The sequence below is a fragment of the Aotus nancymaae genome, unplaced genomic scaffold, assembly GCF_030222135.1.
Source record: "Aotus nancymaae isolate 86718 unplaced genomic scaffold, 86718_ANA_hifiasm-v0.15.2.pri h1tg000053l, whole genome shotgun sequence".
NCBI lineage: Eukaryota > Metazoa > Chordata > Mammalia > Primates > Aotidae > Aotus > Aotus nancymaae.
The window spans coordinates 5,563,846-6,140,561 of NW_026988467.1; the positions used below are offsets into that span (position 1 = coordinate 5,563,846).

The following is a 576,716-nucleotide window of genomic DNA, read 5'->3' on the forward strand; positions in this document are numbered from 1 at the left end:
TGCCTGAGAAGCTGCCCAGCTCTGATGAGAGCCTTGTTGTACCACCCTGAAATCTGTACTTCACAGACCTGTACCCACGATACACTGCAGCTTCCTAAGGAGCACAGTCCGGATGAGACCTGTGAAGATGGCGCCTGGATTCTGGCCTCTCCCAGCCACCCCAATGCCATCCTCTCACTCAGGACCTCAACTGACAGCCACCTGGACCTCCGTGGCCAGCCTGCAGGCCTCTCCCTGTGCCCTGGTCAGCCACGCTGTGGAGCAGGACCTTGCTGTTTGCCTCAAGTCCCGTCACCGCGTGGACACTCGAGTCCCGGCATGGCGACGTTTTCTCAGGTCCTGAGTGAGGCAGTGCCTGGCGCCTGCTGCTCCCCAAATCTTTATCACGTGGCGGACCCTACCTGGTTTGAGGGCAGTTTACCAACAGTGAGCTCTCTGGGCAGCTCTTGCCCCATGTCCCGAAAATCTAGAAACTCACAGCCCTATCCCAGACGACAAGGGGTGCAAACACATTTCCAGGGACAATCTGAGGCTTCAGGAAAATGCCCTTGACAGGTTCTGAAGCCATAGTGCAAATTCTAACAATGCCTGCACCTCTGTGGCCGTGTCCACACTCTGCAGGCCACCTGCTGCCCCTTAGGAAGGTCAGACCTCCTTAGGCCTGAGACATCCTCCACCTGGAAGGCAACTCTAGAGCTTGGGGGCGGGGCGGGGACGGAGGCACTGACAGGCTTTGGGAAGACTGACGGGGTCCAGACAAGTAGCCTCTAGGCTGGGGGCGGTTGCGACGTCTATTCCTAAGATGGGAGGGTGCCACATGCCCTTACACGCCGGCGACGCCCACAGATTATAGAGGCGTGGGATGAATGGTGAGGGGTGGGGAGGATGCCCTTAGTCCAAATGCCTGCTTAGGGCCCATCTGGCTGCTTGGGGAGCCTCCAAAGCAAGCAGGCACCCCCACCAGAGAAATCCTCTTCCCAGACAGAGCTAACAAGGATGTTTCTGGAAACCTCTCTGGGATGCAAACAGGGTCCCCAGTAGCAGGGAACAGCTGACTCTCCCTCTGCCTGTCCCCCACCTGGGGTAAGAGCCAGGATCCCCACCCACCCTCCAGAACGAGATAGTGCACGGGAGACACCCAGGGGTTGTAGTGTAGCTTGGTTTTATTTATGTCCACAAATATTTCAAAAAAATTACAAAATACTCAAATGGAGAGAACACAGAAGTCACAATTTCTGGGTGTCTACTCTGTTTACACTGTGTTATCTCATGGCAAACTACTCATATATACATTTAGCTTCAAGATATATAGAAACGTAGCAAATCCGAATGTGCACTCTGGCTCTGCCGCAGTGGAGTGAAGCTCAGCCTCGACGACACTCAACAATTGATACGGGGACACACAGAGGAGCCAACCAAACCCCAAACAAAGGGAGGGAAGTCCAGAGGAAGCCGAGTGGCCGGGCTTCAAAGACACAGGGCCTCCTAGAGAAACTGCAGCTGATCTGGTGAGGGTTTCGGGTCGAGGGTTTTTAAATGGAAGAATCTCAGTGCTTCACCTTGGGATACGGGGAGAAACGCAGAACTAACAAGAGAACGCCTTCGGACAGCTTTCAAGTACAGACCTCAAGTACTCCATTCTTTCTCTTCTTTGGAAAAACAGATGACAGAGGAGGAGACAAAGAAGGTTTAACTGAATGGTAGATGTGCTCCATCAAAAAGCAAGCAAGAAAACCCAAAAGGAGAGAAGGTGAGGGCATGGATGCAGAAGCCTGGGAGCCCAGCAGGAAGAGGCCCCAGTGGGAGCCTCCAACAAGCCTGTCGCAAGGCCCTGTCCCACCCCACAAGGAAATAAATGCCTCCAAGCCAATGTGGCCTGAAGTCCGATGACAAAAGGTCAATGTGAGCTTGCCTCCCCGCTAAGGAACTAAAGTTAAGGCAGAGATGGAATGAGAGAAAAATGAAAAGAAGAAAAATAAACTATAAACATTTTCAACAGATAAAACAATCCTTTCCCAACTGAAACCAAACATGGTTTCTAAGAGAAACTGGAAATGCCCTTATATGACTCCAGAACCTGAATTTGATCTAATACCTGCTGGTTTCTAGATCAAACTATCAACCTCTCTTCCTGCTTCCTCTGCGGCATGGGTCCTAGATGGACTTTGTGTCTGCTGACCTAGTGTGGTCTCTCTGTCCTACAATTCTTGGGATGGGACCAGCACAAACAATGGCAGAAGAGCCGTCAAATGTCTGATATGAGAGGATGGGAAAAGGCCACGTCCTGGCAGGAAGCAGGGCTGACAGAGGGCAGACACCCCAAAACACCCCACCGTTGGCCTCGGAGAAAGCACACTACGGCTGCGACCTGGAGAGGAGGGCAGGCTCTCTCCAGGACGGTTCTGCTCGGAGGGGCCTGGCCTTCTAAGCAGCTGTCCCCCAGGCGGAAGCCTGCTTTCTGACCTCACATTTGTGGAAGGGACTCCAGTTCCCCACTTCCAGGATGAAGAGTGGGACTCCAGTGGTTTGCCAGTGCGACGTGGGTCACCACGCAGACCTACTCCTGGGGGAAAATGCAGGCCACCCCCAACACCTGTCTAACTCCAGGGTCTCCCTCGCTCAAAAGCAGCCTTGGTCTGTGGCAAGAATGGGCCATCCTCACCACAAGATCCAGATGACAATGCGCATGAAAGGGCAGCCTTCCAACAGATCCCTTTGGCAGGCATATGTCCTGGGCTGCTCGTGTGCCAAGTTATTTGTATGGAATCATTTTCTTGAATTTCTTAGATTATGAAATTTTCAGAGTATTTAAAAAGGCATTCATCCAGAGCAATCAAGTATGTGTACATAGAAATCCAGAAGGAAATCTACAACGGACACAGGACCACGTGCTTTCCATCCCGTGGAAACAGAACAGTGACACGGGGAACAGAAAGCGAGCATTCACTGCCTGCACTCCCTGTGCAACTGGAAGAGGTCTGATGGACAGATGTCTGCACGGCCGGCAGAGCACAGCCTAGGAGCAGACAGACGTGAAACACAAGGGGCAAAACTTCGCCCCCGCCAGCCCTGGATGCTTACTGCTGTGACCAGGCCTCGGCCAAGCCTCTGCCCACGGGCAACGCCCCTTTGCTCCCTTTAATTAAAGGGATAATTATATATAACTTTTTATTAAAAAATCAACTCTGTATTCTGTCAATAGTTGGTAGGAATTCACAATTAGTGACATGGCTGGAAAAAATAGATCACAATAGTAGTTTATGGAAGAAAAAAAAGGCTGTTCTAAAATTATTTATTTACAGACGTAAAAAGCCATGCTGCAGAACTTTCTCAAATTATGAAGATTTCCTACAATGTATTAAAATAAAAGATTTTTTTAAAAATTATAGCTCTTGGATTCCAAATTCATATGCCGCCTATCTGCAAAGCTTGCGGGTTCTGGACACTCGTCACGGAGTGTGTCTGCGAGCGCACAGTGAAGGGTGGGAACTGGATTCTAGCACCTACGGAGAAATCAAGAATAAACTAAAGCAAACCCCAAGATTGCAGGGAAGCTTTCTGAATGTTCAGTCCAGGCCAGGACTCACTAAGTTTCTGGGGGACTGTCATGCAGGGAGATCCAAACCAGTCTCAGGAAATCCTCTCGACAAACGAACACTATTATGTGGGTACATTTTTAGTTGTGGTTTTTAAATATATAAAGAAATCTTTAGAAGATATGCTTTTTGCTTTTGCAGCTCCTATTGTATGTAAAAAGTCCTGTTTTTCCCCCAAGAACTGGGGTTTCCACAGCCAGCGTTAAGAAATAAATAACTTATAACTGCTTGTCACCTTCTTTCTTCAGTCGACTGGAAAGACAAAACAGGAAAGCGTGTTTAGTCTCTGGCCTGGGCAGGTGGGCGGCAGCCCCAAAGGCAACAGCCAGGCACTGCACCCCAGCCTGCAGCCTCCGGCGCAGCTGACCTACCCTCCCAACACCTCCCTTCCTCCTTTCTCCCAGTGCCGTGGTTTCACGGTGTCCCCTCTAGGGCCCAGCAGGCCTATGGGAAGAATCTGGCAGTGGGGACTATGGGAGAAATACCATGGGCACCTGTGGGGTTGGTGGGAGGCTGGGCTCAGACACCTCTTCACTCCCGCCTAGCACCCTGCCTTACCTGTAGTAATCTTCCTGACTTGGTAGGTGGCCACCATGCATGTGGGGGTGTCCGTGCAGCCACTGCTGCTCCATGGCCAGTCTCTGCAGCTCGGCCGACTGGGCGTGCATGGCCTGCAGCTGGTGGGCTGCTGACATGGGGGGTGGGATGGCTCCAGGCAGATCTCGGGGGTAGGGGGTGCCTGCCAGACACAAAACAACCTGTGCTACAGAAACAGCCAGAGGACTGGCCAGGACCGCAGTGGCTCCAGCACAGCGAGCAGCAGGGAGCACAGGAGAGATGGCCAGCATGGACACAGGAGCCAGTCCCTCCCAGACTCTGCAGACAGCGGGAGGGCAGAGCCTCCGGGGAGGTAGGTGATGCCCTTGGGTGCCTCTGCCTGGCTCCTCCTCTGCATGCTCCAGGCCTCAGCCCAAGTGCCTTGTGCCTTCAGAGGCCTGCCATGAGCCTCCTCTGCTCCTTTCACCGGCCCTGTAGTCCTAGCTCTTAGCAAGGCTGGTGCATTTACGATCCCCAACCCCAAGTAGTACCCAGAGGGCAGGAAGTTTGTTCCCCCAGGGACCCCTGGCATATAGAGGGCACAGACCCACCTGCTCAATACATGAATAAATGAATGAATAAATGATTGAAGATAGCAGACGAGACCCCAGCCCAACTTTCACACAGTCCCCCACCCCTCCCAGAGGGGAAGTCTTACCGAAAACTGGATGGCGAAGCATCTCGTGCTCGTGGGGGGGCTGTCCAAGCAGAGGGTTGGGGAGAGTGCCAGGGGGGTAGGGGAAGCGAGCCAGGTGAGGGCCGGCAGTCAGAGGGTCAACCAGCGGGTGGACAGGGCCCGCTGAACCTAAGAAAAGGACAAAATGCCAGATGGAGGCAGTGCATGGCTCTTCCATACTTATCCCAGCGGGTGACTTCCTCCTCGCCCTGGCTGGCTCCTGGTCACCAGGGATGGATGGCACCACCTGGCTGCAGGTGGCCCTGCCCTAAAGTGGCTGCCTCCACCTTCAGCGAGAGCTGCAGAGGCAGAGAGAAGTGACAAGCCCGTCGCTGACACAGGCACTTCCTCTCCCACTGCGAAGCACCCCTACCAGGCAACCCCAGGGTCCTTTTGTCAAGGACCTGGGATTGGCAGGGTCCCTCTCCCTGGCCACCTGGGCCTGCCCTCTGCCTGTCAGGTCACAGGAATACACCACCTTGCCCCAGTCGGTGCTGGGCTGGCACCCCTTGCCCAGGGCTGTCTCCCTGCCCTTCACTCGCAGAACCCAAAGGAGGCCAGCAGAGCAGGCGCTGAACGGGAACCTGGCCTGGCACTGCCCTCTCTTCTCTGCTGGCACCAAATCTTATGTCTCACCCTTCAGAATGCTGCCTTGAGCCGGCCCACTGCGCCCCTCCTGCCCCCATCTCCTATCCCCTGGCTCAAGCCGACACAGGCACTGGCAGGAATTTCCGGGTCCCTGGCAGGTTGGAGCTCTGCCTCCACCTCTGTGGCTGCTCTTGCACCGATTTCCCACAGCTCGCCCTTCACCTCCTCCGCATCTCTGCTACTCCTCATTGAGCCTCTCCTGACGGCCTTCCCAAAACTGCCACACTGCCCCTGCCCCCAGCTCTCCTGATCTCCTCTTCTGGATTTATTTTCTTCCAGAACATGCACTTCCCATCTTTCACAATCTGGCAGACATCTTTCAACTGTCTTTCCAAATTGGAATGTAAATGTGGACAGGGGTTTTGTCAGCACCTACAACTGTGCCTGGCACATCCCGGTTGTCCAGTTAACACTTGCTGAATGAACGAATGATGCATGAATGAACAAATGACACCCTGCCCTCATATACTGGCTCTACCGAGGCTTCTAAGGTCCACCCCAGGTGCCCACAGAGCTTCAGGTCTGAGGGCAGCAATGGTGAGTGCACTCCCATGTCAGGACCTGGTGCAGAGGCAGGAGAGGTGCCTGATGCTCCCAGCAAGGTGGCTGCCTGCCTTCCCTCTGGGCCCTGCCCTATCAGCATCCTCTTGCCCCACACTGGAGGGTGGCGGGTAATGAAGCCCTGCATGGAGGCTGCACCACGGGACCTGGACCCCGAGTTCCATGGGGCGGGTGCGCCTGCCTCCTCATAAGCACAGCAGCCGCCCTCCTGTGCTATCTCACCACTTGCAGAGGGAATAAGGATGCCAGCTGTGCCTGCCTCTGCCTCAGATCAGCTTCCCCACAGCTGGTCAGTGAGCGGCCTTAAGGAGCTCCTTCTCCCGGGGTGGACAGGACCAGGCAGCCTTCGCCAGGTGGGTCAGCTGGGAGAACTCAGCTAAAGCCTGCAGGAGCCCTGCCCAGCCTCGCTCCTCAAGGGAAGAGGAGGACTGTGCTTTGAATTCTTACTAAGTGACCCTTGAGTAGCCCAGCGCCTCACCTTATGCTCCTTGACTCCAAAGACCACATGACCCTGCTTTGCTGCCCTTCCCCTGCTCCGTGGCCCTAGGCCACTTCCCTCCATCCCAGGCACAGGGCCAAGAGCCCAGGCTTCACCTGTGCGCTGCAGCTGTCTGAAGCCCTGCAGTTCTGGAGAGCTGCGGGGTCGAGGAGTGACTGTGATACAGCAAACCGGGATTGTAGGTGGGTGCTGAACTATTCTAAGATCTGTCAGGAATGAGGGGTCTGTTCAGAAAAGAACATGCTCTGCACCTGGATGGTGACTGATCCGGCTCTGCGCCCTCCCGTGCCTCTGTCCCACCTGCCACGCTGGGGCACGCACCTTGGTGGAGGGGGTCCTGCTGGTGGAGGTGGAGGTGGGAGTGGATGTGCGAGTGCTGGTGATGATGCGGAGTCACGTTGAACATCTGCAGTCGGGCCAGGGGGTCGCTGGTCAGCGACGCCATGCGCTCTGCGTGGATGCGCTCAGCGGCCAGTCTGTCAGGGTAGCTCATCTCGGGCCGTAGCTGGGGGCCTGCCAGGGCCAGTCTCTCCCTCTCCAAGGGGTTCAGGCCCGGGTGGAAAGAAGCAAATGGGTGGGGCCCGGCGGTTGGGGGGATGGTGAGGGCGCTGTGCCGGGCGAAGTGCTCCATGGGGTTGGCGGCTGGGTGCAGGGGGTCCAGCTCTGGGGGCTTCACCTCGAAGCCCGGCTTCATCCTCTCCCTCAGCTCACGCTCCCGGATCTCCCGCTCCCGGATTTCCCGCTCCCGGAGCTCGCGCTCGCGGATGGTGGGGTCGACATTGTAGAGGCCAGGCATGTGGTAGGCCAGCAGGGGGTCCGTGGGGTTGAGGGGCATGTAGAAGGGGTGGTTGCGGTTGGTGGGCGACATGACGTGGGGCCTGGCGTACTCGCTCAGAGTCCGAAGCGCAGGCGTGTCGGGCCCAATGTACGGGGGCACAGCAGCAATGGTGGTTGGCGGTGGCTCGAAGGATGGCCGCATGTGGCCTGGACCACTGAGCTGGGGGTCACTGAGGCGGCCTTCGTGTGCTGAGCTGGACGCCTTCTGCCGAGGGAAAAGAAAGCGTGAGGGGTCTGCTGAGTGCCGGGGGTCTCCGTTGGGCCCACGCTGCAGAAGTGGGCCTGGCTCTGCTCTGAGCCTGCTCTGACAGGCCAACCTGGTCACTCCACGGAGCCCGGCCTCGACTTTGGGCTGACACCAGGATGCAGTCCAGGGCTCACCTGGGCCGGTAGCTCCCCTCAGGCTCAGGCAGGCGTTTCCCTGTGAGACAAAGCTCATGTGTGGGTGGTCTACGTGTGTGTCTGGGAGTGAAAGCCAGGGTGCACGTGTGAGTGAGCCCAACAGGCCAGGAGCCTTGCAGGGAGCTCTCATGCCACTTCCTCCCTGTGACAGTACAGAGCTGGCCACCATCACAGCACCCAGCCCATGAGGGGCCCACAAGACAGGGTGGCTAGAGAGGTCCCTCACGGCCTGGTTGCCGCCCAAGTGCTCGGGTCTTCTCCCAGGGGGCCCCTTGTGCTCCTTCCTGGCTCCTTCAAATTCCATAGAAGAGACAAACCCACAGGCTGCAGGGAAGGGCAGGCCCTTTCCTCGAAGGCCCACAGGCAGGATACCCAGTCACTGCTGTGAGTCAGCCCAGCAGCTCGGGGATGTGCAGCACCCGTCAGAGGCATGGAGAGAGGGTGTAAGTAGCACCCAACCCTCTAGCTGCCAGGAGGCCGAGCCAGGCAGCCAAGGGCAGAGCGCAGTGGCCCAGTGTGGCACCCAGGCCCAGGACCGACCAGCTCCCCTCACCCCTCACCAATCCCGGACTTACGGCCGCCCGCTCTGCCTCTCGCTCCCGCTCCCGCTCCCGCTCTCGCTCCTTCTCCTTTTCCTTCTCCCGCTCTCGCTCCTCTCGGGCTTTCTGCTCAGCCTCACGCTTGGCCTTCTCGATGGCCTCCTCCCTCTTCTTGGCCAGCTTGGACCCGGCCAGAGGCATGAAGTACAGGTCTGTCCGTGCACACGAGTTGTAGCCCCGGTCCAGGTGTTTGTAGAACCTGAGAAAAGCCAGAGATCTTGCTGGGAGCTCCTGCCAAGACCTACCCCGGGCCCTGCCTCCCACCAGAACTCGCTCCCACCAGCCCACCTGTGCCTGCCCTGCACCTAGAGCCCTAGGAAGCATACCTAGCAGACTGGCTGGCGTGGCTGGGGGTGTCCACCACAGTGGGCTCAGGGGATGGGCTCCTTGGAGGGGGAGGGGGGCTCTCGGGCTCCTCAGCATCGTCCAGAGCCTCCTCCTTGATCTGGACGGTGGGGAGTGGGCAGGATGATCCCCCCGCTATGCTGCCTCCTGAAGTCACCGCAACAGAGCAGGGTGGCTGAGCTGAGGTGCCGGGTCCCGCCGGTGGGGTGGAGGTGGAAGGACAGGTCGGAGGGGTGATGGGAGGAGGGCCCCCAGGGACAAAGGGGTGCTGAGCAAATGGGGGCTGGGGGGCCACCTGGTGGAGGCCTGTAGGGGGGTGGGAGGCAGGAGGTGGGGGTAGGCTCTGGCTCTGGGTCAGCCCGGGGGGCTGGGCAGGGGAGGAGGGCAATGGCTGGCTCTGAGGCATGAGCTGTAGGGGTGGGGGGTGGGCCGAGGGGGGGTGGTGTGTGGACAGGGAGCTCAGGGGCTTCAGGGCTGGAGGGGGTGGCAGGTTGGCGTTCATGGAGAAGGGCGAAGGCCCTGAGAGGTGGGGAGGGTGTTTGTGGGCCTGTGGCGCCGGCAGCTGGGGGATGGGAGTGGTGGGTGGTGGCTTGATGTGGGGCATGGCCAAGGGTGCTGGCGGTAGGGGCTGCTCCCGTGGTGGTTGTTGGGATTGCATCGCAGACTGAGAGGCTGGTAGCTGCAGGGAGGTGTGAGGGTGCGCTGCTGCCGGGGAGGTCCCCAGAGGGGGCTGGGCTTGGGAGGCCTGGGGAGGGAGGCCAAAGGGCTGAGGGGGGCCTGGGTGCTGTAGCAGGGGCCCAGCCTGCAGGCTGTGAGGGCCAGGTGGGCCCTGACCATGCAGAGGGGGCTGGGCGTGAGGAGTTGCGGAGGGCTGGCCCGTAGACCCAGTCAGAGGCTGCAGCGGGGTATGTGGTGAGGGCAGCCGTTGGGGGTGCAGGGCGGGGGCCTGTTGGATGTGGGTGTGGGGAGCAGGCGCTGTGGGAGCCTGTGGCTGGTTAGCGGCCTGGGAGGCCGTGGGGGAACCCTGTGGGGGCACTGCAGTGGCAGAGGGCATGGGCCCTGGCGTGGGCAGCTGGGGTGTCCCTGGAGGAGCTGTGGAGGGAGCTGGGGCAACCCCGGTGGGAGCCTGCAAGGCTGGGGGCTGGGCCTGCAGCATCTGCTGCTGGGCTGACGAGTCTGAGTCACTCTCATTGTCCTGGGGGCTGGGGATGCTCGGGGATGTGCTGCGATTGTCCTGGTCGATGTCTTTGGGGTCACTGCTGCCCTCATCGTTGACGCTGCGACTGTCTGAACTCTCTCCCTCACCTTCGGATGGCGAGTTGGGTCGGCTGATCTCCTGGAGTCAGAGAAGGGAAGGATGGAAGTCTCAGGAGGGCAGAGCCCTGTTTGCTCTGCACCGCCAGTGCCTGACACAATAAGGGTTTGCGCAGACGAACCACAGGTCCTGCCCGCACCCAGCCAGTGTCAAGGGCCACTCCAGCCCCGCCCTGGGAGACGGGGCACGGCCACCTGACTGGGAGAACCTGGGCTGGGGGCTTCTGAAGACTCATTAGCTTTAGTCAGCAGGCTCAGCGGCAAACCTCACCTGTGTTTTTGTCTTCTTGGAGCTGGTCCTGTCAGCCTCCTCCGTATCAGAGGCCACCTTCTCCCGCTGGCGTTTGGTGCTCTTAAGAGGGGAAGAGGCTTCCTCCTTCACCTTCTGCAGGGGGAAAGTCCACAAAGAGCAATCAAGCCAAGGGAGGCCATCCCATTAGCCTCAGCAGGGAAATGACAATGATCTGTAGACACTTTGCTCCCTCATTCTGAGTTCCATCTCCAGGAGCAAAAAGCTCCAGAAGAATCGACTGGGGCCAGGGAGAACACACATCTTGGGGTAGGAGTGAGTCAGTCCTCCACATCTGTGGGCTTTGCATCCTCAGATTCAAACAACCACGGATGAAAATGTAGTCAGGACTGTGATGGTTACGTCTATACTCAATGTGTACCCACTGTTTTCTTGTCAGTGTCTCCTACACAAGACAGAGGAACCACTGTTTACTGCAGTTACATAGTATTAGGCAGTAGGAGCAACCTAGGGATGATTCAGAATCTACAGAAGTATGTGACTGGTTATACGCAAACACTGTGTCAATGTATATAAGAGACTTGAGCCCCTGTAGACTTTGGTTTCCTGGGTGATGGGGGCTCTGGAACCAATCTCCAATGGATGCTGAGGGAGGAGACTGTACTTGGCTCTGGAGGGAGCCCTTCCAACCACTCCCCACACTGTCTACATCTTAGAACTCAGGAAGCTCGAGGCACAGGTGGCCCCCAGGGTTGGTGCTGGATCCCCCTTCTCTAGGCCCCCAGTCCCCACTCTGCAGCCCCTAGGCCAGGACGATGCTGGTGCCCAGAGAATCTCCATGAATGAACTTCATATCCATGTCTGAGGGAGCTGAACACAGACACCAGCGACCCAGTTTTAATGGGAGGGAAGGACAGAATAGCCCCCACTACTGCCCAGCACCAGACCTTGGCTGACTTCTTCACTGTCTCTGCTTTACTGTCATTGCTGGAGGTGCTGGCAGCGCTGGGGGAGTTCCGGCCGCTGGAGCGGACGTCTTCATTGATGGGTGAGGTGCGACCATCAGGACTGGCTGGCTGCTTCTTCCGACCACTTCGTAGTGTCGACATCTAACCACCCAAACCAAAGACTGGTGACACCGGATTCCTGGTCCCCATGTGGGCCCACCTGAGCCCAACCCACAGGCAGGAGCCTGAAGAGCACACCCCAGCAGCCTCTTAGCAAATCCTAGGCCTTGGCAAACACAGGCACCCTGCCTGCCCCTGGCTGCATGAAGGTCAGTGTGGAGCTCAGGGAAGAGGTGGGGAAATAGGTGGGCCAGAGAGCGGTTCTCAAACCTGAAGCACTCATCCTGAGGGACTGTCCTGAACAACGTGTGCTGGAATGAATGAACCATGTTTTCTGAGCAGCAGAAAGTCACCTGGGGCCATCTTTAAAGCACCCTACCCTTTCTGTTTATTCCTCATAATCGTCCTCTCTCACAACCAAACCAAATGAAATCCAACACTTGTGGATTTCATCTGACACGATAGGAGGTGACCCAGAGATGAAGCTATGAATAAAGTAGCTCAGCTCTCCAAGCCACCAAGTGCTTCGCCGTTTCTGCAAAGCCATGAGGGCTCAGAAGAGATCAGGAAATAACAGTTCTGGCTGGTTGACCTGCTCCCTTCTGAATGAGCAGTGGCCGGGCTGCCAGCAGCAGCAGCGACAGGACACAAGGAGCAGAGGAAGGTGGATGGTCCCATCACCTGTGAGAAGGGGTTACAGGGGAGGCTCCAGGGAAAGACTCTGTCAGTACCCTTAACCCCAAACCTGGAAAAAGCCTCTCCCAAAGTCCCTGGCACATTTCCAACCTAGGAAACAAAGTCTCTTTATAGGAGGAGCTATGCAGTGAGCAGAAAATGTACCAGAAGTTTCCAAAACAAGATCAAACATTTAAAAAACAAAAAAACACACCAAACTCCAAAGAGCCTACAAGTTTAAAATAGCAGAGATTTGCTAAAATGGAGGTGACCCTGGGCCGCAAGAAGCTCTAAGGGCCTTGGAGAGGCTGCACTGAGCCAGAAGCTAAGAGCTCACTATAAAATCCAGGGCAGGACACCACCCTAAGGGCCCCTTCAGAGAAGAGAACAGAGTGCTCTTCCTAGCCCCACAGGCAAGCCACCAGGGCTTTGTTTCTACCTAAAACAAGACTTTTGCTTTCTCCTCCTGATGGGCTCAAGCCCCCAAGCATCCCAGGAAAACGAAGAAGTTTCCAGGAGCCCCATGGACCCAGGGAACTCACCGAGCCCCGACTCCGCCGTGTCCTCATGCTATGCTTCCCACTGAGCCCATCGTCCTCTTCCTTGACAGGTTTGAACATAAATGGTGGCGGGTCCACGGGCTTCTCGATGGGCGGGAGCTCGCCGTATTTCTTGAAGTGGATGCGACAGTCGGTGCAGAGCAGGATGTTCTCCCGGCCTCCGTGGTGCCAATCTTTGGAGGCTGTGTGATGGAAGTGGCAGGGGCCAACCTTGGAAACCATCCCTCTCTGTGGGGATGTCTGGGCAGAGGGACCTTCCGTGGGCTCTACGCAAACCTGATGCCACCAGCACCATGCAGGCCTGGGCCCCAACATCCCAGGGCTAGTGCTGCCCTGCTCCCCCAAGGCCAGGAGAGCGTTTTGGAACATCTGCTGCCCACTCCATCTTGGGGTGCTCAGGAAAAGCTGGCAGCAAGCTTCTGGGAACCACAGCGTCAAACCCCGACCCCACTCAGTCTGTCCTGCCTATTAGTCAGTATTCCAAACAACTGCTAAGCAGGGGAATGAAGTGACCTAAACATTTCTAACGTTCTCCAATCCCAAAGCACAATGCAAGTGTCAAATCAAGTACTGCCCCTGGCAGGTTTCTAGCTGGATGCATGAAATGTTCAGAACATGAAAGTGCTTGTGCTCTGGGTCCCAAACCAGGGGTGTGACAGGTCACTTACTGGTGGTGAAGCAGTGGCGGCAGGCGTACCCCTTCAGCTCCTGCTCGCTGTCCTCACTGTCGAAGTCATCCTCACTGGCTGAACTCAGGTCCACTGGGTGTGGCAGGCACACAGGGCGGGTGGGGAAGACACCGTTATGCTCAGTCAAAGCAGGGGGCCCCCTGTGACCTCTGGCCTGCTGCAGGTTCTGGCCACCAGTCAGAGCAGCTGGCTGCACAGGCTGAGGTGGGACAGCGTCTGTAAAGGATCACTTCAAGCCCCTCAGGGCCAGTCGCCAGAACAGAGGGCCTGTACTGAAGGGCCTGCCCTGCCACTGATGTCCGTAACAGGTGCGTCTGAACTAGGACAAGTGCGTCCGTGCCGCCCTCCCTAATAGGCCCAGGCAATCCTGAGAAAGTCCGTCTTCACTGAGCATCCCCCACCAGTCCTACTAGGTGATTTCTGGCTGCCTGCATGAACAACACAGGCACCCCTCAGGTCCAGCATCCTGGGCCACGACAGAGCTATAAGGCACTTTTGCTACACCCCAGTTTTTTAGGGGTGAGGAGGTGTGGGCTCCAGTATCATTAGATTATACATCATACTGGAACCAAAAAGAGGATCTTGGTACAACAGGAGGAAAAAAAGAAAGTGTTCATCTGATCTTAATGCAACCAAAAGTACAATGAGAATTCAAACAGGAAATCAAGTACATCATCCATCAACTGGAAACCCTTCCCAGGCCAAGGCCAAAAACATCCCAGGCCAAGACTTATATATTCTGTAAAAACCTAAGATGATGTTGAGTTTATCAGAAATATTTAAATGTCCAAATAATTTTTAAACTCCCTTCTGAATCCGTGCTCTGCTCCCGCCGCCACCGTCAGTCTGCATTAGGTCAGGCCTCACACATGCACTGGAGCATGGGCGCACACCCCCTCCATGCTTCCCAGGGCCACCAGCTCTATGGGCCCAGAGTGGGACAGGCTGACTGTGAATAGTCTGTCCTCCACCCACGATGGTGCCAAAACCCCTACTCACAGAATTCACTGGACGGGGGTCTGGAGGGTGTGTTGACAGGTGTGGACGCAGTGCGAGTCTTAATCCTCCTGAACACGGCCTGCCTGCGGTGCCTACGATGGGCCCGGGAACTGGCGGCTTCGGGGGTCTTCTTCCAATAGTAATAGAAGGTGATCAGCTCCCCCTGCAAAAGAGAAGGGCTGGTTGTGGGAGGGCCTGGGCTTTTCCGTGCCCCACTGCACCCTCTCTGCTGGAGTAGAAAGTTGGGTGTGCAATAGTTGCACCAGAGATGAGAATAAAGACCAGTCGATCCTGGAGTGGGGAGAGGAACTGGGCTCAAGAAATAAACAGCCACTGAGCTGCCCGTTGACTGCATGAATGGGGTCTGCCTCCTCAGCCCAGCAGAGCCTGACTTCCAGACACCTAGAACAAGCCTTTGTTGGGTGTCCGCTACGTAAGACCCCACCACGTTGTGCATACGGAAGGTACACAACCCACAACAGACAAAAAGGAGAGAAGATTCCTGCCCACGGGGAGCTTCCATTCCAGCTGTATGTGTATACATGTGAGTCTGTGCATGTGTGTGTGAACACGATGCTTTCTTCACAGTATGCCAGTGAAATCACACAGGTGTGAGTAGGAAACGCCCGGCCAGTTAAACTCCCCCAGAAACAACCAACCGACCAAAGCAAACTGCTGAGGTGGCGAGGAGCCAGGGCCAAGCAGAAGGTCGAGAACTGAGACCGTGCGCTCAGGAAACTGCTCCGCAGCCTCCACCCGGCTCCATCTGAAGGCCCACATCTGACATGCCGACACAACGTCCAGAGGCAAGGACTGGGCTTGACAAAGAAAGACTACAAGAGGACAGACACACAGCAGTGCTGATGTCAAGATGAAATGGCGCACACCACAAGGTCAGGCTTCTTTTCATGGCCCAGCAGAAGGGGAAGCAAGGCATCTTTTTGGAAATACAGCAAATGTAAGCTTTTTAAAGAAAGGGCACTTTGGGCACCCCCAGCCCTCAGGGCGCTGCAGGCTGCTGTCTCACCCCGCACCCAAAAGACGATTTTTTAAAACAAACATCCCAAGATAAAGTCTCTTTACCTAGAATTAAAAAAAAAAAAAAAAATCACAGCAAATGAGAGAGCATAGATGACCCGGTTCCCCTCTAATTAAATCAACACTGTAGAACGTCTATTAGCTTGGCGACTAGATGCTGGGAGCTGTCTTGGAGGCGCCTGCACCCCCACTCTGCCTCATCAAACACTGTCTTGTGAATGTAGGAGCCAAAAAGAGAGAGGGCAACGTGGGGGATGGAAAGACTAGTGTTGGAAGGACTAAAATAGACAATCCAAACAAAGACACATAGCTGCCACATGACAATTCCACCCAATCAGACCAGGTTTCATCCAAAACACCCCCAGAGGCAATGGCCTCAGAACAGTGACAAGGGAAGTGGGTAGATTTTAGGTGGGGGAGTGGCTTCTGCAAAGCAGAGGATGCCTGTGCATTTGAGTACTTTACTGCCTACAAATGCATCTTCTGCCTGGGCATTTTTCTAAGAAGTGGGACCACAGCTGTGTCCCTAAAGGAGGGCTGGAATGCCTTGAAGGAGGGATGGCTGGCTGGCTTATAAAGCCTGTCACATGGATCTCCTGGAGCACTAGATGTGTCTCAACCCCCCAAGCACTTAATGCTTCACAAATGATTCCTAATTGCCAATACCTTAGCAGATGAAGCACAACCCCAAGCCAGCGGGGCCAGGGAGCCACCTCGGGACAAGCACACTCATGTCCCTACACGTATGTGCATGTGCCCACTCCTTAGTTCCATGAGATGGCAACTGAATGATAAGGGGAAAGGCAGATATTGCCACTGGAATTTGGACTGGCTTCTCTTTCCCACACTGGTCTAGGAATGTGGGCTCCAACTGTCCCAGTGGGGACAGCATCCTGGGCCCTAAGGTCATGATCTGCAAACCTCCTAGCTCTTTTCACTTCCGCTTTCAGGACTTGGAAATGCATTTATCTATACTGATCCTTGGGTGTTGGCTAGAGGGAACAGACTCGTAAATCCTGCTAGGGGTAATGACGCGATCACTGCTAACATAAACGCTGGCTTGTGTCTGGTTTTCCTCTGAGAAAATACGGAAGAGAAGTCAAGGCAGGGAGCAGTCACATCCAAATACTCTGTCCAAGTGTCATGCTTCATGAGCTCAAAAGAGTTACTGGTTCTGTGATAAGTCACAGACCAGTTCCAGAGCTTGAAAGAAGAGTGAGAAAAAACATAGTGGTTCCCTCTACTTCCTCCTTCAGTCCAAGTCATTTTAGGGGCTACTGAATGATAAAAGCTTGGGATGTAACAAGAAATGCAAAGCTATAGGAGACAAAAGGGAACAAAAATGAGAGCGCAAAATTGAGTGGGAAGGTGGTGCCTGGGCCTCTGCCAGGCCTCCTCATCTTACTTGAAGGCTGTCAGAAAGCAGCAACCTGACATTTCTAAACAGCATCTGTCTATAATGCAATATTGCTATACATAGTTACAATCAATTATTTCTATTTCTCAAATATATATGTTTTGAAATGGCTTTAAAAGACAGTAACCTACAGACCTCAGGTTGAGGGAAGAAGCTAGGCGAGGTGCAGCAGCTTACGCCTGTAATCCCAGTACTTAGGGAGGATGAGGCAGGAAGATCCCTTGAAGCCAGGAGTTCAAGACCAGTCTGGGCAACATAGTGAGACTTAGTTCCCCCACCTCAAAAAAAAAGAAAAAAAAATTAGCCAGGCATGGTTGGTGTGCACTGGCAGACTGAGCTACCTGGAAGGCCAAGGCAGGAGGACTACTTGAGGCCAGGAGCTCAAGACAAGCCTGAGCAACAATCTCTACAAAAAAGTTTAAAAAAAAAATTAGCCCAGCGTGGTGGTGCCTGTAGTACCAGCCACTCAGGAAGCTGAGGCAGGAGGATCACTTGAGCCCAGGAGACTGAGGCTGCAATGAGCTACAACTGTGCCACTGCACTCCAGCCTGGGCAACAGAGCAAGAGACCATCTCTTTAAAAATAAAATAAAACTTAAAAAGGAGAAGCCAGGGTTTAGAGAGGTAAGAAAGTGCTCCATGCCAGACAGAACAAAGGCTCAACTTTCAAACCTTTGCTCCTGACACCATTGTTCTCTGCTAACAAGTGAGAAAATCAAGACTCAAAAGAAAAAAATCTAACATTGAAATCAATACAAACTTTTTTTTGACACTTAGGTAACACTCTTTAAAGAAGAAGTAGTCCAGACCAGATTTCCTCATCTGAGTGCCAAGGATGAAAATGACCAGGCAAGGACTGTCCTCCACAGCAGTGAAGTCACAGGTGGTCAGAATGGTAAACTTATAATTCAGGAAGGTGACAGAGTGACCAGAACCATCATACACTGCTGGTGGAAATACAGAATGCTCAAACTATGATATCTACCAAACAACCCAGCAATACTTCTCCTAGTTATTTACCCAAAAGAAAAAAAAAAAAAACTCACACAAAAACTTTCACAGATACATTCACAGAAACTTTATTCTTAATAGTCCAAACTGGACACAACCTACATGCCCACGAGCAGGAGAATGGATAAACAAATAATGGTAACCCCATGCACCAGACTACGACTTGGCAATGAAAAGGCACAGACCACTGACACATGCAATGCCACGGGTGACTGTCAAAAACACCAAGCTGCGTGACAGGGGCATGCCGCATGACTCCTTTCTAGAAATCACAAAAAACAAATGAGTGGTTGCCCAGAGCCTGGAGGGTGGGGGAAAAGAAACAAAAAGAACTCAGGCAAACATTCTGGGGTGACGAAAATGCTCTGGAAGTTGAATGTGGTATCATTTACACAAATGTATATGGTGGTCAAAACTCACAAAAACTGTGTACTTAAAGTGGGTGCATTTTTGTGGTATTCATACCATAGATGGCAGGTATACCAATTTTACGTCAACAAAGTTGATTAAACAACAACAACAAATCCAGGCCAGGTTTTATTAGCTGCCTCTCAACCACTGTAATGTCTACCAAGGGATTAAATGCTGGAATGGAGCGAGTCTAGGAGGATTGGAAACAGCATACTGGTGACTGCATGGGTGGCAAGGTCTTGAGCACAAACAAAAGAACAAACATGTCAGGGAAAGCTTTGGTTCTACAAATAGGGAGTGAAGCAGCTAGAGGCCTCACCGGGAATGAAGTCAATTGAACTTTAATCAAACATGCATAGTGTGTGCTGCAGAGACCCGCGGCACATACATTCAGGGAACAAAAGCTGTTGCAGAAATCAATAGCTTACTGAAACATTAACACAGGCAATCATTAATCAAAAGGCAGCTCCACAAAGGCAGTCTTGCAAATTAGCTCCTGCTTTTGCTTGCAAGCAAACACAGAGGTGTAAATGTTGTCGACATGAATGGCCTATAATGATCATTTTGTTCCCGATGCTCTCACCCCATCTCACAACGAGGTCTCACAGTCAGCATATCTTACGTCTTGGTGCTGTAATTGCACACAGCATGAGGAACTCAACTGGTTTAGTGCCTGGGCAGAAATGGGAAAGGAAGGGGGCGAAGTCATCTCCAACTGACAGCGTTACTGGCTGCAGCTCTTGCCAAGAGAAGTGCTCAAATCCATTGGGCTATATTTAGTAGATTCTCTCTCTTTTCCTTTTTCTTTTGGCGGTGGGGGGGTGAATTTTTCCCATAGGTCATATGCAAAAAGCCATTGGCAATGATAGGAGCTTGGCTCCTAGACTTAAGAGTATGTTCCCAGCAGAGGTGTCTTTCCAGGCTATATACTAAGATGGAATTAGGAAAATAGCACCATTAGGTTCCTTTAACTTCCCATAAAAAGAAAAACAAGGGGAAGAAAAAAGAAAAACACACGAAGATCAGAGAGGGAAGAAGAAATAAGCTGCTTGGCACCAGCAACCTGGGTGAGGGGCCTGCGGGGCTCAGGCCACTTTCTCCTCCTCAGCCACCACTACTTCTGTCCCATCAGGGATAGGCTGCAAGTCTCTCAAGTTCACACACATACAACATAAGACGTGGAGCAGGTCTTGAAGAGCTCCCTCCACTGCCTGGGCAATATGGGTTGGAGCAACAGGGACCGGAGCTGCCCACCTCCTAGAGGCAGCCTGTACCCATTTCTATTAATACAAGTTCTGCTGTTACGGCCAGGTGCAGTTCTGCTTTACCTTGGGTAAGTGACAGGCAACCCAATCCAGGGGCAAAGTGGATGCCCCCATGTATGTGCGCGTGTGTACACAGACATGAGTGGGGTCTCCTTCTAGGCTTTCACACAGGTCAATTTACCTGCATGCATTTGGTAAACTAAAACCCTGCCTACCAATACAACTGCTATTTAATTTCCTGCAGGCAATGGAACACTAAGGGAAGAGACCCTGTAATCTGTCCTGCCCACTTAAAAAAAAAATTCTTTCTTTAAAGTAAGATAAGCTGTATGCCTCTCTCTCTCTCTCTCTCTCTCTCTCTCTCTCTCTCTCTCTCTCTCTCTCTCTCTCTCTCTCTAGGCCATGGGGAAGTGAAAGAGTAGAACAGATTGTTGAAGAGGAGGGCACTGGAAGCATTTTGGGTATAAAAGGCTCACTTGTAGCAAGCATGCTTGTCTCCAGTATGGGGCCCAGCTTCTCTTATGCCCGAGTGCAGCACGAATTCCTTAGACAGGACCCTCTGAGAGGCTGACGTAGAGGCAGAAGGTGAAATCGATGGTTTCTGCTGTCCCATATTAGAAGCACAGGGTACACCCAAGATGGAGTCTCACTATTTTTTGGTAAATAAATCATTATTACCACATCACCCAAGAAGTTTGGACATCCCCTGAGGAAGAGAGGGGAGTGCAACAGAAGATGAGGTCTGGGGATTCCCACACATGGCATCCAGGGTGTCTGCAGCCTGCCACCTACCATCAGGTCGTGTGTGTGTGTGTGTGTGTGTGTGTGTGTGTGTGTGTGTTTAATTAAGCCAAAGAAGGACTCGGTCCTTTGTAAATAACCATATACACACCACCTTTCAATTCAGTGCACAGTGAGCAGTGAGAATCCTAATTCTGCATTCTCACAACATGGTTTTATGACCAACAGCCAAGAAGGATGAGGACTGCTGGCCTTTGAGCTGTGTTAAGGAAGGCCCTGGAACACCAATGTCCTGCCTCCTTGTCCATGCATATGGATGGGAGACGCAGGCTGGCAGGCAGGCAACTACACCAGATCCCTGCAACGTCACATGTGCCCAGGCGCTAGCCTTGTGCCACTGGTGAGGGTCAGTTGCAGCTCCTTTCTTTTTCACCACCAAAGTTTCCATGGGGACCCTTTCTGGGCTACACATTGCCCACTAAAAAGGAGGGGGCAGTAGGAGAGTTGGGGGATGAGGAGGCAGGCCTGGAACTTTCTCATGGATAAAAGGATTGTAAACACGGTTTCTTTCTGAAGCTATTTTACAGGTCCTTGAAACCCCCCTGCCATTGTCAGCTGAGCAGACTGTAGTTATGTGATGGGACAGAAGCGACCAGGAGCAGGGCTGCTGAGTGCACATCTTTGTATGCAAGTGACCCCATCGCAGAGTTTTAAAAGTAAGCATTTAGAAGAAATCATTTTAATGCTTTAAGACTTTTTTATTAGCTGTTCCTATGGCTAAACAAACATTTTAACACAAATACAGAAGGAGCAGCTAAATAATCTCTCTACAGCGCCTTAACTCTCCACGCTAATGTGCAATTAGGATCAGAATGTTGTTCCCCTGCTAAAACTTTTGCTTGAAAAAACGCTCCATCCACAGTTATCATCTGGCTCCTTCTTCGGTGGTCCGTGTAAAGAGGATGAAGAACTCCACTCCTGACTTACTGGAGGAAGTGGAGAGATCTAAAACTTTTTTTAAGGTATGTTTTTTTCAGGGAGAAATCCTAGTAAGCAACAAATAATAAAAAACAAGGCCTCAAACTATGTAGGGTAGGGATGGAGAAAGAAACATGGTGTAGCTGGGCGTGGTGGCTCAGGTCTGTAATCCCAGCACTTTGGGAGGCTGTGGGCAGATCACCAGGTCAGGAGATCGAGGCCATCCTGGCCAACATGGTGAAACCCTGTCTCTACTAGAAAAAAAAAAAAATAATAAAAATTTTTTTAAAAAATTAAAGATTAGGAAAAAAAAAGAAAGAAAAGAAACATGGTGTAGAGCTGCTTTCTAAACCCTGGGCCCAGAGTGACCAGGCCATGAGGAAACGAGAGCCGGTTTGGCCCTGAGAGCCGGTCCCAGGGAAGTCTGCATGCAACCCTGTGCCCTGGAAGAGCTGCTCTAACTGGAGTGCTCCAACACTGCAGCTGAGCGCAGTCAGGAAAATTTCCTGGCATGGAATCCTATGCGAGTCATGCTTTCCTTTCACTCCCCAACGATTCAAGGACTGGATCTGACAACTGTTCAGAACATCTGAGGTGAGAAGCTGGGCACTGGGCAGAACCAGCAGCGATATTCAGGAGCAGCCACCTTTTACAGATCTTTTTCCAGCAGGCAACTGGTTGTGTTCCAGTAACGACTCTGGTAATTAAAGCACTGTACTCCTGGGCTCCTTCTTTTGTTAACCAACCGAATCCTCTAATCCCTAAAGGAGCCCGGCACTGTCAGCGGGCTCTGCTGCTAATCATTAAATATCACCTCTGTGGTCTCTGAGTGCAGCAGGGAGAATGATGATATGCTTGAAGGCACACGCAGAGAAGTGGCATTCTGGAATCTCAGCCTCCTACGTTCAAGAGGCCGAAGGACTCTGATCTAAACCACCACCCAAGAGGAAGCCCAAAGCAAGGAGGCCTCCTGCCTCCAGGGGAGGCAGTCCCTCGTGTCTCCTCCAGATCCTCTTCTAGGGAAAGGCAAAGAAAGGGAGGGAAGGTCTTGTGGGTTTAACTTGTTGTAACAGGCGAGGCCAGTCTAAGACACTCATGGAGATAGATGTTCCCTACCCAGGCATCTTTTTACAATTATTACCACTATATTTGTACAGTGCAAAGGAACTGGAATAGCTCAAGATTTTTGCCAACACTGAACACTGTAATGAGATTTCCTAAGCTCTGCGTTGTCTGGTTGATGAACTCAGCCACTTGCTGATCCCCACCCTGGCCCCACACCTCCACTCAGATGTCTGGACCTGAGGTCCTGCCACAGCTCTTCACTGGGCCGGCCCTCCCCCACTGCACACAGACTAGGTAAGTCTTCCCAAAGTCATACTCCTAACTTGCCACTTCCTCCCCTAACTATCAAAGGCTCATCAGGGCCTAAGGAACAAAGGCCCAGCTGCTTCCCTACTTCTTCTGAGCCTTTCTCTGTGTCTCCAGAAGACCTTTCCACCACATTTCCCCGCCTCACAGCCTTTGGCTTACGCCAAACACAATGGCCAGTTTTCTGTTCCTCAGCGCTCTCCTGCCTTCGGGGTGAGCCCACGAACCCCATATCAGCCCCATCTCCTCCATGTCCAGGCCCTAGTCCTCCTCATCCCTCAGGACTCAATTCACCACCTTTGCTGCCTTCTTCTCCATGAAGCCTTCCTTTCACCCACCCTGCCCACCACTGAGGGCATCACATCGCTCTCACTCCCACCTTTCCACTCCTGCCTCTGTGCTGGCACATACAGGCTCCCCTGTGCTGTAACCACACATGGGCCTACCCAGCTTCCCAAAGTACGTGCTCATCTCATCTGTGAGTACCCTATAGGTCTAGGACTTGAATTATTCAGTAAACATCTGATGAAATGATTATTTCCAGAGAATTAAAATTCACCTGAAATTAAAAGGATAAAGCTTTTGAGAAATGGATACGAAATTACCACTTTCTTATTTTGCCAAGTAAGGTCATTAGAAGTAACTGCCTCCTGATCTCATCATTATTTCATAAAAGAAATGACATTTTATGTTCAAAAAAGTAAACAAGAAAAGTTCTTTGATTACATTTACTGTTATGAAAAATGGGTACATTTATTTCTCATGGGCCAGTGAAATCGTGTGCCGATGTTTGGAAACAGCTGCTCTGAAGGTGAGTATCATGGACTGGCAGCAAAGCCACTGTCAGTGCTTCCTCACTCAGCAGCTTTATTTACAAACAAGCAAACCACCTTTTACTTGGCTATGAAATCTACAATGATGATAACAAAGCTAGCCATATCTTTGTATATCTTAACATATTTTATCTTCATCTTTATTTATATTTTATCTTCATAGACACCCAAATAGATACATATCTTCATTTGCCCTGCTTTACAAATGAGGCAACTGAGGCACATGAGATGAAGCCATGTGGCCAAGCTCTGTTTCAATGAAGTCTAATGCCCTTAACCATTAGACTCTGCTGTGCTGCTGCCCTAAAAGTTTGACAGTCATGGTTTAAAGAACTAAGAGGAAATAGCTATTTAGATTTTTTTAAGAAAGGGCTCAAATTTGGGTTATCTCTGATCTCTGGAGTCTCTGGAGTTCAATGCAATAGCATCTTAAACCTCATAACTGGACCTTCAACAGTTATGGCTGAAGAGCACGAAAGATCCCTGTGCATCCTGGTAACCACAGGATGCTAGCCTTCCCCCCCTCAGGGTAGATAGAGCCCCTACCCCAGCACCCATGGACTACAGAACTACACCTGCTTGAAGCAACTTCAGGGGTACCCAAATCAGAAACACATCTGGTAGCCATAAGTGAAGATTTAGAATTATGCACATATCTGCAGAAACGTTTCCTGCTTCCCATACCAAGAACAAACTCTATGACAATGTCAGACAGACACTGGGAGCTTACAAACATGAATACCCCCCTCACTACCTACTTATCATGCCTCACACCACCCACCAGCTTCTGCTATAGGAGAAGCCCTCTGGCCTACTTTTGGCTCTAGGTGACAAAGTCCCAGAAATGTGCCAATAAATGGCCTTCACCTGCCTCCTGGTCCAAAAGCAGTGATGCCTGAGTTTAGACAAGGCAGAGTCCCTAAAAAGATACAGGCTCTGTCCAAAAAAGATGTTTGCATACACCTACTATACAAAGCATCTTTCCAAACTGCTTCCAGCTAGAAGGATCTATTTAAATCAGTGGCTCTGAACTGTGCTCAAAACCATCAGGTGCCGGAGGGATCCCAGAGTGTGTCTTCTGAACCTCTACTACCTTGCTGCTACCCACTGCAAGCAGATCTATTACAAAAATTACATCTGTGGATCAAACAATAGATAACTATTGGTTCGCTTGTTTGTAAATAAAGCTCCTGAGTGAGGAAGGGCTGACAGTGGCTTCCTAACTTTGACTTTAATAAAAAATAATAGTAATTAAAATAAATTAAAAATAAATAACAGATTTGGAAACCACTCATTTGAAGGCAAAGATCCAGGCCATCGCAAAACAGTCTAAAGCCAGGCTGAACGGAAAGGCTCCCACCACATGTGGGGAATCACCTTGGCCTCTGGCCTGAAAGCCCTGGGCAGTTCTGACACAACTTCACTTAACATGGAACCCACACGCAAGGGCCCCCTTGGAGGTCTTTATTTCTGGTTTTACTGAACTGTTTGTTTAAATATAGGCTGTTAATATTTTAAATGTAATAATGCCAATACCAGAACAATCTCGTTTTCCCAGCAGAGGCTCCCAAACCCTAAGAATTCATCTGCTGACATCACTTGTCTTTCCCACAAGCTGAACACTTCATTATTTTCTGAATTCATTTTATTAGAGTTCAGAAACAGGGCAAGTGGGATTTCACTGCTGTTGGTTCTATCGCCACCTCACCTTTCTTAATGTTTTCTGGTTCCTGTAACAAAACCACCATTCTACCAGCAAAGGGGGAGAAGAAAGAAAAAACGAAAGCCATAAAACTGTTAAAACTACCATTCTGCCTCTCGTAAACATTTTTCTATTTATTGGCCTTTCATTATATGTGCAATCTTATTATCCCTGCACAGCATCAAAGTGACATCCGTCAGGGTCACCCTATAAAATATACATCGGCAATGTAACATTTAATGACGGGAGCGGGACGAACGATGAAGGATGAGAGAGCGAGGCCTGCCGCAGGACGTTTTAAAGGGATCATCAGTTATATCTGTGCATTTCCCGAGGTGATAACTGAATGACAGGGGCTGGAGGGAAATCCATTTTTGAGCTCAGAAAAGATAGTTAGGAGAAAAATGTTTTTGTATTGGAGGCATGTAATGACTGCCAGGAAATGAGAACAGCTACTCTAATAACATTGCTTCTTATATTTTATGGTTTTTATGGACGCACAGCAAATTATCATGTATAATCCATTTCTGCAAGTTGAATTTTAAAATTCCTCAATACAAAGAAAGGAAAAGAAAGGGTACTTAATTTTGTCACTGTATTACCTTTAATAAAACGAGAAGCAAAAATTATACTTCAAAGCACAAAAACACAATTACAGTACTGTATCCTCCTCCTTAACATGTGAAATGTCTCATCTCTTTCACCTCAATTTTGGGCTTAATCTAAGGCAAACATCTTAGAAAAATTCAGGCAAGTCTGCAGACCAAGCCCGTGCTTCTTTGTGGCCAGGGCCGTCGTTTCACAGAGCCGAGACTGCAGCTGTCTTTATGCAACTGTACTGGCTGAACGGGGACCTCCCTCAAATTCCTATGTTGAAGCTCTAACCCCCAGGGCTTCTCAATGGGACTCTATTTGCAGACAGGCTCTTCTAAGAGGTGACTATGTTAAAATGAGGTCGAGTGAGCCCCAATTCAGTATGACCAGTGTGCCCTTATAAGAAGAGATGAAGACATGGACACCTACAGAAGGACGACCACGGGAAGACACAGGGAGAAAATGGCATCGACAGGCAAGGAGTGAGGCCTCAGGAGAACCAACCCTGCTGAACTTTGGTCTTGGACTTCTAAGTTCCAGAACGGTAAGAAATTTAGTTCTGCTGCTGAAGTCACCCAGTCTACGGTATTCTGTCAAGGCAACCACAGTAGACTAAATACATAATTTTAAGGACAAGTCTTCATGGTGAGCCCAGAGGAAAGGAGAGGAACCAGCAGAGGAAGTGAGACCTGCTGAATGAACCTCCAAGCCCTGGGCTGTGGCGGGGCTCATGGAGCTGACTGCCAGCAGTGGAGATGCAGAGTCTGCTGGAGGAGGTGAACAAGTGCCAAAGGGTAGAGCAATGTAGGAAATGGTAAAATAATTTTCTAACTCGCATCTTATCCTAGCAGCTCTAAAAGGCATCTGCCACACGGTTCCCTCATGACGCCTGCGTTCTGACCCAAGAGAACCAGCCTAGCTCCACAACAGCTCTCAGGTTCTGGGGCTCTAAGAGAGCTGGCTCGCCTGAAGGGACCCATGGGAAGGAAGAGGACCACAAGATGGGAAGGAAAACGGCTGCCAGCAGAATGCAAAGGAAGAACGCTTCAGAGTCTGCAGGCCTGCTTCTGACCACTTTTCTTCTGGTCAGTTTCCACAGGAAAGAGCTCAGATCCATGGGACTGGGCCGGCCCCGCAGAGCCTCCCATGAAGCTGCAACCGGGGAAAGGAGGGTCATGTAGCCCACACTTCATGGACAGGCAAATGTGTGAGGCTCTCTGGCCACCACAGCTCTATGGTCCCACAAGTTTCCAAGAGAATGTTTTGGGTTCCTCACATCAACAGGCACATTGCAGGTGAGAAAACACACACAACAGAACCACCAGGGGTTGGGGTGTAATTTATGGAAACAGCCATGGATTTCTAGATCTATGACTGTGATATGGGTTCTGAGGAATCTCTCCTGGTCCACATCCAGGTCTCCTCCAAGGTTCTTTACAGAGGGCAGCTGGCTTTCCCTCAGGAGGCCCAGGAAGTATGGGACTGGCAGTGCTACCCCATGCAGGCTGCTATGCATGTGGGGCACATAAGGGCACACAGGGGTTGCTCTCTAGAGACTCTAGGAAGCTTATCCTTACACCCCCACAGGGAATTTGGAAAGATAATGGGACTAACTCCCCAGAGGAGAGCCAGGAGCTTCCTTTTCCATTAAACATACAACTTGAAAGCCAGACAGACCTAGATCTCTGGAACACGCTGTGTGGTAGGGAAGCCTCTAGGGCTGGCTGGATCACAATGCAACACGTATGCCACAAACTCACCACAGTACACCTTAGCCTGCATCAAATCCTGGCAGCCTGTACTGGAGACAAATCACCACTGTTGTCATGATGGGTGACCTCAGTTGCCCCATTCCAACGCGCCCCCTTCACGGCTGACATGGCATGTGGCAGGAAAAGGCATACCACTGCACTCCCAGGACATACCATTACCCCAACTGTCCCACCCATGCATGTTAATGCTGGGATTGGTTTGTGACACAAAGGTGCCCTTGGCCCTCTCTTGGGAAGTAATTTTTCCTTCATGCCCATGTGGCAAAAGGCCTCTCTTGGCATCAACATCTCTAACAGAGCTGCAGAGTAAGCCATGCTGACAATAAGCTCTGCGTCCTCACTGCTCAAGCCTAAATCCCAGACACAACTCCCAAAAGTCAACAAGTTTTCTATTCAGTCAAGAGGTTTTTTTTTTTTCTTTTGAGACAGAGTCTTGCTCTGTTGCCCAGGCTGGAATGCAGTGGCTTGATCTTGGCTCACTGCAACCTCTGCCTGCCTCCTAGCTGCAACTATAGGTGTGCGTCACTGCATCCAGCTAATTTTTGTATTTTTAGTAGAGACAAGGTTTCACCATTTTGGCGAGGCTGGTCTCAAACTACTGAACTCTGATCTGTCTGCCTCGGCCTTTCAAAGTGCTGGGATTACAGCCATGAGCCACTGTGCTTGGCCCATCAAGAGCTTTTTTAATAACTTGAGTTTCCAGCTGCAGAGTTGTGTTGAAAAGTTTCTGAAGCCTTCTGCAGCTGGTAGAAAGTCAAGAGATTTTTTTTAAAGCTTAAGTTTCCAGCTGCAGAAAGCTTCAGAAACTTTTCAACACAAATCAAAACCATCAGCAATGAAGGAGAACAGAAAGGTAGAGATTTCCCTGTAATGTGACTTCAGACTTGAGCCTGTGGCCCAGGAGCCCCTCTGCTGATGGAGGAACCAAAGTCAGGGCAGAGAGGGGCGTTCCAGAGCTGGACCTTGGGGTCGTGGTCCTGAAAGTGCTTGGCTTGGCGCTACTGTGACGTCTGCCAGGACTTTGGACCCTCCATACCCTACCACATTTGGCTTCTTGAGTCCTTCCCTGGGTAAAAAGGGATCAATGGTTTTTCCCACATATCCTGCTTCTGACACCAGGTCCTCCTTGGGTGCAGACGCCTGGAACGCCTTCTCCTGGTTGCTGCTGGCCCACCCCACCAGCCCCATCTGCTGTCATGAACACCACCTCATACATGCTCTTTCCTGACCCACAGGAAGCAAGTTTCTGATGCTCCTGTTTCCATGATTACCAACTCTCTCACTGAGTTGTGACCGTTTTGTGGCTCACACATCACTAAGTCCTGCAAGATATCAAGTTATGTCTATAATTTAATTCCTTTCCTCCAACTGGACTCTAAACTGCACGTGAACAGGGGATGTGACCACTCTAAACCTTGTAACCTAAGCAGTCATTAGCAGAGTGCCTGACACAAGATGGGTGCTCAGGAAATGCTGATTTGAACTGAATCTAACACAGACACACAGATATATGAGAATTATACTGGACCAGGAATAAGACAGAGAAGTCACTAACAGTCATAAAAGTGAAATAACTCAGTTTCAGTAATAAATTTGGAAATCTTTCAGTGAACCTTTTGAAAATCGAGCTAAACATATATAGATGGAAAATTAGTTACGAAAATCAAAATTCTTCAAGGTAATTATTATTTCCCTTACTTTATCTGTACATTAAAGTAAAAACACATATACACACATATACACACACACAAAGAGTCCCTTGATCCATTTAATTAGTTAAGGTTACTCTCAAAAATGAAAATGATTTCCCCAGCCCTGGGGACGCCCAAGTGTGAAATGACAACAAGAGTCTTATGGGTAGTACTCCTGCACATACACATATGCACTAATGTGCATTTGGAATTTACCAGAACACATGTTTTTTGTTTTACAAATCTGTGATGCACCACACAAGCCTTGGCTTGACACTGTTCCAGGGGCTAAGTCTTAACCTGAATTAACCAAGCTGCACTCTGGTCCTATGACACTCTGGCACTAAAATAATAACTTCCATTTTTCTGAGGCTGAGTATCTCATTTCACGCCGTGAGGATCCTCTGGACCTACCTTAAAAGCACTTAGGAAGGTGGTTATAGTCAAAATCTTCCTCTCAGGATTAGTAATAACACAGGAGAAAGTGAGCACCGAATTCCTCCAGTGTGCTAGAGCACACAGAGGCTTCCTGTAGGCAGACAGCAAGAAGCTCTGGGATTATGCTTGCAAGCTAGCCAACCTGCTAGGCTCTTAAGAAAACAGCACGGAACAGAACAAGGATAGCCTGCTGCGCTGTGGCCTGAAGCACCAGTAATGACAGATCTCTGTCCATGGCAGTGGTCAATGCTTCCACCAGCTTGTCTGCAGTGATCTCAGGTCCACCTTTGTGCTCACAAGTATCCCAATTTCTTCAGAACCAGGTGGCACTCACAGCTGACTCCACATGGATAAGGAAATTCCATTCTCAGCTTAGGCCTTGGCTTGGGTGTGTGTGTGTGCGTGTCTTGGGTGTGTATATACATGCATGTGCAATGAACAAGCATTAACTCTCCAGCCTTTTTCAACTGGAGTTCTTCCGTTATACCACAAGACTCAGAAAATGAAGTGACTACTCGTATTTTCTCAACTCTCCTATGAATGGAACATAACTAGTACCTTTCTAGATGCACAGGAAAGATGTTACTATGTTGCATACAACAGATGCTTGGCTTATGAGGCTTAACTCTCAGAACTCTGAATGAGAAAGGTTGCCACTGGCTATGCAGCATTGAGCAAATTCCCTAACCTCTGTTGGCAGGTTTCTTCCTTTTAAAAGTGGAGAAAAACAGCCGGATGCAGTAGCTTATGTCTGTAATCCCAGCACTCTGAGAGGCTGAGGTGGGCAGATCACCTGAGGTCAGGAGTTCGAGACCAACCTGACCAACATGGAGAAACCCCATCTCTACTAAAAATACAAAATTAGCCTGGCGTGGTGGTGCATGCCTGTAATCCCAGCTACTTGGGAGGCTGAGGCAGGAGAATTGCTTGAACCTGGGAGGCAGAGGATGCAGTGAGCCGAGATCGCGCCACTGCACTCCAGCCTGGGCAACAAGAGCAAAACTCCGACCGCCCCCACAAAAAAAAAAAAAAAAAAAAGGTAGAAAAACAACCACAGGAAGGTTAAGGAACCTCCTCGAGACTGTCCTTATCTAGAAACCCGGGCTGGTTTGCCACAAGCTCACTCCTTTACAGGGTTGTGGTGAGGATCAAAGTGCCAAAATGAACCTGGCACAAACGCTCAGTAAGTGACAGGGTTTTTAAAAAAATTATTTTCCATCTTGAAAAGGACCAGAAACTCAGAACTAAGTTCTGAGTTAAAGGACTATTCTAATTGACTGAAAAAAAGAAAAAAAAACCTTTCAAAGAATGGTTTCTACAATGAACTTCCTTCCTCTTACCATGTTTCTCCCAAAACTACAGCACCTTATGTAGTCAAAGAATAAGGGAATGTTAGAGATGGTGAATGACAGTGGCATCTGGCCCCAGTTCACAATCTGAAAGATAAGCACTGGTCAAGGAGAAGAGTATTCTGAGTGAAGATCCCAACCAAAACCAGCAGAACAATAAATGCCCAACAGGCCACTGATGCAACCTCAGAAGCCTGTCTCTGCCCAGCTCTAGCTTCTATTCTTACATAATCAGCAACAGAATGAGGACACACAAGATCATTAAACATTTCGGCAGGAATAAAACTAAACCAAGAGAATGCACCTGCCAATCTACGTCAGGCTACTAGGAGGTTTGTGAGCTGTCCTTGCACTTTAATGCAGAATCAGCTTTGATGCACAGATTGCAAAGGTCCAGCTTAAGGGACTTACAAAGTCCCATTATTTAATTTTATGATACCATCACTTCACTCTTAAACGTGTTGAAGAACATACACTTATGTTAAAATTTATGCCCAACTACAATGAATTCTATTGCTGAATTTATTCACTTATGATAATGTGGGGCTCACTAGAGTGTCACAAACCCCAGAATGAAAATCGGTGGCTTAGATTACAAACTCTATTAGTAGAAAGAAGGTCTAAAGACTCTTTTAGTCATTAAGCAAGAAAGAATCTGTGTTTCTGATGCTGAGAAGAGCATAGAGAACGGGCTGTACAATCAACCACATCGCCCCGAAGCCTACTTGGGTCCACTGCCTCCTCAGGGCAGGGCTCTGCCATTTATTCCATATCGTGGCTGTCCCTCTACCCCTCTAGGCTGTGTCATCAGGAACATGTAAGCTGGGATGCAAGGGAGGTCGTCTCTCCCTGAGTCACACACATCCTCTTCCTGCTGCCCTAGTTTTTTCTTTCGGGATGCAGTGTCAATTCTGCAATGTTTCCCCTCTACAGGGGTAAAGAGATGTGCTGATGTGCTCAGGAAATGAACATGCTTCTCTGGATGCAATGAGGTACTAAGGCACCTACATCCTAAAGGGGTAATAAGATCAGCAGGGATCCTCTCCTGGGAACTCAAGCAATCATTTAAACAGTGGTTCTCATACAGCAGCAAATAAAGAGGTAAATGTGAGCTGCTTAAGGCAACAGCAGAGATGAGTGGTTGTATGCTAACTCCAGATAGGAGAAAAACTGGACTGATGAACATCACTTAAAAATTCTTGTAACATATGATCTGGATCAAAAGGCTGTGATGCCACAACCAGATGCTTTGAAGGCATTTTCTCTGCTCCCTCTAGTTACCAACAACCAACAGTTCTGTACACTCTTACTCACCTGTTCCAGAAGGCTATGAATAAAGAGGTCAGGCTACTTGTTTTTCAGTCCCAGCTAAACTTTATCTGCCGCTGTGGGCAGGAATGAGAGTGGCATGTGACCAGCGTTCCTGGGTAGCAGAGGGCAACAGCTGGCCATCAATAAGCCAGTCATGGACACAGTTCTCAACTGATGCAACAACCACATGCACTTCAAGAACCATCTAAACTGGAACTCAGGGCAGCACCTGACAAGTCTCTTGTGCCCACACCTTCCTCCTGGCCCACCTAAAAGCAGCTCTGCAGGGTGATTTCTGCTAGCCACAGAGTCCTGTGTCCTCCATCTTCCTTCCCTGGAATTCCTAGCAAGACTGAGTTAAGCATGGCCTTGGGTCTATGCTGCTCTTCAGAGGAAAATGTATCTCTTGAATTACTCTAACTGTATTTTAGAATTTAACATGTTCACTGTCTAAAATCAAAATGGGTTTCACATATAAATGGGCAATTGAATTAATAATACCAATACTCATCACGGTATAAGAAATAACTTGACTACTAACTTCCACTGAGAGCCCCATGCTCCCTTCCTCAAGAGTTTCAGACTGCCCATTTGCCCTCTGCCCAGCTAGAGAATTCTGAACCCTCAAGAGGCTTTGGGGAAAGCACTCTGTGCTTTAAGCAGAAGTCACAACTGATCCAAGGGTGATGCTGGATGCAACTGCAAAAAACTGAATGGTAGCAGGGGCAAGCTGCCCTGCAGTTTAAAATCCTGCCTTACATTAATCCATAAAGAAAATACAGAATTCCCCAGATGTCAAAAGGACCCTAAAGAGTATCAGATAATGATCCAGCTCCTGGTGACCAAACAAAACAACCTCATACAACACAACCAACTGTGGCCTCGAAAGGCCTGACCAGCTACCTGGAGAGCTTATATTTCTTGAAGGGAAGCCTTCTACTTAAAAAAAAGAAAAGAAAAGAAAAATTCTGGTTCACAGCAGTCAAAAGAACCACAAAGGAGCAGTAGTTTCTAAGCTTCCAAGTAGGGGAAGACAAAAATTTTTATAAATTTCATGCATACTTATATCCCAACTGGTCAAAATATCAAGATATTTAAGAAAACTTGTAGGACTATGGTTAACTATTCTCTCTTCACAAATTTTTCTTTAGAATCAGAGAGAGAGAGAAAAAATTACCACTGATCCTATATAAATCGTTAAGAATAAAATAGAGCCAAGAGAACCTCTTAGGAAACCCTCTCATCCCAAGCCAAGAGATACTTCCCACATTTGGGCATTATTAATAATGAGAACATTTCTGAGGTTCTATCAGCTTGTGCAGCCCTGTCTCGTAAAGACATTAAAGCCATTAAAGCCACACAAATAAGGCTTCCCACTCACGGGCCTGAGCTCTGAAACCCAGCTGAGACAGAATCCCAAACAGCCAGAGAGCTTCCTTTCTGAAGGCGGTGAATTGAACATACATTATTTAAGATGAGTATCTAGAACTCTTACAAATCATAAAGAAAAAGACAATCCATTGAAAAATAAGCAAAAGACTTACACAGGCCCTTCATGAAGAAGAAAACACAAACAGCCAACAAACTCATTATAGGATGCTCAATGTGAGTAGTACCCAGGGAAATACAAATTCTTCAAATGCCCCAATTCTTTGTGTTGGATTTTCAAGTAACGTTTACCTCAAAGAGATAACACAGGAGACAAAGGTTTTGAAATCTACTATATATTCTCTCAAGGGAAAAGCTGCAACTTGGGGTGCAGGAAGTAGTGTGAGGAAAGGGGAGAGGATAAAAATATGACTTGAAAGGACTGCACAGTAGAAAAAAGACGAATAAAGGGAACATACACAAATAGATTCAACATTATTTCATTCAAAATCCCAGCTGGTTAGTGTGTGGAACAAGACAAGCTAATTTTAAAAATTGTTAAGAAGAACCAAATGCCACAAGAAGGAAAAGGTAGAGGACCTGCCAAATCAACTATCACCAATTGTCCTAAAGCTAGACAGTGAGGCACTGGGACAGACAGAGAGACCAACAGACACAACAGCTTAGAAACAGATTCACACTCTCACGGAAATTTCACTCTGACACAGCTGAACACAAATCAGTGGAGAGAAGTCTGGATTTCTCCAAAGATGACACTGGGACACCTGGTTACGTAGTACAAAAACAAGTAAAGCTGGTCTCCTTCTTTATGCCACACAACCACCAAACCCAGGGACTAGGAACTTAAATATGAAAAGCAAAATTATAACTTTTAGAAAACAGTAAGTATAGGAGACTGCCTAAATGACCAAGAGAGCTTTCTTACAAATATAAGCTCAAATCATAAAGACTGATACATTTAAGGAGAGAGGATAAAATTGTTAGAACAACATACCAATCTTAAACCAATCATAAAAAATATGAAAAGATAAGCCACAGACTAGAAGGTATTTGCAACATACATTATTTAAGACGGGTATGTAGAACTCTTACAAATCAAAAAGACAAAGACAATCCAATTGAAAAATAAGCAACAGACTTACATAGGCTCTTCATAAAAAGGAAATACAAATAGCCAATAAACTCATTATAGGATGCCCAATATGATTGGAAACCAGGGATATACAAGTTAAAATCACTCGGAAATTTCAAATTTATAATGTTGGCAAGCATTTTAAGGTATGCGAAGTACTGGAATTCTTATATATACAGCTGGAAAAAAAGCAAGAACAATCTGGCTCTACTTGGTAAAACAGCAGATATGCATATCTGTAACTCAGAAATTGTATTCTTAACTATACCCTAAAGAATTCATGTGCATCTGTACCACTTGATGTGTACAAGAACGTTTACAGCAGAACTGTATGCAATAGCAAAAAACTAGAACCAACTGAAATGTCCATCAACAGCAGAAAAGAGAAGGAAAAGATGTTATATTCATACAAGGTTGTGTAATACCACAGAATGTAGAGCTGCCTCTAGGGATATAGGTGAATGAAAACAGCAAGGTGCAGAAAGACATTCCTCCTCCATGACTCCATTCATAGGAAGCCCAAAGACATGCAAAATTAATACACTGTATAGCAATACACACATGAGGCAAGACCTAAGGAAAAGGAAGGAAAAGCAGACTATCCAGTCTAGTGGTTATCCCTGAGTGGAAAGGACAGGGCATTGCACTGGAGAGGGAACATCCATGCAATCTTAAGCTGCGTGGTGGCGGCAGTGAACCATGGACCTGTTTTCATACCATACACAAATGTTACACTCTTTCGTAACTCTTCAACATTAAAAAACATTTAAACCAGAAGACTGTCAAACATTCCAATTCTGCATTTTAAAAAAGGTTTCTCTTCTCTAGAGATAATTTGGAAATGATATGTAGGTACTTCCTTGTACCTGCCAGGTAGACAGCCAGGTAAGGGGCTTAATGACTTCTCTTCCACCTGACCTTGCATTTCCCCATTACCGACTGCCTAACCACTCTAAAGGTGCTGTGAGCTCCACAGCACACCTGCTGCAGGGATGCTCCCATTTGGGCTTCCTGCATCCATCTGTGTGTGTCAGCTCTTTGAACCTAAATAATCGTCCCTTCTCTTTCTTAGGATCACTGTTTTCCTGAGTGTTGTATTATTATCTTTAGGAAATTACAGTGCTTATGAAATGACACTTCTTAGAAAGACATATGTGAGCTGGGAAGGGGCACAGGAAATCTTCAAAATTATCTAAATCAGCCTAAAATAAACAGAGCTGTGTTTCTAGATAAGGCCAAAAATGACTATTCTATAGGTGTCAACAGTCTCCAAATATACTCTACAGGTAAGTAGCCTTGGGGGTATGAAGAGTATGTCTATGAACTCATGTCAACCCACTCTTATGTCTGTGTAAAACCTGAAAAACTAAATACATAAATGGAAGGCACTAAAACCTTCATCCCCAACACCCACTGGTGTGCCATGTCAATGCCTTGTTCTTTATTTACAGCAATTTCAGAAACCTGTGTGCCACCCCCTCTATTGACTTCTAGATTTCTGCTGTTGCGTGGCTCAGTGGATGCATCTACTTTAGGTGCAAGAAGCCCAGCAAGGCAGAGAGCATGAAAAGCCGAGGTTGCAGTGTCTCCTGTTTATAACAACACAAGAAGGTCTTAGGCAAGACCTTATCACGACCTCCACCACCACATATGCTAACAAAAAAAACCACAAGGAAGGGGGTGGAATTCTCTTTGGTAACCCATGCTTTTCCAGTCTATTTGAGCTTCAGGTTGGGAGGAGAAGTCGGGGAGCCACCATGGAAGGTTGCATGGAAGGAGCCTCACCGCTTCCCTCTCTAAATGAAGTCCCAACTGTGGTATGCGAATAAAACAATCTGTCAGCTAAGTGCAGGTTGTTTTGTATACATTAATAGTTTTCCATTTGTGAAGAGATATCAGGGCAGCAACGACGGCCCTGTCTCTTAGACGCAGCCACTTCTGCAAACAGTTCATCACCTCCAACTGCCAATGGCCAAAGAGTGTCTCCCCTAAGATCCTGTTCAATATCTCTGTCTGTGGGCCAAGATACAAAGCCAAACTTGACTGAATTTTTCTGGCAGGAATGAAAATCCATCATGGGTTAAGGACAAAAGTAGTTAGATGGTGAGGATGTAACATAAGGAGGTGGGCATGTACAGGAAAAAGGAAAACCAATACCAGACATCTAAAATCCAAGACCTACAAGAAGAGCCGCGTGCCACAAGCAACCACTCCACATCTGAACCCAGAGGCATCCTGTGACCCATCCACAGAAAAAAGAACGATGGCATAAAGTAGAGCAGAGACCCCACTCCAGACAGCTACAACCACGTACAGAGAGGCCCTTGGCACAACCCCTGGCCAGTCATCACCCCACCCAGGTAGGGAGGCTGCTCAAAGCTGGCATGCATGGTTCAGCGCCACACGTAGCTCTGGGAGCCAGCTGCTCTTTTTGATAGTTTTCCCCGGGGGAGGCTCTTCCCCTGCCACTATTCTGTCCCATAGTCCAAACTGTATCAGTAACTATAGGCAATATTTTGAACCCATCTCTCACTTTTTGTTCAGAACTTGGGGAAGGGAGAAGGGGCACTAATTTATCAGCCTCACTCAGAGACCCAAACAGTAGTGAAGACAGAGCCCCAGAAACCTAAGCTAAAATTCTCCCAACTAATTCCTTTCTATCTAGTAAATATTTTTAAAACTATTTTTTAATTGTATTTATCCAATTAAACGATGTACAATTTGAGTCCATTCTTCTGTAAAACAAACATACATCTCCAAATCAGCTATCCAAGAGGGAACGCCTGATCTTCACTTCTCCCTCCCGAACCTACCTCTCCACCTTAACAAGCAGCTCCTCCCCCTACACACTGGCTCCTGTGCCAGCTGGGGATCCTCCCTGACGCTGTCCTCTATGATTTGTCACTTCTGATTCAACACCAAATCCCACCGATCCTGTCTTCCAAAATACTATCTCAAAAATAAAAAAATTTTTACTTCTCTCTGCCTCAACTGCCACCATCCTCATCCAATCTCTGGGTCATCTTTCATGATCATGCTGACTCTTACCTTGGTGCTCAGTTTCTGCTTCCCTTGACCCACTACAACCCATTTTCCACACTATGTCTTAAAAATAACAAAATAAACAGGAAAACTGATGCTACTTCCCTGTTTGAGATTCCTTATTGGCTTGTTACATTCTCAGCACAAAAATCTAGTGAGGCATTCAATAGCATGGACTCTAAAAGCCAGACTGCCTAAGAGTAAATCTCAGCTATGGCATTTCCAAGTTTTACATACTTGGGTAAGTTACACAGCCTCCTATCTATGTGGTCAATGAGTCGATACATGTAAAGCACCAAGGACAGTGCCTGGCACCTGAAAGGCCCTCAGGACCTGCTATTACTGCCATGGAGCACACAAGGTCCCCATGACCTACCTCTCCCCATCACTGCTGCTTTTCCCCTTTCCAGTCTTTTTGCTCCATACGCTCCAGCTACACTTATTTTTTAGCTGCCCCTGAGTTCCAAGCTCATCCTTCTCCAGGGCCTCTGTATAGGCTGATCCCTTGGCCTGGGGGGCTCTTCTGATTTTGTCCTTCCCTCCTCATCCTTGGGGTCATAACTGAAATGAAATACTTTCAGATATTCCTTTCTTAAGTTAGGTGCCACTGTTACAATTTCTCATAATACTCAGTAGATTTCCATTATTGCACTTATGATAATTTATAATTATATATTTAATTATTCACTGAATCGGTCTTGTTCATAGAATTAAAATTCCAGAAACCAGGGACTTGTCTTTTGTTTATCGCTGCATTTCTCACATCTCGCACAATGTTCAGCATTCTACAGATCTTCGGTAAATACCTGTAAGATGAATGAGTATAAGGAAATCTAATAGCAACTTATCTCATGAAGAAATAACCTAAAATGCCATGTACATGCTCAAGAGGTTTCAGGTTAATGACTCATTCTTGAGACCAAAAACCTCACAGAGGGCATTTGTAAGAAACAGAAATAAAACGTATAATTGAAAAAATTTAAAAAGCAAAATCTAACAAAGTCATTAAAAAAAAAATCTTTTTATGCTCATATTTCTACCTAACCTGGAAAATGAATATAAAATATTAATATATAGAGATATAGAAATATATATACAAAAACAAGCTGAGACAAAACTTTTTCCTCTTCCCTGGGTCTCATTCTTCATTGCTAGCTTTGTAAAAATTCAGCAAAGATAAAACACTTGCCCTTCCCTATCAACCATAAACACCTGCTTTGAACACAGTCAACATGTCCCCCCACTGCTCCATCTAGGAGTTTTAATTATGGCCCCGAAGTAAGCATAAGTCACACTAGCAGTAGAGTCCACCTACAAGGGACGTGGAGGCCCTCAAGAGTTATGGTCAGCATCTGTCACGCCAGCACACCAGAGCAAACATCTGCTGCAAGGTTGTGCTGAAAACATTTCTATCAAGAGGGCCATCCCATCTGGAAAATTACCAGCTCTGGAGCGATGGCCCTCCAGAGGAAAAAGGAGGGCCATCCCTTTTTTTGTGAGGAAAGTTTCAGCTCTCTGTGAAACAGCCCTCTGACCAATGCAAGCGACACAGAGTGCTGCAGAGAATACGATGTGCCATCTCTGGGGGCATTTTCAAGGGTTTCTATCTCACAGAAAAATGGAAGGATTCTAAACTATGTAGAGATGGTAAAAAATATAGTTAGATACTATCCAATGAAGATGTGCAACAAAATCCTGTGATAAAGTTTATCCTGACGGTATGAGAAGAATGTGGTGGGCTTAGAGTAGTAAGGTGCTCAGATAAGTCTTCTGCAGGGATTCCTCCCTAAGTTCCCAAAGACTCAACCTACCAAGGAGGCTACTTTGCCAGACACTGTCCTACACTTTGGAGTACTTGATCTTACCTTTCCAGATGTTACTGTGAATTTTTTTAGTCTTGTGCACCATCAGTTCACCAAATGCTCTAGAAAGATCCTAATGTAACAGTTCTTATTTCCGTCTCCATCAAGGGGAACAGATGCCAAGTAAGATGCAGTATCCTATTTGGTGTGGTCTGTGTGACCAGGGGCCCAAAGCCAGGAGCCATAGCATCCACATCATCTGGGCTTTTCTGATTGGAACCATAGCGTGACAAAGAGCAGTGGCTTAGGGGACCCTCCTTTCTCTTGCTGACTCAGTCTAAACTGCTCTGGGTGAGCACTCCCCCTTTCCATGTCCCATTAATTCTACTCATAAAATGGGGCTGGTTTCCGGTCCTGACAGGTCAAGGTGCTTTAATAATAATACACAGTGTTCATAAAGCATACTGAGCACCTCCCAACAAATGGACCCAAGCGCAGGCAAGGTCCATTTCTGGTTATTTCTGTTATCAATATAATTTGAATAGCATAGGTAAGATGAAATAACAACCCTCAACTCTGATGCATCCAGAACTGGGCAACTACATAAAGCAGAGACAATTTACATGAATCAAGGTTTAAAGGAATCAAATCAACTATGGATTACTAGTATCCAGGTAAAAGTAAAAACCATATGAACTGGAGTTGAAAATAAAGCTAAGAAAATATATTAAAATGTAAAAATACCTTTTAAAACTTCCTTCATTTTTTGTTTATAATTTGAAGGGGAATTAGAAGCTTCAGATGATAAAGGCTCAAGGCCCAGGATTTCACCATGAAGCCTGGTCACCTCCAATCTCCACCTGGGGACTTAAAACACTGCAAAATCCTCTACACTACAACCCAGGAAAAATCCTTGATTTCTTCACTAAGGGGCCCTGAGGCCACAAAGACAAGATGAAGGATAGTGACTTATACTTTGGGAAAACCAAATTAGCTGCTATTTCTTGACATGCTATAATCCCAACTTTCAATTTCTAATTCAGGTGCTCTCTAACTGCATAGGTAGGACAGAGCTAAAATCCAACGTAAACTGACACAATTCATCTTACACATAACACTACACAGAGCTTTCCCCATTATTAAGAAGCCTCATCAAAATAAATCTCGATTGAAAGTGTGCTAAACATACTGTCCCCAATTCCAAATTAAACAATTTTGAGAAATATTTTTTGCTTTTCAGATTCTTAAAATATTTGAGGTTCGACAACTATATACAGGCAAGATAATTCTGACCATCAACTCTCAGTTAATCCTCACTGCTGTCCTGGGAAGCAGACAGTATTACCACCATTTTATAGATGAGAAAACTAAAGCACTGAGAGATCAAGTAATTCATCCAAGGACAGAGGGAGTGGAAAAATAATTCACACACATTTCCCTTTTCCAGTGATTTAACTTAAGATGGAAGAAGCTATTGCAGAGAGAACAAACTTATCAGTCATGGAATCCCACATCACTCAGTGCTGGAGAGGAGGAATGAGCAAGAACAAAGTGACAAACCACAAAGGCTGAGTCCCAACTCTCAGCCAGAGTCACCCAATTACTTCAGAAGATTATTATCCAAAGAAAATAAAAATGTTAACTTGCTCTGTAAACCAGAAAACTCATTACATACAAGTGCGTATATTGTATCTCTATGAAGCACTTACCACAGTTACACTTGGTTTTTGTTTGCATTTCTTAGCAGATGATAAATATTTTAAGGGTAGAGAAACTGTATTACTCATTTCTATAACCTCAGCTTCTATCTAAATGTCTTTCCCACAGAAACTCAAATGTCTGTTGAGTGACTGAGTAAATAAATGTAAATAAAATAAAAAACAAAACATATTTTAAGGGCCAAACAGCCCAAAAACATTCGGTGAGGGAAGTTTCTTACTAAACTTTCAGATAAGGTGTCTAGTATTTCCTGTAATAAGATATTGTACATTCCCTTCTTCTCCCCAGAGAATAAATCAAGTATTAGGAAACTAAAATAATAATACCAAAGAATGAGCAATTTCCAGGCCAGGCAGTGGCTCACACCTGTAATCCCAGCACTTTGGGAGGCCGAGGCAGGTGAATCACGAGGTCAGGAGTAAAAGACCAGCCTGGCCAATATGGCGAAAGACCATCTGTACTAAAAATGTAAAAATTTAGCGGGGCATGGTGGCGCATGCCTGTAGTCCCAGCTACTCAGGAGGTTGAGACAAGAGAATTGCTTGAACCTGGGAGGCAGAGGTTGCAGTGAGCTGAAATTGTGCCACTGTACTCTAGCCTGGGTGACAGAGCAAGACTCCGTCCCAAAAAAAAAAAAAAAAAAAAAAAGAAAAGAAAAGGAATGTGCAATTTCCTCTTTGGTTTTGTTTGCATGACTAGTTTAGGAATAAAAGGAACCTCTCCTGCTCAGCTGTGCAGGCATCTGGAGATATTTGAAGCTGGAGGTGGGAAGAAAAAAGGAGCTTGACCTAGAAGGGCAACTGCGAACAAGGTGCCTTGAGGAAGCAATGTCAAACTTGTGTGGATCTTTTTGTAAACAGGTTAATTTCCTAAATTCTTTTGTGGGAATGTAAGACATCTGTGCTTCTAAGCGGGGAGAGAAAACAGAAACAACAAAAGCCACCACCTGCAATGAAGGCGTGCAGTGGGCACAGGAGGAAGAACGAGAGGCTCCATGGCTGAGCTGTGATGCTTGCAGAGAATTAGCCAGTGAGAGTGCCCAAGGAACATGGGAGCACAAATCTGAGAAGGAACACTGGAACAAGGACCCATTCTATTATTATCATTCTGCTCTGTAAAGGCATAGGGGACACCACCCCTCTCTCTGTGCTTCAAGAACAGCCATTCTATTAACTACCCAACTTTAATGGATTCCAGAGAAAGACCTGTCCCCCAAGGAACATTAGCAAAAGCTTTCAAGCCAGTGCTAAGAGCCTTAACGACAAATGAGAAGGCACAGAACCAGGCAGAGATCTCGCTTGGCAATCTATGTTAATTCTTCTGTTCCTAGCATCAGGAAAGTGGAAAGGGGCTGCGTGCTATCACTTAGGGTCCATTCTGTGTGGCACAAACTTGAATCCCAGCTTCTCAAGCTGAATTCAATGTGGAGTCTGTTGTCCATGCCAAAATTCAAAAGCTGGTAAAGTTGAAGAATGTGACATGGACATAATGTGAAGTACATGAAAATTCACATAAAAAGTGCCTGTCCTCTTGGAACCAGTTGCCAGTTATCACAGAGCCAAGGGAAACCAGTCCCCTATTATCAAATCCTCTTACTCTTGACTAGAGTGATGGAATTTGGGAGGAACGCAGCAGACTTCTAAAGACTGCTCAGCTATAATCAGGATTTTCATCTCCTTTTCAGATGTGAATAACAACGAAAGCAGTCAGCAGTCTAATAAATCAAGCTTAAGTTTAACAGCATAAAGTATTGCCTGCTACTCCTCTCTGTAATTATATTTCCAAAGGTAAAGTCCAACTTGAATTAACTTGAAAAAAATTGTTATTGAGGTAAAATTCACACAACATAAAATTAATAAGTTTACAATTCAGAGGCAGTTGATATATCCACTATGTGCGCAGCCCTCACATCTAATTCCAAAACACTTTCATCATCCCCAAAGGAGACCCCTTCTCCCCATTAAGCAGTTCAAATGAACTTTTTTCACAGTGGCATTCTTCGTGGTATACCATGCTTTCTCCACAGTGTCAGTTTATTCACTTTCAACAGCATCTTTGCATTTTAAAGGTAAGGGAAAATCCAAAGGGCCATGGGAACTAACACTCACAAATGTGCTTTCCAGTCTACCACGTGGCTGTATACACAGCTGGTGAGACAGTTATCTTGGGCAAAATGTATGTCTTCCCTGGGAGGAGAAGCAGGAGCTGATTCTAATGGAATGTTTACTATGTGACAGATACTGAGTCAGAGACAGCACAGCAGCCAAGACTGGGTGCTCTGCAGCCAGCCACACTGCCCAAGTTCCAGTCCTGATTCAGTGTGAACTCCATGTCCTTCAGGCAAGTCACCATAACCTCTCTGCCTCCGTTCTCTTCACGTGTACTACGACGGCAACACCACCACTTGCCTCATGGAGATGCTACGAAGGTTAAGCGCTTAGAACGCATGTAGTGCTTAGTAAGAGCTCAATCGCTGCTGCCTTATTTGACGTTCACTACGACTCTGAGGGAGGTTTTACTTGTGCTTCCATTTCATTACTGAGGAACCTAAATTTTACAGCATCTAAGAGACTTACCTCAAACCCCTAGAGAATGAGTGGAATAGCTGGGATTTGAACCCAGTTTTGAGTTCTGCTGGCTTAGCCACCATTCTGTAAAATCTACCAGGGAACAAAACCTTTCTGATCACATTTGCCAAAACTCAAGCAAAATCACACACACACAGGAAAATGTAAAAAAAAAAAAAAAAAAAAAAACCAACAACACATGAAACTGTCACCAAAATGGTACTAACCCAACCGTGCTACAGTTTATTTCCTGCTGGCTCCTTAGTTCTCTAAGCCTTGAGGATCCATGCTCCTTAGACCATTATTACTTCCTCCCCCATAGGCAGTAAGTTCCTGGGTCTTCTGATCTTTCCTGTTCTTCCTGGGCACCATCCTCTGACTTCGGGCTCTCACCATTCTCATTCACAGAGACTAAGACCTTCTGCTATTTGTCCTTTCCGATTTCAGGCTTTTTGTTCTCTGACACACACTCATGCCAGAGTAATCTTCAAAAAGACTGACTGCAACTTTCAACTTTAGTTCAGTGATGCAAATATTTCGTGAGCATCTAGGTGCAAGGCACTGTGATGGAGATAATATGAGTAAGACAGTCCTTGCCCTTGGGAGCTCAATCCAAAAAGATATAATTATATAAGACAAAGCAGAGCCAGAGAAGGGCCCTAAGAGAGGCATGTGGTTCTATGGGGATGTTCAAAGGAGAGAGTTATATCCTCTTCAGATCAGAGAAAGATTAATGAAGGAAATGAAGTTTAAAAATGTAGAGCATTTCCACATGGAGTAACAGAAGGGCAGGCATTCTGGGCAGAAAACTGCAGGAAGAAATGGAAGACAGGAAGCCTGAGTGTTTGGCTACAGCCAGAAGTGCAGAAAGAAAAGCAGCCGGGAAGGGGCTTGGAAAAGCTGATTTGGACCATAATATAAAGGGTCTTGATGCCCAGGCAAGGGGGTTAGTACTGAGTGTGGCTTATGAATTTCCATAGCTTTGCTCTCCTGTGTGCTGTGCTCAGGGCTAGTTCTTACCCTCTCCCCATCACTCAAGGCCTAGTAAGTATGTCTTGACCACCCCAGTGTAAATAAGATCCCTTCTCTGAACAACGAGCATCTCTACAATTTATTTGGCAATTAATTATGTAGTGCTTCTAACATCTGTTATCAGTCTTAAATAATTTTTCCTTTTTCTTATTATTTATGATGCGTATTTATGTTTTGACTCCCCAGTGAAGTGTTCACTGAACTCTAGAGTCGGGGAGGAGTGTTCCCTAAATTTGGAAGATCACCAGAAAATACCCAGCTTAAAAATAGATTTCGTCAGGTGACGCTGATGACAGGTTGGGTATGCAATCCACTAACCCCATGGAATCTAGCATAGGGTCTTGCTATACTAGGAATCATTTGCTATTTTTACAGAGATCTGTGATTTTTACTTCATGTCTCAACAAGAAACAGGCACATCGATGAAGTCCGTTTCTCAACAAGCTTATTTCTACTTAGACCTGAGAAACTTTTTGAAAATATAATGGGTGTGAAGTAATATGTACATTTTAATTTGCATGTCCCTGTTTGTTAGTTAGGCTATACAACTTTCCAGACTTTTTTTCAGATTTTCTCAGATAAAACTGCCTGTTCTTATCTTTTACCCATTTTTCTGTTGCACTGGTTGTGTCTATTATAGATTTATACAAGTTCTTCATGCATTCTAGATACTAATCCTGTTACGGTATAAATATCTTTTCTCCGTCTGTCACTTTATTCTCACTTTATGGTTTCCTATAAAACACAGACATTTTAAGTCTTAATATAAATATATTATCATTTACTTTTTGAGTTGTACTTTTTGTACTATTTCTTATAAACCCTTCCTTGCTCAGTGAACATTAAAATGTTCCATTTTCTTATAGTTTTAAAGTCTTCTTTTTCCTGGCTTTAACTTATCTGAAAGTTATGATCTTATTTTATTTTGTTCCCATATGCCAGCTAAGCCAGTTGGTCCCAAATGATTTACTGAATAATTCACTAGTTCGCTGCAGATATCACATAGTTTTGCCTCCATTCCACTGATGTCTACTTTGCATCAATACCACCAGGCCTTAATTAATCTAACTTTACAAGTTTTATCTCATTTGGACAAAGCCTATCTTCCTTGTTCCTTACTCAACTTTCTTGCTATTCTTGGACCTTTATTCTACCACACCAATCAGTCTGCTGGTTCCACAAAAAAAAAAAAAAAAAAAAAAAAAAAAGTTACATTTTTGACTGAAACAATATTGAAATTATATAGTCATGAGAGAGTAAGGGTCTTATAACATTGGGTATTTTTTCCATTAACTTTGGCACATCACCTTTCCATTTATCTTTATCTTTTTTTAGGTCTTTTATTATTATGTCTTTTTTTTTTTAATTAAAGATTTGCATATAATTTGTTGTACTTCTTGCCAGGAATCTTATAGCTTCTGTAGCCACTGTGAACGGCATTTTCTCTTTTAAAAGACAGAGTCTCACTATGCCATTCAGGCTGGACTTCAACTCCTGGGCCCAAGCGATATTCCTGCCTCAGCCTCCAGATATTCCCATCCCGGCCTCCAGATAGTCCCGCCTCAGACCTCCAGCTGCAACTACAAGGTCATTCCACTGTGTCTGGCTCAGTATTTTTAATATACTACATTTTCTACTTTGTTTTTGGTGGCCCATAGGAACACTATCGATTTTTTAAACATCTTTTAACTGTAAAATTTTTCTATATTTTCATTTGTTCCACTAATTCTCTCCCTTTTTAACGTGGTTTTGTCTCTTCCTTTTCATTCCTGTGTCATATATATTTGTGTGTGTTATTTGTGTGTCTGTGTGTATACAGATATATTATAGTTTTTTTTTTTTTTAGAGACAAAGTCATGCTCTGTTACCCAGACTGGAGTGCGGAGGTATGATCACAGCTCACTATAACCTTGAACTCCTGGGGTCAAGCAATCCTCCCACCTCAGCCTCCCAAGTAGACTACAGGACCACACCACCATGGCCAGTTAGTATTTTTATTTTTTATAGAAATGGGCTCTTTCTATGTCCCCCAGGTTGGTCTTGAAATTCTGGCCTCAAGTGATCCTCCCTCTTTGGCCTCCCAAAGCACTGAGATTATAGGAGTGAGTCACCTCGCCTGGCCATATATATTTATATACTTTTATATAAATACACATATATAGGGTCTTTGTCCAATTGTGTTATATAGAAATCTGAGTAAAGAATCTAATAATATTAGTGATGACAGTAGACAATCTTATTTTGCTCTTTATTTTCAGTAAACAACTGACAGTTTCATCATTAAATATGATGCTTAGGGGCTAGGCATGTGGCTCAAGCCCGTAGTCCAAGATCTTTGGGAGGGTGAGGCAAGAGGATCACTTGAGTCTGGGAGTTCAAGACCACCCCGGGTAACATGGTGAAACACCATCTCTAAATTAAAAAAAAAAAAAATTATCCAGATGTGATAGTGTGCACCTGTAGTCCCAAATACTCAGGAGGCTGAAGTGGGAGGATCACTGGAGCCCAGGAAGTCGAGGCTGCAGTAAGCCATGATCGCACTGCTGCATTCCAGCCCTGGTGACAGTGAGACTCTGTCTCAAAAAAAAGTACATATATATATACACATATGCACACACACACGAGACACTTAGTATAATTTTTGAAAGTTACTCTTTTTCAGATTAAGGACATATCCTGTCATTCCTAATCTGCTATAAGTCATCATTACAAAGAACACTGCATTTCACTGACTGAACTTTATGCAACAATGGAAACAAATGCACTTCTTTCTCAGTGAATTGTATTACATGGCAACCTGCATTTCCAAAGACTGCCTAAACAGTATCTCCCACCTCACATACTCTTTAATGTGACCTTGTCACTCCCTAACAAAAGATGGGGTCTTCCATAGCCCAAGGTGGGAGAATCGCTTGAACCCGGGAGGCAGAGGTTGCAGTAAGCCAAGATCCTGCCACTGCACGCTAGTCTGGGCAACAGAGTGAGACCCTGTCTTAAAATAAATAAATAAATATGGGGTCTATAACCAAGTGCAATGGCTCACACCTATAATCCCAGCACCTTGAGAGGCTGAGATAGGAGGAACACTTGAGCCCAGAAATTCGAGGCCAGCCTGGGCAACACAATTTCTACAAAAAATAAAAATATTAGCCAGGCATGGCATCATGCACCTGTAGGCCCAGCTACTCGGGAGGCTGAGGTGGGAGCACTGCTTGAGCCTGGGAGGTCAAGGCTGCAGTGAGCTGTGATTGTGCCACTGCACTCTAGCCTAAATGACATCAAAACCCCATCTCAAAAAAAAAAAAAAAAAAAGCCTACTTGCCCTTCCCCTGAATGTGAACTGGACTTAGTGCCTGCTTTGTAAATAATACAAAACAGTAGCAATGATGCTGCGTAACTTCTAAGGCTAGGTCAGAAATGACCACAGAATGCAGTCAACCATCATGTTCTGAGAAGCCCAAGCCAAATGCAGTGGCCAAGTATAGGTATGCCAGGTGACTATCCCAGATGAGCCCAGCCTCAGACTCACCATCACAGCCAGGTGCAGACATGTGAGTAAAGAAGATCACAGCTGTTTATGTCACACCCAGCCATTTGTGTCTTTCCGGCTGAGGCACCAGAAATCATGGCACAAAGATAAGATACCCTTACTGCCCCACTCAAAATTCCCGAACCATGGAATCCATAAACAGAACAAAGAAGTTATTTTATACCTTTTTGGGATGGTATGTCATGCAACAGCTGGAACACAAGATTACAGTCTCTCATGGTAAACTATCTTTGCATTCCTGGGATAAATCCTACTTGGTCACCATGTAGTATTTTTTATACACTGCTGGGTTCACTTTGGTAATATTCCACTTAAGACGTTTTATGTTTCTCTTAGTGAAGTGAGAGATTGGCCTACAAAAAGTTTCCTTCTTAGAACGTATTTATATGGTTCTGAGATCAAAGTTAAATTTAGCCTTTTATAAAAAGTTGTGAGGCTTGCCTTCTTTTCCTAGTCTCTCAGAAATAGCTTAAAGAGTAATTTGTTGATACGGGACATTCACTTGTAAAACTGCCTGGGGCTGGTGATGGGAAACGGGTACTTAAACGAATGATCCAGTTTCTTTTTTTGAGATGGAGTCTCACTCTGTCCCCAGGCTGGAGTACAGTGGTGTGATCTCAGCTCAGTGCAACCTTTGCCTCCCAGGTTCAAGCAATTCTCCTGCCTCAGCCTCCCAAGTAGCTGAGACTACAGGTGCACATCACCATGCCTGGCTAATTTTTTTTAATTTTTAGTAGAGATGGGGTTTCACCATATTTGTTCACGAGGTCTTGAACTCTTGACCTCGTGAACCACCTGCCTCAGCCTTCCAAAGTGCTGGGATTATAGGTGTGAGCCACGCACCCAGGCAATGATCCAGTTTCTTTAATAATTATTAGTGCATTTGAAATATCTTTTCTTGAGTCAGTTTTGAGAATTTTGCTGTCTGTTTTGAAATTTCCTACTGTAGAATTTTTCACAGTAGCCTTACATATGTGTGGCTTTGTATATTTAAAACTCTCTCTGGCTACTTGCACTGGTTGTTTGTTTCTAATACTGTTAACTTGTTTTTGTTTTCAAGTTCAGTCTTGTTGTATCATATTCATTTTTTTTTTCCCCACCTCCCAGGCTCAAGTGATTCTCCTGCCTCAGCCTCCTGAGTATCTGGGATTATAGGCACCCACCACCACGCCCAGCGAATTTTTTATTTTTTAGTAGAGACAGGGTTTCACCATGTTGGTCAGGCTGGTCTTGAACGCCTAACCTCAAGTGATCCTCCCACTTTGGCCTCCTAAAGTGCTGGGATTACAGGCATCAGCCACCATGCCCAGCCTATATTGGTATTTTCATATAATCAGCTTTTGATTTAATGCAGATCATCTCATTTTTTCCTCTTATTTCATTAATATCTGCTATTACCTTTACTGTTTCCTTTTAAAAAAACTGCTTTCTTTTGTGGTTATTCTTTTTCTATTGTCCTTAATAAAATCTTAGTTTTTTTTTTTTTTTTTTTTTTGAGATGTAGTCTTGGCTCTGTCTCCCGGGCTGGAGTACAGTGGCGTGATCTCGGCTCACTGCAATCTACACCTCCTGGGTTCAAGTGATTCTCCTGCCTCAGCCTCTTGAGTAGCTGAGACTACAGATGCACGCCACCACACCCAGCTAATTCTTCTATTTTTCAGTAGAGATGGGGTTTCACCACATTGGTCAGGCTGTTCTTGAACTCCTGACCTCGTGATCCGCCCACCTTGGCCTCCCAAAGTGCTGGATTACAGGCATGAGCCTCTGCGCCGGCAAATCTTAGCTTTTTTTAAGAAAAATAGAGTTGGAGTCTCACTATGTTGCTCAAGCTGGTCTCAAACTCCTTGCCTCAAGTGATCCTCCTGCCTCAGCCTCCCAACGTGCTGAGATTACAGGTGTAAAATCTTAGCTTTTAATTTCAAATTGTCCTAGGTTTTTTAAAGCAGTATCCCACAGATTCGAATCTGAGATTACTAGTATTTAGCTCCCTCTCCCACAGTAACTGTTGACTAGATTGAACTGCTTCTTGATTAACAGGTGTGAAAGTGAGAAGGAAGAAGGGTCCTTGGGCAACCCAAAACCACAGTAAAAGCACCAGGGCCGACAATCCACACAGCTACTTACGAGGGTGGGCTAAACAGCAGCAGACTGTTGTCGACTGTGTCAGGGCCAGGGGAAGGCTGCTCTGGGTCAGGTGATATGGAGGATACAGAGCACAGTCCTGAAAGCTTGGCTCCTCACCCCACCCTCCTTGAGGATGGTAATCAGCCCTAGTCAGTCACCAAACTATTGCCAAAGCTGCAGAGAGAAGCCCTTGGTCCCTGTGCCATTCTTCTGCCTCTGGATAAACCAGTAACTATATGTTGGTTTTTTGGGTTTCCTTTTTTGGGGGATGGGGTGGGTGGGGGAGTGGGAGAGGTGTCTTTTGAAGTGTCAAAGTTTTCGAAGAAAAAGGAGACTGTAGGCTAAGTGAAAACACTGAAAGAATAGTAACTGATGGTCAAGGGGCGGGGGGCATGCCTCTGCTGGCAGCAGTGTGCTTGATATAATCTCTCAGGAGGACGCAAGGCACTGGGTACCAAATGCCCTAAAAATGCACACACTATTTTAAGTAAATATTTCTAGGTCTGAATCTTAAGGAAATAAATAACTGCCTCAAATGATAAGACAAAGTCACTCCTTAAGATTTTTTTTTTTTGCAGCAGTCACCCCTACTCCCCGCAAAATACCCCAGAAACTGAAAATAATTTAAATGTTCAAAACTGGAATTTGGTTAACAACATTATGATATCTTTTAAAAATGGAACCATCAAAAATGACTCCATAGATACATGCTTTAAGCAAAATATCAAATACAGATAAGTTTTAAATACTTATAAAATAAAAATAAAATAATAAATTAGGTTATAGAACAGAATGAGGCCATTTCTGGGGTTTAAAATATTTATTGATATGTGCCTAGAAACAGTCTGAAGAATATGGGCTGAAATGTTAATTAGTGGCTATCTCTTACTGATGGAATTATTGATTTTAATTTTCTACTGTATATTTTTCTGTGTTTTTAAGGGGGGGAGAAATTACTAAAAACACACCCCTTCCCTTTCCCCCTAACAACTATAAAGCCAAACTTAAGTGTACTATGATTTTTTACTGCAATAGTAGAATTATAAGTGAGTCAATCCAGCAGATTAATATTTTTTTTTTTATCAAGACAGGGTCTCACTCTGTTTCCCAGGCTGAAGTACAGTGGTGTGACCACAGCTCATTACAGCCTCGACCTCCTAGGTTCAAATGACTACAGGTGTATGGCACTACACCTGGCTAACTTTTTTATTTTTATTTTTTTGTAGAGACAGAGTCTCAACATGTTGCCCAGACTGGTCTTGAACTCCTGGGCTCAAGTGATCCTCCCTCCTCGGCCTCCAGAAGTGCTAGGATTATAGGCACGATGCTCTGTGACCAGCCAGATCAATATTTTAAAGAGAAGAAGGCAGCAATGCAACTTTTTCTTTAAGGTGCATTTTTTTGGAGTAAAGGGGCAACAGGTCTGCAACTTACTCTCAAATGGTTCAGGTGGGGGAAAAAAAACCACACACACCCAGGGGCCCACACTAACACACAAAAAAGGAGGGTTAAAGTAATGTGATAAGGTGTTAATACTTGCAGAATCTAAGTAAAGAATATATGGGAATGCTTTATATACTTTTTGCAAATTCTTTAAAGTTCAAAATTATTTTAAACTAAATGGTTTTTAAAACAATTATGCACAGAAGAATCCAAACTTTATGAAATTCAAGTGTTACACACAAAATAAATTTGTGTGTATCTGTGTATGTTTTTGTGAGAGGGAGAATAGTTGAGAATAATTAGAACAGGTTGAGAATTGAGAATTCTATTCCATTTAGTCCAGTTAGAGTATTAAAAAACCTAAGCAGTGGCAAGATGTGATGGATCACAACTGCAATCCCAGCACTTTAGGAAGCCAAGGCAGGTGGATCACAAGATCAGGTGATCAAGACCAGTCTGATCAACATGGTGAAAACCCCATCTCTACTAAAAATACAAAAAATAAATAAAATTAGCCGAGCATGGTGGCACGGGCCTGTAATCCCAGCTACTCAGGAGGCTAAGGCAGGAGAATTACCTGAACTGGCAAAGCAGTGGTTGCAATGAGCCAAGATTGTGCTGCTGCACTCCGGCCTGGGCAACAGAGTGAGACTCCATCAAAAAAAAAAAAAAAAAAAACCCTAAGAAGTACTACATACATATATAATTTTAGACCACATTTTCAGCCCAGGCAAGAGTCAAGAGTTCATATAAATTTGTGGAAGGAGTGAAAAGAACCCTGCCACAAATGTGCTGTGGAGCCCTGCCTCATCTCCGCAACAACACCCCAGGTTCAAAAATCTTCATTAAAGATCAAGAATAACTCTGGTTGGAACCGTTAAATAAGTGGAAAGTTAATGAATACAAAGGACGAAGTTCAGAAAGTGCTGTCTGCAGTGTTCAGGGTAGGCATTAGCATTAGGAAACCCTCTGTGGTACAGGCTCTCTCAGTGGCCAACTGTTTGGTGATCTGCACATTTTTAGCAAAGAACCTGGAAATGATACAGCTTTGCTGGTCATTACAGAACTCTCTTTTTGTGTGACAGAATTGTGATAGGATCCCAGGACCTAACCCAGAAGGAAGCAGAACCATGTTTCTGCCTAGAGAAGGGGAGGGAGCAGATTCCAGGACAATGATCAAACAGGTTTCCATCACAGTGCTCTTTGCTACCTTATGAGACAGTCCGCATCTCAACAGCTCTAGGATACAAAGGAAGCACATATATTTATATTTTATCACTATAAGTTGGCCAAGGAATCCCACTGTGAATACAGAATTTCTATGATAATAAAATCCCACTTTTTTTTTTCTATAAAAAGCATTTGTCCCAAATGCAAGCACTTATCACAGAGTTTCCTTGGGGGAAGCCTACCTCTAAGGCCCTAGTTCTTGGCTCATCCCCACTCCATGACCTGGACAAGACCTGTGAGGGTGCCAATTTTAGTATCACTGTGCCTCAGTTTCTCCACCTGGCATGTGCAGTGATACTGACAGCCCTCATAGACTTATGGGGATGATTGCTGAGCTGATGTCTATAAAATGTTCTTAATTGCAAGGGCAAAAGAGTAATAAATGCAAGGTCAAAGCAGCATTTAAAAACCTTTTTAAACTGCAACTACTTCTTTCTTTTGAAACAGAACCACAGGGAGGATCAAAGGGGTGTCACCGTTGACTGCTGCTCTCAAGGCCTCACCCTCTACCTGGGAGAAACCCCAGAGAGGTCTACCATGATTTTTACCTTGACTAACAAAATCTCAAGACAAGTTGTACAATGGTTTTCTGGAACATTCTGAGTAGAAGAAACGGGAAACCAACGCAGCTTGCATAGCTTGTTACCTTCTATGAAAGCTGGTGTTAAAAGCAGAAGGCAGCCTTAGGAGGAAGAAGTGCAAACACAGAGGGAAAACATTGTTTCCTGTTTCCCCTTGTCTCTCTCTCTGCCACAAACGCCTGGTACAGTGACTCTACTAGGTTGAAGCAGCTTGCACAGTAAAATGCTTAACCTTGGCTAAATTAACCTCCTCAGCCATTAAAAAAAGGGGGGAGGAGGGAGGGCTAGCAAAATCAAGCTTACGGGAAATAAACCTAATCAAAGCCAAGCAGTAACAAAGGGCACCAGAAACATTTCTACTGTATCACATCCCACAGGCTGGCCAAGAGCCTGGAATTTTCATTACAACTTTCAAAGAGAACGAGAGGAGGAGGAAAAAAAGATTTCACAAAAGCATTATCAAGGCCCCAACCCAGGATGCCCTGCTGTACAACCAAAATTTGTAAGAGGTCAGCCTTTCAGGGAGTCAAAAACTCAGCATGTGGAAACTGGCAGGCCTTTTATATAGTGGGAGGGGTTCTTAAAACGACTACTGTTTCGCACTGAAGTCTCCGAGTTTCACAGATCATTAAAGGTTTCTGAACCACAGAGAAAGGAGGGCAGAGTTAAGGAAATAAATCAAAAGTTCCTCTGGGATGCACAAATGCCTACTTGGAACAGGCTTTCAGCACGAATATCCTCCACATTAAACAACAGGGAGGACTTTTCAAAATAAAAGCAGAAAAGAGATTCATTTTGTTATAAGCAACGCAGGTTCCCTCTGGTGTAAAGGTTATGTGTGCTATAAAAAATGACTCCTGCCGTGAGTGCTGTAGGTAGGTGGCGGCTGGGCTTGGGGCAGGGGTAGCGGTCAAAGAAAACAAGAAGAAGTGAATAAAACGCCAGAGAATGCTGTGTTTGGGGGTACCCAAACAAGTCTAAATGTCCTCCAATGATTTGGGGGTAGGATGTGAGGTAGGAGAATGGTATCAGAAAGGAATTTCTTTTACATTTATTCCTGCCCAAGAACTGAAATCATTTTCCCACAGCCAGAAATAATTATCTTCTTTGTGTGTGCAACATACACAGTTGCAGACCTGGGTAAAACAGACCTTGCTGTTCTCAAGGCAGAGAGCCTCACGCTTCTTAAGGAAGCATCAGTTGTCTCAAAACCAGCAGAGGGAGTACAGCGTTTGAGAAGAGGAATAGCCAACCAGATTCCTAAGGGTTCATGTTTAGCTCTGACAATGGTTGTAAAGCTGAGCTATCTACCATACCTTCTGCCCTTGCTCTCCTTTATCCAGCAATAGTGAGCAGAATGAAAAGCTGTACTACCTACGCAGATTGAATTAGCTTGTTCTAACAACCACATGAGGCAGCAGAGAGAAAAGTAGAACTGTCCACACTTCTGTCAGGATGCAGTTACAGTGAACAGCACTGTTTAGGGTAGAGAAATAGAGCGGGGGGAAGGCTCAGTGAAAGGCGAAAGTCCAATTTGTGCTAAAATTTGGAAAACTGACAGAAAATACCAAAGCAATGATTTTGCCTTAAAATCCAGGGCTCCCAGGCTAGTCTGTGAACAGCTCATTTCCACAATTTTTGTTTATGAGGGGGCAGAAAGGAGAACTCTGTCATTCAAGCTTTGCTTTCAACAGCTAATATGAAGCAAAAGCAGCACACACGAAGGCATATGTCTGCTAAATGGTTGCTGTCTTAATCTTTAGGCGCGGTTTATCAAAACATGTAGGAATGGTTGAGAAATTAACTGGTGCTAAGATTATCAGCATGGACAAGTTCCTGGGGAGGGCCTGGGGTCATGATCATAGCTAATGGTCCCTCTCCCAGGAGCAAAGAGACTACTATTTCATGCATGATTGTGCTGTGCTTTGGCACTGGAAATCTTTGCTCAGGTCCATTCTAAGTGTTGAAATGGTGTAATTAATGGTTAGTCTGGGTATGCACTACTCAGTCAGGCAATGTTTTTCACTAAATCTGAACATTAATGCTTTTTCATTGTGGGAAATGAGAGCTGGGATAAAGACATGCTTACAGAACAAACAAACGTATATGTGACTTTATGGTAGTCTAGGAACTGTGCGGCAATGCACACACAGCAGGCGCTGAGTTAACACACATGTATGCCTGCCTGCCTGCCTGCTGGGTCAAGGAGGGCTGGACAGGGGAGGGGGGCTGCCCTGGCTGGGGGACATGGATGGGGCCATTGTTGCCATTTTCTCCTCTTTGAGGACATCAGGTTTTACAGAGGACCAAATAATAAAGGTCCACAAGACCTCACCCAGAATGGCTGTTGCAGGAAGCAGAGGCCTGAGCAGCCTGTAGCTAGAAGCCTGGGCAGGGGGTGTGCCAACTACACAGGCCCACGTGAGGAAGATGTTATGGCAATAATTTTCTAAGTCTCCAAGGGACAAGATCAGGACAACGTATGGAAAGTGAAGTGATGCAGATTTCGGCTTAACAAAATGAAGTGGCCCGAATAATGAAACGGTCCAACTACAGTGGTTGCATTTAAAGGGTTCGATGTCCCTATTCTGTAGGAACGCTGTAGAAGATTCAGACAGTGGGAAATACCTCAATAGACAAGAAAGATACTTCAAGGACTTTCTTCGGCAAGGCATTTCAAATAAGTTTTAACATTTAAAACACCCACCCTTCAAAGAGCTTCAAGCCCCAAGTGTACATCTTCCAGGATGCCCAAACTCCCCAAGCCCTCGTCCTTCCATAGCAGTTAATGTCCACACTACATCGTTGGGCACTTGGTCTCCCTCCAGCTCGAACTGTGGCAGCCAGCCAGACATCCCCAGGGAGTACAACCACAGCTCCCTATTTTCTCCCCATGCTCAATAAGCTTAGTAAATGATTGATGACTGACTGGTATTGGGAATAAACTAAGAACACTTTACATTCACACTATCTAGTTAAACATCTCAAATAACAGATTTCCAGAAAAATGTTGCAACAAATATAAGTATTTATAGAGATGCCCAGTAAGATATGTAGCATTTGGAGAAATAGTAATTAGAACATAGTGCTGCACAAAAAAAAATAGTACACTTTTGTTAGAGTCTAAGATATACTGGACAAATGGTTATTCCTATTTGTAAACATGGACATCTTAATAAAAATACAAAATGACTACATAAAGAAGCTTTAAATCCTTTAACTCATCTGGTGGCAATAAAATGAACAGAGGCATTTTTCTTCTGAGTCACCTGATAGATTTACTCAAAAGAAATAAGGGCTTCATGTTTTTGTTTAAGAGATGGGGTCTTGCTAGGTTGCCCAGGCTGGACGTAAGATATCCTCCTGCCTCAGCCTCCCAGGTAGCTGGGACTATAGATGGAGCATGCTACCATGCCCTTCGAGAACTTCAAGTTTTGATGACCAAATTCAGCCCAGAGGACAAACAAATGCCAATATTCTGGTGAATAGTACCAGATGAGCCAGCTTCCCACCCATCTCCCATAAGGTGGCAGACATAAAAGGAAAACTACCTTGGACCTTTCAGGCCAACCCATCTACCAGTTGATACTATAGAGTGAGCTTTGGACACACGACATGAAAACAAACAGCCAGCTGAGTCCCGCCTAAATTTCTCATCTAAAATTATTAAAACTATAATATTTACAGTTTTAAGCCAGTAAATTAAATATACTAAAAGGTTTTGGTTTTTTGAAATTCATTTAAAAGTTTAGGATTCTTTTTAGCCTCACATTATCCAAAAAGTGTAGTTTGCCCCCAGTTCACTGGCTCTGTGCTTTATTCTGTGAAACTAGCTATGTATACAGATTCATTGGGCCTATTTCATTTATAACTTAATTATTCTTCCTATTGTTCCACAAATTGCAGATTCTCTCCAAATGAAAACACTTCCCTCGACAACTTAAGGCCACAAACCTCTGACCTAATTCAACGTGTCTCATTAGCACATTTCCAAAACAGAGCATTTGTGGGAAGAACCAAGTTCCGATCTTAGAAGCCCTGTGCCTAAGTCAATAATCACCATGTCCCAAAGGTGCTGGACAGATGCTGCTCCAGCCCTGAAAATAATCAAACACACACAAGTTACTATTAATATTTCTTGCCAAACAACAATCACAAAAATCCACCTCCTGCACATGGGAACAAAGTGACAATGGCAGCAGCTGCAAACGCAGAAGCAAAGCATCACTGAAGAAAGTCTCCAGCTTAACTTTACTCCCAACACCCTCAGTGGTGGCTCACTCATACAGCAAAGACATGGGATAAAAAAATTCCACAGACTGTTTTCAAGATAATAAAGTGGCATATGATGATGACTCACTAACAGACTAAAAGGAAAAAAAATCCATCAACAGTCATAGGAAGCTACAAAGCTTCAGATATCTGGCAACACTAAAGCTCCTCCACCTCCCTTGGCTCTCCCCTCCAGTACACACATGTATGTGGGACATACAGAATGTGTGTGGTTCATGTGCACACCCTTTAGGGATTATTTTGAAGCCAAGCTGCAATTGGCTAATGGCTTTACTCCACTGCTTAAGACAGTATTTTATTCTTGACTGGCTTAATAAAACTGCTGAGAAAAATAAACAATGGATTTCAATCTTATAAATATCTAGAACACAGAACCGCTGTGCAAACAGTAGAGTTGATTTACCGTGCACAGTAGACAGAACAGGAAGGACCAGTGTGTCACAGTGAACCCCAAATCCTAGTCCCATTGTCCTGGGACAATAGAGTTCACAAGGGTTTTCTGTTTATTACACAAAGTATAAGGCCTGGGATATCCAGGTTTCAAGCTGGTCTTAAAAATGAGCATCAACGCAGATCAGTTGGAGGAGCTTTAGTGTTGCCAGAGCTCTGCAGCTTTGTAAGCTTCCTATGACTGTTGATGGATTTTTTTCCCTTAGTTTGTTAGACTTTGCTCACACTGAAGAGCAAAAGATGAGCATAATGTTTCTTTAAAAACAATTTGGAGTTTTCATGTCTTAGGACCGATAATTATCTACCTAGGGTTACAATGTATTTCTAACCCATTATTTATACGTGTGTGAACATACACACACACTTCATTTTAAGTAAGGCCTGTTACAGAACTCTAAGGGTACCACGAAGAGGTATTAAAACAACGTCCCTGCCCAAAAGGCTTTATATTCTATATAAATACATATATGCATTCATGCACACACGTGTATAGAATAAAAATGCACGGAAAAGAGTAATCAGAGTCAAGTCCGAGACTAAAATAAATCTTAATTTTCTGGGTTTTTTGTTTTTTTGAGACAGAGTCTTACTCTGTTGCCCAGGCTGGAGCGTAGCGGCATGATCTCGGCTCACTGCAGCCTCGATCTTCTGGGCTCAGGTGATCTTCCTGCCTCAGCCTCCCAAGTAGCTGGAACTACAGCATCACCATACCCAGCTAATTTTTTTTCTTTTTTTTGTAGAGATGGAGTTTCACCATGTTGCCTAGGCTAGACTTGAACTCCTTGGCTTAAGTGATCCTCCCAAAGTGCTGACAGCATGAGCCACTGTACCTGGAGGGCGGAACACTACACAACTCTGCTAAGAGAGATGAAATGGGACCTTTGCGTAACAGCAACAAGCCTGGGGAGGAGCAGAGGCAGCCCCAGTAAGACCTTTAGAAATGAGGGAACTTCAGTCAGGAGCGGTAGCTCACGCCTGTGATCCAAGCACTTTGAAAGGCCGAGGAGGGTGAATCACCTGAGGTTGCGAGTTCCAGACCAGCCTGACCAACATGGAGAAACCCTGTCTCTACCAAAAACACAAAATTAGCCAGGTGTGGTGGCGCATGCCTGTAATCCCAGCTACTCCTTGAATAAACTGGAGGCCGAGGCAGGAGAACTGCTTAAACCCGGGAGGCGGAGGTTGCAGGGAGCCGAGATCGCACCATTGCACTCCAGCCTGGGCAACAAGAGTGAAACTCCATCTCAAAAATAAAAATAAAGAAAAGAAATGAGAGAACTCAGGTACCTTTCAGAGAAGATCCCTGGCCCACCTGGCCCCTCACTAGGGGCCATGAAGCTAAGCACCCTTGTTCAACTCAGACATCCCATCCTAGACAGCACAGGCCTGGGGTTACCAAAAGCTTCCCCAAAATCCTAACTTTGTCACCTGGGATTGTTTAGACATTTCAATAGTCAAATCCTGGGGATTATGATGTCACAATAGAGAGGATTCAGAAGAGGGATTTAAGACACTTCAGCAGAACAAAGAATTATATTTCCAAAGTGGGGGAGGGGAGAGACAGAAACATGGGCTATTAATACTGAAACTTAATTGAAAAATTAAACATCTCAGAAAATTCAGCTTAATAGAATTCTAGTATTTCAAAGGAAGGTTTCTCCTGTTTGCTTTTCCTATTTACCTAACACAATTAATGGTTTTCAAATTACATATGACAGAAAAAAAAAATCTTACTAGGGGTGGGGGGATGCCTTTCCCATGTTGAGCAGCTGGCACTGAGACTGAGATTAATGCTATGCTTTTCAAAACAATACTATTAATTTTTACTCTATTTTCCTAAGCATTACTCAAGGGTATAGATTAAAAATGAACTAGTTTTATTCAAGGATTTTAATTTCAGATACATTTTGAAACAGTTTTAATGTCAGTTTTCTAACAGACTAGATAGATATATTTTTAAAATATCAGCCAACTAGTTTTCAAAGTCAGAATGGGCTCACAGGTCTTACAAGGCTAAAAAAAAAAAATCTATGATATAAAATATAAGCTCCAAGTGGATAAACCCATTGAATATAACCACAACTTGAAAGTCTTTCTAAAGATCAATTCAAATCTTCCATTTGTTTTACTAGCTAGGCTTAAAAGTCCAGGTAACAAAGACACAGCCAAATCATAAGAAATGCAGGTTAGCAAATACCAGCAGTAAAAAAATTACTGATCCTTGCAAGCAACATTTTGTTAATTCTAACACTTTAAAAGTCCCAGGCATACTTCATTTGAGTGCAGTTTCTGTAAGTAATACATTTCATATAATTTAAGCATTCTCATGCCATTCCCACTAATTTTCATATGTAGGAAAACGCCAAGGTCAGGCTGTTTACACTGAGAACAGCAACTATCCAAGGCCCTTGGTTTAAAAAGTCACCTAATTTTTTAACACCTCCTTTTCTTTCCAACATCAGCACCAAAAGTCTCTTACATGCAAATTACTTAATTGCTTCACTTACACAAGGGACTATCAGCCAGTCTCTTTTAGATTACCCTCACTAAAACTGGACCACTGCCCAGTCAAACATCCATACAGTTCGGACTATCAGAATTAATAGACTCAAGCCTCTGCTCCATATTAATGGGAACGAACTCTCAGCACAGGAATAGCTATAGGATCACAGTACTTGCTGCCAAAACGCAGTGCCTGTTTCTACTGGCAATCACTTTTGCCTCAAATGGAAAATTCCAACTGTTTATATCTATGTGAGCACAAATTATTAAGAAAAACAGTATGGCATATAAATGTCTCTCCTCTTACCCATCTTGCCAGCCCCTCAAATAACTTATATTTCTTTTTCATATATAAGGAATGCAAGTAAAAGGAAGCAATGCCTGAAAACACTGTGGTATTAAAATTTGAAGACTATGTAAACTTCATATTAATAAGAGTAGGCCATCCTTCCAAATAAAAAGGCTTATCAGAAACTGAAAGAGAGTCTGGCATAGTCTAACTCACATGCTATGACTGCATGCCACAAAGTAAAGAGAACAACAGTTTTTGTATAAAATAAGACAGGAGTTACAATCATGTTTCTAGGAAAAAAATGGGAGTGGGAATTGAGAAGAGAAACTATATTAAGAAATCCTGGCTGTGTGCAGTGGCTCACACCTGTAATCCCAGCACTTTGGAAGGCTGAGCTGGGTGTATCACTTGAGGTCAGGAGTTCAAGACCAGCCTGGCCAACAATGGCAAAACTCCATCTCCGCTAAAAATACAAAAATTAGCAGGGCATGGTGGTGTGCACCTGTGTTCCCAGCTACTCAGGAGACTGAGGTGGGAGAGTCACTTGAACCTGGGAGGGAGAGATGACAGGGAGCTGAGATCATGCCACTGTACTCCAGCCTGGGCGACAGAGCAAGACTCTATCTCAAAAGAAAATTCTATTATTGACAACGGAAATAAGCCCATATACTTTTCTATATGTTTGAAATAGTTTGTAATAATCAGAAAAACAAAATCAAGCCCTAACAGTGAAACACTTTATAACTTTAACAGAATAAAGACAGTATCATTTTAAGAAGGATGCACTATGTAGGCTCGGAATTCTGCAAGTCTGCATTACTGTAAGTATTGGGGCTTCCTAAGTTTACTGTACTTTGGAATCCTCTGGGGGGCCTGTTAAATGCAGATTCTGGCTCAAGAGACAAGGACGAGCCCTGAGGATCTTCAAATTTAACGGTGATGGTGAGAGTGCTGGCCGGAGGAGCACATGTGAGTGGTGAGGATAGACAACATTTGTAAAAGATGGACAAGGTTTAAAAACAGAGATCTTCTAATGTACTGGTATGTGGCCCTGACACAATTGTGCATTCTCAGTAGCATCAGCTGACTAAGGAAGTCCATACTTTGTTATGTAACATTAGATAAAGGATTAATGAGGCTAGGAAAATTGTTTATCTAAGGTTAGAATCTGAAGTTAAATAAAACTCCAGGCTGGAAGCTCATGTTGAATGTTAGAATCATTTTTAACCTCTTAATATTAACAGAATCTTGATTACTCAGTCTTAAAGTCCTTTCTCAATAGTATTTATTCTCTGCTGTGGAAATATGGTCTATGCAAACGACATTTTGCCTGAAGAAAAAAGTACAGTTAATAGCCAGCAGTTATGTACATATTTAATAGAATTCATTACCAGAAATGTGGCCAAGAAAGGTGGTTGATTTTCATGTTATTTCTAAAATTAAAAATTTAAATCTCTAATACCTTTCATCCCATTACTCAAAGTTAAAAACATCAAAACTGGCTGCGCTTTCACTGGGCCCTTGGTCCTATTCAAACAGTGACACATTTCCAGAAGAGAAAATCAAGATAAAAGGCAGGCTTCCATTCCCACTAACTTTCAACTTTCAACTCCCCATCTGTCTTCCTACAAGACTAAATTATGAGAAGAGCCTCCTCTTTGGCCCCATCCTATACATACTTCGGTAGCACAGCTCTCACTTCTCTTCTTAAAAGCCTTAAATCCCCACACTCACCCATACACATTCTTTGGAGGGACTTCAAGGTCCCTCAAAATCTACCCTCAAGCTATAATTTGGGCCTAAGTTCTACTGCACCTGCTTATACAACCTCCACTCCAACCACGCTCGTGTACTTGCTGGGCACATTTTACAATTTTCTGTCTCCGTGCCTTTAGTCATGGTATTTCCTGTGGCTGGAAAGTTGCTTTTCCTCTACCTTCCCAACCAGGGCCTTCAAAAATGAATCCTTTTTTCAAAGCCCAGTTGAAACACCACCCCTCCAATTAGACTCCTAGGAGCCTCTGTGCTCACTTTGTGGGGCCTGAACCTCCACCCGCCAGGGCCCTCAGCACATTCTACCAAGCATGGTAGGTATGTAAATGTCATGCTGGCTTCCTGTAGGGCAGGGATGGCACCTTGCTTCTCTTTATAGATACCGTACCCATTGTAGTGCTCAGTGGGTACCCAGAACTTTAAAAAGTTGAACTATATGCAATATTTAGTTCTGATAATGGGAAGTGAATGAAAATGAGTTTCTGCTGTAGTAAATATCAATGCACCACCAACTGGGATTACAAATGACATGAGCTTAATCTTTACTGGGCTAAGTACTCAAAAATAAAAGGAAAGAGATGAGAAAGATAGCCAAAGCATGTCCCCTTTCACCTTCCATCTCCCTCCAGAGGCTAACGCTTTGAGAGCACCTCTTGACTACCAAGCTGGGGCAGATCAAACTGTCTTCTCACCAATCTTAGTTGCATCGGAGACAAGCAATGCCAGGTCACTGAAGAAGTGCTCCTGGACTCTAATCCAGTGCTAGCTGAATTTGTTTAAATAATAGGAGACACAGCTATAAACAAAGGCCAGGATTCAAGGGACAATTATCCAGGTGCCAGACGCAAAAAGTCTTTGGTTCAAGTAACAGACATGTCCTCAGAGAAGAGATATGTTACCATCGCCTGAAAATTATCTCATGATTTAGAAGAAGACTGCGATGTATAGACAAATCAAATAAAAAATTATTTTTGGATCATCCATTACGATTCTCTACTAGGTCTCCTATTTTTTCAGGCATTACCTTAACATCAAAGGTCATGTAATCTATCTACCCAACAGTAAGTGCGAGGGCTCAAAGCTGAATCAAGAGGCCCAGTTCTCCACTGTCCTCCCAAAAGTTCAGAGATCAGATGCTCTGTGATTTGTACAAATATACTAACACATAAGACTCTGATGTGGTTTATGACAAACAGTCATAAGAGAGAGAAACAGTCATGAGAAGGAAGTACACAGCCAAGGTGAATCTGAAATGCTCCACCCATATTCCTGACTACATTTCACCTACTAATTATATACTTTATAAGCATATTGAGGGAAGGCAAATGGTTATAGAGAGAGAATGGGGAAAAGTATAATAAACTATAGGATATTTGCACAACCACAATACTAAAAGATCTGACATATAGTTATTCTCTTAGGTACCCTGAGGTTAACACGTAATACCCATTCAACTAAGCCTCTATAAACAGTTGGCTTTTCTGCAATCACAGCCACTATTCCCACTTCAGTGGGTAGCAGTGTTCAGAGAAAAGCCAGATTTAGCTCCTGTGTAATAAACACCAGAAACCAAAAGAGCTAGGAAAGCTGTTTATGTCTATGCCCACCAGGAACCCTTCTCTGCTGTAACCGCATGAATGAACTGGTAAGAATGGGAGTCAACAAAGCTTCAAGACAGAGGTTAACTAGGCGTTCCCCTCCACCTGCTCCTGGTTTTTTCAATTAAAGAGTTTTTGGCAAGACAGATTAATGAAAAACAGATAATTTCTTTTTATACAGGTTCAGTATATTCACAAGCAGAAAGTCATCCTGTACTCTTCACAGCATTTAGCTACCTTATGTGGTATTTAAGGTAGATAGGAAGAACAATCATTTTCAAGTATTTTTATGTACTCCTTACAGATATTAGCTTGTTTAAATTCTCAAAATAATCCAAGGGGTAGGAATTATCACCCTATTTTACAAACACAGAAATTAAAGGACAGATATATAATCTGCTTAAGGTCCCAGAGCAAGTAAGCAGCAGAGGAGGCAAGAATCATCACTTCGTTCTCAGGCACTGCGACAAGTAATCATGTACAGGCATTTTATAAAGACCATAGCACCTCCAAAATTCTCAAGCAAAGAAACACCATATTACAGAAAATAATTTTCCAGTGTTGTCAAGATTTGACCCAAGCTTTCCAAAGAACATCTCAAAGCAGACTGCACAGTTAAAAGAGATCATCAAGTACTACAGTTACCAGTGAGGCCAAGAATAGAACACAGGTCTGCTGACCCTCGCATCAAGCCCGATCAGGCATGTTATTTTGGATGCTGACACCCTTCTGATGTTTCAAGTCACTTGAGAATGGCAAAGAAATGAGTTAATAATTCTTGTAGACAGAAGAAAATGTAATCCAGGCATAGTAGCCCAGGAGTTTGAGACCAGTCTGGGCAACGCAGCTAGATCTTGTTCCATTAAAAAAAAAAAAAGAGAAAGAGAATGTGAAAAGTATCTAGATTAGAGGGCTCTGCTGTAAAAAGGGGCATGATCATAAGAATTCTACCCAGCAAGTTTTGAACCAATAACACTGGTACATGCAAATCTTATCTTCTGCAGTGAAAAGTAAAAAATGACCTCTGCCCTTCTCTCCCTGTGGGCTGTGAATGATTAGCTTGACTATGTTGATAACTAGAGAGAATAAGAAAATACAAGATGAGTGCCTCTCCCAGTTCATTATAATTCTTACAGATTTAACCTACTACCAAACTCCTCCACTGCAATGCAAAAGACCACAAGGACACTATGAATATTCAGCAAATGTCAGGAACAATAAATCCTCCATTGCTGCAAACAACTCTCATTCCTTCCGATGATGGTGACTGATGAAGAGTTCGAAAATAGGAAGACTGCTGGGTGCCAGAGAAGGGAGGAGAAGAGCTACAGGGTGGGAAACTGTGAAGGTGGAGGAGTGATGGGGAAAGGTCTCAGGAAAGAGGCTGCTGGAAAAAATAACCAGAGAACTAGCTCAAAAGGTTAGTGTACTGAGAATGTCTCTAAAGGAGAAAAAAGGCTGATTATTTACTGAATCACACATCATCAAGAAGGGACAATCAAGAGCAAAAAGAAAAACAGAGTAAAAGCGCCCACCTAGGTTAAAGGTTACTCACATCTGCTTCCACTACAGAGATAAAACGCTATATAAAATTACCCAGCATTTCCAAATGCCAGATGGCAGATTTTAGATGTAATGCTTAATCTTGCAATTATAAGTTTAATCATCAAGAAGGGACAATCAAGAGCAAAAAGAAAAACAGAGTAAAAGCGCCCACCTAGGTTAAAGGTTACTCACATCTGCTTCCACTACAGAGATAAAATGCTATATAAAATTACCCAGCATTTCCAAATGCCAGATGGCAGATTTTAGATGTAATGCTTAATCTTGCAATTATAAGTTTACTTTTTAAAACAGAAAGATGAAATAACTGTCAAGAGATTTCTGTATTAAATTCTTCATGGTTTGCAACTTTTAGCAGAACAGAGACAACTTGAGTTGAGAGGCTACAATCTGGACAATCACATATTCAGGGGAAATAGACTCACTGATCTCTTTTTTACTGAGCCAAACCAAACCTACTACACTCAGGCAAAGGCATTTTAATTTTTAATCATATCAAACTTCAAATCACTGAATTCCCCAAAAAACTTAAAATACGTATTTCAATATTCCATGTTAAATAACTATATAACCTGTTCTGGGAAGGTAAGAAATACGTTGATCATATAGATTGGCTTCATAATACATCTTAGTTTGATGTTTATAAACAGGTTTTCCTCTCTCTGTTTTTTACCATTCTCAATATGATCCATTCTAACATGTGAGATGCATAATAAATTTGTCATTGACTGATACAAATCATCCATTTATATATACAAGACTATACTTGAAATCACAAAACCTTTCTTCCCCATGAGTTATCACTGTTCTTGAGGTACTATACAGTAAAAGTGTCCAGAAAAACAGCTCATTTTTAAAAAGAATTAAGCAAGAGAAAATCAGTAACAGCACCCAATTTAAAAACTAAGCCAAAAAAAAAACCCCAAATTCCCCCCAGCCCCAACTTTTCTAGCAGATATTCTTCCACCCATCTCCCACCTCCACTCCCTAAAAAAGCAGCTCAATGTCTAGGCAGATTAAACTTGGATGACTCCTCCCAAAGTCCTGAAGAGCATTTCTGGTTACTGAGTCCTCCCTTGGCCCTCAGACAGTGGAGTGGCTGGTCCAACTCCATCCCATCTGCCCCATCCCTTGGCCTAGCCAGAGGGAAGACTCTCTCCCCACCTGCCTCAACACCACCGGAAGGAGACGAGGAAGGAGGCAACTATAGGGAAATGAGAATGAACCCCTTCCCAGCATTCTTTCCATATAATTTCACTCTGGATTTTCCTCAGCAAATCCTTCTATCTCACGTTTACGGGGAGTATTTGTCAGCTCTGCCCCCGCCCCACCAAGCTCTGTGAAATACAAGGTAATTTTTTGTAAATCTCCTTTTAAACAACGTATAAGATCCCCTTGTGTATCTGTTCAGTGGGAAGTGCAAACTTTTAGGGCTAGAATATTAAAGAGTTAAAAACTACTCTTCGAAACAGAGCAACATTTAAAAATGGAAAAAATCTCCACAGAACTCAAAGTACAATAAGTTACAAACCTCTGATTTGACGACTTCTGCCAATTACCAAACTCAAACTAGTGATAAACGCTATTTCCTATTTCAGCCACTGTGTTTAAAATTAGATGTTAACTCTCCAGCAATCCCTCCCCTACAACTAACCCTCTGTTCCCAAAGACCTTTCTGTTCTTAGAGTTACAACAGAAGTCTATGTTCTTCAGGCGGAGAAGCATTATTTGTCACTTTACTATCTAAAATCATGAACTCAAATTAAAAGTCAGGGAGTAAAACCGAGAGAATTCTGGAGGCCAGCCCGAGACTGAGCACAGCGCAGGGTTAAAGGAAACCATTTCATAAGATCAAATGTGGAGAAGCAGCAGGAGCAAAGAGGAAAAAATCAAGTTACATAAAGTCCAATTGTACTCACTGTTTCCTTATTGGGAAGCAGCTCCTTTCTAATTCTGAAGAAGTTCTTCCCGTACTGCCTGAGTCCCTTAACGAAGCGTTTCTGTGATAAAAAGAAACAAATGGGATGTAAAACCCAAAAACAAAACAGGATGTCAGCAAAGCAAAGATATCTACAATCAGCAGAATAACAACCACACAAAAAAACTCTCGGCTAGGGAATACTGACGAGGCTGGGAGAGAGAATGTCAGCAGCTCGGCTGAGACCCACTGGTCAGGGCAGGCCCAGACTACCTTCATCAGAACCCCAATCCCACCCACCAAGCTGGGCAGTGCGTGTAAGAGAAGGACGTCCAGCGTCTGAGACTAAGAAGCAATCTGTTCCCTCTGCCACCAGGCACATTCTGGTGCACGAAGGTAAAAATAAATATGCTCCATGTTTTAATAAAACACAACTGCTCTCCCACCTGAGAACCAAGCTTCCCGGAAGTGTCGAGCGGAAAGGGGGAATAGAATCAAACCTGGCGACTCTTCTCCCGAAGGGAACCCTAGGGGGTTAAAAGGCCGCTTTCCTTAATCCAAGGAATTCGCCAGGAGGCACCGGAAGGCACTGGTATCGCAGAAGCCCGCCGGGAACCCGAATCCCAGCCAGCCTGCCCCGCCATCCGTCACTAAAAGCCACTCCAAACCACCAGAGAATAACTAGCACCCCTTCTGCCCTCCCGACGCCCCTTGCTGCCCCCGCGCCTCCATTTTCGCAGCAGTCTCAGACTCATCCCCAACCCCAGCCTGGAGACTTTCACTTTGTCCCATGCCTCCTGATCACCCCTCCCCGCCCCGGTGGGGGCAGCTCCCGGCTCCGAGCCCCCACCTCGGGGCTCCCAGCCTGGTCCTGCGCGGCCGACTCCAGCAGCCACAGGTAAGCGCCCGGGGTCCGGGGCGGCGAGAGGCCGCCGCCTGTCACTGGGCTCCGGCTCCACAAAGCGCAGGGCGGAGGCGGCCGCGGGCGGCTCAGCGTGTGACCGCGGCGGGGCCGCGCGGCGCGGGGCGCGGGGGGCGCGGGGCTGGGGCCGCCGCTGACGGGGGAGGAGGCAGGAACGCTGCGCGCAGAGCCCAGTGCGGCCGCGGGCGGCTGCAAAAGGTGGCCTGGATCGCCGCCGCACTCCCGCCTGCCGGCCCGGGCCCCTCGCTCCAACCCCGGACCTGCCCCCAGGCCGACCCCCGCCCTGCGGCCGGAGCCTCCAGGGCCCCAGGTGCTGGAATTTGTGTCCTCCTTCCGGACAGGAGAACATCAAGGCGGCAAAGCACAGAAACTTCCTCCCTACCGCGGCGAGCACGGGGAGAGGGCGCCCATGGGGCTGGGGCCCTTCCCCGGCTGCTGGGTCTCCAGCCCACACTCCGGATGGACGAGGTTGGCAGCACCGCGGCCGCACGCCCTCCGCCCCCGCCCCGCCTCAGCGGCGAAACTAGGGGCTGGCCCCAATGCCCACCCCCCGCGGTCCCTTCCGGCCCGCGATTGTGGGCGGCTGCTCCCTCCCGGCCCAGGCATTAGCCTGCACTTCCTAGGGCGCCGCTTCACAACTAAATCACCACGGAAGCTTCCCAGCCAATAAATCACCTGCCCACCGGGCAGAGGGTCCCTCCCACTCCCTGTGTTTGAGACCCGCCAGGCAGATTCAGTGAAGGGCCATACTTGGCTTCCTATTCCAGTAGTGGAGGGTTTGCGTTTTTGAATTTCACCCTTGTTGAGATATGACTCATCATTGTCAATTTGCAATATAATTCATACAGTTTGAAGGAAAAATCTGTCAAGGCACACAAAAACAGCAAGCTCTCCTCTAGTGTGAGGAGGAGTGACCTTTGTTACTTGACAAAAGTAGCGTTTATATGATCAACAGGCATCCTGGGCTGTGTGCACACAGCATATCCACAGGAGAGAAGGCGCAGAAAGATGGCCCTGCCCTCAAGGAGCTGCAGTCTGCCCAGGAAGGCAGACAGGTAAATAAACCAATCCTAGGGCCTGCAAGGAAAACAGCAGAGGAACAAAGGGTGGTGGGTGGAGCCAGGAGGAGGAAGCAACTTACTCTGCTTGCTGATGTCTTAGAGGAAGTGACAAGGAAGAGCCTGAGCCTGCCAGGTGGGCTCCAGCAGGGCTTCCGCAGAAGTCAGCCAGGAAAGGCACAGAGAACATTCTGGGAACTGCAAGGAGGACAGGGTGTGCAGAATGGAGTGCCAGCAGCTAAGACGAAAGAGGCAGGCAAGGATCAGGTTGCAGAGAGCCCTTCAGGCTGCATGGAAGAGTTCCTAATTGTAGGCTGGCAGAGAGGCTGAAGCTTGAGCTTTCCATGAAAAGGCTGGATGAAGACTGTGCCAGTGGCAGCATGGCCTAAGCGTAGATCAGGGACAGACCAGTTAAAAAGGCTGGTGACACAGTCCAGGTGTGAGATGGGGACCTGAAATACTGGCAACTCCACCTCAGTCACCAGAATTCCTCCTTCTAATTCCATTCTTTAAGTATTCAGTTATCTATTTACTGAGTGCCTAGCACTGAGAGGGGCCTAGGAAGATACTAAAGGTTGCCAAGGACCTTTATTGAACTGTGGTTCATTTTTGCAGGTAAGATAAATATGCGTGAAGTCATTACAGAACATTCTGAGATGTTATCTGGCCAAGCATAAAGAAGTGAGGTGCAGCTCATCAGTGCAGCAAGGGACCCAAAAACGCGGCTAGACAGCAGTGGTCTGTAGTAGTCCAGAATCCCTTCGCCAAGGCAGTGACATCAGCCAAATCACGAGGGGTGGGCGGCTGTCACAGAGGTGGGAGGTGGCTTGGTGGGCCCTCCATGAAGGTCAGAGGCAGAGAATGGGAGGTGGGTTATGGGAGACAGAGTCTACACAGACTTGAGGCAGGCAATCTGGAGTGTGCCAGGCTGTGGAATGCCAGGACCATGCAGTCTGAATGTGGGCGTGATGCCGAGTGACACCTAACTGATCCAGTAGAATAGGCCTACACAATGAAGGCGGCATGTGAGAAAGGCTGACTCTGGAACATCAAGGCAATGTGGTAGAACTGGACAAACAAATTCAGATCCTGTTTCTTCCCTTTATTGTGATATAATCCTTGGAACATCATCCATTCAACATATAGTAGTTACTGAGCACCTACCATCCATATAGTAGTTACTGAGCACCTACTATATGCCAGGAACCCTGTATATATTAATTCAAAATCTTTACAACCTAAGAAGGAAATAAAATTATTATCCTCATTTCACAGACAAGGAAGCTGAGGCACAGACAGGTAACCAGATCAACTCCTCAGAGACAGAGCCAGAATTCAAACTAAGCCCCCTCAAATCCACATACTTGACTGCCACATTCTGTAAAACGCAGGCAGGTATCTACAGAGGTAACTCTTTTCTATTAACATTTTCTATGACTCTGTACTTTCCTCTTCTCAGGTCCAACATCAAATCATCCAAGTCCTCAGTATTCTTCCTAAGAAGGGTCTTTCAATGCCCTACTTTCCTGCCCATGCTAGTGGCAGTCCCAGGCCAGACCTTTATCTCTCTTTCCTAATAACTAGTCTATTAACCATCTGCCCCATCCGGCCATTTAGAAGCCTCTGCCAAGGAATTTTTCAAAACTATAGATTTCACCCCGAGTCCCACCTTTTCTGGCCCCAGCCCCTACCTAATAACAGCATGGTAGTCTCTGCAGGACAGTGTTTACAGTCCTTAGCCCTGAATTCAAGGCCCTCCAGGCCCTGCCCACCTTTCCAGCCAGACATCCAGTAATGCCAGCTGGCCCACACTGGGACCTCTGTCTCAACTCCAGAGTCTGGGTAAGGTATCTCCAGGTTTACCTCAAACCCAAGCTTCAAAATCTCTCCTACTCCCAAATGAAACCAGATGTCCAGTTACTCTCTCATTTGTTTTATTTATTTGTGTAAGGCCTGTTTACCCAGAAAGTCCATGAACTCTGAAAAGAATTACATCTTATACCTAGTGCCTCCATATACCACTAGGCAGTTAATGCTCAGCACATTTTCTGTCTTCTTTTAAAATTTTTATTTATTTATTTATTAAAAATGAGGTCTTGCTATATTGCCCAGGCTGGTCTCAAACTCCTGGCCTCAAGCCATCCTCCCGATTTGGCCTCCCAAAGTGTTGAGATTGCAGGTGTGAGTCACCACACCTGGACAAGGGAGACCAACCATGAGATAACGAGGGCAGGGTGGTCACAGTGGAAACGCACTGCTCAAAGCCAAAAGGTCCATTCTGAACTTTCCTAACAGAGCTGACTTCTTGACTCCGAGAGGCCAAACTCTCCTAGTTTTGTTCATACCACTTGGCCTAATTCTCTACTCAACCTATAAAAGCTGGCATCTCCCCAAAGCTTTGTCCTAGGGCTTTCTGCTCGCTACATCCTCTCCCCATATGATCTCCACTGTTCCCCTGGTTCTAAATATCCATCACAATTCTCACTGGTATTTCTAAAACTAAATCAATCCATGGTCCAAGTCCACTGGGAACACTCAACTTGAACGTCTCACAGGTATCTCAAACTAATTACTTCCAGAAATATGAATTTGACATCTGGTGGCGAACAGAGACCTACCACAGCTGTCAGTGTATATCAATACAATGCTATCAACAGCAAAGCACCCTCGGCCCCACTTTAAAAAAAGAGGAAGTAAAAGCTTCATGTGGCCTGTACTGTTACTTCTCTATGGAAAGCCACAACGCCTCAAAACCAGCAAAACATCTGCTTCTCAGAGACCAGCCTTTACCTTGTGGTTTACCAGAAATGTAGAGTAGCCTTGAAAATCGAAACAAAGGCAACCACTCACAGTAGTCAATGACTGGAAGGGGTCAACATGTGCAAGAGGCTTCTGGTGTGGTTGTCTCCTTTCCCTCTATAAATTCATCTCTCTTCAAATGAAGACCTTGAAGTTTTTAAGACTTTAACAATTAACACTTGACTTATAAATCAACAGACCCTATAAGCCTCTAAATGCAAGTTCATGGACACAGTCTGTTTCTTAACAGAAACAGAGCTGAAATTTGGCGTTTCCGGTGCTGAAACTCGAGGTCTCATTAATTATTTCTATGTCCATTAGTTTTTCTATCATTCCCAGTATATAGATATTAGAATAGCAGGATGCCAAGGGTAAAGGGGGAAGGAAATATAGAAGGCAAGTCTCTGGCTTGGCCACTGCTGCCAGGCCTGGGCAGCTCTGCTGTTCATGCTCCCTGGCTCAGCCCATCCACTTTCAGACGCATGAGTTGAGGGTCTTGGGATGTTGGCACTTGTTTCTCCGGTGTGTTCATGCCCAGCCAATCCTACTATGTGCTGCTCCTTGGGAACATAAAACAAGTCCTTTTCTGTTTCTGTATCCCCATAGCCAGGTGAGATCCAAATATAAATATATATTCATTTATGGCAAGGAGATTGTTGCTTTGTGTTACAACTTAGTTTATGATTTTATGCTCTAATTTTTAGATAAATTGCTATAGTTTTCCATTATTGAGCTGAAATTTCATATCACCATCAAAAGTTACCTACCTACAAGTCCCTAGTAGAGAAAATTTAACTTCTGGCTTAAAAAAAAGTAAGTTACCTAAACCCAGCATTACTAGCCTTGGGTTTTAATAGAAGCTGGAAAGCGCTATTTTGCATTTTTGGTACAGTGGAAAGAACACAGGGTTCGAACTTGGAAGCCATGTGATCTAGTCTTCTGCTCCACTGTTCCAAAAAGGAAATTCTGAAATGGCTGTTTAGACATAGCCACTTTAGAAACAGCTATATTAGAATAAAAGTAAGAATAACATAAAAATAAAAATAATCAGGTCAAAATACATTTAATTAATGTGTTCAAAAGTTCCTCGTGCTATTGCTTGAGCCCACCCCCTGTCATATTCCCCAAGCCTTGTGCCTCACTGGTCTGCCCAGATACTGATCCTCACCTCTCCACCCTTGGGGTGGCAGATGGGCCTGGTACAAGCAGGGTCACCATTAACCTACTGATGAGTACAAACAGCACTGTTTTACACAATCATGGCATGAAAAAGGTAGGCAAGCATCACCCTAGAACAATAAAAACAGCGAACACTGAGTGCCAGGCAGTGTCTTAAAGGCTCTAATGCACTGGCTCATTTAATCATCACAACAACCTTATGAGGCAGAGGCTACTACTATTCCCATCTTACAGGTGGGAAAAGTAACCATATGTGACTAAATCCTTGAACTAGGCTGGGAGGGTCAAAGGAGACCAGTAGAAACAATCGGAAAGCCTCAGGACTGTGGTGGGCCTAAGAATGGAGCCGAGGGTACAGACCAGGGATGTGAGGATGTGGCTGCTGCCTGTGATTGGATTCCAAGATACTGTTTCCCCAAAAAATCTATGTGTGGATAGAGAATACTGGGCAGAGAGTAAACCCTTCAGAGAGTGAGGTGTGTGAATGCCCCTCATCCACACGTGAAACTCCCAGCACATCTCATTCTGGCGCCATCCCAGGTGCTGGACCTGACCCCTGTCTGCAGTAGCAAGAGAGCAGGAGACAGGGACTAAGCTACAAAAATGGCTAAAAGATACCTCTGCATTAACCCCTGGCTGAGAGCTTTCAAAATTAACTCCCTCTGGTGAATTTTAACTAGTGTATCACAGTCAGAAACTCTCCATGACTTCTGAAAAGCGACGTCTACTCAGTCCTCTTACATAACTGTTTGGAAAACACTGTAGGTATTAAAATGATTCCCACTGTGAAAATGGCTCCTTCTGTTTTACCCTGTTTTCTGCACAAAATTTTATGTTAATAACTTCTTGGTTCACAGGGGATAGAAAAGCAGGCAGATTGGCAAGTAAGCAAACTATAGCTCCCCCAGGAGACACAGAGTTAATGAGGAAGAGGAACAGACCCACAGCTCCCTTGAAGACACAGAGTAGCAGAAGAAAAGGCATGTCCTAAATGTTAAATGGTAAGGAGGGGTAGGGTGAAAAAAGGGAACACGGATGCCAGGCAGAAGAAATAAAAGCCTTTCCAAACATTTGCATTACATGAGGCTGGCTCTCACTGAGAAAGCACTGGACGAGAACTATACTTCCTCCATATCATCCTGTTTCTTACAGATCCCTGTCACCCCATATCTACAACACATTTCCTTCTGCAGCTTTACTGTTGATACTGCTTTGAGATGTATCATTTTGTTTGATTCTACACATTTAACATTTTAATGAAAGGGTGACTTGAGTAAGGCACTACTTTTTCAATAAATAGTAACAGAACCAATTTGCCTGGGAGGAGACCTGCCAGCAAGCCGTGATGGGCATTTCCAAGATTTCCAGTGTATGCTGCTCCCGATTTCTGCCTCCACTTTAAAAACGCTTTGTACTTACTAGTGTTATTCCAGGAGAGCTAGTTAATAGTTTAATAAAACTAGTTAAGAGTTTAAAGGCAGCAAATAGGATAATTTAAAATAATCATCCCATTTTTATTGATGATTCTCAAATCTCTCTCTAGATCTGACATTTTACCCTAGCTCAGACTTGCACCTACACTTTCTATTCAGACTAACATCCTCCATGGTTTTAGGACATCACCATCCCAACGTGGACACTGACAGCCCGTCAGCCACATCTTCCCCAAAGCGGCAACTCATGAACCCAGAGAACTGACTGAGATATTTCAGTGTTTCTAAAGCCTTCAGGCTTTCGTGCAGAGTGGAAGTGGTAGCGGTAGTGGCCCAAGTACAATAATTGCCACAATACACTCTTCAAGGTAAGTGTCACTGGGCTCATTCTACAGATAAAGAAACTAAAGTTTAGGTAAATTAAATATCCTGGCCCATCCCACACCTAATCATCATCAGGGCCAGCATGCAAGTCCAGTTCTAACAGCAAAAGTCATGCCAATGGTAATAAGAGTGTGAGCTGCTAAGTACTTCTGTGTATTGTATTAACTCATGCCATCAAAGTCCATACATGCCACAGGGACACCCAGTGCTACACTGGGTAGGTTAAGATGCAGCCCTATTACCCTTATGTTACTACTGGGACAAGTAAAACTTCTTTCCACATATACCTTAAGATAGGGAATTGAATGGCCGGGTGCAGTGGCTCACACCTGTAATCCCAGCACTTTGGAAGGCCGAGGCGGGCAGAGCTCGAGGTCAAGAGATTGAGACCATCCTGGCCAACATGGTGAAACCCCATCTCTACTAAAAATACAAAAATCAGCTGGGCATGGTGATGCACGCCTGTAGTCCCAGCTACTTGGGAGGCTGAGGCAGGAGAATTGCCTGAACCCAGGAGAAGGAGGTTGCAGTGAGCCAAGATCACACCACTGTACTCCAGCCCATTGACAGAGCAAGACTCTGTCTCAAAAAATGAAAAAAAAGACAAGGGTCAGTCTCCAGTCCCCAGGGTACAGACCACTACCAGTCCATTGCCTGTTAGGAACTGGGCCGCAGAGCAGGAAGTGAGCTGCAGGCAAGTGAGAAAGCTTCGTCTGTATTTACAGCTGCTCCCCATGGCTCAAATTACCGCCTGAGCTCTACCTCCTGTCAGATCAGCAGCAGCATTAGATTCTCGTAGGAGCACGAATCCTATTGTGAACTACGCATGTGAGGGATCTGGGTTGCATGCTCCTTATGAGAATCTAACACTTAATGATCTGTCACTGTTTCCCATCACCCCCAGATGAGACTGTCCACTTGCAGGAAAACAAGCTCAGGGCTCCTACTGATTCTACATTATGGGGAGTTGTCTAACTGTTTCATTACATATTACAACGTAATAATAACAGAAATAAAGTGCACAATAAATGTAATGCACTTGAATGACCCTGAAACCACTCCTCCTCGAAGTCCATGGAAAAACTGTCTTCCACAAAACTGGTCCCTGGTACCAAAAAGGTTGGGGACTTCTGCTATGTACCACAGCAGTCTTATAAACACTGCATACTTAATTAACCTAAACATTTAAAATGTTTCCTTTCTTCAATAATAAATTAACCTTAGCTTACTGTAACTTTTTTACTTTATAAAGTTTAAAATGTTTCTCTTAACCTCATGGGCCTAGCACCTCAAATCTCCCCAGCCTTTCTCTCACCAGGGAGCCTCTCTTAGCTCCCTGTGGCCCTATTTCTGTCAGCTGCCGCAGAGTTCTCCTGGAAGAAATGCCTGGCTTGCTCTCTGTTCCTGTTCCCACTCCTTCCATTGGTCACCATGCCCTCTAGATTCATTCTTCATGGAGTTTCCTATTCGGCATGCTCCTCTGTTGTTGCAGGGGCACTGCCACTAGAGGGTCACGTCATGCCAGTGGCTGCACTGGTCTCCTCCCTGGCCTCAGTGTGTCTCCACACCCCACAACATTCCAGTTCTGGGCATTCTGTATATTAATGTATCGTTTTATTTGAAGACCTCCTAGCACGTCCAAACTATCGGTCTGCTAGTTAACAGCCTCCAGAATTGGGTTCCCAATCACCTACACCACCATGTAGCGAAGCTAATTACTGCCATACCCCATCCTGATTCCATTCTCTTGGTTTTTACCAATGCCTTTCTCTCTTACCCAATCTAGAATGTCCCTTCTTCACTTCTGCTTATTCAAAAGCATCAATTCAACTAACATTCATCGAGCACTAATTCTAGTGAAGACACTGCAAAGAGCACAGCACGAGGCACTGTGTGAAGCATGTTCCAGTCTAAATTCTATCCCTACATAGAGTCCACTTTGCTCTCTCTCCCATCTCAGAAAAACAACAATTCCTGTTTACAACTAGAATTAATAAGCACTTTTGCCATTAAAAAGTCTATAGATCTTCCACCATATTGCGGATTCCTTTCCAGCAACAGTTGAGTATTTCATGTCTTCTGTAACTTCAGAGTCCCTAGCAAACTGTAACTAAGCAATATAATGTTGGATGGCTGCATGGGATTGTTTTTGGTCCTAGAGTTCTCCCTAAAACATAATACATGTTTGGTGAGATGGAAACAAAATTTCAAATCAATGTTAGATTTATGTTTCTTTTTTCAAAGAGGAATGGAGAAGTAAATGAGATTTCGAAATAGGATTAACTGCTTGGACTCTCAGTGCAGAAAACACTCTTTTGTATCTACTCATCTCAGAGGAGTAAGGGGTGTGATACTTCTTAAGATACTTAAAAGGAAAGTTTACATATCCATATACACAAACTTAAACTATTGAAATAAAAGCGCATGTCAGAGATTATATACTATATGCTGGATATCCATGAGGAAAAATTTCCCACCAACAACCTGGCATGGTTCTGCCACTAAATAACTGCATCCTCTGTACTGGTGACTGGCCTATTCTCAGGACTACCGTGTCTCTGGGTGCAAGATGGGTGTCTAGGCCTCTACCATCTTCAAAGCCTCAACTTCTATGCCCCTTGTTCTCTTAACAATGGAGCAATAGTAAAGCAGGGTAGCCTCTGGCTCTTATATAGAGAAAGCAGGATGACTGAACTATTCCAAAAAGACATCCTGTTATGTGTGGTATGTTCTATGTTCTGTCAACTGTCTTAGATACCTGTAATATCTAATAACACCACATCCACTTGGCTCTCCCTCTCTGGATATGTGTCTTTGAAATAAATCCTAGTTTTAGCACACACAAAAAAGACCTGTTTCCAGACTAGTCCCAGAAGATTCTATGATAATTACAACAGGATCCCAAATCCAAGCCCCCTGAGTAACAGTCCATTCATTTCTAAAGAAAAGTCCTCTCTAGGATCAAATATGGGAGCTGTTTAGCAGACACAGAGGAATAATACCAAAGAGTTCTCTTTTCTGTTTCCTTTCTTTTCCTGTTCTTCCTAATCTTCCAAAGGCCAAAGAGAATGAGAAGAAGCACTCAGGAAGGCAGGTCGAATATAATCCTGCCTGGCTGTTCTCCCTTCCTCAGTTTGTATTATGATAATGGACAGCTTCTGGTTTAAATCATTGTTTTATTCCATCGCCCCACCACTAGCAGCCCCCAGTTAAGATTAGCTATAGAAACATAACACAAAGGGCGACTGAAGTGCCAGGTCTTTCAGTGTGTGAGGCCAGCAAGAGAGTCCAACAGCCCCTAAATATCCCAGCTAACTCTTCTGATGATATGCCCAGAAACGTCTACAAAAGCCGAGCAGCTGTCAACTCAACACTCCCTGCCACACCTGCACTAGCAGTGGAATCAGACAATGATAAAGCTAGAAGGAAGCTTTAGAGAACTATGCTGGTTGAAACCCTCATATTACAGATGAGGACTAAAAATCATTTAACTGAAATTAAACTAACCAAATCAAACCACGCACACCCAAAAAAATCTTTACATTTATGACAAACTGTATTTTCCAGCAGTGGCCACTCCAATACAGATTCCATCCCACATGCTCTTACAATGCGATAATGACACTCCTTCACTGACAGGTGGGTCTCTCTGTTCTCTCCTCCTGAGCCTGGGTAGACCTTTGTGACTCTCTTGACGAACAGACTGTGACAGAAGTGATACCACGTGACTTCTAAGACTACGTCATAAAAAGCAGTGCAGCTTCTGCTGGGCTCTCCTTCTCTGTACATGTGTCTTTGAAGCCCTGAGCCACCAGATTAAACAGTCTGGCTTGCCTGAAGTCACCACGCTGGAGAGACCGCCAGAGATGAAGAGAAGCTACAATCCCTGGCTATTCTAGTCCCCAGCCGCTTAAATCTTCCTAGCCCAGACTCATCAGTGAAGAAACCTTCAAGATAATTCCAGGGCCGGGCGCGATGGCTCACGCCTATAATCCCAGCACTTTGGGAGGCTGAGGCGGGTGGATCACGAGGTCAAGAGATCGAGACCATCCTGGTCAACAAGATGAAACCCCGTCTCCACTAAAAATATAAAAAGATTAGCTGGGCATGGTGGTGCGTGCCTGTAGTCCCAACTACTCGGGAGGCTGAGGCAGGAGAATTGCTTGAACCCAGGAGGCGGAGGTTGTGGTGAGCCAAGATCGTGCCATTGCACTCCAGCCTGGGTAACAAGAGCGAAACTCCGTCTCAAAAAAAAAAAAAAGATAATTCCAATACTACCTATCATTTGACTGCAACCGTATGAAAGCCAAGTGAGAACTGCACTGCAGAGCCACTCCTAAATTCTTGTCCCATAGAAACTGAAAGACAATAAATGATCATCACTGTTTTCAACTGGGCTAATTTTTATTATTAGGGTAATGTGTTATATAGCAATAGGAAACTAATACAAGATTCATTACTAAAACCACTAAAAATTTTAACCTTAGTCACTATTGATCTAAGAAAATAAATACGCAATCTTCCAATTACACGTCCCCAATTTGCATGCCTGTCACTCTCTATAGCCTTACTCTGCTTCATTTCAAGGCCTAGCTCTTATCATCACCATATGTGATATGATTATATGACATGAAATAGGCTACATTATTGAATATATGAGGAAAAGGCCTTTGTTTTGTTCACTATTATATCCCCAGCACCTAGAACAGCACTTGACAACACATAGCAAGTGCTTGACAACCATTGGTCCCTGAGTTCATGAACATATCTGGAGGTGATTGGGCTTAGTCTTCCTCCAAGGCTATCTGACCTCTCATCATCTGCTCTCCAGTTTGACTCAATGTCTCGATATATATTCACTGAGCTGTTATGTTTCTAACTCTCTAACTACTACTGACAAAACCACTAGATGTTCTTAGTTCAAACCCACTAGAGGAACCACGCCATCCCCTCCATGATGCCAGCTCAGCATCCAGGGTAGAGCCAGTGATTTCCTTTGTCAACACACTTGCATGCCAAAAACCCTTCCCAGGAGGTCTCAAATATCAAATAGAAGTTACTCCATTTTTCATTCAAAGACCATATGCCCAATGCGAAAATGACCTCATGTTGGTGGTTTAAACAGCAACTGTGCCCACTAGCACAGCCCACTGAGCTACCCTATACATCTCTGTCAGTGCCCCTCTGGGTCTAGATAATTACACTGAGTACATTGAAGTTCTTTCATTATTGCAGGCCCAACAAAAAGTACTGCCACTGGACGAATATCAGAAAGCATGCATCAATGCACTTTCAAGTCGAATGAGAGCTGGCTAGTTAAGCAGCAGCATTAACAGATGTAGAGATTCTGCCAGCCCAATGCCTCTTGCCAATTATGGCCACACAGCTACACCCAAATTAAAAATAACCCAACACAGCTAGGCACGGTGGCTCACGCCTGTAATCCCAGCACTTTGGGAGGCCAAGGTGGGTGGATCATGAGGTCAGGAGTTCGAGACCAGCCTGGCCAACACGGTGAAACCCTATCTCTATTAAAAATACAAAAATTAGCTGGGGGTGGTGGCACATGCCTGTAATTCCAGCTACTCAAAAGGCTGAGGCAGGAGAATCATTTGAACCCGGGAGGCGGAGGTTGCTGTGAGCTGAGATAGCACCACTGCACTCCAGGCTGGGCGACAGAATGGGACTCGGTCTCAAAAAAATAAAAATAAAAATAACTTGACACTGATAACAGCACCCAAATGGGCATGGAAGGCTCCTTCCCTCCCTACAATATCACCCTAGAGTCTCCATATAAATGCCCCTGTAAAGTGGCTCATAAGTAGGTCATTAAAAAGTTTACCTTTCCAGCCAGGCACGGTGGCTCACGCCTGTAATCCCAGCACTTTGGGAGGCCGAGGCAGGCAGATCATGAGGTCAAGAGATGGAGACCATCCTGACCAACACAGTGAAATCCCATCTCTACTAAAATGCAAAAATTAGCTGGGTGTGGTGGCACATGCCTGTAGTCCCAGCTACTGGAGAGGCTGAGGCAGGAGAATTGCTTGAACCCGGGAGGCGGAGGTTGCAGTGAGCCAAGGTCATGCCACTGCACTCCAGCCTGGGGGACAGAGCAAGACTCTGTCTCAAAAAATAAAAGTTTACCTTTCCTTGGCAAAGTAGATCTCAACACAGGAGGAAAGAGAAATAAGCTAAAAAAAGAAATGTGGATTGTCTAGAAGTTACAAGGGAACAAAAAAGTAGAAATCCTTAGTGAGAAAACCTTTTGCAAAAACTGTAATTAAGAGAATCTAGATCAGTGGTTGCCCAATAAAATATAAGCCAAAAATGTAAGTTTTACTTTTCTAGTAACCATATTTTAAAAAGAAACAGGTAAAATTAATTTAAATGTTTTTTAACTCGATAGATAAAAAATATGATCATTTCAACATGTAATTAATATAAAAGTTACTAATGAAATATTTTACATTATTTTTCTTCCTACTCAGTCTTTGAAATCAGTGGGTATTTTACACTGACTGCGCATCTATACTTGGGCCAGCACATTTCAGATGCTCGGTAGTCACAAGAGACCAGTGGTTACCATACTGGAAAGCACAGGTCTAGAATAATCTCAACTTCTTTTTTTGTAAAACACTGAACACCCATAGTTTTCTGTCAGGGAGGCAAAATAACTATACTGTTAGAATCGTTGGCAATGTTACCATATATTCCTGAAATAAAATCACATCGGCCTGTTATTTCAAATTACGTAAAACCTCTCTTCCAGAAGAACTCGACCAAATGCCAAAGTTGTTATGATCTGCCCCACTTCCCAAACAAGGGAAACTGAGACCCCGATGAGCACCAGGGCCTTCCGTCAGCTCCTGACAGAGGAGGGGGCTCCTGGATTTTGTTTCCCCTTCGTGACAACATGACATGGGACTGGGTTTCTAATTTGACTGTTCATTTAATGAATGATCTCAAAGAAGAAAGAAAAATCAATGATCCCTTTAGGAAATGTAGTCCAGGGTGGGGGTGGTCGGGGCGTGTCAATTACAAAAGCCAAACCTCAGTCATAATGCAGATCCCTGTCTAACAGGTGGTCATTGTTTTGTTTTGTTTTTTTCCCCTATTACAGGCACTCTGGTCTCCTGCCTACTCCATGAAGGATGGCTCTCACTTTCAAGAGAGTTCCCCAGGGGAGGGTCCCAAGATCAGGGGCTGCTAATGGGCCCCACCACAAGGCTACTCTGCTGGCTTTTGTTTGGAACAATAGAGCTCCCATAATACCTCACTCTTGCTGAAAATATTGGTAATATGGGAGCATGAACACAGCCCTGTGTAAATTACACACACAAACAGATTAGATCTGCATATATATAAGGAATATAAACATACTAATAGCTCATTTACATACACAGCTGGATGCACTGGCCTGCATGCAGAGGTGAGTTTGAGTTCCAAGGTATTTCTCTAAAATTTTACAAAAAGAAATGCTCAACTTACTGCTAACTCAGGCTGAGACTTCTGCTCCCCGACCCCCACACAGTATGTCCCCAGAAATAAGAGTCTTCTTCATCCTCATTTGTGATATTTGAGATGCTATGAAAGAGAAACCTCAAAAAGGGGTGTTAGATTTTATTATTATTTTTAAGAGACAGAGTCTTGCTCTGCCATCTAGGCTGCAGTGGTGTGATCATAGCTCACTGTAACATAGAACTCCTGGGCTCAAATGATCCTCCTGCCTTGGCCTCCCAATAGGTCAGACTATAGGTATGTGTCACCATGCCCAGCTAATTTTGAAAATATCTTTTTGTAGAGATAGGGTTCTCACTATGTTGCCCAGGCTGGTCTTGAACTCTTGATTTCAAGCAATCCTGCTGCCTCAGCCTCCCAAAGAGTTGGGATTATGGACATGAGCCACTATGTCCAGCCAGATCTCACTCCTATAGGAAAAATAAATCAATACAGGATAATTTTCAGTTGAAAAGATGTATATACATATGAAGATGGAGACCTACTAGAATATCGGTTACAACAGCATATAGTAAGGCAGAATCTTTGCATTTTCAAAATGTTTTCATAAACTTTATTTTTTAGAGCAATTTTAGGTTCACAGCAAAATGGAGCAAAGGTACAGGGATTTCCCATATAGATGGGTCTCTGAATTTTTTAGCTGATTTTGAAAAATAGGGAGAAAAGCAATCAGCATTTTGTGCTCACTACATTAAACCAGTAACACAGGTCAGGAGAGCTGGGTTCTGGTTCTATGCCTGATTCTATGAAGGTCTCACAGTTTACCTCTGGCAAGCCATGAACAGTCCCTGGGCCTGAGTTTTTCATGGGAAGATGGCATCCCAAGTACTCAAATTTAATGGCATCCCAAGCACTTGAATTTAGTGTTCCAAAGTATGAACTTTTAAAATGCTGAGTGTTCCAGTAAAATAGTTAAGGAAAAAAAAACTAATAATTCAACAAAGTAAAAATATTAACTTATACATATTTGGATAGATAATAACAAGATCATTACAGGTCCTAATTTTATTATCTAAAATGTTTGCAATAAAACTCTCCAACTGATACTCTCCTTCTCTCTCTTTTCTCCTTGATATGGTTTCTATAAACTCCTGGTTTAAAAAGAAAAAAGGGTCCATTTCTGAGGCTTTGGTTTACTATACTTACAGTTCCACCAATAAATCATCTCACAATCTGGGCTGGAGAAGCATCGGCCACGGTTTGATTGCTCCAGCCCCAGGTTGCCAGGCAACCCACACCAAGGGGGAAGTCTGAGAACCACTGACAGATAGCCAAGTGGCTGAAACAACAGACTTCTCTCTGTCAAAAATGTGTTTCAGAGAGCCACTTGCCCACCTCTGCTCTCTGCTAAACACTATATGATTGTAAAATCAAAATCAAAAGGCCACTGTAATAAAAACACACTTCCTGTTCAATTACTAATTGTTCAAAAGCTGTGAGGAGGCTCAGATCCTACAGTGTATGGCAACAGAAATGTGATACTGTAAATGAGATAAAGCCAGGAGCATGCAAGAAACCTGATCTAAATGCAGCTCTGTAGCTTCCAGTCAGGGGAGCTGGTGCGTGTAGAAAATCAACTGCCTAAGAAAGCACCAGGAAGAAAATAATGAATGTCAAGACGTTAAAGAAACAAACCAAACAATAACTACAAAGCCAGAGGTCAAGATTACTTAGTAATAAAACCAAGAACATTCTCCATTGTTTTGAAACACAATCCGGAGGCAATGAAAGTTTTTTCCCTCTTAGATGGAAAGGTGGAGCAAGGAAGGTCAATGACCCTTGGGAACCACACCCTCTGGCGGTTCCAGGTGGATTCCCTGATGCTTGACTATAAACGGGATTACAGGAGATAGCAGCAGCACCCTTAGGATAATGTGGGACAATAATGGGTCTGAGAGTCTAATGCAGCATTTAAAATACCTATGGTGCTGTCCCAAGCCAGTAACATTGTGCCAAGCGCCAACTCTATGCAGGGTCCTTCCATGAAACCACTGTATTGAAACTGTCGTCTGGGACTCAGGAATCTATCTGGAGTATGTGGAAGGGGCCAGCACTGAGTGCACAGTTCTTCATCTCTTTTGTGCCATGGACCCTTTGGCAGTCTAGAAAAGCCAACCCCTTCTAAAAATGGTTTATGGCTGGGTGCGGTGGCTCACACTTGTAATCCCAGCATTTGAGAAGGCCGAGGTAGGTGAATCATGAGGTCAGGAGTTTGACACCAACCTGATCAACATGGTGAAACCCTGCCTCTACTAAAAATACAAAAATTAGCCAGGTGTTGTGGTGCGTGCCTGTAATCCCAGCTACTCAGGAGGCTGAGGCAGGAGAATCGCTTGAACCCAGGAGGTGGAGGTTGCAGTGAGCCAAGATCGTGCCACTGCACTCCAGCCTGGGGGACAGAGTAAGACCCCCATCTCAAAAAAAAAAAAAAAAAAATGCCTGAAATAAAACGTTGGATTACAAAGGAAACCATTATTCAACTGAAATCCAGTTATTAAAACATTTTTTTTTTTTGAGCGGAGTTTCACTCTTTTTGCCCAGGCTAGAGTGCAATGGTACCATCTTGGCTCACGGCAACCTCCGCCTCCTGGGTTCAAATGATTCTCCTGCCTCAGCCTCCTGAGTAGCTGGGATTACAGGCGTGAGCCACCACACCCAGCTATTTTTGTATTTTTAGTAGAGATGGGGTTTCTCTATGTTGGTCAGGCTGGTCTCAAACTCCGGAACTCAGGTGATCCACCTGCCTCAGCCTCTGAAAGTGCTGGGATTACAAGTGTGAGCCACCGTGCCTGGCTTATTAAAACATTTAAAAAGGGCCAGGCACGGTGGCTGACGCCTGTAATCCCAGCACTTTGGGAGGCCAAGGTGGACAGGATCAAGAGACCATCCTGGCCAACATGGCAAAACCCTGTCTCTACTAGAAATACAAAAAATTACCTGGGCATGGTGGCACGTGCCGGTAATCCCGGCTACCTGGGAGGCTGAGCAGGGAGAATCACTTGTACCAGGGAGTCAGAGGTTGCAGTGATCCCAGATCACGCCACTGCACTCCAGCCTAGTGACAGAGCGAGATTCCATCAAAAAAAAAAAAGGCTGGGCGCAGTGGCTTATGCCTATAATCCCAGCACTTTGGGAGGCTGAGGCAGGCAGATCACCTGAAGTCAAGAGTTTGAGACCAACCCGGCCAACATAGTGAAACCTCATCTCTATTAAAAATAAAAAAAAAAGTAGCTGGGCGTGGTGGTGCGTGCCGGTAGTCCCAGCTACTCAGGGATGTTGAGGCAGAAGAACTGCTTGAACCCAGGAGGTGTTGGTTGCAGTGAGCCAAGATCGTGCCACTGCACTACAGCCTGGGTGACAGAGTCATCTCAGGAAAAAAAAAAAAATTAAAAAATATGCCAGAGTAATAAGTGCTTTATGAACACATTAAATAACAAGATCTAGCAGAGGGTTTTCTTTAGTTCTTGCAGGGTTTTTTTGGGTGGGATGGCAGGGACAGGGGGCTGCTTTATCATGTGACCTCAGTTGATGACCCCATGGAGGGCAAGGACAGCAAGTTTTTCATCATTCAATCACCAATGCAATGTGTAGCCTGGCTTCCTGCCCGAAGCTCCCAAACTAGCCCTCTCCACACCGCTAGCCCAGCTCCTACAGAGGCCTGGGTTATCTTGACTCTCCCAAAGCCCAGAATTGAGCCTGGCATATAAGATGTGCAGGACCACATCCGCAAAATGGGATGTATGGACACAAAAGACGTTTTTTCCTATGTTCTCTTTCCTACAGTTCATCAGCCTGAGAAGCCACACACTCCTGTGAGGGGATGCAGCCTCTCTTCTTCTACCTCCACCACTGCCCCTCTCTCACTTCACAAAGGCAGCCCCCAATCCTTCGCTGCTACCTGGAAGGCTACTCAGCAGCACTGCCCCAGGGGCACCAAACAAGGCAACAACTTAAAACACTGACACTCGTGCTGACATGGTGCCTAGCTCTGAAGTCAGGATAAGAAAGACTCCGTAAGTCAGAAACTTTCTGATTCTCTGCTTTCAACCAAACACAAGGAGGTCCTAGTGGAAGTGTCATCTGATAGATTAAGGAAAATCATGTCTGATGACAAATTCTACTTTTGGCATTATTATGGAAAGAGTTCAAATAACTGAGTGATACTGTAACAAAACTATCATTCCCGTCTACTTACTCATGTAAACAAGGTTTCTGGGCACTAATGTGTTTAAAAAACCCCATCTAACCTATTTCCAATAAATATTAAGCAAAGATTAAAATTATATCAACATTTACAATATTTTGTTGTTTTCATCAACTATGCCCTAGTAATAATTACTATAACTTGAAAAAACTTTTCTTCTAGCACTTAGAGCTTTATTATTCAAGGAAATAACAGTATGTTCACAGATTTCAATACACATAGTTTTTGTTGCAGGGAAGTACTAAAGGTCAATCTGACACTAGACTTTCAAGCATAAAATGCATCACCTTAGTATAAAGTCCTTGGAGAAGTAGAATGGAAACAAAAATTAAAGGGGGAAAGGATAAGATGTAATATTGAATTGCTTTTAAAAAGAAGCTGGCTGGGTGTGGTGGCTCACGCCTGTAATCCCAGCACTATGGGAGGCTGAGGCAGGTGGATTACCTGAGGTCAAGAGTTCAAGACCAGCCTGGCCAACATGGTGAAACCCCATCTCTACTAAAAATACAAAAATTAGCCAGGCATGGTGGCACACACCTGTAATCCCAGCTACTCGGGAGGCTGAGGCAGAAGAATCCCTTGAACCCAGGAGACTGAGGTTGCAGGGAGCCAAGACGGTGCCTCTGTAGTCCAGTTCAGGCAACAGAGCAAGACTCCGTCTCAAAAAAAAAAAAGGTTACTCATGTATTTTAAAAATAGATGCTACTTCTTGCTCCTTCTTTTGTCATGCGATATGCCTGCTCCCACTTCATCTTCTACCATAAGTAAAAGCTCTCTGAGGTCTCCCCAGAAGCTACACAGATGCCAGCACTGTGCTTGTAAAGCCTGTAGAACTGTGGGCCAATTAAACTTCTTTTCTTTATAAACTACCCAATCTCTGGTGTTTCTTTATAGCAATGCAAGAATGACCTAATATGGAAAACTGGTGCCAGGAGTGCGGTATTGCTGTAAAGATACCTGAAAATGTAGAAGCAGCTTTGCAATGGGGTAATGGGCAGATGTTAGAAGAGTTTGGAGGGCTCAGAAGAAGACAGGAAGATGAGGGAAAGTTTGGAACTTTCCTGCTGCAGGGATGGAGCCCACACACAGATACTCTACTAGGGCAGTGTAGAGGGGAAATGTGAGATTGGAGGGCCCACACAGAGTGCCTACTGGGGCACTGCCTAGTGGAGCTGTGGGAAAAGCTGCAGGCACTCAACTCCAATTTGCTGAACCCTGCAAAGCTACAGGGGTGGAACTGCCCAAGGCCTCGGGAGCCCACCCTTCATCAGTGCACCCAGGATACGGCAAATGGAGTCAAGGACTATTCTGGAGCTTTAAGATTTAATGATTGCCCTGCTGGCTTCAGGACTTGCATAGGGCTCAATGCCCCTTTCTTTTGGCTGATTTCTACCTTTTGGAATGGGAAAGTTTATCCAATGCCTATACCCACATTGTATCTTGGAAGTAAGTAACCTGTTTTTGAATTTACAGGCTCACAGGTGGAAGGGATTTGCCTTGTCCCAGATGAGCCTTAGCCTTTGAGGAATGAGGTAAGACTTTGGGGGACTACTGATAAGAGACAATTGTAATTTGTAATGTGAGAAGGACATGAGGTTTGCGGGAAGCCAGGAACGGAATTCTATAGTTTATTTGTCCCCTCCCAAATCTCATGTTGAAATGTAATCCCCAACATTGGAGACAGGGCCTGGTGGGAGGTGACTGGATCATGTGGGTGGATTTCTCGTGAATGGTTTAAGCACCATCCTCTGGGTGCTGTCCTTGCAACAATGAGTTCTTGCAAGATCTGGTTGTTTAAAAGTGTGTGGCAGCCCTACCCGCTTGCTCCTTCTTCCACCAAGTGATGTGGTGTTCCTGCTTTGCTTTCCACCGTAAGTAAAAGCTCCCTGAGGCCTCCCCAGAAGCTGCACAGATGTTGGCGTCAAGCTTGTACAGCCTATAGAACCGTGAGTCAGTTAAACCTCTTTATTTTTTTTTTTGAAAGATAATGGGTATAAATCACTATGGTATTTAAAATCCACTTTTAATATTTAAAAAAGTGATGTGACAATTTTATTTTTAAATGTCAATGTTTGTTATGTTAGAAGTTACATCCTTATGACAAAAAACGTGTCAATTTAAATTTGGGAGAGGGTATGTGGTTTAACACAAAATCCTTTTAGGGGCTTCACAGGGTTAGAAAAAACTTTTTTAACTTCACATCGACCTAAAGGAAGACCCAGAAATTCTTTGGGGTACCAAGCATGCTTCCACATCTCAGCTATGTTTAGTCTGGTTTTACTTAACAGAACCAAACTAGGATCACTGAAAATACTTTCTTGAACCAAGACAGGTTGCACCATGGAAGATTCTGTAGTATGTAACTGCTGTTCACTAAGGTACAGACTTCTCTTTACTTGAATTTCAAAGCTGCCTATGGCTCTGTTCAAGGACAGTAAAGAGCACAAACTCCTCAGCATGCCAATTAAAGTACTTAGCACCTTCCATTCTGTCACTTCAGCCTGGACTCACATGCCCACACCACACCCAAGCATCTGGACTCCTTTTCACTTATTAATTTTATTTTTTAGTCATCATCTACACATGTAGAGGGGCCAGCCTTGACAGCCAGTGGCTGAAGAGAATAATCTTCATGAGCAGGAAATTATAGAGGTGATCTCGGTTATGAACCAAGTGCAGGAGGAGAGAGAGACACAATCGTCTCCCATAATCACCCACCTGGGGCAGGAGCCCCACTTCTACACAGAGGTAAAATCTACCAAGCATGTGGATTCTGAGGTTTCAGTTCAGCTCCAGAGGAGGCTGTGCTGTGTTAACTGTGTGTGCAATGGACACAGAAGAGTGAGTGTGTGGCACCTGCCTGTGTCTGCCACCCCAGCTCCAGATCCAACTCGAGCCAGGCCCTGCCCGCTTCTCCAAACACGTCCTGCACTCTCTGTGTCTCCTCACAGGATAGTTCTGCTATCTGGGGAGCCGCTATTGGGTGGAATGATCTGACTCGGATTCCTGAGGAGTCAACTCACCACTACTGCAGCTCTCAACAAATTTCCTTTCTATCTCATGCCTAGGTCACGTCATCATCCTCTGTGCTTCCATCTTTCTGTGTGCCCCATGGAACTTCCCAATTCTACCTAGCACTACGTTCTGGGCATCCAAGTCCACCACTGCCATTAGAACATCACCACCTTGAGGTGGGGAGGTCCTGTCCAGGGCCATGTGGAGGCCTCTGCACATGACAGGTCTTTAATAAATGTTTCTTCGATGACATTTCCTATTACCAGTATCTGGGCCTTGCAGAGGCAGAAGGGGCCCAGATACTGATACTTAATTAATACTCTCATTTATTAGAGAGAGGACCAATGACTTTCCCAGGGCACAGCAACTGGTCCAAGGCACAGATTCAACCAGAAAGTGAGTATACCAATGCTTTTGTCTTCTCAGCATAAATATGCTAAAGAAAATAATTACTATTGGATGAGTTTTCCACAGATAGAAGAAGAGTTATCTGAAAGAAGCAGAAGTGAGGGAAGGGTATAAAAAGGAAAAAAAAAAAAAAAAAGGCCAGGCGCAGTGGCTCATGCCTGTAATCTCAGCACTTCTGGAGGCCAAGGTGGGTGGATCACTAGGTCAGGAGAATAGAAACAATCCTGGCTAACACAGTGAAACCCCGTCTCTACTAAAAATATAAAAAATTAGCCAGGCGTGGTGACATGCGCCTGTAGTCCCAGCTACTTGCAAGGCTGAGGCAGGAGAATCACCTGAACCTGGGAGGCGGAGGTTGCAGTGAGCTGAGATCATGCCACCACACTCCAGCCTGGGCAACAGAGCAAGGCTTCATCTAGGGGGGCGGGGTGGGGAAGGAGGAAGAACCAGAGTTTCTTGTTTTTTGAAAAAAATCACAAACTGAAGAATAACCGGACACGATGTCAGCATCACTCACACAGGAAACCTCACGCACGAAACCTCACACGGCAGCACTGCAGCTCTTTTGCTCAGTTAACCTGGGGACAGCCCTGAGTCACGAAATCAGCCTTTATGGCCTTCTTCTCAGGCTGGCAGAAGATCAGGCTGCTCTGACTCCAGGCCGGCTGGGATTGGTGGGGCCTCTCAACACAGTCAAGAATGGCTAATGGCAGACAGAAACATTTTGTGGCCTAATAAAGGATCAAAGAAATGTTCTTTACAAAGAGGAAATAAATTATCCACACATCAAGCTCCTTCATGTCTTTTGTTTGTTTGTCTTAGGCCCTTCGGCCTGTTTGGATAAAATATATTACACTGAGGAAGCATCAAAGAAAACAAAACAACAGTGACATTTAAAGGGAACTCCATCAGCTATACAGAGCCCCATTTTGGGTTCAGCTCCAACTTCTCCCTGTTCTCTCTCTCCTGGCCATGGGGAGTATTCATCCGAAGCTGACATAAGACTATCAACAAAGGTTTTAACAAGAACCAGACCCTTCTCTTCTAATCTTTTTCCCAATCCAAAGTGTCAAGAAAAAACTTGAAAGAATTCTGTTAGAATTTTAAAATATTCCATTATTGTGTCCCTCATGCTAGGTATAAAAAACGCATAGATTGCTCCGTCAAATACAACTACGTGATTTCACTTCCATAGTAGAGATCCCATCTTTCCTTTCAGCTAAATTTAATCTGTTCTAAACTCTCGAAAGTTATTGAGTCCTAAAGACATTTATTTAGCTGATTCTAATAATGCGCAGTTTACAGGCAATTGTGAGACATGACCACAAAGATTATTGGATGAGTCAAGTAATTTGAATTACTAGAAAAACATAATCACTCTTTTTTTTTTCCTAATTAATGAATTTATTTATTTATTTTTGAGATGGAGTCTCGCTCTGCCACCCAGGCCAGACTGCAGTGGCACGATCTCTGCTCACTGCAACCTCCGCCTCCCAGGTTCAAGCAATTCTCTGCCTCAGCCTCCCAAATAGCTGGGATTATAGGCGCCCACCACCACACCTGGCTAATTTTTGTATTTATTTTTAGTAGAGATAGGGTTTCACCATCTTGGCCAGGCTGGTCTTGAACTCCTAACCTCGTGATCCACCTGCCTCGGCCTCCCAAAGTGCTGGGATTACAGGTGTGAGCCACCACCCCGGGCCTAAAAAACATAGATCACTCTTGACTGACGTGAATGATCAGTGGTGTCACTTACCCAGAATTACTTAAGAGGGAACAGTAACATGGCATGAGAAGCTGCTTCTACCCCGAAGGAGGTACCTTTATAGTTTTACAACCTCTACCCTACTCAGTCTCTGTGCAGCAAAACTAATTTATCTTCCTCATGGCATCTACCTGAATTCATCTTATTTAAGTTAATTTGCTTATTTGTCTGTGGTCCCTAGCAGAATGCAAATCCCATAAGAACAGTACATCCATGGTTATTTCTATCCCCACAGTTGAGAAGGTGCCTTGTACACAGTCCATACTCATTGTTCATTGAGTGACTGAGGAACGAACAGCAGGAATATATTCTACAGCCAACACTCAAATCTGCGATTTTAGTTCTACATATTGTTCCATTCACAAACCTCTGTCTCCTTTCACCTTTCCTCCACCTTCAACTTCTCCATGTTAATGGACTTTGGCTCCATTTAGCAGTTAACGATTTAGTGACCCCACTGAGGAGCCAGGAGCTCCAAAAACAGGAGGCCACCAAGAAGCACAGCACCCAGCAGAGCTGCGTGTGGAGGCAATGCTCACTTCCCTCTCCATGGGGAAGTAAATGATAGGCACAGCACACACTTCCTTCCTTTCCAGCCCTTCCTGTATTCCCAGCCCAGTCCAGACTAGACGTCCTCTGGACCAGATGCTCACCCTAGGCGAATCCCAACTGATGCCTCATACGATGTCCCCTAGATACCTACTGTCCTCTCACATGCAGTTCTCCTAATGACCTCATACCCCAACCCCCAAGCCCTGCTGCAGCTTTCTCACATTCATATCCAGAGAGCATTCCTTTTAACCCCTCCAGTTACAGGGCCAGAAGTTCAGTTTTGTCAACAGTAGCAATGCTGTCTCACCATCTCATCAACCACGCCCATCCAGGTTCCCCCATCACAGTGTCGACCACTTGCCAAACCCATCTCCGCCTTATTCTGAGACCTGCAACGAAGTGTCTTCCTAGCTAGTTAAGTCTCTTCCTCCACCTATCTTTCAATAGCACTCTCAGGAATGTGGAAAACATAGATCACAGATCTAATATTCTGTGTCCACCATGCTTAGTGTTCATTATTCCAACCCAGTCATCTACCGATAGCCATGCCTAAGATGTGAAACTACAGATTTTCCCTATTTACTGCACAGCCTCCATGACCCCCACAACATCCCTCTTTTTGATTGTGTTCCTCAACTCCTCTCCCATCTCTGTACTGGTTTCTCATTTTCAATATGCAGCCTAGGACTTAACTATTCATTATCTCAACAATGCAGTCAATACTCATTGCCTCGGCTGGGCGTGATGGCTCATGCCTGTATTCCCAGCACTTTGGGAGGCTGAGGTGGGTGGATCACTTGGAGTCAGGAGTTCAAGACCAGCCTGGCCAAGATAGTGAAACCCTGTCTCTACTAAAACTACAAAAATTAGCTGGGTGTGGTGGTGCGCACCTGTAATCCCAGCTACTCGGGAGGCTGAGGCAGGAGAATCTCTTGAACCTGGGAGGCAGAGTTTGAAGTGAACTGAGCTCGCACCACTGCACTTCAGCCTGGGTGACAGAGCGAAACGCCATCTCAAAAAATAAACAAACAAACGAACAAAAAAAACCACTCATTGCCTCAACATCCTGACCTCCCACCAATTTTCTAGCCTAATCTTCCACCTCACTTTGGCTGCGTATTAGTGTCCCAACATCCTGGCTGTACCCCAGATGAATTAAATCGGACCCAAGTCTCTGCTCTGTGTGTCTAAAGTTCCTCATGTGAGTCTAGCGTGCACCTAACATTGTGAAGTGCTGCTGTAAACTGACAGCTCTCGACATCTCTCACTAGGAGCACAGTCCTGACCCAGTCCAGTGGTTCTCAGGGCCTAGAATATGGATGCCCATGGCCCACCCCAGGGATTCTGCTCTGATTAGCTGGGGTACAGACCAGCACCGGGACATTTTCAAGTTCTCCTGATGACTCTAATGTGCAGACAAGCTCACAAGAAGTTCTCAGCCCACCTCTACTCTTCCATGCTACTGCCAGATCAGTCTTCTAGGGTAGCTTCAGTCCCATCCTTCCCCACAATCGAAAATATATAATTTTCCCTCGTTTCCTGTTGAATTAAACATAAACTTATCAGTAAAAAGTGGGAGGCTCTGAATTAGTTACTTCACACCCTCCCCCACCCACAAGCTTCATCCAGACTGGGCAACTTGCTACTAACCAACCACTCAAATTCTTTTAGCCCTTGTTCTCCCATCAACCTCTGCCCAGTGAACTCCTATCCATCCTTCAAGGTCCTCTCAAGTCTCCTCTGCAGCACCCTTCCTGATCTCCCTGTCCAAGAGCAGGGTGCAGCTGCTTGCCTCTACAGTCCCTGTGAGCCCTAGCACACCATCTGCAGCAAAAGAGGCACTCAAAACAAGTTTCCAATTGTGTGGCTGCTGTCCCCGCTCTAGATTCTGTGGTGATTAAGTCCAACTCAAGTACTCACTCACACTCAACTACCAGAATCAGTCAAGGATACCACAGTGGGATGGCAAGTCGCTGGCCACACTGCCAAGTAATTACCAAGGTTGATGGTAGCTCCTGCAGAGATCTTAGCAGTGAAAGAACAAATGCAGTTTGTTTAAAGTCAGTGATATGTTCCATTTCTTTTGTACACAGGAATCAATAATGTTTTTTTTGTAAGTCTTGTTTCAAAAAAACTAAGTCAAAAAAAAGGTCACTTGAATAACAGAAGAAGAAACTAACAATGATGGGAACAGAATATTCAACTAGAGGAAGAATTATGAGAGCGAACAGTGGACAGAAAAGCCTAAAACTTCCAGCAGAGCCCTGCACACAGAGTAGGTATGGACATGCAGGGGAATTAAATTTAGTATAAGGTGAAAAATAAAGACCTTTCTTTTTCCATGTGTAATTTCTAAGGCAAATTTAAAGTTATTATCCAGAAACAGACAGAAATGTTTGCTCTTCACCTTCAAGAATCCACCACCCCTTCTGCGAAGACACTCAGGCTCAGTAGAGTGTACCCTTACACACGTCTGTCTTCATAATAATGGAATGCCCGAGTGACCACAATGATTTCAAACCAGTGGAGAGTACATGGTGTGATGCTCATGGACTCCTCCAAATGTGTCAGCAACCGGATCACGTATCTCAGAGTGTAGCCTAAAAGCAAGATAAATCTATGTGGATCACTTGAATGTTCTACAGAGATTTAAAAAGAGAGGGAGAGATAGGGGAAGGGAATGTGAGCTGATTATGAAGTCAGAGAATTTAATGAGGGAGACAAGCTACCAAGATCAGATTGCTCTGGGGTCATAAACTTGGAAAGTGACTACGAAGCTGACAAAGAAGTTGGGCTGTCTCAAAGGATGATCTGAAAATAATTTTCTACTTTTGTTATTGCTAAAGGACTGGAGAATTTCATTTCCATGGACTGGACTGAGTAGTAGGATCCCAAAAATCCAGAGTCCACCCTACTCTTTAAGCTGCTTGAGAATTTGGAACAGCTCTGCCTGATGAAATCAACACTCTCAACATGGGAGTGGTCACCACAGACCAGAGTTCCAGGTCTTCTCTAAGCAAAGCTCCTCTACCTCTTTATTAATATCAGATGGGCTTTTGCTCCAGATCAACCAGTTTCCCAAACCTTTGCTTATGATGACCTTTTTAGGCCAGGTGTGGCGGCTCACACCTGTATTCCCAGCGCTTTGGGAGGCCAAGGTGGGCAGATCACCTGAGGTCAGGAGTTCAAGACCAGCCTGGCCAAAATGGTGAAACCCTGTCTCTACTAAAAATACAAAAATTAGCCAGGTGTTGTGGCACACGCCTGTAGTCCCAGCCACTAGGGAGGATGAGGTGGAAGGATCACCTGAACTCAGGAGGCAGAGGTTGCAGTGAGCCAAGAGCATACCACTGCACTACAGCCTGGGTGACAGAGCAAGACCCTGCCTCAAAAATAAAAGAAAGAAAGAAAGAAAAAGAAAAAAACCTTTTAAAATTCATTTTCTAAAATTCTCTTTGAAAAATGGATAATCAAACTTACTTAGCTCTGTCACCCTAATTAATTAAAAGCCCTATCGGAAAAAAGAAAATGACTAATATTTAGGATAGACTATGTCTGTTTGGAAAGCAGTTTATTAGCAAATGTGTGACACCTCCACAGATTTTAATATTAAACAGTGGTTCCCAGAGAAGACTCCAAGCTGCTGTTGAGAGGAGGACAAGGGATGAAAGAGCACAGAGCATGGCTGCAGTGATGGGCCATCCTTCCTCCCACTCTGGTGTGGTCTATGGTACTCATTAGCCTGTGTCTCTGTAGCCTACCAGATTTGGTTTTACTGCTGCCAATGGCAAAGATTAGAAAACTAAAAGTATGATCAAAACTTACAAATCAGCTGCAAGGGAGATCCCAAGAACTTTCAGTAATAAAAGGACACACACTCTGTGTGTGTGTATGTGTGTGTGTACACACACATGCTTGTGTGCACGCGTGTTTTCAAATTTCTTAAATAGGAATGACTGTTAGCTTTAGATAAAGGATGTGGCCAATTTTTCACCTGGAAGTGAAAGGATAGGGCAGGCAGCACACCAAGATAGGCTCAATCCTGACTTCCTGTCAAACACAGTTGCCAGCACCTCAGAATTTTTCCCCTCCCCTTTCCTTCTCCTTTTCTTATTGTTTCATTGATACAAAGACTTAAGACTTGCCAGGTGTGGTGGCTCATGCCTGTAACGCCAGCACTTTGGGAGGCTGAGGCAGGCAGATCACCTATCACCTGAGGTCAGGTCAAGACCAGCCTGGGCAACAGAGCAAAACTCTGTCTCAAAACAAAACAAAACAAAAAACACCTAAGACTCAAGAAGGGGGTTGAGGAGACACTATTTCCTTGAGGCTACACAGGTGGCTGCCAATCTGAGGACTGATACCGGCATCTTTGACTCTCAGGCCAGTTTTCTCTCCACAAACCACCAGGCCTTCTTCCTGCTTTTGCCCACCAACCCACCCCAAAAATGAGTTTTCCATATAGTAAAGTGAAGAGTCTGGCTTATCTTCTTCAAGAGGTAACTGGGCCTTCCCCAGATTGCTCTGGTGCCAGGACTTCAGCAGCCCTCAGAGAGCAGAGCCAGGAGGGACACAGGGCAGTGGTGACAAAGCTGTTCAGGGCGCCTCTGGGCATTATCCTATTTTCAGAATAACAATCTTGCTGGTCTTCTTAGCAGCATCATTCCTTTTTTTAAAATTTTTTTTTATTTTTTAAGAGACAGGGTCTCGCTCTGTCACCCAGGCTGGAGTACAGTGGCAAGATCACGAGGGACCATGACTCCCGAACGAGAAACAGTGCTAGTTTGTATGGGAAGGTATGTTGAACAGCCAGATTGACCTGTGCTGCCCACTGAGCTCTTTCCTTCTCCCTCCATCACTCATTCTCCCACAGTAGAACATCTCAACCACACGTATCATCAGTACACATCAGGTGATGTTGGCAATGAATGAGTTTTTAAAACTGGAATTTAGAAAATAAAACCACAAACTGGAAGGAGTTGGTTGCTCCTTCCAAAGGAAGCTACTGAGACAAAAAGAACAGGGACAAATCCAGTTAATTAGTTCTTGTGGTGCTCAGGGCATGCAGTGGCCCTATACTGGTCAAAGGAGAAGCCTCCCTAGACTCTGGCAGCTCAGGAGCTCTGCCAAAGAGGTCACTCCACTGAAGTGATCTGAGGTTTTTCTGTTCCACCCACTCAAATGGTATTTTCTGATGATCAATCCTGCTCCACGTGCTGGGCCAGGTTCTGTGACTACAAAAAGAATTAAACTAAAACCCTGCCCTCAAGACTTCCTAGTTCAGTGTGGAGGCACCCAAATGAACTTGCCATCCCAACCTGGTGCGGCAGGGCCTACAAAACGCAGTAACGTACAGACCTTCATTAGTCACGGGCCACTCCTCATTCTAAAGTGCCTCGTGAACATCCTAACCTCTCATGAGAACGAGTGTTGGAGAAAGAAGATCAGAACACTACTAGGGAACACTAAGCTTGGCCCAGCATTCTAGTCAGTCAGTGCACGTAGCATCCATCTTCCAGACATTAAGAATAATCACCACAGGCCCAGAGCAAGCGAATGACGGCCAACAAACGAAGCTGGCCTGTTATGTCAAACAGCACTATCAGAGGGACTCTCCCCTGAGCTAAGTCTCAAAGCCAGGGGATTTGACTCAAGAAAGAAAGATTTTTGAGAAGACTCTCTTTTCATTCGATGTATCATTCAGGACATGATATCTACAGTTCCAAGTTTTCCACAGTCTTCACTTCCTGAATTAGAATTTGTTAGGACATGCTGATGACAAGAATGACTACTCCAAGATAGAGGTACAGCAGGTACACTTCTTTCCAGGTATTTTCTTGCTCCTACTCAGGAAAAACTAACTTCTCTCACGAATGCTGAATTTATAGTAAACATATGTAGTAAATACTGTCTAAACCAGTCAGAAAACAAAAACGCTTCAATCTTGACACAATGAGCTGCTGCAGAAGCCCGAGGAATGCATGACTCAGAGTCCTACATAACTGAAGCCATAAAAACACTGTTATGGGAGACATTCTGTTGGGAGAAAACAGAACAGCCCTCAAGACTTCCTCATGAGTCTGATAATGTAACTCAACTGTGAGGCACAAAATAGGAGCGAACGACTCTGGTCTAAGATCCTGGTGCTCTTCCGAATTCATCTTCTCCATCCACTCCTGGCAGCTTTGCTTTTTCCCAGGCATGCTCCCACCCCAGGGCCTTTGCACTCAGTTTCCTTGGCCCAGAATTCTCTTCCCCTGTATATATGCAAGGCTAGCTTCCTCACTTTTTCTAAGGTCTTTACTCAAAGGTGAACTCTCCGTAGCTACCTTAAGTAAAAGTTCAACCCCTCTACCCGTTATTTCATATCGCTTTCCTGTTTTTAATCTTTTCAGGACTAACACACTGTATATGTCACTTAGCAAGATTGTTTTAATCTAGCCTCCTTTCCCACTACAATCTCAGCTCCATGAAGGCAGAGATTTTTGTCTGTTTTGTTCACTCCAGTATCGTCTGGCAGAGTGTCAGTACTCTATCAGTATTTTCGCAATGAATGAATTTCAACTAGTGATCTAAACTCAGAACAGAATGAGAAACTTGGTAAGTAGGAAGGGATCATTCTATCTTCATGTTCACACAGAGTCAACAATCACAGGAAGCTGGCAGGCCAGCCTGCCCTCCGCCAAACTGACCTCAAATGCAAGGTACACAGAGACAGAGAGACAGACCCTGGGCCCTCACACTCAGGTGCTGAGGCCAATATCAGGCATTGTTTTTCTCCCCTTATAACCACCAAACACATTCTGCTTCCTGATAGCTCAGTACATTGCCTTATAAATGTGGAAAACACACTAGAATTCACCTATATAAAGATACTTGGGAAAAATGTTTTAAAGCAAGTGCAAAAACAACATCAAATCTAAGTGTCAGTTAGTTGCATACAGGGTGTAAGGAAAAGAATAACAACAAAATACTCCCAGGGAAGATACAAAACAGGCTGGCACTCTAGTGAAGGTGGCAACTGGGGGCTACCAAGGCCATTACTACTTCCACCTAAAGGAGACTTTATTTTTATTTATTTATTTATTTATTTATTTATTTATTTATTTGAGACAGAGTCTTGCTCTGTCGCCCAGGTTGCAGTGCAGTAGCACAATCTTAGCTCACTGCATCCTCAGTCTCTGGGTTCAAGCAATTCAACTGCCTCAGCCTCCCAAGTAGCTAGGATTACAGGTGCACGCCACCAAGTCTGGCTTATTTTTGTATTTTTAGTAGCGATGGTGTTTCGTTATGTTGCCCAGGCTGGTCTCGAGCTCCTGATCTCAGGTGATCTGCCTGCCTCAGCCTCCCAAAGTGCTGGGATTACAAGCAATGAGTCTCCATGCCCAACCTAAGGGAGACTTTAGGTTTAAGACAGAATTATGCCAGGAGCGAGGAGGCAGCTCTAAATGAATGACTTCCTCTCATGGAAGGGTTCTCATTTTTCACGTCCTGTTTCCTTCTCCCAACCCTCAATTCCAGTTAGCAGTAATATGTTTTACCTGTGAAAATGTAAGGCTCCAATGTCACTCTACACAGAATGTTCTAAGCACACACATTAAAATTGACTCCAATTCTGTTGCTAAGAAACTGCACAAGAAAAGGGTTTTCCATCCTCTTCATTTATAAAATAACCTCTATGTCTATGGGAGAACAAATGCAATCTCTCAAGTCCCCTTGTGTCTTGTTCTCATTTTTTAAATGAACAGAGAAAGACGATAGAGAGTGGCTGAAAGTGTATGCTATCTCCATTTTTTACATGCCCTTGAAAATGAGATGGAAACATGGCTTCAATAACCCACTGCTGTAGTATTTATTAATCTTTCAAGCTGAAGACTCCCCCTATTACTCCCCACCCCCCAGCAAAAATGAAAAATATACCATCAAAAGCACTCTTCAATTTAAAAAGATTATCCCAAGCAGCCAGAATAATTTAAGGTATGCTTGTATTCAATGTGGGGTTACTATTCTCTGTATAGCCCTAATGCTTAAATACAGACATGCGCGCGCGCGCGCGCACACACACACACACACACACACACACACACACACACACACACACACACACACACACAGCCCTGAAGAATAGCACAAGGTATGCTGGCTTTCATTTTTTTATCTAAAAGTAGAACTGGGGATGATGAACTTAAAAAAAAGTACTGGTTAAAGAAAATAAGAAAAGAAAATCTTGTTAAACACAAAGAGAAAAATGGGCATACGAACTTCTTTGACCACAGCGTAACGAGGAAGCCTAGAAAGTAGCAGAGCCATGTATGTGAATAGAAAGGTCACTGCTGAATTCGTACATTTATCCCAGAGGCAACTTCTACTGACAAGAACTACTGAAATAAATTTTTGAAACATCTCTTCCCTTCTAATAAAATGCTTGTCCTATTTCATTCACTAAGGGATTTTTAAAACACATTTCTCTTTATAGCTTATGAAACAGCAGAATCTTTCTGCAAACTAATTGACAGAACTGACTGCCTTACACCAACTTTTCTGTGCATATAATTGATTTTTAATTTGCTGTCTCATTTCCGAAAGGACTTGACGATAAACTCCACTCTATTCATACTATTGACTTCTTTAAGCAAGGGCTTGGTTCAAAGGCTGATGGGAATTAACCACAGGAAAAACAGTTCAATTTTATTAATAGTTGAAACTTTAGGCAAATCTCACTTGAATCTACATTTTTCTTTTTAATATTAAGGGCTAATTCTTACTATAGGTCACATTAAGAATACATAACATGGAGTAATATGTACATATGTGTACTATATCAACATTTCTATTTCTCTTATTTTTCCTACTCTCATAGACACAAATTTAGTACTTCATAAGAAACAGTACCAATGTCATTTAAAACTGGAAGAAGGGTGGTTAGTAGAGAGGAAAACCTACTGTGATTCAATTTAAAATGTACTAAGTACCTACTATGTGATGCAGTAGATACACAGCAAAGGTTCCAAATGAATTGTAAAAATTTCCAAGTTATAATTTACTTAGAAAGATAATTTCAATGTTCTGGCTCAACTCACATGTATGCAAACCTGTACACATACATAAGCTGACAATGACATAAAACCACGTACGTACATAAGCAAACACCAGAAGAAAGTAAAAAGCCAGCAAGTAAGACAATGAAGTCAGACACTGTGAGACGGTCTGTTAGTGGGGAGGTTTTAAATTCCCTTTAATGATTTTAGGATGTTGTTCTAACAATAGAAAAAATCTGCACAAAATCCTAAAAGAATAAGAAAGTGAAAAGGTTCATACTAGGTGACCTGCAAGTCACTCCTATCATCATTTTTTGAATGATTATATTAAATGGTCAACAACTCTGGAAATTTTACCATTCCTAAAGTAAATATAAACTAAGCCTTCCCCTATATTGTTGATGTAAAATTTTAAAAAACAAAATCATCAAGATTATTAGTATCTGGAACCCAGGTAACCATAACTACAAGCTCTGAGAACCTCTCTCCCTCTTTGTCATTGTCCTCCTTGCTGTTTTCACCTCCACAACCTCCTGCTGCTATTGGACCTTCACTGGAATTTTGCTGTGAATTCCATTTTCCTCAGCTGCCACGCAAACAGTAAATAAAATTCATTGTATTTTTGCCCCACTAAGCTGCTCTGTCTTCTGGCACATCCAGATGCCTGGCTTGAAAAGAGTGAACAATGAAAACAATGTTTTCTCAAGCAGACATTCCAAAAGGGCATAACAAAGGCATCTGAAGATGCTGCTGGGGAAAGACAACATACAAATAGCTGTGTGTATTCTGTGTAAGTAATTCCTTGACCAGCCGCACGGGTTCACTGGATTACAAATATTTAGAAAATTACTTTGCCATGTCATGCCAATTTTGAAAGAAGGATTTTCATTTATATTTATGATAGGCTGAGCTTAAAATTGAAGGAAGGTTTAGATGTTTTAAAATTTATGAACTTGTAAATAAATCCATGTACATGGCCAATTATGGTTTATCACCACCACAGATTAACTATCTCTGGATAAAAATTTCAGAGCTTATTTGTATCTAGGTTGTTCACCTCAATGTATTACATCAGAATTGATATAAAATATTTAATGGGTGGTGTATTTCAAGATAAAAGCTATAGTTACTCAAGATGAAATAAAAAACACCCTGTAGTAAAATGGTAAGCAACAGAACCTTCACTTTTTGCAACATCTGGATTGTTGCTAAAAGCTAATTCAACATGAAAATAATTTTAAAAACCAAAACACAGCTAAGTGGATAGCAAGCAGAGTGAGATGCACAGCTCAGTGGAACACCCAATCTTACAACCTTGCAAGTCAGACAAACTCCACAAGGAAAATGCAGGCCCTGAATTTTAAAAAGAATTCAATTAGCATCCCCACTATTTCCATAATCAACAGCTGAATGCTAATTAAGAGCACAGCATCAAGCAGCAATGGAATCCCAGTGCAATAAGCACCAACAAAACAGCAGCCAATGCTACCTTCAGCTCACACGCATAAATAAACAGAATTAATAACCACCCAAGCATGGAAGGGTGACTTAATCTGTTTCGATTAGGTGCAGTTCAGCCTAGGGCCTTTGTGTTCTATTTCAATGTGTTCATCATGTTTAATTAAAAACCTAATAATCTAGGGTTTTGTTTGTGTGGGTTTTTAAAAACGTTTTAATCTGTATTTCCTCCTTTTTATCTTCCTAAATTCTACCAATCTGGATGACTTCCTGAAAAGGAACCGTATTTTTAGCATAATATATGTGAAATTGGTTAACCATCAATGTAACTCTCAGAGGCAGAAGGCAGCCATTTACTTTGGCTCCATCCTTGCCCTTCCCTTGGTATTTAAAGCTTCAGAAACTGACCTAGCATTTCTTCCAAAATGCTTCTCTGATCGGACCAAGTTTACTTAGCCTGAAAGACACGACCCAGGCTAGCTACCAAGGTATTTCTCACATCCACTCAGCAAAAGCAGAATTCATTTGCAGTATCTGGTACAGAATTTGACAGAAATTGGCACATTTTTAATTCACTTCAAGATTTAAAGTATCTCAGTCCCAAAGCAACTTCAATTAGGAACACTGTCAGAGAAATAAACTGAGAGTTTGAGACGAAAGGCCTCCCATTGCGTGATTCTGAGGTCTAAGATCTTCAAAATTCATGATTATCTGAAAGACCTAGAAAGAAGAGGCTGGGTATTGGCGGGGGCGGGGGGTGGATAAGAAAGAGTTTAATGTGGGAGTTTTGCCCAAAAGTAAAATGTAAAACTTGTTTTTTTTTTTGGAGACAGTCTCACTTTATTGCCCAGGCAAGAGTGCAGTGCCATGATCACGGCTTACTGCAGCCTTGAACTCCTGGATTCAAGCGAATCTCCAACCTCAGCCTCTTGAGTAGCTGGGACTATGGGCACATAGTATGATGTTCAGCTATTTTATTATATTTTTAATTTTTTGTAGAAACAAGGTCTTGCTGTGTTGACCAGGCTCCAAAGGTAAAATTTTAAAGGTTGGTTTCTGAGGCATGTAAAAGTTTTTCTCTTTAATGTGCTGATTCATAATTATTAACTGTTACAAGTTTAAAATGCTGGATCAAAGACAATTATAGTGAAGGACGTTTTAAAAGGATTACCTTGAACAAAGAGTCATCAAGATTCTTCAAGCCCCTCATATGGAGAGAAATTACCTTCATCATTAAGTCCTCACCCTTAATATGTTTACAAACTAGGAGGACAATCAACTCAGAAATAAGACATAAGGGAACCAACAGCTGGGGATCAGAAGTCAGCACCAGAAGGCAGAGGATGAACTGCCAGTGAGTGATGTGCACAGGAGACACAGCGCGAAGAGGGAGCACTCGCCACGAGATGGGCCGGGAACCAAGCTGAGCCTGGAGGACAAGTAGAGTCTGCACTGACATAAGAGAGGTTAGTCTCTTCATGGAGCAGCAGGTCTGCCAGGCCCAGGAGGTCCAAGGGCCCAACCTCCCCACCGCACAGCAGGGAACTCATACCTTCAGGTGCTTATTTTACCAACCCTCTCACAGAGCAGCTGCTTCAAAGTCTTCATATAAATGCCAAGGGAAACACGTTCATCAAGACTTTTGTAGTTAGATCAGACACTAGGTAGTTAGAACAAATTAATATGCCAGGGGCAACGAAGTTTAATAATAACTAGCCAGCCATTGTGGCTTGCCTGTAGTCCCAGCTGCTCAGAGGCTGATGTGTGAGGATCACTTGAGCCCGAGAGTTTGAGTCCAGCCTGGGAAACAGAGCAAGATCCCCATCTCTTAAAAAAAATAGTAATGATAAGCCGGGTGCAGTGGCTCACACTTGTAATCCCAGCACTTTGAGAGGCTGAGGGAGTTTGAGACCAGCCTGACCAACATGGAGAAACCGAATCTCTACTAAAAATACAAAAATTGGCCAGGTGTGGTGGCACATGCCTGTAATCCCAGCTACTAGGGAGGCTGAGGCAGGAGAATCGCTTGAACTTGGGAGGCGGAGGTTGTGCTGAGCCACGATTGTGCCACTGCACTCCAGCCTGGGCAACAAGAGTGAAACTCCGTCTCAAAAAAAAAAAAAAAATTGTAATAATAAAAAAATAACTAAAATGTTCCAAGTATACAGAAAACTGGGAGAAAAAGCGGGGTAGGTAGGCCCATGGACTTATGTTAGCTGGGACACATTTGTTTTGCTTATTCCTGTGATTCCTGAGGTGAGAAAAGGTGGTAAATTCAACAGAAGAGGGCCACATGAACACAGCAGGTGTTTTTTCACAGCCAAAGCCAGGCAAGGATAAAGAGGGGACTGCCTTGTTGCCACATAAATCTCTTCAAAGATTGGAATTGGATCCATTCATCAGAAGCTTCCTTCAACCTCTCAATTATTCAGTCACTCTCTCTTCTTCACTGCTGAGGTTTTCAAAGTGAAGCTTCACTTCCTACACATAAGGCAACCATTTAATCCCGAGGCTCTGCAAGGGCTGGATGACTGCCAAGACATTTCTCAAAACAAGAAGCAAACATGATAAAAATGACCTCAAACGGATATGGATATATGCAGTTAGGGATCATTATTCCATACTCAAAGTATTCACCGCTTTGGAGTCATGTTTTGTTTTTCAAAATAAAGCCGGGCTCTTTCTGATGTGCAAGACTCCCCTCTCAGCTAATGGCTGCAAATCCCGTAGTAGCGACGGGGAGACAATCCACATCTGCCTGATACGAGCAGGCGCTGCAGGAAAAGGAAAGCAGCTTTCTCTTCAGCAGGAAGAGAGGACCTTGGCTGTGTATTTTTAAAATTCCAGAGGGAATGAAAGGTCACAAGAGAAATGAAAGAAGGGAGAGAGGAGAGTCACAGCTAGGGAGGGGCTGGGAGGCATGAGTAAGGAGTAGGGAGGGTGGGGGACACCAAGAAGAGGCAGAGAGGAGGCGAAGGAGAGAGGACGCCAAAGGGCCATGGAGACTGAAGAGAGAGGATGGGCAGGAGCTGAGGGAGGAACAGAAGCAGCAGCAGACATAGGGCTGCAGGCTGACAAGACCCTGAGACCACCTGGGCCAGGCCGAGAGGAGCGAAGGCAATCTCACAAAGTGTGGTTAAACCACCACATTCTATAGACTGTTCCATCCTTTTCATCTCCTTATGTGTTTCTTCCACACAGGCTTTTTGCAGAATTTTAAAACCTTGTCAATCAGATCTCTTATACACTCCTCAGATAAACAGGTTTATAGTAAAAAACCAGTATCAATATGACTTCCTAAAACTGATTTTAACGTCTAAACATTCAAAAATGTTTGAGATGTTTCTCTTTACTAATCATGTAAGATTTTAAAATTTTTTAATTTTAAAACAGCTACATTAACTCTGTAAGTCTGATAAAATTAAAGTCTTAAGGGATTATTCAACAAGCATTCCATTACCAACCCCTCAGGGCCATCTCAGTGTATCTCAGCTCCTTCTAGCTTTTCCCATTCCTCAGCCCTCGCCCACCCTCACCCACAGCCATTCTAGGAGCAAATTCTCTTTTCTCTACCTTCAAGGTGCAGCCTGGATCTCACTGCTTCTTATCATGACCACTGCTGCCACACCACCCAGCCACCAGTCCCAGCCTGATGTGCAGTAGCCCCTGGAGACCACCGGACTCAGGGGCCAGAGTGAGCCCTGCTGTCAGAGCGAGTCACTCCTCTGTTCAGAAGCTGCTCATGCAGGGCACATCACCATGCCCTGACGGTGGGTCAACAGGCCAGACCTGATCCACTCCCTCTGGGACACCCCTCCCACAAGCCCACCACCCGCCTCTCCTACCATGCCCCTCCTTGCTGTGCTGCAGAAACATTCCTGCCTATTTCTTGAACATGCCAGGCATGCTTTCACCTTAGGCCTCAGAATTCTCTGATATCCAAAAGGTTGTCCTCCTCACTTCACTAAGGTTTCATCTAAATGTTACTTTTAGGTGACTTTTCTGATCCTCCCTTATATAAGACGGTACCCCACCCAGCTGATTCTCGCTCATTACCCTACTCTGTATCTGCTTCACCAACCCCTGACACACACTCATTTATGAAGGTTTCCCCTCTTAAAACTTAAGACTCATAAGGAAGGACCTGGTGTTCTCCTTGATATAGCTCCTAGCACAACACCTGGTGCATAGCAGGCAGTCAGTAAATATTGCCGAATCAATGAAAGAGCGAGATCAGGAGCGTACATACAATTTCTAAACACTCTTTCTTAGCATATTTTAAAATACAGGAGAGGAACTTGCAATCAATATGTGTATTAGTGCCAGCCTTCATTTAAATTTCATTCAACCTAAAAGGCAAATGTCAAGCGGTAACATTCATACTGAAGACTGTATTTGCAAAAGCACAAGAAATCTTTTAAGTCTTTTACAGCAATGCCTTTTATAAGTCACAAGATGGAGATGTAGCTTCATTACAGCTGTCTGCTGGACGGGAATCCATGGGTTTGCAAGGCTGTACCTGTGGGCACACCTCTCTCCCCACTTCCTTCAATAGGCCACAGCAATAGAATCAATATGTAAAATCCATTATATTTATTTAATTAACTCTCTGCTTCCCGCTTGTAATCAATGTCTTTCAGGAGGTTGGGGATCCTACAAGCCCTATAAAAACAAGTCATCAAGCCAGGCACAGTGGAGCATGCCTACAGTCCTAGCTACTCAGAAAGCTGAGGCAAGAGGATTGAAGGAGCCCAGTTCAAAACCAGCCTGAGCAACACAGCGAGATCCCCCCGCTTCTCTAAAATAGTAACAATATAAAAAAAAGACAAGTCACCAATCCTACTTTAGGTTATGTGTCCACTGGTTTTAACATGCTGTGTCTTTAAATAGGGCGGTATCACAAGCTAGCTTGAACCAAAAACAAATTCAAATTAACCTTTTTTTGGAGTAACTGTCAATTTCTCCTTTCTTTCCATGAAACTTCGACAATCCTTCCTATCATCTGTGAAGCCTAATCTTACTAAAATCAAATCTTGCTGTACAATTACGAGGCTGAAGGGCCCCTTCCTCCTGCCCAGCGCTGTCATGGACAGCCATTCTGCATGACTGAAGCTTCTGCTTGAGCCCCTTTCCCTGAGTAGCAGGGAGGTCACAAACTGAGAAGCCGGCGCCCCGATGCCCCCGAGCACAAGGCAAATGCTGGTTCCCGCTCACCACTTCATCCTCAGTCCAGCACTTCTCGATGAGCTTGGGCACAGGCTTCTTCACCAGGCGCTGCAGGGCTTTGCCGGCATCATAACCGCTTTCGTGCAGCTAAAACAACAACAATTTTAGTTAGTTAACTGCACCAAATAACAGACAGGAAACAAATCAATGAAAGGCAAGCTCTGCATTGACTTTCTCTCACGGAAGAGTCAGGAAAGGGGCACTGAGACTCCATCATTTCAGTAGGCATGGGAATTTGTTCTCATCCAAGCCCACCCTATCCCAACCCCCATTCTGTCTACTCTGGGAGAAGGAGGCAGGCAAGGCAGATTTGGCAAAGATAGGAATAGGATCCTATATCCCTAAAAAGCAAACATTTAGTGAACGTTTGGCCCAGCCCAGTCTCAGGACATTCCATGCAATCATTATCTTACCTAATCCTATGGAGAAAGTATTCTCTCATTTAACCTTAAGTAGGAGCTATCATCACCCTATTTCACAGATGAGGAAACTGAGGCACAGAAAGATCAAGTAAAGGTGTTCATCACACTGAGCCAGCAGGTTCTGAAGCCAAGACTCCAACCCAGCCAGGAGGACCCTTTTTACTCGTCTCATTCTCTGCAAAGCAGCCTAAAGTCATACAATTATGTTCTTTCTTTTTAGCATCTCTTAAGTTTTTCGACTGTGCTAATTTTACTAAAAAACATTTAAAGTGCCTAAAATTTAAGAGCTTTTTAAAGAAAATAAGTCTGTAACAGTATGTTAGTTTTTCAGTGCATTTGAATAAAGATGCAGGTTTATCTATATATTCCCTTTAGGACCAGACTTGTCTCTTGTCAAAGCGAATCAACTTTTCTCATCCTGTATCTCTTTTACCTTATGCAGTGTCTGGCACCATGGACTCCTTCCTACCTTGCAAAGATGCCCATACACTCCTGCTATGGCTTCCATCCCACCATCTACTCTTAGTTTCTGAGTTCCAACTTGCAGATGATGTAGAGAAACAGCAGGTACAAAGATCCTCTGGCTCTATCTACCTCCCCACACTGTGGCTGTCACTCATTAGAAATCCACCTTTCCTTTACACATCTAGTCTTCTGACACAAAGACTGGTTTTGTCTAAGACTTGTATCTCCAGTGCTGAACACAGTCCGTAGTGTAAGGTAATACTCCAGAAACACCTACTAACTTCCTAAATGAAATATTAAATAAATAAATGCCGTCAATGACTGTCCCGAGGTAGACTCAATCCAAGTCTAAATCTCAGTTTATTTGAGCTCATTCATCAACACACTAGGCCCTGGGACATAGCAGTAAACAACACAGAAGTCCCTGTTCTCATGGAGTAGACATTCTGATCTTTTCACTCATGCTTCAATCTCTTATTTTAACAAAGAGCCAGCATTAGCTGAACATTTAGGACAAATAAAGCTGAACATTCAAGACATGAAAAGAACAAACCTTAATAAGTTATAGTCCTTATTTCCAGGAAACTTACAAACTGGTACGGATATAAAACACACAAAATGACAAGATCAAGTATGTTGTAAAAACCACTCTCGCTTAGGTTTAGGCAAAGACCTATGGAATCATAAGAGGAGAGAGTCACGTGTTTCTTCTTTTTAACAGAAGAATCATGAGGACGTGCAGCCTCCCTTCCTAGCAACTGCTGAAGCCCTTGGGCTGTCACACGGTAAGCTGGCAGTAAATATTTGTTGAATGAAATAAATATATAAAGGCGGAATTTAACTGCTAACAAAAGGAATATCACAAACATCCATTTTCAATGCTCACTCAGCAAAACAGAAAGTATTAAAAATGTGAAATTCCAGAGCATTCTCACAGTTTAGAGGACATCAATTTATTTTAAATCAAGACTGGGAAGTCCAGGCTATACATTAGCTGTAACAATAAATCAACCATCTTAAAACAAAACAAAAGACCCATAACCATGATCAATGCTATATCCCACTTTGGAGTGGTGGTGCAATGAACAAATATTAACTTATTTATTTTTATCGTTATTTACCATTAGACTCATATTTATCACTACTTACCATTAGACTCTTTTAAAAACAAAATGCTACTATGATTGCAAATGTTTAAAAACTATCCAATTTAGCCTGCTTTCAGAGGTATAAAAAGATCTGAAATAAAATCAGATTCTCATACTTTCCCTAATATCCAGAACAAGCAGACATTTGTCAAGCTTGAGCCTGGGAGGTTAAGGCTGTAGTAAGCCTTGATCACACCACTGCACTACAAGTCTGAGTGACATAGTGAGACTTTGTCTTTAAAAAAAAAAAAAAAAAAGTGGGAAAAGCTATGGACTTTGGAGACAAATTGCCTGGATTCCAACTCCAGCTCTACTACTTACTAGGTATGTAACCTTGAGAGTTACTTATCATTTTTGAGCCTTAATTTTCACATTTTTTTTTTTTTTTTGGAGACGGAGTTTCGCTCTTGTTACCCAGGCTGGAGTGCAATGGCGCAATCTCGGCTCACTGCAACCTCTGCCTCCTGGGTTCAGGCAATTCTCCTGCCTCAGCCTCCTGAGTAGCTGGGATTACAGGCACGCGCCACCATGCCCAGCTAATTTTTTGTATTTTTAGTAGAGACGGGGTTTCACCATGTTGACCGGGATAGTCTCGATCTCTTGACCTCGTGACCCATCCGCCTCGGCCTCCCAAAGTGCTGGGATTACAGGTGTGAGCCACCGCGCCCAGCAATTTTCACATCTTTAAAAATGGATATAATAATAACATCAACCTCTTAGGGATACGTGAGGATAATAGTAGAAAATATATGTTAGCTATATCTTTTAAAAAGAAAAAAAAAAATCAACCTCATCTCAATTTTGATCAACTTTCCAGATTACCGAGTAGTCTTCTTAGAGACAGAAAAAATTTTGTTAAGCTATAAACAAAAACCACCACTTATGTGCACATTAATACTTTAGGAAATTTGATTAAGGCCGGGCGCGGTGGCTCACGCCTGTAATCCCAGCACTTTGGGAAGCCAAGGTGGGTGGATTACCTGAGGTCAGGAGTTTGAAACCAGCCTGACCAACAAGGTGAAACTTCGTCTTAAAAAAAAAATTTTTTAATTAAAAAAAAAAAGCAATTTGATTAAAACTCTGGTATCATATATAGGAAAAATTTAAAATTTTAAAATCCAGTCTGGGCTCAGTGGTTCACGCCTGTAATCCCAACACTTTGGGAGACCAGGGCAGGTGGATCATTAAGTCAGGAGTTCAAGACCAGCCCAGCCAAGATGGTAAAACCCCATGTCTACTAAAAAATTACAAAAATTAGCCAGGTGTGGTGGCAGACGCCTGTAATCCCAGCTACTCGGGAGGCTGAGGCAGGAGAATCGCTTGAATCCAGGAGGCAAGGGCTGCAGTGAGCCAAGATCACGCCACTGCACTCCAGCCTGGGCGACAGAGTGAGACTCCATATCAAAATAATAATAATTTTTTAAAAATCTTATGTGCCTGGTACCAGGAAATTACTCATAAGAACATAAGGCCCATCCCAAAAGCAAACTGCTGAGTGGATGAAGTTCAATCAAATATCATTAATACCTGTGGCATTCTGGCCTTTTGGTGAACCAAGAAAAGCTTTAAACTACAGCAGGAAGAGATGCTTCCACTGAAGTGCTGAACATCTCATTGTGCTTGTTCCGTTTGTTAGAGAGCATGGCTGCAGCCAGCACAATGCCCCTCAGCTAAATTTCTAGTGATGAGCCTAACAGGGAAAGAGGCACTTTCCCTAAACAAGTCCTGTCATTCACACTTTTTTTTTTTTTTGTCATAAACAAAACTTTATTTCAGATGGCAGTTTCTCCTGGAGAAGCTATTCTAATGACATGGTAACTCAAGCTTCCTTCCCTACTGTGTCCTCTAAATAATGGGTGATTCTCTCCTTTTGTTTGACCTGTTTTTCTGGACCGTCTCTTAAAATATTCCTATTCCCTAAAAAACAGTCCCTATTCCTGACTTTCCCATGCTACCAGTTAGTACTGAGAGTCCTTACCCCTCCCCACCCCTACACAAAGACACATCTGAAAAGTAAAAAGTGTGGGATTATTTACCCAAAGTGATAAAAAAAAAAAATTTGTTTTTTTTTTTTTTTTTTTTTTTGGACATGGAGTCTCACTCTGTCACCCAGGCTGGAGTGCAGTGGTGCGATCTCGGCTGACTGCAACCTCCGCCTCCCAGGTTCAAGTGATTCTCCTGCCTCAGCCTCTTGAGTAGCTAGGATTACACCATCATGCCCAGCGACTTTTTTGTATTTTTAGTAGAGACGGGGTTTCACCAGGCCAGGCTGGTCTTGCACTGACCTCAGGTGATCTACCCACCTCAGCCTCCAAAGTGCTGGGATTACAGGCGTGAGTCATCAAGCCCGGCCCAAAAGTGATGAAATATTTCTTGAACGGATGAAGGAAGAATATTATTATGCTACCATCAGTATTTCACAGGGGCAAGTACACAACTTGGTCAAGTGGCTGTTCTGGTGTGCTTTCCTCCTTAGGGAACCTAAGGGACCCTTTTCTTCTTAGGAAATCAAAGGGACTCTTTCTAAAGGGGCACCATCTTCTTAATGTTACAGATACTGACTTCTACCTTATAGAAATGTTGTCTGAGAAAATTATGAGACAGAGTTTTATATCTTTTTTTCTTTTTTTGGAGATGGAGTCTTGCTCTGTCACTAGGCTAGAGTGCAGTGGTGCAATCTAAGCTCACTGCAACCTCCACCTCCTGGGTTCAAGCAATTCTCCTGCCTCCGCCTCCCGAGTAGCTGGGACTACAGGCATACCAACGTACCCGCTAATTTTTGTATTTTTAGTAGAGATGGGGTTTCACCATGCTGGCCACAATGGTCTCGATCTCTTGACCTCGTGATCCATCTGCCTCAGCCTCCCAAAGTGTTGGGATTACAACAGGTGTGAGCCACCGCGCTAGGTCTATCTTTTTAGTAAACATACACTTTTAACATACTATAAGTTGTTATGCCCTACACAGCTCCGTAATAGGGAAACTTACCTTTAGAACATTCGGGGAAAATTACTGGCAATCAGGACATCCTTCTTTCCTTCAACACATTTACTGAGTGCTCAACTATGCCAGGCACTCTCCTAGGTGCTGGAATATAGCAAATAGCCCTTTTTTTCTCTCCTTGAGACAGGGTCTTGGCTCTGTCTCCCATGCTGGAGTACAATAGCACAATCCTGGCTCACTGCAGCCTCAATCTCCTGGGCTCAAGCAGTCCTCCCACCTCAGCCTCGAAAATACTGGGACAGTTGTGCACCACCACGCCTAATTTTCATGTTTTTGGTAGAGATAGGGTTTTGCCACGCTGCCTGGGCTTGCCTCTTTTTTTTATTGAGAGTTTCACTCTGTTGCTTGAGCTAGAGTGCAATAGCACAGTCAGCCCACTTTTGCCCAAATTCCTAGGCTCAAGCAATCCTCCTGCCTCAGCTTCCCAAGTTGCTCAGCTTACAGGCATGTGCCACCAGGCCTGGCTAATTTTTAAAAATTTTTTTTTTTTTTTAGAGACAAAGACTCACTATGCTGCCTAGAGTGGTCTCAAACTCCTGGGTTCAAGTGATCTTCCTGCCTCGACCTCCTAAACTGCTAGGATTATAGGCATGAGGCACTGCACCTGCCCCAAATAGCCCTATTCTTAAAAGGAGTTTGCTTTCTGGATGATTATAAAGATTTTCTTTCTTTGGATGAGGATAATGTGCAAGAAATAATGTTCAAGAAAGAGTTAAACTGGGTGTTTCAACTATATTCCTTACATAAATTAGAACTGGTAAATCTACCAAAACACTGGCTATCTTAAATTTCTAAAGATTGTCATTAGAAACATTCCCCTCTAATACAACATCAAGTTCTGAAGGTTGCCATAATTTCACCTTGTGAAATACATTATGTAGATTTCAAATTTTAAACACCTGATCATGACCATGCAGCTAAGTCTATAGTCAGGAAATTAAATGCAAGTTTCCCAATACTGCTAAGGTAAGATGTCCTTTAATGTGAATAAGGTTTTCTACTATTTCCCTAAGAAGGCTGTTCAAATAAATTGCAATGAAGATGGGGAAAAAAGAAACACCTCTCAAACATCTTATAGCTTCACTTTGTATCCACAGAAAAGCAATTAACGCAAGATAATTAAACCTTTCTGTCCATTTTGCAACCAACCCATGGTGGTAAAATCTGGGATTAAATGCAATTTTAATGTAGAGTATAGAGAACTGTACATTTTGGAGCTACTGGGAAAAGATCAGTATAAAAAGCAGGGACCAAGATAAAGCATCTTGACTCACTCAGCTTCCAGTCTCTGAAAGCTAAGGAGGGTAGAAGCACTTAGATCTTAACCCCCACGAAACCACTACAGCAGGATGACATTTAGAAGAAAGCACTTTCAAATTCATCACTACAGGTGTGTGGCAGTGGTTTCTTTTTTCTTTTTTAAAATCCAATGATCAAGGAAACATTTACTTGTAAATCTTTCTGCCTCTTTTCCACATCACTAAACTGCATGACTGCACTTCTATGAAACCTAAACCACAAGTCAAGACCCAGGATTTATGATTAGGGAATCTGATAACAAAATATTGATTTCTTCATGAATCCACTAGCCTTTCAAGTCATTCCACCTCAGAACTATCCCTGTTTTGCTCTTTTCTAGCAATTCGGTCTTTGATCTCTGGGTGTGGTCCATGGAATCCTCGGAGACATGATTTTTCCTTCGTTTTTGGTTGTTCACTGTGAAAGAGCAAACTTGAGTGAATTCTTTCCCTATGTGGTGGCTGGCCCCCTTCTGCCACACCTTCTTCAGCAGAAGTCCTGGTGTCCTTGAGATCCAGTAGGACATTCCAGCCTCAGAGGCAGGCTGCTCACATCATATTCTCTTTGCTTCCACTCATTCAACAAAGAGTCATCAAGCAATTCTGCAAGCCAGTTATCGTGCTAACAACGGGGATACAGTGGTGTGCAAAAACAGGCATCCATGAACTATGCAAAGTGGACTTGGTAGGGGATTTTGGTGCTAAAAACAATAATAACTTCTGAATAACAAACACCTGATTTAGGTCCACTATAACAAAACTAACCACTACACTGATTCATTCAGAGCCAAAGACACTGTGCTATAGTAACTGGACACATCAAGCTAGTTGCATAAAAAGCTCTCAGTAACTCTAGGTACTACAATAAATTATCAACTAGCCAATGCCTTCTGCAGCCTAGTGAAAATAGGATGAGGCAAGTGACAGATTCTTACAGCCCTGTCCCGAACCAGCTGAGTTCAGGTTTTCATCTGTTAAGTGGGCTTAACACCACCAGCCTTCAGCTGTGTCACAGAACAATGGAAAGCGCTAAATGAGACAAAATGTGTCAAGACACTCTGAAATGTAAGATAGCTGTGAGCTGTACAGTGGTATCGTCATGGGGAGAAGTATTTTAGACAAACGACTCTTACCTAAGACTATTCAAACAAGAGGTTCAATAGAGCCAACAATGCGGGTAGGCACTACTCATCTGCAATTGTCTTACTACAGCCTCTGACCTCCTGATTAGCAGAAAGAAAGGATCATGCTACAAGAAAAACATTTCTGCATAATTGCCCAAGTTAAATCTGCTACGCTCACTCTGCCTGACAAATCATTCCATGCTTATTACTTTATATAATTTAATATATATAAGTGCTTTACTGGCAAGCTTCTTGAAAGAATAAATAACACTTAATGACTGCCTACAGTTTAATTAACTCATGATTGAACTTCTCATGGATTCCTATAAACATTAAATTATAGCCTTCCTCAAAGCTACCATGGATAAAAATCTTGTTTAAAGCTTAAACTCTCTTGCCTAAACAATTCCTAAATTCCAGCAAATCTGTACATTGGGCAGAGAGGTGAGAAAATCCACCTTAATGCATGGTTATAAAGTGTGTTATTTTATAGAGCAAGGATGAGGTCTTAAATAAGATTGAAAATGTGCACGTGTCCGAGCACCTCATTAATATTACAGCAGTCATTAAACATCTCTGGATCTCAGGCAGTCTTATTAGCATAAACTCTGCGTATTACTACAGGGTTTCAAGTTTCTATTCTGGCTTCTCATCTTAGCTACCATTTTCTGTCTGCGTGATGTTGCAAATAAATTTTCCTTTAGGCATGGCTCAGCTGTCAGGCACCTCTGTTCTATAATGAACCCATGAATTACATCTCCCTGCTCTGACATCTCTGGTCTCACACATCAAAATATTGTTCTTCAACCGTAATTTATAACTTAATTTAAATGTCCCTTTTCCCATGACCTTTTCAGATCAAATGGCATTGCATCAGGCAGTTTCTACTACGCTAAAGCATACTTTTCAAATATAGCCATTATAATAACTATATAAAAAGCCTACTTAAGTTAGACTGCATTCAAGCTAAATAATTAAATAATTCCAGTCCATTAAGAACAATATTAGATTTCAAAGTCTTTTGCTATGCAAAATATGCTGTTTATACATCACAAGAAACTGCCAAAATAACTGAGAAAGGAAAAAAGGGGGGATTTGGAATATATCTTAAAATTCTTCATGTAGTTTTAATTAATTACTTCAACTATTAAGGTAAGTGAGAAAGACCTTGCCGAAATATGTTCCAAACAAAATTTAAAAATTTTTTGACCGGGAGCCAGACGCAGTGGCTCATGCCTGTAATCCCAGCCCTTTGGGAGACCAAGGTGGGTGGATCACGAGGTCAGGAGTTTGAGACCAGCCTGGCCAGCATGGTGAAACCCCGTCTCTACTAAAAATACAAAAAATTAGCTGGGCATGGTGGCGCGTGCCTGTAATCCCAGCTACTCAGGAGGCTGAGGCAGGAGAATTGCCTGAACCCAGGAGGCGGAAGTTGCGGTGAGCCGAGATGGCGCCATTGCATTCCAGCCTGGGTAACAAGAGCGAAACTCCGTCTCAAAAAAAAATATTTCGGCCGGGCGCGGTGGCTCAAGCCTGTAATCCCAGCACTTTGGGAGGCCGAGGTGGGTGGATCACGAGGTCAAGAGATCGAGACCATCCTGGTCAACATGGTGAAACCCCGTCTCTACTAACACAAAAAATTAGCTGGGCATGGTGGCGCGTGCCTGTAATCCCAGCTACTCAGGAGGCTGAGGCAGGAGAATTGCCTGAACCCAGGAGGCGGAGGTTGCGGTGAGCCGAGATCGCGCCATTGCACTCCAGCCTGGGTAACGAGCGAAACTCCGTCTCAAAAAAAAAAAAAAAAAAAAAAAAAAATATTTCTTGGCAGGGCACGGTGGCTCACACTTGCAATCCCAGCACTTTGGGAGGCTGAAGCAGGCAGATCACTTGAGGTCAAGAGTTTGAGATCAGCCTGGCCAACATGGTGAAACCTGGTCTCTACTAAAAAATAAAACGAAAATTAGCCAGGCATGGTGGCACAGGGCTGTAATCCCAGCTACTCAGGAGGCTAAGGCAGGAGAATCCCTTGAAACTGGGAGGTGGAGGGTGCAGTGAGCCGAGATCACACCACTGCACTCCAGCCTGGGCAACAAAGTTAGACTCCATCTCAAAAAAGTAAAATTCTTATAACCGTAATTCACAGATGTCAATGCATTTTCATTCATACCTCCATCATCGATGACGAAGTGCCAAGTACAATATATGAAACAGGTAAACGTAAAAAAACTAGAAACTAAGAGTGTAATTTTTATTTTTATTTGGCCATTATCATTTCAAATAATGCTATTTAAGTACCAGAGAGGCTAAAATTTGTCCGACTGGTCTTACGAGAGCACAATTCAGAGATAATGGAAAAGACAAAGAATTTAACTGCAGAGAGTAGGGCTTGAGGGAAAAGTCCAGTTAATTTTCAGAAGGAAATACACAGTTATTGAACAAACCTTTCCTCCCTCTTTCCATCACTTTCTGAAACTACAATGTTCCAGGAATTATGCCAGCCCCTAGAGTCACATGGAAGAAAGGAGGGGCCGTAACGTTTGCTGAGCAGAGCACAGTGTGCTAAGAACTGTGTTAGGTCTTTATGATTTCATCATTCCACACGCCATTCTTCCATGGCAAGAGTACTAAAAATGAGAAAATGACATGGAGAGGGTTCAGTTTCTTTCTCTAGGCCACTTCCCTAGCAAGCAGCAGCACAAGGATTCTAACATAAATCCATGTTCTAGGAAGATGTCCCTACCCTGGAATGTCGCTACTGGGGCGGTTTAGGACAGGCAATCTGGTGGGAGCAATGGGCACAGGGACGTTTTCGGCTGCAATTGACAAAGCAAGCACACTGTCATTTCTTAACTCAGGGATAGAGGATGAGGGTGGGTGGAGGAAGGGAGGGAGCCAGCAGTTTGGAAAAGAGGAGACACACACATGTAAACAAACTAACAAAACAAAATCGCCATCCATGAAAATACTCAAGTGCTAATGAAAGCTGATGGGATGACATTTGCTCAGTATGGAAAATCTAAAATTCCTCTCAAGAGTAGCGTAAGGCCAGTGGCCTCGCCAGGAGTTCGGACATGCCCACCCCTCTCCGCGCCTAGAAACTACGTCACCACTCCACGCCCGGCACCAAGCCCTACACTCGGCACCTAGCTCCTCCACGTAACTCCCCCACGCCCACTTCTGCACTCAGCACTCAAATCTGCACTCAACACTAGGCTCTGCACTCAGTACCTAGCCCGCCGTTAAAAAAGAACCTGCCCAATAGCATTTTGCCCCATCCAGGTCCCACTCCCACTGGGCGGCCAGCTCACCGGAAATCCTGCCCACCTGCCAATAGCAGCTTGCCCCGTCCACGTCCTGCTTCCTCACAACCAATCAAAACGCCTCCACTCCCTATAAAACCCCGCGCCCAAGAGGAGTCAAGCTGACTTCTCCGGCCCCTTCTGTTGGACCGCAGAACCTTGCCCAGGAGCCAATTAAATTTCTTTATTCCAATAACTGGCCTCAGTTGCCTCATTTAAACCTTACAAGTAGGTTTTGAAAATCAACAACCAGTGTAATATGATTAACTTGCCTATGCTTTATGAACAGCAACAACCAAATAAAATACACTATTGCAGGAGAAATAAGCAGTATTATTATTGTAGTAAAAATCGGCAGTAATATATCTAGGTTAACATCTCTCTTTTAATTTCCTTAGGCTGCTACAGCATTGCCATATTTCTCATTTGCAATTAGTCCCCACATAATATTATGCCTGGAAATTAATGGGACACAGTCTCCTGGCTGTGGTGTTTCTGAAGGTCTTCTAGACCCCCAAGAAAGGAGCCTCAGCCAGCACAGATCTGCGGGTAAGCATCAAATGCTGCCCTTCAGTTGAGGAAGGTAAGTTATTTTGAAAACACAAACCAAACCAAACTCTGAAAGTCTTGGCCAATTTTGACCATCTGTCTATTTTGAGGCTCTATCTGACACTGTCTTCACACCAACACCAACACCAAGAAGGACCTCAGGAAGTCCTGGTACCAAAGGCACAAGTTTGGAAGTTCTGTAAAGCTAAAGCCTAAGCAGGATAGGGTTCCTGGCTTTTGCTTTTAATTAAAAAAAAAAAAAAAAAAAAAAAAAAAACTTAATTTTTTTTTTTTTTTTTTTTTTTTTGAGATTGAGTCTCACTCTGTCGCCAGGCTAGAGTGCAGTGACACGATCTCGACTCAATCTGACCTCATGATCTGCCTGCCTTGGCCTCCCAAAGTGCTGGGATTACAGGCGTGAACCACCAAGCTCGGTCTTTTTTTTTTTTTTCTTAATAGAGAGAGAGTCTTTGCTGTATTGTCCAGGCTGGTCTCAAACCATCCTCCCACCTTGGCCTCCCAAAGTGCTGGGATTATAGGTGTGAACCACAGCTCCTGGCCTGACTCTGGCTTTGATTCAAACATTAGCTCTGCCATGAGCTGTGTGATATTAGATGAATTAATGGCCCCATTAAACCTCAGTGTTCTCCACTGTAGAAAGGGAGAATAGAGTGCCTATCTTGGACGTCACCACTGACAGGAGGAAATGCTCCAGGGGACAGCTGACTGAGTAGGTATAGCCTAGTGTGCAGAAGAAACATAGAAAGAGGAGTGAAGGCCTATGACCTTGGGGCACAGAGCATCTCTCACTACCACGGGATGACCGAGGAAATGCACCTGTTACATCAGCAACACAGGCTTTGACTCCTCACCCCTGTGCTAAAGGAAAAGAACAAACTGTGGAGCCCAACAGGAATGCATCTTATTCTACAAAACAAGGCAGGATGAAAGATGAGACTGAGAAGGGAAGCAACAGAGATCTTGGTGATCTGTTGGGGCCTGGAGAAACCAGGAGCCTCTGGAGAGAATGAGCAGCCTACACTGGGCAGAGCGGGGCCTGCGTCCTTCGCTTCTTTTGCTGTCACAGAAGGGGCTGAGGTAGATCATTTTTGGAACTTCCCTATTTTCAACATTCCTTCACTTTATAAAGATTTTTTTAAAGGCAAAATATGATAGAACATTCTTCTAAAAAGGAATAAACAAATGGTAATAATGTTAACACATTAATTTAGAAAAATAAAAAAATAAACAATATAACCACTGAATTAAGCCACATTCCCCAGGCCAAAGACTTAATGAATGGCTCCTGCACAGACTTCACTTAAAATTTAGGGATTAGGGTTGTGCCTCTTAATTTTCAAGTCTCTGTGAAAGCTGAAGTTTATGCCACAGGTCTTAAAATGCAATTATGGATAATTAATCATTTACACAGTTAACATGTCTATAGCCTGACTTCCTCCTTTTTTATAAATGCAAGATCAGCCACAGAATAATAAAAAGAGAGGGTGTAGGGGGTGCAGGCTGCTCCTGGGGCAGGAAGACTCCACAGAACTCAGTAAATAATCTACTAAGAAGACGCAGCTTGAGGACCCACAGTGAGTGTAACTCTGGTCACAGGGAGAAAAGCTACTGGCACATTTGTGAACCTAGACTGTTTATGGTGCTTTTCTGAATAATTATTTGTCAGCTGAGAAAGACCTATGTCTAACCACAAGTGGAAATGGTTCAGGACCACAAGTGGAAATTAAAACATGTTTTCACTTACTCCTGGCATCCTCACAGCCTTGAAAACAGAAAAAGATATGTGACATGAAACTGGACAGAAGGCTGGAGGATGAATAAAAACCACAGGTCTAACCATCTCACGTAGGCACTAGTGAACCTACTCATACATGCTAAATTGACCTAGAAAGTGTATGTGAAAGGCTTGAACACAAAAACACAAAAGTCAAGACCAGTTACATCAGTATTAAGAAATATTTACAGTAACTGCTTTAAATCCTACTTAGTAGAATTGAGGCACAGAAATAATTGCCCCCAATTCAAGGGCTCAGCAGTCTGAATCTCAGTGCTTTGTGATGAGTGATTCTAAGGTGATACAAACAACAGTCCACTTCATCTTTTTGGCAATGATAATGAAGTTAAGTTATGGAACAACAAAGACCAAAGAGGCATACACTGATGCATCTACAGCTCCAGAGTGGGGAAAACATCCGAGCAACTGCATTTTCATCTGGAAACTTCAGCCAAGAACATAGCTTTAGTAACTAAGAAATAAGCAAAAAAGCCTCTGGGCAACCAAAGTAGTGTCCCCAAGCCAAGGCCTTAGACACTTAACTACCTCACAATGCTAGCTTTCCCAATCTAATAACAGGTCTCAAAAGAAAAAATCAGAAAGACTATATGATTTCAAAAGAGAAATGCAGACAGCCTGACTGTGGGAGACACAAAAATTTGGCAACTGTCACGCAAACCAAAGAGCTCAGATCCTAACCGTTGCACATTCTTTTGTGTAATGGACACCAGTAACGATCACTCAGAAGCATGGAGTAAAGGTACACTTGGCTTGAGAAGATATGAAAATGTATTCCTCCTCATTTCTAAACTGGAAGAAAAATAATAAAGAAGAAGAAAAGGAGGAGAAGAGTCAGTTTTCCTAGTAATGCTGGGATAACTAGTACTCCAAAGTGCTACCGTAGCTGGAATACACAGCCCAACAAATACTGGGTGTGGGGAGAAGGCAGGCCACCCAACAAATAGGGGAGCAGGATTGACAGGAGTGGGGCACTCCAGTGTCATTATCTACAAACCCCAGCAAGTCACTGGGTAAGGGGGAAACATCTAGCATTCTGGAGGAGAGGGCTGGCCAGGACAACTCAGGTTGTCAGTCTAGTGGGGCTGGGCTCTGGGCAGGGCTGTGGAACTGAAGCTAAAACAGAGAAACTTGAAAAAGCTACAGCTTCAAGGATCACCTGCATTTATCCCAGGCCAGCTCAAAGACCAACCTTAAAACAACACAACTTGCTCACAAGGGCCACTAATGAGCAATACCTTCCCTGCTCTATCAGGCCCAGGCCAGGACTAACGCAGGCTGGACCCAGAGCTTCGAAGGGCTAGGGTAGTAGTGGCTGAGGAAGAAACCCTGGGCAACCTGGGAGGTCAGAATATATCACTTAATATGGTTGTTATACATGACACTTTTGTTAACTAAATAAATATATTCTTTGCCCAAGAAAGCCAAATGTTCCTTATTTTATAAATCAAATGCCCTTATACGTCACAGAAATACATAGCCACTACTAGAAATATTTTTATAGATTCTCAATATCAGAAAGTCTACACTTTAAATAAGTCATAAAAGCTGGGCAAGGTGGCTCACAACTGCTGTAATCCCAGCACTTTCAGAGGCCAAGGCAAGAGGACTTCTTGAGGCCAAGAGTTTGAGACTAGGCTGGACAGCATAGTGAGACCCTGCCTCTACAAAAAATAATTTAAAAATAAATAAAAATAAGTAAGTCACAACAGATGGAAAAGGATAGGAAATAAAAATAATGAACTCTCTTTTAAAAATTCAAAATAAGAACTATATTTTAGTAATATTTTATATAATAGTCATTTTAACTGTGGTAGGCCAAAAAATGACCACCAGAAGATATACACATCAAATCCCTGGAAACTATGAATGTGATCTTATATGGAAAAAAGGTCTTTGCAGATGTGCTAAGGACCTTGAAATAAGGAGATGATTCTAGATTACTTAGGTGGGCCCTAACTCCAATGACGAGTACTTATAAAAGAGAGGTAGTAGAGAAAACCAGACACACAGAGAAGGCAGCAGTGTGAAGATGAGCAAAGAAAGATGGGGCCACAACCAAAATGTGCAAGCAGTCACCAGAAGCTGCAGGAGGTGAGGAGTGGGCTCTGCCCGGAGGGATACCCCACTGACAACTTGATTTCAGATTGAAGTAGAGATGAAAGAGGAGCTGTTAAGAACAATATTCTACATTATCATCAGAAAGAGTCAAAGTGGTCCATTTCACTGTTAGAAAAATATATGATAAAGAATGCTTTTGGAAAATATCAAGGAAACTATTAAAAATAGCATAAATAGGCCAGGCGCAGTGGCTCACACCTGTAATCCCAACACTTTGGGAGGCTGAGGTGGGCGGATCACAAGGTCAAGAGATTGAGACTATCCTGACCAACACGGTGAAACCCTGTCTCTACTAAAAATACCAAAAAAATTAGCCAGGTGTGGTGTCATGCGCCTGTGGTCCCAGCTACTACGGAGGCTGAGGTGGAAGAATCACTTGAACCCAGGAGGCGGAGGTTGCAGTGAGCCGAGATTGTGCCACTGTACTCCAGCCTGGGGACAGAGCAAGACTCCATCTCAAAAAAAAAGCATAAATATTCTCAAAACACTGAAAAAGAAAAATGAAATATCTATATAGATATAGCAAAAAACAGAATGACAGGAACATAGCCACCAAGTTTGGGTAATTTCTTAAAGCAGCCACAGTGAACAAATACACTAACCTTCAAAAGTTGGGCTAAAAAATTATTGAGAGAGCTATAAAAAAGCATTCTGGACTGAGTGCAGTGGCTCACGCCTGTAATCCCAACACTTTAGAAGGTGGGCGGATCATGAGGTCAGGAGATCAAGATCATCCTGGCTCACATGGTGAAACGCTGTCTCTAATAAAAATTTAAAAAATTAGCCAGGTATGGTGGTGCGAGCCGGTAGTCGCAGCTACTCAGGAGGCTGAGGCAGAATTGTCTGAACCCAGGAGGCGGAAGTTACAGTGAGCCAAGATCACGCCACTGTACTCCATCCTGGGTAACAGAGCAAAAAAAAAAAAAAAAAAAAAAAGCAAGCATTCTGAGATATATTTCCAAAATATAGGAAATGAATACTAGAACAAATATTTTAAGTATTTTATAGTATGCTGTACAACTTACACTAATACATGAGCCCTTCTAAAACTCATGGGTCTGATTTGTTCTAACAATGAGGTGTTTTAGATTCTTATCAAATACCCTCCCCATAAGGGCTGCAGAAACTCAAACCTGTTAATTACTGAATAAATAAATGAATACATGATTTTATTAAAATCTTTTTTTTCTTTCATTTTTTTTTTTTTTTTGAGATAGTGTCTCACTTTGTTGCCCAGGCTGGAGTGCAGTGACAGGATCTTGGCTCACTGCAACCTCCACCTCCCGGTTTCAAGCGATTCTCCTATCTCGGTCTCCCGGGTAGCTGGGATTACAGGCACGTGCCGCCACGTGTGGATAATTTTTGTATTTTTAGTAGTGGAGATTTCACCATGTTGGCCAGGCTGGTCTCAAACTCCTAACCTCGGATGATCTGCCTGCCTTGGCCTCCCAAAGTGCTGAGATTACAGGCATGAGCCACTGTACCCAGCCTAAGCCTCTTTTTAAATGTAAAAAGGCTAAAGCTTTTTATCAATTTGCTGAAGACTTATTGTGTTATAAATACTTAATATAGGCTCAAATATGTTAAAATTCTAACTGATTTTAGAATGGTAAGTGGATTTTTTCTGAATATCACATATATCCCCAAACATTTTACCACTCTTTAGCATGGAAAAAGAATCATTTGATAAAGAAGTTTCTAAAATGAGTAAATGAACTTTCTAACTTAAGCCAAACAAAAGTAAAAGCTGAATCACATTCCTCAGTCCCTGCTGAGAGCCTAGGAAACAGGAAGGAGGTTCAGGAAAAGCTGATTTCCGATTGGCCAAACAGCAAATCCTCCAAATTACAGATTAATCAGACATTTATTTATGTATTTATTTTTTCTTTTGGGACAGAGTCTCACTCTGTCACCAGGCTGGAATGCAGTTGTGCGATCTTGGCTTGCTGCAACCTCCACTTCCGGGGTTCAAGCGATTCTCCTGCCTCAGCCTCCCGAGTAGCTGGGACTACAGGCGTGTGCCACCACACCCAGCTTATTTTTGTATTTTCAGTAGAGACGGGGTTCCACTATGTTGGGCAGGATGGTCTTAATCTCTTGACCTCGCGAGTGACCTGCCTCAGCCTCCCAAAGTGCTGGAATTACAGGCGTGAGTCACCATGCTCAGCACGATTAACCAGACATTTCAAGAAGATGCTATAACGTACTGGCCTCAATTTAAACGAAGTTTTTTTTTTTGTTTTTTTTTTTTTGAGGCGGAGTTTCGCTCTTGTTACCCAGGCTGGAGTGCAATGGCGCGATCTCGGCTCACTGCAACCTCCGCCTCTTGGGCTCAGGCAATTCTCCTGCCTCGGCCTTCTGAGTAGCTGGGATTACAGGCACACATCACCATGCCCAGCTAATTTTTTTTTTTTGTACTTTTAGTAGAGACGGGGTTTCACCATGTTGACCAGGATGGTCTCGATCTCTTGACCTCGTGATCCACCTGCCTCGGCCTCCCAAAGTGCTGGGATTACAGGTGTGACCACCGCACCCGGCCTTAAACCAAGTTTTAATAGTTATGTATATAACTATAAGACAAGTGTCCTTATTAATTTATAGACAATAACCACACTTGCCTCATAGAATTGTTATGAAGATTAAATGAATTCATTCATAAAAGCATTTAAGCTTTTACCTAGCATATAAATATTCAAACAACAAATACATTTCAGTTTTATTGTTGTTATTATTAATAAAATCAGGCAGCTGACCAACAGTTGATACCTAAAAAAATGAAATTAATAGTCCTATGCCTGGTTCAAAGTTCAGTGGAAAAGCTCAGGGTGGGAAAGAAATGGCTTATCAAATGCAAACATGCAAGGAAAAATGAAACAAAACAAGACTAAAACACAGGCCTAAAAAGAGTGTGATGAGCACACATTCTTGTAAGTGAGACCGCACTGAGGAGATGAGCTTTTAGGATAACTGAGGGAGTATCTCCTGGTCACCTTATGTTGATCAGACCTGAGGAGTGTTGCTTCCTGCAGGTGCCACATTTTAAATGACAAAGCGGACCAGGAAGAGAAATAAAACGGTAACATATAAAAATGGCTAATATCACAACATGGATGACACCTGAAAACAGTACCCCCTCAGTAAAAGAAAGCAGTCACAAAAGACCACCTATTATATGATTTCATTTATATGCAATGTCCATAACAGGCAAATCTGTAGAGACAGACAGCAGATGAATGGTTGCCTAGGGCTGGGAAATGAAAATGGGGAGTGACTGCTAATAGGAACAAGGTTTCTTTTTGGGGTGACAAAAGATTTTCTAAAATTGGTTGTGGTGATAGTTGCAGAACTCTGTGAATATAAAGTCATAAAATTGTACACTCTAAATGAGTGAATGATATCCTAACAAAGCTGTTATATAAAAGAAAAGAAGAAAGGAATGGCTTAAGAGATGTTAGAGTGGTTAAGAGGCGAAGCCAGAACCACAGCTGTGGAGGGCTGCATTAGGACCAAGGCAAACGAAGAGAGCCTGCAGCAAACCTTTTCCATTACAGTGAGTAGGGAAGGCACCATTATCAGATGCTGTTCATGTAAGTGATCTTTTCTCTCTCCATCCCCCTCAAGAGAAACTGAGATAATGCTCTCTCTCATGTTTAGGGAAAAGGAGAAAGTGGAGTATAAAGTTTGACTTTAAGTAAAGCTACAGATTATCTAAAAAGAAACAAAGTACTAAATTTTAAAAGCCATTTTATTCAAATAAGACAAAGAATAAATCACGCAATTTGTGTTAGAATGTTGTTATATGGATCTTTAGAAGTGAATTTATTAATTTCTCAGCCCAAAGGAAGCCACATAGGTGAACACCTTAATGCTTAATTTTCAAAACAACAGCTCAAAATCTTTCTAATTGGTCAAAGTACAAAAACTAAAAGTTGAAAATTATATATTATTATGCTAATAGTCAGCTAAAAAGGTCTTGGTTATACCAGAAAACCTCAACTGTGTGATCTTCTGCATCTTTACTAATGCTATAATTAACAATACAACGTTCTGTTGACTTCAATATCCCGTTATCACATAAATAAAACACTAGCAACAGTGCCCCTGTCAAGACTGATTTATATGACACGCTGTTCCGAAATTTGTTGGATTTGCACAATAAGAGATCATATGGCAAATCAACTTTCCCATTAGTCTTTCCAACAACAAATCAAAAACCCTGAAAGACAAGAAAACTCACCATCTTACCTTAACCCAAGTCAGCAACATTAACCATTTAATGTTGACTCATCTGAATAGAAACATTTAAGTAAAGGGTATGGATATGGAATGAATTCAGAAGGCTCCTCTCACATGCTTAGGGAAAATTGTTATGAAAGGGCCTCCTTGGCAATGCCTTATCTGGAACTGAGAAATATTTCACATTCAAGTCATAAACACTGCAAAGCTAATCCAGGTCCAGATACTTTAGTGAAGGCTATTTAAAATGAACAAACAAAAATCTCTGACAAAAATTCTATGGGCTTAATTTTTTAGAATAAAAGAGAGATGATAATGATCCTTAGAATAGACTTATCTGCATATTCTGCTATGCCAACTTCCTAATATCAAATTCTGGATGATCAAGTGTGATATGAACTTGAACTTGATTTATCTATTCAATCATTCAACAACCATTTAGTATCTCTCTATCATGTATCAGGCATCAGATAGGGTTAGAAAACACAAATGATTAATACTCAATAGTTAACAAATAGTGATATTTGTAGACCAGAGACGAAAAACTATTAACCCACTGGGAGCCATGAATTCTTTGTTGAAGGAGATGTGGGTGTGCATAAATACATAAGCAAACAAATATGCACTCTCTCGAATACGTAAAGAGCTTAATCCAAATGCCTAGCAGCCACCCATATCTCAGAGAATAAAACTGTCCAGGCAGAGGTGAAATCTTTGTTGCATGATTATAAATTTTACTTACATAAAGTGAATATATATGCATGTTTAGCGTTGGTGAGAAAATGGCAATAAACTACTGAGAAAGAAAAGCCAAAATAATTTGAATTTTATTAGAAATCAGGAAACATACCTGAGCCCAAAGAAGGAAATCCAACATCAGTTTAGTAAAAATAAGTCAGCATGATATATTCTGGAACACCTTAGTCTCAATCGATAGGACTTTTCTGCAGTTTCTAAGTAGGACTATAAAGGCCTATTTTGTAAATGGCCAAATAAATGTAAGCACTCAAAGGTGGCTAAATTAGGGTAAGATAGGCCTAATCTACATGTTGTATAGCATGATGTTTACAAATTATATGTCAGCTACAAGTGTTCAGATGAGCCTAGCGCAAACAGTGTATGAGGAAACACACACAGAAATATTTCCAGACAAGATCTTTCCAGGGAAACGCTATTGCTTCTTCATATTTAACATAATAGTATATTTAATACATAAAAATACAAATAAAACTTATTTATTTTTTTTTTTTTTGAGACAGAGTCTTGCTCTGTTACCCAGGTTGGAATGCAATGGTACGATCTTGGCTCAACGCAAGCCTCTGCCTCCTGGGCTTAAGCTTCCTGAGTAGCTGGGATTACAGACACGTGCCAGTGCACCCGGCTAATTTTTGTAATTTTAGTAGAGATGAGGTTTTGCTATGTTGGCCAGACAGGTCTGGTACTCCTGACCTCAGGTGATCCACCCACCTTGGCCTCCCAACATGCTGGGATCACAGGTGTGAGCCACTGTGCCTGGCCAATAAAACAATTTTACATATATAGGTTAATACTTTAAGTTAACATTTAAAATATTAAAATACAGTAAAACATATCACTGCTACATACAAAAAGAAATATGCCCATTGTTATTAAGAAATCCCTCTTTTCCTAATGAGAAAGGCCAACATGTTTATTACATCTTCTTCCTCTACAGCAGTACAAAACTGTTTCTTACATATGAAGTGAAAAGATAAGAAATATACGTTAACATAAATGAACAAAGAACAACTGTCCTGAACGATCTGTCAGTTCACCATTGAACCAAAAGTAGTAAGTCATGTGCGCATGAAAATAAGATATTTATTTAACTTCCTCTGTGATTCTTCAATGAGGCCTCCACTACTAAGAATGTGGGCCGGGCGCGGTGGCTCACGCCTGTAATCCCAGCACTTTGGGAGGCCAAGGCAGGCAGATCACCTGAGGTCAGGAGTTCGAGACCAGCCCGACAAACATGGAGAAACCACGTCTCTACCAAAAATACAAAATAGCTGGGTGTGGTGGCATATGCCTGTAATCCCAGCTACACGGGAGGCTGAGGCAGGAGAAATGCTTGAACCCGGGACGCAGAGGTTGCAATGACCCGAGATCGTGCCAATGCACTCCAGCTTGGGCAACAAGAGTGAAACTCCATCTTAAAAAAAAAAAAAGAATGTGTACATATGGCTAAAGTTTTATATAACCTGCAAACCATCTGCATTAAATTAAAACAGACTAAACACTCCAAATGAAATGCAGAGCTTGCCAAACTGGATAAAAAGGCATGAAACAACTAAAGAACTAAAGTACACAAAAGATGTTACCTTAAATACAAAGAAGCTATAAAGAGATATATCATGCAGACCACAAGCATAAGAAAACTAAAGTAGCTGTATTAATATAAGACAAAAAAAGACTTCAAGACAAAGAATATTACTAGACACAAAGAAGGTTATAGCAAGAAGGTAAAAGGGTCTAAAGACAGAGAAAGACACAAATATTTTAAGTGGTCATGTGTCTAATAGCCAACTTCAAATATATGAAGCAAAAATTAAAAAGGAGAAACAACCAACTCTACAATCATTATGGAAGACTTTCATACGTCTCTCAGTAACAGACAGTACAACCAGTTGAAAAAAATTAGTATAAGATATGAATACGAACATCAATCACTTTAAAACTGACACTTACATAACAGTACACCCAGTAACTACAAAGCATAAATTGATTACAAGTACACATGAAACATAAAACAAGATGAGTCACATGCTGAGTCAAGAAACAAGTCTCAAAGATTTCAAAATACTGAAATGTTACTGACTATTCTCTGGCCACTATAGAATTAAATTAGAAATCAATAACATTCCAAAAAATAAAACTTAGAGAAGCCTCAAGTATCTGGAAATTAAGTAAATTAGTACTAAATAATTCATGGGTCAAAGAAATCATCAAAAAATTCAAAAAAAATTTTTGAACAGAATGATAATGAAGCATAACAAATCAAAATTTGTGGTAATGTCAGCTATTTAAGATCCCACTTTAGGGCCGGGTGTGGTGGCTCACGCCTGTAATCCAAGCACTTTGGAGGCCAAGGCGGGCAGATAACCTGAGGTTGGGAGTTCAAGACCAGCCTGACCAACATGGTGAAACCCCGTCTTTATTAAAAAAAAATAAAAGATCCCACTTTAGAAAGCTGGGAGGAAAATGATCAAATTAAACCCCAAATAGGCAGAAAAAAATTAACAAAGAACAGAAATCAATGAAATATAAAATAAATAGAAAAAATAATAATAAAACCAAACTCTAGCTCCTAAAAAGGTCAATAATGTTGAAAAGTCTTTATAATGATCAAGAGGAAACAAATTAACAGCCTGGGCAACATAGAGTCCATCTTAAAAAAAAAAAAAAAAAAAAAGAAAAGAAAAAAAACCCAAGCACTTTCTTTTTTTTTTTTTTTTTTTTTTTTTGAGACGGAGTTTCGCTCTTGTGACCCAGGCTGGAGTGCAATGGCACGATCTCGGCTCACCGCAACCTCCGCCTCCTGGGTTCAGGCAATTCTCCTGCCTCAGCCTCCTGAGTAGCTGGGATTACAGGCACACACCACCATGCCCAGCTAATTTTTTGTATTAGTAGAGACGGGGTTTCACCATGTTGACCAGGATGGTCTCGATCTCTCGACCTCGTGATCCACCCGCCTCGGCCTCCCAAAGTGCTGGGATTACAGGCTTGAGCCACCGAGCCCGGCCCCAAGCACTTTCTATGTAAAAAAAATTTAGATGGCTAAACTGTGAATTCTAGCAAACATTTGATTAAAAAACCTAACATCAATCCTTTATAAATGCCTTAAGAAAACAGAATAGGAGGAACTATTTTCCAACTAATATTTTGAGGGGAATATTATTCTGATATGAAAACCAAAGTTCTTATTACAAAACTCCTTATTACAAAGAAGGTAGTCTACAACTCAATATCCCTCACGAACACAAATGTAAAATTCCTTAACAAATTATTAGCAAACTGAATCCAATCGTACATAGTGACCAAGCAGGATTCATACTAGAAACAAATAATTCCTTCACATTTGAAATCAATGTAATTCACTATATTAACAAACTAAAGAATAACAATCATACAATAATCTAGTTAGATGCAAAAGGGAAAAAAAAAGGAAAGGAAAAAATTTAATGCCTATTCGTAATAAAAACCTCAATAACCTGGATATACAAGGAAACATTCTAACTTGATTGAAAAACAATAAAAGGCCGGGTGCAGTGGCTTATGCTTATAATCCCAGCACTCTGGGAAGCTGAGGAGGGAGGATCACTTGAGACCAGCCTGGGCAACATAGTGAGACCCTCATCTCTACAGAAAATTTTAAAATTAGCTGGGCATGATGATGTGCCCTGTAGTCTTAGCTACTCAGGAGCCTGAGGCGGGGGCATTACTTGAGTCTGGGAGGTCAAGGCTATAGTGATCCAAGATTGCTACACTGAACTCCAGTGCGGGCAATAGAGCAAGACCCTGTCTCAAAACAAATAAATACAACAAAAACAGCATTGTACTTAATAGTGAATGACTGAAAACTTTTCTAAGATTAGAAGGATAATGTCCACTCCCATCACCTCTATTCAGTATTGTAGCAGAGGTCTAAGGAAGTGCAATAAAGCACAAAAAAGAAATAAAACACATAGATCATAAAGGAAGAAGTAAAACTGTATTTGCACATGACATGTTCAGCAGGGCCAAAAAAATCCAACATACAAAAATTGATTATATCCTATCGATGACCATTTAGAAATTAAAATTATAGTTACAATAAAATCCTCAAACAGGAAATACTTACAAGTAAATTTAACAAAATATTGTAAGATCTGTATCCCCCAAAAATCTTACTGTAAGAAATAAAAGAAAGCTGGGCATGGTGGCATGCACTTGTAGTCCCAGCTACCCAGAAGGCTGAAGCAGGAGATCGCTTGAGCCAAGGAGTTCAAGTCCAGATTGAACAACACAGCAAGAAGCCTTAAAATTTAAAAAAAAAAAAAAAAAAAATTATAGAAAATGTCTTTAAAAATAGAGAAATGTTATATTTACAGATTAGAAGATTCAATATTGTTAGGATATCAATTTTTCCCAAATCGATCTTATAAACTCAATACAATCCCAATTAAAATTCCATCAGGCTTTTTATTTTTTTGAGATGGAGTTTCACTCTTGTCACCCAGGCTGGAGTGCAATGGCACCATCTCAGCTCACTGTAACACCCACCTCCTGGGTTCAAGTGATTCTCCTGCCTAACAACTGAGATTACAGGCACCCAACACCACGCCTGGGTAATTTCTGTATTTTTAGTAGAGACAAGATTTCACCACATTGGCTTGGCTGGTCTTCAACTCCTAACCTCAGGTGATCCGCCTGCCTCAGCCTCCCAAAGTGCTGCGATTACATTACAGGCTTGAGCCACCGTGCCCGGCCAGACTTTTTAAAAAAAATAGAAACTGGCAGGCTGATTCTAAAATATATATGGAAATGCAAATGACCTCAAATAGTCAAAACAATTTTTAAAATCACATCTAAAGGAGAAAGACATCCCTGAGGTCAAGATTTTCAATATAGCTACAGTATTCAAAACACAGAGGCCCTAATAACGATCAATGAGAGAGAATAGAATCCAGAAAAAGATTCAAACACAAACAAGCAGCTGATTTTCAGTTAACAGTGTCAAGGACGTCAAATGAGAAAAGTTTTTCCAACAAATATTGTTCCAACAACAGGTATCTATGTGGAAGAGAATCAATTTTCACTCCATAATTCACATCACGATTTAAAATGAATCAAAGACCTAAATGTAAGAAGTAAAGCTTATAGAAGAAAGCACAGAAACAATCTTTGTCATCTTGGCATAATCAGAGATAGTACCATAAAAGGAAAATAATGACTTATTAGACTTCAGCATAATTATATATTAAAGTCAACATTAAGGAAAAAGTCAGGCCAGGTGCAGTGGCTCATGTCTTAATCCTAGCATTCTGGGAAGCTGAGGTGGGAGGATCACTTGAGGTCAGGTGTTCTAGACCAGCCTGGGAAACATAGAGAGGCCCTGTCTCTAGAAGAAACAAACAAACAAAAACCCTAAAAAAAATTAGCCAGGTGTGGTAGCCTGTAGTCTCAGGTACTCAGGAGGTGGAAGCAGGAGGACTGTTGGAGCTTAGGAGTTTGAGGTTACAATGAACTATAATCACTCCACTGTGTACTTCAGCCTTGGTGACAGAGTGACACTCTGTGTCTTTTAAAAATAAAAATAAAAATAATTTTAAAAAAAGAATGAAAAAAAAAAAAGTCATGGTATGGGAAAGTAATTCCCAATACATATATCAAAGGACTTCTACCTGAAATATTTTGAAAAATCCTTATAACTAAATTATTTTTAAAAAAATTTTTTTAAGTGAACAAAAAATCTGAACAGATGCTTCACAAAAAAAAAATAAACAAATGAGGAATAAAACAAGAAAAGGTGCTCAACACTATTAAATCAGGAAATTCCAATAAAACATCAATGAGATTAAAATGGATAAAATTTTTAAAAACTGGCAATACCAAGTCTTGGTGAAGATGCTAAAGAGGTAAAATTATAACACATTACTGATAGGAATCTAAACTGGAACCACTTTAGAAACCTGTTTGACAGTTTCTGAGAGAGCTTCCTACATACAGACAATCCTGCCACTCCAGGTATTTACTGAGACAAGTGAAGATAAATGTCAACACAAAGACTCATACAAAAATGTTGAAAAAACCTTTATTTATAATGGCTAAAGCTTATAAACAACCAGAATGTTCCCAGCCAGGTGAAAGGATATGAAACAATTGTGAATATGCATATCCATACAATGGAATACTTATCAGTAAAAAAGGGATGAGCCATCCATACATGAAGCAACATAAATGGCTCTCAAAATCCTTATGCCGAAAGAAGTCATGCAATATGATTCCATTCCTGTAACGTTCTACGAAATGCTAACTACTCTAAAATGACTTTTTAAAAAGCCCACCCAAAACATAATACATCAATGGTTATCTGAGGCTGGAAGCAGAAAATGATTTTTGTTGAAAACGTTCTATATCTTGACTATCATATAGTTTCACAGGTTTGTATATCTGAAAAGACTTCACAGATTGGAAGCCCACATTAGAGTTCAACACATTGTAATGTGGCCATATAGCCTATTTAGTTTAATTTCCATACTGCCCTAGGAAGTATATACTAATTACTCACAGGTTTTTTCTAAACTGATAAATGCCTAACCTTGTTTTGAATCTATGCTATATGCTAAGAAAACAATAAATGCTTCCCACACAACAATGTATATATCTTTTTAACTTATTACTTAACACAGCTCAACTCTTCTATTATTCTAAGTAAGTAAAAAATCCCAGTAACTTCTCACACACGATATTTTCATTCACTTCACTTTTCATTAGGAAAGCGCTTGCAACTACAGTTCTCGGAGTTAGTACATTAGATGTATTGAACATCCAGTAGGAGTATTTAAATATAAGTACATTAAATAAATAGTTTCATTTTTCAAACTGCAATTGCTATAGAAAATTTTTGAGCTATCAGGTTTTTTTGTTTTGAGGCAGGATCCTGCTCTGTTGCCCAGGCTGGAGTGAAGTACAAAAATTAAAACAGCACACAACTTTTCAATTCATCACAAAATATGCGCACATAACCTAAGACACCTGAGCCATATTAGGCTAGTCTAGACAGGAAGAGTTTCAGTTTCATGAAAATAAAAAATTGTACAACAAAAAAATCTCTGGGAATGCTAACAAAACCTTCAGAAGGAGCTTACCACAAAGAACCATGGGAAAAAGTAGCCAAAATTATTTCTATACAGAAGTATGGGCTACAGAATTCTAAGAGAGCTTAGAATAAAAAGGGGAATAAATCATATAATTTTAGGAAAGTGCCAAAAATAGACATTTAATTAAATATAACAAAATCTTCATTATTCAAACTTCAACTGATAGCACAGTTATGAAAGCAGAATTTTTTTCACAAAGCTTTTATACAAAGAACAACAGGCCAGACATGGTGACGCATGCCTGTAATCCTAGCACTTTGGGAGTCTGAGACAGGAGGATCACTTGAGCCCAGTAGTTTGAAATCAGCCCTGGCAACATAGTGAGACTCTGTCGCTATAAAAAAAATAACACTTAAAAAAGGCCAAGTGCACTGGCATAGGCCTATAATCCCAGCACTTTGGGAGGCCAAGGCAGGAGGATCACTTGAGTCCAGGAGTTCGAGACCAGCCTGGGCAATATTCACTATACAAATTTTTTTTAAAAATTAGCCAAGGATGATGGTGCATGCCTATATTACCTGCTTGTAATCCCTACTACGGCTACTCAGGAAGCTGAAGTGAAAGGATAGTTTAACCCTGGGAGGTCTCAAGAAAAACAACAAACAACAGCAGAAAAAAGTTCCTATCAAAGACTTTCTTTGTACACACACTTTTAAAGTATTCTGAATCCACAGACATTCATATTTAACCTACCACAGCCTCTACTTGGCAGTAGTATCATCAGCCTCTGAGTTTCAGCTTGCTCATCTGTAAAATAAACTCAAAGGCCCCTTCTGGTTCAGTCAGATGCTCAGAAGAAAGATTCTGTATTTAAACAAACAAACAAAAAAAAACCCCACTAACTATCCTATCACATCAGTGAGAATGTACACAAACATACATTATTATGACAATGTGAAAAAACATTCTCTTATTTAGAGAATGGCATATCCCAAGCAAAACCACTCAAATGTTATATCATACTCAAGAAACCTAATTATACTAGGAATAAAAATCAACCATATCATGCAGATATCTACATGTTTCCTCAAAAGCAAGCTGTGTAGTAGAAACTGTGTAGTGAAAACATCCCTAAATCAGGAATGAGGATTACTTTCTTCTCTCTGTTAGGAGCTTTTGGGGTTGTCAGTATTTAAGTCATCTGGCCTAAAAGCCTTGGATTCTTAACTATCTAGAGACTGGGGCAGATGATCTTCAAAGTCTCTTCCAACTATAGTGACCTCTCAAGAAAAAAAAAAAGAACAAAGGGGTGCTTAAATGACATTCGGTTAATCATTAGAAGAGGTGCTCAGTCACATACTCAACAGCCTATATACACATACACAAACACGCAGACTATCAATATATGAGAAATTGATTCCATAAATATCATTACCTCTTCAGATTTAATCGTTTTACATTAGTTATGATAGAGAGGAATTATTTCATGTAACTTTAAAATACATCAGTGTTCCTATACAGCAAAATGAAGTCTAAAAATAAACAAAAAAAAGAGAATGAAAGACAACTGGTTTCAGTAATCATACTGTTTGCCACACTGTGTTGTTACTTGAGCTGCTGTGTATTTATTATGGGATTAAAGCAGATGAGTAATTATGACGGTGTGTCATGCAACCAATCAGTAACATTAGCCTTATTTATTTCACTTCACTTTTAATTTTTTAGAAATTATTCTTTTAAAACGTATTTTTATAGTCGTGTAAAATATTAACATGTTCCAAAGTATACTTTATAAAAAACAAGTTTATGTAAAAAAAAGTCTAGGTTCTTCCCATCCTTCCATGTACTTTGAAATAAATACACGGTCTTAGAAACAGTGAAGTACAAAAGCATGGCTTCCAGATTCCAGTCTTAAGGGTATGACCTTAAAATGTGACTTAATCTCTCTAAACTTACTTCCTTATATCTAAAAAGGTGATAATAATAGAACCCAGAGGAGGGTTGGGAGGATTAAGCAAGATCTTCTATGCACAGTACTTGGCTTTGTGAGGCCTCAGTAAGTATCAAGCTCTATTATTAGGATCTCATTTCAGAGTCATCACAAATCTGCAGCACAGACACAGATTAGGAAATGAACCTGGAGGTGCCATATCACTGGCCTGAGGCCACCATGGCACCCAACAGTCAGGACCACAACTCACTCTCGAGCCTGCAGGCGACTTCGTGCTCCACGCTCATCACACATTCCCTACAGCCAGTTCAGGGGAAAAAGAAGGTTTGTCTTCCCACCAGGGTGACTTCAAAAGACTTACTGTATTCAGTGCATTCAGAGTGGTGTCATCCCGAGAAGCTGCGACACAGCCATCTTCTGTAGAGCCTCCGTCACACATCCCTGCAAATGCCGCCATGCTCCTTCAGAAGAAAAGGTTTTTCCTTCATTAGTACATAGTAAAATCACGACACAGACTTACCTTCAATTTTCAGAGCACATTTCCAGCCCAGACCAAAATTCTATTACAACATGCATGATGAACCACTTCCCAGCCCTGCCTCCTCTCTTGTTTAAAAATAAATTTTATATATATATATATTTTTTCTTTTTTTGAGACGGAATCTTGCTCTGTCACCAGGCTGGAGTGCAGTGGCGCAATCTTGGCTCACTGCAACCTCTGCCTCCTTGGTTCAAGTGATTCTTCTGTCTCAGCCTCTCGAGTAGCTGGGACCACAGGCGCGTGCCACCACGCCCGGCTAATTTTTTTGTATTTTTAGTAGAGACAGGGTTTCACCATGTTGGCCAGGATGGTCTCGATCTCTTGACCTCGTGACCTACCTGCCTCGGCCTCCCAAAGTGCTGGGATTACAGGCGTGAGCCACTGCGCCTGGCATCATCGGTTTTTAATTGCAAAATCTCTGTCACGAGCCACCATGCCCAGCTAATTTTTTGTATTTTTAGTAGAGACGGGGTTTCACCATGTTGACCAGGATGGTCTCGATCTCTTGACCTCGTGATCCACCCGCCTCAGCCTCCCAAAGTGCTGGGATTACAGGCGTGAGCCACCGCGCCCGGCCAATAATATATATATATACATATTTTTGAGCTGAAGTCTCACTCTGTCGCCTAGGCTGGACTGCAGTGGTGCAGTCTTGGCTCACTGCAACCTCCATCTCCCGGGTTCAAGGGATTCTCCTTCCTTGGCCTCCTGAGTAGCTGAGATTAAGGCACTTTATACCATGCCCAGCTATTTTTTGTATTTTTAGTAGAGACAGGGTTTTGTCATGTTGGTCAGGCTGGTCTCAAATTTCTGACATCAGGTGATCTGCCTGCCTCAGCCTCCCAAAGTGCTGGGATTACAGGCATGAGCCACCATGCCCAGCCCAAAAATAAAATTTAATTTCCTCTCACTCATGCAGAAAGATAAATGCTACTCTTAGTTAGATCCATTTGTATTGTTTCTTCCCATGCTTTAACAGTAATAAGATTTTAGATTTGACAGCATGAAGAACCTAAATCTGTGAGCCACAGTATTTCACTAGATGACAATGTTCTGAAAGAAAAGTCTCCAGAAAACATGTGAAATTAAGTCATCTAAAATTTTACTTAATTCCTTTCATTCTGCATATCAACTACATTTAGGTGAATTAAAAATAAAAAAAATCGCAGGGCGCAGTGGCTCACACCTGTAATCCCAGCACTTTGGGAGGCCAAGGCGGGTGGATCACGAGGTCAAGAGATTGAGACCATCCTGGTCAACATGGTGAAACCCCGTCTCTACTAAAAATACAAAAATTAGCTGGGCATGGTGGCACGTTCCTGTAATTCCAGCTACTCAGGAGGCTGAGGCAGGAGAATTGCTTGAACCCAGGAGGCTGAGGTTGCAGTGAGCCGAGATCGCGCCATTGCACTCCAGCCTGGGTAACAAGAGCAAAACTCCGTCTAAAAAAAAAAATAAAATAAAATAAAAAAATAAAAAATAAATAAATAAATAAATAAAAATCACTGCTGGGTGTGATGGCTCATGCCTATAATCCCAGTACTTGGGGAGCCTGATACAGGAGGATTGTTCGAGGCCAGGAAAAATCAGCCCTGGCAACACAGGGAGATGCCATCTCCACAAAAATTTAAAAAACTATTATTAGCCAGGTGTGGTGGCACATGCCTGTAGTCCTAGCTATTGGGGAGGATGAGGTGGGAAGATCACTTGAGCCCACGAGGTTGAGGCTGTAGTGAGTCATGATTACATCACTGCACTCCAGCTTGAGATCCTGTCTTAAAAAAAAAATCGTGAAAAATCAGAGATAAAACCTCTTAGTCATTCACTCCACTTACACATTCTCATCTATACCGAATGTCACCATGCACAATGCCATTGACTAGAAAACAGCAGGTAACTGGGGCAACATAGCAAGACCCCATCTCTACCAAAAAAAATTAGAAACAGCCAGGCGTGGTGGCACATGTCTATAATCCTAGCTGCTCAGCGAGCTCAGGAGGTTAAGGCTGCAGTGAGCTATAACTATGTCACTGTACTCCAGCCTGGGTGACAGAGCAAGACCCTGTTTAAGAATATATATATATAAAAATAACAACCAAGAAAAAAAAACCCACAAGCCCAGCTACGGCTAAAATTCAGATGCCCTGATCCTTGCTTTAGTGATTTTGTTGTTGCTGTATCCTATCGATGCTGCCAAGACCCAGAATCACTGCACACAAAGAAAGTCTGCCTGCCTGCTCCATGACATGTGAGGAGCAAATTCACACTTCTCTTCTGCACCTGAAATATTTGTTTGTTCTATGCGAGTTCTACGGGGTGATCACAGGTAAATGTTCTCATATAGGCAAGCCACAAAAATGTCAAGTTTAGGTCAGACACTAATGAACAGCAACAAAGTAGACAGAGAACATGAAATCTGTGGTGGGTTTTTCTGTTTTTTAAATTTTACTTTAAGGTCCAGGATACAAGCGCAGAATGTGTAGGTTTGTTACACACGTATACATGTGCCATGGTAGTCTGCTGCACTTATCAACCTATCATCCAGGTTTTAAGCCACGCACGCATTAGCTATTTGTCCTGATACTCTCCCTCTCCTCACCCCTTACCCCTCTGTAGTGGGGTTTTAAGATGAGCTGAATAATTCAAGTACTCAATCGGACTGAGAGGTTTTGAACTGCATGTATGGCTTAAGCTGTTTTCCTCTTGAAAAGTTCCAAAATTTGATGTGGGGCAAACACTGGCAAGAAAAAAACTACTTCATCATGATAAACTATTTTTCTCCGGTAAGAAGAGCCAGGGCCCTGATTACAGAGGGTGTAACCGAACTTAAAGTCAGAGAATGTCCAATATAGAAATAAAATCCCAGGGGAGAGGGAACATTTACTGCCTATAATCAGTTCAGATGGCCTAATTCAGAAAGCAGGATGGGGTAGATTCCTATTACCTTGCTGCTCTCAAGTACATAAGGAGGTCACAGTCATTAACTCCAGGCATCCAGACCAGCTCCTCATGTTGGGTCACTGCATCACCATCTGGAGAAGGAAATGGTTGCAAATCTGGAAGTTTGGCCTGTAAGACAGAGACGGGTAAGTCACAATCGAGGAATGTATTAATTATAAAGAGCTATTACAATAGGCAGTCTTTAGGAACAGATACAATGTTTTACTGAGCCTCTTTCCTTGGACAACAGAAAAATAACAGCAAAACCACAAGTCATGGAAACTGACCTATTTCGCAGGTCAGGGTCATTTCACTATAGAAGATTTGACAATAAACTGGTTAATATCTGCTTAACAGTGTCAAAGTAAACCAGTGCCAGCTTGATACCAAGAGCAAAACAGAAGCATACACATATGCATAAAATAAATAAACAAATTTTAAAAAAAACAAAGAATGTCTTTAGATGATAACAGCTATTTGATAACGAAGGGAAACACACATACATTTCCAATATAACAAGCTAACAAAGAAGACATATGCAAATATTGAAACGTCACCTAAGAGTATTTGGAAAAAAATTAAGCAAGCTATCCTATTAGAATAGTGTTACTCTCAAGACAGTCAATAGCAATATAAGTCATGGTCAATACCAAAAAAAGATGAGGTATTAAAGTTAGCATTAAAAAATATAGTTGAGGCCAGGCACGGTGGAGCATGCCTGAGATCACGCCACTGCAAACTCCATCTCAAAGAAAATAAATAAATAAGTAAAATAAAAAATATAGTTGAGGCCGGGCATGGCGGCTTACACCTGTAATCCCAGCACTTTGGGAGGCCGAGGCAGGTGGATCGCCTGACGTCAGGAGTTCAAGACCAAACTGGCCAACATGGTAAAATCCTATCTCTACTAATAACACAAACGTTAGCTGGGCATGGTGGCAGGCACCTGTAATCCCAGCTACTTGGGTGGTTGACATAGGAGAATTGACTGAACCCGGGAGGTGGAGGTTGTAGTGAGCTAAGATCGCACCACCGCACTCTAGCCTGGGCAACAGAGAGAAACTCCATCTCAAAAAAAAAAAAAAAAAAAAAAAGGAGAAAAAATTGTATATATGTGTGTGTGTATATGTATGTGTATGTGTATATGTATGTGTACGTGTATACGTATATACATAGTTGAATTGACCTGTGGTGATAGAAATCAGGGTAGTGGTTGCTTCTTGAAAGGAGGAATTCTTGTGAAGGAGCAGGAAGGACCTTTCTAGGATGACAGAAATGTTCTGTGTCTTTATACGAATCATCAAGACAGACTGAAAAGCATACATAAAATATAAACAATTTGCTGTACGTAGAGCATAACTCAATAAAAAGAATTTTAAAACATATTTGAGCAACAGTACTCCTCACCAAGACTCTAAGTCATCAGATTTAAATACTTGTGGCATTTTCTCACCCACACTCTGCTGGACAGAGCCAAGAGCAAGCAGGTGCCATGACCACTATAACCAGCGGAGACCTGTGACAAATCAGACATTTGCAAGAGGCACATGTTCTCATCCTGTCAAATGATGAATGTGCATACACCAGTCTGATAAAGCTCCACGGTATACAAAGCCTAAGCAAAAAATTTAAATGAATGCAGCAGGTTGAAGATAAGTCAGCACCATCCAAGAGAAATAAAAACTACATAATTTAAAATATTCTAGTAGTCACGTTAAACAAAATACCATATCCCAATCTGGACTAGCCATCTTCCAAGTACTGAACAGCCATGTGTGGCAGTGGCTCCTGATCTGGATGTACAGGTATTATGTACTCAAGAGTGAAGTGAACCACGGTGAAATGGAGATAGAGCTGCCTCATCCAGGGAATGCTGCCACACAGGAATGGGAACCAGTGTCTGTTCATCCTCCAACTTTTTCCAAATTCCAGAAATCTTCACTTTTATGTAAAATTTGTGGTTTTAAGTGTTGGTTATTCAAGTTTTTGAGGCAACTGTACAATAAAACCTCACATCAGCAGGCCATGCGGCTCTCAGGCTAGCAGTCAGTACCAACACAGCCTTACAGGCTGTCTTCCATGCCTCTAAATGTGTATCAAGCTCACTTTCTCCAAGCAAGGATATTCTTCTTTGGTTAAGTATTGACTTCTATAACATCAAACCGAGTGCCACAATTAGTTCTGCTTAATACATAGTGAAAATAGTGGGATAAAATTAAAACACAATTGGCTGGATGTGGTGGTTCACACCTATAATCCCAGCACTTTGGGAGGCCAAGTCGGGCAGTTCACCTGAGGTCAGGAGTTCAAGACCAGCCTGACCAACATGGTGGAACTCCATCTCTACTAAAAATACAAAAATTAGCCAGGCATGGTGGCGCACACCTATAATCCCAGCTACTCGGAAGGCTGAAGCAGGAGAGTAGCTTGAACCTTGTAGGCGGAGATTCTGGTGAGCTGCGACTGCACCACTGCACTCCAGCCTGGGTGACAGAGTGAGACTCTGTCTCGGGAAAATAATAATAATAATGAAAACACAATAGATGTTGGTATTAAAAGTTCTTTGACACTAGTACTGAGCTCTGTTTCCCCAGCACCAAGTACAGTACTGGGTACAGCAGTTCTCTAATGTTTGTTAAATTAATTGAAAAGTACTATTATTGGGAGGAGAACCAATCTCCCCTATCCTCAAGAAAAATGGACTAGAAATATAATTAGATAGTTTACAGAAAAAGAAACACAAATGCCTCTTAATCATAGAGATTGGTGAGTCAACCTCATTGACAACAGAAATGTAAATTAATGGCACATATTCAATTACCCATCTACCATACTGACATAAATCCAAATGCTTGACCATACAGAAAGCCAGGAAAAAAATTAGCACTCATATTAGTTGCTAGTGTGAACACGAACTGATACAGTCTCCATGGAGAGGAATGTGGCAACACTCTCAAAATTATACATGCACTTGTCCTCTAAGTCAACCATCCTCCTTCTGGGGATACAGCCCAAAGATACACTGAAAAAAAACATAAAAATCTATATGCACAGGCTATTCACTGAAGCACTAAATGTAATGGCAAATGACTGGAATCAACTCATATGCCCATCAATAGGGACTAGATGAATAAACTGCTACATTCATACATGGAGTTCTATGAAATAGTATTATAAAAGGGAATGAGAAGGAGCTCTATATACTGCTATGAGGAGAACACAAGAATATATTGTTAGAAGAAAGAAAGGTGGCAAAAAGGATGTGTATTATGCTACTATTTATCTAAGAACGGGCAGAAGAAATGAAAATAAGAAGCTTAAATAATAACAATCTCATTAAAACTGTAAACCAAATGGAAAAAATGCAACTACTGAGCTGGTTCCACTCTGGGAACTGTTTCCAGTAACTCTAAGATATATTAATTTGCTTATAAAGCCCTGGCAGGATATACAACACAAAATGCAATACTAAACTGTTTTCAATAAGCATATTGTTTGTAGCAGTGTGATTATGGTTATTCTGGGCTATATACGCATTATGGAATTGAAGCAAATAATTTTGTTGATGTCATTAAAAATGGGATATGAGTCATGGGAAGAAGATAAAGATTAAGATATATGAAATAAGAACAGAATTAGTATAAAGGCCATATGAAAATCTGAATTTGAATTGGAAATATCAGTATGAATTTATAATGTATTTTATCTTTAAGAAAGAAGGCCAGGCACACCTATAGTCCCAGCTACTTGGGAGGCTGAGGCGGGAGGATCACCTGAGGTCGGGAGTTTGGGATCAACCTGACCAACACGGAGAAACCCCGTCTCTACCAAAAAGAAAAAATACAAAATTAACCAGGAGTGGTTGTGCATGCATGCCTGTAATCCCAGTTACTTGGGAGGCTGAGGCAGGAGAATCACTTGAACCCAGGAGGTAGAGGTTGCCGTGAGCCAAGATCGCGTCATTGCACTCCAGCCTGGGCAACAAAGGTGAAACTCTGTCTCAAAAAAAAAAAAGAAAAAGGAAAAGAGAAAGAAAAAAGTAAAGTAAGCAGGAAAAGAAAATGCCTATTTCCTATTCTGTCTACTGAAAAGGCCTAGAAATAGCAACCAACCCAGTGAGAAAAAATATCCCAGCACCCAGTATGTAAATACCACTTCCCACTACAACAAAAGTGGACTCTTCTGACACAAGTTTAATTCCAGATCTAGGGAAGACAATGTATAAGGTGAGGCATTAAAATCATGTCTTGCCAGAGAAAAGGGATTATGTGAAAAGGACAAAAACCACTGGGATAAAGTGAAAAGGACAAATACAGCACGAAGTAAAAATGATCTATTTTTACTGGCCCAAAATGGATCATTTAATCATCAATAAGAACTGATTAAAGTTTGATGATAGATTAAAAAATAATCTTAAATCCACTGGTAACCACTGAAAGATAATGGTGACGTTTCATTTATCTGTATGATGAACAAATGAAGGGATGGTAGAATTAGAATATCACCATCTTGAAATTCCTAATAATGGATCTAAGAAACAATCAGTGGCTGCTAATTACAATTAAAAAAGAGACATATGAGCCTCCTGTTAGAAGTACATGCCACCATCCAGGAAGCATTTTTCCAGAAGGCAGGGTACCAAACTAGACTGCAACTGAACCTCTGGATTTAACTACTAATTCTCAAGTCATGCAAAGGGCAAGGTAACAAACTTAATGCAATCAGCAAAATCTAGACTATAGAACACCCTACAGGATGAAATAGCTTCTTTACCACATACATTGGAGGTCTGGGGAAAGGACCTGTGAATTAAGAGAGATTTAAGAGATGTATCAACCAACTACAATGAATGGCTCTCATTTAGATTCTAATTTGAACTATGAAAATATAAAGAAAGAAAGATACAAACAGACAATTGGGGAAATCTGGGCATAGCAGATACTTGAATATTATGAAATTTTTATATGTTGTGATATAATGTATCCAAAGCCCTTATCTTTGGAACATCTACAAGGAAAATGATGTATTTGTGAGGCATTTAAAATAACAGCAGGAGGAGGTATGAGGGGGAATAAACGAAATAGGTTTGACTAGGATTTAATACTTGTGGAAGATGAGTAATGAAGAGAACGACTTTATCATATTATTCTTTCCCTGATTTTGTATATGTTAGTATTTTCCCTAATAAAAAGGTTTATTATTATTACTATTGAGACAGTCTGGTTCTGGCACCCAGGCTGAAGTGCAATGGTGTGTTCTTGGCTCAGTGCTGCCTCAACCGTCCAAGCCAAAGCAATCTTCCCACCTCAGTCTCCTGAGTGGCTGGGACTACAGACATATACCACCATGCCCATCTAATTTTTGTATTTTTTGTAGAGATGGGGTTTTGCCATGTTGCCCAAGCTGTCTCAAATTCCTGAGCTCAAGTGATCTGCCCGTCTTGGCCTCCTAAACTGCTGGGCTTATAGGCGGAAGCCAAAAGTCAAAAATTTTAAAAAGGTAAATGTTGCCAATTACTTTGTAAGAGTTCTATTATTTTTGGTGCTCCAAAATACTTCTTTTTGAAAATGAAGCACATTTAAAATCTGATGTAAAAACCAAACATCTGATTTTAAATGGTAGTATACAAAAATCCAATCACAGTAAATCTGTCCCTTTTCCAAGAATGTAAGCATCTTTTCCTTAGGAACTACATTTTCTTTTATGGTGGGTAGAAAAATCTATAAAATAAAAGTCTGGCACAAAGATCTCAAGACACCGGAAATATACAGTGAGACAGAAAAAAATGGGTAGTAAAATACAGTGCAAGAGAAAGCAGAGGATGGGAGATGAAACTGAGTGGTACTAGATGAGTACGAATTCCCAGATTGAAAATACAGCCCCGAGGTGGCAGTCAGGTACACCTGACGGAACACACCACCAACAAAAGACTCTACTTGAACAAGCAGATGCTGTCCTCCTGCAGCTTCTTTCTGTCTGTATCAGTTATAACCCCAGGTTTGAGATGAAAAGTATCTTCAATAAACTATATGACCCTGATAGTTTTTGTGTTCACTTCACTTAATTTCTTTCATGACAGAGTTAAAACAGGTTTGACTAGATTTGACACTTGTGGAAACTGAGTAATGAATAGAAGGACTTTATTGTATTATTATTTCCCTGCTTTTGTATATGTTAATATTTTCCCTAAAAAGGTTACTTTTATTTTTATTTTTACTTTTTTGAGACAGTCTAGTTCTGTTACCCAGGCTGGACACACAAGAACTGCTCAAAATCTAGACAGAAATAATGAATAACTAGACAGACGACTGAAATCTCTATGCACTTCCAAAGCTCACTGCTGCCTGCATCCTATGTCTTTAGACATGATGGCCTTAGCTGTGGACTCCCCAGCATTTATTCCAACTCAAGTACTAATCATGCTAAACCCTTTCCTCATGGTTTAGAAATAGACACATGACCCAATCCATGGCAACAACATTTGAGTCTACTGGGGACACGCCAGGGAAATTTTCCTTCCTCCTAAGGGGAAAGTGGGTCTACCAGGGACATGCTAGGGAAATTTTCCTTGCTCCTAGGGAAAAGAAGTCGAATTCCTTTCTTCCTCTCAACACTTGCTACATTTCATTTGTTCTAAGAGTCACTGTTATTTTACGTGCATTGAGAAAGGATGAAATGTAGCCAATAAATTATAACCACACCACAGAATGTATAAAGAAGCCCAACAGAGAGCAAATGTGAAGGAAAAAGGTGTATCTTAGAATCAGTCAGACTGAGCTAAGGATGACACCACCTCCATGGAGCCCAGCTGGGTACAAGAGAGTCTCAGAGAAGCACAGCAGAGCCCCGCTCCTGCCTGACCAGGATGTTGTGACATGGGAGACAGAAACAGAGCCAGAGTCCTGCCAGTGAAAGCATCCTGATACTGAGATCAAAACAGAATGAGCTGGGCCCAGTGGCACATGCCTTTAGTCCCACCTACTCAGAAGGCTGAGGCAGGTTGGATTGCTTCAGCCCAGGAGGAGGTCAAGGCTGCAGTGAGCCATGATTGTGCCTCTGTGCTCTAGCCTTGGAAACAGAGTGAGAGCCTGTGTTCAAAAAAAAACAACAACAAAACAGAGAGCTGCAGTAAATGCAATGAAATATGAAAAGGCAACAGTCATGACACAGCAACCCTCTGACTGAAAAGTATCCTAACCATCTTGACTATCTTGAAGGAAAAGAGGTTTTTGGGTTTTTGTTTTTTTTTTTTGCGGGAGGGAGATGGAGTCTCACTCTGTCGCCCAGGCTGGAATGCAGTGGTGCAATCTCGGCTCACCGCAACCTCTGCCCCCTGGGTTCAGGCGATTCTCCTGCCTCAGCCTGCCGAGTAGCTAGGATTACAGGCACACGCCAACACGCCTGGCTAATTTTTGTATGTTTAGTAGAGCCAGAGTTTCACCATCTTGGCCAGGCTCATCTCAAACTCCAGAGCTTCTGACCTCAGGTGATCCGTCTGCCTCGGCCTCCCAAAGTACTGAGATTACAGTTGTGAGCCACCACGCCCAGCTGGGAAAGAGGTTTTAAACATCCTTCTGTTTGTTTGTTTGAGTTGGAGTCTTGCTCTGTTGCCCAGGTTGAAGTACAGTGGCCACAATCTCAGCTCACTGCAACCTCTGCCTCCGGGATCAAATGATTTTCCTGTCTCAGCCTCCCAAGAAGCTGGCATTATAGGCGCCTGCCACCATACCCAGCTAATTTTTGTATTTTTAGTAGAAATGGGGTTTTGCTATGTTGGCCAGGCTGGTCTCGAACTCCTGACCTCAAGTGAGCTGCCTATCTCAACCTCTCAAAGTGCTGGGATTACAGGCATGAGCCACTGTGCCTGGCTTTAAAAATCTTTTTAATAAAAATATGTGATCAAATGTTCAGTGGATGAATGGATAAACAAACTGTCATATATACATACAATGGGTCATTCAGCCTTAAAAAGGATGGAAATTCTGTTAGAATGGCGATCATTAAAAGAATCGGAGACAACAGATGCTGGAGAGGATGTGGAGAAATAGGAACATTCTTACACAGTTGGTGGGAGTGTAAATTAGTTCAACCATTGTGGAAGACAGTGTGGCAATTTCTCAAGGATCTAGAAATAGAAATTCCATTTGACCCAGCAATCCCACTATTGGGTATATACCCAAAGAACTATAAATCGTTCTATTATAAAGACACACGCACATGTATGTTCACTGCAGCCCTGTGTACAATACCAAAGACCTGGAACCAACCCAAATGCCCATCAATGATAGACTGGACAAAGAAAATGTGGTACATATACACCATGGAATACTACGCAGCCATAAAAAACGATGAGTTTGTGTTCTTTGTAGGGACTTGGATGGATCTGGAAACCATCATTCTCAGCAAACTGACCCAAGAACAGAAAGCCAAGCACCGTGTGTTCTCACTCAAAAGGTGAGTGTTGAACAACGAGAACAGGTGGACTCAGGGAGAGAAGCATCACACACAGGGGAAAGTCAGAGGAGGTAGGGGAGAGATAATGGGGGGCGGGGAGGGAGGGGAGGGATAACATGGGGAGAAATGCCAGATATAGTATGCACCTAAAGTAAAATAAATAAATAATTAAAAAAAAAAAAGGACGGAAACTCTGACACATGCTATTAACATGGATGAACTGTAAGGACATTATGCTGAGTGAAATAAATCAGGCACAAAAAGACAAATACTGTTTGATTCCCCTCATATGAGGTGTTTTTATGAGGTGGGACAGTCAAAGAGGCAGGAAGTAGAATGGCGGCTGCCAGTGCTGCAGGAGAGGGGAGATGGAGTTACCGTTTAGGGGTACAGAGTTTCAGTTTTGTAAGGCAGAAAGAGTTCTGGGGTTGGATGATGGTGATGGCTACACGACAGTATTAATGTAATTAATACTACTAAACTGTGCACTTAAAAATGGGAGATGGTAAATTTTACTTCATGTATATATTTCATCACAATTTTTTTTTAATGTTATGTGGTGATTTGGGGGAAAAAAATCTCTTATTTATATAAAATTCCTTATAGCAGTAACAAACAGTTCTAAGATGCTGCAAAACAGAATAAAGTGCCAGAATAATAAGAAACAAAAATGTATTAAAGACGCTACGAAAATGAACCTTACCTGATGACTAGGACCAACACGAATCTCCCCCTGGGTACTGTTCAGCCTCCTGGAACAGAAATAGAGCGGATTAAGTTAGCACAATATAGTTTTGACATAAACATTCACTCATTTTTCAAAAACAGTAATTCACTTCAAATAAATGAGGAAAACTGGAGGAAGAATGAACGTCCCCACTACTTCTGATGTTCTCCTGTATACATACATCACCCACCACTACACACACACCTCTAAAACCTTTTTCCTTCTAAAATCCTAAGGACTACAGCTTCCTTTCATGAGAAACTTCCTATACCATCAGTCTTTTTTTTAAGACAGAATCTTGCTCTGTCGCCCAGGCTGGAGTGCAGCTGCACAATCTGGGCTCACTGCAACCTCCACCTCCTGGGTTCAAGTGATTCTCCTGACTCGGCCTCCCTGAGTAGCTGGGATTTCAGGTGCCTACCACCACACCCGGCTAACTTTTGTAATTTTAGTGGTAAATTTTAGTACATTTTGTAATTTTAATAATTTGGGATTTCGTCATTTTCAGGTCAGGCTGGTCTCGAACTCCTGATCTCAAGGGATTCGCCCACCTTGGCCTCCCAAAGTGCTGGGATTACAGCCGCGAACCACCGCGCTCCACCCCATACCATCATTCTCTCATGCCTCTGAGAGATGGACATTCCTGTAGTACAATTCCAGTCAGACATTTCCTCTTCTCAAGACATGTCAGGGTGCCCTACCATATGCCTTATAAAATACAATTGAGAAAACTTATCCTAGGACACATACTGGGTCATTCATTCATTCAACAAATATTTAAGTACCTATTATAAGCCAGGAATTGTCCTAGGTGTTGGGGATAAGGCAACAAACAGGGACAGGCAGGGTGACTCACACCTGTAATATCCTAGCACTTTGGGAGGCCAAGGAGGGAGGATCACTTGAGATAAGAAGTTTAAGACCAGTCTGGGCAACAGAGAGTAATACCATCTCTACAAAAACTTTAAAAATTAGATGGGCATGGTGGCACCTGCCTGTAGACCCAGTTACTCAGGAGGACTGCTTGAGTCTGGGAGGTCAAAGCTGCGGTAAGCCACGTTCGCACCACTGCACTCCGGCCTGGGCAACAGAGCACGACCCTGTCTATAAAAGAGGCAACAAACAAAACAGAAGATGAAGAAGAGGAAGAAATGTGGTGGTCCAGTCCTCAAGAGTCTTACAATCCTCCAGCTGGGGAGGCAGCATCCATATCAAAACACCAGAACAGGCCAATGCCCGTATTCATCAACCTAAGACACTTCAGAAGACACAGTACAAAAATGTAAAGGGGAGGTACCAAAATGAGGCAGGCTTCAAGAGCAGACACAGAAGGAGATAATAAGCCAACAGCAGGAAAAAAAGGGGACTTTCCAAGTAGAAATGAAAGCATGCAGAGGTGGCAGGCTGAAAGGGAGGGGCTGTGACAGGGAAATGCTTGCATGAGGGCTGACTTCATCATACAAGTCATCTTCATTAGGAGAATGGCATGTGGAAAAAAGAAGCTAAAAGATGGATTGTTGTAATAGATTTACAGGAAATGGAGGAAGCTGTATTAGGAGTTATGTAGAGGAATCAAATCAGCCACAAGTTATTTTAATCACAAGCACTTCTTGAAGAAAAACAAGCAGTCAGTGTTACTGCTATTTTCCCTCCAACTTGTCCCTTTCTATTTTCTAACTAGCTGTGAGCAAAACAAGCTGCCAAAAGTTCTCTCCTTTATGTCTAAATACTTTCCAAATGTTTTTTTCCCTACAAGTAGACTTAGCCAGAATGTATCATTTCAGAAACCCTCTGCCACAGCCCATTCAGTAACTTGTGCCTACAGCTCAACCTTCCTCAGGTTTTTCCAGAAGGTCTGTTACTCTAGAGTTCACAAGTGGTTGGATATCATTTCCACGTCACTGCTACACTGACTGTTAAGTCCTTGACAATTCCCCAACAAGCATTCTGTTCCGTTTTTATTTTATTTTGGAGATGCAGTCTTGCTATGTTGCCCAGTCTGGTTTCAAATCCCTGGGTTCAAGAGATCCCCTCCTCAGCCTCCCAAAGCACTGGAATTACAGACATGAGCCACCGCACTCACCCTCCAACCCTATTTTTATTTTAATAAGCCAATATTATCATTATATTTAGCTCAAAATCATGATAACGAAACAAACGCCCAAATACCCTGCTGACTAGAACTACTTATATCTCATGTATTTCCATAAAAATAGGTGTCAGATAGTTATTAATAAACTAGTGATAGAAATGAGACAAAAAATGTATTGGGCCATCTTAAGAGACTTGAAAAGTGTTTATATCAGGGAAGAGTACTGATAAGTAGGCTATAACATGAAAACCAAGGTAAAATAAAGAACCTTCTTAAAAGCTTATTTAGAAATCCCTCTTTACGACAAAAGTGTTGTTTTTGGTTTGGTTTGTCTTGAGACGGAGTCTCGCTCTGTCACCAGGCTAGAGTACACTGGCATGATCTTGGCTCACTACAACCTCCGACTCTCTGGTTTAAGTGATTCTCCTGCCTCAGCCTCCCGAATAGCTGGATTACAGGCATGCGCCACCATGCTTAGCTAATTTTTGTATTTTTAGTAGAGACGGGGTTTCACCATGTTGGCTAGGATGGTCTTGATCTCCTAACCTCATGATCTACCCACCTCAGCCTCCCAAAGTGCTGGGATTACAGGCGTGAGCGACTGTGCCTGGCCTACAACAAAAGTATTTTAAAATTGTATGCAACTTTTAAATATCAGGGTTCTGTAGCAAGGAATATAACAAAGTTCTTTTTGAGCAGGTAGGATCTGAGGTACAGACAATGGCATCAGCCTACCATATGCAAGAGCTACAGAATATAGAATAAATGGCAAAAGTACTTTTTAGGTCCAAGATATAAAGAAGTAGATAGCAACATATGCCATTAGAGAAAGTTTGATGCATCTGACAGAAAAACTGTCAGAATACGAACTGAAGATAAAGGACAAGAAGTACACATGGTGGCGAATTGCCAGCATCCAGCTGTGTCTGGAATCCACTGAGCAATCAGAATCCTCCTTACTAAACTAAGTATCCCTCCCCTGCTGCCACACTGCTCTCTTCTCTTTTTTTCCTGTATCCCCAGACAGCTGCAACACCCTTGATAGGTCAGGCAGCTACAACACCCCAGAATGTTTCCCTGGCAGATGGAAAAAGCATCCCCATGAGGCTGCAGCCAGGTGCAAAGTGAGTCTGTGAATTGCTCCCTTCTTGAATGCACCCTTTGTGGTTCACTCACTCTTAGAAGAATCTAGTATGGCATCTGCCTCTCATTATCTATTCAATTAGGAACAGTTAAAAGTTCCTTGGTTGCATAAATGTTTCTGGACTACTAATTCACCAGACGGTCCCAGAATCCGTCTCTTGTTTCAACGATGTTTGGACAGCACATATCCTGGGACTCCATCTCTTCCAGCCTTCGACTGCCCTCTAATCTCCTCTCCATTTGCAGCCTCCGGGACCCTTCTTCTTGGCCATCTCCTCTTCTAGGACCGGCCACCACTGTTTTTGCAGTTATCTCCTCATTGCTGACCAACCACAAGCTCTTGGATTCTTCAGAATTACCCCATCGAGGTGGCAGCTGCCATTAACCACTTGGTCAATTTGCATTTATGGAAGTCTTACACCTATCTCTCTCTGAGCTTCTATTTCAACCATAATGATGTGGCTCTGGTAAGCACGGGCCACTTCTTCCACGAATTGGCCAACAAGAAGTTTCAAGGCACTGAGTGTCTCTTGAAGACGTGTGTGTGGCAGCAGCACCCATTTCCAGGATGTGCAGAAGCCGTCTCAAGATGAGTGAGGGTAAAAACCCTGGGTGCCACGGAAGCCACTATGGCCCTGGGGAAGAACCTGAACCAGACCCTCTGGATCTTTAGGTCTGGGGGTCTGCCTGCACAGACCCCCATCTCTGTGACTTTCTGAGAGCCACTTGCTAGATGAGGAGATGAACCTCAACAAGAGCGGCGACTACCTGACCATCCTCCCCAGGCTGGGTTGGGTAAGTGTCTCTTCCAAAAGACTCACCATCAAGCACCACTAGGAGCCTACAGAGCCCAGCAACTTTTAGGAGCCCCTCTCATAGTATCAGGGCTTCTGCCTAAGCAGCTCTTCCAGTCACTACCCTGGACCCCTCTCCCAAGCCTTGGACAAAATGTAAATAAAGCTTATTGTAAAAAATAAAAATAAAAATTACTGAACATCCCAAGGAATTTAAATTTTTTTAAACTTTCAAAATACTTATTGATTTAAAAATAGCAATAAGCCCATTACATAACAACTTGCATATTCTTATAAAAAGTAACTGCATCTTTTAAGCAGAAAGCTTTAGTGAAAACAGAGGCATTCTTTTATGTATTTGCAAATCTCGTTACTATTTGACTTAATAGAAAAGACAGCTAGGTTCTCCTATCTACTTTTGAATTCAATCTACAATATGTTGTTGTGGTTAAAGTGTATGAAGTATATGAAGATAATCCAGCCTAACATAGCCACGTAACTAAAAAAGTGAAGAATATAGCCTTTTTGATACTATACCAAAATCTCAACAAGTTCCCAGCACTTTGGGAGGCTGAGGTGGGAGGATCACTTGAGGTCAGGAGTTGGAGACCAACCCGGCTAACATGGGGAAACCCTGTCTCTACTAAAAGTACAAAAATCAGCTGGGTGCGGTGGCGCATGCCTATAGTCCCAGCTACTCAGGAGGCTGAGGCAGGAGAATCACTTGAACCTGAGAAAACAGAGGTTGCAGTGAGCTGAGATGTACTCTAGCCTGGTTCTATGTTCATTTCAAATACCCAAGCAAGACAAAATGATCAAAAGAATGTTTGAAAGTCATGATGAAAAAGGAAAACATATCAAAGTTAAAGGCCAATTTATATAATACTCTTGAAATGACAAAACTACAGAATGCAGAACAGATTCATGACTGCCAGGTGTTAGAGATGGTGGAGAGGGAGGGAGAGTGGGCATGAGTGTGGCCATAAGGGGAGAGCTTTGTAGTGATGAATAGCTCTGCCTCTTCATTGTTGTGGTGGTTACACAAAACTACACGTGATAAAATGGCACAGAACTACATGCACACAATCCACTAATGCCAGTTCCCTGGTTTGGGTATTGTATTACAGTTACAAAAGATGAGACCACTCTATGGTATCTTTGCAATTTCCCATGAATCCAAAAAATTTAAAGTTTCTAAAAAGTCAAAGGAAGAGGGGGACATACTACAGGCAGATGGGAAATAAGAAAGAATACCAGACATGAAAAAAACTGATTAAAGGACAAACAGATCAACCCCAAATGACACTGTACACAGCTGAACTAGTAACTGAAGAAAGAGGGCCACAGCTTATGAGCAATGAGATTCAATAAACTAACTTCAGTGACTTATTTCTGTTTTCTCTATGTTTGCTAAGGATTTCTGCTGTGGATTCATCATTTTAGGGACATCTTTATACTGTGAATCATATTACAAAGACCGAATTAAGAGCTGTGAAGAAGAAATTTCCCTGTGTAGCTAATGTAGAAATAAATGTTTTTCAAAACAGCTGAAGTTCAGCCTGTATTAATCTATAAATCTTTGTTTTGGAATATGAAAAAAAAAAAATAGTTCCAGAAGCCAAATTACAACAATAACGATAAGTCATTGTTTTTATTCCTGAAGTATTAAACAGAAAACCATTGTATATGAAATCTGATAAAAAAAAAAAAAGTGTAACAAAGCAGTATCCATAGCAACTACAACTTAATATTTCAGTCCTCTTCAGCTGCAGTGGATTAAATAAAATGACAAGATGTTCCCTTTGAAAAGTAACCTGTTACCATGGAAACATTTTAGACTAAGAAGTAAACATGGAATGGACAGAAAGGAGCAGGGAGCCTGCAAATGAATATCAAAAAGGGAGAAGCATCTTTGCAGAGGAGACGGAGGCGTTGATGGCAGGCAGAGGGAGGGCCTGTGAGAAGAGCATGCCTGCTAAGTGCAGGATCCCAGCCCAACCCAGAGGCTTGGCCAAGAACATGATGTGGCCACTTCTTCACCCTGAAGAAAGGGGAAGGGGCAGGAAAGCAATGTTCTGTGAATGTTCACCGAAGACGCCCAAAGATCTCTATGTGATCACGGCGACTGCTTAAGACAGGTACTTGACTCTACAAGGGGAGAGGGGAGGATACAGATATGGGAAGAAGACGTGAACAGAAGGCACCATCATGAAGCAACTAAGGGCAAGAGCTGACTCTCTCCTTCAGCCCCTCCCCAAGCCTTGGGTTGTAACAGCAGTGTAGCCTGTGGTCCATTCCCAAGGTGCTGAGACTGAAAGACCTCAAGTTAGACCCTTGTCTGTGTGGCTGGCGTCATGTGTGAATGTGATCACTGAGAAATCTCTCTTCCTGTCCTTCAGATGATAAACTTCATGCAGCAGACATTTTTATCTTTTCCACAGGGTATGCAGCTGAGCAGGACGACTAACATGGCATCAACAGAATGAAGACCTTAGAAACTCCACTTAGTAGCACATCTAGAAAGTGACCACAGAGGCCGGGTACAGTGGCTCACACCTGTAATCCCAGTACTTTGGGAGGTGGAGGTGGGCGGATCACAAGGTCAGGAGATCGAGACCATCCTGGCTAACATGGTGAAACCTCATCTCTACTAAAAATACAAAATTTAGCCAGGCATGGTGGCGCATGCCTATAGTCCCAGCCACTTGGGAGGTTGAGGCAGGAGAATTGCTTGAACCCGGGAGGTGGAGGTTGCAGTGAGCCAAGATAATGCCATGTCACTCCAGCCTGGCGACACAGCAAGACTCCATCTCAAAAAAAAAAGAGGAAAAAAAAAAAAAAAAGAAAGTGACCAGAGAAAGAGTCTGTGGGTTCAGAACAAAATACACCACATTTTAAGAAAACCAAAAGGCAATTTATCAAAATCACCTTTTAAGATGGATTGTGAGGTAGGAATGAAAGCGAGGCTAAGAAGGAAGCCTCATACAATATGCTGGATTTCGCAATTTTCTCCAGCATGAACACATACTTCAAAGCTGCGTTTAACAAGTCTGAAATTTCTTTAAAATCTGCCATAGTATCTTAAAAAGCCATGTAAATGTTGTATTCTATTCCATCACATTTTCCCATTCATCTTTAGAGAAAAATTTCCCTAAATCGGAATAAAATCATTGTGCTGGCCGACTCTGGGCACACTTCCTGTGCGTTAGCCGTGCTTCTTGAGAAACAGCAAAAAAAAAAAAACAAAAAAAAAACACCACTGTGGTTTGTACATTCTATTAGGATTTCCCATGACACTGGCACTTCATTCCTGAGAAAGAGGAGCTGTCACCACACACCTGAGTCTACATGTTCAAAAGCAGGGAAAGAGATGGATTTCAGAATTAAATGAACCTGAATTAAAATTTTAGTATCAGGTTGGGTGTGGTGGTTCATGTGTGTAATCCCAGCACTTTGGGAGGCCAAGGTGGGCGGATCCCTTGAGCCCAGGAGTTCAAGACCAACCTGGGCAACACAGCAAGACCTAGTCTCTACAAAAAAAAAAAAAAAAAAAAAAATTAAAAACTAGCCAGGCATGGTAAAATGCACATGTAGTCCTAGCTACTTGGGAGGCTGAGTCAGGAGGATCTCTTGAGCCCAGAAGTTTGAGGCTGTAGTGAGCTATGATCACGCCACTGCACTCCAGCCTGGACAACAAAGTGAGACCCTGTCACTAATGAAATTTTAAAAATAAAAAAATAAATTTCAGTAGCCAAGGTTTTGCTTGCATTAAGTGTGATTTTAAGGACACAATTAAATCTGAGTCCTTAGTTTCCTCACCTATAATATGAAATTGATAATGCTACTATGCAAGGTTATTATAAAAATAAAAGATGATTTATAGAAAGAACCAGACACAGTACTTGTTGCTTAGAGGTCATTATTATTATTAACACTATGTACTGGCAATAAGAGAGAATGAGAGCTAATCCTGCTATTATGAGTTCCTATAGTACCACTTACCTTTCCTTCAGTCTATACACAGTCAGGATTTTATACTTATTTTGTGTAGTTATTTCTTTGAATGGCTGTCTTGCTCTCTAGACTGGAAGTATGTGTGGGTAAGAACTAAGTCTGGTTTTGGTCACCATAACACAGAACTCACTGGCTCTTATTAAATATATTTTTAATAAATAAATGACTCCAATATTCTGGGGTTTTTTGTCTGTTTGTTTGTTTGTTTTTGTGAGAAGGAGTCTTGCTCTATCACCCAGGCTGGAGGGCACTAGCATGATATCAGCTCACTGTAACCTCTGCCTCCCAGGTTCAAGCGATTCTCCTGCCTCAGCCTCCTGAGTAGCTGGGACTACCGGCGCATGCCACAAGGCCCGGTTGATTTTTTTTTGTATTTTTAGTAGAGACAGGGTTTCACCATGTTTAGCCAGGATGGTCCCAATCTCCTGACCTCATGATCTGCCTGCCTTGGCCTCCCAAAGTGCTGGGCTTACAGGCATGAGCCACCACGCCCAGCCAATGACTCCAATATTCTAACTCAACTACTGCTTAGCCACAGACAGCAAGTAAGTGATCTGCTGCAAAACTTATCAACAGTTAAGTCACTGTGACAGAAGGCCAGTCCTCCAAGCAAAATTAACTTAAAAGCAGGTTTGATAAACTGCCTAACCAGAACAAAATTTGTCATTCAATCAAAAATCAAACTAGGGCCGGGCGCGGTGGCTCAAGCCTGTAATCCCAGCACTTTGGGAGGCCGAGGCGGGTGGATCACGAGGTCAAGAGATCGAGACCATCCTGGTCAACATGGTGAAACCCCGTCTCTACTAAAAATACAAAAAATTAGCTGGGCATGGTGGCGTGTGCCTGTAATCCCAGCTACTCAGGAGGCTGAGGCAGGAGAATTGCCTGAACCCAGGAGGCAGAGGTTGCGGTGAGCTGAGATCGCGCCGTTGCACTCCAGCCTGGGTAACAAGTGCGAAACTCCATCTCAAAAAAAAAAAAAAAAAAAAAAATCAAACTAAAAAAAAATACAAATAAAAAAACAAAGACAGAGATTTAGTCAACTTAGTTACCATTTCCATATTCACACACAAATACAAAAGTCAACACGAGAACTTGTCCAAAATCCAAAATCATAAAATTCTAAATTTTCTCGATGGAAAGTTCCTGAGAAGTCATCTGATCCAATCTTCTAGCTTAAAAGAAGAAACCAAGGTCTGAGGAAAGAAAAGTGCTCTTTTAAGGGGTCACACTGAGTTAATTACCAAAGAAGAATCCAGGCCACAGAGGCAGCTCTCCCACAGGGTCCTCCTAAAGATAATTCAGGGTCCAGAACTAGAAATTTGCTGTTGCCTGAATAATAAGAATTCCCATGCTAGTGAGATGCAATAAATATGGCTTCCATACACAATAATGTATGAGTAATGTCAGGAAAAAAACTGGTCAAAAAATTTTACAGCTGAGAAAGATCTAGTTTCAAAGAACTACAGTGACTTTGCTCTGTGGTCTAAATTTCTTATGTGCCTTTTCTCTCCTCCATTATGTGGTAACCTACCATGTATCTGACAATGTCATATAACAACATTCCACCACAGGCTCCTCACAAACTTTACTATAATGGCCTGCGGCAAAGTTTAGGGACTGCAGCCTAACAAAGCTGCCTGCATGCCTGCACACACATGGAGCTTCAGCCAACAAACTTAAAATAAAAAAACCCACTATGACCAAAACCCATTTACAAAGCAGCAGTCACTGTAGATTAAGCTGCTCTCCTGACCAAAGAGGTTGCTAGCTTACTTCACAGTGAAATCAAACCGTGTAACAAAGCTGAATGGTACAACCCCACCAAGAAAAAAAGGGACTTTAGACCAAGCAGGCATGTCTACAACACATGTCTAACTGTTTCTTTGTCCCCTCTGGGGAATGTTATAAAAAACATGACAATTGCCTTATTTCTCCTTGCTGCAGTGGTAGGAATATATAAGGAAGAGAACGAAAACAGGCATTAACTAATACACACACACACACACACACGCACACGCACCTCGTGTGAGAAAGTGGCAGGAAATGTTTAATGTTGAACACATCAAATATTATAATTACGGAAGCAGAGCTTCTTTAAAAAACAAAAACAAAAAAACTCCAAGATGTATAAAAACATAAACACCCAAAGAGAATAAGAAGAAAGTGAATTGGTAACTGGTTAACAATTACTATAATTCCTAAAACAACCCCTAGCATTGTCCTAGTCGAAGAGGCTATTTAAAATAAAAATAAAAAAATATTGGCCAGGCACAGTGGCTCATGCCTATAATCCTTCCACTTTGAGAGGCCAAGACAGGAGGATAGTTTGAGGCCAGGAGTTCGAGACCAACCTAGGCAACAAAGTGAGACCCCATGCCTATTTTTTTTTATTAAAATTTAAAAAATGTGTTGTTGAAATAATCGTATCTATGTGAGCTTGAGATTGTACATTTGACCTCTGAATTAATAACAATAATGTACTAAGTAACTATGTGCCAAGCACTTTCACGTTGTTTTCATCTAATCTTTACAAAAACTGTAAGAAATACTTATTTTCATATTACCCATGAGAAAAATGAAGTTCAGGGGAGGGAAGGAACCTGCCCAATGTCATAGCTTGTCCAATGTCACTCATTAGGTGGAATCTGAACCATACTACCTGGCTCCAAATCCAGTCTTTCCTCTTACCATAGATGATGTATTTATTTACTCAGCATATTCATACCAAAGACCCATTTGCCAGGTACTCTACTGGAAATGGAAACTATAAGAAGAGACTTGGCCCCTGACCCAAAAGCTTAATGTCTAATAGGGAAAATAATCAAATAAATGTATAGCTCAAAAAAGTCTGATATAAATAATCTCTGATTTTCCCAGTTGAATTAAGATGAAGTATTTCACCTTAAGACTCAAAGTATCATACAGTGTATAATATGAGATTAGTTATCTTTCAGAATTGTTTCAAACATACATTCAAGCATGAATCTCATTAGACCAAAAAGAAAAATAAATCAGTCTCATGCTTTACCACCCAAAATGGAGGACTACAGGCATGCCCACATCAGAAACTGCTCAAAAGAGATGATAACCGATTATCTGTGTTTATTTAGGTGAATGTACACAGTATTTAAAATATTCCTCTAGCTATTATTTTCTACCTTCTCTCTTATCCTGTCATTTATCTTACAGGATAAATGGTATTCTGGTGGAAGACAACTCTGTTCAGTAACAAACAACAAGTACCTGGCAAATGGGTCTTTGGTATGAATATGCTGAATAAATGAATACACAAAGTAAAATGGAAAAAAAAATTCAGAAGGAAAAGAATCAGGAAAAAAGAGCAACTAGAGAATCAGAGACATCAGGTCTTAGGTATATTAGAGTCTTCTAATTCATAAATTAACACACTAGCCAAGAGTCAAGGAAGAAGTAAAAAGCAGATTAAGAATGAAATGTCAGTGGGGCATTGTCAGTGGCTCATGCCTGTAATCCCAGCACTTTGGGAGGTCAACATGTGTGGATAGCCTGAGGTCAGGAGTTCAAGACCTGCCTGGCCAATATGGTGAAACCCCGTCTCTACTAAAAATACAAAAATTAGTCGAGCGTGGTGGCAGGTGTCTGTAATTCCAGCTACTTGGGAGGCTGAGGCAGGAGAATCACTTGAACCTGGGAATCAGAGGCTGCAGTAAGCTGACATCACACCATGGCACTCCAGCCTGGGTGACAAGAGCAAGACCCCATCTCAAAAAAAGAAAAAGAATGAAGTGTCAGGCCAGGCACAGGGGCTCACACCTGTAATCCTAGCACTTTGGGAGGTCAAGGCTAGAAGTTCAAGATCAACCTGGGCAACAAGGTGAAATCCCATCTTTATAGAAAATACAAAATTAGCCAGGTGGTGCCCACCTGTAGTCCCAGCTATGTGGGAGGCTGAGGCAGGAGAATCACCTGAGCCCAGGGAGGTCGAGGCTGCAGTGAGCTGAGAGCACACCACTGCACAATCAGCCTGGGTGACAGCGAGAACTTACCTCAAAAAGAAAAAAAAAAGGAGTGAAATGTCAAACACAACCAAGTTCATTCTAGCTTTCAATCAAAGACAGACTGCAAAACTCATGTTGACAGAGGAATACTTTAAATGTGAGGCTTCCTCAGATTCTATTACAATGATAAGAACAACTAATAAGATAATAATTTTGTGAAATTTTATATTCGAAACATATACTTGCTATATTCCCAACATTTCCTCATAGTGTCAAGTGCAAAAGAAGTAGAACCATAAGCCAAAATGAAACAAACCAGCATCTTTTCCATGTTCAAGCTACACAGACCAAAGATTTAATCAACCAACAGAGTAACTTCCCATGAGCTGTTCCCTTACCTCCTTCACCAGACAAGCACAGAAGCCCTAAAGCAAGGCTTTAGCATTCCAAAAAATATTTTTCCAAGACAGGGTAATATAGAACAAATACATACTACACAAGAAGTAGCTCTAGTGACTTATTTTATTGGATTTGAAACATAGACAAATTCAAGTCTTAACAACAGAATATCCACAGATCAGTCAGTAACCACGTCTTCACCATCAAATAGATGGCGGCATCCAAGCCCCATAAACACAGATTTGTACTAGGCCTAGACAGGCCAGCCATGCCAGTGGCAGGAACCTGATCCAGAGCTGATTCGGCTGTGAGCACAGCTTCCTGTTCATATTTTTATTTGCTAACTGTAAAGAAAGTTTCAGAAGAGGTAAAGATCTAGACAGAAAGGCAGTATTCTCCCGACTCAAACAATGAGTTTATTCCTTGAGCCTGAAATGTTAGTCGTGCCCAGATTCCACACGTGCGTAACAGAAACTGGTGCAGTGTCCAGTTCCTCTCATCTATAGAAGGGACAGTTTTATTAAAAGAGAGAAACAGGAAGGAAGAGCAATGGTGCTTTTAAATAGAGTAAAATAAGGCAAGTTCCAGAACCAACACTACATGGTATGGGGAAAGTGGGTACTTGCCCAAAACTCCCCAGTTCAGTGCCCAAATAAATATGGTCACAATGGGAAGAAAGTCCTCACATGGATGAAAAAATGGATCACAAAAATAATAAAAATGCATACCCTAAATTATCCCTCTACAATTCATCTCCTTAGTTGCAATCCCAAAACTGAATCTGTAAGAATACAGATTACACTTCAGTCATATTTTCTTTTTTTTCTTTTTTTTTTTTTTTAAGACGGGGTTTCACCATGTTGGTCAGGCTGGTCTTGAACTCCTGACCTCAGGTGATCCGCCCGCCCTGGCCTCCAAAGTGCTTGGATTACAGGCATGAGCCACCATGCCCGGCCTTTTATTTTTTTTTTGAGATGGAGTGTCACTCTGTTGCCCAGGCTGGAGTGCAGTGGTGCTGTCTTAGCTCACTGCAACCTCTGCCACCCGGGTTCAAGCGATTCTCCTGCCTCAGCCTTCCGAGTAGCAGGGATTACAGGCACGCACCACCGCACCCAGCAAATTTTTGTAGTTTTTAGTAGAGATGGGGTTTCACCATCTTGGCCAGGCTGGTCTTGAACTCCTGACCTCGTGATCCACCCACCTCGGCCTCCCAAACTGCTGGGATTACAGGCGCGAGCCACCATGCTCCACCCAGTCATATTTTCAGTGACTAGAAGTCACCAGCATTAGCCTTCCTAAAAACTTTTCACTAAAATCAAGGGCCTCCTTGGAAAGAGTGACCACACAAAGCTCCAAATTTATACTACACAACTAAGAGCTTACGCAGGGAATTTCTCCTTGTATTAATGCATAGCAAATTTCTTCTCTTTCCTATGAGGGTTTTTCAATGGCACACTCTTCTTCGATATTGTACACTTTCTTCCATCCTCATGAATGCACAAAATTTAGGTGGCATTCAAAATTTTTCTAACCTTTATCAGAAGAAAAAGAAAGAATGGAAACAAAAAGGAGCAAATAATGTAATTCAAAACCTTCATTTCATATCTGCTTGGGTTAAGAATTCAATTCATCCTAAATCTTATTTTGACTGGCTCCCTAAATGAACCATGGTGAAAGCCATCTGTCTGAATCCACTCTGCAACAGGACACCCAAAAATCACAACTTCCTCTGGGTAGAAGAAACTAGTGTCTGGCTATCAAGCAGTGGGTACGAAATGTGGCCTTGTCAGTGACTGCCTTCTCAGCCCCAACTATTCTTTTTACTCCATTTAAGAGAACAGAATTTCAAGTCACATGACAACATACACATATGCAAAAAATGCTATCCGATTCTAAAACAAAGATACAAAAACCAAATACCTAAACTTCAATTTCTAACACAAATGTCAATGCATACATTTTTTTAATTGCCAAGAAATTTTCCATAAACTCCAAAAGGAAGATGAGTCTGCTTCCTTTTGAAAGCAAGAGATGAAGTAAAGACTGATGTGACACAACCTTTCATTTTTAAAAAATTCATTTTAAGGTGATATTGTTGCCACCATAATTCACAACTATTCCCTGCATATGTCAGACTTCAGAAAAAAAATCACGAAAACTGTAATTTCCTCTGGCAAACAGGCTCTCAATCAAAACAAGGTTCCACCCACCTTCAAAGCAACCAATAGCTGCCCACCTACCATCCTTCCTAAAACATCCAAACAGAGCTGCACTTGGGCCCCGGCATTCCATACTAGCCACAAGGCAAGGGGACGGCCTGCAGGCTTGCTCTGCAGGTCTTGAAGGCAAACAAGCTTGGCAACAGACACCCAGCACGACTGAGGTTAAGATTATACTAAGAGACGAAGAGGTAAGGGAAAGGGAAAGAAGGTAAGAGGACAGGGACAGAGGGACCCACAAAGCTTCACATTCTACGTCTGCTGAATGCCTCTCTGGTAGTCCCCATTCTTAGTTCTGATTTTACGCTTCACGATACCACCTACACGGCCAGCCAGGGCTGAATTAAAGGCTCTCAGGAACATGCACTATGAATGATGAAATGATTCATAAACACCTTCAGAAGTGAGAAAGAGCAGCAAAACCCATCGTTGTTTCGGTGAGGCCAGGGAAAGAGAGCCTACCTGCAGGGGCTGAATGGATCATCCATGACTAACACGGGCTCTGGTGAGTCTAGCTGGATTCCTGAGCCTCTACTTTCTGCTAAAACTCTGCCCTTTTCTACTCTAACAACTCAAAATGGAGGCACATGCAGTCTCAGAGACCTCATAGAGCTTTCACTGAGCTTGTGCTATGACCTAAGCCTTCACGCAGAACGCAGAAACTTCCCCTCACACTGACAGGACTGAGCATGTGCTGTGACCCTCCCTCATCCACACACTGTCTCTCGACGACGCAATCAATCTCAACCCTGCTGTTTCCGTAAATAAAGCCCAGCCAACAGACTCTGCAGCTTCTCCCTGCACACCAAGCTAGTGTGCAGGGAAGTGGGGCCTTAGAAAGGGGATCCAAGACAGCCAACACCAGGGAACTCAGCAAGCCAGCCATGGAGAGGCTTCAGTTAAATGCCCTGCTCTGTCAAGACAACAGCAAGTTTTGTCTTTTTTTTTTTTTTTTTTTTTTAAGGTAAATGGTGATTTTAAAAAGCAAGATTGCCAAGAAAGAATAGAATCAAAAGACACAGATATGAATGACTACACACAAGATCAACTAAATACTGCAGAACATTTAAAAACATAGTAATAGCTACTTAAAAGAAGCAATTTTACAAATTTCTTTTTGAAACTCTAAACATTTTACAAAAGATCAATCAGGGTAGTTATGGAGTGCCTGGCCTTGTCACAGTATGGATGGTATTGTGAGCAGGGTAGCTAAAGAAAGTTGTATTTTCTGCAAAGAGCTTAATCTTCCTTAGATAAAAAACTAAAAATAATAAAATGTTCCCCAAATAATAATTTAAACTATTTCCTAAAGTAATACTAGCCCAATCAAGTCTAGCTTGAAAATGTAATTCTAACAATTAGGCAGGAAGGTTCAAGATTCAAAGAACACCATGCCACAAACACATGAACATCCAAAAATCTCACTTGAGGTCCTGATTCAAAACACTAAGGCAGATCCATGTAAGAAATCCTAGCTTTGGATGTGCAGGCTTAGTTTCCACTTGCAAACTAAGAGGTGATTCTATAGATTATTAATCAGTTACAAAAAGGGGGAAAAAAAAAAAGGAAGACCATGAACCTTGCGCCAAAATTATAAAGGACAAGATAGGGCAGTGCCAATTTTGTTTCCCAGAAATGTAATGGAATGTCAGGAAATTAAAGCCTGTTTAAAAGAACACAGTGTCCTCAGGATTCCAAGGCCGGGTGCGGTGGCTCACGCCTGTAATCCCAGCACGTTGGGAGGCCGAGGCGGGCGGATCACGAGGCCAAGAGATCGAGACCATCCTGGCCAACATGGTGAAACCCCATCTCTACTAAAAAGTACAAAAAATTAGCCGGGCGTGGTGGTGCGTGCCTGTAGTCCCAGCTACTCGGGAGGCTGAGGCAGGAGAATTGCTTGAAACCGGAAAACGGAAGTTGCCGTGAGCCGGGATCATGCCACTGCACTCCAGCCTGGTGATAGAGCGAGACTCTGTCTCAAAAAAAGAAAGAAAGAAAGAAAAAAAAAAGATTCCTACAGTAAATGCAGAATCAATTCCATTTCCATATCATTCAAATTTATGCTATGAAATAAACTAAATTCTGAAGCTATTATTCAATAAACTCTTATCCTGCTGATAATGTAATTTACAAAATACAAGAAATGCCAAGTACACTCAAATATGCTTTCCTTTGACCTAACACAGGAAACAAGTATTTACAGGCTGGAAGAACATTTTCCCTTATTGGTATGTGAGACAACATATTCCCAAAAATGCCATTACTACAAACAGCCTAGAGAAAAATACTTTCTAAACACAAAACCAATGGAATTAGAACCTTGCAGCCAAATAATATGAATATGAGCAGCAAACTATTTCCTCCCAAAAGTGTACATTTAAAAAAAAACCTACCTAACCCTTTCATATGGAAAATGTTTACTTGAAGAAAGCAACACAAAATAATATGTAATAAATTCATCAGTCTCTGAAAACCCATGAAACTGTCATACAGAGCACAGTACAAAAATGGTAATTGTAACAGCAAGTTAAGAAACGTGGATTATAATTTTGGTCTTACTAGATGCCCTGAGTTACCAAAATCCAGTGGCCTTTCCCTGTAATAACAGATTCCAGTGGTGGCGCCAGCCTATGCTGACACTCTCTTCATTGTCTTTCCTGGAGCCGGCATCTCACAGTTGGCTTCACATACCATGTCACTGAGACAGCCCTTTCTCTTCTCACCCCCTCAAGGACAGCATACCCCAGTGGTCGCACCCCAGACCTCCTCTTCTTCACTCTTTCTCTCCTGAGGAAAAGTCACCCACACTACCACCATGCCAGCCAGCTCCTCTCTGAGGACACCTCCTCCTTCCTAGTAGCAGCTCAGAATGAAGGAGCCCCGCGCTCCTTTCACTGCGCCTTTCTGGGGAACTGCACCTCTCTTATTAGATTATAAGCACTTCAGGGACAAGGATGCTACCTAAATCATCTTTATTGGAACCGCTCAACTCTCCTATTTTGTACCTCAAACAACTATGCACTGCAAAGGGCACACAGTATCACTCATATGGTATGGCTGCCAAAAATTCCATAACCTAGATCTAATCATGGGGAAACACCAGACAAACCCAAACTGAAGAACATCTGACAAAACTGGCTTCTAACTATTCAAAAAGGTCAATGTGATAAAAAAGCAAAAACAGGTGAGGAAACATGTCATGAAAAGAAAGAGAGACAAGGGATATTAAAGAGATACAACAATTAAATGAGGCTCATGATCATGGGGAAAATTACTATGAAGGCCATTGTTGAAAAAACTGGCAAAATCTGAATATGAATTATATTGGACTATATGGTATTGTATTAATGTTACCTTTTCTGATTTTGATAATCATACCGTAGTTACGTAAGATAATTTTCTTGTTCTTGAGAACACACACTAAAGTATTCAGGGATCTGATATCCGTATTTCATTCCCAAATTGTTCAGGAAAGGGAAATACAGGTTAAGTGATCCTAATCAAAAAATCCAAAATCAGAAACGTTCCAAAATCTGAAACTTTCTAAGCACCGGCATCATGGTGAAAGGAAATACTGGAACGTTTTACATTTTTAGATTAAGGATGAAGAATAATGCAACTATTCCAAAATTCCCACTCCCCTGCCAAAACGTGAAATCTAAAACATTTCTAATCCCAAGCATTTCAGGTAAGGGATAGATTCAATATGTACCACAGAGAGAGTCATAAAGCAAACATGGCAAACACAGAGAGTAATACAGCAAAAAACAAGACAGAGGTTATCTCGTAACCTGTATATTTCTACTAATTTTGTGCATGAAACAGGTTTTGACTGGGTTTTGACTGTGATCTGTCACAGGAGGTCAGGAGTGGAATTTTCCACTTGTAGCATCTTCTCGGTGCTCAAAGCATTCTGGATTCTGGAGCATTTTAGATTTCGAATTTTCAGATTAGAGATGCTCAAAAAAACCTTTAATAAAGCAAATCTATAATAAAGTTTAAAAGGTAATAAAATAAAATTAATAAACACAAAGCAAATATGGCAAAATATTAACAATTGATGAATCGAGTAAAAGATATATGGAGGTTCTTTCTTGTACTAGTCTCATAACTCCTCTTTGAATTATGAATACAGAATTCCAAACAGAAAAATTTTACATATATAAAACAAACAAAAAATATCCCCAGCAGCCTCCACAACCATCAGTTCTCATGGCATCTGGAGAGCTGACACATGAGGGACAATGAATGACCTGCCTCGCTGCCTGCGGTCATGGTGCTCTCATCCACAAACTGAAGTCAATTAATATCCAGCTCCAAACTCACTCCAATCTCGGAATATAGGATCAGTCCTCCTCCTAGTCAAAGAACCTCAAGGAGTCTTGAAACCGAGTGGTTCCATAATTAGGTTAGCCACTAGGTCACATTCAACCACAAATTCCAATTTTAGAAATGGGGCTCTGTTCCAGGGAACAAGCTGTGCTTTACACTGAGTTCACCCTGGTACCCTACTCAGTGCTGAAGGGCATCCCAGATATGGGCCTTGTTTTCTCTTGGAGTTCTCTTGAACACAGTCTGCCTGCCCACTGATGCTGACTACCCACTGGACCTCACTCCTGCCACGACATTTTCTAGCCCATCATTTGCCACCCTGCAGGAATATACACACAATCTGCACCCTGGCTGCCCTGTACATCTGTGGTCTCTGGATCCTAGACATCCTTCTCTCCTCCTATTAATCCCAAGTGAACAACAGGTGAAGGATTAGCACTTCTGAATAGATTAAAGGAGAGCTGAGTCAGAGAGAAGAATACACAGTTCGAATCAATTTTTTCTAAAATTAAAAAAACCACTTTGTCCACTGTAACAGTACTGACTCCACATCAAGAGAGGTGTTCAGAAGCAATTTATTTAAATTTTATTTACTAATTGCCCCTCATATCTAGATGTGAAACTGAGTTTGATAGATAGATAGATGATAGATAGATAGATAGATAGATAGATAGATAGATAGACAGACTGATAGATAGAGATCTAATATCCAGGAAGCTTGCTGATTTACCTATTAGCTTCAACGATTTGGATGGGTGCAATGGCTCACAAATATAATTCAGCACTTTGGGAGGTGGGTGGGTCACCTGAGGTCAGGAGTTTGAGACCAGCCTGGCCAACAGGGTGAAACTCAGCTTCTACTAAAAATAGAAAAACTAGCTAGGCGTGGTGGCACATACTTGTAGTCTCAGATACTAAGAAGGCTGAATTGGGAGGATCACTTGAGCCTAGAAGTCAGAGGCTGGAGTGGGGCAAGATCGCACCACTGCACTCCAGCCTGGGTGACAGAGCGAGACTCCATCTCAAAACAAACAAAATAAAAACAAAACAATAACAACAAAAACCAATGTGTCACAAGTTTTCTCAGATTTGCTATGGTGAAAATCATTATACTTTATTAATAAAAGTTCATTTTTTCATTTCCAACCCTCACATATTTTCTTCTTTAAGGATATTGAAATCCTTCTATTGTTTCTGGTTTTAGAGGGAAAAGTTCCCACACTCTACCTTTAACTATGGTGCTTTATAGTAAGTATTCTGTTAGATTAAGGAAATTCATTCTACAATCAATTTTCCTCTTCCAAGAGTTTTCCCCCCTAATTATTAAAGGGCCAACTGCTTTTTCTACATTAAGATGATTGCATGGGCATAAAAAAATAGAATGAATAAATAAGGTCTAGCATTTGATAGCGCAACAAGGTGACCATAGTCAATAATAATTTGTCTTTTTTTTTTTTTTTTTTTTTTTTGAGACAGAGTATTGCTCTGTCTCCAGGCTGGAATGCAGTCGCATGAGGTCGGCTTACTGCAACCTCTGCCTCCCCAGTTCAAGCAATTCCCGTCTCAGCCTCTTGAGTAGCTGATACTACCTAAGTATGCCACCACGCCAGCTAATTTTTTTGTGTATTTTAGTAGACACGGGGTTTCACCACTTTGGCCAAGATGGTATCGATCTCCTGACCTTGTGATCTGCCCACCTTGGCCTCTCAGAGTGCTGGAATTACAGGTGTGAGCCACTGCACCTGGCCTAATTGTACATTTTTAAATAACTAAAATAGTAAAATTGGATTGTTTTTAACACAAAGAATAAATGCTTGAGGGGATGGACACCCCATTTTCCATGACGTGTCTATAATGCACTGTATGTCTGTATCAAAACATCTCGTACCACATACATACATAGACTATGTACCCACAAAAATTAAAAATTAAGAAAAAGATGACTGTATATGCTTTCTTCCTTCATATGTTGAAGTGGTAAAATATGCTAACAGATAAATTAATAGTAAGTCATTCTTATAGTATATAAGACATGCATATTTTTAATACCCTGCTAGACTCCATTTGTTAACATTTCATTTAAACATTTTACATTCATAAGACTGAACCTATAAATTTTTTTTAATCTGGTTTTAGTATAAAGGTTTTATTAGCTTCATAAAATGACTCAGGGGACCCACACCAACTTTCTCTGTTCTCTGGAACACTAGTAGAATTCACTGATAAAGCATAAGTCTGATTTATTTTTCTTTTTCTCTTTTTTTTTTTTGAGACAGAGTTTCGCTTTTTGCCCAGGCTGGAGTGCAATGGCACGATCTCAGCTCAAGGCAACCTCTGCCTCCTGGGTTCAGGCAATTCTCCTGTCTCAGCCTCCCAAATAGCTGGGATTACAGGCATGTGCCACCATGCCCAGCTAGTATATTATTGTTATTTTTATTTATTTTGAGATGGAATTTTGATTTTGTTGCCCAGGCTGGAACGCAAAGGCACAATCTTGGCTCACTTGCAACCTCCGCCTCCCGGGTTCAAGCAACTCTCCTGCCTCAGCCTCCCAAGTAGCTAGGATTACAGGCGCACTCCACCACACCTGGCTAATTTTTTGTATTTTTAGTTGAGACAGGGTTTCACCGTGTTGGCCAGGCTGGTCTCGAACTCTTGACCTCAGGTGAACCACCCACCTCAGCCTCCCAAAGTGCTGGGATTACAGGCATGAGCTCTATGCCTGGCCGTTTTTTTTTTTTTTTTTTTTTTGTATTTTTAGTAGAGACAGGGTTTCACCATGTTGGTCAGGCTGGTCTCAAACTCCTGACCTCAAGTGATTCACCACCTCAGCCTCCCAATGTGCTGGAATTACAGGTGTGAGCTTCCAAGCCCAGCCTGATTTATTTTTCTTTTTGGTCTAATGAGATTAAAAAAAAATTATTCTATGCAAATTATAAAAACTGCCTTTAAAGGGAAAAGGTATGCAGTTTTTACCCATTTCCTCTTTCTTCCAGGCTGAAATCTGGATGCAATGGCCACCACTAAATTGCAACCTTGAAACAAGAGAACAGCTGCAGCTGAGGTAGCAGAGGGTGGACCCCTGATAACTGTGAGGTCCTAGTCTAGTAGTGCTTCCTTTCAAACTCTACTTACACGAGAGAGAAATAGAAGTGATACTTTATTTAAGCCTTGTATACAGTCTCTTTCTGACGCTTCTAGTATTTGAAGTTCTTGGGTGTGTATCTTGCTGTTCGTCTCATCTGACCTTAGTTAATGGCACATGGTTTCTTCCACTATTTCTGGCGGTAAGCTCGAATTCAAGAATGTTTTATCTGTGGGGATCCTACAGGATCTTGGATGAAGGTCTGTCCCACCAAAAAAAAAAAAAATTTTTTTACATATCCTTCTGCCAGGTGACCTGGGGGGTTTACTGGCATGAGACCACTTTTTATATTGTCTTCTTATCCTAGAGGTCTCACATTTTGGAGCCCCCAGAATCCTAACTCCCCTCTAGGTTGGAAAATGTTAACAAACCCAATCCAACCTCACCATGAGCTGCAGGATCAGCTTACTGCTTTAGTTTTCAGTTTCTCTTAAATTCTTTGGAGCTCAGCTCTGTAGTTAAAAGTTTTGTTATGTGTTATTCAACATTCCTAGATGTTATCTGACAAAGGGTTCTTGAAATGATCAAATCAAATGATCAAATGAAAAAGAGGTTTTTGTCCTGTTTTATTAAAGTTCCCTAACTTCAGTAGGCTGTTATTTTCCAAACATACATGTACTCTCAACTGTCTCCAGTATTTGCCATCTCAGGTAAATGTTTTTGAGAATTCAAACGTAACGGCAGATAAAAGCAAGCAAGAAAAAATGTGTACCCACTCTAGCTGCTCATCCTCAAAAGCTACAGAAAGACCACGAGCTGTGCTGAGTGGAAAAGGAGACTTTTAGTCAAATGAAAGTAAATTGTGAAATGTCTCAAATTCAAATTATTGAAATACAGGCATTTTAGATTGTCAACTTTTCTGCTTAAGTATAAAGAGTTATGTTGAGAAAAAAAAGGTCCCAATGTTACAGAGTTAAGTGATAGAAAACTAGAAATAAATACATTAAAGATAATGAAATAAGGTTTCTTAATGTTAAATAAGAATGTTACAAATAAGGAAAAGGGAATAAACCAGCAGAAACTCTGTAGTACTGGATTGAACTTGGAGAATTTCATATGAACTTAAAATATACACACAGAAATGCAGGTGCAAATGTGTGCATTATGTATGAGACAGATACAAACACACACATTGCTAGCTCTGTTTCTTAGAAGGCCAGAGAGCAGCAACACAAAATCATGAGCACACTTAGCACCAAATCTAGGTTTCTAAATCTTCTCCAAAAGCTGGGAAAATCTGACCTCAAAATGAATAACAACAGTAACAGGCTATAAACAACTGAATAAAATAGGAGGCTGTTAGTCCTCTAAATAAATGCATAAACTGAAAGTTTGATGAAGATGAGATCTACAGAACACAAAGCAACCTCCCACAAAATGGTTATTACAAAGGGAAAAAGAGACACTGTACAATGGCAAAACCTGGCAGACACCATGGTCTATAACTGATCAAAGTGAACATTACCAGCAACTGGATAAATTAGCACTGTGTACTGACAGGATACAGAAAAAAAAGAACACACAATTTCTGTGATACATGATCTAAACCTAATAATAAGGAAATACCATAAATCAAACTGAAAGACAACTGGGCACAGTGGCATAAACCAGTAGTCTCAACTACTAGGGAGCCTAGTAATCTAGGCTGCAGTGCACTTAAACTGCCCACTCTAGCCTGAGCAACATAACGAGACACCATTGCTATTAAAAAAAATTTAATGCACACTGAGGGATAGAATACAAAATAATTGGTCTGTTCTCTTCAAGAGTACCAGGGTCATGAAACCAAGAAACAACTGAAGAACTGTTCCAGATTTAAGAGGACTAAACAGACATGATAACTAAATCCATAATGCCAAACAGGATCCTTTTGTTGTAAAGGTTTTTATTGGGAACACCGGCAAAATTTGAATAGGGTCTGAGAATGCCATGGTAATAATATTTCATTGTTTTATCTCCTGATTTTGAGGGCTGTATTGTGGTTATGTAAAAAAAACACCCTTGTTCATATAAAATACACAAAATATTGGAGTGTGAAAGAGCTACAGGGTGACAACATACCTCCAAATGATTCAGTTAATAAAAGTCTTCAGGCCAGACACGGTGGCTCATGCCTGTAATCCCAGCACTTTGGGAGGCCGAGGTGGCAGATCACAAGGTCAAGAAATCAAGACCATCCTGGCCAACATAGTGAAACTCCATCTCTACTAAAAATACTAAAATTGCTGGGTGTGGTCGTGCATGCCTGCAGTCCCAGCTACTCGTAAGCTGAGGCAGGAGAATTGCTTGAACCCAGGAAGCAAAGGTTGCTGTGAGCCGAGATCACGCCACTGCACTCCAGCCTGGCGACAAGAGTGAGACTCTGCCTAAAAAATAAATAAATATAGGTCTTCTACTCTACTTGCAAGGAACTATTCTGTTTTAAAATAACATAAAATGCACACAGTGTTCTAACTATTGCACTAATTCTTGCTATTATTACTATTGCAATTGTCAGTCTAGGAGAGAGAAAGTATAGCTCTTGTAAATACCTCAAGTTTATGACTTTGAACATAATGATAATAACACATAAGCCTCAACACTGCTGTAAAACTACACCCTAGAAAGAGGAAGAGGAGAAGGGAGGAAAGGATGAGAAGAGGCGGGAGAAAAGCAGATAGGCTGCAGGAGACTGCAGGTGATCATGGACATTCTCCCCCAGATAAGATCTGAGATCAGATCTGAGCCTTCGACTTGTTTTCCCATTTAACCAGCAAGAGAGGACTAGTGTGCAAAACACAAAAGAACCAAGAATGTAATTAGGTGTTTCTGCCGTACAGACCAAGCCTCTGAGGAAATCGCTGATACTTTTATAAGATATTATTACAGAGTGAGAGATAGCATCCATACAAAATGCTACATTTTAAATGATATGTCTTCTTCACTGTCCTTAAACGCACTTCAGGAGCCTAAAGAACCTTTCATTCGGCAAGGGGAAATAAAAGAACAGCTGCCGGGAAATTCATGCTTAATTATCAACAAGATAAAGCCATCTCTTCTCCAATGGCCATTACCATATCTTTTGTTCTTACTGGGACTCTATTCACCCTTACTTCCTTTCCTTCCTAACTCACAGACAGGAAGGAAAGGAAACTTTTTCCCAGGAATGGAGAGTAGAGAGCCAGGAGGGGTCCAGAGTACAGTATTTAATAAACAAACAGAAAAGGCAGCATTGGCCTATGGTTGAACTGCCAGAAGTAGAGAGATGGGAAGATGGGGTAAAAAAAAAAAAAACTAAAAATCCAGCAAAACTTAATTGATATAGGGACAGGTTCATTTGCTATAAAAAGACCCAATCCATTTGCCAATAAAACAGCAAATCAACCAGATGGCTAACCGTCTATCTGGTAGAATCATGACATCTTGAAAAGTAGTTTATGTTTTCCTTTTGGATTTAACACTTTACGGGATTAAAACCAAAAAAAAAATAGTATTTTTCAACCTTGTCTTTAAAAGAAAATTTATAATTACTTTTACAATTCCCAAGAAGAAACAAAAAATCTGACAGTTTACAGAAGTTTCCTGCAGGGTAGCTTTCATCTGCATCTTACTGATGCCGAAACAGAGTCCAGAAAGTGCATGTTTCACCCTTGGACATAAAGATGAAGGAGCAGCCTGGGACCAGGACCCAGGCCACCTGGATCTAAAAGGAGAGATCTTTCCAGATGCCTGGAAGCATCAAGCAGTCAGATGAAATGGCTACAAGGTATTAGACAAATGAAAAAAGCAACTAAAGACAGTAAAGAGAGACATATAACCACGTCCCTATGCTCATCTCTTTTTGCAAGCTAAGACCAATCTATTTTATATTTTAACCACTGACAATGGTGTTTTAGCCAAATGCACATAAGGCCTAACTGGCTTCATTTATGAAGCTCTCTGAGGTGAAATTTATGGACTTTATCAAGTTTCTTGGAAGATTCTGGATCAGACCCTTCAAACAAATTGAGAACACAATGACATTATCTTGCAGAGTATGCTCACCACAGAAGTAAATCTGGGATGAATCTTGTCCACATGTGCAAAACAACGCCCCCTGAGTGTAGAAATGTCAAAAACAAACTCCAGAAGCAAAGCCCAATTACATAAGGGTTCAAAGTTAGGCCAACATTAGATTTAAGGCTCTCTCATTTTTCACAGTCCCTTAGTAGTCTGTATTCTACTTGAGCAAAAAAACAAGCCCCCTAAAATTTTTGCTCAATTAAGTTTTGTTCCTGCTGGGTACAGTGCCTCACACCTGTAATCCCAATACTTTGGGAAGCTGAGGAGGGAGGATCACTGGAACCCAGGATGTGGAGACCAGCCTGGTCAACATAGCGAGACCCCAAATTGACAAAAAATTTTAAAAAAGAGCCAGGCATGATGGCACAGGCCTGCAGTCCCAGCTACTTGGGAGGATGAGGTAGGAGGATCACCTGAGCCAGGTAAGGTGAGGCTGTGGTAAACCTTAATCACAACACTACACTCCAGCTGACACAACTGAGTGTAACCCTGTCTCAAAACAAACAAAAACATGAGTTTTATTACTTGAATTTCATGGCTAGCACTAATACAGAGTCATAATCCCTTATCTAAAATCCTTAGAAAGAGAGGTTTACCACAATTCAGAATGTTTTTTTTTAATTTTAGCACTACAGCAAATATGTCATAGCATGTAACACCCCAGCAGTGTTCAAGCAATAACCCATATTCCATCACATTAGTATCTTAACAGTAAAACTTACACAAACTCACAAAAAGTGAACTGAATTAAGAACATAAATAGCTTCCTATCAGTTCAGGTTAGGTTCAGCCATCAAGTGCGTTTTGGCACCAAACTTGGCATAAAATTGGTTAGATTATCAGAACTTTCATATTTCAGAATTTAAGATAAGAGAGTATTGGATCTATATTACTATAGATGCTTTATCAGTATTAATGATAAGTATTCTAGATCAAAAAGAATGAAATGTAAGTTTATACCTAATAATACCAAAGTAATTCCATGCCAATTACCAAGAAATCCATTCTCCCCAAATGTTAAAAGCAACAAACTCTAGAATACAAAACAGTTAGTCTGTTTCCCACTATCACACACTATTAGTTCAATAAGCAGTAATCCATTAAAAAAAAAAAACAGATCTATGACAAGACACAACATTCAGAAATATAATGACCAGGTTAGAGAAAAAAAATAAAATGAAGCTGTACATTGAAATTTTAAAAGGATCCATGCAAATAAATGTGAAAAAAATTCCAAACTTTCAGTGCTGAAAATTCCAAACTTTCAATATGCTATCAAAGTATGGAAAATTACATAAATCAACTTATAACTAATATTGGAAAATTTGCTCTGAGAGATAAACAATTCCAACTTAAGGTTCACTTTCAACTGCTCACTTAAAGTTCCTGTATTACTATTATTATTATTAATATTATTTTTGAGATGGAGTCTCACTCTGTGGACTAGGATGGAGTGTAGTGGTATGATCTCGGCTCACTGCAACCTTTGCCTCCCAGGTTCAGGTGATTCTTCTGTCTCAGCCTCTGGAGTAGCTGGGACTACAGGCCCGTGCCACCACGCCCAGCTAATTTATGTATTTTTAGTAGAGATGGAGTTTCACCATATTGGCCAGGCTAGTCATGAACTCCTGACCTTGTGATCCACCCACCTAGGCCTCCCAAAGCGCTGGGATTACAGGCGTGAGCCACTGCACTCACCCAGTTCCTGCATTATTTAAGGGGAGGACATCAGTCATGAAAGTCTGCAGTCATGGAATCACTATTCCTTAAACTTCCTGTGGACTTTCTGATATGCAATATTTCACAGGACCATTATACAATCAGGAAGTTTGACATTTCCTTTCTACATTAACTTATACATTTACTAAATAACTCAGGGCACTAAGAGTCGGCATACAGTACACTATGTAGCCTTCACCGCTTACTAGTTCTGCTCATTAAAACTGGGGGAAAATTATAAGGAAACCAGCTTATCACACAGCTGCCTCCCTCACAAACTTGGAAAAAAGACAGAAACAGAGGTAAATTCTGCAAGGGTATGCACCCTGGGAATTCTCAGAACTGGGTTGTGCATAGTCATTTTTTCTATACTCTGCTAAATCAGACACATTTTTTGATCACTTGAGCAGCTGCGGGAACTATACACCTAACCCCATACTTCAGGGATAGAAGGCAATGTTCAGGATAACACCAGCAAGCAAAGGCAGTAGGCTCCACTGGCTCCACTGCTGCGAACGTCTACAACGGCCTTACCCTTTAACTGTGAGAAGTTTGAGATATGCCTCAAAGTTTACTTATAAATGGACACTTCAGTGTTTGCTCAATTCACCTCATCCAACACTACTCAAGCACTTAAAACACACAAAGCAGAAGGTGGACATAGGGAACACAAGTGTAGAAGAAATCAGTGGTGACTAGAAAGGTCACTAAAAGAAGTGATTCAGGATGCAGATCCTAAAAATGTGCTGCTATCACCATGTCTCTGTGTTCCTTATTGCATCCATATTTTAAAACAAACTCAATGGGATGTACTGCCCTGAAGGACTGCCAGCAACACACAGTGAAAAATGAGAGAAGAACTTGAGTGCCTAGCTTACAAAGGTAAGTTACATATCACTTTTAATAAACATTCAGCAAAAACATGTATAACTAACATTTGTAAAAATATAATTTTGGTTAGTTGTTACAAACCTGAGAGCTGAACATTTAAAAGACAAAAGCTACTTTAGTTAATTCATTAATATAACCCACCCAACAGGAAAACTATCATGTGATTAAATAAGCACAGTTATCACTAAAATAACATCCAATTCCTTTGTATCTAGAGAGAAATCCAAGTTCAAGCACTGTACAATTTACCTGGGCAACAGGAAGATATGAGAAGGCAGTCAATAAATGCATATGTAAAATAAGTATTTCAAAATATAAGATGCTTAAGAAATACTACCACTGACCAGCTTCTAATTATCATTTGAACATGGCATACTTTTGAAAACAAACAAACAAACAAACAAACTTAACCATAATCGTTTTCTTTATTTCTCCCCACCACCCCCAAGATGGAGTCTTGCTCTGTCACCCAGGCTAGAGTGCAGTGGCACAATCTCAGCTTACTGCAACCTCCACCTCCAGGGTTCAAGCAATTCTCCTGCCTCAGCCTCTAGAGGAGCTGGGATTACAGGTGTATGCCACCATTCCTGGCTAATTTTTGTATTTTTAGTAGAGATGGGGTTTCACCATGTTGGCCAGGCTGGTCTTGAACTCCTGACCTCATGATCTGCCTGCCTCGGCCTCCAAAGTACTGGGATTACAGGCATGAGCCACCAGGCCCAGCCAAGCATCATAGTTTTCTAAAGGAGAAAAGGTACTCTTTGATGAGCATTATATTACTATCCATACATCAAGCACTACCTAGAATCTAGCTTCTGATGCTGTCTAGCAGCAGTCTGATGCTGTCTAGAATCTAGCATCTAATATTGAGAGGACAGAGGGAGAGAGACAGAAGGATACACTAACATATAAGACCCAAGAGAGCTGCGCGCAGCTTCATACAACAACAACAAGAAACATGTTCCTGTCTGGGCGCAGTGGCTCACACCTGTAATCCCAGCACTTTGGAAGGCCCAGATGGGCGTATCACCTGAGGTCGGAAGTTCGAGCCCAGCCTGATCAACATGAAGAAACCCTGTCTCTACTAAAAATACAGAAAATTAGGCCAGTGTAGTGGCACATGCCTGTAATCCCAGCTACTTGGGAGGCTGAGGCAGGAGAATTGCTTGAACCCAGGAGGCAGAGGTTGTGGTGAGATGAGATTACGCTATTGCGCTCCGGCCTGGGCAACAAGAGTGAAACTCTGTCTTTAAAAAACAACAACAACAACAACAACACGTTCCCTTTTACCACTAGGTTGACTACCCAACAACATTTGAAGTTTTACATATGGTTTCTGAGAGTCCTCTAGAAAAATGTTCTCAATAAAGCAATACCCATTTTGCATTTACACTTAATGCAGTTCTTTTGCTAACTTCTTTGAGCCAAGTACCTTTTGTTTGTTTGTTTATTTATTTATTTTTGAGATAGGGCCTCACCCTGTCGCCTAGGCTGTAGTGCAGTGGTACAGACACAGCTCATGGCAGCCTTGACTTCCCAGGCTCCTGAGTAGCTGTGACCACAGGTACAGCCCATCATGTCCAGTTAATTTTATATATATATATATATGTATATATATTTTTTAAAGTAGAGACAGGGTTTCACATCTTGGCCAGGCTGAACTCCTGACCTCGTGATCCACCCATCTTGGCCTCCCAAAGTACTGGGATTACAGGCTTGAGCCACCACGCCAGGCCTATTTTATATTTTGTTGAGAGAAGAGGTCTTGCCATATTGCCTAGCTAGGCTGGTCTCAAACTCCTGGGCTCAAGCAATCCTCCCACCTTACCTCCCAAGGTTCTGGGATTATAGGCATGAGCCACTGCACCTGGTCATGGATGTTTTATGTCTTTCTAAATCTTCACACATGTGAATATGTCTTGGGTGTCCAGAGCACATATTACTTGATCGCCTAACATTCCTGTTTTGAAAATCCTTAATAAAACATGTATGTAGTCACATGATCAAAACAGGGCAAATATGAATATATACACTCACAAAAATTCTTCCATGTGCTACATTAAAGTAGCATCTATGACAGACATAAAAAATTAATTGTTAAATTACTCTGACTCTATTGCTTTTCATTTAAAAAAAAATTCAAACTATTACATAGATCTTACCAAGATATTTTGAGAACTACATGTGTCCAACTCATACTAGCAGTCTTACTAAATATACATTTCAGTGAGTGTTCCTGGAGTGTTATTACCAAGAGTGAACAAAACAAATGAGTAACCAACAAACTTTCCAAAAATTACCTAGTCTTTTGCAATATGTTATTATGGAAGACTTGACAGAATGTGAATCAGGAAAATAATCTACCAATTCTTAAATTCAAACACAGATCAAATAAAAGTATGTCTTTATCCCACCTTCTTTCGTTACAAATTTTCTCATTTTTCTTTTTCCGAATAAAAGTAAAGAGCAAACAAAAAAGTCACTTTAGATGCCAAAGACATTAATTATAACTCCTCCCAAAGAAGTTTACTGTAGGACTCTGGAGTCATTTTTTTTTAAAGTATGTTACTAGTGTTATGTCCAGATGCATAAACACACACACACACACACATGCATGTGCACACACGCACACGCAAAAAGGAAAAGAGTTCTCAATGAATGGACACAAGTGACTCACTTACCTTGTCTCAGGGTTATATCCTAATATGTAGAAAAATGAATCCACCCGGGCTTTAAACTCTCTAGCAGCAAATATGTCAGAAAAATGGGAGATGTTACACTTCCCTCTGGGAAAAAGAGGAAAAAAAAAATTAGTAATACCCTCAATTGCTTTTGCTAACCGAAACTGGATGGGTAGGGTGGGGGGAGCACTGAACTAAGTCCACGGTGCATGTAGAATCCAGCTACAAATGCCATACTTGATTACCTATTCAGTTTTTCTTTTCCATGACTGCTTCACTGTACAACTTTGTAATTTGACTGCTTTTATATCACCATTTTACTAATAAAGTAAAATTAATTAAAACAACAAAGATAAACTGGAGACAGGACTATGAGAAAAGAATATTAAACAAAGTAGAAATGGAGAAAAATTTAAACCACTGTGAAAATAAGAAAAACTCAGTCTAAAGCCTTCCTAAATCATCAAAAAAAAAATGAGCCTTTCTTCCTACTACATTATGATAGGCAGAAAGTACAACTGTTCAGAGCTAAAATGTATAATATTTGACATTTCCTTGACAGCTTCTGACCAATAAATATTTTTTTCTCCTTTAATGTGCAACAAATAAAGTTACTTGGAAATTAAAACCTAGAGAAGTTTTAACCTTTTTATATAAACATGGGCCCCAATATACAAGAAGTTCTCAAGTTTTGGGTAACTTTAAATGGCTATAAGTTAGAAATCACTTTCCCATAGAAATACTAAAATAAAGCAGAGTAAAGTTTTCAGGTTCATCTACCACTTAAAGTTAAGCCAACTTGTAGCTGAAAACTCTACAATACCTCCTATAGAACTGCTTAAGCAATGGTTGCATGCACCAAGTATCAATGTAAATGCCAGCAGCATTAGATCATGTGGTAAGGCCTAACTTCCAAATACGAACACACACACACACACACACACACACATACACACACACACCCTCCCTCCCTCCCTCCCTCCCTCCAGGATTCCCTCAAGGGCTTATGTACCTGTAACCAAAGCAGGGTCAGTCAGGCACCATGACTTCATACCTGTAATCCCAGCATTTTGGGTGGCTAGAGCAGGAGGATTGCTTGAGGCCAGGAATTTGATCGCTGGGCAATGACAGCAAGACCCCATCTCACCACAACTTGTTAATTTTTAAATTTTTTGTAGATGGGAGTCTCACTAGGTTGCCCAGACTGGTCTCAAACTCCTGGCCTCAAGTGATCCACCTGCCCTGGCCTCCCAAAGCACTGGGATTATAGATGCGAACCACTGCACCCGGTCCCAATCTCCATTTTTAAAATTAAATAACAATGCTTTTGATATAAAGTCCCTTAGGGAGCTACAGATTGGAAAGTATCTATAGTTCTATAGAATAGAAACACTTGAAACAAAACTGACACAACTGAGAAGAACTGAATTTAAAATTTTGGTTGATCTTAACAAATGTAAATCTAAATAGTTACATATGGCCACTAGCTACCACAGTGAACAACACAGATTTATAAGACATTTCCATCACAGCAAAAAGTTCTATTAGAAGTGCTATAACATTCATAACTACTATTTGTAGATAATAAGATCCAATTCAAGGAAAAATACAGAATAAGCATCAACTTTCCAGGCCCAGAACTACCTCTTCTATATTTAACTAGAACTAAAATAAGCTTCTGGGAAAGAAAAGGTGGGTATGACCTTTTTTACAAATGAACAACTAGCTTACTCTGAAACTAACTACCCATCCATCCAAGGTGATTTAATCCCTGAAAGCCAGAAGAAACAGGAAAGTTCCTTTATCAGTAAAACAGAGATAAATATGACCTACTACACTTATAAAGACAAAGTCTACAAAACTCTATTACACAATACTATGTAAAGTAAGTTATTTCTATTATTGTCCATTACTAAAGGAAACTAATTATTTTGTTATTTCACTCCTAAACTGGAGTAATTAATGTATTAATTAAAGGTAAAGAAAACCTAGCAACCCGTAACTCTGAACGCAAACACTGGAAACCAGGTATGTTTAGGGCAGGGTTTATCAATCTCAGCACTAATGACAATTTGTACTAAATAATTATTTCTTGTCAGAGGCTGTCCTGTACACTGTAGGATATTTAAGTGCATCCTTGGCCTCTATCAGTAGCACCCATACACATTTCTTCCTGACAATAAAAAATGTCTAAAGACATTGCCATATGTCTCCTGGGGAGGGCAAAATTACTGGCTAGGGAAAGCCAAAAGCAATAGGAATAGAAGCATTTCATCTGATAAATGACTACGAAGTTGGCTGTAAATGGGATTTTTCTCTATCATCAAGCCCTTTCTCTATCTGCTTCTGTTTGTGTACATGAAAGGTACTGATATTTGAACATTTTTACTTTTTTACCCTTTCTTATGCCTCTAATTGCACTGTACCTCTAATACAATGTGTAGTGAACATCCTTGCCTAGATCCTGATATCAGTGGAAATCTCTCATGTGTTCCTATTAAATATGACACTAGATTTAAAGATAATCAAACCATAATCATGGTATTGGAAATAATCATGTAATTTCTTCCTTTAGATTCAATAGTTTGATATATGCTTTCAATAGAGTGAAAAACTGAACCAACCTTGCATTCCTGGAATAAATCCCAGCTGGTCATAATATATTTTTAAATGAGGCATTAAAATTTTTTAAAAACAAAAAGAATTTGATTAATTACATTTAAGTTTCCTTCCTCATAAATTTATTTTTATCTTTATTATTTTCTTCTTTGTACATTTTTATTGTTCCTGTTAGTCATAAAAAGTTTATTCATAATAGCTTAGAAACAATCCAAATGTCTAGCAACAGGTAAATAAACAAATTGTACATATTTATGGACAATAAAATACTACACAAATACAAAAATCTAGTGATTCACAAAATACCATGAACAAATCTCAAAAATTAAATGTTAAGTACAAGAAGCCAGAACAAAAATGGTATACACTGCATGATTCCATTTATGTGAGCTTTAGAAGAGAAAAAAAAAATTTATAGTGAGAGAAACCTAAACAGTTGGTGATTCTGAGTGGGAGGTTTTGAGAGGGAAGGATCTTGAGGGAAATTCCTGAGATGAGGGGAATATGCCAGGTATTTTTTAGGGTCAAACAAATTTATGAAAATGTGCACTTAAAATCTACATTTTACTGTATATTAAAAAATTATTGGAGGAAAGTAAAACAATGAGAACCATTAGCATATAGCTGTGGTTGTTTAAAGTTGGTAATCTTACCAGTTAGCCGGTCCTCAAACTCTGAGTATTGAGCAGAGCTGAAGAAAGGGTTTCCATAACCAGGTAAGGCCACTGGGATTGGCTCTAATTAGGTGGCACTCAATTGAAGTAGTTTTCAAATCACCTTGTAATGAACAGTGTTTATCTTTAAAAATGTGTGTATATGTGTGCATAAGTATGGATATGATTTTAAGTATTCAGAATTTTTTATCAGAGCCCTCTTCTCACCATAATCTCTGTCAAAAGTGGGACATTATTTGACAGTGTTTATGGAATAGGTGAGGAGGGACCGTTAAGAGAAAATCACCATCACATCCACCTTGCTGAAATACCCAGTTTCAGAGCCTTCTAAGGTCCTGTATACCCTGTATCTAAAGTAATGCTTCACTGTCAACAGAAATAATGACTAAAGACAGAGAAGGCCCATGTCTAGGGCGCTTTCATTGAACAGTAAAAAAGGCATCCTGGAAATGACTCATTTCAGTAATCCTTCAGAGTGGGGCTTCAGAGAGTTTTATACCTGGGGCATCATCTGCAGGGTCTACCAAGAGGAGGCTACCAAGAGGAGGTGGCTATATGAAGACAATGAAGAAAGAAGAGAGTCCCTCTTACGTAAGGAGGCAATACAAATGAAAACTGTGGTCTAGAAATTCACTCCCTTAAAACTACCAGTAACTGGGAAGGTCTTTCTGTATCCCCAGGCATGCATAAACCCCAAAGAAACTCATGACGAAGTGCACCAGCATACAAAGATTGTTTACAGTAGCAAATCTGTTAAGAGCTATTATTATTAGTTTTTGAGACAGAGTCTCGCTCTGTCCCCCAGGCAGGAGTGCAGTGGCATGATCCCGGCTCATTGCAACCTCTGCCACCCGGGTTCAAGCGATTCTCCTGCATCAGCCTTCCGAGTAGCTGTGACTACAGGTATGCAACACCATGCCTGGCTAATTTTTTGTATTTTTAGTAGAGATGGGGTTCACCATATTAGCCAGGATGGTCTCAATCTCTTGACCTGGAGGCCCACCTTGGCCTCCCAAGTGCTGGGATTACAGGCCTCCCAAGTGCTGGGATTACCACTGTGCCTGGTCAAAAGCTATTATTTTTACTGTTATCTGAGAATGAAAAAAGATTTTGAGAGAGTCACATCTTATCTATTATTAGTCATCTAATTAATTGACTTTTGTTTTTAAGTGTTCTGTTTCTTGTTCTTCTGTTTCTGTTGGCTTCCTATTGGTTATTTGAACTGTTTCTTTAGAATTCCATCTTATCTCTAGTATCTTTTAGTATTAATATATTACCTTGTATAGTTTTCTTAATGGCTGCTCTAGATATAACATACACATATAATTTATCACTCAAAGATAGAGACATTTTGCCAGTTCTAGTAAAGTGGAGAAAAATCTCACCTCTAATTAGGTCCCTTTGCCCCACGTGCCACCACTTTAAATTGTCTTAGGTATTTCTTCTATATACATTCAGTGCACATATACATTCTTATTCTTTTGATTCATTTGCTGTCATTTTTAAATTTGAGGTAGGAATTGAATTCATTTAATTTTTTCATTTTTATTGATGTGTTTAGTGCAACTAATTTTCCTCTGATCACTATTTAAATCCATGTCAAGAATTCTGATACATACTATTTTTACTGTAATTTTAAAAGAATTATTTAAGGCAAGGCATACTAGTGTACACCTACAATCCCAGTTACTTACTATGGAGGCTGAGGCAGGAGGATCGTATGGGCCAAGGAGTTTGAGGCTGTAGTGTGCTATGATTGATATTATACCGTGAACAGCCACTGTACTCCTAATTGGATAACACAGTAAGAACCCATCTCTTCAAAAAAGAAATAAATTCTTTATTTAGTTTTTTATTTTTTATAGATAGTCTCCCTCTGTCACTTAGGCTGGAGTGCAGTGGTTTGATCTCAGCTCACTAAAGACTCGACTTCTCAGACTCAGGTGATTCTTCCACCCCAGCCTGCCCAGTAGCTGGGATTACAGGCGCATGCCACCACACCCAACTAATTTTTTTGTAAAGATAGGGTTTCACCATATTGCCCAGGCTGGTCTCAAACTCCTGGGCTCAAGTGATCTGCCCACCTTGGCCTCCCAAAGTGTTAGGATTACAGTTGTGGGCCACCATGCCTGGGCAGAAAAAAAAAAAAAATTAATTTTAGTTTGTATTTTTCCCTTTTGCCCAGGAGTTGCTTAACAGGAAGTTTTAAATTTCCAAGCAAAAGAGTCTTCTGTTCTTTGTTTTTATTAGTAACCATAGTTTTATTGCTTTTGATCAGGATGATTTTTTTCTGTGATCTAATATGACCAATTTTTGAGAAGGTGGCAAGATACAGAAATGAATGTGTATTCTTTATTATTACAGGACAGAGTTCAATATATGTCTACAGGCCGGGTTCGATGGCTTACGCCTGTAATCCCAGCACTTTGGGAGGCCGAGGTGGACAGATCACATAAGTTCAGGAGTTCAAGACTAGTCTAGCCAATACAGTGAAACCTCATCTCTACTAAAAATACAAAAATTAGCTGGGCATAGTGGCGGGCATCTGTAATGCCAGGTACTTGGGAGGCTGAGGCAGGAGAATCGTTTGAACCTGGGAGGTAGAGGTTGCAGTGAGCCGAGATGGTACCACTGTACTCCAGCATGGACAACAGAGCGAGACTTCATCTCAAAAAAAAAAAAAAAGGAAGATTATTAGCTTAGCTTAGGGGAAAAAAGTCCAAAATCTGTAACAAGAAAAATTTTTAAACACTTCTGAAAGACAGAAAAGCAAATGTGAACAAATGGAAAAACATCCCCTGTTCTTAGATAGGAAGACTCAGAAAGGCATTTTTCCACAGATTCATTAATACATTCAATACAATCCCAGTACAAATACCAACAAGCTTTTTTATGAAATAAAACAAAATATTAAGGTTCACATGGAAAAACAACTAAAAAAGGGGAAAACACATATTAAAACACACTATAAAGCCTCTGTAATTTAGAGTGTAGTGCTGGCACATAAATAGACAACAGAACAGCAAAACCAAAGACGAAGTATAGAATACATATGGAAAGCAAGACATGACAGAGGTGACATCTCAAACCTACAGTCAACATAGATATTTTAATAAGTAATGCTAGAACAACTGGGGAGAATTAGTCTTTAAATATGGTACAGGAAAAGACTTTCTAACTATGACTCAAAATCCAGAGGCAATAAAAGACTGATAAATTTGATTAGATAAAAGTACATTTTACACAATAAAAAAATACAGTCAACGAAATTAAATGAAAACTGACAAAAGTGGGAGAAAAATATTTGCAACAATTGCATGTGCCACAGACATGTCAAGCACATTTAAACAGTAAAACAAAAAGAAAACCCAATAGAAAAGACAAACAGACATTTACCAAAAAAAAAAAACCAAAAAACACAAATAACCTTCAAACATATGAAAAAATGTTCAAACTCATTGTTAGTGGAATAAAAGTACTGAGATATCATCTCTCACCTATCAAACTTGTAAAATTTTAAAAAGACAAAATGTTCTATTAGGAAACAAGCTGTTTCATACTTATCAGAAGGAATGCAAATTGGTACATGCCTGCTGAAGGGAAATTTGGTACTATGTAACTAATTGCATAGGCATAAACCTTTCAACCCAGCAATCCCACTATTAGAAATGCACCCTAAAGTTCCCAATGGTAAGAAAATACATATGCACAAAGATATTCATTGCAGCATCACTTACAGCTGCAAAATCCTAGGAACAACCTAAATGCTCAAATACAAGAGAGCGGTTACAGAAACTATAGTATATCAACATAAGCAAGTTAAAGAGAACGAAAAAGTCCTCTATGAACTGGTATGAGCAATTCCCACAATATACTGCCATCAAGTGAAAAGACTAAAGTACAAAAGAGTATCTACAGTGTTCTACCCTTCATGTAAGAAAGACGGGTTTATAAGAAAAGAGGCATGTATCTGCTGATTTGTGAAAAGAAAATGCTGAAGGATAATCTAGCAAGTAAAATGATCAGTTACCTAGAGCAGGAAGTTGGGAGTGAGAGGGAAAGAGTGGTGGCAGGGTTGAAGGGTATCTTCTTAGAACTCTGACTCTTAGAACCACAACAACAGTCCACATACTCTCACACACTCATAAAATAACAGTCCAGGTCAACAAAGAGAAACCAAAAATGGGATGTAAACACTAATAACTGAAACTAAATGTATTACAAATAAACAAACACACACAAGGAGGTAAGAAAGAACAGAACTGACCTTAGTAATAGGAAAAACAGTATCTTGCACTATAAGACCAAAGACAAAGAGTCAATAAATGGGTTTCTCACAAAGACATGGGTTATAAAACCTGAAACTAAGTTTCATGTATTTGAGAATTAAACAAAAACAAGTATATTTTAAATAATAAGAACTGAGTTTCTTCCTTGGAGAAAGTAGTTGTAAATAAGGGAAGGCGAAGAAGAAAATCTTCCAGCGTTGGGCTGGAATCGAAAGTATCAATATAACTTTTCGGCTCTGGGGTGAGGGGAAGTTAATAGGCACAGGTTAATATACATACATATATACATACATATATATCCTAGATCTGCCTGCTAACTGGATCTAGAAACAATGACGACCAATAGTAATGCACATGTCTAATATGCAGGATCCTGGTTTCTAAACACTGCTCTCCACTAAAGGGAATCTGGGATCCTCACAGAATGGTTAATTCCAGTGCTGGATTTGGGAAAACAAAAAATGAGTCTGAGAACATTTTGTGCAGCCAGAAAATAAGAAAGTGCTCAAAAAAGTATGGAAGCTTGCTGGAAAAATGCAGGGGCCAATCTGAAGTAGCTCCTAATGGCCAAAGCTGAAGGAATAAACAAATATTAAATTATAACCAACAAAATAAATATCCCTAAGTTCATGCTGATGTAAATACTCAATTAAATGATTTTTATGGGGTAAAAGGGAGGTTTCCTTACTAAGTAGAATTCCAATTAATAAATGTAGAAGAAAAGAAGAAACATGGAAAACAACCACAGGCAAGCTTCACAGTAATAACTTTTATAGATGAAATCCACCGATAGATGCTAAAATCACTGGGTAAAAATTTAAGGAGTAAAATGATTTCCATAGTCTCAAAGTATCTCCCAAGTTAAGTACAGGGGAAAAGCTACTTTACAGTGAAGAAACCTCACAGAAGCCACATTCGTCAAGTGAACAAGGTCAATGTCACCAGTAATTAGACATTAACCTCATGAAGCCATGGTAAGATGCACTCAGACACATTTATATGGTTCTTGCCCAAAATGCCCAACTTCAGCAAAGCCAAATTGAGGGACATTTGATAAAATAATTGATCAATAATATTTACAATATCAAAGGAGGTCATGAATGTCAAGAAAAGCCTGGGGAATCATTACACATTGCAGGAGACTAAGGAGAAATAACTAAATGCAATGTGGCATCCCAAGTAAGAACCTAAAACAACAGAGGACACGGTTGAAATTCAATGAGAATCTTTAGTCTAATGCTACTGTATCAATGTTAATTCAAATAATTGTACTATAGTTGTAGAAGAAGTTCACATTGCAGGAGGCTGGGGGGCTATATTGAAAATGAGTACTTAGAACTTTGCTGTGTAACTAAAAGTAGCTCCAAATGAAAGAAAGTTTTTCAAATACTATGAAGTATTTAAGGGCAGACAGACAGATTTCCTGGGTAGGTTCAAACCATCACCAAATAGAGAGCCCTTCATCTACTAGTAGATCAATAAAGTGTTAAATGATGAGTGAATAAATAAAGGAATTACAGGTTATAATGTCTAATGAAGTACTAAGCATGTATAGACCCAACAGTAAAAATGCTGTAGGTCAAAGTTATTTCACACATAAAAACAACTGTAGGTTAAAGCCAGAAAAGGATTCTTAAACTGCAAAACTAAGAGCTCTGAGACAACATGAAACTCCTTATGGAACTTGCAGAGTTAAAGGATTTTTTTTTTTTTTTTTTTAAGATGGAGTTGCCCAGACTGGAGTGCAGTGGCAAAATCTTGGCTCACTGCAACCTCTGCCTCCCAGGTTCAAGCAATTCTCCTGCCTCAGCCTCCCGAGTAGCTGAGACTATAGGCACCTATCACCACACCCAGCTAATTTTTTGTATTTTTAGTAGAGACGGGGTTTCACCACGTTGGCCAAGCTGGGCTTGAACTCCTAACCTCAGGTGATCCGCCCGCCTCAGTCTCCCAAAGTGCTGGTATTGCAGGCATGAGCCACCAAGCCCAGCCGCTAAATGCATTAAGGAATGGTTGGGAAATTGTCCACAGGTGCAACTAATCTGTTTCAAGCCCTAAACATATACATGAGCCTAGCTGCTCATAACAAAGTAAGGAAATAAACTAATTCCGAATGAAAAGAAGCAGACTGGAAGCCTCAAACAGCTAATTTAGGGCTCTTTGGCCCTGGTCTTACAGAAAATTCATCCTAAAGCATCTTCCTATGATACGAACCCCTGGGTAAAACGATAGCCTATAATCTGACCTGCAGTAGGATATTTTTCCCCCAAGTGACTCCTCGAAGCAGGAAGCAGGTAATCAGAAAGTTGGAAAACAGCCCTCAAGCCGACAAGACATTTATAATCTCCTGTGCTGCCCTCCACAATCAATACTGGAGAACACACTGATGTGAGTGCACAGTAAACCCGAGAAGTTCCCCAGGTCACAGGTCCTCAGCCCAATCACAAAGCAATCACTCCAGATCCTTGGATCATCAATAAAACATTATCTTCAGTGGGGGAAAGTAGCATAGAAAACAAATTACAAGTTACAAGTTTATCTGCTCATTCCTGGATAGTGTTGAGATGGCTTCCTAAGCTAAAGTTTTCTCCATATACCTGAAGCAATCTAAGTATCTAACCCCTCCTCCTCCAACAGGCCACAGAGAAATAGTAAAATAAGTGTATGCTGAGTGATTACACCACCATTAACTCAGTACAAAATTACACTTGATTTCCCTTTCTCTTTTCTTCCCCTTATACTTTTAAGAACTCAGCAGAAATTCAATGAGCTGTGGAGAGTACTATGCATGTTACTAGGGCATGAGATGTTCTTTGAGAGACTTTCACACTCCTTACCATACTGGATTTGGAACCAGATGTGTGTGTTTGGTTCAGGAGTCTGTCACTAGTCATGTGACCTTGAACAAGTTTGTCAAAAGGCAAGCTCAAACGTTAACAAACTTGACAATGGTCACAAGGCTATAACAGAGCCAGGATTCAAACAAACAAGTCTTATAACTCCAAGCTATTACACCACAATGCCAGCCAAAAACACTTACCTGGGAATAAAGAGAACTCAAAAAACACCCTGTTCAAATGCTAGCTTTACTCTATGATGGTTATTGATAAACTGTGATAAAATAAGATCAGCAGCTATAGAAACTTATCTTGAAAGGTAGAGATGAGGGACAGCCAAGGTCAAGAATTCAAGACTGATAGTTTTGAATGCAATAATGCTGGACTTCAACATGCATTTCTACAATAGTGAAGGGCTCCGATTTTCTTATAGGAAGAAACTCCGGTAGGAAAAAGCTACAATCTCACAATTTACAAAGAGGCTACAGAGACATTTTGTTTTCCTTTTGATTCATCATGGCTAAAGGATAAAGGTCTCTCTCCTCCTTTATAGCCCAACTCTAGCACCAGCTTGAAAGAAAACCTTATACATCAGTTTCCTCCTGAGTGAATGGAATGGCAAGAGCCCCCTCAGAGTTACTGTGACTGGATGAATCCACACAGCCGAGCCCTTTGATCTTCAAGAAGAATGGTGCTGAGCACTAACATTATCAGTCTTTTGCTTTTTTGTTCTCCTTGGTTTTTGTCGTTACATTTATTTGATCCCTTTTCATGTGCCTACAGACTATTTTATTTGTGTCTCTCTCAAAACTGAATTTATTTTTAGTAGTACTAGTTTATAACTATGGAGAAAGAAAAAATTCTTTCTGTGAATAAACTGTGAGAAGAAAACTGGAAGAAAAAGTTAAAGCTTAATACTCCCCTATCCCCCACCAAATACATCCCAAACATTTTTTAAGTTACTCTACCTTGGTGACGAGAAAGAGAACAAACAGAGATTGCCGGGGGCACTGCCATCGATTCGGGTTTTTTTTTAAGACAGAGTCTTGCTCTGTCACCCAGACTGGAGTGCAGTGATGCAATCTCAGCTCGCTGAAACCTCTGCCTCCCAGATTCAAGCGATTCTCCTGTCAGCCTCCCAAGTAGCTGGGACTACAGGCGCCCACCACCATGCCCAGCTAATTTTTTGTATTTTAGTAGAGACGGAGTTTCAACATGTTGGCCAGGATGGTCTCGATCTCCTGATCTCATGATCCACCCGCCTTAGCCTCCCCAAGTGCTGGGATTACAGGTGTGAGCCACTGCACCCGTTCCATCCCATTCTGTTTTATGGGAGTAATGGGACAGGCAAAGCTTCTGTCATGGTGAACGCTGCTGCCAAGAGCAAGGTGGGATCACCAAATGACAACAACGATGCTAGCAAATGCCAGCGTCTCCACACACCCATGACCCTGCACCACTAGCCTAGCATCCACATGTACCCGCGACCCTACATCATTAGGCCAATGCATCACTGCACCACTAGGTCAGCGCATCCACACACACGCGCCAATCCTGCACCACTAGGCCAGCGTGTACACACATACATGTAACACTGCACCACTAGGCCAGTGCATACATACACATGTGACACCGCACCACTAGGCCAGTGCATCCACATATATGCCACACTGCACCACAAGGCCAGCACATCCACACACATGCAATACACACAACTAGGCCAGCATGTCCACATGAGACACTGCACCACTAAGCCAGCGCGGACACACACACACACACACACACACACACACACACACACGACACTGCACCATTAGGCCAGCTTGTTCAATGGCCAAACAACCACCTGTCATCTGATGTCTTTGAAAAAAATCCAGTTGTCAAATCACAAAAAGGATGTTGTATTTGAAACTTACAAAATCAAATTCAAGGTAAAAGTTTTATCAAGTAGCTACCAGTTTTTACGACCACTTTAAAGAAAACACCATGGGAGGAAAAAAAACTAATCAATGAGGATTCTAATCACATACCCAGTGAAAAGAAGATAAAGTATTATAGCACTCCAACCGTGGTGGCCAGTGAAAGGACAGTGACTTATGCATTTACACATCTCCAAGAAACATCTGATTGTCAACTTAGCTGCAGTAAATTCATGGAATACAGATGGAATTATTTGGGATAACTTGTTCTTCTAAAAATGCTAAAAAAGATAAAAATGAGCCGGGAATGGTGGCTCATACCTGTAATCCTAGTACTTTGGAAGGCTGAGGTAGGTGAATCACCTGAGATCAGGAGTTCAAGACCAGCCTGGCCAACGTGGTGAAACCCTAAAAATACAAAAATTAGCCAGGTATGGTTGCACATGCCTGTACTGCCTGCTACTCAGGAGGCTGAGGTAGGGGAATTGCTTGAACCCAGAAGGCAGAGGTTGCAGTGAGGTAAGCCAAGATGGAACCATTGCACTCCAGCCTGGGCAACAGAGCAAGACTCTGTCTTAAAATTAAAAAAACAAAAAAGACTACAAATCTCAATACCAGTGATAAGTACTCAAATATATTGATTTTAGATATTTATGTCAAAACATGTTGAACAACCAGTTACAAATCTCATGTATTTGTTTAACTGAAACCCTAAATCACTTAAAATCTTTTCCCTTGGGCCGGGCGTGGTGGCTCATACCTATAATCCCAGCACTTTGGGAGGCCAAGGCGGGTAGATCACAAGGTCAAAAGATCGAGACCATCCTGGTCAACAAGGTAAAACCCCATCTCTACTAAAAAATACAAAAATTAGCTGGGCATGGTGGCGCACACCTGTAGTACCAGCTACTAGGGAGGCTGAGGCAGGAGAATTGCCTGAACCCAGGAGGTGGAGGTTGCGGTGAGCCAAGATTGCGCCATTGCACTCCAGCCTGGGTAACAAGAGAGAAACTCCATCTAAAAAAAAAAAAAAAAAAAAAAATCTTTTCCCTTAACCCATGAGACAAGATGGAAAGAAAGGAAAGAGTATCCAAACCAGTAAAATAAATATTCCATGATTTGGCTGAGTGCGGTGGCTCACACTGGTAAATCCCAGCACTTTGGGAGGCCGAGGTGGGTGGATCGCTTAAGTTTAGGAGTTTAAGACCAGCCTGGGGAAGATGGCAAAACCTCGTCTCTATGAGAAATACAAAAATTAGCCAGGTGTGGTGGGGCACACCTGTGGTCCCAGCTACTTGGGTGGTAGGATTGCTTGAGCCCAGGAGTTTGAGGCTGCAGTGAGCCATAATCCCACCACTACACTCCAGGCTGGACAACAGAGCAAGATCCTGTCTCAAAAAACAAAACAAGAAATATTCCAGGATTAAGTCACGGGTTCCAGCTAACAATATTCCAGTTCACTGATCCCAGGTAACAATTTAACTGTTCCATCAATCTAATCAACCTTGCACTAACTTCCTTTGTTCAGCAAGTAAGCTTAAGATTGGAAAGCTACTTCCAAAAGTCATACAAAGGTTGTAGAAGTTTGGAAGTTTATAAAACACTAGAGAAACTCTCTAAATTCATCTAAATTCCTGTAAGAAGTCAAACCTAACCACATCCGCGCCATATCCTATAGCAGAGTTGGCAAACTATGGCCAGAAAAGCCACATCTGGCACACTGCCTGCTTCCTGTGGCCTGCAAGGAGAGTTTTTACATTTTAAATGGCTGAAAGAGAAAGCAAAAGAAGAGTATTTCCTGACACAAGAAAATTAAATGAAACTCAAATTTCAATATCCCTAAGGTTTTATTAGAGCACAGCCACCTCATTTATTAACATGTTGTCTATGGCTTTTATGCTACAATGGTTGAGCTGAGTCACTGCAACAGATACCATATGAAATATTAGCTGACCCAAAAAGTTTGCCAAAGCCTGCCCCAAAGTTGCTACTAATTTACCTTGAAATAACTGACTTTAGCTATGTAGCTTTGCACAAAAGTCTCCAGATGGGTTTTCCTGAATACCACCTGAGCATTAAAACGGAGAAATTATTGTAACCCACTGTAGTTTAAGACAAAAGCTGGTATATCCTAGTATTTTGTTAAAACCATATTACAGTACTTAAACAAAAAAAGTAGCCTTTCTCCACTTTATTACTGATTATTTCCAGGGAGGAAAGGGTTTTAAGAATATTAGTAGTCTTACTTCCTGTACTTAAAAGGTCCAAAGTCAGCCATATATACACAAATAAACCTTTATGGGCAACCTTTTCTTGAGAGAGACAGAAAATACCCAAAGATGCAAATATCATGGCCTTTTTTTGGACCTAACTCCCTAAGTCATTATGACTGGCTGTAATGTTACCTTCTGCCTCAGAATGAAATCTTTAGTATGTTTTTGTCCCCCTCTTGCCCCGCCAGTGAAGCTTTATAGTAGTAAAATTTTTCAGACATACAGAAAATGGAAGAATAGTTCAATGAAAATTCCTATAAACTCTGCCTAGATTCTCAATTAATTACACGCTGCCATATCTGCTTCATTCATTTCTCTGTCTTTTCTAGTGGCAGGAATTAAATCTTTAGAAAGTAAACTGCAGACCATCAGAAAGCTTTTCCCACCTCGGCCTCCCAAAGTGCCAGGACTACAGATGTGAGCCACTGCATCTGACCCATCAGAATATTTCACCCTAAATACTTTGGCAAACAATATCAGGATCATAATTTCCAAGGAAATGAAGATACGATAATATAGAAATGGCATTAAAAAGTAAATTATAAAAGAGAGAGAGGGGCATAAAGCTAGATTAGTGAATAAACAGGGAACCTCTACAATCTCAACAATCCAAGTGCACACTGGAATGTTCGCTCTCTGAAGCCAAAAGCGGAAGAATCTGATTAAGACAGTGATTACTACAAGATCAGGAGTGAGTAGACTCTCCACCTCCTGCACACAATGACTCCTCCTTCATATGGAAGACCATGTCTCCAGTACTTACCTAAGGGCAGCAGCATGGTAAGTGTCAACGTAATCAGAAATGAAGAGCTCTCGGTTCTTAATAACTGGGTCTGTAATGACAAGTTCTCTTCCAGAGTCTGTCAAAAAAATTAATTAAGAGGACATTAAAATTGAGTCTCCCAAAACAAGTAAAAAAAATTTTTTTTAACTTTTTTTTAAGACGGGGTTTCACCATGTTGGCCAGGATGGTCTCGATCTTCTGACCTCGTGATCCACCCGCCTTGGCCTCCCAAAGTGCTGGGATTACAGGCGTGAGCCACCGCGCCCAGCCAACAAGTAAAAAATTTTTGTAAAACTTTTCTTTCAGGTTTACCACCCACTAAATAACCAGGCCTGGTTAGCATCATAAGTATACAAAACAGAGAAGAGGAATCATAAATTGCAAGAATAACAATAACAGAATGTGCAGTTTTTGTCAATAAAGTATCTTTGGGGCTATGTTCTATACCCTTTACTAAGTCCCTATATTTTGCCAAAATGGATTAAACCCAAAATGTAAAAAGAGCAGAAACAATCTCATCCTGGCAACTCTTCAACTACCAAAATACTTAGTGATCCTGTCCATCTTATTTTTCGGACTAAATATTCCAAAGTGGAGTGAAATCATAGTTTCCATAGAAAAGAATATGTTTAACAAGGAACTATAATTTACCTGCTTTAACAGACGTTTTTATAGTTTCAAAGAAGGAAAAAAAAAATCCATTAAGATACAACATCATTCCTCCAAGTTGTTTTTCATTGGTTTGTTGACTCAAAGCCTGTGAGAAGAGTGGGAAGAAGGCAGGATCGGGGCCAGACAAAGTTTGATGCCAGCACCAGGACCGCCACTTGGAGGATGCATGGTCCCAGCAACTTCCTTAGCATCTCTCAACCTCAGTTTCCTTATCTGGAACCGGAGAGGGACAGACCCACCTCACATGAACTACGGTAACCAATGTGAACTGTCAAGCATAAGGCCTACCAACACCCAAGAATCCATTTTTTTAAAAGTATCTTCATTTAATGAATGTCTTTAGAGAAGGAACTTTGCCCAAAGCTAAGAAATACACAAATCAAACCAGAAGGACATATTTACCATTTTCATTATGTCGATCCTGAACCAAATGCTGATACACTGAATCTGGAACCTCAGACTGACGGTAGTACCATTTGACGTTCATGAGGAGATGGTCCCTCTTACTCTGAAAAGGAAAATCTAACAGCATTAGGAACAGGATTTCAGGTGCCACAAGTGCATATCATACCCATGACCAAAAGCCCCTGTAAATGGGTTGACAGGTAGATAGGGAGAGACACAATTACCACCAGGACTACAATACATAAATCAGTTGTGAGGTCAAAAAAATCCATCTATAGGCCCTTCTTACCCTATCCCTCTAAACTGCTAATTTCAGGAAACAAAAGGAGACCAGTCTTAAATCTGTTTATCTCCCCAGTTTGATTAGCTAAATCCATTCAATATTACATTTTTATTTAACATTAACTAAACAATACTACATGAATATGTCCTTCTATCTTAATCTTTAATCATTTTATAAATATTTAGATTGAGTTTTAGCGTACTGTCAAGGCTCATTTAGGGCAATAGTCTAGAAAGAACTTACCCAGCAAGGCCTGGTACAAAATAATCTCTCCTCCAAGGTTTGCCTATTACCCAGACTAAATTACATTCTCCTTCTACTTTTTAGCCACAGTTATTGTTATATGACAAATTAATATAGCAAAGAACGGGTGGTGATGAAGGTACCATGTGTCCCAAGAGTAGAGACCTCATCTTACTTATTTCTGAATCTCCAGAGAATAGAACATCTTGTACATAATTATTTGTGAATAATGAAGAGTTTCATGATGATCACATAAATTATCGTATAAATGTTCGTAGTACACTGAACTATGTTATCCCTAAAAGTTAATTTTGTTTCCAGTTTGTTCAGAGAATAACGGATGAAATATTGCCCTTCCATTAGAAGGTTATGGGGCTGCAGCTTGCATCTCTGTGCACCTGGTAAGAAACATCTCAACAGAGAGTGCGTTAGGGCTTCTTGCAGCCTCCTGAAGTACTTTCCAACCCAGGTGCGGCCTTTTCTCCATGTTAAATGCAATATCACTCCTTTCAGCAGTCTACATTCTCATCACAGGTCTGTTGGTCAGAAACGAATGAGAGCTAAAATTCAAGAAATGCCGCATGTTTATAAAGAGGATGCCTAAATCCTAAAATATGATAAAAGGGCCCTCATTAATGAAGAAAGATGCTTCCTGCTGTAATGAGCAGTCACAAATGCAGCCAACACTAAAACACCAGGAAGGTTCCAAAAAACCTTTGCTAAAAAACAGTTAAAAGCCATTAAAAGAATCAGAAAGAAAACAATTGCCACAAGTTTCAACCGAACTCAAATGTGAAGATGTGTTATTTCTTTTTTTTGAGACAGAGCCTCACTCTGTTGCCCAGGCTGGAGTGCAGTGGCATGATCTCGGCTCACTGTAACCTCCACCTCCTAGGTTCAAACGATTCTCCTTCCTCAGCCTCCTGAGTAGCTGGGATTGTAGGCGCATGCCAGCACACTCAGCTAATTTTTGTATTTTTAGTAGAGACAGGGTTTCACCATGTTGGCCAGGCTGGTCTGGAACTTCTGACCTCCTCAACATCCCAAAGTACTGGGATTACAGGCATGAGCCACCACACCCAGCTGAAAATGTGCTATTTCAAAGTAGATGTCATAAACACCAAGATTCTTATTTTGCATTTAACTGTGCTAAATACACATGCTTACCAAAAAAGGGCATTAACACTGGTTTAAATACACTTTATATGTAGAATAATCCTACATGATAGGTGCTCTTTAGTATTTATCCATTTTATACCTTCATATTAAAATTTTTAATGGCAAAAATTTTTTCTACACTGTTTATGTTGCAGGTGGGAAAAAGAGGACACACCAGGATGTTAAATAAATAGAATAAATGTTAAATGTAGCAGTTTAGAGAAATTAACAATTACTTTCAGCAGGCAATTACGGAGGCGTTAACATCTGACTTAAGAAAAAATGGGACACATTTCAATGAATTTTTTCTAGACAAAAGAGGAAACCTGAGAAAGACATAAAGGTAGACAAACTATTAAACATATCCAGGCCCCCACAGTTCATCTGCATGCAGCACAGAAAGCCATTCTGGGGCAATATGGAGAAGAACCTGAGTCCTGACTCTGTCTGGCCTTTAGTGAGCTTACAGGACAACTGGGGTTTTCTAACTCTATTGCTGACCAAATACCCCACAGGCAGCGAGGGACAAATGCCAGGACACGGGAGAGCAGCTAGAAAGTGTAGATCATCAGAATATACCACCCCAAAATATGCTCTCTGGCATAAGAATTATTTTGCCAAGGTCTTAGAGGGATAGAGGGAAAATTATATTTTGTCCCCCCAAAAAACTTAGTTTCTTCCCTAGACAGGATGATAAAAAGCAGGACCAGGATAAGATTACTCATTATAGAAAAAAAATACATAAACCAGGCGAAGAAGCAGCACCTGTCTGGCAGTGCTCAGGGATGCATTCAGTTAAAATACACCATCTATAGTAAGGACCCACTCAACCTCAGCACTACCGACATTTGAACCAGAAGATTCTTTGTTGTGGGGATCTGCCTGTGCACTGTTAGATGCTTAATGACATCACTAGCTTCTAACCACTAATTGCCAGTGGAACCCATCCTCCAGTTGTGACAACCAAAACTGTCTCTAAACGTTGCTAAATCACCCCTATGGGGACAAAGTTGTCCCTAGTTGAGAAATCACTGGTCTAGTAATTCATTTTGTTTTGTTTTTTAGGGAAAACAAAACCAGAATGGTAAGAAAGAAACCTGGTTCAAGCACTACAGGGTAGGGAACATGGCCTACTGGAAAGAAGATGGGAAGGCCCGTGGCCCCTTCAATCTCAATGCCGTGACTTCCCATGTATATGGCTTTGGGCACATTACCAAGATTCTCCCAGTCTCTCCTTTTCTGTAAAAAGGAGATACTGAAACCTACCTAATTACTGAAAGAATTAAAAAGACAGAAAGCATCTAGAGTAAGTGCCCAAATGCTCAAATAAATAGTTTCCTCTATTAGTAGGTGATTATAACTAATGGTTCACAAAAAAATCTGAAGAACTTTGCTAAGAAGTATAGGAGTTACTTCTTCACCAGAACTTGGTTTCCTGCCAGGGATGATAGTGATCTCTCCTCACTGAGCTACTAATACATGTTTCAGTGCTCACAGAAATGAATTACTTCATTGGGCATATGGGAGTCCAGATCTCCTAGCGCTCTTAGCAACAATGTTTTAAAATCTACCAATCTATGTATTTCTGCAACACATTTAAGAAGTCTGAAAACCTGAAGGGCAACAGAAATACCTTTTAGATACAGTAACTCAAATTCGTACGATGTCTACTTTTCAGAACTAAGCCAGATATACTGGTGATAAAGGTACAGTATCTATGTCATCTTATGATGTAGGAATGCCTATTGATTACACACACAAATAAATTACTGCTTTGGTTTATTTGTACCTAGATTTATGATTCCTAATATTATGCTTTTCAATGGCAATGAAAGAACTATTGGATTCCCTAATGCAGTACTATGCAATAACCAGGGAGTGGCAGCATTGTCTTAAAAAGACTTCAGAATCAATTCCACAGATAAAACACGCAGAGGTAGACTGGAAGTAAATAACAATTTGGAACAAATTTAAGTAGCTGCAATATGCACAATCTTTCTAAATGGACCAGTAACTTAATTAAAAATTACAAGTTGTAAAGGGAGGCAGTGTGTGGTTTCAGCAGGTACTAGACAAAGATAGGTAATCTAGGACTGCAGTTCAGTCTGCAATCGCTAGTTGCAACCTTTGTGGAGTTGCCAAAAGTGAAGGGATAGAACAAAATTGCTTCTATGCTCTCTTTCTATTCTTTTTTTTTTTTTTTTTTTTTTTTGAGACGGAGTTTCGCTCTTGATACCCAGGCTGGAGCGCAATGGCGCGATCTCGGCTCACCGCAATCTCCGCCTCCTGGGTTCAGGCAATTCTCCTGCCTCAGCCTCCTGAGTAGCTGGGATTACAGGCACGCGCCACCGTGCCCAGCTAATTTTTTGTATTAGTAGAGACGGGGTTTCACCATGTTGACCAGGATGGTCTCGATCTCTTGACCTCGTGATCCACCCGCCTCGGCCTCCCAAAGTGCTGGGATTACAGGCTTGAGCCACCGCGCCCGGCCGCTCTCTTTCTATTCTTACATGTTTATATCTACATTTCTTCCTCAAAAAAACCAAGTAGTTAAAATGATGCTGTGGGAGAATCTCTGATTTTTTCTCTTTATCTGTGCAATGGCACTGGCTAACAGTGCCATCCTAAAGAAGGTTTACAAATTAAAATGTTATCTTCAGTGGAAGCTGGCCACTGCTATACTGAGGGAAGAAGAGAGCATCCCCTACCCGAGTAAGTGTTCCCAAAGCTACCTCAGACACAAAGGTATTGCTCAAAAGTTACACAGGTAATTATCTAATTCCTAGTACTCATTAGACAAAGAATTTTGTTCAAAATTACAGAAAATTAAAGCCAGACATGAACTTAAGAGATCACGTGATTCAAGCAAAACTGTCCAGGTTTGAATCCTGGCTCTGCAACTTACTGAGCTATGTGACTTTGGGCAAGTAACTTCTCCAAGCCTCAATGCTTTCATACACAGAATGGGAGAAAAACAACAGTTTCTATCTCATTTGGTTGTGAGAATTAAATAAATTAATATAAAGCAAGTAGATGAGCTCAATAAATGTTAGATATTACTATCACTGTTTTACAGAAAAAAAGAGTTGCCAAGATAGAGAGAAAAGAGGTCACTTAAAGGTTTTGCTTTTCTAAGATTCAAAATTATGTTAGTAATAGCAATATAAAAATAAGTCATACAGCAAATCCAGAGGAAAATGTCTTCACTTTTCCAACAATTCTAAAAGCTTATCAAAAATTTCCAACAAATATGCCTCATTATATACTAGCAATATAATTTAACTATAGCATAAAGGTCAAAATGTTTATAAATGAGATATTTTAAACAGAATGCTGAGTAAACAGGGAAGTGAAGAGAAGCTTCTTCTGTGAAAGCACCCTAGGATGTATTTCCGAATATAAAGAACCTACTGGGAAGTAAATAACTTCTGACCATTTTATCCTTTTTTTTTTTTGAGACAAGGTATCACGCTGTCACCCAGAGGTTGGAGTGCAATGGCACCATCATGGCTCACTGCAGCCTCAACCTCACAGGCTCAAGTGATTCTCCTGCCTCAGCCTACTAACTAGGAAGACAGGTGCCCAGCTAATTTTTAATTTTTTTTTTTTTGTAGAGGCGGACATCTCACTATGTTTTAAACCACTAAACAGGGGCACATCCAATCTGCTTACAATAAGGTTTCGGGGCTCTGTGAAAAAAAAAAAAAAAGGCAGGGGGAGTTGTTTCTGGGCTAAATTATGGATTCTTCCATATCCCTGGCTGGATTTCTCTTGAAATGAAGAATGTATGTCAATTTAAGGAGATTAATAGAGGACAAAACCCATCCCCCAAATCTGGGCTTAGAAAAAAAGATCTTTATGGTACCTATTTGGGAGTAGAATAGCAAAGATTTCTACACATCTTTGAATATCAAACAATAGTGTTGAGATTTAACAAATTTAAAATAACTAAAATGAAACACTCAGAACTAGATAACGACAAGGGGTAGACTGGGGAAAAGGAAGGCAATGGAGACAGGAAAGGCCAAGAAGAGGCTGCTGTTGAAGGGCAACTGTGTTTTCAACAGCAACACATAACACAGTTGCCCAAACACAGACACAAGGTCTAATGCCAAGATGGGAACTTCCTTTCCTAGAGATCTTTCCTGATTATTTAGTGTTTTAATTGATTTAAATAGTCAATCTGAGTCTTTCCCAGTAACAGTCTTAATATCAGCCTTGGGACAATGTTTTTCCACAACATAAAAATAGTAATAATAATCTAGGTGGTATTTGGAGATTCATAAATACGAACAGGACAAGGGCAGAGAGAGAGCCCTTCATACAGAGGCGGCCTGCAAGCCAGCTGGAACAACTGTAAATTCACCTACAATACAGAGGAAGGAGATTCTCTGTCCCATCCGTCACCAGCTGATGATAACTGCCACCAGCTCATGGCAGGGATCATCAGGTTCCCAAAGCCTCCAAAACAGACCACTCCTGTTCCTCTATGTTATCAAATGTAACAGGAGTTATCAAGACCACAGACAGCCTCCACAGAGTACAAAGATGGATATTAGCAAATAAATAACTTTGCCAAGTAAAAACAATCTGCTAGAGAGAACAGCATAACTTCCTGCATATTTTTAACTACTTAGTAACAGGGGCTATCAATTCAAAACCAAGTGACATCAGACCAGAATTCTTACTTTATAGGCCAATATAGCCAACCAAGTTTCTGCAGAAATTTGGGATGAAGTGGCCAACATGTGTATACTGTATGGCTCAAAAAAATACCTTCTGAAGAAACTTCCCATGCTTTTCCACAACATGGTGATAATAAGGTTAAGAGTTGTCTGAACAGTAGAGGTTTACTGTATAATTCAGAAATGTATACACAAAACTTCTAATTGGTAGTCAAGATACTAATTAAGCACACAGAGGGGGAAAAACTGTCTCCTAGAGACATCAGTATCTCCCTTCAAATGTGCTGGTACGGTTTAAAGAGGCATTAACTCTCCCTGTTGAGCTCACCTCCACCTACAGGACAATGACCGTTAGACATGCCACCTTACCTAAGACCTTGGGGACCCAGTCATAATGTGTTCAATCATTCCTGACTTCAAGGGATAAGGTTAGGGACAGACAATGCAGTCAAAGGTCACTATTCTTCAAAGGTCAAAGCTAACTCCAGATGCAGACTGAGTAATCTCTTATCCAAAATACTTGGGACCAGAAGTGTTTCTGATTTCATAATTTTCTAGATTTTGAAATCTTTGGATATACATAGTGAGATATCTTAGGGATGGGACCCAAGTCTAAACACAAAATTAATTTATGTTTCATATAAACCTCATACACATAGCCTGAGGGTAATTATATAAAACATTTTAATAACATATGCAGCCTGTCACAAAGGTCGGATGTGGGATTTTCTACATACGGCATCATGTCAGCACTCAAATAAGTTTTAGATTTTCAAATTAGAGATACTCAATCTGTATTAATTTACATAAGCAAATCAAAACTAAAGATAAGCTTTCTGTACCAGTAAGAGGATCACAGTTACACAACTTTGTGGATAAATATCTGAAATTAAATTTAATTCAATTAAAATGAAATTATATCCAAGAATCCCACTTCTGGGAATTTACTCAAAAGATCTGAAATTAGTTTGTCAAAGAGAAGCCTGCACTTCCAAGTTTATCATAGCACTATTCACAATAAACAAATTAGGGAATCAACCTTGGTGCCTATCAACGTGTATACACACACACACACACAAACACACACACAAACACACACACACACACAATGGAAAACTATTCAGCCTTTAAAAAGATGACTTTTGTCATCTGCAACAACATGAATGGAAATGGAGAACATTATGCTAAGTTAAATAAGCCAGAAATTGAAAGATATATATGGACTCTACAACAACCCAACTCATAGAAGCAAAAAGTAGAAAATGGTTACAGAGGCTAGGCATTGGGGAAATGGGGAGCTAATGATCCAAGGGTATAAAATCTCAGTAAAGAAGAATAACTGGGTTTTTTTAATGATCGACTGTGCAACATGATTAATATAGTTAATAACAGTGTATTATACATTTCAAAGTTGATAAGAGCAAATTTCAAATGTTATAAAAAATGAGAATTGAGGTGATGGTATGTTAATTAGCTTGACTTAATTATTCTACATTGTATACATGAATCATACATCATTTTGTACTCCACACATATATACAATTATAAGTTGTCAACTTACGACAATGAAATTTAAAAATGAAATTAGATAGAAAATGTCTTGTACTATTTCAAGCCACTACCCGACTCTTGATATAAAACTCTAAGAATGGCCGAGCACGGTGGCTCACTCCTGTAATCATAGCACTTTGGGAGGCAGAGGCCAGCGGATCACCTGAGGTCAGGAGTTCATGACCGGCCTGGCCAACGTGGGGAAAAACTGTCTCTACTAAAAATACAAAAATCAGGTGGCCATGGTGGTGGGTGCCTGTGATCCCAGCTACTGAGGAGGCTGAGTGAGGCAGGAAAAATGCTTGAACCCAGGAGGCAGAGGTTGCAGTGAGCCAAGGTCATGCCATTGCACTCCAGCCTGGGCAACAAGAGTGAAACTCCATCTCAAAAACAAACAAAAAAGACTCTAAGAATTTCTATACATACTATCTATTTAAGTGTATAGCCATTACAGCTCAAGATGCCAGGAAAGTGGTATAAAAAAACCTAAGACACGGTATACCACCAGGGCTCAGGTCATCAAGGCTCCTGTATCCCAGGGTTCTACTCTGACATGGGTACCAGGGGGGTAAAGGGAAAAGCTGAAATACTGACTACACAGACTTTTCTCAAGGGGAAGAAAGGATTTTGAATATACTTTATAAACACACCATCCTGTACACATCTTCCAAATGCATTCAGTCATTAACTAAACATTTTGTTTCCTTTTGAGAGGGCAGTGAGGGCAAGTTAATTTCTTATTGCCATTGATAAAGTACCCACTCTTGTTTGATCTTGGAACACCCTTCACCCAGCCCCCTCCTATGTATTTTAGTGTAGGGCAGGGACTGAACAGACCTAAAATCCGAGAAGACGTCTTCTACATCCACTCTCAGCGGTGCCTGAACCCACCTGTTGAAGGACCACGGCTGTGGCACAGCTGCCCTCAGGTCGCCACACCACTTCTATTTCTTTTTTCTTTTTTTTTTCATTTGCTGTTGTTTTCTTTACTACTTCCATTTCTAAAATATCTTATAACAAGGAGCAGGAGGGGGAAAATAAAATACCTGAAAACATAAATTAGATGGGACACAGAATCCTGCTAGTGGTAACTTCACATTTATTAGTATTTCCAAACAAGTATACCTGGAACTACGAGGGGTCTGCCCAGAACTGGCATAATTTTTTTTAAGACAGAGTCTCGCTCTGTTGCCCCAGCCTGGAGTGTAGTGGCGTGATCTTGGCTCACTGCAAACTCCACCTCCTGGGTTCAAGTGATCCCACTGCCTCAGCCTCCCGAGTAGCTGGGACTACAGGCACGTGCCACCATGCTCGGCTAATTTTCTTTCTTTTTTTTTTTTTTTTTTGAGACAGAGTCTCACTCTGTCACCCATGCTGGAATGCAGTGGCACAATCTTGGCTCACTGCAACCTCCACCTCCTGGGTTCAAGTGATTCCGCTGCCTCAGCCTCCCGAGTAGCTGGGACTATAGGCGTGTGCCACCACACCTGACTAATCTTTTGTACTTAGTAGAGATGGGGTTTCACCACTTTAGCCAGGCTGGTCTTGAACTCCTGACTTCATGATCCGCCCACCTCAGCCTCCCAAAGTGCTGGGATTACAGGTGTGAGCCACTGCGCCCAGCTTTGGCTAACTTTTTTGTATTTTTAGTAGAGACAGGGTTTCCCCACGTTATCCAGGATGGTCCTGATCTCTGGACCTCGTGATCTACCCACCTCGGCCTCCCAAAGTATTGGGATTACAGGTGTGAGCCACTGCACCCGGCCAGCACTGGCATATGAATTTTTAAAGAAAAGTAGCTAGACGAAAGAAACAGAAGCAGACCATGGCCACATCCCTCTGACTAGGCTGCTTACTGCTTGTAGGCACTAGGATCAAGTTACAGGCTCATTTTCAAAACCTATGAGTGGCATTCAATCCAAAAGACTGCTGTCAAGGCCGGGCGCGGTGGCTCACGCCTGTAATCCCAGCACTTTGGGAGGCCGAGGCGGGTGGATCACGAGGTCAAGAGATCAAGACCATCCTGGTCAACATGGTGAAACCCCGTCTCTACTAAAAATACAAAAAATTAGCTGGGCATGGTGGCGCGTGCCTGTAATCCCAGCTACTCAGGAGGCTGAGGCAGGAGAATTGCCTGAACCCAGGAGGTGGAGGTTGCGGTAAGCTGAGATCGCGTCATTGCACTCCAGCCTGGGTAACAAGAGCGAAACTCCGTCTCAGAGGAGAAAAAAAAAAAAAAAAAAAAAAAAAAGACTGCTGTCGAGAGATAGCATCAGCATCTGGGTCTATGTAAAAGGATTTAAATTACCTTCTGTCAGATGTTGAAGCATGAAGGGGGAATGGTAGGAGGGCAGATGACTTTTTACAGTGTTTACAATCAAGATATAGGAATAACTCAGGACAACGGCTACATACAAATCCCCAGAAAGATGATTTAACTATAAATGTACTGAAGCACAGGCTCAGATGATCAGCAATAATTTCAAAACGACTGTTGCTTGATGATGGCTTGTTTGTTAAACTTCTGCCTCTGTTAAACTATTTTTACAGTTTAATCTAGAGAAAAATCAACCAATATTTTGGTAGGAAGTAAAACAGTGTATGAAAACTAAATCATCTCTGAAACGCTAACTAAGGAGTCAAAACTCAATCAGGATTTTCTACTTAGGATTATATTGTGTATGAACACTGAAATTTTCAGACAATTCATTCTTTTTTATTTTTTTTTTTGAGATGGAGTTTTGCTCTTGCTATCCAGGCTGGAGTGCAACGGCACCATCTCAGCTCACTACAACCTTCACCTCCCCAGTTCAAGCGATTCTCCTGCCTCAGCCTCCCAAGTAGCTGGGATTACAGGCATGTGCCACCATGCCCTGCTAATTTAGTAGAGATGGGGTTTCTCCACGTTGATCAGGCTGGTCACAAACTCCTGACCTCAGGTGATCTGCCAGCCTTGGCCTCCCAAAGTGCTGGGATTACAGGCATGAGCCACCGCACCCAACCAGACAATTCATTCTTGTATTTGTTTGCAGCACAGAGACCAAAAGTACATGTAAAACCTTGGGAATATCTGTAGTTCTTGCCCTCACCTGTAAACTAGGAGGCTAGGTAACTAGGTAACCTCTGCTGTCCTTAATGTCACACACACACACACAAACTATATGTAAAGGGGACTTAGCACATAGGGGCAGTCATATCAAACTAAAGAGTACTCCGGTAGCTCCCCAAAAGTATCCCACAATGTACTTCAACCTGACTGTGGGGGTTAATATCAGGTGTCTGGACGGGATTAAGAGACACCTAGATAGTTAGTAAAGCATTATTTCTGGGCATCTCTGTACAGGTGTTCCTAGAGGAGACTGGTGTGTCAGATGATGGCCTACGTGGGAAGACTCGCCCTCAGTGTGGGTGACGCACCATCTAATTGGCTGGTGGCCATTATAGAACAGAAAAAGCAGGGAAAAAGTGACTTTGCTCTCTCTCCAGGAGCTAAGACACCCTTCTTCTTCTAGTTTTGGACGTCAGAACTCCAGGTCTTCCAGGATTTGAACTCGGGACTCACACACCAGTGGCCCCCCAGGCTCTCTGGCCTTCAGCCTCAGACAGAGTTGTACTGTAGGTTCCTTTGGTTTAGAGGCTTTTGAACTTGGACTGAGCCATACCAGCAGCTTCCCCACATCTCCAGCTTGCAGATGGCCTGCAAAGGTCTGAATGTTTGTCACCCTCAGAAACTCATGCTGAAACTTAATCCCCAATTTAACAGTAACAGGCCTTTAAGAGGTGATTAGATCACAAGGAGCCTGAAAACTCATTAATTCACTGGTGCCTTCATGGGAGTTAATGACTTATCCCAAGAGTGGGTTTCAAAAAATAAATAAATAAAATTTAAAAAAGAGTGAGTTTCTTATGAAAGCCAGGTTGGCTCTCTCTTGTGAGCCCTACTGTCCTGTGACACCTTTCCACCACATTATGGTGCAGCACAAAGCCCTCCCCAGAGGCCAACCAGATGCAGACCCTTGACCTGGGGCTTCACAGCCTCCAGAACTATAATAAATAAATGAATTTTCTTTATAAATTACCCAGTCTCGGGTATTCAAAAAAAGATTAAGACATGGTTACCACGGGACTTAGCTTCTATGATGGAGTGAGCCAATTCCCCTAATAAATCCCCTCTCATCTGTCTGTCCATCCATCTATCTTTCTACCCAACCAGCCAGTCAGTCAATTGTTACTGTCTCTCTGGAGAACCCTGACTAACATGCTGACAAATATGAAATGCCAGGTTCAGCTTTAAAAGTTCAGTTTTGAAGGGTCAATTTGGCAAGATGAGATTTCACAGATAAATTAAGATCCTACACTTGGACCTCCAAAATCTGCTGACTAAACACAAAAATGAATCCCATTCTAAACGGTAGTCTCCCAGCAGCTATGGTTTTATCAGATCAACACAGAAGCAGAAATTTTCTCTTTGGTTCAAAGGATTTCTCCCACAAAGGAAGAAAAAAATAGCTATTTGTAGCGAGTATGATAAGAAATTATCAATTTCCCCTTAATCCCTAACTAAAGCTTTAAACATTCCATTAAATTTCTATTTTTAAAAAAAAGGTGGCCGGGCGCGGTGGCTCAAGCCTGTAATCCCAGCACTTTGGGAGGCCGAGGCGGGTGGATCACGAGGTCAAGAGATGGAGACCATCCTGGTCGACATGGTGAAACCCCGTCTCTACTAATACAAAAAAAAATTAGCTGGGCACGGTGGCGCGTGCCTGTAATCCCAGCTACTCAGGAGGCTGAGGTAGGAGAATTGCCTGAACCCAGGAGGCGGAGGTTGCGGTGAGCCGAGATTGCGCCATTGCACTCCAGCCTGGGTAACAAGAGCGAAACTCCATCTCAAAAAAAAAAAAAAAAAAAAAAAAAAAAAATGGTGCAAGTACCATGAAATTTGACATTTTGTAATAATACTTTGGTTGTTGTTTGGTGATGGTGGTGAAGGCAGTGGGACTTCTTACACATGACACAGCCAGAAAAGTCATAGAGCTCAACCGCACAATCAATGGTGGAGTCAGACTTTGCAGTAATGAGCAGGACGTTAAAGAAAGGGTGGGGAAAACCTGCACTGTAGGCTACCAAAATTCTCTAGAAATTTCACAAATTGAATTTCTCACATTATTTAACATCACATTATTTTACAAATATGCATTACCAACTTATGATTAAAGATTCGTGACAGAGATTTTGCAATTAAAAACCGATGATGCCAGGCGCAGTGGCTCACGCCTGTAATCCCAGCACTTTGGGAGGCCGAGGCGGGTGGGTCATGAGGTCGAGAGATCGAGACCATCCTGGCCAACATGGTGAAACCTCGTCTCTACTAAAAATACAAAAAATTAGCTGGGCATGGTGGCGCGTGCCTGTAATCCCAGCTACTCAGGAGGCTGAGGCAGGAGAATTGCCTGAACCCAGGAGGCGGAGGTTGCGGTGAGCCGAGAACGCACCATTGCACTCCAGCCTGGGTAACAAGAGCAAAACTCCGTCTCAAAAAAAAAACAAAAAAAAACGATGATGAGCTACCATGAAAATATTTTCTTGAGGCTGGACACAGTGGCTCATGTCTATAATTCTAGTACTTTGGAAGGCGGAAGCACGAAGATCACTTGAGCCCAGGAGTTTGAGATCAACTTGGGCAACAAAGTGAGACTCCATCTTTACAAAAAAATTTAAAACTTAACCAGGCATAGTGGCGTGCTCCTGTAGTCCCAGTTATTCTGGAGACTGAGGTGGGAGGATCTCTTGAGCCCAACAGCTCAAGGTTGCAATAAGCTATGATGGCGCTGACACACCCCAGGCTGGGTAACAGAGCTAGACCCTGTCTAAAAAACAGAAAATATTTCAGGCCAGGTACAGTGGCTCACCTGAGGTCAGGAGTTCGAGACCAGCCTGGGCAACATGGTGAGACCCCATCTCTATAAAAAAATTAATAATAATAATAATAAAAGAAAACAGATTGCTATATCTGCTTCCGCTTCTGTATTCAATCTGCTGAGCTGTATCACCCATCATTTAGCCTTTTGTGGAATGTACTGTATACTCTTGAGAGAATGACAGTGAAAAAGGCAAATGACGTCTTGGTATCATTATGAAAATAGTTCAACCCTACAGGCCCCAGACCATACTTAAGATCAGCTGATCTCTGAGATGAAGTCAACAAGCTGCACAAATGAATCCAGGTGCCCTCTGTTTTAGACACTAGTCATTTAAATAAAAAGTATGTTCCCCAAACAGAACCATGACTAGAGATTTTAAAGCACAAATTCATTTAGATGTGAGAGAGAAACTATTTAAAAAGATTTCATTATCATTTATACAACCAAACATTCCAGACATTCCAGTAGAGAGCAGAAGTTACACAAAAAGAAGAAAATCTAAATAGAAAGTTCTCATTGTCAAATTCAAGATATCTTTCTTTCCAGAAACTGAACTCATGATATAAAAGAAATATTTAAAGTTTGATTCAAACAAGTATGTATTTGTCTACATTAAAAAGATATACTACTTTGAAACAACGGTGAACCCTTTAAGCTAAATGCGTGCAGAAATTACTAACTTTGATAATTTCCACAATTCCAGGCATCTTTCTGGCCATTTCAAAAATGATACTGCATCCTACCTGAGAAAACTGGCAACATTAAACAAAACCTTTAAGAAAAAGAAAGATATTAGCTTACATTATATCAAATCATATCTTTTATAATGACTAATATAACTAATTTATGTAAATCTAGCAATATTCCTCCCTCTCCTAGTGATGTGCTTTTTGTACCACTGCTGTCTAAATTAAACCCTGAGTGTAGAGTTCGTGACACAGTAAAGTAACTTTAGCAACTCAAATATTTGTACTTTTAAGCAGCACTGGAGATAAAGTTTTAGAAATTACCAACTCAAAGTTGGCCTGCATGATAGGAATCCAATTATAGCCAGCAACTTACCAATAAACAAATTCAAACAGTTGGGTAAGAAAAGGGAAAATCAGCAGGAACACTAAAAAATTATATTTTATTGGTTTATGTAAATCAGTCTGTCTTATCTTAAATATCTTAATTATATCTTCTCTCCCTTTAACTTAAACCAAAACAAAGATGGTAACCTTTAATACCAGTTAGTCTATTTATAACCGTTCCATCTACAACCATTTCTCTAATACAAACATGCCCTGATAGCTTATCTCCGTGCACATGCCAGACAACAAAGGGCCGCTGGCCTGCTGGAGAGGCGAAACGGAAAGCAGGAAATGAGAAGCCTTAGTTAATCCCCAGATAATCGATCTGTGTATTTAGTCAAGTGTGAGCTGAGCTGGGAAAATGCTGCTTTAAAAAAGAAAGAAAATCAAAGAACATGCGACTGGAGCCACAATTCATTTTAAAATAGGGTATTTTTGTCAAAAAGATTCTGCATCATGTTCAAGCACCAACAACAAGATACGGAAATGTTCACATCTTCTGCAGTAAGACCCCTTCCTTTAAAATCCTGTGTCATCTTTTTTTCTAAAACAAATTACAACTTTTGGGTTTTGTTTCTTGCTTTGGTTTATCTTAATTATTGAAGTATAATTTATATACACACAATAAAACAACTAGTTTTGACAAATGTATAGAGTTGTGTAACCTCCACCAAAATCAAGATAGGCAACATTTCCATTACCACAAAAAGACCAACTTCTATTACAGAATGAACATTTGCTGTGATGAAAAGGCTTTGAGTGCTAGTGTTGCCAAAAAACAACTAAATTTCTTCCTCCATCTTAACATACAGAAAAGTTAATGTGGAGAAAAACAATTCGGAGTTTGCTGTGACTCTTCTATCTACTGCTAGAGAACACTACAGAAAGGAATCCCGTGAGCTTTAAATCAAGTAATTGGGCTAAATAAAACTTCTGGGCTGAGATGTAATGTGGTCTCATGAAATTCCTAGAATATAGAACAGTTTTGGTGACAACTGAGATAAAAATAATTTCAAATTAGCTCTGAGATATACTTTCCTCAAACGATATAAGGAATATTTATTGAGCATCTGCTAGCCACCAGACACTGTTCTGGAGACAGTCACTGAGGATAGACAAGTGGGAAAAACAGTAAGTCCCAGTCTTGGGAGAACTTCCCTTCCAATGGAGGAGTAGACCCCTTTACCAATTCCTCCAACCCTCTCCTCTAAAATGTCAAATAATGGTTAGGTGCTTTTAAAAAGTTTTGAGGAAAAATCTGCCACTTAGTAACCATGAACCTAGGCAAGTAAAATTTATTTACACTGTTATTTAATCTCTTTGGATATTATTATCCTTAAAATTAGTGGTCTTCTCAAAAGTACCTCAGGATAGCAGGAAAAATTGTATTGTGACCTGATACTTTATATACAGAGACAGGTTTAAATAACCCTAATGATTCCATTCACCAGTTTCTCTACCTACAGGACCTATGAGGAAACCCAAATGTCTTGCTTCCTCTCTCAGCTGAGGCTGAGCTTGTTTATGAAAACTCCTGGGCCAGACGCGGTGGCTCACGCCTGTAATCCCAGCACTTTGGGAGGCCGAGGCGGGTGGATCACGAGGTCAAGAGATCGAGACCATCCTGGTCAACATGGTGAAACCCCATCTCTACTAAAAATACAAAAAATTAGCTGGGCATGGTGGCGCGTGCCTGTAATCCCAGCTACTCAGGAGGCAGAGGCAGGAGAATTGCCTAAACCCAGGAGGCGGAGGTTGCGGTGAGCCGAGATCGCGCCATTGCACTCCAGCCTGGGTAACAAGAGCAAAACTCTGTCTCCAAAAAAAAAAAAAAAAAAAGGAAACTCCCAAAAGTGGCTCTACCTTCTTGCTTTATCTTTATTTTTTTTTAAATTTTATTATGAAATATTTGACAGGCAGAAAGGTATAAAAATAACAGAACATAAGTAAAAGTAGAAAAATAACAGAAATATACCTAAAGCAACGAAAACATTAACAAACCTAAAGAAGCTGCCTGTGCAACCGGCCCACACCCCAGAGGTAACCACCACCTTGAATTCACTGATCGTTCCCATGTAGTACTTCATGCTTTTACTTAATATTTACATATAACTAAAAACACGTCAGGTATTATTTTGCATGTTTTTAAACTGTACATAAATGACACTAGACTCACTGAGGTCTTCTGTAATATGCTTTGTTCATTCAGCATTACACATCCACGCCCTGGTTCACATATTTTAAACGCTATGTTACCTTCATATACAGCACATCACAATGTGTTCATAAATTTTCCTGATACTAAAGTTGTAGTAAGTATTCCTATACATGTTTTCACACAAAAAAACTTTTCTATTCAAATTATTTAAATTACTCTGAATGTTTGGTGCCACAGCTAAGTTTTCAAATTTTGGTGTTGGTAAAATGTTGTTCATGTGTCTTACTAAGTAATTTAAACATATATAAAAGGCCAAAAGTTTATGCCTGAGCACTGTTTTAGATAAAGCCATTAACTGTGATATGTCGCCTTTTATTTCTGGAGATGGTCTCACTCTTAGCCATGCTAGAGCACAGTGGCCCAATCACGGGTCACTGCAGCCTTGACCTGCTGGGCTCAAGCTATCCTCCTACCTCGGCCTCCGGAGTAGCTGGGACTCCACACACGTGTCACTGCACCCAGCTAATTTTTGTACTTTTTACAGAGATGGGGTTTTACCATGTTGCCCAGGCTGGCCTTGAACTCCTGGGCTCAAGCAATCCTTCCACCTTAGCCTCTCAAAGTGCCGGGATTACAGACATGAGCCACTGCGCCCAGCCAATGTGTTGTACTTTCATTAATAATTCACTGGACAATACTTTCTAATTTCCACTGTGATTTCTTATTTGACCCACAGACTGTTTAGAAGCATCTGTGTATTTCCCTGGTACTCTTTTTGGTTTTGATTCCTAGCTTATTAACACTATGGTCAGAGAGCATGTTCTGTATGATTTCAATGCTCTGAAGTATGTTAAGACTATGATCTATATATATAGTCATTTCTGATAAATATCAGATATGCACTTGAAAAGGATGCATATTTTTGCAATTGTTGGGAATGGGGTTCTATATATGACAATCAATTCACATTTAATTGTTATTCAATATTTTACTTCCTTACTGATTTATCTGTTTGCTCCATTGCTGCAGGAGATGTGCTGAAATCTTTGTAACTGTCTAAACATTCAGCAAGAGTAGAATTAGGATCAACTGCAGTGTATTCACACAATGCAGTATTATATAGAAATGAAAATAAATACTGCAACTTACAAAAACATGAATGAATTTCACAAACAAGCCGAGCCAAAAAAATCAGACATGAACAAATATACATTGCATTTAATTCCCTTTACATACCAAGTTCGAAGACAGATGTAACTAATCTGTGATGGCAGAGCTCACAGCAGTAGTTATGCAGTTAATGGCTAGGACAGGGAAACTCATGAGGGAAACCTCTGAGTGCACACACTTTATTTCTTGACATGAGAAGTTAGACAGGCATGTTCACTATGTGGAAATGCACTGAGCTGTCTATTTACAACATATATTCTTTCATGAATAAATATTAGACTTTAAGTCTAATTCACAAAATTAAAAATAAAAATCTAACTAAAATTAAAAGTCTAATTCACAAATGCTAAAATTTACATAAACATATACACATTAACATGCATACGCATAAAGTATTTCTGGAAAGATACAAGAAGCTGGCAACAACTATTGCCTCTGAGGAGGAGAAGCCTGAAACAACTTATGGCAAAAAGAAAGAATGTGAAAGACCACAAAATTCGGCCTGAAAAGACAGGCCTGCTGGGCTAGTCCTGCTAGAACAACTTGAGAATCAATACGTTATATTAGTAACAGATTAGAAATTACAAAGAAAACCAGAAATCGTGTATCCATGCTGATATAGGTAAATAAATAAAGTGAATAGTTGCTAAATAACTGGATAGTTTCGTAGTCACAGAGCACCTTTCCACAAAATATTCACTAATTACAAAGGACAAAAGAGTTGAGACAGAGTCTCATTCTGTCGCCCAAGCTGGAGTGTAGTGGCACCATCTCGGCTCACTGCAATCTCCACCCCACCAATTCAAGCAACTCTCCCGCTACATCCTCCCAAGCAGCTACAATTACAGCCACTGGCCACCGCACCTGGACCTGTTTTTTTTTTTTAAAGACACTGTTTTGTTCTGTTGTTCAGGCTGGAGTGCCCTAGTGCAATCATAGTTCACTGCAGCCTCAACCTCCCACCCTCAGCCTCCCAAGTAGCTAGGACTACAGGCCTGTGCCACCACACCTAGCTAATTTTAAAAAAAAAATTTTTTGCCAGAGCGCAATGGCTCATGCCTATAATCCTAGCACTTTGGGAGACCGAGACGGGTGGATCACCTGAGGTCAGGAGTTCAAGGACAACCTGACCAACATGGCGAAACCCGGTATCTACTAAAAATACAAAAAGCAGCCAGGCATGGTGGTGCGCGCCTGCAATCCCAGCTACTCGGGAGGCTGAGACACGAGAACAGCTTGAACCTGGGAGGCGGAGGTTGCAGTGAGCCGAGATCACACCAGTGCACTCCAGCCTGGGTGACAGAGCAAGACTCCATCTCAAAAATAAAAATTAAAAAATTAAAAGCCCTTGTTTCTTTTTTTCAGAGACAGGGTCTCAGTATGTTGCCCAGGCTGGTCTCTAACTACTGGCTCAGGCAATCCTCCTGCTTTCGCCTCTAAAAGTGCTGGGATTACAGACTTGGCCCACTGTGCCCACCTCCAAAAAGTAACTTTATAATTAACTTTTGGTCCTGGTAAACCCAATCTTAATCAAGTGATCAAAGTGAATGCCAGTAACAGAAGGAACCAAAATTGTACCCTGCTTGGCAGGACACAAGGAGAAGATCTCTAACCTGAATCTAATAATGAAGAAATACCATGCAAATGCAAATGCAAATTGAGAAACAATCTACTATGTAACTGAATTGCAATCTTCAAAGTGTCAAAGTCATGAAAATCAGGGAAAGACTGAAGAACTGTTCTACAGTGAAGAGGATTAAAGAAACATGGTAACTAAGTATAACCTCTAAGTCTGATAAGATACATTCCCTACAAAAAGCATTGAAACAAAAGGCAAAATGTGTACAGGTTCTGAGAACTAGACAGTAATAATGTTATCAATGTTAATTTGCAGTTTTGATTGTTGACTTGTGGCCTATATGAGGAAATATTCTTGTAAGAAACACATACTCGGTATGTATCAGTGCATAAAGGGATATTATGTGGCAACTTATTCTCCAGTGGTTGAGGCGGGAGGGGGGAAGATTCTCTGTATTACACTGCACCTTTTCTATAGGCTTGGAGTGGGTTAAATAAAAGATTGGAGAAATAAATTTTAGTGCCAATTATAAAAATACCTAATTCATAGACACTGGTCACAAAAAGCCATTTTGACAAACAGAGTTAAAACTGGGTAAATGAGTAAGAAGAAAGTTACATGTAACTGTAAGGATAAAGCATGTTAATGCCAGCCAGTCAAAAAACAGTTTCCAGAATTTAGTCTATAATACAGATTAAATTTCAGAATAGCAGGGAAAGATAAACCATTTAATCAATTCCTTGAGAGTCCTAGAAAGTCATCTAGAAAAAAATTAGGCTGTATCTACACCTCATACTATATGACTCAAAATGATCTGAAATGATTCTAAATAGGTCAAAGATTGAAATGTAAAGAATAAAACCACAATGAAAAAAATGCTAATTGAAGTTGTATGAAGAATATATTGTTCATACTGGCAAATATCCAAGTTGATAACACTCTACTGGCCAGGTTATAGGAAAAGGGTTCTCATTACATTTTACAGAAACCATAAGCTGGCACAACTGTGTTACAGAAAGAGTAACTGGGCAACATCTACCAAAATTACAAACATTTACCAAAATTACAAACAAAGGTACCCTATTTCTCCAGCGGTACCACTTATTGAAATTCATTCTAAAGATACATTTGCATATACACTAAATAACACAAACAAGTTATTTGCTGAAGTAATCCTATGTCTATTAATGGGGGACCAATGAAATAAACTATGAAAACTGATACAACGGAATACCATGTAGGTATATATGGAAGGGAGGGGCAGAAGAGAAGGAAATTTTCTATATACTGATATAGAAAGATGGCTAACATACATTCTTAAGAGCTAGCTGCAGAATAGTATACATAACTTGACAGTTGTTATGTTTACTTATAAATGCATAGAGACATCTGGGGAGAATACATATGAAAGTAGTAACAATAATTACCTATGTGGGGTAAGATTTCAGGAAAAAGAATTTGGACAAATAAAAGCCCAAGGATGGGAGGCCAACATTTCAGCATAACTTTTAATATTTTTTGGTGTTTTATTCATTTTTTTTTAACGTTTTCTTTTTCTTGTTTTGGTTTGAGACCGTCTCACTCTGTTGCCCAGGCTGGAATGCAATGGCATGATCTTGGCTCACTGCAACCTCTGTCTCCAGGGTTCAAGCGATTCTCATGTCTCAGCCTTCCAAGCATCTGGGATTGTAGGCGCATGCCACCATGCCCAGCTAATTTTTGTATTTTTAGTAGAGGCGGGGGTTTCACCATGTTGGCCAGGCTGATCCGGAACCCCTGACCACAAGTGATCTGCCTACCTCAACCTCCCAAAGTTTTGGGATGACAGGTGTGAGTCACCACACCTGGCCTACTTTCTTTATTAAAGAAATTTAATGACTTTTTAAATTTTTATTTTTCGTTTTTAAAATTATATAAAAAATGTATTACCTATTCAAAAACTCTTTTAAAAAACTCACAGGATGTTTGTTTATGTCATAGGCCTTTGCTCTCTCTCCTCTCTTTCCATCCCAGTATACTGCTGCTCTTTCTTTTTTATGTGGCTAGCATTCCAGTGGATGATAGGTGGTGTCTGACCAACAGAGTTGGAACCTGCACCAGCCATATACTGTTATCGAGAATAAAACAAAACAGAAACAAGCCTATGTAATTACAGCTGTCTATGCCAACAGTCTGATGACCAATCTTTTACACTTAAAACTTTAAGAAGTTATATGTTTTCAACTGCTTGTAGAAGAAAATCACATACTCCTTGGCTCTCCATGCATGTCATGCTGATACTGATCACTTGACCTTAAAAATGCTCACAGTGTTTCTGAAAGTGAATAGGCATAGAGCCTTGAAATATGAAATCTAGAGTCCTTACCGAATGTAACATGTTCCACTCAATACTACCTTATAAAACAAGCCCTAGAATGAAAATAGCTTATTACCAAATCTTATTCATCCTGAGATATACTCTGAGGCTGGACATGCACTTTAAAAGGAAAAGAGGAAATCATTAATAAAACTTCCCCTGAAAGAAAGCAATGAGCAACTCTTTTTATCGTAATATTTTTTGTCTATGTTTCTTACTTCCACAGACTCCTCTTTGATTACAGATTATGTCTTTCCAACAAGACTATTTGGCAGCAAACTGCTGACAAAGTATTGACGGCAGTCCTCCTTACACATAGCCTATTAGCATTTCTATTGCTGCACTGCACACAGTGGCATTATAAATCACACACACTCAGTGTCATGCACAATAACCAAACAGTTACCTAACAACCAAGGGTATTACAAATCCATTGAACTAATCTTTGAATATATGCTGATAATTAAATTCCATTATGGTTTCTAACTTTAAACCTAAAGGCAGGCAACACTGAAATCGAGTGTCATCCACTGTGCCCTCACATATGCCATGAAATGTCATTTATATTATATAGTTGATTTCCAATTACTGAGTACACCAGCCAGAGCATCTATCACTTACATTAAAACAAGCAGAACCCAGGAGTAGAGCAGTGGAAGGCATCACATGGTTTAAATGGATTTCTCACCTTTCAAATATCAAGGGGTCCTCTTTCCTAGAACATCTCACTAAGGGGGTTGTTGGCCTTTTAACAAAGGAAGCTGCTCCAGTTGAAAGAAACATTCAAAAGACAAGACATGCTGCAAAGCACAGCTCAGAGCTAGAGACATCTGCCCCTTGTGTTAAAATATAAAACAGTAAAAGATCCTTTATATGAAAAATAAATACATGTAAAAATGGAGCTTTTGTCAAGGTTACTAACAAAGAATTTATATTAATATCTAAGGAGCCCTTGTTTAGGCACATGCCCCACAGAAATTAGGGAGTCCTCTTGTCCAGAAGATCTATTAATTTCCCAGTCTTTAAGACCAAAGAAACCTTTCTTGAAATCATTGCTTAGAGCCCCAAAGTTAAACCAGCCATCAAGCACAAAGCTATGCTCAACTGTGTTCCACTGTGTCCATGTCTGTTACTCATGCATAACCACCAGGATTAGTACAAGCTAAATTTCATGGATATGTAGAAACGCACATTCCAGTGCTCTGCCTACTACCATCACATGATGATCTTTAAAACAAGAATCAAGAAAACGTCCCTAATTCTGTGTTCAAAAAAGCTTTTACTGTCAAAAGAAAACTTTAATAACTGACTCTTGGTAATTAACACATGACAGAGCCACCACTAACCTATTAACGATATTGCCATATTCTATAATTTGAGTGTATAAATTAACTATAGAAGGAATTGTAGGAAATCATTTTCTAGCTCTACCATCAATGTTATGTCAGTGAGGCTAACAAGATAAACTGTCAGCGTCCTAACTGGCAGTAAATAATTATTGGGAAATAAACGAAACAGTGCCCAAGAAAATTCAATGTGACTACACAGAAGAAAAGATAGTGGAATCAACCCCTAGGGAATTTACAGAGGCTACTGTCTCGGCATTAGTAAAAAAAATCAGTATCTGGTATCTATACCTCAAATCAGGCTCTAGAACAATGGTTCTTAACTTTTGCTACAAACTACCCCATCTCAAATGTGCGTGCTATGCAAACTACTGCATAAGGCCAGGCAAGGTGGCTCACGCCTGTAATCCCAACACTCTGGTAGGCCAAGGTGGGCAGATTACATGAGGTCAGGAGTTTGAGACCAGCCTGGCCAACATGGTGAAACCCTGTTTCTACTAAAAATGCAAAAATTAGTTGGGCATAGTTGCACATGCCTGTAATCCCAGCTACTTGGGGCTGAGGCAGGAGAATCACTTGAACCCCAGAGGCAGAGGTTGCAGTAAGCTGAGACTGTGCCACTACACTCCAGCCTGGGAAACAAAGCACGACTCCGTCTCAAAAAGAAAGAAAGAAAAAAAAAAAGAAAAACACAAGATAAAGGATGTTTAAAAACCAAATATCAACAGCAAAATGGAGGGACACTTAGAAAAGTAACTGATATTATATACACAATGTCAAGTAATTTGACATAATCTCTTCTTTAAAATTCACCAACCCATCATGTGAGCCTATGTATACAGCTCCTAGTAGCGGATAATGTAAGCAAACTTACATGAAGAAAGAATTCCATTACTATAAGCTATCATTAGACAGCTTATATATCTAGAGAAAATTCATGAATAATAACTGAGGTGATTCAAAGAGTCCACAGAATAACTAAACAGCTTTAATTGCATTTACCACATAACTTGTCCATATACGATGGAACTCATCTCATGCAATATAGTGAAACCTCCTAGACAAGTGAGTGAAAACAAATGTGAAAGCTTTTATTTCAGTTCTAACGTACTGTATAATAAAATTTAAAAACAACTAAAATGTGGATTAAATCCAAAAACTAAAATTTCATTAAATAGCATCGTAAAATTTTCACAATCAGGTGCAGTATCTCACACCTGTAATCCCAGCACTTTGGGAGGCCGAGGTGGGTGGATCACAAGATCAGGAGTTCGAAACCAGCCTGGCTCTACCGGAAATACAAAAAATTAGCCAGGCATGGTTAGCCAGGTAGGAGCCTATAATCCTAGCTACTTGCGAGGCTGAGGCAGGAGAATCACTTGAACCTGGGAGGAGGAGGCTGCAGTGAGCTGACTCTGCCTCAAAAAATAATAATAAAAAAGATTTTCACTTACTAAAAAATACAGAAAATGTTTTCTAATCGGCATTGGGCTTTTTTAGTTGTAATTTACATGTGAAATGCAGAGATTTTTGGATACACTGTTTAGTTTTTATAAAGGTATAAGCTCAAACCCAAAACATTTCTACCACTCAAGAAAGTTCTCTCAAGCCCTTTCCCAGTCAATCCTCCCCCTGGCCATAGAAAATATCTATCTAACTAGCTAGTTAATTTTAGAGACAGGTTCTCACTCTGTCACCCAGGGTGGAGTGCAGTGTAGTATGATCTCAGCTCACTGCAACCTCCACTTCCCAGGCTCAAGTGACCGACCCTCCTACCTCAGCCGTGCACCAAAATACTCAGCTAATTTTTTTTTTTTTTGGGTAGAGACGAGGTCTCATTTCAGTATGGGGCCCAGACTGGTCTTGAATTCCTGGGCTCAAGGGATCCTCCCATCTCAGCCTTCCAAAGTGCTGGGATTACTACAGATGTGAGCAACCATATCCTGATAGTATTCTGATTTCCATCACAGATTAATCATAGGGTAGATTTATATTTAACATTTTAGGAAACTTTCGAACTGTTCAAGTGGTTGTATCATCTTCATTGCCACCAACAATGTATGAGAACTCCTTGTATTGCTGACGTCCTTGCCAACATTCAGGGTTATCTATCTCTTCCATTTAGCCATTTTAAAGACTGTTTTTGGCATCTTATTGTGACCTTAATTTGCATTTCCCTGATGACCAATAATGATAAGCATTTTTTCATGGGCTTATCTGCCATTAATGTGTCTCTGTTTAGACTCTATCAATTTTTATTTTTTATTTTTTTTTTTTTAGACGGAGTTTCGCTCTTGTTACCCAGGCTGGAGTGCAATGGCGCGATCTCGGCTCACCGCAACCTCCGCCTCCTGGGTTCAGGCAATTCTCCTGCCTCAGCCTCTTGAGTAGCTGGGATTACAGGCACGCGCCACCGTGCCCAGCTAATTTTTGTATTTTTAGTACAGACGGGGTTTCACCATGTTGACCAGGATGGTCTTGATCTCTTGACCTCGTGATCGACCCGCCTCAGCCTCCCAAAGTGCTGGGATTACAGGCTTGAGCCACCGCGCCCGGCCATACTCTATCAATTTTTAAAAACAGATTTGGTCTTATACTATGAGTGTTGTTTGCTGGAAAGTATTTTTTTAAATATATCTGCATCCAATTGCTTTCTCAGACATACGAGTTACAAATATTTTCTTACAGTCTGAAGCTGCCCTATTTTTGTAATAATGTCTATTGATAAATTCCAATTTTTTTCATTTATGGTTAGTACTTTCTATCTCCTTATCAAGAAATCACTGCCTACATGAAAGTAAAGACGCTCTCCTGTTTTCTTCTAGAAGTTTTTATAGGTTTGAGCTTAAATTTAGATCAATGATCCATCTCAAATTAATGTATGGTATGAGGTTGGGTTATATTCTGTTTTTCACCATATGGATTATCCAGTTGTTCCAGCCCATTTATGAAAATATTTTTCCCCTTGAAAATAATTTGATAACATATGTGTGGATTCATTTAATTTTGCATTCAAGAGATGTAAAGTACATCTTGGTCCACAGAATCACTGGTATTTTAATCTTACTTTGTATGGTATTACCAATATTGGAAAGTATTTCCTACTATTAATAAATTTCATATTTACATGAAACAAAATATTGGTGTAATGTTTACACATTCAGATGTTTTTTCCATTTGAGTTATGCAATTACATTTCTTAAATATGTAGTTATTTAATATGTATGCATATACATTAAAACTGTTGTGACACTTGTAATAGCTAATGTTCGTGTTTATAAAACATGAAAATTTTCAGCTATTAATATAATTGCTTGCTGGTATATTATAACAGATAAAATTTATATAACAAAATTAATCATATAAAATGACCCATTTCCTCAAATCTCCAACCTCACCTACCACACAGTTGCTCCTCTGGTTCAATGTAAAATTTTCCTCAAAAGGTAATATATTTTAAGTTATTATTTTAAAGAAAGAGGGTCTTGCTGTGTTACCCAGGCTGCAGTGCAGTGGCTATTCACAGGGCTGATCATAGCACACAACAGCCTTAAACTCCTGGGTTCAAGCGATCCTCTCGCCTCAGCCTCCCAAGTATTAATGGCTGGGACTATAGGCACATATCACTGTGCCTGTCTTTTTCTTTTTTCCTCTTTCTTTAAAACCAATTGCGGGGGGCGGCGGGGGCGGGCGGCATAGAGACAGGATCTCACTGTGTCCCCCAGGCTGGTCTCAAACTCCTGGCCTCTACCTCCAAAATACTGGGATTACAGGCATGCTCCACCACACTTGGCTATTACAAGGGATACTTTCTAAACCATAGGGAAATTAGCTGGGTGTGGTGGCAGACACCTGTAATCCCAGCTACTGTGGAGGCTGAGGCAAGAGAATCTCTTGAACCTGGGAGTCAGAAGTTACAGTGAGCTGAGATTGTGCCACTGCACTCCAGCCTGGGCAACAAGAACAAAACTCCATCTGAAAAACAACAACAACAACACACAGAGAAAACTGAAATCTCTAACATAGATACCAGGCAGGGGTAGTGGTCATGGTATAGAGAATAGCATATTCTCACCATCAAAGGTGAAATTTCACAGGCCAATTAGGGTATCAATTTAAAATGATAGGGCCAGGGACTCTTTTACATAAATCTGAGCCTGGCCTAGGAAACATCCTAAAAGAAAATTACTTGCTTGTGCCTCTGACATGGGCTAGACCACATCAGTGGGGGCAGGGGACAAAAGCCAGTAAAGGATAAAATGATTCCTGTCTGATCTTGTCTTCAGTACCTAGTTCTCCCTCTTAGTTTATACAGGAATGGAGGCAGCCATGAGAGATAATGAGTTAGATTAAAGAACTCAAGTGCCTGTGGTCCTAGGGCTTAGTAAAACTCTATTTCAATAAAAACTGACATACTAGAAGTACTAGAAGAATGGTAACATTGGCAGCATAGTTTAAAAATGTCCCTTAATCCCCACATAAAAACAGATCAATTCGAGAGTCAAAGCAAATTCTTGCTGACAACACAAGATTCAGAAACAAGGCATACTCTACAAACCACAAAATATAAGCAGGTGGGAAGGGATAAACTACCATCAGCCATAAGATCTCTGGATATGAGCAGGAGAGAAGACAGAATCAATCAATGAGATATGGGATACCTAAGATCAGGAGGATCCTAAAATAGCTACCAGGCAATGAGGGAGGCCAATGTATTAAGAGCAGTGAAACCTGGTGGGGTTGCCCATGCCAACAGCAGGTAAGAAACCCTAGGGACCCAGTAGGGCTAAAGGGACTGAAGTCATCTAGCCACTTCTGAGCTCTTCAAAACCGGCTCACAATAGCTCCCTGTGGGCACGAGGAGCCAAAGCAGGGGAGAAACTACCAGCAATGGAATATAAATTCTGCAAAAAATACAAAATAAATTAAAGAAACAAGAAGACCCAAATTAAAGTGAACGAGAAGAACAGAGTCAGAAAATCACAGCAAGCTGCCATTTTTTAAACACTGCATGAAAACAACAGAAGGGGGAGCTCTATAAAGCTAAAAATTCAAGAAAATTAAATTCACATAAAAACAAGCAAAAGCAAAGTACATTGTATAAACCTCAAATAATGTTACTATTTTAAAAAGAGAATATGGAATAGAATAACACCCCTATAGGCAAGGACAGCAGAACAACAACTGAGCTCATAAAAAACAAAAGACTATAATGTACTACTTCAAAACGTGAAAGATATTATTAAATCTAACCATAATAAAGAAATTATTAAAGTATACCAGATAATAGACAGTAACATAAATCAGAAGCAAGAAAACTCAGAAATGAAGTGACAGACATAAATAATTTCAAAAATGAAGACTAAACCTGAAGCAATATAAAAGTAAGTGAACACGGCTGGCAATGTCTTAAGAAAAAGAGAGCCGAGTGCAGTGGCTACGCCTGTAATCCCAGCACTTTGGGAGGCTGACGTAGGAGGATCACAAGGTCAGAAGTTTGAGACCAACCTGACCAACACAGTGAAACCCTGTTTCTACTAAAAATACAAAAATTAGGCGGGCGTAGTGACACGAGCCTGTAATCCCAGTTACTCAGGGGGCTGAGGCAGGAATCGCTTGACCCTTGGGAGGCAGAGGTTGCAGTGAGCAAAGACTGCAACATTGCACTCCAGCCAGGGCAACACAGCGGGATTCCGCCTCAAAAAAAAAAGAAAGAAAAAAAAGAGAGAAGTCAGAAGAAAACATTTAAAAGTCAAAAGAAAATATGAAAAGGATTAAGGAGAAAGTGACAAATATTAAAATCAGGCACTGGGCATGGTGACTCACACCTGTAATCCCAGTGATTTGGGAGGCCCAGGCAGGAGGACAGGTGTTTGAGACCAGCCTTCGCAATACAGCAAGACCCTGTCTCAACAAAAAAATTAAAAATTAGCTGGGCAGGCCGGGCACGGTAGCTCACACCTGTAATCCCAGCACTTTGGGAGGCCAAGGCGGGTGGATCGCCTGAGGTCAGGAGTTCAAGACTAGCCTGACCAACATAGCAAAACCCCGCCTCTACTAAAAATACAAAGAATTAGCCAGACGTTGTGGCGGGCACCTGTAATCCCAGCTACTCAGGAAGCTGAGGCAGGAGAATCACTTGAACCCAGGAGGTGGAGGTTGTGGTGAGCCAAGATCTCGCCATTGCACTACAGCCTGGGCAACAAGAGCAAGACTCTGTCTCAAAAAAAAAAAAATAAAATAAAAATTAGTTGGGCATGATGGTATATGCCTGTAGTCCCAGCTACTTGGGAGGCTGAGGCAGGAGAACTGCTTGAACCCGGGAGGCGGAGGTTGCAGTGAGCCGAGGTCACGCCACTGCACTCCAGCCTGGCGCCTGGTGACGGAGTGAGACTGTGTCTCAAAAAAAAAAAAAGACAAAGTAGTAATTATGCGTCTGGACCCAGTGGCTCACGCCTGCAATCCCAGCACTTAGGGAGGTCAAGGCAGGTGGATCACTTGAAGTCAGGAGTCTGAGACCAGCCTGGCCAACATGGTGAAACCCCGTCTCTACTAAAAATACAAAAAAATTATAGCCAGGTGTGCTGGTGGGAGTCTGTGGTCCCAGCTACTTGGGAGGATGGGGCAGGAGGATCACTTGAACCAGGGAGGTGAGGTTGCAGTGAGCCAAGATCATGCCACTGCACTCCAGCCTGGGCAAAAGAGCAAGACTCCATCTCAAAAAAAGAAAAAGAAGAAGTAATTATAGGATATTCTAATTTTGTCACCCTTGTGTCCTTGAGAACCAGAAATCAGTCTGAAAGGAAAGAGACAGAGATGGAAGAGTTGACATTAAATAAAAACTCTGTAATCCTGGGTTTAAGTGAGAAATATCAGCATGTTGTATCAGTATAACTTGTAAGGCATCATATATAATATTTCCCAGCTCTATCCACTCCAGCTATAGATATTTTCACATCATTAGTATATAAATCAAGAGGCCCAGACATAATAAACAGCCCAGCAACAATGAGACTCAAATGTTCTAGATTATGCTCTTGAAATAACATTTCTCACTAAAAGAAACCAGGGATTTGAGAAGAAATGCTGATTATGCGTCTGCTCCAAGAAATGTACAAGATAAGGATAGAACACGTTGGCACAGAGATAGTAAGGTGACTATCAAAGATTTCCCAAGATCATGTCAGAAGGACTCAGGAGCCAATAAGAGGCTCCTACTAACCAACAATGGGACAATCTGGCTCCAATAAGGATTAGGAATTGCAATTAGCTGAAATCCATCAAATAGATTTTAAAAACACTCCAATGTATTATTTGAAAACTGGGTAAATAATGGGAAGCGACCAAGCCTTTAGTCTGTCTTTCCTATATAAACTGTGCAACTGGGTAACAAAACAGTAGGTAACAGACAGCACCACCATATAAAATTATTCCAGCTAATAGGCCGGCTGTGGTGGCTCATACCTGTAATCCCAGCACTTTGGTAGGCCAAGGCGGGCAGATCACGAGGTCAGGAGTTTGAGACCAGCATAGCCAACATGGTAAAACCCTGTCTCTACTAAAGATACAAAAAGTTAGCTGGGCGGAGTGGCACACACCTGTAATACCAACTACTCATGAGGCAGAGGTTGCAGTGAGCCGAGATCATGCCACTGCACTCCAGCCTAGTGACAAAGTGAGACTCTATCTCAAAAAAAAAAAAAAAAAAAAAAAAAGAAACCAGATCATTGGTTTAAGTGCAGTGAGCCAAGATCGCACCATTTCCAGGTGGGTGACAGAATGAGACTCCATCTCAAAAAGAAAAAAATTATTCCAGCTAATAAATGAAAATGAAATCACATAATTAAAATCTTACAATTTTGAAAGTCTCAAGGAATTAATAGACATATCCTAAAAAAATGTTAAAAAGAACAAAAATCAGGTATTATATACTTCCTGATAAAAGTATCCTATACCACCTGTAATCACGCCCAAATGGAACAGACCTGAGTCTCATCAAACCTCTGGATCCAGCTGCTAATGCACAAGAAACACAGGAGTCAGAGGCACATCTTTAACTATACTACACAATCAATAAAATCCAGATTGCAGTACACTATCTAGGTCAAATGGCTTAGAATCAACAACAAAGAAAATCTAGGAAAATAAAGCAATGCAGGGAGAGATCTACAGATTATTTTCTAATAGATTCAGAAGACATATCATATGCATAATTAAACTATAGTGTACAGACATTCACATCTGGGTGACAAAATTATAATGGAATACAATTACTGTATATCAAGAGTGATTAATAACTTAGGGAAAGAAGAAAGTGTCATTGCAGAGGACCTCGAAGACAGCTGGCCATGTCCTATTTCTTGACCTGAGAGATAGTTACACATTATAATTCATTAAGCTATACATAGGTTTTGAGCAGTTGTATGTATCTGTATTTTATTCTACAATCAAAAGGTTTTTAAAAAGAAAACACTAATCACATACATCACCTGTATTCTGCTTAGAAAAAGGCATCAACCCCTATAATCCCAGCACTTTGGGAGGCTGAGGCGGGCGGATCACGAGGTCAAGAGATTGAGACCATCCTGGCCAACATGGTAAAACCCTGTCTCTACTAAAAAAATACAAAAATTAGCTGGGTGTGGTGGCGCGTGCCTGTAGTCCCAGCTACTCGGGAGGCTGAGGCAGGAGAATTGCTTGAACCCAGGAGGTTGCAGTGAGCCAAGATTGTGCCACTGCACTCCAGCCTGGCACCTGGTGACAGAGCGAGACTCCGTCTCCAAAAAAAGAAAGAAAAAGAAAAAGATATCAGCTAAAGCTGTGGCAGCCACAGGAAGAAACTGAGGAGAAGGGACCCGCAGCTAAAGGACAAGTCCAGTCAGGATAAAGGTGAACTTCCTAACTCAGACTTCAGCTGGAGACCAGATGCCACAGATGCATACATGAGCAGATAAAAGATGGATTTTTACCAAAGCTCACAAATTTACACATTTCATAATTATGGGGCTTCTCGCTAAAAGACAAAATAGCATCCAAACTGAAAGAACTAAATTAGAAAATGTATGTAAGAAAACAGAAACACAATATAAGAAAGCAGCTGGAATTGTCAGAGGATTCTACAAAAGGAAGAATAGCTGCTTAGCACATAACAGATAATCCCTTCCCAGTCTGGATTGATCAGAATGATGACATCCTTGGATTCAGAATGCAGCCCAGCAAACTAAAATTTAAGAAACAATTCAGAAATATAAGAAGCAAAAAACACTGATGAGGGAACTTGTATTAACTCATACTCATAATAAATGCCACAGACATAAAGTTTCTGAGGTATGAAAAGTCTTAAAGGAGTCTTCATTCCCCTCTTCTCTCACACATCAAACCCCAAGTTGAAAACCAGGAAATCCCAGACCTCCTGTCTTCAACTGTCCTCTATAGAAAATTACACAGGAAAAGTTTAAGCACAGGTTTTAAAATTATGAAGGCTTGGGTTCAAAATCTGGCTCTTGTATGTGACCTTAGGAAAATTACTGAACATCTCTGAGCCTCTATTCCCAATCTGCAAAACTAGAATCATTTCTGTCTTCCCTTACAAGGGAACACTACAAGGAGTTCTTCCATCCCCAGTACATCTAATAATTACCTCAAATTGTTCCACTGACTTCTAACTGTTCTCTATCTACAATACACATTACTGACAGCAAAAACACATTTTTGTTGCGAAGTAGATAAATGCTGCTTTTTAACTTCACATCCTTCCCCTCCACCACTACTCTGATAGCATTCTGGGTCAGACCCCTCATACGGTTCATGTGAACTGTCTCAGTAGCTTCCCAATTTGTACTATCTCTAATCTTTCTTAAAGAGTCATTCTGGTCATGTACTCATCTGCTAAAAAGCCATCATGGTTCCCCAATGACGAAGACATAAAATCTAGTTTCTCAGTTTTTAGAGCTCAGCACACCTTTCCAGTTCTATTTCTAACCACTCTCTTTACTAAACCAAGCTAGACTCCAATATTCAACAAAAATATTCTGCCTCTATTCTTTGTCTAAAAAGTTTTTCTATTCTCCAGTCAAATTATTTTCAACCTTGTGAGTCCCACCCTAAAAAGCTCCTACTTTGACTAAGTCCTTCCCTCAGAAACCATTCTCACACTTCCCCAAGCCCTATTCTCTGCAGGGTATGTAGGGACCTGAAAGGCATTGCTCACTTTGAACCACTCTGTGTGCAAACGCCATATCTTATTCATATTCTTACATTCAACAAACACATATTAAGTTCCCACTGTGTGATGCACTGTAAAGCCCTGAAGCTATAGCACTAAACAAAACAGGCAGATGTCTCTCCCATCACGGAGCTGGCCATTCTTGATGAGGAGACTAATTTATTTCCTTTCCTCCTGCACAATGGATTGTTCTTCATACAGTATTTATTTAATAAATGCTGGCTGAATTTAATAAAAACATTTCAAAAGACCAATTAACACATGGGAAAATTTAAAGTAAATCACTGGAAACTCTCATTTATACTCTAACCTGGAAATCAGACATATTCTAGCAGGGCTTCTCTTTTTCAGAAACACGTCTAACTGTTCAAATTCATCAAAAGTCCCTCAAAGTGCCTGGGCTGGAGAAGTCCCCAGGCCTACCCTTCCCAAACCCCCCATCGAAGGGAAGTCGCCTCATCCAGTCTCTCTGGGTGGCCATGCTTGGTTTTATGTGACTCTGGCCTAGGGCTTCCCACTTACTGTATGAGGAGTGACCCGCTGACCCAAAAGGCAGCCAAATCTTGAGCAGACAAAAACACATACATTACAGGATAAAAATATAATCTCGCCCAAATTCTGTCAGCTTAAAATAATGGCAACTAAGTAATATCAGGAAAAGAAAGATACAAGATGCCAAACAAAATCTTTATGAAATACTTTTCATCATGAACTCATCTGCTAAATCATCCCTCAAGTAGAAACAGGAGCCCAGAGCTTCTCTCACAGAACCTCCCTTTGGACATCTTCCATAGTGATCCCCTAAAATGTTCTACCTTAAAACATGACTTAAGAAACTACTGACCAAGGCTGGCACAGTGGCCCACACCTGTAATCCCAGCACTTTGGAAGGCCAAGGCAGGCGGATCACTTGAGGTCAGGAGTTTAAGATCAGCCTAGTCAACATAGTGAAACCTTGTCTCTACTAAAAATACAAAAATTAGTTGGATGTGGTGGCAGGCGCCTGTAATCCCAGCTACTTGGGAAGATGAGGCAGAAGAATCACTTGAACTGGGAGGGCGGAGGTTGCAGTGAGCTGGGATGGTGCCACTGCACTCCAGCCTGGGCAACAGAACAAAACTCCTTCTCAGAAAACAAACAAAAACTACTGACAGGCCGGGCGCAGTGGCTCACGCCGATAATCCTAGCACTTCGGGAGGCCGAGACGTGTGGATCACGAGGTCAAGAGATCGAGACCATCCTGGTCAACATGGTGAAACCCCGTCTCTACTAAAAATACAAAAATTAGCTGGGCGTGGTGGCGCGTGCCTGTAGTCCCAGCTACTCGGGAGGCTGAGGCAGGAGAATTGCTTGAACCCAGGAGACGGAGGTTGCAGTGAGCCGAGATCGCACCATTGCACTCCAGCCTGGGTAACAAGAGCAAAACTCTGTCTCCAAAAAAAAAAAAACTACTGACAAGGCCAGGCGTGGTGGCTCATGCCTGTAATCCCAGCACTTTGGAAGGCTGAGGCGGGCGGGAGGTCAGGAGTTCTAGACCAGCCTGGCCAACATGGTAAAACCCCGTCTCCACTGAAAATACAAAAGTTATTCGGGCATGATGGTACACACCAGTAATCCCAGCTGCTTGTGAGGCTGAGGCAGGAGAATCAGTTGAACCCGGGAGGTGGAAGTTGCAGTGAGTCAAGATCATACCACTGCACTCCAGCATGGACGACAGAGTAAGACCCTGTCTCAAAAAAAAACAAAACAAAAAACTACTGACAAGATGAAAACTAAATAATCAGTTTGCTAAATTCCAAGTATTTACTCACATTTTTATTCATTCCTTTGGCGCCCTTATTTACTGAATATCTAACTAAGTGCTAGGTCCTATGATAGTCACGGCCTAAGACAGATTAGGTCTTGCTCTCAAATTTATTTTATTAGAGAAAGGCAAACAAGAGTGGGGCCCTCCAGTTCCTCCCACTTTCTTTCTTTGTGCTGACTGAGAAACACAGGGTGCTTTTATAGTTCTGTGACTTGGACAGCTGCAAGTTTTGCCTTGAAGGCTTGAGCCCAAGCTGAGGGCTTAGACATTCCCAGGCACTGCTGAAACACTGCAAGATCAAATGTGGCAAAACTCACAGAAGCTGGCTCCGACCATGAATCCAATTCCTTAAACCCTCAAATAAACTCTATAACCTGACCCCTCCTCATGGACACACCTAAGTAGAACATCTCGTCTCAATGTCTGTCTTAAGTGTGGCACAGCCCTTTGTGTCTAAGTTCCCCTGATAAATGCTTTTTTATTTAGTGCTTCTATTTAGTGCTTCTTTCTTTGGAATCCTAATCAGCACTGCCTCAGGATTAAGTCAGTCCGCTTGCAGGAACACTCCTACCACCATGGCTTTTGGGGTAAATCTATCTGAGGGCTAGCCAGACAGAACAAGTAAACAAATAAACCAACAAGGTAATTTCAGATGATAATCAGTGCCATAAAAACAGTAAAGACATTAAAACTGGGCAATACCTGGGCCGGGCGCAGTGGCTCACGCCTGTAATCCCAGCACTTTGGGAGGCCGAGGCGGGTGGATCACGAGGTCAAGAGATAGAGGCCATCCTGGTCAACATGGTGAAACCCCGTCTCTACTAATACAAAAAAATTAGCTGGGCATGGTGGCGCGTGCCTGTAATCCTAGCTACTCAGGAGGCTGAGGCAGGAGAATTGCCTGAACCCAGGAGGCGGAGGTTGCGGTGAGCCGAGATCGCGCCATTGCACTCCAGCCTGGGTAACAAGAGCGAAACTCTGTCTCGAAGAAAAAAAAAAAAAACTGGGCAATACCTTAGAAAATGACTAAGAAGGAAAAGGGGTGGGGCCTGAATAAAATGGTAAGAAAAACCTCCCAGAATAGGTGCCATTCAAGCTGAGACCTGATAGAAAACTAGCCAATCACTCAGAGATACAGAACAAAGCCATCAAATAAAAAAAAAATAGTGTCCACAATCCACACTGAACAGTACTATGGACCGCAGAGAATGTCAGAAATGTTTAAACTACTTTCTCCCTCAAGAGGTTTAAATTGCATTTGGGGAGGTAAATTAACTCAGAAACAAATTTTATGTAACTGTAGACACTTAAGCTGAAGGCCAGAGATGCCCTGAGGACAAAGGGAAAAATGTGAACCGTCCTGCAGCCCACCAGTCACGTTCCCTCAAAGGCCAAGCCAGTGCCTCATTCTGGCACGTATGCTGCTGGAAACAGTACACAAACTATGCCTTTAAGCTTTCCAAACTGGAACCTGAAATTTTAAAAATTTTAATTAGTCCACACTTAGGAAATATGAAGGCTTCCAGGCACATTGCCAATTTGCTGTTCTGGAAAATCTAGTCCTTGAATTACATTTCCTTTACTTATCTGTGAGGGTCCTTGACTTCTTCCCATTCTTAAAGCCTCAGCCACGCTGATTCACAGCTGCTGCTTCCCTCCCAGAGACCACATGCTTGCTCTCACCCAGAATACTCTAGCAGTTTCTTTTTCTAGAAACAGCTGAAGAACTGCTGAGTAGAGTCTGCAAACTATCCTGACTGCACTGCATCATTCCATCAGTGTGTGAAGCAACTGAAGTGACTTGCTTAAGAACTGAGCACGCACTTCCCAAATGTTTGTTCACTAGAAAGAGGAAAGCCAGCAGACTTCTTCCAACTGAGACTCTCAAGAGAAGGCTGCAAGACATTTCTGTGGCACTGCCATCAGATCCACTACACCATGTCCCAGCCTCCACAGGGCAACAAGAAAGTAAAGATCAAACCACCTGAGCTGCCAGATAAGGTATGTCTTTCTCTATAAATAATTTAATAGTTTTAATAGTTCGAAGAGGCTTTTCTGGGATAAAACAAGTGGGAAAGTTATATATTGTACAAAGAGAATGGTCGAGAGAAAGATGGTCTAAAAGCAAGAAAAGTCTCGACCCTCCCAGAAGCCACTGGCTGTTTTTGACCACCCACTGACGGCGCATGGCAAATGGCCATCAGCACTCCCTTTTGCTTTAAAAAAAAAAAAAAAAAAAAAGTCAATTTATGCCCTTAGATGGAAATCTAAGTACCATAACCTATTTTCAATGCAAAATGCAAAACTGTCTTTACAGCCAATTAATGAACCCTGCCCCAACATGTACCCAGAATCCAAATCCAGTTAGTGACTAAAAATTATCCATAGAATGACAACTCCAGGACAAACACCATGACTAAACCAAAAAGACTTAGGAATACCAGTTTCTACACCTAGAATTCGCCCCTTTCATACCTAAACCAACTCCAAATTCTCCTCCTTAACATTACCAACTGACAGTTTCCACCATGGCGTGCTTCCTTTGCACTGCACGCTTCCTGTGCCAAATGCACTGCTTTCTTGTGAAAGACATCTATCTTATGCCCTGCCTCTCCCACAGAAATCTGCACATGCTGAGGGTGAGAACTCAGATCTGTCTTAAAGATGCTGCTACCATTCATTCTTTATTTAATCCCTTCCTCTAAAGGTGTCTAGTACAAAACAATACGTAAGGTTTGACTTAACACACTGAAAGGAAACACAGATTTTTATAGTAGGAAAAAAACGCTGCAATGTGAAGTAGTACATTTATAGTAAAGACATTTTGTAGCACTTCCCTCCTCAATGAAAAGAGACAGAGAAATAAAACTGAAAACATAAACAGTTCAACTAAATCACAGGCCATTTCTTTCTTACCAACTTGTCTTTAAAACCCTCCCTACTATTTCTACCCTAAATGCATTTACATGATGCAAGATATAATAGGCTCCTGTCATTCCAAACCAGTAAAAGGTACTCCCCCACCCCTTAAAGACAGGGTCTCTCTCTGTCACCCAGGCTGGAGTGCACTGGTGTGATCCTGGTTCACTGCAGTCTCGACCTCCTCAGGCTCAAGCAGTCCTCCTACCTCTTCCTCCCAAGTATCTGGGACTACAGGCACACACCACCATGCCTGGCTAATTTTTGTACTTTTTGCAGAGATTGGGTTTCACCATGTTGCCCAGGCTTACCTCAAACTCCTGGGCTCTAGTGATCCACTAGCTTTGGCCTCCCAAAGTGCTGGGATTTACAGGCATAAGCCACTGCACTGAGCTTAAAAATATACCTTTTAAAAGCCATCTTTGGCTGGTGTGGTGGTTTACCCCTATAATCCTAGCACTTTGGGAGGCCTAACTGGGAGGAATGCTTGAGGCCAGGAATTCAGACCAGCCTGGTAAACATAGTGAGACCCCATCTCAAAAGAAAAAAGTTATCTTTGCACAGGGTTCTACTTCTATATCCTATCCCAGGAAAATCAAACTTAATAATATTTGCATGGAGATAATCCATGTTTGTTTAAGAAAATGAACTGTAATTCAATTCATAAATTTAGCTCTAACTCCTTAAAATCCTCAAAACTACATTGAGATACCACCTCACGCCAGTTAGAATGGTGATCATTAAAAAATCTGGAGACAACAGATGCTGGAGAGGATGTGGAGAAATAGGAACACTTTTATACTGCTGGTGGGAGTGTAAATTAGTTACACCATTGTGGAAAACAGTGTGGTGATTACTCAAGGAACTAGACATAGAAATTCCGTTTGATCTAGCAATCCCATTACTGGGTATATATGCAAAGGATTATAAATCATTCTACTATAAGGACACATGCACACGAATGTTCACTGCAGCACTGTTTACAATAGCAAAGACCTGGAACCAACCCAAATGCCCATCAATGATACACTGGACAGGGAAAATGTGGCAATATACACCATGGAATACTATGCAGCCATCAAAAACGATGAGTTCGTGTCCTTTGTAGGGACATGGATGAACCTGGAAACCATCATTCTCAGCAAACTGACACAAGAATGGAAAATCAAACACCGCATGTTCTCACTCATAGGTGGGTGTTGAACAATAAGAACACATGGACACAGGGAGGGGAGCATCACACACTGGGGTCTGTAGCGGGGAAACAGGAGAGGCACAGCAGGGGGTGGGGAGTTGGGGAGAGATAGCATGGGGAGAAATGCCAGATGGGGAGGAACGTAGCACATCACACTGCCATGGGTGTACCTATGCAACAATCTTGCATATTCTTCACATGTACCCTAAAACCTCAAATGAAATAAAAAAAATAAAAATACATATAAAACATGTTGAAACTGTTCTTTCCTACAATCACCATGTAATCTCATCTGCTTTGGTATTCTTAGTATGTTTTTCCATCTGAAATATGCAATAGTTCTCCTAATCCCAAGAAATGGCTGCAACCCTGGGGTCATTACTACTTAGGAACTGGGCTGTTTGTGGATCTCATTCTGTGCTGAATGGTGCTGACTGGTTTTAGACATGTCCAACTGTGGCTGGGAGTGCTTCTTCCCCACTCAAATTCCATTCTCCCCATTTTCTGTAATAACAAGCACCTATCTTACTGGAGCAAAGTAAACCAAAGTTGTTAGGCAGGGCTACTGGAAAAGCTCTGGAATGGGTCTATAATAGCTTTTGCTGTGTGCCCCTCTAATAAGGTTCAGCTGTGTCCCCATCCAAATCTCATCTTGAATTGTAGCTCCCATAATTGCCACGAGTCATGGGCGAGACCCAGTGGGAGGTGATCCAATCATGCGGGTGCGTCTTTCCTGTGCTGTTCTTGTGATAGTAAGTCTCACCAGACCTGACAGTTTTATAAAGGGTAATTCCCTTGCACATGTTCTCTTGCCTGTCGCTATGTAAAACATAACTTTGCTCCTTATTTGCCTTCCGCCATGATTGTGAGGCCTCCTGAGACATGTGGAACTGAGTCAATTAAACCTCTTTCCTTTTTAAATTACCCAGTTTCAGGTATGGCTTTATTAGCACAGGAGAACAGAGTAATACACCCTCCTTCAGCTGCCTGGCTGGGGTGGACGGCCAGTGTCCCCAACAGTTACTTTCAGCTTCTGTATTCATCTCCTGGTGGACTAGTAGCAAATAGTCATGTTCGTGAGCCACCATTTGAATAGCACTGGTATAGAGCATGGACTTGAGGGGCTGCAGCTCCAGCCACTATCTGGGACCATGGAGAGACCTTGAGAAGAAAACCATGCACTGGGGGAGACATGAGGAGACTAGACACCTGAGGTCTAGGTCACTCTACCAACCCTGGGTGGCACACCCTGAAAATACTTTGTTTTATCTGAGAACATAGATGTTTATCTTAAACAACTGTCATTTGGGGTTATGTAATAAACAGCCAATCCTAACAACAACTGACGTTCCTACATGTGTAGACCACTGCAAAAATGTCATAGCACTGCATTACCGCTTTTTATTCTCACGAGAATAACCCTAGGAAGCATGCAGCATGGGTATTATCTTCATTTGACAGCTATGAAAACTAAAAGATTAAAGAGCTTATCTAAAGTAACAAAGCCAGCAAGTATAGAACTGAAAACATAAGCCAGCTAGGTACTCTTTCCATAAGAACAACTCACCTTTCCATAAAGTGAAATCACCTCATCATGATTGTACATAAACTACACAGTCAACTAGTTAATATAAAATCAGATCTAATGGCGACAGTGAGAATGTACTGCATTTTACAGTGGTAACCAAGCATTTGTGAAAAGTAGACAGAGGCGCAGAAACCACAGGCAATTTTTATAATAATTTAGCTAGCAATATAGCAATTGAACTATGAGCAAATACTACATATAACATACAGTCTCAACATTTGAGCCTCTACATATAACATATAGTCTCAACTAATGTTGGATATAAATACAAACAATCTGTTAATAAATAATAATGTTTAAATTAGTTTGAGTAATAATGTCATGGTTAATAGCAACATACTGTCATTTGGCATAAATAAGACTTCTGAGAACCACTGGCAATCAGATGCGTTTTGAACCATTCTTTTGATGGTAAAGAAGGTTGGCAAAGAGCCATCCCCACTCACTTCCAGGAGGCCCTGGTGAGCAAAAGCATATTATTAAAAAGCTGCAGAGGCCAGGCACAGTGGCTCACAACTATAATCCCAATGCTTTGTGAGGCCAAGGTAGGAGGATCATTTGAGGCCAGAAATCTGATAGAAGCCTGGGCAATGCAGTGAGACTTCACCTCTACAAAACCTTACAAAACCAGTCAGGTGTGGCAGGATGTGCCTGTGGTCTCAGCTACTCAAAATGCTGAGGCGAGAGGATTGCTTGAGCCCAGGAGGTCGAGGCTGCAGTGCACTATAATCACACCATTGATTCCAGCCTGGGTGACAGAGCAAGACTGTGTCTTTAAAAAAAAAAAAACCTGTTGGTTTGGATTAGCCATGTCATTGTCACCTGTGACTGAACTAATTTTTCTCTAGGTAAATTTTCTTTGCCTATATGGATATCAACCATTTTATTTCATCCGAAAAAAATGCTGAAGTATTTTCCCATATCCATACTTAACTGTTAACTACTAAACAGAAAAGTCATACTTTCCATTAAATGCCAATTAAAAGGCTCTTCTGTTGTCCTGAATATTTTGTTACAACATTTTTAAAAGTACACATACACACAAGAAAAATTCGGACAAACTTTAATGTATTTTATTATGTATATTTAACCTGTCATATTTTCCCTTCAGATACAACCTAATTGCCAAAGAAAAAAGCTGAAAAAGCATGTTCAAGCAATATTTAATTGCTCCTAGCATTTAAACATGCTGTAAAAATCATTAAAGATCATTAGTGAATGTGAATTCTTAAAATGCCTATCCACTAGTACACTATACAAAAACAATTAATGGAAGCAGGAGTAGTTAGAGAGATGTATTGGTAAAGATACAGATACAAAAAAAAGGACGCATCAACTCAAAAAATACAGGAAAGAAGAATAGCAATTCCCACTAACTCTGCAAATGACCCTCAACCCTTACCCAGGCACAAGGCTACAAAGTAGAAAGCAAGCTTTAGAGTGTCTCCTTCAGGGCACTAATCCCCAAAAGTTGATACCAGCTCAGGCCTCAGCCAACTACAGGCCCACAGGCTATGTCCAGACACCACCTGGACTACAGTGATCCACTAGAAATAAAGTGATCCAGTAAAATAATGTTTTATTGAAACACAGCCACTCAGTCATGCTCATTTGTTTACAAACTGTCTATGGCTAAGTTGAGTAGTTGGTATAGAGAAAACAAAACTGAAAACACTTACTTATCTGGCCCCTAATAGGAAAAGCTTGCTGTCCTTGAGTACAAAAAGCATCTGTCAATAGTAAAAATGTTAGGAATCAGCTGGCTGACCAGCAGCAAAACACAGGATGGCTCTCCTCTAGAAACTGGTAGGAGTGAGCTTGCTTCATCATGAACACTTTGATGTGTATACACATGTAGTCTTAATTCATGAGACATAAGACTTGTCTTTAAAAAAGCTGACACCAATACAAAACATCTCCAATCAGTTTGTCAGATACAAGTCAGAATATGACATTAAAATCTAGCGAATTGCACTGTGATTTTCCGTTTCTTACAGACAAACCTAGTCTGTAGGAAAACAAATTTCTCTCTCTCTCTCTTTTTTTTTCCTTTCAATTTAACTGAGACAGGGTCTTTGCTCTGTTACCCAGGCTGGAGTGTAGTAGCACAATCATAGCTCACTATAACCTGGACCTCCTACGCTCAAGCAATTCTCCTGTGTGTGCCTCCCAAGTAGTTGGGACTATAGCCACAAGCTACCATGCCTGGCTCTTTTTTTTTTTGAGGGGGGCAGGGCAGGGAAAGGGGTGTAGAGACAAGGTCTATGTTGCCATGAGTGGTCTCAAACTCCTGGCCTCAAGTGATCCTCCCATCTCCAACTCCCCCAAAGTGCTGGGATTACAGGTGTGAGCTACTGCACTTGGCCAGAAAACAATTTTCTCTAATGAATTAACTGAAAAGATTTACCACACAATGTGACTATCTTTAGAAACAGCACTGATAAATGATACCTGGTGGTGTTCAAGTACAACCCTTGCCAAGACCTGTGAGAAATTTCATCTTTAATAATCCTTAAGAAAGGTCAAAAGCATTAACATGACAGATGGCCATGGCATGAGCCAATAAAAGAAAAAGTTAACTGTGTTTTCTCTCTCATATGTAGTTAAAATAGCAAATGCTTAATAATTTAATTTGTACTGATGCTATTTTTTTTTTTTTTTTTGGAGACAGGGACTTGCTCTGTCACCTAGGCCAGAGTGGAGTGGCGTGATCATGGCTCACTGCAGCCTCCATCTCCCAGGTTCAACTGATCCTCTGGCCTCAGCCTTCTAAGCAGCTGGGACTACAGGTGTGCACCACCATGCCCAGCTAACGCTTATATTATTTATAGCAATGGGGCGGTAGGGGATTGCCATGTCGCCCAGGCTGGTCTCGAACTCCTGAACTGAAGCAATCCACCTGCTGCCTCAGCCTCTCAAAGTGCCAGGATTATAGGTGTGAGCCACTGTGTCCCACCCCTGATGCTAATTTTTAAATGGATATTTGAATTCTCAAAGTAATTCATGTTGCCCTTGTTAAACTAGGTCACTGAAATGATAACCCATACAATAAGCCAATGGGAAGGAAAAAATATATGAGATTGGAAAACAGGATGAAAATCCATGCTAAAATTTCATAACTAAAACATGTAGATAGAAAAGAATTTTTAACTGACAATGTGCTAAGAACCCCCTGTCCTACGTCTCCTGTCACGAGGAGGGAATAATGTCCACAGCACAGGCTTTCCCTGTCAGATTCGCAGCCCTGTTATATATGAATGTGCACACAAACGAGACAAGATCTGATCTGGACAATAGTCAAGTCTCTAAAGCAAGGGAGTTCAATTAATTTTTTAAATAAACATTTCATTGGATTTTTTTTTTAATGATCAATCCTGTTGACAGTTTTCCAGTTCATCTTCTAGAAGAACTCATTACTCAACTAACTGCCTGGTATTCAGCTGTGACTGTGAGGATGCATAACTGTATTTCCTCTAAGAAACAGCAGGAAGGTTATCATTTCATCCAAGCAGAAAATAAGACCAACAGTTGTCCAGGTCTCAGTGATTCTGCATTTCTTCCTAAAAGAGCAATATGTCTCTTGACATCTCTTCCCCGCCTCATGGGGTTGGGGGAAGCAATATGCTCAGAAAAATTCTAACTACTCCAGGCAGCTTAAAAAAACAAGCTGAGTGCTCGCTTCGGCAGCACATATACTAAAATTGGAACGATACAGAGAAGATTAGCATGGGCCCTGCGCAAGGATGACACGCAAATTCGTGAAGCATTCCATATTTTCGAATTAAAAAAAAAAACAAAAAACCAAGCTGAAAACCCTAGATGTGTTCTCCACATTACTGTGATAGAACACACGTGTGTATTCAAAAAACTTCCTTGCTAGAATTATAAACTGTATAGCAAGCCAGCCTGCTGTACTGCCACCTCGCTCTTGCTCCCAGACTACCTCCCATGGACTAGGCAGGAACATACAAGCTGTGAATCTGGTAGGGGAAAGAGAAGACAACTCAGAATACACTAAATAGAAGAGAAAATAGTTAACCACCTATGAGAAGATAGAGCTGACTCTAGCAGGTGACAGGTGGGACATGAAGGGCATTCCCAGCCCTCTAGCATAAGCAACGTCACGGAGCTGGGTGCTGGATGGGCGGCAACATTCTGAAACAGCACAGTTCTCTCCAGTGACTCCCACACAGGAACCAGACCCAACTCTGCTTCTCCCAGAACAGTCCTCCCTCACCCCACAGCCTCTCGTGACAGCTGGACACCCACCAAGGCTAGATTTCACACCCAGAAACCAAGCCTAATGCTCTGTTACTAGAAGTTGACCACCTGGATTTTCAGACTTCTGTCTCTTTCTGCCCTTTGCTCATCGGTCTCCCTTCCCTCTCAACCCTCTCCCCTCCATGCCAGAGAAAAGGATTTTTAAATATGATGAGTTTTTCAGGGAAGCAGAAATGTGAAATTACAATGTTCTTAAGCCTCACCTCATGGTTTTGCTACAGAGACCAACGTCTCCTAACACAGCTTTGTCCATACTCTTCCTGAGGCTGAACCAAAAAATATTTCATCAACAGTACTGTCTCCACCAGCAGAATGTAGATATACACCAGTGCTGACTTTGAAACACTGAAGTAGAGAGTCTTCTCTCTCCTCAGACAGAAGGCAGAAGGCTCCAAACTTCACCCAGCAGATTGCATTTGTGCTGTTCCAAGTGACAAGCCCAATAAGCACTGCCCACGACAGGACCTCCTGCAGAACTTCTCCTGCCTGGTGGACAGCAGCAAGGGGTTACCCTTGGAGGCTTATCCTTCCCTTTGCTCCCTGGCCATCATACTACACTGGGAGGAGACACGACGAGCACCCAAATGACACAGTGACCATTTCTCTTGGTCATGGAAGCTCATGAGATGGGCTGTTTTTCTTTTTCAATCAAGGAGCTGAAATTCTACCTGCCACCTACCCGCCACTGAACAAATTAACAACCCCAACCCTGTCCACAGTTAAAATCGACAAAAAAAAGCAAGCCCAACTTCTTGTACAACCTCCTTCATAAGGGAAAAACACAAAGTTCAATGTATGTTAATCAACTGTCAGGTCAATGTACCATGCAAACATATCTGATGTTTGCTAAGGCCGATACTAAAGTAAACTGTTAAACACAGAGAACATGAGGAAAAGCAAGGTTAAAAAAAAAAAGTGTATAGATGCCCAACCCTCTTTTAATAATTCCAAAAAACACAAGCTACTTAGGCAAAAATAAATCACAAATCTATTCAAGAGCCCTGGAAAATGGAAGGGAATTATCCAAAGGGATTCACCAGCTACTGACTAATTTTAATACAAAATGCCTCACAAATCTCCCTGTGCCACCGACAAATCACCAGCTGAGGCAAATCCCAGATAATGAAACATTGTAAGAAGGGCTCTTTTTAATAATTTAGCCCATCAAGGAGTGAGTATTGATTCTTATTTTCAGCAGAAGGAGAGAGTGTTATCTCCAGCCTTACAGCTCAGTGACAACATCAGAGAACTTAATCACAGAGCCTTTTCTGCCATGCAATCCTTAAACTGTCACCTAGGATTCTGTGCCACTTCTCACCCATCTGTAGAGAAATTCCTGGTCCCATGGATGTGTCTTCCTACTTAAACCACAGTAACCATACTAAATGGCTGGCTGTGTCCCAGCCCAATCTCACCTTGAACTGTAATAATCCCCATGTGTCAACGGTAGGGCTGGTGAAGATAACTATAACATGAGGGCAGTTTCCCTCATACTGTTCTCATGGTAGAGAATACGTCTCACAAGATCTGATGGTTTCATAAATAGGAGTTTCTCTGCACAAGCTCTCTTGCCTGCTGCCATTTAAGATGTACCTTTGCTTCTCCTTTGCCTTCCACCATGATGGTGAGGCCTCCCAGCCATGTGGAACTAACTCTGAGTCTGTTAAGCTTCTTTCCTTTATAAATCACCCAGTCCCCAGTATGTCTTAATTAGCGGTGTGAGAACAGACTAATACACCACAGCAGCACTTCAAGTCCTATAGATTAAACATATCTATCTGTCAATTGCCATTTGCCAGCTGTTTTTCTTTAAAAAAATTTTTAACAATGCATCAGATATCTTTGTGCATTCCCAGCTTGTTTGTTAACAAATCTGCTCAGTATCTTAAGAGCAGATTGATAATCATAATAATAGCTGTGCCAATTCTCTGGACATCTGTGGATATTTGTAATATATCCAAGATAATGCTAGTAACAAAAGAAAAAACCAGGGGGAAGTGATATAGCAATCAGTCATTATTTCCTTATCCTGACACAGGAAGATCAGAAAGCCCCGACCTTCCAGGGAAAATTAACCAAATAGTAAGTTTAGCAGTAATACTAATTCAAGAGTATCTCTGCATCCTTAAATACTAGAAAAACACTCAAAACACAGAAAAAATTTTAAACTGAAAAGCCAATAATTTTTAATTCAAGTACAAATCAAACTACATCCCTGAGAGAATGTTCCACAATCCAGTTACACTACCCTATTGTTCATTTTCACTCTGTTGCTGTGAATAATTAGTACCCCCTTCCAGGGGGTGGGGGGGTACAGACTGCATGACAGTGGGTGTTACTGTGGTGAAAGACTGTTTGAGAGTGGGAGGTGGGAGCAGCCATTTATGCTGCTAATTTGCCTTAAGATGCTATTCCCAAACATCCTTCCATGATCCTTTGGATCAAGATACCTTAATCCCAACTGCCTTCATGTCCAAGGTCAAAACATACACACACACACACACACACACACACACACACACACACACACAGACACACACCCCTTCTATTAGAGAGGACCAAAGGCATTTGACAGCTGCCTTTTTAGGTCCTTCTGCCTTTACATCCAAACTATCCATCGTTACAAGGCCCTGTGGCAGTGCAGCAGTGCTCTCCATTCTAATCAGGCATCAAGGAGAAACTTCACTGTCTCTAGGCTTCAACCAAGGGCAGCAGCCTCACAACAAATGGTACCCCTCATGTGGCAATCACTTACCTGCTGTAAAAGCACAGTAAGCTTCCCTCTAATAAAAACTCAAAAGGCCAAAAATAGCATTACAGGCCAGACATAAAGAAATGAAAAGCAAAACACAATAAAACAGTCTCACTCTATGTTCACCACAAAATGTATATGCATGTATATGTAATGTATATGTTTTATGAGTTATAGAAGCCCATAAGTATTCCAACAGTTCAGGAAAAAAAAAAAAAAACACGCAACTTGAGCTATATATTGATGTCTACTCGCTAAATTTACTAACACTGTAGCCGGGAATACTCGTTTGGTTCCATGCCCCTCTACACGGGAGGTAGAAAATTAAATGACAAGACCAGACCAGACACCTAACAGTCACTTCCTTAAAAAAGAAAAAAACAACACACACACACAGCAGATTTTTCTGGCTAGTATTGGCCAATCTTTCTCTTGACAGTATTAAGTGCTCTCCTTTGTCTTAATAGTCCCATGCATTTAACATATTTGTTTAAAAGAAATCTTTCTTCATCTGATTAAAAAAAAGAAAATCAATGTGACTTTTTCTGTCTTGTAATTAAAACAAACTATCAATACAATAGTTAGGGAGCAACTTCTCAGAGCTTGGAACTGTTCCAGACACTGGGGACAAAAAGGTAGATGAAACACAGCCCCTTCTCTTAATCTAGCCAAGAGGACAGACACATATATAGAGGCACGATGTGAGAACGATGCTGGCTGACAGAAGCAAGAGCCAACTGAAATGGGAGGTGGAGGGGGGCTCGTTTTTATTTTTCATTTCAATGTATACCTTAACATTTTTCACATTCATATTATGAATTATGTTTTACAACTTCATTAACAGAGTTAGTAAGATTTTGACTCCTGTTTACATATAACTAAGTAGTACTACCATAATTATCACAAGCTGGTAAATAAGTAAGATGAACTTAATGTGCCAAGGGCACTTTTATGCCAACTAAAGGCAAAGTCACTTCATGGCAAGCTATATTTATACTGATGGTTTCTTGGTGGCAATAACTGAAATAAAGAAAAGCGACAGGAAAACTGGGTCATTATAAGGAATCCAGCCATCTACACAAGCCATGCACCACCCCCAGCCTCCAAGAACAAGGGTCATATGCAAGCAGTTACATCACAAGCAGCTACTTATTTCACAACATCATCGCCCAGTCTATTAAATTAATGTTGGTAGTTACAATTTTATTGGTTTTGTAGTTTGGTTTGAAATTAATTTATAAACTGCCTTTTATAGCTATATTAGGATATAAACACACAAAGTATACCTAATCTATGTATTGGGGAAGGGAGGAAATTAAGTAATATAGAAGAACACAAAAACTATTTTTTAATTCCACAACATATTCAGGTTTCAAAAACATGAGAGATCCTGGAACTGCATCAGAAGTTCTACATCCTCAACTTAAGCAACATAAGAAGACCCTGTCTTTACAAAAAAATGTTAATTAAAATTAGCAGGCATGGTGGCAAGTGCCTGTAGTCCCAGCTACTGAGGAGGTTGAGGCAGAGAGGCCAAGGCTGCAGTGAGCCCTGATCACGCCACTGCACTCTAGGTGGGTGACAATGTGAGATCGTCTCAAAAGAAAAAAGGAAGAAGAAGTTCTACATCCTGCAAAGGAGAAGATCAGATCTGCTTTTACACTGGTTACTGGGGACAAGCCTGCATTTGCTAACACTGGCCAACCATCAGAACCTCCTGAGAAGTGCTTGGAAGGAGTATGGATTCCTGGATTTAACTCAGAAACAAATGCATCAGTATTCTCATCTTACATGTGAAGACACTGGGACTCTGAAAGATTAAGTCACCTGATCATACAACTAGTCATGTTTAACCAACATGATTCAAACCGATACTATGATTTTAACAGTAAAAACATGTGGTTTTGTAACTACCTCCATGATCTGGAGAAAGGGTATACTGTAGTTCCTTGAACTCCTCTTTCAATTGCTCTGTAAATTTGAAATGATTTTCAAATGGAAAGTTAAAAACAACTACCAAAAAAAAGATAACAGGCTGAGACATGCTAAGAGGTAGACGTGGGATAGGAAGTGGAAAAGGATGAGGCAGAGGCCTCTAAAAGGGGGGCAGAGGCAGAACTCCATCTCCTCACAGAGGAGGTTGGGTGGTTTTCAGTTTTGTTTTGTTGTGGGAGAACAGGAGGTACCTGGCAATAGCAAGCTAAGGAGAAGAAAGAAGACAGAAAAGACAGACCAGAAAGAAAGACCGGAAAGACCAGACCAGACCAGACCAGACTGACAGACCAAAAGACTACATATCTGTAAAGTGGCCAATAAGGGAAGGATCTTTCTGTATTTCACTACATTACAAACTCTAGCATTTATGAACTTGCCAAAAATCCCTGCTTATGTTTATAGAGAAATGCATTCTGAGGTCCAAACAACTGACCATACAACAATTTCTAAACCCTTCCATTACTACATAAAACACCTACTTCTGTGCTAAACTGTAAGGCAGAGTTCTAATAGTGCTTCAAGAAAATCTGTGAAGCTTAGAATTGAGGTTTATCTTACTGAAGAAAGACCTCGAAAAAGGTGTTTGCCACCCATATAGCTGACAACTTTTTGTAATCCTAATGGATCAACATGAAATTGTACCAGGAAATCTCTTGTCAGTCAATATAACAATGTCTCTAAATAATTTCAGTAAGTAAAATCTACAGTTATTCCTTTGAAAAACAGGACAAATCAACTCTTTCCCAACTTATTTTAAAAGGTAACTAAAAAAAGTGATAAAATAGGTTGATCTATATTACTGGCAGCAGAAAACAAATTTAAGTGTTAAAGACCAAACTTTTTTTTTTTTTTTTGAGACAGCGTCTCACTCTGTCACCCAGCCTGAAATGCAGTTGCATGATTACAGCACACTGCAGCCTCAGTCTCATGGGCTCAAACAATCCTCCCACCTCAGCCCCACAAGTAGCAAATAATTTTTGAGTTTTTTGTAGAAACAAAGTCTTACTTTGTTGCCCACGCTGATCTCAAACTCCCAGGTTCAAGCAATCCTCCAGTGTTGGCCTCCCAAAGTGCTGAGATTACAGGCATGGGCTACCATGCCCAGCCCAATACCAAACTTTTACATTATATAGATGGAGGTAGTATCTAACTATTTTCCACCAATTACCCTCTAGGGGTTGAAATTACGTGACCTTTCAAACTTCCAGATACAGGTGACAAAGAACATTATATTTTTAATATAAATTTCCATTTTCAAGATTTTAAAATTCTACTTTTAAAGTCTACCTAGTTGACTCAAAAATTTCAAGACAGATTCTAAATTTTTTTTTTTTTTTTTTGAGACGGAGTTTCGCTCTTGTTACCCAGGCTGGAGTGCAATGGCGCGATCTCGGCTCACTGCAACCTCCGCCTCCTGGGTTCAGGCAATTCTCCTGCCTCAGCCTCCTGAGTAGCTGGGATTACAGGCACGCGCCACCATGCCCAGCTAATTTTTTTTTGTATTAGTAGAGACGGGATTTCACCATGTTGACCAGGATGGTCTCGATCTCTTGACCTCGTGATCCACCCGCCTCGGCCTCCCAAAGTGCTGGGATTACAGGCTTGAGCCACCGCGCCCGGCCAGATTCTAAATTTTTAAAATTTCCCAATTTATGTTCTAGGAAATTTAAGTGAAAAGAAGAAAAGCTATACCTAAAATGTACTAATAGCTAAGAGTACTAATACTTAGGATACTCCAGAGAAAAATTAAATCTGTAAGCAGTTTCAATCTCCTCACTGTATGAATGCTCTGGTTACTTCAGCTATTAAGTTTTAATCAAGCTAAAAAATAGGCCTTTTTCCTTCCATCATAAGAATGTCAATGAGATGAGAGAAAAGCCAAACGGTGGGAGGAATAGAGTAACTAACTTTAAATCAGCTAGCATGATGGAAATACACACCCTCTGTCCTTTCAGACAGCATGATTCTTGAAAATAGGTTGCTACCTCCTAAAAAAGAACACAAAAGCTATTTACAGGCTGAAAATCTAAGATTTTCTATTCTCAGATTTTCATTTACAGAATGCGTACTGGGATAAAAGGGAAAAACACATTCATTTAAGGGGATGGGAAAAGTACCCGATATTCGATCGAATTGTAAAACATGAGATCAAAGATAAGAACTGAAAATGCAACTTCCAAGCAAGGACGAGACATAATAATTCCTATAGACTCTAAAATAAGATTAACTTTAAGTATATTACTTAAACTTCACTCTAATCCTTAGAAAAATTTGATAGCCTTGGGAAAGAGTATCATCTTTTCTTCCATTGAAGGCCTTGATAGTTACAGAAGATACTGCCGGCCAGACACAGTGGCTCACACCTGTAACCCTAACCCTTCGGGAGGCTGAGGCAGGCAAATCCCTTGAGCCCAAGAGTTTAAGACCAGCCTGGGACATGACAAACCCCATCTCTGTAAGCCTCTACAAAAAATTTTAAAAATTAGCTGGGTATGGTGGCAGGTGCCTGTATTCCCAGCTACTCAAGAGGCTGGGGTGGGAGGATCATCTGCCGCTGCAAAGTCGAGGCTTCAGTGAGCAAGGATGGGCCACTGCACTCCAGCCTGGGCAACAGAGGGAAAGACCCTGTCTCAAAAAACTAAAATAAAAAATAAAAAGAAGATATTCTCATCAAAAAATACTATGATATCCCAAAAACAAAGTGAGACTAAATAAAACCACAAGCTTACTTCCATGGCCTGAAATATCTTTGGCAGTTCTATTGCCAAAAATATTCTGAAGAATTTGTAAAGCCTAGAAGCCCCACATATTTGTTTAGATATTTTCCTCTCTCTCTTCCTTCTCTTCTCTCTCTCTCTCTCTCTCCTCCTCCCTCCCTTCCTCCTCTCCCCGACCTCTCTTTTTTTTTAAGACACAGGATCTCACTCTGTCCCTCAGCCTGGAATCCAATGGTGTGATCACAGCTCATTGTAACCTTGAACTTCTGAGTTCCAGCAATCCTCCTGCCTTAGCCTCCCAAGTACCTGATAGTGGAGCCTGGTACTAGAGCGGCACAATACCATATCTGGCTAGGGTTTTGGTTTTTTTTTTGAGATAGAGTTTCGCTCTTGTTACCCAGGCTGGAGTGCAATGGCGCAATCTCGGCTCACCGCAACCTCCGCCTCCTGGGTTCAGGCAATTCTCCTGCCTCAGCCTCCTGAGTAGCAGGGATTACAGGCACGCGTCACCGTGCCCAGCTATATTTTTTTGTATTTTTAGTAGAGACAGGGTTTCACCATGTTGACCAGGATGGTCTCGATCTCTTGACCTCATGATCCACCCGCCTCGGCCTCCCAACGTGCTGGGATTACAGGCGTGAGCCACCGCACCCGGCCCTTTTTTTTTGAGATGCTGTCTTGTTCTGTTGCCCAGGCTTGAATAGCGTGATCTCGGTTCACTGCAACCTCTGCCTCCCAGGTTCAAGTGATTCTCCTGCCTCAGCCTCCCCAGTAGCTGGGATTACAAGTGTTCACCACCACGCCTGGCTAATTTTTGTATTTTTAGTAGAGACAGGGTTTCACCAATGGCCAGGCTGGCCTCGAACTCCTGACCTCGAGTGATCCGCCTGCCTCGGCCTCCCAAAATGCTGGGATTACAGGCATGAGCTACCATACCTGGCCTTTTTTTTTTTTTTTTTTACTTTTTGTAGAGACAGCGTCTGACCAGTTCAAGCTGGTCTCGAACTCCTGGCCTAAAGCAATCCTCTCTCCTCAGCCTCCCAAGGATTCCAGGTGTGAGCCACCACACCCAGCTGTTCAGATATTTTTCAATCAAATAGTGTGAAACAAGGACTGTGCAAAGTGACTTTGTAAACTCAGCCCTTTGAGGGACTGACACAGGAGGATCCCTTAAGGTCAGGATTTCAAGACCAGCCTGGGCAACATAGAAGGACCCCCGTCTCTACAAAAATAAAATTTTAAAATTTTAGGTAGTGTGCACCTATAGTCCTAGCTACTTGGGAAGCTGAGAAAGGAGAATCACCTGAGCCCAGGAGGTCGGGGCTGCAGTGAGCCAGAATGGTGCCACTGCACTCCTGCCTGGGTGACAGAGTGAGACCCTGTAAAACAAACACAAAAAACCCAAAACATCAAACACAGCAAAAAAGGCAGGGCTAAAAGTCCTAACAGTGCCTGTAAGTAATAAAGAGCAATGCACTATCCCTGAAAGAACAGGAAGCTCAATAAAACTTGCAAAGGATCATCAAATCTAATATATGCCTATGGAAACAAAAAGCCTGTTTAAATCATAGGCAGTTATAAAAGCATAGGGTTATTGAAATTTGTGATCTGAAAGTGGGGCTTGATGCCCCTTTTGGAAAAAAGAAGATGAATATGATGAAAAGACAGTCTTAAGAATAAGTTAACTGTCTTGCGTTAACAAGTTAAGTGCCTTGCGTCTGTAATCCCAGCACTTTGGGAGCCTGCGGCAGGTGGATCACTTGAGGTCAGTTTGAGACCAGCATGGCCAACATGGTGAAACCCCATCTCTACTAAAAATATAAAAATCAGCTGGGTGCACACCTGTAATCCCAGCTACTCAGGAGGCTGAGGCAGGACAATTGCTTGAACCCGGGAGGCATAGGTTGCAATGAGTTGAGATCGCACAACCGCACTCCAGTCTGGGCAACAGGGCAAGACCCTGTCTCCAAAAAAAAAAAAAAGGAATAAATTAACTGACAATTAGCTTGTATAGGGGAGCAGATACAACTGCTTCAGGTGAAAGGAACTGAGCTGAAAGTGGGCCCAGTCAGGTTCTCTGATACCAGTAGCAGTCAGCCTTGGCATTATAGGTCAGTTGGGTATTTTCAGAATTATCTGTTACATTGTAAGTCGACAACTAGTAATCTTTCATTTAGGGTAGCTGGATTAATCCCAACATTTGTGTTAGCAATTCTGAAAATCCAGTCATCTTAACATCTTTCACTAAAATCAAATATAAAAAGCAATCTCTCATGATCTTTATCAATGATTATTTTTGGCATATTTAATGGGGAAGTAACCCAAAACAGGGAAGACACAGTAAATAATGAAAAAGCAATATAGCCTCAGAAACTCTGCATCGCTAAAAAAAGCAACCATATTGGAGTTCTTTCTAAGCAACAAGTAGGTAACAAATATAATACAATCAGCATCATTTCTGAAAGAGCATTGTATAAGAAATCTTCATTTTTAATTCTTAAAAGGTACTAAAGTCTCAAGCATGAAAAGCACTAATGTTAGAAGTGATACTAATGATAAATGCCTTACTTAAGCAAAAATACTCTTTTAACACTGGTTTGACATACACTCAAAAGTCTAAACTAGATCTTCATCAAAGCAAGAACACCCCTTATGGATACAAGAAGGCCACATGGAGCAATGGAAAGACACCAACCTCAGACAAAGGAGATGCAGCTTTCTGAGTAGCTGGGACTGCAGACATACACCACCACACCCAGGTAATTTTTAAAGCAGCCCCTCACCATGCAGGAAAGTCGCACAGTTAATCCCTGCCATTGTGTACTCGCTTCCTGTTCTATGTAACTGGAGCAGGTTTGTCCAGATTGGCGGAGTGAATTCATGCCAGAAAAATTCCAAAGTCCAAGTTCTCAATGCTTAGTTTTACTTGAAGCCAAAAGAAAAAAAAAAAAAAAAAGCAAATACTATAAACTGCAGGAATTACTTTTCAAATGTATATAGATGCTGTTAAAATGAATAAAATGGGAATTCATGGTAGCTGTTGGTCATGAATTATTTTTAAACAGGACACTAAAGATATGACTACCACCACTGCTAACAGGAAAACAAAATACGCTGACACTTAAAAGAGTTGTCACACCATACCACTAACACACACCACTGTCCATCCATTCAGGGTAAGGGCCAGTCTATGTAACTCTCAGGGACAGAGGCCATCTGCTCTACCAAGTGAATGGACCACAGAGGCCAGCTCAGGAAGTCTCTAGTAACGTGGTGGCAAAGGCTGGCATCACCACAGGGCTGACATGGGATTCACAGAAGTCAGCCATAAGATCAATGAAGAGGCTCCAGGATACCAGGATAGGGTGGGTTCTACAGATTTAAACCTCAGTCCTGCCACTCGCTTAAGGCAAGATTTTAATGCAAATATGAGCCTAAAGCTGTGCTGTCTGCAAAATGGAATAAACATCACAGATTGCTGTAGATATTACATAGGTTAAGCTACATGGAAAGAACAGCAGAGTGCCCGAGCACAAAATATATGCTCAATGTTAGCTTATTCCCTTAAGAAAAAGCTGACTTGAGGGTTTTTCGTTTTTTGAGACAAGATCTCACGCTGTCGCCCAAGCTGGAGTGCAATGGTGTGATGAGGGTTCACTGCAGTCCTGATCTCCTGAGTTCAATCAAGCCTCCCACCTCAGCCTCCTGAGCAGCTGGGACTGCAGACACATGCCAACACGCCCAGCTAATTTTCTTTTTTGGGTGGGGAGATGGAGTCTCACTTTGTCGTCCAGGCTGGAGTGCAGTGGCATGATCTCGCCTCACTGCAACTTCTGCCTTCCTGGTTCAAGTGATTCTCCTGCCTCAGTCTCCTGAGTAGCTGGGATTATACGTGAGCACCACCATGCCCAGCTAATTTTATTTTATTTTTTTAAGTAGAGACAGGGTTTCACCAGGTTGGTTTGGCTGGTCTCAAACTCCTGACCTCGTGATCAGCTCAGTCTTGGCCTCCTAAAGTGCTGGGACTACAGGCATGAGCCACCATGCCTGGCCACCCATTTAATTTTTAAATTTTTTTGTAGAGATGGGATTTCAACATGTTGTCCAGGCAGTCCTGATCTCCTGAGCTCAAGTCACCCACCCACCCCAGCCTCCCAAAGTGCTGGGATTACAGGCATGAGCCACCGTGCCCAGCCTGATTTGAGGTTTTAAATGACACATAATAGAACCTTCACAGTTTTTAATCTTAACTTTTAAATTATTTTCAACACCTAAGGAATCTACTGATTAGCATCCATAGTCAAAAAGTATAGATCCTCTTTCCAGAAAAATTCACATACATAGGAGACTTTGCCGGCTATTTCAGGACATTCACAGACCCTCTAAAACTCAGAGACTTTACGGATTTCAGATTAAGAATGACCAGAATTTGTATAATTCAAGTCTTACGTGATAACAGACAATGCTTAATGTATGCTTGCTATGTGCTAAGAATGGTGCTAAGAAATTTAATGAATTATTTTACTTTTGCAACAGCACTTTGTTGTAGATAGTAGTATCATACCCATACTACAATTGAGAAAACTAAGAGAATGGTAAATTAACGTATCCTATGTTACAAGGAAACATGTCAAAAGAAAAAAGTTCCCTAAAGGAAAATGCACAACAAAAATAATGATTTTTTAAAAAACGATACACAGCCAGGTACAGTGACTCATGCCTGTAATCCCAGTACTTTGGGAGGCCAAGACGGGAGGATCACTTAAGGTCAGAAGTTCGAGACTAGCCTGGTCAACAAGGCAAAATGCTGTCTCTACTAAAAATATAAAAAGTAGCCAAGTGTGGTGGCCCACACATGTAATCCCAGCTACTCAGGAGGCTGAGGCAGGAGATTCACTTGAACCCAAGAGGCAGAGGTTGCAGTAAGCCAAGACCATGTCATTGTACTCCAGCCTGTGTGACAGAATGAGACTGTCTCAAAACAAAGACAAAAACAAAGACTACTGAAATAAAATGGTTCACACCACCCTTATAGTACTGTCCTAATTATGTGTTAACCACTCAACAGAGGTCAATCACACAAAAAGATATGGCTAAAGAATTAAAATGCTAACTAACTAATATCCTCACTAGTCCTTGATCTTCTAGTGAGGAAGAGGATGGGTGCAGCCAACATAAGCCCAGTCTTGCAGAGCCACTTCCATGACAATGGAAATAAACGTGCATGTAAGTCCCCTTGAAAGGTTGTACCTTTCCTGCTTTGGCTAGAGCCTCTGTCATGCTGCCACATGGTTTCTATGTAAATGAGCTGGCAGGAAGAATCATTTCTGACCAGTTTAGGGAGGTTCTGGGCAATGTTATCTTTGCCTTCTTACCTCCCTCACTACCTACCCCTCCTCACCAGTGAACACAGTACTTTTTACTAGAAAACATCCAAGCTAACAGATAAGTTAAAACTTTCAAAATTAAATCTGATGAGTTTATTCCATCATTAGTGTAGAAACACAGATCACATATACCTGAATATGCAAAGAAAGTTAAATTATGATGCAATCAATGCTATCCTATAAAAACCAAATTAACAAAAATAGTCTATTAGGAAAGACATCTGGTGTATCATGGCAAGAAATGTTAATGATATTGTCTGCAACCCTGTAATCAATTTTTTCTCCCAGCAGCTCTCTCATTACACTGTATTAGATCTGTGTGCCTGCAGAATTTATGAGTGCTTCACATATGGGGAAGCTTTGCCAACTGGATCTGATTCAGATCCAGCTCAAATGACTTTGGCAGCACAAAGCATCATTAAAGAACAATCAATACAGTTAGCTTTATGCACCATCATCTTGACTAAAAGAAGATTTATCCTCTCACTATAGAATCTCTCATACCTACATATAATGTATCCAAGCTCCACCAGTTAGGAACTTATTTAAATCCTCAGTAGACACAAATATTTTTACTGCTAAAAAACAAATACTAGCCATCATTAATTCTAACATAAAAAGTTTACCAAAAAAAAATCAATGTTATTATGGGGAAAACTTAAAATCCATTTAGCAAATCCCGTTGAGTATTACAGTAAATAAAGGTATTAACAATAGCATCTACATTGATGAAGAAAATATCAGCCTGAAAGATAAAACCTGCTTTTTAGATATATGTGAAAATAAGACAGTAACTGGTAAAGGCTGAAGCTTTAAAAGTAGGTAGTCACATTGCTAATATACTAATTTGTCCCTTCAGATGTCCATCTTAATAGACTTTTATCTATACTACACTGGGTTCTGTCTTCCACTGTAAATGGCTATTATTTCAAGAATTCCAAGGTTTCCATAATGTGAAACCCTCACCCCTTTTTTTGGTCTAATCCTTAAGTAATTACATCAGCAAATATGTAAACATGATATGCTGCTGCAACAATTACTCCTGATTTGGTTACAATTATTAATACACCATCTCTACTGTCTTGGTCCTTTTCATCTTACTCGTGAATGGCGGCCCTAGCCTCCTACTTGGAATTTCACCATCTTTCCCCATTCCACGCTGCAAACTGCTGCATAATCAATCTTCTTAAGCAGTGGTCTGAAAGTTGGCTTGCCTAGAATAAAAAGCTTACACAAGCTCTCTACTGTCTATTACGTAAATCTTAACTTTGCTAACCTTGAAGATCCTCTATAATCTGGCCCCATTTAATAGCTCCACATCTGCTCCCAAAACCCACTAACCTGTGCTCTCCAGTGATGTCCTGCGGGTCATCTTCTCACGACTCCCAGACTTGTCAGGCTCATTGCCTGTGTTGCTTTTTAGGACAGGTTGCCGTGTACACCTGGAAGGCTCGTACACTCTGCCTATCCATTTCTTATTGATGTGTGAAAAACATATCCAGCTCCTCAAAACCTACCCACCTTTACAGAACTTCCCCAAGTGCTACAACCCATCTGGAGCACTCTCTTTTCTTCACCCCAAGATATTAATATTCTACATTGTAACTGAACAATTCATATATTGATAGTATCTTGCACTGTGTGTCTAAGTGTGAGAGAGCTCGCTATTCTCCTGTATTATTTGCTAATTCGGTATGAACTGGGGTGCCACAGTCACTTCTTTACACTGAATTCAGTGCTTAACTAAAACTACACTTCTTTCATATTAACAGAAGGCTTAGGTACCCAGTAGTCATTTAAAAAACATTACCATTAAATCCTACCATTAAAGGAAAAGAAAGACAACTGTGAACTTTCCTAAAAGGAGAGACATACTGTGTGTTTTAAGGGGTAAAGCACTACAGATACTTCATCCTGCTGCCTCTTACACATCCCTCAGCACTACCACTAGTAACAGAGGAATAACCAGAGGATAGCTGTAAGAAGTAGAGCTACCACCTGACCCAAGCCTTTTGAAGTGCTTATTCTATATCTAGCACTGCAGAAAAGCCTTGCTAATTCTGAGCAATACTCTACAAAACGTCACCTGAGAGGACAACACCCAAAATAGTTGAGATTGGTGGGCCATGAGTCCCAATGAGCCTGGGGAAACGCACATTGCACACTTGGACTCAAACTTACCCCCTTTTTTCCCCATTTCAGATGCCAACATCCATACTCGCTGCTGATTGCCAGCTCCTGCTCCTTGCAGCAGCCCAGCATGCTCTCTCCCTTCCACCAAACCCCACTAACTTCTGGAACTGTCCTAGAGGGGTAAGGCAAGTCCCGTATTTTGCTTCCTCTGTGCATGTACTTGTTACTCCTTTAAAAACACATATAATACAGCACATTTTAAAAGGGGCTCTGGGGAGGGAGGTAATATTCCTATTTTATACCCTATGGGATATAAAATACTGATAGCTTTTAAAAACGGGATTCTCCTTACCCCTACAGGCCCTCTCCCGGCTTCAGAAAGATGCTGTGGTGGCTGTGATGCCACCGGCAGAGAGCATGCTGGGGGGTCACACAAAGCAGGAGTTGGAGATCTGCAACAGGCCTGGGAGTTGTGGACCTAAAAAAGAAAACAGTTTTAAGTTAACGTTCCCAATGCCCCATCATGCCCTGGTTATTAGGGGCACGCAGCACACAAGTCAGTATCTGCAAAAACTCTTTAGCAGATGACCTCCGAAACCTCAGATAATTTGTTCTACCACTAAAGTTAATCTTTTTGCATTAATCAAAGCGGTTTCCTTATTTCTGTGTGAACAAACATACGACCCTTCTGGCTCCACACTTTAATCCAGGTCCTGTCATAAAGCAGTATGGTGTGTGCCCCTCAAAATAACCAAGTTAAGATGTGAGATAGTGCCAAAGCACAGTTAACAGCAGCATGCTATGCTTATCATAAAAACAGAAATGCAATGGTGTCAGATAAACACAACCATAAAATGAATCACAAGTGGACAAACTGAGCTTTCAGAAGAATTTCTAATGACAGAAGCTAGAGGCATAAGATATGTACTTAATAAGGAAATAGGGCATTTGGGTCGCCAAAGAAAGGCCCTGCCATTTTCTCAAAGTTCAAGTTTAATTGTGTAAAGCTAAAGGCAAAGTAAATAGACAAAGGCCCCAAAATAGAGGAAAAAAGACAACATTCACATGAGTTAGAATTTTCTCAAAATGCCCACAAGATAAGTATAATGAACAGGCACAGAGCATAAAGTTCCAGAAAGGCATTACTTCTTTTTATAGGCAAAACTAGTTTAGTATGTATCACATGACTTTTTAAAAATTAACTGAAAACATTTAAAACTAGGGGAAAAAAAGACTGTCAAGCAACTTCTGAAAGCTAGCACAGTCCTTGTAAGTATCAAAAAGGATACCTCAGATAATAGTTTGAATATGTTCCTTGACAAATATTTTAGAGGGTACATAACATTTTTAAACCAATTTCATGTGGTTTCGAACGAACTAAAAAAATCCATAAAATTCCAATACTTATATAAGAAGCAGTCTCACAGTCGTCTAAAAATTACAGGTGAACAACCTTTTAACATTAAATCATCATTAGTGTGCCCTGTTACATATAATTCCCTTTGAAAAGCAAAGAGTAACTGTCTAACAACTTTCTGTACACAAAGATTTTAATATATTTCATTAATTATTTTTGTAGGCCTCTTAAGCTTCCTCCACATACACACACAACAAATACCAGGAAAATAAGCTAATGTTCAGAATGTTTTGTCATGATCATTTTCTTTTCCTTTTCTAAAGATTACCATCTAGAGTACATCCTGGGATCTACACAGTAAAATTTCTGTGCAGTTGGTCTCTGATTCTTATGGCCTCAGTGGTAATATAGCTGACACAGAGTGTCAGCAGCCATAAGCTTCTCACCACACACCTTCTCCCCACCATCACCAGCACTGCAAATTCCAAATTAAAAATTCAGCCGTCCACTTGAATGTACAGCATATTCAATATTTTTTGCCAGAAGCATCAAAATAAAAATAGACTTCTGGTTAATCTCTTGCACTAGGAATACAACTCCCCAAACCACTCAAATCCTTATATTCAAATTAAGGGTTTTAAATCAAAAACACCTGGTAAAGCATTTCCAAACACTTTAGCATTATTTTAAACATGCAAATAGTTCGAGCATTATTAAAACATTTGATGCATTTTAAAAAGGCATTTTTTCAAAGCATGTCATTATTCTTACATACTAATGAGAAAATGTTGATGGTATATGTTTTCCTAATTTTTTTTGGTACTTCTAATAGGTTTTTCTTGGACCACTGAGTTGGTTCTTAATACAAGCATCCATATATACATACAAATTACATATTTTCAGATCTAAAGAATTAAGTTTGAACAAGACTTTACCAATATTCTTGCACAGTAGATCGCTGCAAATATCAGCCTGTCTCAACCTTTCTTAAGCTCCTTTACAATTAGAATACCTAGGGTTTTCTGCATTGAAAAAAATTTCATATAGATAACAATTTTAGTAAACATTTTCAGAAATACATTTTATGGAAATACATAGAATTAAATAAAACTTTTTCAGTAGTTTCTTAGAGTTCCTTGACCCAAGTTAAATTAGAAGAAAATAAATTACCCAACCTCACAGTAATAAACACTAAAACTTAAAATCCCAAGTGGCCTAACCTGACTGTCAGCCATGAGTGAAGACAGACTGCTGGGAACCCCAGAAAATGGGGCCAATAAATTGCTGCGATTATTTATTCCCAAAGCCTCATTTTGATTTCCATTTATGTGAACACTACTCTGTCCATTTAGAGGCTGACATCAGTATCATGCAAAAAGGATGTGGTGGTTCAAAAAACTTTCAACATCATCACTCCGTAATTGTGGCGAGAGGGGAGTACAGATATACAACCTCTTCTGACTGTGACCACCAAACTCAGAGCTAAAGAATTCCATCCTGCTGGCTGTGGTGTAATCCCAGCACTTTGGGAGGCCAAAGTGGGTGGATCACAAGGTCAGGAGTTCCAGATCAGCCTGGTCAACACAGTGAAAGCCCATCTCTTCTAAAAACTCAAAAAATTAGCCAGGGGGCTAAATTAGGTGGTGGGAGCCTGTAATTCCAGCTCTTTGGGAGGCTGAGGCAGGAGAATCGCTTGAACCTGGGAGGCAGAGACTGCAGTGAGCTGACATCACGCCATTGCACTCCAGCCTAAGCGACGAGTGAAATTCCATCTCAAAAAAACAGCGTTTCATCCTACCTATTGCCTCTTAAAGAATTAAATAAAATCAGAAATTTCAAATTTATATGTGAAAAGGCCACTTAGTCCTTGCATATAATAGCTGGAAATACTTGATAATGAACTTTAAAGTTTTCACTTCATTATCCAGCACTACACAAGTCACAGAGGTATTACTAAGTGATACTGACCTTTTTATATGGCACAAGCCAAGAAAGTAAAGAGAAGAAGGAGCTATAGAAAGAAATACTCAATTTTGCAGGCCTACCTTGAAGGACTGTCAGAAACAGAAACAACTGCTGTGTTGCACAGAAACAAATCATCATAGCATAAGGCATTTTTCATAACAGCTGGCCTTTTCTGGGATGTTCACATGTATACTAGGCCCCCATTTATCTTTGCTGAAAGTCAGTCATATAGCAAACTCAAAACAATACAATGATCTCTAAAAAATATTATGACTTTGGCTACATTCAAACTCCTAAAGAAAACAAGAAATTGAATTTTCTTCAAGTATTTTAAAAGAAACAGAATTTCATTATTTCTATATATTATCCACTGCAGGCTAACCAAAGGTGAGTGAGTAGACTTCTTTGGGTTAAGAGAAGGTTAATTTGTTGTTGATGTGTGCACTGTATCTAACAACTACTATTAAAGTTTTGTTTCTTTTTAACTTATCCAGTGAATGTATTCCACTTAAATGTTACTTCATTCAGTACTCAATAAATATGTACTGTGGACATTACAGCCAGACAATGTGCTAAGCACACAACATGCATCAGTGAATAAAAAGCATAAACGTAAGGTACCCGCTAAACATCAACATCACAATCCGTGTCATTCTATGGGGCACTGGACTCCTTGTAAGTTTGACCTTTCAATCTAAAAACAACCTACTTGGCAAGGTAGGCACTTTACATCCCAACTTCACAGGTAAATAAAGAAAGTTAAGAGGGTTAAGTGTATTCTCAAGGTCATGAAAGATAGCAACTGATGGAAGGAGTATGTGAACTCAGACAACTTGATGTCAAAGTCCAAGCTCTGAATCTGTGAAATCTACTGTCCCTCATCTCAATCGCAGAATAACAGGTCCTAAATTCTGAATTAGCCATGTTCAAATTATGTGGACTTCCCACCCACCTCCCACCAAAAAAGGGCTCTAATACAAGATTTACCTCCTATTAAACAAATGCCCATTCCTTGAACGTCCATACACTACACCTTTTGTGCTGAGTGGTAATAGCCAAGCTGGGATTAAAGAACTGCACTATATAATGCGTAAGTCTGATAATCAAGTCACTACGTGTACATATGAATGCGTGCACAAAGAATGTGTGTAATGAAGTCACTATATGAGGGTATCTCCCACCATTATCTATGGTCCTAATAAGAAAAGAAGACATAATTACTCATCCTCAGTAAGTTTTCATGACAAAAGAGGAGGAAATAGCTTCTTGTTACTTTTAATCCATTTTTAAGAAACTAAATTTGGTGGAGGGAGCACCATCTCAATGGCAAGTGGAACCTAAGGTGAAGTTAATTTTTCTGCAGCCCTTCTTCGGTTGCAGTGTCAGGGAAGGCATGAATGAAGGGTGATGAGTAGCAAACAACTTATGAGTACAAACCAGGGATCAGACAGAAATTCCCAGTGTTTGTCCTCCAGCTGCTCACATTGGACAATGAAACAATGAGAGGGATATGCCTTTAAATGATTAATAACTTGGCCCCCACATTCACAGCAGCCATGGAAATGTGTGTTCTCCAAGGTAACTAGTAGTACACATCCTTAGCTATTCCACATTCAGAACTAGCACTTAGAAGGCATGCTGTTAGGAACACAAATGAGACAGTAGTACTCTCATCCATGCGGAGCCGTAACAGTACATTGAGCCCAGCGAACTTTCACCTAGAAACACCTTAACATCCCTAATCACATATCCCCAACTCTACGGAATCTCTTTATCAGGTTTAACTTTAAGGACATTTTTCCCAGTTTTAACAAAACAGTTAAAAATGAATCAATGTTATTAACTTGAAATAGTATCTGTAACAGCTACATATACTACCCTAGAAACTCATTTGGTGTAAGTCTATGTAACTCTAGGGAACCAAAAAAAGCATGTTTTCCTCTACCGTATGAATGACGGCAATACTGGTATCCACACTGAATTTCCATGGAGAATATTACAGGAGTGAGTTTGATTATTTATCTGTGAATAAAGAAAGGTAGGAACTGCTACAAGGAACTACTACACAAGGAACTCCTTAGTGCCATACTGAATAAAAATCACTGTCTCAATGACCTTGCTAGCATTCTCAGACTCCACAATTATTTCCAGATGGCAAATTATTTGTATTATACTTAATGACTGGGTTTCCATAAAAATATAATTCTATTGTTTTTTGTAAACACACAAAAGAAATTATTTCTTTTAGAACTAAAAGTGACTGTCCTTCTCCTTGTCAATCCTATTCCGAATGTTCTCCAAAGAAGACTGACAACCAGTAATGCCACAAGTTGTCTGTCCACTTAGAATCTAAGATCACTGAGAAAATGAACAATATTATACACCTCTTCAGTCCCCTTTAAGGTGCTGAGTTCAATAAAGAACACAAAGCAGGTATTCAGTAAATGCCTGTGGAAGGCCCTGATTATAGCCCAAAACATTGCTATTTGCATTCTGTGATGCAATGCTCCTGGATGATACTGACTCATTCAGAACAAAACTCTCAAAGTAACTAAGTCACATGATGACCTATAAAAGCTATAGGAGGGCAGCAGAAGGGTTGGAGATGTTAATCTGGCTCTTTCCATTGCAGTTAATGAAGATCCACTCAGAGGGAACAGGATAATCTGAGAATCCAGTGGGAAGAACATCCACGCAGTGGGACCCAGGCGAGTCCAGGAAGAGGTGACTGTGCACGCACTCCCCTTGGCAGTCTACTGCTCTGCCCACAGCTCCCCCGTCCTCTGCTTTTCCTAGTTTCCTACCCTACCTTGTGAGCTTGCCTATGCCAGCCCCAACCTTGCTCTTGTCATTAAGGTAATTCTTTTTTTATTTTTAATTTTTACAGATTTTATATATAAAGGTAATTCTTGAATTATACATTCACCTTTCCTCTCTACTGACTGCCTCAGTCTCTCAGTTTCTCAATTCAAATTGTAAAAATGAAATTTGACTCAATTAATCTTTTCATGCCAGGCCACAAGGATCACAGACTGTCATTCTGTATTATTATTCCTTCAAAAAGTTAAATAAAGATTTTTGCCAGCTATTTTACTATTTAGTTCAGAAATCTACAGTGCAAAGCATCCTTTTCAATTAACGATACTTCTTTCTCTTGCTTCTAAGTACGCACTGTCCGTAATTCTACCCTGCCTCTTCTGTTTGCTTAAGCTCCGGCTTTTGACTACTTGTTCCATAGATACCTTGGTCAGTGCATTCAAACACAATCAAAACTCTCCATTTTTAAATAAGTCCAATCAAATGAATAATTCCTAAGAGAATGAAAGCTTCCTAATGGAATATATAATTCAGTACCTTTAAAACCTCAGTTGAGTTAGGAGTTTAACTACTTAATACTACCCTGTGGAAGTGTGGGCTCGAAATACACCTACCAGTGTAAGGATGGTAGTGTCCCTACATGTTTTGATGTTAAATAATTTTTTTTAGACAGAGTCTCGCTCTGTCGCCCAGGCTGGAATGCAGTGGTGTGATCTAGGCTCACTGCAACATCCACCTCCCGGGTTCAAGCGATTCTCCTCCCTGAGTCTCCTGAGTAGCTGGAATTACAGGCACACACCATCACGCCCAGCTAATTTTTGTATTTTTAGTAAAGATGGGGATTCACCATGTTGGTCAGGCTGACCTCATGATCTGCCTGCCTCAGCGTCCCAAACTGCTAGGATTACAGGCGTGAGCCACCGCGCCCGGCCAATGGTTAAATATTAATAAAGCAGAAGCCATGGATCCTATCCCCATAGGCAAAATAACCACAACCTATCATCCATACTCAGACATTTCTGAGAGTGAAAAGGGAGGCTGTTTAATAAATACTTTAGCAAGACAACAGACAGGGATCAGGACATAGAGGCAGCTGTGTTCTATACCACAGACTTGGATTCTAATGGAATACTGCAGCAGAGCCTAGAAGACAACCCAGGTCCTCACATAAAATACAAAGACCCTTCTCTTTATCTCATGTAGAACTCTTTCATGAAATGTGACCCTAGGCCCTCAGTCAATAAACTGCCGTTATTCTAGTCTCCTCCTCCCCACTTCTCGCCTCATTAGCTTTTGTTGTCTTTAACATCCTAATCATATCATAAAGGGCATTCATCCAGTTATTTTTACAGTCCCCAAACATACTTTATACTCAAAATTTCACCATGGCCAAGGGATTCTCATTTATAATATAAAAAATGAAACACATCTCTCACTTACAACCCCAAATCAACTTTTTATTTTATGATTGTTAAAAAAAACCTAATTACTCAACATTTCAAAGCTAGCCATGTTATTTGCTGTGAGCAAAACCAAATTCAATTTCTTTTTCTTTTTAAAATCTTGCAGAGAAACAAAGCTTATTTCCTTTTGCTCATCTTTTTCCCTTAGAGCTTCAGTAAACTGAGGGAGAAAAAAAATCTTGATTATCAAGTACAGAGAAGCAAGAAAGTGGAAATAACCATATTTATTCCAAGAGCAAATATTTCATCATCTGTTATTCTTACACAGTAAGAAAGTGGAAATAACCATATTTATTCCAAGAGCAAATATTTCATCATCTGTTATTCTTACACAACTATAAGGATGTGCTGAATACAGAACCTCAAACAAAAACAAAAGAAATGGCAGTGTATGATTTAGAGAAAGGTATCTAAACATATTGCACCCTATTTCCCACATTGTTTTTGTAGACAGTTTTAATGTGCTGTATTAGACCAATACTGACAACAGAAGCTTCAGCTTTTATTGCTGTTAATACCCTGAGCAATTACTGTAACTCAGCAGGAACCTCGGCCCAGAACAGCAACTATCACATTGTAATCAGCAATTCATAAGAGATGCTGTTCAAACATGAAGGCACCTGCTAATGTGCAAAAACTGTACAAAGGGGCCTCAAGATCTAATAAGTAAAATAAAAATATTTGTAATTTTATTTCACAGCTATATGGTGCACTGATATTTGGTCTAGTAAAAATCATACACAAAGACAATGGGCAGGAAAAGGGCAGTAGCAGCAGCCACTACTAAAACAAAACTCTTCAGGAATAAGGATACACCTGTATTTCAGGTGTCAGTACTGTATCTGTATTTAAAAAAAAAAAAAACTTAGGAAGGAAAGATATAATAGCAAAGATCTCTAAAAATGTTTTTTTTAAATTCACGTTGACATAAAAACAGAAAGAATTTGATTTACGAGATTAAATTGCAAGGCCACCTTGCAAAGCAACTCGGAAAGTTAAAAGCTGCCTATCAAGACTAGATAAATCTCAGAAGTAAATGGCATATTTGACTTTGTCTTAAAACTGTAAGCATGCAGTAACTTATGCAATAACTTTTTAACAAAGGAAAATAAATGATACATGATTTTTTAACTGAATATACTAAATTTGGTATTTGGGTTATTAAAAATGATTAAAAAATAAAGGAGATGCAGAGAAAGATCTTTTCAAATTACATTTCTTTAGACTGAAATATCACGTCCAACAACATATCTCCGAACACAAATATTGTCAAATTACAAAGGGTGCTGGAAATAAGAGTAGTCACAGATACTGATACACATCTCTATAAAGCTAAGCAATTAGGAATTCTCTACACCTAAAAGTACAGACAGTGGTTCACAATCTCCAAAGTACTACGATCCCTTGTAAGATCAAAATATTTCAAAAGATTCCCCAATGATACTACTTCGGTAGTATTTCAAATACCAATTGTTTGAGGAAAATACCTAACAAATAGTGGTTCTTGCCAGGCGCAGTAGCTCACGCTTGTAATCCCAGCACTTGTGGGAGGCCAAAGCAGGCAAATCACTTGAGGTCAGAAGTTGGAGACCAGCCTGGCCAACATGGTGAAACCCCATCTCTACTAAAAATACAAAAAAAAAATTAGCTGGTCGTGGTGGCACATGCCTGTAATCCCAGCTACTCAGAAGGCTGTGGCAGGAGAATCGCTTGTTCTCGGAAGGTGGAGGCTGCAGTGAGCCAAGACTGAGCCACTGCACTCCAGTCTGTGGGACAGAGTGAGACTCTGTCTCAAACAACAACAACAAAATAGTGGTTCTTAACTGTGTATTGGTCTTAAATAAGTGAATTTTTAAAAATCATAAAAGCATAAACAGGCTAAAAAATCATTGTCCAGACATGTATGAGATCAATTTATTTACATAAAGCCTAGAATGTTTATTTGCAGACCTCTGCCAAATCTCTGCAAACATCCAGGGAGCCAAAGCCTAAAGTGTGGGAACCACTGTTCTAAAAAAAGAGATTTCATAATGGGCAACATCAACACTTATATATTCAGGAGGAGTTTTTAATGAGAAAGTACAGTAGCTATGTTCTCATTTCTGCAGCACATGCACTAAAACTGGAAAGAAAGTGTAACAGCTTTAGCATGCCCAAGCCAGACTTCTCGCAACCTCCACCCTGGAAAACCCCCACAACAATTCAACATAGGCTCCACACCAGCCGAAATACTGAAGGAAGTGACAGGTTTCCACTGGAAACTATTATCTGATCTGTTTATATTATTTTCCCTACTCATCAATTACTTTACTTCAGGCTCTTAACAATGGCTCAGAAGAAACAAACTACTTCAGGAATTCAAGGGAATCTCTGAAATTGTCAAAACAGTTACTAAAGGGATAAAAACTTTATGACAGTAAGTGTTACAAGGCTGAAAAGATGGAACTAGTAACCCTCATTTTAGTGCTACTGCCATGAGGTAGTTAGCACTCAAAAGGTGAACTGGTAACCACGTCAACAGCGATGGAGTAACAATCAGAAGAGACAGCCAATGGAACTGGAAAAAGAGAGAATACAGAGCAGAGTGAACAGCACATTAAAAACGCTTACCAGTTTGAAGTCTTGAATGCTACAGATGAAATACGGTGTGTTTGGCCTCCGACTCTCGATATACACACAGTCTTTAAAAGAAAAAGAAATTTTAAAACAATGGCATTTACCTTTAAGGGAACAAAGACAGGGCCTATAAAGCCACTGCATAAATAAATAAATGACAAGGCACATATCTTTATTGTAACTTTTTTTCCAAAAGATGATATTAAATTGCTAATAACTTTAGGCTAAAGGATAACAGCCATTTGGTTCTTTCTGAATATTTTTCTAATGATTTAAAGAACCTGATGAAGACTAAATTATTTTCTTCAGAGTCCCTGAAGAAAAGGGGGAGGAATCCATGGGATTATCCATATTCAGATGAAGACACTTAGATAAAAGAAATTGCCTGCTCAAGATCACACATCAAGATGAAATCCTGAGTATCTTATTCAGATAGATGCTCCTATCCCTTCAAAAAAGAGAAATGGGTTTGCCAAGTGCTACTATATTTGTAATAAATATTTTGTGGGGAAATCAATGAAATACGCAAAGATGACTAGCTTGAACGTGGTAACACAATGACCTTTTCAACTAACCAAAAAAGAGAAAGAAAACTAATCTAATCTCTTACAGACAATTTGCTATTACATTGTACCCTAAACACATTTTATTTTCTAATTGTAAGCAAAAGCAATGCTACTAATCAGAGATGGAATAAAGCAAACCAAATTACATTTTCTTCAGGGAAGAAGAGTGCTTTCTTAAATTACATTTGACATGGCAGTGGCTGGAAAATAATTTTTGATGCTTTCAATGACTGGAGTGTAAAGGGTTTTTTTTTTTTTTTGGCTTGTCTCCAAACTCCTGGGCTCAAGCAATCCTCCCACCTCAGCCTCCCAAAGTGTTGGAATTACAGACACTCAGCACCATGCTTGGCCAAGGTTGCTTTTTAAAATGGCATGTTAAGACACTTAAACAAAAAGCAATGATTTTAAAGAAAGCAGTGGCTACAGAGAGAGGTAACCTCCTTCCACCCCCATATTACAACCTGAGATCTTAATAAAGCTTAGCATAGGAAAGTCTATGTATTATTTATTGAAAAGCAAAGACACAGTCAATCAAATCTAGGAAGAGTGACCTTAATGCCTCATTCATCCACTCATTCATTTTGAATAGGCAGGGCCTCATTATGTTGCCCAAGTTAGTCTCAAACTCTTGGGCTTAAGCTATCCTCCTGCCTGGGCCTTCCAAAGTGCTGTGATTACACGTGTTAAGCCACCATGCCCAGCTCACAATGCCACTCATTTTGTACTTCCTCTTGACCCTTCAGAATGGGTGTGTCTTAGAATAATTCAGGTGCTTGACAATACAGGCAAATTCCTCTACTGCCTCACGTGTCTTATGTGTTAAGAGCCAAGAAAAACACAAGCCCTAGCAGCCTCACTAAGATGATTATGAAGAAAAGTCCTCACAAAAGGGTACATTCCAAGAAACTTTCTGCAGAACATCAGGATCTTTGTACCTACCCAAGACACTCCAGAAAAAGAAGAAATCTCAATGCCAACTATTCAGACATTCAGAATTCCCCAACTGGTTTTTCTACTCAAAAGTGGACTCAACAGAGATTTAATCCCTGAATCCATGTAAAACAGTCGCTGAATCCACGTAGAACCCCTGAATCCATGTAAAACAAGATAGGGAAAGCTCAGTCAACAGTTCATTCCTGCTGACTGAGCTTTCCCTATCTTGTTCCAGGGTCCCAGATGCTGAATAATTCTGCTTCAGCATTCAGGCAACATCAACTTAACAAGCTAATCATCTTAAGGGACAAGCAAGAGAATTGTTCCCACCCCAGTAGATCATTCTTACATACTCCTACCTTGGTATTCAAGTAAAAACTGAAGAAACTCAATTCCCTAGATAAAAACTGTAGCTCCAAATCACACAATTTTGGAACAACCCAAAGTTCTCAGTTTCCTGTGTTTCAGTCCCTGTTGTACCCACTGTCAGCATTTCAAATCTCTAGTTATCAATTATTTACTCATCTTACTCAACTCAATATGCCCTCTCCTTTCTGTCGCTTTCTATATACTATATTTCATGACATTAACACCATCACAGTCTAGCTACTGACAGAGCGGGAGCATCGCCATCTTGGACAAGCACCATCATTTTAAAGTACCCCCTGATCAAAAACTGCCTAAATTCAACCCAAAGGGCATCAGCCTAATGGCTGTTATCATGACCATAAACCACAAGTGACACCTTGGATCAGAAACATTCCAACTCTAAGATAAACCTCTCTCCCACCAGAGACATTCCAGCCCCAAGATAACCTCCCCTCTGGCTGGAGAGATGTCAGCCCCAAGACATTCCAACCCCACAATAAACTTCTCCACAAAGAAACATTCCAGTCTGTGATAAGCTCTCTCGACCTAAACCCTTAAATACTCTCAGTCTGTAAGAGAGAGTGCTCCTGACCAAAATCAGCCAGAAGCCCCTCTCAGGTTTATTCTCCAAAATGAATCGTTTTTAACTGTTGGGAGCTTTTAGCATTTCTTTCCTCATTCTTTAATTTTACAGCTACTATTCACTAGCTTCAGAACTAATAAGCCCCCTTTTTTTTTGAGTTGGAGTCTTGCTCTGTCGCCAGGCTGGAGTGCAGTGGTGCAATCTCCACTCACTGCAACCTCTGCCTCGCAGGTTCAAGCAATTCTCCTGCCTCAGCCTCCCAAGTAGCTGGGATTACAAGTACGCCATCATGCCTGGCTAATTTTTGTATTTTAGTACAGACAGGGTTTCACCATGTTGACCAGGATAATCTCTATCTCTTGACCTCATGATCCACCTGCCTCAGCCTCCCAAAGTGCTGGGATTACAGGCGTGAGCCACCACACCCAGCCTCATAGGTCTCTTTCTAATTTAATTACTTCTACCTTAAGGCTCAAGTGACAAAAAAACTTGCTGCATTCAACAGTCTGGTCTCATTCCACACCCCATCTTTCCCTAGGCTGCATTTACTACAAGAAATCCCAACTGTACTCCCAGTCTGTGCAAAACTCTTTCTTCTTTCCTTCTACCAATCCCTGATCACACCAACCTTAGAATTAGTTATTAGTTCTATATGCACTAACTTCTCATGGCTCCTCTCTAACTAAATGGCAACATTCCCTTCTTTTACGTAACATTAACAATTTATACTCCTTGTCTGTTATTTGGCAGTCAGGTGGTCTGCACTGTCCACTATCAATTACTATCAATCTTGTAAGCTCAGAGAAATGTACTCAAGTCTACCTTCCCTGTACTCACCAAGGACTAAAGTCTGCCATTAGTGTGGGGGTTTAAAAAACAAAAATAAAGCTAAAGCAGGTGGATCACCTGAGGTCAGGAGTTCAAGACCAGTCTGGCCAACATGGTGAAACCCCATCTCCACTAAAAATACAAAAATTGGCCAGGCGTGGTGGTGCACACCTGTAATCACAGCTACTTGGCAAGTCAAGGCAGGAGGATCGCGTGAACCCAGGAGGCGGAGGTTGCAGTGAGCTGAGATCATGCCACTGTACTCCAGTCTGGGGGACAGAGTGAGACTGTCTCAAGAAAAAAAAAAAAACTGAAATAAATGGGAGATGCTTCGAAAGCAAAGGCTATGTATTATGTTTTTCTTTTTACACAAAGAAAAGCTTTTTTATATATACTTTAAATAATCTATAGGATCATTATTACTACACAGCATCTTACTCTGAGACATAAAGCTAACTTATACATAAAAAAGTTTCCCAGAAAAAGGAAAGAGAACCTATGTTCTTTCATTTCAAACACCAAAGTTACATTCAGGAAAAGGATTGCCTGTAAATACACTAGGATATAGCTCTGTTAGAGAAGGAAGGAAAGGAACATGCTGGTATGTCAAGGGCAGCCAAGGACATCTGTTTGCTTAAACACTCCTCAGCAGTTGGACTGGAGCTGCCTCACACAGCTGGCCTAAGAAACACTGCCATGAGGGATAAGCGTGAGAGAGATCCTCAACCGGACATATGGAACACTATTACTGATTATTACATTAAAAGCCATCTCTTTTTGTTTAAAAAGCTAACATGGCAACTCAAATTGATCCAAAGCTGTGAATTCATATCAGACAGTCCAATATACAACGCTGATAATCTGTAAAATGGGTGACTACATCAAGTGATCTCTATTAGTACTTTAAAACGTATATATGAAAAAGTTAGATAAGCTCACTGCAAAATTAAGTGACAAAATTTAAAGAGTTTGTACAGCTGGAGAGTAGAAATTTAAAAAAAAAACAGACTGTACATACATAGTCGTAAAACACAGAATGGCTAAGATGGGGTAAAATAAGAACTACAGATGGTTCACACTATGTAAAACTTGCCATAAGAATGGGGAAAAAATGCATTGCTTTGACCTGATTTGTCTAAGTCAGCTTTAAAATTAAAGCACGACAAATTATTGTAGAGTCAACCTTTTCTTTATAACCCTCTGACAAATATTAAGATGACCCAACAAAAAATAAACACAATTGGCCAGGTATGGTGGCTCATACCTGTAATCCCAGCACTTTGGGAGGCTGAGGTGGGCAGATCATGAGGTCAGGAGACCAAGATCATCCTAGTTAACAGGGCGAAACCCCGTCTCTACTAAAAGTACAAAAAATTAGCTGGGCATGGTGGCACATGCCTGTAGTCCCAGCTACTCAGGAGTCTAAGGCAGGAGAATCCCTTGAACCTGGGAGGCAGAGGCTGCAGTGAGCCAAGATCACACCACTGCACTCTAGCCTGGGTGACAAAGCGAGACTCAATCTCAAAAAACAAGATAAAAATAAAAAAACTTTAGAATTCAAGTCTCACAGAAAAAAATTCTACTTTATATTACTCTTAAAAATATTCAAAACAAGGTTCAGTTAAAGCCAAATTCTCATATAAGAAGTATTCTCCTTGGTTCATTAATCAAGCAGCTATTGAGGAAAATAATTTATATAAATGTTTACAGTTAGTACAAAAATAAAGTGGCTTATTCGAAAAAGGAAAGATAAGAACATAAGTCAGGAGCAATGTTAAAATCTCAGTTGGAATATATGCCCAGTAATCTTTTAAAGCCAGAATGATTTGGCAAGATTTTTGTGCAATTTCTGAGTGCATAGGTTTTCTGAAGCTGGTTATAAAACTGATTTTAGTCAGCAGGATCAATGATTCTCAACCTGAAAATATCCCATGACACCCAAGCACTGCAGACACTTATTTAAAAATAATAACAAAAAGAGCAAAACGCTTTTGTATTAGAAAGCTAGCAGCTCTGAAAGAACTGTGCAAAGCTGATGCGATCCATTAAACGTATAATACACAACTTCAGAATCACCCATATGAAAACACATATTTACCAGAATTGAGCAAATCGTTGCTGCAGGGCAAGTTTTTTTTTTTTTTTTTTTTTTTTTTAAATCTTAAAATCAGCATGCCTGTAATGGGCCAGAAAAATGAGTGGGGCTATTACCATTGATATCAATTATTCCAAATAACACATGAAAACTAATGTGTCTTTACTAGGGATGTCTAGAAATGAAACCATGAGTCTAGGTTGAGACTTACTCTTTCTAACATTTAACCTCTGCCTGGGAATGGATCACATGATTAAGTGACCTCAAATCCTTGTGATCAGGGAGCAACAAAATCCTAATCTGGGCAATGATACTGAACAGAGGTATTCCCGGCTGTTTTTCACAATCTCAACATAGCTTCATGTCCAAGGATGTACTGTGCCATCTGTAAACAACAGAGCATTTGCTAAGCTGGGGAAGGAAGTCAGCCAAACTTGAAGGCAGATTCTCAAGGCAAAGAAGGCCCTCTCTGCTTTTTCAACCCTCAGCAAATCAGCAGGTTTATGTAAATAGAGCAAAAGAAGGGTCCTCTCAAGGGTAAAAAATCACAGCCTGAGGCATTAGGCAGTTTGTCATTATGAAACACAAAGAATCTGTCAGCATCTTTCCTGACAGCCTCCTACAGAGCAGAGTGGACACTTACTTCACCCACTAATTTAGCAAGCAGTGCTGTACACACCACCATTAAAGCTATGGTCACGACAAATACAGGCAATGCTCAGCCACTGCTCCATCTCATAAAGTAATTTTCCTTTCTATCAATGTGTTTCCGCCTATTAATCTTCGAAATACCTTCTCAACCCTTTGCAAAGCATGGCAGTGCCACTCTAATATAATTTACAATAGAAAACCCTGTTGTAAAAAGCACGCATCAACAAAGACTTCCTAACAAAGAGATTTCTCGGAGACCAAGCTGGGTGGCACAGCGGTGAATACGGGCAGTTGACTCTCCAGCTCTTCTGCTTTCGTTTCTCCTCTACATGACTCCTCCACCCTCAATGCTTGGAGGTAACAGTCAATGAGGTCCAGTATATTAGTCTAACATTGCAGAATAAAAAGTCCACAAGTATCTATACTTAAAACAGATGTCCCCAGTTTCTAAAACACACAAAGTGTGTATATGTTCTGTGTGTGTGCATTCTGGAAACAACAATGAAATCCTGGAACCCAAATTCCAATTTGTTCCTAGCATACTGCATGTCCTCCAACAAACCCTCCCATTTCTAGGCTCCCAAACCATAAAACAGGCAAACCCATCACCATTCTTCAACTCTGTAAACAATGCACTGTGTTCTTTGTAAACACTCAAAAATTGTATGAGGAACAAACTGAATGAAGATAAGGTTAAAAAGAGTAAGAGAGAGAGAGATCCTAGCAAGAAAGTTGCTCTGCTCTATCAATATGAACAAAACAAATGCTGTCTTCTAATACTTCTTTAGGAAATAACTCAATTGGCAGGTAACCTACTTTGGTTTTCCACCAGAATCTTTTGCTGTGAGGGGTACTGATATTGTCTGTAACACTGGAGAATTTAAAAGCAAAAGGACTGCTGCTCGGGAAGCTGAGGTGAGAGCATCACTGGAGCTCTGGAGTTCAAAGATGCAGTGAGCTATGATCCAGCCACTGTACTCAACCTAGGTGACAGAGTAAGACCCTGTCATTCATACATACATACATACGTACATGCACACACATATACATACATAGAAAAGGAAACAAAAATTGGAAAAACTGCACTTCAATAAATGAAACTTTCCCAGTCCTACCCTTACTCTATCAACTGTCACCAAAATCAGATGCATCATCTTAAAGATTCTAAACTTGGTGGAAAAAGAGCTCAGATAACACATATCTTTATTTCCTCTTTTTTAAACATCATAATAATTAAATTCCATGTATTGAAATGTCTGTAGATTCCCAAGTAGTGCTACAGAGCCTACATGGGCTTTTGTCTGAACACAGAATACTAAATACTTCTAGCAAACATTTACCTGTCTTTATCCTCATTGCTAACAAGGAAAGTTAAATTATGAGAAAAAACAAGTTGAGAGGAACAGGTCACAATAAACTAAAAGGGATTTTGTTGAAAATTCCTACATTTCTCTTTTCTCCTTTAGAAGTCAGGAAATCTCCCAATGTATTGACAACTTAAAAACTGATCTCAGATAATTATCTTACCAACTTTAAAAAATAATGCTGGGCCAGGCGTGGTGGCACATGCCTGTAATTCCAGCACTTTGAGAGGCCGAGGCAGAGGACTGCCTGTGCCCTGGAGTTCAAGGTTACAATGAACTATGATCATATCACCACTACATTCTAGCCTGGAAGACGGCATGAAACCTTGTCTCTTAAAAAAAAAAAAAAGTTACGTGGATGTTTTGGAGCAACCGCTGCAGCATGACCCCCCACTTCCCAAATCAGTCATATGCTACACGAACTTGAGAACTCCATGGATTGAGAAAAAGCAAAATTATCCTGCCAACAGCAGAAACTTTATTAGTTATACTGATATGCTCAACATTAGCCATGGTTGGACACTTATATTACCCAAGCAAAGAACTATATAAGCACTCTCATCTCCATATTTTATTCTGAAATTGCTCCTTAAAAAGCACCCCTTGTGCCAGGCGCGACGGCTCACGCCTGTAATACCAATACTTTGAGAGGCCAAGGCAGGCGGATCACTTGAGGTCAGGAGTTCAAGATCGGCCTGGCAAACAGGTTGAAACCCAGTCTCTACTAAAAATACAAAAATTAGCTGGGTGTGGTGGCGCACGCCTGTGGTCCCAGCTACTCGGGAGGCTGAGGCAGGAGAATTGCTTGAACCCAGGAGGCGGAGGTTGCAGTGAGCCGAGATCGCGCCACTGTACTCCAGCCTGGCACCTGGCAATGGAGCAAGACTCCGTCTCAACAACAACAACAAAAAAGCACCCCTTGTAACCTGCGTTGGCTGAGTCCCTATCATGAAACTGAGTCTAGCCAATGTAACATCCAAGATGTGGATCTCTATTCTAGTTTAAAACTTCTGTTTATATATAGCTTATATGCCATAACAGAATAAAAGTAAGCTAACGGGGGAAATCTACTTTAAAATTCAGTGACAGCCATCTACCTGCTGAAGTAGTGTTTATGGCACGACAGACATGAAAACAGAGAACTTACAGGCTTCACAGAGAACTTACAGGCTTCACTCAATCTTTCTGCCCCCTTGATACCTCAGGGTACCTAACTTCCTAAAGCTTAAAATGGTAGGTAACAACTCTATCCTCAATTTAATCACTCACCCCTCCCCACAAAAAACTACGCTATGAAATCCCTATTAAGTAGAGGATGATTACTAATTGAAATGCTGACTGATCCTTAACTTAAAGATGAGAACTGGAATATGGCTGAAATAATGTACATTCAAGAAATCAATGCAAAGACTCCAAACACTTCTAGAACACTGTGCCCAGTATTTATAGGAAATCATCAGTGACAGGTAGGCTGCATGAAAATTCTTCTCTCCCCGTATAGCTGACAACAAACAAATTGCTTGTCTGATCTTCTGGTGTCATATCCTGCAGAGCAGATTTCAAGCAACACTGCTTGCTCCTTTTCAGAAAACAACGCACTAGGAGCCTGGGTTTTACAATAAATGATTCAACCAATTTACAGGGCTCACTGGAAATACACAGGACAATTCACAATGCCTGCGCTATAATTCTTATTTGGCAAATGATTTTATTATAAACTAGTATCACAGTGAATCCATTTTCTTTACGGGTTTTCTGCTACTGTTTAATGGACTGTCAGTATAATTTAGATCTCATCTATTTAAACTCATTCAAGCCTGACTCCTGATTGTACAGTAAATGGAACATATTTCTATTCAACGAAATTAATGACAGTTAATTGTAGTCTGCAGTACTCAGTTTTATAAATGCAACTGTTCCACAGTTCAAGCATCAAGCTACAAAATTTCCCACACCAATTATTTCTCTGTACTTTACAGGCATCTTCCTTTTCTTGGAACCCTTCCTTGTAAGGCTAATGTATATAATCATTTAATATCCTTTCCCATTCAAATATGTAGCTCCAACTTTCTAGAAAGTTAGGACTTAAATTTAACCAAAATGTGAGAAAATGCAAGTTTAATTGCCATTCTGGAAAGATGTTCTACTAATATGGATTTTTTTTAAGTTAGCAAAATTCAAGATTAAAAGGCATTTTTTAAAACTTACTATTAGATGACTTTCTTATCTATTTCAAATCAGTTACAATGTCAACATTAAGTGAAATTTATTAAAAGTAGACTAAATATCCCACGTGAATTTAAATACACAATCAAGGCACGTGGCATATATTAATATATACCAAATTGCTTCTGAGATTGATATTCTGTTTATGAGAACTTTACTTATGGCCAAGCTTAGTGGCTCATACTTATAATTCCAACACATTGGGAAGCGGAGGCAGAAGGACCACTTAAGCCCAGATGTTCGAGACTAGCCTGAGCAATGTAGTGAGACTCCATCTTTACCAAAAAAAAAAAAAAAAATTTAAATAGCTGAGCATGGTGGCAGGCACCTGCAGTCCCAGCTGCTTAGGAGGTTGAGGTGGGACGATCATTGAAGCCCAGGAGGTTGAGGCTGCAGTGAGCTATAACAGCACCACTGCATGCCAGCCTGGGCAACAATGCAAAACCCTGTCTCTTACACACACACACACACACACACGTGAGCAAACTTATTTGAGTGTTATTTACTAGAAATCACAAGAATCCCATGAGTGATTTTCCTTCTTGAGTGATTAACCTTTCATGGAAGTGGAAACATCTATATAGCTGTTTAAGAGACGCTTAAAGGAGAAAAAGGCATGCAAAAGATGCACCTTAAAAGAAACTTATTGGCAGGGCACGGTGGCTCAGGCTTGTAATCTCAGCACTTTGGGAAACCGAGGCAGATGGATGGTGTGAGCCCAAGAGTTCAAGACCAACCTGGGCAACATGGCAAAACTCTGTCTCTACAAAAAAATACAATAGTAATAATAGTAATTAGTCAGGTATGATGGCATGGACCGACTGAGGTGGGAAGCAGAAGATACAGTTAGCAGAGATGCTGTACTCCAGCCTGAGCAGCAGAATGAGACTCTGTCAGAGAGAGAGAGTGTGAGAGAGAGAGAGAGTGTGTGTGTGTGAGAGAGAGACAGAGAGAGAGAGAGAGACTGTGTGTGTGTGTGTGTGTGTGTGTGCGCGCGCACGTGTATGTGAGAGAGAGAGAGAGAGAAACGTTATCAAATCAACATCCAAGTAATAATAAGGTAAGGGACCCAGAATTTGCTGCCCCAAACTACAACCACCAGGGTCACAGAATGACAGATGAGAAGTAAAGGAAAAACTGAGAAACACTTTTCATTACCCTTTTCAGCAAGCAAAGTCTGCTCAGCTGGCTTTGTTTCTCCTCTCCTATAGACACATTTCAATCAAGTCCAAGCCATGCCCATCCTCATGCCACTGCTACTATGAGAGATGCTCTTCCCCAAGCAGGTCCTATCACAATCCTGCCCCACCTCCAGAACCCAAATGCCACCAACTTACAACCTTTTCTATTCAGTTATCTGCTCACTCACTGCCTATTACTAATATCTTTCCTTGAATGAGAGTAATTTCTCTCCACAAAATGAAGGATCAAGGGCTAAAATCCTTTCTACTTTTTTTTGTCTTTCACTACCATACCTCTATAAAACATCTTCTACAAAGCTGCAGGCACAGAAGACCGTGATCTTATCTTATTGGCTGATTGATAAAATGCTACTAATACTATAGCTGACATCTAACACCCCAATAAATTCTACTAGCTTACTCGAAATCTATGGAAGAGTCAGTGGGCTTCAAATTTAATTGTTTGCTTTAGTTTATATAAACTTGAAAGGGCAAATGAAACCTGCTCCCTGACTCTCTAATTCTACCCATACCTCCTCCTTCTTTCCCTTCAATCGTTGTTGTTTTCATTTGGGTTTTTGTTGCTGTCATTGCTGTTGTTTAGGCAGGTATTACTTTTTCTTTTTTTTTTTTTTGAGACAGAGTCTCGCTCTGTCACCCAGGCTGGAGTGCAGTGGTGCAATCTCAGCTCACTAAAACCTCCGCCTCCCAGGTTCAAGCGATTCTTCAGCCTCAGCCTCCTGGGTAGCTGGGACTACAGGCACATGCCACCACCCTCGGCTAACTTTTGTATTTTTAGTAGAGACAGGGTTTCACCATATTGGCCAGGCTAGTCTCCAACTCCTAACCTCATGATCTGCCCACCTCGGCTTCCCAAAGTGCTGGGACTACAGGCGTGAGCCACTGTGCCTGGCCTACTTTTTCTAGTTGAAGTCAAAGAATAAAGATATTTTAAGAATAATTTAAAACATCAAGACACTTTTCCTATGACAATAAATATTGAGACCTCATTTTTCCATTAAAGATCTTCAGCCCACTGTGAATTACAAATGTCACTTTACAAATATTCAACAGATATTTTGAAAAAATAATTCCACCTACACAATAATTTCCAATCATCTATCTCTTTATGATTGCAATCATCTATCTCCTTATGATATAGTGATTTTGCTTTATGAAATATACAATATACTAAGGCTAAAAAAGAATTCTATGGATGTGAGGGATTTAGTCTGGTAATCTGCTGTCCACCTGTCACTTTTATAATCAAAATTAGCACAGATCTGAGCAAGGTCATAGTATTTAAAGTATCTAAATGCTTCTTGATTCCTAAAATGAGAAGAGAGATTCTGTTTATTGTTCAAGCCATAAGAGGCTCTGGATGCTTTCTATATAAAACTGTACACACAACAGACTTCGTTCAATAAATGAGTGCAGCTGCTCAGTGTCAATATAACACTTAATGAGAGTGCTGCTTTAGCGTGCTCTTTTTGTAAATTGTACCTTGAAAAAATCATGTTTTGAACATCTGCTAAGACAAAATGGATGAGAACTTTGGGAGGAAAAATTAAGACTTCTCCATTCTAAATAAAGTATGAGAAAGACCCTTTGTCTTACAGACAACTCTTGTCAAGGTTATATTAAAAATGAATATGAGGCCGGGCGCGGTGGCTCAAGCCTGTAATCCCAGCACTTTGGGAGGCCGAGGCGGGTGGATCACGAGGTCAAGAGATCGAGACCATCCTGGTCAACATGGTGAAACCCCGTCTCTACTAATACAAAAAATTAGCTGGGCACGGTGGCGCGTGCCTGTAATCCCAGCTACTCAGGAGGCTGAGGCAGGAGAATTGCCTGAACCCAGGAGGCGGAGGTTGCGGTGAGCCGAGATCGCGCCATTGCACTCCAGCCTGGGTAACGAGCGAAACTCCGTCTCAAAAAAAAAAAAAAAAAATGAATATGAAACATTCTATAAAAAGAGAATCACAATTTCATAAAAACATTCATACGCAACCTTACTGGGCACCACCAATGTGCCATGTAGTGCTGGAGATACTAAGGTGAAAAAAAACACTGTCCTTCATTTGACAAGTTCACAATCTAATATAAGAGGTAGACATGGAAACAACTGTATGTCTTCAATAATTTTTTTTTTTTTTTGAGACAGAGTTTTGCTCTAGCTGCCCAGGCTGGAGTACAATGGCACGACCTCGGCTCACTGTAACCTCCGCCACCCGGGTTCAGGCAATTCTCCTGCCTCAGCCTCCCGACTAGCTAAGATTACAGGCATGTACCACCACACCCAGCTAATTTTGTATTTTTAGTAGAGATGGGATTTCTCCATGTTAGTCAGGCTGGTCTGGAACTCCGAACCTCAGGTGATCCGCCTACCTTGGCCTCCTAAAGTGCTGGGATTACAGGTGTGAGCCACCATGCTCTGCCGTCTTCAATAATTTTAATGGTTACTTATTTTTTATCTCTGAAATAGAGACTGCTAGCTGGGCCCAATATTCATTCTCCCCTTCTTCCTTATTAACAGAACATTAGGCTGGGCATGGTGGCACCTGTAGTCCCAGCTACTTGAGAGGCTGAGGTGAGAGGATCCCTTGAGCTCAGGAGTACAAGGATGCAGTGAGCTATGATCACCACTGCACTCCAGTCTGTGCAGCAGTGTAAATCCCATCTCAAAAACAAGGAAGAAAAAACAAAAAAAGAAAGAAAAAGAAAAAGAACATCTGCTGTGTAGCTGGATACATGGCCCCTCAGAATAAAGACATTTCCCAGCCTCTCTAACAGTTAACTCAGTCATGAGACAAAGTTCTGGCCATGAAATATAAGCAGATCTATAATATTTCAACTTCTGGAAATTGAATCCTGAAAAGGGGAAGCCTTACTCTTCTTGCTTTCTCCTGGTAGTCTGAAGGCAAATGTGTGGACTGGAGGTGGAGCAGGAGATGGAGCGTGGGAGAACAAAGAGAACGGAGGCCACATATAACAGAGTAACAGAAGCTATGACTGTAGCTTAAGAACCAAGCCGAGAATCCACATCTCCTGATTCACAGTTCAGTATTTTTGGCCACTATATGCAAATATCTTTGTAAATTATTTTTAAATCAGGCAAAATATTTATATTTCATTCATTAAATTTAAATTTCTAGATGCCCTAGTGGCATTCAAAACACAAATTTCGGGGAAAACATTCTAATTTTTTTAAATACAAAAAGCTAGAAGAGATGCCTCTAGCCAGTGCATTAAAAAGTAGAACACACAGCTCTTAATTTAGAATGATTAAAATAGGTTGATTAGAAAACAAATTATTACCTTCTACTAGGATTATGAATCAACCCCTAGTGGCAGACGGAAATGAGACTGACAAAGTCCACAACTTCCTCCCCTAAAAGGCTTTACAGTGAAGTCAAGTCCCTAGCATGACTCTACTCTGAGGCTGCACAAGTAACTTCTCCTGCAGACTGGCTGGCATTTGTGGGGGCAGGTGGATGGTGTTTGCTGGCAATACTCAGTCTCCCCTCTTTCTTACTCCACTTCTGTACAGGTTTGATGTCAGGACTTGAGAGGGAATACATGATTGCTTCTTCCACAAAAATATAGGGACTACTGACAAACAACTGTTCTAGGCCATTGTATCATTTACGCAAGTTAAAGCTGGCCAAAATTCATACCATCCTAAATTCTCAGATTATAATCCACAATTCGCTTCATACTAGAAAGACGGTATCCCCTGTGTTGCCACAGTTTACCTCCTTTCCATACCCTTAACCAGGGGACCAAAAGAAGAGCACACACATGTCTGATCCACTCAGGTGGCAAAGATTTACCATTCGAAGATGTCACAAAGTGTCCTGTTCTATCTATACAACCTTTCTCCAATTTCTTTTCTTAACATTAAATTTAAAGAAGGACATTTTCTCCAATTTCAAAACCTCAAATTCACTTTCATAAGCCAAAGCCCTATGATACACCAGGGTTGGTTAGAAAGAATTGTAATGGTAATACATTTAAAATCTTTAAATGTCCAGACATACTAACTCAGCAATTCCATTCCTTAGGAAAGTGAGCTGAAATAAATGTATCAACGTTCATCACTGCTGTTTAGAATGGAGAGTATTTGGAAAACATCAAGTCCAACAGTAGAGAACTAGTTAAAATGTGACATATAACCATTAATGTGTGAGCATCTCATACTGTTTTTATGCCATGGATGACTTTAGCATTCTATATACCTGTTCTCAAAAAAAAATTTAATGTACAAAAGCAATATATACTGAAATACGTATCATAATATGAAAAAAACAATTTGTAATATAATAATATGTGTACTTCTTTGTTGATTCATTAAATAACAGGATTTCCTAAAGGTCATTCCCTCAATAACTGCCATAATTTCAAAGTAATGAGGAATATAAACATTATTTTGAGATGTTTTTCTTCATGTGATGTGACAGGAGACTATCTATAATTTATATTAATGTCATAGGCACTGCCAATATTACTGTGCTTATCACTGAGCTTCATAAATGAAGTGAATGCTGAATGAATGTCATTTGAAATTTGATGAATTGGAAAAATAAAGATGTAATTTTTTCCTCACCCAAGTTCACAATCCCTTAAATTCTCCTTGGTTAGCCATATACTCCAGGTTATGTATCTCAGCATGAATAGCATACAAAGCAGCCATAACAGTTCAGATTTACAATTACTGGCTTGGAAATAAATTCAGGACATGTTAAGAAGAACATTACAAAACTGCGAATAGCTTAACTCCATACATGTTCACTAAGAAAACTGACCATACAGACCGGGCGCAGTGGCTCACGCCTGTAATCCCAGCTCTTTGGGAGGCTGAGGCGGGGGGATCACCTGAGGTCATGAGTTCCAGACCAGCCTGGTCAACATGGTGAAACCCCATCTCTACCAAAAACACAAAAAAAGTTCGCTGGGCGTAATGGCGGGTGCCTGTAATTCCAGTTACTTGAGAGGCTGGGCAGGAGAACTGCTTGAACCCGGGAGGCGGAGGTTACAGTTAGCCAAGACTATGCCACTGCACTCCAGCCTGGGCAACAAAGAATGAAACTCTGTCGAAAAGAAAAAAGAAAAGAGAAGAGAAGAGAAAAGAAAAGAGAAAAAAAGAAAAGAAAAAGAAAACTGACCTACAATGGATGTTAACAGTGGTTAAGTAGTTTCTATTTTAACTTTGGCTTGTCAAAATTTTTCCATTTTATTCCTTGAAAATGTATTATTTGTTCATCAAAAAGGGAAAATGCAGGATGGAATTTATGGAATAAACATTTTTTAAGTCTATAGCCAAATATAAATGCATTCAAAGGGCAAAAGAAAAAGCACTAAGTAAATTCAGGGGAGAGAACATAAAAATGGATTGTCTCTAATCATTACAGAAGCTAGGTTACAGAAACGACACTGAAAAGGCCGTTGGAAATCCGTATGTTCATGTATCAGATGCCACAGCACTTAGAATCCTGACAACTGGGAGATAATAGAAGCAAAACATATGACAAAACTGATTGTCTCTACAATAGCCAGCCTCCACCAATCCTGACCTGAATGCCAACTGCGATTTTTAAAAAGCTTGCACTCCACGATGCCAAATATCTATTTTGGGGATAGCTGCTGCAGACTTCAAAATCATTCTAGTTTATAACCTTGAAAGATAGCTCAGAGTTTTTCTCCATCAAAATATCTTCCAGACAGTACAGGGAACAAACTAGAAATCAAGCCTCCATTGTCAGTTAGAAACTGAGTTATATAACTCCTTGCAAGGAAGAGATATAATCTCCCCAAGTCTAAGTGCTAATAGAGTAATTATCAAATGCAAACTTCAAAACATTATGTGTATTTTTATGCTGTTAAATAGTGGTATTTAAACCACTACTTTTCAGCTAAACTGTTCCTGACAATGTAAAAATACGAGATACCAGGTGAGATCTTTTTTATTTTTATTTTTAAAGACGGGGTTTCACCATGTTGGTCAGGCTGGTCTTGAACTCCCGACCTCAGGTGATCGGCCCGCCTTGGTCTCCAAAGTGCTTGGATTACAGGCATGAGCCACTACACCCGGCCAGATGAGATCTTTTTGTGCCACTTCCTTTCCCTCTACTAAAGAAAAAAATATATACTTATATACAGTATTATTAACATTGCCACAATCAATCTGGTAAGTGCACAGTAGCTATGTTTTATAATACCAGCACAATGGGATGACCAGGAAAGGTAAAGTCTGAAAACTAAAGACTAATAAAATGAGAGCCTGCCTTAGAGCCAAGTCATACAGAGCTGTACAAATGGAGTCCAAATTAAAATGTTAATGTAAAAATTTAGAATAAAAAGCACAGCCGGGCGTGGTGATGTGCACCTGTGATCCCAACTACTCAAAATGCTGGAGTGGGGAGGACTCCTTGAGCCTGGGAGGCAGAGGGTGCAGTGAGCCAAGATTGTGCCACTGCACTCCAACCTGGGTGACAGAGTAAGGCCCTGTCTCAAAAAAAAAAAAAAAAAAAAAAGAATAAAAACAACATATTGAAATTATGTTCAAAATCTGTATCATAAACTCACTCCATTTTCCCTTTCTAAAACAGAGATGTAACCATAATCAAAGCTCCCCTCCCATCTTTTTTTAACTATATGAATCTCTATTGATCAGTCTACAGTAAGACACTAACATTCCATCTGTCAAGTATCAACATCTGTCCAGCACACAAAGAAAGCCAGAACAATGCCTGCAGCCTTCAAAGGGATATAAAATTGTAGCTTTGTCTTTTAAAGTTCGGTTTATACATTTTACACGTTATACTATCACATTGTATATAATTGAAAAGGCATTTCTTGCAAAGGTAACTGAATAGGGAAATCTAGAGATGCAAGTCAGAAAACACATTTAAGAGTTAAATGGGTGAACAATGGTGGAGGATCTTTCGTACCTAACACATACTGTGTTGCCTAATTAGCTTGAGTACATTTTTAACGGTGAACTAATGAAAAACAAGTACTGGATGTTTAATGCATATATAATGACAAATAGTCATTATGTATGAATTCAATAGACTTGGTAAAGTGACTAGAAATTTATCCATTTCCAGGCATTTAAGCGTTCACTTAAAAGAACAAGTGACTAACTTACCTTCTCCCATCTATCTCTGGAACTTAAAATACGCATTATAAAACTCAGATACTATTAAGGAAGGAGTAAAATAGGGAAGCATTTATCCTTACTTTTTCTAGTATTGAGGGTATTCACATAGCTCCAAAGCAAAACTTATGCACACAGGCATCTATTCTGCAGTATTTAAAACTTTTAAAAACAACAAATCACTCTTGTCCACATACATTTTTAAGTAATTTAACAAACATAATGCACTGCTGCATCTTGAAATTCACTGACAATATTTTTAATTTTGGAAAGTCTGGTTTTCTCAGCTGGTGAAGCTGTCAGAATAAATAGAAGGCAATATCTGGAAAGATGACAAACACATGGGTCAATGTCAAATACAAGCCAATCTCTGTCAAGAAAAGAGCCAAAGTCCTGCATTTCCATTTAAATTACGTTATCCAACTCAAATACCACCATGCCACTTCAAATCAAAATTGTTTCCTTTTAAAAAGAGCTTTTTACAAAACTGATAGACTATAACAGATTAAACAACTCTTTCAGCAATTTCCTTAGCTACTACGAAGTAAGGCATCAATGTATAATTATAATAAGGGGAACATTTAACAATTAATTGAGCCAGCTAAAGCTAAATCTCCAGAGCTTAGGAGTTCAAATGCTTGCTCACTAAGCAAAAGGGCAGAGGATTTTAATATAACTGCAGGAAATCTCAGTCCAATTAGACTCTAGGTAAATATAAATCTTGTTGCACTGTGACTGGAACTCTGTCACAGTCCACCAGACTGATTTTGGTATTTAGCTTGGAGAGTCAAAAGAACCCCTTGCCTCACTGTTGTCTCTCCACATACTCCTGAATTAATCAAGTACTTCCAGGTTCCGTGCTCAACAGGCAAGGTCTTCTGAAGGCTGCTGGCTTGCTTTTACAACCAACCAATAAGACTCACAGAACATATCACACAACTGTGAGGCAATTAACATCTCTGAAAATATTCATGATTTACTCCAGTTTATAATGGTGACATCTTAACTAATTCACTGTCTTTCCTCATTCAGAATTAGATAATGTGAGGCCTGGGGTCATCTCCTTTCAGAGTTTTGACAATGGAGACTTAACAACTATCTTTTAAACCAAGGAAGATTAAAAATTAAGTAATCAAATTAACTATGGTGGCAGTTCACTTCCTTAACTTAAAATGCATCTTTTATCCCTGTGAAGATTTATAAAAGTACAGAAGGATTTAACAGAATCAAAAGTATCATATTAACATTTTGGGGTCAAAAAAAAATCAGAATATATTTCATATTTTTAATCATATAGTTTAAAGAATTTGAGGCCGGGCGCGGTGGCTCAAGCCTGTAATCCCAGCACTTTGGGAGGCCGAGGCGGGTGGATCACGAGGTCAAGAGATCGAGACCATCTTGGTCATGGTGAAACCCCGTCTCTACTAAAAATACAAAAAATTAGCTGGGCATGGCGGCGCGTGCCTGTAATCCCAGCTACTCAGGAGGCTGAGGCAGGAGAATTGCTTGAACCCAGGAGGCGGAGGTTGCGGTGAGCCGAGATCGCGCCATTGCACTCCAGCCTGGGTAACAAGAGCGAAACTCCGTCTCAAAAAAAAAAAAAAAAAAAAGAATTTGGTCTGTTAGAAATTGGCCTTATAATTCCAATGTAAAACAGTAACATTTAACAAGGATTTAATATAAGACTGGCCCTTTCTGAGCTCCACACATATGTGCTTGTGTATATACTTATTTAATCCCCATCACAATTCTGGTGGTAGGTATTATTATCCCCATTTTATTGATGAAAAGACAAAGGCACAGAGGCTGTCCTCTACTCCACGTTAACCCACAAGCAGTGGGGTACTAGATTATGCTGTCCTTTCTCTCTGTGTGTAACTGATTCAGATTTGTGGTCAAGATGAAACCTAAGGAAGTTTATGCACAACACTGAAACATCTTAGATAATTTTTTAGGATTGTTTCATTTATAAGTCTAATTAACCTATAAGAAGAGTTACATACTTGAGATTTGCGTTAATAGACTTTTTTAAAAAAGACTATTAAAATATTAAACTAGTAATAGCAAGCTTAAATGAAGATATTAATGAGTTTATAAACAAGACTAATTCATAATTCAAAATCCCTTAAAAGTGATTAAAATGTTTAACTTATAAATGAATTTATAAACTGAATTTTTTTAAAAAGTAGAACAGTGTCCTTCAATTTGTAAATTTAACAAATTGAATATCGGTTTCTTTAAACCAAAGTAAAATTTTGGACAGTCATTTCTGCATATAAATATCAATCTTAAGGACTTGTCCCAAAAAGTCCTCCCATCCACTGCTCTGTGCACATGTCTACCGCCCAACTACTAAAGAAAGCACGGCTGAGACAATGCTACCCAAGAGAGGCACCTAAAACACCCAGGTCTAAGCACTCAAATCTAGCATCTAACTCTGCCTATGCTAATAGGTATCTAGGGAATGAGTAAGTGCCTAGAATGTGCTAGACACTTTTCTGAGGCACCTGGGATACATTTTCCTAAGGCACCTGCGATACATCAAGAAAAATATCCCTGTCCTGCAGCAGGGAAAAAGACACACAACAGAAATGGAAATGGAGGATGTCATGGGTGTGCGTGAGTGTGAAAGGTGGGGGGATCCAAGAATTTAAAATCCTAGTGGGGGCAAACAATTGCTGAATCAATTGGCCTCAGGAAGGTGGCAAGTTAAGAGGTAGAAGAGTGGGATCCATGAGTAGATCGTCACCAGGCTGCATTCCTGAATTTGATCATTAATTGCTCATAAAAATACCTTCAAAGAGTTACCTTTCAACATGTTTTTGCTCATTATTAAGCAGGATTTTTACAAAGCCACATAAAGAACATTTCTGCTTCCTTTGGAACACAGTTTTGTTTTGTTTTGTTTTGTTTTGTTTTTTTAACACATTGTGGTTCACTGCTTCTTATGTAGATATTTCTGCTAAAACACAATATACGTTACTGGGAAGACCACATACTCAGCAAAAATACTCACTAAAAATAAAAGGACTTATATAAAATATAGAGTAAAAGGCAGACTACTCATGTCTATGCAACTCTGAAATCAGATGGCTATTTTGTTAAAAATCAACACTTAAGAAACCCAGGCAGGTACCCAAGAGTGGCTGCATGCTGCCATAGCGGGTATTGAAAAAACATGAAAACAACAGATGCTGGCTTGAAGGCACCAAAACAATGCAGTAATCTGGGGGTTTTTGTGAAGGTGAGCACAGCAGGCAGGGCAACCTGCCATAGAGTATAATGTTAGCATGCGCCTCTCTGGGAAGGGATTCCTGGGGGACAGGTGCTCATTTTTCATTTCATTTTTCAATAGAAATGAGAAAGCTCCTGCCTGTGCAACAGCCAAACTGAAAATTTAAATTCTCACCTATTTTTTTCCCCTTTCCTGCTAAAATATAATCCCATGTTATACCATTAAAGTATATAATATAATTCTATTCCCTCTGGTCACACTCCTCTTGCCTACCAAAAGTTGCACATGAACCACATAAACGGCACATTTTATTGACATCACTCTCCTATTTACTTACCTATCACACACATAGCAAAACAAACTATTGCTAAATATCCACATGCAATAACAAGGTCTTGTAGCCACCCCACATCTATTTCCCCTACCAAACTGCTTCCCAATCTCATTGTGGGGAATAACCTTAGCCCCACCACGTGCAGGCTTGGGAAAGCAAGAAATCAAGGTTTCTGTCTTTTTTTATACAAGATATGTGCATACAATTCAGGGTAGACATATTATATTTATTCTTCTGGAACTGTGAATCTTGAGCGACAACAAGGGCAGGAAGATGCTCAACGGCCCCCTATTCCAGTGCTAGCACCTGGCTGGAATGGTCAGTAGTTCCGGACAACCAAGTATCTGAATGCTCTCATTCCAAGTAGTTTTCAGAGACGTTTTGCCAGCTTTCCATCCATTATGTGAGTTACTCTAACAACAAACTGTCTTTTGTGTTATGTGATCAATGTACACCACCTTGCATTCAAAAAAATTTTCATGCATACAACATGCTTCCTTTTTGTTAGATCATAGAAACTGTGTATTTCTCTTCTAGTTCCTAAGGGTTCAAAATCCAGGAGTCACCATTAGCCTATATATTCTTGAACAATTTACCTCTCCCCTTCTCAGCTTACTTCCTGCAGTTTCCTTATGGACTATGTTGCCTAGGCTAGCCTCAAACTCCTGGGCTCAAGTGATCCTGCCACCTTGGTCTCCTGAGTAGCTGGGACTACAGATGCTCGCCACTGCCCAACTGGATTTGGAAACAGGAGAACTATAAATAATTTTAGGAGTAAGAGGAAAAAAGAGAAAAAGAGAAAAGTAATTATATCGCTTGCATTTTCAAAGAAATGGGTCTATCTCCTCTTTTTCCTTCAATACAGGTGCATTTGGTTTTTGTATTCTCCTCAGGATTTAATGCAAACATCCATTCATTCTTGGCTTTAACCAATTCTCACGGGCCCATACCATTTTACAAACCAGCTGCACGACCTTGGCCTCCATGTCTTTGTTTCCTCATCTGTGTAAAAGGGAAATAATATCTAGGTTGTATAGGAATTTTCTAAGGACTACGAACTACAAGCTCAAAGCAAACCCAGAACTGGAAGATAGCAGGTGCTTTCAAACTGGTTGTCATCCATGTTGTAGGTCCCTCACTCCCTCACGTCTGTCTATTTACAGCCAAGTTCACAGTTCTCTTTGCAATCAGGCACTTTAGAAGATCCAAATTATTGCCACTCATTTGGCCAGAATTTAATTCTGCAGCCACCTCTGTTCTTCCTGAACTGCATGCATTATATTTCACCTCAAAATCTCAAGCCAAGAAATCTTATGTCTTTTCCCTTTAATTTTTGATCTACCATAAGTGACAAGCATGCTGGGTACTAATCCTCTCACCCTCAAGGCAGTGGACTCATTTTCTATCTCTGCATTGGCTTGAAAAAACTGGGAAGCACTAACGAGTGATTAGCGACTCTCAAACCTAAACGTGTGTTTCAATCACCTGGGCATCTTATTATATAAAACATGGATTCTGATTCAGCAGACTGGGGGTGGAACCTGAGATTCTGCATTTCTAACCAACTCCCATGGGATGCCAATCTGTGCCAATGCGTGGAGGAGAGAACTACTACAGTACAGGTCTCATGATACTTAATGATCCTTTCCCTATCTAATCAAAAAAGATATGATTAATTAATCTCAAATATCACTTCCCATTTCTCTAATAAGAATAACTTTAGTATTTTCTCCTTCCTCTAGCCTCATGAACTAATATTTTTTTATGTGCTAAAGAACTGTCTTTCACATATGCAGAATATGAATAACTTCCTAATATACATGAAAATGTAATCACTTAAAAGATGAAATAAAATTTCAATAGAAACAGAAGCAAAGTTAATTAATGTAATCCACAACTAAAAGTTCACTATAATATGACTGCAAATAAGAACTACATTTTCCCAACTGTTCCAAAGGCATCCTACTAAGAGAACTGAAGATGTCATTCAAATGTAAATCACTTAAACCTGAGCCTACCTAACAACAAAGCTCTTCCTGCCTGTTACAGGATGAGCTGTCTTCCCAAAATTCGTATGTTAAAGTCCTTACTTTCAATAGGTCAGAATGTGACCTTATTAAAGAACAGGTAAGGCCTGGCCCAGTGGCTCATGCCTGTAATCCCAACACTTTGAGAGGCTGAGGCAAGAGAATGGCTTGAGGCCAGGAGTTCAAGACCAGCCTAGACAACAAAACAAGATCCCTTCTCTACCAAAAAAAAAAAAATTAGAAATTAGCTGGGCACAGTGCTGTGCACCTGTAGTTTCAACTACTTGAGAGGCTGAGGCAGGAGGATCACTTGAGCCTGAGAGTTCAAGGATGTAGTAAGTCGTGTTCATGTCACTGCACTGCAGCCTGGACAACAGAGTGAGACCCTTCTCCCCGCCACTCAAAAAAAAAACCCAAAACAAAAGAACAGGGTCATAAACCAACTTACAGCAAGGATCCAAAAAAAAAAAAAAAAAAAAAAAAAAGAACAGGGTCAGCATTGCCAGTGTAACTAAGATAAGGTCATATGAAGATATAATTACACTGGAGGTATGATTAGTTAAGATGAAGTAAGGTGAGCCCTAATTCAACTTGACTGGCATCCTTATAGAAAGAAGAAATGTAGATAGACACAGAGATATACATACAAAGAGAATCCTATGAAAAGATCACCACTATGCTGTCACAAAGCAGCAAACTACTGTAAGCAAGGAAGCAAGGACAGAGGCTTGGAACAGTTCCTTCCCTGGTGCCTTCAGAGTTAACATGAGGCCAGGTGCAGTGGCTCATGCCTGAAATTCCAGCATTTTGAAAGGCCAAGGTGGGCAGACAGCATGAGCCCAGGAGTTCAAGATCAACCTGGGCAACATGGCGAAACTCTGTCTCTACAAAAAATACAACAATTAGCCAGGCATGGTGACACATGCCTATAGCCCCTGCTACTCGGGAGGGCGAAGCAGGAGATTAAGGTTGCTGTGCCATAGCACACAAGCCTGGGCGGCCCTATCTCAAAAAGAAAAAAACAGAAAAAGAGGTAACACGATCCTGCCAACACCTTGCTCTTAGACCTGTGGCCTCCAGAACCATGTATAAGCCACTCCATTTGTGATACTATGCCACAACATCTCTAACAAACTAATACACAGCCTCATTGTGTTTCCTCCCAAATAAGATTAAGGTCCAAAGATTATGCAGATAGGTCACTAGGTCACAGATGTGAGCCACTGCTCACATAGTCACTTAAATAGTTTTTAGAAATATGTATATTCCATTTTTATTCAAATAGATCCTCAGGTTTCATTTTGCCTACTTTGAGTTTTTTCCAGCTTAAATTCTATTTGCATCAAAAGAAAATAACACTTAAGTGATCAAAGTAAACAATTGTAGTTTCCAGGACATTTTTCCTCAAAATTAGCAAATAAAAGGGTCAAATATTTTATATGACCTAAGATTTCACAAACCACAAATTTGTCTTTTATATATAAAATTTATCTACATAAATATATATTTTGTACTTTGTTCATGAAAGTAGAAGGAACACATATTCTAGGACTATAGGGTAGCTTGGACAATCAAACAAAATTATCAGTTAATACAACAAAATATTAAAAGATGGAGAACCAGCTTAACACATACTTTTGAAAAAACTCCAATTATCCAAATAGCAAGCAATACCGATATGCCAAAACAAAATAAAACTTGCAATAATGTGAATTTAATTTTTTAACCAGTTCTACCTAGACCAGAAATAAAGGTATCAAATTTCCTAGAACCTAACTGAAAATAGTAGAAAGAAGTTAATATGCCACCTACAGCAAACTCCAGAAATCAATATCTTATGCTAAAGAAGCCCAGAAGGAAAATCTGGCTGCACACAGCTGTGTAATAAATCAATTTGTTACTGTGACAGTCATCTCAAAACGGGAGTAATGGTTGACAGACAACAAAGAAGTTAGATCTGACTCAAGGATAATATACAATAGAGCCCCATAAGGTTTTTGTTTTGCTTTTATTTTTAACAAGTCTGTTAAATCATTCATTGGGAAATAAGTGATTCAAGACAGACTTCCAGAAGCTTTATTCTAATGTTAACATCATCAATGAGTCAATAAGTTTTTCAATGTTTCTAGAAATTTCTCTATGCAACAAGTATTATGAAACACAGGCTAGGTATGGTGGCTCTCGCCTGATAATCCCAGCACTTTGGGAGGCAGAGGTGGGCAGATCACTTGAGGTCAGGAGTTTGAGGCCAGCCTGGCCAACATGGTGAAACACCGTCTCTACTAAAAACAAAAAAATTAGCCGGGTGTGGTGGCGCACACCTGTAATCCCAGCTACTCCAGAAGCTGAGACAGCTGAATCGGTTGAAGAACCTGGGAGGCGGAGGTTGCAGTGAGCTGAGATTGCACCGCTGTATTCCAGCCTGAGTGACAGAGCGAGAATCTGTCTTAAAAAAGAAAAAAAAATGTATATATATTATGGAATACGCACTATGTGTATAATATTGTCAATGGATGGCAGAAATTCAATGATGAATGGGGAAAAATAAGAACTGCTGTTTTTTTGGAGGAGGGAGACATTAATCCTAATAAAAAATTATTACTGTTTTAAGTGCTAGAAGGAAAGATACAAAAAAAATGCTATAATATATTTATTAAGGAAATTTATTTGACTAACCTGGGAGAGGAAAAGCAATGACACTGAGGTGGGAGAGCTGAAGAAAAGATAAGAATTAAGTGTCTTCCTGAGATAGAAGAGCAAGTGCAAAGCCTTGAGGCAGGAGGGAACATGGGCAGTGTAAGTAACAAAATCCATTCTGCTGAGCATCTAAGGACAAAATAAGGTAATCTCAGAGTTTAGGAGCAAAGGTCAAAAAGACCTGGTTGTGACAATGCATGAGATTAAACCTTAGTGATAAATTCTAAATAATACTCACTTTCTCCATAAGATCTCATGCTTCTAAACACTAAATAATTTAAATATAGGTTGAGACAAAAAAGTATGGTTATATAAAAGCCTACTTTTATCCTCAAAGTATCCCTGTACACTCATTCTTAGTGACATTTCGAGAGGTTCCTATAATTTACACTTAACCTGGGTAGTAAAGCCAATTCAGAGATGTAGAAAGCAAAATATAATATATTTGAAAAGTCTTAATCTGTGCTTTATATCCCATAGAAACAAATGAGTGTTAAAGATTATTCAGTTGGAAGAGGTGGTTCACGCCTATATAGTCCCAGCACTTTGGGAGGCTGAGGCAAGTGGGTCACCTGAGGTCAGGAGTTCAAGACCAGCCTGGCCAACGTGGTAAAACCCTGTCTCTACTAAAAATACAACAATTAGCGGGTGTGGTGGCGCACGCCTGTAATCCGAGCTACTCAGGAGGCTGAGGCAGGAAAACTGCTTGAACCCAGGAGGCAGAGGCTGCAGTGAGCTGAGATCGTGTAACTGCATTCAAGCCTGGGGAACAGAGCAAGACTACATCTCAAAAAAACAAAAATCTACCATTTAAAATTAGTTATTGGCCAGATGCAGTGGCTCACACCTGTAATTCCAAGACTTTGGGAGACGGAGGCAGGAGGATCACTCGAGGCCAGGAGTTCAAGACCAGCCTGGGTAACATGTCAAGACCCCATCTCTACAAAAAAACATTTTTTTAATAGGCCATGTGTGCGAACACCTATAGTCCTAGCTATTCAGGAGGCTCAGGCAGGAGAATCAACTGAGCCTAGGAGTTGAAGGATGTGGTGAACTATGATCATGCCACTGCCGCCCAGTCTGCCACTGCAATTCAGTCTGGGTGACAGAATGAGACTCTGTCGCTCTCTTTTTTTTTTTTAAACTAGTAATCCATTGAAGACATCCTTTACAATATCCTTCATAGATCCTAAGCTTTTAAGATACAACTAAGCACACAGGATCTCTGCAAGTGGGTGAGGATAACGGTTTTTCATCACCAACAAAGGATGTTATTGTAGTTGTTTTTACCAAGAAAGTAAAAGACCAGGTGCAGTGGCTTATGCCTATAATCCCAGCTCTTTAGGAGGCCAAGGCAGGAGGATCACTTGAGCCTGGGAGGTTGAGGCTGCAGTGAGCTGTGATCACACTACTGACAACCTGGATGACAAAGCAATACCCTGTCTCAAAAAAAAAAAAATCAGGAAACAAAACAAAGGAAAGGAAAAACTCAACTCCCATCTGGGAATCTAATCACAGTACTCTTTCTTTTTTAAAGAGACAGAGTCTTGCTCTGTCACCCAGGCTGTAATGTAATGCACATAGTTCACTGCAGTCTTAAACCCCTGGCCCTCAAGAGATCCTCCCACCTCAGACTCTCAAAGTGCTGGGATTACAGGTGTGAGCCACCTTGTCCACCCAGTACCCTACTCCTGATTCTTCAGTTTAAGTATACCTGAAGAACAGGCAACATTTAACAAGTACCCATTTAGAGAAAAAGCTGTTTGGAGAAGGCAGCCAACTCAGCTTCAAATCCATCACCAAAAAGAAAAGAAAGCACTGAGAAGGTCAAAGACAGTATCCTTACCAAAGATTCAAACATCCACTGGACCTGACAGGATGCAAAGGCACAGCCTCCACGCAAGTAAAAGAGCACCTCACATGAAGCAGTTATGCTCTGGGTGCCACAGGAATCTTCCAAACTGTGTGTGGCCTTTACAGATCGTTCATAACATACTTAGCTTTCAGAGATAGCACACCTTTTTCACACTTCACAGAGGTTTTCAGATTCATTCAAAAACTATCAGCCTCCATAAATACATAGTTCTTGCCCAAGCACTTTAAGAACTGTTCTGTAAATAAGCCCTTAGCAATCTCCTTTCACATATTCTTTCAGACTCAAGAAAGGAGGTATATTAGTCTGTTCTCACACTGCTATGAAGAACTGCCTGAGACTGGTCAAATTATAAAGGACAGAGGTTTAATTGACTCCCAGTTCCACAGGGCTAGGGAGGCCTCAGGAAACTCACAATTGTGGTGGAAGGGGAAGCAAACACATCCTTCTCACATGGCAGCAAGAGAGAGAAGTGCTGAGCAAAGGCAGAAAGGCCCATTAGAAAACCATCAGATCTCCTGAGAACTCACTCACTACCACAAAAACACGATGGGGGAAACTGCCCCATGATTCAATTATCTCCACCTAGTCCTGCCTTTGTCACATGGGGATTATTACAATTAAAGGTGACATTGGGGTGGGTATATAGAGCCAAACCATATCAGGAGGACTTCCTAGAATCCTGTAAAAGGTACAAGATGATGTACAAAATTTCCCAAAAATGTTTTCTCAGTTTTTTATTTTAAATAGAGATGAGTTCTCTCTCTGTTGCCCAGGCTGGAGTGCAGGGCTATTCACCACAATCATAGAGCACTGCAGTTTTGACCTCCTGTGCTCAAGAGATCCTCCCACTTCAGCCTCCCAAGTAGCTGAGACTACAAGCACATGCCACCGTGCCCAGATCCAAGACTGTTTTTGGTTTGTTGGTTGATCTGCATTTTCAGGGAGATATTCAGCAGAAACAGGGTGCCACGGTCCCATAAACAGGAAAAAGAGCAGGTGCTTTCCACGTTAAAGAGATTTCCTTAACTGCAGGGATTCTAGGAGTCACTAATTCTGACTCTCTCATGAGGGAGACTGTACATGCAGCGTTTTCCACACGTATTTCACTACTATTTTTGGTGAAATGTCCACACTGACACCAGAGTAACATTCCATATTATAAATACTGTGAAAGGTTAGCACTTAATACTGCACAAGGCAGCTTGCCTTTGGACAATGATCTGAACTGCATTAACACATTAAAATGTTATCCAGAGAAAAGATCATCAATCAATCTTTCATTATAATGAAGTTATCATAATGCAATCTACATCTAAAAGAGTTAACACATTCTGTTCCTTTCCTATGATTTAGAACTACATAGGCCCCAAACAAGTAATCTGTGGTAACTCAATGAGAGATTCTTCAGTCGCTAAGAAATTATTGCTGCCCAATAGCTAAGTCTAAATCAAAGATAAGTACAGACAGTACTGTAACCTACACATACATCATTTAATCCCTACAGCAGAGTTCTAACTGCTCTAAAACCTCCACTATGATAACTTTATATCACACAAATACCTTCTCAGTTAATCTTCAACCAAGAAACTGTAGTTGTGAATATAAATTTGTTTGTATCAAGTTCTAACACTGACTTTTTTTTTTTTTGGAGACAGGGTTAGTGCTGGGATTACAGTCATGAGCCACTGCGCCCAGCCCCACTGACATCTTTTGAAATTCAAAAAACTCCTATGTAGGAGAATCTGGAACTTGATGTGAAGTTCAGAACAGTGACTGCATTCCTCAGCAAAATGACTGTTCCAGATTATGGACCTAACACAGTGAAGTATTATAATCTCTTTCTCAGAATAACATAATAATGGGCAGCTTTAATCTGCTAATTACATCTCATATGAAATTTATGTCACTCTTCAACAATAAAAGTAACTCAAACAAAACGATTTCACCTAGGTTTTACTGGCTTCTGTAAGAAAAGTATCTTCCTTTTTTTGAGACAGGGTCTTGCTCTGTCGCCCAGGCTAGAATGCGGTGGCACAATCATGGCTCGCTACGGCCTTGACCTACTGGACTCAAGTGATCCTCCTGCCTCAGCCTCCTAAGTAACTGGGACCACAGGTGTATGCAACCATGCCCAGCTAATTTTTAAAAACTTTTTGTAGAGGTGGGGGATCTCACTATGTTGCCCAGGCTGGTCTTGAACTCCTGGGCTCAAGCAATCCTTCTGTCTCCGCCTCCCAAAGCACTGAGATTACACTGTGCCCAGCCTAAGAAAGAAACCTTAATACACACAATACGTCAAATGAAAAACAAAGGCTTTGCTAGTGTCCAACAGGTTTTGACTCACTTGTTTCGATGATCTCATCTGAAAGCTGGGTCTATCTTTTTTCGAGCAAAGTTATAAGGCACAATACACTAGCGTGACTATAATACATTTTCTGGAAAACCAAGCAGGTTTGATGACTTCTACTATTGCTGATTAGAGAGCTTGAGTTAGTAAGAGCAATAGACCTCTGATCTGAAGACTTTTTTTTTTGGAGTCAGACTCTCATTCTGTTGCCCAGGCTAGAGTGTAGTGGTGCAATCTTGGCTCACTGCAACCTCTACTTCCTGGGTTCCACCAAGCAATTCTCCTGTCTCAGCCTCCTGAGCAGCTGGGATTACAGGCACACGCCACCAAGCCTGGCTAATTTTTGTATTTTTAGTAGACACAGGGTTTCACCAAGTTGGTGAGGCTGGTCTCAAACTCCTGACCTCAGGTGATTCACTTGCCTTGGCCCCCCAAAGTGCTGAAATTGCAGGCAGGAGCCACCGTGTCCAGCCTAAAGGCCATTTTTAAAAAGTACCTCTCCAGAGTCTGGTTAATCCTGTGCCAAAGTAAAATTTTCTGTTTCCAAGAATCTTAAGGTTTACTTGTCTGCACCAAGAAGTCAATTCTGCAGGGTCACCACAGTCTAATTTATGATTGAAGATTAAAAAGCAAGGATGATTTCAAAAGACAAAAAAATACTAAGCAGACAGTCAAGTTAGAGAACAAGCAGCATAGGAAAATAAAGAAAGAACTCATGAATGCATAAACCAGGGCACAGACCAAATTAAGGCAGACACAAGCAAGAAGCGAGTAAACCCGACTGACCAAAAGTGGGTCACATGTTTACCAAATTAAGTTCCCTATTCCTCTGGATTCCAAGCCTTCCTTAAAGAGAAGAGGCGTATTTATTTCATCATAATGCTAAGATCATTCCCTACTACAAACACTAGCAAGACCCAAACGTAACACTGCTCACCTCCTGGTCTATAGACAACATCATCTTCAGTGATGTAGGATGTTATCTCGCCGGTATCTGTCCTTTCGTAACGAGACTTTTTTTTCGGTGGTTTCTTCTTGTTCTTCTTCGTGGACTCCTCTGCAGTGGCACTATTGTTGTCATTGTCCTCATCTTCACTGTGATCACTCTCGGCATAATTTTTGGCGCCTCCTTCCAAGGTACAGCTCCGGCGTGGCCTTGAATTCTCACTCTCTCTCGCTTTGTCTCTTTTCTCTCTCTCTCTGTCCCGGTCTCGGTCCCGGTCCTTCTCTTTGTCTTTGTCTTTGTCTTTGTCCGCTGTCATGATTCGCCACGTGCCTTCTTCTGTCCTCTCACGGCTAGGCCTCCGTGAAAGGTAGACAGTAAGCCTGGGCTTCAGTCTTCTGAATTTCTCACTCAATTCCAGGGAAAATCCAACCACTCCAACAACCCCAATGTTTCAAAAATGCTAGGAGAAAAAAAAGAATGATTTTACATTAACGTTTTCATATTTCTTTCCTAAAATAATGTTTTGTTAAATGAATCTCTTACTTATTCATGCTTTACACCTAAAAACTTCAAACAAGCCACAGAAGAAAAATTAAGATAAGTGTTAAAATTTTAAAAATACAGTTTTTGGTCTCAGCTAGCAAATGGTTTGGGGTTTTCTACCATACCAATAATAAAAACTGTCTGAATGCATAAGAGTAAACTATACTGCCTCTACCCTACATGTTTTCACCTTTTTAAAGAAAAACCAAAGCAATATACCCTGGTGGACAACATACAATGAGTATTATTATACAAAAGGAGCTTCATAATTCATAATATTAATTTAAAGAGGAACAAATCCGTAGTAAAAATTATTTCCAGGCCAGGCACTGTGGCTCATGCCTATAATCCCAGCACTTTGGGAGGATTGCTTAAAGCCAGGAAGGAATGCTTAAAGCCAGGAGTTCAAGACCAGCCTTGACAACAAAGCAAGATCCCATCTCCACCATAAAATAAAATATTTCTTTTTTTTTTTTTTTTTTTGAGACGGAGTTTCGCTCTTGTTACCCAGGCTGGAGTGCAATGGCGCGATCTCGGCTCACGGCAACCTCCGCCTCCTGGGTTCAGGCAATTCTCCTGCCTCAGCCTCCTGAGTAGCTGGGATTACAGGTACGCACCACCATGCCTGGCTAATTCTTTGTACTTTTAGTAGAGATGGGGTTTCACCATGTTGACCAGGATGGTCTCGATCTCTTGACCTCGTGATCCACCCGCCTCGGCCTCCCAAAGTGCTGGGATTACAGGCGTGAGCCACTGCGCCCGGCCCCCAAAATAAAATATTTCTACTTGAAAAAACAGTAATCGTTTGCAGAGCTGTCAAAAATGTCTCAGAATATCACATAGAGCACTATATTCTAAAGACATTTTCTGGCTACTTCTACAAACTCCCAGACTCCCTTCAAGAATAAAAAATATTTAACTCAAATGAAAATGAGTGCTTCAAAGCAAGGTTTTTCCACCTTCAGTTACATTTTATACATCTTTTCATCCTATCATTTCAATTATGTTCCAAGGAAAATGATTTCTCTAAAGATGTATTATTGGCCGGGCGTGGTGGCTCACACCAGTAGTCCCAGCACTATGGGAGTCCAAAATGGGTGGTGTTAGACTTTCCGCCGAGTTCAATGAGGAAACAGAGACCGGAGTGAGGAAATTAAAAGCCAATTTATTCGGCTCCCGGGCGAGGTTCTATGGTCCAGGAAGGGGCCAGAGAAGTCGCGCTTCTCTTCTTGGGGCGTGGGGTTTTATAGGGAGTAGAAGTGGCTGATTGACTGCGGGGGAAACAAAGACAAGGTAGTTCTATTGGGTGTTAAAAGACTGGGGACGGGCGAGGTGAACAAAGCGGGGGCATTTCCATTGGGTATGAAGGGAGTGAGCACGGACGAGGGGCTGGCCGAGGATGTACGCGGGAGCTACCATAGGGCAGGCTCTTGGCAGGCCTTTTCAAAATTTATGGCAGGTGCAGGCTGAGATTGGAATGCGGAAATGGGAAAGGGGAGCCTGCGTGGAGAGGGCAAATGCTGAGCAATGTGCTCAGTATGATGATGTAGTTTTTAGGCACGGAGAGAGAAGGGCATGTCCATTCGGCTCCCAAGGAGGCAACGGCCTTACAGGTGGATCACATAAGGTCAGATGTTCGAGACCAGCCTAGCCAACATGATGAAACCCCATCTCCACTAAACATACAAAAAGTAGCTGGGCATGGTGGTGCACACCTATAGTCCCAACTACTTGGGAGGCTGAGGCAGGAGAATCGCTTGAACCTAGGAGACGGAGGTTGCAGTGAGTCGAGATCATGCCACTGCACTCCAGCCTGAGCAACAGAGAAAGACTCCGTCTCAAAAAAAGAAAAGAAAGAAAATGTATTATCTCTGCCTTAACAAACCATAACAGCTTCCAGAAATAACCTTCCATCTTTAGGGACTATTAGGTGGTTTTTACAGTCTTCCAAATTTCTACTGTAAGTGTCATCCCTAATAAAGTGCTCTCAAACTAAACCCAACAAGAAAAATCTGAGGTTTTTTCCCACGATAGATTGTCTATAAGCTTGCAAAAAAAAAAAAGAAAAAGAAAAGAAAAGTCTGAGGTTTTTAAGAGTTTACAATGGGAGACCGGGCGCCATGACTCACGCCTGTAATCCCAGCACTTTGGGAGGCCGAGGTGGGTGCATCACCTGTGGTCAGGAGCTCAAGATCAGCCTGGCCATCATGGTGAAATCCCGTCTTTATTTAAAAAATAAATAAATAATTAAAAAAAAAAGAGTTTGCAATGGGAAAAGTGAATCCCAAACTCCAACCCAACACAGTTCTTATAGAAATTTTATAGCAGAAAAAAAGTTTTTCTTTATAAGTCAGTTTTGGAATAGACGTAATAATAAATTTATAAATAAATAATTTATCTTTTGTGTTTTTTTGTGATCTTCCCTAATATCCTATCTCACTTATTCAACGAATCTTTACTAAATACTATGTGCCAGGTGTTCAGAACTAAAACCACAATGGGGGAGAAAACTCATGGTCCTTGTTCTCAATGCTCAAATGAAACAAAAGAAGGCAACTGGTCAATCTAAGAAGCTTCTGTTTCTCATGAAACTAGGGCAAGAAAGGAAACAGTGCATGTAAACAAACAAAAGATTGGTCCTCTTAACAACAACCACAAACAAATCAGTCTGCAGTTATATGCTTCAGATGCAGAAAAAATTCTCTTTGGTTATGCTAAAACCATAACAATTATGGTATATTCTCTGCAGAGTTCTTAGGTCAAACCTAATACCAGAAAAGACCTCCTCACAATCATCTCAAATATCCTTAGACATTCAGCAAAATAGGAAGTATTAACAGCCTTTGGGAGACAGGTGATGAAGGAGCAATCATGTGTCTATAAGCTAAATTAGAAGGAAAGCAGGTAGCATAAAACTAGATTACTTCCTTCTATGTAAGACACATGCTTTCAAATAGGATTTCCATTTTCTAAACATATTTCAAGAAAAGGAAAAATTCTTCTATGCCTACGAAAGTTTTGCCCAGATGAATCATCTGCTAAATGGATATTCATAAACTCCCAAGTCCCAGCAGGCTACTAGTGCTAGCAACTGAAAATACAGAGATGTACTACTTTCTCTATGAGTCTTAAGTTTACAGCATGAATGAACCAATCAGGCAAGAGAGAAAACTATCAGCTAACACGGTTGTTAAAACGTTCCTCTTTGACCCTGAAAACCTATCAAGGTCTCCTGGGAATCCAAAAAGAATGAAGCTTGGGCTGAAAACCTCCCCACTACAATTGCAGTTTCAGACAGAAACACTTCTCAGTTCAAGAAAAAAAAATCATTCTCCCTGGGGTTAACAAGATAACTGCTCCAGAAAATTGTGTAGAAAACATTTTTTCAGTACTCAAAGAAAAAAAACCACTAAGTCCAAATTGTACATTCAACACTACTCACTACAAAATCATATACTGTTTCTCTTTACAAAGAAAATAGAGTTGTTTCTGCCGAAGTGAGCAAGGAAGTTAAAAAATCAAGAAACAATAAAGATGTCTATAAAATAAAATCCAGTATATATGTGTATGTGTATATTTATAAAATCAATGTTTTGAGTTATCTGAAAGTTGGCTCTATTTATATATTGCATTATCTGCATGTTATATTACTATTAAATTACCAGAATTAATACTATATCATTTATATATTAATGACATATATTTATATGTCCAACTTTCAGATAAGTATGAACATTAATAATCCAAGCAAAAGTCAATACAATTACCATTTACGTTTGGCTCTAAAATACAGCTCAATGGGAATATATTTTTTCTCTATGTTTAACATACAAATCATAATTTTCCTGAGCCTTAATGTACAGTAATCAACACATACCATGATGTGACAGCTGAAGAAAGGGACCCAGAGAGGAACCAGATGGCACTGAGAAGGAGAGTTGTCACTTCAATTTGCTAGAAATGATCTACAAAGTAGATGATACAACAACAGCGTCTTTATTACAGCAACATGAGGTTTACAGAGCAGGTCTCTCATTTGATTCTTTCAACTCATGAAGTGAACTGGACAGAAGTTGTCATCCTCGCTTTACAGTCTACAAAACTCTGAAGAGATCATCTGCACAAGGCCACGCAGCCACTGAGCACAAAGCAGGATTCCGGCACAGCTCTCACAAAGCTCAACCCTATCTGACCTGCACAGGAACTCCTGCTGCCTGTGCTGCCAGGGTCTCCAGCTCTTTTTCACAGGCACCAACTTCTCCTCCACTCATCCATGCTGATGATGCACACAGACAGATTTAAGAAACACACTCACTCTGCCCCCAAAGCTATTTTTCTACAGTAAGAATGCCAAAAACATTGAAAATGTCTGTGTCAATCACTGCCCAACTCAGTGAAACAGGAAACATATTATAACATACTTTAAAAAATAAAAGGAAGAAAATCTAATCTAGACTACATTTCAGATTTACAACAAGCTTCATCTACTCAGTGAACAAATGTCAACTGAATGCCTACTATGTGCTACTTACTGCTCTGGGTGTTGGTAAACAGCAGAAAACCCAATACAAAAGCTCCTGCCCTGATCCTGAGCTTATGTGCTCAGCAGTGGAGACAGATCATCAACAAAAGGCACCATACCTAATAAGAAAAGACCTTCCGTAGGAAATCTAAAGGGGACAGACAGTGTGGCAGGACTGCAATTTTAAACAAGATGGTCAGGGAAGGCCCCTCTGAGGGGGCTTTGACCCTGAGTAGGAGCATCAGAAAGGAAGCCAAGGACACATGAAGGGAGGTGATTCCTTGAGAGGGGAAAGAAGTGCCAAGGTCCAGAAGCAGGAACGAGCCAGTCACACTCAAGACGTACTCAACGAGTAGCACAAGAAGGGGAAGAAAGGTCAGAGTTAAGTTCAGAGGTGAAGGGGCAGAGGGAGGAAGACCTGGATTCTTGCAGGCCTTGTGGGCCAGGGAAAGGACTCTGGCTTTTACTCAAGTGAAATGAAGTTACTCGAATGACACTTCAGCAGGGATGTGAGTAGCAAAGAAAAGCATGATCTGACTTCTGCTTACAGGAGATCACTCTGGCCACTGAGAAAAAACTCAAGGGACGCACAAGGCTCGATCACCCAGGGAAGATGAGCGGCAGCTGGGAAGCGATAGGGTAGTAGCAGCAGAAAAGGGGAAAAGTCTCATGTTTTGTATGTTTTAAAGATAAGAGTCAAATAAGATGTACTGATAAACTTGTGAGGTGAGGTGTGGGAGTGAAAGGGGACAAAAGAAAAAAGGAAGCTGGCCTGGATGATGAAGCTGCTATTTGAGTTTCATGGGGAGACCAGAAGCTGGGTTTTAATGTGTTAAGCTTGAGAAGCCTAGAAAATCACATAGTCTAAGTTGGCAGAGGTCCAGGCTGGAGATAATAATTTAATTTTTAAAGCCATGAGACTGAGTGAGATCACCCAGGAAGTGCAAACAATTTTTTGACAAAAATTTTAAAACTCATAAAAACATTTATTGCTCACGCTTGAGTAGAAAGTATATTCAAAACAGACTTACGAGTTAAATATTTCCAAAAGCAGTACCCATATGACTGTTTTTAAGTATATTCTTCTCACTCATTTCCTGATTAGATTATACATCATCATTTCATCTTAAGTAAGAAAATGTGGTCAGTTGTCTTAATTGTCTGGATCTAATCAAAGCTCAGATAAGAGCAGCTTCACCCATTTAGCTGAAGGCGATTCCTCACAGTTTTTTGACCCATTAGATTCTTAATCTAGGGAAAAGGGTCAAAGTTTTCAAGAGTCAATATACAGAACTACTCTTCATTTTAGATCACTTCAGTCTCTACAAACACCATCTTATCTCTTCAAAATGAAGCCGCCACCACCCACAAACACCTCAGACTACTTCTCAAAAGCAATTCAGATAAAGCACGAACCTTTCAGTCCTGCTCATGGTCCAAATCTCATTTAAGAAAACCACTTCCAGCCGGGGACCAGCGGCTCATGCCTATAATCCCAGCACTTTGGGAGGCCAAGGCGGGTGGATCATGAGGTCAGGAGATCAAGACCATCCTGGCCAACATGGTGAAACCCTGTCTCTACCAAAAATACAAAAAAATTAGCTGGGTGTGGTGGTGTCCGCCTGTAGTCCCAGCTACTCAGGAGGCTGAAGCTGGAGAACTGCTTGAATCCAGGAGGCGAAGACTGCAGTGAGCCAAGATCGCACCACTGCACTACAGCCTGGGCGACAGTTCAAGACTCCATCAAAAAAAAAAAAGAAAAAGAAAAACACTTTGTGGCTGGGCACGGTGGCTCATGCCTATAATCCCAGCACTGTGGGGATGACAAAGTGGGGAAATCACTTGAGGCAGAGAGTTTGAGACCAGCCTGGGAAACACAGCAAGACCCCATTTTTACAAAAGAAAAATAAATTTAAACATTAGCTACGCATGGTGGTGCACACCTGTAGTCCTAGCTACTTGGGAGGCTGAAGTGGGAGGACTGTTTGAGGCCAGGGGTTCAAGGCTACAATGAGCTGTGATCACCACCACTGCACTCCAGCCTAGGGGACAGAAATCCTGTATCTGAAAGAAAACAAAAAAAAAGAAAACTGTCAGTACTTCAGTTTAAAGAAGAGGCCCAGGACAGAACTGGGAACAGTGGACTGAGAAGCCAAGAGCCGAGTTCTTAGCACTGCTACTTGTTGTACTGCCTTGGGCAATCGCTCTACCTGTTTGAGTCACAGTTTCATTGCTGCAAAAGGAGGCAATACCTACCTACTCCACAGTGCTGCTGGTGTGAATTACGAAAGTATACCATATGTAAATGTACTTAATAGATTGCAAAATGCTTTACAAATGTAAAATATCAATAATATATATTTCAGTAATGATTTACTATCTACTACGGTAGATAATAAGTTATGCAAGATATAAAGGTAGCCCAAACACCCCTACCCGCAAGAAACTTATCTATTTGGGCAGAGGGGTAAAATCTATCCAGTTCCATGATTAAGAAATGAATCATGTAGAATTAACTACAAATGAAGGGAAAAAATAAAGTATCTCCTCTTCGATCATGTAAAGTTCACTTCTCCATGGAAATCTGCCCCACCCTCCTAAGTTCCCAATCCTTGAGCTCTACTTATCTCCATTGCTCAAGCCAGGCTATTTTTTAGGATGCTTGACTTTCAACTAAATACAGTGAGTGAAGTCCTCCAACTAATTTTTCCTCATTCGAGCACAGTAAGACATATTTACATTTTTCAAATGCCCGACCACACTCTAGGCTTTTTGCTTAGCACTCAGTCTACCAGACACATCCTGAACACCTCTGTAATGGACCCACTGCTCCACCTGAATCTTAGCTTACCTACTTCAAGCCATCATCATCCCTCACACAGATGAAGACAACTGCTTTCTACCATGTCTTTGTGACTAAAACATTGCTTGCCTTTGTCTTCCCTCCCAATCTGTCCTCCAGTGCAGCCAGCCAGCACATCTGACATCCCACCACTTTTTTTCAGAAATAGCTCGATTGATATATAATTCACATGCCACATGAATCACCATTTAAAGCATACAATTCAATGCCATTTCTTTTCAAAGACTATCGGACTGCCCCTTCACCTCTCCAGCCTCATCTCTCCCCTACTGCTTCCACCTCCACCCCTCCTGAGTGCTCCTGCTGCCTCAAGACATTCCTTCAGTCCCTAGAACCCAACTACTGGGAATACTCTTCCCCAGCCCTTTGTGTGTGTACCTTCTACTGACCCTCAGAGTCTTCAGCATTTCTGCTCTCCAACTCCAGGAGGCCTTCCAGACTGACCTAGAGTCCAGCCTTCTCTTTGCCCCATAATCCTGCCTGTAAAATGGCCCTCATCAATCCCACTATTCTTATCAGTTGTTAACTTACATCACTTCCCCACCAACTGCAAAGTCTATGAAAGCAAGGACCATGTCTACTGGGTCATATTCCGTAAAACAACTCCCCCTCAAGCAATTTCCTCTCTGCAGCAAATCCAGGAGAACATTTTCCTCATTATTATTTGACTATTCAGCAGCAGCTGACAGGGGCTGGTCACACACCCTCCTGGATAGTCTCTTTTCCTTTCACTTTCTAGACATGATCCTCTTCAGGGCCTCTCTGCAGCAAATCCAGGAGAACATTTTCCTCATTATTATTTGACTATTCAGCAGCAGCTGACAGGGGCTGGTCACACACCCTCCTGGATAGTCTCTTTTCCTTTCACTTTCTAGACATGATCCTCTTCAGGGCCTATCTTTTTTTTTTTTTGAGACAGAGTTTCGTTCTTGTTACCCAGGCTGGAGTGCAATGGCGCAATCTCGGCTCATCGCAACCTCCACCTCCTGGGTTCAAGCAATTCTCCTGCCTCAGCCTCCCAAGTAGCTGGGACTACAGGCGCACACCACCATGCCCAGCTAATTTTTTTTGTATTTTTAGTAGAGACGGGGTTTCACCATGTTGACCAGGATGGTCTCCATCTCTTGACCTCATGATCCACCCATCTCGGCCTCCCAAAGTGCTGGGATTATAGGCGTAAGCCACCGCGCCCAGCCTCCAGAGCCTATCTAACTGCTCCCTCCATTTCTTATACTAGGCCAACCAGTGAAGGAGTTCTGTTGGGGCACTCCCTCTTTTCTCATCCTCTCCTTTCTACCTGGCCAATCTCACATAATAATACATTCTTCAGCTCTCAGATGAATGTACACATGCACACTTCTACCAGACTTCTCCTTCAGCTTCAGAAGCATGTGAAAACTGTTCACCTGGGGTCTCTTCTCGGGTATCTCAAAGGTACCTCAACATGTCCAAACCAAAGGCATACTCTGGCCCCAGATCAGCCCCACTTCTAGCTGTTCTCGGATACTAGGGTCCCTGCTCATTATGTTAGACAAGCCAGTATACAAGTGCCTCCTCTCTTTAGTTTTTTTTTTCCCCCCTTTTGAAACAAGATCTCACTCTGTCACTCAGGCTGGAACGCAGCAGCATGATCATGACTCAATGCAGCCTTAGCCTCCCGGATTCAAGCTATCCTCCTGCCTCAGCCTTCCGAGTAGCTGGGACTACAGGCGTGCACCACCATGCCTTGCTAATTTTTAAATTTTTTGTAGAGACAGGGTCTCACTATGTTGCTGAGACTAGTCTTGAACTCCTGGGCTCACACAATCCTCCTGTCTCCTCTCTTTAATCCCCATATCCCATATCAACAAATTCTCTCATTGTTACCTTATGAATTTCTCTCAAACTTGTACCTCCAAACATCTCCAACATCACAATTTTAGTGCAATCTACTAGTATGGCTTTCCTGGACCACCTGAATCAGGTTCTTGATGAATCTCTTCAAATCCACTCTGCTGAACTCCTACAATTATTTTTCTGTACTGCAGCCAGGGTGCTCCTTTATTTATTTTTTTTTTTGAGACGGAGTTTCACTCTTGTTACCCAGGCTGGAGTGCAATGGCGCAATCTTGGCTCACTGCAACCTCCACCTCCTGGGTTCAAGCAATTCTCCTGCCTCAGCCTCCCAAGTAGCTGGGACTACAGGCGCACACCACCATGCCCAGCTAATTTTTTTTGTATTTTTAGTAGAGACGGGGTTTCACCATGTTGACCAGGATGGTCTCCATCTCTTGACCTCATGATCCACCCATCTCGGCCTCCCAAAGTGCTGGGATTATAGGCGTAAGCCACCGCGCCCAGCCTCCAGAGCCTATCTAACTGCTCCCTCCATTTCTTATACTAGGCCAACCAGTGAAGGAGTTCTGTTGGGGCACTCCCTCTTTTCTCATCCTCTCCTTTCTACCTGGCCAATCTCACATAATAATACATTCTTCAGCTCTCAGATGAATGTACACATGCACACTTCTACCAGACTTCTCCTTCAGCTTCAGAAGCATGTGAAAACTGTTCACCTGGGGTCTCTTCTCGGGTATCTCAAAGGTACCTCAACATGTCCAAACCAAAGGCATACTCTGGCCCCAGATCAGCCCCACTTCTAGCTGTTCTCGGATACTAGGGTCCCTGCTCATTATGTTAGACAAGCCAGTATACAAGTGCCTCCTCTCTTTAGTTTTTTTTTTCCCCCCTTTTGAAACAAGATCTCACTCTGTCACTCAGGCTGGAACGCAGCAGCATGATCATGACTCAATGCAGCCTTAGCCTCCCGGATTCAAGCTATCCTCCTGCCTCAGCCTTCCGAGTAGCTGGGACTACAGGCGTGCACCACCATGCCTTGCTAATTTTTAAATTTTTTGTAGAGACAGGGTCTCACTATGTTGCTGAGACTAGTCTTGAACTCCTGGGCTCACACAATCCTCCTGTCTCCTCTCTTTAATCCCCATATCCCATATCAACAAATTCTCTCATTGTTACCTTATGAATTTCTCTCAAACTTGTACCTCCAAACATCTCCAACATCACAATTTTAGTGCAATCTACTAGTATGGCTTTCCTGGACCACCTGAATCAGGTTCTTGATGAATCTCTTCAAATCCACTCTGCTGAACTCCTACAATTATTTTTCTGTACTGCAGCCAGGGTGCTCCTTTATTTTTTTTTTTTTTTTGAGACGGAGTTTCACTCTTGTTACCCAGGCTGGAGTGCAATGGCGCAATCTTGGCTCACTGCAACCTCCACCTCCTGGGTTCAGGCAATTCTCCTGCCTCAGCCTCCTGAGTAGCAGGGATTACAGGCACGCGCCACCATGCCCAGCTAATTTTTTTGTATTTTTAGTAGAGACGGGGTTTCACCATGTTGACCAGGATGATCTCGATCTCTTGACCTCGTGATCCACCCGCCTCGGCCTCCCAAAGTGCTGGGATTACAGGCGTGAGCCACTGTGCCCGGCAGGGTGCTCCTTTAAAAGGGCTAATGATATTATGTCAATCCACACTTTAGAATACTTTAGTGACTTCTCACTTTCTACATTAAAAACCCAAATCCTTATCATGATCTACAAGGTATTTATCCTTTTTTGGCTTTGTCTCACAGCACTGTCTTGCAGTCCTCACCCAGCGATACTATCCCTCCCTCAGTTCTTGGACACACCACACTCCTTCCTACCAGGAGCCCTTTGCTCATGTTCTTCCTACCCTTTGTAAAGCTCTTCTCCCACCGAGGTGCCTTCAAGTCATAGATCAACAGCAAACGTCCAGAGGACTGCTTTCTTGTCCAAAACAACCAGGTTATTAAATTCCCTTCATGACACTTACCACAACTGTAGTTCTACGTTTACTTGTGTGATCTGGTTAACTTCTATCTCCACCTCCCAGCTAGAAGTTCCATGAGGGACTGACCCTTGACTGTTTTTTGCCCTCTGCTGTATTTCCAATTCCTAACTCACTTTATTATAGGAATTTATTATATTCCTATAATATATTATATATATTATATAAATATTATATATAAATATATATAATTTATATATAAATATATACATGTATTAATAATATATAATTATATTCCTATAATAAATAACACATTATTTCTTCCTCCTTCCTACCCTTTCACACATAAGCTGGATCAGTAAAGAGGGCATTATGAAGAGACTTTTGCTTTGGAGAGAAAATATTTCATGAATAAATAACTGAGGAGGTACTTGATTTGGTTCATAAACCATGAGTAGAATAAGGAGATGCAAAGAGGAGGAGAAAGACATTCTAGGTGGGAGGAACTTGAGAGTGTTCAGTTAAATAGCAGCCACAGGAGGAAAACAGCAGTACAAAGTAAGTTCAAGTACAGCAGGTGGAAGGGATAATGGAAGCCCCCAAATAATAAAGCAGCTAACACTCACTAGGCACTTAATATGCACTAAGCACTTTACACATGCTAACTTACTTAATCTTCAGTATAACAAAGGTGACAATATAATTTATGATTCAAACTGGGTACATCTGAGAGTGAAAAAAGACACAACAAATAACTATGCAGGAAAAACATGAGAGCCAGGTCATAGGATCATCCTAGCTATAACCTTATTCGGTCAGTACTACTGTTATATATATCTTATCGATGCAAAAGTAAGCACTGAGAGGCTGAGCAAGTTGACCAAACTCATACAACTATGTGTTAGACCTAGGATATGAACTCAAGCAGCTGCCTCAAGAACCCACATCCTTAACCACAAAGCTATCCTGCCTTAAATTACATGGCCTTAAAAGCCAAGTTATCCAATACAGTAGGTTAAGCGAAAAAGGTGCTCTTGCACGCTACTGAGATGAAAAGAGCATTCTGGGAACATTCATCTTATCTGGCAGTAGGAGATGTTTTCCACCAAGAGTTGTTAGCATCAGCCAAACAAGTTTGCTTTCAAATCCATGTTCTCTGAAAGCCTAAGTAAGGAACTGAGGCACCTCAAGTACTTTTGCCTGTGTCATTTCTGCATTTATTGTGTATCCAAAACATGTGTCAGCATCCTCCTTTAGGAACAAAGGAGACGGTCCACGTGTGGAAGACCTATGGGAACATCTTACTCTGCTGGCCCTGCCTCCAAGAGAAGCAGCTGCAGCCAGCAGGCAGCGGAAAACCAAAGAGACACCCTACAGCTGGGCAGACTTGCTTCCAAAAGGAAATCAATTTTCGTTTCCTGTTGTCTTTCATATCAACATGCCTGGGAAAGAAAATGTAATGACTTTTGCACTGGAAAGGGAAATGTCACTCTAACACTTGTATTCACCGAATAAGAAGTAAGGCATTCTCATAAACAGTAACCTGCTGCAAATAATACTTCAAAATATGCCAGAAGTGCAGAAGAAGATGCAAGATATCACTGAAATATGAAGTCAGCAGATCTGTAAACCCAGGCAGAAATAAAACAGCTTTTTATCTGAAAGTCATGTGGTACTGAGAGTTTTTCCATGTTGTAAAGTTCTTCTACCTGACCCAAACCAACCACATAAGCAAATGGCTACATATACCCCTGCACAATTCTCTACCTCTGAGGGAATATTTAAACTCAATCAATCCTGCTAAGAGTTTATATACTCATTCTCAGAACATATGGCTTATTTAAGGAACCTAAATAACTGCAATGGGATACCCAGGTCAAATTCAAAGAGCAGCCTTTGTCGTATCAAAGCAGAAGGCAGCACAGAATAAACCCTTTAATCAGGATTGGCTTTAATGCTGAGAGGAGCACTTCCTCATCTCCTTGAGGAGCTTTGGGGAAAAAACACAGAGAACTAAGATTGGAAGACTCTAACAAATAAAGCATCTCGATTTCTTGCAAAAAGACATACTAATAACAAAACAGAAGAACACTGGACAGGGTGCAAAAGTACCCAGAACAGCAACGCTTGAGGCTACAATTAACAACACAATTAAAATCAAGTAAGAAACAATATATAATCTGTATTACTTGAAACAGAAATTCCCAAAGATGAGGTGTCCCAGGAGGTTTCCAGTAAAAATTTTAAATCCTGTCTTTCTTTAAAAAACACAAACTCAGCTGGGCGTGGTGGCTCACACCTGTAATCCCAGCACGTTGCGGGGCCGAGATGGGAGGATCACCTGAGGTCAGGAATTTGAGACCAGCCTGGTCAACATGGCAAAACCCCATCTCTACTAAAAATGCAAGAAATTATCTGGGCATGGGAGCACATGCCTGTAATTCCAGCTACTTGGGAGGCTGAGGCAAGAGAGTCGCTTGAACCTGGAAGGCGGAGGTTGCAGTGAGCCAAGATCAGGCCACTGCCCTCCAGCCTGGACGACAGAGCAAGACTCCGCCTCAAAAACAGAAAACCCACACAAATTCATTCGTACAAGTAACTGCTTTCCTATACTTTTAAATGTGAAGCTTTTTCAATTATATACAGTTAGCTTGTACACTGCCAACAGTTGTGTCTCTTCTACCAGCAGGTTAAGGGAAATTCACAGCTCACTCTAAACAGGGCTTCTCAACTGCAGTACAATTAACATTTGGGGTGAGATAACTTTTTGTTGTGGGAGGCTATCCTGTGCATTATAGGATATTTAGCAGCATTCCTGGCCTCCACCCATATAGATTCTAGCAGTGCAACACCTGCCCCAATGAGAACTACAAAAATATCTCCAGATATTGCCACATATCCCCTGGGGAGCAAATCTGCCCACAGTTGAGAACTACTGCTTTAAACAATTTATTTCTCTACTGCAGAGATTTCAAAGGATTAAGCATCTCTGTTGCTTCATGCAAAATTATGCTTCACTAATATGCAATCCACAAAACACCATCACAAAAACTATAGTGTGTCATGTTCTTTGTTCTCTGAAATAAACTAGACAAATTCAAATTGCTTGAAACAGTAATTCCACAGATGTTTGAGGCTGAATTAGGAGAACATAAGGAAATATCTTGAAAATTCTGTTTACTGGCAAGTCCTGAAGCTTCTTAGGAACAATATTACTCATCAGTGACCTGCTCTGGTCATGGGACCAAGTGGAGGCTTCCACTGTCACACAACCAAGAGAAAACCTAATGTCCACAAATGCCAAGGGCAAGGGAAACCAAATGCTGATGAAACCAAATCCTTGATCTGAAAGGGGGAAAGAATTCCTAAACTCACTTTCCCAAAGCATGGCTGTAAACAGAAAACCAAGTGGAAAATATAAATACAAAAAACAAGCAGATGGGTAAATAAAGTGTGGTAAATAGCCACACAATTAAATATTATCCAGCAATAAGAAATGAAATACAGATGCATTTCATTGAAATGCATCTTGAAGCTTGAAAACATCATGTTAAATGAAGAGTCAGTCACAAAACACTAGATATTATATGATTCCATCTGTAATAAATGTACAGAAGAGACAAATCAGAGAGACAGAAAACAGATTACTTGTTGCCTAGGGTTGCAAGGGGTAAATACAGAGTGACTGCTATGGTTACAGCTTCTTCTGGGAGTGTTGAAAATGTCCTAAAATTGATTGTGGTGATAGTTGCCAGTATCTGTGAATATTCTAAAATGCAATAAAGTGTATATGTGTGTGTGTGTGTGTGTGTTTTATTTTGTTTTTAAGACAGGTTCTCACTCTGTTGCCCAGGCTGGAGTGCAGTGACATGATCATGGCTCACTATAGCCTTGACCTATAGGGATCAAGCAATACCCCCACCTCAGCCTCTCCAGTAGCTGGGACTACAGGTGTATGCCACCACACCCTGCTAATTTTTTTTGTATTTTGCGGAGACGGGATTTCACTGTGTTGCCCAGGCTGGTTTCAAACTCCTGGGCTCAAACAATCCACATGCCTTGGCCTCCAGCGATCTGCCCACCTTGGCCTCCAAAATGCTGTGATTACAGGCATAAGTCACCATGCCCCGCCAATTGTATACTTTAAATAGGTAAATTATATAAAGCTGTTTTAAAAACACACACACACACACACACACACACACACACACACACACACACACAAACATTACAAACTAACAAGAAAAAGCCCAGGCTTCACTAAAGCCAAAAACAAAGGTGCATCTGGCTATAAAATTCACAAGGATGAGTTTTACTTCTGCAATTGAGAAAAATCACCTTTTAAAGCTATAAAAAACATAGTCAATTAAATTAGTAGACAGAGTTTTATTTCATGTAATGCTGAGAATGAAAGAGAGCCTTCTGGGCCAGGTGTAGTGGCTCACGCCTGTAATCCCACCACTTTGGGAGGCTGAGGCGGGTAAATCACAAGGTCAGGAGTTTGAGATCAGCCTGGCCAATATGGTGAAACCCTGTCTCTACTAAAAATACAAAAAATTAGCTGGGCGTTGATGGCAGGCACCTGTAATCCCAGCTACTTGGGAGGCTGAGGCAGGAGAATCACTTGAACCCAGTAGGTGGAGGTTGCAGTGAACCGGGAATATGCCACTGCACTCCAGCCTGGGTGACAGTGCGAGACTCCTTCTAGAAAAAAAAAAAAGAGAGAGCCTTCTTTGGACCACAGTAATCTTTAATATACAGGAATTCTTGGTCAGGCTTACTATCTCTGTATAGCATGTTCAAAAGTAGATTAAGTTGGACAGGGCTTCTTTCAGTTTGCAGAGCTCTAAGATTCAAAGTAATTTGCAACCGTGGCACATAAGCTCTCAGCATGTGATGAAAGGAAATGACAGGGTGAATTTTGTACTTAACTTAATACAATTACACTTCACACCTACAGGAAAAATCAAAAGCATTCAAAATGCACTTCTAATCCATGGGTACAAATTGTATCAAGGGAAAAATGGAACCACAAAACTCATTGGAGCAGCTCTTTTAAACACTTAGAATCTCTAAGATAAAAGGCAAAGTAGCTCTGACTGAAAGCAGAAGTCTCAGTCAAAATTCAATTTGCTGTTTTCTATGTCTGCGCCATTCTGACTAGGTGTGATTCTAGGTTGACCAAATGTATTAACCCTGCTATCTTTGTTAACCTGATGTCATTCAAAGAGAAAAGGAGAAAAGCCACTGGAACAATTCAATTAAGATCCCAGCAACTAGTAAATAACCAGGGAGGGCAGGAGAAGTCCCAGGGCCTAGACCTAACACTTAAATGTAGTTATAACACTGATCATCAAATAAACATCAATTTCCAGAGGAGATTCTCTGTCAATTCCTCCATTATTTCAACAAATGTCACTGAGTTCATTCATAGTATGTGACCTAGGAGCTATGTCCAGAACACACAGAATCTCCAACCTTGGAGAGACTACAGTCTAGTCTGGGAGAGAGCAGACAATAAACAAAGAAGTAGATTACTACAGACAGTCTGTAAGTTTTGGCCATAAGATGTGCTATAGAAAAAAACAAAGCTGGGCAACGGGCATGGAGAGGTCATTAATTAAAGGTAATCACTGGCAAGGGATCATCGGACCTAAAAGAAGCAAGGTGCAAGTTATACGGTTAAAAGCAGGGAAAGCATTCTGGGCAGAGAGAAAAGCAAGTGCAAAGCCCTAACTCAGGCAGAAGCATGCCTGCCATGTCCAAGCAACAACAAAGGGACGTGGTGTCTGAAGCAGTGAGGGCAAGAAGAGTTGGAGATGTAGAGGTAGCTCGGTACTTACTCAAATGAGAGAAAAGCCACGGTGAAGTTTTGCATAGAGAAGTAACTCCCTAAGGTGTTAAGCAGTGGTCAGATTCTAGCCCTCAGAATCAAATGACAGAGTGCATGCAGTGTGAGAAAAGAGGGGAGTCAAAGAAGACAATAAGAGTTTTTTGGGGGTTTTTTTGAGACAGAGTCTCGCTTTGTTGCCAGGCTGGAATGCAGTGGCACAATCTTGGCTTACAGCCGGGTTCCGCCTCCCAGGTTCAAGCAATTCGCCTGCCTCAGCCTCCCAAGTAGCTGGGATTACCGGCGTGCCTCACCATGCCCAGCTAATTTTTACATTTTTATTTGAGACGGGGTTTTACCATGTTGGCCAGGATGGTCTTGATCTCTTGACCTCATGATCCACCCGCCGCAGCCTCCCAGAGTGCTGGGATTACAGGCTTGAGCCACTGCACCTGGCCAGACAATAAGGTTTAAATCCAAGCAACTAAAGTCATTTACTGACACGGGAAGAGAACAAAAACTGGGAATTCTGTTGGAATGTATTAAGATGTATGTGTTGAGTGGCCAGAAAGCTCTGGGATAGACCTAAATCTGGGAGTCCTCCGTGTACAAGTACTAATAACCATGAGGCCAGATGGTATCAAAACAAACTACCAGGGATGAAATATTCAAGATGGTAAAGAATGCTTTGAAATGAATATTATGAACAGGCCAAAAACATTCTGTGAACTGCCAATGAAGTTGCAATGGTAGAATGATGGAAAGACTGTACATGACCATACTCTGAAAACCCTGAGCTGAAAACAATACATTTATTTATTCACAGAAAAGCCCTCTACATATATAACAGTTGCCTATGGACAAATTCTGTATCAATGATGTTACCAAATGCTGCATTTAATAAAATCCAGGCTGCAGTAGTCCTCCTTCCTGGCTGGTTTCCACACTAGAAGACACATAGGATCGGAACACCTCCCGCTGCTGTTTCACAGGGAAATATACCAGCTGTCCAAATGACTTTTGCCAGGCCCTTCTGGCCTAATGAATTAAGGAAGGAAAAACTATTTGAAAGATTCTCGCCTTGGATTTTAAAATTAGCTTTCTTAACAATTTTGAGGGGCTAAATTAAAAATTTTAATGGCAATGTGTAAAGAGAAAAAGAAAACATGTAGTGGCTAATTATATGAATTTAAAACAAAAGTTCAACTCCAGAAAAAATGAAATTTAATAGGTTTGCTAGTAACGTTTCGTTGGTATCACAATTTGAATCTAAAATATTTCAAATAGAGCAACATATATATGTCTCAGGAAAGCACACTGTTTTAAAGTAATTGATATGAAAACATACAACTGGATTCAAAATCTGTGAGCATTATCATGAGAAATATATGATTACATTTGTAAGAGAAAGAAAGGGGAAAGCTGCTAGATTTAGAAAAAAAAAATCTCAGCCAGTCGTGGTTGCTCATCCCTAAAATTCTAGTGCTTTGGGAGGCTGAGGGAGGAGGATCACTAGAGGCCAGGAGTCTGAGACCAGCCTGGGCAACACAGCAAGCTCCCATCTCCACAAAAAACAAACAATAATACTTTTTTTTTTTTTTTGAAACAGAGTTTCACTCTTGTTACCCAGGCTGGAGTGCAATGGCGTGATCTCGGCTCACCGCAACCTCCAACTCCTGGATTCAGGCAATTCTCCTGCCTCAGCCTCCTGAGTAGCTGGGATTACAGGCACATGCCACCATGCCCAGCTAATTTTTTGTATTTTAGTAGAGACAGGGTTTCACCATGTTGACCAGGATGGTCTCGATCTCTTGACCTTGTGATCCACCCACCTCGGCCTCCCAAAGTGCTGGGATTACAGGCGTGAGCCACCGCACCCAGCCCAATAATACTTTTTAAAAAGAAAAACGAGAATAATCTCACTCTGGAAATAAATTTTTTGTTTGTTTTTTTGAGTCAGGGTCTCCCCCTCTGTCACCCAGGCTGGAATGCCAAGGCACAATCATGGCTCACTGCAGCCTCAACCTCCTAGGCTCAAGCGATCCACCTACCTTCACCTCCAGAGTAGCTGGGACTATAGGCACATATCACCACACCTGGCTAAGTTTCCCTTATTTTTGTAGAGAAGGGATCTTGCTAGGTTTCCCAGGCTGGTCTCAAACTCCTGAGCTCAAGCAATCCTTATACTATGGCCTCCCAAAATCCTGGGGCTACAGGTGTGAGCCACCATGCTCAGCCTGGAAATTTAATTTAAAGAGATCAAATTATCAAATTCTGGCTAATGACAAGAAAAATGTTTCCAGCAACTAGAGAAAATGCAATATCATTCTATCACTTTCTATCTACTTCTGTGCAAACAAACTTCTTCACTACAAGTGGAAAAAAGAAAACTATAAAAGAGAGCCAAGGTAGGCAGACCACTGGAGCCCCAGAGTTTAGGATCATAGAATGGCACATACTTTCAAAAATGTCACCTAAAATTACCACTGCAGGTGTCAACAATAACCTCTATGGTTATTCAGGCTTCAGACAGACTTGACTTCTCAATCAACATGTCAATCCTATTGTAACTTCACAGTTCACCGTGTCTCCTTCTTGCAACAACAGTGTTCCACTCATGTCACCCAGGCTGGAGTACAGTGGCGCAATCTTGGCTCACTGCAACCTCGGCCTCCTGGGTTCAAGCAATTCTCCTGCCTCAGCCTCGCGAGTAGCTGGGATTGCAGGTGCCCACCACCACACCTGGATAATTTCTTTTAGTAGATACGGGGTTTCACCATGTTGGCCAGGCTGGTCTTAAACTCCTGACCCTCAGGTGATCCGCCCACCAAGGCCTTCCAAAGTGCTGGGATTATAGGTGTGAGCCACCACGTCTAGCCAGAAGTCTAATTTATTACAACAAGCTTTAAAAAATGATATAAAGATCTCACATCACAGATAATATACTACAGTCCTGTTTAGCATGTAATGTATTCTCTAATGAAAACTCATACCCCCTGACAATGCCTACCTGGGAATAAAATAGACAATGTCTTCAACTCTACATCACAGGTTTTCAACATAAATATGATTGCCTTCTAAGGCAAGTATTTGTCAAGATCTTGGAAAGAAGGTCATTACTGAGAAAAGCATTTATATGTGAAATAAACAAAGGGCTCCAAAAGAGAAGTGCCAAAATAAGAAAAAGTTAAGTATCATGTTTCTTTTAAAAAATGGGGTGCACTGCCGGGTGCAGTGGCTCACGCCTGTAATCCTAGCACTTTGGGAGGCCGCAGTGGGTGGATCCCCTGAGGTCAGGAGTTCAAAACCAGCCTGGCCATCATGGAGAAACCCCATTTTAAAAAATGGGGTGCAAAAGCTTACTGCTATAATATTTTTTGGCTGATACAGTGGCTCATGCCTATAATCCCAGCACTTTGGGAGCCAAGGCAGGTAGATCACTTGAGCCCAGGAGTTTAAGATCATGGCCAAATCCCATCTCTACAAAAATTACACAAATTAGCTGGGCATGATGGCAAACCCTTGTAATTCCAGCTACTTGGGAGGCTAAGGAGTGAGGCTCACTTAAGCCTGGCAGATTGAGGCTACAGTGAACCATAATCACACTACTGCACTCCAGCCTGGGCAACAGAGAAAACCTGTCTCAAAAATAAATATTTTTATATTAAAAGATTTTCAAATTATTAAAATTTTTATTTTAGTATTTATTCTTTGGTCTTATTATTGAGAGCTCCCATTTATAACAAACATACCCAAATTAAATCTATAGCAAATTTAAAATGCAAGCTTTCATTAAATAATATGTGCAAAATTGCCGCTTTTTCCATAGATCAATGGCCTAACTTAAGAGAGGCCTCATCTTGACATTTACAAATTATTAATACAGCCCTGTTAAATATCACTAGGCTAAAAGAGAGCCTTTGATTTATGGACCTGGACATTATCATCAGAAGGAAAGTAATACAGACTTCTTTTTCGGGATTTAAAAAAAAAAAAAAAAGGAAAAAGGAAAAAACAGCTACATCTTCAGAGGTTTACCAAATAAGTTTTCTTAAATATGAAAACAACTGAATAGGATACATACAAATAGTAACTGTGATTAACACCAAGCAGGACTGAAGGAGGCAGAGGCTGCATTTCTTCCCCAAGCCAGCAGATCTCCCAACAACACTTGTACTGGTCTTATGTTGGCAGGCTTAATCAATATCACGCAGCTATTTCTTTCTAAGCTTCCATCTCATATAGTGTAAAATAAAGACAGTAGAGCAGTTGCCAGATTAAATAAGGTCTGTATTCCAACTGTTTCAAGTCACGTTCCCCAATGCTGACTTGACAAACTTCCTCAATTTTGTTGTCAAGGAAAAGTAGTCATTTCGTACTCCATTTTATATACTAATACTTCATTTTACAAGGAAAGTAACCATTTCATATTCCACAACCACAAAAAATATCAGAAGCTCAGTTTGGTCCCCAATGTAAGCATATACTGAAGAACTCTAGTCTTTAGCGACTTTTAAGATCACCTGGAAAATGCAAGCAAGGCAATATACATTACCAGATAACATAAATCCCCAAAGCAACTGACAAATGCAACCTGGGAGGCTGAAATGTAAATGGAGCACACAGTTCCACCAGCATTCTCCAGAGAAATCCCCTTTCTCACTTCAGCAAACAGAGGTCTTCTCAAAAGCTTTCAGTGCAAAAAACTGCCACTTCTGATTAAAGTTAATTTAATCAAATCCATGGGGCCTTAAGGGAATGCACATATCCCTCTCTTTCCTCTTTGCTTTACCTTGCAAATTCTAACGTGACTAACAATATGACTAACTGCCTAGAGACGTATGCCATTTTCAGCAACTGGTAAATTACAGTGTTTTTAAAAATCATCTGGTTATGATATGTGCTTCCCTATATATAGACCTGTCACTTTTGATATAGTTTAAATAAACAAATGACATGATACGGTATAGATAAAAAGCATTTTTAGAATACTAGAGAATACAAGAATTGTGCAGAAAAGGCCCGGAGTGGTGGCTCATGTCTGTAATCCCAATATTTTGGGAGGCCAAGGCTGGCAGATTGCTTAAGCCCAGGAGTTCAAGACCAACCTGGGCAACATGGCAAAAGCCCATCTCTACAAAAAAAAAATACAAAAATTAACCAGGGGTGATGGCAAGCACCTGTGGTCTCAGCTACTTGGGAGGCTGAGGTGGAAGGACCATCTGAGCACAGGAGGTTGAGCTGTTTCAGATTCCAGGTATTTTCAGATTTTGGAATACTTGTATTATATTTACTGGTTGAGCATCTCAAATCTGAAAATCTGAAATGGTCCAATGAGCATTTCTTTTCAGCATCATCTTAGCACTCAAAAAGTTTTGAATTTTGAAGCATTTCAGATTATCGTATTTTTGGATTTGAGATGCTCAACCTGGACTCTTAAGGTTTATACTATATACTACCAAATAAAGGATCTATGAAGTCCACATGTAAGAAAATTGTTCAACAAGTTAGTAATCAACAAAATTAAAAACCCATAGTAAATTTCCCAATGTTATTCATCTCCACATTACAAAACTTTTAAATGATCAATGCCAAGTCTCTTCCCTAGAATAGTATGTGAGTCACAGACAGGAATAACACAAATCTTACAATTTAACAGCACTTAACTATCTTAGGAGTTCTCGGTGGGAATCTAACATCTGTCACATCAACATGTGCCTTATCTATTGATGGGGTTTCCGAAAAGTAATCCAAAATAACCCAACTGGCCTTTCTTTTTATGTTAGAGATTCAGCTCAAATGAAGAACCATGTAAAGAATGATTCCATCACAAAATATTCTTTTTTTTTTTTTTTTAGAGAAAGAGAGAGAGAGAGAATAGGAAGGAGGAAAAAGGAAGAGAAAGAGAGAGAGAGAATGGGGAGGAGGGAGAAGGAAAAGAAAGAGGGAGAGAGAATGGGAGTATTGCTTTCTTGCCCAGGCTAGAATGCAATTTCATAATGGGTATTGAAAACCTCTTTTATACTGATAATTATACTTAATGATGTAGTCAGGAAGGAATAAGGGAAGAAGATAACAAACAAACAGCCAACCAATATTTAATTTAAACCTATGAAATGCTATGCGATTACTGAGGAGTGATTTACTTCCAATTATATAGTCACCTTTGGAATAGGTGTGAGGTGGTAATGTATGTTTTGTGTGTTTGAAGTGGAGAGTTCTATAAATGTTTATTAAGTTTACTTGTTCCGGGTCTGAGTTCAAGTTCTGAATATCCTTGTTAATTTTCTATCTCGTTGATCTATAGAATCGTTAGCTCTTCTTGCTGCATTGATCCTTTTGCCATTATGTAATGTCATTCCTCGCCTCTTTTGATCTTTGTTGCTTTAAAGTCTACTTTATCAGAGGCGAGAATTGCATCTCCTGCTTTTTGTTTATTAGTTTATTTTTACTCTCTGTTTGATTGGTAAATCTTCCTCCTTCTCTCTGAGTCTTTGTGTATTGTTGCATGTAAGATGGGCCCGGATGCAGCATACCGATGGGTTTTGGCTTTTTATCCAATTAAAATATATATAAGTTTAATACCGGCGTTTGATGCTAGCTGGCTGTTTTGCCCATTAGTTGGTGTAGATTTTTCATTGTGTTAATGTTCTTTGCTTTTTGATATATTTTTGGAAAGGCTGATATTGGTTGTTCCTTTATATGTATAGTGCTTCTTTCAGAAGCTCTTGTAAAGCAGGCCTGGTGGTGGTGAACTCTCTAAGTACTTGTTTGTTCGCAAAAGATTTAATTTTTCCTTCGCTCATAAAGCTTAGTTTGGCTGGATAGGAAATTCTGGGTTGAAAGTTCTTTTCTTTAAGGATGTTAAATATTGGTCCCCACTCTTTTCTGGCTTGTAGGGTTTCTGCTGAGAGATCTGCTGTAAGTCTGATAGGTTTCCCTTTATGGGTAACCTGACCTTTCTCTCTGGCTGCCCTTAGTATTTTCTCCTTCATTTCAACCCTAATAAATCTGGCGATTATGTGCCTTGGGGTTGGTCTTCTTGAAGAATATCTTTGTGGTGTTCTCTGTATTACCTGGAGTTGAATATTACCCTGCCTTGCCAGGTTGGGAAAATTTTCCTGAATGATATCCTGAAGAGTATTTTCCAACTTGGATTCATTCTCTTCATCACATTCAGGTACACCTATCAAACGTAAATTAGGTCTTTTCACATAGTCCCATATTTCCTGGAGACTTTGCTCATTCCTTTTCATCCTTTTTTCTGCATTCTTGTCTTCTCGTTTCATTTCACTGAGCTGGTCCTCGACTTCTGATATCCTTCCTTCTGCTTGATCAATTCAACTGTTTAAACTTGTGCATGCTTCGCGAAGTTCTCGTGTTGTGTTTTTCAGCTCCATCAATTCACTTATATTCTTCTCTATCTTGTCCATTCTCGTTAACATTTCGTCAAACCTTTTTTCAAGGTTCTTAGTTTCTTTGCATTGGGTTAGAACAAGTTCTTTTAATTCACAGAAGTTTCTTATCACCCACGTTTTGAAACCTGCTTCTGTTATTGGAACACACGTGTAGTCTATTAAGCCTTGTTCCGTTACTGATGAGGAATTGCAATCCCCTGTAGAGGGAGAGGCATTCTGATTTTGAGTATTCTCTACCTTTTTACGCTGGTTTCTTCCCTTCATTATATATTTGTCCGTCTGTCGTCTTTATAATTACCGACTTTCTAACTGGGTCTCTGACGTCCAACTTGTTGATTCCCTGCGCCGAAATCTGAGCAATCCACTGAGCCGGCCAAAACAGCGGTGTTAAGACTGATGGTGCTTTTCTGCCCGGGAATCTCCGGACTCCGCACCAAGAACTGGCGTGCTAAGGCACCAGCAAAACCGCCACACCGGCCACAAGAGTCGCCCTGGCGACCCGTGGAGCTCCTCCACTGGGAATCTCCTGGTCCGTGAGCAACTAATATTCTTCTGAAAGTGTGGCGTCCTCTCGTTCTTTGTGCTTTCACTGGGAGGTACGTGCCCGAGCTGCTAATCATCAGCCATCTTGGATCTCTCCACAAAATATTCTTAAATGGCAAGCTGAAGGACTAAATAAAGTCACATATTTTTTACCAAAAAAAAAAAAAAAAAAGAAGAACCTGACAGTAATGAGAAAGGTGTCGCCTCCTAAGTGTGACAGTAAATCAAAATATTCATAAACTAAACTACCAAGAAGGAATACCAGAAACTCAAGAAAAAAGAGACTGTTAATGCCTAAAACTACCTTAGGGTCCCAAGGCAAAAGTATCTCTGGCCTCAGTGACCCCTCGCCACAACCCAGGCTCCAAACCAGGGACAAAGGCAGAATCCATCCGTGGTCCTCAGGGACTCCCAACCACCTACAGGGATGAGCACCACATAGGACAGTTACTGCTGGTCACTAACTGGAATGGGAGGAAAACATCTGCGGCAGTTCTGTGAATCTTTTTCTCCATTCAAAGTGCCCTAATTTGTCCTAGACCTCAGTTCTTGCTTTCTATAAACGCAAATGCCACCTACATTTGTCTCAGTTTTTAATATCTTCATTCAAGAACTTACGAAGAAAAATCAAGTCAAGCCCAATTTCCTCCTTCAAGAAACCACCGCTCCAGTCCTCCCTATACAGCCTCTCCCTCGACTCTCCAATACAAGCCTTCTCTACAAATCCCATGTGCTTGAGCTCACCCTTTCACTTTTGCTCATGCTGTTCTTAACCACTAGCCCAAGAGGAGTTGTTGATAAATGCACATCATTCACATCTACTTCAAGTGTCAGAAAAGTAATCATTGGCTGGGTGCAATTCCTCACATCTGTAATCGCAGCACTTTGGGAGGCAGAGTCAGGCAGGTTACCCGAGGTCAGGAGCTCGAGACCAGCCTGGCCAACATAGTGAAACCAGGTCTCTACTAAAAATACAAAATTAGCCAGAAGTAGTAGTGCATGCCTGTAATCCCAGCTACTCGGGAGCTGAGGCAGGAGAATTGCTTGAAATCGCAAGGTGGAGGTGGCAGTGAGCTGAGATCATGCCACTGTACTACAGCCTGGGGGACAGAACAACTCTCTATCTCAAAAAAAAAGAAAAAGAAAAGTAATCATTGATGCTTCCAACCCATGCCATTCTTGCCCTTAATTCCTTTTGTAATCACACAGTCGGAATTTTACAGGTTAGCATTCTAACACATAAGAATAATGTAAAAACCTTATTATTCATTAATTTTTATGTTTTATGTATCCTCTCCCTCACCCTTCTCTGTAGGCCTCGACTGACAGAACACACCCTTGACCTTGCTAGCTTTAGAAATATGAGCTAGTCAATTTTTCTGTCTAGACTTCAGTTTCTTCACTGACAAAATGAAGATAATAAAATAATTATCTCATGGAGTTGTGAGGAATAAACAAAATAATCCATGTAAAGCACCAGTCCACACAATGCTAACATATACAAGATGCTGAATAAACCTCAACACTGATGATGACAAACCATGTTCTTCACATCTTTAGAAACCCACAGCACAGAGGCAGGCAACAAACATTTTGCAGAAAACAGTATTTAAAACACATCAAGCTGGTCCCAGGAAAACTGTTTGTTTGTATTGCTTAATAGGAAGAGTTGTCTGTCCTCAAGAAGCCTGCCTTGACTCCTCATATCCCTTTAAAGGGCCCTCAGCCCTCTGGAAGCCTGGTTTCCCAAGTCAACCCTTCTCAGACTGCAGAAGCATGGTGTCCTGGTTTCTGTTCAGGTCCATAAGAACAGAAACTATGCCACATTTACCTCTGAAAGTAATGAAATAGTTGGTGTATGAATAAAATCAATTTATTATATTTCATTTTTCATTATTCACTTAGCTTTCCTCTTTTATAATCAAAGGGCAGAGATTCTTAACTAAAAGCAATATGGTTCTCATTAATGTTATTGTTAAATACTTAAAAAACAGGTGACTTTTGGGGTTTGTTTAAAAAATTAAATTATAACTCTCTATCTCACATGCTAATAGTGTCTTTACATTCCCCTTTACATTCCAACTTTCTCTAAAGAACAAATGTAGACATAATCGTGTGTCCACAAAACCGCAGAATGTCTATACATAAGTGAATGCTCTCGGATATTATTCCTCTTCTAGCCATGTGAATCACTTAACTTTAATCTAGGGCTATGCTGTCCAGTATAGTAGTCACTATCTACATGGCTATTTAAATAAATTAGAATTAAATAAAATTTAAAAATGCACTTCCTTGGTCACACTACCACATTTCAAGTGCTTACTAGCTACATGTGGCTAGCAGCTACCACACTGGACAGCACAGATACAGAACATTTCCATTGCCATTGAAAGTTCTAGTCCACAGTGCTGATCTAAAGCCAAATGTATGTTAAGTAAAAATATTAAGATTCTCATTTCTTCAATAAGCCACTTTCTTTTAATCAACTCTAAGAGCCTCAAGTACCAGAATATGCATAAACATGAACCCAGGGGACTTTATCTTTGACTCTCACAAAGGCAACAGATTACAATTCTTCTTAGAAAAGACAGTGAGACAGTCCCATAGCAATCTAAGGCTTTATTCTTCCATTTCTTCAGCAATTTACACAACGTGACCCGAGGAAAAAAGAGCAAGAAAGCATTTTTTTCCCACCATACCTTTATCTACCATAGTCACACCTGCCAAGCTTTAGAATCACAGGTTCCATTATCTCACACCATCAGCACTCTTCCTTTACAAATCCCCCTTTCCACACTGATCTTCTCTGACTCACTCAACATATTATACCATCACTCTGAAATCAGGGCCCACAGTCTCTGGCAGACAGGCTATATGTAACGACAGCCTGGATAAAATCTTAAGTCTACCCACTCTCAGAGGATTTCCCAACCCCGTGCAACTGTCATATGGGTAGATAGAAGGCTGTAGTTTTTCTTCATAATAAAAACAAAACTTCAATTTCTGCAAAATCAATAAATTACCTCTGTATTTACAACACAAGATGATGGTAGAGTTCTGTTTCCTACAAAACTAGAGCTTTTAGGAGCACATGTTTTCAATCACTTATTTGTCAAGAATGACTGAAGTATCTCCAAGCGCTCCCTGAGAACTTCACTGGTGTGATCTGCCATTCAAGTTGATTATCCCAGGCTGCCTATACACAGGAAAAGAGGCAACGGGGAAAGAACTCATGACCTTGTGCAGAGATGTTTTATAAAATTCTCTAAAATTTAAACCATAAACGTTTTTCCATAATGCAACACAATGGTACTGCCTTTAAAATCATCATGGGATATCTGTTTTCTGAGTGATGTATGGGGAAGGTGGTAGCAGGAAAGGGTGCAAGAGATTCCACACATGCAAGAAAGGCAGTCACGTGACACCAATGTCCTTTTCCTATACACTTGGTAGAAAATGGAGAAAGCCAGAAAAACCTACTAAGTGATTATCATTCTGATTTTTTGGTTATTACTTCACTAAAAGAAAGAAAAACAGAATACATCTGAGTTTATTCAAAAGTTGCATTTCTCTGGAGTACTTCCTTCTGTGCTCTGAGTCCAGGTACCAATGATCTCTCAGGTGAAAGGTCAGCCATCTGCAAGGAGAAGAGGCCAAAATGTGGCCAACTATTAACCAAAGCATTTCTGAATCTTAGAAAGCAAGCAAATGTAGTGTGGTCTATAAAGCAAATTCTCCCCTGGAATTCTAGCTTGAATGGAGAGGATTCCATAGAAAATGTTTCCAGAAGGACTCTGACAACAGAAAGTAGCAATTCAAGAACAAGAACACGATGCCGTATGGATGGGGGAAAGAAAGGAAAGAAAGGAAGACTGAGGGAGTCTGAGAAAAATCTTAGTTCTTAAGCATGAGAAGCAGAATTGTGGGCTTCAGGGTAAAAACGAAGGAGAGACTGTGAAAGGTAAAATCTATGTTTAAATAGGTCCTTGAGAGAAACGAAAGCACTCAGCCAGGATTAAAGGAAAAGAATTGTACCTCCTCAGCCCCCACTCCGAGTATGAAAAACCTTACCAATTTAGACGTTCAGCACGCTTTCACAGTTCACATCCAGCTCAGACTGGGAGTCGGAAACTGAAAACACTACAGCGCAGGAAAAAGAGACAGGTAAACAGACAAAGGACTGAGACAACTGTTTCCCACTAATATGGGTCAATCTTGCAGGAATACTTGCAAAAAAAAAAAAAAAAAAATTACCAAGTGCCCTCTACAAATGCTAAACACAAGTCAAAATTCCCAATGGCTCAAGCACCTGAGTGGAGAGCCAGAGAATGTGAGTAGGAAACCATGTAAAACTATGGAGGTCCCTGGAAATAAATTTCCCAGGCTTCTAAAACTATTTGTCTTTTCTAACTTAACGCAAACTGAAACCATCCAGAAATAAAACAAATGGGGCAGGGGGCAGGGAGCAGAGGGCAGGAGAGAAACGGCCAACAATAAGCCACTATTTATTCTCCTACCACTTTCTCATGGGTGCAGGCACCTCCAAACCAAACCACTCAGAAACTTTATATAAAAGGAATAAATCATAAGGATCTCATACATGACTATTCATATACTAAATTATTTATAATAACCAGGGAGTCTTCCTCTTAATATTTTTGTCAGGTGCTTTGAAAATGAGGTTTTAGAAGCCACAGTATACCTATTCATCTTAAAAGGTAAGATGGCTGGTTTTCAGTTCAGCTAAGCTTTCATTTCTATCGTAAATATTTGACTTTAGAACACTGAACACCGTGGCAAAGGGCAAATATTTACTTAGCTTAATTATTTCATATATGTTGTTCTACTTCCCCTGTAAATACAAAATGTCAGTTGAAACCTCAAATCATTAATACCTAAATTTGGCCACAGATTAAAATGTACTCAATTTCAACAAATTGAGATTAGGTAACACTTTAAGTTCTGTATCACAGATCTTAAACTAAATTAAAAAAGTAAAATGAAATTTACCTATAATACTAGAGATCAACAAAGAAATTAACCTGAAATAGGTACTAATACAATCACCATAGATTTTCACAGATCCCAGGAGAAATAAACAAAGTCAATCTTTAGATGGAATTGTTAAGGGTAGCTATTAAATAAGTAGGACAGGAATGGAAGGGGAAATTGATTCTTTTATATCCTTATATTCATATTGAGAGATCTGGGCTATAAATATTGTAAGTCAACTTGGTTCTGAGTTTGAGAAATAAGCAATTAAGTACAATAAACTCCATACCAGAAATATTTTTGTATATTCTACTCTCATTTCAACATAACCATGCAAAGCCCTAGTAAGACTGGGGGCTTATTTTGATCATATTCTCCTTTACTCTGAACCCTACCTATCCTGTTTTGGCTAAGGGACAGATTTTGACCTTCCTCCACTCAGGCTTCCCCCCGTACTGAAGTTCTGTCATATCATGAAATTAAGTCTGTTTAGTAATGGGTGAAATGGGACTTGTTCCCTTCCTTATATTATAGGCTGTCTATAACAAAGTCAGACTCTATATTCCTCATTATTTCAATGACTAATAATTGCAACTAAATAATAATGTCATTTCCTTCATAAAACTTACGGAGTGGGATATAACAAATTCTTCACATTTCAATATAAATCTTTTTATCAATACCACAGCCTTTGAATTTGCTTAAGCCACACAACCAATTTCTGTTCTGACATACTAGGAAAATATTATGTGGCTTGTTTTACTGTTTAAATGAAACTTTCCTATGGACATTGTTGTTGTTGTATGACTTTGATTTTCTGTCCAGTTCTGTTTTACCCAGCATAAACTTTCTCAAAATGACTGGGACCATGTCTTGTTTTATAAGTATATTTCCTGATTTCTTTGAGGTCTCAATGTCCACTAGGGACAGGCAATAAGCCTTCCAATGTACAGGTAGTGAAAATTGTTATCTACAAAACAAAGATAACTATACTAACGAATGTTTCTATACCTAGAAATATGAAGCATGTAATTATGTTTAACAAAAAATGCTGGCTCTAGTATTATAATGTAGAATAAAAATTAGGCAAGTGATGACTTATATTTCACAGGTATGGCAGCCTCAATCAGGTTTTCAACCAAGTCTTTATTAGAAATGACATGTGATTCTTTCCCATGCCTTAATTTAATCCGAGGATCAATCAAGGATCTGAGTGTGAAGATAACAGATTCAATGATGGGAAAGACAACTACTCAATGCTATAATTTGGTAAAATAAACACTAGTGTAGCCCAAAGACCCCAATCAGAAATTAGAAATAAGACTCCATAATTTACCAACACTGCCTTACTGTTTTTACCTAAAAAAAAAAAAAGAATGGAACTCAAAAAACTCTATTAGTATAATCATCAAACGTCATAAACCAAATAAAACAAATGTTACAAATTATCTGTATTTTATTTATTTTTTATTTTTATTTTTATTTTTTTTGAGATGGAGTTTCGCTCTTGTTACCCAGACTGGAGTGCAATGGCACGATCTCGGCTCACTGCAACCTCAGCCTCTTGGGTTCAGGCAATTCTCCTGCCTCAGCCTCCTGAGTAGCTGGGATTACAGGCACACGCCACCATGCCCAGCTAATTTTTTGTATTTTTAGTAGAGACGGGGTTTCACCATGTTGACCAGGATGGTCTCGATCTCTTGACCTCGTGATCCACCCGCCTCGGCCTCCCAAAGTGCTGGGATTACAGGAGTAAGCCACTGCACCCGGCCCTGTATTATCTGTATTTTAGGTGCCAAATGCCTGAAGAAATAATAACATAAAAAATGGAATATTCAAGTAGAAGGTGAGGATGCAGGGCCAGCCACAGGCCAAGCCATCCTCCCAGGCATCTTGCAAGTCTATACTTCACATGAACCTTCACACTTTAGTTTTTCTTTTAACCCCACTCCTCCCTCCAGACTTGTTCATCTTTTCCCCAATTCTCTGCTTGAGAGTGGCATAAAAGGTTACTATTTAGGAGAATCTAATCATTCTACGTAAAGACTAAAGAAATGAAACGGCTGGACTCTGCTAAAGAGAAAAAGTGAGGAGGAGACAGGACACCTTTCCATAAACCTCTTCTGAGACACTGAGAAATTCCACAGCCTATCCACCGTGGAATGTCTCAGGGAAAACCATTCCCCACAGTCACTGATGCTGCTTTTAACAGAATACCAATAAAGGTATAAAACACAGAAAATATTCATTTATGGCAGAGATTAAGCACAAAATATATCCATTTATGTGACTTTGTTTTAAAAAAATAAATCAGCTGGGCACAGGGGTTCATGCCTGTAATCCCAGCACTTTGGGAGGCTGAGGCAGGCAGATCACCAAGAGTTCGAGACCAATCTGACCAACATGGCAAAACTCCATCTCTACTAAAAACACAAAATGGCTGGGCCCAGTGGCTCACGCCTGTAATCCCAGCACTTCAGGAGGCCAAGGCAGATGGATCACAAAGTCAGAGGATCACGACTATCCTGGCCAACATGGAGAAACCCTGTCTCTACTAAAAATATAAAAATTAACCTGGCATGGTGGCATGTGCCTGCTTGGGAGGCTGAGGCAGGAGAATTGTTTGAACCCTCAAGGTGGAAGCTGCAGTGAGCCAAGATTGCACCACTGTACTCCAGCCTGGGCGACAGAGTGAGACTTCATCTCAAAAAAAGAATACAAAAATTAGCCACCAGGGCGGTGGTGGGCAGTTGTAATCCCAGCTACTCAGGAGGCTAAGGCAGGAGAACTGCTTGAACCCAGGAGGCGGAGACTGCAGTGAGCCAAGATCACACCACTGCCCTCTAGCCTGGGTGACAAAGCAAGACTCTGTCTTAATTATTCAATCAATCAATCAATCAATCAATAAGCAAGCAAGCCAGGAGGGGTGGCACATGTCTGTAATCTCAGCCTCTCTGGAGCTGAGGCAGGAGAATTGCTTAAACCCAGGAGGTGGAGGCTGCAGTGAGCCAAGATTGCGCCATTGCACTCCAGACTGGGCAAGAGGAGCAAAACTCCCATCTCAAAATCAACCAATCAATCAATCAGTCAATCAGTCACAGCTACCAACTCCCTGAGGCTATTACAACCTAATCTTAATTAATAAGTAAATTCACATGTCACAGGTTTTCCTTCAAAGCCAGGTTAACAACACTACTTCACAGGTTAAATCCTACTTTTTTTTAGTTTTTACCACTGGCCCTAAATTATTACGTTAGAACACACCAAGAAGATCTTAGTAGTTAAAGACAGATACTTCAAATTTTTCATGGTTCAAGGTGTGCAAAAAGCCTTCATTTTAAAGAATACTTCAGTGACCAAATACATTTTCAATGAATCAAGGTACCAAATAACAATTAGGTATATTAAAATATCCACTTTAATTACAGGCAATTTTGTTAGAAAAACTAGTATCATGAAGCCACTGTCATAAAAGAAAAAACAATTTATCATTAAAAAAAAAAATCCTGGGCCGGGCGCGGTGGCTCACGCCTGTAATCCCAGCACTTTGGGAGGCCAAGGCGGGTGGATCACGAGGTCAAGAGATCGAGACCATCCTGGCCAATATGATGAAACCTCATCTCTACTAAAAATACAAAAATCAGCCAGGTGTGGTGGTGCAGGCCTGTAGTCCCAGCTACTCGGGAGGCTGAGGCAGGAGAATTGCCTGAACCCGGGAGGCGGAGGTTGCGGTGAGCCGATATTGCGCCATTGCACTCCAGCCTGGGTAACAAGAGTGAAACTCCATCTCATAAAAAAAAAAAAAAAAAAAAAAAAAAATCCTGGGCATAAACAAAACCCCTTCCCTTCCTCTCACATTATGAAATCAGTGCTGAAACACAGAAGCTTATAAAATCATTTCACAAACTGTTACAGTGGTACGAAGTATCAGACACAGGAAAGGGGGGCTTAAAACCAACATATTTCAGCCAGGGGCAGTGGCTTATGCCTGTAATCCCAGCACTTTGGGAGGCTGAGGTGGGAGGATCACCTGAGGTCAGAGGTTTGAGACTAGCCTGGATAAGATGGTGAAACCCCATCTCTACTAAAAATACAAAAATTAGCCGGGCACAGGAACTTGAGGCAGGAGAATCTCTTGAACCCGGGAGGTGGAGGTTTGTGGTGAGCTGAGATCACACCACTGCACTCCAGCCTAGGGGACAGAGTAAGACTCTGCCTCAAAAAAAAAAAAAAATTTCAACTAGAGTTAAAAACAAACAAGAATGATTAATTAAGCAATAATCAAGTTCAAAAGTATTTGGTTAAATAATAAGTGTAGCTACTACAAAGGATAATCAAGTCCAAGCACGACCTGATGCCTGTTAACCCCACCTCTCCCTGTGGGAAAGCCGGAAAGTCACTACCATCTTTGCCTTCTGCAATTGCAGTAAAAAGGAAGCATGAGTTGGTCTCCTTCAGAGACGCTAAATACCAGAGATGAGTAGGAAATCCCCTTACTCTTTCAGCCATTCATTCATTCATTTGAGACAGGATCTCGTTCTGTGGTCCAGGCTGGAGTGCACTGCATGAACCTGGCTCACTACAGCCTCATCCTCCTGGGCTTAAGCCATTCTCCTGCTTCTGTCTTCCAAGTAACTGGGACCACAGACACGTGCCACCATGCCCAGCTAATTTTTCAATTTTTTGTAGAGACAGGTCTCACTATGTTACCCAGGCTGGTCTCAAACTTCTGAGCTCAAGCAATCCGTTCTTCTAGGCCATCCAAAACACTAGGATTATAGGGGTCACACACCACACCCAACCCAAATTTGGGTTTTAAAGAACTAATCTGATACTGCCACTGACAGGAACTTTTAAACTACACATTTCCTGATTCAACAGTTTATCTACTACACACAGAAAGACTTTCCAGGAAGCATTTGTTATTTACTAAGTACATCATAAGTTTAAAAAAAAAAAATTTTTTTTTTTTTTTTTGAGACAGAGTCTCACTCTGTAGCCCAGGCTAGAGTGCAGTGTAAGATCTCGGCTCACTGCAACCTCCACCTCCCGGGTCCCAATTCAAGCAATTCTCCTGCTTCAGCCTCCTGAGTGGCTGGGATTACAGGAATGCACCACCATGCCCAGCTAATTTTTGTATTTTTTAGTAGAGAAGGGGTTTCACCATGTTGGCCAGGCTAGTCTTGAATTCCTGACCTCAGGTGATACACCAGACTCAGCCTCCCAAAGTGCTAGGATTACAGACGTGAGCCACTGCACCTGGCCACGGTAAGTAAAATATTTTAAAGTCATCAAGTTTCAATAAGAAGTATCATTACTTCCCTACTTTGAAAGCTAAAACCGTATTTTCAAGTATTAAAACAAGAAAATACAAATAATCCTAAAAAATCCACAATAAAAAAATGTATCCATTAAAGTGACCTAATGGCACTAATGTCTTTTAATTGCTACAGTACTGTTTAGAATTGTTTTCAATATTGAAAAATGTGACTGCTTTGGAGATGCCAAATGAGACTAATTTAAAGAACCTAAGATTGTTCCAATTACCTCTGGTTTTTTTTTTTTTTTTTTTTTCTTTTTTTTTTATGTACCAAGGCACTCCAGCCTGGGTGATAGAGTGAGACTACATCTCAAAATAAATAAACAAATTAATTAATTAATTAAAATAAAACAGGAGTGAATTTGTTCCATCCAAGTTCAGGAAAGTGATTGGTGTTTCTATATTTATAATAGCAAGATTACAGTTATAAAGTTCTTTGAGACACTAGCATAATAAACGTTAGGATGAGTAATCCTAGAAACCTTATACTTTCTTTTTTTTTTAAAGAAAGAAAAAAGAAAGAAAAAAATGAAGAAGAGGAAGAAAAAGGAAGAGAAAGAGGAGAGAGAATGGGAGTATTGCTTTCTTGCCCAGGCTAGAATGCAGTTTAGTAATGGGTATTGAAAACCACTTTTATACCAATAATTATACTTGATGTAGACAGGAAGGAATAAGGGAAGAAAATAACAAACAAGCAGCCAACCAATATTTAATTTAAACCTATGAAATGCTATGCGATTACTGAGGAGTGATTTACTTCCAATTATGTAGTCACTTTTGGAATAGGTGTGAGGTGGTAATGTATGTTTTGTGTATTTGAAGTGGAGAGTTCCGTAAATGTTTATTAAGTTTACTTGTTCCGGGTCTGAGTTCAAGTCCTGAATGCCCTTGTTAATTTTCTGTCTCGTTGATCTATAAAATCGTTAGCTCTTCTTGTTACATTGATCCTTTTGCCATTATGTAATGTCTTTCTTTGCCTCTTCTGATCTTTGCTGCTTTAAAGCCTACTTTATCAGAGACGAGAATTGCATCTCCTGCTTTTTGTTTGTTTATTTTTAATCTCTGATTGGTTGATAAATCTTCCTCCTTCTCTTTGAGTCTTTGTGTATCGTTGCAGGTGAGATGGGTCTGGATGCAGCATACCGATGGGTTTTGGCTTTTTATCCAATTAGAATATATATATAGGTTTAATACTGGCATTTGATGCTAGCTGGCTGTTTTGCCCATTAGTTAGTGTAAATTTTTCACTGTGTTAATGCTCTTTGCTTATTGATACATTTTTGGAAAGGCTGATATTGGTTGTTCCTTTATATGTATAGTGCTTCTTTCAGAAGCTCTTGTAAAGCAGGCCTGGTGGTGGTGAAGTCTCTAAGTACTTGTTTGTTCTCAAAAGATTTAATTTTTCCTTCGATTATAAAGCTTAGTTTGGCTGGATAGGAAATTCTGGGTTGAAAGTTCTTTTCTTTAAGGATGTTAAATATTGGTCCCCACTCTTTTCTGGCTTGCAGGGTTTCTGCTGAGACATCTGCTGTAAGTCTGATAGGTTTCCCTTTATGGGTAACCTGACCTTTCTCTCTGGCTGCCCTTAGTATTTTCTCCTTCATTTCAACCCTAATAAATCTGGCAATTATGTGCCTTGGGGTTGGTCTTCTTGAAGAATATCTTTGTGGTGTTCTCTGTATTACCTGGAGTTGAATATTACCCTGCCTTGCCAGGTTGGGAAAGTTTTCCTGAATGATATCCTGAAGAGTATTTTCCAATTTGGATTCATTCTCTTCGTCACATTCAGGTACATCTATCAAACGTAAATTAGGTCTTTTCACATAGTCCCATATTTCCTGGAGACTTTGCTCATTCCTTTTCATCCTTTTTTCTCCATTCTTGTCTTCTCGTTTCATTTCACTGAGCTGGTCCTCGACTTCTGATATCCTTTCTTCTGCTTGATCAATTCGACTGTTTAAACTTGTGCGTGCTTCGCGAAGTTCTCGTGTTTTTCAGCTCCATCAATTCACTTATATTCTTCTCTAAATTGTCCATTCTCGTTAACATTTCGTCAAACCTTTTTTCAAGGTTCTTAGTTTCTTTGCATTGGGTTAGAGCAAGTTCTTTTAATTCACAGAAGTTTCTTATCACCCACATTTTGAAACCTGCTTCTGTTATTGGAACACACGTGTAATCTATTAAGCCTTGTTCCGTTACTGATGAGGAATTGCGATCCCCTGTAGAGGGAGAGGCATTCTGATTTTGAGTATTCTCTGCCTTTTTACACTGGTTTCTTCCCTTCATTATATATTTATCGGTCTGTCGTCTTTCTAATTACCGACTTTCTAACTAGGTCTCTGAGCTGACGTCCAACTTGTTGATTCCCAGCGCCGAAATCTGAGCAATCCACTGCGCCGGCCAAAACAGTGGTGTTAAGATTGATGGTGCTTTTCTGCCCGGGAATCTCCGGACTCTGCACCAAGAACTGGCACGCTAAGGCGCCAGCAAAACCGCCACGCCGGCCACAAGAGTTGCCCTGGCAACCCGTGGGGCTCCTCTGCTGGGAATCTCCTAGTCCGTGAACAACAAATATTTGTCTGAAAGGCGTCCTCTCGTTCTCTGTGCTTTCACTGGGAATTACAAGCCCGAGCTGCTAGTGATCAGCCATCTTGGATCTCTCTTCCTCTATCTCTGGTTTTTCAGGTGATACAATGTATATACCAAAGAAAAGAGTTGGTGCATAAAAGCCAGCTGGCTGAAGAAGTTAAAAATAAAACTCCATGGTCCGGGTGTGGTGCACACACCTGTAATCCCAGCACTTTGGGAGGCTGAGGCAGGCAGATAACGAAGTCCGGAGATCGAGACCATCCTGGCTAACACAGTGAAACCCCATCTCTACTAAAAATACAAAAAATTAGCCGGGCATGGTGGTGGCTGCCTGTAATCCCACTACTCAAGAGGCTGAGGCAGAAGAATCGCTTGAACTTGGGAGGCGGAGGTTGCAGTGAGCTCAGATTGCACCACTGCACTCCAGCCTGGGCAACAGAGCAAGACTCCATCTCAAATAAAAATAAAAATAAAACTCCATAATGATATGTGGTTTGGGGAAAAACATCAGAGTTACATTTAGACATGTAAAGTGTTAGGTGCTTACTGGACATCTGAGTGGAGATATATCTTCTGAGTGGGGATATGAGGAAGGCAGCTGAGTAGTTCTGGACTAAAGATAACATTTTAAACTCTTTTTATTAAAAAAAATTTTTTTTTTTTCCCGAACAGGGTATCACTCCCACCACCCAGGCTGGAGAGCAGTGGCACAATCTCAGCTCACTGCAGCCTCCACTTCCCAAGCTCAGGCAATCCTCCCACCTCAGACTCTCAAGTAGCTCAGAATACTGATGGACACCACAATGCCTGGCTAATTTATTGTATTTTTAGTAGAGACGAGATTTTGCCATGTTGTCCAGGCTGGTCTTGAACTCTTGGGATCAAGCTATCCGCCTGCCTCAGCCTCCTAATGTGCTAGGATTACAGGTGTAACCCACTGTGCCCAGCCTTCTAGGTAATTTTTACAGCCATGCATCCTAGGGAATGATGTAGAAATTCAGCAAATGTTTATCAGACACCTATTATGTGCTGGGGATACAGCAGTAAACCAGAGAGCCAAAATTCTCTGTCACTCAGGACTTTACATTCTAGCGGAAGGAACAAAACAATAAGCAATAAAAATAAAGATGTATCCAGGTACAGTGGCTCATGCCTGTAATCTCAGCACTTTGGGAGGCCAGGAAAGGTGGATCGCCTGAGGTCAGGAGTTCAAGACCAGACTGGCCAACATGATGAAGCCCCATCTCCACTAAAAATACAAAAATTATCTGGGCATGGCAGCGGGTACCTGTAATCTCAGCTACTCGGGAGGCTGAGGCAGAAGGATCACTTGAACCTGGGAGGCAGAGGTTGCAGTGAGCCGAGATCGTGCCACTGCACTCCACAGCCTGGGTGACAAGAGTGAAACTCCATCTCAAAAAAAAAATGAAATAAGATAAAATGAAGAAGTAGTTTTTGATGAAGACGAGTACTACAGAGTACAGGACAGAGTAAGAACAAAGTGGAGCCGAGACTAAGGGTCAAGGTAGGCCTCTCATTGAGACTCGTAAGTGGAAAAATGAGCTACACAGATATTTGGGGAAACATATTCCAGGCAAAAGAAACAGTCAGTGCAAAGGCCTTAGTGATTATCACAAGGGTAGTGTCCCTGGAGCAACAAGAGATGGATTTAAGAGAAAGGAGAACTGAAGATCTGGGCACAGAAAACTCCTTATTAAGAAGTTTTGCCACAAAAGGAGCAGAGAAATCGGCAATAGTTGACAGAGTCAGTGGAATCCAAATACAGAATTTGTATTTAAGATTGGAGAAAAGCAGCATGTTTGCATGCTGTTGGGAATGATCCAGCAGAGAATGAAACATCAACATTATGAGAGACAGGAAATTACTATGTGAGAGGGCATGGGTGGCGCCTCGGAGAGTTCCCTGAATAGCTGGTCTATACATGCAGTGGGGAAAGCAGAGTATGCCCTGCAAGGCAGGAAGACGTGGTAGGAGTCTGCAGAAGGTCTCTTCTGCTTTGATTTTCTCATTTAAGCAGGAAGCCCAGCATGAGGCCAAGGAGGAAGTATAAAAGGACAATATATGAAACAGTCATCTAAGAAACTGGGCAAGTGAATGGACTTCCTAGTAGCCTTAAGGACCCTTTTGTCGTTTATTAACCAATTGGGAATTAACACTAAGAAACTCACCAAATCTGAGACATAAAAGCTGACTCTGACTTTCTACTACAAATGAAAAATTATTTAACAAACTGCTGAAAATAGTGTTTAATATATTTGAGTACACAATACTTGGGGAGAGTTGTAATTTTTTCCAAATAATGTGTTGAAAGAGATTACATCCCATTTTCACACCATATTCGTAATTGCTTAATCGTACATACCTTGAAGGGAGTCATCAGTCATCGAAGGATTTAATAACCTTAGGCTGAAGTTAACTCCCTTATGTCAGACCATGGTAAACAAAAGCAGGGTTTTAATGCCTTAAGCCAATTACATATTGCAATAGTGAAGCATCTTATATTCTTATTCACAGAAGTACAAATTTAGTTTTCATTATATTCTTATTCACAGAAGTACAAATTTACACAAAAAGATTACCTAACAGCATTCAAGTAATCACCAAAAACCGCCATATAAAAATCTATTTCTAGCAATATGGTCATGGTTGCACAACTCTATGAACACAGATGGTCCCCAACTTAAGACAGTCTAACATACGATTTTTCAATTTAACAGTGGTACAAAAGCGACACACATTCAGTGGAAAACATCCTTTGATTAACCATACAACTATTCCGTTTTTCACTTTCAGTACAGTATTCAATAAATTACATGAGGCAGAACACAGCAACTAACACCTATCATCTCAACACTTGGGAAGGCCAAGTCAGGAGGATCGCTGGAACCAAGGAGATCGAGAGGAGCCTGGAGAACATGAGACCCCTATCTCTACAAAAAATTTAAGGCCGGGTGTGGTCACTCACACGTGTAATCTCAACATTTTGGGAGGCAAAGGCGGATCACCTGAAGTCAGGAGTTCAAGACCAGCCTGGGCAACATGATGAAATCCTGTCTATACTAAAAATACAAAAATCAGCTGGGCACATAACCTGCCTGTAATCCTAACTACTTGAGAGGCTGAGGCAGGAGAATCCCTTGAACCCAGGAGGTGGAGGATGTAGTAAGCTGATATTGCAACACTGCACTCCAGCCTGGGCAAAAGAGTAACAATCCAACTCAAAAAAAAAAAAAATTTTCTTTTTTTAATTAGCCAGGCATAGTTGCACATACCTGTAGCCTCCTAGCTACTCCAGAAGCTAAGGTGGGAGGATCACTTGAGCATGGGAGATGCAGGCTACAGTGAGCTATGATCGTGTCTCTGGGCAAAGCATCCATCTATCTGTCCATTTGTCCATCCATCCATCCATCCACTCATACATATATACCATAAGATATCCAACACTTTCCTATAAAATAGGATTTATGTTATTTGATTTTGTCCAACGGTAGGCTAATGTAAGTGTTCTGAGCATGTTTAAGGTAGGCTAGGCTAAACTATGGAGTTTGGTAAGTTAGGTGAATTAAATTCATTTTCTACATGTATTTTCAACTTAGGATGGGTTTACTGGGACACAACTCCATCAGAAGTCAAGGAGCAGCTATATACTGGAAACCATTGATTTGTATACTTTTTAAATGGGTGAGCTGTCTGGTATAGAAATTTTCTCTCAATAAAGTTTTTTTAAAAATCCATTGCAAGATTTTAATCTAAACAAATAGTTTTATCAAGTAAAAATTTGTTTTTAAAATTTTCTTTGTTGAAATTTCAATGGAAAATGGAGCAAATTAAGTATGTTCTGATGGCTTATGAATATAAACTTTGTGAAGACTCAATTCTTTCAGAATGAAGGGCAAAATTTAAGTTTTTTGGCCTTTTTTCTTTGTTTTTCTTCTTTAGTTGGCTATAAGTTGTAGTTTCTGACATTTCTGCTTTATCCCTTTGAAGAAGACATACTCGAATCACTTTGACTAAAATAAACAGCAATTTTCTGGTTTTAGATAGCTACAAATAACTCCTCTATCCTGTTATAGACATTCATCAGCTAGACTGGGTAACAAACCAACACCTGGATAAAAATGAAAGGATACAATATCACAAGTACTAATTCAGGTAATATCACATTTCTTAGAGTTACGACACTTCAAAGAAATTTTATACTTCAAATCTAAATAGCAAGCCAAGGAATTCATATTTTTTCCCTGAGACAGGAAAGATAATTCAATAATTTCACCACTGAGTTTCAGTTCCCATGCCAGAATGTAAGTGAGAGAGTTCTTCACCTTGAAAATAAAATCACCACAGGGACTAAAAATAAAGGTTATATTCTTCTGAGCAAAGGAATTACAAGACTGACAATATTAAGGTGCAGATAGAAGGAGCAAGGATACTGTGAAAAAACAAACAAACAAAAAAACATAACTACTAAGAGGCTTAGCCACTTCCAAAATGGAAACTGTAAATGTAAGAAACTCAATGAACTGCCCTATACTTGGATCTCATTTTGTGTAACCCGAGAGGCTAACATCTGTTCTGCCTCCTTCATAAGGTAGCTGTAAGGACGGAACTAGAGGCCAGTAAAAACTGTTCAGTAGGTATAAAGTCTTCTACCAAAAGAAGTATAATCCTCATTTCATTCTCAAAAAGATCAGTCTCTGTGGTAACATACTGATCATCTTCTGCATGTATAAAATGTATGTTCTGTATTAGTCTCCCATAACAGAAAACCACGAAGTAGGTGGCTTAAACAGCAAAAATTTATCACTTGCAGTTCTAGAGGCTCAGAAGTCCAAGATCAAGGTGCCAGCAGATTCACTTTCTCAGTGAGAGCTCTTTTCCTGGCTTGTGAATGCCCACCTTCTGGGACTGTGTCCTTATATGCCAGACTGAGCACTGGTCAGCTCTGGTCGCTCTTCCTCTTGTTATAAGGACCCTAATCACATCATGAGGACCACCACCCTCAGGACCTCATCAAGACCTAACTACTTCCCTAAAGTCCTCACCTCCCACTATAGCACTAGGAGAAAGAGAAGCTAGGGCCTGAACATATGAAATTTTGAGGCAATACAATTCAGTCCATGGCACTTGCCTACACAATTTCTTTACTGATCGTCTCTACGCAGAAATTAAACCTTTGTATCAAGAGACAGAATTTAAAAGAACGGCTTTAAAGGAGGTTGAAGGCAGCTTACTGAGATTCAGACAATGTAAAATAAAATTTCAAAACAGATTAGTGTATTTGGTTGAGAACAATAGCTAAGAATTATTAAGTATTTACCATTGTGCATAGTTTCCTTAGGTCACACACCTAGTCTCAGGGGCCACATAGGCCACAAAGCCTCTACTCTTAATTATACAATATTGCTTCTCTTTTCTTTGGAACAAAGCAAAAATGGAAAAGAAGGAGAATTGAAAAGATGAAATCCTGAAGGAGCTGGTACATAAAAGTATGTATTCAGCCAGGCACGGTGCCTCCTTCCTGTAATCCTGGCACTTTGGGAAGTCGAGACAGGAGGAACATGAGGTCAAGAGATCGAGACCATCCTGGTCAACATGGTGAAACCCCGTCTCTACTAAAAATACAAAAAATTAGCTGGGCACGGTGGCACGTGCCTGTAATCCCAGCTACTCAGGAGGCTGAGGCAGGAGAATTGCCTGAATCCAGGAGGCAGAGGTTGCAGTGAGCCGAGATCGTGCCATTGCACTCCAGCCTGGGTAACAAGAACGAAACTCCATCTCAAAAAAAAAAAAAAAAAAAAAAAAATTAGCTGAGCATGGTGGCAGGCACCTGTAATCCCAGGTACTTGGGAGCCTGAGGCAGGAGAATCGCGTGAACATGGGAGACGGAGTTGCAGTGAGTCAAGAACGAGCCACTACACTCTAGCCTGGGCAACACAGCAAGACTCCATCTCAAAAAAAAAAGTATGTATTCAGGTCGGGCACGGTGGCTCATGCCTGTAATCCCAGCACTTTGGGAGGCCAAGGCAGGCGGATGACGAGGTCAAGAGATCAAGACTATCCTGGCCAACATGGCGAAACCCCGTCTCTACTAAAAATACAAAAATTAGCTGGGCATGGTGGCGCACGCCTGTAGTCCCAGCTACTTGGAAGGCTGAGGCAGGAGAATCGCTTGAACCCAGGAGGTGGAGGTTGCAATGAGCCAAGATCCCGCCATTGCACTCCAGCCTGGAGCCTGGCAACGGAATAAGACTGTCTCAAAAAAAAAAAAGTATGTATTCATGTTCATTTTGTACCTTTTGTTAGATGTAGCGGAAACTGTATAAGCAAATAGCTCAAAGGAAACTTGATGAGTTACAGGATTCTAAATCTATAAGTTAGAAAACAAACCACATGCTCAGAAGGTCTGTTTTTTTTTTTTCTGGTACCAAGAGCTAAGAAAAGTTTATACTCTATGTCCTCATAAAGAAAGCAGTTTAATATGGTGACAGCAGCCTTGGGTATCCCTTTATAAACCATTCGGTACACACAAACACTGTTCCACAAGTGTTCGTACAAGTCAATGGCCTCAAATCAATCCAAGAAAGCAAATCTGCCAAAAATAAGAAATGCAAAGCCTTCCTAGTAATTCAAACATAGATTTAGGGCTCACCAGAATACGTCTTCTTAATGAGAGGTTCATGGATAGGCTTCAAGGGTTACATAAACCACCTGCAATTTATGTACTCAAACAGTCACAAATTATGTTCTGGGAGAAAGATCCTATTACATCAATACTCAAAGAAGTCCCTCATAAAAATAAAGAACCCGTAACAAGAATTAATGAACTGCATAACCATCAGGAGCGCCTATCCAAATCATCTTCACGACCAAGGCACTAGGTACTTAAATGCCACAATTAGGTTGATGTTAAGTTCCAACAAGCAGCTAGTACTGAATAAATGCAGAGTCAAATGCTCTAACTTAGCTTACCCTGGAAGTACTTCTAACCTCTTCTAATAAGTGCACAGTGTCTGCTGCATAGTAAGCCTTTGAATATGCACTGCTGCAATTATTACTGGATATATTACAAACTCCACGGACAGGATCAAATCTTCTGCATTTGAGTTCCTTGAACATTAAAGTGGTCCTCAATACATAAAGAAAATAATACAAACATTGAACTCTACACAGATCTAGCAAATAAGGACCTTAGCAGAATGGGATTATTTCTTTTTCTTTTTTTTTTTAAAGAAAGAGAGAAAGAAAAAAAAAGAATGAAGAAGAGGAAGAAAAAGGAAGAGAAAGAGGGAGAGAGAACGGGAATATTGCTTTATTGCCCAGGCTAGAATGTAGTCTAAAAATGGGAATTGAAAACATCTTTTATGCCAATAATTGTGCTTAACAATGGAGACAGGAAGGAATAAGGGAAGAAAATAACAAACAAGCAGCCAACCAATATTTCATTTAAACCTATGAAATGCTATGCAGTTACTGAGGAGTGATTTACTTCTAATTATGTAGTCACTTTTGGAATAGGTGTGATATGGTACTGATAAGAATGTGTGTTTTGTGTATTTGAAGTGGAGAGTTCTATAAATGTTTATTAAGTTTACTTGTTCCGGGTCTGAGTTCAAGTCCTGGATATCCTTGTTAATTTTCTATCTCGTTGATCAGTCTAATATTGACAATGTGATGTTACAGTCTCCCACTATTATCGTGTGGGAGGCTAAGTCTCTTTATAAGTCATTAAGAACTTGTCTTACGTATCTGGGTGCTCCTGTATTGGGTGTGTGGATATATAGGATCGTTAGCTCTTCTTGTTGCATTGATCCTTTCACCATTATGTAATGTCCTTTTTTTCCTCTTTTGATCTTTGTTGCTTTAAGGTCTATTATATCAGAGGTGAGAATTGCAACTCCTGCTTTTTATTTATTTATTTATGTTTGCTCTCCATTTGGTTGGTAAATCTTCCTCTGTCCCTTTGAGTCTTTGTGTATCGTTGCATGTGAGATGGGTCTGGATACAGCGTACCGATGGGTTTTGACTTTTTATCCAGTTAATAATATATAGAGTTTAATACTGCCATTTGATGCTAGCTGGATATATTTTTGGAAAGGCTGACTGGTTGTTCGTTTGTATGTGTAGTGCTTCTTTCAAAGCTTCTGCAAAGCAGGCCTGGTGATGGTAAAATCTCTAAGTACTTGCTTGTTTGCAAAAGATTTTATTTTTCCTTCGCTTTTGAAGAATTTGGCTGGATATGAAATTCTGGGTTGAAAGTTCTTTTCTTTAAGGATGTAGAATATTGGCCCCTACTCTTTTCTGGCTTGTAGGGTTTCTGCTGAGAGATCTGCTGTTAAGTCTGATAGGCTTCCCTTTGTGGGTAACCTGACCTTTCTCTCTGGCTGCTCTTAGTATTTTCTCCTTCATTTCAACCCTAGTGAATCTGATGATTATGTGCCTTGGGGTTGGTCTTCTTGAGGAATATCTTTGTGGTGTTCTCTGTATTACCTGGAGTTGAATATTGTCCTGTCTTACTAGGTTGGGAAAGTTTTCCTGAATAATCTCCTGAAGAGTATTTTCCAACTTGGATTCATTCTCTTCATCACATTCAGGTACACCTATCAAACGTAGATTAGGTCTTTTCGCATAGTCCCGTATTTCTTGGAGACTTTGCTTATTCTTTTTTATCCTTTTTTCTCTAATCTTGACTTCTCGTTTTATTTCGTTAAGTTCGTCTTCAAACTCTGATATCCTTTTTTCTGCTTGATCAATTCGACTGTTAAAACTTGTGCATTCTTCGCGAAGTTCTCGTGCTTTTCAGCTCGATTAATTCACGTACATTCCTCTCCAAATTGTCTATTCTCATTAGCATTTCATCAAACCTTTTTTCAAAGTTCTTAGTTTCTTTGCATTGGGTTAGAGCAAGTTCTTTTAATTCACAGAAGTTTCTTATCATCCACCTTCTGAAGTCTACTTCTGTTAATGGAACGCACTTGTTCTCCATCAGGGCTTGTTCCGTTGCTGATGAGGAACTGTGATCACCTGTAGAGGGAGAGGCATTCTGATTTTGGGTATTCTCAGCCTTTTTACGCTGGTTTCTTCCCATCATTGTAAATTTATCCGCCTGTCGTCTTTGTGATTTCCGACTTTCAAATTAGGTTTCTGGGTGGACGTCCAACTTGTTGATTCCCAGCGCCGAAATCTGAGCAATCCAGTGCACCGGCCAAAACAGCGTTGTTAAGATTGATGGTGCTTTTCTGCCCGGGAATTGGCCAAAAGGGGACCCAGTCCCGCTCACTCTGCGCCAAGAACTGCACTGAGGCACCAGCAAAACCGCTGCGCCGGCCACAAGAGTCGCTCTAGCGACCCGTGGGGCTACTCCGCTGGGAATCTCCTGGTCCGTGAGCAACAAAAATTTGTCTGAAACTGTGGCATCCTCTTGTTCTCTGCACTTTCACTAGGAGCTACTCTCCCGAGCTGCTAGTGGTCAGCCATCTTGGATCTCTCTCCCAGAATGGGTTTATTTCTAAAATTGAAAAGTATTCCTCTTTTATAAAATGAAATGTTTTTAAAAATGAAGAACACAGGGAAACTGAGGGGAAAGAACACTTACATGGAACCACTATCAAATTAATACTATAGTCAGCCCTTGGTATTCAAGAGGAATTGGTTCCAGAACCTTCAGAGATACCAATACCCAGATACTCACCAATACCCAGATACTCAAGTCCTTTATATAAAATGGTATAGAATTTGCATATAACCTACTCATATTCTCCTGTATACTTTTTTTTTTTTTTTTTTGAGATGGAGTCTCACTCTGTCACTCAGGCTGGAGTGCAGTGGTGTGATCTTGGCTCACTACAACTTCTGTCTCCCAGTTCAAATGATTCTCCTTCCCTAGCCTCCTGAGGAGCTGGGACTACAGGCACCTGCCACCACACCCGGCTAATATTTTTAACATTTTTGCTCCATAGTTGATTAAATCCATGGACACAGAAACCAAGAATACAAAGGGCTTACTGTAGCATATTTTACATGAACCCTAACCTATCATTGCTAGAATCATGCCCATTTAAAAATTTAATTAGCTTGTATTATTTATTTTAAATCTAAACTTTATGCTTTCCCCTTACAAGACAGAGAATGAGGCACATGTAATACATAAGATTTATAGTCCTCGTTTCTCCTGCTCCATGACAAAGAGTAGACAAAATAAAAACTGTTAACAGAGCTGGCATCGGAAATGAGCAGTTATATGAAAAAAAAATTCAATAGCAAGTCCACTACACTGACAACACCAAATGCTAGCAAGTATGTGGAGCAACAGAAACTCTCATTGCTTGTGTAAATGCAAAATGAAAGAGACACCATGGAAGACAGTATGGCAGTTTCTTACAAAACTAAACATACTCTTATCATGCAATATAGAAATAACACATTTTGGCATTTACTCAAAGGAGTTGAAAACTTATCTCACCACAAAAAAAAACAGATGTTGAAAGCAGCTTTATTCATAATTGCCAAAACCTGGAAGCAATCCAGATTTCCTTCAGAAGGTGAGTGGATAAATACTTAGTACATCTACATGATGGAATATTATCAGTGATAAAAAGTTGTGACCTATATGCTCACAGAGACCTAGAGAAACCTTAAGTACATTTTGCTAAGAGAAATAAACCAATCTGAAAAGACTACATACTGTATGAGTACAATTATATGACAACTGGAAAACAAAACCTATGGAGATATTAACAAAGATGAGTGGTTGACAGGGGCTTGGGGACAGAGAGGGAGGGATGAATAGGGAGAACATAGGGTATGTTCAGAGCAGTAAAAATTCTTCTATATGATACTATAATGGTAGATACATGTCATCAAACATTTCACCCATGGAATGTACAACACCAAGAGTGAACCTTAATGTACACTATAGACTTTAATTATAAATCATGTATCAATATTGGCTTATCAACAGTAACAATGTACCAAACTAATTCAAGATGTTAATAGGGGAAACTGGGGGTTGGGGGAACACAGGAACTCTGTACTCTCTACTCAGTTTTTCTGTAAACCCAAAATCATTCTAAAAACTAGTCTACTGATTTAATAAATAATTGTTTTAAGTATTTTAATGTTTTAATCTACCATATAAAATAAAATACTACTTATCTAATAATAACTGCTTAAGCGTTAGGCCTGTTAGCAAAACTGAAGAATACTAGTTTTTTGGTTTTTTTTCCCAAAGGTCAGAATGCTTTAATCCTTACATTTTCCAGCACTTTTAGTTCTCCTTTTCCATTCAAAGATCCAGGAAGTCCTAGCCAGAGCAATCAGGCAACAGAAAGAAATAAAAGGGCATCCAAACAGGAAAAGTAGTCGTCAAAGTATTGCTCTTCACTGACAATATGATTCTATACCTAGAAAGCCGAAAGACTCCATCAAAAGACTCCTGGTACAATAAACAGCTTCAGTAAAGTTTCAGGATACAAAGTCAATGTATGAAACTCAGCAGCAAGTCTATACCCCAATAATGTTCAAGCTGAGAGTCAATCAAGAATGCAATCCTATTTATAATAGCCATAAAGAAGTAAAACAACTAGGAATACATCTAACCAAGGAAGTAAAAGATCTCTGCAAAGAGAACTAGAACACACTGCTAGAAGAAATGACAGATGGGCCAGGAGTGGGTCTCACGCCTGTAATCCCAGCACTTTGGGAGGCCGAGGTGGGTGGATCATGAGGTCAGGAGTTTAAGACCAGCCTGACCAATATGGTGAAACCCCAACTCTACTAAAAATATAAAAATTAGCTGGGCATGCTGGCACACACCTGCAGTTCCAACTACTCGGGAGGCTGAGGCAGGAGAATCACTTGAACCCAGGAGGTGGTGGTTGCAGTGAGCCAAGATCACGTCACTGCACTACAGCCTGGGTGAGAGCAAAACTCTGTCTCAAAAAAAAAAAAAAAGAAATGACAGATGACACAAATGGAAAAACAACATTTGAAGCTCATAGATTGGAAGAATCAGTATCATTAAAATGACCACATTTTCCTTAGCAATCTACATATTTAATGCTATTCCTATTAAACTACTAATGTCATTTTTCACAGAATTAAAGAAAGTAATTATCAAATTCATATGGAATCAAAAAAGAACCCGAAGAGCCAAAGAAATCCTAAGCAAAAAAAAAAAAAAAAAAAAAGCTGGTGGCATCACATTACTGGACTTCAAACTATACTAAGGCTACAGTAACCAAAATAGGATGGTACTATCACAAAAACAGAATACAGAACTCAGAAATAAAGCCATACACCTACAACCATCTGATCTTTGACAATGCTGACAAAAACAAACAATGGGTAAAGGACTGCCTATTCAATAAATGGTGCTGGCATAGCTGGCTAGCCATACGCAGAAGAGTGAAACTGGACCCCTACCTTTTACCATATACAAACATTAACTCAAGGCGGATTAAAGATTTAAATGTAGGACCACACACTGTAAAAATCCTATAAGAAAACTTAAAAAACACTATTCTGACCCTTGGCTTTGGGAAATAATTTATGTCTCAGTCTTCAAAAGCAATTGCAATAAAAACAAAAAATTGACAACTGGGACCTAATTAAACTAAAGAGCTTCTGCACAGCAAAAGAAACTATCAACAAAGGCAGGGCATGGTAGCTCATGACTGTAATCCTGGCACTTTGGAAAGCCCAGGCGGGCAGATTACCTAAGGTCAGGAGTTTGAAACCTGCCTAACCAACATGATGAAACGCCATCTCTACTAAAAAAAAAAAAAAAAAAAAAAACAATTAGCCAGGCATGGTGGTGGGTGCCTGTAATCACAGCTACTCAGGAGGCTAAAGCAGGAGAATCGCTTGAACCTGGGAGGCGGAGGTTGCAGTGAGCTGAGATCGAACCACTGCACTTAGCCTGGGTAATGGGGTGAGACTCCATCTCAAAAAAAAAAATAAATAAATAAAATTGTCAACAAAGTAAACAGCCTATGAAATAGGAGAAAATATTTGTATATCATGCATCTGACAAAGGTCTAATACCCAGAATCTATAACGAACTTTAACAATTCAACAAGCAAAAAAGAACCCCATTACAAAGTAAGCAAAAGGCAGTAACAGACACTTTTCAAAAGAAGACATACAAGTAAGTGGCTAACAAATAAGATAAAATGTTCAACATCACTAATCATCATCAGAGAGATGCAAATCAAATCGACAATGAAATACCATCTCACGCCAGTCAGAATGGCTATTATTAAAAAGCCAAAAAACAAGACACTAGTGAGGCTGTGGATAAAAGGGAACAGTTATACACTGTTGGTGGGAATGTAAATTAGTTCAGCCACTGTGCAAAGCAGTTTGGAGATTTCTCAAAAAACTTAGAACTGTCATGCAAACCAGCAATCCCACTACCAGGTATATATGCAAAAGAAATTAAATCGTTCTACCAAAAAGACACATGCACTCATATGTTCACTGCAGCACTACTGGAATCAACCTAGGTACCTACCAGTGGTGGACTGGGTAAAGAAAATGTGATATAGGCAGGACACAGTAGCTCACACCTGTAATCCCAGCACTTTGGGAGGCCAAGGCGGGCGGATCATAAGGTCAGGAGATGGAGACCATCCTGGCCAATATGGTGAAACTCCATCTCTACAAAAAATACAAAAATTAGCTAGGTGTGATGGCACATGCCTGGAATCCCAGCTACTTGAGAGCCTGAGACAGGAGAATCGCTTGAACTAGGGAGTCAGAGGTTGTGGTGAGCCAAGATTGCGTCACTCCACTCCACTCCAGCCTGGCGACAGAGCGAGACTCCGTCTCAAAAAAAAAAAAGTAAAGGAATAAAGAATGGCTACTCCACAGGCAGAGCAGCCTATATTTAACATTTTAAAAAATGTTTAAAATAATAAAGTTGGTGGGTAAAACAACAAAAACATCTTTAAGTGATAGAGCAACAGAATTTCTCCAGCCACATTCCTGAGAGACAGCCACACTAAAAAAAACTTGGTTCTCTGCTTCTGTAGATAAAACTCGGGTTGTTTGTGTACAATATAAACTGGCCCAACTGAGAAATCCTCAAGAACATGCAGAAGTAGGTACTTCCACTGTCATTTTATTACTCTTTATATGTAGTATCTAGTATATAATTAGTGCTCACTATATTCAATATTCCTATTTTCCCATGCTAAGCACACAAGTAAAGTTGCTACTGCTGTTGATGTTCAAAACCAGAAAAGACCTGAATACACTACTGTTTCTACCCAGCTATTTTTAAATTATTGGTAGATAATGTGGTGAGCTACTGGTAAATACAGCTGTGAACACAGCAGCACACACCATCTGGAGGCTTTTGACTTAAGCAATTTTTCAAATGCACAGTATATTCACACTTTTTTATTCCTTCGAAGCCCACCAGTCACATATAAATGGACCTTTCTTAAAACTACAACTACAAAAGCTCATTCATCTTGTGGAAAACAAGATATGAGAAACAATCTAATTGTCCAGCTTCAGAACAAGTGATTATTTCAAATAATTAACAGCATAAACACCTTACTTTTACTATTTTTATTTTATTTAATAGATAGAGACAGGATCTTGCTATGTTACCCAGGCTAGTCTTGAACTTCTGGACTCAAGAGAGAAGTATATCTTCCCAATATAGCCTCTCAAAATGCTGGGATTACAGACGTGAGCCACTGCACCTCGCCTCAACACTTTACTTTTATAATGGTCTCCCATACTTACCCATCATACTCTTAGTATCTTAACAAGCAGCTTCTGATTAATACTCTAAAATTAAATGTTTTCTACTTCCCACCCCCTCAGTGAGACAGGGTCTTGCTCTGTTGCTCAGGCTGGAGTGCAGTGGTGCAATCATGGCTCACTGACATGCTCAGAAATTATCTTTGCAAGTTTCACAAATCATCATGCTCATTTTTATTTGTCTTGTCTTCCTCCACTGGAAAATAAATGCTATGAGAACAGAGGCTTCATCTTATCTTCAGCAACTAAAATAGTACCTAGTATATAATTAGTGCTCACTATATTCAATATTCACTATTTTCCCATGCTAAACATGGTTCTAAGCATTTCATATACCCACTAGGCAGACGCATTATTTTCTGGTATGAGAAAACAGTCACAGAGGCTAAAAAAAACTCACCCCAGGTGTCACAGTGAGTAAGTGGCAAAACTAGGAATAGAACTCAAACTAAGACAGCCTCGCTATTTACCATTACTGAAGAAATTAATGAATTATACCAGAGTTCCATGATACATTTAAAATTGAGTAAAATTATGCTAATATTCCTACTCACTAAGCATCAACGTTGTTTTTTTATTACAAATGTTTAAGTATGTCAACTATTTCATGGATTAATTAGATTTTAGAGGACAAGTCTAAGACCCCAATCATCACTAATATTCGGAATTGGATAACGTGGTCTGAAAAAAGACTTACAAATGAACTTGTGATATAACCTGTTTGAACTGGATATAGAATACTTTTCCCTCCATTTTCCTTGGATTCAGCAGTCTGCTGCCAATCTAAATGTTTTAATTTCTTTTAAATAGAGAAAACATTTTCTACATAAGTTACAATGAAATTATCACGTTTTCTAGAAAATATTGCAGTCTATTGCTTCATTCTAGGTTGTCTGAAGATGGACCAATTTCTCCAATGAATTAAAAAATATCTTAGTCTGAGACAAGCTCTCTTTCTACCCAACCACACCCACAAGATCTCACCCCCTAACAACCCTCAGCCCCCATCTTTTATCAGCAAACCGAGGCCTCTGAAAAAGGTACCACATTTATAACATAAGCTTTAGTTATAAACAGACTTCAATCAAGTTTGTTTCTATGACTTTTGCTCCTTTTTAAAAATGCAGTGAATAACAGCTCTAGACAGTAGTGTCTCCTCAAAAGGAAAGCATACAGTAAAGAGACCAGACCACTGAGAACCCATGTCAGTCACATTACTATTTTACAGCCTGAAAAGCCTAACTTTGTTACATGCCTATATTCAAAACTCAAATCTACTCATAAATGCTTTCTAATAATTTGAAACCAATGATACTATGAAGTATAAAGTTGGCCATACATGCCCCTGAGCAGACATTTCTAAAAGCTTCTATTTATCACCTAGTCCATGGCCAAACTGCTGTTGCTCAATGGCTTGTTCAGGTCCTTTTGTACAATGTAACAAGAGGTAAGAGACGAGGGGGAAACATTCTAGCCACCTTATCTCCAATGATGCAAACATTTATTTCTGTTTCAGTTTTACAAACTAATCCTAGACTAGCAAACAAAGAACCCACTTTTTATTGTCCATTTTGACACAAAACATTGGCTTCCTATGTCATTATAAAATGGATGGCTCCATCGGCTTCTCAGACCACACAATAGCAAGCAAAACCCTTTGACCTTGGAAAGCATGGTAAATATAACACCTACTAATAAGTTACATGGTTTACCAATTTCCTCAGAACCAAAAATAAATCACTCACAAGTAAACTATTAAATAAGTAAACAAAAGCTTGTCTTGTTCTATCACTAGCTTAAAAGCAAGCACCATGGCATGGGAGCGAGGGTAAGAAACACAGCCAGCAAGACCATAAAACCTCCAGTGTAAGATAAAACTACCCTGCAGGAGCAGCCAATGCATTCTGACCTAACAGCTGTACACAGTTGCACTAATTAAAATGAAAAGCTAGTCTGCATCACACACAGACAATTCACTGAACCTTACTGACAAGTCGACGGGGTTTACCATCACAGTCTTCCCTTCCCTAACCTACAATGTAAAAAAATAAATTGCAATATAGCTGAAAGTACTGGGATGGGGGTGAGGGGAATAAACACACACACACACACACACACTCACTCACTCTCTCTCCCCCCACCCCCACTCTTTCACTCTCTCAGGCATTTCAGAAATAATCACAACCATGTAGATTGGAACATATCCTATAGGCTATAAAAACACACACACAAAGGAAGTGGTACAGCTACATTACGTCAGCTCTTGCCTCAATTCATAAATGCAAAAACCACAAAACAAGACAAAAATCTAAACGGCCTTTTTCTGGAAACCTTAGAGTGAATGAATGTGGGTTAAGTCTTTAAATATGTTATTGAACACTTCTCGCTGATGCATTGCTTTCAACAGCCACGGGGAGGGAAAAAGTGTAATCTTGTTCAATTCTATCATGCAACCAGATCAAATAACATTTCAAGTGCAGCCTGCCAAGCGCCAGCCCAAACCAGAGTACAATGAGCGCTCAAGTGCTCTGGACTGAAAAACCATCTTTCACTAGTCCCAGGGATCTTTATAAAATAGTTTAAACACTACTAAATTACAGTTAGAAAAAAAAAAATACACGCTCAAATCTGCTGCCCCCACACTATTGTGAAATTGCTGTTAAGCATCTAAAAATCTGCCTTGTGTAATTTACTACGCAATGTAAATATTCAGAAAGCTAACTGCCTCTTAGAGCCCAAATCTAACACACGCATAAAAATGTAGAGTAGGTTGTGCTTCTGGAAATAATTGCCCACAGATCAACGTGCTCACATGGGATATTGCTCCCATCTGTAAGGTATCAAATCATGTCTACCTTAAATTTGGAGTTTCCAGAAAGAGGGTGGGGGAAAAGCCAGAACTCAAAACATTAATTTTGGCACAGAATTGTAAGGACTTTGTTAAATCTGTTTTCAACTTTTACTCAGCGTCTCAATCTTAAAGGGAAAATGAAATTCCTTTGTAGACACCCGTGTTCATTCACAGACCATTTTTTAGATTTTCCGTGCGGCTGAGTGGCCTCCAGCCAAACAATGCCCACAGAGCGCGGGGCACATGTGCGCCAGGGAAGCTTAAAGGCTGCGAGTAAAACAAAGTAACCTATTACAGGAGTTTCTTTCTCAGCAAACAAAAAGCGGTCAAGCAGGTCTCTCTATAGTTTCAGAAAACAAGAGTTGAGTAAACAAGAGAAGAGAAACAAGGAAGACAGCACCTCACACCAAAAAATTCTTTTAACAATTTAAACGAAAAACAATCTTCTACGAGACTATCTCCGCATTTTAGCGCCACTCAGGCAAAATAACAGTAGTTTGGTCCAAGAAGAAAATTTCATTTGTCACTTAAGTAGCCTCAAATCAAGTCCATCAAATTCATTTTATTTTTAAACTTCAATTTATTTCACAGTGAAGCAATGAAGTTTCTGATCAAACAGCGACTTCAGCATTATACTTCACTCAGCTTCAAAAGCGCTTTCCTTTCACAAGAAAAAAATACATATATATACGTGTATATTAAAATAGTGTTTTCTCTGCCCCGCCCCCCCAAAAAAAACTGTTTTCTGTTCGATTTATTTGAGATTTCCAGAGTTTGGAGCTATTTAAAAACTAGTGAGCCCAACAGAAATGCAATGGGACTCGGCAAATACAGACTCCCCGTTCCTGGAAAGCCACCATCATTCTTAGGAACACCCGAGTTCATCTTTCCAAGGTCGGCTGGAACACTCCGTGCACCCACCTCGAGAGCCCCCTGCCCGCACTTGTCCAACTTTCTGGCCCGAGACTTGCGTTCCCCTCGCAGCACGAGGCCGCCGGCCACTTGCCTGCGGCCCGCTGGCGGCAGGAGCTGAGCCCGCGGGCCTGGTCCTCCTCCTCCAGCGCAGGGCCCCGCCAACTCCGGGCCCGCGGGAAGGGGCAGCGCGGGCGGGCAGGTGGGGGCTCGGGGAGTGAAGTGCACTTGCTAAAACAAAAGGAGGCTCGGAAGACCGCAGGGCAGGGCGGCACGGGCACAGGTCCCAGCGGCTTGGTGGCTCTGGGAGGCGGTGGCCGCGCGGGGCCCCGCCCGCGGCTAGGGATGGGGCCGCTCCGGCCCGCGCCTGCTGCCCGCAGCCGCAGCACTCGGCTCGCGCTCCTTCAGCCAGGGCGGCCGGGCCAGCACTGCCACATGCCGGTGACCCAGACACTGGGAGAGAAAGAGCAGCCTTCCATAGACGGCGGCAGCCGGCAAAATCTGGGCTGGAGCCCAGCCCGCTCCGCGCGCGCCCCTGCCGGCCGCCGCTGCGGGCGCGCACACACACAATGCCAGCGGCAATTTTATCTCCTTCGTTGCTTGGCCACCCTCCACCCCCTCCAGTCCTCCCTCCTCTCCGACAGCCGGAACTGGGAGCCTGCGTGATTGATGGCAGCTCTTAATAGCATGGTCAGCTAGAAAATGCATCTGCAAGCAAGATATTAAAGAGGCAGCGCATCCCTGTGAGTGATCAGCATTTCACACATCCTAGAGCTGCCTCTGCTTCTGCCAGGAATATTAATGCCAACCATCTCTGACGTCTAACAAATGCAGATGAAACAACCAACAATCACAGACAAGCTAAACATTTGTTTCAAAGGTGCACCGGGAGAAAGCAGCATTATTTGGTGTCAAACAACATTTCTGACCCCCGTTTTCCTTTCACATTAAGAATTCTCTGTAAGTCATTTGTTTAAAAATCTCACCGATTCCTTTTCCACAAGTAAATAAAGATCCATCTGTTAGACAAGATATAGCTTAAATTGTGCATGATTGAAATTCATCTAATAACGAAGAAAAATAAATGCACATTCCTTACCACGTGGCTTTAAATAAACATATAACCTACCAGCGACCAGATTCCAGACTCCCTCATTAATTCGATTTTTAAGTGCATCTTAACAGACTACCAACTGTTAATTTCAAACTAGTTACTTACCTACCCCCAATTAAGTCTAGTAAAATATATATATCAACTTCTAAATTTTATTAAAATTAAATCCAACTACATTTAAACCATATCTCTAGTGGTGATAGCTAAGATCATTTTGTCCTCTCAAAGAAGACATCCTATAGGAATTTTTAAAATGTATTCCTATAAATTACAAATTCTAAGTATTAAGTTCATTCAGTGTCAACCCAAATTAGAAAGGTATAAGCTCAAAATTTAAATGATTACTTCTGGTATCTTCACTATTACACCTTTCCCCTTCCAGGCAAGTTTCATGGAACTCTCAAATAGCTTCATAAATGTTAATTAGACTTTCCAAGGCCCCATAAAGTGGCTGTATAATCAGATACCCTCTTTCTAATAAGCAGAGAAATTTAGACAGATTAAAGTGATTTGCCTATAATCTCTCAATAAGATGGGGGTAGGGCCAGGCTGAATAGAAACCAGAGGTCCTGCCTTGTTGCCACAGATAGCCAAACAGACATATACATGCACATTTGCTATTTAAAGATAACTCGGCTGATCTCTTTTTAAAGACAAATTAAGTTATTCTACAGGAGATAGAAATATCTGTCTAAAAGTCCTAACACAGCACATGTACTGAGAGTAAGATGAGGCACAATGTCTTTGCCACCCTGAAAGGTGGCTGTGATCAAAACAAATCTGAGGTAGTCTGTAGTGTAAATCCAGCGTTGCTATAAGCTCCACTACACACCATTCCTCAGTAAAACCATCCTGAGGGGGATCTGTGACTTGAAAATCTGCTTCATAACCAAGTGGCTATGAGATTACTCCATATATGTCAGAGATGAAATTGATCCTAAAGCCTTGCTACAAAGCTACTCCTGTACTTGGACACACTTCCAATTTTCTAACCAGCTACATCCAGACACACAGCACAGGCTGAAAGGATTTTTTTCTTTTCTACAGACCATTTTAAAAGTGCTGGTTTACAATGAGGTGGAAAAGGCTGGTGAGAAGTAGCAAACTGCTCTATTCTGAATTCATACTGTACCTAGTCTCTCAGGGATTCTAAATGCTTTGACAGCATTTTATGACACTTAAATTCTTTTGTGCTTATCTTGCACCCGATGCTAATCCAACCTGCACCCAGCCCCCAACCTTCCAGTTACACCAGTTTTTCCACTTCCCCTAGGTAAATAGGGATTTCTACCACAGGCCAGCATGCTTCTTCCCACTAGAGCAGGAATAATCTCCCTGCAGCCCCCAACGGCCACTCACAGACCATTTAAAGTCTCCTTCAGATCTCAGGTCAAACATCACTTTTTCAGAAAAGCTTCCCCAGAGGCCCCATTCTAGGTCAAGTTCCTTTGTTATAAGGAACAATTCTTCTCACAGAATTGTGTTCCCCCCTCAGAGCACTGATACCGGTTTGTAATTCATTGGTGTGATTTTTTTTTTTATTAACGCTCATAGCACCTTCTAAACAGTTCCATAGAGTTCTACAGAGAAAGTTCTGTATGTATGCTCATCATATAGATTTGTGTCAGCTACACAAATCTGTGGAATGAATAAATGAACTGAGGTCAAGAACACTGCTTTTACTCACTCCATATATTCTCTGTACATTTCTTGGCACAAAGAAGCCTATCTCAAACAAGTAGCACCTATGCAAATAAGAATCTCTTCTAGTCCCAGCCACTCAGGAGGCTGAGACAGGAGGATCCTCTGAGCCTAGGAGTTTGAGTCCAGCAACATATCAAGATCCAGTCTCTAAAAATACAAAGAAAAAGAAAAAAATCTAGTAAAAAGAGGATCTGTATCCCTATTTCATAAAGATCGCTAGTTTATTCAAGCCAAGTTGTTCCTATTACCTGGCCATTAAGGGATATGCAAACAGCCACAGGTAAACTGGACAGAGAACTAAATCTTGTACATATACAGAGCAATATAAACAGAATATAAAACTTAGAAAGTATTTTATACACGTTTGTCTTCAAAGCTTCTCAAAATGCAAAAGTACTACCAAATTCTGCTGTGAATGAGGGGAGTTCATTCTTATCTCCCTTTTACACTGAACTTACTTTATTTTCAGGTTTTTTTCTCTAAATAACAGACCTCTATCTCTCTGACATGGAATCTTTCCAAAGAGGAACGCAATGGTGGCTGACCACTGCAAACCCCACATTCTGTTTCTCAAACTGAAACATTTGTTTTAACCCTCATTAATATGAGTTTGTAAATCACTTTGTGAAGAGGAGAAATCAAAGTTATTACAACAAGAACTACAATTTTTCAGGTGTTTTGCACACAAGCACATGAAAAAGTAAAAGAAAGAATAATTATGCAAGATAAATGAAAAAATACTAGATATGCCATATCCCTCCCAAATTAATACTCATTGTTACTGTCAGCATTCCACAAGGGATTCCTTGTTATCTCCCTGACCTGGTCTTCGTCATTGCTTCTTTTTGTCCTAAGCTCCATTCCACAAAAATTCCAGCTCATGGTTTCCATAACACCCACCATTTGTCAAAACAACCCTGTCAAGTTGAGTACCATTAACAGATAATGAGAGGAGACAACAGATGTGGCTGGAAGCAAAGCACTCCATATTCTACAGGCCAAAGCATGCAGCCAAGTGAGCTGACATCTGACTTTATCCTAACAATTATAATTAAATAGAAAGTCTAGTTAAACTAACATTAAAGCTATGACCAGAAACAGCACACAAGGGAAATGTGAATGTAACCTCAGCACTAGCTCAACAGGACACACAGTATTCCAGACCCTTAACCTGGAGCAACCACCCTGCATGTACTCTCTCCACCACTCTGCTCTGTCACAGTGAAGGAAGAATCTTAGCTGTATCTTCTAAAGATGGTAACTCTGGACCACTTCCCAAGACCACCAAGGCAGCAGGGAGACTGCATTTTTACATGAAAGTTTAAACAGTGGCACTCATTTAATAACACTAATAAGTGTCAAAATTATAACTACCAAGTTAGAGACAACCAACATTTTTTCCTATAGCATTATCCAGTACAACTACTCAGACCAAGTAATTTAGCTCACCCCAGTGTCAAAATGTCAAAAGTACACCCAAAAGTTATCAAGCAAACAGTGACTGAATCAAGGGTTGTATTAGTAGCAGTTAGCTATGTCTGCGTAGGATGCTAGGGTGGAGAGGATTTGATTTGTATGACAGTACTTCCCTTTTATTCACAGTTTCACTTTCCAAGGCTTCAGTTACTCACTGTCCACCACGGTTCAAAAATAGGTGAATATGGTACAGTAAGATACTTTGAGAGGCCATATTCATATAATTTTCATTACAATGTATTGTCATAATCGTTCTATTTTATTTTTAATTATTGTTAATTTCTTAATTTTCCTAATTTACAAGTTAAATTTTATCACAGGTAGGTATGTATAGGAAAATAGTAAAAACAGGGTTCTATACTATCCAGTTTCAGGAACCCACTGGGGCCTTGGAACATACTCCCAAGGATAAGATGAAACTACTGTCCTACGTAGAATATGGAGTGATAGGCTTTGGCTCTGTGTCCCCAGCGAAATCTCATCTTGTGGCTCCCATAATTCCCATGTGTTATGAGAGGGACCCGCTTGGGGTCAGCTGAATCATGGAGGTGGGTCTTTCCCATGCTGTCCTCCTCACAGTAAGTCTCACAAGATCTGATGGTTTTGTTTTTGTTGATGTTGTTGTTGTTGGTTTTGAGGTGGAAACTCACTCTGTAGCCCAGGCTGGAGTGCAATGGCGTGACCTCAGCTCATGGCAACCTCTGCCTCCCAGGTTCAAGTGATTCTCCTGCCTCAGCCTCCTGAGTAGCTGGGACTACAGGCGCATGCCACCATGCCCGGCTAATTTTTGTATTTTTAGTAGAGATGGTGTTTCACCATGTTGGCCAGCTGGTCTCAAACTCCTGACCCACCCACCTTGGCCTCCCAAAGTGCTGGAATTACAGGTGTGAGCCACTGAGCCCAGGCAATCTGATGATTTTAAAAATGGGAATCTCCCTGCACAAGCTCTCTATCTCTTTGCCTGCTGTCATCCACAGAAGACGTGACTTGCTCTTCTTTGCTTTCCACCATGATTGTGAGTCCATTAAACCTCTTTTTCTTCCCAGTCTCTGGTATATCTTTATCAGCAGCATGAAAATGTACTAATACATGGAATTTCAATTTTAAGCAAACTATCTACTTCTTTTCCTTTTCCAACTCACCAAATGTCACTAGACAACAAAAAAATCTAGAGTTTTTAAAATAAAAAAGAAAAATATAAATTTTTTTGGCCAGGCGAAGTGCCTCATACCTATAATCCCAGCACTTTGGAGGGCCGAGGCAGGCAGAACACAAGGTCAGGAGTTCAAGACCAGCCTGACCAACCTGGTGAAACCCCGTCCCTACTAAAAGTACAAAAATTAGCTGGGCGTGGTGTCACGCATCTGTAATCTCAGCTTCTCAGTAGGCTGAGGCAGAAGAATTGCTTGAACCTGGGAGGCAGAGGTTGCATTGAGCTGAGATTGTGCCATTGCACTCCAGCCTGGGAACAGAGTGAGACTCTGTCTCAAAAAAAAAACAAAAGAAAAATATAAAATTTTTGAAACTTTTAGATTTAAAATTTTTTTTTCTTTTATTAAGACAGGATCTCAATATGTTGCCCAGGTTGGTCTTGACCTCCTGAGCTCAAGCAATCTACCCACCTCGGCCTTCCAAAGTGCTAAGATTACAGGTGAGCCACCGCGCCCAGCCCCCTTTTAGAGTTTTTTTAAAGTATATGTTCCTACAGAAAAGAATCCAGCAATTCCACGTAATAGGCTGAAGGTTTGCCAGGCTCTTCTCTAGAATATATGTACAAAAGCATGCACACATAGATAAAAGCATATATATTCATTTGAGGGTTCACTTGTTGATTTTTTATGTCACAAAGATGAAATCCTACTATTTATGCTATACAGCAACTCACTTCTCTCACTTTACAGCAGACCATTAACATCCCATTCCTATTTATAGCTGCACAGAACTGAACAATATAGGAGTCCCATAATTATTATATAACAAGCCCCTTACTGAGTCATTTTCACATTTTTTGCTCTTATAAACAGTGCTACAACAAACATCTTTGTGCATATATGTATTTCTACAGTGAAGGAATCCCTAGTTCAATGAATATGCACTTTTTCATAGAGAGTCAAACAGCCATCCAAAAGCTGTACAACTTAAACTTACACTCTTACCAACAGTGGTCCTATTCCCATACTCTCATTCTGGTTTTTTGTTGGTTTGGTGGATTATGCTCTCTCCTGGATCTCCTACCTTTCTGGCCAGCCATTCTCTTTCTTTCCATGACTCCTCCTACCTACAGGTAGTCCCTGTCAAGCCTTTTCTTATCACACTCTGCCATCTCTCATAAGTGAAGAGAGTCACTCTCAAGCTGCTTCTGTGTTGTCATTCCAAAATTTGATTTTTCCAGCTGAGCTTGCTTCTTAGCAAGAGACCCACATTTGCAAATGCCCTGTGAGTTCTGCCATAATGGCATTCCACAGACACTCTTAAATAATCCCAAACCAAATCAAAATGTTCTTCCCCCATGTCCTGGATTTCTCAACACAGTCCCAGGATACATCTTTTGCCCTGGTGTAAGTATTAAGAGCATGTCCTTTCTATTACGACTGACATTCTAAAACGTATGTGAAATCAGAATCATCACATTAAAATATCAAATACCTCAGCTTTTGGTACTACTGAATGATTCATATTATTTTATTTTGGTAATAGGTAACTATCATCTAATCCATAGTTCACAAACCTTAAATGCAAATCAAGGTCAGGCATATATTAACATACATTTTTAAATAACCTTCCTAATTACCTATCCATTATTTATATCACTTTCCATTCAGTCAATATTTATGATCTATTCTCCACATATGCTTCTTTGTAGGTAAAAGTGCTACACAGAAATATAAAATATTAAATCAATTAGGTTGGTGAGAATTACATCCACAGAAAAAGACACAGAGAACTATAAACACATTATAATAATGTTACAATAATTAGTCAAATACTCCATAAGTATTAGATAAACTCATTTGAGTTTTTATGTCTAGTAATGGCTAATCTTAGTATTTACTCTTTTATATTTAGTAATAAAATGTATGAGTTAATTTCTAGATAAATACTGTTGCAATCTACATAATATACTCTTGGAAAATAACTAGAAATAACATCAGATTATTAAAAAGAAAAAAAAAACCAGACAGACTGGCCTTTAGTAAAACTCTGAATAGGACACTTTATGAAATAACATAGGTATAAACATTAGGTTGAGCATTAATTACAACTTTCCTTTATGTTTTACTTTTCAACATAGTCCCAAACATATATTTAAGAGTGATAGGCCAGACACAGTGGCTTACGCCTGTAATCCCAGCACTTTGGGAGGCCAAGGTGGGTGGATCACTTGAGGCTGTAAATTCGAAACCAGCCTGACCAACATGGTGAAATCCCACTTCTACTAAAATTACACTAGCTGGGCATGGTGGCACACGCCTATAATCCCAGCTACTCAGGAGGCTGAGGCAAGAGAATCGCTTGAACCTGGGAGGCGGAGGTTGCAGTGAGCCCAGATCGAGCCACTGCACTCCAGCCTAGGTGAAATACTGTGACTGTCTCCAAAAAAAAAAAAAAGGAGTGATAAATTGCTAAGATTTAAAGTATTATTTCATGAAATAAATTACAAGCATTATAAAAATACATTAGATAAAAAAAAAAAATACAACTTTCAGTACCAAATTCACTTTACAAGAACAGAGAACAGAAGCACCAGGCTCCTGTGGGCATCACAGTGAACCATTCTGACATTAGTCATCAATCGAAGGGCAGGCCTGGAGGTTTTAGTTTTTGGAAGTGTGCAGCCGTCTCATGGATGTAGGATGTAAAATAAGCCTTAAACCAACTTCAGACAGAGAGCAAGACCTCTTAGATAGCATACGCTTTAAATATTTTTAAGGACATTTTCATTTCTGTTTCAAAACTCACTAGAGATCTCAGACTATATAGATCAAATTATTAAATTCCAATAGAGTGATACCTTGAAAAGGCAAGCAGAGTTAAGAAGAGGAATTTCTCATTTGGCAAAGTGTTACAGATTTAAAAAACAAAGAAAGTTTTGTGGAATGAAGAGCTCAGGGCCTCAGGGCCTCAATGGGATGTTTAAAATGAGGCCCCTGGTGTATTTTGAACTGATGATATATGATAAAATAAATTTGGAGATCCAGCCAAATGTACTGGAAGTAATCTTAAGGATAACTCAAAACCACAACTGGAATCAATGTCCTAAGAATTCAAAATATTAACCAGATAGATATTTGTATGACTAAAATAATGTATACAAATTCAAAATATCATTTTGCCCTTTATTATTATTGGTACATGTTTTTTCTAGTATTATATCTCCAATAAATGAAAATATTTTAAAATAAAATTACACAAGTATTTCAGAAAAAGTCTATACATGAAAAATAATGTTTCAAAAAATTAAACTGAGTATCATCTGCCAGTCTGAACATCAGAGGTAGCATTATTGATCCAGGAACTGTCTGCCTAAAAGCCAATAACTGCTCTCTAAAAAATGCCAGAAGACTCCAGTTAAAAATATACACTCGGCTGGGCGCAGTGGCTCACACCTGTAATCCCAGCACTTTGGGAGGCTGAGGCGGGTAGATCACAAAGTCAGGAAATCCAGACCATCCTGGCTAATACAGTGAAACGCCATCTCTACTGAAAATACAAAAAATTAGCTGGTCGTGGTGGCGTGCGCCTGTAGTCCCAGCTACTCGGGAGGCTGAGGCAGGAGAATCACTCAAACCCAGGAGGCAGAGGTTGCAGTGAGCCAAGATCGCGCCACTGCACTCCAGCCTGGGCAACAGAGTGAGACTATGTCTCAAATATATATATACACACACACACACACACAAACACACACACGCACAGGCACTCAAACATTGTATAATACGTTGGCTAAAACAAAAATCAAAAGAGGCTACATCTCAAAAAAAAATATATATATATATATACACACACATATATATGTGCACTCAAACACTGTATAATACATTGACTAAAACAAAAAACAAAAGCCAGTTTCAAGAATGTTTGACCTACACAACACAGGGTGGTTTCTTGTGTTTTCTTTGGAAGGGATTAGAGGTGAGTGAGACTGTCATACAGACAAATGCTGAACATACGTTCTGGGGTTTAAATTTAACTCAAAGAGCAAATACTTGGGCTTCAGGAAACAACAACCGAGTACAAAGGAAGATCCGGGCTAACTTCTAACGTTTACATCATCTGATTAATTCCAACAATAAAATCTAAACACTGATCAGCCCCTCCAATCTTCAGAGCAAGCTGACTCTACAGTGAAAAATATGAGAGCCAGCCGGGCGCGGTGGCTCACACCTGTAATCCCAGCACTTTGGGAGGCCGAGGTGGGTGGATCACGAGGTCAAGAGATCGAGACCATCCCAGTCAACATGGTGAAACCCCGTCTCTACTAAAAATACAAAAAATTAGCTGGGCATGGTGGCGCGTGCCTGTAATCCCAGCTACTCAGGAGGCTGAGGCAGGAGAATTGCCTGAACCCAGGAGGCGGAGGTTGCGGTGAGCCGAGATTGCGCCATTGCACTCCAGCCTGGGTAGCAAGAGCGACACTCCATCTCAAAAAAAAATATATATATATATATATGAGAGCCCTATCAGCTGACTCTGGTATGTTTAAACGATTATAATGTAAAGCATGTTCATTCTCGTAAGCGAAAGGAAATGACTGCCAAATGCTTCCTTTACAATCTCTCCAGAATAGGGCAGATCCCTTTAATGTGAGATTTTCCTGACATTCCAATTGTAGCAGACATTGAACAAACAGAGATGTATTAAAAGCCAACCTGGTTCTATTATCTTTTATTGAAGGCCTAGCAAAGATCAGACATGAGCCCTGTGCTATTTACATTTTTTGGTGCATTAATCACTTTTATACGTAAGGCTTTAGAAAAATTCAATAGATTTTTTTAAATTAAAAAAAAAAGGATGTAACCATAGCTATATTGGTCTTTTTCTCAGGAAGGTCAGAAAAGCTTTAAAAACAGGAAGTCTGTGCTATAAGGTTGAGAAATGTTTGTTTTAACAGCCTAAGGCATCATAGTTGCAGTCTGCAGTCAGCTGCTACGGAGGAACTGCAGTTTATTCTTTCCAGCCAAGGATTAATGTCCCTAGAGAAAAGGCCAAAAAGGTAGCCATATAACTAGAAAAGCACATTATCCTAAAACAAGACTTGTTATAAAATCTGAATCATAAATCTTGCAAGATACCTTTCAACATTAAATAGGAACTAATTTAGTAACTGGAGGAGGAACAGTTTGGCTTTTGTGATAATTTATAAAGGCTAAGAAAAAAACCATAGTAACCAACGCTAAGACAACCTCCTAGAAACAATTAGCAGTGGGTTAAGAATTGATGCTTGCCATTTTGTACATGTTTTCTACTGATTACCTCCATTTTAATCACTATACTAATATTAATTATTACAATCAAACATAAAAATGACACTTTCTTGAATGCAAATTCCTGCCAAAAAGGACAGATTAACTTTAAAAAAAAAATTGTATCCCTTATCAAATGGTTGGTTTCTGCTTTTAAGAATAATTTTTTTAAAAATTAAAAACTTTGGCCTGGCACAGTGGCTCACGCCTGTAATCCCAGCACTTTGGGAGACTGAAGCAGACGGATCACCTGAGGTCAGGAGTATGAGACCAGCCCGGCCAACATGATGAAACCCCGTCTCTACTAAAAACACAAAAATTAGCCAGGCATGGTGGTGGGCACCTGTAGTCCCAGCTACTCAGGAGGCTGAGGCAGGAGAATCACTTAAATCTGAGTGGCAGAGGCTGCAGTGAGCCAAGATTATGCCACTGTGTACTCCAGCCTGGACAACATGAATGAAACTCCATCTCAAAAATAATAATAATAATTACAAACTTCAACTACAGTGCTCAACATTCACAACATATCTAACATTAAAGGTATTTTATTTCAAAAATTATGATTTGCTGATTTCGTTCTTTATACTTAGCTTACACAGGCAATCAAAATGAGGCTTTTTCATTGTGGACTCCATTTCAAATGGAATTAAATGTTATATTATGAAAACTTTAATCCAAAAAATTAATATTAAAAAGCTAATATCAAATATTACATATTAAATATTAAAATAAATATTAAAATACACATTATCACATGAATTTAAAATTCATTTGGCTTTTAAAGGGTAGTGCCTGGAAAATCCTATCATAATAAAGTGCTTTAAAATACAAGCATAAATTAGCTATTACCACAAAGTTTGACATTCACCCCAAGAAGTGATTTTTCTATTTGATACTTATAGCTACCTTTAAATTTTTAAATATTTATTTTCTAATATCCCTAGAGAGGATTGAACTATTGCCATTTAACAGATGGGAGTAAAATGAAATTCTCTCAACTTTATCTTTTCCCTTACGGTTCAGAAGACATCACTCTAATAACTTAATCTTTCCAAGGGCATCATTCAAATAACAACTCATCCTAAAAGGCCCATGCTGGCTTTCCATTTAGTGTACACTGTATTATGCTCAGCTTCTTTTCTGAAAATTAAAAGCCAATAGAGTAATGCCTTCAAAATCTGGAGGAAAATAGTCTCCAACCTACAATTTTTTTTTTTTTTTTTTGAGAGACAAGAGTCTCAATCTGTTGCCAGGCCGGAGTCCAGTGGCGCGATCTCAGCTCACTGCAACCTCCACCTCCCAGGTTCAAGCAATTCTCCTGCCTCAGTTTCCTGAGTAGCTAGGACTACAGGTGCACACCACGACACCCAGCTAATTTTTGTTAGATTTTTAGTAGAGACGAGGTTTCACCATGTTGGCCAGGATGGTCTCGATCTCTTGACCTCGGATCCACCCACCTCAGCCTCCCAGAGTGCTGGGATTTTAGGCGTGAGCCACCGCACCCAGCCAACTTACAATTCTATACTTGGCCAAACTGTGAGATAATCAAGGATGAGTATAAAATAGGACATTTTCAGACACACACAGCCTCAAAACATTTACTTCCCATGCACCCTTCTCAGGAAAATACTTCACAAATGAAGAGGGAACCAACCAAGAACCCATGAAAAATGATCTCAGAGTCACATGAAAGGGAAGACTCCTTTCAACAACTCTGTGGCAGATCTAGACACCAAAATGAGGCAAAGGATTCCAGGAGGACAGCACCAAGGGTGATCTATAGATTAATGTTTTCCATTACATTTAGAGGAGTTTAAATAGGTCTGTTGGAAAATGTAAGGGTGATTTAGAGAGAGGGATATACAAAACAAAACAAAGAATCAAAAGATACAATTATTAATTCCAGGAAAGAAACAAGTTATACAAGAAATGGAATTAAATTAAAATCATACCACAATATTTGTTTCAAACTGTAACAACATATACACGCCTATAATGATATAAACATTCAATACTAATTTAACCACAAATGGTGATATTACCACAATGGGAAGGAAAAGGAGGAGGAGGAGGAGAAAGTAGAAGATATAAAAGGCGAAGGCCTGGCAAGGTGGCTAACGTCTGTAATCCCAGCACTTTGGGAAGCCACAGCAGGCAGACTGCTTGAGCTCAAGAGTTCATGGCCAGCCTGAAAAACATGGCAAAACCTCATCTCTACAAAAAATACAAAAATTAGCCAGGTGTAGTGCTGCGTCCCTTAAGTTCCAGCTACTGAGGAGGCTGAGGCTGGAGGATTGCTTGAGCCCAGAAAGTAGAGGCTGCAGTGAACCATGATCATGTCACTGGATTCCAGGCTGGGTGACAAAGTAAGACCTGTGGCAGGGGGTGGAATATAAAAGGCTAAATCCTCATTATTCATTGGGTAAACTCGGCAAGTGATGTCTAACATAGAAAATAAAAACAGACCAGGCACAGTGGCTCACACCTGTGGTCCCAGCTACTCAGAAGACTGAGGCAAGACAATCCCTACAGCCACGGAGGCTGAAGTTACAGTGAACTGTGATCAAGCCACTGCACTCCTTCCTGGTAACAGAGTAAGGCCCCATCTCAAAAAAAAAGACAAAAGAAAAGATAAAGAAGCCAGGCATGGTGGCTCATGCCTATAATTCTAAGACTTTGGGAAGCCAAGGTGGCAGGATCACTTGAGCTCAGGAGTTTAAGTCCAGCCTAGGCAACACTACCATATCTCATCTCTACAAAAAAAAATTTTTAAATTAGCCAAGTGTTAGGGAACACACCTGTGGTCTCAACTATTTGGGAGGGTGAAGGACTACTTCAGCCTGTGAGGTCAAGGCTGCAGTGACCCAAGACTGCACCACTGCACTCCAGCCTGGGCTAAGAGCAAGACTCTGTCTCAAAGAATGAAAACAAAAAATAAAAACATAAGCATGTCCTTTAGCAGTAGTGAGATAAGTGACAAACTTCTGAGAAGTGGAACTCAAGGATGAGAGGGTTAGAACTACTAAAATAAACAAATAAACAAAAAAAATAAAGAGACAGTTCACTACCATTTGATTAAATCTGTGCCATATATCATTTAGAAAAAAAAAACATATGAAATTAAAAATTACCAAAAATGTTCCCAGAAGATCTTAGCTACCTTTTTAAAAAAATGCACTAACCTATGTACTTTGATCACCTGGTTAAGAGATTAATAAAATTTCTGAATGAAAAACAAGAAAAGGGGTGGGGGAAAAACCTAGCCAAAGAAGCAATCAATCTTTTTAAGATGTAGGTGTCAGACTGAAATTTATTTTTCTTCAGAGGGTAGGCTGTACTACCTTTTGCAACCTGCTAGTAAGACTCCTGAAATTTGGTCCCTCAATAATAATAATCTTATACAAAAAAGAAAGGAAAAACACACACAATCACAATTTTAAAAAATAAATGATATAACAACTCAATCACTATGATTTTAGTATGAATAAAAGAGAAACATATCACTAACTAAAGTGACAACTTTTAAAAGATAGAAGCAGTAGGCAAAAGTATAAATATATCATCCAGCTTCAAAGAACTTAACATGAATTTTTAAAATCATTTTTAGCATTTTACCTATTTGTTTATTCATAGCTATGTTTCATAGTCAGCTAATGGTTTTTGAAAAAGAGAGTATGAATAAGATGGATAAGAGAAAGGAAAATCAAGGATGTTCTAAATTGCAAGTTAATCATTAGGTCAACAGTGGTAGTTTTCAGTATCTCTCAAACACAATAATGCCTTGTCATTGACTGAAACACTGCTGAATTTTAATGCCATTGTTTTGTCAATAAAAAGTGCTTATGTACACTTCACAAGTTCATTAATAATCCTCTAAGAAGACCTAAATTAAAGCTTGGCAAGCAGTTTTTCATGAAAAAATTTGCTTTAGTTATGGTTTGTTAGAACTAAATGTACCAAGTGGCAAATTAAGATGTGGAAACACACTTCAAAGGTTATGCTTTAAAAGTATTCAATGACTCAAACAGAGGTATCATTAGGCAGTAGCAAAACAAATACTGAGATTCTTATTTCATTTGCAATCTGCTGAGTTTCAGACGGATAATTTTACAGTGACCACCAAGAGCCATCAGGATAAACTCTGAAAGGAGATACAATCCCTAAATTTCATTAGAGGATTGGAAGGTAACCAGGACAGATCCCATTTTCAGCATTAAAAGTCATCAAAAGAGTCCAGTAATTCACATAGAAAATGCCATTGTGCTGTCTATATTGTGTGTATTTAATGTCCATGAGAATGCTGACATGTGCACTGCAAGTGGTGACTGAAGAGTCAATTAAGTAGAGGAAAAGGGCTTGCAGCAAAAATTTCAACTAAAAATAATCCATTTACAGGAGAATAGTACAAGACAAGCTAGCAAAACTATAATCAAAGCCTGTATTTCCAGTTTCAATAGTAAACACAGTTGTTAAGAGTGGTTAACACACAAGACCATAAGTGCATGCAATTTCAAGTAAGAAACATCTGTTTTACCAATAGTATCCCTGTTATGTCCTCCATTTCTTTATTAAAGGAGATGTGAGAGTAACAATAAGAGCAAGTACAATGTTCGAAAGAAAGTGAGCAGTCAACTTACCTTAGAAAACATTAGGACTTCAATAGAAGTTCCTAAAATCATAAATTCTAAAGTTGTTATTCTAGAACTTGACAAGTTTTCTTTAAAAAACAGGGTCAGATAAGAATTTTGCCTTTCTTCCTATTGGTTGTTAGTCCCGACCAGCTGAAGTAGTGTGCCTGTTTCTACACCAAAGAGTGGCAAAATGAAGAAAATCAAGCAAATTACACAGCAAAGGCAGAAATGCCTTCTATTTCATGAGAAAAGAGAAATGATGCAAGCCAATGGATCACCAACCTCAACACACTGGACAGCTGAATTTTTTTGTTTAGTTCTGGGAATAAGCTGTGGTTGAATTTTATCAATGGTGAAGTTTAGTCCTACATATTTTGCTGGGTGATTTTAAATGCTGGGTGACTCTCTTCATCTGGTGCTCTAAAAGCAGGCAGCAACATTTCATCCTTAGCTCCGACTGAGCTTCAGGCCTTCAGCAAATTTAGCCTAATGGTGAAGGTCTCTGGCTCTGGAGTCAGATGGCCAGGGCTCTCCTGATCTACAGTTTTCTCACTGGGTAACCTTGGGTAAGTCTCCATATGCTCATCTATACAATGTGATTAATAACAGTATCTACTGCACAAGGTTATCATGGAGATGAAATAATTCAAGCAAGGCCTTGGATGGGGTGCCCAGCACACAGGAAATGCTCAATGAATGCCAGACACTATTAGCAGTGTCATCTCGGACTCTGTCATCGACCTATTGTAAAAACCTGACTAAAACAATTAAGGCAGGGCCTAAATCACCCCAACAGTGAGGTTAGTAATTCATTATTTGTCTGTGAAGTACATCACCCCGTTAAAAAAAGAAAAAAAAGGCAGGGGGCAGGAGGCAGAAAAATCGGCATTTTGCTTTTCATCCTTGCCACTATCACTGCTGCATTATTTATGTGAACTGGGAAGGAGTGTTTCTGGACAGATGCTCAGCTGGGTCCTGCAAGCACAGCATCCATCACTAATGGTAGTGACTGTCTCAGCAACAAGCCCGTTTCCTGCCTCCTCTCTCCCCTTCACCAGTCACCACTAGGCAGAGCGCAGTGGAGCCACACAGCGGCTAAGCAACGTCAAAACGTTATTGTCCAAGCACTCTGTCCGATGATTTTGATAAAATAATCTGTCCCGAAATGATTCATTTTGTTCCAAATTAGCATCCTTAAGGTATTATTAAATATCCAAAGGGGCCCAATGTGTATTAGAAACAAAAGAGGGGTGAGGAACATTGATACACTTCCAATAGGCACCCTACTATAAATTTACTAAAGCAGGAATCATGAAATGATTGAAATAACACCAAATTATACAGCCTAAAGGTAGAGGAACAAATGGCGGAGATTTCCCATCTGCTTAATTCAACTTAGATAGATGTCTATCAAAGACAAGGTTTCTACAGAGTCACAGGCACACTGTATTCAAATAATTTTTTTCATTTCCATTTTCTCTGGACAAGCAAAAATAGGCCTACCAACAATTAATGGGTTAAAAACCGTCACATTTTCAAAACATTTAAATTATTTAAATGCTTATGTGTCTACCACCACCCCCAGAGAATTAATCACCTCCTTATTACTGTCACCTGTCTACCTTCCATATAATTCTACTGCTGCATTTCTCACAGTCTTAAAATTATTTTCATATAAATTGGTCTTCACTGCTATATGTAGCAACTCAGGGCATGGAGCATGTTTTATTCATATGTGAATTCCCAAATCTTCCTAAATAATTTCCTCACTCATTAAAGGAACTTACAAGTCCTACTATGTGCCAGATGCTTTCTTCATTCAACAAAAATATACAGAACAAGCACTTAGAATACATCTATGAACAAAGTAGAAAGACACTCCTGACCTCAAGAGGTTTACATTCTGCAGGGAGAAACAAACAATAACCAACAGATTTTTTTTCTTTAAATTTCACACAATATTCAAAGGCAGAAAATGCTAAGGAAAAAGTAGAGCAAGAAAAGAAGGATTAAGCATATGCAGAGGGCAAGCACCAGCTGCAGTATTAAAATGGGTAGTCAGAGCAGGACTCAGTGAGAAACCAATGCTTTAGGGAGGTGAGAAAGTTAACCAAGAGCCAAAAATGAACGTCTGGGGAACGACATTCTAGGCAGAAGGAGACATGGGGGCAAAAGCTTGTTTAAGAAACAGATGAGGCCTGGCGTGGTGGCACAAGACTACGGTCCCAATTGAGGCAGGAGGATCACTTGAGGCCAGGAGTTTAAAACCAGCCCAAGCAACATGGAGAGGCCTAATCTCTATAAAAAATTTAAAAATTAGCTGGGCATTTGTGGCACATGCCTGTAGTTCCAGATACTTGGGAGGCTGAGGTGGGAGGATCACTTGAACCCAGGAAGTTAAGGCTACAGTGACCCATGAGTGTCATTGCATTCCAGCCTGAAAGACAGAGTAAGACCCTAAGAAAGAAAGAAAAGAGAGACAGCATGAGCATGCAAGAGGGAGCGAGCAGCAGGGCTAGAACACAACTGAGGGTGGAGGGTACTATCAACAGATGAGTCGAAGGTCAGAGTAGACCTCATAGGCCATGTAGGGGTGTTCTTATAATTGTATATCCCCAAGAGTAGACAAGAAGCACACATCCTAAAATACATTACTTGTTCATAAATCACATCTAGGCTCTCCTAAAATTAAAAACCTGGCCAGGTGAAGTTGCTCCTGCCTATAATCCCAACACTTTGGGAGGCTGAGGAGGGTAAATTACTTGGGGTCAAGAGTTTAGACCAGCCTGGCCAACATGGTGTAACCTCATCTCTACTAAAATTACAAAAATTAGCTGGACATGGTGGTGCACGCCTGTAATCCCAGCTACTCAGGAGGCTGAGGCAAGAGAACTGCTTGAATCCAGGAGGCAAAGGTTGCAGTGAGCTGAGATCGTGCCACTGCACTCCAGCCTGGGCGACAGCAAGACTCCATCTCCAAAAAGAAAAAAAGAAAGCAAACACCAAAAGTTGTTTTAGTGTTCCTCATGTACCCCATAGGTCATCTTACACATCTTATTCCTGGGGGAAGAAGTAGCCCACCTTGAAGACACTACCCTATGCTGGTAAAACTTGGAAAGTTAACTGCATTCCTCAGCAACTGGAAGCACTACACAGGTCTGCTTCCCTAAGTCCCTCAACACAGCCTGGGACTTCCCTGCAGGACAGAGCACGAGATTCCAGGAAATGGAAGAGTTGAACTGAAAGAGTTTTTGTATTTTACCACACAAGAGATTCTTTTTTTTTTTTTGAGACTGAGTCTCACTCTGTTGCCCAGGCTGGAGTGCAGTGACCCAACCTCAGCTCACTGCAACCTGTCTCCTGTGTTCAAGCAATTATCCTGCCTCAGCCTCCTGAGTAGTTGAGATTACAAGTGCCCGCCACCACACACGGCTAATTCTTTTTGTATTTTTGGTAGAGACAATGTTTCACCATATTTGTCAGACTGGTCTCAAACTCCTGACCTCAGGTGATCCGCCTGCCTCGGCCTCCCAAATTGCTGGGTCTACAAGCATGAGCTACCACGCCTGGCAAGAGATTCTTAAATCCTCTTCTGGTGAGAAGTGAGGCACCTGACCAGGACCAGTGGGATTTGGTGACTTGATCTCATACCTGCTTTCTCTCTGCTGGAAGGACTGCTGGCCTCTATTAGAAATATTTATTACTAGGCCAGGAGTGGTAGCTCATGCCTGTAATCTCAGTACTTTAAGAGGCTGAAGCACATGGATCACCTGAGATCAAGAGTTCGAGACCAACTAAAATACAAAAACTAGCCCAGCATGGTGTTGGATGCCTGTAATCCAAGCTACTCGGGAAGTCAAGGCAGGAGAATGGCTTGAACCAGGGAGACAGAGGTTGCAGTAAGCTGAGATCGTGTCATGCATTCCAGCCAGGACAAGAAGAACAAAACTCCATTCCCCCAAAACAAAATTTTAAAAAAGAAATTTTAATTATTATCTGGCAAATATATTCTCCTTTCTGACTGCTAAATATGTGAGATGGGTCCCTCAGTGCTAGCTAATCTCAAAACTCAAAACTAAATAATCTTAATAACATAAACCCTTATCTCTGTCTTGATAGCAGTAACGGGGAGCTGAATAGCCACCTACCAGCACATCTCATTTCATTTCATTTCCTTTGCTACACTTTGCAGATACTGCTTTTTCTCCCCCAGCAAATTGAAGGCTTTGGCAACCCTACATCAGGGAAGTCTACTGGTGCTTTTTGTTCTTTGTTTCTCCTTTCTTCGGCCCTTTTCCTGTCTATAAAGCCAACCTCCTCTGCTGGACTCATTGGAAGGCTTACAATTATTCTACTTTATGGAATAAAGTATCGCCCAATTATAGAACCACAAATAAAGCCAACTGAAATCTTTAAACTGTATTTGTTGTAATTTTGTCTTTTGACAGAGACACAACTCAAACCACAGCACAGGTCTTCGTGGCTCAACCTTTGCTAACTTAGTCCCCCATTCACCTTCCTCTTGGCTATCAAATCTAATGTTTCTGAAACTCAATTCTGGTAACATCCCTTTCCTACTTAAAACTCACATTAGCGTTTTCATTAAAACTATAATGACAGTGATACTAATATTTATTGAGTGCTAACTGTATACCAGGTACTGCTGTAAGTATTATACATATATGACAATATTCCTACAGGATAGGTACTATTACCACTCCACGTTTATAAGTGACCAAACCAAGAGACAAAGGTGTTAAGTAACATCTGTTCAATAAAGCCATAGAGTTGGCCTTCATATCCCTGGGTTCCACATCTGTGGTTTCAACCAACCATGGACTGAAAGCATTTGGGGGGACAAAAAAAAGGATGGTTGCTTCTGTAGTAAACATGTATAGACTTTGTCATTATTTCATAAACAATACAGTATAATAACTATTTACATGGCATTTACATTGCATTAAATACTAAAAGTAATCTGGAGATGATGTAAAGTGTAAGGGAGGAGATGGTCTAAAGTTTGTCAGAGGATGTGCAGAGGTTACATGCAAATACGACACCATGTTATTTATGTATTTATTTATTTTTAATTAATTAATTTATTTTTTTTGGGGGGGATGGAGTCTCACTCTGTCACCCAGGCTGAAGTGCAATGGCACAATCTTAGCTCACTGCAACCTCCATGTCCCAGGTTCAAGTGATTCTCCTGCCTTAGCCTCCCGAGTAGCTGGGATTACAGATGTGTGCCACCACGCCTGGCTAATTTTTGTATTTTTAGTAGAGGCAGGGTTTCACTATGTTGGCCAGGCTGGTCTGGAACTCCTGACCTCAGGTGATCCACCTACCTCGGTCTCCCAAAGTGCTGGGATTACAGGTGTGAGCCACGACGGCCGGCCGACATCATGATATTTAAACAACTTGAATGTGTGTGGATTTTGGTACCCACCAGTGGTCCTGGAACCAATCCCACATGAATACTGAGAGAGGACTATGTAGTTAGTTTCAGAACTTGCATTTAAACTCAGGCTCTGTACCCCAAAATAAAAAGCTATTTGACATGAAAATTCAATTAATCAATCAATAGTCGTCCCTTTTTGACCCTCTCAAAAACTACTCACATCACAAATGATTTAGAACATTCATCAGAGAAAAGAGAGGGTATTCAGAAAGGAATGCAGAGTCTCCAATGCAGTCTCTCTTACACAGCTATCAAATCCTGAATGCCTCACAAACATCAGATCAGCCATCCATCACCAAAATGGGAGGGGGAGGCGGGAAAGGAAACTGCAGAATGACAACAAAGAAGAGAATCTAACAACTCAGCAACAACATACCCTGAGGTTAGAAATAAGGAAGAATAAACAATTCAGTCTGAAAGGGCTTTTACCAAGAAGAGATTAGTAATTAGACTGAATGGCTGTGGCTCAATATAAAGTATACAAATGCACTTTTTCCTCTCTAAACAGAACACAGGAGCAACCCCAGAAGTTATTCAAGAGGGCTTTAAAAAAAGAAACTCTGACTTTGGGAGGCCGAGGCGGGTGGATCACGAGGTCAAGAGATCGAGACCATCCTGGTCAACATGGTGAAACCCCGTCTCTACTAATACAAAAAATTAGCTGGGCACGGTGGCGCGTGCCTGTAATCCCAGCTACTCAGGAGGCTGAGGCAGGAGAATTGCCTGAACCCAGGAGGCAGAGGTTGCGGTGAGCCGAGATCGCGCCATTGCACTCCAGCCTGGGTAACGAGCGAAACTCCGTCTCAAAAAAAAAAAAAAGAAACTCTGAAACAAAAAGCATCTTTAAATGAGGGTTCACTGTTGATTAAGCCATTTTTATGGACTACTAAGTTTGAGTTCTTTTCATTCAGACTGTGCTGTGTACACTGTGACTTAGGCAAGCTCAACATTAACAGTTCTTCAAACTAAGCAACTGCTTAATGTTAGGTAGAAAATACTATGTCCGCTGTGAAATATATAGTATCCAAGTACTATTTAGTGCCAACAAAAGCTAACAAACAGGCTATGTTTTTCACTACCGTACAGAATACAGTTCAGCTCTTTCAGTATTTCAGATAAAAAAAGGACTGAAACTAGAAACAACTTAATTTCTAGCTCTGAATTACCATCATTACGTTGTACAAATCATTAGGTGGGGACAGAATATGCCAAAATAGAAATCATAAGCTGAAATAGCCTTGAATTCTTTCCCTTAAATGAAGCGCTTATATCAAACGAATCTACATAGTCTCTGTATTACAGCATTATGTCAATCTGCAAATCAAAGATTTTGTTCCATAGCCCTTGGCAATTTTTGACTTTTAACATCTGAGAAAGAAAACCGGCTTTTATCTTTTACTACCCAAAGGTATACTATCCCTATACTCTAAAGTCACTATTTAAAATGGTATCATTTATATCATCTAACATATTAAGAAATACATTCATTTTATTTTTGGTAGTAACAAAACAACCCTGGATATTTGCATAAAGCTGTCAATAAGAAACCACTTCTGTATGTATCCTTCTTTGGGTTTCTAGCTCAGAGGTTGGCAAAAATGGCCCATGGGGTAAACGCAGCCCATTGCCTGCTTTTGGTTTCTGTACTTGTAAATGGTTGAAGAGTGAACAATCAAAAGAAGAAAACTATTGCACAAAACATGAAAATTACACGAAATTCTAATTTCAGTGTCCATAAATGAAGATTTTTTGGAAATGGTCATGCCTGTTGATTTACATATCACCTACGGCTGCTTCTGTACTGTAAAGGTAAAGTTCAATAACTGCAACAGAGACCTGATGACCCACAGAACCTACCATCTTTACTATCTGGTCCTTTTCAGAAAAAGCTTGCCCAATCCTGTTCCAGCTATTACAAGGGAGTTAAAAAAAACATGTAAGGAGCTATGGACAGCAACTTGACTGGAAAGTGTGTAATGACTGAAAGGAAATGTCCACTAGTGGGCAAATCTGGAGCAAGAAAGTAAATTCCTGCCAGCATTGATCAGATGACATCTCCATTTCATGAATTATTCCGGATATAAAACTGCCATTTAACAATAACAAGCAATCCTTTTAAGTAACACACAAAGGCATAAATCCATATACAATAAGACATTTTATAACGAGAACATGGGAAAATGTTTTCTCTAGAGCAAAAGAAGCTATTGCCATCAAAGTGAACAAGAAAAACAAAAACAAAATCAAGATATTCAAACTGGGGAAATGGGCAAACTGGGGAAACCAAGTAAATTGAAATAAATTGGGAAAAATAGTAACTAAAATTTGCTCCAAAGGATTAGGAGGGGTTATTGTACATAGAGAAGTTTTCCAAAGTACGAGAAATAAATTAAGTGGCATTATGTGCAGTGTTATACATTTAAATAATATTCCAACCTTAGATTAAGGAAAATTTATCCTGTATATTTCAAGGTACCAAGAGATTTTGCCAATTTACATTCAAATAAAACAAAACGTGAGTAATACTATCTATACCAAAGTAATGATCCGTCACTTGCCAGAATAAAGAAAACCTTTAGTTTGTTAATTTCAAGTTTGAGAATTAAGCAAATATCCCAAATCCTTTGTAAACTCAAGGATTTAGTTACTTTCTCTACATATTACATGGCTACTTAAAAATTTGACCTTCTGGGCCGGGCGCGGTGGCTCAAGCCTGTAATCCCAGCACTTTGGGAGGCCGAGGCGGGTGGATCACGAGGTCAAGAGATCGAGACCATCCTGGTCAACATGGTGAAACCCCGTCTCTACTAATACAAAAAAATTAGCTGGGCATGGTGGCGCGTGCCTGTAATCCCAGCTACTCGGGAAGCTGAGGCAGGAGAATTGCCTGAACCCAGGAGGTGGAGGTTGCGGTGAGCCGCGATCGCACCATTGCACTCCAGCCTGGGTAACAAGAGCGAAACTCCATCTCAAAAAAAAAAAAAAAAATTTGACCTTCTGGCAGGGCACAGTGGCTCACGCTTGTAATCCCAGTACTTTGGGAGGCTGAGGTGGGCAGATCACGAGGTCAGGAGTTAGAGACCAGCCTGGCCAACACAGTGACACCCCATCTCTGCTAAAAATACAAAAATTAGCTGGGTGTGGTGGCAGGCACCTGTAATCCCAGCTACTCAGGAGGGTAAGACAGGAGAATCGCTTGAACCTGGGAGGCAGAGGTCGCAGTGGGCCGAAATCGCACCACTGCACTCCAGCCTGGGTGACAGAGCTAGACTCCATCTCAAAACAAAAAAATTTTTCTTTTACCTCCTATTTCTACATACTGTGTAAAAAAAAAAATAAATAAATACTCAAGCTTCTTTCCCAGAAACTTACTAATTTTCTGTTTTTTTCTTTAAGAAAACTCCTTTGGTTTACACACCAATTCTGTATAGATTAAAAATACAGAACTTCAGGTGAAAGTTCTGATGGGGAGTGCATATTATGTAAAAACGAATACTTACTTCATATTACTCTTTGTGATTAGGATGGAAAGAAATATGGATGTACAAGTGATGCCAGGGTAAACCTAATACTCAATACCAATAATCAAAGCCAATACGTGATACTGATTCCTGTCTCACAAGTGCACATTAGTTTTAACATTACTGAAAGATGTGGGAAATTCTATCATACTTTCTTTTTTTTGAAGACAGAGTTTTGCTCTTGTTGCCCAGGCTGGAGAGCAATGGGCAATGGCACGATCTCAGCTCACCGCAACCTCCGCCTCCTGGATTGAAGCGATTCTCCTGCCTCAGCCTCCCGCGTAGCTGGGATTACAGGTGCTCACCACCATGCCTGGATAATTTTGTATTTTTAGTAGAGACGAGGTTTCTCCATGTTGGTCAGACTGGTTTCAAACTCCTGACCTCACGTGATCAACCCACCTCGGCCTCCCAAAATGCTGGGATTATAGCTGTGAGCCACTGCAGCCAGCCTCTACCATATTTTCTAAAACTCCTGATTTATTTCCAAAGGAAAAATAGTTGTAACTACATCAAAATAACTATTTTGGCCAGATGTGGTGCCTCATGCCAGTAATCCTAGCACTTTGGGAGGCCAAGGTGGGTGGGTCACTTGAGGTCCAGAGCTCAAGATCTGCCGGGCCAACATGGTAAAACCCCATCTCTACTAAAAATACAAAAATTATCCAGGCATGCTGGTGCTCGCATGTAGTCCCAGCTACTCAGGAGACTGAGGCAGGAGAACTGCTTGAACCCAGGAGGCAAAGGTTGCAGTGAGCTGAGACTGTGCTGCTGCACTTCAGCCTTGAAGTGCGGATCTCACTCTTGAGTGAGATTTTGTCTCAAAAAAAAAAAAAAATGCAATTAATAGTTTAAAATCTTAAATCTAAATTTCTAGGAGATTCATTAGTTTGCCCTTGGTAATCCCCACTTTCTGCCTTGTAGAGCCTCTTTAGGCTTCAAAACAGTTCTTTACAAACCATATTTAATAACTTACATGTCAGATGAGTCAATAACATACAGATTAGATTTCCCTGAAAATATACAGAAGGTTAAAAATTAGAAGAGAAACTGATAGGCATAATAGGCTCTGGGTTTTGCTGAATGCAAATGTTCTAAAGTTCTGAAAGGTTCAAGACTAATACAGACATTCACAAATCAGGCATCTGATTTCAACTGTTTTAAAAAGTTGTTTAAGAAAAGTCAAAATAAGTCAAACTCTTCCCATTTGTTTGAATTTAATAGAGGGTACGTTTACATCCTACCCAAAAAGATTTGAAAACAAAACATATACCATTTCCTTTCACTTAATGTTCCACAAATGTCTGAAAAGCAAACTCAATTCAATTCAGTTGAATCAATAAGAGAATTCCAGTTTTTCTAAGACAGTATGTTTTAAACCAAGCAAAGATACTCCCTAGAGCCAAATAATTATGATATATTAGCTACTCTTTCTAGGCCAAACCAGAGGTCTTCTTTCCAAAACTCACATTTCTACCAAACCAGAACACTGTGTGGTGGGAAAAGAGTTCAGGACACCTGGAATATTTTTCCAAAATAAAATTTAACTTTCCACTGCCAGGAGAAGCATGGACACACTGACTTACACTGCCCTCTAGAGTCTCCTTCCAATATTTTTTAGCCTGAAATTAAACTCTAATCATAAGACTCTTCTAATTACTCAAGCTTTAAGCATTCTAATATTGTAAACTGATCTTTTTAAATTTTGTTTGTTTGTTGTTGTTGTTGTTGCTGCTGTTGTTTTGGGGTGGTTTTTGTTTTGGGTTTTGTTTTTTGGTTTTTGGGGGGTTTTTTGAGACAGAGTCTTGCTCTTGTTACCCAGGCTAGAGTGCAGTGGGGCAACCTCAGCTCACTGCAACCTCCACCTCCTGAGTTCAAGCAATTCCCCTGCTTCAGCCTCCTGAGTAGCTGGAACCACACACGTGCACCACCAAGCCCAGCTAATTTTTGTACTTTTAGTAGAGATGGGGTTTCACCATGTTGGCCAGGCTGGTCTCGAACTCCAGACCTCAGGTGATCCATCTGCCTCCGCCTCCCAAGGTGCTAGGATTACAGGTGTAAGCTACCGTGCCCAGCCAACTGACCTTTTTTCAATGAATTAGTAGTCATTCTTAAAACGTATGATATTTCAATTACCCACTGTTCGTAAAGGTCAGCAGTCCTTCCCCACAGGACAGGAAGGCACCCCAAACAGAATTTTCTTAATTTGCTTATTTTTAAAAAGTTTTAAATAGCTCAAACTGCAAAGGTTTCTAAAACGAAGAGCAGACATAGTATGTATTAATTAACCCATGCGGCCCAGAGTTTTGTCTAGCAAAACCCCAAGTTCACACATTTGACCACATGCACACAAACCTCAGCTAACGTGGCCAATGCTCCCCAGAGGCTACTTCTGCAGCTATGCATCTGCCTTCGCAGCTCCTGGCAGTTCCTGCCTTTTCTCCTGCCAGACAATCAGAGCTCTGAAGGGATCTTAAGGCACTAATGAGAAGCCATGACAACCAAGACCTGTGGTAGTTGCAAAGCACAAATACCAATATCCACTTTTACTGCGCATGCATCCAATAAGCAATGTGCTAAGGACTCCAAGTAAATTAAAATCATCCCTCTAACCTAATAACTCCATAGGCACCTATAACATACCATAACTTGAGACTTTCTATTATTCCTTATACTTAAGAACTTATTAAAAGACATGCTTTACTATGCACCACTGCTAGTATGGCTTGCCTCAGCTGTTACAGTAACTAGAGAAGTAGGGTTATTTTCTTGTTTGTTTTAATCTAGAGTCATAAGAGGCCACTTAAAAAAAAAATCAACTGTATTCAAACCATGTTTAGAGGAAAAAAAAGTCTATATTCTTTTTAATGGATTAGTAGTCATTATTAAAAGGTATAATATTTCAATTACCCACAGTTATTCAAAGTCAGCAGTATTTCCTCAAAGAACAGGAATGCACCCAAAATGGAATATTCTCTAGGCATCTGTGGTATACCATAACATCAAAAAGCATCCCTCAAAAAAGTAACTAAAACTAAGATGCTATTGCTCCACACTCAGATATCTGTTACTACTTCTGAAAGCAATCTAAGTAATCTTGGGGATCCCATCCAATAGATAAAAATGATGGCATCCTTTGGGGCATAAAATGAAAATAAGATTTCCACAGGCTCTGAAACAGGGGCTAGCAAACTAGGGCCAAGAGACTATATCTGTTTTTGAAAACAAAGTTTTATTAGAACACAGCTGCATCTGTTTTATATATATATGTATTTTTTTTCCTATGATTGTTTGTTTTCCCACTACAATGGCAGAGTTCCATACTTGAAACAGAGACCACACAACCTGAAAAGACTAAATATCTGGCCCTTTACAGAAAAAGACTGCCAATAGCAAACATCCCGAGCCTTCTCCAGATCATAACTTAGAGTAATGTCATGTGTATGAGGCTAAGGGGTGGGGGCTGGCTTGAGATGGAAAAGGGGACTATGGCTACTATCCACACTATACTACATATTAAGAAAATGAAATTATGGGAACTCATGGGAAGAAATAATGACAGAGGCAGCTGATTCATCCCATATGATGGTTCACATCAGCCTTTTCCAAAGACTGAATGAAGAGCTCTAAGGTTTTCTTTCAGGCATTTAAAAAATCCTGTGTAAGGGATGGCAGGAGAAAATATAATTTTTGACATAACATACTATTTCACTCACATCAATGTTACATTGAAGCTCACACCTGAGGTAGGCTGATATTTCTTTCAAAGAGAAGATTTCAAGGGAGTTTCCAAATAGCTATGATAATGTGTATGAATAGAACCAGATCCCAGAATGAACCTGAGGTAAATATCAAAGATTGAAATCAGTGAACCATCAAAATAAAGACACTTGTCAAAACATATAATATACAATATGAAATATAATGAATATAATGAATCCCTTTGAAGGTCACTATATGTAGATACAAAAATACAGCTTGAAGATGAGATCCAGACTCTACTCTGGGTTTCTACTCTAATTGTAACTTAGAAAAGTTATTTCCCCCATTTGTTTTTGGTTTTGTTTTTTAACAGAGTCTTGCTCTGTCACCCAGGCTGGTATACAGTGGTGCAATCACAGCTCACTGTACCCTCTACCTCCCAAGATCCCAAAGTGCTGAGATTACAGGTCTGAGCCACAGTGCAGCCAGTTTCCCCTTTGAACTTGATCTGTGAACTGAAGGACTTAGGCTGCATCAGTGGTTCTCAACCATTTGCATGTCTCAGAATCACCTGGAAGGATCTGTTAAAGCAAGGGGTGTTGAGTGCCAGGCTTCATTTTCAGTTCAGAAGTCATCACTCCCATCCTCACAGCAAGAAAAAAGCTAAACAAACTGAAATCAATGGCTTTTCTTAGCTCCATTAGAGAATTGGGGTCACAGGGCAAACAGCTACCACAAAGTTTGGAGAAATAAATCACAAGAAAATACAGAGAATCACAGACAAAATCAGATTACCAGAAGCAAAAGCTACAGGAACCAGGAAGCAATATGGTAATCATTACTTGAATAGTAATTTTGACAAACTGCAGAAGATTGAGTGTGGACTAGCTTGAGAGTTAAAACTTCTGGGGGTCCAGACTTAGAGAGACCTAAAGATTTTACCTCCAGGAGCCTCAACAGGTTCTCACAAGAACATTAAAGAAAAAAATTCCCTTGTATTTTAGGCAGGGAGAAAGGAAAGTAACCATTCTGAAATCGCTCAGAGCATTTTCCATAACAAAGGCCCACCTGCTAAGAGAAACTACTTTGCCAGAGCTTTGAGACCTGGGGATAGGACAATTACTCAATTCTCTCTGGCCTTCTCACAGAAGGGGTGAGGGGAGGAAAGCTAAGAAACTCTTCTGAAGATCACAGCCTAGGGACTTAGGCCCACTAAAAAACTGAGATTTAATATTCGATTACATAATGCTCTCTCTCCCCAACACCTTTCCACCACATCAGCAGAGCTCCAGTATAAAAAACTGCATTACAACTGACAGAGCTTCAAGACAGACTCTATTTAAGAAGGAGTTCTTAGGGAAACCCAAAGAAACCAGGGGAGGACAAAAACAAGAAAACTATAGGAAACTGAAACATCCAGCATCTACACCCACAGCAAACATGAAACACAGTATAGCACTTTCTCAAAAAGCTAAACGTAATCTTACCATACAATCCCACAACTGTGCCCCTAAGTATTTGTCCAATTGACTTAAAAACTTATGCCTATACAAAAATCGGCACAAATTTTAGAGTAGCTTGATTCATAATCAAAGACAGAAAGCAACCAAGATGTCCTTCAACTGTACTTCACGAATGGATACACGAACTGTGGTACTCATTCCATATAATGAAATGCCATTCAGCAATAAAGAGAAATGAGCTCTAAAGAACAAAAAAGAGGAACAGCAAATGCATACCGTTAAGTGAAAGAAGCCAATTTGAAAGTACACATACTATATGATTCCAACCATAGAACTTTCTTTAAAAGGCAAAACTATAGAGACAGTAAAAGGATCAGTGGTTGCTGGGGCTGGAGGGAGAGATGATTACATGGAGCACAGAAGTTTCAATGGTGGTGAAACTATCCTGCATGATATTGTAACTGTGGATAAGCACATGACATTTACGTTTTTGTCAAACCCCACAGAATGTACAACACAAAGAGTGAACCTTAAACTGTAGACTTCAGTTAATAATATATCAATACTGCTTCATCAGTTGTAACAGATAAGCCACACTAATGCAAGATGTTAACAATGGGGGGGGAGAGTGTGTGTGTGTGTGTGTGTGTGTGTGTGCGTGCACATGTGTGTATGTGTTGGGTATATGGTAACTACTTGTACTATCTGCTCAATTTTTCTATAAATCTAAAGGTGTTATAAAGTTCATTTAAAAAAAAAAGTGTTGGGTGTCACTCCTAGATCTTAATTCAGCAGGTTTGGGGACAGGCTCAATAAATGACATTTTAAACAAATTCACAAGTGATACTGCTGGTTCAAGAGCCTCATCTTGAAACCACTGGGCTAGGGCTCCTTTTAGTTATAAATTTTATTATTCTATTCACTAACATTTTCATGAGAACTGTGGTAGCCAGCCTGCAAAATGGCCCCCAGTGAGCTCTGCCTCCTGGTATTCAAACTCTTGACAACAATATCTTCCAAGGCTAGGTCATAAAAGACACTGCAGCTTTCACCTTGCTCTTATGTGAATCCTTTCCTCTGCAAAACCAGGTGCAATATCATGAAGAAACTCAGACAACCCTGTGAAGAGGTTCCCTGTGGCAAGGAACTGAAGCTTCTGCCAACAGCCAGCACAAAATTTGCCAGCCCTGTGAATGAGCTATGTTGAAACTGGATCCCCCAGGCACTGTCTGCAACCTGAGAAGAGAACTCAAGCCACTCCCAAATTCCTGACCCACAAAAACTATATGGGATGACAAATGCTAAATGTTGTTTTAAGCAGCGGTTTGGAGGTATTTTGTTATATATATACAATACAGGAGCTTAATCTAAAATATGTACATCATAGAATCGTTATTGTTGACTTTTCTTGCCTCTACTTCCATACGGCTGGAGAAGTCCAAATTCATTACAAGATGAGTCAATTTAAAGAACTCCTCCACATTTCTCAAAGTACTACATCCAGATGCTGCTCAAGGTCTGCACTACTCCTACCCAGCTGGCTCATCAGGCAGCACAAAGAGTGCACACAAACATGGGCTGACTTTGCAAGACCTTGGAAAAGTTACTTAATCTCCCTGCCTCAGTCTGCTCAACGGTAAAATGAAGGTAAGTATACTACCAATATCATAGTTACTATAGGGACTTAAAACATTAAAACATAAAAACACTTAGAACAGGACCTCGTCTAAGTGCTCAATAAATGTCAACTATCATCATTATCTGCCGTTTCATCTCTCATAACCCAGACTGTTTTGATTCATTATGAACTACTGGAATTTTCAAACTCACCCACAGTTTTATACTTTTGCGCCTTATAAAAGAGACTTTCTCTGTCTGGAACGGCCTTCCTTAAATTCTCTTCCAATTATCCTTCTAAACCTCCTTATACAGCGTTCGCTGATTTCCCTCTTACTTACTACATCCCCCATAGACACACCCATAGAGAATATTTAAATTACTCATTAATCTCTCCCACAAAATTGTATGTTTGATAGTAATACTGATATTTATTGTGTCAAGTACTGTGTATTAGCTACTGTTTTATATTAAGCACTTTACATGGACTATCTAACTTAAACTTCTTAATAACTCATAATTATCCTGGGTTTATTGATAGTAAAATCTATACTACATATAAATACAGAATAAAAATTCAAATCTTAGCTGTTCGGCTGCAATTTGTTTGTTACGATCTAAAATCTAAAGACTAGGAGGCTGAGATTTCTGACATGCTGAAAATATCAAGGAAGCAATTAAACTTTCTATCAGTTAGCACAAGTGCACACAGTTTTAAAATTTATAATATATATACCTGGTACTATGGGGGGGTTACCTCACACCCCTACTCATATCAGCTTCTTGCTTATACTTTCTGAAGATATTTCATTCATATACGGCACACATACACATATATGTACATCTCTTTGTTACACAAATAGTAGTATTCTTCATATATCCTTTTGAGCCCATTTTTACTTCCCGTATCTTTGAGATTGTTGTGTGTCAGTGCATACAAAGCACCCCATTCTTTTTCACTGCTGCATAGAAGTCCATCATATTTCATACTGATACGGTTTGGACTTGTGTCCCTACCCAAATCTCATGTCAAATTGTAATCCCTAGTGTTGGAGGTGGGGCATAGTGGGAGGTGACTGGATCATGGGGCGGTTTCTCATGAATGGTTTAGTGTTAAGTTTCCGTGCAAAGTTCTCATGAGATCTGATTGTTTAAAAGTGCATAGCAGTTTCCCCTCTCTTCCTCCTGCTCCAGCTTTGCCCTCTGCCATGAGTAGAAGCTCCCTGAGGCCTCCCCAGCCATGCTTCCTGTACAGCCTGCAGAACTGTGAGCTAACTAAACCTCTTTTCTTTATAAATTACACAGTCTTCAGTATTTATAGCAATGTAAGAACAGACTAATACATTTACCATATTCAACCATTCTCCTATATTGTTTGTAGACTTTTGCTGTAATATAAAATACTAAAGCAAAAATCCTTATACACAAATAAAGAAATGGATAGAGGATATGTGATTCTACAGTAAATATGGTAAATGTATATAGTATAGCAAATACAGTAAAATGTAACTGCAGAATCTAGATGGTGAGTACAGGGGTGCTCTTACTATACAATTCCTGCAATTGTTCTGTATTTAAACTACAGATTTACACTTGTTCTTAGAGTAAGCATGTTTTTCTTAGAGTGAGCATTATGTTTTTCTTTCAACTTCTCAATAAATTGCTAATATGAATATTTTATCAACTTCAAAACAATCCCCAAATTTCAAAAATGTAATAATCTTGGAATGTTTGTTACCCTTGATTTATAACATAAAAGAATAGGGGAGGCAATTATTAGAAGAGTCACATTTCAACTTCCATCACTTTACCCAAAAGATAGTCAATTCAAGTGAGTCTTCCTTTCTTGGGTCTCTCCACACTCTTTTATGCAAACACTTGGTCTTCACCAAGAACAAAGAGTTCCCTTATAGGTGTCTGTTACCTCTGAGAGAAGCAAGGGAAAAAAAAAAACTAAAACCTTTGGAGAGTCAGAGTTTGACATCTTCCTTCTCAGCTTCTTTCTTATATAATTCCCAGGAGTCCTAGCCAATGAAGAATGGTTTAACTCTTTTTTCAAAAAAAAAAAAAAAAAGAATGATTATTCTCCTAATCTTTCTTAGAAAATGTATTCCTCTTTCCTCTGAAGACTCAGAAGCAGACCTTTCAGGAGAATTTCTGGATTACTGTGTGCCATTTCAGCCAAGAGACTTCCTCTACCAGGGTCCAAAGATAACACATTCTAATGAATGCTTGCTGGATTGGTTTATTTATTTATTTATTTTTCACAGTTTGAAGGTCTTCAATGAAAGCATTACAACAGACTTATCTTAGGGCGACAGTGCCTTGGTAAACCAAATTCAGAAAGTTTAGAAAAGACTAGAAAACTAGTAAGTGAGCTTTACATTCACTTGGAGTTTGCCAGACAGAGAAAAAGGAAAATGACACTCCAGTCACAAAGAATAAATCACAGAGAGCTTTAAAGCCAAATCGCCACATTTTCCCTCCAAAAGAATCAAAAGTTTATCACACCTATTTCCTAAATCTCCAAAAATGTGAGTTATTGAGAGAACAGTCATACAATTCTCAGGAATTTCCATTTCTTCGGGTGTTGAACCTTTGAAAAGCAACTGCAAGTTGAAGAGAACTCACATGACCCAGAAACTGTTCCGAGCTCTATCAATGTTCAGGAAGCAGAAATTTTTTTAACTTTTTAAACTCTTTTTTATAGAGGCAGTATCTCCTTATGTTGCCTAGGCTGGTCTCCAACTCCTGAGCTCAAGTAATCCTCCTGCCTTGGCCTCCCAAAGTGCTAAGATAACAGGTGTGAGCCACCACGCCTGGCCAGAAAAAATGTTTTCATCCAGAGTTACTAAACTCATTAAGTGGCACAACACGCAGTGCATTTCAATTTCCCCTCTCAAACACTTCAGCCTACACACTCCAATTTCACACTCAATGAAAGATTAAGCAAAATGTTGGCACAAATAAAAGTTTTAAATCATTTTAGATTGTTAACTAGCAAATGTCCTGCAGAAATTTTAAAAGTCACTAAATAAATTATAAATCTAGGAGAGCAAAGCACGCTGTGGAATAAACAGCTATTCAGAAAGTGTGTCCAATTTTTGTCCCACCCCTAATTCAAGGTGCAAACCATGACCCCCGCTGTGGGATTGGGCTGTCAAGCACTCTCCCTCCTTTGCTAACGCTGTTCCCTCTGTTCAGAAGATCCTCCCTGCCTTCTCTCCGTGGTGCAAACCTGCATCCCTCCTCCAATATATCCAGCTGAGCCTTCACCTCCTCTATAGCCCCTGACCAGAATCCCCGAGGCGCAAGTTTGGAGCTTTATTCAAGCCTTTCTTTCTTTGTTGTTCTTTCATTTTTTCGAGATGGAGTTTCTGCTCTGTCACTCGGGCTGGAGTGCAGTGGCATGATCTTGGCTCATTGCAACCTCTGCCTCCTGGGTTCAAGTGATTCTCCTGGGCTGGTCTGTTGGGCTGGTCTTAAACTCCTGACCTCAAACAATCATCCCACCTCAGCCTCCCAAAGTGCTGGGATTACAGGCATGAGCCACTGCACCCAGCCTATTCACGCCTTTCTGACATCTACCACTCACTGCAATACACTTAACAAGCCTCTTCCCATTCCCCACCCCTCAAGGAAGAGTCTGGTCATCCTCTACTCCTGTCACCCACCAGAGTGCCCAGAAAACACCGACCCAGTCAGTAGTCATATTTACTAACGGCTTACGTACCAGACATTATGCTCAGTGCTTTACATAGTATCAACTCATTTCACCTTATGTGATTCTGTGAATACCATAATAATAAACTATAGTATCCCGCCAATCAGTCTTCCCCAGCCTCCTTAGAAGGTTCCTCTTCGTGTGAACAGGCTACAACATAAAGGACTCTATCCTGGCCATATTGTGATCTCTTTCCTCACACTCTTCCTGGGCAATCTCCAATCCAGGTCTTCAGAGCTCATTCTAAACCCATATATGACAAGCACCTGGATATCACCATGTGAGTGTTCTGTACTGAAAATTGATCATGTCTCAAACTTTGTCCATCTCTATCCCCAAATATCCTCTCTCTTTCTGATCCCATCAGAACACTCTATGTCCAGTCAGAGCCTAAGTCCAATCAGGAGAGAGAAACTACATGGTAATTTGAATGAGGGAAGATTAAAAATCATTAACAATAACAAGAGATTAATGGAAAGTTAGCAAATAAGACAAAGACCTTGAAAGAACATAGCAATAGCTGACATAAAATATAGTAGCAAATATAATATTATGTAACACAACATATAATTGCCACCACCCTTAAGGTTGAGATAAAATACCCAAGAAAGAATTCCCCCAACTCTCGGACTGAGATCCAGACCTTGCTGGAGGGGGCTCATACCTGACAGAACTTCAGGAGATCCACTCTATGAAATTTGCCAGAAATCAGTCCTCTAGAATGCCAAGGAAGGTTGTTTGTGGGGAAGCCTCTCAGTGAAGGCACTCTGCTACCTGGGCAGCAGGAGTGCTGCTGGCCACGAAGAGCTGCAAAAGCCTGAGCACTGAAGAAACTCCGTGTTCCACAGCAGCCTCTCAGAACCAGCAAGTAAAACTCTTTCCTCCTCAATGTCTCTCCAGCACCCTCTACTGACAAAACTTAACTACATGCCAGCTGGCAGAGGGAAAGTAAAAGGCCCAGATTTATTTTCACAAAGCAAGCAATGAAGGACAATACTTGGAGGTGAGAGGCAATAAATCAATAATTGACACACACACCATCATCTATCACTTGTCCAAGCTCAAAACCTAGAGGTATCCTTGATTCTTCCTCCAATTATCAAGTCCTACAGGTCCTATCTTCTAAGTATTTCTTGAATCCATCTACTTCACTCTATCCACTTTACTCCATCATTATTAATATTAAAAATAGTAATATATTATTATTTAATTATATTATATATTATATAATTAATAATAATGCGTTCTTGTTAATAATAATAATAGTGTTAATGCCCCAGTCCAGGCTTACAACATCTCTTACTTTGTTGCCATCACAGCTTTACACTTCCTACCTCAGACATGCCCATTTCTTCAACTGCAATCAGTGTGATCTCTGTGATTGACAAATCCAATCCTGTCAATCCACAGTTTATACCTCCTCATGCATTTCTCAAGTGTCCTTAGGTTATGATCCAAAATTCTTAATGGCTTAGTAACTTATGTGCTTATTTGCCACGTGCAAAGATGTCTGTTTTACTTGCTTGCTTTTTGTTATTTTGTTTTGCCTCTGGGCCACTGCACATGGGTTTCCTCTGCCCAGAACAGCCTTCCTTCTTCCCCCTATTGCCATATCCACTTTTCAGCTAGCTGACTCTTCATCATCCTTCAGCTCTCAGCTTTGATGTCTCTTGCTCGAAGTCAGTTGCCCCTGCTAAGTACACCCAATAAAACCCTCTCCTTCCCCAATGAGAACACTTACCACACATTATTGTACAATCATATGTTGCTTAACAATGGACACATGTTCATCCTTGTGTGAACATGATAGAGTGTAGTTACACAAGCCTAGATGATACCTAGAGCCGGCTGCTCCTAGACTACAAACCTGTACAGCATGTTGCAGTACTGAATAATGTAGACAACTGTAACACAACGGTGCATCTGTCTAGGGCACTTAACCATGAATGAAGTTCACAGCACTGGAAGTTGCTCTGGGTGAGTCAGTTAGTCCACGGTGAGTAAATGTGAAGGCCTAGGACATCACTGTACACCACTGTGAACTTTACAAACATTGTGGTGCTTAGGTTACACTAAATTCATCTTTTAAATATTATTCTTTCTTAAATAATAAATCAGGCTTAGTTTACTGTAACTCTTTTACTTTATAAACCATTTTTAAAACTTTTTGACTCAATAACTCAGCTTAAAACACAAATAAATACACTACGCAGCTCTATAAAGATATTTTCTTTTCATATCCTTATTCTGTAAAGTTTATTTTATTTTTAACTTTTTTAACTTTTTGAATGTTTTTGTTGAAATTAACACACACACACACATCAGCCTATGCATATGCAGGGGCAGGATCATCAATATTGCTCTTGCACCTCCACATCTTTGACCAATGGAAGGTCTCCAGGGGCGATAACACACGTGGAGCCGTCATTCCCTTTAATAACAATGCCTTCTTCTGGAATACCTCTTCCAGAATAGCTGGAGGCTATTTTACAGTTACTTATTTTGTATGTAAGTGGAGGGAGCACACTCTAAAATAATGATAAAATAATGATAAACAGTACACTAAATACATAAACCAATAAAACAATCATTTATAACCACTACCAAGTATTATATACTGTCCATGATTGAATGTGCTATACTTTTATAAAACTGGCAGCATACTAGGTCTGCTTACACGAGGATCACCACACACACAAGTAATATACTGGGTTACAACCTTATACCACACACAACGTCACTAAGTAATAGGAATTTTTCAGCTCCATTATAATCTTATGGAACCACTGTCATATATGAGGTGTGGTCCACCATTAACCAAAATGTCTTTAAACAGCACATGACCATAATTCCTTATTAACTCTCATCATTCCTACTTTTACCTCTATGAAGGCAAGAAAAATTTCTTCACTGAATCCCAAAGAGTTAGCAAGGTATCTGGAACAAAGCAGACACTCAGTATCAGCTCAGTTAATGGATGTTGAATGAAGGGGGGTGATATGGTCAGGCTTTGTGTCACCACCCAAATCTCATCTTGAATTGTAATCCCCATAATCCCCACATATCAAGGGAGAGACTAGGTGGAGGTAACTGAATCATGGGGCCAGTTTCCCCCATGCTGTTCTCGTGATGGTGAGTTCTCATAAGATCTGAGGGTTTTATAAGGGGCTCTTCCCCACTTCGCTCAGTACTCACTCTGTCCTGCCACCCTGTGAAGACGGTGCCTTGCTTCCCCTTTGCCTTCTACCATGATTGTAAGTTTCCTGGGGCCTCCCCAGCATTGTGGAACTGTGAGTCAATTAAATCAATTTCCTTTATAAATTACCTGGTCTCGGGCAGATCTTTATAGCAGCCCGAGAATGGACTAATACTGGTGGGGGGCGGGGGCGAGAGGGAAGCATTTTATGAAGTGAATAACAAAAGGACAAAATTTTGGCTTTGACACTGTATCTGATATGTTGATCAGCATACATGAAACAAAATGATTACACATTTATAATTCTAAAGATAAGGAGACAATGAATTTGTTTCATGCCTAACAATTAAGTAAAATATAGTCTATTTCTCAAAAGAAAAAGAACTAATTCAACCAGCTGGCAATATGAATTTATATTATTTCAGTATACTGTATGCAGATGAGGAAAAAGACTGGTAGTTTTCAAGGTGAACAGTGCCATCCCAGTGTAGCACGTATATCAAAGGATTCTGTTTATTTACACCCAATAATGAAAATCAAATATTACAACATGACATTCCATAGCACACCATGCTGCTATGGTGGAAAATCAATACATCAGATTTGTTTTCAGTAACTTGTTTACCCAACCACAGTTCTAGAATCATTATGCAATGCAAACACTCTTCTAAAGCACTCTGACCCATATGAAATAAAAACTATGCCCTCTCTGACACTCCCAAAGGGAGTAACTCTCTGTTCAGGGATATATTGAGCAAAGATTGTAGAGTTGAATTGGTATATAAAGTTACTCTGCACTCTGGGAGGAAATTTAGCCAAATCCGAAATAGTCAGTAGCAATCTCATCCACTCAATGGGCAGGGGAAATATATTCGGGACTTCTATAACTCACACAAGTCAAAGCACTAACACACACAGTGAACAACCACCAGGGTCGCTGGTTCATGCCTGTAATCCCAGCACTCTGGGAGGCCGAGACAGGCAGATGACTTGAGCCCACAAGTTCAAGACCAGCGTGGGCAACATGGTAAAACCCGTCTCTACAAAACATACAAAAAAAGGTGTGATGGCTAAAAATTAGCCAGGTGCGATGGGGTGTGCCTGTAGTCCCAGCTACCCAGGAAGCTGAGATGGGAGGATCACTTGAACCCAGGAGGTTGAGGCTACAGTGAGCTGTGATCATGCCACTACATTCCAGCCTGGGTGAGAGTGAGATCCTGTCTCAAAAAAACAAAAAGGAATTAAGTATAATTTGAATATTTAAGCATTTTTGTTGTTATAGTTTATTAATATCATTCTCACAGTCTAAAAGGAGAAAAAAACTTGGGATACAAATAGACATTATTTCCGCAATTCAATAATTTTACATTAATTATTTACTCCTCAAGACATACTGTGGACAACTATATTATAGAACTTAAAAGTGTATCAGTTTATTACACACTTGTTTAAAAAAGATATAAGAAGTATGCAGTTTATTCGAGCTGGGCACAGTGATTCACACTTGTAATCCCAGCACTTTGGGAGGCTAGCATGAGAGGACTGCTTCAGGCCAGGAGTTTGAGACCAACCTGGGCAACAAGGCAAGACCTCATCTCTACAAAAAATTTTCAAAATTAGCCAGGTGTGGTGGCACATGCCCATAGTCCTATATTGTTTTGTTTCGTTGTTTTGTTTTGTTTTTGAGACAAGGTCTCATTCTGTCACCCAGGCTGGAGCACAGTGGCAGAATTTGGGCTCACTGCAACCACCGCCTCCCAGGCTCAAGCAATCTTCCCACCTCAGCCTCTCGAGTAGCTGAGATTACAGGCGTACGCCACTAAACCAGGCTAATTTTTGCATTTTTTCTTTTTTTTTAGTAGAGATGAGTTTTTGCCATGTAGGCCAGGCTGGTCCCAAACTCCTGGCCTCAAGGAATCCTCGGCCTCCCAAAGTGCTGAGATTACAGGCATGAGTGACTGCACTCGGCCACACCTGGCCATTTTTAAACTATTTTTATTCCAACTGATATATATTTCATCTTCTACAACATGCCTTACTACACACATGCATAGTCTAATCAAGACAATCTTGGGCCGAGCGCAGTGGCTCTCACACCTGTACAATCCCAGCACTTTGGGAGACTGAGGAGGGCAGATCACGAGTTCAGGAGATCGAGAACATCCTGGCCAACATGGTGAACTGCATTTCTACTAAAAATACAAAAAAATCAGCTGGGAGTGGTGGTGCACACCTGTAGTCCCAGCTACTCAGGAGGCTGAGGTAGGAGAATTGCTTGAACCCAGGAGACAGAGATTGCAGTGAGCTGAGATCGCGCCACTGCACTGCACTACAGCCTGGGTGACAGTGCGAGACTCCATCTAAAAAACAAAGAAGAAAATCTTGTCAATAAAAAGAAACTAAACCTCAGGGATATTCTCTCTACCAAGACTGATCTTGCTTTTACTTCTACAAGACTCAGTCTCTCAGTTATTTGCTAAAATGTCACCATTCCCCAGTTATTCTTTAGGCTCACCACTCCCTCGGCCAAATCTCAGCTTGCCATTTCCCCCACGCCTGCTTGATTTTTCTCCATAGCACTTTTTGCCATCAAATCTTTACTTATTTGTATATTACTGTCTGTTTTCTCTCACTAGAATATTTTCTCCATGAGTTAAGAAATATTGAGGTTTGTTTCACTCACTGCTGCTTCCTCAGCACTTAGAACTGTGTGTTGAAGCACAGTTGGTGCTCAATAAATATTAGTTGAATTAAAGAAAATAGATAGTCCCAGAAATTCATCTTAACACTGAGGCTGTGAAATGAAATGCTCCCCAAGGGGGAGTGGACATATGTTTAAGAGATGATTCCTTTTCATTTAACTTAGAGCCCAAAGGACTTTTCAAAATGAAAGTGCTATTCCAACTACACCCAAGAATCATTAAGGCTGCCCAAGTGCTCACATACATTTTAACAAAAAGCAAGGAATTCTATGTCCTGCTAAAGCAATGGAAAAACCCGATGTAGAAAATGTAAACTGCTGGCTAGACACAGTAGCTCACGCTTGTAATCCCAGGTGGATCACCTAAGGTCAGGAGTTCAAGACCAGCCTGACCAACATGGTTAAATCCTGGCTCTCCCAAATATACAAAAAATTAGCCAGGCATGGTGGTGCATGCCTATAATCCCAGCTACTCAGGAGCCTGAGGCAGGACAATCGCTTGAACTCGGGAGGCAGAGGCTGCAGTGAGCCGAGATCGTGCCACTGCACTCCAGCCTGGGTGACAAGAGTAAGACTCCGTCTCAAAAAAGAAAATGTAAACTGCTTAAGTTTCATATGTGAGTAGTAAGGATTTCACACCACACCACTCATAACATTATGAGGGTCATACCAACTGCAGGGAAAATTCCGTTTCACATTTGTTTCTCCACATACACATCCTCTAATACTACAACTCTTCACAAACACTGCATTAGCTGCATTCTTAAACACTCCTACTATCTAAAACATACACAGCAATATAACTGATGGGTACATTCTAAATCAAGTAATTCTGATAGAAAAATTATACCATCCAGTGTGCCATGTGACCATTAAAACAATAGGGAACACAGAAGTGATCTAAATAGCTCATAATGTGGTCCAGAAGAGATCACCTTCAAATTTTAGTGATAAAATAAGAAAACACAGAAAGAGAGGTGTTAATCAGTTAACAGTAAGCTAAAACATGTAAAGTTATACACTGCATTTTGTGCTGAGACAAAAGAGATAAAATATATGTTCCCCATACAAAAAGACTTCTTAATTCTATTGAGACAAAATAAATAGTATGTACAAGATAATGGAGAAAAACGCCTGTAGTCTAAAATGGAAAACTTCTAAATCACATAGACCCAAGAATACAGAAATCACATGTGAGAACAATCTGATTTTCCCCTGATATGCATGGCGCCACAGATGCAGTTTATTCTACTTCCAGTCAAGCAGGTCCATGAACAGAAACTCTCAGGTATAAACCACTCCTCCTCACCACTTCACTCCAGGGCATTCTAGTGACGTCCACGGTGATATGGTTTGGCTGGATCCCCATCCAAATCTCATCTTGAATTGTGATCACCATAATCCCCACGTGTCTAGGGAGAGATCTGGCAGGAAGTGATTGGATCAGAGGGCAGTTTCCCCCATGCTGTTCTCATAATGGTGAGTACTCAGGAGATCTGATGGATTTATAAGGGGCTCTTCCCCCTTTGCTCCTCATTCCCTCCTGCTGCCTTGTAAAGAAGGTACCTGCTTAGCCTTTCACCATGATTGTTAAGTTTCCTGAGGCTCTCAGCCACACAGAACTGTGAGTCAATTAAATCTCTTTCCTTTATAAATTATCCAGCCTTGGGTATTTCTTTATAGCAATACAAACACAGACTAATATACATGGTTACGTTTCTCTCAACTACTGACACTTGGCATGTCCAGCTATTATAATTTCATTTCTATCTCCCAAATGTTTTCCAATCTGTCCGATTCCATTCCAGACTACCCTCGGCCTGGGTTCAGCTGTCATGATCATCTGGCTAAACTACTGCAAAAGGAGGTATAATGAGATTACACTCCTGCTTAAAACTTCTACAAGATTCCACTGTTCACTGAATGAAGACTAAACTCCTTAATACTCTAATATACGGGTTGGACCTCTGGCCTCAGACCCTTCTCCTCCATGCTCCAACCTCCATGACCCGGGATACATAATTTTCCACCCCTAACATATATTCCCTTTCTTTTCTGTTTTAAAACCTCTTTCTTAATGGCTGCGAACAGTGGCTTACACCTGTAACACTAGCACTTTGGGAGGCTGTGATAGAAGGATCCCTTGAGCCCAGGAATTCAACACCAACCTAGGCAACACAGGGAGATCTCATCTTTACAAAAAAATAAAAATTAAAAATTAGCCAAGCATGGTGGCACATGCCTGTGGTCCCAGCTACTCGAGAGGCTGAAGCAGGATCACTTGAACCCGGGAAGTTGAGGCTGCAGTGAGCCATGATCCTGCCACCGCACTGCAGCCTGGGCTACTGAGCAAGAGCCTATCTCAAAACAAAACCAAATTAAATTCCTCTTTTAAAAGGCCCAGTTTAAATCAAACCTCTGTGAAAATTTCTTTGATCCTCAAAATCACAATTATTTGTTGCCTTCAGGGTATTGCCAAACTACTCTGTTTATATCTCTGATCAAAGAGATTCTATCTATGTTAATGTAAATCATAGTCTGATCATAGCTTTTGTCTGTTTAACAAAGCACCCTCTTCACTCACTTTATTCTAGGGAACTACCACTTCTTATAGGGACCTAATAATCTGTAGTTTGGGTGGATCCAGGGGTGCTCAGCATACTAAATCCTCTTGGCCACCACAACTTGTTCAAGAATGGGCCCATGTCTCAGGCACAACCACTGAGAATCCTCCCCATAACTTCTGCTAGAACCATCAGGAAAAAAAAAAGGGGGGAATCCCTTTTTGCTAGATCCCCTAGCAACAGGGATGAAGCCTAGAGCTGCACGCAGCCATCCTTGCTATAACATGAGGAAAGCCTGACAAATCCATTGAAAAAGCTGAAAATGCTGTAAGTTGAAAACGCATTTAATACATCTAATTTACCAAACATCATAGCTTGGCCTAACCTATGTGATATATGCTCAGAACACTTATATTAACCTATAATTGGGCAAAATCATCTAATACAAAACCTATTTTATAATAAACTGGAATAGCTCATGTAATCTATTGAATACTGCAGAGAAAGTGAAAAACAAAATGGTTGTATGGTACTCAAAGTATGGCTTCTATTGACTGTGTATCATTTTTATACCATCATAAAGTTAAAAAAATTGTAAGTCAAACCACTGTAAGTCAGAGATTGTACTGACTAATATGAGCCATGATCATGGTCTAGCTTACATTATAATTAATTGTACTCAGGGCTGAAGAAACAGTTATAAGAAGACGCCTAGCAGTAAGAGAAACAGCAAGAAGGCCTGTGTGGCTGCAGCAAGCAAGGTGGGGGTATGTGTTGGGGGGGATGTGAGAGAGAGGAGGAGGGGTAGGCAGAAGGGGGACGGGGAGGGAGAGAGAGAAAAGGAGGTAGGGAGGGAGGTGAGAGAGAGAAGGGAGATGGGGGAGTGAGTGAGAGAGAGAGAGAGAGAGAGAAGACCCCACAAGATGGCATTGTGAAAGAAAGGTCAAGCCATTGCAAAGTCCCAAGCAGAAGAGGGACAGGATCTGACTTAACTTTTAAAAGGATCCTTAGGCTTGCTGTGCTGTGAAACAACTGGCATAGGGGTGGGTATGGGAGCAGGAGGTGGGCAGGGAGAACAAGACCTATTAAGAACCTGCTAGGGTAACCAGGCCAGAGGTGATGAAGGCTCAGAACAGATTTTGTTTGATTTTTTTTTTGTAAATGTCCTGACTTTTTTGCTACCAACTACAACTTTGGAAAGACAGATTAATCAACACATGGTATTTGTACTTGATTTACTGGGTATCTACTATATTTAAGACACTCTAATTAAATACAAAATAATCATTCTAAACCTAAAGCCCATATGCAACCAGTGAACTGGAATTCTCTAACTAGATATCTCATATACATTTTACACCTAAAACCTAATCCTCTCTTACTCGCTAATCTGATTATCTCATTAATATCATTTCCTATCCTAATTGTTACTAAAGATAATAAGAGAGTAGGTATATTTGCTAATAATTTTCTTTTTTTTTTTTTCCAGATGGATTTTTGCTCTGTTGCCCAGGCTGAAGTGCAATGGTGCAATCTTGGCTCACTGCAACCTCCGTCTCCCAGGTTCAAGCAATTCTCATGTCTCAGCCTCCCAAGTAGCTAGGATTACAGCTGTGTGCCACCACGCTCGGCTAATTTTTGTATTTTTTTAGTAGAGATGGGGTTTCACCATGTTGGCTAGGCTGGTCTTGAACTCCTGACCTCAAGTGATCTACCCGTCTCAGCCTCCCAAAGTGCTGGGATTATAAGCGTGAGCCACCACACCTGGCTGTAACTTCCTATATTACTAAAGTAGTTGTATACAACTACATATAATTTCATCGGAAGTTCAAGACAATTCTGAGAGAGAAGCACCCTTATTTACCTCTACCATTTTACAGGTAATGAAACTAAGCTGAGAAAAATGAAGTAACTTGCCAAAAGTTATTATGCTGTTAAATAGTGGAGGTGAGACTCAAATGTGGGCTAACTCATCCACAGTCACTTAAGTCAGAAACCTGGGAATTATCTTAGACTCTTCCCTCAGCCCCATGCCAGATGCCCTCTCTCAATCACTCTCACACACACCATCACTACCTTAGTTCAGAGCTTCCCTATCTCTAAACTCAGTTACCACAACAGTCTCAGAGATTACATTGCTGTATCTTGTACAGCCCTCCCCTTCCATCCATCCTCCATACTATCATCAGATACTGTCTTCAGTTCCAAACACAAGCTTCGTGCTCCAACGTAAGTATAAAGTTAAGAATCCCATAGATTATGGAAACAGAGCCAAAAGTGTCAGAGCTTTCTTCATCAATACGCATGCATTAATTCCAGCACCAGCAAGTTACCAAGCAATTTTTGGTAGCATCCTAACTTCAAGGTTCACATTAATATTGTCAATTATGAGAAATCTGGTGATTGCTCAATTTCTCCTTTTGTCTTTCTTCTCAAACCCAAAGATGTGGACTTTAAGCATTTCAAGGACCTCATCAGACCTAGTCCCACCTTACTAAATTACTCCTTTCTTTTCTTATCCAATCAAAACCGCCATTCCTAGAAAGCCCAAATAGGTCTTAAGTATTTCATAACGAGGTATCAGAACATACATATTTTAAAAAGAGGAGCTAATTAAATAAGTGGGTCTCTATTCTGGCACTTCATAGGCATGAGGGACAGTGATGATGGTAATAATAATGGCTAACATTCGTCAAGATCTCGGTAAGCTGTGTGCCAGGTACTGCTTTACTTATATTACAAGTATTTAATTATCTGTTCTTTTAATCATCAAAACCACTCCAGGAAGTGGGTATAATTATTATTATTATCACAATTTTTGGCTAAGGAATAGAAAAGCTGAAGGAGTTAAGTAATATGTCCAAGGTCACCCAATCAGTAAGCAGTGTCAGCGCTCCTAACCACCTCATACTAACAACTTCCTATAATGACAGACTCCAATAGAGACAAGTCAAGGAGACCACTGTGAGTTATTCATTCATTTTTAAAATGTTTCTTGAGAGTTTATTATATTCTGAGAATTATTCCTGCCACTCGGAATTTAATTGTAGATAATGCTTTTATGGAACTCACAAGAAAGGCATCAAATAATACATAAGTAAAAATGAAAACAACATAGCTTTGCTCTGAAAAAAAAAAAAAAACAGGATAAGGTGATGTAGAGTAATGCACTACTTTAGACTGGAAGCCAGGGAGAGCCTCCCTAAGGAATAATGTTGAAATGAGATCTAAATTACAAGATGAAGCAAACGAAGAAAAACTCTGATGGAACAGCATTAAGGCCATTATGATAAATGCAATAAACCTAGGTGAGAGTTATCTTGTCAGTTCCTACAACAACAGAAAGGACAGGAGGCCAATGTGACTGATGCTAAGGGAGCAAGTGGAGGGTGGTCAGAGTTACATCAGAGCCTCAGAAGTTGTCAGCCATGCTGGCATACAACTATAGCAGGGGGAAAAAGCTATTATTTTATTCCCAGTGGAATGAGAATCTGAAGGGTTTTAAGTAAGAGAATGAGGTGATCTGTGTTTCTGAAAAAGCAATTCCACTCCTCCAACTCTGTGTAAAGAATGAACTACAGGCTAGGCACAGTGGCTCATGCCTGTAATCCCATCACTTTGGAAGGCCGAGAAAGATGGGTCACTTGAGGCCAGGAGTTGAAGTCCAAGCTGGCCAACACAGCAAAACTCGTCTTTATTAAAAATATTTTCAAAATTCCGGCTGGGTGCAGTAGCTCACACCTGTAACACGAGCACTTTGGGAGGCCAAGGTGGACAAATCACCTAAGGATGGGAGTTGGAGACCAGCATGACCAACATGGAAAAACTCTGTCTCTACTAAAAGTACAAAATTAGCTGGGCATGATGCTGCATGCCTGTAATCCTAGCTACTCCGGAGGCTGAGGCAGGAGAATCGCTTGAACCCAGGAGGCAGAGGTTGTGGTGAGCAGAGATTGCGCCATTGCACTCGTCTAGGCAACAAGAGTAAAACTCCATCTCAAAAAAAAAAAAAAATTACAAAAATTAGCCAGATGTGGTGGCGGGCACCTACTTGGGAGGCTGAGGTATGAGAATCGCCTGAACCCAAGAGGCTGAGGTTACACTGAGCCAAGATTATAACACTGTACTCCAGCCTGAGTGACAGAGCAAGACTCTGCCTAAAAAAAAAGAATGGATTATAGAGGGATAAAAGTGAAAGACTGGGTAGGAATTAGAAGGCTGTTAGTTCTAGAACCATGCCTGGCACATAGTAGTCAATGTGTTGAATAAATGAATGCTGCAATCGTCAAGGTAAGAGAAGATGAGGGCTAAGACTTGGGTGGTAAAGTGCTATATGTAGAAATCATTCTGCCTCGTTCAACATCTGTGAGTGTCACAAACCCAGTGTCTTTTAAAAACCAGTAGCCTCTTTTTCCAGCTGGAACCATGGAGGGTGATGAAGATAAGAAGGAGATACCTGCTGTGCCAGAAACCCTTAAGAAAAAGTGAAGGATAGAGCTGAAGATCAAGTGCCTGAGAAAGAAGTTTGCCTAAAACATGCTTTGAAAGGCAAGGAGGAAGCTTATCTGTGAAAAAGCAAAGCCCTATCACAAACAATATAGGCAGATGTACAGAACTGAAATTTGAATGGCGAGGATGGAAAGAAAAGCTGGCAACTTCTGTGTACCTGCAGAACCCAAATTGGCCTTTTTCATCAGGATCAGAGGTATCAATGGTGTGAGCCCAAAGGCCAGAAAGGTGTTGCAGCCTTTGCTTTCATCAAATCTTCAATGGAACCTTTGTGAAGCTCAACAAGGCTTTAGTTAACACGCTGAGGATTGTAGAGCCATATATTGCATGGGGAACCCAAATCTGAAGTCAGTAAATGAAATAATCTACAAACGTGGTTATGGCAAAATCAGTAAGAAGCAAATTGCTTTGACAGATAACGCTTTGATTGCTTGACCTCTTGGTAAATATGGCATCATTTGCATGGAGGATCTGATTCATGGGATCTATACTGTTGGAAAATGCTTCAAAGAAGCAAGTAACTTCTGTGGGCCTTCAAATTATCTTCTTCACAAGGTGGAATGAAGAAAAAGACCATTCATTTTGTAGAAGGTGGAGATGCTGGCAACAGGGAGGATCAGATCAACAGGCTTCTTAGAAGAATGAACTGAGGTGTCTCCCATGATTATTTTTCTAAGCTGCTTGGTTAATAAACAGTATCTGCTCTCAAACTGGGTGGCGGTGGGGAGAAAAAACAGTAGCATTTTTTTCTGAGTAGCATCCAGGTTCTTAAAGCAGCCTCTTACCTGTTCAGGTTGTTGGTAAGGGCTTGACTCTGGAATGGAACTTCCCAGATCTGATCTTGATTCCATCCTTTACCAGCAAGTTACCTACCCTTTCAGTGCTGCCTCATCACCACCATTAATATCACTACAACCACCAGCGTCAGCAGCAGCCGCAGCAGCACAGCAGTCCTAGCCGCTGATGCTGTGCACTATGACTCCGCCTCCTCACCTGTCAGCCTTTTCAACATTCTGTTACTGCCATCTTCCCTTTCCTCTATCAAATGCTACTGACACCTCCAAAACAAACCTACTAATTGTGAGCAATCAATCAGCGTAGATTTAGTTTGCACCACTCTCAACTGCTGCAACTTCTGCAAAGGACCTAACCAAAGCAGCTCATTCTTATACACACTACCATGTGTTTAGCATTAATATTTAACATTTGGTAACTTTTCTGCAGCAGTTGACTGATAAAGATCAGTTTATCAAAGCCTATAATGTACTGTCAGGGAAGGTACAGTGTTGAATTTTCTCCAAAATAATACCAAGATTTTTTTTTTTTTAACTTTCCATGAAAACCAACTCCAGTCCCCTTCAGAACTACTAAATACTCCAACATTCCAGTTAAACTCTAGGCCAGGCATGGTGGCTCACACCTGTAATCCCAACACTTTGCGGGGCCAAGGGAGGAGGATCACTTGAGGCTAGCCTGGGCAATATAACAAGACCCCATCTCTTCAAAAACATCGTTTTTAAAAATTAACTCCAGAGCCATAAAAGGGAATGAAATCATGTCCTTTGCAGCAACATGAATGGAGCTAGAAGCCATTATCCTAAGTGAACTAACTGAGAAACAGAAAACCAAATACCCCACGTTCTCACTTATAAGTGATAACCAAACAATGAATACATATGGACATAAAGATGGAAATAATAGACACTGAGGACTCCAAAAGAGGGTTGGTTGGGAGGGAGGAGGGAGTTGAAAAATTATACCTAATGGTACAATGTTCGCAATTTAGGTAACAGGCATTCTAGAAGCCCAATCTCCATTAATATACACTATACCCATGTAGCATGCACATGTAGTCCCTGAATCTAAAGTAAAATAAAATTTTAAAAATACAAATTAAAAATAAATTTATTAAATAAACTCTAAAACATTTTATCATCTGTGCCTTTAAAATACTCCCAAAATAAGATTTCCCTCAAGGTTGCCGTAGTCATTGATGAAGGGTCACGGGTCATGATCCCCCATCAGGCTCTGCCTCTGATTCAGGCAATTTTGTATTTGTGTTCTTTTTTTTTTTTGCCACAACTTTTTAATTTTCACTACCAAATATAATCATAATCTTGCCACTGACTAGCCCATATTAAATATCACAGATTTGTATAACATCAATAGTCTTTTTTAAAACAGGAAATAGAACAAATATGTATTTTATTGCAGGAATCACATTATTTCTTTGTATCAAATGCTGTAAGTCACTACAAACAAACACTGTTGTTAGGCACAAAATTTTAGGACACTGTTTTCCTGTCATATGACAGCTGAAGTTATGTAGGTACCAAACTGACAGTAAATATATTAAGTATTCCTTTTAATAAACTGCCAGGAAAAGGAGTAGAGAAATGCTTGAAGCAGAGGACATAGTGATGGGCTCAGAATCCTCCAGGTTTCACACAGCAGCTCACTCTAGCACACAGATCAGTATAACTGCAGCAACAAGGACCCTTCAGAGTCAGTCACGCCAGGGAATTCCCTGGGAGGACTGGATTCTGTGGACATCTTCCATAATGCTCAAAAGCTACACACAGTAGATAGGAAGAAAAATCACTAAGAAAATGCCATGGCAATTACCAACAAAGGTTTCCCATTGAAAAGATATTTTCCCTGAAAAAGCGAGTAATAATTTAATTTTTTCCAAAATGAATTTAAATATCTCTATTAATACATATATTAATAGAACCATTTAATTAGCATTTTCAGTCCCTAGTACATGTATAATATAATGAAGCAAACAATATATTAAAATCCTTGACTCTTTTTCACGAAGGCATCTCCCCCTCTGCTGCTCAGGCTGGAGTGGAGTGGCATGATCTCAGCGCACTGCTACCTCCGTCTTCTGGGTTCAAGCAATTCTCCTGCCTCAGCCTCCTGCGTAGCTGGGATTACAGGCGCCCACCACCATGCTTGGCTAATTTTTGCATTTTTAGTAGACACGAGGTTTCGCCAGGTTGGCCAGACTGGTCTCAAACTCTGGACCTCAAGCGATCCACCCACCCTGGGCCTCCCAAAATACTGGGATTACAGGCATGAGTCACCGAACCGGGCCAAATCCTTTGACTCTTAAAACTATATATAAAAAGATCTTTCTAGGCCGGGCATGGTGGCTCACACTTGTAATCCCAGCTCTTTGGGAGGCCAAGGCAGGCAGATCACCTGAGCTCAGAAGTTCTAGACGAACCTGGGTAACATGGTGAAACCCCATCTCAACTAAGAATATAAAAATTATCCAGGCATGGTGGTAGGCACCTGTTGTCTCAGCTACTACTCAAGAGGCTGAGACACAGAATAGCTTGGTCCCAGGAGGCAAAGGTTGCAGTGAGCTGAAATCATACCACTGTACTCCAGCCTGGGCAATAGAGCAAGGCTGTCTAGCTAAAATAAAATTGGCAAAGGATCTGCAAACTGTATTGTAGAAAAGACACATTTAATTTTATTTTTTAGATAATATTTTTTTGAGATGGAGTCTTGCTCTGTTGCCCAGTCTGGAGTACAGTGGTGCAATCTCAGCTTACTGCAATCTCTGCCCCCCAGGTTCAAGCGTTTCTCTTGCCTTAGCTTCCCAAGCAGCTGGGATTACAGGTGCACACCACAACACCCAGCTAATTTCTGTATTTTTAGTAGAGATGGGGTTTCGTCATTTTGGCCAGGCTGGTTTTGAACTTCTGGCCTCAGGAGATCTGCCCACCTCGGCCTCCCAAAGTGCTAGGATTACAGGCATGACCCACCACGCCTGGCCATTTTTTAGATAATTTCTCCTACGTGCCTCTTTTACAGTTTCCACTAAGGTTTGTGAAAGAAATGCTACAGATCCTCCAAGCTCTCAGAATTAATGGTTATATTAACAGGAAGAGCATCAGAGATATGCCAAAGAAGAATCTGAATAAATGCTTGAGAACTATGAACAATTAAAATTTTAATGTCTCATTTAATTTGTAGGAGTTTTTAAAAATATCATCTTTATTTTTAAAAAAGAAGTCACAAATATTAGCTCTGATTTTTAACAAAGAGCTTAAAGTTTTCTTAATAGATCCCCTTTTATAACTACAGCAATTTTTTAGTATCCAGATATATCTTACCAAACTTTTTGATAAAAAGTTGTTCTTTCACTTGTATGGAATATTGGGAAAATGCCTGGTATTTTAAGATTTCTGCAAAGACATATTTTAAATACTGTTCAGCTGGAGACTGAAAAAGCTGGTGCTATCACTACCTGAAAACCACTTTTAATATTCTGAAACACCTTCTTTAGACATGATTTGAAATATATATTTCTACATGTAAAATTCATCTCTATTTTTTTCTATTCTCTCTAAAATTAATCTCCACTATTTATCAGCTACAGAAAGTCCCTGGATTAATAAAATTTTCAATCATGCTTTGTCTCTCATAGCTTCAAACTACTCTAATACTGAACATAACATTTCAAAAGCAATCATCAACCTTAACTATCTATCTACAATATGAGCTGCTACAAAGTGCTTGAAACATCTGAGCACACTTCCCAAAACACTTGGAGTTCTGTTGTCCATCATGACAATCTCTCAATAACTCTAAAACATACTTATTCAAGCAGCCCCTGTTTACAAACATCCAGCAACTGTACCTCTGCCAGCCCTGCTACTGGAAAAAACACTTAGGACATGCCAGGGATTATGCCAAGCATTTTGTAGCTAGTCTCTCATTTGCTCCTTACTACACCCTATATGTGTAGCATCTCCAAATAAATAGCAATCTATAGTAACAAAGGCAATATTCTTACAGGAAACAAGTTTTTAATACCTGGCACCTGTGGGAAAACCTCTCTGATGGAGGAATTTAAGAGGAGGTTGAAAGGGAACAAACTCAATTTCTTTTAGAGTTCCTAAACTATACCGAAGTCAAACTTATTCTACCTGCACTAACAGGTGGAAGAACATGCAGAACATGCATGGATTATTATTCTGAAAAGTCCAAAATACTGAGCTTATTCCTATAGCAACTAGTAGGCTACAGAGACCCAGTGTTAGCTCCATACATAGACTTCATCAGAGAAGCCCTTCCTTTGCAGTTTTATATTCTTTTTTTATACCAAATCTTTAGCTCAGAATCCCTTTCACTTGGGGAAAAAAAAAAAAGGACTTTAGCTCAGAATCCCTTTCACTCGAAAAAAAAAAAAGGACTTACATTATCATCATCTAGTCAGATGTAAGGCACTAAAGAGACAACAAAGTAAATATGGAAAAAGACTTGATTTCATTAAGTCAAAATAGAATTTTCAGCACTTGGCTGTACTATGGGAACATTCCCCAAATAACTGTTTTAAGATTGCAAAAAAAAAAAAGGACCAATTCAATATAATAATAGTTATAACTTAACACAGCTCTCTTTTTTTTTTTTTTTTTTTTTTTTTTTTTTTGCCCAGGCTGTAGTGTAATGGCTGATCTAGGCTCACCACAACCTCTGCGTCCCAGGTTCAAGTGATTCTCCTGCCTCAGCCTCCTGAGTAGCTGGGATTACAGGCATGTGTCACCATGCACGGCTAATTTTGTATTTTTAGTAGAGATGGAATTTCTCCATATTGGTCAGCCTGGTCTCCAACTCCCAACCTCAGGTGATCTACCTGCCTTGGCCTCCCAAAGTGCTGGGATTACAGGCATGAGCCACCAAGCCCAGTTTTTTTTTTTTGAGACGGCAGTCTCGCTGTTGCCCAGATTGGAGTGCAATGGTGTGATCTTGGCTCACAACAACCTCTGCCTCCCAGGTTCAACTGATTCTCTTGCATTGGCCGCCCAAGTAGCTGGGATCACAGGCATACCATGCCCAGATAATTTCCGTATTTTTAGTAGAGATGGGGTTTCGCCACGTTGGCCAGGCTGGTCTCGAGCTCCAGACCTCATGATCTGCCCACCTCAGCCTCCCAAAGAGCTGGGATTACAGGCATGAGCCACCGCTCCCAGCCAACACAGCTCTTAATGTATGTGGCAGACACTAATCTAGAATAACCCATTTAACCTTCACAACAGCCATTCAAGGGCCACTATTATTAGCCCCACTTTACAGACAGCAAAAAGATACAGAAGCTAAGTAACCTGCCTATGCATCACACAATGAGGTGGTAGAGAAAGGATTTGCCTTGTGCAACTGTTTTCTTATACACTACATGCTGCTACTCTTCAAATAGAGGGAAAAAGAAAATCACTGTCACCCAGAAGACTGTCATATGATGATGAATTTTGACTTTGCTTTTTATTTCTAATCCTTCAGTGTAAAAGAAACACTTCCTCTGCAGTTTCATATTCTTGTACTAAAGCATAGCTTAATAACATTTTCATTTAAGAAAAGGGAAACAACATACATCTAGTAGTTATAAGAGATACAGTAGGCATTAAACCGCATTATTCCTATAATCCAATCCAAAGAGAAATTCAGGTTCAGAAAAGAGTCTATCAAAATAATAAACAACAGCAAAGTGGTAATTCATAAAAGTTTAAGTTTTATCTTAATCTTTATCTCATTGAGGGACATATTTTAAAAGAACACTGACAAACTGAGAGATAATGTAACTTGTCCTCAGCATAAGGCTGTAGTTTGTGAAGCAAGGTCTCTTAAAACCTAGTGAGTCCCTTTTCCTATACTATAGTAGATGTTTCAAGAAATGAAGTTATTTCCTTTGAAGGAAACTGATATGATCAAAAGAAAGTAAAGGAAACTTACCAGAGACAGTTTGTGCTGGAAATAATTTGAAGTGCCAAATTTTAAACCATTTTATAATTTTAAAATTTTTTTTAACAGAGATTACATTATGAAGAATTTTCCAGAAATATTTTAATCAAAGTCCTATTTAAAGAAACTTTTGATTAGACATTATTAAATTGTATATCGTTTTAAAACAATAATAATAATAATCTGTCCTGAGCTACTAGAAAGAAATGTATAGCATGTTATTTTAATAGGCCTAAATGCGGAAGGATCAATATTATTTTAATTTTTAAAGGTCTGTTTATGAAATGCAATCATCCTTCATTAAAAATGCAAGCCGTGCTTCAGCAAGAGGTTAGCGTAAATGATTCATAGAGAGATCTCTCTCCAGTATAATCTTCCTCTCCTGGGAGTTTCCTTCAGATGTTTCATCAAACCACTCAAGCTATTATTAAAAATGCTTCCCTGAGATAAAAGGAGGGAATAAACAATATAAACACATTTCCCCATTCCTGTTCACCAATGCCTCTTCCATCTGAGTGATCTATACTTTTATCAGTCACAGGTAAAATTCATTTTTTATATTCCACACATTTTTGCAATCATTTCTTTTCACAAGCATTTTAAGTTAACATCATTTTATACTATTCAAAATAAGGAGTTCAGATTTTTAAGATAGATTTTTATTTGCTTACCTATTTTGATATTTCAGTGTGAGTGTTGTCTTTCACTGAAATTAAAATAAGTCGTCCTTCTAGTTGATGGATTTTAAAAGATTTTAAAACGTCAACTCATCAAAGTCAAGGCACTCCAAATTTAAATTCAATTCTCTTCTATTTAAAAATGCTAATGAAAATGGCTGTTTCAATGCAGCAGCATCTGGCTCATTATAACACTCAGTTTTAACTAATAAATCCTTAATTATTAAATTCTGGTGTTCAATTTCTTTTGGATAAATAAGCCAAACACATACTGCTACAATTATAAATACCTGAGATAAATTACTTATACCATGAAAAAGCATTCCTCTTGATTCTCTGGCTGTTAAATAAGGCCCAAAGTATATAAGGGACACACACTTGAAAGACCCAGCATTAAACATTTGGGCTCCACTCTATGTAGGTCCCACATTCACAGGCTGGCAAATCTTTAACTCTACTAAGTCCTCATGCATAATGCACAGGGCAATTTGTTTGTGCAAATGGGCCAGTTTTTTTCCCATGCTTTTTCAGAATAAATGTGTCAAAAGTGAATGTAATCATATATCCCTAATTCTGGCGTTACAAAGCTTCCCTACCTTCACCCAACTTGATGTTTTTATTAAGGAGTTACTGAATATATTTAATCAAGGTATTACTGCACATCACGATGTCTCATAAAGGTTGAAATCCCTGAGAGAATATGTTTTGTTTTAACCCCTAATACGTGTTAGAGAGTTTTTCATTTTTCTCTCCCACTCCCAATTCCTTTTTTTTTTTTCCGTCCTTTTTTAATCAGCAACATCGACAGTACTGACTGAATATTTTACAATGGAGTTGCAGAGTATGTGTGTTCAATCGTTTCGGCTTCCCAGAAGATTCATTACAGTTACATTAGAAAGTCAAATCAGGCAATTCTGCAGTCTGGTGAAAGCCAGCATATGAAAGAAGGTTAATACAAAAGAATTTCATTTTAGAGGACATTTAGGACTTTAAAAAGCAACATTATGATAAAATTTTCAAGATATTTGTTCTTGCCTTAGCACAAGCTTTATAGGTCTAATTTCAGAGCTGTCTAAATGCTTTTCTAGGAAAGAATGAGGGTATATGGGAGGAAATTGTTTGATCTAGAAGGTCTGCCATCTTAATGATCCTCATGCTAAGAACACTGCAGATGTATGTTTTGCCCTCACTCATGGGCAAACAATCTATGGTTCTCTGATTATGATGATGAAGTACAAGTCAAGTAAAAGTGAAGGTGCATTTCTTTAAAACATAAAGGTTTGAGTGATTGCCAATATTTGTCTTTCCGATTATAAATAAAATTGCTGAGATTTTCAGATCTTAATATGTATTTATATAACAAAAATCAATAAGTTAATTGTTTTCCATGATTACTAGCAGGTATAGAAAAATCTTTTCAGATCAGTACATGTTTAACCGGCACTTGTGTATAATAATTCCCCTCTCTCCAGAAGTCAAGCCTCGATAAACCCCTAGCTAATCTTACTTATTTATTTCCATTGGTTTATAGGTAAGCAAACATAAGAATAGACTATCTACTGAAAGGCAAGCCTCCTCATTCAGTACAGTTGACTTACAGAATACAAATTTCAATTCAATACAAAGGTTCACCTTTGCATGAGCAAAATTCCAAAGCTTAAATATCATGGCAAGAGGCAAACCGCAGCTAGCAGTGGTAACAGACATGAAAGGCGGCTAGCTATCTTCAGCGCTACCTTTGGCAGCAGTACAGATGGACTTGGTAGGCCACTGGCTATGCTTAATTTAATATGAAGTTAATACAGTCAAAACATCTGGTGCACCACTGATGGTTATCATGATAAATTAAATCTGACATCACACACAAACCCATTCAATATTCTATTTATATCCTTTTTACCTAAACCACAAAACTAAAAATCCACATTTGCTTTTGTTTTTCATCTCCTCTTAGCAGTACTCCATTTTAGAAAAGGAAGGTTTTGTTGATCTGTTGTTTATACAAGTTAGGGGCCTTCTTTTTAGAAAAAGACTACGAAAATTTGTATACAAAATGTCAAGGGGGACATTCAAGTGATGGTCTCTTTGGTTTAAGTTTCATGGACAATCCGCCTCTGGGGAGGTTGAAAGGCAGTGTAAAAACTAAATAGTACACCAAGTGGCACATGAAATTGGGACAAAGAATACAAAAATTTTAAAAGCAGACGATTTAACTGACAACCTACAGAAGAAGAAACAAGACCTAGGCAAGTACATCAACAAAAATAAACTGTATGTCAGAATCTGTTTATAACATATATTTCTAAAATGCAAAACCCCAAATTGGGCCAGGTTCAGTGGCTCACACTTTTATATCCAGCATTTTGGGAAGTCAAGAAAGGAGGATCACTGGAGCTCAGGAGTTTAAGACCACCAGCCTGAGCAATATAGTCAGACTCTGTCTCTACAAAAAATAAAAATTAAATTAAATTGAATTCTTAAAAACCCAAATCTACAGCATACTACCACAACAAAAGTACAATTATAAAGGAAAAAAGTCAATTAAAGAACCAAATTATCAGTCAAGTGTGGTGGCTATAGTTGTAATCCCTGCACTTTGGGAAGCCAACGCAGGAAGATTGAGCCCAGAAGTTCAAGACCAGCCTAGGCAACACAGCAAGACCCCATCTCCACTAAAAAATTTAAAAAATTTTAAAATAAAGTAAAAAAGAATCAAATTATCAGTTTTAAGAAATATGTAATTCTTACAAGCAACTAATTCATAAAACAGAATTAGATCATGGCTAAAATTTTGTTATTTTTATAAAGGCACTGTACCACTTATAACTGAAGTAGTCACTTCCTCAACTGCAATATTCAGATTATTGCATTTTTATTACATTGCTTTGAAGGATATTCAGTGAAAAGAATTTTTAATTCTAGTGCTATATAATATTAGCTTCACCTATACTCTTTTAAACAAAAAGGACCTAAAAACCCTGACTCTGCATCTGAAGGGAGGAGAGTATGCCATATAATAAATTCAGTACAATGGAAATGAGAACCATATTTCTGTTTAACTTTATTCATCTTGCCTAGAGCTGTAAAAAAAAAAGTTATTAAAATTAATGCATAAAACTATCATAATTCCATCCTTTTTATTACTGGCAATATTCTTCCTAAAATATTAGTCTGGTTTGCTGTATTAGTATATCTTTTTGAAAGTTCTCTTTGAAAATCAGTATCACTTTAACCTTAGAAGGAAAACATGCAATTATATTAATTTGGCACTGAATCTTATTAGGTTCAGTGGGTTTGAAACTTTGAAAATTATTTCTTCATGGGCCGGGCGTGGTGGCTCACACCTGTAATCCCAGCACTTTGGGAGGTTGAGGCGGGTGGATCACCTGAGGTCAGGAGTTCAAGACCAGCCTGACCAACATGGAGAAACCCCGACTCTTTAAAAAAAAAAAAAAAATTAAAAAAAAGAAAATTATTTCTTCATTAGCCACTTACTTGGCCAGGTGTGGTGGCTCATGCCTATAATCCCAGCACTTTGGGAGGCTGAGGCAGGTGGATTACATGACGTCAGGAGTTCAAGAGCAGCCTGACCAACATCGTGAAACCCCATCTCTACGAAATACAAAAAGTTAGCTGAGGCAGGAAAATCGCTTGAACCCAGGAGGCAGAGGTTGCAGTGAGCCGAGATTGCGCCATTGCACTCCAGCCTAGGCAACAAGATCAAAACTCTGGCTATTTTCCCTAGCAAATGATTGCTCCCTTTCTCTTTCACTAATCAGTTTTTCTAAAGTTTACACAAAAGAAATGCCACTGGAAATTCTCTTTCTCTAGTCACAACTAAATGAATGAACCACATGGGCTACCAAAATCAAATTCTCTACTGCATCACTAATGTAATACTAAATGTGATGCTCCATCAAAAAAGACCTAAAATTTACATAATTTCCCATAATCTTATCAGAGGAACAAATGTAAGACAATGGGAAGAAAATCAAGATAAGCTCACTGTTGCTAGTTTGTGTATTTCTGTTTTTCTCAACTCCTCCCACAGTGAATGGAACATTGTTAAGAGAGTTGGTATAAACTACTTCACTACAATTTTGTATTTGAACATCAGCTTTTTTTCATTCTAAAGTATTAATTTAACCAAAAAGCCAAACATCCAGTCTATTCACCAAAAACACTCATCATAAAGATGTTTATTTACTATCCATATAAAGATGCAAAATGGCATTCCTAACAGCCAACATAATCAACTTAAGTGTCTATCAGCAGATGAATGGATAAAGACACACACACACACACACACACACACACACACACACACACACACACAACAGAATACTATCTGGTCTAAGAAAATCCTGTTACTTGCAACAACATGGATGAACCTGGAGGACACTATGTTAAGTGAAATAAGTTAGGCATAGAAAGACAGATACTGTATGATCCCACTTATGTGTACAATCTTAAAACGTTAAACTCAATTTATCTTTTTAATTTTTTCATTTTTTTGAGACAGAGTCTTGCTCTGTCGCCCAGGCTGGAGTGCAGTGGCATGATCTCGGCTCACTGCAACCTCTGCCTCCCAGGTTCAAGCGATTCTTCTGCCTCAGCCTCCTGAGTAGCTGGGATTACAGGCCTGCATCACCACACCCGGCTAATTTTAGTATTTTAGTACAGGTGGTGTTTCACCACAGTGGCCAGGCTGGTCTGGATCTCCTGACCTTGTGATCCACCCTCCTCAGCCTCTCAAAATGCTGTGATTACATGCATGAGCCACCACGCCCAGCCCTCTATCTTTTTTTTAAACACACAAAGCCTTCCTCTGTTGCCCAAGCTGGAGTGCAGTGGCATGATCATAGCTCACTGTAACCTCAAATTCTCAGGTGCAAGCAATCCTCCTCCCTCAGCCTCCTAAGTAGCTGGGACTACAGGTGTGTGCCACCACACCTGGCTTTGTATTTATTTATTTATTTTGTAGTAACAAGGCCTTACCAAGTTGGTCTCTAATTCCTGGGATCAAGGGATTCTCCTGCCTCATCAACCTTTTTTTGAAGCTGAAGTAGAAGCAGAGAGTAGAATGGTAGTTACTAAGGGCTAAGGGGAGGGATGGGAAAATGTGAGCCAAAGGATACAAAATTTCAGTGAGAAGGAATAAGTTCAAGAGATCAACTATATAACATAATGACTATAATTAATAATAATGTATTATATTCTTGAAAACTGCAAAGAAGAATAGACTTTAAGTATCCTAACCACACACAAACAGATGTGAGGTAATACATATGCTCATTGTAGCCATTCCACAATGTATACATATTTCAAAACACCATGCTATATATAATAAATGTGTACAATTTTTGTCAATTTAAAAAAGGGGATTATATGGCCAGGTGTGGTGGCTCACACCTGTAATCCCAGGACTTTGGGAGGCCAAGGCAGGCGGATCACAAGGTCATGAAATCAAGACCATCCTGGCCAACATGGTGAAACCTCGTCTCTACAAAAAATTAGCTGGGCGTGGTGGCACTCACCTATAGTCCCAGCTACTCAGGAGACTGAGGCAGGGGAATCGCTTGAACCCAGGAGGTGGAGGCTGCAGTGAGCGAGACCATGCCACTGCACTCCAGCCTGGCCACAGAGCAGATTCCATTTAAAAAAAAGAGGGGGGGTGGTGGATTATTCTCTCACCTCAACGTTAAGGTACTATCTAAAAAGATATTTCCCAGCTACTCAGATGGTGAAGCCAGAGAACTGCCTAAGCCCAGGAGTTGGAGACCAGCCTGGGCAACATAGCGACTCTGTCTCAAAAAAAGAGATAAATAAAAATAAAAAGATATTGTGACTGTCAAAGAAAGGAAGGAGGTATTAAGCCACTGAAAGGTTATATTTTTCCTTTAGAAAAATGAAAAATCCCTATTTTAGTGTCAATTACTACCCCCTCTGACACATTAATTTAAATGTAGAATCCTTTTACATGAGAAAATTACTAAATCAGATACCACATTTCAGAATGTGCTAGATGTTACATGGAAAAGAGCATCATCCTTTCAAAAAGCAAGGATGAAGACAGTAACAACAATTAGAAAGAAAAAAGCCAGAAGCACGCAAGTGAAACAAGCCACTGCACCGTAGGCCTCTGTTGGTACAGTCAAACTATAAGTATTTCTAAAAGGGGAATAAAAGACGTCTGTAGTTACCTTAGAAGAAGGTTAAATTCTTCTAAATAAACTCTTACCAAAGGAAAAAACAGAATGAAAATTGAAAAATTCTTTCTTCTCCCCTTTGGAGAATATGGTTTAGCAATTTTTAAAAAATCAAAATATCAGGAGATTAAGTACCAATCCCATCCCAGTAAACTAAGTTGCTCTGATAATTTGATTTCAAGTTGTATGCAACTCTACACCCACTAGGCTCAATTGCAAAACACACATAAAGAACTTAGAACACTACACAAATTCAACAGACATGAAGAAAAACACTACCAAATTCAAATGTGAGGGACAATCTTCCTGCTGATATACATATAACTCTAAATTCTTACTCTATATGTATGTATACACACACACACACAAACACACATAATATGTCTTGATGATCAGAGAGCACTATTACATCGTATAGTTCTAATTAAGGTCAATTTCCCATATGGGAAAAGGAAGATTTATCTGAGAAATAATTCAAAATAAATCCTCCCCAAGTAAGTAGACCTAGGCCTTTAATCGTTTTGTTTTTTGTTTTTGAAATGGAGTTTCACTCTTGTTGCCCAGGCTGGAGTGCAGTGGTGCAATCTTGGTTCATGCAACCTCTGCCTCCCAGTTTCAAGCAATTCTCCTGCCTCAGCCTCCTGAGTAGCTGGGATTACAGGCACCTGCCACCACACCCAGCTAATTTTTTGTATTATTAGTAGAGACAGGGTTTCATCATGTTGGTCAGGCTGGTCTTGAACTCCCGACCTCAGGCGATCCACTTGCCTTGGCCTCCCAAAGTGCAAGGATTATAGGCATGAGCCACCGCACCCAGCCCCTAGGCCTATAATATTTAAGATTATCATTTATATATCATTCACATTAATCACCACAGTCTAGAAAAGTCAGCCTTAGATAAGATGCCAAACAAAATCTGAGATGAATGAAAAGAAGTCCTGGGTCAGTAGTACAGCTTTGTTGCAAGTACATGAAGGGACCCCGCAGAGGTGTGAGAAAGACAGTTCCTTAGCGTGAAGGGTAGGAGGTTATAGGGAGGGGAACAGGAAGCCTAGGAACAGGTAACTGAATTTGGACAGGCCTTTGATGTTTTAAGCCCCTTTCTATGGATTTTTGTTTTCTTTTGGAGACAGGGTCTTCCTCTTTCACCCAGGCTGATTTTTTAAATATATTTACTATTATTATTCCCTTGGAATACTAGTATTAATACTAAGTTAAATTCTTTGAAAATCCAGCCAGTGTTAGCTATGCTAAATGAAAACAAAAGACTTTATATAATTTTATATTTAAAAAGAGAAACTCTGCACTCTTCAAGATTAGAAGCAGTGGAGCCAGCAAGACTCTCAGAGCAACATTAGCTACTTCTTATGTTCCATGTGCCAGGCTAAATTATTTTCATACATTATCCCACTAATGCATAATCAACCCTATCAGTTAGCTATTATCAGCTGCATTATATAGACGAGGAAATGGAGGCACAAAGACATTCCATAAATCTAACAAGGTTACAGGACAGAGAGGTGGCAGAACAACGATTCAAACCCAGTCCTTCTGTTCTCAAGCTCAGACTCAGAACCATTATGCTTTACCGTCTTACCAAAATGAGAACCAAAATCAAAGAACCCCGAAGAGAAATAAAAACTCAGAAGAATCTGAGTTCTTTAAACAACACCAGAGCACTCCTGTCCTAAAACTGGAGGATTTTCAGGTTTCACAATGTGACAAACTTGGAAAATACACATCTGACACATATGACACTAAATCCTTTGGCAATTTTATTCCACCTCAGGACTTCAACTACTCCACTCTCAGCATCTCCATCTTAACCCTGACGACTTCTCAGATAGTAATATTTCCATCTGCCTAATGACAAAAATCACTCCCCTCAACGAAAAGCCGTATTTATTAGCATCTTCTTCCTCAAATCAGTTTGTCCTCCTGTGTTCCCAATTTTTTAATACCACAGCTATAATACAAATTACCTATGCTTCACATCTCCCCCACATTTAAGATTATATGCCTTGTTCTAACAACTGCCAAATCCAACTAATTCTACCTCTACAATGTCTCACATCTGTCACGTCTTCATTTCCCCTACCAGTTAGAAAGGTTAGATTCTCATTACTTTTCACCCAGTCTTCACTCTTTTCTTTTCATCACATACTAGAAGTAGTTTTCCTAAAACACAACTCTTATCATGTCACTCCTTTACTAGAAAACCTTCAAGAAGGATCATTCCCCACCAATCAACTCTTCAAGATTCAGATCAAATACCTCCTCCATGCAACCTTGTGTAATCTCCTTCCCCTAAGGACAGGTCACTGCTTCCTCCTCTAAACTTCACAGCCCTTCAGCAGTACCTCACTTGACCCTTACCAATTTCAGCCTCATATTACAAGAACCTGTACTGAAATGCTAGCATCATCACTCACTGGAAGACAAGCACCTTATGAGAAGGTTCAATGTCTAATTGAACTGTGGGTCTCCCACAAATTCTGGTGAAAATACACTTGCATATAGTAGGTACTTAAATAGTTGACGAATAAAAAAATTATAAATCAGCTTTCTCAGTTATAACACAAGCTTTTTAGCACAAGAACTTGTGTCCATTTACTTAATTTTTTAAAAACATACAAAATGTGAAGACTAATCATAATTTCCATGAAACCAGCCCTTTTTGGTTCCTAGAATAGCCAGGGAAAGTGCTTATTTGAAAACAAAAAAAGTGGCACCAGTTAGCTAGGCCAGGCACCATCTAACTCTACTAGTCAGAGGCCAGGAACACTTGCTGGGGCCTCAGCTTTGGTCCTTCTGGATGAAGCCTCAGGACGGCTTTCCCCTAACAATGGACTAAATGATTCAAGATGACCACTCAGTTGAAAACAACCTCCTCATTTCCCAAGACTACTTCTCCAAACACTGATGTTTCTACCATAAGGTCAACTCCTCTTTTTTTTCCCCTTATGGCAAGGCTTATGGAGAATCTACGCCACACAAATGATTCTATGCCACATAAACTATGCCATATAAACTCCACATGAAGACTAGGAGGAGTTCAAAATGCCTGAATGACCTGGGACCATGGAAAATTAATATTCTGCCTTCTACAGTAAAGTCATACTCTTGAGCAAAGGAAGAAAAAAAACCATTATCACAGTCCCTTAATCAGCAAAAATCTAGGCATGGAAGACTAAAAGAAGTTAGGGTCTAGTGAGCTGAAAAAAGAAAACACTAACCAGAAATTTCTTATCTGCAACATATAGCAGGTTTGGAGGACAAAAATGAAAACAGAAGACTATTTCTAGACATCCTGATGGAGAAAGATAATATTTACCTCAGTAAAGTCACAACCATAGGAACAAATCCAGATTCTCTTTGTTGTTGTATAACTCTGTAAAAAATCAGAGTGTAATTCACTTCTCAGTTCAGAAATAAGACGTCCTAAAAAAAAGAAGAGGTACTTCTTAAAAACTAAAAGAAAAAAATCTATCCCCATAATCAGAGTTTCCATGCAGTATTAAAAATGAATGTCCAGCTGGGGGTGGTGGCTCACACCTGTAATCCCAGAACTCTGGGAAGCTGAGGCACATGGATCATTGAGGTCAGGAGTTTGAGACCAGCCTGACCAACATAATGAAACCCCATCTCAACTAAAAATACAAAAAAATTAGCCAGACATGGAGGCAAGTGCCTGTAATGACCGGGGACCATAGAGAATCAGTATTTTGCCTTCTACAGTAAAGTCATACTGTAAAGTCATAATGTAGAAGGCAAAATAGCGCCTATAATCACAGCTACTTAGGAGGCTGAGGCAGGAGAATCACTTGACCCTGGGAGGCAGAGGTTACAGTGAGCCAAGATCACACCACTGCACTCCAGCCTGAGCGACAGAGTTAGACTTGGTCTCAAAAAAAAAAAAAAAAAAAGTCCATTCTATAATTCAAGAAGTGAAGGTGCTAGTTGACTGAGTGTATTTATTCTCACTCAAAAAAACTAACTCAGGTCAAGAAGACCTCTGCCACCAGCTGTGGTGTACCAATCCTAGGATTGGTATCTCTCAGAGCCCCATGCTTCTTATCAAGATGGTTCCCATGCTCAGTATTCCCTTTCCCGCATCACTACCTCCTCCGGTTAAAGAATATCACCAGGGCAAGTTGCAGCTGCTCCTTATGCACTCAGCCCTGGCCTCAGAGTACACACAAGTTTTGCCTCATCCCTAACTCTTGGGGGAAGCATACCATGCGGAGAGCAACTGCAATGCACTGCTCTCTATAGGATCCTACCCAGGTGCCTTAGTGCCATCTGGAAAACGAGAGGAAAGAAGGAACACACAAAAATCATGAAATACTACTTCGTGTACAATTAACTCCAAGACAGAATTTTTTTTTTAAGTTAAATGTTAAAAAAAAAAAAAAAAAGGTACAGTCATCCAGTCAATCACACACCAACTACAATCTCTGTTAACCAGATACTTTACAAAAGAAGACATACATGAGGCCAACAAGCATATGAAAAAATGCTCATCATCACTGGCCATTAGAGAAATGCAAATCAAAACTACATTGAGATACCATCTCACACCAGTTAGAATGGCAATCATTAAAAAATCTGGAGACAACAGATGCTGGAGAGGATGTGGAGAAATAGGAACACTTTTACACTGTTGGTGGGAGTGTAAATTAGTTCAACCATTGTGGAAAACAGTGTGGCGATTCCTCAAGGACCTAGAAATAGAAATTCCATTTGACCCAGCAATCCCATTACTGGGCATATATCCAAAGGATTATAAATCGTTCTACTATAAGGACACATGCACACGAATGTTCATTGCAGCACAGTTTACAATAGCAAAGACCTGGAACCAACCCAAATGCCCATCGATGATAGACTGGACAGGAAAAATGTGGCACATATACACCATGGAATATTATGCAGCCATTAAAAACGAGGAGTTCGCGTCCTTTGTAGGGACATGGATGAACCTGGAAACCATCATTCTCAGCAAACTGACACAAGAACACAAAATCAAACACCACATGTTCTCACTCATAGGTGGGTGTTGAACAAGGAGAACACATGGACACAGGGAGGGGAGCACTATACATGGGGGTCTGTTGTGGGGGAGTGGGGGGGACAGCGGGGGGGTGGGGAATTGGGGAGGGATAGCATGGGGAGAAATGCCAGATATGGGTGAAGGGGAGGAAGGCAGCAAATCACACTGCCACGTATGCACCTAAGCAACAACCTTGCATGTTTTTCACATGTACCCCAAAACCTAAAATGCAATTAAAAAAATAAATAAATAAATAAATTTAAAAAAAAAAAAAAAAAAATTAAAAAAAAAAAAAAAAAAAAAAAAAAGAAAGGAAGTATAGATGAACAATCACAACAATAGAGTGGATTGAGTGCTAATAGCCAGGGTTCAACAAGGCTCCTTGAAGGAAATTACATCTAAATTCAAGCCCAAAATAAATATATAAATAAATAAATATTTTTAAAAATTTATTTAGCCTGGCCAGCTCTGGCCAACTAAAGAGTTGACCAGGCTAAAAAGAAGAGAATGTTCACCACCACAGGCATAACTCAGGGAAGTAATACACCCAGATTTCTATTTTTAAAAGATCAAAAGGTTCCAAAAAAGACAGCAAAGGGCCAATACAGCACAAGATAGATGTTCAATCTCATTAGGGAAACGCAAATTAAAACTATAAGATACCACTTCACACCCATTAGAATGGCTATAATCCAAAACACAGATAATAAGTATTAGTGATGATGCGGAAAAACCGCAAGGTTCATACACTGCTAGTAAAATTTTAACATGGTGTAGCCACTTCGGAAAACAGTTTGTCAGTTCCTCAAAATGTTAAACAGAGGTTCCATATGCTCCAACAATTTCACTCCTAGGTTTCAGAAGTCACCCTAAGAGAAATGCAAACACACATCCTCACGGAAGTTTGTACATCAATGTTCACAGCAGCATTTTTTTAATAGCCAAAAAGTAGAATCAATCAAAGTGTCCATCAACTAGTGAATTAAATAAAATGTGGTACAGCCACACAATGGACTATTACTTGGCATTTATTGGGAAAAGTACAGATGTTATGCTACCATATGGGTGAACCTTGAAAACATTATACTAAGTCAAAGCACCCAGTTACAAAAGACTGCATGACTCAATTGACATGAAATATCCAGAATAGGCAAATCTATAAAGACAGAAAGAAGATTAAGGGCTGCTTTGGGCTGGGAGATGAGTAGAGGAGGAAATAAGGAGTAACTGCTAATAGATACAGGATTTCTTCTGGGCGTAATTAAATGTTCTGAAATTGCAGTGATGGTTGCACAACCCCGTGAACACAAAAAACAATTGAATTGTACACTTTACGTAGGTAAACTGTATGATATGTGAACTGTATCTCAATAAAGCTGTTATAAAACCAAACAAAAGGTCAGGCACAGTGGCTCATGCCTGTAATCCCAGCACTTTGGGAGACCGAAGAGGGTGTATCACCTGAGGTCAGGAGTTCAAAACCAAGCTGGTCAACATGGTGAAACCCCATCTCTACTAATACAAAATTAGTCAGGTGTGCTGGCACATGCCTGTAATCCCAGCTACTTGGGAGGCTGAGGCAGGAGAATCGCTTGAACCTGAGAGGTGGAGATTGCAGTGAGCTGAGATTGATTACACCATTGCACTCCAGCCTGGGCAAGGGCAAAACTCCGTCTTAAAAAAAAAAACAACAAAAAGAAAAAATAAATAAAAGATCAAAAGGACTACAGTGGTAAAAAACAAATTAGAAGGGCAGAGGATTTGAACATGCCAACTGGTTTGAAATCTATGAAGTAATTCAGGCAAGAGACAGTGGCCGGGTGCAGTGGCTCATGCCTACAATCCCAGCACTTTGGGAGGCTGAGGCTGGCAGATCACTTGAGGTCAGGAGTTCAAGACCAGCCTGGTCAACACGGTGAAACCCTGCCTGTACTAAAAACACAAAAAATTTGTTGGGTGTGGTGGCATGCTCCTGTAGTCCCAGCTACTCAGGAGGCTGACATGGGAGAATCACTTGAACCCAGGAGGCAGAGGTTGCAAAAGAGACAGAAGCCTGAACTAGTATAATGGATTAGGAAGAGATAAGAGATACAGGAAGAAGAAACAATACTTGATTCTATATAGTGGGGAGAAGAGAAGAAATCAACACAGCCCAGGTTACTTAGACAACTGAATAGCATTTATCAAAACAAGAAAACACAGAAAGACATGTTTGGGAGCTGGGAAATTCATCGTATCCTGAAATTTAATTAATTTACAAAAGTTGTATAAGTACTTAGAGAAGGTTTTGTTTTAAGAGGTTGGAAGCTTTCTTGGGCATTTATTTATCCAATTTTAAAATGCAATTTAATGTTGGTTATGTTTATAAGTAGAACTAGATATTTAAACAGAATTAAGTTAACTTGAATTAACATGTATCAAAAGCTGTATTATTTTTCTTTTACCTTTATATAAAATGTACTGAATTAATGAATAGACTAATATGATTAAACTGAATTCAAGGCTTAAGGAAAACTAAACTTTAAACTTTTTAACTTCAATAAATTGACTATTCATTTTCTACATCAGAAATTATAAGTAGTTTGGTATCATGGGCATGTAGCATTAGTGGTTGAAAACTGAGAAGCACTAATTTGATGGCTTCTATTTTCTCTGTGAAACAGGAAATTAGGTCATCAATTCAGGAAATGGAAAGGAAGGATTCATGATATGAGGAAGTGGACCAGGAATCCAAGGTTTAATAAATAGTTGAAATAAAAGTGACAGAGGCCAGACACCATGGCTCGTGCCTGTAATCCCAATACTTTAGTAGGAGTCCAGGGCAGGAGGATCACTTGAGCCCAGAGTTTGAGACCAGCCTGGGCAACATAGTGAGATCCTGTCTCTATAAAAAGTAAGTCGAATCAGCTGGATGTTTTGGCACACACCTGTATTAGTCCCAGCTACTTGGGAGGCCAAAGTAGGAGGATCACTTGAGCTGGCAGGTGGAGGCTGTAGTAAGCCAAGATTGCACCACTGTACTCCACCCTGGGCTACAGAGTGAGACCTTGTCTCAAAAAGAAAAGAAAAAAAAAGAGAAAGAAAAAAAAAATGATGCTTATCAAAAAGGATGTGATTTCTAAAAAGAAAGCTTTCATTATTAAAAAAATTTAAAAGAGCCTGTAATGCCAGCACTTTGGGAGGCCAAGGCAGGCAGATCACTTGGAGGTCAGGAGTTCAAGACCAGCCTGGCCAACATGGTGAAACCTCATCTCTACTAAAAATACAAAAAAAAAAAATTAGCTGGGTGTGATGGTGCAAGCCTGTAGTCCCAGCCACTTGGGAGGCTAGGGCAGGAGAATCACTTGAACCTGGGAGGCAGAGATTGCAGGGAGCCAAGATCACACCACTATACTCCGGCCTGGGTGACAGAGCGAGACTTTGCCTCCAAATATAAAATAAGACAAAATAAAACAGTAATGAAGAAAAGACGAGATATGTGGTAGAGGGATACAGAAAGACCACTGGCATAGTCACAGGCCATTTGGAGTGCAGAAGCCATGACTTCACAAAGCATCCATTAGCTGAATGATGCCTTCTTCTTTACAATTACTTATAATATTATATATACATAATTATAATGTTATATATACATGGCTACTCTGAGATGTAAAAAGAATGTGTTTCTGGAATCTTGATTTTCAGCTATACCTTAACTTTTTTTTTTTTTTGAGACGGAGTTTCGCTCTTGTTACCCAGGCTGGAGTGCAATGGCGCGATCTCAGCTCACCGCAACCTCCGCCTCCTGGGTTCAGGCTATTCTCCTGCCTCAGCCTCCTGAGCAGCTGGGATTACAGGCACGCGCCACCATGCCCAGCTAATTTTCTGTATTTTGAGTAGAGACAGGGTTTCACCATTTTGACCAGGATGGTCTCGATCTCTTGACCTCATGATCCACCCGCCTCCGCCTCCCAAAGTGCTGGGATTACAGGCGTGAGCCACTGCGCCCGGCTTCAGCTATACCTTAAAGATAGAAATAAGTAAGAGGAAATTTGGTTATTTACATACTTCAAGAGGAATATATGCACTGTAATTCTAACCATGGAAAAAATTCTTCCCAGAAAAGAGTAAAAACCACAATATCCATTTCAGAAGATAATAAAAGCATCATTCATTCATTATGCTTTAATATCACTTCCATGTCCTTTTTCCTCTAATCTTTAAGTCAGAATTCTAGACGAGGACTGTCCAATAAAACTATTAGGGAATGATGGAAATATTCTCTATCTTGTGCTGTCCAATACAGCACCCACTGGTCACGTGTGGCTACTGTAATGCAGCTAGTGTGACTGAAGAACTTAAGTTTAAATTTTGTTTAAGTTAATTTAAATAGTCACATGAGGGTAGCGCCTACCATAAAGAACAGGACAGTAAACTTTTCTGTTAAAGAAAATGAAGAAATTTACGGGCCACCTAGGTGCCTAAGAGTCCTGTTTACAACACAAAAGATTTTTTTTAAAAATGTGTATTCACTCACTTATGAATATATGTAAAAACACTGATGCTTGCCCCTGAAGAGGCTTTGGTTCCATTCTCATTACACAAGAGCTCTAAAGTTTAAAAAATGTGGGTGCAAACTAGGAGGACAAAGGAAATCCATTTCATACCCCAAGTTCCAAAAGAAACCAGTGTACTTAAGAGAAGGAGTTCATCGTCTTTAGGGGAAAAATGTTCATCAGGCATCTTCTGAAAGCCAGTAGTTGGCAAACTATGGCCCACAGGCGACATCTGGACTGGAGACTGTTTTTACAAATGTTTTATAGGAACAGTGCCATACCCATTTGCTGCAAAAGCATGTATCCATGCTTTGGGGCTATAAGGGTAGAGTTGAGTAGTTATGACCAGCTGGCCCACACAGCCTAAAATGTTTACTACCTCACACTGATTTCAGTAAAGTTTTTTACCCAATGATTTGAGTAAAAAGAGTAAAAGACTTTGTTTTGGGGGGTAAACTGCTGCTGCATTTTATTTCTAGGAAAAAAGTAATTTCAAGGAAAAAACAAAAACAATCATATATGGAAGATTTAAAATACTGTACTTCCAATCCCAATCCACAGTATTTCATAAAAAAATTACTGACCCAGGCCAGGTGTGGCAGCTCACTCCTGTAATCCCAGCACTTTGGGGGGCCGAGGCAGATGGACCACAAGGTCAGGAGATCGAGACCATCCTGGCCAACATGGTGAAACTCCATCTCTACTAAAAATACAAAAAAATTAGCTGGGTGTGGTAGTGTATGCCTGTAATCCCAGGTACTCAGGAGGCTGAGGTATGAGAATCGCTTGAACCCAGGAGGCGGAGGCTGCTGTAAGCCAAGATCACACCACTGCACTATAGCCTGGCAACAGAGTAAGACTCCGTCTCAAAAAAAAAATAAGACCCAATAAGTGACTGTCCAGGTACAAAGTGATTGGCAGATGCGTAATTCAGAATGACATCCTTAAGACACTGAATTATGGACCATTTTTAAAGTAGTAAAACTCTTAGCCATTTTAAAGATGTAAAACACATCATTTTGGTTTGTTTGGCTGTTTGGGGACAGGGTCTCGATCTCTCACTCAGGCTGGAGTGCAGTGGCACAGTCATGACTCACTACAACCTCAACCTCCAAGGCTCAAGCGATCTTCCCACCTCGGCCTCCCAAGTACCTGGGACTACAGGCTAATGCTACCATCCCCATTATTTTATTTTTGTAGAGATATGGTCTCGCTACATTGCCCAGGCTAGTCTCGAACTCCTGGACTCAAGCAATACTCCTTCCTGCCTCAGCCTCCTGGGATTACAGCCATGAGCCACCACACCCAGGCCACACCATTAATTTTTTTTTTTTTTTTTTTTTTTGAGATGAAGCCTTGCTCTGTAGCCCAGGCTCGAGGACAGCGGTGCAACCTTGGCTCACCGCAACCTCCATCTCCCGGGTTCAAGCCATTCTTCTGTCTCAGCCTCCTGGGTAGCTGGGATTACAGATGCATGCCACTGCAGCTGGCTTATTTTTTGTATTTTAGTAGAGACAGGGTTTCATCATGTTGACCAGGCTGCTCTTGAACTCCTGACCTCAGGTAATTTGCCCAACTTAGCCTCCCAAAATGCTAGGATTACAGGCATGAGCCATCACGCCCAGCCTACACCATTAATTTTTAAGTATACTAATATATTGGAAATTTTTTTAAATAAAGCTTGAAACAACTATCACCAAAAGTTCTATAACACAAAAAGTCAATACCTCTGAACACAGTGTTTTCATCTGTAATGGAGTAAACATTCTCACTTCAGAATATTATTGAAATAGTTAAATAAGGTATTGTCATGAGATACCTGACACAGAATGGGTGCTTAATTTTTTCAAAAAGAAGGCTGAAGGTATTTGAGAAGCAGACACCCAAACAGCACAACAGAGTGGATCTATCCTGGGGACCAACAGCCTGAGAGCCTCTGGGGCTGATGGCTTTCCAGGCTGAAGGCCCCAAGCAGATTTTCATCCACGTATTTATTTGTTCTTTGACAGGTGATTCTTATTAATACACAGGTATTCTACATGTACACATAACTCAAGAATATATCAAGTAGGCAGCTGTTACCCGCCTACCACTAATTACAAACTAAAAGGTATCCTCCACAAAGAAGCCATGGGGGTAGGGTAAACTTAATGTTTCTCAACAGGTCATTCCCCATGGATTATGTATAATTAGGGCTTTACTTTCCCAATAACAGAAAACTACATTTTCAATATTGAGAAATCACTGAATGTTTGGCCAAAACCAGATTTAGAGAAAACGTCACCTACTGATTGAGAGCACAGTCTCAGAAAGCAGACTGCCTCAGTGTACTTATAGCCCTACCATGTACTAGCTCTGTCTCAGTTTCCTCATCTGTGGAAATAACTATATTTACTCCATGAAGAACATGAGAAGGATACAGTAACACAGAACAACACTGTGGCAAACTGCAAGCACTCAATAAAACATTGTATTTTTAAAACCTATGGCTAATGTACTGCCCACAGGAATGAAAAATTGCTACAATCTTTTTTAGAGGGTAACTTGGCAATTTCTACTAAAATCTAAAATATGCCTAACTTTTGACTCAGTAACTATTTTTAGAAATTCATCCTATAAAAATATTCACAGGTTTATGAAAAGATATTGACAAGGATGTTAACTGCAGCATCATTCATAATGGCAAATAACTGGATGCAATCTAATCAACCATCAGTTGAAAGTTGGCCAAATTATAACAATAACATGTCTTCTTAAGAAATACCTGAAATTGTTAAAAAATAGACTATGTATGGACCTATTTGGGGAAATATTCATGATTTGTGGTTAAGATTAAAAACTGAGTTTCAGGACAGGACGTAGAGTACAATCTTACTTCTATTAATTAAGAAAAGAAAGAAAATAACTACAGGAGTCAGGATCCACCAAGGAGATCCAACAACCCATCTGCTGGGGAAAAAAAATTAATAAAAAAGAAAATGCATATAGCATTAATTTTTTTAGAGAAAAAACACAAAACTCCTAACAGTTATTACTTTGGAGATTAGAACTATTAGAAACTTGGCCAGGCATGGTGGCTCACACCTGTAATCCCAGCACTGTAGAAGGCCAAGGCAGGTGGATCACCTGAGGTCGGGAGTTCAAGATCAGCCTGGCCAACATGGCAAAACCCCATCTCTACTAAAAATACAAAAAAATTAGCAGGGCGTGATGATGCATACCTGAAATCTCAGCTACTCACGAACCCAAGAGGCGAAGGTTGCAGTGGGCTGAGATTGCACCACTGCACTCCAGCCTGGGTGACAGAGTGAGAGTCTGTCCCCCGCCCCCCCCCCAAAAAAAAAACTATTAGGAACTTTTGTTTGCTAAATATTTTTTTGCATTATGTAAAGTTTATAAATAGCATATATTAATTTTACAATCAGAAAAAAGAAAGATAAAATAGGTTTTTAGAGACTTATGAGACACTATGCTGCAAATGCTATTTAGGAAAAGATATAAAATTTTATATGTCTGTATTTTCTTATATACATGTATATATGTAATATCTATATACCCAATTTTGTAAAATAGTCCCAATTTTGTAATACATATGACTAGAAAAAGAGACTGGAAGACAAAATACAGACAGCTGTTATCTCTATAAATTCCATAAAGGCAGGAACTTCAACTATATTGAAATATATACTCAGTTCTGGGAGGCTGAGATGCAAGAATTGCTTGAACCCAGGGGGTAAAGGCTACAGTGAGCAGAGATCATGCCACTGCATTCCAGCCCAGGCAACAGAGCAAGACTCTGACTCAAAAAAAAAAAGAAAAAAGAAATTTACTTCTTAAAAAATATTTTGTTGAATAAGTAAATATCTCCTCTGCACCTTTAGTACAATATCAAGTAAATAAAAAAGAAGAATTTTGCTGACTGAATTACCAAAGAAAGTTTTTGAGAATTTTAAGGTCCAAAAATGTTACTATTACTTGTCATCTTAATTTAAAGATCTAAAAGTCAAAACTCTGCCTAAATAGAGATGTTCAAGAAATATTTCATTCTTTAAAATGCTATAGCAATAATATGAAATTATATTAAATCATAAAGAGATGATATGTCTTCATAACGGCTCGCATCCAAAGAAAGCAGATGCCGAAAGGAGGTTGCTGGTTGGGTGCGGTGGCTCACACCTAAAATCCCAGCGCTTTGGGAGGCCAAGGTGGACGAATCACTTGAGCTCTGGAGTTCAAGACCAGCCTGTGCAACATGGCAAAACCTCATGTAAAAAAAACAAAAATTGGCCGGGCATGGTGGCTCACACCTGTAATCCTAACACTTCAGGAGGCCAAGGCGGGTGAATCACAAGGTCAGGAGTTCAAGACCAGCCTAACCAACATGGTAAAACCCCATCTCTACCAAAAATACAAAGAATTAGCCAGGCATGGTGATGCATGCCTGTAATCCCAGCTACTCAGGAGGCTGGGGCAGAAGAATTGCTTGAACCCAGGAGACAGAGGTTGCAGTGAGCCAAGATAGCACCACTGCACTCCAACCTGGGTGACAGAATGAGACTATGTCTCATAAAAAATAAAAAAAAAAATTAGGTGGGCATGGTGGCATGGCCTGCAGTCCCAGCTACTTGGGAAAGGCCGAGGTGGAAAGATCATTTGAGCCTGGGAAGTTGAGGGTGCAGTGAGCCAAGACCAGGCCACTGCACTTCAGCCTGGGTGACAGAAAGACTCTGCCTCAAAAAAAAAAAGGTAAGCCAATGCATGTGCCATTGTCATGATTCTCATAACACTTAACTGCCCAATTTGGCTTTTAATGCATAATTTAGGGGAGGAGAGTCTGTAATTATTTACCCTTTTTCATTGAAGAAAGGGACAATGAAAATATCTTGCTGTAAACATAGCACAATAAATTCCAAACTGTTAAACATACAGTATCTTCTATGTCAATCTTCTGGTCTAAAAAATGGCACAAAGACCCAGAGTAGCATGGTCAACTACCCCACACTTGGAGAAAAAACAACTCCAAAAACCCTGCGAGTGCATACTACGGCTAAAACATTAATGTATGTAGCCATAACTACATGATTGAATTGGCCTCTATAAATGATGCATTGATCTGGTCAAGAGTTAAAAAGCCACCCTCCAACTACTGTCAACTCAGTACATCCATGCACCAAAACATTATGCAGCCATTATAAACAATATTAATTTAAACACACAATACACAACTGAGTGAGAAAAACAGGTAAGAAATACCCCACAATAATTGGATTCAGCCAGTAAATTATAGCAAATCATGGAACAGAACACTACATCATTATTAAAAGTCCTCAAAGTATATTTATTGACATTGAAAGACATGAAAGTGTTCACATTTTACTAAACATGGAGTAACTGAAAAAAACGTATCTAATGTGGTACCATTTTTGACATGTACTTACACTATCAATAAAAAAGCCTGGGAGGTCGAGGCGGGTGGATCACGAGGTCAAGAGATCGAGACCATCCTGGTTAACATGGTGAAACCTCGTCTCTACTAAAAATACAAAAAATTAGCTGGGCATGGTGGTGCGTGCCTGTAATCCCAGCTACTCAGGAGGCTGAGGCAGGAGAATTGCCTGAACCCAGGAGGCGGAGGTTGCGATGAGCCGAGATCGCGCCATTGCACTCCAGCCTGGGCAACAAGAGCGAAACTCCGTCTCAAAAAAAAAAAAAAAAAGCCTGAGAGAATACATCAAATAACTAACAGTACTTATCTATCAATGCTTTTACATTTCTTATTTTTTAAGTCTATTTCTAACTTTTATACAATGAACATCTACAGCCACTTTATATACTAAGGAAAATTAAAAAGTTATAACTGGCTGGGTGCGGTGGCTCACGTTTGTAATCTCAGCACTTTGGGAGGTAGAGGAGAGTGGATCACTTGAGGTCAGGAGTTTGAGACCAGCCTGGCCAACATAGCAAAACCCCATCTCTACTAAAAATACAAAAATTAGCTGGGCATAATGGTGCATGTCTGTAGTACAGCTATTGGGAGGCTGAGGCAGGAGAAGTGCTTGAACCTGGGAGGCAGAGGTTGCAGTGAGCTGACATCGCACCACTGAACTCTAGCCTGAGGGACAGAGCAAGACTCCGACTCAAAAAAAAAAAAAAAAAGGTTGTATCTAAAGCAAGTTACAATGCTGTGCAAACATCTGATTATCAATGATAGTCAAAGACAATGAGAAGGGGAAATGACACAAAAGAACTCCACAGAATTTTAATAGAATGATATCTAGGTGATCTTTCCTGCTCATTTACTCAAGTCTTTGACAACGGCTCATAGCCTTCCTTCTCAATGGATCCTGTCACAATCCAGGGTGATGGCAACAAAAATGTACTCATCTAACCAGGTACCTGGTTCCTAGGTGTCCTCATCACCACAAGTCCACACACACAGCCACAACTTGCTCCACTTCTAAAACCATTCACTCAAGGCAGTCCATTCTCTGGCCATAATCACAAGCAATCCTGAATATTTGAGATGCATTTGTTCTCCAGACTCAACAAAGTCTTTCTTCCTTTGGTCCTCAGTTTTTGTCATTTCAGCATCTTTTAGATTTCACTTCTACCTTTTCTGGTTTACACTCACTGCTTCTAGGAATTTCATATTATCTCCTTCATTTTGGCAAACTATTAAAACCTACAAGAAATCTAATTTATTTAAATGACTTAAAAGAATCAAACAAGAATTGTTAGTCTATTATACAGAATAGAGCCATGCTTTATCTTATCTTCTCAAAGAGATAAACATGAAATTGCTCATTCATTGGTGGGTATTTTAACTCCTCAATAGTCCAACCCTCATCTGCTTTTCCTTAAAAATTACTTCATTACTCCAGCTGAGGAGAATTAAATCATGTTAACCCTCTAAGCACCATATCTCCTTTCATTGTAGCATTTCTTCTTTCTTTATACATTTTTTCTGGGCCAGGAACAGTGGCTCACATCTATATTCCCAACACTTTGGGAGGCCAAGGCAGGAAGACTTCTTGAAGCTAGGCGTTCAAGACCAGCCTGGGCATCAAAGTAAGACCCTGTCTCAGCAAAAAATTAAAAAATTAAAATTAGCTGGATGTGGTGGCATGCACTTAGCTACTGAGGAGGCTGAGATGAGAGGATCGTTTGAGCCCAGAAGGTAGAGGCTGCAGTGAGCTACAATCATGCCACTGCACTCCAGCCTGGGCAACACAGTAAGATCTTGCCTCTAGAACCTTAACAAATAAATAAACTTTTCAAAAAAAACAATTTTTTTCCTTAACTGTATTTTCTAGCACCTAACATTAAATACACATGGTAGTTATTTCATGTTTTCTAGGAAACAAGTAAACAACATAAAAACAAAAAGTAAATAAAATACACATGGTTTGTGTTTGATAAACACTGGCATATTTTACCTCTTTCATCATTTAAGCTTTGTATATATTAACTCATCTAACTCTTATAACAATTTTATGAGATAGGTATTACTGCTATCTCCATTTTGTGTCGAGGAAGCTGAAGCCCAGGGAAGTTAAGTAACTTCTTTATTAATATAAACCTTCTATGTGCTAGAGCTCAGATTTAAACCCAGGCAGTTTTGGATTCTGTATCTGTGCTCTTAGCAATCATGTCACACTGCCTCTCAAACCCGAGCTAAACTTTTGCTTAACTGAGAAATCTTTCCACTGAAAACATGGTTAATAATTAGTTTCAGTATATTCAAGTAAACATCAAATTAGTACACAGTTTCCACACCAATTATAATAATCTCTAAATTCTTTATCTGTTTATCATTCATAGTATAGCAATACATTCTTCCTATTTTCACAAACCATTTCTTATATAAATTTCCTAAACTTTAAAATTCCTTTCTTGGCTCAGTAACTTTCCAATTTTTTCATTCACCTGAAGTTACTGGGTACTTTCTACACTGTCTCATTCTTTTCTTTTTTTTTTCCAGACAGGGTCTTTCTGTCTCCCAGCCTGGAGTGCGATGGCACAAGAGCAGCTCACTGCAACCTCTGACTCCTGGGTTCAAGTGATTCTTGTGCCTCAGTCTTCTGAGTAGCTGGGAGTACAGGCACATGCCACCATTCCCCACTAACTGTCGTATTTTTGGTAGAGACAGGGTTTCAACATGTTGGCCAGGCTGGTCTTGAACTCCTGGCCTCATGTGATTTGCTCGGCCTGGCCTCCCAAAGGGCAGGACTACAGGTATAAGTCACTGCGCCTGGCCCCAAAACAGTTTCATTCTATGAAGCATGTAATACACAACTTACCAAATTTTATAACTAAGTTTTCTTCTCTTTCCTTCTTCTAAAAACCATCAATGTTTGAGCTTCCCCTAAATTTTTTTATTTTATTAATTTTTTTTGAGACAGGATGTCACTGTCACATAAGCTGGAGTGCAGTGGCACCATCACAGCTCACTGCAGCCTCAACCTTCCCAGGATCAAGTGATCCTCCCACCTCAGCCTCCAAAATAGCAGAGAATGTAGGCATGCACCACCATGGCCAACTAATTTTTTATTTTTTTTATTTTTTGTAGAGGTGGGGTTTTACCATGTTGCCCAAGCTGGTCTCAAACTCCTGGGCTCAAGCTATCTGCCTGCCTCCTCCTCCCAAAGTGCAAGGATTACAAGGATGAGCCACCACACCAGACCTAAATACTTTCTTTTACTGAATGCTAAAACAACATCGAAGTCAAAAATTAGAACCACATACTCTGAGTGAAGCTAATAAGCACTTCAACCTTTGAAGGAACTCTAAGTAGAACAGGAAAGAAAGTTATCAATATTTTATCTGCTAACATTTACACTGCAACCTACTTAAAACAGTAAGTTATATGGGTGCTTCCATTCCTAGAAAGTATTGGCTTATCTAAGAAGTCCAGATTTTCTCTTTGCCCTTCTAGAAAACACACGATACCAAGTGTCACCAAATATTTTTCTTATGTCTTATACCATTAAAATTTAATAACAGAGCTAACTGTGAAGGGAGAAAGAGCAAAGAGAATACCCAATCCTAGGTTTAATTTTTAGAACTTTTTGAAGAAAAATATCAAGAAAAATCAAGAGGAGAATGAACATTATATTTTCTACATGAAATTAAAAGAAAATAGTAGTTTGAGATAGGTCACTCTGAAAACAAACTGTCATGCTTTTAATGAAAGTATATGGTATGGTAGAAAAAGCTTCAACTACCCAGACCTCACTTTAAAGCCCAAATGTGATATTATTAATAGTAATACCGTGCACAAATTAACTCTCTGAACCTCCATTTCCTCATCTGGAAATTAGCAATAATACTATCTACCCTGAAGAATGTGTTATTAGAATAAGAGAATACAGCAGCTCAATCATTCCTTTTTCTCCATTTCTTACATTCACCACACTAAGCAAACAGCAATAACTGACTCACCTCAAGCCATTATATAAAATTTATCTAATGTATTAGACAGTCAAAGTATCAAAATACTTCTCATGGTGATGACCCTGCATAGACTGTTGTCTTAAAGTCTTTCTGCTGCATTCAGCTCTAAGAAGATGTTTCTTGACGTGCAGTTAAATTTATAATAAATTACCTGAAAATTTTCTCAGGCATGCCAGAAATCACAAGATCTATTTATATATTTGAGCAATCTAGTGAAAAAGTTCTTTACTTATCAAGAATTTATGATACTTAAACTTCCTTTCAGAGGTCCCTACTCAGTTTCATTTGTGGCAACATTTGCATGTGAGAGAGCTAACATCACATTTTAAGCAAAGAAAATAACTATAAAAGACTTCATTTTTTACAGAGTTTAAAAGAAAGATGATTCTGATGTTCAGAAATACAGTGACTCAGGAGTGATTGCTCAAAACTGTAATTCCAGCACTTAGGGAAGCCGAGGCAGGAGGGATCACTTGAGCCCAGGAGTTCAAGACCAGCCTGCGCAACATGGCAAAACCCCATCTTAACAAAAACTACAAAAACTATTCAGTTGTGGTGGTGTGTGCCTGTAGTCCCAGATACTTAGGAGGCCAAGGAGGGAGGACCACTTGAGTCCAGGAGGTGAACATTGCAGTGAGCCAAGATCACGCCACAGTGACCTTGTCTCCAAAGAAAAAAGAAAGAAAAAGAAGTAAAATACAGTTACTAAACAGTTTTGTTTTTGTTTTGAGACAGTCTCGCTCTGTCACCTAGGCAGGGGTGCAGTAGTACAATCTTGGCTGACTGCAACCTCTGTCTCTCGAGTTCAAGCAATTCTCCTGCCTTAGCCCCCAAGTAGCTGGGAGTACAGGCGTACACCACTATGCCTGGCTAATTTTTTTGTGTACTTTAGTAGAGACGGAGTTTCACCATGTTGGTCAGGCTGGTCTTGAACTCCTGACCTCAAGGGATCTGCCCATCTCAGCCTCCCAAAGTGCTGGGATTACAGGTATGAGTCACCATGCCCACTCCAGTTACTAAACAGTTTTATGTGTGACATAACTTACGACTCAATCCTAAGGAAATAATTATAAATATGAGATGACATTTATCTGCTAGAATATAAGCTCCAGTCAGGTGCAGTGGCTCATGCCTGTAATCCCAGCACTCTGGGAGGCTGAGCCAGGAGGGTCACTTGAGGTCAGGAGTTCAAGACCAGCCTGGCCAACATGGTGAAACTCTGTTTCTACTAAAAATACAAAAATTAGGTAGGGTAGAGTGGCTCACACCTGTAATCCCAGCACTTTGGGAGGCCGAGGTGGGTAGATCACCTGAGGTCAGGAGTTTGAGACTGGCCTGACCAACCAGGTGAAACCCCATCTCTACTAAAAATATAAAAATTAGTTGGGCATGGTGGCAGGTGCCAGTAGTCCCAGCTACTCGGGAGGCTGAGACAGGAGAATTGCTTGAACCCAGGAGATGGAGGGTGCAGTGAGCCAAGATCGTACCACTGCACTCCAGCCTGGGTGACAGAGCAAGACTCCGTCACAAAAAAAAATAAAAATTAAAAATTAGCTGGGTGTGGTAGCGGGTGCCTGTAATCCCAACTACTCAGGAGGCTGAGGCAGGAGAATCACTTGAACCCAGGAGGCGGAGGCTGCAGTGAGCCAAGATCACACCACTACACTCCAGCCTGGGCAACAGAGCAAGATTCCATCTCCAAAAAAAAAGAAGAAGAAGAAAGAAGAAGAAGAGGAAGAAAGAAGAAGAGGAAGAAGGAGAAGAAGAATAGGAAGAAGGAAAAGAAGGAGAAGAGGAAGAAGAGGAAGAAGAGGAAGAAGAAGAAGAAGAAGAAGAATATAAGCTCCATGAGACAGATTTTCTATTTATTCATTATCATATCCTCAGTGCCCAGAACAATGACAATCAATATTTACTGAAGGAAAATAAAAAGATACACAGTGTTACAACAGTAAAAAAAACAGAAAACACTTATGACACATTATGCATACATTATGATAATGATGAAAATTTATGATTACACAAAAGTGCTTCCATTTATTTAAAAAACATTAACTCAGTGACCAGGAGCAGCATATGCCTGTAATCCCAGCACTTTGGGAGGTCGAGGCGGGCAGATCACTTGAGGCCAGGAATTCGAGACCAGCATGGCCAACATGGTGAAACTCTGTCACCACAAAAAAATACAAAAACTAGCCCAGGTGTGGTGTTGTGGACCTATAATCCCAGCTACTTGGGTGGCAAGACTGTTTCAAAAAAATGCCTAAGTCTCACTAATTTAGGCATTAAGACGACTAGGTTCTAATGCCAGCTCTGTCACTAATTTCACCTGTACCTCAGGGTAAAGGACAATCTATTTGGGCTCCAGCACCCTCGTATGTATTATTTCCTCCTTACTTCCTGGCCTTGGCTGGTCTTAATGAGACTGGCTTTGAGTAGGCATTACAGCGAGCACATGCCTGAGCACAAACAGCAGATAAAAAGGGTATGCAACCTGCAGCAGATCAAACACTGCATTCCACCAGACTAGGAGATCCTCAGTGACATGCTCTTCAAGCCACATTGACTTGGAATCATCCATTTTTAACTCTAGGGCCTCAAAGGCATACTTGAACCACTCTACAATAAACACCAAATAATTTAGGTCATCTGAGTCAAGAGAATAATGCCATCCAGGGTATACCAAAATATCAAGCCCTACTGTCAAAAGGACCAGATAATAAAGTACAGGTGGAGAGGAAGTGATTTCACTTGCTGGAAATAGAAAAAGTAGATCTGTGTGCCAACCAACAACTATCACACAATGGAACAGGATGCTTACCTTTCTGCTGGAGGAAAAGAAGCTATTCTCAAGTCCTTAGAATAAAAACTATTATAATCTTACTATATCTATTTTATGTTATCTGAGAGCAATCCATGAGGACAACGCTTTCTCTTTCAATCTTTCAACTGAAAATCTCAAAGAATTCCCAAGCACCACTTGCCCTTCAATACCTACCTATACCTCACTTGTCTGCCCCACATTCACAAACTTGATTAGCATCCACAATTAAAGAACCATGAGGCCCGGCGCCGTGGCTCATGTCTGCAATCTCAGCACTCTGGGAGGACAAGGCAGAACACTTGAGTTCAGGGGTTTGAGACCAGCCTGGGCTACATAATGAGACCTTGCCTCTATTTAAAAAAAAAAAAATTTTTTTTAATTAGCTGGGTGTGGTGGCACACACCTGTGGTCCCAGAGGTTGAGTACGAGGATTGCTTAAGCCTGGGAAGTCTAGGTTGCAGTGAGCTATGACTGTCCTACTGCCGTCCAGCTGGGCAACAGGGTGAGACCCTGTCCTAAAACAAATAAATAAAAAATAAACTAAAATAAAACTCTGCTCTGCTACTTCCTAGCTGAGGTACTTCGGGAAAGTTATTGAATCTCTCTGTGCCTCCATTTTCCCACAATTATAAAATGGGGACAATAATATCTATCACATAGGATTGTGATAAAGATTAAATTGATGTAGAACGTCTGGGTAAATACTTAGCATAAAATAGATTTCCAAAAATGGAAGGCCAATTTGTACCAAGGCCTATTCCTTACAAAGAAAATTGAAGACACATAGGAATTCACATTCCTTGTAGTAGTCTAATTACCAAACCATGCAACATCTTAATATCAAAGAGAAATCTCAAGGGAGGGAAGTGAGGTAAAACTGTCTCACAGTTATACTGACAAGCAGTTTTTAAACTGCAGGTTCACAGAGGGATTTGGGGGACCCATTAATCCCCTGAAATTATACCAGATTTTGAGGTAATGTGCTATTTCTATAAATGTCTTCACTGAATTTCCACTAGCTCCAACGCTATTCCTCTATTCTCCTTCACTGCAAATATCCTCAAAAAGGTGCTATATTCACTCTCTCAAATTCTCCTTTCATTCTCTCTTAAACCCACTCCAATAAGGATATTGAACCAAACCCTCCACTGAAACTAATCTTGCCAAGATCACCTCTCCACATTACTAAATCCAATGATCAGTTCTCAGTCCTAAGCCAATTTTTAGCAGATTTTTGACACACTACATCTGCCCCTACTGCTTGAATACATTTTTCTCATTTGGCTTCCAGGATGCCATATAATATGGTCTACGATTTCTTGGTTTTCCTCCTTTTTGATGATCTCTCATCAGCTTTTGTTGCTGACTGTTCTTCTCAGACTTTTTAATGTCCCAGGACTTTGTTCTTGGACTTTGTTCTTGAACCTTTTCTCTTCTCTTCTCTATACTCCACTGATAATCTCTTCTGGTTCCCCAGCTTTACTTACATTTGCCACAAAATCACAACTGTGTATCTCCAATCCAGGTTTCTCACATGAATTCCAGACTCTTACACCATTTTAAAACTGTCTATTTGGCATCTCCGCTTGGGTATCTAATACTACGTTAACCTCAGTGTGTCCAAAGTAAGCTCTTGATCTTCCCCGAAAAACCTGCTGTTAGCCAGGCGTGGTGGTGTGTGCCTACAGTCCCACCTACTCAGAAGGCTAAGGTGGGAGGATCAGGAGGTCAAGGCTGCAGTGAGCCGTGATCCCACTACTGCACTTCAGCCTGGGCAACAGAGCAAGACTCAAAAAAGAAAAGAAAAAAAGAGTCCAGGCGCAGTGGCTAATACCTGTAATCCCAGCACTTTGGGAGGCCAAGGTGGGCAGATCACTTGAGGTCAGGAGCTCAAGACTAGCCTGGCCAACATGGCAGACACCTGTAGTCTCAGCTAGTCAGGAGGCTGAGGCAGGAGGCAGACACTGAAGTGAGCCAAGATTGTGCCACTGCACTCCAGCCTGAACAAAAGAACGTGACTCCAACTTAAAAAATAACGCGACGTTGTCTTCCTTGTGCCCCACTTTAGGACCTTCCCACTGACTATTCTCCTCTGGGAAGCTCACACTGCAGAACTCCGCATGGGTAACTCCCATACATTTTAGCCTTTTGCTCACACATCACCCTCTCTATGAGGCCTATCCTGACCCCTATTTAAATTGCAACAACCACTATCTTTCCACCTCCTTTAAACTCCCTTACAATATCTATTTTTTCCACAGCATTTGTCATATTCTAATATACTACATAACATTCTTATTACTTATTAGATTCCACTAGAATATAAGCTCCACAGAGGCAGGGTTTTTAGGTTTGTTTGGAGTTTTTACTCTTTTGTTCACTGATGTATCCTAAACCTGTATAAACTGCCTGGCAGACAGTAGCTATTCAATAAATATTATGCTAAATAAATATGTTGAACAATCATGTTTTTATCAGATTAATAAAATGATCTGCTACCCAAAGAAGGCTTCCAAATCTTTGTTCTCAAGCTTTAAGTGGTTAAGGAAAAGGGAGTCTATCCTAAAAGATCCCAACCCTAAAAAAAGCAACGAAAACCCCCAAAACATTCATACTATGACTTCATATCTTACAAATAGCAGATATAAGTTTAAATGTCATACTCCCAACACCAAATTTTGCTAAAGAAAAAAAAGACAGTCCACTACAATTTAATGGCTTGAGAAGTACCTTCAGCCACTTTTCACAGAACCTTGTACACTAAAAGATGTACCCAGGATGAGCTTACGTCTCTACCGCTTAGGCAACAAAGGGTGGCCAGCGGTGTGAAGCATTCACGTAAGCCAATCAAAGTTCCACACAGCTCAAGAACATGATCCAGTGTTCCACCTAGGTAAAATACTACCCAAAGTAGGGGAGTAGAACCAAAGTAAATCATAACCTGTCTAGCATCTATCCTTACTATGGAATAAACAAATGTTCACTCAAAATACAACAATGTTTTTTTAGACGGAGTCTTGCTGTCGCCAGGCTGGAGTGCAGTGGTGCTATCTTGGCTTGCTGCAAACAATGCCTCCTGGGTTCAAGCGATTCACCTGCCTCAGCCTCCCAAGTAGCTGGGACTACAGGTGTACGCCACCACACCCAGCTAATTTTTGTATTCTTAGTAGAGATGGGGTTTCACCATGTTGGCCAGGATGGTCTCGATCTCTTGACCTCATGATCTGCCTGCCTCAGCCTCCCAAAGTGCTGGGATTACAGGTGTGAGCCACCACGCCCAGCCAACACTGTTTTTAAGACTTTGTGAAACTACAGTAGAAGAGAAGTCATTTACATGTGCACCTCCAGTATGAACCATAAAGCCCAACAGTGAAAGGCAGTCAAGCATAGTAAAACCTGTTAATGGATTCTGATAACAGCAGAAAGGCACCCCTACATTCCTTATTATTGCTGCAACATATTTAACAGTTACTACTAAACAGGTCTAGTCTAATACAGTCACACCAAACACCAGAATTCAGCATATTACTTATCCAAGCATACCTTCTTCAGACATATTTTTTATATTAAGTAAATGACCATTACAGAGGAAAATATGCACATCTGCTGTCACACCATCTTTCTTGTTCCATCAGCAAGCAGATTCACAATGCAACCAAGCCCCAGTCCTTATCTTTCCTGGTTCCATTCTCCAACAGAGGAATTTCAAGGATACAGAATCTAGGAAATGCTTTGAAGAGAAAGGCATTTTAAACACTAACTCGTAGTTTGCCTTGATGTTTTTTTTTAACGAGTGGTAAGACTTCCACATCTCAGAACACATCACTTTATCAAATCCCAAACCCAAATACTCTTCATCACCTCCACCACCATCACGATAACCCAAGCCCACAGCATAGCCCCTGCAAAGTTCGTCATCAGTCTCCCTGCTTCCACTTTGACTGGCAGCGGTCTGACTTTCTTTTTTTTCAATTTGAGAGCAGTTACTGTTTATTAACTGACCAAACTAGAAAAATAATTGTGGTGGACACCTCAGTTCATTCTTCTAAGAAGCCTGTTGATCTGATCCTCCCTGTTACCAGCATCTCCACCTTCTACAAAATGGGTGTTTTTTTCTTCATTCCATCTTGTGGAGAAGGTAATTTGAAGGGCCACAGAAAGTTATTTGCTTATTTGAAGCATTTTCCAATAGTATAGATCCCATGAATCAGATCTTCCATGCAGATGATGCCATATTTACCAAGGGGTCAAGCAATCAAAGCGTTATCTGTCAAAGCAATTTGCTTATTATTTTACCATAACCATACTTGTAGATTAGTTCACTTACTAACTTTGCATTTGGGATCCCCATGCATTATATGGCTCTACAATCCTCAGCGTGTTAACTAAAGCCTTGTTGAGCTTCACAAAGGTTCCACTGAAGATTTGACGAAAGCAAAGAAGCTGCAACACCTTTCTGGCCTTTGGGCTCACACCATTGATACCTCTGATCCTGATGAAAAAGGCCAATTTGGGTTCTGCAGGTACATAGAAGTTGCCAGCTTTTCTTTCCATCCTCGCCATTCAAATTTCAGTTCTGTACATCTGCCTATATTGCTTGTGATAGGGCTTTGCTTTTTCACAGATAAGCTTCCTCCTTGCCTTTCAAAGCATGTTTTAGGCAAACTTCTTTCTCAGGCACTTGATCTTCAGCTCTATCCTTCACTTTTTCTCAAGGGTTTCTGGCACAGCAGGAACCTTCTTCTTCTCTTCAATACCCTCCATGGTTCCAGCCAGTAAAGAGAGCAGTCTAACCTTCACACAGCAGCCAAAGTGATCTTTTTAAGACAGAGATCAGATCCTGTCACACCCTGATGAAAACCTTCCAGTGGCATTATACTTGGAATGAAAGCCAGAGGTCTTAGTGTGGTCCACAGGGAACTTTATGACCTGGCCCCTGCCCCTCTTTCCTAGTATCACCTCCTACTGTTCTCCCAGAGTTTTCCCACTGTTCCTTGACCAAACCTACAGGCTTTCACCTTGGGACTTTTGCACCTGATGTTCCCTCTGCCTGGAAAGCTCTACTCCCAGACCTCTGTGTGGCTCCTTAGCCTGTTCAAAGCCTTGTTCAAATGTCACCTCTTCAGAGAAGCCATCCCTGAATAACCTATTTAAAACGGTACCATCCATACACCCTGTCAGTGTCTCTCTCGTCTGAGTATCATGGTTGCCTCATTTTATTATTTGTTTAATCAGAGTCAGAACTGAAGTATGTATTTCCCTGTAAAATAAAATCTTAGCAGAACAAATGCTATTTGATAGGCCATTCACTTTCAAGTTAAACACAATATATAAACAAACATCCACACCTTTAAAAAAACTGTGCTTTGGCGTATGGATGTCCTTTATCATCGTTAATTTAAAAGCATGATCAGCCTGGGAAACATGGCGAAACCTCGTCTCTACAAAAAACACAAAAATTAGCCAGGCATGGTGGCGCACACCTGCAGTCCCAGCTACTTAGAAGGCTTGAGCCCAGGAGAGGTCAAGGCTGCAGTGAGCCACGATGGTGCCACTGCACTCTAGCCTAGGTGACAGAGTAAGACCCTGTCTCAAAAAAATAAAAGCATTAAATAATAAAAGGATTAAAAAGAAGTGCTACATAAAGTTTACGGTTATATTAGGAGATAGTAGAAAAAAGAATAATGGAAATAAGCTAAATGCCCAATAATGGAAAAATACTTAAGGAATATATATGTGAAAAAACATAATACAACCATGTTATGTGAATATATGTTATAATAACACCATAATGCTATAATAATGTAATTTTTAATATATATTAATAATGGGGACACAGAAGCAGGAAAGTATTTATTAAGGAGATTTTTTTTAAGAAGCTACCATTCTTTTCAGACTATATTTTAGTGGTTTTTTTCCTATCTGTTCCCTACTTTTCATCATGAACTCCAGGAGGGCAGGGACACATCTTACTCATCTTTCTGTGCACCTAGTACCTAGCATTGTGTCTTGCAAGAGACACTAAAAAAATAAAAGACTGCCAAATGAATGGGCAAGCCCAAAATATCACTCAGATAATCCCTTATTAGCAGTCAACTGCCCAGAGGAAAGGAGACTTAGATGAAAAGAGCTTTCTAGAAAATATGGCCTGAAATTACAGATCATATCTATAACAAGTTACATTTCACTTACTAAGCAACTGGTCTATCCTTTCAGAATAAATTTTACTTTTCATGATCAGTGTAAGTATATGGGAAGCATGATTCTTCTGAAATCTCTTCTTTTCAAACTAAATACCTAACTCCTGGGCACCCACAGGAATCACAGGAGAAGAGGGAAAGGCAGAAGACATTAGTTTCAAACCTATAACTCTCTTAAAGAGAGTCAAACAAAGTAGAAAATATGAAGAAAACTTGTCAGAAACCATTTGAAGATAAATAAAGGACACTATCATCTCCCAGAATTTATCATCAACAGAACAGGTGAAGCTTAAATTAGGCTAGGCACAATAGCTCACATCTGTAACCCTAATACTTTGGGAGGCCAATGTGGGAGGATCACTTGAGCCCAGGAGGTCAAGGCTGCAGTGAACTATGACTGCACCACTCCAGCCTGGGCAACAAAGCAAGACCTTGTCTCAAAAGAAAAAAACAAAAAGATAAAGTAGAAAAGTGCCTTCTTCACTTAATGAAGCCCAAGTTATGATCTCTCATAACCCATTAGGTTTATAATTGAAAGAGTATCAAGCATATAAGCTTATCTACGCACATAAAAACAAACATCAGTTCAGTAATTCATACCAGAAACCACATAATCACAAGTTCAACAGTTTACCTCATCTTTGAAAGACACTATGTAGTTGGCTAATTTCATAGTGATCAATTCTTACAGGATCGTCTTATAATAGCCACTCAAAGAGAAAATTTCAAATACTGACCTCTAATTCAATGTAATACAAACAAGAGGTCTTCTGTCCAGAATGATACCAAATGGCCACAGTTCCTTTCTCAGTAACACCATAAACAGGCTGAAGCACTCCACAAATCTTCTCTGTAAGTGGATCCCAAGGTGGTTGTGACACGGTGCTAAGAGTGCACGTATAGTTACTCCTAAACAATCATCTCCTAAAAGAAGACAGATGACTATCACTGTGTCTAAATGAAACAACTTCAAAAATGCAACTCTGCCAACTAGTGTCATCAGAGTTTTCTAAACGAAACAGGTGTCACAGATGAGCTCAAAATAGGTCAAACTCCCCTCTCCTTGATGCTTTAACAACATTCAACTCCCTAACACCTCCCCCAGATGCTGGATTCTTTTTAATGGTATCTTATATCAAGTGTGTTTCTCAATATCAGGAAAGTTTAAAGAAGCTGTGAGACTGGGAGGATGGCAGAACATAAAGACGCAGGGAGGCCGGGTGGGTGGCTCACAACTGTAATCCCACCACTGTGGGAAGCCGAGGCGGGTGGATCACTTGAGGTCTGGAGTTCGAGACCAGCCTGGCTAATGTGGTGAAACCCCATCTCTTCTACAAATACAAAAATTAGCTAAGCATGCTGGCAGGCGCCTGTAATCTCAGCTACTTGGGAGGCTGAGGCAGGAGAACTGCTTGAACTCAGGAGGCAGAGGTTGCAGTAAGCCAAGATCGCACCACTGCACTCCAGCCTGGAAGACAGAAGAATGATACTCTGTCTCAAAAAAAAAAAAAAAGAATGGATCTATTTAGATACTAGGAACCTAAACTGAATCATTCTGGAGAAATTCACAGACAGGGCTAAGGCTCACATTCATGACAGCTACATCAAAGGCCTACATTTCCAAGGCTCAAAAATCACTACAGTAAGCATATCAACAGCATGTGATACTCTCCAAGTATTCGGCAACCTTAACATTTCCACCCCTTACCGTACTTTGATATCCTCAAAAGATGTCTTGGATTTCAAAGCCAGTCCCACATCAACAAGGCTGGCAATCAGCATCCTAGAAAACTACAAGGAGGTTAAGACCCAAGCAAAATGAACTTGGAGATGCAAGGAATTTGTCAGCACCTATATTCTTCTAAGGAAATGGTAAAAATATGGCTGCTTCCTACAGGAAAACATTAAGCCAAATAACCAAACCAAAAGTGAGAAAATCTAAATTATGTGAACTTCTCATGGGAAGAAGCACTTAACCAGACAACTCTAAGTTAGGACAGTTTATGGAGGGGAAGAAAGGACCCATATTAACTGTTACAATTACAAGTTAATCTTTGACTCTTCAGAGCTTCTTTCCTTAATGATTAGACTGGAATAAACAATTTGAGGCCAGGTGCGATGGCTCACACCTGTAATTCCAGCACTTTGGGAGGCCGAGGCAGGTGGATCACTTGAGGCCAGGAGTTCCAGACCAGTCTGGCCAACATGGCAAAACCTCACCTCTACTGAAAATACACACACACAAAAAAAAAAAGCTGGGCACGGGCGCTCACGCCTGTAATCCCAGCGCTTTGCGAGGCTAAGGTGGGTGGGTCACCTGAGGTTGGGAGTTCAAAATCAACCTGACCAACATGGAGAAACCCCGTCTCTACTAAAAATACAAATACATGTGCCAGGCATGGTGGCACATGCTTGTAATCTCAGCTACTCGGGAGATTGAGGCAGGAGAATTGCTTGAACCTGGGAGGCGGAGGTTGCGGTAAGCCAAGATCACACCATTGCACTCCTGCCTGGGCAAAAAGAAAATTTTTTCAACTCCGTATGAAAAAATTAAAAAAAAAAAGAAAACTACAAAAAAATTTTTTCAACTCCGTATGAAAAAAAAAAAAAAAAGAAAACTACAAAAAAACTAGCCAGGTATGGTGGCGCACACCTGTTGTTCCACCTACTCAGGAGACTGAGGCACAGGAATCACTTGAACCCAGGAGGTGGAGGTTGCAGTGAGCCAAGATCATGCCACTGCACTGCAGCCTAGGTAACAAAGCAAGACTCTGTCTAAATGAAACTTCAAAATTGCAACTATCACTGTGCAATATTTTATCTCTCAAAAAAAATTTTTTTTTTTGAGAGAGAGACAAAAATGGCCTCTGAAATCATTTCAGGAACTAAAAGCTTCTTATATTAAAGGGTCCTGGGCCTGTGATTGTTGAAGTGGCAGGGACAACTGCTACCTGTTCCCATTCCTAATAGTAACCATCTTTTGATGCCATTCCCCTTGTATTTTTCCACCAACAATGTACTTACAGATTTCTGGGACTGAAAAATTGCTGAATTTGTTAAAAGAGAAGAAAAAGGTGATCCAGAAAGATGGCTCATGCCTGTAACCTTGCACTTTGGGAGGCCAAGGCAGGTGGATCACATAAGCCCAAAAATTCGAAACCAGCCTGGGCAACATGGCAAAACCCCATCTTTCTTAAAAAAAAAAACTGCCCAGGTGTGGCGACATGCAACTATAGTCTCAGCTACCACCAGAAGGTAAGGCGGGAGGGATGGCTGAGGTGAGAGAACGGCTGTCACCCAGGTTGGAGTGCAGTGGTGCCATCATGCCACACTGCAGCCTCAACTTCCCAGGATCAGGTGATCATCCCATCTCAGCTCCCCAAGTAGCTGGAACTACAAGAATGCACCACCACATTCAGCTAATATTTTTTATTATTTTTTGTAAAGACAGGGTCTCTCTATGTTACTCAGACTGTCTTCATCCCCCTACCCCAAACAGAGTCTTGCTCTGTCACCGAGGCTGGAGTGCAGTGGCATGATCTTGGCTCACTGTAACTTCCACCTCCTGGGTTCAAGTGATTCTCCTGCCTCAGCCTCTCAAGTAGCTGGGATTACAGGTACCTGCCACTATGCCCAGCTAATTTTTGTATTTTTAGTAGAGACAGGGTTTTACCATGTTGGCCAGACTGGTCTCAAACTCCTGACTTCGTGATCCACCCATCTCGGCCTCCCAAAGTGCTGGGGTTACAAGTGTGAGCCACCTCGCTGGCCCATTTTTTTTTTTTTTTTTAAGAGACAAGGCTGCCCAGGCTGGCCTCAAATTCCTGGGCTCAAGCGATCCTCCTGCCTCGGCCTTTCAAGTAGCTGGCACTATAGATACATGCCACCATGTCCAGACTGCATTTTCATATTTTTGAGATATTTCCATATCTGCTTGTTCACTTCAATTTATGCACTACTGCCCCTCTTTGACAGCTAAGGAAGTAGGGCACATAATCATACTTCAAGCCCACAGTTCAGGTTGAACTGGAATCTAGGTCTTCTCATGCCAACCAGGAGTCATAGCTTATTTTTCTAATGCACAGAGGGTATCATGGTTCAGGACATTTTAGTGAACCCAGCAAAAAACAGGAATTATGTGGCACATATGAAGTATGTTTTAAAGACCTAGTAGTTCTCTCCAATCTAATCAACATATCTCTTAGCAAAATATTGTTTCTCGAGTTATAAATAGTATTCCCCCATAGGCCACCCAGATCTCAGATCTCATTTTGACTTAAATGGGCACTATACAAGAATACATGGGGTGTTTTATTTATATTTATTTTGTTATTTTTCAGGACAGTGCCTCTAAGCCAGTAAAAACGGCCTTTAAGTGGCAGTGGAAACATGGACAAGCTAAATTAAATGCTATATTCAAGCCACTCAATGTTCACATAGTCTTATTCTTTTTTTAACTATTTCTCTTTTTTTTGAGACAGAGTTTCGCTCTTGTTACCCAGGCTGGAGTGCAATGGCGCAATCTCAGCTCACTGCAACCTCCGCCTCCTGGGTTCAAGCAATTCTCCTGCCTCGGCCTCCCGAGTAGCTGGGACTACAGGCGCGCACCACCATGCCCAGATAATTTTTGTATTTTTAGTAGAGACGGGGTTTCACCATGTTGACCAGAATGGTCTCGATCTCTTGACCTCATGATCCACCAGCCTCGGCCTCCCAAGTGCTGGGATTATAGGCATGAGCCACAGCGTCCAGCCCACATAGTCTTATTCTAAGTAATCAGGCCACTGACCCAAGTGTCAGTCGTCATCATCTTCAATCACCCTATGAAGAACTGAAGAAAAAGAAAATCTAATTAAAAGCCCAAGAAAAAATCCACTTTAATCAAAACTACAACTAAAAGACCAACGGACTTCAAGGTAGGAAAAAAACCTTAAGACATGAAAAAATTAGGAACAAAAAAAGGGATGTCAAGAGGAAAAAGGAGGAGATAACTGCAATTTTTTTTTAAGAATAGTCAAATACAGTAGTGAGAAGGGGGAAAGAGTAGAATAAGGAGTTTGATCTGCAACAATTGAGATAAATCACTAACTTCAGCCTGATATTGTAATTTAAATGACTAAAAGCAAGCCAATGAAAAATGACTGTCCAAACAGAGGAGGCCTAAAACTATAGAAAAATAATGAAATATGCAGGGGTTAAAATACAGAAAACCACAATTTTAGGAATATTTTACTACGAAGAACAGGAAGCTTAAAGTTTAAGTATACATAAAAGCAAAAGGAAGGAAATGATTCATTTAGTTCTATCAAAATCAATAGAAAACCATCTACTATGAGCCTATGTTGACATCTTTCCCAGATGATGGGAAAGTGAAACAATACAGATGAGGTCGCAGACTTAGCCAGTGATAAGAGCTACTACTCTGTAATCATTCCTGGGCAATCGACAGGGGCTGTCAGAGGACCCAATAGATGGAAGCCAATGCTAGAAGGCAGAAATAGTTTCCTCAAGAAAAATCAGTCAAGGCCAGAATGGGGGCTCAGGCTGTAATCCCAGCTCTTTGGGAGCCTGAGGCAGGAGGATCAGTTGAGGCTAGGAGTTCAAGACCAGCCTGGGCAACACAGGGAGACCTTGTCTCTAGAAAAAAATTAAAATTTTTTAAATTGAAAAGAAATAAATCAGTCAAATTACTGGTATGCTTTTTTCCATACAAAAATAACTGTGTGACAGGAGAATTACTCGAACCTGGGAGGCAGAGGCTGCAGTGAGCCAAGATTGCCCAACTGTACTCCAGCCTGGGTGACAAGAGCGAGACCCTGTCTCAAAAAAAAAAAAAAATCTTCATGAATCACAAAAGAAACATAGACACCAGATCATTATTGTTCTTAAAATGAAGCAATTTAGTCATCTTACCACACATACACACACACGTTAGTAGACATATTAATAAATCTCTGGAATAAAAAATGACCAGATTAACTACAAAGCAGTTGAATCACCCACCTAAAAAAACCGACTTACTAATTTAAAGCAACTTACCATATTTTAAAATCTTTTTACCTTAGAAGACTTTTTCACTTCAGATTTTATATTTAAAGCATTTTCAAAAAAAAGTCAAAGAGGTTATATCACCTCTTGCAGTTGGAAATCAGTTTCAACTACAAGTTATTTAAAAGCACTGAGATTCCAAAGCAGTTGTCAGGCCTAACTCCATTTCAGAATCCAGCTACCTAACTGCAGTCTCTGGTAAGAGAGGCCTCTAACTGAAAAAATAACAGGAAAAGTTGCACTTTCTCATTTCAAATTTGGGGCCTACTATGCTGAATGAAGAGAAAGAGAACTTCAAGTCCAGCCTACTAGGCATTTACTACAAATAATAAGGCAATGGTTGGCACTGAATTTTAAAATAAATGACTAGGTCTGGCGCAGTGGCTCATTCCTGTAATCCCAACACCTTGAAAGGCCAAGGTGGGAGGATTGCTTGAGGAGTTTGAAACCAGACTGGGAAACATAGCAAGACCCCATTTCTATAAAAAATTTTAAAATAAGGCAGGGCACAGTGGCTCACGTCTGTAATCCTAGCACTTTGGGAGGCAGAGGAAGGTGGATCACCTAAGGTCACCAGGAATTAGAGACCAGCCTAGCCAACAGGGCAAAACACGGTTTCTACTAAAAATACAAAAAAATTAGCCAGGCATGGTGGTGGGTACCTGTAATCCCACCTATTCAGGAGGGTGAGGCAGGAGAACTGCTTGAACCTGCAGGGAGAGAAGCAGGGGGAGTGCAGAGGTTGCAGTGAGCCCAAGATCCTGCCACTACACTCCAGCCTGGGTAACAAAGTGAAACTCCATTTCAAAAAAAAAAAAGAAACAAAATTACTCAGGCTTTCTGCTGTAGGCCTGGGTGGTTGCTGTAAAAATGGGCAAGTTCATGAAACCTGGGAAAGTGCTGCTGTTCCGGCCAGATGCTACGCGAGATATGCTGCTCAGGAAGCAAAGATATCATCACGAAGAACACTGATAATGGCACCTCAGAGTGCCCCTACAACCATGTTCTGGTGGTTGGACTTGACCACTATCCCCACAAACTGACAGCTGCTGTGGGCAAGAAGAAGATGACCAAGAGTCAAAGATCTATTTTTTTTTTTTTTTTTGAGACAGAGTCTCACACTGTCACCCGAGCTGGAGTGCAGTGTCGTGACCTCGGCTCACTGGCTCACTGCAACCTCCACCTCCCGGGTTCAAGAGATTATCCTGCCTCAGCCTCCTGAGTAGCTGGGATTAAAGGCATGTGCCACCACGCCCAGCTAATTTTTGTACTTTTAGTAGAGACGGGGTTTCACCATATTGGCCAGGCTGGTCTTGAACTCCTGACCTTGTGATCTGCCCGCCTCAGCCCCCAAAGTGCTGGGATTACAGGCTTGAGCCACCACATCCACCTAATTTTTGTATTTTTAGTAGAGATAGGGTTTCACCATGTTAGCCAGACCGGTCTCGAACTCCTGGGAAGCCAAAAGATCAGACACCCCTTCAGTGAGCCATGATCACACCACTGCACTCCAACATAGGCTACACAGCAAGACTCTATCTCAAAAAAATAAAATAAAACAAAATACAAAAATAAATGACTAAAATCCAGAAATTGCAGTCTTTAAAGGGTAAATTTTATGGCATGTGACAGATCTCAATGAAGCTTTTATTATTTAAATGTGTTTTAAAAATAAATGATACTCAGAAAGAAGTACTCCATATAACATAAACCACCGTCTCTATGACTGAGAGACCACAAAAAGTTTATCTTAAAACTCTGATATATGAAAAGATCATCAACTTCATTCATGGTCAAAGAAATGCAAATTCAAATGATATTATAGGAGCCAGGCACTGTGGTACATACCTGTAGTTCCAACTACTCAGGAGGATCACTTGAGCCCAAGAGTTAAGAGGCTGCAGTGAGCTATGATCACACCACCACGGTCCGGCCTCAGAAACAAAGATTTCATCTCTAAAAAAAATTTGTAAGGGCCTGGCATAGTGGCTCACCCCTGTAATCCCAGCACTTTGGTAGGCTGAGGTGGGCAGATCACCTGAGGTCAGGAGTTTGAGACCAGCTTGGCCAACATAATGAAACCCTGTCTCTACCAAAAATACAAAAATTAGCCAGGTGTGGTGGCGCACACCTGTAGCTCCAGCTACTTGGGAGGCTAAGGCAGGAGAATCGCTTGAACTCAGGAGGTGGAGGCTGCAGTGAGCTGAGATCGCGCCACTGCACTCCAGCCTGGGCAATACAGCGAGATTCAGTCTCAAAACAAACAAACAAACAAACAAACAAAATATATATATATATACACACACACACACACACACACACACATTTGTAAGGCCAGGCATAGTGGCTCACTCTTGTAATCCTAGCACTTTGGGAGGCTGAGATAGGTGGATCACTTGAGTCCATGAATTTGAGACCAGCCTGGGCAACATGGTAAACTCCGTTTCTACAAAAATTACATAAATTAGCCGGATGTGGTGGTGCACTTCTGTAGTCTCAGCCACTTAGGGGATTGAGATGAGAAGACTGCTTGAGCCCAGGAGGTTGAGGCTGCAGTGAGCCGTGATCACACCACTGCAATCCAACCTGGACGACAAAGCAAGACCCTGTCTCGAATTTTTTTTTTTGAGATGGAATTTTGCTCTCGTTGCCCACGCTGGAGTGCAATGGCATAATCTCGGCTCACCACAACCTCTTCCTCCTGGATTCAAGCAATTCGTCTGCCTCAGCCTCCCGAGTAGCTGGGATTACAAGCATGTGCTACCATACCCAGCTAAAATTTTGTATTTTTAGTTGAGATGGGTTTCTCCATGTTGGCCAAGAGTCCTCAGCCTTCCAAAGTGCTGGAATTACAAACATAAGCCAGCTTGCCCAGCCAAAAAAACACTTTTTTTTAATAAAAAGATAATGATATTGCATACATTTCCACCTATCAGAATAGCAAAGATTATGAAATTTCATAACATCCAGGGTTGGTGAGAAGGAAATCAAAACCTTAAAATATTTTGTGTGTACAAATGCGTATCTTGGAGGGCAATTTATCAACAGCTTTCAAAATAAAAAGTAAACATAACCCACTGATTCGGCAACTCCACTTAAGAGCTTATCCTACAGACAGACTTGTACAATTGTACAACAGTATAGATATGAGGATGCAAACCAAAGAGTCTGAGACAATTCAACTGTCCATCAACGGAAAAAGTGAAATATACATCCTACAGCGTCCAATTATGCAGTCGTTTTCAAAAACAAACAAACCTGAGTTATAAGTATTGAACTGAAAACCGTATGTTTGGAATTTTTTTTTAAATTCAAGATACCATATATAGTGTGCATATGCATAGAAAATGTCTGGAGGAATATGTGTGTGAAAGTGATTACAAAGAGTATATATTAATTGTATACTTACAATTTATATTTAATTTGAATGCATGAAGTTATCAAATAAAGTCATTTAACCCGGGTGTTAAATCTCCTTATGCTATGACCCCAACATATCTTTCCAGTACTCTATGGTTCTGGCCAAACCAGTCTGTTTTTTCTGAGAAACCAGTTCTAAGGACTCCCTCTCTAAAATGCTCTTGCTATGTGGTCTGAACAGCTACCAGCTACAGCTTCAAGTATAAATTACCTGAGTTGAAAAAACTATGCCTGCCTGCATCTGCTATGGGACATTTTAAAAGAGATTTTTTTAAAAAAGAAAATCGAAATACAATTTAATAATCCTCATCATAGAAGCAGCAAAGTACTCACCATTTCCCATGCTTTCCAGCCTCTGTGCCTTTGCTTCAAGCAATTTCCTGCCTGAAATCCTCTTAGCTACTTATCACATGTCCAAATCCTGGCAATCCTTCAAAACACAGGTGAAACACCAACTCCTACACCAAATCTTTCCTAATGCCGCAGCCAGAGCTGATTCTCTTTCTTAAACCATAGTATCAGCACCTCTTGAGGCACTTTCTTCTACCTAGGACTCAGTTGTGTACATCTCATCTTTCCCATTAGTGAGAAAATTCATCAAGGGCACAATCTTTGTCTTGGTCATTTTGTATGCCTTATTTTGCTACACTAAACCACATTTCACTAAAGCATATAATAAAAAGAGAGGGGCAAGAATCTAAAAGTTATAAAACACAGGCTTTTATTATGCATTCATTTGAATTAGGTCTTGTTTACCTGCAACAAACACTATGTAAGAAAAGTAGGAAAGGTAATATCCCTCCCTCTCCGTCCAGCTGCCCAGGGCCCTGGTGTCTCCTGAAAAGGCAATCACTATAGGTTCTAAGAAGTCCTTGGACACTAACTTCTTAACACATTCAGAACATTGGTTCTAAGTTGAAAAAACAAATTTATAAATTATATTTTAAAATAAATTTATGACAATTACACAATTGCACAGTTTATATGCCGAGGCAAACAAAATACGACACTCAATAGATACAAAGATAAGCTGTATAAAACCAAACTTATCTGAGCTGTGAAAAGAAGTCACTGCTTGGCCGGGCGAGGTGGCTCACGCCTGTAATCCCAACACTTTGGGAGGCTGAGGTGGGCAGATCACAAGCTCAAGAGATTGAGACCGTCCTGGGCGACATGGTGAAACCTGGTCTCTACTAAATATACAAAACTCAGCTGGGTGTGGTGGCACCAGCCTGAAGTCACTAAATATACAAAACTCAGCTAGGTGTGGTGGCACCAGCCTGAAGTCCCAGCTACAGTGGAGGCTGAGGCAGGAGAATCATTTGAACCAGAAAGACGGAGGTTGCAGTGAGCCAAGATCATGCCACTGCATTCCAGCCTAGTGACAGAGCAAGACTCTGTCTCAAAAAAGGAAAGTCACTGTTCATTATCAGAACAATTATAAAATAAATATTCCAAGCACACATATAACCCAAGGCACTAAAGTTGTGAAGGGGAGGGTTGGTCTGGGTTTTTTTATTAGTTTGTTTTGAGATGGAGTCTCAGTCTGTCACCCAGGCTGGAGTGCAGTAGTGCCAACTCGGCTCACTGCAACCGCCACCTCCCAGGTTCAAGCAATTCTCTGCCTTAGCCTCCCAAGTAGCTGGGACAACAAGCACCCACCAGCACACCCGGTTAATTTTTGTATTTTTAGTAGAGATGGGGTTTCACCATCTTGGCCAGGCTGTTCTTGAACTCCTGACCTCGTGATCCACCCATCTCAGCCTCCCCAAGTGCTGGGAGCCACTGCACATGGCCTGGTTTTTTGTTTTTTGAGACAGAGTCTCACTCTGCTACCCAGACTGAAGTGCAGTGGCTGAATCATGGCTCACTGCAGACTTGACCTCCCAGGATAAATCAATTCTCCCTCCTCAGCATCCCGAGTAGCTAAGACTACAGGTGCACATCACCATACCTGGCTTTTTATTTTATTTATTTATTTATTTATTTATTTATTTTTTTGCAGAAACTGGGTTTTGCCATGTTGTCCAGGCTGCTCTCCAACTCTTGGGCTCAAGTGATCTGCCCACCTCAGGCCCCCAAAGTGCTGGGATTACAGGCATGTGCCACTACATCCAGCCAACTGAAGTTTTTGTAGCATCAAAAGTGCTTAACGATTCCACAAAGACTAAATTCTCACTAAGCTATGAAAACAAAGGTGGTAAGCCATTCCAACCAAAATATGAAAGAAACATGTAGATGTTTTATAAAGCTAGATTTCTTAATATTAATAAAATATTAATAAAAACTGTTCTCAATATAATAATAGAAACAAGATGTCTGCACATTTTTCCATTTATAAATGTTAAAAATTAAAAGTCTCAAAGAGGTCTTTAACCATATGAGTATAATCCAAAGTGTATAACAACTTAGGAAATTTCAGTAATTATTTCTACATTAATGAATCACGTGAAATATATATACGTATACATGGCAGATCATACTACCAAGATCAGAATGTTCAAATCAGAAGGCAGGCAGTTAGTTTATCTTGTTAGAAAATTTACCCAGCAATAAAAATCTGAAGCCATCATGGGATCAAGACAAATTTTAGTGAAAATTCTATACTGAATACTGAACTCAGGGAGAGGGGGCAGGTATTCTTACAAATAATACTGAAGGATTACAAACAATACTGTCAAATTACCAAATGTGTTAATAGTACATTAAACATTCCACTGGCATTTATGGCACAGACTGCCAGATGCAATACTGATTCTTCCCTTCTTCCAAAGTAAGAGAATCTCTAATTTTTGCCTAGGCACATAGGAATTTCCAGTACAGACTACACTTTCTAGCTTCTCTTGCAGTCATGTGTGACCCTGTGATTCCGTTATAAGCGAAGGGACATAGCAGAAGCGATATGTACAATTTCTGGGAAGTATCCTCACAAGATGGGGCGTGCCCAGCTTTTGCCTTTTCCTCCATCCTGCTGGTGAGAATGCAGAACTGAGATGAGAAAGTGGAGAAGCCACCTTTGACTAAAAGGAAAGAGCTACATGTTGAAGGCTAGGTCCCCTAATGAGCATGACGGTGCCATACTGGCTCAGGATTGTCTATGAGATACATGAAAGAAAGGAAACTTCTATCTTGTTTAAGCCATTGTTATTTTGGGTTTCTACCATTCACTGCTGAATCTAATCCTATCTAACACAAGGCAAAATTATAAAGAATACTGTATTTATTAAATTTTACTTTTTCAAATGAATTTTTTTTTTTTTCTTGAGAGAGAGTCTTGCTCTGTCACCAGGCTGAAGTGCAGTGGCTCGCTGCAACCTCGGCCTCCCAGGTTCAAGCGATTCTCCTGCCTCCTGAGTAGCTGGGATTACAGGTGCCCGTCACCATGCCCAGCGATTAAAGAATTTCAAATACATATTTTTTTAATTACTAGGATTAAAATAAACTCATTTTGGGGGTGGGGCGTGACAGCTCACACCTGTAATCCCAGCACTTTGGGAAGCTGAGGTGGGTGGATCACCTGAGGTCAGGAGTTCCAGACCAGCCTGGCCAACATGGCTGAGATACAGGTGCTGAAATACAGGTACTGAGATTACAGGTGCCCACCACCACATCCAGCTAATTTTTGTATTTTTAGTAAAGACAGGTTTTTATCATGATGGGTCACTTTTCCAAATGGCAAATCTTATTTATCACAAGATATCTTTCCCTAATTGTGCCTTATAAAGTACTCTTATCCTTACATTTTATTGTTGAGACAGGGCTCACCCTGTCTCCCATGCCGAAAGTAATGGCATGATCTTGGCTCATGGAAGCCTTGACCTCCTGGGCTCAAACAATCCTCCTGCCTCAGCCTCCTGAGTAGCTAGGACTACAGGCACAGGCCACCACGCCTGGCTAATTTTTAATTTTTTTTGCAGAGATGGGGGTCTTGTTACATTGCCCAGGCTGGTCTCATACTCCTGGCCTCAAGTGATCCTCTTGCCTTGGCCTCCCAAAGTACTAGGATTACCTTTGTGAGCCACCACATCCAGGCTTATCCCTAAATTTGAAAAGTACTTTGCAATTCCCTCCCAGTCCCAGGGACTATCCTGAAAAATGTCAGAATGTAGGGCTGCTTAGGCAGATAGCCAATTATTTTTAGTTATTCCTCACAGGCCATTACATCAACCTCACTAGAGATTTGAAGCTGGACCAACAAGATGTCTTGCTCTCTCCCTCAATCCTCAATCCCCTGCCTTCTTGAATCTCTCTAAGAGGATGGAACAATAATCTGATTGGGTCAGAGTCCACAATACTGATTGAGCCCTGTTAACAAGTATGAAGACCAATGAAGATTAAAAGTTACACAATCTTGATTCAAGTGCAAGACAGGAAAAAGAAAAAAGTCACACACATGTAAGAGTTTGCATTCTTGTTCTTGCTCATTTCACTCATACACACTCTGAAAGACTAATTGTTGGGTCTTCTGCAAAGCAATCAACCAAAGAGTAGTAAGACAGTGAAACTTAGGATGATGAGAGAGCCCTTGCCTAGTCCTGGAGCTTAAGTAATATGCTCTCAATCTGTTCACTATACAAATTCACATTGGTATTTTGGCCAAAAGCCCAAATTAATAATAAAGTAATACTTCTAATTTTCCACTTGCCATTCTTCTACTTACATAAATCTCCTTCAGAGGCCAGGCATGGTGGGTCAAACCTGTAATCACAGGACTTTAAGAGGCCAAGGTGGGAGAATCACTTGGACCCTGGAGGTAGAGGCTGCAGTGAACCGTGATCATACACCACTGAGCCTGGGCAACAGGGCAAGACCTTGTCTTAAAAAAAACAAAAACAAACAAACAAACAAACTCCCTCAGGAGCATCATAAATAGGAGGAACAGCTAAGCCATGACAGTCTGATCATTTATTAACACCCAAACTTCAAACTGTACTATTACTCTATTCACTTGATATGTAATCACCTTTTTTTTTTTGAGACGGAGTAGTTTTGCTCTTGTTGCCCAGGCTGGAGTACAGTGGCGTGATCTTGGCTCACTGCAACCTCCGCCTCCCGGATTCAAGCGATTCTCCTGCCTCAGCCTCCCTAGTAGCTAGGATTACAGGCATGTGCCACCACGCCTGGCTTTTTTTTTTTTTTTTTTTTTTTTGTGAGACGGAGTTTCTCCATGTTGGTCAGGCTGGTCTCAAACTCCAACCTCAGGTGATCCACCCACCTCCACCTCCCAAAGCGCTGGGATTACAGGCGTGAGCCACCACGCCCAGCCAATCACATACTGCTTTTTAGCATTTCCTATATTCAAGGAATGGCAAAAATTTTAGAAATGGTACCTCAGAGAAAACTTAATTCAAACTGTCTAGAGTTCACCCATTGTCTCCTGCAGACCTCCTGGTTGAGTATTATAAATAACAAAGAGAACATACTGGAAACCTAGATCTCTGGATGACAGTAACAGTAATAATAAAAATAGGCTAATATTTATTGAGCAATTACTATGTGCTAGGGACTTTCTAAAATACTTTACATGAATTAATTACTTTGGGTCTCACAACAAACCCATGAGTATTATTATTATTCCTATTTTACAGATGAGGAAACCGAGACCCAGAAAGGTAAATAACCTGCCCAAAGTCAGAGTTAATAAGCAGTAGGCAACTTTTCTGCAATAGCACAACAGTTAATGGTGGACAAATACTATAGGTTGGTAAGTTCTGAAACTTAGGGCCAAAAAGATATCCAAGGAGGCAAAAGGCAACGCAGATCTGGATCTCAATAGAAAGATTTTCAAACTTCTAGGCTGGAGCAAATCTGTGCCAAAGAAAGTAATGAGAAGGCCAGGCGCAGTGGCTCATGCCTGTAATCCCAACACTTTGGGAGGCCAAGGCGGGTGGATCACAAGGTCAGGAGTTCAAAACCAGCCTGACCAACATGGTGAAATCCCGACTCAACTAAAAATACAAAAATTAGCCGAGCGTGGTGGCACCTGCCCGTAATCCCAGCTACTCAGGAGGCTGAGGCAGGAGAATTGCGTGAACCGGGGAGGCAGAGGTTGCAGTGAGCTAAGATCATGCCATTGTACTCCAGCCTGGGCAACAGAGCAAGACTCTGTCTCAAAAAGAAAAAAAAAGAAAGTAATGAGGAAGAAGTTAATGGATAGAATCATTAGGAACATCAATATTTAACATAAAGTCAGCACATTTTAGGTCAAAATGATATAATAGGGTAGTACTTTTATATATTACATATATGTAACATATATTATAAATCAAAATACATAATGATTATACCTACTTCATGGGAACTAGAAAATAATTTAACTATAATTACTACAGGTTTATGGTAGCATCTCTGTTGGCCATAGCTAAGATTTTTCATGCTAAATCCTTAGGCGAAAACACAACCTGTAATACCGTTCCTATGAGGGAAAATAATCTGCTTTAAAATCTATCTTCAGACATGCTTTCCAGGGAACGGTTGTGAAAAGAAAGTCAGCCTAAATAGATGGACCATATTTCAATGACTCTAAGACTCATAATGTTTGTTTTACATCTGTATACCACTGGAATTAGGAAAGTTCTCACAGAGTTTAATTGGCAGCATTTTTTCATTCTTAGCAGTACATAACATAATAATGCATTTTACAAATGATAGCATCTCAGAGTCAAAAATAAAATCTTTTTTTCAGAATACACCTAATTCTAACTGTGAGCACAAATACTGGTATAGTCAAAGGAAAACTTTCTGCCTTCAAGAGGTGTATAATCTAATAAAGAGAATATCATTAGCTCTAAAATATAAATGGAAATAATAAACAATTATACAAGATATGAAGTGATCAAATGAATGATCAGGTTAAAGAACTGAAGGAAAGGTATTTAAGTGGTAGCAAAAAAAATGGCCAAACCAAAAAAACTTCAGGCATTATGTCCTGGGCACAGGTTTTTTTTTTTTTTTGTGAGACAGGGTCTCACTCTGTTGCCCGAGCTGCAGCACAGTGGCGCAATCTCTGCTCACTGTAACCTCTGCCTCCCAGTTCAAGCAATTCTCCTGCCTCAGCCTCCCAAGTATCTGGGAATATGGCATGTGCCACCACACCTGGCTAATTTTCTGGTCTCGAACTCCTGACCTCAGGTGATCTGCCTGTGTCGGGCCTCCCAAAGTGCTGGGATTACAGGCATGAGTCACTGTACCTGGCCGTGAGCACAGTTTTAAATGAAACAGATTAAATCTGATGTACAAACAGAAAGAAGGTAGGAAACAAAGGCTATCTCAACATAGACAGAGAAGATGAATAACATGAGGTTTTGGTCACATCACTCTCCTCTAAGAACCAGCAGCTATGTTCCACTAAAAGTAAAGTACACTTCAAGGTATTAATAACTAAGTAATCAAGGGGAAAACATTTTTTAAATGTCACATCTCTCTCCTTTGAACTACTATGGCAGTTTTAAAATAAATCCAGGCTGGGACTGGTGGCTCATGCCTGTAATCCCAACACTGGGAGGCCAAGGCAGGAAGATGACTCAGTCCAGGAGTTTTAGACCAACCTGGGCAACAACCATCTCTACAACAAAATATTTCTTAGTCAGTTGTGGTGTCATACTCCTGTAGTCTCAGCTACTAAGGAGGCTGAGATGGGGGGATAACTTAAGCCTGGGAGGTCAAGGTTGCAGTAAGCTGTGATCACGCCACTGCACTCCAGCCTGGGTTGGACAGAGCAAGACCCTATCTCAAAAATAATTAATTAGCTAATTAATTAAATTTAATAAATCTACAAATCATTTGATACTCCTCCCTACAAAAAAATTATTTGATACTCCTCCCTTCAAAAAATAAAATAAATATTTTTTTTTTTTTTTTTTTTTTTTTTTTTTTGAGACGGAGTTTCGCTCTTGATACCCAGGCTGGAGCGCAATGGCGCGATCTCGGCTCACCGCAACCTCCGCCTCCTGGGTTCAGGCAATTCTCCTGCCTCAGCCTCCTGGTAGCTGGGATTACAGGCACGCGCCACCGTGCCCAGCTAATTTTTTGTATTAGTAGAGACGGGGTTTCACCATGTTGACCAGGATGGTCTCGATCTCTTGACCTCGTGATCCACCCGCCTCGGCCTCCCAAAGTGCTGGGATTACAGGCTTGAGCCACCGCGCCCGGCCTTAAAATAAATATTTTTAATGTTTGTTTTTTTGTTGTTGTTGTTTTTGTTTTTTTGTGACACAGAGTCTCACCATCTCCCAGGCTGGAGTGCAACGGTATGATCTCAGCTCACTGCAACCTCTGCCTCCCGGGTTCAAGGAATTCTTTTGTCTCAGCCTCCTGAGTCACTGGGATTACAGGCACCCACCATCATGCCCAGCTAATTTTTGTATTTTTGTAGAGATGGCTGACTACAAGTTGTGACCATGAAGTCTCCTGAAGGTTTCACCATGTTGGCCACGCTGGTCTTGAACTCCTGATCTCAGGCGATCCACCCTCCTCATCCTCCTAAAGTACTGGGATTACAGGCATGAGCCACCGTGCCCAGCCTAAAGTTTTTTTTTAATAAAATAAACCCAGACATGGTGGCTCATGTCTGTAATCCTAACACTTTGGGACACCAAGGTGGGTAGATCAATAGAGCTGAGAAGTTCAAAACTAGTCTGGGCAACATGGCAAAACTCCATCACTACAAAAAATACAAAAATCAGCTGGGTGTGGTGGCACATGCCTATAGTCCCGGCTACTTGGGAGGCCAAAGCAGGAGGATCATTTGAGCCCCAGAGGTCCAGGCTGCAGTCAGCAGAGATCACACCACTGGACTAGAGCCTGGATGACAGAGTAAGACCCTGCCTCAAAAAATAAAAATTAAAATTAAAAAATTAACTTTACAGGTATCTCAAACTGTGTTCTATTAAACTAGACTAGTAATATCCCATGAGTATCTCAGGAGAAAGACACAGGTATTCTTGAGGTAAGGGAGAAAATAAAAAACAAAAACCCTATATAGTATAAAATGTTTCTGAGGATTTTTTTTTCTAATTTTTTTAATTTTTTTTTTTTTTTTTTAAGACGGGGCTTCACCATGTTGGTCAGGCTGGTCTTGAACTCCCGACCTCAGGTGATCCGCCCACCTTGGCCTCCAAAGTGCTTGGATTACAGGCATGAGCCACCACGCCCGGCCTCTGAGGCTTTAAAGAGCTCATGGGAATTATAAACTTATTTCACCTCAGACACTTAAAATACTTGCAGCATATTAGTAAGCCATAAATACAGTTTGGGAAACACTGCCTTCGGTAGGCAGGTAGGTGGACGGAGTCACAGAAAATAAAGAGAGAGTTAAGACAAATCTAATAAAATGATCCCACCTAACAAAAGGATCATTCATAACTGACTACAAGTTGTGACCACGAAGTCTCTTGAAGGAAAATAAGCTGTTACGATAAGCTATCAAAATCAACAATAGCTGCCAGGTGCAGTGGCTCATGCCTAGAATCCACTTGTGTGGACATACTTCCCCAGCAAAGCCAGGTCCTGCCAGAGATTTCCAGTGCCTCCCCAGGCAGTTCACACACACAGATATATGCCCACATGCTCACCTACCCTGTAAACTATATTCACCCCACACACACTGAATGCCTCCATCACTGTACTCCCTTGCTCTCCACCCTCGAAGTAGGAAGAGGGTCAAGAATCAGACCTTTGGCCAGGCATGGTGGCTCAAACCTATAATCCTAGCACTTTGGGTGGCCAAGGCAGGAGGATCACTTGAGCCTAGACCAGCCTGGGCAACATAGCAGACTTGATCTCTATGAAAAAAATAATTAGCCAGGTGTAGTGATGCACACCTCTAGTCCCAGCTACTCAGGAGGCCAAGGCAGGAGGATCACTTGAGCCCAGGAGTTCAAGGATACAGTGAGCCAGGCTCATGCCACTGCACTCCAGCCTGAACAACAGAGCAAGACCCTGTTACAAAAAAAGAACCAGACTTCTGGGAGTCTAGGGGACATACATAGGTTTAATGAATGTGTACGTCCTTGCTCTGCTGAGCATGTGCATGGCTGTGTGAGCTAGAATCAGTTTTTGGAGGAGCTCTGCCCTGCTGTCTAAAGATGCAGCACAGCCATGCTTCCTCACAAGCTCTCTTTTAAGGTTAGTCCAGGCCAATAACATAAATACTGTCCCCTTGAGGGTGGTATCTTTATTGCTACACACAGCCTGGACACTGATATATAGAGCCATGGCACTAGGGTATGGCGCACAAACTCCTCCTGCTGAGGAGGCAACAAGACGTCTGGTCGCTAAAGCTGGGTGGGATCCATACCCTTGACAGTATTTCAGTGTGTATGAAGCACTGCAGACTTGGGGTTTCTGGTCTTAGGTAAGGCCTGACTCATATGGCTTAAATTTCTGTTCTACTTTTCCCCAACTTGAGATGACTTGGAAGACTTTCTGTCCCTTGCAACCAAAAACAGCCTAGTCCCTCAAAGTCAAGCGTGGCCAGGCACAGTGGCTCATGCCTGTCATCCCAACACTTTGGGAGGCTGAAGCAGGAGGATCACAAGGTCAGGAGTTTGAGACCAGCCTGACCAACATGGTGAAACACCATCTCTACTAAAAATACAAAAATTAGCAGGGTGTGGTGGCACACACCTGTAATCCCAGCTACTCAGGAGGCTGAGGCAGGAGAAGTGCTTGAACCCAGGAGGCAGAGGTTGCAATGAGCTGAGATCATGCCACTGCACTCCAGCCTGGGCAACAGAGCAAGACTCCATAGCAAAAAACTAAATAAAAAAGTCAAGTATACAACTACTTTAAAATTAAGATATAACCCATGGCTTTGACTTCTGATGCAAAAACCCAAGACATACAGGCTATGAGGATTCCTCAAATACCAAGTCATTTATGAATTAGAGGTCATATCATTTTATAACCTAACAATAAGGAAAATTTTCAGTTAAATATATTGCTCACGCTTGCTGACATACTGGCAAATTCTACCAATTAAAAATATACCGTGCGCAGTGGCTCACACCAGTAATCCCAGCACTTTGGGAAGCCGAGGCAGACAGATCACTTGAGGTCAGGAGATCAAGGCCAGCCTGGCCAACGTGGTGAAACCCCAACTCTACTAAAAATACAAAAATTACCCAGGCGTGGTGGCACATGTCTGTAATCCTACTCGGGAGGCTGAGGCAGAAGAATTGCTTGAACTGGAGAGGGGAGTTTGCAGTGAACCGAGATGGTGCCACTGCACTCCAGCTTGGATGACAGAGCAAGACTCTGTCTCAAAAAAAAAAAAAATAATAATAATAATAATAATTTTACACTGGCACAAACAGGCCACTTACCAAAAAAAGCATATTAACTGTACTCTCTGACCTAGTTACCTAATGTACAGACACACAGTACATCTTATATTATTACTTGGCACACCAAGTTAGCCATACAAATCACAATTCCAACCCAAACTTGAAGCTAGTAAATATATTTAGTATTTGAGCTTGAGTTATTTGTGTTCAAATGTTCATTAAATTGGCCTATGCAATCTCAACAACATTATAACACATATTTAAATTCTCATTTCTCCTCTATTATTTAAAACACACACACACACACACACACACACAAACTATAACTGTTAAACAAGAAACCAAGCATAAGCCAACAGGCTCAGCAAAATCACACTTAAATAGGACAAGGAAAGCTTCAACTTCAGAATAATTATCAGGATACCAATCACTTAAATATGATTCAACAATCACTTAAATACGATTCAAGAGGAATTTCTGGTTGTAGAAAAAGAAATCCTGTCATTAACTAGAGCACAGCATTATCAGAAACTGATTATGTAAAACAATAGTTTTCTTTCAGGATGTGTATATGTGTGTGTAATGAAGTTCACAGCTAGGTTACACTAATGACTCAAACATTTGAATTTTCTGCTATCTTAACCTTTAAATCAACTGCAAAAGTAGCTGCCAAAAGTAGTTTAGTAGGAAAGAATACCACTCCCAAAAGAACTTCGTATATACAACTTATTTTACTACTTAAATGTTTTGTTTTAATCACTGAGATTTGAAACTGATTTTTAAGTAATGAATACTTACTAAATCTATAATATTCAGCATATACAGGTTTTTAGAAGGGCACAGATTATATTATTACGTGTCTGTTTTTATAGCACCTGGCACATTTCTGTTCAGTATCTGTTCAGTATTACACATGATTATTGTAGGACCTGACAGTGTTTACTATCCTATTTTTTTTTTTTTTGAGACAGAGTCTTGCTCTGTCGCCCAGGCTAGAGTGCAGTGGCACAATCTCAGCTCCCTGCAATCTCCACCTCTGGGTTCAAGCAATTCTTGTGCCTCAGGCCCCGAAGTAGCTGAGATTACAAGCACATGCCACATCACCAGGCTAATTTTTGGTTTTAGGGTTGTTTTTTTTTTAAGACAGAGTCTTGCTTTTGTCACCCAGACTAGCGTACAATGGTGTGATCTCGGCTCACTGCCACCTCTGCCTCCCAGGTTCAAGCAATTCTCCTGTCTCAGCCTCCCAAGTAGCTGGGACTACAGGCACCCGCCACCAATCCCAGCTATTTTTTTTTTGAATTTCTAGTAGAGACCGAGTTTCACCATATTGGTCAGGCTGGTCTCGAACTCCCGACCTCAGGTGATCCGCCACCTCGGTCTTCCAAAGTGCTGGGATTACAGGCATAAGCCACTGAGCCCAGGCTACTGTCCTATTTTTTTTTAAACTTTTTTTACTGACCAGTAAATCAAAGTTGAAAAGGTAACTGGTACATTTTATTTCTTGATTTGGATTACCTTTTTGTTATGAATTGGTTCTCAGTTCCAGTTTCCTTGTGACAAAACAGTGATAGAGAATATATTGAACTGAAATTCCCTGAATCCATTCCCACTGAGAAAATAATACATTTGAACTGTTCACATTTCATTGTAAAAGACACACAACTTTAGAGATTACTCTTGAAGTTTTGAAAGTAAAGTGAATCAGAAGTCACAGTCCAGAAGCAGTCTGAACAGATGTTTATCCTATACGCCCAGTCCCCTTTACCACTGTAAACCTCTCTAATAGTTCATTACATTAGAACAACTGAGATGGAAGAGGATTTGTGAAAATAAAAATCCTTTGAGACATTTGTTAAGCAGATTATCTCTGAAACTGCACCCAGTTTATAAGCCTGTGGGCAGCAATTTGACCCTCTTCTATGTTCATCTGTGTATACCCTTTCACATTTTCTCTGGCTTCCAATTTTAATTTTTTTATCTAATCCATACTGTAAGTCACTCTATCAGATTTTACATTTATATGACTACTGAAAACACTACTGCAATGCGAGACTACTACATATGCAAAATTGCTGATTTCAGGGAGATTTCTGTCTCTCAACTCCTCCTCTACCCCTCTACCTGGGTTAAATCCCAAGAAAAACCTCTGTATAGTGCTACAATTTTACTTTCCCTAGGGTAGGTTTATTTGACTTATTAATGATACTAAAAACTTTTTTAAAAGACTGCTGGTGTATATAGTTTCCAACATTGAGAACAGAAATAAACCCTCTTAATATTTCAAGAGAAATTATATTTCTCATAAAAGATGAAAAGGTATCAATTCAAAGGAGTCCTGGGAAGTCATAAAGTGTAAATACTTCTGGTAACAGAACAAATTAATGTCGAGGTACAACCAATAACATAATAATGCCTCAATGCATCCATGTCTGTCAAAGGACATCTGTATTAGCAGCTCGGGGAAGTGGCATTTGCAGAAAGGCACAACAACTGAGCTTAAAAGAAAATCATTAAGCCTCAGCCGTTAATCCCCTCCCCCATCCTCTTCATCTGGATCTTTCCAAGCAATTAACCAGTAGAAGGTGCTATTCTGCAACCCACATGTATTCACACCAACCTCCATCCTTGGGCCACAGCTGGGTTTACCCCAGGTGGACTCAGTCTATTCTCTGTCCAGTATTCAAAGGAGCCCCCTAAACAGAAAACCAGATCTTTTCTTACAACCCTTATTTACAAAAACAACACTGACAGCTCAACTGCCAGCAAACGTGACCATCAAACCATCACACCACTAACATACAAACATCATCTTGCTAAATATTCACCTCAATACAATCTTTATCATATTAACCAATACAATCTATTTCTACCTAGAAAGACTCTGCTCACATTCACTACTAAGAGTCAAGTGAACAAATCACTGTCCCCAACAAAATCAGGGGCAATGAGAAATATGAAAGCAATGAGAGCTGAACATAAGGCCACAACATATAAAGAGAAATTTTATCTTTACATATACAAAAAAGAAAGAGCAGCAGAAATCAGGGCTGCAAAGGGAAGAAAGGGAGGCAGAGAGAAGAGGAGTCTCTGAACATGTTTGTGGGTGTCCTTTAGTTTCCAATGTACTCTTCTGCCTCACAAGGTTGCAAAAAAGGCCAGGCATGAGATGGGTGGAAGAAAGCAGAAACAGAAAAGCACCCTCCCTTCCCCCATCTTCTCTCTTCTCTCCCAAAAAGAGCTGTGTTTGTCTGTGCAAACCTAGTCCCAAATATGGGAGAGAGAGAATGAATGTGTGTATGGAAGAACAATGAGCCCTCAGCCTGGTATTGTGTGTGTGTGTGTGTGTGCGTGTATGTGTGTGTCTGTCTGCCTCTGCCTCTTTTCCCTTCGACCTCAACAACAACAGGGAGAGCTGGAAGCCAGGCTTCCACCCATCCCAGACCATCAAAATCAAAACTGGTTGATAATTTACAGTAGTATTAACTCAGCAAGCAAATCCATGGAACAAAATATCAACCCAAAGATGATTTTATTATTGTATAGATCCAGGCTCTCTCCCCTCCCCCAACAGACTGAGACTAAAGAGACCAGTGTACACTAGACAAAAAGGTCTCTCTTTAAATGGAAAGCAATTTTGAAAACTGTTTCAAATCTTAGGTGCATTAATTCCTGCTACATTAAAATGTCTGTTTTGTAATTCACCAAGTTCACCCTCTTACTAGTTATCTTTTTTTGTGTTTAAAAAATTGCTTTGAAGAAGGCTATTTCAGGATTCATACAAAACTACTTTCTAAATGTACCTTAAAATAGCAACACATACTGAAACATTTAAAGCACCCAGTTTCTCAAGGACACATTTTGCTTAAATCAATGTTTGAAGTCTGTAATCCAGAAAAATTGTAAGCAAACCTTGGAAAAGAGACAGAGGAAAATGACAATTCAACAATGAATCATTTTGTTTTCCTTTCAACAACTTCTCAAGCAACCAGTTTCAAAGGAAAGCTGCAATACGTCCCCCCCACCAACAGACACACACATACACACATCACCCCGTGTAAAACTACGAATCTTTCCATCACCTTAAAAATTAATAATAAATGAAGCCACCCTCCTTCAGAGAGCAGAACTAAAACAGAATAGTAAGAATCCTATTCTGCTGCAAGTGACTCTGGGTTTCATAATTTTCTAATCACATACAGCTGAGAACCAGAGATTGGGAGCACAAAGAGGAAATCTTCCCCCTAATGAGAAAATGATACTTTAATAAGAAAGTCCTTCCCGCAACACCCCCAAATCCACAAACATCCAAGAAATTTACAGTTTCAGTCCTTGACTTCCTTCCCTCCCAGTTTCAGCCAATAATTTAGTCACATGAAATAGTTTAACCTCAAACAACTACAACAAGAGCATGAATAAGAGGCCAAGAGAGAGCAGGGGTCAGAAGGCACGCAGGACGGTCACCCGGCCTGGACACGACCAAAGAAGTGTCCTGCCCTCGCCCGGCTCCCCTAGAGTTCGGCTTCGACCCCAGCCTTTTCTTCCTGCCTCCCCCCGGGCTAGTGACTGCTTTCACGGCCGACCCTCTCTGACCCACCAGGACGAGCGGCCAAAAAAGAAAGCACACGACCCGGCGCGGGCAAGTTGGAGACTTACCTTCCCCTAAAGCGCTACACCATCAATAGAGAGGTGTTCGCGGCCCAGCTCCGGGGAAAGTGGAGGGGATGGGGCGGGAGGCCGCGGGGAGGCTGCGGGGCCGCGGGGCGCAGGGCCGAGAGGGGCGGCCCGCGGGGAGGCGACGCGGAGGGACTGCGGGGGCTTCCCTGCCGTGACCTTTCCTGCGATTTAAAACTAGGCTCCCTGCTCCACGGTAGGGCAGATCTTTCAGAAGCGAGAGCCCAGGATCATGTCTGGTTTTGTTTTCCGAGGGCGAGGGGGCTCCCTGAGGATGATGGTGATTTTTTTTTTTCCTCAACTAGGAGAGAAAATGAGGCAGAGACAATGTGGGGAGCGAGAGAGGGGAAGAGGAGCGGGGAGGAGGCGGGAACCGAGGCCCAGCGGGGCGAGCGTCTCGGGGCGTGCGGGAGGCTGAGGAGGATCCGGAGGCTGAGGAGGATCCGGAGCGCGAGGGGCGGCTCGCGAGCGTCTGTGGGAGCAGCGGCACCTCCGCGATGGTGGCGGAGCCGCGGCGGAGCTGCTGCACCGACCCGCCACCCACTCCCCGCTCGGGCCCGGCCCACCTCGCAGTATCGCGCCTCCCCACTGGCTGAGCGCGGCGTGACGCGCCCGGGTGCCTAGCCAGTGGGAGGTGGAGGGCGGGCGGAGGAGGCGGGATCTTTTTCCTTTTTTTTTTTTTTTTTTAATCTTTTTAATAAAATGAGCAGAGGAGAAGACTGGGAGAGGCCGAGGCTTGACGACGCCGCGGCCCGGGGCTCCAGGGCGCGCGGGGCAGGCGGCGGCCCGAGGCGGTGGGCTGGGCTCCTGCCAGGGGCACGTCTTTGTGAGAGTGCGAGGCCAGCCCTCCTCCGCCGCCCGCTACGCTACGGGACAGTCCCCCGCGCCCCCCTCCGGGCGGGGCCGGGCTAGCGGGGCGGGCAGGTCCCAGGTGGGGTGGGCGGGAGTCAGGTTGCTCCTGCTGTTAGCCAGGTCTTAATTGGCCTTTGCAGTCATTAGGACTCGGATCCATGTTCCTGGGGGCTACAGAGTATTTGCTTATGGACTCTCGAAATTCTGATGAGCAGCTTATAATATTTTTCAAATAGTGTACATGACAAAAGATGAATTAAGAAAGAGAAATAAAAGTGGTAACTCGCACTGCTTGTTTGAAAGGAATAAAAAGTGTCATCAAGGCATAAAGGAGAGACTGTACAGGTACAGAAGGGATTTTAGAAACAGCGGTGTACAACTCTATAGGGTAAGTGTGAAAAAAAAAACTAAAAAAGAAGAAAAGGCCAAACATCACCTTTTTCTTTGAAGAATAAAGTATTGTATCCCACTTCCGGAAAGCCTGATAATCCCAGGGTCTATGATGCTGCAAAGGGAGTAGGGGCAGGCCAAATGATCATATTCTAGTTAATATCATTTATAGGATTGAGGGGTTTGGAAATTTCAATTATGATTAGTTTTTGAAATGCATGTCATGTTTATTGAGTTCTTTCACAGAGCCTGGCACGAATCCAGGGTGAATCATCAACCTATTGTTGGTTTGTTAATATTCTGTAAATGCTTATTCGTGTCCTTATACCATACATTCTTCCGGAAGGAGTTAAGGTCAGTATAAAATAGAATAATTAAGGGATAGAAAACGTTGCACAAAATAATTCACTCATCTATTTCAAATAAAGTGATAATTTTCTCCTTGGAATATCTATTCAGATTACTATTTCCACATTCAGTGGTTTCTTTAAAGAATAATTTAGACTAACAGATACTATGGGACCATAGCCCAAGAGATCTAAAAAATAAAATAAAAGAAAGAAAAGAAAGAGATAGATCCTTGCCATAACCTGTCTGAGTAACTTTCAGCAAAAAAAAAAAAAAAAAAATCCTCTGCTGGAATTATGAAATGGGGAAACTAGTTAATATCTCTTTATGTATCTGATAATGGAGAACTGCATTTTAAAACCTAATAAATTCAATAAAGTACTTCAACATTCTAGATATGGATAGGACTATTTTTCCTGTTTGGAAATGATGAGGGATAAAGTATATCAGTTAGATGGCTTCAGTTTCCATCAAAATCTCTATGTACAGGAGCATTATTTCTTTTCTCTTCTTCTTTTTAGAGACAGTCTCTCTCTGTTGCCCAGGGTGGAATGCAGTGGCGCAATATCAACTCGCCGCAACTTTCACCTCCTGGGTTTGAGTAATTTTCCCTCAGCCTCCTGAGTAGCTGGAATTACAGGCGTGCGCCGCCACGCCCAGCTAATTTTTGTAATTTTAGTAGAGATGGGGTTTCACTATGTTGCCCAAACTGGTCTCGAACTTACAGGAGCGTTATTTCTAATAAAGGTTCAGCTCTGTGATGGACAGATGGACAATGCACAGCCATCCAGCAGGGAGAAGAAAGGCTCTCCATGTTAGAAAATCACATTTACTATGGTGTTAGGGATTGGCTGTCATTTTCATTTATCCATAAAAATGTAAATTTAGAAGTCTAGAAATGCCACATAATTACAAAGCATAATATATGGTATCAGACCACAAAATTAGCAAAATAAACCTATTTAACTGTAACAGTCCCATGCAAGAATTGTGGTCCAGCTAGAAAGTACTGGACCTCCTTCCAAGGATCCAAGAAGCTGATAATGTAGTAACATAATCTTCATAATAAGAACAACCATTAAACTTGATTGAAAGCTTATGTCCTCAGTGCCCTAAGAAACATGTTACATGCTTTAGCCCACTTTTTCTCCCCATGAAGTGTAGTATTATCATCTCCATTTTAAAAGTCAAGGAACCAGGGCTTAAGGAAGTTAAATAGCTGAAAATTGAAGACGTAAAATACCGAGTGGGATTTTTTTTCCCATTATTACATTTGTAAAAGTTTCCTTATTCTCTTTTCAGCAATATTTTTTAAATGGGGTGAATAAAGTAGTTATTGAATCTGAAAACATCAAGGACTTTTGTTAGTTATTTTATGTATCTTTCTACAAGTAACAAGTATGTTTTTTTTAAAATATATAGAGATCACATCAGAGCTGTATTAAAAGAAGATGGGAAATGGAGATTATTTAATAAATGCTATTGGGACAAGATAGCTATACGGGAAAACAAAAACCACACACACACCCCCAGATTCATATTACTCCTAACACACCCCACCCCCAAAATCACAGGTGGATTTTTTTAAATTCTTTTTTTTTTTTTTTTTGGAGTCCAGGAATTTGAGACTACTCATGGCAACATAGTGAGAACCCGATCTCTACAAAAAAATTTTAAAAATTAGTTGAGTGTGGGTTAGAGCGTCACGGTGAGGAAGGCAGGGAGGGAAGGCGCGAAAGAAGTGCTGGAGTCGTGTGTTTTGGCTGCACGCGATCCTGCGTGGATCGGGAGGTGGTGCTGTGAACCGCCTAAAGGTTAGACTGTAAGAAAAGAAAACAGAAGCCATGTTTCGAAGACCTGTATTACAGGTACTTCATCGGTTTGTAAGACACACGTCCGAAACAGCTGCCAGTTTGGTTCTTGAAAGATCCCTGAATCGTGTGCAGTTACTTGGGTGAGTGGGTCAGGACCCTGTCTTGACACAGGCAGAAGGAAAAAAAATCCAGTGACAGTATTTTCTCTAGCAACAAATGAGATGTGGCAATCAGGGAAAAGTGAAGTTTACCAAGTGGGCAATGTCAGTCAAAAGACAATGTGGCACAGAATATCAGTATTCCGGCCAGGCCTCAGAGATGTGGCATATCAGTATGTGAGAAAGCGGTCTCGAATTTATGTGGAAGGGAAAATAGACTATGGTGAACACATGGATAAAAATAATGTGAGGGGACAAGCAACAACAATCATAGCTGATAATATTTTATTTCTGAGTGACCAGACAAAAGAGGAGTGGAATGGATGACCGTCTTTGGCCATCATTTTGTACAGTCTCATTTCCAAATCATGTATAATCCTTACAGTTCCCAAGGACAAAAATTAAAATACTCTTTTGCATTAAAAAAAAAAAAAATTAGTTGAGTGTGATGGTGCATGCCTGTAGTTCAGTCTACTTGTGAAACTGAGGTGGGAGGATGGCTTGAGCCTGGAAGGTTGAGGTTGCAGTGAGCTGTGATTGCACCACTGCATTCCAACCTGGTGACAAGAGTGAGACCCTGTCTCAAAGAAGAAAAAAAAAGCAAGTGTTGAAATACGTGTTGCAAATACGTATTGAAGCCCGGACATGGTGGCTCACGCCTGTAATCCCAGCACTTTGGGAGGCCGAGGCGGGCGGATCACAAGGTCAAGAGATAAAGACCATCCTGGCCAACACAGTGAAACTCCGTCTCTACTAAAATTACAAAAAAATTAGCTGGGCGTGGTGGCAGGCGCCTGTGGTCCCAGCTACTCACGAGGCTGAGGCAGAAGAATCGCTTGAACCTAGGAGGCAGAGGTTGCAGTGAGCTGAGATTACGCCACTGCACTCCAGCCTGGTGACAGAGCAAGACTCCGTCTCAAAAAAAGAGAAAAAAGAAAATACGTATTGAAATATATATTTTCGTGTTGAATATACATGTTGAAAATATTTCTCCCCAGTCTGCCTGCTTCTTGCATTGTTATGGTGTTTTTATGCCTTATAAAGATGTAAAATATTTATGCAGTAAAATTTATTGGTATTTTTTCCTTTACGGCGTATGGATTTCCTGCCATGTTAGAAAGAGCTTCTTCAATCCATGATGTGAAAAAGTTTTAGTATTCTTCTAATACTTTTGATTTCATTTTTTAAAATTATAAATATTGGCATAGACAAAAGGATATACATTATGTGTACATAGGTTGAAGGGGATAATGATAAAATAAACACCAGTAAACTCAACCTAAGAAATTGTGGTTTAGTGGTTTCACTTTTTTTAAAACTTATTTTCATTGTTTTTAGAGACGAGGACTTGCTGTGTTGCCAGCTGATCTCGTAGGAGGGCTTAAGCCATCCTCCCACCTCAGGCTCTCTCTCGGTAGCTGGAACTGCAGGCACCTGTCACAATTCCCAGTGTATTAGTTTCACTTTTTTACATTAAAAAAATTCTGGGTCGGGCACAGTGGTTTAAGTTTGTAATCCCCGAATTTTGGGAGGTCAAAAGGGAAGATGACTTGAAGCCAGGAGTTTCAGACCAGCCTGGGCAATACAGCAAGACCCCATCTCTAAAAAATTTAAAAGATTAAAAAAAAAAATCCATCTGGGGCTGGGTGGGGTCACTCACCCCTATAATCCCAGCACTTTGGGAAGCCAAGGCAGGCAGATCACCTGAGGTCGAGAGTTCAAAACCAGCCTGACCAACATGGCAATAACCCAGCTCTGCTAAAAATATAAAAATTAACCAAGCATGGTGACGGGCGCCTGTAATTTCAGCTACTCAAGAGGCTGAGGCAGGAGAATCACTTGAGCCCAGGAGGCGGAGGTTGCAGTGAGCCAAGATGGCACCACTGCACTCCAGCCTGTGCAACAGAGTAAGACTCCGTCTCAAAAAGTGAAATCAAAATAAAAAAGAATGAGGTAAATCTGAATTGATAAAGAATGATAGCCATAATTCAGAGTTAAATGAAAAAAGCAAGTCATACAATCATTATGTAAAGTATAATTTATCTGTATTTTTAAAAGGACAAATGTGTATCTGCTTCCAAAATGTCTAGAAGCATATCCTCCAAGAAACTGTGTACATTTCGCCCAGTGGGTGTGGAAGGGGGAGTGAGGAAGGAGCAAGAGACTGACATTTGACTTCATTCAATTCTGTTCTGTTCAACTTTTTTCTTTTCATATCAAGCATGGATAATTCTTATAATTAAAAAAAAAACATTCAAGTTCTTTGAACATATGGCTGGTAACTAGTCTTCATAATTCACCAGAAGTACTCAAGCTTTAGAACATGTAAATTATTTTCCCCTAAATGCCTTAAGCAGAACTAGGGTGCTTTAGCAAGCCTTGTAACAGACTGAAGCTTGTTTCTAGGCATTTCTTATGAAATTGGCTTCCAAGTTTATGTAGTGCAAATACAAGCCAATAACGAGCCTCAGCAATCTCCCATTGCACTTTTTCAGGTTGAGCTTCGAGCAGCACTTCTTTCTTCCCCACCGCCAGTTCTCCGAACTCACCTTGCATTTACCCACAGCAGCTTTTCACTTTATAATTTATTGTAAATCAGAATTTCTCCCTCTCCAGTTTTTTCCCCTCGGGCCAGGTAAGTAACCCTTGGTAGCCTTTGAAAGTCCCTGCACTGAATTGGAATGGAGAAAAGGTTGATGTTTCAGGGCATGTGTGCGAGTAAATACACAGAGAGGTGAAACAGCTTTTCAAAACAAAGAATCAAATATCAGAAACCCTCTTCCTTTGTTTGGATGTGATTTATTATGGATTAGCAATTAAGATTTCCAATTCTGGCTGGACGAGGTGGCTCACCCCTGTAATCCCAGCACTTTGGGAGGTTGAGGCAGGCAGATCACCTGAGGTCAGCAGTTTGAGACCAGCCTGACCAACATGGTGAAAACCCGTCTCTACTAAAAATACAAAATTAGCCGGGCTTTGTAGCACATGCCTGTAATCCCAGCTACTTGGGAGGCTGAGGCAGGAGAATCACTGGAACCCAGGAGGTGGAGGTTGCAGTGAGCCAAGATCACGCCATTACACTGGGCAACAAGAGTGAAACTCCATCTCAAAAAAAAAAAAATTTCCAATTCAACTCCAGACTCCATTGAATTTTATTTCCACCAAAGTAGAAGTGGGTCTGATTACCAACACACTTACAGATAGATCTCAAGAAACCCTGCTTCACTGAGCCATGTCGGATTCGGGGGAGGGCTGCCTTCCCTTTGAATCACACTCAGCCAATGTCACAGCATGTTGTCTGGGGCACTATGATGCCTTTTGGATGAGATCTAAACCCAACATCTGACTCCTGACCACTTGTGGTTATTAAAAGTCTCCCAGGGCTTGTGAAAGAATTAAAGGGAGGAGATGCTGATTTTCGTTGTCTTGGCCCAATTCCAAGTTTGATAATTAAGAGTCCTCCTCCCTCTGTCTTCCTGCCATTTCACTGAGAAGCGCAATTCCACACTTCCTGTTATAAACAGCTGTCCACTGTTAACTGAGTGAGCCAAAGAGCCAGCGAATTCCACCCTAGGGGAAGCTGCATTTCAAAATAAACATTTCCTCCACATCTTCTGGTAAACTACCTAGGTTAGCCTTGGAGGAAAGGTGTTATTTTCTAGGGATAAGAAGGGCATAATAATGGAGAGTTGAGAACTATCCACAAACCCCAGTTTGTCTAAATGCCAAACAAGTAAGACTAACATTGATCACAAAGGGGCCCTCAGAAGAAATCTCCTCACTAAAGGAAACATATTTTAGATTCTAAAATTGTCTTTAGGAGGTTCAGAATGAACTGTGTAACATTGACGTGGCAGGTGCTGTTAGCCACCAGAACTCACTTCTTCAATCCAAGGCATCTATACAAACAGAATAAAGAGAGAAAACTCTGTAACCCAGGAAAAAAAAAAAAGAAAAATTCACCTCTGCCATCCGAGCTCCGGTGCCGATGTGACACGTGCATGGCCACCCATGTTAGTGCCTCCCTCCTCTTTGTTCAACTTTCCCAGGCACCATAATTTCAAAATACCCATATTCCCATTCCTTTTAACACCAAATGTCTCCTGCTACTCCAACCTCCAGAATGAATTCTGCTATGGCCAGGTGTGGTGGTTCTTGCCTATAATCCCAGCACTTTGGGAGGCCGAGGTGGGCAGATCACCTGAGGTCATGAGTTTTGAGACCAGCCTGGCCAACATGGTGAAACCCCATCTCTACAAAAATACAAACGTTAGCCAGATGCAGTGGTGCATGCCTGTAATCCCAGCTGCTCAGGAAGCTAAGGCAAAGAACTGCTTGAACCTGGGAGGCGGAGGTTACAGTGAGCTGAGATCTTGCCACTGCACTCCAGCCTGGGCCACAGAGCAAGACTCCATCTCAAAAAAATAAAAATTAACTCTGCTACATTTGCTTTTTTAAAATCTTATTAATGAAAAGAGCATTTTAACATGGAATCAACCAAGATGTCCTTCATTAGGTCAACAAATAAACTGTGATACATTCATGCAATGCAGTATTATTCAACACTAAAAAGGAATGAGCTGGCCGGGCGGGGTGGCTCATGCCTGGGTAATCCCAGCACTTTGGGAGGCCGAAATGGGTGGATCACAAGGTCAGCAGTTCAAGACCAGCCTGGCCAAGATGGTGAAACCGCATCTCTAAAAAAAAAAAAAAAAGGTGCTGAATGTGGTGGCTCACACCTATAATCCCAGCACTTCGAGAGCCCAAAGCAGGAGGATCCCTTAAAGGCCAGCCTGAGCAACCTAGTGAGACTCAGGCTCCAGAAAAATAACAACGATCTTTAAAAATAAAAAGAAAAAATAAATAAAAAGCATAAAGGAACATTAAAGGCATATTACCATGTGAAAGAAACCAATGTGAAAAGGTTACATACTGTATGAGTCAAACTATTTGACATTATGGAAAAGGCAAAACTATGTCTAGAAAAGGCATATTCTGGGAAGGGCAGTAAAGAGATTAGTGGTTGCGAGGGCTTTGACAGAGGGAGGGAAAACTAGGTGGAGCACAAGGGATTTTTAAGGCAGCGAAACTATTGTTCTGCGTGATACTGTGTTGGTGGATATGTCACTACACATTTGTCAAAACCCACAGAAAGAGCCAGGTGCTGTGACTCACACCTATAATCCCAGCACTTTGGGAAGCTGAGGCAGGAGGATCACTTGAGCCCAGGAGTTCAAGGCTGCAGTTAGCTGTGATCACACCACTGTACTCCTGCCTGGGTGACAGAGGGAGACTCTGTCTCCAAAAAGAAAAAAAGAGGCCAGGTGCAGTGGCTCACGCCTGTAATCCCAACACTTTGGAGGCCAAGGCATGTGGATCACTTGAGGTCAGGAGTTCTAGACCAGCCAGGCCAACATGGTGAAACTCTGTCTCTACTAAAAATACAAAAAATTAGCCAGGCATGGTGCCAGGTGCCTTTAATTCTAGCTACCCTGGAGGCTAAGGCAGAAGAATTGCTTGAGCCTGGGAGGCAGAGGTTGCAGTGAGCTGAGATCGAACCACTGCACTCCAGCCTGAGCAACAAAGTGAGACTCCATCTCAAAAAATAAAAAAAAACTAAAAAAAAATAAAATAGGGGCCGGGTGCAGTGGCTCACGCCTGTAATCCCAGCACTTTGGGAGGCTGAGGCGGGTGGATCACGAGGTCAAGAGATCGAGACCATCCTGGTCAACATGGTGAAACCCCATCTCTACTAAAAGTACAAAAAATTAGCTGGGCATGGTGGCTCGTGCCTGTAATCCCAGCTACTCAGGAGGCTGAGGCAGGAGAATTGCCTGAACCCAGGAGGCGGAGGTTGCGGTCAGCTGAGATTGCGCCATTGCATTCCAGCCTGGGTAACAAGAGCGAAACTCCGTCTCAAAAAAATAAATAAATAAATAAATAATAAAAAAAATAAAATAAAATAGGCAGGGCGCAGTGGCTCACCCCTTTAATCCCAGCACTTTGGGAGGCTGAGGCGGGCAGATCAGGAGGTCAGAAGTTCGAGACCAGCCTGGCCAATACTGTGAAACCCTGTCTCTACTAAAAATACAAAAATTAGCTGGGCGTGGTGATGCGCACCTGTGTCCCAGCTACTCAGGAGGCTGAGGCAGGAGAATCGCTGGAACCCAGGAGGTGGAGGTTGCAGTGAGCCGAGATTGTGCCATTGCACTCTAGCCTGGGCAACAGAGTGAGACCCTGCCTCAAAAACATAACAAAAAAAATACAAAAAATTAGCTGGGTGTGGTGCCGTGCACCTGTAGTCCCAGGTACTCAGGAGGCTGAGGTGAGAGAATTGTTTGAGCCCAGGAAGTTGAGGCTGCACTGAGCTGAGATCTGCCGCTGTACTCCAGCTTGGGCAACAGGAGTGAGATCTTGGCTCAAAAAAAAAAAAGATAAGGGTAAATCTGAACCTTAGCAACTATTTTTAAATAATCACCTTTACAGTGGACATTTGTCTTTTCTTACAGAGAAAATACAAAAGAAGGGGAGAAGGTGTATACCATAAGTTACAGAATGTTCACATTCTCTTGATCAGTAAAAATTCTTTTTTTTTTTTTTTTTGAGACGGAGTTTCACTCTTGTTACCCAGGCTGGAGTGCAATGGCGCGATCTCAGCTCACCGCAACCTCCGCCTCCTGGGTTCAGGCAATTCTCCTGCCTCTGCCTCCTGAGTAGCTGGGATTAAAGGCACACGCCACCATGCCCAGCTAATTTTTTGTATTTTTAGTAGAGACGGGGTTTCACCATGTTAACCGGGATGGTCTCGATCTCTTGACCTCGTGATCCACCTGCCTCGGCCTCCCAAAGTGCTGGGATTATAGGCTTGAGCCACCGCGCCCGGCTTGATCAGTAAAAATTCTATAAGAATGATCCCTGAAACGGCCAGGCGTGGTGTCTCACACCTGTAATCCCAGCACTTTGGGAGGCCGAGATGGGAGGATCACCTGAGGTCAGGAGTTTGAGACCAGCCTGGCCAACATGGCAAAACCCATCTCTACTAAATATACAAAAAATTAGCCAGGCATGGTGGTGGACGCCTGTAATCCCAGCAACTTGGGAGGCTGAGAGAGAATTGCTTGAACCCAGGAGGCAGAGGTTGCAGTGAGTTGAGAGGAGACCACACCATTGCACTCCAGCCTGGGTGACAGAGTGAGACTCTGTCTTTTTTTTTTTTAACTCCATTCCTGAATCAGCCTGCCCGGAGACTCTGTCTTAAAAAAAAAAAAAAAAGAATGATCCCTGAAACACACCCCGCAAGAAGCCTTCCGAGAAACCTCAAAAAGACCCCCATAACTTTCAAACTAGTAGCAAATAATCTTACTATACCCAAGGAGAGTAAAGATAACACCAAGTAAAACATATGATTGTAAGCCCAGCGAGGTGGCTCACATCTGTAATCCCAGAGCTTTGGGAGGCCAGTGCAGGAGGATCACTTGAGGCCAGGTGAGCTATGATCATATCACCGTATTCTAGCATGGGTGACAGAGCCAAATCCTGTCTCCAAAGAAAATAAAAATACGATGGGTGTTTGCTTTATACTGAAACACTATCTAACCTAGTAATATGTAACTCTAGTTTTCACCCCAAGGTATAAGAAATAGCCCAGAGCTAGACAGCCAGGGAAAGGTGACAAAATGACTTTCTCCAGGACATAAAAACTTTTAAGTGGATTCCCACAAATAAAGTAAATAAATTTCGGTCTCTATAATTAAGAATAAAGCCAGGAGCAGTGGCTCATGCCTATAATCCCAGCACTTTGAGAGTGTGAGGCAGGCAGATCACCTGAGGTTAGGAGCTCAAGACTGGCCTGGCCAACATGGTGAAACCTGTCCTACTAAAAATACAAAAACTAGCCAGGCATGGTGGTGCACGCCTGTAGTCCCAGCTACTGGGAGGTTAAGGCATGAGAATCCCTTGAACCTGGGAGATGGAGGTTGCAGTGAGCCAAGATGGCACCACTGCACTCCAACCTGGACAACAGAGTGACACTCTGTCTCAAACGAACAAACTAACAAAAAAAACAATAAAATGAGCCAGCTGCTGTGGCTCACACCTGTAATCCCAGCACTTTGGAAGGCCAAGACAGGCAGATCACTTGAGCCTCGGAGTTTAAGTCTAGCCTGGCCAACATAGCAAAACCCTGTCTCTACAAAAACTACAACAATTAACTGGGTATGTGGCATGCACCTGTGGTCCTAGCTACTAGGGAGGCTGAGGTGGGAGGACCTCTTGAGCCTGGGAGGTATAGGCTGCAGTGAGCCAATATTACACCCCTGCACTCCAGCCTGGGTGACACAGCAAGACTCTGTCTCAAGAAACAAAAACAAAAAACCTAACACATCCACAGAGTGACATATTATGATAGAGAAACCCAAACCCTAACTCTAACCCTAGCCCCGTCGTGTTTTATAAAAGCGAACAGAATTTTTTTTAGCTTCCTTTAGGAGCCTGTGATAATATACTAATGAAAATGCACTCTCAAACCCAATATAGAAAACAAATAATGTGACTCATAGACTCAAATGTGAAATGCAAAACTAAAGAAATTTCAGAATAGGCTGGGTACTGTGGCTCATGCCTATAATTCCAGCACTTTGAGAGGCCGAGGCAGATGGATCACAAGGTCAGAGAAAACCCAGAAGAAGGTCTTGAGTCGAAACCAGCCTGGCCAACACGGTGAAACCCCATCTCTACTAAAAATACAAAAATTAGCCAGGCATGGTGGAGTGCACCTGTAATCCTAGCTACTCAGGAGGCTGAGGCAGGAGAATTGCTTGAATCTGGGAGGCAGAGGTTGCAGTGAACTGAGATCATGCCATTGCACTCCAGTCTGGGCAACAAGAGTAAAACTTCGTCTGAAAAAAAAAAAAAGAAATTTCAGAACAAAATATATGAGACGTTGTTGAACAAGACCCAAAAAACACAAACCATTCAAAGACTCATTTGGCTAAAGTAATATTAAAGATTTCATATGATGTTATATTATAATATGTGAAAGTCACAGATTGGGATAAGATCATTGTAATTTCCATAACCATGAAAGGATTAGTGATCAGAATACGTAAAGAAAGTTTACAGGCCTGGTTCAGTGGCTCACGCCTGTAATCCCAGCAGTTTGGGAGGCCAAGGTGGGTAGATCACAAGGTCAGGAGTTCAAGACCAGCCTGGCCAAGATGATGAAACCCCATCTCTCCTAAAAATACAAAAATTAGCCAGACAGATGGCATGTGCCTGTGATCCCAGCTACTTGGGAGGCTGAGGCAGGAGAATCACTTGAACCTGGGAGGCGGAGGTTGCAGTGAGCTGAGATCGTGCCATTGCACTCCAGCCTGGGCAACCGAGCAAGACTCTATCTCAAAAAAAAAAAGAAAGAAAGTTTACAAATCTATACAAAAAAGACAACCCAACAGAAAACTGGGCAAAGGATAAAAACAGGCAACCACAGGAGAAGAATTTGTACATCCAACAAAAACAAAAGATGCTCAACCTACTCACTCGTCTAAATTCTCAGCCTCCCGAGTAGCTGGGACCACAGGTGCAGACCACCATGCCTGGCTTATTTTTGTATTTTTTGTAGAGACAGGGTTTTTCCATGTTTCTCAGGCTGGTCTCGAATTCCTGCGCTCAAGCAATCCACCTGACTCAGCCTCTCAAAGTGCTGGGATTACAAGCGTGAGCCACCTTGCCCAACCCGTGTCTTAATTCTTGTAAGTTTCATAGTTTCATTATACAACAATTTAGTGTCGTGTGTGTGTGTGTGTGTGTGTGTGTGTGTGTGTTTGTTTTTATTGCGGTAAGACACATATAACATAAAATTTGCCATCTTAACCCTTATTTATTTTTGAGACTGGGTCTCACTCTGTCACCCAGGCTGAACTGCAGTGGCGTGATCTCGGTTCACTGCAATCTCTGCTCCTGGGGCTCAAGCGACTCTCCAGCCTCAGCCTCCCGAGTAGCTGGGACTGCAGGCACCAGCCACCAACACCCGACTAATTTTTGTATTTTTGTAGAGATGGGGTTTCACCATGCTGCCTGAGCTCAAAGCAATCTGCCCACGTTGGCTCTCAAAGTGCTGAGATTACAGGTGTGAGCCACCACACTCAATCATCTTAACAATTTTTTTTTTTGAGATGCAGTCTCACTCTGTCATCCAGGCTGGAGGGCAGTGGTGTGATCTAGGCTCACTGCAACCTCTGTCTCCTGGGTTCAGGTAATTCTTATGCCTCAGCCTCCTGAGTAGCTGGAACTACAGGCACATGCCACCAACCCCAGCTAATTTTTATATTTTTAGTAGAGATGGGCCTTCACCATATTGGCTAGGCTGGTTTCGAACTCCTGACCCTGTGATCTGCCCGTCTCAGCCTCCCAAAGTGCTGGGATTATAGGTATGAGCCACTGTGCCCAATTTGAAATGTACAGTTCAGTAGCATTAAGTATATTCACACTGTTGTGCAACGAATCTCCAGTTTTTTCTCTTGCAAAACCAAAATCTACCCATTAACTCACCATCTCCCCTCCCCCTTACAACTCCCTTTCCACTGTCTGTTTCTATGAGTTTGACTACTCCAGCTACCTCATTACATGAACTCATATGGTACTTGTCTTTTTGTGTCTAGCTTATTTCACTTAACATAATCTTGTATCCATTTGCCATAACAAAATGCCGTAGACCGGGTGGCTTAAACAACAGAAATTTACTTCCTTACAGTGCTGGAGGCTGAATTCAAGATCAAGGTGCCAGCGGGGTAGGTTTCTCTTGAAGGTCTTTCTTTTTTTTTTTTTTTTTTTGAGATAGAGTCTCGCTCTGTTGTCCAGTCTGGAGGGAGTGCAGTGGCATAGTCTCGGCTCACTGCAACCTTCGCCTCCCGGGTTCAAGCGATACTCCTGCCTCAACCTCCAGAGTAGCTGGGATTACAGGTGTACGCCACCATGCCAGGCTAATTTTTTGTATTTTTAGTAGAGACGGGGTTTCACCATGTTGGCCAGGCTGGTCTACTCCTGACCTTGGCCTCCCAGAGCGCTGGGAATACACGTGTGAGCCACCACGCCTGGGCCGAGGCCTTTCTTCCTGGCTTGTACATGGCTGTCTTCTCATTGTGCCCTCACAAAGCCTTTCCTTGTACATGAGCATCCCTGGGTCTCTTTCTCTTTGTATGAGGACAGCAGCCCTATCAGATTAGGGCCCCATGCTTATGACCTCTTGCAACCTGAATTACCTCATTTAAAATTTTTTATTTTATGTATGTGTGTGTGTGTGTGTGTGTGTGTGTGTGTATGTATGTATTTTGAGACGGAGTCTCTGTTGTCCAGGCTGGAGTGCAGTGACATGATCTCAGCTCACTGCAACCTCTGCCTCCTGGGTTCAAGTGATTCTCTCACCTCAGCCTCCAGAGTAGCTGAGATTACAGGTGTGTGCAACCACACCTGGCTAATTTTGTTGTTGGGGTGTCTGTGTGTGTGTGTGTGTGTGTGTGTGTGTGCTTTAGTGGAGATGGGGTTTCACCATGTTGGCCAGGCTGGTCTCAAACTCCTGACCTCAAGTGATCTGCCTGCCTCAGCCTCCCAAATTGCTGGGATTACAGCCGTGAGCCACCATGCCCGGTCAGAACTGTTTTAAATGTTAAATATTTCCCAAGAACTTGTGACTAGACTATATCTACATAATGGTCTATATCTGTGTGCTTGTGAAGAATTCTCCCTGTGGAGGTAGAGTCTTGTCTTCTTCCTAAGCCAAATCTCAATCAGTCCTAAGATCATACATCAGTGACTTGATGTCCTCCCTCCCCTTCGTCCCTGTTTAGATTCCACTGTCAGTCCTCTCTCCCATGTGTACACCTTTAGCAACCTCCCTCTCTCACTTCCCCGCACTCCCTGGGCAAAACCACAACCCTGGTGATAATTCCAATTTGCTGCCTGGTAGGCACCTGCACCTGTCCAGCCAAATGAGGCTGGCATCACACTGACTAGTTTTACTTTCAAATTCATGACCACAAACCTCATGTGGACTTTTCATGGCCCTTGGCAATTATACAATGCTTATCCAGGTTAATTTCTCTCTTCATTTTCCAACCAGTTATTTTATAACCTCTCCTTTCTGCTCAAACCTCTAACACCTCCTCCCCTCCCCTCACTCCCAGTTGATGGATTTCTTTCAGTTCACTGTGAATATTGACGCAATCAGCAGAGAAGCTGTGTGATTTCCCCCCTCCCCACACTTATCTATCCTTCTCTAAATCCCTACACTCTGGCTTGCTGCCTACTATTATAGATGAAGCATCTCTGCTATCAGAGCCCAGCCCTCTGCCTGTGCACTTGATCCTGTCTCCTCTGATTACTCACGGATATTGCTCAGAAATTCTCCCCTCTCTCTGCTACATCAGTTTTTGTTTGTTTGTTTGTTTTTCTCTCTCTGCTGGATCATTCATATTAGAATATACATAAGATAGGTGGGGTCCAGTGGCTCAAGCCTGTAATCCCAACACTTTGGGAGGCCGAGGTGGACAGATCACTTGAGGTCAGGAGTTCGAGACCAGCCTGACCCACATGGTAAAACCCCATCTCTACTGAAAATACAAAATTAGCCAGGCGTGGTGGCACATGCCTGTAATCCCAGCTACTTGGGAGGCTGAGGCAGCAGAATTGCTTGAACCCGGGAGGCAGAGGTTGCAGTGAGCCAAGATGGCACCACTGCACTCCAGCCTGGGCAGCAGAGTGAGACCCTGTCTCAAAAAAAAAAAAGAAAAGAAAAGAAAAGAAAAAAGAACAAAAAAGACAAGTCAAATTTATCATGTCCACCTGAGGTCTTCCCATCTCAGTGAATGGCAACTCATCCTTCCATTTGCTCAGACTGAAACCTTCAAGTCTCTCCCGTCCACATCTGATCTATCAGAAAAATCCTCTTGGCCCTACCTTCAAACAATGTCCAGAAGCTACTCAGCAGCTCCGCCTCAACCACCGTCATCCATGTCACCATCCTCTCTTGCTGAGATCGGCACAATAGCCTCCTAACTACTGGCCTCCTTACTTCTTCTCTTGTGCCCCCAAATGGTCTCTTCTAGATACAACAGGCAGGGATGCTTTTATTTAATTTTTAATTTTTAATTTATTTTTAATTTTTTGAGACAGAGTCTTGCTCTGTCATGCAGCCTGGAGTGCAGTGGCGCGATCTCAGCTCACTGCAACCTCCACCTCCCAGGTTCAAGCGATTCTCCTGCCTCAGCCTCCCGAGTAGCTGGGATTACAGGTGTGCACCACCACGCCTGGCTACGTTTTGTGTTTTTAGTAGAGATGGGCTTTCACCATGCTGGCCAGGCTGGTCTCAAACTCCTTAACTTAGGTGATCCACATGCCTCAGCCTCCCAAAGTGCTGGGATTACAGGTGTGAGCCCCCACACAGGCCTATTTTATTTTATTATTTTATGAGACAGAGTCTGTCTCCCCAGCTGGAGTGCAGTGGCACAGTCATAGCTGACTGTAACCTCCACCTCCTGGGCTCAAGTGATTCCCTTGCCTCAGCCTCTCAAGTAGCTGGAACCACAGGCATGGGCCACCGCACCTGGCTAATTTTTTTTTTTGTAGAGACAGAGTCTCACTATGTTGCCCAGGTCAGTCTCAAACTTCTGGGCTCAAAGTGCTGGGATTACGGGTGTGAGCCACTGTGTTCAGCCTGGTTTTTTTTTTTTTTTTTTTTGAAATAGAGTCTCACTCTGTCGTCCAGGCTGGAGTGTAATGGTGTGATCTTGGCTCACTGAAGCCTCTGCCTCCCGGGTTCAAGTGATTTTCCTGCCTCAGCCTCTCGAGTAGTTGGGACTATAGGCATGTGCCACTATGCCTTGCTAAGTTTTGTATTTTTAGTAGATAGGGTTTCACCATGTTGACAAGGCTGGTCTTGAACTCCTGACCTCAAGTGATCCTCCCACCTTGGCCTCCCAAAGTGTTGGGATTACAGTTGTGAGCCACCTCGCTTGGTCCAACCTGATTTTTTTTTTTTTTTTTTGAGATGGAGTCTCGCTCTGTCACCCAGGCTGGAGTGCAGTGGCATGATCTCTGCTCACTGCAATGTCCACCTCCCATATTCAAGTGATTGTCCTGTCTCAGCCTCCCGAGCAGCTGGGACTATAGGTGCCTGCCACCACGCCTAGCTAATTTTTGTATTTTTAGTAGAAATCGGGTTTTACCACGTTGGTCAGGCTGGTCTCAAACTCCTGACCTCAGGTGATCCACCTGCCTTTGGCTCCCAAAGTGCTGGGGTTACAGGTGTGGGCCACTGTGCCTGGCCCCAGCCTGATGCTTTAAAGAGTAAATTACCTCATGTCATTCTTCAGCTTGAAACTTGATAATGGCTCTGTACTGGTCAAGATGGCCCAGGTCATGTTGTAGTAACAAACACGCCAACATTTCAGTGACATTTCTTTCTCATGCACCACGTCCATCTCGGGCAGGCAGGGAGCCCCTGCTCATGGCCATCACGGCTCAGGAATCTGGGCTTTCAGCTCTGGACACCATCTCAAATGCTTCTAGCACCTTGGCAGAGTGGTAAAAAGCACTGGAAGATGTATCAGTGGTAATTAAGTGTTCCTAAAGTGAATTCTCAAAACTCAGTAGCCAGAACTCCTCACACAGCTTGATACATCCTTACGTGTAAATAAGGCTGGGTGCAGTGGCTCACACCTGTAATCTTAACACTTTAGGAGGCCGAGGCGGGAGGATTTCTGAGCTCAGGGTTTCAAGATCAGCAACATAGTGACACCTTGTCTCTAATAAGAATTAAAAAAAAAAAAAAAAGGCCTGGCATGGTGGCTCACACCTGTAATCCCAGCACTTTGGGAGGCCAAGGTGGGCGGATCACGAGGTCAGGAGATCAAGACCATCCTGGCTAATGTGGTGAAACCTCATCTTTTGGTATTAAAAATACCAAAAAATGCCGAGCGCTGTGGCTCATGCCTGTAATCCCAGCACTTTGGGAGGCCAAGGCGGGTGGATCACGAGGTCAAGGGATCCGCCCGTCTCTGCCTCCCCAAGTGCTGGGATTAGTGTCTTGAGCCACCGCGCCTGGCCACTCATGCAGCAGTTTAAATGAGTGAACTGAATTTATACCTATCACCTTCCAGTTTCTGGTCCAGCATTTAAAGAGTTTGGAAATAGCTCCCATCTACACAAGAAAAAAGCTGAATAAACTTAAAATCAACAACTTTTCTTAGATCTGTCAGTAAAGTGAGGTTCAGGAAACTGCTGACCCAGCATTTGGAGAGGCCAACAGGCAGTTAGAGAGAATCACCCCTCACCTGAGCAGAGGCCTGTAAGAACCAGTCCAGGGTGGGAAAACCCAGACTCTAATTGGTGAATTGCTGAGTGCTGAATGTGGACAAGTTTAGGAGTTGGAAGGTCCTAGGGGTCCAGTCTTAGAGAGGTTCTTGCAATTTTGTGAGTTTTTTTTTTTTTAAAGATGGGGTTTCACCATGATGGCCAGGCTGGTCTTGACCTCTTGACCTCAGGTGATCCACCCACCTCGGCCTCCCAAAGTGCTAGGATTACAGGCATGAGCCACTGTGCCCGGACAATTTTGTGAGTTTTACCTGCAGGATCCCAACCAAGTTCTCACAGTGAAAATCTGAAAAAAATCCCCTCATGCTTCCAGCAGTGAGAGGTGAAAAGCAGCCATTTCGGAACACACTCAGAATATTTTGCCAGCCAGGCAGTGGTGAGATCATGGCTCACCGCAACCTCCACCTCCCAGGTTCAAGTGATTCTCCTGCCTCAGCCTCCCGAGTAGCTGGGATTACAGACATGCGTGACCATGCCCGGCTAATTTTTGTATTTTTGGTAGAGACAGGGTTTCACCACATTGTCCAGGTTGGTCTTAAACTCCCAACTTCAGGTGATCCGCCCGCCTCAGCTTCCTAAAGTGCTAGGATTACAGGCATGAGCCACTGCTCCCGGCCTAAGCTTTTTTGTTTTTTTTTTGTTTGGTGGTGGTTGTTGTTTTGCCTGGACACAGTGGCTCATGCCTGTAATCCTAACACTTTGGGAGGTTGAGGCAGGCAGATTGCTTGAGCCCAGGAGTCCGAGACCAGCCTGGGCAACATGGCAAAAACTCATCTCTACCAAAAAAAAAAAAAAAAAAATTGGTGGCGTGTGGTGGTACACACCTGTAATCCCAGCTACCTAGGAGGCTGAGGTGGGAGGATCACCTGAGCTAGGGAGGTCAAAGCTGCAGTGAGATGAGAGTGTACCATTGTACTCCAGCCTGGGTGACAGAGTGAGACCCTGTCTCAAATAAAAATAAAAATAAAATACAGTCTCTATTAAAATACAAAAAATTAGCTGAGCGTGGTGTTGTGGGCCTGTAGTCCCAGCTACTCGGAAGGCTGAGGCATGAGAATTGCTTGATCCCAGGAGGTGGAGGTTGCAGTGAGCCGAGATTGAGCCACTGCACTCCAGCCTGGGCGACAAAGTGAGACTGTCTCTAAATAAATAAATAAATAAATAAACAAAATAAAGAAAGTTTTTAAGACAGATGAAAAATGACATTGGTCAGAAATACATGAAGAAAGGAAGAACATTAGAGAAGGAATAAGTGAAGATAAAATAATTTCACATAGAGTGACACAAAAAAAACTAAGGAATATCATGTTGAAGGAGAAAGTGAATATGCAAAAAGACGTATAGAATGGCACCATTCATATGAATTATAAAAACATACTAAACAATGCCATATGTACTATGTGGATACATGTAAGTATACACACATTCACTAAGAAGAGTGAAACCAACTTCAGGATCAATTACCTCTGGGGAGGGTGGCAGGAATGCAACATGAGAAGAATCTTTTGGCTGTAGTTGTAATATTTTATTTATTTATTTATTTTTGAGACAGAGTCCCGCTCTGTCACCCAGGCTAGGGTGCAGTGGTGCAATCTCACTGAACTGCAGCCTCGACCTCCCTGGCTCAGGTGATCCTCCCACCTCAGCTTCCTGGGTAGCTGGGATTACAGGCACGCACCACCATGCCCAGCCATATTTTATTTATTTAGAAACTATCTGAGGCTGGGCACAGTGACGCATGCCTGTAGTCCCAGCATTTTGGGAGGGGGAGGTGGGCAGATTGCTTGAACTCAGGAGTTCAAGATCAGCCTGGGCAACATGGAATCATCATCTCTATAAAAAATATAAAAATTATTGTGTACCAATGGATGAACGCCTTGTAAAATTAGCTGGGCGTGGTGGCACATGCCCGTAATCCCAGCTACTTGTGAGGCTGAGGCACGAGAATCGCTTGAAAATGGGAGGTGGATATCGCAAGTGAGCCGAGATGGTGCCACTGTATTCCAGCCTGGGCAACAAGCAAGAAACTCTGTCTCAAAAAACTAATAATAAGAGAAAAGAAGAACAAAAAGAGATTCAGTTTAGAAAATAGTGTTTTGAAATTTACCCCTGTTCAGTGTAGAGAAAATTTTCACCTGCCTTCAATCCCAGTGAAAAGGCTTTGGGATCTGTGCTTCTAACCAGCCCTAACAAACTGTTGACAGCTGACGCCTTTAGTTTATATCACATCTTTTTTCTTTTTTTTGAGATGGGGGTCTTGCTCTTTCACCCAGGCTAGAGGACAGTGGCACGATCTTGGCTCACTGCAACCTCTGTTTCCCAGTTCAAGCAACTCCAGAGTAGCTAGGAGGTTGAGGCTGCAGGCGAGGTCTACCACACCTGGCTAATCTTTTGTGTGTTTTTAGTAGAGGTGGCTTTTGCAAGGTTTCACCATGTTGGCGAGGCTGTCTTGAACTCCTGGACTCAAATGATTCACCCATCTCGGCCTCCCAAAGTGCTGGGATTACAGGCATGAGCCATTTGTGCCTGGTCAGTTTATATCACATATTTTTAAATTTTATTTATTTATTTTGAGACAGTCTCACTTTATCGCCAGGCTGGAGTGCAGTGGCTCGATCTTGGCTCACTGCAGCCCCCACCTCCCAGGTTCAAGCAATTCTCCTGCCTCAGCCTCCCAAGTAGCTGGGATTACAGGCACACGCCACCATGCCCAGCTAATTTTTGTAGTTTTAATACAGACAGGGTTTCACCATTTTGGTCAGGCTAGTTTGGAACTACTGACCGTGTGATCTGCCTGCCTCAACCTCCCAAAGTGCTGGGATTACAGACGTGAGCCACCGCACCCGGCCTTACGCATTTTTTAAATGGATATTTTGATCCTTAGAGGACAAATGTAAACATCTGCAAACCAATAAAACAGTTTTCACGGAAGTAAACAAGAAATGATATAGAAATTATCTCATTCCAGTCAAGGCTCTTAGCACTGTTCTATATCCGTAAGATGTTATAAACATATAAATATCATTAAATGCAAAGCTGAGAAAAATATAAAGTTAACTGAGGAACAGAAGCCAAGTGTTCCAAATCCATTAAAATTTACCTTAGAATCGGCTAGGTGTGGTGCTCACGCCTGTAATCCCAGCACTTTGAGAGACCGAGGTGTGTGGATCACCTGAGGAATTCAAGAACAGCCTGATCAACATGGAGGAACCCTGTCTCTAACAAAAACACAAAATTAGCCAGGTGTGGTGGTGCATGCCTGTAATCCCAGCTACTCAGGAGGCTGACGAAGGAGAATCATTTGAACGCGGGAGGCAGAGGTTGCGGTGAGCCGAGATCGTGCCATTGTACTCCAGCTTGGGAAACAAGAACAAAACTGTTTCAAAAAAAATTTTTTTTTTTATACCATAGAACATTACAATATTTCTTTCATTGGAGTGAAACACTCAAAATTATCTAGTCGAAAATACAAAAATTAGCCAGGTATGGTGGTAAACACCTGTAGTCCCAGCTACTCCAGAGGCTGAGGCAGGAGAATCGCTTGAACCTGGGAGGTGGAGGTTGCAGTGAGCCGAGATGGCGCTACTGCACTCCAGCCTGGGCAACAGAGAGAGACCGTGTCTCAAAAATAAATAAATAAATAATCTAGTCAACCATTTTGGTCTCAGGATCTTACATAATACTGATAACTGGTTGAACTGTGTCTGCCAAAAACACCGTGTTGAAGTCCTAACCCCTAGTACCTCAGAGTGCAACCTTGCTTGGAAATAAGGTCATCGTAGAGATAATTAGCTAAGATGAGGTCATACCAGAGTAGGGTGAGCCCCCTCATGCAATATGACTCATGTCTTTATAAGAAGATGGCTGTGGCCTGGCATGGTGGTGTGGGCCTGTGGTTCCAGCTACTCAGGAGGCTGAGGCTGGAGGATTGCTTGAACCCAGGAGGTCGAGGCTGCAGTGAGCAGTGATCATGCCACTGCACTCCAACCTGGGCGACAGAGTGAGACCCCCATCTCTAAAAAAATTTAAAAATCGGTGGGCACAGTGGCTCATGACTGTAATCCTAGCATTTCAGGAGGCCAAGGTCGGCAGAATGCTTGAGCCCAGGAGTTCAAGATCACCCTGGGCAACATGGCAAGACCCTGTCTCTACAAAAAATACAAAAATTAGCCCAGCAGAGTGGTGAATGCCTGTAGTTCTTAGTACTCGGGAGGCTGAGTTGGGAGGATTGCTTGAAGCCCAGGAGGCAGAGGTTGCAGTGAGCTGATTGTGCCACTGTGCTCCCAAAGTGCTGGGTTTACAGGCATGAGCCACTGTGCCTGGCTGGATTTTTTTTTTTTTTTAAGTGATTTAAAGAATGTGGTGTGGGGCTGGGTGAGGTGGCTCACACCTGTAATCCCAGCACTTTGGAAGGCCGAGGCAGGTGGACCACCTGAGGTCAGGAGTTCGAGACCAGCCTGATCAACATGGTGAAACCCTGTCTCTACTAAAAATACAAAAATTAGCCGGGTGTGGTGGCGGGCACCTGTAATCCCAGCTACTTGGGAGGTTGAGGCAAGAGAATCGCTTGAACTGGCGAAAGTTGCAATGAGCCGATATTACACCATTGCACTCCAGCCTGGGCAACAAGAGTGAAACTCTGTCTTAAAAAAAAAAGAAAGAAAGAAAGAAAAAAGAATGCAGTGTGGCCAGGTGCAGTGGCTCATGCCTGTAATCCCCGTTTTTTAGAGGCCAAGGCAGAAGAATCACTTGAGGCCAGAAGTTTGAGACCAGCCTGGGCAATATAGTGAAACTCAGTGTCTATGAAAAATGTTTAAAAATTTGCCAGGCACGGTGACTTGTGCCTGTAATCCCAGCACTTTGGGAGGCCAAGGTGGGCAGGTCACCTGAGGTCAGGAGTTTGAGACCACCTGGCCAACATGGTGAAACACCATCTCTACTAAAAATGCAAAATTAGCTGGGCGTGGTGGCGGGTGCCTATAGTCCCAGCTCCTCAGGATACTGAGGCAGAAGAATCACCTTAACCCGGGAGGCACAGGTTGCAGTGAGCTGAGATTGCACCATTACACTACAGCCTGGGCGACAAGAGCAAAACTCCATCTCAAAAAAAAATTTTTTTAATTAGCTGTGTGTGGTGGTACACAGCTGTGATCCCAGCTACTCGGGAGGTGGAAGTGGGAGGATCACTTGAGCCCAGGAGTTTGAGGCCGCAGCGAGCCCTGATCTCACCACTGTGCTCCAACCTAGAGTGAAAAAAAGAGTGTGGTCCTTTTTTTTTCTTTCTTTCTATAGAGACAGTGTTTCTCCATGTTGGTCAGGCTGGTCTTGAACTCCCAACCTCAAGTGATCTGACCTTGGCCTCCCAAAGTGCTGGGATTACAGGCGTGAGCCACTGCGCCCAACCTTAATTTTTTTTTTTTTTTTAACAGACAGGATCTCACTGTGTTGTTCAGGCTTGAATGGTGCACATTTTAAGAGAAAAAGGAGAAACTTTGTTTTCCAACGTCTAAAGCAAGGTTTCTGATTCTGATTCCAAGGATTCCTGGAGTGCCCATAAACCCCTGGAAATTATATGAAGGGAATGCAAGGGTGTCTGTGTGTATCTCTGTATGTGTGTGCACCTGTGTATGAGCATCTGACATGCACATTTTTGGGGGAGGCAGAACCACAGCACTTGATGGAGTTTCAAAGGGAGTCCATGTCTCAGAAGATGGCTGCAAACCACCGCTCTGAGGACAAGGTTATCAGGGAACAGCTGCTTAGAGCTTTCCTCTCTCCACTGTGTGTGGACTTGGGAATCTGGCCGCTCTTTTTTCTGCGCGCAGTCTGCCTTTCTGCACAGCTCTCCACTGATGCGAGGGTGGGGACTTCTCTCAGCCCGAACTGTCTCAGGCTCCACTGTCTCATGACATGAAAACAGATGTGCACGAAACAGCCCATTCATTAAAAGAATCACGTGAAGAATGACCTCTGCCTGCGGTAGTCATCAAATAACAGAATAATTCAGGGCTGGAGGGGCAGGGAGGGGACATCAAGATGTGGAGAGCTCATTTGTCTTTTCATTTTTGCAGTTTGGCTCAGAATGACCAAACGTTCACAGAAATATGAAACCTGTAACAATGACGTTTAAAACTCCAAATATTTTAACCCTTGAACATATATGGGATGGATCGTGTTGGACTAAATTCAGATCTGGGTAACTAAAGTAGATTTTTCTAATCGGAAATAAATAGTAAAAGAAATTATATTTGAGCCCAGGTGTGGTGGCTCACAACTGTAATCCCAGCACTTTGGGAGGCCGAGGTGGGCAGATCACTTGAGGTCAGGAGTTTGAGACCATCCTGGCCAACATGGTGAAACCCCATCTGTACTAAAAATACAAAAATTAGGTGGGTGTGGTGGCGGGTGCCTGTAGCCTCAGCTACACAGGAGGCTGAGGCAGGACAATCACTTGAACCTGGGAGGCAGAGGTTGCAGTGAGCTAAGAACCTGCCACTGCACTCCTGCCTAAACCACAGAGCAAGATTCCATCTCAAAAAGAGAAAAGGAAATTATATGTGAGAAAAATAAAATCTGGTCTTTTTTCCTCTAACCATCTAAAGTTTAATACCATGATAACCAAGTTAGCTGCCTTTGCAGGTTTATGTTCATTAACCAGCTGCACTTGCCAAAATCATATTATTTGTAGAGGATATCGAGCAGTGAAAACTAGTAACTTGATGTTTCATCTAAATGCCAAAAATATGCAGCAGAAATAGAGTTAAAAATAACTTTAATAGAACAAATGTTTGAAATAACTCATCATTTATTTTTGTATATTTCACGACACAATGAAAAGATGTCATGGCCATTTCTGGAAAAGGACATTTATCTGCCAAAAGGCACATGTACTCACCTTCCAGTTCACAAGCACTGAAGCTGCTAATGACCAATGAAAGTGCTGCCCTCGAGTGGGATTCTGTACCCCCCAGACCCCGACTGGTGTATTCTGTTTTTACCTTGAGGAATAAAAAGTAGCTCATTCTTGACTTTTATCTGGCCAAATATCACAATTTAATTAAATTATTTTGGTCTGAGTCCAAAACAGTCTCTCTACAGTGTCACAAAAGTTATAGGTTTTCTGAAAGATGCCAAGACTATTAAGACCACATTATAATAATTATGCATCCATGTATTATGTTCATCTATATTTTACAGTTCATTACTTTACAATGCTTATCTCAAAGGTTAAAGTCTTTAGAGGATCATCTGGCTGACTGTTAACTTGGCTAATTTACAAGTAATTTCACGAATATCTTTTTGTCACCGTTGTTTGTCCACAAAGGTCTGATTGACAGTATGGAATCATTACATTACAAATATCCGCTGCTTTAACCAGACGCCCTGCAGCGTTTCCTTACGGCAAATAACGACCACTCTGTCAAACACAGGCAATAATGTGGTGAACTGATTTTTTAAACCATTTTTCCTTCATTACAAATTTCTGAAGTCAATAATCTAAGTCATATTTCCTGCTCACTAATGCGAATTAATAAAAACCATCATATAAAAAAAGAAAGCTGAAAAAATGGAAAAAAAATAATAAAAGATATTTTTCGTAATAAAACATTTTGGCTTACTGACGAAACTAATTAAAAGTACGAAAATTCTAAAAGGTTTGTATAAATGCAATAAATGATCCTAAAGATTGAAATGGACGTAATGTTTATAGGGCTGTTTCCTTGGCTGGAAATACACTAGGGCTACACTAGCCAGGTCACTGAAATTCTAGTCAATAGCCTCTTTCATTTCTCAGAGGAACACAAGTCAATTCTTGACGCTTATTTTAAAAAAAAGTGATTTCTTGATTCACATCTTAACTGAAAAATATCATTTACTAACAAAGGGTAAGAACATCAGAACGATCCACAACCCAATCGGTCTGTCACACAGATGTTTGTTCCCTTCCAAACAGGACTGTTTGGGAGCAGAGAATCACTGTGGATTTAGCAAGGACCTCGGAAGGCCCCAGGACGCCTTACGCTGGATTTCATTAGCTGCCTGGCATTCCTTTGAGGTCGGTAAGTAAACTGCTGCATTTCTGAGAACAGAATCGAACGGGTCATCCCGAATTACTTCAGTCTAGTACTGCAGTTTCGCCAACAAAGACACAGAGGCACAGCAGAAGGGTGAATCCATAGTTATCAAGCTGGGGATTAGACCAGGAAGGCTCCTTGCAGATAAAGTAGCTACCTGCCACGACTGTGGTGGGAGGGAAAGGTCAATGTAGAATCTCACTTTTCACAGTACAGAAAACTTCAGTTACTTAAAGAGGTAAATAGGCTGGGCACGGTGGCTCATGCCTGTAATCCCAGCACTTTGGGAGGCCCAGGCGGGCAGATCTCTTGAGGCCAGGAGTTCAAGACCAGCCTGGGCAACACAGGGAGACCTTGTCTCTACAAAAAATATTAAAAATTTGGCCAGCTGTGGTAGTTCACACCTGTAATCCCAGCACTTTGGAAGTCCAAGGTGAGAGGATCTCTTGAGGCCCAGAGTTTGAGCCCAGCCTGGCCAACATAGAGAAACTCTGTCTCTATTTTAAAAAATACAAAAATTAGCTAGGCATGGTGGCACATGCTTGTAATCCCAGCTACTCAGGAGACTGAGGCAGGAGAATCACTTGAACCTGGGAGGCAGAGGTTGCAGTGAGCCGCCTAGGTGACATAGCAAGACTTTGTTTCAAAAAAAAAAAAAAAAATTAAAAAGTTAGCTGGGCGGAATGGCACATGCCTATAGTCCCAGCTACTCAGAGACGGAGGTGGGAGGATCTGCCTGAGCCTGGGAGGTTGAAGCTGCAGTGAGCTATGATTGCACCACTACACTCCAGCCTCAGTGACAGAGCGAGACCCTGTCTCAAAAAAGAAAAAAAAGAAAGAAAAGAAAAGCCTATAATCCCAGCACTTTGGGAGGCCAAGGCGAGTAGATCACTTGAGGTTTGAAGTCAGGAGTTCAAGACCAGCCTGGCCAACATACCAAAACCCTGTCTCTACTAAAAATACAAAAATTAGCCAGGCATGGTGGTGTGCCTGTAATCCCAGCTACTCTAGAGGCTGAGAGAGGAGAATTGCTTGAACCCAGGAGGTGGAGGTCGCAGTGAGCTGAGGCTGCACTCCAGCCTAAGCAACAGAGCCAGATTCCATCTCAAAAACAAAAACAACAACAAAAGCAACAAACAGTTAAATATAACAAAAAATCTCTAAACATGGGTGAAATTTAGGTGACTGCTTACATTTTCAGTCATCTAACCGCTAAAGGTTAGAATGGCCCTGGGCTCACTCATCAGCTTCCTTTCCTTTCTCTACACTCGCAACTTGGATGCCACATTCATACTCAGGACTTTAAATGAAGCTATATGCTGAAACTCCCAAGTATATATCTCCAGCTCTCTTCCTCACACTCCAGATTCAGGGATCTGCCTGCCTACATAAAAGTCTGATGGGGGCCGGGCGCCGTGGCTCACGCCTATAATCCCAGCACTTTGGGAGGCCGAGGCGGGTGGATCACGAGGTCAGGAGATCGTGACCATCCTGGTCAACATGATGAAACCCTGTCTCTACTAAAAAAAATACAAAAATTAGCTGGGCATGGTGGCGCACGCCTATAGTCCCAGCTACTTGGGAGGCTGAGGCAGGAGAATTGCTTGAACCCAGGAGGCAGAGGTGGCAGTGAGCCGAAATTAAGCCATTGCACTCCAGCCTGGGTAACAAGAGTGAAACTCCGTCTCAAAAAAAAAAAAAAAATCTGATGGGTGTCTGATATGGTTTGGCTGTGTCCCCACCCAAATCTCATCTTGATTTGTAGCTCCCATACTCCTCACATGTCATGGGAGGGACCTGGTGGGAGGTAATTGATTCATGGAGGTGGGTTTTTCCTGGGCTGTTCTCTTGACAGTGAATAAATCTCACGAGATCTGGTTTTATAAAGGGGAGTTCCCTTGCACACGCCCTCTTGCCTGCCGTCATGTAAGACGTGCCTTTGTTCCTCCTTCAGTCCCCAGTCATGTGAAACTGTGAGCCCGTTAAACCTCTTGCTCTTTATAAATAATCCAGACTTGGGTATTTCTTACAGCAGTGTGAGAACAGACTAATACAGCATCTTAAATTGTTAGGGCTAAAACCAAAGTCCTGCTTTCCCTCCCTCAAACCTGCTCCTTTCCTGGGTTTCTCCATCTTGGCCAATGGCAGCTCCATCCTTCTGGTTGATGGAGTTGTTCCACAACCTCATCATCATTGTTGATCCCCTGCTTTTACACAGCCTGCATCCAATCCATCTGCAAACCCTGCCTTGAAAATAGGTCCAGACTCTGACTGCTCCCGACCACTTGGGGGGCTTCTGCCCTGGTCCAGATCGCCATGGTCTCTTACCCAGCTTAAAGTGCCCACTTCCTCATAGTCTTCCCACCCTCCCACTGTCTGTTCTCTCCAGGGATACCAGAGCAATTGCTTTGGTAATTGCTAGGCCTGGGGCCCAGTGGCTCATGCCTGTAATCCCAGCATTTGGGGAGGCCACTTGAAGTCAGGAGTTTGAGACCAGCCTGGCCAGCGTGGTAAACCTTGTCTCTAATAAAAATTCCAAAATTAGCCAGGTGTGGTGGTGGGTGCCTGTAGTCCCAGCTACTTGGGAGGCTGAGGCAGGAGAATCGCTTGAACCTGGGAGGTCGAGGTTGCAGTGAGCCATGATCGAGCCTTATACTCCAGCCTGGGCAACAGAGTGAGACTGTGTCAAAAAACAAACAAACAAACAAAAACCCCAAAACAACAACTAAGGTCACATTTTGCCCTCCTTGATTCAGAGTCCTCCACTGGCTCCCATCTCATTCAGGGAAAACCCAGGGACATCACCAGGGACCCACAGAGTCCGACGTGATAAGGCCCAGTGTGTGCTTTCTCCAGCCTCTTCCCCATTGCTCTTGTCCTGATCCGCTGTGCTCCAGCCTCCTGGATCTCCAAGTGTTATTCACATAAGCCTCGCCTGGGTTTAGTGCCCCAGGACACTGGCATTACCAGTCTCTGCCCAAGGGCCATGCTATGTGTTGAAGTGTGTCCCCTGCCAAAGCTACGTCTGAATCTTAACCCTGGTACTTGTGAATATAGCCTTATTTGGTGCTGGGGTCTGAATACTTAGTCCTCAAAATTCAGACGTTGAGACTGAACCTCCAGTGCGATAGTATGAAGGGGGGTCTTCAGGAAGTGATAGGTCATGAGAGCTCGGCCCTTGTGAATGGGATTTGTGTCCTCAGGAAAGAGGCCTGAGGCGGGAGGACTGCTTGAGCCCAGGAGTTTGAGGCTACAGTAAGTTAGGATTGTGCCACTGCACTTCGGCCTGGGTGATAGAGCAAGAAAGTTTTTGTCTCAAAAAAAAAAGGAAAGGAAAGGAAAGAAAAAAAAAGTGGGGGAGGAAGAGCATCAGGATAAATACCTAATGCATGCTGGGCTTAAAACCTTCATGACGGGTTGGTGGGTGCAGCAAACCACCATGGCACATACATACCTATGTAACAAACCTGCATGTCCTGCACATGTATCCCAGAACTTAAAGTAAAATAAAAAATAAAAATAAAATTTAAAAGAAAAAAGAACCCTGTGTGCCCCTTCTCCACTAAGTGAGGACGCATAGAAGGTGCCATCTATCAGGAGCAGCTTCTTACCAGACAGTAAATCTGCTGGTGTCTTGATCTTGGACTTCCCAGCCTCCAGAACTGTGAGCACTAAATGTATGCTGTTTACAGTTACCCAGTCTAAGGTATGTTGTTACAGCAGCAGGAATGATCTAAGACTTTTTTTTTTTGAGACAGAGTCTCAATCTGTCACCCAGGCTGGAGTGCAGTGGTGCAATCTCAGCTCACTGAAACCTCTGCCTCCTGGGTTCAAGTGATTCTCCTGCCTCAGCCTCCCAAGTAGCTGGGATTACAGGCACCCGCCACCACGTCTAGCTAACTTATTGCTTTTTTTTTTTTCTTTTCTTGAGATGGAGTCTCGCTCTGTCACTCAGTGCAGTGGCATGATCTCAGCTCACTGCAACCTCTGCCTCCTGGGTTCAAGTGATTCTCCTGCCTCAGCCTCTCAAGTAGCTGGGATTACAGGCGTATGCCACCACACCTAGCTAATTTTTTGTATTTTTAGTAGAGACAGGGTTTCACCATGTTGGCCAGACTGGTCTTGAACTCCTGACCTCAGGTCGTCCACCTGCCTCAGCCTCCCAAAGTGCTGGAATTACAGGTGTGAGCCACAGCGCCCAGCCTGGACTAAGACATTTTGGAATAAGATTTTTGCAAATGTAATCAAGTTAAGAGGAGTCATACTGGATTATCGTGGGCTTTTAATCCAATGGTGGTGATCTACTAAGGAGAAAGATTGAGGAATACAGAAGAGACGCACAGAAAAGAAGGCCATGGACTGATGGAGGTGGAGATTGGGGTGATGCAGCTGTAACCCTAAGGCTAGTAACCCCAAGGATGGCCAGTAGCTACCAGACGCTGGAAGAAGCAAAGAAAGATCCTTCAAGAGCCTTCAGAGCCTGCTGATGCCTTGATTTCAGACTGCTGGGCTCTAGGGCTATGAGAGGGTGATTTCTGTTTTGTTTTGTTTTGTTTTTGAGACAGTGTCTCACTCTGTTGCCCAGGCTGGGGTGCAGTGGTGCGAACTCGGCTCACTGCAACCTCCTCCGCCCAGGTTCAAGTGATTCTTGGCCTCAGCCTCCCGAGTAGCTGGATTACAGGCACCTGCTATCATGCCCAGCTAATTTTTTTTTTCTTTTTTTTTAAAATAGAGACGGGGTTTCACCATGTTGACCAGGATGGTCTATATCTCCTGACTTCGTGATCCACCTGCCTCGGCCTCCCAGAGTGCTGGGATTACAAGCATGAGCCATCGCGCCCGGCCTAATTTTTGTATTTTTAGTAGAGACGGGGTTTCACCATCTTGGCCAGGCTGGTCTTAAACTCTTGTGATCCGCCCACCTCTGCCTCCCAAAGTGCTGGGATTATAGGTGTGAACCACCGTGCCCAGCCGATTTCTGTCGTTTTAAGACATCCAATCTATGGCCATTTGTTACAACAGCTGCAAGAAACTCAGTGGCTCACGCCTGTAATCCCAGCACTTTGGGAGGCCGAGGCGGGCGGATCACAAGATCAAGAGATCGAGACCATCCTGGCCAACATGGTGAAACCCCGTCTCTACTAAAAGTACAAAAGTTAGCTGGGTGTGGTGGTGCACGCCTGTAATCCCAGCTACTCGGGAGGCTGAGGCAGGAGAATTGCTTGAATCCAGGAGGTGGAGGTTGCAGTGAACCGAGATCACACCACTGCACTCCAGTCTGGGGACTGAGGAGACTCCCTCTCAAAAAAAAAAAAAAAGAAAAGAAACTAATAGTCTCCTCCCAATGTCAGATGCTTCCTATTGTCACTTGGAGGGGGCTTGCGGGGAGGGCTGTGTGTCTCTGCTCCACACCTTTCTCTCAGGCCACCACAGCCCCAGCGGAGAGGACTCTCCCACGGTCTGGGCAGGGGCAGAGGGTGATGCCCTTTTTCCACAGTCTCCTTCCAATTCTCTCACTGCCACATAGACTCTGCTGCTTCCCTAGGCTTTCCTTGTTGAGTTGTGAAAAAAGCAGATATTGTTTCTTGACCCTTACATTCTATTTTTTCTTTCTTTCTTTTTTTCTGAGACAGTTTCCCTCTGTCGCCCAGGCTGGAGTGCAGTGACACCGTCTCAGCTCACTTCAACCTCCACCTCCCGGTTCAAGCGATAGTCCTGCATCCACCTCCTGAGTAGCTGGGATTACAGGTGCCTGCCCCTACACCGGATAATTTTAAAATTTTTAGTAGAGACAGAGTTTTGCTACATTGGCCAGGCTGGTCGTGAACTCCTGGCCTCAAGTGATCCACCCACCTCAACCTCCCAAAGTGCTGGGATTACCCACTGCGCCTGGTCAACTTTGAGTATAAATCTTTGTAGGAAACCGTAAGAAGCAAAACAGCAAAGAAATCCTCCTACAAATGTTTCCAGGAAGAAAAAGGAGTGGTTGGAGGGAACTGGGACTTTCTGCACAGCTTGAGGCAAACCAGCTTAGAGTCACCCGGAGTTGGGAGCGATGGGTCATCTCCCGCCTCCCTGGTCATTGGTAGAGACATGGGGGAGGACAGCTACCCATAAATAGGCCAGATAACAGCTGCACACAGGCTAGTGTCCTGGAGCTCACTCCAGGCTGCAGGGAAAAGTGGCTTCCTCTCCAGCTGTGCTGAGGGCCCCAGCTGTGGGGCCTGAAATCAACATGCTACCTTGACCAGAGGATGCAACAATATGTCCAGACTCCTTTGCTCAGGTCTACACAGCAAGAACACAGAGCCAGATGGCAGTGCCAGCTCCCATCTGCACTGCGCATCAATTGCTCTGAGGCCCCATGGGGAGAACTTACGGCTCCAACGCAAATGAAGACTGGCCAGGACCTCAGCCTGCTCCTGCCCATGCCCTTGAACTGGGGCTGTTCCTCCTAAGAGCTCCACCTCCCCCTTCCCTTTGCTGAGAGCTTTGAAGAGGTAGGGAAAAGTGAATCCCAGAAGGTTTGCCTTTGCCAAAATAATTATTTGCCAGGAACAATCTCTGCTTCTAAGGGCCAAGGCAACTGAGTTCTTTTTTTTTTTTTTTTTTTTTTGAGACGGAGTTTACTCTTATTGCCCAGGTTGGAGTGCAATGGCGTGTTCTGGGCTCACCGCAACCTCCACCTCCCAGTTCAAGAGATCCTCCTGCCTCAGCCTCCCGAGTAGCTGGTACAGGCATGTTCCACCACGCCCAGCTAATTTTTATATTTTTAGTAGAGATGGGGTTTCTTCATGTTGGTCAGGCTGGTCTCGAACTCCTGACCTCAGGTGATCCACCCGCCTTGGCCTCCCAAAATGCTGAGATTACAGGCGTGAGCCACCACAATTGGCCACAACTGAGTTCTTAACAAGTCACCTTGTAATCTACTCTAACAAAAGCTCCAGATACAGTACGAATCCCAGGACGCCTGCAGCCTCTTCTGTTTTTACAAAGGAAGGAACCATTAAGACTGAACCAATTGTGTTTCCAGCTGAGGCTCAGAGAAGTTAAGTGACCTGGCCAAAGCCGCACAGCCGGCGGTGGCAGGAGTCAGTGCTCTGAGAGAGCGAGCGGTGATGTTTTTGCCCGTCATGCACTCACCCTTTCTCTAGCCACAGCATCCCATTCTTCTAGTGGGAAACATCCCCTTCCCAGTCTGTCCATGCTGTTGGGCAAGGCTGAGCTATCCCCAGAATCTGAGGGTGACCACGTGACCCAGGCCTAAGCAATCAGTGATTCCATCTCCCTTGGCCACAGCAATTGGTTCAAGGATACGCATGTAACCCAATTTGAGCCAATGAGAGTCAGGCTTAGGGTTTTGCTGGAACAATTGAGAGAAAGAAGCTAGGGCTGCTGAGCTGAACCTGCAGAGGCGCTGGGGCCAGCAAGCAGAGAGACGGACTGAGGCTGGGTCCTGATGTTATCGTCTCAGTCTCTGGACCCAGCCGTGCCTGCAGCCACATGTCCGTTTTGGTTTAAACGTTCTTGAATTGGTCACTGCTGTTGGTTCAGCAAATGAAAGATGCTGAACCACCAAGCGCGGTGGCTCATGCCTGTAATCCCAGCACTTTGGGAGGCTGAGGCGGGCAGATCACCAGGTCAAGAGATTGAGACCATTCGGCCAACATGGTGAAACCCTGTCTCTACTAAAAATACCAAATTTAGCTGGGCGTGGTGGTGCGTGCCTGTAGTTTCAGCTATTCAGGAGGCTGAGGCAGGAGAATCGCTTGAACCAGGGAGGTGGAGGTTGCAGTGAGCCAAGATCACCCCACTGCACTCCAGGCTGGCAACAGAGCAAGAATCTGTCTCAAAAAAAGAAAGAAAGAAAGAAAGAAAGATGCTGAACCAACTGGTCCCCAAACCCATGCTCTCTCCCAACACTATGGTGCCATCAGCCCAGGTCCATTATCCCGGTTTCCCCCAGAGAGCGGACGAGCAAGCAGGCGCTGCTTTGCTGTTGTTTTCTCCTTTGGATCAAACCAGCCCCAGGGACTTGAGAAGCACAGCAGAGCCCAGGAAGCTCCCCGCACCTTTCCCTCTGCGTCCTTCCCAGTCACCTGGTGGCTCTTCCCTCCTTTGCAGGAAGGAGGCAATTACAGACAAGTGAAATGTAGGCTTCCGTTCACCATCTCAAAGGAGGCAGGGACACGGACCCGGACCCATACGTAACACTTGATAAGCTTTGTATCTTATACAAAGCTTTTGTTATTCTTGTCATCCCAGAGATGCTTTCTCATGGTGTCCAGGAAACAAAAAGAAAGCCCTTATGAGGAAAAGAGAATCAAAGTGGGAAGCCCGCGGATGCCGGCATCTGCTTGAATTTCCAGCATCACCGCTGGTTTGGCAAATGCAGCTGCTCTGCCCCTGGCTCAGGTGTGACAATGTTTTTGGCAAGAGCTGTACCCCAAGGTCTCAAGTGCTGTCTGACACATCACTGGTGTGGTTCCTGAGGGACTTTGCTCTCCAAACCTCATGTGCCAACAACCCTGAGGAGCCCAGTCTCCACCCTGCCACGTGTGCGGGACTTAGATAAAGGCAAGATTTCCTAAGTAGGCTGCCACTGTTATTTTGCAGGGATCTGTCAGGACAAAGGACACCCAGGCAGGCCAGGGCATACTTTTTTGAGGACCCAAACATTTGAGGTCAGCAGTTAATTTCTAAGTCTCTGCTGGACGCGGTGGTCACACCTGCAATCCCAGCACTTTGGGAGGCTGAGGCGGGTGGATTACCTGAGGTTTCGAGTTCGAGACCAGCCTCTCTACTAAAAATACAAAAAAGATTTAGTTGAGCGTGGTGGCACATGACTGTAATCCCAGCTATTCAGGAGGCGGAGGCAGGAGAATCACATGAACCCATGAGGAGGAGGTTGCAGTAAGCCAAGATCATGCCATTGCACTACAGCCTGAGCAACAAGAGTGAAACTCCATCTCAAAAAAAAAAAAAAATTCTAGGAAGGTGTTGGCTAGAGACTTACAAGGGTCTTCTAACACTGCAAGCTCTTTCTGCCAAATCCCGCACCCCGTTTCCTCTGGAAGCTGGCTGGCTGGCTGGCTTTGATGTTGGCGGATGAGATGAGGCTCAACATTCCATAAAAGCAGGGAAAGCAGGGAAAAGGTGTGATCAGGAGGACCGAGAGGAGAGGCCCAGGGCTCCGATCACCCCCACCCTGCCTCAGGCTGTCCTTCCTCAGACCAGGCACCCAGGGCCCCTGCTTTCGTGGAGCCACTGATTCTCCCCGAATGGTCCCAGAGCACTCCCTCGAACAGGTGCTGTCACCTGGGTGACAGAAGTCAGTGCTGGACACCGGTGGGAATCCTCCCCTGAAGTCGCAGCCTGACTACAGACCCACTGGTTCCCTTCAAAGCCGGCGTATGTGGACTTGGGCACTCACTCTGTGACTGCCTCTGCCATGCTCATTTCCAAAGTGGTCCCAGGGCTGGTCCCAGGAAGTGCCCTTCCCGGGCCTGGTTTGCTGGTTGTTCTGGCTTGTGGCTGGCTGTGCCACACACAGCTGCACCTGCCCTGCAGCTTTGCTTCCCAGGGAGGTGGAGGCAGGTGCCAGACCTTGCTGCTAAAGATCAGAGTTCCCTGCTAGGGCAGCCAGAGAGGGAGGAGAGCTGTGGCCAAGCAGAGGGGCAGGGAGCCACCGCAGCTGCTGTTCCCACAGCGGTTTCCTCCTCTGTTCTTCATCCACTGAAAGCCTGAACAAAAGACCTCAACACACAAGAAATGTGAGGGAAGGAGATGCTACCCAAAAGGCTTGAAAATCCAAGTGGGAGGTGGGGCTCGGTGGCTCACGCCTGTAATCCCACCACATTGGGAGGCCAAGGAGAGTGGATCACCTGAGGTCAGGAGTTCAGACCAGCCTGGGCAACATGGTGAAACCCCGTCTCTACTAAAAATAGAAAAATTAGCCGGGCGTGGTGGCGCATGCCTGTAATCCCAGCTACTCGGGAGGCTGAGGTAGGAGAATCGCTTGAACCCGGGATGTGGAGGTTGCAATGAGCCGAGATCACGCCACTGCACTCCAGCCTGGGCAACAAATTGAGACTCCATCTCAACAACAACAACAAAAGAAATCAAAGTGGGCCAAGGAAGAAGTCTCACTTTGACCAGGTCCCATGGCCTCTGCTGTGCCTCCCCCCGGCACCTGCGGTGACACAGGAGAGAATGTTGACCAGACGTGCTGTCCAGGAATCTCCCTTTATCCAGTGACAGCTCCATTCATCTCGCCGAGCTTTGCTCAGAGCTCTGGGCTGACTTCACTCTGGCTCTGAGTCCCTGTGAGCCACAAGGTACGGTCCCCTTGCAAAAGCAAACCCGTGCCAGCCAGCTGGGGCTGGAGAGAAGGAAGGGCTGGGGTGGCAGCCAACCCAGCTGGGCAGTGAGCAGAGCCAGCAGCCAGGGAAGGCCACGGAGGCCCAGGGTCTGGAGGCAGCCCCACCGCACCCTCTGGCGGCTGAAGGAAGCTCCTCGGCGCGCCTAGACCCAGACCACCAGCTGACCTTCGGCACAGTTAAGGAGTAGCTGTGACCTGCCTTTCATATGCAGAAGAAAGAAAGAGAGAGAGAGAGAGAGACAGAGAGAGAGAGGAGAGAAGGAGAGGAGGGAGGGAAAGAAAGAAAAGAAAGAAAGGAAGGAAGAAAGAAAAGAGTAGCCAGGATGAGGGCCCTGACCAGGGCTCCTTACATAGTGTGTGTCACCCCATCCCTAGCAGGTGGGTGCAGGGGCGCCCTGCTCTCATGCCAGGGAAAGCTGGGCTGCACCTGCGCAAGTTTGGGGGAAGGATGCCCTCCCCCGCTCCCCGTATAGAAAGGCTCCTCTCCAGCCCCGTGGCCCTCAGGCATTGTATGTTCTGGCCAGGAGTCACCGCCAGCAGTCCTGGCCGACCTGGCGCTTCAGTTGTCCCAGTCCCCACCTACCTGGTGCAAGCTCAGTGAGGGCGACAGTTGAGACAGCGCTGACTGCCCCGCGATGCTTTTTCTTAATAATAAGAATGACAGCTGGGGGTGGGGTGTGGACTGGGAGTGGCCACAACCTCTGAGCACACTGTCTGAAAACACCACCTTTCAACAGTTTTTTTTTTTTTTTTTGGTTTTTTTTTGAGACAGAGTCTCACTGTGTCACCCAGGCTGGAGTGCAATGGCACTATCTTGGCTCACTGCAACCTCCGCCTCCCGAGTTCAAGTGAGATTCTCCTGCCTCAGCCTCCTGAGTAGCTGGGATTACAGGCACACGCCATCATGCTCCGCGGGGTTTCACCATGTTGGCCAGGCTAGTCTTGAACCCCTGACCTTGTGATCCGCCCACCTCAGCCTCCCAAAGTGCTGGGATTACAGGCGTGAGCCATCACACCTGTAAGACTTAGATTTTTTTTTAAAAAGACTTTTTTTTTTTTTGAGATGGAGTTTCACTCTTGTTGGCCAGGCTGGATGGAGTACAATGGCGCAATCTCAGCTCACCACAACCTCCACCTCCCGGGTTCAAGCGATTCTCCTGCCTCAGCCTCCTGAGTTGCTGGGATTACAGACATGCACCACCAAACCCGGCTAATTTTTTTCTTTTTTAGTAGAGATGGGATTTCTCCATGTTGGTCAGGCTGGTCTCGAACTCCCGATATCAGGTGATCCACCCGCCTGGCCTCCCAAAGTGCTGGGATTACAGGCTTGAGCCACAGTGCCAGGCCAAAAAAGACATCTTTTCAACTAACAGTACTGGGACAACTGGATATCACATGCAACCTTATATCATAATGACCTCAAATGGCTCATAGACCTAAATGTTAGAGCTAAAACTATTGGACTCTTAGAAGGAATCATGAGTGCAAACTTTTTGGAGCTTGGAATAGTTTCTTAAACACAACAGCAAAAGCACAAGCAACAACAACAAAATAGACAAGGTGGACCTCACCAAAAGCACACACCCTCGTGCATCAAAGGACACTGTCGGCTGGGCACTGTGGCTCATGCCTGGAATCCTAGCACCTTGGGAGGCCAAGGCAGGAAGACGGCTTGAGCTCAAGACTTCCGGACTAGCCTGGGCAACACAGTGAGTCCTCGTCTCTACAAAAAAATCTTGAAAAATTAGCTGGATCTGATGGCATGCACCTGTAGTCCCAGCTACTTGGGAGGCTGAGTGAGAGGATTGTTTGAGCCCAGGAGTTTGAGGTTGCAGTGAGCTATGACTGTACCACTGTATTCCAGCCTGGGCGACAGAGCAAGAACCTGTCTCAAAAAGTATAAATATATAGGCCGGGCATGGTGGCTCACGCCTGTAACCCCAGCACTTTGGGAGGCTGAGGTAGGTGGATCACCTGAGGTCAGGAGTTCTAGACCAGCCTGGCCAACATGGTGAAACCTCACCTCTGCTAAAAATACAAAAATTCGCTGGGTGTGGTGGCACACACCTGTGTAGTCCCAGCTACTTGAGAGGCTGGGGCAGGAATATCACTTGAACTCAGGAGGTGGAGGTTGCAGTGAACTGAGGTTGCACCGCTGCACTCCAGCCTAGGCGACAGAGTGAGACTCTGTCTGAAAAATAAATAAGTAAATAAATAAATAAATAAAATGGAAACAACACAGATGTCCATCAACTGATGAATGAATAAACAGAATGCCATAAAACTGATTATTATTCAGCCATAAAAAGGAAAATAAAACATTGCTACCTGCTACAACATATATGAACCTTGAAAATATTAAGCTCTATGAAGGAAGCCAGCCACAGTGGAATACACATTCTACCATTGTGTTTCAGACAGGTCAAGTGCTGGGTGCCTGCCGAGAGCTAGGGGAGGGGGATGGGAAGTGACTGCTCATGGGACCAGGTTTTCTTTTTGGAGTGACGAAAGTGTTCTGGAATTAGGCAGTGGTGATGTTTGCACGACATTGTGAATATAACCTGAATTACACATTTAAAAATAGTTTAAAATGGGCTGGGCATGGTGGCTCATGCCTATAACTCCAACATTTTGGGAGGCCGAAGCAGGCAGACTGCTTGAGTCCAGAAGTTTGAGAGCAGCGTAGGCAACATGGTGAAACCCCATTTCAACAAAACATACAAAAATTAGCTGGGTGTGGTGGTGCATGCCTGTAATCCCAGCTAGTTGGGAGCCTGAGGTGGAGAACTGCCTGAGCCTGGGACGTCAAGGCTGCAGTGAGCCCTCGTCAAGCCACTGCACTCCAGCCTGGGCAACAGAGTGAGACCCTGTCTCAAAACAAGAACAGCAAAATAGCAGGTGGTGGAGTGGCGCCCCTGTAGTCCCAGCTACTCATGGCTGAGGTGGGAAAATCACTTAAGCCCAGAAGGTTGAGGCTGCAGTGAGTATAACTGCACCACTGCACTCCAGCCTGGGCAAAGGAGCAAGCCTCTGTCTCAAAAAATAAAAAAATAAAATGTTTACATCTCAGACCTTCAAAAAAATGGTTAAAATGGTGTGGTTTTTCTTTTTTTTGTTGTTGTTTTGTTTTGTTTTGTTTTGAAGAGATGGGGTCTCACTCTGTCACTCAGGCTGGACTGTAACTGCACAATCATAGCTCACTGCAGCCTCAACCTCCTGGGCTCAAGCGGTCCTCCGGCCTTGACCTCCCAAGTAGCTGGGACTACAGGTGAAAGCTCTGCACCTGGCTAAAATGGTGGATTTTATGTTATATGTTTTTGTAATTTGAGACGGAGTTTCACTCTTGGCCACGCTGGTCTTGAACTCCTGACCACAGTTGATCCGCCCACTTCGGCCTCCCAAAGTGCTGGGATTACAGGCATGAGCCACCCCACCTGACCACAACTTTTTTTTTTTTTTAAAAGACTTCCCGATCAGGCATGGTGGCTCACACTTGTAATCCCAGCACTTTGGGAGGCTGAGTCAGGTGGATCACAAGGTCAGGAGATCGAGACCACCCTTGCAAACACAGTGAAACCCTGTCTCTACTAAAAATACAGAAATTAACTGGGCTTGGTGGCACATGCCTATAATCCCAGCTACTCAGGAGGCTGAGGCAGGAGAATCGCTTGAACCAGGGAGGCAGAGGTTGCAGTGAACTAAGATGGTGCCACTGCACTCCAGCCTGGGCGGCAGAGCAAGACTCCATTTCAAAAAAAAAAAAACTTCCTTTAGCCAGGCGTGGTGGCTCACACCTATGATCCCAGCACTTTGGGAGGCCAAGGCAGGAGGATCACCTGAGGTCAGGAGTTTGAGACCATCCTGGTTAACATGGTAAAACACTGTCTCTACTAAAAATACAAAAATTAACTGGATGTGGTGGCATGTGCCTATAATCCCAGCTACTCTGAAGGCTGAGGCCTGAGGACGCCTTTACCCCAGGAATTCGAGGCTGTAGTGAGCTATGATTACCACTGCACTCCAGCATGGGTGACAGAGTGAAACTCCATTTCAAAAAACAAACAAACCAACCCTTCCTTCTTTCCGTCCTTCCTTCGTTTGTTCCTTCTTTCCTTCCTTCCGTGACAGAGTGAAACTCCATCTCAAAAAACAAAAACTTCCTTCCTTACTTCCTTCCCGTCCCTCCCTTCCTCCCTCCCTCTCTCCCTCTCTCCCTCCCTTCCTCCCTCCCTCTCTCCCTCTCTCCCTCCCTTCCTCCCTCTCTCCCTCCCTCCCTTCCTTCCTATCTTTTCTTGGCAGAGTCTCTGTCACCCAGGCTGCAGTTCAGTGGTATCATAGCTCTCTGCAGCCTAAAACTCCTGGGCTCAAGGCATCCTCCAGCCTTGGCCTCCTAAACTGTTGGGATTACAGGCGTGAGCCATCATGCCTGGCCTCCTCTTCATCTTGAGCACCAAAACGTCAGAACTCAGAGGTCCTCCTGGTAGGTTGCTGTGTGCCTTATGTGAGGCACAGAAAACCTCGCAGTGTGGACCGAGGGGCTCACTCATGCCTGGGGCACCTACCGTGTACCAGCACTTTTCTCGGTGCAGGATTCACTGCAGCCAGCAACATAAAGTCTAATGGAGCTTACAGTGTAATTAAGGAATAAATAAGCAGCAGCTATGTAACATTCCAGGTGATGTTAAGTACCTTGCAGAAAGCAAACTGGGCTTCGGGGGTAGAGCACTGGCTGGGAAGGGCTGGAGCGTATGTATGTGCGTGAGCGTTTTGGGGAGATGGCAGCACCCCTTTCCCTTGAAAGTGTTTCTCAAAGTAGCAGCAGCCTGATAGTCTGGGAATCCATTAACCAGCAGACACACTTAGACTCTGCAGAGGTCGAGACCTCTCAGCACTGTGGCCAGAGCCACAGTCAAAGCCAAAGAACTCCAAGGTCTTCTTTTTAATAAGGTACCACTTCATACCTAGGATGGCCATAATTTAAACATGCAAAATAGCAAGTAATGAGAATGTGAGGACACAGGACCCTCCCATACTACTCGTGGGGATGTAAGATGGTGCAGCTGCTGTAGAAAGCAGGGTGGTGGTTCCTCAAAATGTTAAACATAGACTCCTCAGAAGATGCAACAAACTCTACTCATCGGCTGTCCATTTTCCAGTCCCCAAAAGAACTGAAAGCAGGCCAGGCACGGTGGCTCACACCTATAATCCCAGTGCCTTGGGAGGCCCAGGTCGGGGGATCCTTTGAGCCCAGGAATTCGAGACCAGCCTGTGCAACATAGGGAGACCTTGCCTCTACAAAATATTAAAAAATTGGCTGAGCACGGTGGCTCACGCCTGTAATCCCAGCACTTTGGGAGGCTGAGGCAAGCAGATCACCTGAGGTTGGGAGTTTGAGACCAGCCTGACCAACATGGAGAAACCCTGTCTCTATTAAAAATACAAAATTAGCTGGTGTGGTGGTGAATGTCTGTAGTCCCAGCTACTCAGGAGGCTGAGGCAGGAGAACCACTTGAACCCAGGAGGCAGAGGTTGCGGTGAGCTGAGATCGTGCAATTGCACTCCAGCCTGGGCAACAAAAACGAAACTCTGTCTCAAAAAAAAAAAATTTAAAAATTAGCCAGGCGATCGCGCCACTGCACTCCAGCCTGGGCAACAGAGCGAGACTCCATCTTAAAAAGAAAAAAAAAAGTTAAAATGATAAATCTCGTTATCTTTATTTTACTACAATTAAGGAAAAAAATGAGGACATTGCCTTGTCCAGTAACCTTTCCATAAGTGCATCAGGGACCTGGCAAAAGGCTGATGGTGGCGGAGCTGTGGTCCTTCCTTAAACAGGTGCCCCCATGGTGGCAGTCGGGTGGCCAGGAGACAGCCTAGAGGTAACTGTCTTCAGTTAGTGACAGTCTCAGAAGTGGTGGCTGTGCCTGGGTGACAATGGAGGGTTTTTAATTGCTCCTGAATTAATGTGCTTACTTCTCACCCCTGGGGCGCCTGGGTTTAATTACTGTCTTAGGTCACATATGCAGATGAGTCTGCTATCACCCCTGGTCCCGGTGGACAGCAGCCCGATTACCCAGCCCTTGCACATTACAGCAAGACTGTTGGGAAGAAGCTGCAGTGCCCCTGGCCAGGCTGGGCTGTTAGAGCTGAATCCGATGGCGGTGATGTGATGCCTGCCCCCGTGCTGTGTCTGGATGAACCAGAGTTCAAGGTAGTCAGGGGAGTCCCTGATCCTTGAAGCACTGGGAGACCAGCTGTCAAAGGCAGAGAAACCTCGGAAGCCCTGAACTCATGAGTACCTGGGCATAGAGGAGTTTTACACAAAAGGCAAGAACTGGGAAGCCAGCAGCCTGCACAAGAGACCATGGATGAGGCGTGCAGACCCAAAGCCTTGGGGTCTGGGCAGGCAGCGAAGAGAAGCAGGCGGGAGGGACCTCGGCTGCCTAACGGGGTGACCAACTGTTGTCTTCGGGAATGCAGGCCCAGTGGGGTCCATTTTCCATCCCTCAGAACCCAGAAACTGGGGCCAAGCATGGTGGCTTACGCCTGTAATCCTGTACTTTGGGAGGCAGGAGGATCGCGCAGGCCCAGGATTCGCCAACCAGCCTGGGTACTTTAGCAAGACCCCATCTCTACAAAAAGTTTTAAAATTAGCCAGGCATGGTGGCATGTGCCTGTAGTCACAGCTACTCAGGAGGCTGAGGTGGAGCCCAGGAGGCGGAGGATGCAGTGACTCCTGATCACACCACTGCACTCAGTCTGGGTGACACAGGGAAAAAAAAAAGAACCCAGACATTGACATTTTTACATGAAATCATTTTTTTTTTTTTTTTTTTAGATATTGGCAATTAGTTAAAACACACACACACAGTAGGCTGCCTGGGGAAGGGATGGGTTGGAGATTGACTGGGAAGGCACCCAAGGAACTTTTGGAAGTGCTGGAAATATTCTGTTACCCAGGTGTATTTGTTAAAATGTGTCACACTGATATGGTCAGGCTTTGTGTCCCCACCCAAATCTCATCTTGACCTGTAATCCCCATAATCCCCACATGTCAAGGGAGAGACCCGGTGGAGGTAACTGACTCATGGGCTGGTTTACCCCGTGCTGTTCTCGTGAGAGTGAGTTCTCATGAGATGAGATCTGACAGTTTGCTTTTTTTTTTGAGATGGTGTCTCACTCTGTCGCCCAGGCTGGAGTGCAGTGGTGTGATCTCAGCTCACTGCAGCCTATGCCTCCTGGGTTTAAGCGATTCTCCTGTCTCAGCCTCCCAAGTAGCTGGGACTACAGGTCCATAACACCACGCCCGGCTAATTTTCATATTTTTAGTGGAGACAGGGTTTCACCATATGGGTCAGGGTGGTCTTGAACCCCTGACCTTAGGTGATCCACCCACCTCAGCCTCCCAAAGTGCTGGGATTACAGGCGTGAGCCACCATGCCTGGCCTCTTTTTTTTCTCTCTTTTTTGAGATGAAGTCTTACTCTGTCGCCCAAGCTGGAGTGCAGTTGCATGAATTTTTGGCTCACTGCAGTCTCTGCCTCCAGGGTTCAAGTGATTCTCCTGCCTCAGCCTCCCGAGTAGCTGGGATTATAGGCACACACCACCATGCCTGGCTAGTTTTTGTACTTTATAGTACTCACTCTGTGTGCTCACCTGAGTGGTCATACCATTGTGTTGTCAGCCCCCTTTCACGGATGGGGAAACTGAAGCACAGTTGTTAGGGAAAAGCCAGAATCCAGAGTCACACAGCCTGGCTCTGTGTTCTCCGACACTGCTGCCTGCACTGTGGCTGCTATGGGGGAGCAGGTGCTGGAACCCGCTGTTGGGGAGAGCCGATGTGGCTGCACCTACAGGCCTCAGCGTGGAACATACTCCCAAGAAGCAGGCTCCTAGCACAGCCCCCACCCCGAGACATGGCACAGCTCTGTGGACTGTGTTGGTGGCATTCAGAGGCCACTTTCCTGCCTCGGCTGCACTCACTAAAATGAAAATTACCAGGACTTCAGGCTTTTCAGGGAAAGCCTGACTGCCTCCCATTGTGTCCCTGAAAGCTTGGCACCCCAGCCCTGCCTGGCCATCCCCACCTCTGAAGCCCATTTACCTGTTACACCAGTGGTTCTCAAGTCTGGCCGCACACTGGAGTCAGCCGGGGGTTCTTTAAAACATACCGTGAGGTTCTGAATTAACTGACCTGGGGTGAGTTCTGATAAGAGGACCTTTAGAAGCCTCCCAGGTGATTCTAATAGGGCCAAGTTTCGGAATCACTGCTTGCAACTTTTAATTTACCTTTTTTTTGAAGACAGGGTCTCGCTTTGCTGCCCAGGCTGAAGTATCACGGCGCCCTCTAGCCTCCAACTCTTGGGTTCAAGTGGTCTCTCCACCTCAGCCTCCTGAGTAGCTGAGACTACAGGGGCCACATCACCATGCCCAGCTAATTTTTTACTTTTTTTTTTCGGCCAGGCGCAGTGGCTTACTCCTGTAATCCCAGCACTTTGGAAGGCCGAGGCGGGCAGATGACCTGAGGTCAGGAGTTGGAGACCAGTCTGACCAACATGGAGAAATCCCGTCTCTACTAAAAATACAAAATTAGCCGGGCGTGGTGGTGCATCCCTGTAATCTCAGCTGCTTGGGAGGCTGAGGCAGGAGAACTGCTTGAACCCAGGAGGCGGAGGTTGCGGTGAGCCGAGATTGCGCCATTGCACTCCAGCCTGGGCAACAAGAGCGAAACTGTCTCAAATTAAAAAACAAAACAAAACAAAACAATAATTAGCCAGGCTCGGTTACATACCTGTAATCCCAGCTACTCTGGTGGAGGCTAAGGTATGGGAATCACTTGAACCCGGGAGGTGGAGGTTGTAGTGAGCTGAGGTCGCACCACTGCACTCAAGCCTGGGCGACAGTGAGACTGTCTTAGAAAAAAGTAATAAAAAAATAAAAATATATATTTTATATATATATATATAAATAGTTTTTTTTCAGAGGCGGGGGCTCACTATTGCCCGGGCTAACCCCAGGCCTATCTTAAACATTTCACTGAGAATTGTTTCTCGAAACTTGGCCTGCACATTACCTGTCCTGCCTCAGACCCAGGGAAGGCCCCAGAGGTCTGCACTTCTGGTCGGCTGGCATGTGCCAGTCAACATGAGGAATGTGCTTCATTTCTGCTGGGTCAGGAAGTTTGGTCAGTCAGCTTTCCTTATCTGGGGCCTCTGTGTCTCCAGGGTCAATGTGGTAAACCGCTCAGTCCAGCCTGCAATGGAAACGCCTCCACCCCAGTCCACGCCTTTTGGGGTGGTGCCGACTGGAAGGGATCCTACCTACCTGTTTGCCATCTAACCTCAAGAGTGATACATGAGGTTTACGTCACAGTCAGGGAATGCTGACATTAAACCAAACTGAAAAATACTAACGTTAACTTGCTGCCTTGGAGTTGAGATAAACAAGATGTAGAACACTCCAGTAACTGTCAGACGCAGTTCAGTGATTTACCTCCCCCAGTCAGTTCACAGATAGATAGCGGTCATTAAATCCTGGAAAGGGTTAGTGTTTGGGGTTTTATGTGGGATGACTGCATCAAGTTAGGTAGAATGACTGTTACTGCCGTCATCTGGAGATGAAGTTTAGTTTAAGCAAATGTGTGTGGGTGCAGAGCTCGCAGGACTGAACCACGATGGCTTTGTAGTATGTCAACTTGACTGGAGTTCTCAGTTATTCAATCAAATATTAATCTAGGTATTATTGTGAAACTATTTTGCAGAGGTAATTAAAGCTACTAGTAAGTAGATGTTAAGGAATTATCCTAGATACTCTAGTTCTTCCCAAGCCCATAAGCGAGGTGGTTTATTTATTTTTTTTAGACAGAGTTTCAGCTGGGCGTGGTGGCTCATGCCTGTAATCTCAGCACTTTGGGAGGCTGAGGCGGGCGGATCACGAGGTCAGGAGGTCAAGACCAGCCTGACCAACATGGTGAAACCCGGTATCTATGAAAAATACAAAAATTAGCCAGGTGTGGTGGCACATGCTTGTAGTCCCAGCTACTTGGGTGGCTGAGACAGGAGAATCACTTGAACCCAAGAGGCGTAAGTTGCAGTGAGCCAAGATTGCGCCACTGCACTCCAGCCTGGGAGACAGTGAGACTCTCAACAAGGTCTAAAACAAAAAAGACAGTCTCACTCCATTACCCAGGCTGGAATAGAGTGGTGCTCCAACCTCTGCCTCCTAGGTTCAAGAATTCTCTTATCTCAGCCTCCCAAGTAGGTGGGATTATAGGTACATACCACCACTCTCAGCTAATTTTTTGGTGTTTAAGAGAACGGGTTTTGCCATCTTGGTCAGGCTGGTCACAAACTCCTGACCTCAGGTGATCCACCCACCTCGGCTTCCGAGGAAGTACTGAGATTACAGGTATGAACCACCGCGCCCGGCCAATGAGGTGGTCTTAAAAGCCAAGGTTTCAAGAGAAATTTCCCCTGTGAAATGGTAGCTTCACTCAGGACCCTGGAGTTCCAGCCTGCTGCTCGCCGTCATCCTGTCCCACTGGCAGCCCTGTGAATTTCAGACATGTTTACTCAGGTCCCACAATCACAGAATCCTATTATTTTTGAGAAGGGGTCTCACTCTGTCACCCAGGCTGGAATGCAGTGGTGTGACCTTGACTCACGGCAGCCTTGACCTCCTGGGCTCAAGCAATCGTCCAGCCTCAGCCTTCCGAGTAGCTGGGGACCATAGGTGTGCCACCGTGCCCGGCTAACTTTTGTGTTTTTTGGGGAGACAGGGTCTTGCCATGTTGCACACGCCGATCTTTAACTCCTGAGCTCACACAATCCTCCCGCCTCAGCCTGTGTTGGGTTTACAGGCATGAACCACTGCGCCTGGCCACCGATTCTTAGTATCTGTACCTTTCCTTCTTACTGGTTCTGCTTCTCAGGTTAAACCCTGAGATAAACAATAAACAAGAATGTCCACAAGAGGGCTCCCCAGCTCCCTGACCGTGCACTGGAAAGCACAACTCAAGATACTGATTTTAGGGAGAAAATCAAATAGAATATGAGATTTCTTCAAGGGGCAGATAGATGTCAACCAGTTTCTCATCTCTCACTTTTATTACTTATTTTTATTTGAGATGGGGTCTTGCTCTATTGCCAAGTTTAACGGCATGATCTTGGTTCACTGCAACCTCTGCATCTTGGGTTTAAGCCATTCTCACGCCTCAGCCTCCTGAGTAGCTGGGATTACAGGTGCATGTAACCACGCCCAGATAACTTTTATATTTTTAGTAAAGGCGGGGTTTTGCCATATTGGCCAGGCTGGTCTTGATCTTCTGACCTCAGGTGATCTGCCCATCCTGGCCTACCAAAGTGCTGGGATTATAGGTGTGAGCTACCACACCTGGCCTCATCTCTCACTTCTAAATAAATGTATTCCTCACACCCTGTACTTAGCATTACCCTAGAACAGTACTTTCTGCAACATTCAAGTTTTCTATCTGCATAATCCGATGCAGTGGGCATCAGCTACAAATGGCAGCTACCGAGCACGTGAAACCTGACGCTTGAGAAACCAAGGAATGCAATTCATTCATTTAAATGGGGCCCTGAGGTCTTCTAGATGCCCTTCTACCTTCCTGCCCAGAGCTCCCTTTTAATCCTTCTTTTACTTGCTTTCCCCAGGAAGAGACCCACATCCTAGCGCTTCCCAGGATGGTCACATTTACCATGGCGTCCTTCTGGCCTGAACAGTATGGTTACGTAACCCAGTAGCTACCATCTTTAAGATGATCAGCACATAGGCCTGTGTTTGAATTTTCTTCCAAATGAGCTGTCTGAACAAAGTCTCGCTCTGCCTCCGAGCTTAGACTCCCTGTTGTGACCCCACTACCCTGGAGGGACAGCGCATGTCTCCTCTCTTGCATTTGCCTCAAGTTCTCTTCCTAAGGACCCAGGAAAATGTTCTCAACGGAGTTCTCAAAGGCCGACACCCTATCGGCAGGCCCCCTGAACACTAAGGACAAGACCCAGACTGTCCCAAATACACATGGCCACACAAAACAGGGTAGTCTCATGGTTCACTGATACCTTTTATTTTGAGCACAAAACCACTGGGGATCTTGCCTGTGGCCACCCCGGAGACAACACTGGAGGTTCATATTGCTCCAGACACTTGGTGGAAAGCAAGGCGAGAAAAACAACAATTTGGGCCAATTACATGACTGCAAAGCTAGGGCTGCCAAGAGGGCTCCAGGGAGCTTGGCTTCTCTAGAAGTTCTAAGGAAGCAGTGCGAACTCCACGGTGGTGGGCGAGGGGAGCTAACTAGCAGGGGCCCCTGCAAGTGTTGGTCAGGGGGCCTGGAGCTGCCCGAGCTGACACGAGGGGAGGAGTCTAATTAGCCAACAGGCGACTGAAGGGCTGGCCTGCCCACCGCTTACTTGGCCAGGGGGTTTCTGAAGTTCCTGCCAGCAAACTTAGCCTTGGTGCCCAGCTCCTCTTCAATTCTTGGAAGAGATGGGGAGGAAAAGAGAAAAGTCAGTCTTTAAGTTGTAAGTCTTCCCACCCCAGATGTCAAAGACACAGCCCCACTCCTCCTGGGAAGTTGAGAACCCGGAACTCTCCAGTTTGTCCACCTTCTTAAACCCTCTACACTGTGCTGCTCTGAGACTCCAGAAACACAGAAAACGTGTGTGCTGCTTGAATCTTGATGTTAGACCCTGTCTCAAACAAACAAAACGACAAAAAAGCCCATGTCTACTGTTCACCTTTTTTGTGGATGCCTGAAAATTCCCAGGATTCAGTTTTAATGAAGGGGTAATAAGGAAGTACTCAGGAACGGGTGTTCCGTTTCCCTACAAGTCCAGGAAATAATAACTAAAAAAGGGGGCAAGTCTCCCAGTGTTCAGGGGCTTTCCAAGGACACAGACAGGAAAGGGAGACCAGAACCGCCCCCGCAGCGCTGATGAGTGAACCCAGCCATGTGTCCTTTGGCGTTTTCTTCCTCCCTCCAAGCCCTGGCTCCACATCCACAAAACAGGGGTTAAGTGGCTGAAACAGATCATGTGAAGGAACTCTGAAAGCTGTAAGCTCATGGCTGAACTGTTGAAGGTGGTCCCATCCTCCCTCACCAGAAGAGGGCAGCACTGTGCGGAACAGGCTCCTGCCTCTGGTGGCACTGGGCGGGTGCGGGGTCTATGCCTAACTCTGCCTGGACCTAAGCCTGATCTGGGCCTGGCTGTCTGCACTGTGTGCCTGCACCCGTACACGTTCCCAGAGCCAGAAGCCCCTGGGGAAGGGCAGTGCCTACTCTGAGTACAGGCCCCTGTTCTCAGGAGCCCCCCTTACCTGAGGAGCTGGTTGTACTTGGCCAAGCGCTCAGATCGGCAAGGGGCACCAGTCTTGATCTAGGAGAAAAGAAAGGCCATTCGCTTATAGCGGACAGACAGGCTTACAGTTATTTCTGGCAGGGAGAGGGTATGATGTCAGAGATAATTTCTAGAAGACCTGACCCTAGGAAAGAGGGTCCATATCACATAGGAAGGGCACTCATCGCCCTGTTCTGTTCAGGCTCCGAAACCAGGACAGACACGGAGCGGCACCGGTTTTGGGTATTCCTAGGAAGTTGAGGTCAGAGAGAAGAAAGGAGACGCTCATTCTCACCTGCCCAGTGCACAGCCCCACCACCAGGTCGGCGATGAAGGTATCTTCAGTCTCCCCAGAACGATGAGAAACCATGACGCCCCAACCATTGGCCTGGGCCAACTTGCACCTGGAAGCCAAGAGACAACCCAGATGGCATGAGCGCATTTTCTGGTGCCACAAACCCCAATGCCATCATTCCTCAGTGCCAGCAGGAGAGCAGCGGCAGGGCCGACAGCGGCTAAACCTCTCCATGCCTGGGCTTGTTAAGAGCAGAGGACAACCCTCACCCTCCTCTGAACTCTTCCACCCCAAGGACCTTCTCAGCCTGCTTGTCACGGTTCAAACACTGGGTTCAGCCTCCCTTGATGGGAGAAAGACTAGTGATCCCTGACAGAGCCCCTCACAGGTACATCCGCTCAACCACCATCTCCACGTAAAATGAAGGCATGTGTCAAGAGCCACAAGGAATCAGGAACAGGCCATCAGTGCTCAACACCCCAGGCCGCTTAACTCATTAATTTAAAAAACAGAAGACTCTCACTATGTTGCCCAGTGTGGTGTCAAACTCCTGGGTGTAAGCGATCCACCTGCCTCAGCCTTCCAAAGTGCTGGGACTATAAGCTTGAGCCACCGCGCCCAGCGTATTTACTTTAGAGCCAGGGTCTTGCTCTGCCACCCAGGATGGAGTGCAGTGGTGCAATCACAACTCACTGCAGCCTCAAACCCATGGATTCAGTCAATCCTCCTGCCTTAGCCTCCTGAGTAGCTGGGACTATAGGAAAATGCCATCACTCCTGGCTCATTTCTTGAGACAGATTCTCGCTCTGTCGCCCAGGCTGGAGTGTAGTGGCACAATCTCGGCTCACTGTAACCTATGTTTCCTGGGTTCAAGTGATTCTCCTGCCTCAGCCTCCTGAGTAGCTGGGACTAAAGGTGTGTGCCACTGCGCCTAGCTAATCTTTGTATTTTTAGTAGATGGGGCTTTCACCATGTTGGCCAGGTTGGTCTCGAACTCCCAACCTCATAATCCACCCATCTTGGCCTCCCAAAGTGCTGGGATTACAGGTGTGAGCCACCGCGCCCGGCTGTGGCTCTTTTTTTTTTTTATTGGTTTGTAGAGATGGGATCTTGCTGTGTTGCCCAGGCTGGTCTTGAACTCCTGAGCTCCTCCTGCCTTGGCCTCCCAACAACTTTTCAGTTAAAAAGGCTCCTGAGTTCAAACACGAAACCTGCTGACACTCCAGGGTGCCCTACATTCTGGCCAGCAGGATTCCCCATCACTGGAACAAAAGGGCCCTTTTTCTGATTCACAAGCTACTGCTGAGGGCAAGCCGCTGGCAGGGAAGACACTCACGCCTGCAGGGACTCGGTCACGGAGCCAATCTGGTTCACTTTGAGCAGGAGGCAGTTGCAGGACTTCTCATTTGCAGCCTTGGCAATCCTCTTCGGGTTGGTCACTGTGAGATCATCCCCCACCACCTGGATTCCTGCACTGGCTGTGAACTTCTGCCATGCTCCCCAGTCATCCTGGTCAAAGGGATCTTCGATAGACACCACTAAGGAAAGGAGGGACAGGCCTCATCAGTGTGAGCCTCCCAGCGTGCTCCACTGCAGCGCCCAGAGCCTTGCCTCCCCCTTAACTTGCTGCCTGCCTGGCCTCACACTGCCCAAAATCATAGGACACGGATGTCCCCCAACTGATCCTGGAAACACTGTTCCCACCAACTTATTCCTGCAGCAGGAGACACAAGTCACCCACAGTCCTGGGTCTATAGGTCTAAAAAAAAAAAAAACACGGCCACCCAGACTTGAGTGCAGTGGTGCAACCATAGTTCACTCAAGCTGCAAAATCCTGGGATCAAGCGATCCCTCCCTCCCACCTCAACCTCCTCAGTCACTGGAACTACAGGGGTATGCCGACCCACCCTGCTACTTATTTTGATTTTTGTGTAGAAATGGAGTCCTGCCATGTTCCCTATGCTAACCTCAAACTCCCGGGCTCAAGTGATGATGTCTCAGCCCCTCGGAGTGCTGGGATTACAAGGTGTGAGCCACCATACGCCCAGCCTCAAAACAAAATAATTTTTTTTTAGACCTACAAGAGGACATGTATTTACCTAGGGTGGTTTGAGTTTAGTGCCACTGAAAATCAGAATGGAGCCAGACTCAGAAGTGAGAAGACCTGAGTTTGGGTCTTGGCTCAACCTCGACCAAGTTATTTAGGGTAGTGGGTAAACGCTCAGACTCTGGAGTCCGATTTCTCTGTCTGAATTCGTGCCTCACCATTTGCTGTGTGCTCTCGGGCACATTATTCAGACATACCCCGCCACCCTCTCCTTGCAGCCATCACCAGCCAGCCAGATGCTCTCGCTGCTCTGCTGTAGGTGGGTGGCTGGAAAGGGGAGATGGCACCCTGGAAGCACTCACCTGGGTAGTCCTTGATGAAGGACTTGTACAAGTCGGCCAGCTGGTCAGGTGAGATGTACCTGCTGGGGTCATCAGGAGACTTGAAGTCCAGGTCATACTTCCCAGACCTGTAGAACTCAGAGGCCGCCACATCCATGCCGATGACCACCTTATCGGTGTAGCCAGCTTTCCCAATTGCAGTCTTCAGCAGCTCCAGGCCTGGGGAGAGATGGCAGCAACAGGTTTGGAAAACAGGCAGATAGAGAGAAAACTTCCCCTCAACAGCTGCTACACAGGGACAAGAGGTGTTCAGGCTCCAGCCAGTAGTTCTGACAATGTCAGTTACTTTTTTTTTCCCTGCTTTGGGGCAAGAAACCATGGGTCAGAGCTCTTGGTGCATACTATGTGGGAAATTCAGTACAGCTTCCAAGAAGGCAGCCTTTCCCACTGACAAATGCTCCCAAATGTAGTGCCCAGGAACAGCTGTCCTGGCCAAGATACAGTTACAGTAACGAGCTGAGATCAGCTGTCTCGAGGCACACACCTTCAATAGAGCTGAAGCGGGACCTAAGAGAAAGCCCAGTGAAGGGCAGCCCTGGGTGGCAGGACCCTCGCGCCAGGCTGGGCTGTGCCGTCCACAGCTGAGCTGCCCTGCCAGTAGGACAGACACAGACACTTGGCTCCTCAAACGATTAGGTACTGCTTGAGCCCAGGAAGCGGAGGCTGCAGTGAGCTGAGATCGCACCACTGCACTCCAGCCTGGGCGACAGAGCGAGACTCCATTTCAAAAAAAGAAAAATGAAACAAAATTTAAAAATGAAGCTTCCCTTTTCCTCCTTAAAACCCTTTTGGAGGGTCTTGATCCTCACTAACTGCAGGTGGAAAAAACACATTTCCCACAAAGGCCGGTGTGGACGACCCCCCGACGGAGCTGCCTTTACCTTCTTTATTCTCCAGGATGTTGGGAGCAAACCCGCCTTCATCGCCCACATTGGTGGCATCTTTCCCATATTTCTCCTTGATGACATTCTTCAGGTTGTGGTAAACCTCCGCTCCAATGCGCATGGCTTCCCTGAAGTTTGTGGCACCCACTGGGAGGATCATGAATTCCTGCATGGCCAGCTTGTTACCAGCATGGGAACCACCATTGATAACGTTGAATGCCTGGGGAGAGCAGGGCGGAGAAGCATGGCACCAGGCACGACTCGTTTTTAGAGACAGGGTCTTGCTATACTGGTCTTGCCCAGGCTGGTCTCAAACCCTTGGGCTCAAGTGATCCTCCTGCCTCAGCCTCTTCATTAGTTGGGACTACAGGCATGCACTTCTGCACCCAGTTCACACCATTTTGATAGTTGCAAATTTATTATAATCAGAATAAACACTTGTTACTATGTCAGCTAAGGCTCACAGCCCAGCAAGGAAAGTACTGCTGTCATTTCCTCCCCCAGCCTCCACCACAGATAAAGGACCTGGGGCACAGGCGAGCTGAGTTACCTGCTCAAGGCCACTCTTAAGGGGCAGAGCTGTGCTGGAGAGTCACATGTGTTAAGAGGGTCAAGGCACAGGAAGTCTCGGGTTCCCAACCAGCGAGCTGAAACCCCCAACTCTTTGCTTGGGAAGTTCCAATAAACCACTCACCGGCACTGGCAGGATGACTTCGGAGTTGCCAGCCAAGTCGGCGATGTGGCGGTACAGAGGGACCCCCTTCTCAACAGCACCGGCTTTGCAGACGGCGAGGGACACCCCAAGAATGGCATTCGCACCAAACTTAGCTAGAACAGAAGAGAACCGGGTGAAATTTCTGACTCACCAACTTTTGTCCTGCTGTACTGCACCTAAGGTTGCATTCTGCACCACCTCCTCTCCCCATCACACCTCCGTCTCAGTTACTAGAAATGCGAATAGCATTCCATGTGGACCCACCACTGCTTTTCCCCTCTACGACAGAGCCCAACTCCAGCCAACTAGAGGAACTGCTGAATTTATTATAAGCAGCAAAGCTCTTCTGAGTAACCAAACTGACGGGCTGCTGTCACCTGGTTTTACTCCTGGTATTTAAGTGTGATTTCTTAAGAGTGACAGAAAGAAATGGGAAGAGACCGCAGGCTCATTTAGTTCATCACTAAGATCATGGACCTCTTCCTGAAGGTTTTTAAAGTCTTCAGGAGGCTTCATGATCTTCCCCAGTAAAGATGCCACCTTGGACCACTCACATTTATTTTCTGTTCCATCCATCTCGATCATCAGTTTGTCAATCTTCTCTTGTTCTGTGACATTCAGTTTCTACAAGGGAGAGGGAAGAATGAGGGTTTGGTGTCACTCTTATCTGCATAACCTTTGCTCCCCTACCATGGAATCTGACTTTGAAATTGTGTAAAATCAAAATCAATTCTGTGATGTTTGTTTTATAAGCAAAAAAGTGGAGGACAAAAATCAATGAGGAGACACAAAACTGCCTTTTGCTTGCTTTCAAGGTTATCAGACATTCATTCACCCAACAATGAAACAAAGATAGAGGCTCCTAGACACAATGCTTGTGTCTTGTGTCAAATGGTCTACCCAGGGAGCCCTAAATGACTTTACACTCAAGAGAATTGTCAGGCATGTGCTACGTAAACCACCGCCACCAAGGAACATGGCTTTCATAGGCAGTAAATAAACAAGGCTCACTGTTCACTCATGAAGACCGAGCCCCTGAAAGGCAGGCTCTGCTGCTCACTTGGCTAACCTCAAAGACAGCAAATCCTCATCCTCTGATGGGAGGCATGATTTCCGCAAATAGTCCGAAATCATTTAGCCAAGCATCTAATGATGGATCAAAATGAGTTCCTGATGAGACTATAAAGTAATAAAACTGATGTACTGGGAACTGGCTCAAAGTAATCCAATAAAAATCAGCATTACTTTTTAATGTTTTTTAATTTTTTATTTTTTGAGACAGAGTCTTGCTGTTACCCAGGCAGGAATGCAGTGTCACAATCTCGGCTCACTGCAACCTCCACCTCCTAGGCTCAAATGATCCTCCAAATTCAGCTGGGACTATAGGTGTACACCACCACGCCTGGCTAATTTTGGTATTTTGTAGAGATGGGTTTCCCCATGTTGCCCAGGCTGGTCTCCAACTCCTAGCCTCGAGGGATCTGCCCGCCTGAGCCTCCTAAAGTGTTAGGATTACAGGCATTAGCCACTGCGTCCAGCCAAAAATCAGCATTACTTTTAAAACTTACTAATATATTAATAACAAGGCATTACTTTTATATATGATATTCTTGATATAAAAAATATGCAAAGAAAATCAACTTTGATCTCATGCTGTATTAGCAATTTGGTGTCTTCTGCAGCTTTGTCAAGGCATCACCGGAACAAGCAGGCAGTTACCCAAGCACACAGCTTCAGAGGCCAATCCTCACTAACAGTTTGGTATGTTTCTCCCAGGGGGATAAAAATGCCAGGGGATACCCCACTCATCACACTCCATAAGGGTATGAAGGGACAGAGAGTAAGGTATGCGTGGAGGTGTGTCCAGGAGACTGGCAGGGGGTGGTACAGGCAGATTTCGTCTGGGGGCCAGTCGGGCAGATGGTGATTACAGAGTGCCACAAAGCAAGGCCTAAACCAACAGGTCAGGGACAGAGACAGAGAAGCGCCTCCTTTTCCCTCGTGTACAGAATGAGTTCCCGGAGGAGAGGGACTAGATAGGTGCAGAGACGGAGGCTGTGGCTGGGCTAGCACTGGGCCTAGAGAGCTTTGTGATTTTGATTTTGATTTTGATTTTTGAGATGGAGTCTCACTTTGTTGCCCAGGCTGGAGAGCAGTGGCACAATCTCTGTTCACAGCAACCTCTGCCTCCCAGCTTCAAGTGATTCTCCTGCCTCAGCCTCCCGAGTAGCTGGGACTACAGGCGCACACCACCACATCTGGCTAATTTTTGTATTTTTAGTAGAGATGGGTTTCACCATGTTGGCTAGACTGGCCCCCAATTCCTGACCTCAAGTGATCCATACACCTTGGCTTCCCAAAGTGCTGCATTTACAGGCATGAGCCACTGCACCTGGCCCAGAGCATTTTTAGACAGGGGTTTTCAAACTGGTCTCATCTGACAAGTGCCACAGATATTACGGAGGGACGGGCTGAAGGGAGGGTAAATGAGGTAAAAACGTGCTGCGTTGGGTGGTTGCTAGGTCCCCAGCCCTACTTCACCTCCAGCAGCTCTACTTGTGTTTGACATACTGAAGGTCTCCAGGATGATTTTACTTAACAGGAAGGAACTCCACTGTTAAAATCAATAGAATTATAGTAAGTAATTCCAAAGTTCAAGAGAAATTAGTCACCATGGACACTATCACAAACACCCCTTAGAAAGCTGCTCTTAAAATCTGGATCTTAATTTCCCAAAGGCCCAGAGTTGCCAGGGAGAAGAACACCTCAGGGTGCTAAGTGTCTCATTCTTCTGATGCAATTCCACCTGCTATCAGAAGTGGACAGTCAGGCAGCGGGCAGGGCAGGTTAGAATTATGTCATGCATGGATTGTTCTCATGCATGACAGGGAATCCGACTGGCTTCTGTAGCTCTCAGAATAAGCTCTTCCATAAACAGGAGAGACCCTGGGCTTGGGAGACACGCGGGTGGCATTAGACACATTTGTTAACAGGAAGCAGGTCCTACCTTGCTAACCAGGGCAGGCGCAATAGTTTTATTGATGTGCTCAACAGCCTTTGAGACACCTAGAAGGAACAATTAAATCAAATTACTGACATTAACTTTAAAACAAGGCTTGAGCAGCACTGCTAAAGAGAACCGCTGTTGAGGCCGACCCGGAAGCCCACCAAATGACCTTCCGTGGGACCTCTTCCCCCTCTCCCCTTCCCCCGAGAATCGGAGAACTTTCTGGCCCAGTCTGAGTGCTCCTACCTAGGACCCCAGAGGGTTAGAGCCACACCAAGAGCAGCTGGCCCACAGCGATCTGACGGGAAGTTAGTTTGCAAGACCATGCACTGGAAACACCAGCGGCAGACTAAAGGCTGTCCAATCAGTTACCTGAGTGCACAGGGCTGGTGCCAGGAACTCGTTAATATACTTAACGGGTCTGGAGACGCCTGCCCAGCAGAGGAGGATGAAGAAGGAAAAATGAGAGAGACTCAGAAGAGAACCAGTGATGAAGGACTGCGAGTGAGAGACAGCGAGGGACAGGAAAGCAGAGGCGAGCATTTCAGAGACCATGCGTTCAATCTTCCACAAATGCTGACTTACTGAGCACTCATTACCATCAAGGAACAGCACCATCCTGCTCCGGGTAAGTCCTCACGTAGGCCATTGAATGGTGACATGGTAACATGTTTGTGTGTGGAGAGTGCTTCTTAGAGCATTACAATGGACTGAACACCCAGCACCACCACTGTGACACCAGCCCAGCATTTCCCAACATTTCACATTGCCCCCTCCCCTGCAGCCTTTCTGGAGTTTTCCGGGTGCCCCGCTCCCCCACTAAGAATGTATGATCTAGCTCTATGTGCTTTTCTGTAATTTGACCACATATTCTATCTATAGACAGATCAAAGTTGCACAAACACTAAGTCAATTTGAATACAGCCAGTTAGAGGCTGACTTTGCCACAGAGCAGGGCTTCTGTGAGTCATTCAATAGGAAATTCAAACTAAATGACGCATCTGTAGCCCACCATTAAGGGTAGGCCATTGGCTAGACCTTCCCTGGATACCTCCTTCCCCTCGAAGCTGATGATCTGTAGGGCCCACAGAATCCTCCTGAGAGATGGGAAGCCTTTTCTTTAGTTAACAGGCCCTGTTCTCATCCTTGGGTTCCTGTCCTAACCATGAAGGAGTATTTCGCAGATTGTGGACAAAGTGCAACAGAAACAAGCATTGAAACTCTCAACCCTGAGCGTGAAGGGTTAGGAACCCTGGAATCAATACACCAACTTTCCTGTCCACGTGGTGGGGCACTGCTTCCATTAACATCATGGGTTACAGCAGGTTTACTGGCCATAAATCTGCAAATGCCAGCCCCCCCCCGCCCCCCCCCCGCCCCCAGAGGAAGACAGGACTGGGCAAGGCCAGGAGCAAGGGCTGGAGGCAGCGAGGCCACGGGCTGTGGGTTTTAAGGCTTACCCTTCCCCATATAGCGAGTCTTATCATTGTCCCGGAGCTCTAGGGCCTCATAGATACCAGTTGAAGCACCACTGGGCACAGCAGCTCTGAAGAGACCTGGATGAGAGGGAAAAAGACAATAGTAGCAATTAAGAAATCCAGTTACAGCACAAGCCTTAGCTCCCTCCCGCCCACAGATGCATCTGTCATTAGAGAACTGTTTCTTCCTCCTACCAGCTGGGGGATTTAAATGCTCTGGCCTGTTCTTCGTGCTTTTCGTGTGCTTATGATCCTGTACTGCAAACCTTATCACAAAGATGACTAATTCCCCTAGCAGAAAGAAACTGCTCTCCAGAAGAGCCTGCATGCCACCTGGGGTCTTGTTAAAATGCAGATTCTGACCCAGGACGTCCGAGTATGTATCGCTCACAAGCTTGCGTTAGTGCCCTGTGGATTACCCCAGCAGCACTGCCTGAGAGAAGTACAGTGCGAGCCATACAGGGCACTGAAGATGTTCTGGTACTGTATGTATGTGTGTGTGTGTATCTATACATACATATGTATTTGTTTTTGTTTGTTTTGAAACAGAGTCTCACTATATCCCCAGGCTGGAGGAGCACATGGCACAGCACATGGCATGACCTCGGCTCACTGCAACCTCTACCTATCGGGTTCAGGCGATTCTCCTGCATCAGCCTCCCCAGTAGCTGGAATTACAGGCACCCGCCACCGCACCAGACTAATTTTTGTATTTTTAGTAGAAATGGGGTTTCACCATGTTGGCCAGGCTGGTCTTGAACTCCTGACCTCGTGATCCACCCGCCTCAGCCTCTCAAAGTGCTGGGATTACAGGCCTGAGCTACTGCACCCCACCAGATACTATATTGATGTTAAGCATGAAATTAGGGAATTTATTGGTTCAAGAAGAGTATCTAGCTGATTTCTTTCAGTTTGGACAATGCTAAACGCTATTTTGGGGGGTTCTATGCTCAACTGGGAGCCAGCAAAGAGTATGGATGCGAGGGGAAGGAATAAAGAAAATAAAATGTGCGGTCAAATAAATACAAGAACCGAACCAAGTAATCTTGCAGATTCTGAAACCAGCCATCTGGTGAAACCTATGCATTAAGCGTAACAAGAGCAATTTTTGGAGGAGGTAAAAGAACAGATGGTGTCAAGGAACGTGCTGCAGATATCTGCTTAGGTGGGGCAGACAGGTTTAGGGGAGCGGAAAGTGTAGGCAGCCCCTTGAATCTACTTGAAGGTAGAAGAAATTTCTCCATTTGAGGTGTGTGGAGTGTGAAGGCAAATGACAAAAAAACAAAAACAAAAAACCAACCAACCAAACAAGAAAACAACCAGGTATTTCCAGCAAAGGACCCACCAGTGCTCCCCGTCGCACTGCAGTGTGATAGGACGGACTTTCTTCTCGGAACCTGACCTGGGGCTCCCTACATATCCACCCGGCACTGGATCGGGCAAACACAAGATGAAAACAAGAGGCTTGGGTCTGCGGACTTTTGGTGATAATGATGCGTATGCATAGTCACCACTCTGGTGGAGATGTTGACAATGGACGAGGCTGCGCATGTGCAGAGGCAGCGGGTGCATGTGGGCTCATGTGGGTGCACGGGTCTCTGCGCCTTCCGCCTGCTTTTGCTGTGAAGCTAAAAACCTAAAACCGAAGACCTAAAACTGCTCTAAAAAAGGCCATGAGACAGGAAGAGAGATGAAGATGAAATGCGCTGAACAAGTTATCATTTCGTGTTTTTTGAAAAGGATTAAGACATAGAAGAGAAGTTCCATTCATTTCAATTTCAAAATGTTCGCCTCCCAACAATCCCCTGGTATCTAGGGTCTTTTGTTGCTTGAAGTTCAGTAATTTCCAAGCAGAAAGTTCCACTCATTGACTAAGTAAACCAATCTCACTGGATGAAGCAAATTCTTGGCATCCTGTGAGAGCCCTCAGGATTCTGGAGAAACCCCTCTGTGCCTGAGAGCCCACACAGCAAGCAGCCAGAGGCAGAACACAGGCATTCTTTTGCCCAGTGAAGTCGCGCCTCAAGGATCCTTCCTTCCTGAGGGGGAGGGGAGGCGCGGGGGAAGGGCAGAGCCGGGGTTCCACTGCTAGGGTGACTCACAGAGGGTGACTCAGCTCTGACTAGCACCCCTGAGTGATTCTGCCTGAAGCTCCTTTGCCAACATCACCCACCCTGTCCACTGCGCCATGTGCTGGAGGTAACGCAGGGCTACAGAGGCACTGGATTTTCTTTTTAAAGTAAAAGGAAGGAGTATCCCCATTCTGTTGTTTTTTTCTTAAGAAAACTCCTCCAATGGGGACTGACGGCCAGGTAAAAATGAGAGCCTCTGGATTATTCCCAAGCCCACAGGTAAAAACTGTCCTTGATCCTTGCTGAGAGTGATTTCTAGACACAGAGATAAAGGTGCTAAGTTAACGCCTGCTGGCCCTCGCCTCTTCTCTTTCCCTATCAAGAGAGACCATCCTATCATGCTGTTATCTCCATATTTGGTCACAGCAAGCTATTAGCCAACAACTAGAGATGGGCCCTTTTAGGGACAAGGTCTCATGGTATCACCTTACTTACTTCCTTACCTCACTGACTTAGGAGCCAACTTATGTGGTTTTAAGCCAAGGGGCACCAAGACACTGGCGACAAGCCGAAAAATCCCCCAACCCCACTAATCAGGAATCACAACCTACTGGCACATGCAGACAGAAAGAAAAGCTTAATCTACTTTTTTTTTTTTTTTTTTGCCCAAGGCTCCAGCATTTGTAGAAAATTTTAAAAATGAAGCGTGGTGGAAGGAACTGTGGAAACCAAGGTGGCACATACCTTTTGCGGTGAAGAGATCAACCTCAACAGTGGGATTCCCACGAGAGTCAAAGATCTCCCTGGCATGGATCTTGAGAATAGACATGGTGGAGTTCTGTGGGGGAAATACACAGGTCATGTTTTCCATAAGCCATAATGTGGCATTTGCTTACTCATTCAAGGAATCCCTTCCGAGGTTCGTGGACTAGAAAGAATTGGCATTGGACTAAATACTGGATGTTGGGAAGCTGGTTAGGGTGGGGGAAAAAGCCTGCTGGAAAGCAGTGGGAATTCCCCTAAATAAGTAGTTAGGCCTAGCTCTGGAAGGCCTTAAGCTATTTATGCCTAGTGTTCCATTATTGGAACATTAAGCTTGTGGGAATTATTTTTAGCCTACTGCTCAAGTCATTGCCAAGGTCTGATTTTTCACAAAAAATATTTGGAACTTCCGGCACAAATGTTTTAAACCCCAGCAACTGAGGTCTCGTTCTGTAAGCAAAAAAAGAGAAAAAGCCCCAAATGTGTGTGCCAAGGGAGAAACCAAATCCAACTGGAAAGATGAATGTGTTGCTAGATGCAGAAATGGCTACTGTCATGAGCGAACAATGAGGACTGGCACGGGAATGGAAAGGAACCAAGAACAGACATGAAGGTCACAAGCAAAACCACTAGGACGAGGCCAAAAAGGGGTGGGGGGACCTGGGGAAAATCTGGCTTGTAGCAGAATTAAAATAGTGAATTACAAATTTGGCCATAATTCTTTAGATTAAATTTGAGACAGCAGCAGAATATTCACTTGGTAGATACTGATAATCAAATTCCGAGTTTGGAGGTCAGGAACAATGAAATCCTTGGACTGTGATCTTTGCTACTACCATTTTCTGGGACTTTCAAATTTCACAGTACTTGGGTCTTCAGTATTGTTATGTCATTAATGATGACATCTTTATTTTATTTTGATTACTTTTTTAAGACATGGGGTCTCACTGTGTTGCCCAGGCTGGTCTCAAGTGATCCTCCCCTGCCTTGGCCTCCCAAAGCATGCTAGGATTATAGGGGTGAGACACCAGGACCAGCCAATAATGACATCTAATTAGTATTTCTTCCCAAGGGGGCTTTATAATTTGGAAATAGAGGAAAGATTCTTTGAATACTAGGATACTTCAAGGGAAGGGGCTTCCTTTGAAAGCACTTAAAAAAAAAAAACCCAAGAATTTGCAGCAATGAAAAACAAACAGCAATTCCATAAAGAAAAACCGTTTCTTACTTTTTTCCTTGGTGCTCTCCAAAGAAACTAACTGAATAACTTACAGAACCGAGGTGGGTGAGAGGAACTTAGTGTTCAAAGGCATTATCTAGCTGGGCTCCCCTCCAACATCTTCTCTGGAATGTCCTGGGGCAGCAAATGGCAGATTTTTAACTTTCAAAATTAGATACTGAAGTCACTTGTGTGGCTTTCTAGTCACACAATGGAATTTTATTCATTAGCCAAGAAAAATGTGTTTAGTTTTTTGGCAAATCACATACTCGAGTAACATTTCCATCACTGCAAAAAGTTCTCTCAGGTCGTTTCTAGTCAATATCCCCCTGCCCCATCTCCAGACCACCACTGTGATTTACTTTGTGTATCTCAGACATACTTTTACAGGCAATTTTATGAGGGCACCTCAGCGTTTTTGGTTTCATTTTAGTGACTTAAGACAAAGGTCTTGCGATGTGAAAATAAAATGTAAGTGATCTTTAAGTTAGATAGACAAACTATTCTGCAAAGTTATCATAGCTCAGGAGCACAGGCAGGGAGGAGGGTTGATCTGACCTCAGCATTCACTGCTTCTTTCTTTTTTTTTTGAGACAGCGTTTCACTCTTCTCACCCAGGCTGGAGTGCGGTGGCGCCATATGGGCTCAGTGCCTCCTGGGTTCAATTGATTCTCTTGCCCCAGCCTTCCAAATAGCTGGGACTACAGGCGGCTGCCACCACGCCAGGTTAATTTTTGTATTTTCAATAGAGACGGGGTTTTACCACGTTGGCCAGGCAGGTCTAGAACTCCTGACCTCGTGATCCGCCCACCTCGGACTCCCAAAGTGCTGGGATTACAGGCGTGAGCCACCGTGCCCAGCCCATTCGCAGCTCTTTCAGTTGCCTGGATGGAACCCCAAATTAGGGACTCAGTAAATGAACCGAGCAGTCAGGGCCCGAGTGGGCCCAAAGGCAAGTGAAGTAATGGATCCCACCGCCCAGAGAGAAGCGCACAGCGCAGGGGAACAGCAAACAGGAAGCTTTCTTAAAATACATCCTTCTTAAGTCAGATCATGACCCGACTGTTGGTGGCCAGCCGGGGAGCCGGGGAGCCGCTCTTGCCCAACTTGGGCGAGGCTGCCTGGAGGGCTTCCCAATGATCCAACGGCTCTGCGGCAGGTTCCTCATGAAGAGGTGCCTTCTCGGAGGGAAATGAGTCACCAGCCTACGGGGCAGAAGCGCGGGCCGCGAGCGCGGCCGGAGGCAGGGGCTGTAGGTGGGGGAGGGGGCGCAGCCTCGTGGGCATCTCCCCTCTCGCACGCAACCCTCCTCCATCTTAGGAAGGGCCTGGCCTGAGTGGGCACCGCCGCTAAGTCTGTGTTTCTCCCAAAAACCTTACACTTGGCTACAATGAAGAAGCAACTTCCACTCCCAGTTGCACACGCGAGCCAAGAGACTCGAGAGTGCAGCTCCCGACCTTCCCCGACGGTGACCCAGCCCTGCAGTCCGAAACCACGTGCTGATCTGCACTTTCCCCTCCAAAGAAATTGGGTGCCCTGCATGTACGCCTAGCATTACGCCCCCGCCCCGGGCCTCGGGGTGAGCGGGGGCGCCAGTTCCCACCCGGGGAGATGGCTCGCATGCGCCCCCGACTCAGCCACGCTGGGCCTGCGGGCGCGCCGCCTCCCTGTGAGGGAAAAGAGCCCTGCTAGCCCAGAAAAGTCCTGCGTCGCCTGCCGGTTGCTCAGCCCTTCGCCAATCATTACCTAACTGCCGGGTCTCGTCGCCTGGGAGAGAAGCGGAGAGTGCTGCAGACACCGAGACGAGCGTTAAACCGGAGAAGTCTGCCCGCTCCGGGTCCTCACAGGTTCTGACCGCGCCGCTCGCGCAGACTTCCTGCCCAGCTAAGAAAGGCCCCACCTACTTCCCGCCTCCCGGGTACGCCCCCTCAGCGCTGCCTCGCCATTGGTCGTGAGAGTCGTCACTCGGTCCCTCACCTCCCGGAAAGGGGCGTGCCGCTACGACGGTGGCAGCGGCAGGGAAAGGGGGGCGACGACCCGGGGACGTGAGGCGGGCGGATCTGGGGGACCCAGACTCCCTAGAGGCCCTGTCGTGGTGCGGGCGAAACTCTGGCCCCAGATGGGACCCTTGAGCCGAACTGGGGTGTGCGGAGCCGGGGTCCTGGGGGAGGGCCTGGGACGGCGCGGCGGGCATGAGGGCTCCGGACTCTGTCACGTACTCCGAGTCCCGCACGCACTCAGCGTCGCTCCGGGGCCGCAGGTCTGGCTCTCGACCTTGCTGAGGACTTTGGCGGCCCGCGCCGGCCCCGGACCTCCTACCCCACGCCGCAATCCGGGAGACCCCGCTGGCGTCGAGACGTTGAGTAGCTGAGCGCCTCGACCCCACTCGGGTTGGGGCTCTGGCCATGCCGCAGCGCTGCGTGTCAGGAGCCACGTGCGCTGCCTGCGCCTGCGCACTGCCTCCCTGCCGCGCCCGTCCGGCCGGGCTCCGCCTGCCACCCGCCAAGGTGACCCCGTCCCTTTCTCCTTGCTGCGGCGAGAATCAGGCCGAGACAGCCAAAGGAAGCTTCACTTCCCTTTAATTCTGCCTCGTATTTTTTGAGTGCTTCCTAGGTGCCCGCCACACCCCCACGTGCTAACCCAGCGTTAATCCATTCTCCAGCCCATGTTCATGTTGCATCTGAAATTTCACATCCCCCTCATTACCATCTAGGGAACTAGATCAAATCTACCTGGATTCTTGTGAACCATTCATGTACATTTTTTGGGACTGGAGTTTCACATAGACCCGGAGAGTTTCTCAAAGTTCAAGACGGGTCGTATTCCATGGAATATGGAAGGAGTTGGTGGATGATTGCACCTTTTTGATCAAGAACTGATAGCCATTACAACTCAGCTCCACAGTACCTCCCCCTCCACTCTAAGAGAGGGTTGAAATGGTCACTCCGTTTTCTGTTATGGTTACTTTTGTATTTTTCAACATCACTGCTGATCTGTAAGAGAACTAAACATCTCCTGATTTTCCTCATTTCCTTGCAAAGAGATGTTCAAATATATACTTGAATTTATTATTTCTTCTGGTCAGCTGCAAAAAACTGCTTTTCTTCCTTAACCCCTAGCATTTTTATCCTCGTAGCTACTGAGAGGTTTCCAAGGTGTTAGTTAAAAGTGAAGGCATATTGCGTCCATAGTATTTGTTTTCCAGTGGGTAAGAAGCAAGAACTTTAAGGTTAAATTCAGAAAAATAATTGTAAAATGTTTTATTAAAGGATTACACGAATTTTGCCGGCAGAGTCTGTGATTTCACCAGCAATTCACTGACGTTTTTGGCTACTTAAAACCAATATCCCCAGCCCCATGACTCAGCAGCTAAATCAACAGCCAACATCCACTGGTAAGAACTCTAAGAAATCAGGCACTTGGTGCTTTTACATTCAGAGCAATTCTAAGGCGGGGCCCTGAAAGGGCTCCAATCTTATTTTACATGAAAACGGTTAGGGAGATAAAGATACTCTGCTCCTGCCAGAACCAGTAAATCTAGCAGAAAATCAGAGGCAGAGCATGATCCCGGGCTGCCACTGTTGTAAGATTCTTGGAGGCTGCAGCTCCACAGTCTGAGCCAGCACTTCGACCTCACATTGTAGCTAAAATGTTAATGATTACTAGAGATGTCCTGAAATCTTTTCCAAAATTCATAGGCTGCCAAATGCCCTCCCTGTTTCCATAGCTCCTGAGGCTTTGTTAGCGGGCTGTGGGGTTCACATTTGCTTGAAGTCAGCATAAGAGCATTTAGTTATTGTTTCTCACTTGCTGCAAGTTTGTTGAGCAGTTTTATTGGTGGTGGGCAGGTGGGGAATAACTGTCCGGAGCTAGCGGAATACCACACCTTGAAGTACTGTAGGTAGCACATGCATGGTGTCTGCAGGTGACTAGGAGCAAGGGAAAGTGAATCTGCTACGGCCTGTAACTCGCTTAGATTACTGATTCTACCTGTGATATGTGTGTAAAAACCACCGGTCAGCTGGAGAAGGTGGTCTTTATGAAAGAGGGTCTCCAGTCAGATAGGGAACCTCAGGGTAGGATGAGGAGCTCTGGGGAGGTAAGATACCAGATGAGTGCAGAAGGCCTCAGGGGACTTAGGTGGATGGTCCTGCCTCATGACAGATCATACGGTTTTAGTATTTGGTTATCACTCAGTATTTCACGTACACCCGAGACTACATAAAGTGTATATAAATGTCTCTGTACGCACATCCCACTTAAGAAATGGAACATTAGAGTCCAGGCTTGGTGGCTCATACCAGTAATCCCAGTATTTTGGGAGCCTGAGGCAAGAGCATTCTCCTGCCTCAACCTCCCAAGTAGCTGGGATTACGGGCGTCCACCACCACGCTCAGCTAATATTTTTGTATTTTTAGTAGAGATGGGTTTCACCATGTTGGCCAGGCTAGTCTTGATTTCCTGACCTCAGATGATTAACTCACCTTGGCCTCCCGACGTGCTGGGATTGCAGGTGTGAGCTACCATGCCCGGCCTGTTTTATTTTAATTTAATTTAATTTTTTTTTTTTTTTTGAGACAGTCTCGCTCTGTTGCCCAGGCTGGAGTGCAGTGGTGCAATCTTGGCTCACCACAACTTCCGCCTCCTGGGTTCAAGCGGTTCTCTTGCCTCAGACTCCTGAGTAATTGGGATTACAGGTACCCTCCAACATGCCCAGCTAAGTTTTGTATTTAGTAGAGATGGGTTTTACCATGTTGGTCAGGCTGGTCTCGAACTCCTGACCTCATGATCTGCCCACCTTGGCCTCCCAAAGTGCTGAGGTTACAGATGTGAGCCACCCCACCCAGCACTGTTTTATTTTTTGAGAGGGAGCCTTACTCTGTCACCCAGTCTGGAGTGCAGTGGTGTGATCTCGGCTCACTGCAACCTCTGCCTCCTGGTTTCAAGCATCAAGTGATTCTTCTGCCTCAGCCTCCCAAGTAGCTGGGATTATAGGCACCCCCAACCATGCCCAGCTAAGTTTTGCATTTTTAGTAGAGACAGGGTTTCACCATGTTACCCAGGATGGTCTCCATATCCTGACCTTGTGATCTACATCTCTGCTTCCCAAAGTGCTGGCATTACAAGCGTGAGCCACCATGGCCGGCCATATTTTATTTTTAAATATAAATTTTTTTTTTTTTTTGAGACTGAGTTTCACTCTTGTTACCCAGGCTGGAGTGCAGTGATGCGATCTCGGCTGACCGCAACCTCCGTCTTCTGGGTTCAGGCAATTCTTCTGCTTCAGCCTCCCGAGTAGCTGGGATTACAGGCATGCGCCACCACGCCCAGTTAATTTTTGCATTTTTAGTAGAGACAGGAGTTTCACCATGTTGGCCAGGCTGGTCTTGAACTCCTGACCAGGATCCACCCACCTTGGCCTCCCAAGGCTGGGATTACAGACATGATCCACCCACCTCAGACTCCCAAAGTGCTGGGATTACAGGCGTGAGCCACAGCGCCAGGTCGCTGCAGAGTTTTTCAACAGTCATGCTAGGTTGGCATTCCTCAGGGTGCACAAATGAGAGGTATAAGGGTGAGGGGATTAAGTAAGAAGGCCCAGGGGAGCAGGGGCAGCCAGGAAGCAGCAGGCACCTGGGAGTAAAGTTCCCCTGGGAGGAGGTGATGAAGGGGGGCCCAAGTCAGAGCTGAGATAGAACACCTCCAGGAAAGTCCATCTCAGCAGGCATCCGAGGAAAGCATCTCTATTTGACATCAAAGAACTCAGCATGGCCTCCCTCAGGGCCCCAGCGCCTTTATCTTCGGGATGGATGTGATAATAGCATCCTCTGGAGGAGCTCACAGTCTGGGAATTATTGCTTCAAGCTAGAATGGACGCCTAGAAGGCACTAATATCCCTAAATAGCATCTGCAGGAGGTTATTCAGCCAGTTTTCTGTTCCCCACCTCTTTATCACAGAATTTTTAAGGTTGTCTCTGAGGTTCTTAAGGTTGTCACAGTGTCACTTAGAGGCAGGAGTGCTGGCCCCTGAGACAGCCCTTGTCTTGAAAGGAAGTGAGGTCAGATAACGATTGCTGAGTTCCAGATGGAAAATCAGGAGCCAAGTTCTTGAGAAGGTAGCGGTCCCACGTGATTCAGGCGTGGGGAGCAGGGTTTCACCACACCTTCAGGCACACCACAAGATAATGAGAAAATTCTCCCTGCATCGATCACAGACCAATAAAGTTGCTGGGCTGGGCACAGTGGCTCACCCCTATAATCCCAGCACTTTGAGAAGGCGAGGTGCTCAGGAGTTCAAGACCAGCCTGGCCAACATGGCGAAACCCCGTTTCTACTAAAAAATACAAAAATCAGCTAGATGTGGTGACACGTGTCTGTAATCCCAGCTACTCAGTAGGCTGAGGCAGGAGAATTGCTTGAACCCGGGAGGTGGAGGATGCAGTGAGCGGAGATAGCGCCATTGCACTCCAGCTTGGGCGACAAGAGAGAAATTGTTTCAAAAAAGAAAGAGACTTTCTGATTTTCCACAAATCCCTTACCGTTTCCTTGAAGTGAAGTCCTTGGAAGTAAAGTCCCCAAACCTCCTGCGCTGGAATTCTCTAACTTTAGGCTTTTTGTTGTTTGCTTGTCTTGTTTCTTGGTGGTCAGGGAAATGCTGAGGAGAGAATGGATTTCCGCACAGCCTTTGTCAGAGCCTCTCAGGATGATCTTGAGGCTAGGAGGGAAAGGGAGATTTCTCTGCCGCATTTTGAATGGAAAAGCAAGTGGGTAGATTTCTAACTGGCTGAATGAGCCTCCTTAAGGTACTGATCTCAAAAGCAAAGGTAGGACACTGGACGAAAGTGATAGGCTGAGTATGGAGGCTCACACCTGTAATCCCAGCACTTTGGGAGGCTGAAGCGGGCAGATCACCTGAGGTCGGGAGTTCGAGACCAGCCTGACCAACATGGTGAAACCCTGTCTCTACTAAAAATACAAAAATTAGCCAAGCGCGGTGGCGGGCGCCTGTAATTCTAGCTACTCGAGAGGCTGAGGCAGGAGAATCACTTGAACCTGGGAGGCAGAGGTTGCAGTGAGCCGAGATCGCCCTAGTGCACTCCAGCTTGGGCAATAGAGTGAGACTTCATCTCAAAAAAAAAAAAAAAAGAGGGAGAGAGAGAGGTGGGGCCTTTAGCAGGTGATTGACTCCTGCCTTCATGAATGGGATTAAGGTCCTCATAAAAGAGGCTGGAGGGAGCCACCTTGCTCTTCTGCCACATAAGGGCACAGCATCTATGGAAGAGGAGCAGAAAGCAGGCCCTTACTTGATACCAAATCTGTGGACGCCTGATCTTGTGCTTCCCAGCCTCCAGACTTATGAGAAATAAATGTCTATTCTTTGTAAATTGCCCAGTCTAAGGAATTGTGTTTTGGCAGTCTAGGTCATAGGCAAAGGCTCTGGATAAACATCAAGTTTTGGAGGAGGACATTATTCAACCTAGTACAGCCTCCCACCCTGCAGGGTCTCTCCACATGGCTTCTCATCATTCAGTAATCTATCTAGCCCAGAGATTGACAAGCTATGGCCTAGGGTCCAAATTCTGTTTTTATAAATAAAGTTTTATTGAAACACAAACACCCTCATTTTTCTTTTTTGAGACAGGTCTCACTGTGTTGGCCAGGCTGGCGTGCAGTGCTGCCAATCATGGCTCACTGCAGCCTCAAACTCCCAGTCTTAAGTGATCCTCCCACTTCAGCCTCCCAAGTGACTGGGACCCCAGGTGTGCACCACTATGCCTGGCTAAATTGTTTTAAAAACATTTTTGTAGACACACAGTCTCGTATATTGTCCAGGCTCTTTTTTTTTTTTTTTTTTGAGATGTTGTCTTGGTCTATCACCAGACTGGAGTGCAGTGGTGTGATCTCAGCTCACTGCAACCTCTGCCTCCCGGGTTCAAGTGATTCTCCTGCCTCAGCCTTGAGTAGCTAGGACTGCAGATGAGTGCCACCACGCCCAGCTAATTTTTGTATTTTTAGTAGAGACGGGGTTTCACCATGTTGGCCAGGATGGTCTCGATTTCTTGACCTCATGATCTGCCGGCCTCGGCCTCCCAAAGTGCTGGGATTACAGGTGTGAGCCACCGTGCCCCACCCTCCATTTCTTTATGTTTTGTACGTGGCAACTCTCAAGCTGCAGTGGCAAAGTCCAGTAGTTTCAACAGAGACTGCAAGGCCCACAAGGCTGAAAATATTTACTATCCAGCCCTTTAGAGAGAAAGTGTGCATACCTGTGGTCCATCCCAGCTTCTCACATGGCAGCTGTAGCCTAAAAACAAATGATCCAAGAGGACAAGCTCCAGTGTGCAAGTGCTGATGGCCTCTGCTTGCTGATGTCTCATTGGCCAAAACAGATCCCATGGTCAAACCCAGAGTCAAGGTGGTAGGGGCTCCCCACAGGCCTGGATACCAGGAGCCCCCACAACCCAAGAGAGTTTACCACGAGGGTGTTGGAGGTGCTGAAATGGAGGCTCAATGAGGAGACCTTTTCTTTCTTTCTTTCTTTTCAGACAGGGTCGGCCGGGCGCGGTGGCTAACGCCTATAATCCCAGCAATTTGGGAGGCCAAGGAGGGCGGATCACCTGAGGTCAGGAGTTCAAGACCAGCCTGACCAACATGGAGAAACCCTGTCTCTACTAAAAAAAAAAAAAAGACAGGGTCTCGCTGTGTCACTGAGGCTGGAGTGTAGTGGTATGATCATGGTTCACTGCAGCCTCAACCTCAGGGTTCAAGTGATCCTTCCATCTTAACCTCCTGAGCAGCTGGGATCACAGGCACACACCACGCCCAGCTTATTTATTTATTTTATTTATTTATTTAGTAGAGAGAGAGTCTCACTTTGTTGCCCAAGCTGATCTAGAACTCTTGGGTTCAAGTGATCTACCACCTTGGACTCCCCAAGTGCTGGGATTATAGGCATGAGCCACTGTGCCCAGCCGATGAGGAAACTCTTGCCTTGTCCCAGGGAGAGACCATGGTGGCCACGGTGACAGTCGCAGTCTGTCACTGTAGGTCCTGTAGGTTGTGGCAGTGGATATCTGAGAAGTGATTGGATTCCAGATAAATTTGCAAGCAAAGCTGGTAGTTTTGGCTGGGCACAGTGGCTCATGCCTGTAATCCCAGCACTTTGGGAAGCCGAGGTGGGAGGATTGCTTGAGCCCAGGCATTTGAGACCGGCCTGGGCAACACAGCAAGACCTTGTCTCAACAAGCAACAAAAATTAGCTGGGAGTGGTGGCATGTGCCTGTGGTCCCAGCTATTCAAACAGCTGAGGGTGAGTATTCCTTGAGCCCAGGATTTGGAGGCTGCAATGAGTTATGATTGTGCCATTGCACTGCAGCCTGGGTTCAGAGTGAGACACTGTCTCTTAAAAGACAAAATGAGGCCAGGTGCGGTGGCTCATGCCTGTGATCCCGGCACTTTGGGAGGCCGAGGCGGGTGGATCGTGAGGTCAGGAGTTCAAGACCAGTCTGACCAATATGGTGAAACCCTGTCTCTACTGAAAATACAAAAGTTAGCTGGGCGTGGTGGTGCACACCTGCAGTCCCAGGTACTAGGGAGGCTGAGGCAGGAGAATCGCTTGAACCTGGGAGGCAGAGGTTGCAGTGAGCCGAAATTGAGCCACTGCAACAGTGAGATTCCATCTCAAAAAAAAAAAAAAAAAGACGAAACATAAACCATGTACAGTGAGTACAGTGATGCACTATGAAACAATGTTTCAGTCAGGATGGACCGCATGCGTGACAGTGGTCCTATAACAGTATCACGGAGCATATATAGAAGAAACCTCGTCCATGGAACTTGATGTGGCATTGCAGATTCAGTAGGGGTAACAGTCCCTACTCAGTAATGGTGCTGGGGCATTTGGTTTTCCATAGGCAAAAATATATGTGCAGGCGTGGTGGCTCACATCTGTAATCCCAGCACTTTGGGAAGCTGAGGAGGGCGGATCACTTGAATTCAGGAGTTCAAGACCAACCTGGCCAACATGGCAAAACCCTGTCTCTACTAAAAAAAACCAAAAAACAAAAATTAGTTGGGCACGGAGGCGCACCTGTAGTCCCAGCTACTTGAGAGACTGAGGCCGGAGGATTGCTTGAACCGGAGAAGCGATCATTGCAGTGAGCTGAGATTGTACCACTGCACTCCAACCTGGCAACAGAACAACACCTGTCTCAAAAAAAATCATAAAAAATAAAAACTATATATATATTTACACACAGACATACGTGTGTGTGTGTGTGTGTGTGATAGAATAAAACAATATATACCACCTCGGTTGGTGTAAATACACTCTTTGATGTTCACTCAATGAAAAAATTGCCTAAAGACTTATTGCTCAGAAGGTAACTCCATGGTTAAGCAATGGATGACTGTTTTTAAGAACACAGCATTTTCCTATTTAAAATATTAATATTTTCCTCATTGTGGATTTTTGGTGTTAATTTTGATGTCTTTGAATACTGCATTAAAATATGATTTCTCTCGGTTACTGAGTTTTTTTGGTGTCTCCTTGAGTTTTGCACCCAGGCTGGTGTCTCACGGGCCTCACTCTAATCTCTTAGCTCAGGGTGATGTAGCAGCTCACACTTAGGCGGCGTCAATAAAAGGATAACTTGGCCGGGCGCCGAGGCTCACGCCTGTAATCCCAGCACGTTGGGAGGCCCAGGGGGTTAGATCACCTGAGGTCGGGAGTTCAAGACCAGCCTGGCTAACGTGGTGAAACCCCATCTCTACTAAAAATACAAAAATTAGCTGGGCGTGGTGGCGCATGCCTGTAATCTCAGCTACTAGGGAGGCTGAGGCAGGAGAATCGCTTGAACCCGGGAGGCGGAGGTTGCAGTAAGCTGAGATCTCAACATTGCACTCCAGTCTGGGCAACAAGAATGAAACTTCATCTCAAAAAATAAAAAAGTAAAATAAATATATAAATAAAAGGATCACTCAGGGTGTGGTCGCTCGCACTTGTGATCCCAGCACTTTGGGACGCTGAGGGAGGATCGTTTGAGTCCAGGAGTTTGAGACCAGCCTAGGTAACACAGTGAGACCCCGGTCTCATCTCTACAAAAGTTAAAAATATTAACCGGACGTGGTGGCATGCACCTATAGTCCTAGCTACTCAGGAGCCTGAGGCAGGGTGAATGCTTGAGCCCAGGAGGTGGGGCTGCAGTGAGCCATGATTGCGCCACTGCACTCTAGTCTGGGCAACTGTTTCAACAAAAATAATAAAATAAGAAACAGAATCACATCTGGTGTGAAGTTTGTACTCCTGGGAAGGGTCTTTGGTTCTGAGTAACAAGCTCACATCGGGCCCCTCTAAGGGAGACAGGATGTGAGAGACACAGGAACACACCTCCCCAAGTCCCCCAGGAAGAGAGCAGACTTGGGATCTGAACTCGAGTTACTGAAGGGTCATTATGCAATCAAGGGAGTGGAGCTATTCTCTGTGGCTCCAGAGATGAGGACGATTACAGAGAAAATCTCCAGGGAGGCCAAGGGCATCTCAGTTCAATAGAAGAAACCATTTCCAAGATGCCATGGTGTTCCCATGCCATCTTGGTTCAGGAGGGGCTGTCCAGGAGAAGCTGGGGACCCTCTGTAAGAGGCTCTGGGGAATTCCAGCATCTGAAGGCTGCAGTTTGGGGGCTTTACCATACATACACACACGCGCGCGCACACATGCGTGCACACACTATGTATGCATATATGTATAATATACATTTGAGGCAAATTAAAATTAAACTTACTTTCCATTCTTCTGAGATCTTTAGAATATCTCTGAGATTATTTGTGAAACTTCAAGATTAAAAAAATAACAACAGCAAGAAACAAGGCTAAGAATCAGCATCCCAGGCTCCTTCCTCTTAATTCTATTAACCACAACAATTAAGCTCAGCAAAGACAAAGACACTTCTGTTACCTCCCAATTAGTCTACCCTGTTTGGCCACGGTCCCAGACCTCACTCCCGGTGACTGTGCACGGATTCCTGGCAAGAGAGGGGCCATCCGGGGCTCAGTGCCAAGACTCCTCTCTCCCTCCCGTCCTGAGGGTGTCCTTGAGCTCACTCTGGACAGAGGCTCTTCCTTCTACTGCCGGGTCCTCAGATCCCACCTCCCTAAGCAGGGACTTATGTCTTACCAGTTCTTCCTTTTTTTTCTTTTTTCTTTTGAGACGGAGTCTCGCTCTCCCACCAAAAAAAAAAAAAAAAAAAAAATCAAATGGGAACACTTCCGCTATGACAGGAAATATCCTATCTTTTTTACATAGGTATTCGGAGTACATAATTTTGTAACTTTGTTTCATCCTCTTCATTTGCCTAGGGCGTATACCAAGTAACCTCTAGAGGGTATTTAAACCCCCGCAAATTCTGTAGCCGGTCTCTTGAGCATCTATGCTCAGCCTGCTCCCACCCTGTGAAGTGTACTTTCTTTTTTTTTGAGACTGAGTCTCACTCTGTTGCCCAGACTGTCAGTGGTGTGATCTCAGCTCACTGCAACCACTGTTTCCCAGGTTCAAGCCATTCTCCTGCCTCAGCGTCCTGAGTAGGTGGGATTACAGGCACCAAACACTAAGCCCGACTAATTTTTGTATTTTTAGTAGAGAAAGAGCCAAGAGAGCCAATATCAAGCCACACTGCACTCCAGCCTGAGAAACAAGAGTGAAACTTCGTCTCCAAAAAGAAAAAAAGAAGAAAAAAGAAAGTACTCTATGCTTGTTTTCAAAATTCAGGTTCAGGCTGGATGTGGTGGCTCACGCCCCTGATCCTAGCACTTTGGGAGGCTGAGGCAGGCACATCACGAGGTCAGATGGAGACCATCTTGGCAAACATGGTGAAACCCCGTCTCTACTAAAAACAGAAAAACTTAGCCAGGCGTAGTGTCACATACCTGTAGTCCCAGCTACTCGAGAGGCTGAGGCAGGAGAATCACTTGAACTCAGGAGACAGAGGTTGCAATGATCTGAGATCGCGCCACTGTACTCCAACCTGGGTGACAGAGCGAGACTCTGTTTCAAAAAAAAAAAAAAGTTAAACAAAATAGAAACACAATATATTTGTTTCCTCTCCCTCCCTGCTTCATTTTTTCACTTCTACTATTAACAGTCTGGCCAGGCATGCTGGCTCACACCTATAGTCCCAGCACTTTGGGAGGCTGAGGTGGGCAGATTGCTTGAACTCAGGAGTTTGAGATCAGCCTGGCCAACATGGTAAAACCCTGTCTCTAAAAAAAATGCAAAAAAATTAGCCAGGTGTAGCACGCACCTGTAGTCCCAGTTCCTCAGGAAGCTGAGGTGGGAGGCTTGCTTGAACCTGGGAAGCGGAGGTTGCAGTGAGCCAAGATTGTGCCACTGCACTCCAGCCTGAGTGACACAGTGAGACCCTATCTCTGAAAAAACAAAACAAAACAAAACAAAGCAAAAACAGTCTAGTGTGTAACTTCCAGACTTTCTTCTTCTTTTTTTTTTTTGAGATGGAGTCTTGCTCTGTCGGCCACGCTCGAGTGCAGTGGTGCGATCTCGGCTCACTGCAACCTCTGCTTCCCAGATTCAAGCGATTGTCCTGTCTGAGCCTCCCAAGTAGCTGGGATTACAGGCATGTACCACCAACTTGTATTTTTAGTAGAGACAGGGTTTCTCCATGTTGCCCAGGCTGGTCTCGAACTGCTGACCTCAGGTGATACACCCACCTTGGCCTCCCAAAGTGCTGGGATTACAGGCGTGAGCCACTGTAGCCAGCTCCATTCTCCATCTTAAGGACTGCACTGAACATCATAGTTAGAATATTAGATGTGATTTCAATAGTGTCCTGCTGATGAACAATTAGGCTGTTTCTACATTTTCACTCTTACATGTAGGCTGCAACATACATCCTGACTGTGCGAACATTTCTGCAGGACAGATTTCTAGAATTTAAATGGCTGGGTCAAATGGTACAAATATATAACATATTCTTTTTTTTTTTTTTTGAGACGGAGTCTTGCTCTATTGCCCAGGCTGAAGTGCAATGGCACAATCTTGGCTTACTGCAACCTCTGCCTCCTGGGTTCAAGCTATTCTCCTCCCTCAGCCTCCCAAACAGCTGGGATTACAGGTGTGCACCACCACACCCGGCTACTTTTTTGTATTTTTGTAGAGACGGGGTTTCACCATGTTGGCCAGGCTGATCTCAAACTCCTGACCTCAGGTGATCCACTGGCCTCAGCCTCCCAAAGTCCTGGGATTACAGGTGTAAGTCACCATGCCCGGCCCGCATCTAATCTTTTTTAAAAATAGCTTTATTGAGATATGATTCACATAATATACAATTCAGGCCAGGCACTGTGGCTCAGCACTTTGGGATGCCAAGCCTGGTGGATCACTTGAGGCCAGGAGTTCGAGACCAAGCTGGCCAACATGGCAAAACACTGTCTTTACCCAAAATGCAAAAAAATTAGCCGGGAGTGGTGGCACGTGCTTGTAATCCCAGCTACTTGGGAGGCAGAGGCTGGAGAATTGCTTGAATCTGGGAGATAGAGGGTACAGTGAGCTGAGATCATGCCACTGCACTCCAGCCTGGGCGACAGGGCAAAACTCTGGCCCTAAAGGAAGGAATGCTACATAGACAGACCAAGAAAAGTCTGAACGGACAGGCCTTGTAGGGGGTTTAGATCATGGGCCTTTTGTCCAATCACATTTCTACACACTTATCAGTCATACCCATGTAATGAAGTCTCCATACAAAGCCAGGAGGACTGGGTTTGGAGGGCTTCTGGATTGCTGAACACATGGGGATTCCTGGAGGTTGGTGAGAGCAGGGAGGGCATGGAAACTCTGCTTCCCCTAAACCCCGCCCTGGGCATCACTTCATCTGTATCCTTTGTGAATACTTTATAATAAACCTCTAAACGTAAGTAAGTGTTTTCTTGAGTTCTGTGAGCCATTCCAACATATTAAGCCCAGGCCGGCCACCGTGCCTCACACCTGTAATCCCGGCACTTTGGCAGGCCAAGGCGGGCAGATCACTTGAGGTCAGAAGCTCGAGACCAGCCTGACCAACATGGTGAAACCCTGTCTCTACTGAAAACACAAAAAATAGCCGAGTGTGGCGGCACGCACCTGTAGTTCCAGCTACTCGGGAGGCTGCTGCAGTAGAATTGCTTGAACACGGGAGGCAGAGGTTGCAGTGAGCCGAGATTGTGCCACTGCACTCCAGCCTGGGCGACAAAGTGAGACTCCATGTCAAAACACACACACACACACACAAAAATTAGCTGGATATGGTGGCACACGCCTGTAGTCCCAGCTACATGGGAGGCTGAGGCAGGAGAATCACTTGAAACCAGGAGTGGGAGGTTGCAGTGAGCCAAGATCACACCACTGCACTCCAGCCTGGGCGACAGAGCGAGACTCTGTCAAAACAAACAAACAAAACACACACCCCAAGAGGGGGTCATGGGAACCCCCAAATTGAAGCCAGTGAATCAGAAGTTCCAGAGGCTCAGGCTTGTGACTGGTGCTCGGGGAGACAGTCTTGCGGGCTGAGCCCTGAACCTGTGGGATCTGATGCTATCTCCAGGTAGATAGTGTTGAAATTGAATTGCAGGACACCCAGCTGGTGTCCACCCCCATACATTTGGTCACAGAAGTCTTCTGTGTTGAATATTGTGGTGTGAGGAAAAACAGTTTGGACAGTTTTTTTCTGACACGGGTGGTGCTCTTCAGGAATCCACCTGCACCTGTGGGATTCTGAAGACGTGGACCCAGCCTTCACAGGCATCAAGTTACCTTCCCTTGGGGACTTGTTCTACAGATCACAAAAGATATCCGCACTTTTGTATGGCTCCAGCAGGATCTCTCTGATCTATGAGGATTGAAGAACCAGCCACATCTCTCCCCAGCTTCCTGGACCAACGGCGCAAACCTAGCTGAGAAACTCAGCGAGCTGCCGGAGGCAGCATTAGCCAGGCATCTGTGGTATGCAAGTTTGGCACTGCTTTGCTGTGTGCATGTTTTTCTCCTTCAGGCGGAAATTTACAAAGCACTCATGCTCCAAGTACCATGGCAGAGACAGGAGGTGAAGCAAATTGTAAAATGTTCAACCTTGGTGTTGAGTTTCTCCTTGACTAGTTTTGAAGCGAATGATGGCAAGGGATGTGGATGACCTGGATGTTTTCTCTTGGGATCCATCCACTCACAGGTGTTCTCTGAGCACCTTGCAGGATGAGAAGTTGAATTGGGAGGGGAGCGGTACTTTCTCTCTCTCTTTCTTTCCCTCCCTTCCTTCCTGCCTTCCTTTCTTTCCTTTTTTTTTGACAGGGTCTCACTCTGTTGCCCAGGCTGGAGTGCAGTGGTATTATCTTGACTCACTGCAACCTCAACTTCCTGGGCTCAAGTAATCCTCCTGCCTCAGCCTCCTGAGGAACTGGGACTACAGGCACATGCCACTATACCTTGCTAATTTTTGTTATTTTTTTTGGTAGAGATGGAGTTTTGCCATGTTCCCTAGGCTGGTCTTCAACTCCTGGGCTCAAGCAGTCTGCCCACTTTGGCCTCACAAAGTGGGTACTGATTTCTCTGCCGCTTATGGACACACCTTCAATGGGGGTATCATTAGAGGCGGTTTAGCTTGTAATCTCCAGCAACATCCCCCGCAAGACACCTCCCCAAACATGATCTGGTTTGGGGAGTCACCCTTGTCTGGAGGAAAACATCCCTAATTTAGCCCTCAAGATTACACATATTAAGTTCAACTAAGTACAAACTCATGATATATTAACTACAGTTTCCAGACATACAAGGAAACCAGCCATCATGAGTGAGAATCAGCAGAAACTATGAATGATAGACTTAGGCCGCCTCAGAATTTGGGAGTGATCAGATACAGATTATTTATTTTATTTTATTGAGACGGAGTCTCACTCTGTTGCCCAGGCTATAGTGCAATGGCACAATTTGGGCTCACTGCAACCTCTGCCCCCGTGCTGCCCCACCAGCTCAAGCGATTTTCCTGCCTCAGCCTCCCGAGTAGCTGAGATTACAGGCGTGCACCACCACACCTGGCTAATTTTTGTATTTTTAGTAGAGACAGGGTTTTGCCATGTTGGCCAGGCTGGTCTCAAACCCCTGAACTCAGATGATCTACCTGCCTCAGCCTCCCAGAGCGCTAGGATTACAGGCATGAACCACTGCACCCGGCCAGATACAGATTATTAAGCACGGAGTTGTAAGGCAAATGTTCTGAGTGTGTCTTTCTTTTTTCTTTTTTCTTTTTTTTTTTTGAGATGGAGTCTTGCTCTGTCTCCCAGGCTGGAGTACAGTGGTGTGATCTCGGCTCACTGCAGCCTCCACCTCCTGGGTTCAAGTCATTCTCCTGCCTCAGCCTCCCAAGTAGGTAGCTGCGATTACAGGCCCCTGCCACCACACTTGACTATTTTTTTGTATTTTTAGTAGAGACAGAGTTTCACCATGTTGGCCAGGCTGGTCTCGAACTCCTGACCTTGTGATCCGCCCACCTCAGCCTCCCAAAGTGCTGAGATTACAGGCATGAGCCACTGCGCCTGGCCTGGGTGTCTCTTTCTTGCTTGCTTTCTTTCAGACAGAGTGTTGCTGTGTTGTCCAGGCTGGAGTGTAGTGTCCCGATCTTGGCTCACTGCAACCTTCACTTTGGTGTTCAAGCGATTCTTCCACCTCAGCCTCCCAAGTATCTGGGATGGCAGGCGCCCGCCACCATGTCCAGCTAATTTGTGTATTTTTAGTAGAAACAGGGTTTCACCATGTTGGCCAGGCTGTTCTCAAACTCCTAACCTCAAGTGATCTGCCTACCTGAGCCTCCCAAAGTGCTGGGATTATAGGCGTCAGCCACCACACCCGGCCATGGTGTCTCTTTCCATCTAGCTGCTACCCGGAGCTACTGTGCACCATGTGTTTGTGTGTCCCTGCATTAAAGTTCTTTTTCCTGGCTAATGTGGTCCAGACGTGTTGGCAGGGATTCTAAAGTAACAATCCTGTGACCATGTGACTGTGAGAATAATTCTTTTCTAAGGAAAAGGATCTTCATCACATACGTACCCGTCTCTTTCACTACCTTCAATACCCCTTCAGATTTCATCTCTCTTTTCATTTCCTGCAGCCTTTATTGCTTCCATGCCCTTTGGTGTTTTATCGTATTTGTTTTTTTCCCATTTTGTAGCTAACCATCTCACCAATCACTCCTGTCTGGAGGAAAACATCCCCAGTTTAGCCCTCGAGATTACACTTATGAAGTTCAGCTAAGTACAAACTCATGATACCCAATTTCCAAATGCACGCGGAAACCAGCCATGATGAGTGAGAAACAGCAGAAACTGTGAACAACAGACTTAGGCCTCCTCAGGATTTTGGAGAAATCAGATACACATTATTAAATAACTACTATGAATTTTTTTGGGGGGTGCTTTTTGATTTCTAGTGGGTTTCGTTGTTGTTGTTGTTGTTGAGACAGTCTTGCTCTGTCGCCAAGACTGGAGTGCAGTGACGTGATCTCAGCTCACTGCAACCTCCACCTCCTGGGTTCAAGTGATTCTCCTGTCTCAGCCTCCCGAGTAGCTGAGATTACAGGTGGCTGTCACCATGCCTGGCTAAATTTTGTATTTTTTTTTTTTTTTTGAAAAATAAAAGACAGGGTTTCACCATGTTGGCCAGGCTGGTCTTGAACTCCTGACCTCAGGTGATCTGCCTGCCTTGGCCTCCCAAAGTGTTGAGATTATAGGCATGAGCCACCATGCCCGGACTTTTTTTTTTTTTTTTTGAAAATAAATTTTGTGTTTTTAGTAGAGACAGGGTTTTGCCATGTTGGCCAGGCTGGTCCCGAACTCCTGACCTTAAGTGATCCACGTGCCCTGGCCTTTCAAATTACTGGGATTACAGGCATGAGCCACCATGCCTGGCCCTGATTTCTGTTTTTAATAGAGATGGGGTCTTGCTATGTTGCCCAGGCTCGTCTTCAACTCCTAAGCTCAAGCAATCCTCCTGCCTTGGCCTCCCAAAGTGCTGGGATTAAAGCATGAGCCACTGTGCCCAGCCAAAAAATTTTAAAATGAGTTTAAAAATGAGCAATAAGAACAGACTTCTAAAAATGGGCATGTTCATTTAATTTCATTTAATTAATTTTTTGAGACAGGTTTCGCTTTGTCGCCCAGGCTAGAGAACAGTGGTGTGATCCTGGCTCACTGCAACCTCTGCCTTCTGGATTCAAGTGATTCTCCAGCCTCAGCCCCCCGAGTAGCTGGGACAACAGGTGTGCACTACCATGCCTGGGTAATTTAAACATTTTTTTGTAGAGACAGGATCTCACTCTGTGGCCCAGGCTGGTCTCAAACTCCTGAGCTTGTGATCCTCCCTCCTCAGCCTCCCAAAATGCTGGGATTACAGGCATGAGCCACCATACTTTTTATTTTCTACAGAGACCAGTGTCTCACTGTGTTGCCCAGAAATTGTTATGTATCGAAGGCGCCTGCCACCATGCCCAGCTAATTTTTAAATTTTTAGTAGAGATGGAGTTTTTCCATGTTAGCCAGGCTGAGTCTTGAACTCCTGGCCTCAAGAGTGCACTCATTTCGGCCTCCCTAAATGCTGGGATTACAGACGTGAGCCACTGCGCCTGACCTAATCCTCTGAATTTCTTAACCTCTCATAGTTTTTCTCTCTCTCTCTGCACTGGATTCTGGCTAACTTTTCCACTCAGTCTTTCTGGGGTCAATACTGTCTTCAATTGTGTCTAATAATCTGCTCTTTAACCCATTCATCTTTATTTCTAAAAGTTATGTTTAGTTCTTGTTTTAAAACCAACATGCTCTGGCCAGGCACGGTGGCTCACGCCTGCAGTCCCAGCACTTTGGGAGGCCTAGGCAGGCGGTTCACTTGACGCCAGGAGTTTGAGACCAACCTGGCCAACATGGCGAAACCCCATCTTTTCTAAAAATACAAAATTTAGCTGGGTGTGGTGACACATGCCTGTAATCCCAGCTACTCAGGAGGCTGAGGCAGGACAATCCTTTGAACCTGGGAGGTGGAGGTAGCAGTGAGCTGAGATCACACCCCTGCACTCCAGTCTGGGTGACAAGAGTGAGACTCTGTCTCAAAAACAAAACAAAACAAAACAAAACAAAACAACAAAACCTTGAGGTCAATCTGACTTTTTCTTTTGCACCTCATGTTCAATTTATCAGTAATTCTTCTTGACTCTGCCTTCAAAAGATACAGCTTTCTGCTTTCAGCTCGGAGGAGGCCAAGGTGTAACTTTCTTCAGTCGTCCTGAATCTGAGTTCATTCAACACCAGCTGCCTCCACCCTGCTGTCAAGGTTCCACCCCAGCGAGATCAAAGTCGCATACCTGAGGTGCACCGGGGGTGAAGCTGGTGCCACATCTGTGTTGGTTCCTAAGATAGGCCCCCTGAATCTGTCTTCAAAAAAGGTTGGTGATGACATGGCCAAGGCAACTGGTAACTGGAAGGGTCTGTGGATTACAGTGAAACTGACCATTCGGAACAGACAGGCCCAGATTGAGGTGGTGCCTTGTGCCTCTGCCCTGATCATCAAAGCCCTCAAGGAACCACCAAGAGACAGAAACAGAAAAACATAAAACACAGTGGAAATATCATTTTTTTTTTTTGAGACAGAGTCTTGCTTTGTCACCAGGCGCCAGGCTGGAGTGCTGTGGCGTGATCTCGGCTCACTGCAACCTCTGCCTCCCGGGTTCAAGCAATTCTCCTGCCTCAGCCTCCCGAGTAGCTGGGACTACAGGCGCGCACCACCACGCCCAGCTAATTTTTGTATTTTTTAAGTAGAGATGGGGTCTCACCATGTTGGCGAGGATGGTCTTGATCTCTTGACCTCGTGATCTGCCTGCCTTGGCCTCCCAAAGTGCTGGGATTACAGGCATGAGCCACGGTGCCCAGCTGGGAAATATCACTTTTGATGAGATTGTCAACATCGCTCGACAGATGCGGCACTGATCTTTAGCCAGAGAACTCTCTGGAACTATTCGAGAGATCCTGGGGACTGCCCAGTCAGTGGGCTGCAATGCTGATGGCCACCACCCTCATGACATCATAGATGACATCAACAGAGGTGTGGTGGAATGTCCAGCTAATTAAGAAGCATGAAGGAAAATATTTCAATAAAGGATTAGTTGACAGGCCAGGCAAAGTGGCTCATGCCTGTAATCCCAGCACTTTGGTAGGCCAAAGCGTGTGGATCACCTGAGGTCAGGAGTTTGAGACCAGCCTGACCAATGTGGTGAAACCCTGTCTGTACTAAAAATACAAAAATTAACTGGGCATGGTGGTGCGCACCTGTAATCCCAGCTACTTAGCTGAGACATGAAAATCACTTGAACCTGGGAGGCAGAGGTTGCAGTGAGCTGAGATTATGGCACTGCACTCCAGCCTAGGTGAAGGAGTGAGACCCTGTCTCAAAAAAAAAAAAAGGATTTTTTGACAATTGAAAAAAAATGATAGAAAAGATATATAGGCTTCAGGCTCCAGGTGCCTTTTTTTTTTCTTTTTTTAAGATGGAGTTTGGCTCTGTTGCCCAGGCTGGAGTGTAGTGGCGCGATCTCGGCTCACTGCAACCTCCGCCTCCTGGGTTCAAGCGATTCTCCTGCCTCAGCCTCCCTAGTAGCTGGGATTATAGGTGCCCCCAACTACGCTGAGCTAATTTTTGTAATCTTAGTAGAGACGGGCTTTCACCATGTTGTCCAGGCTGGTCTCCAACTCTTGACCTCATGATCTGCCTGCCTCGGCCTCCCAAAGTGCTGGGATTACAGGTGTGAGCCACTATGCCCGGCCAGACAGTTCTCTAGAAGCTTCTCACTGCTTCTGTTGCTGCTCATGTAGGCTGGGCCTGCGTTACCTCTCGACTGTGTCAGCAGGATCGCCTGCTAACTGGCCATCCTGCTTCTGCCCTGAGCCCCCACAGCCTTTTCTGTGCACGGACTGCCCAGCTTAGTGATACCATCAGATCATGATCTTCCTCTGCTCAAAATTTGCCAATAACTTGCGGAGAAAATCCAAGCATTCTACCATGGTCTATGAGGCCCTCTGGCATCTGCACCCACAGTCACCACTCTGATTTCTTTTTATCTTCTCTTTCTTTTCTTTTCTTTTTTTTTTTTGAGACGGAGTTTCGCTCTTGTTACTCAGGCTGGAGTGCAATGGCATGATCTCGGTTCGCCGCAACCTCCGCCTACTGGGTTCAAGCAATTCTCCTGCCTCAGCCTCCCGAGTAGCTGGGACCACAGGTGTGTGACACCATGCCCAGCTAATTTTTGTATTTTTAGTAGAGACGGGGTTTCACAATGTTGACCAGGATGGTCTCGATCTCTTGACTTCATGATCCACCCGCCTCAGCCTCCCAAACGCTGGGGATTATAGGCGTGAGCCACCACGCCTGGCTCTTCTTTTTATCTTCTCATTGTCTCTCTAATGCTGATGTATTCAAGGGACAGGAGAAAGGCCAGTTTGGCTGGACCAAGTAAGCGAATGAGGTGGGGAGAGGTACCAGGAGAGAGGACACATGAATGCGTGTCTTGTGGATCCCCCTCTGAGAAAGAGCTGGCCATTCAGCTGGGGAGTGCGGTTAACTGGCAGACAACCGTTTTTCATCTTTTTTGTTTTGTTTTGTTTTGGTTTTATGAGAAAGGGTCTCACTCTCTACCCTGCAGTGGTATAATCATGGCTCACTGCAGCCTCCATCTACTGGGCTCAAGCGATCCTCCTGCTTCAGCCTCCTGAGTAGCTAGGATTACAGGCACATGCCACCATGTTTGGTTAATTTTTAAGAATTTTTTTTGTGTGTGTGGAGATGGGGTCTTGCTATGTTGCCCAGGCTGATCTGAAATTCCTGGGCTCAAACAATCCTCACGCCTTGGCCTCCCAAAGTGCTAGGATTACAGACGTGAGCCATTACACCCACCAGGTCTCCAGTTTTTGAGCCAAGGCCATGCTCTGTCTGGGAAGCCCCAAGACAATGACTGAGCGTGCTGGGGTGCCAGGCCTGGTCATTTCTGCACAACGGGGCTGCACAGATGAGCCGCATTTGCTCCAGAGCTCCCCACTGGGTTAGCTACACGGTTCTGCTTCACCATCTGAGACTCTCCCTGATAAATCCCGCTGCCTCCTCCTTTTCCTTCACAGCTGCTACCCCCAATACACCCTTTCGTTTTCCTTTAATAGTTTTTGGGAAACAGGTGGTTTCTGGTTACTTGGATAAGTTATTTAATGGCGATTTCTGAGATTTTGGCACACCCATCACCCAGGCAGCGCACACCGTACCCAATGTGTGGTCCGAATACACTCTCGCATTCCCAGGTCCACCTGAGTGCTCACTTCCTGGAGGACCCCACTGACTCAACCATCTGGAGAGGAGAGGTGGGCAGGGATTGGATCCTACAGGGCCTCGTGGGCCCTGGTAAGGGGTTTGAATCCTGTGTTGGTTCTAGTGGGAAACCATCGCATGGTTTTAAAGAGGGAAGTACAATGAATTCACCTTTTTTTTTTTTTGAATGGAGTTTTGCTCTGTCTGCCCTCCAGGCTGGAGCGCAGTGGCTCCGTCTCTGCTCACTGGTACCTCTGCCTCCTGGGTTCACGCGATTCTCCTGCTTTACTCTCCTGTGTAGCTGGGATCACAGGCGTGCGCCCCCACGCCTGGCTTTTTTTGTGTGTGTTTTTAGTAGAGATGAGGTTTCACCATGTTGGCCAGGCTGGTCTCAAACTCCTGACCCTTAGTGATCCGCCCGCCTTGGCTCGCAAAGTGCTGGGATTATAGGCACGAGCACTGCTCCCGGCCTGGATTCACCTTTAGAATGATTTCCTGGACTGTAGAAAATGGGAGTGAACACAAGAACCTGGTGGTGATCTTTCAGGAGAAAGATTCCACTTGGACTAGGCTTGCAGCAACTAAAGTGCTAGCAGTGGCTGGATTCAGGACATGTTTTGGAGGGAGAGCCAACAGGCTTGCTGATGGGTGGGAGGAGTGGTATTAACTGGTGGTGGGAGCATTTGCTGAGGTGTGGAAGACAGGAGGGGAATGGAGCTGGAGAGTGAGGACGGTGGCAGGCTGGAGATGCCTGGTAGACCCCGAGGGCGAGGCTGAGAAGGTGGTTGGGATTACAAGTCTTGGAGGTGGGAGGAGAGGCCAGGCTGGACATGGACATCTGGGAGGTGGTATTCGAAAGCAGCAGAGCTGACTGAGACTGAGGAGAGAATGTGCCAGCACTGAGCACAGAGAAGCAAGGAAGGAAATAGGCGGTTTCCTCATCTGTATTATGGTACATACAAAATGCTGCCTGTGTTTCAACAATTAAAACAATGAGGTTGGCCAAGTGTGGTGGCTCACAACTGTAATCTCAGAACTTGGGGAGGCCTAGGGGCACAGGGTCGGGGGGTGTGGTGGGAATCACTTTCACTCAGGAGTTTGAGACCAGCCTGGGCAACATGGTAAAACCCCGTCTCTACAAAAAATACAGAACTTACCTGAGCGGGCTTGGTGGCATGCCTGTAGTCACAGCTACTCAGGAGGCTGAGGTGGGAGGATCATTTGAGCCCAGGAGGCAGAAGTTGCAGTGAGCTTAGATCACACCACTGCACTCCAGCCTGGACGACAGAGCCAGACCCTGTCTCAAAACGAAACAAAACAAAAAACAAAGAGGTTGATCTACAGTGTATGTCCAACATGGAAAAGCGTCCATAACACAGAAAGTGAAAAAATCAAACCTCCAAACCACGTGTGTAATCCCCCGACTGCGTGTGTGCGTGACTCTCTGCATCTGGAGTATACAGAAGGCCATGACTTTGCGGTTAACAGGTCAGCAGCAGCTCCCTCTGCAGAGGGAGCTGGAGGGAGGATAGGAAATGGAGGGATTTGCTTTTGCCGCTCTACACATTGCTTGGATATTTTATCTATTCCTTCATTTTATTTCATTTCATTTTGCTTTGTTTTTTACAAAAGGCATGTATTCCTTGTGGTGGACAATTTCCGGAGCCCACACCTGTTTGCCTGTGGCTGGGACTCAGCTCAGATACAATAAAGAAAGGGTGGCCAGGCAAGAGGCAGTGACATCCTGTGTTCCCTGGGGCGGATCCCAGACGGACCATGGGGAGCGGGAAGGTGGGGACAGGAGCGACCAGTGGTACATCTGGGTTTTCCTCTTCAGTTCCCCCTCCTCCACCTGTGAAGCACAGCCTAGGCGGAGCCCTGGAGGGGCCACTCTGTTTTCCCTTTTTCATGGGGAAGGGTTTGTTTTGGGAGGAGTTCTCTTGTTGCACAGAGAGGCCCCAGGGCTCCGGAGGTAAATACAAGCACCCCACATTCTTCGGTCTCTTTTTACATTGTTTTCCCTATGGGGTGTTGAGGACTGGCCAGGGCACGGTTCCAAAAGTTCCTTTGACTATTTAGAAAACGCCTTACATAATTCAACCTGAGGGACCCTGAGAGGTGAAGCAAGCATACAGTGGCCGAACAGAAAGTTCAAATTTAGGTAATAGTGTTGTTTTGATTAATTAACTATCTCTGTCTCCCAGTGAGGGGTCTCTCAAGACGGTGCAGTAAAAAAATAGAGTAACAACAAAAACCTCCCCAAACTGTGCAGTCATGTCTTTGCCTGTCCTAGAGAGTCCCTCGGGTAGGTTTTACATGAGCTGGGGTGTCTTGAGTGAGTCCCCGATCTGGGAGGCAGGCAGCGCCTACCCAGGGGACTGCAGGGGGTGGGAGACTAGGTCAGGGGTGACCCTCAGGGGACCTTGGTCCACTGGTTGGCCAACTTTGGTGTTGTCATCTCTGAGGTTGGGCTGATTGAAAGTGGCCCAAAGGCCCAGAGTGATTAAGGTCTCCAGAAGATTCTTGCTATTCTGAGTATTTTAAAAATACATTTTATTACATGGGAAACTCCTCAGAAATCATCCCAGTGTTCAGTGTTCTTCTTCTCTCTCTCTCTCTTTTTTTTTTTTCTTTTTTTTTTTGAGACTGAGTCTCAGGGCCGGGTGTGGTGGCTCACGCCTGTAATCCCAGCACTTTGGGAGGCTGAGGTGGGCTGATCACCTGAGGTCAGGAGATCGAGACCATCCTGGCCAACACAGTGAAACCCTGTCTCTACTAAAAATACAAAGAAAAAATTAGCTGGGTGTGGTGGCACACGCCTGTAGTCCCAGCTACTCAGGAGACTGAGGCAGGAGACTTGCTTGAATCCAGGAGGCGAGATTGCAGTGAGCCGAGATCACGCCACTGCACTACAGCCTGGGTGACAGTGCAAGACTCAGTCTCAAAAAAATAAAAAGAGAGACTGAGTCTCCATCTGTTGCCCAGGCTGGACTGCAGTGGCATGATCTCAGCTCACTGCAACCTCTGCCTCCCAGGTTCAAGTGATTCTCCCCTCTCAGCCTCCTGAGTAGCTGGGACTACAGGCACATGCCATGATGCCTGGCTAAGTTTTGTATGTTTAGTAGAGATGGGGTTTCACTGTGTTGGCCAGGCTGGTCTCAAAATCCTGGCCTCAAGTGATCCACCTGCCTTGGCCTCCCAAAGTGCTGGGATTATAGGTATGAGTCACCATGCCTGGCCATCCCAGTGTGATTCTTATTGATTGTTCTCTGTGTGTGTGTGTGTGTGTGTGTGTGTGTGTGTGTGTGTTGGGGTGTGTGTGTTTTCTTTAAAAGTTTTTAAAAATTTGAATCAGGATCTGCTCTGTTGCCCAGGCTGTAGTGCAGTGGTGCAATCATGGTTCAAGGTAGCCTCAAATTCTTGGCCTCAAGCAATCCTCCCATCGGCCTCCCCAAATCCTAGAATTCAACAATTAAAACGATGAGGCTGTCCAAGAGCAGTGAGCCCTTGCACCGGCCATGTGCGTGTTTTCTAAAAAGTGTAGATAATTTAATCCCTGGTTTGTTTTCTTAGTGAGCTCATATTGTCTACCTTCTAAAGACCGAAGCATCAGGACTGCAGAGCCCCATTCTGGCTTTGGCAAACACGTGGAGTGAGACAGGATTCCACTTGAGAAATAACCCTCCTGGTTTCCCTCCGACCATGCTCCTCTCCTGTGCATTACCTACGCGGTAGGGAGGTGGTGCTGCAAACTGCAGGGGCTCACCCCGTAGAGGGAGAAGTTCCTAAACTGAGCTGAGTCCTGGTGTCCTGTGTTCCCTTGAAACACACTGCAGAGGCTGCCTAGGGGTGTCTGTCTCAGAAAAGACTCCCCCAGGCAGTGAGGACGGCCGGACCTGGCAGAGGGAGAACCCAGTGTTGCTGGAACTGAGGTCGATTCTGCAAGGAAGCTCTGGTCCCAAATTGAGACACAAGGTCTGGGCCTTTGCATCCCTGTATCTTTTCACTTTTTTTTTTTTTTTTTGAGACAGTCTCGTTCTGTGGACAGGCTGGAATACAGTGGCGCAATCTCGGCTCACTGCAACCTCTGACTTCCTGGTTCAAGCGATTCTCCTGCCTCAGCCTCCCAAGTAGCTGGGATTACAGGCATGTGCCACCATGCCCTGCTAATTTTTGTATTTTTAGTAGAGACGGGGTTTCACCATATCGACCAGATGGTCTCGATCTCCTGACCTCGTGATCCGCCTGCCTCGGCCTCCCAAAGTCTTTTTACTTTTTAAAAACGTGGCTACTTGAACATTAAAATGACATCCAGGGCTCACTGGATTTGCTCACACAAAAGCAGGAGCATCTAGACTAGAGACAGTAATCTGTGCTGGCTCAGCAGTCCCAAACACCACTCATTTCATCAGTGAAAAAGCATGCTTAGTTCTCATTGTGCTAATTAACACACCATCTGGTGTGGATTAGAGATAGAGCTAGAGTGGGCTTTTGTTGAGGCTTTCAGATGTAGGTTCTAATCACCTTTGGAGTTTTGCACTCCCAATTCCACAGCACCGACTGCCCTTGGAAAGCAGACTGAAGCTAAGTCACACGTACAGCTCACGCTGAAGGGTTTTGAAGTAAATTACAAGCACCATAACACCCTTTCAAGCTCTGAGCTCTTGAGAAGACCACTGAGCTCAAACTTGGTCCAACAAATAATGTTCATCACACACACTATCTTCTGTTTAAGAAGGCAGGAAATTGGCCAGGTGCAGTGGCTCATGCCTATAATCCTAGGACTTTGGGAGGCCGAAGCTGGCAGATCACTTGAAGTCAGCAGTTTGAGACCAGCCTGGCCCACACGGTGAAACCCTGTCTCTACTTAAAATACAAAAAATTAGTTAGGCATGATGGCGTGTGCCTGTAGTCTCAGCTACTAGAGAGGCTGAGGTATGAGAATTGCTTGAACCAGGGAGGTGGACATTGCGGTGAGCTGAGATTATGCCACTGCACTCCAGGCTGGGCGACAGAGCGAGACTGTCTCAAAACAATCAAGCAAAAATGGTTGTTATCAACATAGCGGGTAACATCTAAACCAAACTAGCCAGAAAATTGAGCACTTGGGTTTAGAAAACTTTTTTTTTTTTTTTTTTTTTTTGAGATGGAGTCTTCCTCTGTCACCCAGGCTGGAGTGCAGTGGTGCGATCTCAGCTCATTGCAACCTCCGCCTCCAGGGTTCAAGCAGTTCTCTGCCTCAGCCTCCCCAGTAGCGGGGATTACAGGCACCCGCCAGCACACCCGGCTAATTTTTTTTTTTTTGTAGTAGAGATGGGGTTTCACCATCTTGGGCAGGTTGGTCTTGAACTCCTGACCTGGTGACCCACCCGCCTCGGCCTCCCAAAAGTGCTGGGATTACAGGCATGAGCCACCGTGCCCCGCCAGTTTTAGAAAACTTTTCGTCCAAAATGGTTAACGGATTTAGACAGAATTTAAAGGGGTCATCTCGAGTTTTCTAGAACATTCATTTATGCCAAACAGCTCCTTCTCCACAGATGTCAAAGATATTCTACTGTAGAGGGCACCAAATACACCCCTTCATTATTTTCTCCTTTGAAAGAAAACAGGACAAATTAGTGACCTGGAAGGTTTGGATAAAAACACATCAGAGGAATCATTGTTTTGAGAGTTCTTTTCAGCTTAATTAATTCACATTGGCTGCCCAAATTCATTTTAGGTCTGGAGGCAATTTTCAAACAAAATGTTATGACAGAGATCATAACAAAGATTTGGAGCCAAGATTTCTGTTTGCTGAGCTGTCACTCAAGCTAAACAGCTATCAACAGGGACTCTTTAGGCAAATTAACTTTCCCCTGAATGGGTTCTTTTATCCCATCCATCTGCATTCATTCCCATGGGTATTTGGACATAAGGAAGAAAATGGCTCAAGGAAAAAAAAAATCAACCGTTGGTTTGGAAAAACGTAGCGCTAGTCTAAATAAAATTCTCTGTTAATTTCAGGGGGCCTAAAAATCTATCACCAGTGCTTCAGAAAGTTAAACAGACTTATCGTATGGCCCAGCAATTGCTTTCCTAGGCATGTATTCTGAAGAACCGAGAACAGATACTCAAACAAATACTCGCACAGATGTTCATAGCGGCACTATTCTCAATAGCCAGAAAGTGGAAATTACTCAAAATTCCATTGACAGATGAATGGATAAACAAAATGTGGTGTATACATATACAACAGAACATCATCCAGCCACGAAAACAAAGGAACTACTGATGTGTAATACAATGTGGATGACCCTCAGAAGGATGACGCCAAGTGTTAAAAGCCAGACATAAAGGCCATGATCCCATTTGTATGAAATATATGAATAATCCCATGTATATGAAACATTCAGAATAGGTGAATTTATCAAGACAGAAAGCAGATTAGTGTTTGTCAAGGGATGGGGACGGGGGAATTAGAAATGACTGCTGATGGGTGTGGGATTTTCTTTTGGGGTGATGAAAATGTTTTGGAACAAGATAGAGGGGCTGCTACCCAGCATCTGCGAATGTACTAAATGCCACTGATGTGTACTTTTTAAAAGGTTAATGAGGCCAGGTGCGGTGGCTCATGCCTGTAATCGCAGCACTTTGTGGGGCTGAGGTGGGTGGATCACCTGAGGTCAGGAGTTTGAGACCAGCCTGGCCAACATGGTGAAACTCTGTCTCTACTAAAAATGAAAAAAAAATTAGCTGGGCATGGTGGCAGGTGCCTGTAATTCCATCTACTCAGAAGGCTGAAGCAGGAGAATGGCTTGAACCCAGGAGGCAGAGGTTGCAGGGAGCCGAGATTACTGCACTCCAGCCTGGACAACAAGAACAAAACTGTCTCAAAAAAAAAAAGATTAATGTGTCTAGGCACACTGGCTCATGCCTATAACCTCAACACATTGGGAGGCTGAGGCAGGAGGATTGCTTGAGCCCGGAGTTCCAGACCAGCCTGGGCAACAGGATGAAACCTTGTCTCTACTAAAAATACAAAAATAAGCCGGGTGTGGTGGTGCATGCCTGTAGTTCCAGATACTCAGGTGGGTGAGGCAGGAGAATCACTTGAACCTGGATGGTGAAGGTTGCAGTGAGCTGAGATCGTGCCACTGCACCCCAGCCTGGTAGACAGAATGAGACTCTGTCTGAAAAAAACCCCAAAAAACCTAAAGACCAAAAAAAAAAAAAAAAAAAAATTGGGCCAGGCTGAGTGGCTCATGCCTGTAATCCTAGCAATTTGGGAGGCTAAGACGGGCTGACCGCTTGAGCCCAGTAGTTCAAGACCAGACTGGGCAACATAGCAAGACCCTGTCTCTATAAAACAGGAAAAAAAAAAAAGGTTAATGTTGCAATTATATTACTTTAATTTTACCCCAATACAAGTTTTTAAACAAATCTAGTTCTCTGTAAACAAGTATTTGATGTTCTGGGAAAAGGGATTTCCTGAAAATCCCAACAACCGTTTCTGGGCATCTTCCTGACCATCTGTTAGGTTTCTGGGTCCAGCCCCGTCTCCTTGACAATGCAGCAGGGAAACACCAGGCTCATTCCTCTTTCCCTGTGGCTCCTGTCTCTTTCCATCCCTCAGCCCTCCACAGACCCAGCTGTTTGCAACCACACCCTGGATCTTGTATGAAACAACAAGAACAAAAAAAAACAGAGCCAGGCTGGTGGCTCACACCCGTAATCCCAGCACTTTGGGAGGCCAAGGTGGGCAGATCACCTGAGGTCAGGAGTTCGAGACCAGCCTGACCAACATAGCGAAAACCCATCTCTACTAAAAATACAAAAATTAGCCAGGCACGGTGGCTCATGCCTATGATCCCAGCACTTTGAGAGGCCAAGGTGGGTAGATCACCTGAGCTCAGGAGTTTGAGACCAGACTGACCAACATGGTGAAACTCTGTCTCTACTAAAAATAGAAAAATTGGCCAGGCGTGGGGGTGCGTACCTGTAATCTCAGCTACTGGGGAGGATGAGGCAGAAGGATGGCCTGAACCTGGGAGGCGGAGGTTGCAGTGAGCCAAGATTGCGCCACTGCACTCCAGCCTGGATGACGGAGTGAGACTCTGTCTCAAAAACAAAAACAAAAACAAAAACACAGCAAAAATTCTGCACAGTATTTTTTTCTGACCACTGGGTGTCATGAGCACACAATAAATGCTTCAGCTGGAAAAAGTGCATGCTTACAGGACTGCCTTCAATATGGTGGTTCTCCTGACGGCAGGGGATGTGGCAGCAAGTCATAAGCCCTTTCAAAGTTGCTTTGTTTTTGCAAGCATGACAATGAGAGGCAAAGAAAATGCAGACAATTGATGATAAGCAAAAACAGGGCACTGGCTTCTTCTTTGTGTTTTCTAGAATATTTAAGTGGAGCAGCTGTTATGGGAGGAATATAAAAATCTAAAGTAAGGCCGGGAGCAGTGACTCATCCCTGTAATCTCAACGCTTTGGGAGGCTGAGGCAGGAGGAGTGCTTGAGGCCAGGAGTTCAAGACTAGCCTGGGCTATATAGCAAGACTCTGTCTCTACCAAAGCAAAAGCAAAAGCAAAAACAAAACAAAAACAAACAAACAAACAGACTAAAATATTCTTAGGGGCACCCCTCGATAATTGTACCTACGAGATGGGCCAGGTGGTGCATGCCTGTAGTTTCAGCTACCGAGTTTCAGGCTGCAGCGCGCTATGATCGCACTGTGAGTAGCCACTGCTTTCCAGTCTTGGCAACATAGCGAGACCCTGTCTTAAAAAAAAAAAAAGTTCTGAAAGAAAAATGAGCAACCTTGAGCTTTTTGACCTTGGACAGTACAGGGCTTGCTTGCCTAGCGAGTTAAAATAAAGAAAGAGGGCTGGGCGCGGTGGCTCACACCTGTAATCCCAGCACTTTGGGAGGCCAAGGCAGTTGGATCACCTGAGGTCAGGAGTTTGAGACCAGCCTGGCCAACATGGTGAAATCTCGTCTCTACCAAAAATACAAAATTAGCCGGGCGTAGTGGCGTATGCCTGTAATCCCAGCTACTCAGGAGGCTGAGGCAGGAGACTCATTTGAACCCAGGAGGTGGAGGTTGCTGTGAGCTGAAATTGCACCATTGCACTCCAGCCTGGGCAACAAGAGTGAAACTCCTTCTCAAAAGAAAGAAAGAAAGAAAGAAAGAAAGAAAGAAAGAAAGAAAGAAAGAAAGCTGTTGCTCACTGTCACTACCTATATCCCAACGACTGGTCTTTTAATTTTACTAGAGAGCAAAGTCCTTGTCAATCGCCCTGAACAGAGTTGATCTGACTGCAGGACCACATGATGATGAATTTCCAGCCATCCCAAGTTTGGCGCCAGCACTTCCTAATTGATAAAAGTGCTCTTGCTTTTTTCTCTTAGGTGGGGTAGCTCAGAGAGGCCTGAACGTGCAAACCAGCACTTTTATTTATTCTTCTCAGAGTAGAAAATCATCCATTATAAGAACATTGTTAACTTTTTTGCGGGGGAGGGGGATGGAGTCTTGCTCTGTTGTCCAGGCTGGAGTTCCGTGGCAGGATCTGGGCTCACTGCAACCTCCACCTCCCAGGTTCAAGTGATTCTCCTGCCTCAGGCTCCTGAGTAGCTGGGACTACAGGCTTCCGCCACCACGCCCAGTTAATTTTTTTATTTTTAGTGGAGACAGGGTTTCAACATGTTGGCCAGACTGGTCTCGAAGTCCTGACTTAAGTGATCTGCCCACCTCAGCCTCTCAAAGTGTTAGGATTACAGGCGTGAGCCACCATGCCTGGCAACATTTTTAAATATGTATATTTTTTGAGATGATGTCTTGTTCTATCACACAGGCTGGAGTTCAGTAGCACGATCTTGACTCGCTGCAACCTCTACCTCCCAGGTTCAAGTGATTCTGGTGCCTCAGCGTCGTGAGTAGCTGGGACTACAGGCACACACCACCATGCCTGTAATTTTTGTATTTTTAGCAGAGATGAGGTGTGCCATGTTGCCTAGGCTGGTCTCGAACTCCTGGCCTCAAGTGATCCACCAGCCTTGGCCTCCCAAAGTGCTAGGACTGCAGGCATGAGCACTGCACCCAGCTTCCCTGGCTAATTTCTTGTATTTTTTGTAGAGATGGGGTCTCACATTGCTGCCCAGGTTGGTCTCAAACTCCCGAACTCAAGTGATCCTCATGCCTCAGCCTCCCAAAGCGCTGGGATTATAAGCATGAGCCACTGTGCCCACTTGCCTATTTTTATAGGAAAGCAAAACCTTGCCCAAAAGTGTCCTCAGTGGATTTCCCTGTATGTCTCATCAGCCAAAAGTGAGTGACATATCTAACCTTAGCCACAAGAGGGGCTGGGAAGAGGGCAAGGCAAGGAGATTGGTGTCTGCCACAGTTGAGTAAATGGAAGAGATTGATCAATAAAAAGATGACACTTGGCTGGGCACGGTGGCATGCCTGTAATCCCAGCACTTTGGGAGGCTGAGGCGGGTGGATCACGAGGTCAGAAGTTCGAGTCCAGCCTGGCCAAGATGGTGAAACCCTGTCTCTAAAAAAAAAATTAGCTGGATGTGGTGGCAGGCACTTATAATCCCAGGTACTCAGGAGGCTGAGGCAGGAGAATTGCTTGAATCCGGGAGGCAGAGGTTGCAGTGAGCTGAGGTTGTGCTACTGCACTCTAGCCTGGGCGACAGAGCAAGACTCTGTCTCAAAAAGAAAAAAAAGATAAAAAATAAAAAAGATGACACTAAGGGACCAAAAAAGCCCAGCAAATATAGGCTGAAAACTACAAAAGCTTTGGGAAGATCATTCAGTCATGTATTCATTCATTCCTGTTTGGTTAGGCGTTCTACATCTACGTCCGTGAACGGCACTGGCTTGTAATTATTTTTCATGCTGTTCTTGTTAGATTTTGGTGCCAAAGATATATCAGCCTCACAAAATGAGTTGGAGAGAGTTCTCTGTTTTTGGCAAACTTTTCCTGTAAAGGGCCAGATGGTAAACACGTTGGGTTTTCCAGGCCCTGTGTCTCTGTTGTGACTACTTGACGCAGCCGTTCTAGTGTGAGAGTAGCCACAGACAATACGTAAAAGCCAAATTGGGCCCACAAGCTGTGGTTTACCTAGCTCTGTCTAAGCTGTGTTTTATGTAATTTTGGAATTGTTTGTTTCTTAAATGTTTGGGAAAACTTGCCTGTAATATGTTATGGACTTGTTTTTGATTCAGGAGAATAGTTTTCTACTGTTGGTTCAATTTCTTTAATAAATACAGAATTATTCTGATTGTCTCCTCTTAAACATTGTAGGAATTTGTTCATTTGATGTACGTTCTCAAATTAATGGACAAAGAAGTTTTCGTTATTAACTTTTTTTTATCATGGTGAAATATACACAACATAACATTTACCATCGTAACCACTTTTTCTTCTTTTTCTCTGGAGACAGGGTTTCCGCTCTTGCCGCCCAGGCTGGAGTGCAGTGGCGCGATCTGAGCTCACTACAACCTCCGCCTACCGGGTTCGAATGATTCTCCTGCCTCAGCCTCCTGAGTTGCTGGGCTTATAGTCACTTGTCACCACGCCTAGCTAAGTTTTGCATTTAGTAGAGATGGGGTTTTACCGTGTTGGCCAAGCTGGTCTCAAACTCCTGACTTCAGGTGATCTGCCCACTTGGGCCTCCTAAAGTGCTGGGATTACAGGCATGAGCCACTGCGCCTGTCCTGTCCTAACTATTTTGAAGTGTACAATTCGGTAGCGTTATACAATTCACATTGCTGTACAACCAATCTCCAGAATTCTTCATCTTGCAGAACTGAACATTTAAGCCACTTTTTTTTTTTCTTTGAGACCAAGTCTCTCTCTGTTGCCCAGGCTGGAGTGCAGTGGCACAATCTCGGCTCACTGCAACCTCCACCTTCTGGGTTCAAGCAATTCTCCTGTCTCAGTCTCCTGTGTAGCTGAAATTATAGGCACGAACCACCACGCCCGGCTAATTTTTTGTATTTTTAGTAGAGACGGGTTTCACCATGTTGGCCAGGCTGGTCTCAAACTTCTGACTTCAGGTGATCCACCTGCCTTGGCCTCCCAAAGTGCTGGGATTACAGGCATGAGCCACTGCGCCTGGCCTTAAGGCACTTTTAAGAATACAATATGATGACATTAAGTCCAGTCACAATGTTGTGCAACCATCACTGTGATCTATTTCTAGAACTTTTTCATCATTCCAATCTGAAACCCTGTATCCATCAAAAAATAACTCCCCATTCCCCTCTGTCTCCAGTCCCTGTTAACCACTATCCTACTTCCTGCCTCTATGAATATACCAGTTCCAGGTACCTCATATAAGTGGAATTACATAACATCTGTTCTTTTGCGCCTGGCGTATTTCACTTAGAGTAATATTTCCAAGGTTCATCTCCATTGTAGCATGCACCTCTCAGAATCTCATTAGCTAAAAGTGCACGATATGTCTACCTTTAGCCCCAGAGGGGCTGGGAAGTGGGTGGCCACTTTATTTTTTATTTTATTTTTATTTATTTATATTTGGATGGAGTCTTCCTCTGTTGCCAGGCTGGAGTGCAGTGGCACGATCTCGGCTCATTGCAATCTCTGCCTCCGGGGTTCAAGCGATTCTCCTGCCTCAGCCTCCGGAGTAGCTGGGACCACAGGTGGGCACCACTATGCCCAGCTAATTTTTTGTATTTTAGTAGAGACTGGGTTTCACCACGTTGGCCAGGATGGTCTAGATCTCCTGACCTTGTGATCCACCCACCTTGGCCTCCCAAAGAGTTGGGATTACAAGGGTGAGCTACTGCACCTGGCCTATTTTATTTTATTTTTAGTTATTTACTTTTTTGAGACAGTCTCCCTCTGTCCTCCAGGCTGGAGTGCAATGGCGCCATCTGGGCTCAATGCAATCTCCGCTTCCCAGGTTCAAGCGATTCTCCTGCCTCAGTCTCCCAAGTAGCTGGGATTACAGGTGCTTGCCACCATGCCTGGCTAATTTTTTGTATTTTTAGTACAGACAGGGTTTCACCATGTTGGCCAGGCTGGTCTTGAACACTTGACCTCAGGTAATCCACCTGCCTCAGCCTCCCAAAGTGCTGGAGTTACAGGTGTGAGCCACGGTGCCTGGACCTGTTTTATTTTATTTTATTTTGCTTTATTTTGAAACTCAGTCTTGCTCTGTTGTCCAGGCTGGAGTGCAGTGTCACTATCTTGGCTCAATGTGACCTCTGCCTCCCGGGTTCAAGCGATTCTCCTGCCTCAGCCTGCCGAGTAGCCGAAACTACAGGCATGTGCCACTGTGCCCGGCTAATTTTGGTATTTTCAGTAGAGACAGGGTTTCACCATGTTAGCCAGGCTGGTCTTGAACTCCTAACCTCAGGTGATCTACCAGCCTCGGACTCCCAAAGTGCTGGGGTTACAGGTGTGAGCCACTGAGCCTGGCCTCATTTAATTTTTTAATTTTTAAAATTGAGATGGGATCTCACTATGCTGCCTAGGCTGGCCTCAAACTCCTAAAATCAAGCAATCCTCCTGCTACTGCCTCCCAAAGTGCTGGGATTACAGGCGTGAGCCACCATGCCTTGGCCAATGATTAACATTTTAATTTAAGTTGTATCTCTTGAAAATTGCACAAATTATAAATGTACAGTTTACAAAATCATCTCAAATGAACGCCCTTGAGTAACTGTCTCTTGGTTCAAAATCATGCCCAGCTCTCCCGGAGGCCCCTTCCAGTCATTTCCAACACTATCGGTCAGTTTTGTCCATTTTGGAACTTTATAAAAATAGAATCAGATTCTATTTATTCTTCTACGATTGGCTCTTTTCATTCAATATATTGTAAGATTCATCCATGCTGTTGCCTGTAGCTGTAGCTAATTCATTCTGTTGTATGAACACAGCACCTTTTATTTACCCATTATGCTATTAGTGGGTATTTGCGTTGTTTCCAATTTGGGGCTATAATGAATAGGGTTGTTATGGAAATTTCTTTTTTTGAAATGGGCTCTGTTGCCCAGGCTGGAGTGCAGTGGTATGATCTTGGCTCACTGCAACCTCTGCCTCCTGGGCTCAAGTGATCCTCCAGCCTCAGCCTCCAGAGTAGCTGGGACTACAGGCACGTGCCATTATGCCTGGCGAATTTTTGTATGTTTTGTAGAAACGAGGTTTTGCCATGTGGCTGGGGCTGGTCTCAAACTCCTGCCTACCTCAGCCTCTGATAGGGCTGGGATTACAGTTGTGAGCCACCATGCTCACCCATAAGCATTCTTGTATGTGTCGTTGTACAAAGTATCCGTACAAATGTACACATTCCTGCTGGGTGTACACCTATGAGCAGAACTGTTAGGTCATAGGGTCTGCGTAATCAACTTTAGTAGACAGTGTTTTGCAAAGTGGCTGCAGCTATTTCTGGCACTCTCACTAGCAATGTATGAGAGTTTGCATTGTTTTGCAATCTTGCTAACATTTGGTATTGTCAGTGTATTAGTCTGTTTTCACACTGCTAATAAAGACATACCTGAGACTGGGTAATTTATACATGAAAGAAGTTTAATGGACTCACAGTTCCACCTGGCTGGGGAGGTCTCACCATCATGGTGGAAGACAAGGAGGAGCAAGTCATGCTCTACATGGATGGCAGCAGGCAAAGAGAGTTTGTGCAGGGGAACCCCGTCTTATAAAATCACCAGATCTCGTGAGACTTATTCACTCTCATGAGAATAGCATGGGAAAGACCCTCCCCCATGATTCAATTACCTCCCACCGTGTCCCTCCCACAACACGTGAGAATTGTGCCAGCTACAATTCAAGATGAAATTTGGATGGGGACACAGCCAAATCATATCAGCCAGCTTTTTAAATTTTTACCAGCAGAGTGAGGGTGACTTTGTAATATTATCACTATGGCTTTAATTTTCATTTCTCTTGTCACTAAGGAGGTTGAACCTCTTCAGATGTTAATTGGCCATCTGGAAATCCTCTTTTGAAAGGTGCCATGAGTCTTGGCCCATTTGACTATAAGCTGGATTTTTTTCTCACTTATTTGTAAGTGTTCTTTATATATTCTGGATATGGGTCATTTGTTGGTTATATGTACCGAAAATATCTTCTCCTACTAGGGGGCTTGACTTGTCACTTGGTATGATATGTTTCGATGAACTAAAGTTTTTAGTTTTTCTTTTTTGCAGGGTACAGATGGGGTCTTGCTATGTTGTCCAGGCTGATCTTGAACTCCTGGCCTCAAAATCTGCCTTGGCCTCCCAAAGTGGTGAGAACAGGTGAGAGCTCCCATGCCCCTCAAGTTTTTAATTTTTGTGTTGCTCAGGTAATCTCTTTTTTAAATATCCTGTTTAAGAAATTTCTTTTTTCTTTTTGAGACGGAGTCTCACTCTGTCACCTAGGCTGGAGTGCTGTAGTGCAGTGGCACAATCTTGGTTCACTGCAAACTCTACTTCCTGGGTTCAAGCAATTCTCCTGCCTCAGCCTCCTAAGTACCTGAGATTATAGACATGCACCACCACACCTGGCTAATTTTTGTATTTTTTACTAGAAATGGGGTTTTGTGAATTGGCCAGCCTGGTCTTGAACTCCTGACCTCAGGTGACCTGCTCACCTTGGCCTCCTAAAGCTCTGGGATTCCAGGCATGAGCCACCGCATCTGGCCCTGTTTAAGAAATTCTTTAAAAAAAAGAAAGAAAGAAAGAAAGAAAGAAAGAAATTATTTTATTAAAGAATTTCTCTGTGCTACTCACAGAGACTGAAGAAAAAAATTACTGCCAATTCCCTCATTTATTCAGACATTGAATTTCTCTCAATAATCTTTGGCCAGGTGTGGTGGCTCACACTTGTAACTTCACACTTTGGGAGGCTGAGGCAGGCAGGTGAGTTGAGCTCAGGAGTTCTAGACCAGTCTGGGAAACATGGCAAAAACCCATCTGTACAAAAATGCAAAAAAATTAGCTGGATGTGGTGATGCATGCCTATAATCCCACCTTCTCAGGAGGTTGAGGCAGGAGGATTGCTTGAGTCCAGGAAGTAGAGGCTGTAGTGAGCCAAGATCATACCACTGCACTCCAGCCTGGGCGGCAGAGTGAGACCCTGTCTAAGATAATAATAATCTTTTATTAGAGTTATTCATGGGTGTCTGATGCTTTCTGATGCCATTATAAAATGGTATAAGTTTTTAAGGAAAGACTTAATTTTAGTATAGTTTTACATTTACAGGAAAGTTACAAAGACTGTGCAGCGTTCCTGCGGTGAGCCTCTTTGCCCAGTCAGGGGTGGCTTTTGCAGGGAGAATTACACGTGTATGTTATAGGCCCAGCGGTCATCAATATATTACAATGCAGGAGGATAACTATGTTCACGTTAGTGGGACTCAGTAATTAAGAAAAGTTTAATCTTGTTCAGCTTTATCTCTTTAAAAAGGAAGCAAAAGTATGGTACACTTCCGAGGTTTGAATCATCTTGGTGCTTGTATAGCATTGAGCCTGTAACCGTCTAGAACTTGTTTAGAGTGACTCATTCTTCAGAATTCCAGAGAGCTCGCCCTCCTGCAGGAGACAGAACAATAGCCTGTCTGTGTTACTT

General features: G+C 42.4%; 2 protein-coding genes, 2 non-coding genes and 2 pseudogenes across 16 annotated transcripts; 3 read left to right on the top strand and 3 right to left on the bottom strand.

The window, feature by feature from the left end:
• Window positions 1-3,717: 3,717 nt before the first annotated feature.
• RERE (arginine-glutamic acid dipeptide repeats) lies at window positions 3,718-473,615 on the bottom strand. 13 transcript variants are annotated; one of them, XM_012473620.2, is made up of 23 exons: window positions 473,124-473,615; window positions 301,176-301,644; window positions 269,762-269,832; window positions 259,902-260,027; window positions 199,025-199,130; window positions 197,930-198,026; window positions 182,556-182,660; window positions 151,082-151,130; window positions 141,929-142,053; window positions 138,805-138,904; window positions 109,183-109,281; window positions 68,237-68,317; window positions 14,315-14,477; window positions 13,295-13,387; window positions 12,609-12,808; window positions 11,272-11,433; window positions 10,346-10,459; window positions 8,742-10,096; window positions 8,392-8,614; window positions 6,899-7,619; window positions 4,852-4,998; window positions 4,155-4,335; window positions 3,718-3,848 (listed from the first exon to the last, which is right to left on the bottom strand). In XM_012473620.2, exons 2-23 carry the CDS (start codon window positions 301,498-301,500, stop codon window positions 3,815-3,817), a joined length of 4,677 nt encoding a protein of 1,558 aa, XP_012329043.2. In that variant the 5' UTR covers window positions 301,501-301,644; window positions 473,124-473,615; the 3' UTR covers window positions 3,718-3,814. The 13 variants fall into 13 exon arrangements, with proteins under 13 accessions (XP_012329043.2, XP_064219274.1, XP_064219275.1 ...); XM_064363204.1 differs by lacking the exon at window positions 473,124-473,615 and adding an exon at window positions 457,516-462,160; XM_064363205.1 differs by lacking the exon at window positions 473,124-473,615 and adding an exon at window positions 422,984-423,139.
• LOC135269566 (small nucleolar RNA SNORA77) lies at window positions 154,207-154,331 on the bottom strand. The gene has a single exon (XR_010337823.1). It is a non-coding gene; the product is annotated as a small nucleolar RNA SNORA77 (small nucleolar RNA).
• LOC135269611 (U6 spliceosomal RNA) lies at window positions 243,956-244,062 on the top strand. The gene has a single exon (XR_010337860.1). It is a non-coding gene; the product is annotated as a U6 spliceosomal RNA (small nuclear RNA).
• Window positions 473,616-476,472: 2,857 nt separating the features above from the next.
• LOC105731749 (single-stranded DNA-binding protein, mitochondrial-like) lies at window positions 476,473-477,119 on the top strand (annotated as a pseudogene).
• A 45,463-nt stretch (window positions 477,120-522,582) lies between these two features.
• Window positions 522,583-538,638, bottom strand: ENO1 (enolase 1). Its single transcript, XM_012473615.3, has 12 exons — window positions 538,506-538,638; window positions 535,523-535,616; window positions 532,689-532,784; window positions 531,229-531,287; window positions 528,776-528,845; window positions 528,201-528,334; window positions 527,504-527,726; window positions 526,584-526,781; window positions 525,511-525,712; window positions 524,175-524,283; window positions 523,860-523,918; window positions 522,583-523,018 (listed from the first exon to the last, which is right to left on the bottom strand). Exons 2-12 carry the CDS (start codon window positions 535,605-535,607, stop codon window positions 522,949-522,951), a joined length of 1,305 nt encoding a protein of 434 aa, XP_012329038.1. The 5' UTR covers window positions 535,608-535,616; window positions 538,506-538,638; the 3' UTR covers window positions 522,583-522,948.
• An 18,325-nt stretch (window positions 538,639-556,963) lies between these two features.
• Window positions 556,964-557,906, top strand: LOC135269488 (large ribosomal subunit protein uL11-like; annotated as a pseudogene).
• The last annotated feature ends 18,810 nt before the right edge of the window (window positions 557,907-576,716 follow it).

Excerpts from the sequence above, each read along its gene's own strand:
- RERE (XM_012473620.2), bottom strand. The coding sequence starts at position 301,500 with ATGACAGCGGACAAAGACAAAGACAAAGACAAAGAGAAGGACCGGGAC. Across the intron at positions 198,027-199,024 it reads GGATCGACATAATGAAAATG|ACTCTGGAAGAGAACTTGTC; the intron begins GTAAATATGTCC and ends TTTTTTTGACAG. Across the intron at positions 4,336-4,851 it reads GCTTCGCCATCCAGTTTTCG|GCACCCCCTACCCCCGAGAT; the intron begins GTAAGACTTCCC and ends TGTGTCTGGCAG.
- ENO1 (XM_012473615.3), bottom strand. The coding sequence starts at position 535,607 with ATGTCTATTCTCAAGATCCATGCCAGGGAGATCTTTGACTCTCGTGGG. Across the intron at positions 526,782-527,503 it reads CATCCTGGAGAATAAAGAAG|GCCTGGAGCTGCTGAAGACT; the intron begins GTAAAGGCAGCT and ends ATCTCTCCCCAG. Across the intron at positions 523,019-523,859 it reads AAGTACAACCAGCTCCTCAG|AATTGAAGAGGAGCTGGGCA; the intron begins GTAAGGGGGGCT and ends ATCTCTTCCAAG.